The sequence below is a fragment of the Bos taurus genome, chromosome 5, assembly GCF_002263795.3.
Source record: "Bos taurus isolate L1 Dominette 01449 registration number 42190680 breed Hereford chromosome 5, ARS-UCD2.0, whole genome shotgun sequence".
Taxonomy (NCBI): Eukaryota; Metazoa; Chordata; class Mammalia; order Artiodactyla; family Bovidae; genus Bos; species Bos taurus.
This window is the reverse complement of record NC_037332.1, coordinates 14,495,934-15,072,649: the sequence shown is the minus strand read 5'-3', so window position 1 is coordinate 15,072,649 and position 576,716 is coordinate 14,495,934. Positions and strand designations below refer to the sequence as shown.

The 576,716-nt window shown below is 37.1% G+C and overlaps 4 protein-coding genes and 1 non-coding gene across 12 annotated transcripts; 2 read left to right on the top strand and 3 right to left on the bottom strand.

Moving 5' to 3' along the window:
* Positions 1 to 133,452: 133,452 nt before the first annotated feature.
* ALX1 (ALX homeobox 1) lies at positions 133,453 to 155,298 on the bottom strand. The gene is made up of 4 exons (NM_001192291.2): positions 154,850 to 155,298; positions 151,485 to 151,789; positions 148,331 to 148,459; positions 133,453 to 134,085 (listed from the first exon to the last, which is right to left on the bottom strand). The coding sequence occupies exons 1-4, from the start codon at positions 155,073 to 155,075 to the stop codon at positions 133,765 to 133,767; spliced, it is 981 nt and encodes a 326-aa protein (NP_001179220.1). The 5' UTR covers positions 155,076 to 155,298; the 3' UTR covers positions 133,453 to 133,764.
* An 18,278-nt stretch (positions 155,299 to 173,576) lies between these two features.
* On the bottom strand, positions 173,577 to 399,421 carry LRRIQ1 (leucine rich repeats and IQ motif containing 1). Of its 5 annotated transcripts, none has more exons than XM_059886782.1 (28): positions 399,351 to 399,421; positions 396,356 to 396,500; positions 393,136 to 393,247; positions 388,598 to 388,689; positions 387,289 to 387,406; positions 386,323 to 386,546; positions 381,704 to 381,778; positions 375,295 to 376,920; positions 367,219 to 367,371; positions 362,767 to 362,917; positions 343,893 to 343,919; positions 326,560 to 326,753; positions 325,649 to 325,776; positions 320,614 to 320,687; positions 314,262 to 314,355; positions 299,631 to 299,810; positions 296,598 to 297,047; positions 292,812 to 293,022; positions 282,796 to 282,915; positions 267,367 to 267,456; positions 266,596 to 266,717; positions 265,979 to 266,074; positions 265,642 to 265,724; positions 255,634 to 255,735; positions 205,549 to 205,681; positions 202,784 to 202,844; positions 195,342 to 195,462; positions 173,577 to 175,337 (listed from the first exon to the last, which is right to left on the bottom strand). In XM_059886782.1, the coding sequence occupies exons 2-28, from the start codon at positions 396,497 to 396,499 to the stop codon at positions 175,195 to 175,197; spliced, it is 5,124 nt and encodes a 1,707-aa protein (XP_059742765.1). In that variant the 5' UTR covers position 396,500; positions 399,351 to 399,421; the 3' UTR covers positions 173,577 to 175,194.
* On the bottom strand, positions 304,721 to 304,827 carry LOC112446910 (U6 spliceosomal RNA). Its single transcript, XR_003034986.1, has one exon. It is a non-coding gene; the product is annotated as a U6 spliceosomal RNA (small nuclear RNA).
* Positions 399,422 to 399,475: 54 nt separating the features above from the next.
* On the top strand, positions 399,476 to 427,420 carry TSPAN19 (tetraspanin 19). Of its 2 annotated transcripts, none has more exons than NM_001191125.4 (9): positions 399,476 to 399,518; positions 408,334 to 408,425; positions 408,513 to 408,585; positions 410,950 to 411,074; positions 416,944 to 417,018; positions 420,203 to 420,313; positions 422,519 to 422,662; positions 423,943 to 424,026; positions 426,300 to 426,501. In NM_001191125.4, exons 2-9 carry the CDS (start codon positions 408,360 to 408,362, stop codon positions 426,366 to 426,368), a joined length of 747 nt encoding a protein of 248 aa, NP_001178054.1. In that variant the 5' UTR covers positions 399,476 to 399,518; positions 408,334 to 408,359; the 3' UTR covers positions 426,369 to 426,501. The 2 variants fall into 2 exon arrangements, with proteins under 2 accessions (NP_001178054.1, XP_005206131.1); XM_005206074.5 differs by having other exon boundaries at positions 399,491 to 399,543; positions 426,300 to 427,420.
* An 89,036-nt stretch (positions 427,421 to 516,456) lies between these two features.
* SLC6A15 (solute carrier family 6 member 15) lies at positions 516,457 to 573,668 on the top strand. 3 transcript variants are annotated; one of them, XM_010804761.4, is made up of 12 exons: positions 516,457 to 516,739; positions 540,922 to 541,413; positions 547,879 to 548,036; positions 548,408 to 548,534; positions 549,802 to 549,983; positions 557,250 to 557,360; positions 560,325 to 560,566; positions 560,669 to 560,861; positions 561,735 to 561,927; positions 564,764 to 564,923; positions 570,473 to 570,635; positions 572,282 to 573,668. In XM_010804761.4, the coding sequence occupies exons 2-12, from the start codon at positions 541,125 to 541,127 to the stop codon at positions 572,651 to 572,653; spliced, it is 2,190 nt and encodes a 729-aa protein (XP_010803063.1). In that variant the 5' UTR covers positions 516,457 to 516,739; positions 540,922 to 541,124; the 3' UTR covers positions 572,654 to 573,668.
* Positions 573,669 to 576,716: the final 3,048 nt, after the last annotated feature.

Below are 576,716 nucleotides of genomic sequence, written 5' to 3'. Positions count from 1 at the left end.
ATCCCTGGGTTGGAAAGATCCCCTAGAGAAGGAAATGGCAACCCACTCCAGTATTCTTGCCTAGAAAATTCCATGGGCAGAGTTGCCTGGTGAACTGTAGTCCATGGGGTCACAAGAGTCGAACATGACTTAGCAACTAAAAAAATCAGGATTCAGCAAAGTCCTAATATTCTACTAGCTCTCAAGGATATTAAGATTCTCTGTGGAGCAATTAAATCATTTTCAAAAAACAGGACCAAAAACTCAAATGGGAGAGATTCTGGTCTGATCAATGTCCATGTTAAAACTGGAGATACAACCTTGCCCTGCTTTTTCTGAAAAGGGGACCAGCAAGAACATTGTCTCTCAGTTAAGCCTATGCATGGATACGCAGGATTAACCAACTACACAAAGATGCTATACCACAGTCAGTTTAGAATTTATAGCTATTGCACACATTTATGTCTGGTAAATCTCATCTTGTACATTTTGAACTTTCTAATCCTTCTGACTTCATTTCTCCATCTACTTTGGATCCTACTTTGACTTATAACAGCATGTACAAATGCACTGTGTTCTTGTTATCTACTCTTATACCCATGCAGAACAATTATTCCAATTAAGGAAAATTGCCTGAGCCATGTATTTCAGAGCCAAATTATTGGTCTCAATAGACAAATATATTTGTCTTCTTACTCTGTATTCTATTAGTTACTATCATTTAGGCCAGTATTTCTCAATGGGTTGATTCCCCACACTCATGGAACATCTGCACAGTCTTGAGATACTATTGGTTGTTATGACTGAGGTGGGGGAGATGCTACTTGGCGTCTAATGAGTAGAGGCTAGGGATGATCTGAACATCCTGCAATGCACAGTACACCCCGCACAACAAAGAGCTACTGGCCTAAAGTGTAAGTCATGCCAAGGCCAAGAAATTTATTTAAACTTCACTTATACCACCTACATAACTATGCAGTAATGATTTATTACAAATAGCTCCTTTAAATTGTTGATCTATATATCCAAAGGTCTATATAACCTTACATCTTTCATGTCCCAAAGTCACTCAAACTCAATTTGTCGCAAACTAATTTCAAGGTCTCTCCTAAAAATCTACAACCCTAGTCATTTGTGGCATTACCAACCACTGCCTAGGGTCATGGTTTCTCAGGTGGCTCAGTGGTAAAGAGTCTGCCTGCTAATGCAGGAGACACAGGAGATGTGGGCTTGATCCCTGGGCCAGGAAGATCCCTTCTAGGAGAAAATAGTAATCCACTCGAGTATTCTTGCCCAGAAAATTCCATGGTCAGAGGAGCCTGGCAGGCTGCAGTCCTTGGTGTTGCAAAGAGTTGAACATGACTGAGCAAGTGCAGGCATGGGTCCCTAGATGGGTCCCAAGTCAGGCACTCAGCGTCACCTGCATATCTCATCCACATGTCCAAACCATTACTGAGTTTTATTAATACCATTTCTATAGGCCTAATATTCTCAAATGTAGCAATTTCTCTGTACTCTATTGCCAAAAACCTCACTCTGCATTTCTTAAGCTTCTTTAATAGCCTAACTAGATTTACCACATCCACACTTAGATTTTTCCAGTCCATTCACCAAAATTCATCCAGAGTGATTTTCTTTTTTTTTTTTTTTTTCAGAGTAATTTTCTGAAAGTTCAAGTCTCATCATGTATCCCTACTTTCCAACACATACATACTGCCACAACACAGATAAAGGGTCTGCCTGTTTTGCTCCCTGCGGCCACCTTAGCCTCATTCCAAGCCTCTTCCTTCCCCCTCACTCTCTTCACGGAAACCTTCAGTGTGTCTTCCCTCAAATTCTCCTTTCAAAATCTCATGCTTCGAATTTATCTCATTAATTTGACAACACACATTATCTTACAATAGCTTTTCTTAATCTTTGGATTATTTGGACTAGTATTTGTAATAATGCTTAAACTTAACTCAGAAAGCTAGAATTTATCACTGTCCTTTTTATCCAATGTCTTCTTCATGCTTAACTTCAACTTTTCAAAGCATATCTTCATGTGTTTTTCTAATTGAAGAATTAATACTATATTTTCCATATAACTACACAAATAAACATGCCTTATACATTAATCCAGTGATCAAATTTCTGACCACAACATTTTTTACTCTCTTTTTCTTTTTTTTTTTCCTGGTATTTAAGTACTGAGCCAAGACTCACTTCTTTTTCTTTTTTTTTTTTGGTAGAGAACTTTTTCCCTGTTTCCTGGGCTTCTTTTAAGAATTATTAAATGGGTAATTATACATAACTAAAATATTTTTATAATCTATATCTAGTTGTATGTCTTTTCTAATACTAAAAAGATTATAATAATGAGTAGTAGTATTAAGCCCTCCATATGAATCAGACACCAAGCTCAGCGCTTTATATATAGTATTTAACCTTCACAGTTACCAAATGAGGCGATTTTACAAATAGGAAAACTGAAGCTTAGAAAGTTAGGTAACATTCCCAAGGCTGTACAAACTGAGCTTGCAAAGTCGTGTCTGAGTCTTTTTTGACCCCATGAAATGCAACCCGCCAGGCTCTTCTGTCCATGAGATTCTCCAGGCAAGAATACTCAAGTGGGCCGTCATGTCCTCCGCCAGGGGATCTTCCAGACCCTGGATCAAACTCACATCTCTTATGTCTCTTGCATTGGCAGGCAGGTTCTTTACCACTAGTGCCACCTAGGAAGCCCTAAATTGAGCTGAGGCAAGGTCATATGACTAGTTCTTACTAATGGAATGGTGGAAAAGTGATTCATCACTTTGAGAACAAAATGGGCATGTCTTCTCCTCCCTCTCTTTCACCAACTCATTAAGTGAATGTTGATTTCTGGATGACTGTGGAAGTCATTGTTAAATAGAGCAGAGCTTCCATGAACCTGAGTCCTTGACTGCACTGAATAAAAGAGAGGGACTCCTCAATCCCAACCAAAAATACCTACATGGATCGTAAGGTGAGTAAAATATAAATTATTATGCTAACCAACTAAACTTTTAAATTTGTTTATGTATTTCTTTCTAAATATTTACTAAAGTTGTCAAAAATTAAACGCTATACATGTAAACTCTTCTAAATAAAGTGTATTCAGTAAATTATATTTTCGTGTGTATTAAAAGAAAATTTTCACATCAAAAATTAATTTTGTTGGATTGACATTGGTAAAATACCTGTTCTGATTTGCCTAGTGATCGTGTAGATACACCACAATGTCTCCAAATATAAAAATTAAAATACAAAATATTTTCAGTATTAACAAGTATATTCATAGCTAATTACCTAAAAATCAAAATTTACTGAGGGGCTGATTAAAACATTTCTGTATATCGTACACTCTTTACAATTTTTAAAAGTATACTATGTTTTACAAAAACCTTTAAATGCTTAAACCTTCTGATCTCAATTTCAATTTTGGTTATATATCAAAAACAAATTATGCTAATCACATTAAAAAGCTGTGCACAAAAATATTTCAGTTGTAAGATTGGTTCATGTAAAAATTAGGCACAAATGAATTGCTCCAAAGCAAGAATTTTTACCAATCAAGTAACTGATGGTCTCCACTTTGGCAGCTTAGAAGCTGAGAACCAAAACTTGGGATTGTTTCTGGCGTGTGTGCAGGCCTCTGCAGCACATGTTTTATGTCCTAACTTCCACCTGACACATTCTCATTTTTAATCCTTATTTTACTTTCTCCTACTTTCATTGCCTATTTTCCATTTATTTTACATAATCCTAATAGGAAAAGGAGTACATCAAGGCTGTATATTGTCATCCCGCTTATTTAACTTATATGCAGAGTACATCATGAGAAACGCTGGGCTGGAGGAAGCACAAGCTGGAATCAAGGTTGCCAGGAGAAATATCAATAACCTCAGATATGCAGAAGACACCACACTTATGTCAGAAAGTGAAGAAGAACTAAAGAGCCTCTTGATGAAAGTGAAAGAGAAGAGTGAAAAAGTTGGCTTAAAACTCAACATTCAGAAAACTAAGATCATGGCATCCAGTCCCATCACTTCATGGCAAATAGATGGGAAAACCATGGAAACAGTGGCTGACTTTATTTTAGGGGGGCTCCAAAATCACTGCAGATGGTGACTGCAGCCATGAAATTAAAAGAACATACTCCTTGGAAGAAAAACTATGACCAACCTAGACAGCACATTAAAAAACAGAGATGTTACTTTGTCAACAAAGGTCCATCTAGTCAAGGCTATGGTTTTTCCAGTGGTCATATATGGATGTGAGAGTTGGACTATAAAGAAAGCTGAGCGCTGAAGAACTGATGCTTTTGAACTGTGGTGTTGGAGAAGGCTCTTGAGAGTCCCTTGGACTGCAAGGAGATCCAACCAGTCCATTCTAAAGGAGATCAGTCCTGGGTGTTCACTGGACGGACTGATGCTAAAGCTGAAACTCCAATACTTTGGCCACCTGATGTGAAGAGCTGACTCACTGGGAAAACCCTGATGCTGGGAAAGATTTAAGACAGGAGGAGAAGGGGATGACAGAGGGTGAGATGGTTGGATGGCATCACCGACTCAATGGACATGAGTTTGAGGAAACTCCAGGAGTTGGTGATGGACAGGGAGGCCTGGTGTGCTGTGGTTCACGGGGTCACAAAGAATCGGACATGATTGAGCAACTGAACTGAACTGATATGTGATGATGGTAGCATCTACTTTGTACATCAAGAAAATTGAGAGAGGAAAAGGCAATGTCATTTGACCAAGTTTACTTAACTAATAAGAAGCAAGACTGCAAATCTAGGCAGCATGGTTTTGGATTTAAAGCTCATGTTATGTTGGTGTCTTAGTAAGTCACTTTAAACATTTTTTTGTCCTAACAAACTAAAATATGGACACAGTGCTTCCCAGGTGGCTCAATGGTAAAAATTCCACCTGCCAATGCAAGAGATGTGCATTCAATATCTTGGTTGGGAATATCCCTTGGAGAAAGAAATTGCAGACCACTGCAGTATCCTTGCCTGGGAAATCCCACGGACAGAGGAGCCTAGCAGGATACAGTCCATGGGGTCGCAAAGAGTCAGACATGACTTAGCAACTGAACAACAACAAAATACAGACATATGGCCAATAAAATAAATAGGTTTGGGAATGGAGAAAAAATTACTTTTATAAATTAGAAAATAGCCACATTTTAAAATGAAAAATAATTAAAAGATACTTCCTACTTGGAAGAAAAGCTATGACCAACCTAAAGTGAAGTGAAGTGAAGTCGCTCAGTCATGTCTGACTCTTTGCGACCCCATGGACTATAGCCCACCAGGCTCCTCTGTCCATGGGATTCTCCAGGCAAGAATACTGGAGTGGGTTGCCATTTCCTTCTCCAGGATGACCAACCTAGACAACATATTAAAAAGCAGAGACATTACTTTGCCGACAAAGGTCTGTCTAGTCAAAGCTATGGTTTTTCCAGTGGTCATGTATGGATGTGAGAGTTGGACCATGAAAAAAAGGCTGAGCACCAAAGAACTAATGCTTTTGAATTGTGGTGTTGCAGAAAACTCTTGAGAGTTCCTTGTAGTGCAAGGAGATCAAACCAGTCAATCCTAAAGGAAATCAGTCCTGAATATTCATTGGAAGGACTGATGCTGAAGCTGAAGCTCCATCTGATGCAAAGAACTGACTTATTGGAAAAGACCCTGATGCTGGGAAAGATGGAAGGAAGGAGGAAAAGAGGATGACAGAGGATGAGATGATTGGATAGCATCACCAACTCGACAGACATGAGTTTGAGCCAGCTCTGGGAATTTGTGATGGACAGGGAAGCCTGGTGTGCTGCAGTCCATGGAGTTGCAAAGAGTCAGACACAACTAAGCGACTAAACTGTAAATGAAACCCCACAGCAAAGGAAACCATCAACAAAAGTAAAAGGCAACCTACTAAATGGGAGAAAATATTTCAAGTCATATGTCTGAAAAGAAGTTAATATCCAAAATATATAAAAAATGTATATAACTCAATAGCAAAAAATAATTATCAGATTAAAAATGGACAAAGGCTCTGAACAGACATTTTTAAAAGACACACAGACAGCACATGGTATGTGAAAAGGTGCTCAACATCACTAATCAGAGAAATGCAAATCAAAACCACAATGAGATATCAACATACACCTGTTAGAATGGCTAGTATCCTAAAGATAAGAAAGTTTTGGGGAGAATGTGGAAAAAAGGGAACTCCATGACCATTTGGTAAGAATTTAAATTCGTGCAGCTACTATGGAGAACAGTAATCAAGTACCTCAAAAAGTTAAAATAGAAATACCATATGATCCAGAAAGTCTTTTTTAGGTATTTATCCAAAGAAAACAAAAACACTACTGAAAAGACATCTCTGTTTTCACTGCAGCATAACCAAGATATGGAAACATTCCAATTGTCCATCAACAAATGAGTGAAAATAAAGAAGATGCGGTGTATATATTAATACATATATGTGTGTATATATGAAGAAGGCAATGGAACCCCACTCCAGTACTCTTGCCTGGAAAATCCCATGGACGGAGGGGCCTGGTAGGCCGCAGTCTATAGGGTTGCTAAGAGTCGGACACGACTGAGTGACTTCACTTTCACTTTTCACTTTCATGCATTGGAGAAGGAAATGGCAACCCACTCCAGTGTTCTTGCCTGGAGAATCCCAGGGACGGGGGAGCCTGATGGCCTGCCGTCTATGGGGTCGCACAGAGTCAGACACAACTGAAGCGACTTAGCAGCAGCAGCAGCAGTGTGTATATATGTATATAACACAAAGGAATATTATTCAAGCATAAAAAAGAATGAAGTCTTGCCACTTGTGACATCTATGGACCTTGAGGGCATTATGCTAAGTGAAATGAGTCAGACAAAGAAGGTCAAATACTGTATGATCTTATTTACATGTGGAATCTAAAAAAAAAGTGGGGGGGGAGCTCATAGATACAGGAAAAAGTTGGTGGTGAGGGGATAGGGAGAGTGGTAGGGAATAAGTGTGCCTGCGTGTGTGTAACTCGATGTGACTCTATGGACCTTATTGCACCAGGCTCCTTTATCCTTTATCCATGGAATTTTCCAGGCAAGTTTTTTATCCATGGAATTTTCCAGGCAAGAATACTGGAGCAGGTTGCCATTTCCTTACTCCAGGGGATCTTCCTGACCCAAGGATCAAACCTGCATCTCTTGAGTCTCGTGCATTGGTAGGTGATTCTTTACCACTGAACCACCTGGGAAGCCCATGGAGAAGGGGTGACGGGGGTCAAAAGGTACAAACCTCCAGTTATAAAACAAATAAGTCATGGGGATGTAAGTTACACAGTGCTTTCAGATTGTAGTGTTGGAGATGACTTTTGAGAGTTTCTTGGACTGCAAGGAGATTAAACCAGTCAAGCCTAAAGGAAATCAACCCCAAATATTCACTGGAAAGATTGATGCTGAAGCTGAAGCCTCAATACTTCGGCAACCTGATGTGAAGAGCTAACTCATCAGCAAAGACCTTGATGCTGAGAAAGATGGAAGGCAAAAGAAGTGGGCAGCAGAGGATGAGACGGTTGGATATTATCAACAACTCAATGAACATGAATTTGAGCAAACTCTGGGAAATAGTGGAGAACAGAGGAGTCTGGTATGCTGCAGTCCATGGGGTCACAAAGAGTTGTATACAACTTAGTGACTGAACAACAAGTTGTACATTTGAATGTTTCTGAGAGTAAATCTTAAAAGCTCATAAGAAAAAAAATTATAACTACATTTATGGTGATGAATGTTTACTAGACTTAACTGTGGTGATTATTTTGTAACATACACAAATATCAAATCATTACATTGTATACCTCATTAGGGAAAGAGCAGATTAGTCAAGATGGCAGTGGTCAGGCTCTCTCGCCCCAAGCCCTCGCGCTCTCCCCTCACGTTTTGTAAATAATGATTATGTAACAGCTCAGCTCACTTATAGCACTGCACATGTGGGTCATAAAGTATTCACTTGGATACGGGCTACTTTTGTTCTGAAAACATATATAAGCTCCCCCAAAAAGGCCCTTGTGGCTACATTATGGCCATTAGGCTGAGTTATGGCTATGTCCGCTGAGTCAACTGCAAGAGGCGAGCTTACAGCCTGTCCGCTGCTACAGCTGCTGTGCCAGTCAGGACAGAATAAACATGTTTGCAGTTTCTATGGCTCCTCCTATCTTTTTCCAGCTTTTCTGCTTGCACCTGGCCTACCATGGGTTCTACAAACAGTGTGCACCATGAGATACAGCAAGACAACCTCAAAGTAATATAATGTCAGGTCAATTATATCTCAGTTTTTAAAAATGAAATTGACTCACATATACCTGAAGAGTTCATGAGAGAAGTCCAAAGCTGTGACTGGATCCAGGTATCTGACAATGTAAGCAAGCATCACTCTGTCTCCTGTCTACTTTTTTCTCTGTCGGTTTCATTCTCAGGCGGGGTTCACTGCTCTCAGAATGGCAAAGATGGTAGATGGAAACTCTAGTTTCCCTTGGCCCTTAGTGCTCCTCATCTCAACAAATAGAAATGACCTTTCCCCTACAGTGAGTGTGTGGCGTGGGGGTGGGGTGGGGGGGGGTGGGAAGGGGAGACCCCTGGGAAAAGATCTCATTGGTCAATATGGGATTATGTGTCTTCTCTGGACCAATCATTATAGATGCTTATTGGCAGAGCCTGGGTCTGGAACCTACACTTAGAGCTGGCGATGTGTGATTAGTCCCAATGAACCACAAAGACTTAATTGGAAAGGAGTGGGTTTTAAGGAAGGAAAAGGACCACAGGGAAGTTAAAACCACAATTGTACATAGTTGACACCTCAAGTCTAACTAGCCTAGTCCAACTTCACATTTCTGAAGAAAAACAAGTAATAAAATAAAAATAAAATGAGAATATCATTGGTTAATCCAACTGCCTATGGTCTCATATTTATTTTCTGCTAATATTTATTTACTTTTTCTTTTGTATAAAGAGAAGACATAGAAATACATCAAAATTCTTTAGAACTTACTTTATGGGATTTGAAACCTCAGCTTTTTTTCCTCTTTAAATGGAGTGATTAAATTTCCTTGTTTTTAAACAGTATTTGCATAAGAATCACCTGAGTTATCCTGTTAAAGAGCATATTATGATTCATAAGTCTGGGATTTGCTGCCTGAGATTCTGCATCTCTAACAAGTCCCCACTGATGCTAGTGTATAAGGTTGACCAGCCACATGAGAACATCAAGGCTTTAAACAAATGAAAAAGCAGATGACACCACCCTTAAGGCAGAAAGCAAAGAGGAACTAAAGAGCCTCTTGATGAAAGTGAAAGAAGAGAGTGAAAAAGCTGACTTAAAACTCAACATTCAAAAAATAAAGATCATGGCATCCAGTCCCATCACTTCATGACAAATAGATGGGGAAACAATGTAAACCCTGAGAGACTTTATTTTCTTGGGCTCCAAAATCAGTGCAGATGGTGCCTATAGCCATGAAATTAAGATGCTTGGTCCTTGGAAGAAAAGTTATGACCAAACTAGATAGCATATTAAAAAGCAGAGACATTACTTTGCCAACAAAGGTCCATCTGGTCAAAGCTATGGTTTTTCCAGTAGTCATATATGGATGTGAGAGTTGAACTATAAATAAAGCTGAGTGAGGAGAACTGATGCTTTTGGAACTGTGGTGTTGGAGAAGACTCTTGAGAATCCCTTGGACTGCAAGGAGATCAAACCAGTTCATCCTACAGGAAATCAGTCCTGAATATTCATTGGAAAGACTGATGCTGAAGCTGAAGCTCCAATAATTTGGCCACCTGATACAAAGAACTGACTCTTTGGAAAAGACCCTGATGCTGGGAAAGATTGAAGGCAGGAGAAGGGGATGACAGAGGATGAGATGGTTTGGTTGGATGGCATCACCAACTCTATGTACATGAGTTTGAGCAAGCTCCGGGAGTTGATGATGGACAGGGAAGCCTGGTGTGCTGCAGTCCATGGGGTCGCAAAGAGTCGGACACGACTGAGCAACTGAACTGAACTGAACTGAGGCTTTGACTAAAACTGCAGCACTATTTAAACTGCTTACATTAATATAATACCTGGAGGAGTTAATGATACTTTCAAAAGTTTTTAATTTGTGGTCCAAGAATATTTTGGGGAACAGGAGATTCTAGCTGTAAAGCATGTTAATAGCCCGCACTGAGAAACAGATAGGGGTTTTCATTAATTGTGTACTTAGATTTCATTTATTTCTCCCCAAAAATTATTTTAATCAAAGCTGTGCCTTGACTTGCAAACTATGGTTCTTAGAATCATGAACCCCTCTCCTGGATGACACATAAGCCTGAGGAAGCTTGCATGAAAGATCTTTTTTGCAGAAATATTTGATTTATTTATCTCAAATGGAACAGTAGTTAAATTTTTATTTGTATCTTTATCTTTAGTGAAAAAGGCAAGCCACAGACCCCAAACAGCTAGCTTTAGCCTGGATTCAAATCTCACCTCCACTGCTTCACAGTTGTGATACTTAGGAGAAGCTCCTATAAAGCCACAATTTCCTCATCTGTAAAGTGGGAATAATATTAGTATCTACCGCAAATGTATTCTGTGAAGATTCAATGAGTTAAAAAAACAAAAAAACAGAAGTGTTTGACAGTCTAGCACTTTATCACCACTATATGTTTTGTTATTTTTCTCCTTGCAATTAAAAAATCATTTCAATATACTTGACACTAGCTGGTAATTAGGAAATCATTGATTGGTATAGACTCAGTTTAAGAACACATAGTAACATTGACTGAATCTAGAGAATTAGCCTTTATCTTCTGCCAATTATAAATCATAGTTGAGGTTACAGCTTAAACACTAGACACTATTCCTCACAGCAGGGGAGAATAGTTAGCAAAATCTGCAATTAGGGCTTTGTTTATACTTCCACTAGGAGGGATGATTTGTTAGTTTAAAAGAGATCTTTTGTGTTGATTACAGGTGTCAGCACATCCAAGTTTTGGCTGTGCTTGAATACCTGCTGTGAGATGCAAGACACAAGAAAATCAAATCTAATTGTTTTAATTCAAACATATCTTCATTTACAGCTGTGTTGATTGCTTTAACCTAAGCTGAATAATTTATGTGAAACAAAACTTTAAAAATCTATGTTTTTAGGTGGCTCCATGGCACAATGGATAGTGCATTGGACTTCTAAATTCTATATTTTTAACAACACGAATAATTTAACCTTAATCAATGAATTTTCTTGTTGCTTTCTCTGCTCCTAAAAAATATCTCTGCTTCTAAAAAAATCATCTTTAGTAATTAAATGACAACAGATTATTATGTCCCCCTTATGTAAATAAAGTATAAGTTTAATTTTACCTTTGGAAGGGACCAGAATATATCTGTGCTTGTCGATATGATCAGAATATTTTCAAAGTCAAAGTATTCAGGAATAAATAAATCAGACTCTGGCAGAAGTACATTCAAAAATATTGCCAAAGATGGACTAAGAAACTGACATCATCTTACATTCATTCACATGTAGTCTCTACTCTCAGATGTGAGTGTGGAGACAGATTTGAGGGGAAGATAGATACTTTCGTGAAAAAGGAAGCTAGATTTCAAATGAAATCATGATTTCTATGAAATCACCTAAAGTCATTATAGGGGAATAAATATACTTAAAGTGACCTTACAAATATATAAACAGTTATGTCCCCTTTATAATTTCACAATATGCTTAAAGTATTTAATAGGAGTTTTTTGTCACAAGCTCCTCAAAATTTAACTTCAAATAACAAAATCACCCAAACATTTTGGACTTCATGACACTGATACATGCTATCAGTTACTGCTAGTATTTATTAATATTAGATAAGTGAAACATGGAAGAAAACTAACATTTTTTTTTTTTAACTTTCAACAAAAAAAGTCTTTTATCAACTGTAAAACCTTGGGACTCTTGGCTCAGGCTATAATAAAATAAACAGCCTAAGACTGTCATCCCTGTCGAAGTTAATTTGGATCAGACAGACTATTTACCTCTTCTTCAGATTCGTGTGACTCAAGGTTAGCCTATTTTGGAAAGCTGAGTGAGGCAAACCTAATCCTTTTCTGAAGCTCATTAATTGGAAGCAGGACCACACTCTGCAATAGCCTTTTCAAAACTGAAGAGACAAATTAAGAATTTAAATAAGGTGAAAACTCTAAAACAAGATTCTCACAGTGGCTTCTGTTTATACAGTTACACTCTAAATATAAAGCTGACACCATTCGTGTTAAATTTCACTAGTTCACTGATAAGCTAGAGCAGAGAGGAAACTTAGCACTCTGGGTAGTCTTGTCAGTCACTCTGAGAGAGCTTGTAAATAATGCAGGAGGATTTCTACGTTGTTGGCAAAACCCTTTCTTTTCAAATCCATGGATAAATGCATAGCGGAGAGTAAAATAGATAAATACATGGGATATTTCCTTGAATTACTCTTCAGTATAACTATCAGATCTTGAAGATTTTAAATATTATTTAAACTTCTCCAAGTGAAGGACATTTTTTACTGTTTCTACAGAGATCTGGAATGTGTAACACTGCTCGTAATTGTGACTGACCACAATGTCACAATCTTCACTCTTTCAGCTGTCTCCACAATGAAAATCAAATTGCATATTAAGTGGGTTGGATAATGAAATTCTTGCATTTGTATTCTAAGCCTTGTCTAGATTTTTAAAGTTGCCATTAACCATAAGATAGTCTTTCATCAGTTATAACCACCCACTAAATTGCTCAAAGGTTGAATTAGTTACAAAATGACTTTTTGACATGTTTCAGCTATAGAAAAGAATAATTCTAGTGCAAATCTCTGTCCATCCTCAGCACTCAATATACATTTTGATACTGAAAAACACCAATATCCTTTATGCTGAAGCCCCTTGGGAAGGGCTCAGAAGCACAGGACAATCCGCTTCTGAAGAGGCAGCATGGTATAATAGAAGGAGCTTTGGCCTTAGTCATGATACCTGGAATCTAGTCCCTGTTCTGCTATGAGCCCATTGGATGTGCACAGGCAATCAACTGGGCCATCTGCCCTGCCTCCCTGCTTCTCATGCAAAATGATGGTGTTAAATGATCTCTTTTGTCCCTTCTGTTTTGACTCTATGAGATCATGATGTTTGAATGACTTTGGCATAAACAGAGAAGTCAGAGTCATAGCCTTTAGATCTAGAAAGCCCACCTTCCCTCTCTTTACATTACTCTCAAAATTCCCAAAAGACCAGTCTGCACACACTATCTCCAAAACCACCCTCTCTTACCATATTCTGTCCCTTTCAACTGCAGAATAAGATAGAGGTTATAAATTACATGCAATATTATGCAAGACTGTGGTAAATGCTTACATGTGGTTTAGGGAACGAGGGCCAAAGAGTATCATTAGATTTTCAGAGGAATCCATGGCCTGAAAAAGAATAGGAATTTCTACCCTAGTATCTCTCCTGAGTCCATCTATATAATCTACCACTATACAATTCCATCTCCTCCTACAGTTTCAAATATCTCTCTTTAAAGAAGATTTGCATGCATTCAAATATTCATAATATTTTAAATACCCACAAAATAACTGGAGTTTTGGAGTCAAAAAGAATTTGATTCAAATTCCAGCCCTAATACCCTTTGACAAATTTATTTAAGCTGCAAGGTATTCATTTTCAACATACAGATGAGTCTTTATGATTCTTTGAAATATTGAATATTCATTAAAAGATATTTGAGGACCTACTATGTGTCACTGATGAAAATGAGAGGCTTTTGTTTTGTTTTTATATAGGATATTTAAGCATGATCACTTTGATCATGTGAACAGTTAAGCAGAGACCTAGAAATAGAAAAGGGGTGACCGTTAGAAGTGTAAACTCAGGGCAGAATAAACAGCAAGTATAAATTTCTTGAGGGTAGTTCTGCTCATGAGTTTCAGGAATAGCATGAAATGAACCCCTCGGTAGAATGAGGGGTAGAGAAGTTACACTTAGAAAGCTCACTAGGCATCTTGGTAAAAGGATTTTGGCTTTTTTTATGCTGAAGATTATTAGCAAAGGAGTGGCATAATATGACATATGCTTTAAAGGAACAACTCTGACAATTATACGGAATGATAGGCTAAAATGGGGCAAAAGTGGAAAAAGGCTATATGGGAGGTAATTGTATTAATATATTGTATTAATATATATCAATAATAATTGTATTAATATAGTGAGGCATGATGTTTCTTTATATCAGTGTAAAGGTAATGAAAAACAGATGAATTCTGGATATATTTTGAGGGTAGAGCTTACTGGATTTATTATGGATTGGCTGTGAAGTATAAGAGGAAAATCAGAGTGGCTCCTGTTTTGTTTGGCTCAGTAACTGGATGTATATGAAAGAGCAGAATGAAATGGGGGTGAGAAAAGTGAAATCAAGACTTCACCTTTGGCTATATTAACTTCAAGATATCTATTAGACGTACAAACTTCAGGGAATGTCTACACTGGTACATTTAACTTAATCAAGATTGTGCTTCAAGACAAGAGTGGATGCAAGATCACTTAGGGAACAAGTGAAGAAAAGAAAAGAGGGTCAAAGATTGAGCCTTGGAGCATTCTTTCTCATATTTAGAGGTCAGGGATGTGAATTAAAGTCAGTCAAGGAAAAAAAAATTAGTCAAGCAGACCAAAGGGTGTCTCAGTGGGATGTTGTGAGAATTTACATAAGCTAAAGGGTATAAAGGACAGAAATGGTATGGACCTAACAGAAGCAGAAGATATTAAGAAGAGGTGGCAAGAATACACAGAAGAACTGTACAAAAAAGATCTTCAAATGACCAAGATAATCACGATGGTGTGATCACTCACCTAGAGCCAGACATCCTGAAATGTGAAGTCAAGTGGGCCTTAGGAAGCTTCACTATGAACAAAGCTAGTGGAAGTGATGGAATTCCAGTTGAATTCTGGATTTCAAGTCCTGGAAGATGATGCTGTGAAAGTGCTGCACTTAATATGCCAGCAAATTTGGAAAACTCAGCAGTGGCCACAGGACTGGAAAAGGTCAGTTTTCATTCTAATCCCAAAGAAAGGCAATGCCAAAGAATGCTCAAACTACCATACAATTGCACTCATCTCACACGCTAGTAAAGTAATGCTCAAAATTCTCCAAGCCAGGCTTCAGCAGTTCGTGAACCGCAAACTTCCAGATGTTCAAGCTGGTTTTAGAAAAGGCAGAGGAACCAGAGGTCAAATTGCCAACATCCACTGGATCATGGAAAAAGCAAGAGAGTTCCAGAAAAACATCTATTTCTGCTTTATTGACTATGCCAAAGCCTTTGACTGTGTGGATCACAATAAACCGTGGAAAATTCTGAAAGAGCTGGGAATACCAGACCACCTGACTTGCCTCTTGAGAAACCGATATACAGGTCAGGAAGCAACAGTTAGAACTGGACATGGAACAACAGACTGGTTCCGAACAGGAAAAGGAGTACGTCAAGGCTGTAATAGATGGAGAAACAGTGGAAACAGTGTCAGACTTTATTTTTTGGGGGCTCCAAAATCACTGCAGATGGTGATTGCAGGCATGAAATTAAAAGACGCTTACTCCTTGGAAGGAAAGTCATGACCAACCTAGATAGTATATTCAAAAGCAGAGACATTACTTTGCCAACAAAGGTCCGTCTAGTCAAGGCTATGGTTTTTCCAGTGGTCATGTATGGATGTGACAGTTGGACTATGAAGAAAGCTGAGCACCAAAGAATTGATACTTTTGAACTGTGGTATTGGAAAAGATTCTTGAGAGTCCCTTGGACTGCAAGGAGATCCAACCAGTCCATTCTAAAGGAGATCAGTCCTGGGTGTTCTTTGGAAGGACTAATGCTAAAGCTGAAACTCCAATACTCTGGCCACCTCATGCGAAGAGTTGCCTCATTGGAAAAGATCCTAATGCTGGGAGGGATTGGGGTCAGGAGGAGAAGGGGACAACAGAGGATGAGATGGCTGGACGGCATCACCAACTCGATGGACATGAGTTTGGGTGAACTCCGGGAGTTGGTGATGGACAGAGATGCCTGGCATGCTGCAATTCATGATGTCACAAAGAGTCAGACACGACTGAGCGACTGAACTGAACTGAAAGGGTACATAAAATTGTGGAGCCTGTTTTTTTTTTTTTTTTTTTCCCTTCCAACAATGCCTTGTATATCATAAGCCATCAATAAATAAAACATGTTTCATTCATTATAACCTCTCTGACCTTAGGCTTATTCTAAACATTTTTTAATTAATTTAATTTTTATTGAAGGATAATTGCTTTACAGAATTTTGATGTTTTCTGTCAAACCTCAACATGAATCAGCCATAGGTATACATATATCCCTTCCCTTTTGAACCTCCCTCCCATCTGCCTCCCCATCCCACCCTTCTAGGTTTATACAGAGCCCCTGTTTGGGTTTCCTTAGCCATACAGCAAATTCCCATTAGTATCAATTGCCCAATGACCATTTGTATTTGATTGTTTCACTAGCACCTTAAATTCAACATGTGTAAAACTGAGTTTAATTGCTTTCCCTGTCAACCAGATAATCCAATCGTGTCCTTGACTTTGCCTTCAGTCTCAGTGTTCTCCAGGCTAGGTAGAGTAAAATTAACTTCCAAAAAAGATTTTTCATATTTACTCCATCATTTAGGCTTAAGTGCAGAGTTTCATAAAGTTGCTTTCTGAAATGTGATTCTATAACACAAATCCAAAGTTCTTAACGATGGCATTCAAGACCATCTGGGGTTTACACTGAATCTTTCCAAACCCTCTTTTGTTTTTAATAGTTTGCTCCAGTGCCATCAAACCCACTCTGTGTACTGTTGCCAGGTCACCTTTGTTTAGATTATCTTTTCCCCATCTGTTTGGTCCCTCTGGGGTACCACAGGCATGGCTCAGAGGTTAAAGCATCTGCCTGGAATGCGGGAGACCCGAGTTTGATCCCTGAGTCAGGAAGATCCCCTGGAGAAATGAAATGAAATGGCAACCCACTCCAGTACTCTTGCTCGGAGAATCCCATGGAGGGAGGAGCCGACGGGCTACAGTTCGTAGGGTCCCAAAGAGTTGGACATGACTGAGCGACTTCACTTTCACTTTGGCCCCTTTATCTTTAGACTATGTGTTGCCACAACAGCAGGCCCCACCTTACTGGAATTCAGCCTCAAAGGCTGAATCCAATGAGATGTTCTTCTCAAGCTTCCCATTCTCCAGTCAGCAGGGATCTCCCTGTCCTCTCAGAGGATTTGGCTCCTATACTGCATATAGTATGTCCTACTTGTACCTAGCAGGCCTTTAAAATGATTTATGCATGCCTTCATCTCCCTTCCAGAGTTTAAACTTCTTGAGAGACCCTGAATTTCATCTACTGTCTAAGTAATTAAACAAAGAGGCCATTAGACTAAGATTGAAGCTTTCCTACCCTCAGGAGCAAACTGAAACCTAAGCCAGAGCCAATTCCTCTGAAGGCACCTGCCCTGGAGAGGACAAAAATTTAAGAATCACTCAAGCACAAAGAGCCAATTAGGCCTTCCAAATAAGGCAACCACTTAAGTTACAGCCAATCAAATAATTTCCTTGTTTTTCTCCTGCATTTACTTGTAGGAGGTGATCTAGAGCAGCAGGTTCCCAATCCTTTTGGCACCAGGGACAGGTGTCCTGGAAGATAATTTTTAAAGGGAGGATTGGGGGAGGGAGATGGGATGTTTTCTGGATGATTGAACAGCATTACATTTATTGTGCACTATAATTCCATTGCCACAGCATCAGCTCCACCTCAGATCATCAGGCATTAGATCTTGGAGGTTGGCGATCCCTTATCTAAAGGATGTGATTCAAAGTTGACGCGGGAGGTAGACCCAAGCAGGTGCTGGCACCCCTCCCCAGTCCTTGGAATGCATCTTCTGCTCACCATGACAGTGGCTGGAGGCATTTTCAAAGTCTCAGCCTTGAGAGACCATTGAGTTCTGAGATCATGTGGCTGATATAGACTGAACCTCTGTACAAAATGGTAGAACACTGGCGGGCAGGTGGGAAGGAAGCAGAGATCCACACCCTCAGCGTGCAGCACCAAGACAAGCCTCCTAGGTAAGTTCCCTCGCTTATTAAACCAGCCACTTACCAGTCTGCCGTGGCTGCCTCTAGCTCTCTTTGCCCTCCTTGTGCTGCGGTCTGGTTTAGATTTCACCCGGGAAGCTGCCTGAGATTTCCCGCCAGCAGTTCTCCATAAAAGCCTTTGCTGGCTTCGACCAGAGGAGTACGCGCCCAGGCCTAACCACTTACGGTTTGCTGCCACGGGATTTCTATCTGTGTATGTTCAAATAAACTTGAACGTGTTAATGCCCCTCAGTTTATCTTTTAACACTTCCACCACTTTCCTAAGTGTCTTTGTAAAAAGTAACCTTTCTGGGGCTTCCCTGGCAATCCAGTGGTTAAACCTCCAGGCTTCCACTGCAGAGGGGTGCCAAGTTTGGTCCCTAGCGGGAGAACTAAGATCTCACATGTTGAACAGTGGGACCTAAAAAAAAAAAAATTTTTTTTAAACAGCCTTTCCTAAGTGTTTTTGTAACCTCAATATTTGTTGAACTGTAATCCCTGATGGCTCAGCGGTAAAGAATTTGCCTGCAATTCACAAGATGCAGGAGACTATGGTTGGGATCCCTGGGTAGGGAAAAATACCCTGAGTCAGGAAGATCCCTTGCAGGAGGGCATGGCAACCCACTCCAGTATTTTTGCCTGAGAAATTCCATGGACAGAGGAACCTGGCCAGCTACAGCCCATGGGGTCGCAAAGAATCAGACAGGCCTGAACAACTAAGTGCATGCAACACACCCATTCACACTACACAACAGCCTTATTTTACAAAATAAAGTGCTGATGCCCAGTGAGTTTAGATACATACTGAAGGGCACACAATGGTCTTAGCAGAATTATTAGACTTATGCTCAGTTTATTTTTTCTACTATGACATCACAGTAAATATAGTTATTAAATAATCATATATTTTATTAACAGAGAAGAATTTAAAATTTTTTAATGGAGAAGAATAGTGCTTGATTATATACTATCCCAAATCCATAATTCTGTCTGTTCTTGAAAAAAGGAAATATGTATTGTCAAATTATGTATACATATATATACATTATGTATATATATATATATTTGTATATCGATGGCACCCCACTCCAGTACTCTTGCCTGGAAAATCCCATGGACGGAGGAGCCTGGTGGGCTGCAGTCCATGGGGTCGCGAAGAGTCGGACATGACTGAGCGACTTCCTTTCACTTTTCACTTTCATGCATTGGAGAAGGAAATGGCAACCCACTCCAGTGTTCTTGCCTGGAGAATCCCAGGGACGGGGGAGCCTGGTGGGCTGCCGTCTCTGGGGTCACACAGAGTTGGACACGACTGAAGCGACTTAGCAGCATGCAAATTATGTGTATATATATCTGGTAGCTCAGCTGGTAAAGAATGCAAGAGACCCCATTTCAATTCCTGGGTCAGGAAGCTCCCCTGGAGAAGGGACAAACTGCCCGTTACAGTATTCTTGGGCTTCCCTGGTGGCTCAAACAGTAAAGAATTTCCTGCATTGTGGGAGACCTGGGTTTGATCACTGGGTTTGGAAGATCCCCTAGAGGAGGGCATGGCTACCCATCCCAATATTCTTGTCTGGAGAATCCCCATGGACAGAGTAGCCTGGTGGGCTATAGTCCATGGGATCGCAAAGAGTCAGACACAACTAAGCAACTAAGCAAAACACAACCCAGATACATCCTAAGAAAACCAGTAGCATCTACCTTGTAAAGTCCTTGCAAAATGTCTTTTCTTCAAGATTTTGCCTTCTTATTCTTTGACTTAAAAAAAAAAAAACTTTATTGAGCTATAATTGACTCCAAACATACAGCATATATTTAGAATACAAGTTTTTACATATGTTTACAAACATGAAACCATCACCAAAATCAAGATAGTAAATATAACCATCACACTCAGAGTTTTCCTCAACCCTTCCTTCCTGACCCTTTTCCTCAACTCCAGTACTCACCCCAACCCCAGCCATGCAACCATAAGGCTAGTTTCTGTCACTGTAGGAGAATTTGCATTTTAACAGCAAATTAATATTGACTCAAGCATGTTCTTTTTTATCTGGCTGCATGATTATTTTGAGATTTATTCACATTATTGCATTTCTCCATAGTTTACTCATATTGCTGTAAGTAGTATTCCATTGTATGGATATACCAGTTTATCAATTTACCTGCTGATGTAAATTTGGCTTGTTTCTCCTTGAGGGGTATTAAAGTTGCTATGAATATTGATGTACAAGTTTTTGTATTGACATATGTTTGAGTAACCATCTAGGAATGGAATGGCCCAGTTGAATGGAAGGATATGTTTAATTATTTAAGAAACTGCCAAACGATTCTCCAAACTATTTTCCATTCTTATCAGTAGTAGTTCCAGCTCTTTCACATCTTTGCCTTGACTGACTTGATTTGGTTAGTTTTTAAATTTCATCCATTCTCATAGGTGGTTCACCTTTGAATTTTTTTTTAAATTTATATGCCAGGCATTGGCAGCAGGGATACAAAGATAAATGACATATACCCCTTCTTTCACAGATATGGCAGCCAATGAGAAAATAAATAAACGTAAATTTAGTATGTGGTAAATCCTTTAATGTAGGTATGTAGAAATTCTTTCAGGAACACAGGGAAGAGAAGTCAAAGACAGTTTAGAGAAGACTTTTAGAGATTTGCTATTTGAAAGATACCTTGACATTACCCAGCCAGAAAAGAAGAAAAACAAAGACATAAAAGTACAAATACAAAAGATCATGACATTTATAGAGACAGGTAAAGGCATGGATGCATAGTGCATAAGTGCTGGGATCAGAGTTGGAAAGAAGAATAAGGGGTGGATTTTAAAAGAATTTTTCTGCCATGTTAAGGCGGTCAAGTATCTTGAGTCTGGGGACAGGCACCTAGATTCATTTTGATATATGGAAAAACCAATACAATATTGTAAAGTTAAATAAAATAAAATTTAAAAAAAAAGAAAGAAAGAAAACATAAAACAGGCAAAGCTCTGAAGAATGGGCTGGACAGAAAAGAGGCTGAGCAAAAAGACACCAAGGAGGCTAATCAAAAGAAAATGATGAGGGTCTACATTCATGTTTTCCTTTCCAAATAAAGAAAAGTTCAACCTGACATATTTCTGAGAACTATAATAAAAATTAAAAGTCTTTCTCCCCCCGTCTGTCTCTTCCTCTCTCTTTCTCATAAAGACATTGATTTCCCAAAGGACCGTATTCTTTATTATTCACTTACGATGGAATCCTCTGAGAGGGAAAGTTTTTAAATGCTTAACATCCATTTATTCTCCTAGAGATTTCAACTGCTATTTCGTCTTTTAATAAGAGAAAACCCACAAAATTCAAAACTCCTAGCACACGTCCTTAGAGAGTTTACAGAGGGTTTTCATTAGATTACGTATGTCTTACCATCCAGCACCACATTCTCTTCTGTAACTCCATTAAGTAGGAATAATTATTCTTGCAGTATATTTGAAAGTTCATAGGGCAAAAGCCACAGCATATGGTTTTGACTCTGATCACTCCTCTTAATAAAAAAAAAGTTTAAGTGTTGTATGGTATAAATTTATAAGTAATATTAGTGCCTTGGGTATATAAAAATTCTATCATTTATGACTAAAAATTGCAAAAAGGCCCTTTTCACAAATTTTATTTTTCCATAAGAATGAGCAGTAATTTCACAGTATAATAAAATGGCTACATGTATGTATTTCCAAATCCATCTTAATATGTCCTGTATACTAGAAAGAGCAAGAATGTATTTCAACTCTTCATTTACATGCATTCTGAAGTACGTCATAAACATAATCCTAAATATGTTTCCCATACGTTAAATAGGATACGTTGCCCTACAGCGATGATTACTAACCAGTTTTGGTATAGAAAAGAATAACTACGTGTGTCCTTTTACATACAGAAAAACCAAAGGAGGCTTCAGGAACAATTATTACATTTTACCTGTTTGTTAATGTATTTATTCAACAAATATTTACCAAGTTTCTACAGTGTATAAGACAATTAATGGAACTTCCCTGGTGGCTCAGATTTTAAAGAATCCGCCTACAATGCAAAAGACCCAGGTTCGATTCCTGGGCCAGGAAGTTGTCCTGAAGAAGGGAATGGCTACCCACTCCAATACATACTCTTGCCTGAAGAATTCCATGGACAGAGGAGCTTGTGGGCTACAGTCCATGGGATCTCAAAGAGTCAGACACAACTGAGCAACTAACACTGTTGTTTGTTAATGTATTTAGTCAACAAATATTTACTAAGTTCTACAATGTATAAGACAATTAGTAGCTGGATAGACCTAGGCCCCAACTTCTTAGTGCTTAACTTATTTCATCTTTAAAGCACTCTCTCATATTAAGGTTCCTTAATACTTCTCTACTCCAGAGTTTCTCAAATTTGTACTATGGACAACCACCAAAATGTCTCCAGATATTACCATGCATTCCCTTGGGGACAAAATCAACTCACAATGAATATCATTGTTCTATTCAAACAAGAAGAGAGAACTATGCTCTTCACTTTAAATAATGTGTTTTTTTTTTTCAGGAAATTAATATGTGATATAGTATTATTAACTAACACACAGATTTTGCTCAAATTTCACAAAATTTTATTCCAGAGTCCATGGTTTTCATAACCTTATTCAAGATTCCACATTGTATTTAGTTGTATTGAACAGCTTCAGCTCCATACAACAAATTCTGATAAATTCTTTTTTAATTTTTATTCTGCTACAAATATTTTCTAATTTTCCTTGTTATGGCTTCTTTCCATCATTTAAAATTGGACATTTAATTTTCAAATACATGGGGTTTTCAAAGTATCTTTGATATTAATTTATCATTTTGAGAAATTTCTTAATAAATTTGATAAATTTAATTTCTCACTTACATGCTTTCTTCTCTTCAATCACCCTCTGTGTTTTTTCAGTCTTTTAACTTTACTGAGGCTTTCAAAGGCTAAGTAAAGATCTCTCTTGGTAAATGTCACACTGCACTTTAAAATATGTGGGTTATTTTCAAATACCTTTTGATACTGATTTCTAACGTAATTCAACAGTGATAAGAAAACAGATTCTGTATGATTTCAAAACCTTTAGAGCATGAAATTTTTACACCTTATTTTATGTCCCTAGATATGTTCCAGTGTCTCCTGGTTTATAGTCTATGGGAACAATTGAATAGAATTTGTATTCTGCTTTTGTGTGAAAACTGTAAATCTTAATTATGTTGAATTGATTCATAGTGCTTTTTAGGTCTACTATATCCTTCTATTTTCTGTCTATTCATTCTATTAATTTTTGAGAGCTTGATATTGAAACTCCAACTAAAAATCTTAATTTATTTACTTAAAAAAACAATTGAAATATATAGTAGAACTATATGTAACTTTTTTGTGTATTTTCCAAGTCTCCTGTAAATGTGTTATCATACTTTCACAATATAAAAAATTAAAAATAAATAAATAATGCTGTTTTTAAAAAATATTTAGCTGAATTTGAATTTAATACTATTTCTAAAGATAACAAACATCTGAATAAAAAGTAAAATAAAATTCTATCATTTTGACACTTCATAAAATGTCAATGTTGCTTAATAGCTTGATATTATTATAGTCTAAACACTTAGATGACTGAATATTCCATTTTCATGTGGAAAAGTAGTAAGTTTTCTTTTTAAATGTAATTTTTCACATAATTGTTTTAAAAGATACATCTATTTATTTTCCAAAATCCCATAATAGTTTAACAGTTGTAAATCAAAGTATGTATTTCATAAACATTAACTTCTCTATAGTGCAAAATTGCTACACTGAAGTCAAATTATTTTATTAAATTTATTTGAATCTGGAAGAAACACAAGCTGGAATCAAGATTGCTGGGAGAAATATCAATAAACTCAGATATGCAGATGACACCACCCTTATGGCAGAAAGTGAAGAGGAACTAAAAAGCCTCTTGATGAAAGTGAAAGAGGAGAGTGAAAAAGTTGGCTTAAAGCTCAGCATTCAGAAAACTAAGATCATGGCATCCGGTCCCATCACTTCATGGCAAATAGATGGGGAAACAGTGGAAACAGTGTCAGACTTTATTTTTGGGGCTCCAAAATCACTGCAGATGGTGACTGCAGCCATGAAATTAAAAGATGCTTACTCCTTGGAAGGAAAGTTATGACCAACCTAGATAGCATATTCAAAAGCAGAGACATTACTTTGACAACAAAGGTTTGTCTAGTCAAGGCTATGGTTTTTCCTGTGGTCATGTATGGATGTGAGAGTTGGACTGTGAAGGTGGCTGAGCACCGAAGAATTGATGCTTTTGAACTGTGGTGTTGAGAAGACTCTTGAGAGTCCCTTGGACTGCAAGGAGATCCGACCAGTCCATTCTGAAGGAGATCAGCCCTGGGATTTCTTTGGAAGGAACGATGCTAAAACTGAAACTCCAGTACTTTGGCCACCTCATACAAAGAGTTGACTCATTGGAAAAGACTCTGATGCTGGGAGGGATTGGGGGCAAGAGGAGAAGGGGACGACAGAGGATGAGATGGCTGGATGGCATCACTGACTCAATGGACATGAGTCTGAGTGAACTCCAGGAGTTGATGATGGACAGGCAGGCCTGACATGCTGCAATTCATGGGGTCGCAAAGAGTCAGACATGACTGAGCGACTGATCTGATCTGATCTGGACAGACTGTGAGTAATCATACCATAAAGATGTGTCAATTTTGATAGAGCAACCAACGCATCTTTCCAAATGTGAACCCAGCTTTATAATGGTGGAAAAATACAGCTTTCAGATTTTGCATAACGTATCAAAAAGCTCATACGATTTTTTAAACATCAGATAAGTGTTTCTGAAAACTGAATATAAGTTATTTAACTGAATCTAAGGTATATAACTTTCAAGTAACAAAAGTGGGAAATTGATAATGAAATTTTAAGAAAATAGAAATTACATTCTGCAATTCAAAACAAAGCATAACTTTTCATCCCCTTTTTCCCATCCTTTTAAAGGTTAATTACAATGTAATCTGCTTTTCTATATAGGCGAAGTATTATATTTTTAATTTTACCTCTAGTGTTAGTCACTCAGTTGTGTCTGACTCTTTGCGACCCTATGGTGGGTAGCCCTCCAGGCTCCTCTGTCCATGGAGTTCTCCAGCCAAAAAATACTGGAGTGCGTTGCCACGCTCTTCTCCAGGGGATGTTGCCCACCTAGGAATCAAACCCAGGTCTTCTGCATTGCAGGTGATTTCTTACCATCTGAGCCACCAGGGGAGCCCATTTTTTTTTTCCCCTTAAGCTATCTAAAGTGGTTATACTCTTCAGCCTTTCTCTGTTTAAGGTGAAATTTATTTTGAAATCAGGCATTGTTTAATTCTTCCGCTACATGCTAATACAAAACACAGTTAACCTCTTCGTAGGCATCTCAGTTTTATAAACGTATTGGCTGATGAGCATCCTTACAGCTTCCCTATGAAAGTCAATCTCAAATTGTTGATTTAGAAGCAATGTCTATTTACCTCAGTGAGCTAAGATCATAATTAGAATCTAACCAGCCAAAAGGATAATTGAGTATCATAATTTATTTCCTTTAACTTTAAAGTGATTCCTGGCATAATGCAACAAAGAAAATGCACACTGGATTTTCAAGAACTCTAATTTCAGGATATGTGTCAAAATTGGTCTTCATAGATTATTTATGTGCATTATTTTCTTATGCCCTTATTATCTTATTGTAACCAAGGAGGGACAGGTGATCTAGAGGGATATTGTTACACAGGATCAGTTCATTATCTGATCCATTCTGTTTTGGCAGTTGTATGATTCTATGGCTATCATTTACTGTAAATTAGGGAGATAATGTGGAGAAGGCAATGGCACCCCACTCCAATACTCTTGCCTGGAGAATCCCATGGACAGAGGAGCCTGGTAGGCTGCAGTCCATGGGGTCGCTAAGAGTCAGACACGACTGAGCGACTTCACTTTCACTTTTCACTTTCGTGCATTGGAGAAGGACATGGCAACCCACTCCAGTGTTCTTGCCTGGAGAATCCCAGGGACGGGGGAGCCTGGTAGGCTGCTGTCTATGGGGTCGCACAGAGTCGGACACGACTGAAGTGACTTAGCAGCAGCAGCAGGGAGATAATGACTACCACAAACCACATTGTATTCACAAACTGGGTGCAAAGCTGTTATCTATAGACTTATACTTTTTGAGAAGGTGCTAACATAAATTGCATGTTATTAAGCATGTAGCATCCATGGTACATGAGAAGAGAAGCAAAAGGCAAAGGAGAAAAGGAAAGATATACCCATTTGAATGAAGAGTTCCAAAGAACAGCAGGGAGAGATAAGACAGCCTTTAGCACAGAGAGATAAGAAAGCCTTCCTCAGTGATCAATGGAAAGAAATAGATGAAAACAATAGAATGGGAAGGGAAAGACTAGAGATCTCTTCAAGAAAATTAGTGATACCAACCGAACATTTCATGCCAAGATGGGCACCATAAAGGACAGAAATGGTATGGATATAACAGAAGCAGAAGATATTAAGAAAAGGTGGCAAGAATACACAAAAGAACTATACAAAAAAGATCTTCATGACCCAGATAACTATGACGGTGTGATCACTCACCTAGAGGCAAACATCCTGGAATGTGAAGTCAAGTGGGCCTTGACTTCAAGGCCTCCAAGTTCGTAGGAAGTATCACTATGAACAAAGCTACTGGAGGTGATGGAATTCCAGTTGAGCTATTTCAAATCCTGAAAGATGATGCTGTGAAAGTACTGCACTCAATAGGCCAGCAAATTTGGAAAACTCAGCAGTGGCCACAGGACTGGAAAAGGTCAGTTTTCATTCCAATCCCAAAGAATGTTTAAAGTACTGCACAATTGCACTCATCTCACATGCTGTCAAAGTAATGCTCAAAATTCTCCAAGCCAGGCTTCAACAGTACATGAACCACGAACTTCCAGATGTTCAAGCTGGATTTAGAAAAGGCAGAGGAACCAGAGATCAAATTGCCAACATTGGTTGGATCATCAAAAATGATAGACAGTTCCAGAAAAACATCTACTTTTGCTTTATTGACTATGCCAAAGCCTTTGACTGTGTGGATCACAACAAACTGGGGAAAATTCTTCAAGAGATGGGAATACCAGACCACCTTATCTGCTTCCTGAAAAATCTGTATGCAGGTCAGGAAGCAACAGTTAGAACTGGACATGGAACAGACTGGTTCCAAATAGGGAAAGGAGTTTGTCAAGGTTGTATATTGTCACCCTGCTTATTTAAATTATATGCAGAATATATCATGCGAATTGCAAGGTTGGATGAAGCACAAGCTGGAATCAAGATTTCTGGAAGAAATATCAATAACCTCAGATATGCAGATGACACCACCCTTATGGCAGAAAGTGAAGAAGAACTGAAGAGCCTCTTGATGAAAGTGAAAGAGGAGAGTGAAAGAGGCTTAAAACTCAACATTCAGAAAACTAAGATCATGGCATCCGGTCCCATCACTTCATGGCAAATACATGGGGAAACAATGGAAACAGTGAGAGACTTTATTTTCTTGGGCTCCAAAATCACTGCAGATGGTGATTGCAGCCATGAAATTAAAAGACACTTGCTCCTTGGAAGAAAACCTATGACCAACCTAGACAGCCTATTAAAAAGCAAAGACATTACTTTGTCAACAAAAGTCCATCTAGTCAAAGCTATGGTTTTTCCAGTGGTCATGTATGGATGTAAGAGTTGGACTATAAAGAAAGCTGAGCACTGAATAATTGATGCTTTTGAACTGTGGTGTTTTAGAAGACTCTTGAGAATCCTTTGGACTGCAAGGAGATCCAACCAGTCCATCCTAAAGGATATCAGTCCTGAATATTCATTGGAAGGACCGATGCTGAATCTGAAACCCCAATACTTTGGCCACCTGATGTGACAAACTGACTCATTGGAAAAGACCCTGATGCTGGGAAAGACTGAAGGCAGGAGGAGAAGGGTCAACAGAGGATGAGATGGTTGGATGGCATCACCAACTCAATGGACACGAGTTTGAGCAAGCTTCAGGCGTTGGTAAAGGACAGGGAAGCCTGGTGTGATGCAGTCCAGGGGGTTGCAAATAGTTGGACACCACTGAGTGACTGAACTGACTGAAACGATCCATGGTACACATGAATAGGAACACAACGGCATATTATTAACCATCACGCTGTGTTTCTTTCTTTCCTGGTCTCTTGAAACAAGATCTGATATTTCATGTTCATATTTTATTGCATTTTTTAAGATGAGGATGTCATCACTGGTTACAATAATAACATTTACCTACTGATACTTCCGTCTGTCCTTGCAAGCATATACAGGAGTATTCTTGTTTTTGATGTTGATGTCTGCAAAGATCCCTAGTAACTGGCAAAAAGAATAAATTCATGGCTAAAAGGACAGTTTAGAATAGTAAAACAGATAGAAACTTTTTTGTTAGAAAGGCTGTGGTTCAGATCTTGGACTTCCGTACTTAGCAGTTGGTCAACTTATTGACTCCACTGGAGACTTCCTTTTATTATTTGTAAAAGAGAACATTCTACTTTGCTTCATCCTTTTGTTAAGATGAATTGAATCTGCTCCATTATTATTATAATATCATTATGGCTAATAGTTCTTCCTCTAGTTTTGTTATTACTATTGTTGTTGTTCAGTCACTGACTCATCCTACTGTTCACCATCATGGACTGCAGCACACCAGGCCTCCCCGCCCTTCACCATCTCCCGGAGCTTGCTCAAACTCATGTCCACCGTGTGGATGATGCCATCCGACCATCTCATTCAAGTTAAGATTTGTTATTGAAGGCGTATTTATTTCCATAAATATTTATTATGATAAAGGAAGATTTCATAAAGGAGATATATATAGCTTGTAGATACAGAAGATTAGGGAATAGGAGGGAAACAGCATCTCAGGTACCAGAGGCAAGGCAGTGTTCACAGCACACATGAAAGACAGATTACAAAAAAAAAAAAAAAAAAACAGAAGTTTATCAGCATTCCATTAGATACACAAACCACTTTCCTATTCAAGGTTGTCTGACATAGTCTCCCCTACAGCTGTAAGAATGGTTAGAAGTCAACCTCAAGTGTTGTTCCCTTACAATATGTTCTCTTCAAGAACAGATAGAGGGATCTTTTTAAAATCATAAGTCAAATTATATTACTCCCGAGTTAAAATCTTCTAATGGCTTTCCATCACAGTTAAAGAAACTCCAACCTCCATGCCCTGCCTGTGAGGCAGTATAGGATCTAGCCCCACTATTTTTTCCCATCTCCTCTCACACCTCTGGGACTTCCCTGGTGTTCCAGTGATGAAGATCTTCACTTCCACTGCAGGGGGCATGGGTTTGACCCCTGGTTGAGGAACTAAGACTCCCACATGCCACACAGCACAGCCCTTCCCTCCCCCCAAAAAATGGCCTTCTCACACCTCTTCTGCTCCCTCACACTAGAATCTAGCCATGAGTATCTTTATTTCAGCTTCTCACGCATCAAGTTTATTCCCTCAGAGCTTCTGCACTCTCTGCCTGGAATTTTCTATACACACAATCTGCTACATATGGTCATTCAGATCTCAACTAAAAACTCACCTCCACAGGGAGACATATCATTTCCTAATGTTTTTCATTATTTCTAATATGCTTGTTTATAATCCATTTCACATCACTAGATGTGTAAGCTTCATGAGAACGGGTTCATGCCTGCTTTACTACTACATCTTCAGGACCTAGCATAATGCTTCAGCATGCTAGGTGCTCGATAAACATTTACTATAAAGAAGCGAGTGAATGAAAGCCAGGAGGGCAGAAGGACTTTTTAAAAACCACATTCCTTTGTAGTGGGAGAGGACAAAGTATGTTGTGGATTCACTTTGTAGGTCTGGGACAATTTCAAAATACAGCAAAATATTTTACATTTCTTTTATTTGTTTCAAACATTTTTGACCCACAAAATGCAAAGAAGAAATACAACAATCTCTTTGAGCCAATTATTTGTATTTTCCAGTTCTTGGAGCTTAACCAACATTTTTAGATATCCACATCCAGAACACTTTGGTCTAGTTACAATGTACAGTATTTTGAAAATTATTGGTCAAATACTGAAGGTATGGATACAAGGATAGGTCATATAATTAAAATAAACAACAACCAAAAAAAAAAATCCACAAATTGAGGACTGCTTTTCCAGTAGTAGAAAGCAACATCATAACTTCTGACTTAAAGAGAAAGGTGTCTTATTACAAAACCTATAACTCACTTCCTTTGTGACATTAACTGCAAAGAGTTTTATTTCAGCACATGTTACAACACCCTCTAATTCACAAATCCTGTTCAGGTTAATAGAAAAGAAGGTTTGAAATTCCACGATTATGACTGAGCACTCTTTATTCCGATATTGCCTGTTTATCTTAAACTGGGTTTATTGTAACGACTGAAAGTATGACATGGTGGGATCTTTGTTCTTATGGCCCAGGACTTTAATTTAACTGTGTAGCTTTGACACGTCATTTTACTGCTTTGAAGCAAAGAGGACAAGTGAAGCCATTTAAAAAGAAAGAGAAGAAAAAAAAACCCTAGAAGTTAAGTTGTAGTAATAAAGTGAGGAAGAAATTTTTTCGTTTATTTTGTCCTTAGGCCTGTCTATCCTCACATCATCACATTTTCAGGAAGAAGGATTGCCTGAAAGCTGGCTCCAACTAAATCCTTTTTAGTGCTGTTTCACTGAAGGACTGGAAAGTGACAATTCCTATCAAGCAGCTGGTTTTTTCTTCCCCTGCCAGACTCCAGGGCATTCATATTAAACTGAGAAAAACCACAACTCAATCCTTGGTCTTCCACTTAATTTTTCATACAAATTTAAGGTCAGACTGTGGCCTAGCAACCAGTGAGGTGCTTGTAACACGTGAAAAGTTACACACCAGGCAGCTCCTCTGAATATGGTCATCACATTACCTGACAATTAGAGAATGTTTCTAAGATGCTAGGAGAGAAATTATTCAGTTCCAAGATGAGTTTTGAATGCTGCACTAATTCTTCTAAGTTAGTTTTTACTTCCTATGGATTGTGAAGTTTCGCCAGTAAGCAGAATTGAAAGTTTAAATTTATTTTTGTAAAAGCATGCATTTTTTTCAAATATTAATAATTACAACCAAATAACCTATCATAGATAATTATAGGCAAGTTATGAAGCCTTGTGGGCTACAGTCCATGGTGTTTCAAAGAATCAGACACAACTGAGTGACTAACATTTACTTATTCATATTTAGTGAATAAGAAGATAGCAGGAGAACTATGTATGTTCTTGAACCTGGAATTTCCATTTAAAAGCAAACTATTGTATTGTTTCTGTTCCTTTTATTTGCTGACTCACATGCTTATTATTTTTCAGTAATTGAATAAAAATGGTCCGTATGTTGTATGATATTTTTCTTCAGGAAACATTCATTACTTGCTTACGTTTTTGATAGAACCTCAAGTACTTTGATATTTTTCAACTTGATAATTCTTGTTCCAATTACTCATCCGAAGGGAAATGCAAATATTAAACTACATTCGTTATGAGTCAGGTCTTAAGTTGCTCTCAAGTCTTTTGGTTAACATCTTCTATGAATTGACCATGTGATGCCTTAGAAAGTCCTGAACTCTATGTTTTTCTGATGACTAGATTGGCTCCTCAGTAACATTTGCTCATCATCAATATTCTATGAATGAGGTGGCATTTCATTGGAAGAAGCAGATTGAAAACTTGTGTCTCCTATTCTGTCACATCTGGGTAAAGCTCCCAATGCTATTGTTTTTACTTTCTTTTAATCTCACAAAGAAATATTAAAATTGAAGGACTGACCCTGTGTTCAAAGTTATTGTCAGAAACAGTGAAGTCATAGGCTTCTGTTTTTAATAATCCCTCATAAAACACAGAGCATCGTTAATCATAAATGACTGCAGATTCCCTAGATCCTGGCATTGCTATGGGCCTGAGCATTTTTAAGTGTCTTATAAACTTGATCAGACAACAGCCTCATGACATTGCATAAAAATTTGGCTGTGACGGAAAGATGAAACAACAGTTGAAAGCATTAAAATACTTAGAAACCGAAGATAGTTTTATTACATTTCAATAAAATATAAGTCTAATTTGCAAATACTCTTCAACTTTCATGTTTCATTAACATATCAATCAACAACTATTTATTGAGTGAATACAATGTGTTCAGCACCATTAAGCACTGTAGGGAATACGGAGACTTACGAGAAATTTATTCATTCTTGAAATGCTATTTTCAGCATCTGAGTGCAAGGCTCTATCCTAAGTGCTTTGGAAATACTCTGTGTTTCTTGAAGATAAGGTAGACATAATTCCTTTCTTCAAGAAACCTACCTCCAGTTGCTGCTAAATCACTTCATTTGTGTCCGACTCTGTGTGACCCCAGAGATGGCAGCCCACCAGGCTCCCCTGTCCCTGGGATTCTCCAGGCAAGAACACTGGAGTGGGTTGCCATTTCCTTCTCCAATGCATGAAAGTGAAAAGTGAAGGTGAAGTCGCTCTGTCGTGTCCAACCCTCAGCGACCCTATGGACTGCAGCCTACCAGGCTCCTCCGTCCATGGGATTTTCCAGGCAAGAGTACTGGAGTGGGGTGCCATTGTACACGTAAGATTTAGGAAGGTTACAGGAGAAGCGAAACACACTGAAGTTCTGATAAAGAAACTCTCTTTCTGCTTTTGTTTTGAGGGAATATTACCTACTTGAGATGGAAACCAACTTGGATCTTCAACTTGGAAGTCAGATAAGAGAGAAATCGATGAATGCTATGCTCTGAGTGTGCATGTCTCCACAACATTCCTGTGTCAAAATTTTAATTCCCAAACTGATAGTATTAGGAGGTAGAGCCAGACCCATCTTCTTCCCTACTAGCTTTATCTGCTTTTCAGCTTCAATGGCCAATCCCTGATTTTCTTAAAGGGCCAGAGAGTAAATACTTTATGCTTGGGAGCCAACCATCTCTGTCAAAACCAGTCTCCATTTCAGTGCAACAGCAGTCATAGACAATACACAGAGGAACAAGCAAGGCCCAAATCTTACACAAAACCAGAAAGCTGGTCCACAGCCTATATTTTGCTGACCTTGGCTCTAGACAATCAACAAAACTATACATTTTGACCCCTGCTTTGTACTGTTTTCCAATTTTCAGGGTGTAAATATTCCCACAATGGTGATTTCAATCTACCAAGTTCATATTCTTGCATGCACAGTAAAAAGTAAAAAGGAAGACACTGAGGTTAAAGACTACATGGAAGTAAAACCAATATATCTTGGCTATTGATTGGATCTGTAGTAGGAGGCAATGCGTAGAGGTAAAGATGACTTCAATTCCAAGATTTTTTATCTTGTGTGATTATAAGTATGTAAATTGCATTGATGAATTTAGGATAGTCAAATGTTTATGTGTAATTTACTTTAAGATAACTAAGGTTACATACACAGTAAAATGATTAAGATGTGATGAATTTTTAGTATTTATTACCTTTGTTTTTAATAAGACTTTTAATTATAAGTTTATATAATTTATTTTTAATGGCTTTTTGACAATTTACTAACAAAATTGTTGAAAGATTAACATTCACTCTTGGGAGTTGGAATAAGCTTTCTCTATTGGCCACAAAACTTGTAGAAGGTCTTGAATGTCAAACTGAAGAGACAAGGATGTAGTCCAATAGGTAAGATAGAGTTTTAGAAGAGTTTTGAAATTGTGAATTGCGTGATAGTGGCTATGCTTCAAGATTTGTCTGAAAGCATTGTTACTGATGAATTAACCTGGGGACAAATTGAAAAACAGAACACTAATTAGGAAGTTTTTAGAGTGGTTAAAAAATATTATGAGAAAGTAACTATAGTGGAGACAATAGGAATAAAAAGGAAGATACTAAGGTTAAAGACTACAGGGAAGTAAAACCAATGTATCTTGGCTATTGACTGGATCTGTAGTAGGAGGCAATGCATAGAGTTAAAGATGACTTCAATTCCAAGATTTTTTATCCTGTGTGATTATAAGTATATAAATTGCATTGATGAATTTAGGATAGTCAAATGTTGATGTGCAATTTACTTTAAGATAACTAAGGTTCATACAGCAAACAAAAATCCTATATAAAAGAAAAAATAATTATTTTCTCACATAAATTGATCAAAAAATTTTCGTTACTGCTGCCCCATTATGAAGTAACTAACTGAAATTAATTTGAGCAAGGTATTTACTCTTTCTGGACTATAGCTTTCTCAAATTGTAAAATAAAAATTATAGTAGTAATCCACCAATAATATCCCCAATAGGTTTTGAATTTTAAATGAAACTATTCAAATAAAGGAACTAGAACAGTGCTTGGCACAAAATAAGTGGTAAATAACATTATATAAATGATTATCTTTTTATTAGTAGAAGTAAACACAAATGGAATATTCAAGACATATGCCATCTTGAAACTTGCAATTCACAATGTACCTCTGCTCTGTCTGTTCACTTGGCTAGTTCCTCATTCTTCATCTTTCACTTTTAATTTCCACCTCTGAGAAAAATTCTCTGACTACCCAGTCAACAGTAGGTCTTCTGTTACTTTCCAACTTGGTTCTCAATTTATTCCGTGATAGCTGGATGGCATCACTGACTCGATGGACGTGAGTCTGAGTGAACTCCGGGAGTTGGTGATGGACAGGGAGGCCTGGTGTGCTGCAAATTCATGGGGTCACAAAGAGTCGGACATGACTGAGCGACTGAACTGAACTGAACTGAGCACTTATCACAATGTTTAACTCTTATTTATTTGACTACTATTTTAGTCTATCATTTCTAAGTGACTGGACTTCCATGAAGAACCACTCTCTTTCTGACTAGTCATCTCTCTGGGGTATCTAGGCCTAGACTAAGCACAAATTGGAGAAAACCTATAAAACAAGAACATGGATTTTTGCAATAATGTGCTGTGTAGTTTCACCAATACACAATAAGAATTTTAAAATAAAATGTTTTTAAATGCTGTTTATTAGACTTAGCAGCTGAAATCTAAGTCTTCCAGGTCAGCATCACTTTCTATGGAATCCACAGGTAACTATTCGTGTATATTGTGTGATTGGCACCATATTAGGAATTGAGATAAGTTTTTAAAAAAATTACACATGGTCAAGATCTTATTGTTGGATCAGAAGATAGACTTATAGAAAACGAACTGCAAATAATATGGATAAAAATCACAGGGGCAAATGAATGACATTCATGCAGCAGTTGTTGAGATAAGCCTAAGTGCCAAAACAATAAGAGCTGTGGGTCACCATCGCCACTCAGTGAGGAATGGCAAATTCCCAGATGGCTTTAGTTTGGTGTAGCTCTGAAACACAAATATTGTACTCTTAAAGGGAAAATGATATTCAGCATTTCTGTTCCCATGGAAAAAAAAATGAAGAATTATAAATCTTTAAAGAGGAAGTTCATTTTCATCAAGCTTTTAACCTCAGTTTCAAAAGGCAAAAATAAATCCACTTTATGTTTGGACAAATATTTATGTTTCTATTTCCAACAAATGACAATGAAATTAGATTTTAAGTTTGTCTCCTTGAAAAATTATTTAAATAAAATAGCTATTTCTTAAGCAAGTTACTTAAATACGGTAGCCAGAGAACATAAATTTTGGCTTTCATTCTGTCTTGTGAGCTGCCAAGTTCAATTTCATAAATTACCCAAATTTTCTAAAGTGTACACTGGAAGATATTTCCTAAAAGTGTGTATAGATTATTAATAAAGTTTATTAACAAATGTCTTATTTCTTAACATATCAAGATGACACACTTCTACATGATGAACTAAACAGGTACATAAAATATTTTCACATGATCATATATGTGAGCTAGAATGAAGTTAGAGAGATTTCAAAATCTATTTTTCAATAAAGAAAAGTAACTTTTTCCACTATAGTGTACAAGTTGATTTTATGTTTACATGTATTTTAAAATTTACAGTTTTAATTAGTATTTCCTTTATTTTTATTGGTGTAACTAAGCTATTTGAACATCAAATATTAAAAAATCCTTTTATCCATTAAATGTATGCAAATATGTTTTTAACTTCAGGGATACATTTGAATGATTAATGATTTCATACATTAGTCAAAAATGTGTAATCTTTAATCTCATGATAACTGTACTAATATTGTCCACTAAGCTGTCATAGTAAAAAGACAACACGTGATCAATAACTCTTCCCTAAAAGGGCTCAACATCAAAAGAATTGTTCATTACTTAAAGCCAAAGGTCTTGTTTGTGCTATCTCTGATGATTGATATTTTTAAGATGATATTCCTCCATCTCTCTTCGAGCATCTGTAAATTTCCATTCTGTAAGATTAACAAATAGAATTTTCTTATGGAGCAAGACAAAATTGCTATCTGCTTTCTGTTCAAGTCAATGAGGTTGAGGCCAAGAAAAGTGCACAGAATTATTGAGGCAAGGTTTTAGCTATTCAAACTGCAACATGTATTTGCTTTCTGTGTTTATATGTATGCAGCAAGAGAAGCCATCCATTTTCTAACTTCTATAGAACAGTCAAATCAGGTCAGAGAAAAGCTAGAAAGAAAATTTCCATACTCTGTATGTTCATTATTTAAGCAGAACTGTGCTTGATTTTTTCTTTACAACAAACCAGTGAAATAAGAAAAATTATACAGAGACCATAGATTTTAAATGAGTTACAGAAAGAATCCTGTAATACTTAAAGGGACAAGGATCCAAGACTGTAAATTTGAAAGCTATTCTGGCCCTTTCCTTGCATTCCCATTCCAGCAACAACCCACCACCACCACAAACACACACACATAGAAATCATCTGCTCATAGTTAACCAGATAAATCCATCTCTTTTAAATATAAATGTTAAATGGTAATTTTAAAAAATACAAAGTTAAAGAAAAAGTTAAAGTTATAAAAAAGTTAAAATTAAACGTGAGGAAAATTCACTAGAATAAAATTCTCTAGGGGAAAAAAATAGCTTTGACTAGATGGACCTTTATTAGCAATGTGATGTCTCTGCTTTTTAATACACTGTCTAGGTTTGTCATAGCTTTTTTTCCCAGGAGCAAGCATCTTTTCATTTCATGGCTGCAGTCACTGTCTGCAGTGATTTTGGAGCCCAAGAAAATAAAATATGTCACTGCTTCCGCTTTTTTCCCTTCTATTTGCCATGAAGTGATGGGACCGGATGCCATGATCTTAGTGTTTTGAATGTTGAGTTTTAAGCCAGTTTTATAATCTTGGGTGTAGGGAATGTCAAACTCACAGTCATAAGTTGAACCATGTCCCCCCACCTTCAATTCACTAATCCTCAGTATCTCAGAATATGACTGTGTTTGGAGATATGTCCTTTATAAGAAGAAACTGGGGTTAAATGAGTCATAGAGGTGGGCACTAAACCAATATAAGTGGCCTCCTTATAAGAAGAGGAGATTAGGACAAAGACCATCTGAAGACAGAGAAAGAATACAGCCGTCTACAAGCCAAGGAGAGGGGCCTTAGAAGAGATCTATCCTGCCAACACCATCTAACTTCTAGCCTCCAGAATTGTAAAACAATAAATTTCTACTTGTTGAAGCCACCCAGCCTGTGGTACTTTATTATAGCTGCCCTAGCAAACGAATGCAGTCATGTTGTAAGAAGAGTGTGTGGAATGGAAGATCTTGTGATCATTTAGGAAAAGACAATCTTCCAGAAAAAAAATATTCTGAAACAAACAAGCAACAACAAAATGAAAGAAATAAAATTAAACATTTTTGAGTAAAGAAATATTAAGAATTTCTACATGGTAAAAAAAAAAAGTATCAGAAGCAAAATCAGGAGATAAATGTCAAGCAGAGAGTATAATTGGAGCTCACATTACACAAAGGACACATCTCATAAATACTATCTCATTAATAATAAATCTCAAAAAGAAAATAGACTGAGGATGTGAATTGATATTTCCTGAAAAAATTAATACACGTGATCCTTAAACACGTGAAATAATGCTCTACCTAAATAATAGTAAGAGAAAATATTAATTCTCATTTTCCAACTATAACAGAATTCAAAGTTTGAAAGCACTTTCTGTTGTCAAGTCTACAGTGAAACAGGTTGTGGGAGAGGAGAATGAGATTTTTATGCGGAGTAAGTTGGTAATAACTTCTAATAGTTACAAATGTATGCACTCTTTGACCTACTAATCTTTGGAATTTATCCTACAGATATACTAGCACCCATATGAAATGATGCACAAGTTTATTCATTATGGCATTTTTTTTGTAACAGCGTTAAGTTTTAAAACAGTATCTTTACCGATATTTAGAGAAGTGATGAAATAAGCTACTACATGCTCATTCAATGGAACATTATACAACTGTAAAAAGAATAAAGAAGCCCTTTATATACTAATGTAGAAAGAACTCCATGATATATTTAAGTGAAAAAATTAATTATAGAACAAATGTAATATATTGTGCTAACTTTAATTTTAAAAAGATAAAATATATGTCTGTGTTTTAATTGCCTTGTGTTTGAAGAAACACTGGCAGCACATGCAAGAATCTTAAAAAGCGGCTAATCATGACAGCAATGGACAGAAACAGACGGAAAAGATAAATAAAATTGTATTATTTCTGTACTGTTCTGATGTTTTAACCATATGGATATTTATACAAAAATTACACTAAATTTTAAGAAGAATGACGGAAAGCATCGTAAAAATTTTCTACTATAAATGCAATGAAATTTAAGAATTTTGGAAGAAAAGTATGTTGTGTTGGCAAAAAAGCGTGTGGAAAAGACTAGCTTAAACAATTGAGGAATTCTTTACTTCCAGGTATTTCAAAGAATTCTGTAGGCTAGTTATTGCTGTAAGTAACCAATAGGTAGATAATATTTGACAGCATGTGCCCAATGTATCCAAATTTAGTTTCCTCTTTTTCTTTCTTTCTAAAAGCACCTATTAATACATTAAAGAGCAAGGTTTGATAAACTCTATTCTAAATATTAATATGGCATGTTAGTAAAATGTTCAACCAAGGCAGCAACCTTAGAATACTACATTTTTGTGGTGATTTACTTAAATTGAAGCTTAAATATTGTGGGCATTCTTCTACAGAAGATCTGCTCTTTTAAAGACTAGGTAAGGGGGCTCTCCTGTTGGCTGAGCAGATAAACAATCCACATGCAATGCATGAGAACAAAGGAGCTGTGGGTTTGATGAAGGGAATGCAACCCACTCCATTATGCGTCCCTGAAAAATCCCATGGACAGAAGAGACTGGAGAGCTACAGTCCATGGGGTCACAAAGAGTCAGACACAACTGAGCTGCTAAGCACAAGGAGGTGTCACAGAAGTGCAGAGAAGGTAGTTCCCTTTTTACTTAAGGTGATTAGAAAAAGATAATGTGTAGGAGTGTGAGTCAGCCCTTGAACTAGGGTAATGATTGAACCAGTAATGAATGAAAGTTTCAAAAATGTCACTCTAAGCAATAAACTGTGGAAAGCACAGTCACAGGGTGTCTTTCTGAGAACTTACAAAGAAATCTCTTAGCCACTTTTTTCTTTCTCTGCATGAATCACTACTATACCATCTTATTTACTATAGATTCATACTAAGTTCTGACATTTGCTATTACAAATCCTTATTCCCTGGTCTTCCTTAGAAGTCTGCTAACTGATCTTGGACATTATACCAAATTCCATGAAATATTTTTTCAGTTACTCAGCTGAGTAACTTTTAACCAGATTTATCTGGGACTTCTCAGCGACTGTTTTTAGTAATAATCAATATGCCATGCAGTATGGCATAATGGAAAGAGTCGTGGGTCTTCTCACTCTCTATATTTTCTACCCAGATGAAACTAAGTGATGTTATCTTTAAACTCCATGAACCTCTGATTTTTCACTTATAAAATATACATAGTAGCACGTATCCCATAAAGTTGTTTTGTGAATTAAAAGTTATATAAATGGTAAATTTATATACTAATGGAAGCTTTGGTTATTTATTTTTTTATATCCAATATGTTTAAAAAAAAATCACAGAACGATAATACAAAGCCTTAGGGCAGTTCTTGATTCCAAAGTGTGTGTGTGTAATTCAATAAAGAACTGAAGCATAGATCAAAAAACAAAACAAAACTAAATTCTAATATAGTAACTGAATGATAAAATGATTTCAGAAAAAAACTATTTCTGATTTGAGTAATATACAAAATGAATTATACTTTTAAATTAGTATTTGTAATTAAGGGGTGTGTGTGTGTGTGTGTGTGAGTGACAGTTGCTCAGTCACATCCAACTCTTGATAACCCCATGGACTGTAGCCTGCCAGGCTCCTCTGTCCACAGAATTCTCCAAGTAGTTGTGCATAAATTTTTATTTATCTATAAATAGATGTCGATAGCATTTAAAACCTGGAAAATTGACTCTTCAATCTCAGGCAGTAATTCACCAGAGAAAAATATACAATTCTGCTTTCAGAGAGCTGTAATTGATTGTCAAGCCCAATCAAACCTATCATTTAGTCAATTTTCAGAATTGCTGCTCTGAGTATAACTTTATAGTTGTGGCTAAATTTGAAGTAAAATAAATTATTGTTGAATTAACTGATGATTTTTCCCAGAATGATTTGAATTTAATGCTTATACTGATTGAATTAATGAATCCCTTGGCACAGCCAGAACTCAGAAGAAATTATTATTCTTTAATCCCAGTGTTTTTCAAAATAGCAGGTCATAGCTTCAAAGGTTCCTACCACTTTCATTTTCTTAAAAGGTTAACAGTCAATGGGATGCTGACTAACCAGAAAAACTGTAGGCTTTAACTTATATCTTATCTAATGTGAGAGGCTCATCATATTGTCCTGGACACCCTGGCAAAGAGGAGGGAGTCAAATATTTGTCTTTCACCTAATGCTAGGCTCAACAGTCCTAAAATTCTTGAATTCCCTAGCAGGGTTAGTAAGAGAGTGTCTATCATAGATTCTTAATTCTCTAAGAAAACAATTTAAAGTGGCTTCTAATTGGCCTCATGAAAGGATATAAGATTGGTGAGAAGAAGTCTATTTAGACAGAAAGGGGTTAAATTAGACCTGGAAACTTCCTGCAACAATTTATGTAAAATTTTTCTAAATTGAGTATGGAGTTTAAACCTAACACAATATTTTAGACACATGAGCTCACCTCTGTGCATCCACACTCACGAAAGTTTTACTAATAATTTTAAATATACCGGAACAAGAGCAACATTTATTTTTCTTCCATCTGTTCAAGACTCTGTTTAATAAATGCAATATGATGACCATGAAATTTTAGGCTTTGTATTACATCAAGTATGTATATCTGTAGGCAAAATCTCTTCAGTTCAGTCACTCAGTCGTGTCCAACTCTTTGCGACCCCATGAATCGCAGCATGCCAGGCCTCCCTGTCCATCACCAATTCCCAGAGTTCACTCAAACTCACGTCCATCAAGTCGGTGATGCCATCCAGCCATCTCATCCTCTGTCGTCCCCTTCTCCTCCTGCCCCCAATCCCTCCCAGCATCAGAGTCTTTTCCAATGAGTCAACTCTTCTCATGAGGTGGCCAAAGTACTGGAGTTTCAGCTTCAGCATCATTCCTTCCAAAGAAATCCCAGGGCTGATCTCCTCCAGAATTGATTGGTTGGATCTCCTTGCAGTCCAAGGGACTCTCAAGAGTCTTCTCCAACACCACAGTTCAAAAGCATCAATTCTTCGACGCTCAGCTTTCTTCACAGTCCAACTCTCACATACATACATGACCACTGGAAAAACCATAGCCTTGACTAGACAGACAGACCTTTGTTGGCAAAGTAATGTCTCTGCTTTTGAATGTGCTATCTAGGTTGGTCATAACTTTCCTTCCAAGGAGTAAGCGTCTTTTAGTTTCATGGCTGCAGTCACCATCTGCAGTTATTTTTGAGCCCAAAAAATAAAGTCTGACACTGTTTCCACTGTTTCCCCATTTATCTCCCATGAAGTGATGGGACCGGATGCCATGATCTTCATTTTCTAAATGTTGAGTTTTAAGCCATCTTTTTCACTCTCCTCTTTCACCTTCATCAAGAGGCTTTTTAGTTCCTCTTCACTTTCTGCCATAAGGGTGGTGTCATCTGCATATCTAAGGTTATTGATATTTCTCCAGGCAATCTTGATTCTAGCTTGTGCTTCTTCCAGCCCAGCATTTCTCATGATGTACTCTGCATACAAGTTAAATAAGCAGGGTGACAATATACAGTCTTGATGTACTCCTTTTCCTATTTGGAACCAGTCTGTTGTTCCATGTCCAGTTCTAACTGTTGCTTCCTGACCTGCATACAGATTTCTCAAGAGTCAGGTCAAGTACCAGAGATGGTATTACCATCTCTTTCAGAATTTTTCACAGTTTATTGTGATCCACACAGTCAATGGCTTTGGCATAGTCAATAAAGTAGAAATAGATGTTTTTCTGGAACTCTCTTGCATTTTTGATGATCCAGCGGATGTTGGCAATTTGGTCTCTGGTTCCTCTGCCTTTTCTAAAACCAGCTTGAACATCCGGAAGTTCACAGTTCACGTATTGCTGAAGCCTGGGTTGGAGAATTTTGAGCATTACTTTACTTGCGTGTGAGATGAGTGCAATTGTGTGGTAGTTTGAGCATTCTTTGGCATTGCCTTTCTTTGGGATTGGAATGAAAACTGACCTTTTCCAGTCCTGTGGCTACTGCTGAGTTTTCCAAATTTGCTGTCATATTGAGTGCAGCACTTTCACAGCATCATCTTTCAAGATTTGAAATAGCTCCACTGGAATTCCATCACCTCTACTAGCTTTCTTCCTAGTGATGCTTCCTAAGGCCCACTTGACTTCACATTCCAGGATGTCTGGCTCTAGGTCAGTGATCACACCATCTTGATCATCGTGGGTCATGAAGATCTTTTTGTACAGTTCTGTGTATTCTTGCCACTTCTTCTTAATATCTTCTGCTTCTGTTAGGTCCATACCATTTCTGTCCTTTATCGAGCCCATCTTTGCAAGAAATGTTCCCTTGGTATCTCTAATTTTCTTGAAGAGATCTCTCGTCTTTCCCATTCTGTTGTTTTCCTCTATTTCTTTGCATTGCTTGCTGAGGAAGGCTTTCTTATCTCTTTTTGCTATTCTTTGGAACTCTGCATTCAGATGCTTATATCTTTCCTTTTCTCCTTTGCTTTTCACTTCTCTTCTTTTCACAGCTATTTGTAAGGCCTCACCAGACAGCCATTTTGCTTTTTTGCATTTCTTTTCCATGCGGATGATCTTGATCCCTGTCTCCTCTACAATGTCACGAACCTCAGTCCATAGTTCATCAGGGACTCTATCTATCAGATCTAGTCCCTTAAATCTATTTCTTACTTCCACTGTATAATCATAAGGGATTTGATTTAGGTCATACCTGAATGGGATAGTGGTTTTCTCTACTTTCTTCAATTTAAGTCTGAATTTGGCAATAAGGGGTTCATGATCTGAGCCACAGTCAGCTCCTGGTCTTGTTTTTGCTGACTGTATAGAGCTTCTCCATCTTTGGCTGCAAAGAATATAATCAATCTGATTTCAGTGTTGACCATCTGGTGATGTCCACGTGTAGAGTCTTCTCTTGTGTTGTTGGAAGAGGGTGTTTGCTATGACCAGTGCATTTTCTTGGCAAAACTCTATTAGTCTTTGCCCTGCTTCATTCCGTATTCCAAGGCCAAATTTGGAAGCCCCCATTACATCATAGTTCTAAATAAATGAGCATTCATTCATTATTTTGTTTAAGAAAGATTTAGATTTTAGCTCTATGCCAAGCACTAAAAATAGAAACATCCAAAGATATGCTTGTTCCCCTGATGAATATTGGTCAAGCAGGGCAACATACAAACAATATGAATAGAATATAGAGTAGATGAAAAAAAAAAAAAAAAGCCTATAAGTATAGCACAGGGAACTCTTCTCAAAACTTTGTAATGATTTATATGGGAAAATACTCTAAGAAAAGAGTGGATATATGTGTATGTATAACTGATTCATATAACTGTTCATCTTGCTGAACAACAGAAACTAACACAGTATTTTATTTTATTTTTTGTTTTCCTTTGAACTTTTTATTTATTATTGGGTATAGCCAATTAACAATGTTGTGACAATTTCAGGTGAACAGCAAAGGGACTCAACCATATATATACACATATCCATTCTTCCCCCAAAACACTGTCCCATCCAGGCTGCCACATAATATTGAGCAGAGTTCCTTGTACTATATGGTAGGTCCTCATTGGCTATCCATTTTAAATATAGCAGTGTGTACCTGTCCATCCCAAACTCCCTAACTATCCCTTCCCCTCAGCAACCATAAGTTCATTCTCTGTGAATCTCTTTCTGTTTTATAACTTCATTTGTATCATTTGATTTTTTTAATTTTATTTTTAAACTTACAATATTGTATTGGTTTTGCCAAATATCTAAATGAATCCACCACAGGTATACATGTGTTCCCCATCCTGAACCCTCCTTAGATTCTACATATAAAGGATGTCATATATTTCTCCTTCTCTGCCTTACTTCACTCAGTATGACTCTCTCTATGTCCATCCAGGGTGCTGCAAATGGCTTTATGTCATTCTTTTTAATAGCTGAGTAATATTCTATTGTATATATGTACCACAATTTATCTGCTCCTCTGTCAATGAGTATTTATGTTGCTTCCTTGTCTAGGCTATTGTAAACAGTGCTGCAATGAATATTGTGGTGCACATATCCTCTCAGATGTTTTTCTCCAGACATTTCCCCAGGAGTGGGATTCCAGTATCTCTCTCTGTTTTTAGTTTTTTAAGGAATCTTCATGCTGTTCTCTGTAGTGGCTGCTCAATTTACATTCCCACCGATAGTGAAGGAGGGTCCCTTTCTCTCCATACCCTCTCTAGCATTCATTGCTGGTGGATTTTTTTGATGATAGCCATTCAGGCTGGTGTGAGGTGATATCTCATTGTAGTTTGGATTTGCATTTCTCTAATAATAATTAGCAATGTTAGTCTCCAAAATTTAAAAACAGCTCAAGACACGAAACAGCATCAAAACAAACAACCCACTCAAAAAATGGACAGAAGACCTAAACAGACATTTCTCTGAAGAAAACTTACAGATGGCCAGTAGGCACATGAAAAGATGTTCAACACATTTTAAATTGACTACACTCCAATAAAAATTTAAAAAACAAATAAATTAACCTCCAATTAAAATAAATAAATTTATATTTTAAAAAATAAATAAATAAATAAATAAACCTAGGGTTCACTAAAGTGGCAGAGCAAAGCATAAATTATGATGGACTGATAGTAGACCATCTCCAAGAAAAAGAAATGCAAAAACACAAAATGGCTGTCTGAGGAGGCCTTACAAATAGCTGTGAAAAGAAGGGAAGCGAAAACCAAAGGAGAAAAGGAAAGATATTCCCATTTGAATGCAGAGTTCCAAAGGATAGCAAGGAGAGATAAGAAAGCCTTCCTCAGCAATCAATGCAAAGAAATAGAGGAAAATAATAGAATGGGAAAGACCAGAGATCTCTTCAAGAAAATTAGTGATACCAAGGGAACATTTCATGCAAAGATGGGCTCAATAAAGGACAGAAATGGTAGGGAACTAACAGAAGCAGAAGATATTAAGAAGAGATGGCAAGAATACACAGAAGAACTGTACAAAAAAGATTTTCATGACCCAGATAAGCATGATAGTGTGATCACTGACCTAGAGCCAGACATCCTGGAATGTGAAGTCAAGTGGGCCTTAGGAAACATCACTACGAATAAAGCTGGTGGAGGTGATGGAATTCCAGTTGAGCTATTTCAAATCCTGAAAGATGATGCTGTGAAAGCGCTTCACTCAATATGACAGCAAATTTGGAAAACTCAGCAGTGGCCACAGGACTTGGAAAAGGTCAGAGGTCAGTTTTCATTCCAATCCCAAAGAAAGGCAATGCCAAAGAATGCTCAAACTACCGCAAAATTGCACTCATCTCACACACTAGTAAAGTAATGCTTCAAATTCTCCAAGCCAGGCTTCAGCAATACGTGAACCGTGAACTTCCAGATGTTCAAGCTGGTTTTAGAAAAGGCAGAGGAACCAGAGATCAAATTGCCAACATCTGCTGGATCATTTAAAAAGCAAGAGAGTTCCAGAAAAACATCTATTTCTGCTTTATTGACTATGCCAAAGCCTTTGACTGTGTGGATCACAATAAACTGTGAAAAATTCTGAAAGAGATGTGAATACCAGACCACCTGACCTGCCTCTTGAGAAACCTATATGCAGGTCAGGAAGCAAAAGTTAGAACTGGACATGGAACAACAGACTGGTTCCAAATAGGGAAAGGAGTACGTCAAGGCTGTATACTGTCACCCTGCTTATTTAACTTATATGCAGAGTACATCATGAGAAACACTGGGCTGGAGGAAGTACAAGCTGGAATCAAGATTGCTGAGACAAATATCAAGAACCTCGGATATGCAGATGACACCACACTTATGGCAGAAAGTGAAGAACTAATGAGCCTCTTGATGAAAGTGAAAGAGGAGAGTAAAAAAGTTGGCTTAAAGCTCAACATTCAGAAAACTAAGATCATGGCATCCAGTCCCAACACTTCATGGCAAATAGATGGGAAAACAGTGGAAACAGTGGCTGACTTTATTTTTTTTGGCCTCCAAAATCCCTGCAGATGGTGACTGCAGCCATGAAATTAAAAGACTCTTACTCCTTGGAAAGAAAGTTATGACCAACCTAGATAGCATATTAAAAAGCACAGACATTACTTTGTCAACAAAGGTCTGTCTAGTCAAGGCTATGGTTTTTCTAGTGGTTATGTATGGATGTGAGAGTTGGACTATAATGAAAGTTGAGTGCCGAAGAATTGATGTCTTTTAACCTAAGTGTTGGAGAAGACTCTTAAGGGTCCCTTGGACTGCAAGGAGATCCAACCAGTCCATCCTAAAGGAGATCAGCCCTGGGTGTTCACTGGTAGGACTGATTTTGAAGCTGAAACTCCAATACTTTGGCCACCTGATGCGAAGAGCTGATTCATTTGAAAAGACCCTGATGCTGGGAAAGATTGAGGGCAGGAGGAAAAGGGGATGACAAAGGATGAGATGGTTGGATGGAATCACCTACTCAATGGATATGGGTTTGGGTGGATTCTGGGGTTTGGTGATGGACAGGGAGGAATGGCATGCTGTGGTTCATGGGGTTGCAAAGAGTCGGACACGAGTGAGTGACTGAACTGAACTGATGGTAGAGAAGAAAATACTGAAGAGTCTTTAGTTTATTGTTCCAAGGTGAAGATTATGAAGCCCCAGAAGGCAATAGCAGTGAATCTGGAGCTATCACCTGAAAGTAACTGCAATGGTGATAATCACGACAGTAAAAGCTAACACTGAATGCTTACTCTTTGCCAGGTAACATTCTAAGATCTTTATATATAGCACATTTAGTGCTCGTAATAACCTCAAGGTGTCTATTCAATTTTTATTTCCATTTTACAAATGTGGAAACTAAGACAATGAGCAGTCAAGTATCTTCCCCAGGCTCATACCAATAGTAAGTAGAAGCCCTGTCAAGCTGAAATTCAAATTCAAACGAGGACTCTAGAGTCTTGTCTTCATAACTAAGAAAACCATGGAAAATAAAGAGTAACGTGAGTCTAGATGTTTCTCTTAGATGATTCCATGGATGGTGTGCAAGTAATAAAAGTATAACTTGAGGAGAAAGAGCATGATGGGAGTGGAGGGAAGAGATAATTAAATTTAATTGTTTTCTTGTTCAATTTGGGGGTCTTGTAGGAGGTCAATGGAGTAGACTGCTCTTAGAAACAGGAATTTTAGCCAGAAAGAGGGTTGAAAATGAGATAGATATTTGGAGGGCATTGTACTGAAGTCATAAACTCACCCAAGAATGAGTGGAGTCAGAAAATATTCCAGAATGAAGCTAGGGATTTAAATCAGCATTGTGTAGACAGAGGAAGGTGACTGTTGGACTGTACCTTGAAGGCCTACAAGCCTTGTAGTTTCCTAGTCTGGAGAGCAAAGAAATAACCTAGAAACAGCAACATCCATGGTTGACTGGACAGAGGATCTTACCTGGATGAAGCAAAGCATCTTGAAACAACACCCTGCTGTGAAAGCAGGCAGTGGTAAGGACATGGGAGCATCACTACTACAGGGAGAAAGAAGATACCACTTATAAGGGGAATTCACATCCCCTGGCCCCTCAGTTACCAGGGAAAGCAGTGGCTGGGGTAAACACAAAGGTACTTACTGATTAACCCCTATAATTAAGATGAGTGGAGAGTCAAGTAAGTGACTGGTCAAGCAGGGCTGTATAAAAGGCAAGATAATAGCCATCTTGAGTGGCCTGACCATATGATGAGCTAGCAAAGAATTCTAAATCGAAATGGTCAGAGAAGAGTTCAAATGAGGAGGCAGTGGAGATGTGGAGGGGTTCAAGGGAGTGTGAATATCATGCATAGATCAAGAATAATGAGATTAGTTGTTTGTCGGTTGCTTCATTTGCTATTATTTTCTCCCATTCTGAAGGCTGTCTTTTCACCTTGCTAATAGTTTCCTTTGATGTGCAGAAGCTTTTAAGTTTAATTAGGCCCCATTTGTTTATTTTTACTTTTATTTCCAATATTCTGGGAGGTGGATCATAGAGGATCCTGCTGTGATGTATGTCAGAGAGTGTTTTGCCTATGTTCTCCTCTAGGAGTTTTATAGTTTCTGGTCTTACATTGAGATCTTTAATCCATTTTGAGTTTATTTTTGTATATGGTGTTAGAAAGTGTTCTAGTTTCATTCTTAGAGGGATGGTGTGGGGAGGGAGGAGGGAGGAGGGTTCAGGATGGGGAACACATGTATACTAATTAAATAAAATTCTATTAAAGAAAAAAAAAAGAAAAAAAAAGTGAAAAAAAAAAAAAAAAAGAATAATGAGGAATGAAAGGTGATGCTTCTTCTTCTTGCATCTCCTGCATTGGCAGGTGGATTTTATACCACTGCACCACCTGCCTGTCAGTGCAGGAGATGCAAGAGATTTAGGTTCAATCCCTGGGTCAGGAAGATCCCCTGGAGAAGGAAATGACAATTCATCCCAGTATTCTTGCCTGAAGAATTCCACGGACAGAGGAGCCTGGTGGGCTCCAGTCCTTGGTGTCCCAGAGTTGGACATGACTGAGCTACCGAGCAGCACAGGGCAGCAAGAGCAATTTCAAGAGAAAATTAAGATTTTAGTTAACTCAATAGTAATCCTAAGTGTCTGAATAAGTAACTAAATGCTTGAAATGGCACAGACGACAGGCCAATTACTTTACATGGTGACAAAGAGGTTAAAAAACGAACACTATATCCTTTCAGTGCTCTACTTTGAGTATGCAATCCTGCTCACGAATTTCTATTCTCATCTTTGATATCTCTATCAGTACTTTGTACCTGTCCTGAATCAAAATATGTTATGTAATCAAGTACCTATGTCAAATTATAGAAAGCAGTTAAACAATCAGATGTGAAGAACCGACTCATTGGAAAAGACCCTGATGCTGGGAAAGATTGAAAGCAGGAGGATAAGGGGATGACAGAGGATGAGATGGTTGGATGGCATCACTGACTCAATGGACATGGGTTTGGGTGGACTCTGGGAGTTGGTGATGAACAGGGAGGCCGGGTGTGCTGCAGTTCATGGGGTTGCAAAGAGTCTGACACAACTGAGCAACTGAATTGAACTGAAACAGTCAGAAGCAGTGATGTTATGAAAAACAAAACAAATAAAAACAAAAATGTGAAATTCATGAAAGGAATTGCAAGGATAAAGTTAAGCAAGTCAGGTAATCATTTAAAACCATCAAATTTATTCAAACCCAGATTATTTATCTCTCTATAGGCTCTCAACCTTAAGAAATCACTGAGTTTTAGAAACTGAGCAGAGAAGGAAATCAAGGCTTTTGGAACTAAAATAATCTGCCAAAAGTCACACAGCTTTTCCTGGCAGAATATAAATTGGGAACACATCTGCTGATTGCAGTGTTAGTGTTTGTTGGCAACACTATACCAAATCCTTACAGACTTTGTAGCCCAAATCATTTGAACTTGTACCTGAAAACTCCATATACCTCAGTAAGTCAACTACGTTAAATATTTATACATAGACTGATATGTGAATGGAAACATTTGATCATGTTTTGATGCTAGGAGGGATTGGGGGCAGGAGGAGAAGGGGACGACAGAGGATGAGATGGCTGGATGGCATCACCAACTCAATGGACATGAGTTTGAGTGAACTCCAGGAGTTGGTGATGGACAGGGAGGCCTGGTGTTTTGCGATTCATAGGGTTGCAAAGTCGGACACGACTGAGCGACTGAACTGAACTGATATTATTGGATAGGCTACAACTCTTTATTATTATTCTTGTACCTAGTAGGTAAAATCAACTTGAGGCAGGAAGCAAATGGGCCCACCAGGGTAAAGCCATTGGAGATTCATTCTTTTTTGACCAAAACTCCAAGATTAATGGAATCTAGAAAGACGGTACTAATCAATTTATTTGCAGGGCAACAATAAAGAAATAAACATAGAGAACAGATCTATGGACACGGGGGGAGGGGAGGAGGGAGAGGGTGAGATGTATGGAGACAGTAACATAGAAACCTACAATACCTTATGTAAAATAGATAGCCAATGGGAATTTGCTGTATGACTCAGAGAACTCAAACAGGGGCTCTGTATCAACCTAGAGGGGTGGGATGGGGAGTGAGATGGGAGGCAGGCTCGGAGGGACGGGACACGGGTATACCTATGGCTGATTCTTGTTGATGTTTCACAGAAAACAACAATTCTGTAAAACAGTTACCATTCAATCAAAAATAAAGAAAATGGCAAAAAAGAAAGAAAAAATAGCAGGGCAATTAAGGGAGGAGGCTGGACCCTGCACAGACCACATATTTCTTGTTCCCAAAGTCAGGAGGCATCCTAGACCATGCATGTGCAGAAAATGCTCCTTGGAGGCCAAAAGGGGGGTCATGTCAAGGGATGTTCTACCCAGACGCCTTTTCAGTAGGATCTATCTTGGCTAAGAGATATGTGTGCACACACGGGAGGATTCTGAAGTGAAGTGAAGTGAAAGTCGCTCAGTCGTGTCTGACTCTTTGTGACCCCATGGATTATACAGTCCATGGAATTCTCCAGGCAAGACTACTAGAGTGGGTAGCCTTTCCCTTCTCCAGGGGATCTTCCCAACCCAGGAAGTGAACCGGGATCTCCTGCATTGGAGGTGGATTCTTTACCAACTGAGCTATCAGGAAAGCCCTGGGAGGATCCTGAGATACACCAGATGACTGTGAACCAGGTAAATCAGAATGATTGGCCAAAGGAAACCCAGAAGAAATACCCCATAAAAGTAATTCAAACTACTACTATGAGTGTGTGACTAAGCAACTCAGGGACTCTCCCTCTGAGTCTATCCACAACTACTGTACTCGTTTTCCTCCTAATAAATACTTTACATGCTTCATTACTTTCTGTCTTTGTGGAAATTCCTTTCTGCAAAGCCAAAGGGCCAGGGCCCTTGTCACTGACCACTGTTCCAGTGGCTAGGATCTGGTTCTTTCACCGCCATGACCCAGCACAGTCTCTGGTTGGGAACCAAGCCCTGCTCCAAGCCGTTGCAGGCCAAGGCCATCTGAGATCAATCTGTTAATTAATAAAATGATTACTCTCAAAGAAGATGTCTATTTCCAAGGAGTGTTCAAAAAGATAAATCCTCATGACTGATTACCATTAGTTTCTTCACATTTTGGCAGAATGTTTATCCTCTATACAGAGCTGAGGAAAACCTTCAAAAGAAGAATGATCTCAAGGACTGGAAATTTTCCTCCTTAGCAATGTAAATATGTCTATGGGTAGGGGTTTCAGTGGACTCTGGGAGTTGGTGATGGACAGGGAGGCCTGGCGTGCTGCGGTTCATGGGGTCACAAAGAGTCGGACATGACTGAGCGACTGAACTGAACTGAGGCCTTATATTCCTTCATAATGTATCATCCAAGAGTGCTTCTGAATTCTCTCAAAAAAGAGTGTACCTCAAATTTCGGGAAACTAGGTTATTTTGATCAAACATTTGCTTCCAAAGAAAGGAAGGAGGAGAAAGAATCCAACACTTAAAACCTTTACATTTTTTACAAAGTGATATCACTTTATATATATAATGTAGTCTATGACTGGATATGACTATGCTAGTTAGTCCAAAGAAGCCAGTGTTTTTGTTCTGTGTACCTATCTTTATTTCAATCAAAATCTTCATTTTTAAACTGGAATGAGCAGAAACCACTGCAATTGCTATTGTAAAAGTGAAAGTCGCTCTTCGGGAGTCCATGGACTGCAGCCTGCCAGGCTCCTCTGTCCGTGGAATTCTCCAGGCCAGAATACTAGTGGGGTAGCCATTCCCTTCTCCAGGAGATCTTCACAACCCAAGGATTGAACCGAGGTCACCCACATTGCAGGCAGATTCTTTACCATCTGAGCCACCAGGGAAGCCCAAGAATACTGGAGTGGGTAGCCTATCCCTTTACCAGGGGATCTTCCTGACCCAGGAAATGAACCAGGGTCTCTCACATTTCAGGCAGATTCTTTACCAGCTGAACAACCAGGAAAGTCCATAATTGCTATTGTACAGAAGTAAAATTTGCCATCCCAAAATGTGTCCCTTTGGCATGAGGATTAATTCAGGCTGATCATTTTTAAGAAACAGAAGACTCAGAAAGTCTTCCTTTTATCTTCCCCTTCACTGCCTAAAAGAATTTAAACAAAGGGCCAGAATAGAGTTATCACTGAGATACCTATAAGATATGGGCCATGTATGGTGGGGGGCAATGGTGATCAGAGTCCACTCTGTGTCCTAGTCTCTGCACAGCCCAGCAAATACTTGTTTACTAAACATTGTACAGGGAGGCCTGGCGTGCTGCAGTTCATGGGGTCGCAAAGAGTCAGACATGACTGAGCGACTCAGTTGACTGAAACATTTGCTTTCCCATCACCATGAGAATTACTTGCCTCTCCTCTGAAGTCCCAAACCACTACCTGTCCACCCCAGCCCCACCACTGCCAATTCCTCATTGGTCTTCAGATGAAAATGATAATGTAGGTGAGTGTTTCAGCTATTTTGGCGAGTGACTCAATTTTCCTAGGTCTCTCCCATGTGTATATGTTATTAAACTGTGCTCAATTTTCTCCTGTTAATCTTCCCCATGACAATTTAATTCTTAGACCAATCAGAGGAGCCTAGAAGGGTAGAGGAAAATTTCTTCCTCCCTAACATTGTGACTGAAGTTTGTATTTTAAGACTCCTTAATATAAGTCATGGCTTAGTTTCATTTTTCCAGTAGTCATGTATGGATGTGAGAGTTGGACTGTGAAGAAAGCTGAGCGCCGAAGAACTGATGCTTTTGAACTGTGGTGTTGGAGAAGACTCTTGAGAGTCCCTTGGACTGCAAGGAGATCCAACCAGTCCATCCTAAAGGAGATCAGTCCTGAGTGTTCATTGGAAGGAATGATGCTGAAGCTGAAACTCCAGTACTTTGGCCACCTCATGTGAAGAGTTGACTCATTGGAAAAGACCCTGATGCTGGGAGGGATTGGGGGCAGGAGAAGAAGGGGAAGACAGAGGATGAGATGGCTGGATGGCATCACCGACTTGATGGACATGAATTTAAATGAACTCCGGGAGTTGGTGATGGACAGCGAGGCCTGGCGTGCTGCGATTCATGGGGTCGCAAAGAGTCGGGCATGACTGAGCGACTGACCTGAACTGAATATAAGCCATGAAGTAAAACTTTTCATTCCTAAAATGCAAGCAAAAATTTTAAACTAAAAAAAATTATGGATAAGCATTTTGGTGGTTTTATCACTGAAACAAAGGTATTTTATTTAGGTAAAGAAAATGAATCATTTTTGCTAAGAATATAGTCACTACTGCTCATTAAAATCTCTTAGATTGACAACAAGCTCAGAACAAGGAGACACAAATCACTTTAGAGGATTAGGGCTAGCAGTTAGTAAAATTAATGGTCAGGAATGACTTGGGAGGATCTGAAAATAAGAAAATCTGCATTAAGATCAATTATAAAAATGGCCAAGTAAGTAAAACTTACAAAAGCCAGGGGTCGGGCTTATCACAAACAAGAATCTATATTGGAATTTGGGAGTTAGAACTTCTCAGCAAACTCGTAATTTCAAAATGTCAAATTGGAAACTTTTGCTCCAAAATAAGCTCTTATGGGGAAAGTATTCTGAGTTATAATGCCTAAAAAAAAGCTATTACTTTCCGGTATGTCCATATAGTAAGCACTCAATAAATGTTTGTTGAATAAGTAATAAAGTGTCTCCTTGGCATCAATTGTTGCCCTAGAAATGTTTTGCATTGCATTTTAGAAATCCTAATTTTTTTCCTGAGGCATTTGTGTTCCTGATGTGCTCAATTAAAAAAGGCTGAGGACAGCAAGTTACTAGAGAAATGCAGATCTACTTCACTTAGTTATCTTACCCAATGCAGTTTAAGGGAGATAGTCCAGAAAGTTTCTTCATCCACATATTTTCATTACTTCGTCTTTCAAGATAAGAGGAATGAGGTGAAATTAACCAAAAGAAATGAAAAATATCAGTGTATACAACCTATATATGTATGACATGGGTAAAGACCAACCAAGGCCAATCATATCTAGACAACTTGATGCCAACCTAGCAGGAATGTTCCCTAGAATAAAGTCCTAAAATAAAATACTTTTCCAGGTATTTCTCTGGTGTTCTCAGAGTCCCTTTTTTCTTCCTTTCCAGTCTTTATTTCTCTTCTCAAACCCTGACTTCCTGGCTTCCAGTGATCTAAGATTTCATACTACCTAGCCACTCACCCCACCCCCACCTCCAAGTATAACCAGTATTTTCCACTGAGAACTTCTTCTATTTAGTAAGTATAGCCTTTTTTACGAAGTTTACTAACCAAATACATTGTGAATATATCTCCATGTGAAACAAACCATATAAAGTGGATTATCAGCTAAAAGTTCTTCTCTGAGATAATTTGAAACCAAAGTCAGATTTGGCTGAAGTATAGAAGATCTAGTTTTCTTTAACCTGAAAATATGTAGTAGTTGAATTCCACAGAAGGATTTGGCAATGCAGTAATATGTTTCTAACCAGAGCCTAATTTCTTGCTATTACCAGCGGTTTCTGGTCAAAGTATTACAGTCAGCACATTGTAGAAGACATCTGGGAGAGGAGCTTACTGAGTGCCAAACTGGAATTGAAATTTCATTCCTGTAGCCTATCTGCACATATCTCTAAAGGCATTCTACTTCTGACACTGTACTAAACACAAACAAAGGAGGAAGAGAGTAAAAAAGCAACCTGTATCCATGGTTTGTTTTCAAACTGGCTTTCTCCACTTGAGCGAACAAACCAACATACAGTCAGAACAAATGCTGCCCAGAGAAGGGAGTGAAATTTAAGATATTGTCCAGTGCAGCAAACTCAAAAATGTAACATTCACAGACCATTTTTAAAGCCTATAATTTGTGCTAGAATGATTCAGAGTGACGGCTCATACAGCTGAGCCTGGATATTATACCAGGATTCAACGTTTCCTTTTACTTTCTCAAGGCCTCCAAAAGCTAATTGGCTGCACTGGGGCTCCGCGTAGCTGTTCACTGACTTCTTTTTAAAGCACCTAAGGCTCAGAAGCCTATTAGGAGCCAGCATGGTGCAAAGACTCATAGAGGCCAAGATGAATAAGCCATGGTTCCTGACCCCTAGACTGCTTGTATTCAAATCTGGGTACCAATATTTGCTAATGATTTGAATTTGAGCAAGTTATTCGATCACTTTAAGCCTCAGTTTTCAGATTTTTAAAACACAAAGAAAAAAAAAAGTATCTATTTTTAGGAGCTGTTGAATGATGGTATAAGGTGAGATGTAGACCAAGTGTTTGGCACGGCACCTGCCCCATAGTGAGTACTTAGTGTGACATTACTATCAGGGTCAATTCTATACCTGATACACAGTACATAGTCTTTTATCCCAGAAAATACTATTACCTAAAAGGGGCAGCACTACAGACTTTTAAAATTATTATTTTAACTTATGCCTCTTCAAATGTAGAAAGCAAAATGTATACAGGCTATCTGTTATGTCGAAACTCCTTTTCTTTAAACGGCCCATTCTGGTAAAGCTTTCCTAATGATAATATTCTATGCATTACTGAATTGGTTGTAGAACAAATCTAAATCTGTAGGTTATAATTTTGAAAATCACAGCTCCAATAAAATTGCTTTTTATTGATTTTTTAAAAAGAAAACAGCATCATATAATTTTAATTTTCCGCAATAGCCTTAGTAACCTAGAATTTAACAATGCCACATGACATCTTTTAAAACTTAAAATAAAGATCTATTGATTTGTTCACTTGCTCTTTTACTATAAGAAAGCAAAGACTCTAAGTGCAAGTAAATTTCAGCTGAAGACTCTGAAAATAAGATTTTGGTTAAAACATGCAGATATTATCAATTTTTTCTATATTTTCTAAATTTAGGCTGTTGATTAAGTTGTCACACCATCAATTTGCCATATTTAAAAATAACTTGTATTTATGATATAACGTTCAATATTTTAGAGAGATAAAACTTAGAGTTATAAGTGTTAAAAGAAATTTGAAAAAGTTATGAAATGATATGAAATACTGGTATCTAAGTAGAAGAGTAGAATCTTTGATTCTAGTATCTTTACTTCGTTACACTCTTTTTTTTTTTTAACTTCTACAGGAAACATAACCCAATATGAGATTATACAATGGGGCCCAAAATATATTACTTGGTTTGGAAACCTTTGTTTGCTCCCATGAACTGAGTACCAGGAAGCACATCTAAACAGGTTTTAAATGAAAATGACCTCTTTTAACACACTCATCAATCATTTTAGCATCCAATCCAGTTCATGGTTGGTACATTTGTGATGATACATGCTTTTTCTTAAATGTTTTATTAAACTTTTTATTTAATAATATTTATAAAATAATTCATTAAATTGTGTTCTATTTTATATTAAATGTTATTCCCTTGTGAGCAAAAATGGCCAAAATTATTAAAGAATTAAATCAGATTTCTATGTAAATCTTAAAGATCATTCAACTTGTAATTTAATACTGAAAACAGAATATAAAAGGTATGCATGAACTATGTGTATAAAACACATAAACAAATTATACAACACAAAAGCAAAGAGCATACTAATCCCAGAACGCAGCATTAGATAACCCTGTTTATAAATCTGTAGCACTCAAAGTCTGCAGATAGTTAGCAATTTGAGGGATTCTATAATTCAGAGAGGGGCAAGATGGCATTGATTCTATGGGACCAGAGAAACATAAGTCTGCCCTTAATAACAATTGGCCGAAAAACTTGGGGCCTGGACAAGATATAAGCATTTCCTTATATCTTTTATACAAGATCATGGGTTTTTGTAGAAATGAATCTGATTAAGTATCTAGAAAATTCATGAAATTTTAAAAAACCTTCCTTTACAATTTCATCAGAGAATAAACACTCATAAGAAGAAGATTTGCAGTTTTCATTTTAAGCATCCTGCTAGCAGAAAGAACAACTAAAGTCAGCTCCACCCTGAATATTTGTATGGACATTCTTCAGGGAGTGGCCAAAATCAACATGATGTTCCTGGATTGCTGGACTCGTTTTGTGACCCATCGGTTGGCCTTGCATCTGGGTCAGCTGCTAATCTAGATAGTGACTCATTCTCAGAAAAGAGTGAAGTTTTTAAATTTGATATAACCTTTATTTTGAATTGGGAAATACTTTTAAAAGTGTGATGTAATTAGATTTCTTTGCAACATTACTTTTGTTAACCAAAACATATTTTTAGCACATTAGACAAATATTATTGGGTTGACAGCAACAATCACAACATATACAAAAATATCCATTTCCTATAGGTAATAAGCAATCATCAGAGAAGCCATACTGTGTTTACCATGGGACTCACACAGTTTTCATCCTCAAACCATCATTCATATTTTCCCAGGTTAATTTTGTACTGATGAAATTTCATTCATTGTTTATGCTCACTTCATAACAGTGTCCTTATATCATTTGCATTTTTCCAGGCAGGCAATGCCTGTAACATATTTAAATAAAAGGCCTAAATCACAATTATTTTTTTCTAAGTTTTTAGATGCTTCTTTAATTTTTCACTATCTTGATTCTTTTGTCTCTGATCTATTTCAGTCTATGTTGACATATATCCAAAGCAATACTTCAAAAAATATTTCTTTGTGTAATTAAAAAAAATAGATAGTGGTTTACAAGCTTACTTAAAAATTTAATTGAGCAAAATCTTACCTGATTTAATTTTCAAATGAATGTATCTAGTGGTGAATATCTCTTTGTGAATTCATATGATGTGTTTCCAGCATTTGTAATATTTGAAACATTATGGTGAAAGTAATTATATCCCTATCAAATATAAACACAATCCTAAAGTTTCAACTAGTTTTCAAAACTAAAGTTTCACAATACTAAATTTCATAATACTGAAATTCAACACAATACTAAGTTTCAAAATAAGGTTTTAGTTTTTATATAACTCACAGATAGTGATATCAAGTAAAATGGCCTCTATGGATTTGAGTACTTCTTCAGAGAAGGCAAACTCATTGTGAAGACAGAATAACATGATTTTTTTCTAATTAAAGCAACGTGAAGAAGTTATACAATCTATACTTGTTAGTATGACTAATGCATATGGCAATAGAGAGAGAAATCAGTTTCTCGTTCTCTGTGCAGTTTTGGTTCCCATAATATATCAGTTAAGGTGCTTCTAGCTCTAACTGCTACAAAATTAACAGAGGGCTAAAGCTTTGTTCTGTGGAGGAGGGTATGGCAACCGACCTCAGTATTCTTGCCTGGAGAATCCCATGAACAGAGGAGCCTGGTAGGCTACAGTCCATGGTGTCACAAAGAGTCAGACAGGACTGAAGTGACTGAGCACACACGAAGTCTTGCTATTGAAAATGAAAGCCCAGACCAGCATCATCAATCTCACCAGGGAGCATGTAGACTTACTGAATTATAATCTTAAGTTGAACAAAATTCCCAAGTGATTCAGATGCATATTATAACTTGAGAATCACTGACCTGATCAATGAAATAGTTCACTATTTCACAGAACTGGAAGGTAGGTTGCAGCTTCCCAGACAACATCTGTCTAATTTTCTTAGCTTCTCACTCATGTTCCCGAGAAGGCTGCCACAGCTCTGGATATCACGCCTTCACATCACCTTTGAACAAGACAGGAAGAGTGGTTTCTCTTTTTGTGTCTCTTTTTGACAGGGAGGAATATCTTTCACAAAGTCCCCAAAGGCAAACCTCTGGGGTGTAATTGGCCCCTGCCTGGTGATTCCATTAGCAAGAGGGATGAAACTGTCTAGATCGGCTAAGATGTACCAACAGTCATTTGGGGGCTAAAGTGGGGTCAACCTTCATGGGTTCACGAGCACACTAGGTTAAGGCTCTTCCACTGAGAAAGGGGTGGAGAAAGTGGGATGACAGATGGACAGACATCCACAGTGACTGCTAAAACTATTTTGCTTTTTCTGGTTCTTTATCCAACAAAGACAAGCTGTGAGATTCACAAATAACACCACAGGAATCCATTTCTGTGATAATGACTGTAATTTGAATGTCAAATAAAAGTCTTTTTTTAAGACTTATAAAGATGCATTGTCTCTTTGTATGATCTTTTTATAAACACAACGTGCTACATAGTATGACCATACAGAAGTATTTTTTGTGTGTGTGCTGTCATGCCTCTTATGCACTGTTATTTGTACATTGAGCAAATAAGAGTAAATACTAAAAAAAAAAAGAGTAAATATTCTCTCATTTAATTTGAAGATAGTATACAGTGAAGAAGATAGCAGGATGTTTATGTTGAGTAAGCTCCATTCTCATAATCTTTTAAATCTCCTAAAACAAACAGTTTGACATAGCTCACTTTTGAAAGCATTTTGTGCTACAATGAAATGAGTTTACAGAATTAATTAATTTAGCCAACAAACACTGAAAACTTACCATGTCCAGGCATTCTAATTGTAGGTTTATAGAGATTAATGAAATAGCCAAGATCAGGGACGTTGTAATTGCATGAAAAGACCAAATAAATAAATAATCAACAATTAGAAAACAACCACTCAGAGAAAAGGAAAAGTATTATAAATTAAAATAACAGAGTGTTGAGGTAAGGAATAGACTTAATTAGATAAAACAAAAGTTTAGAGAAAGTCTTTATAAAATGACATTTAGGTTAAAATTTAGAAGGTGGAGTCTGCAGACTATGCCACCTGTTTTAATGTACCCTGAGTTAAGCAAGTTCTTTTACATTACAATTTTTTAAGAAAGAAAGAATACTTCATTACACAGCAAAATTATATAAAATCCAAATGTTAGAATCCATAAATGAAGTTTTATTGCAACATAACAATGCTTTTTCATTTAAAGCTTTTGCTCTACAGTGACTGAACAGGTGCAACAGAGACTATAGGATCCAAAAGCCAAGTTATGTTTACTATCTGGCCCTTTACAGAACTTTGTCCGTCCTTACCTACAGATGAGCAGAATTCAGTCGTAGGAGGAGGCAGTGAAAAGGCATTTCAGGCTGAGGAAGGAGCATGCATAGAAGTTCTCAAATAAAGCAAACCAAGTAAGGGAGCCATAGTGACAAGTTGGAACACAGAAAGAAATTAAATAGGAAAGATGGCCAGGGGCCAAGGCATGTAAATTCCTCATGTCATCCAAGTGTGACTACCATTAACTGCAAGGGGAACCCTGTGATAGATTTTAGTAAGGAATTATTCGACTGCTTAAATTTTAAAAAGATCATCCTGGTTTATGTGTGGAAACTTTATTAGAAGAAAGCCACAGAAGACAGAACTCCAAATGGAAAGTGACTTAGTGGTAAAGGCCAGGGAAGACGTGACATGCCTTGGTCAGTGAACGGCTGGTTACAAATCCTTGGAGAAGTTCAGAAGTTAAGCATAAGCATTTAGACACTTCCTGGAGCATTTGTTATTCCTGTGACATATAAGTATTTGAACAGGAGACTGGTCTACTGGAATAGGGTGGAGGCCAACTCAGTTTCTGTAGAAATTATGTGGTAAGTTGCATGTGCTGGGAACTGCAGACCAAGTATAGATAGAATGACCATGTTATACAACATGTGATAGGTTGGGGTGGTTACTCAAGTGGAGCCAAAAAGTGGAGAAAAAAATGGAGAAAGTATAAGCAGTTATCTATTTATGTACTATGCTCTGGACTTCATAAAACTATGACAGGTTACATTTGAAAGTAAGCATTTCATTCATCATCAAGAAAGAAAAAAACAGAGGGTGAGGGAGGAAGAGAAAGGAAGGAAGGAGGAAGGAAGGAATAAAAAATATAAAGATGTCTTCTTTGGAAGTCTGTCATGACATGACTTCTTGTTCCTTTATTTTAGTTATGCCTCAAACAGCTTTAGATGGTCTCTTCTGTTCAGAGAAATAAATTTAATTATTTTACCTTAATTTATAAGGGAAAAAAAAAAAACAGTGAAGCTTCATAAATCATTTGCAAAGTTCTATGTATATTGCATTTTTGGTTTATTTTCCCATTGTGTACTTGTGAGAATTGCAGAGTGAATATGCACATATTTGGCACACAGAATGCTGAAATTCTTATACATTATTGTTGGAAAAACGCTGAAATGATCATACTCGTTCTTGCAATGGGGTCACTCATATCAACATCTCTATCAGTAAAACCTTGTCACAATAGAATATCTCAGGGCCAACTCCTGAAGATTTTCTTTAAAGAATGTATAAAAAAAATGGAATTGATAATAATAGCACATTCAGCACATCATATAGATGTGTGCTTTTATTGTTGTTAGTACACTGAGCACAGTGTCAAAGTTAATGGGTTAATTCATTTGAAGTTTAGAACTTTCAGCAGAAAGTAAAGGAGGTTAATTGATTTATACTAACACAGATAAAGGGACTTTTGTGCAGTCATGAATTGGTTAAAGCAAATTTGTCTAAGCGTGCTTCTAACCAGGAAAGATATTAAACACTGTATGTCAAAGTAAGGTTCTGAATGTGAATTGAGAAGAATGCTCCATATTTCAATATAATATAGGGTATATAGAAAAAAGAGCACTGGATTAAAATTCAGGAATCTAGAATTCCCCTTTATAATTTCTTAATCATGAGACTTTGAGAAGGTTCTTTTAAATTCATTGGACCTCAGTTTTTTCAACAGGAAGATGGGGTCATTTTATTTAGTCTGTTTAAATTGCAATGATCTAATGTAGCTAAATGAGATAATGATTGAAAACATACCTTGAAAATTATTTCCACACTATTATAAAAAATGAACTCGTTAAAACAAGCTCCTAGAGTCCATATAGTTACTAATCTACTGCAAGAAAAAAAGGAAAGCTATTCTGGGCACAGAGGTCATTGCAATCTTTCCATGGGTGTCTGGAGAGGAGCAGAGGCATATAAATCATCTTCTACCTACAACGTCACTGTTTCTTCTCATGCTGACTTCGGAATTGGAAAGGTTGCCCCATCTCCAGGTTAAGCTCGCTCTCAGACATAAGACAGATGAAGCGGGTTATCAGCAACTAGCACAGGGAGGCCAGCTTATAACTTTTCAGTTTACAACAGGATCACTCCAGAATTCCACTATAAATCTGGACACATGTATTTTGCATAACTTGTATTTTTTATATAGCTTCTATTTTTAAGCATATATATGGAGTGGGGAAGTGAGGATTTTAAAAGTACCATTTTGTATTGTGTTGTAGCTCTCTGTACCCCACTGGGAGCAAAAGACAGAACAGATGCCGAAACCAAACCTGTGTAAAAATCAGGACTTTGGGCCAGAAGCTAAAACACTCTTACAAATAGGAATCACAAATCTTTTCTGAGGTAACCTGTGTTATAAAGAAAACAGAAACCCTCCTTCTTAAAAAACCATAAGAAATAAAATGCTATCTTTCCAGTTGAGGTTACAGATGTTGGTGACCTTAGAGCTGGCAGCAATGGAAAAATCATGTCGAGCTGCAATATGCTACTCACGTGGTAGTTTTTCCGAAGGAATAAATGCACATGTGATTCTGATGACCTCATGTGAGATACCAAGGTGTTACCTTAGAGTGGAAGACCAGCAGCTCTTTACTGGAAACCTCTCGCAGGCAGAATGCTAAAGATACTGCCCACACCATATAAATTACACAAGGCTTTCCAAACTTATAGCTGCCTGCTTTTAACTAAAGCTAAAGCCAGCCTTGGCTGCGGAACTTTTGCTGTTTTGACCTCCGATAGCAACAAAAGCAAGGCATGGATATTGACTTTCCAAGAACGAGAGCAGGAAGTATTTTCCAGTGAGATTATCCTCAAGGGATATTAAATACTAAAGGAACAACATATATATTTATGTTGCATCTGTAAATAAAAAGTTCCTCTGGGACAAATCACGTAGACAATTAAGTGTTTGAAAAACAGAAAGCAGACACATATAGTAGAGTCATTACACACAATGAAAATTAGGCAGAGTAGAATAACGATAAACTGAAATAGGCTTGTCTAGCCTAGATGCAAACAGTAGCAAAAGTCTGGAAGCATCTATCTCTCCTTTGATTAATTTTTACCTCTCAGTACATTTTAGAATAATGCCATTGAAATACGTATAATATCATGTATGAAACGAGTCGCCAGTCCAGGTTCGATGCACGATGCTGGATGCTTGGGGCTGGTGCACTAGGACGACCCAGAGGGATGGTATGGGGAGGGAGGAGGGAGGAGGGTTCAGGATGGGGAACACAGGTATACCTGTGGCGGATTCATTTTGATATTCGGCAAAACCAATACAATGTTGAAAAGTTTAAAAATAAAATAAAATTAAAAAAAATAAAATAATGCCTCTAAAGCCATTTCTTGAGACGAAAGATAGAATTCTGAAGCTCATATTCCAGCTTCAGAAAAATTAGCTTTTCCCAACAGTCAAAGCATTTAAAAATTTTTTAAATAGTTTAGAAAGATAATACAAATATTTAATATATATTCAAAATATATATCTTTGGAAGATAATATAAATATTTGATATATACCTTTAAATATAATGGGGCTTCTCTGGTGGCTCAGAGGTAAAGAATCTACCTACAATGCATGAGACCTGGGTTCAAAGCTTGGGTCAGGAAAATTCCCTGGAGAAGGGAGTGGCTACCCACTCCAGTATTCTTGCCTGGAGAATTCCATGGACAGAGGAGCCTTGAGAGTTTCAAAGAGTCAGACATGACTAACACTTTCACTTTTAAGTATAATATATATCCAGAATATGCTATATAAAAATGTAAAAGCTGTCATGCACACTTGTATAAGCAGTTGATAATTGACACAATTATTCCAGCTGACCCAAGTAGCTGTCCATGGACATCTCATATGTTTGAATTTTTTCCAGCTTGGTCCTTGTGCTGGTAATGCTCAGTGTAATAGTCAAGATATAGCTCCCTTGACTACAGTTGTAATAAGAGCAATAAGAAAAAGAATATTCAACCAGACATGTATTATTTCAAGTAATATAGCTCTGTTACTTTTTTTAAAAAAATCAGTTGAATCATCTTAATGCCTGTGAACAATGATGACTAGCTTAATTCCAAGAGATATTTTTCAAGGGATAATTTCAAGAGACTAGCTTTTAATATTTATACTGTACTGATAGACTTGATTCACATTTTTACCTGCTGTTAAGTCAGTATATGGGAAAAACTATAAAACACACACCCTCTCACTTTATTTAAAATAGCATTTGCTTTAAATTATGAAGGAATAATGTATTTGTTTATATGTTGCACTACAATTATTTGCTTTGTTTTGTTATGAGTTTTGACCAGTGGAAAGAAATCCTGGGCAGCATAACTCAAAGACTCTATTTTATTAAGAGTTCTCACATTTTAGCCTTGTGGTCTCTAGCCACTTGATGTTGCTCAGCTTTCATTTTTTCTCCTTGTACCTATGATTTTGAACTTATATTCCTTCCTCTCTTTTAGGCACTTGTGTGATTATATACTTTCTTACTTTAGCCTTTAGAATCTTTATTTCTATTGGTTTTTCCCCATGTTCTCTCCTAAATATGCTTATATGTCTCCTTTGCTGAAAACATACAAACCGACACACATATTCACAAGGAAAAACTAACACAACTTTTCCTTGATCTTATCTCCTCATAACTTACCATCTTGTCTCTCTCTAACAACCTCAAATTCTTTCCTCACTCTATGGTCATCAAAAACATGTTGGCACTACATGGAATGCTTAGCATATTCTTATCCAGTGACCTAGGATTCCACCCCCAGGTTAAATACTCCAGAGAAACTTTCACACTTGGGCAACAGGTGACATATAAGAATTTTTATATTGGTAAAGCAAATATTCTGGAAACAAGACAAATGTCTAATAGATGGATAAAGACATTTTGATATCTTTTACATTGGACAGCTATACAATAAAAACAATTAGTTGACCTCAGCTGCAAGAATAAGCCTGGATGACTCTCAAAACATGTTGAATGAAATAAAAGAAAATCATGAAATAATATATGTAATAAGATTGCATTTATATAAAATTCAGAAACTAACAAAAGTTAACAATATATAAATTAAAGCTTGTGCATCTCCTCAGACAACACATTTCCGTGTGCTAGACAGGAGTCCACTTTCAGACCCTGGAACGGGTCCCACTTCCCGCAATAATGCCAGTGGTAAAGAACCCCCTGCCAGTGCAGGAGACATAAGAGACACCGGTTCAACCCCTGGGTCAAGAAGATCCCCTGGAGGAGGGCATGGCAACCCACTCCACTATTCTTGCGTGGAGAATCCCAAAGACAGAGAAGCCTGGAGGGGTCCATGGGGTTGCAAAGATTTGGACACAACTGAAGCAACTTAGCATGCATGCACCCATACTTACATTGGGCTTCCTTGGTGGCTCACATAGTAAAGAATCTGCATGCAATGCAGGAGACCCAGGTTTGATCCCTAGATGGAAAAGAAACCCTGGAGAGGGAAATGGCTACCCACTCCAGTATTCTTGCCTAGAGAACTCAATGAATAGAGGAGTCTGGTTGGCTACAGTCCATGGGGTTGGAAAAAGTCAGACACAACTGAATGACTAACACTTTCACTTTTTCATACATATATTAATAATAGAAAGCAAGACAAGTAAATAACATGCACAAAATTCATAATAGTACTTGCTGCTGCTGCTAAGTTGCATCAGTCGTGTCCGACTCTGTGTGACCCCATAGACGGAAGCCCACCAGGCTCCTCTGTCCCTGGGATTCTCCAGGCAAGAACACTGGAGTGGGTTGCTATTTCCTTCTCCAATGCATGAAAGTGAAAAGTGAAAGTGAAGTTGCTCAGTCTTGTCTGACTCTTAGCGACCCCATGGACTGTATGTAGCCTACCAGGCCCCTCCGTCCATGGGATTTCCCAGGTGAGAGTACTGGAGTGGGGTGCCGTTAGTACTTACATATATAATAAATATTGAATATGTTGTGTGTGTGTGTGTGTTGAAGAAAGGGGAAATGATACACAAGAATAGAAGCACAGACTGCTTCAAAATGATTGGTAATATTCTATTTCCAATAAGGAGGTGAGGTGGTTAAGTGTATGAAAGTTATGTCAAATTTTTATGGGTATGATCTATTTCACAATTTTAAAAACTCTGGTCTAACTTGTTTCTATCCCTTTATATATTTCTCAGCCATTTCTTTCCATTTTCTTATGCCCCCCACCAAGGTTTGATGCCTAATTCCAACTCATATTCTGAGTCTCATCTTAGTTGTCTCTTCCAAGGGAGGTCTTCCTTGATCTAAAGTAGGTCAGTTCCTGTATTATATTAGTCCATATCGTCTTGTCCTTAGCCTTTCTTAACACTCAACTTATTTGTTAAATACCTGTTTACTCCTACAGGCTCTATACTCCATTAAGGAACATAGTACTTAACATGAAACCGGACACAAAATGAATGATCAATCAATATTTCTTGAGTTGAATTATTCTCTTTTGGAGTAAGCTTCTTATAGGAGCAGTTTGTAATCATCATGAAAGTTTTTCAGGTCAAATTTATTCATTACTCTCGAATATGACTTCTGTCTTCATACATCTGCTGTATCTGCTTTCAGAGAGGTCACCAGTGACTTCATTAATAGCTTTTAGTTAGTCTAAGTCCTTAACCAATTTGACCTCTCTGGGACATTTGATACTCCTAAAGAGAGTATTTGGTAATTTGCTTAACCTTTGCTGAATGTTTTGTATGTGTCAGAAAATGGGAAAATGCTTCCTTTAGAGTCCATGACACCGCTTTCACCTAGATCTTCTACTTCATTTTTCTCCCCTTCTCCTTGAGCTCTGCTTGCTCCCTTGCTTTCAAGAATTTTCCCCAGCACTTGGATCTACTGGTTCTATATTATTCTTACTGATGGTGCTCTCTTAGTTCAGCTAATCATCAGTTCTTGGGTGTGCAGTGTGTTTAGTCGCTCAGTCATGTCTGACTCTCTGCGACCCATGGGCTGTAGCCCGCCAGGTTCCAATGTCCTTGAGGATTCTCCAGGCAAGAATACTGGAGTGGGTTGCCGTGCCCTCCTTCAGGGGATCTTCCCAACTCAGAGATCCAACCCAGGTCTCCCACATTGCAGGCGGATTATTTACCAGCTGAGCCACCAGGGAAGCCCAATCATCAGTTCTTAAACTATTACAATACCCTCCTTGCTCCCACCACCTTTTGTTGCTCCCACACCAAAGCACCTCTCCTACTTACTTGTCTTTAAAAAATCCACTGTAGGACTTCCCTGGTGGTCCAATGCTTAAGAATCTTCCTACCAATGTAGGGGACATGGGTTCGCTCTCTGATCCTGGGGGAGGAGTCCACACGCTGCAGGGCAACTAAACCCCGCGCTGCAACTACGGAAGCCTGTGCACCTGGAGCCCATGCTCCTGGCGATGAGAAGCATATGCTCCACAACGAAGAGTAGGCCCCGTGTAGCAACGAAGACCCAGCACAGCCAAAATAAATAAACAATAAACTAATTTTTAAAATCAAACAATTAAAAAAAATCCATTCTTGTTTCCTGCTTCAAATGTTGTAATTTCCTCTTACTAGTCACAAAATGCAGCTTAAATTCATGCTCAAATCATAGGGCCTTTCACAATATCTGACAGATATCTCTGCAGCATCACCTTCAGGCGTTCCCCATTGTACCCACTGCTCCAACTGCCCCCAAATTATGTGAAATTTTTTAACACATTCTATACTCATTCACATGAGGGGCTCTACACATGTTACACTTTTTTGCTAAAAGTTCCTTTTGCTCTGCTTCTTTATTAAGAAAATTCCAATATCAATGGTCCTAAATTGGAGGAGCCAGGGGAAAGTGGGGGGGAGCCAGGAAACAATTTGAAAATCTAATAAAAAAGGATATCACACCCCTTGTCAAATAAATACTTGCATGCACAATTTAACATAGAATTTCATGAAATTTGTGCTACCTTATCTATTTTTCATGAATGCAAACGAGTTGAATATGAAAATATTATATAAATGCGAGGTAGTCATCCTCCTTTCATTGAAAAGAGAAAAATCTTGCCACGCGCTTGATTACCTATAAATAGAACCCATGTTACATGGTTCCCAAGGAATGTGGAATAAATGAGAAAGTTCAGGTTGGTCACGTTTTAAAGATAGATGATATAGTTTTTGTCGAGGTCTGTAGTATATTAAGCAGACGGCCATCTCATGAAAGGGTACAAACACTCTCTAAAGTCAAATTAGAGGGACTTTTAGAGAGTGCTAAGAGTAGTGAGGGTCAGAAGATAATCACCTGAGGAAAGCAATAATGCATGAGATCTGGAAAGCTAGAGGTAAAGATCCTACAGAGGTGATAAGCCACCATCTCGCTCAACACCTCTAGCCTCTAAGTACAACAATTAACCACTCTACAAACATGTATCAAGAATTACCCCAAGTTAGACTTTGTACTAGACACTAAGAGACACAAAATAATTAAAATGGTCTCTAATCTTGAGGGTGAGTGTTCTTTCCATCTAGTTTTCTATAAGACACATTAAGTGAATGATTCATTTCTCACCTCTGCATATACATGCTAACATTTCATTTAAAGGAGACAGGCTGCTGCTACATACAATATGAGTTGGAACACCAATGTCATCAGCTCTGGTTATATTGCACTGGGCGTGTGTGCTTACTTGCTCAGTCATGTCCTACTCTTTGTGACTCCCATGGACTGTAGCCCACCAGGCTCCTCTGTCCATGGAATTCTCCAGGCAAGGATACTGGAGTGGTTTCTATTCCCTTCTCTAGGAGAACTTCCTGACCCAGGAATAGAACCCAGGTCTCCTACATTGCAGGCAGATTCTTTACCATCTGAGCCACCAGGGAAGCCCTTGGTTACTTTAATGAGTTTGAAATAAAAAAAAGGATATCAAGAGAAGATAGCATAAATAAAGACAGCACAATAAAACCTGCTAGGAAACCTCAAATACACTTTTTCCACAAAAGCGTGACATTAAATATTCAACCTTACTCACATAGACAAGCTACTAATTATGACTTTGCTGCATTAAGTGTCATGAGGTCTCTAACAGCCAATTAATTAGGCAAAAGGAAACATTGACTGGTTTGAGGAGAAGGTAACTCTGAGTTGCACCAGCAGTCTCTACTTTCTGAGGTATTCCACAGCAACAGTCCTCACCCCTGAGAAATGCTGAGCGCATTTTGGAAGAAATGTTCTCATCACTGAGCAATTAAACCACGGAATGTTTTACTACATCTGAGAGGAAAAATGTGTTCACTGAAACTGAAGCTGAACATATATAGTTTTCTAAGCTAGATTTCACATTTTTTGATACTTTGCATAACAATAAAGCATAAGCACTTTGAAAGTGAGGATAGAAAAAAAATAAAAAAGGTTATGAAACACTAACTAAAAATCAGATGTGGTCTTCTTGTTAGGCAGTTTTGAAATGTCCATTTGCTTAATATTAAATGCAACTCCGAATTTCTGAGTCTCTTTTTGTATTTTATTATTTCCTTAACGTTAAAAGCAACACAATCAGCTTTCTACAAAAACTCTATAGCAGAGTGAATATTCTCAGAACAGGAAAAAATATATATCTGTGGTTCTTTATCATTATATTTAGCCACACATACCTCCAGAGAGGAAATATTGTGAGTGGGTATGAGAGAGTGTAGCCACAAATCCAAAAAAAAACTAACTTCTCAGGGTGATTTTCCTTTTCAAAATCATAGGAAATGTCCTTTGAATAGTATTATACCTATACTTTCTGAAGGAAAACAAATATAATCTAGCTTCAGTTGTGTTACATACATCAGCTTTAAAAAGCAGGTGAAAGGAAGAAATAAGTAAAATGGAATTTAATATTTTAAATGACTATGAAGTCTTCAATTTTACAAAATACATGATGTTCATTTAACTTTTACAGTAGTAAGAAGTATGGAATTTTAATCTCAATTTTACCAATGAGGAAAATAGGCAAGCCTTGAAGGAGCTAAGCAAGTGGCTTAAGGTCAAATATTTAACAAGTGTCAGAGTTAGGGTTTTCCTATGCAAAGTCCAGTACACTAAGTCATTTAACATGGTAACTGAGAATCTCATCAAGATAGGGAAAAATATCTCTTCAAGAATGGGAAAAATATCAGTCCTTTAAAAAAAAAAAAAAAACTCAAAATGAACAACCCATGAGGACAAATCACCTAATATAATTTGCAAGAATGAGAAACAGCATGATACCCTATTTGTTTTCCTCAGAGTACAGCCCCCCACCCCGCCCAGCCCCGCAGGCAGGATACTCTTCTCAAAGAGTCTCAATAAATACAAATCACTAAATAAAGAACAGATCTTCTTAACACTTTCCAATAGAATGTAAATTAATGGGGAAGTGAAAAACTAAATTTAGCAAGATTTTGTCATCCCCTTGGGTAACATTAAACCGAAGATAACAACTCCGAATTTGATCATCTAGCAAGTAGTTCTCTTACTGAAGAGACACATGGTCTAAATCAGTACCTCTTAATACACACGCCAAAGGAGACCCAGGAGAGCCTTCAACCAGCCAGCTTATTCCACAGCTGATGCACAGCCATTGCTACCCAGTCCACTGCTGCAGGACCTGAACCCTGCCTATACTCAGGCAGTTAGCACACCTTAAAGTCCAGAATTGGAGAAAGGAACCAGGAGTTCATCCATCGGTGATGTTTCTGCACATATTCTCTTTCCTTTAGCCATCTTCAGGTTACCAAAAAAAAAAAAAAGCAAACCTAGTTATTTAGACATTTGGCCTAAATTATTATAGACAATTCATGAGTCATAATTAAGCAAGTCCTCTGATAAGCTCTGAGAGAACAAACAGTAAAAGAAGATGCATAAATTAGACACTAAGTATGCAGAGAGAATTAAATCTAGTTATCCAGTTTTTGTTTTTCTTTTTGTAATGCACTGTAAACTTATAAACAGTAAATTTAGAGGCTAAACCAGTAATTCAGCAGATGAAAAGTTTTGAAGACACTGAGTAAGAAGAATTCAGTCTTTAGCAGAGTGGTGGACACATAGTCGATATCAGATATTTGTTGAATGACCCGGGAAAACAATTTCAGGATAGCTTGAACAATTATGAGAACAATGCTGATGAATTACTTCAGTTTAATCCATCAGACATTTACTGAGTGCCAGCTAGGTATACGTCAATCAACATATCATGCATGAGGAAAATTAAAAAAAAAAAAAATCAGATAAAAACAGTAAATTTTTGTAGGAAATTGCATCCTAATATTTTCATTTCTCTATTATAGGATGAGTCACCACTGTCAGAAAATATTAGCAGATAGAAGAAACCTAACATTCTGAGGTTCAGAGGAAGAGGTAACTAGAGAAATTAAACTGTCTGTTTTTTAAAAAGTATATGTGTGTGGTTCATTATATGTTATGTAATATGTTATAATATATGATAATTTAAAATTATGTAGCATATTTACTCTTTGATAGTTATTTTTGCAAAGTATTTTTGCTGTCAAACAATGCGATTTTAGGCAAAATTATAGCAGAACAGTTATTTGAAAAAAGACACATTTTTAGATAAAAGAGCGTGTTAGAAAAAATAAGCCAATGTATAAAAATTATTATTGATTTATTGTGATAATTTTTACAGAGAATGACCATTTTATATTTGATTACAGCTATTATTCTCTGAACCCTCACTGAAATGCTTTTATACGTGAGATGTGTTAAAACTCTATTAAAGAAGTTAGTCAATTATAGATAATCCATTGGCTAAATGAGGCTTCTATCAACAGACTAAAGTGGTAGCTGCTGGAAATAAGATTGTAGATTGAATCTATTCAAGAGACTGTGTTCTCTATTGACTGATGCTTAGAGAACTTGATCATTTAGTTTTAATTTAGAAACTATAGTTAGTGTCCCAAAACTCTACTTGAAATTTTCTTTTTCACAAGGGAGCCAAATTGTTACTTCCTCATAACTGCCCTGCAATTTTCAGGGATTACTCTAAGTGTGAATTGTCAAGTATTCCTTCCAGCTGCCTCCTGTCAGGCTATAATCCCACACTGAGCCTTGTCAGAGGTCACTGAGCTCTTGACTAATGCATTTCATTAGAGAGAGAGAGTTGGATATCTCCACCACACAAATGGCAGGAGACATACAGCAGAACTGGGCACTACTTAAACACACACACATACACACACACAACTTTAAATCCATGAAATTTTAAAATGTCTCTTTCAGTATAGTTTCAATTATTCAGAACAAAATTTACTATATCAAATGTTTATCATCATGTGGTATTACTTTTCAGCATCTGATATGTTTTGGAATTAAAACTTTCAAGCTGTTAACAGCAAAAGAGTAAAGATTAATCATTGATAAGAAAAATACTTATGCCAACAAATCTGTTTCTTCTTCACAGTTGCCCCCTAAAACATTCTTTAGAATATTTAAAGGTTCACTTTCCCCTGATAGTTAATAATATGTTGTTAGATTTATTTAAACTTCAAAATCCTTTATGTTGAAATCTACTTTCAATGAAGATGGAAATTTGCAAATACAGTAGTAAAATTAAAATTTACATAAAATCTGTCTTGTGAAACCCTTTGATACATGAACATTTGGTTCTCTTAGTAAGACATAATTAGGGAAAAAATGTGCTTACAATCAGTGTAACAGGTTTTTTAAGCGTTTCTGTTTAAGCACGCCACCAGGTATCTGTTCTCTGTTTTGTCTTTATTTCTCTAATTATTCTTGTGACTTAGTCATATAGGTACAATCTTGAAAAACTATTCTTTAGTTAGAAAGATATGAGTGTTCATTACGAAACATGCTAAGAAATACTTTCTGTTTTGTTACTTCCATTGTCAAATTATCTTAACAAAAGCTAGGACAAATATGCATCTATGAAATAATTTTATGTTGAATAAGCTAAGATAAACTTTATTCCTATATAAGTATCACTTATTTTTGGAAAAGTATCAAAACTTTTGATCACAACATATTTAAACTACAAAATTAAGCTACATCATCAAGAATTGTAAAATGAAATAACCTGAATCTCACTACCATCCTCTCTCCATTTACAAGTAGGTTTATCCCTTTGAGAAAAATCTTTCCTTTAGGAGATGTTTACTTAAATGTCACTTAAAGTGTCATTTAGAAAGGAAAAAAAAAGATAAATACATCAAAACATGTTGCAAAATTTTAAGTTCTGTGTTTAAAAATTAATCTTTTGCTTGCCCATCTGAAATGGCTAGAGTCTGCATTTTTTTCTTGAATTAAGTAATTGAGTCCACAGTTGTCACATGGAATTACCTCTATAGGGAAATGAGTGATGCATCTGTTCCCTCATTTTTTAACAAATATAGTTTAGAGCAACAATGCCTTTGGTAAGTTTTTATCAGTTTATTATTTAATTCTCCATTTCCTCTGCAAAAGGGAAATATATATTATATATAATGTTATATATCTATATATCTAATACATATCTCCTAATTCAGAGACTAGGAGCCAATTTAAAACCTTGTAAACATCACAATTAAAATTTACTGTGGCAAACTAGCAAAAATTTTGGCCGAGTCTCAGTAATATTGGTACATTCTAGTCAAAGAAACCCTAAAGTGTGCAATTATTTCTCAATCACAGTTTACATAGTCACGTATCAAATCGGGGCTTAAAATAATATGCACTGGTTTCTCATAATTACTTAAGGATCTTTCTGGTTTAAAGAAAAAGGGCATAAGTTGATGTCATTCTGTTTTCCTAAAGACATTCTCTTTTCAGAATGTTTTAGACACCCAGAGAATTATTTCATTTCATTTTGAGATGGTATCACAATTTCTTTCTCACCGTAGTTTGTAGTCACCTTCTGGACCTCCACGGCAGTGGAACTGAATAACATTTTTTTTTCCCCCTAAAAGCCTAAGGCTTCAAATTAGGGATCAAGAGTAAGCTCTTCTCAGCAGACAGCTCATGGGTCTGCAGAATTTAATTAAAGTTCTTCTAGTGGTCTGAAACGTTCTCAGTTTTCTTTCTTTCACCTATATCTGGGAATTAGTTTAAAATTTTCTCTCAAGGAAACTCTTTAATATTCAATACCACATGGGAAAATGAATTATGTTCATACTTAAAACAGATGAACTACTGGAAATATAGAATGTGAACTGTAACTCAGTATTAAAATACTAAAATAAATGACCATGTTACAATATATTTGTATACAGATATTGGACTGTAGACTTTCTAGTTCCTCTCAGTTGCAGCACAAGAAATGACTGAATTTGTTGCAAGTCCCAATTTCAATTGAGATTCTGTCTCACTGAAATAACCCAGGGCAATGGTTTCTTAAATATTTCAAATATAAAATGGCAGTTTCATATTATTAAATTCAAATGGAAGAATTGTAATTCTGGAGATATTTTCTATCTTCTTAGTAGGTTAATATACTTGTATGGTAGAAGTATGGACCTGTATGGACTGCAATGGGTGAATTTAACTCAGATGACCATTATATCTACTACTGCAGGCAGGAATCACTCAGAAGAAATGGAGTAGCCATCATGGTCAACAAAAGAGTTCGAAATGCAGTACTTGGATGCAATCTCAAAAATGACAGAATGATCTCTGTTCGTTTCCAAGGCAAACCATTCAATATCACAGTAATCCAAGTCTATGCCCCAACCAGTAACGCTGAAGAAGCTGAAGTTGAACGGTTCTATGAAGACCTACAAGACCTTTTAGAACTAACACCCAAAAAAGATGTCCTTTTCATTATAGGGGACTGGAGCAAAAGTAGGAAGTCAAGAAACACCTGGAGTAACAGGCAAATTTGGCCTTGGAACACGGAATGAAGTAGGGCAAAGACTAATAGAGTTTTGCCAAGAAAATGCACTGGTCATAATGCCCTCTTCCAACAACACAAGAGAAGACTCTATACATGGACATCACCAGATGGTCAACGCCGAAATCAGATTGATTATATTCTTTGCAGCCAAAGATGGAGAAGCTCTATACAGTCAGCAAAAACAAGACCAGGAGCTGACTGTGGCTCACACCATGAACTCGTTATTGCCAAATTCAGACTTAAATTGAAGAAAGTAGGGAAAACCACTAGACCATCATGTATGACCTAAATCAAATCCCTTATGCTTATACAGTGGAAGTGAGAAATAAATTAAAGGGCCTAGATCTGATAGATAGAGTGCCTGATGAGCTATGAAATGAGGTTCGTGACATTGTACAGGAGACAGAGATCAAGACCATCCCCATGGAAAAGAAATGCAAAAAAAGCAAAATGGCTGTCTGGGGAGGCCTTACAAATAGCTGTGAAAAGAAGAGAAGTGAAAAGCAAAGGAGAAAAGGAAAGATATAAACATCTGAATGCAGAGTTCCAAAGAATAGCAAGAAGAGATAAGAGAGCCTTTTTCAGCAATCAGTGCAAAGAAATAGAGGAAAACAACAGAATGGGAAAGACTAGAGATCTCTTCAAGAAAATCAGAGATACCAAAGGAACATTTCATGCAAAAATGGGCTCAATAAAGGACAGAAATGGTATGGACCTAACAGAAGCAGAAGATATTAAGAAGAGATGGCAAGAATACACAGAAGAACTGTACAAAAAAGATCTTCATGACCCAGTTAATCACGATGGTGTGATCACTGACCTAGAGCCAGACATCCTGGAATGTGAAGTCAAGTGGGCCTTAGAAAGCATCACTATGAACAAAGCTAGTGGAGGTGACAGAATTCCAGTGGAGCTATTTCAAATCCTGAAAGATGATGCTGTGAAAGTGCTGCACTCAATATGCCAGCACATTTGGAAAACTCAGCAGTACCCACAGGACTGGAAAAGGTCAGTTTTAATTCCAATCCCAAAGAAAGGCAATGCCAAAGAATGCTCAAACTACCGCACAATTGCAGGCATCTCACACGCTAGGAAAGTAATGCTTAAAATTCTCCAAGCCAGGCTTCAGCAATATGTGAACCATGAACTTCCTGATGTTCAAGCTGGTTTTCGAAAAGGCAGAGGAACCAGAGATCAAATTGCCAACATCTGCTGGATCATGGAAAAAGCAAGAGAGTTCCAGAAAAATATCTATTTCTGTTTTATTGACTATGCCAAAGCCTTTGACTGTGTAGATCTCAATAAACTGTGGACAATTCTGAAAGAGATGGGAATACCAGACCACCTGATCTGCCTCTTGAGAAATTTGTATGCAGGTCAGGAAGCAATAGTTAGAACTCGACATGGAACAACAGACTGGTTCCAAATAGGAAAAGGAGTACGTCAAGGCTGTATATTGTCACCTTGTTTATTTAACTTATATGTATAGCACATCATGAGAAACGCTGGACTGGAAGAAACACAAGCTGGAACCAAGGTTGCCAGGAGAAATATCAATAACCTCAGATATGCAGATGACACCACCCTTATGGCAGAAAGTGAAGAGGAACTAAAAAAGCCTCTTGATGAAGGTGAAAGTAGAGAGTGAAAAAGTTGGCTTAATGCTCAACATTCAAAAAACGAAGATCATGGCATCTGGTCCCACCACTTCATGGGAAATAGATGGGGAAACAGTGGAACAGTGTCAGACTTTATTTTTCTGGGCTCCAAAATCACTGCAGATGTTGACTGCAGCCATGAAATTAAAGGACGCTTACTCCTTGGAACAGAGAAGGCAATGGCACCCCACTCCAGTACTCTTGCCTGGAAAATCCCATGGATGGAGGAGCCTGGTAGGCTGCAGTCCATGGGGTCGCTAAGAGTCGGACACGACTGAGCAACTTCACTTTCACTTTTCACTTTCATGCATTGGAGAAGGAAATGGCAACCCACTCCAGTATTCTTGCCTGGAGAATCCCAGGAACCGGGGAGCCCATTGGGCTGCCGTCTATGGGGTTGCACAGAGTCGGACATGACTGAAGCGACTTAGCAGCAGTAGCAGCAGTAATTCCTTGGAAGGAAAGTTACGACCAACCTAGATAGCATATTCAAAAGCAGAGACATTACTTTGCCAACAAAGGTTCGTCTAGTCAAGACTATGGTTTTTCCTGTGGTCATGTATGGATGTGAGAGTTGGACTGTGAAGAAAGCTGAGTGCCGAAGAATTGATGCTTTTGAACTGTGGTACTGGAGAATACTCTTGAGAGTCCCTTGGACTGCAAGGAGATCCAACCAGTCCATTCTAAAGGAGATCAGCCCTGGGATTTCTTTGGAAGGAATGATGCCAAAGCTGAAACTCCAGTACTTTGGCCACCTCATGCGAAGAGTTGACTCATTGGAAAAGAGTCTGATGCTGGGAGGGATTGGGGGCAGGAGGAGAAGGGGATGACAGAGGATGAGATGACTGGATGACATCACTGACTTGATGGACATGAGTCTGAGTGAACTCCGGGAGTTGGTGATGGACAGGAAGGCCTGGCGTGCTGCGATTCATGGGGTCGCAAAGAGTCGGACATGACTGAGCGACTGATCTGATGGTAGAAGTAAAGGAGGAATCAGGGAAACATGTACTGTGAAGAATGAGGAACTAGAGATATTTAACCAGGAGCAAGAAAAACTTGGGGCTTCCCAGGTGACACTAGCGGTAAAGAGACTATTTGCCAGTGCAGGAGCCTTACGAGACACAGGTTCAATTCCTGGGTCAGGAAGATTCCCTGGAGGAGGGTATGGCAACCTACTCCAGTATTCTTGCCTGGAGGATCCCATGGGCAGAGGAGCCTGGTGGGCTATGGTCCATAGGGTTGCAAAGAGTCAGATACTACTGAAGCAACTTAGCACACATGCAAGGAAGACTTGAAGGCCAGCAAGGTAGGCTTCGTGGCCTTTATTTCATCATTTAAATGGTATAAAATGTGGTATATCCATTGTATTGTACCAACAAGTCGAAATAGTAACAACGAGTAGGAGTTGGAGAAATAGACATTTTTATTTAGTTAGGAATATCAAAATTGTTGAACATAGAGAAAGATAATATCAAAACATAGTAAAGATCTCTCTAATGACTTAAGGAAACTGGATTTGAGTCAATCAAGAATCTAGAGAGGGGCTTCCCTGGTGGTCCAGTGGTTAAGAATCTGCCTTCCAATGCAGGGGATGCAGGTTCGATTCCTGGGTGGTGAAGTTGGACCCCACATGCTGTGGGGCAACTAAGGCTGCACACCATGGCTGCTGAGTCTGTGCACCACAATAGAGAAGCCCGTGTGCCACAGTGAAGAGCCCGTGTACCATACCTAAGACCTGATGCAGCCAAATAAATAAAAAATTTTATTTAAAGAATCTACATACAGATTTCTGCAAAGGGAGAGTGCAGGGAAAATACAGCCTGTAGGACCCCTTTTAACCCCAAAATTCTTTGCTTCCATGTCTGGATACACAATTATATAATGCAAACACACTTGCAACTGTGAGGTGAAGAGAACTCTGGAAACTGCTCCTGTCCCTAACTTTTGCTATAAGTCTGAACTGAAAATCTGAACCATAACTAGAATAAAGAAAAACCTTTTCTAAGAAACTTTAAAATGATAAACTGGAAATGAGCATATATGCTTTGATTTTTTAAGAATATTACTCTCTGGTCTTCCTTGTTTCTTATTGCTTCTCTTTCTTTCTTTTTTTAATTCAGGCTGGAACAGGGAAAATACCAGTGAGACTAGGACATTTTCTTATACCAGTAAGCAAAAGTTGCATCATAAATGATGAAAATATGTTAAAATAATACAGAAATCATCTTGAAAGGGGCTACCAGTGACCAAATCTCTAAAAATTTTAATATCAAAATAATTGATTGAAACACGTTATAACACATTGCCCACCCACTTCCCACAAAAGCAGAAACTCGAGACCATATTGCAATAGAAACGCACTAACTGAACTTTTGTTGAAGAATGGAATACTGACATCATGAATACAAAATATTTTTTAATTATAAAAAACAAACATTTAACTTTGCAGTGAAGTCTACTTCAGTCAGGTGATCAAAATGAGTATCATCAGAATATAACACCTAATAGGGTGCAATGAGACAATCCAATGATATGTTAATTATGCAAAATTTGAATCTAATTGGAAAACATTAGACAAATCCAATTTTAGAGACATTTCAACTAAATAAATTGCTTGTAATGTTCCAAAGTATCATGATCATACAAGTGGGGGAACTGTTCCATAATTAAAAAACTAAATCCTGGATCGGGAAGATCCCCTGGAGAAGGGATAAGCCACCCATTCCAGTATTCTTGGGCTTCCCTGGTGGCTCAGTGGTAAAGAATCCACCTGCAGTGTGGGAGACCTGGGTTCAATACCTGGGTTGGGAAGAACTCCTAGAGAAGTAAAAGGCTACCCACTCCAGTATTCTTGCCTAGAGAATTCCATGAACAGAGAAGCCTGGAGAGCTAAATAGTCTGTGGGGTCACAAAGAGTTGGACATGACTGAGCGACTTTCACTTTCACAGTGAAATGACAACAAAACATAACACATGATTCTGAACTGGTTTATTGTGCTATGATGGACATGGTTGAAATAACTAGTAACATTTTAATGAGACATGGGTTTAATCCCTGGGTCAAGAAGGCCCCCTGGAAATTGCAACCCACTCCAGTAGTCCTGCCTGGAAAATTTCATGGGCAGAGGAGACTGGCATATTACAGTGCACGGGATCCCAAAGAGTCAAATACGACTGACTGAGCACACACACAGTATTACCGGTCTAGTCAGGCTCTTGTAGGGATTAAATGAATCAACCCATCAAAGAGCCCAGTATAATGCCTAACATAGTTGATATCCATCATCTATTCCATTCATTTACCAAATCTTTATTCAGTAATGTTTGAGTCCCTGGCATAAAATCTGCACTGGGACTACAAAGGTAAATAAGACACATCTGTATTCTCAAGGATTTCATAATCTAGTAGATAAAATGTAGTTTATGATATATGGAGATAAAAAAAGATATATATATCAAGATGGGCTTACCTGGTAGCTCAGATGATAAAAAATTTACCTGCAATGCAGCAGACTTGGGTTCCATCCCTGGGATGGGAAGATTCCCTGGAGAAGGGAATGGCTATCCACTTCAATATTCTTGACTGGAGAATTCCATGGACAGAGGAGCCTGGTGGGCTATGGTCCATGGGGTTCATGGAGTCACAAAGAGTCAGACATGAGTGGGTGACTCACACTCAGCTATCATGATGTCACGAAGAATATTAGGATAGAGACACCCAACAACTACCACTTCTGAAATGTCAGAATAAAGAAAATCCTCACTCCATTCCAATTTTAATATTAAATATCAATCATTTTCTATTATTTTATGAGACTGCTACAGAAAAATATGCTTGCAAGATGACTATGTAGGAGAAGCATGTTTTGTCAAATAATACAGTCTTCATTTTACAGCATGATTTGGGGCTCACTATATCTGAAGAAGGCTGTCTCATTCTACTGTGTTTGAAGTAAAATAATCACATTTAATATTCACTAAGGACTGTGTACTAGACAATGCCCTAAGCATTCTTATAATGAACCACGGAGGTAGGTTCCATTACTTGCATATTTTACAAGTCCTGAACTTTTCTACCCATACATACTCACATACTGATTTCATCTACTCTTCTTCCTTTAGCATGATTTATATGCTGAACTGACTTCCTTATTTATATCTCCAATTCAAATTTTTCCATCTAACTCAACCTTCACTTATGCCTTGGGTGAGCAATAGGTTTTTCAAATTTAACAAACTGAACTAGCTTCTGTCCTATTCAATAAAATTTGCTCCATAGCCTTTCCCCACACAGTCAATGTGGACTCTTAATCAGACAAGATATCTTTGCTACTGCTGCTGCTGCTAAGTCACTTCAGTCGTGTCCAACTCTGTGCAACCCCATAGACAGCAGCCCACCAGGCTCCTCCGTCCCTGGGATTCTCCAGGCAAGAACACCGGAGTGGGTTGCCATTTCCTTTTCTAATGCATGAAAGTGAAAAGTGAAAGTGAAGTCGCTCAGTTGTGTCCGACTCTTAGCGACCCCATGGACTTCAGCCTACCAGGCTCCTCCATCCATAGGATTTTCCAGGCAAGAGTACTGGAGTGGGGTGCCATTGCCTTCTCAAGATATCTTTGAGTTATCCATAATTATATTCCCCATGAGCAATTGTCTCACAAAGCCTACGAGTTCTATTTTCCAAAATATGTTCTCAGATCTGACTTATTATTACTATCACCATTTCTACCATCTGACCAAAGGCTTTTCTTAAACTCTTGGTGAATTTTTGCAATAACTTCCTAACAGGTCTCATTCTTCTTTCCTCACCTAATTTCAAGCTAGTCTTAACACAGCAACCAGAATGATCCTATGAAAACCTAAGTCCTAATCAGGCCACAATTCTGCTCAAATCACTTTCACTGCTTCAAAACTCACTCAAATAAAACTGGTCCCAGAAGCCACTTAAGGGGCCTTTAAGATCCCCACTTTCTCCTGCTCTTATACTACTCAGGGATTTTACACTTGCTACTCTGGTGGTGACTCCAGCCATAATTAAAAGATGCTTACTCCTTGGAAGGAAAGTTATGACCAACCTAGACAGCATATTAAAGAGCAGAGACATTTCTTTGCCAACAAAGGTCCATCTAGTCAAGGCTATAGTTTTTCCAATAGTCTTGTATGGATGTGATAGTTGGACTATAAAGAAAGCTGAGTGCTGAAGAAATGATGTTTTTGAACTGTAATGTTGGAGAAGATTCTTGAGAGTCCCTTGGACTGTAAAGAGATCCAACCAGTCTATCCTAAAGGAAATCAGTCCTAAACATTCATTGGAAGGACCAATGTAGAAGCTGAAACTCCAACACTTTGGCCACCTAATGCGAAGAACTGACTTATTTGAAAAAACCCTGATGCTGGGAAAGATTGAAGGCAGGAGGAGAAGGGGGTGACAGAGGATGAGATGGTTGGATGGCATCACCGACTCAATGGACATGAGCTTGAGTAAACTCCCGGAGTTGGTGATGGACAGGGAGGCCTGGCATGCTGCAGTCCATGGGGTCGCAAAGAGTCGGACATGACTGAGAGACTGAACTGAACTGAACTCCTGTCTTAAAAAGTCTTTCCTCTATACTTGTAAACCTTCTCCTTCTCCAAATGCTATATTCCCAGCAGAATCTTTCCTTAATGTCTCTGTCAAAAGTTTACCTCCATGTAGCCCTGCATTCCTTATCTGTCTCCTTCTTTCTTCTTTTCCCTCAGAGCACTTCACTAACTTGTGTGTGTTTTTGCTACTGTTGTCTATCAAGTGTGTCCCTTCCCCCACTGAAATGTAAGGTTCATGACAGAAGGAATTTTTGTTTATGTTGTTCACTGTTCTTTCCTGAGTACCTAACACAGGGTCTGGCACATACTAGGCTCTTAACAAATACTTTTCAAATGTTTGATCAAACTTGCCTCATGTAGCCAGAGGCAGAACCAGAATTGAAACCCAGTGATCTGGTTCCAGAGTCTCTGTCCTTACTCTTTGTACTGTACTTGTGAGATTACCTTTAGCTCATCTCCATCTCAACCCTGAACATCCATTCTTTTCATCACTCCTCTCAGTAAGCTGGACCAGTTCCCAGAATTTCTTCAGTGTTGCAACTCTGACAATACATATAAATTGAATTAATGAATGCAGAATATTGTTATAGAAGAGTGGGTGTAAGAGGGGATGTATTCCTGGAGGAGCTTAGAATATGTCAATTAGGAAGATACCTGACTGTATGTCAAGTCATGACAAAAGAACATATGGTTCTAGAGCCAGTGCGTATGTATATATGCTCCTGAAATACAGCCAGTAAATTCAGTAAATGGTTTCTAAGCAATAGAAAACTTTACATGTTACAGATTATCTGTAACATACACACAAAAACATTCTACTCCCACTCCCTCTAAATTGGCACTGATATTCCATAATATTCTACTCCCTAAACATAGACACACCTGCATAGGTTAGTACGAAAGCCAAGTTGACAGCATGTTTTATGCACTAGCTTATTTCTTGGCCAAAGATTTGTTTTCTGTCATGGAGACCAGGCTTTGGAGCTGTTTTTAATGCAGCATAATAGAACACATATTAAGAGATCTCAGCCAATTTAAAAAGTGAATATTGAACACCTTCTCTGTCCAAGGTGCAATGAGGCTAGAAAGAAGGGCAAAGCGTAGTTGTGTCCAGGAGTTTGCAATTTGGATGAGGAAAGAACACATTATAATATATGCATAAAATAATTATCAAATAACTGAGACGAATTATAATGCTGCCTGGAGAGAATTAAAATAAAAAGATGAAACTATGAACCAAAGTATTAGTTAAGGAAGGCTCTGCGAAGGCATGAAAAAGAACACTTGGTAAGCACCTGCTCTGTGCCAGGTGCTCTGCATATATTGCCTCACTTAATCATCATAGTAACCATATGGGTCTGAATTATTACGTTACATTTCTAGGTGAGGAAATTGCATTGAGGTTAGTAGAGCAAGAATTTACTGCCAGGTTATTGCAACCATTTTGTATCTTCGGTTTGGCATTATGTTCCTGGCTGAAGATGCAAAATGATTATTTTCTGCCCTTTTTGAAACATCAATCTTGGCTGAAGGGGTTGGTAACAAGATAGGTAAACATAATGTCAACATAATTTTCAATCATACTAGTAGGACTAAGAAGCTTCTAATCAAAATTCTGTGGGATCTAGAAGCTTCTACTCAAAAAATGTGGGTGGTAAGGAAGTTTTTCTGGAAGAGGAATGTCTTTACTGAATCTTGAGTGATGACAATGGTGATACTGTGATTTTTGAGACAGAGGAGACTGCCAGAACAAAGTCACAGAATTCTGATACTGGATGACATGTATATTAGTCAAAGTCATGCTAACTGTTATAACAAACCAACCTGAAAATGTATATTGGCTCAAACCTGATTCAATTTCATTTTTCTCATGCTTGTACTATCAAAGTAAGTGCCCCTGAAGGTGATGACTTGGGAACCCAAGGTCCTTCCATCTTAAATCTCCACCATTATCAATGTGTGGATTCCAAAGTCTTCAAACTTTTTGGCTTCAGGTTGAAAAAAGGGTAAGAAAACCTACACAAGTTTCCTTTCAGTGCTGGAACCAACTGACCTTACTTCCATTTGCCTAGAACACCATGGCCACTCCTATCTGCAAAAGAGGCTGGGACTTAAATATATATATATATATAGTTTTTTTTGAAGGAAAAATTTATTTTCCTGCACACATTAGTGGTGTCTGTCAAAGTATATAAACTCTGTATTGCTGTGGAATAAAGTTCAATGAGAAAGAGAAGAACAGCCCCATCATAGACAACCTTTCATTTCATGATAAATTTCAGTTCCAATCAACAAACATTTATTGAGCATAGCCAGATACTATATTCGGTAGTAGAGGGCAAGTAAATCACACATTTGGCCTTCAAGGTGGTTATATTTTAGTAGGCTTATACTGAAAAGTACATTGGTAAGAGAAGCTTCGATTTTTATTTTGTAGGTGATGGAGACATAGGAGAGGAAGGAGCATTGAAGTAACAGGATGATCTGATTGACTTCTATGTGTGTCATTTAGAACAGCAAGCATGATGTACTTGAGAGCAAAAGACTAGAGGAAAACAGAAAATTTTGACTTAAAATAGGTAAGTGTGAGTGGAACGGAAAGAAAAAATGAAAAGTAAGAAGTGACAATTTACTATATGTGGAAAAGGAAGGAAAGGCATAGATGACTACGTTTCTGACTTGAGTAACTGAGGGGATCGCTTTACCAACAACGAAGGTGTGGAATGAGGCTTCCCAGTGGCTCAGATTTGGTAAGGGATTCGCCTTCGAATGCAGGATACAGACATGGGTTTGATCCTTGGATAGGAAAGATCCCCTGGAGAAGGAAATGGCAACCCACTGCAGTAGTCCTGCCTGGGAAATTCCGTGGACCGAGGTGCCTGGCAGGCTGCAGTAGTCCAAGGGGTCGAAAAGAATCAGACATGACTTAGTGACTAAACAACAGCAACAAACAATAACAAAGTATGGAATACAGAAGGGAAATTTGATCAAGGAGATAGGATAATAGAGTGAGTTCAACTTAAAGCTTAGTTTGAAATGCCTGTGAAACACTCAGCTGGAGATATTCATTTGAATCTTAGGCACAGTGGTAAACTGCAAATAGCCCCCAGATACGCTTATGCCCAAAAAACGTCTGACACTCTTTCCACTGTTTCCCCATCTATTTGCCATGAAGTGATGGGACCAGATGCCATGATCTTCATTTTCTGAATGTTGAGCTTTAAGCCAACTTTTTCACTCTCCACTTTCATCTTCATCAAGAGGCTTTTTAGTTCCTCTTCACTTTCTGCCATAAGGGTGGTGTCATCTGCATATTTGAGGTTATTGATATTTCTCCCAGCCACCTTGATTCCAGCTTGTGCTTCTTCCAGCCCAGTGTTTCTCATAATGTACTCTGCATATAAGTTAAATAAGCAGGGTGACAATATATAGCCTTGACGTACTTCTTTTCCTATTTGGAACCAGTCTGTTGTTCCATGTCCAGTTCTAACTGTTGCCTCCTGACCTGCATATAGGTTTCTCAAGAGGCAGGTCAGGTGGTCTGGTATTCCCATCTCTTTCAGAATTATCCACAGTTTATTGTGATCCACACAGTCAAAGGCTTTGGCATAGTCAATAAAGCAGAAATAGATGTTTTTCTGGAACTCTCTTGCTTTTTCCATGATCCAGCGGATGTTGGCAATTTGATCTCTGGTTCCTCTGTCTTTTCTAAAACCAGCTTGAACATCTGGAATTTCATGGTTCACGTATTGCTGAAACCTGGTTTGGAGAATTTTGAGCATTACTTTACTAATGTGTGAGATGAGTGCAATTTTGCGGTAGTTTGAGCATTCTTTGGCATTGCCTTTCTTTGATTTCAGTCACGAAATTAAAAGACACTTACTCCTTGGAAGGAAAGTTATGACCAACCTAGATAGCATATTCAAAATCAGAGACACTGCCAACAAAGGTCTGTCTAGTCAAGGCTATGGTTTTTTCTGTGGTCATGTATGGATGTGAAAGTTGGACTGTGAAGAAAGCTGAGCACTGAAGCACTGATGCTTTTGAACTGTGGTGTTGGAGAAGACTCTTGAGAGTCCCTTGGACTGCAAGGAGATCCAACCAGTCCATCCTAAAGGAGATCAGTCCTGGGTGTTCTTTGGAAGGAATGATGCTAAAGCTGAAACTCCAGTACTTTGGCCACATCATGCAGAGTTATCTCATTGGAAAAGACCCTGATGCTGGGAGGGATTGGGGACAGGAGAAGGGGACGACAGAGAATGAGTTGGCTGCATGGCATCACCGACTCGATGGACATGAGTTTGGGTGAACTCTGGGAGTTGGTGATGGACAGGGAGGCCTGTTGTGCTGCAATTCATAGGGTCACAAAGAGTCGGACACGACTGAGCGACTGAACTGAACTGAAGTGATGGTTACGCCTCAATGCCTGGACATTTACATGGTGAAAAAGACTTTTATGCTAATTCCCATGGTAAAATGGACTTTGCAGATAGGTATAAATTAAGATGCTTGAAATGGGAAGATTATCCTGGGTAACTCAAAATAATCCAGTGAGCAGAGTGGCATCACAGGGGTCTTTGTAAGAAGATATCAGAGAGAGAAAATAAGAGGATGGAAGCAAAGTTCAGAAAGGAGAGAAAATGCTACACTCCTTGCTTTGAATATGAAAGAAGGGCCCACAAGCCAAGGAATGCAAACTTGGAAGAAGAGGTGGGAAAGGCAAGGAAGCAGATGCTCCTCTCCAACCTACAGAAGGAACCAGCCCTACCAATACCTTGACTTAAGCCCAATGAAACTGACTTCAGTCTTCTTACCTCTGGAACCGTAAGAGAATAACTTTGTGTTGCACTAAGCCATATAGCTTATGACCATTATAGCAGCTGTAGGGAACTAGCACAGGCACACAGATTCACGTCCCAGGAATAAACATGTAAGTAAGTGACAATTAAAACCATGAAACTAGATGCACACCCAGAAAATGTGAGGAAAATAGAGAGGATAGAATCCTGGGAATTACAAAACTTTCAGAAGAAAAATACTTATGAGGATTGAGCATACTTCTGATACTGATGAGTAGTACAGTATTCGAAGGACCAGAAGATTATGGCATCATAGAACTCAAGGTTAAAAACAGAATCAGGATGGAAAGAAGTTATTAGCAGATTCAAATGCAGGGGAAAAAGTGTCCATAACTGAATAGACATAAATTTCTTGAATGGGAACATGTAGGTGTTAGGCTGGAAAATAGATTGGAAGAGAATATCAACTCGAAGCATATATATTTGGAAGTATTAGTGATTCTGTGGACCTTTCTGATTTGAAGTTTTGATATTAAATCAGATTCGGGACCTAACTCCACTGTGGGGGTGAGATAGGGAGGGAAGAGGTTTCCCATACCTTCGACAAGCAATGTTCTAGACACCAGTGGGGTGTCCTATGATTCAACTTAATTCTGACATTACCTACCTAGAGATAGCAGCAGAGTCCACAAGTTAAGGGGTTAGAATTACTAGACTGACACCCCCTCTCCAATCCATTTCAGATGCCATTTGCAAGCCTACATTGTTACCTGTCCTTCTAACTGACCAGCTATAGATCAGAGATTTCTACAGTCTCCTCCTTGGATTTTAGACACCAGTAGCCAAGTCCAGATTGTCACTTGTCCTTCTAAAGGAATGGCCATGAATCAGTGGTTCTCAAAACTGCCTCCTCTGGGTCAGTTAGTATGCTAGAGAGGATCACAGAATTCAGAAAAACATTTTACACACTAGCACCAGTTTATTCTGAAAGGATATATATAACTCAAGAATAGTCAGATGGAAGAGATATATAAAGCAAGTTCTGGGAAAAGGGCAATCACATTTCATGATCTCTCCAGGCATACCACTCTTGAAGACTCTCCTTCTGTTCACCAACTCAGAAGGTCTCTGAACACTCTCCCTTGGGGTTTTTACAGAGGTTTCTTTACAAAGTCAGGATTGATTAAATCATTGGATATTGGCTATTGATTCGCCTTCCAGCACTTCTCCCCTCTTAGGTTGGGGGTTGCGGGTGTGGTACTGAAAATTTCAACCCTCTGATCACCAGAGTGGTTCCCCTAGCAACCAGCCCCCATCCTTAGGTTTACCTAGTGGTATGTATCGCATGCATGCTAAGTTGCTTCAGTTGAGTCCAACTTTCTGACACCCTATGGACTGTAGCCTGCCAATCTCCTCTGTCCATGGGATCTCCAGGCAAGAATACTCAAGTGGGTTACCATGCCCTCCTCCGGGGGATCTTCCCAACCCAGGGATCGAACCTGCATCTTATGTCTCCTGCATTGACAGGCAGGATCTTTACCACTAGTGCCACTGGGAAGCCCAAAACTGGCCTAATAGTGGTATGTTTACCTAGGGACTTTCCAAAAGGTGCCTCATTAACATAACAAGTGATACCTTTACTGCTCTTATCACTAGAGGTTCCAAGGGTTTTAGGAGCTCCATGCCACGAACAAGGTAGAAGACCAAATGTATATTTCTTACAATATATTAAATTTGCACAAGCCATATCTTAGATTTAATTGCATCATCAAGTATCACTAAGGACTGTTGGATTTTTTTTATTTCCTATATACTTGATCACTCACCTTTCTCTTGTCCTCTCCTGAGTCATCAGCCTGGCATCTGCTAAAATGTTTCCACAATTCCGATACTCCGAAAGCCCTCGCATCATTCTAACCACTATGAAATCAAAACTAGTGGAGGTGATGAATTCCAGGTGAGTCTATTCAAATCCGAAAGATGATGCTGTGAAAGTGCTGCACTCAATATGCCAGCAAATTTGGAAAACTCAGCAGTGGCCACAGGACTGGAAAAGGTCAGTTTTCATTCCAATCCCAAAGAAAGGCAATGCCAAAGAATGCTCAAACTACCACACAATTGCACTCATCTCACACGCTAGTAAAGTAATGCTCAAAATTCTCCAAGCCAGGCTTCAGCAATATGTGAACCATGAACTTCCTGATGTTCAAGTTGGTTTTAGAAAAGACAGAGGAACCAGAGATCAAATTGCCAACATCCGCTGGATCATGGAAAAAGCAAGAGAGTTCCAGAAAAACATCTATTTCTGCTTTATTGACTATACCAAAGCCTTTGACTGTGTGGATCACAATAAACTGTGGAAAATTCTGAAAAAGATGGGAATACCAGAACACCTGATCTGCCTCTTGAGAAATTTGTATGCAGGTCAGGAAGCAACAGTTAGAACTGGACATGGAACAACAGACTGGTTCCAAATAGGAAAAGGAGTACGTCAAGGCTGTATATTGTCACCCTGTTTATTTAACTTATATGCAGAGTACATCATGAGAAATGCTGGACTGGAAGAAACACAAGCTGGAATCAAGATTGCCGGGAGAAATATCAATAACCTCAGATATGCAGATGACACCACCCTTATGGCAGAAAGTGAAGAGGAACTAAAAAGCCTCTTGATGAAAGTGAAAGTGGAGACTGAAAAAGTTGGCTTAAAGCTCAACATTCAGAAAATGAAGATCATGGCATCCGGTCCCATCACTTCATGGGAAACAGATGCAGAAACAGTGGAAACAATGTCAGATTTTATTTTTCTGGGCTCCAAAATCACTACAGATGGTGACTGCAGCCATGAAATTAAGACACTTACTCCTTGGAAGGAAAGTTATGACCAACCTAAATAGCATATTCAAAAGCTGAGACATTACTTTGCCAAGAAAGGTTTGTCTAGTCGAGGCTATGGTTTTTCCTGTAGTCATGTATGTATGTGAGAGTTGGACTGTGAAGAAGGCTGAGCGCTGAAGAATTGATGCTTTTGAACTGTGGTGTTTGAGAAGACTCTTGAGAGTCCCTTGGACTGCAAGGAGATCCAAGCAGTCCGTTCTGAAGGAGATTGGCCCTGGGATTTCTTTGGAAGGAATGATGCTAAAGCTGAAACTCCAGTACTTTGGCCACCTCATGCGAAGAGTTGACTCATTGGAAAAGACTCTGATGCTGGGAGGGATTGGGGGCAGGAGGGGAAGGGGATGACAGAGGATGAGATGGCTGGATGGCATCACTGACTCGATGGACGTGAGTCTGGGTGTACTCCGGGAGTTGGTGATGGACAGGGAGGCCTGGTGTGCTGTGATTCATGGGGTCACAAAAAGTCGGACACAACTGAACGACTGATCTGATCTGATTTCCTCTTTGTAATACAACTTACTTACTTCACTGGATATGTAACTGATTTTTATTAAAAAACAATGTAATGTGATACCTATCTTTGGAATATTTTTATTCCAAACTTCTTAGAAAGTAAGATTTTGTTCTACTTAAGGAAGACAAACATCAAGAAGGTGGGTGTCTGTGAGAGGAAGTAGCAGGCCAATTAACAGTGAAATCTGAATAGTATGACAATGTTTTTCATGGTGTCATGGCTTCTCTGCATTGAATTGACTTTGCATCATTTCTTTCACATGCTTGACTCTTCATGCTAGATAGGCTAGATATCACGATCTTCAATTTACATGTGCAAAACCATAGATCTGAGAGTTAATAAATAGCAAAACTGGATTTTAATCCCTACCCACTTCAATCAAAATTCCAGTTCATTCCACTGTTCTATTCCATGTTGGTCTATAGGATGAAGCAAATAAGAAGGAAATTGTATTTTATAGACAATAAATTATTAATCTGTCTCCCAGAAAGTGACATTTTATTAATAAAAGGAAAGTCTTCAATAACTTTTTTATATAATGAAAAGTTACATCATTATATTTTTAAATACTGGTTAATTTTATTTGATTAATATAATAAGCTTCTCAATTGATATCTACTTGATGAGGATAAAACATAATTTTCACTTTTACCACTTCAGTGACTTTAGCATTTGGTAACTGAATTTAATATATGGAAAAGTATTTTAAACTTTATAAACTATTAAAAAAATATAAACTGGGTATATATTCTGTAATATTCTCCCTAAGTTAATAACATATGATCCTACTAGACTATACCTTTTATAAGCGCTATAATTATATAAAGTGTGCAACATATAATAATAAATTCTGACTTCCACATTTCTCAAATATTCCATACTTTTCTCTAAATGAAGTGTTTCCTCTATAAATGTTAACTGCTTTATTTTTTTCATGTTTTCCTCACTTTCAGAGATTTTCCTGCAATTTCACTTCAAGGATTGACGTGAGTGCAGCTGTGGTTTTTAAGGAGGTGTTTACACCACTTCTTGCACAAAGAGTTCATCCATCTTATTATACTCACATACTTCATGAATTAAAATAAGAATGACAATGGCAAATACATTTGACACCAAATAGAACTCCAGAAATGCAAACTACATAAGGAAAAGTTGAAGTCAACCAAGTCAAAACATAAATATAGGGAATACGCCTATATGACCTTTTGCTCAAATAAGTGTAAAGATGTTTAAGATTTTAGTCTCCAGCTAGGTTTAATATTGAATATATGCTTGGCATTGAAAAGACGTTATTTTAAAAAACTGAAATGTAAAATTGCAAGATTTACTTCTCTTTTCACAAATCACCGTTTCCAATGAGTTTGATATTCCTACATCCCATCCTTTGGTTCAAGAAAGTGAATATCAAAGTCGCTCAGTCATGTCCAACTCTTTGCAACCCCATGGACTATATAGTCCATGGAATTCTCCAGGCCAGAATACTGGAGTAGGTAGCCTTTCCCTTCTCCAGGGGATCTTCCCAACCCAGGGATGGAACTCAGGTCTCCTGCATTACAGGTGGATTCTTTACCAGCTGAGCTATCAGGGAAGCCTGCAGGGAAGAGCCTTTTGGTTCAAGAAGATCTTTTTAAAAACAGAAACATTTCATGGTCCTTTCCAATAACTTTGATTGATTACCTCTGCTTCCCACAGATAAGATTAAAAGTGCTCTACTACAACAACCCCAAACCCTTTACAATCGATATGAATTTTTATTCAGACTTACGTCTTATCTTTTCGCTATGGCAGAATCATCATTGTATTTACTATACCCCGAAGCATTGCAGATGCAATCAAATTATGTATATACTGTGTAAGAGCAAAGTGTCTAGCAACAACAAAGAGTTTTTTTATTAAAATCTATCAGAAATGTGTATCATTTTCTCTAATGCTTACTCACCTATTAGCCATGATTCACACATCAGGTGAGATGCAACTTCTATCTAAAACCATTCTACTTAGTCCAGGCTATTCACTCCTGGGTACTTCCTTGGCGGTCCAGTGGTTAAGACTCCAGGCTTCCAATGCATGGGGGATGGGTTTCATCCCTGGTTGGTGAACTTTAGTCCCACATACACCATGACACAGCCATGTCACAAGGCCAAGTAATGCTCAAACTTCTCCAAGCCAGGCTTCAACAGTATGTGAACCATGAACTTCCAGATGTTCAAGCTGGATTTAGAAAAGGCAGAGGAACCAGAGATCAAATTGCCAGCATCCCTTGGATCATCAAAAAAGCAAGAGAGTTCCAGAAAAACATCTACTTCTGTTTTATTGATTATTCCAAAGCCTTTGACTGTGTAGATCACAATAAACTGTGGAAAATTCTTCAAGATATGGGAATATCAGATCACCTTATCTGCCTCCTGAGAAATCTGTATCTATGTCAAGAAGGAACAATTAGAATGGGACATGGAACAACAGACTGGTTCCAAACTGGGAAAGGAGTACGTCAAGGCTGTATATTGTCACCCTACTTATTTAACTTATATGCAGCGTATATCATGCGAAATGCCAGACTGGATGAAGCACAAGCTGGAATCAAGATTGCCAGGAGAAATATTAATAACCTCAGATATGCAGATGATACCACCCTTATGGCAGAAAGCAAAGAAGAACTAAAGAGCCTCTTGATGAAAGTGCAAAAGGAGAGTGAAAAAGCTGGCTTAAAAGTCAACATTAAAAAAATGAAGGTCAATGGCATCTGGTCCCATCACTTCATGGCAAATAGATGGGGAAACAGTGGAAACAGTGACAGACTTTATTTTGGGGGGCTCGAAACTTACTACAGATGGTGACTGCAGCCATGAAATTAAAAGACACTTGCTCCTTGGAAGAAAAGCTATGACCAAACTAGACAGCATATTAAAAAGCAGAGACATTACTTTCCTGACAAAGATCCGTCTAGTCAAAGCTATGGTTTTCCCAGTAGTCATGTATGGATATGATAGTTGGATTATAAATAAAACTGACTGCTGAAGAATTGAGGCTTTTGAACTGTGGTGTTGGAGAAAACTCTTGAGAATCCCTTGGACTGCAAGATCAAACAAGTCAATCCTAAAGGAAATCAGTCCTGAATATTCATTGGAAGGGACTGATGCTGAAGCTGAAACTCAAATACTTTGGTCATGTGACGCAAATAATTGACTCCTTAAAAAAGACCTTGATGCTGGGAAGGATTGAAGGCAGGAGGAGAAGGGGATAACAGAGGGTGAGATCGTTGGATGGCATCACCAACTCGATGGACATGAGTTTGAACAGGTTCCGGGTGTTGGTGATGGACAGGGAAGCCTGGCATGCTGCAGTCCATGGCGTCACAGAGTTGGACGTGACTGAGCGACTGAACTGAACTGATTCCCTCCCTCTTCTGTCCTCTCATCAAATCTCGAATGGAACACATCATGCATTTCATTGAAAGCTTATGGCTACCTGTCTGTCTCCCTCATTGGACTGTGAGTTCTATGAAAATAGGTACCATGTCATCTTCTCTTACTTCAGATCCCTAAAGCTCAACATAGTACTACTCAATTTTAACTCCATATCTGAAATTTTGTCTTGATGGAATCCAAAATCTTTTGGATTTTAGAAAAATGATATGGTCCTATGATATATAATCTATAAGAGCACATCCAGGTTTCAGGGACTGGATCCTGTAATCACCATTATATTTCTAAAGTAAACAGTTTGATATTCATTAGTGTTATTTACCAAATATATGCCCATTACTCTTCCCTCCCAGGCACAGGGTAGGATTATACTTCTTGTGATTGGGAAAAGCCATGTGGCTAGTTTTGCTTGTGAGTGGAAGTGATGTGTTTCATTTCTAAATTCAACTATTAATTGTTAAAGTGAGATTATCCATAGCTCTCTGCCCTTCTAGCATGACAGCCAGTGGTATTTGATGTGGTGGATAGTCCACCAGCTTAGGTTCTTGAGTGATTACACCGAACCATAGTGGATGTGTTGTTTCAAAGTCAATATATTTGGATATTGTTTATTATTACTGCTACTGCCACTACTGCCAAGTCGCCTCAGTCATGTCCCACTCTGTGCGGCCCCAGAGACGGCAGCCCACCAGGCTCTGCCGTCCCTGGGATTCTCCAGGCAAGAACACTGGAGTGGGTTGCCATTTCCTTCTCCAACGCATGAAAGTGAAAAGTGAAAGTGAAGTTGCTCAGTCGTGTCCGACTCCCAGTGACCCCATGGACTGCAGCCTACCAGGCTCCTCCATCCATGGGATTTGCCAGGCAAGAGTACTGGCTGGAGTGGGGTGCCATTGCCTTCTCCCGTTTATTATTACAGCATAACCTAACTCACCCTGACATATATAGGTAAGTATTCATACTAAATAAATAAAAATTACTATTTTATCTGTTTGTTTTATAAAAATTACATATGTAAATGATAAGAAAAGTAAAATAGTATAGATCCACTAACATTTATCTTTTACTTTTATTTTATGCAAGGGAATAGAAGCAAAAAGGAGAGCAACTAGTCTAAGATCACAAAATTAGGAAGTAGGTCACATTCAGACAATCTGACCTCAGAACCTATGCTCTTAACAAATATATTACAGGAATGATGCAGTAATTCTCAACCTAAGGAAACAAAAATACCCACTAACATTTCTTTCATTCCATTTGTCCTGCGTCTCATTTGTCACTGCTGCTGTGCTGTACTTAGTCGCTCTTTCGTGTCCAACTCTTTCCAGCCCTAAGGATTGCAGCCCTCCAGGCTCCTCTGTCCATGGGGATTCTCCAGGCAAGAATACTGGAGTGGGTTGCCATACCCTCCTCCAGGGGATTTTCCAAACTCAGGAATTGAACTGGGGTTTCCTGCAGTGCAGATACATTCTTTACCATTTGAGCTACCAGGGAATCCCTCATTTGTCATTACCTTAACTATTTTTTGGATCCCCACTGAAATTCTCTTTGAATTCTTTGGTTCTGAGTGGTTGATTCCAAAATTTCTGAAAGAATCAGCGTCAGAGAAAAACTGCTTAACCCAACAATATTATATCTGTATTGTCTTTAAACATACCATTTCTATATTGCTGATCCATATTTTGCCAGTCATTAAATACAAAGTTTATGTTTTCAGAAAATATGTCATAGACACACATCTTTCCATTTCAAAATGCCTTTCAAGAAACACTTACTTCCATTGGATGCATAATAATAAAGTAATAGTAACTACTCCTTATAACACATAATATCTGCCAGATGTAATACTAGGCATTTTGCATTCATTACATCACTTGGTCTGTACCACAGGCTTTCAAGTTCTGTATTCTTAAGTTTATTTTACAGATGAGGAAATAGACTCAGCACAGATTTAGTATTAATAATTTACTCAGAGGTAGAGCAGTTATTTCAAATGAGATCAGGCCAGCCTGAAAGTATGTGTTCTGTATTCTACAGGATATCGGGTATTTGCATCACGATTTCACAAGTAAACAGGCCAGAAGCATCAATATTCCACATAAGGGTTTTGGAATTTTTCCTCTTTCTATTTTTTTTTTTTGTATCTCAAAAAAAATACCATAATAGTTAATATAAAAATGCATTCCACTCCAGTATATGTTTTAAAAATGAGTGAATTAATAACTATTCTCTCAGAAAACTGTAACAAATAAATTTATACAATATTGTGGCACACAAACTGGGAAATTGTGGTTTGATTGATTTAAGAGTTTATATTATAAAATTCAAATTTACAATGAGGCATCTCAAGGAGGCATAATCATTTCTTGAGCAACAAACCAGGTACTTTTCATTTCAAAATATAGCCCATATAAATATTCCTTACACAAAGACATATGGTCTTCCTAGCTCTTTATAGGAAAAGTATATTTCAGCATGTGTTTCCTGTAGCTGATCAGCATCAACCAGCTCCAGTGCCTAAGACTCTCTTAAGAGCTTTGATGAGTTCAGTTTAAAAAGTACATCCTGATGAAAAGATGCTCAATGTTGCTAATTATTAGATAAAGGCAAATCAAAACTACAATGAGGCACCACCTCATATCAGTCAGAATGACCATCGTAAAAATGTCTATAAATAACAAGTGATGGAGAGGGTGTAGAGAAAAGGGACTCCTCCTACCCTACAGGTGGGAATATAAATTAGTGTACCCATTGTGGAAAATAGTATAGATGTTACTAAAAATTGAGTTGCCATATAACCCAGAAATTCTACTCGTGGGCATATGTCTGGACAAAACTATAATTTGAAAAGATACATTCACCCCTATGTTCACAGTAGCACTTTTTACAATAACCTAGATGTTCATCAACAGAGGAATAAAGAATATGCGGTATATATAGATAGATAGATACACATACAATGGAGTATTAGTCACAAACAGAGAAGGAAACAGTGCCACTTACAGCAACATGGAAGGACCTAGAGATTATCATACTAAATGGAGTAAGTCAGAAAGAGAAAGACAAGCACCAAATCACACGAACCTCTCTGGGTTTCTCGATGGCACAGTTGGTAAAGAATCCACTTGCCAATGCAGGAGGTGCAAGAGACACAGATTTGATTCCTGGGCTGGGAAGATCCCCTGTAGAAGGAAATGGCAACCTGCTTCAGTATTCTTGCTTGCAAAATTCCATGGACAGAGAAGTTTGGCAGGCTACAGTTCCTGGGGTTGGAAAGAGTCAGATATGACTAAGTGACTCAGCACACACACACATCCATGAACCTATCTATGAAACAGAAAACGTCTCACTGACAATGAAAACAGGCCTTTTGTTGTCAAGGGGGACATGAGGTAGGGGAGGGATGGAGTGGAGTGGGAGATTGGGGTTAGCAGATGCTAATTATTATATATAGAATGGATACATAATGAGGTCTTATAGCACAGGGAACTATATTCAGTATCCTGTGATAAATAATAATGCAAAGGAATATAAAAAAGAAAAAATACACACACACACATATAACTGAATCACCTTGCTGTACATATTAGAAATTAACACAATGTTGTAAATCAACTGAATTTCAACTTTTAAACAAGGTGCATATTATTTTTAAAAATGCATGCATTGCACAATTTAAAAGACAGTTTGGTAGAGAATAGACAACACCTATACCAAGAAATCTATTTCTAAGAAATTGTCGTGGTTGTCAGCAGACACTGCCTAGTTTTCCTTAGGAATAAAATCTAAGCAATCAACTCCAGAAACACTCATGTCTAAGAGAACACCAGAAGCAGCAAAAATCCCCTCACAAGAGCAATAAAATACCTTTCCAAAGAAACCAAATCCAGATTCCATACCATAATTCAGGCAGCACACCCCATCATAAACAAAAATTCATTATGCCTGCTGTGTGGAAAAATGTTAAGCAAGAAGAAATAAACAGAATGTTTTAACAAATCATATTAACCAAATGAAAAAAAAAAGGACAAAGCCACAGTTCTGAATGAGTCTGCCAATAAAGCTTACAACCGAGCCAAAATTTGGAAGAAATCTAAACATAGCCAGACCAAGTCTGAGTCTTCCTAAGACATTATATTCTGTTTTGTTTTTTTTTTTTTTCCTTTCAACTATTTCCTTTAGATTTACGGGGGAAATCTTGACCAGATCTAGAGATGTAATATTAAACACGCACAGAATGAATCTGAGCCTAAACTGAGGATGCAATCGAATGAAATTTAAAGACATGAAACAGAGCATCATTCTCATACAAGGATTACAGAATACCTAAAGAAAAGATGAAAATGTTTGCAGTTCTAGAATGCTGCCTTTAGAAAAATCTAAAAATGGTTGTTATCATCCAGTCCTCCATCAGTGTGCAAAACCATGAGTAGACGCACTATGAATATTCTTCAGAAGTTCAGCGGCATGTTCAACACTGTTATTCATGTGATAAAATGTCCTGATCTACACAGCCAGTACAATCAAAAAAAATTTTTTTTTTTTTGGCATAACCCACACAATAACAAAGAGCTGCCTAAGAAAATCTAAAGAAAAATGAGAACTCCCATAATGAAATAAAATCTGTAATTTGAGGAATAAAGCAATCATTTGGTTCTCTTCCACCCTGGTACTTTGGTCAGGTACTCCCTGCCTAAGGCAAGTTGACAGATATAAACTGACTTTACTCTGTGGCTGAGAAGGTCCTCTTCATGTGCTGGTCATTGTCCCACAGTTGTGATCTTGCAAGAGGAAGGAGATAAAGTGAGGAGAAGAAGGGAGAAATGAAAAGAAGACGCTTTACCGAAGAAGGTAGAATCTAACTGCTTCACCTCTGCTGGGGGGATTGGAAAGTTAGGCACATCTTTCTTTCTTGGGGAATGTTTCTTACACATGTGTACAAGAACAAGCTGGGCTGCAGAGTCCGGCTAGATGTATCTTTGTGAAATATTCTGAGATCTTAACCACCACTTTAACACTATTTACTACTGGAGTTATTAAGTTCCAATTAACCAAATCATGATATTTTTAGAACACAATGCCATTAAAAACTGTCATATATTTTATATGGTATAGTGGAAAGCCTTGGACGAAATACTTTCAAGGTATTGAAAGTATTGAAACAGATCTGAACAGTACTGAAACAATTGAAACAGATCTCTCTATATTCACAGGAGGAACTCTAAAAGAAACAAAAGATGAATCATCTGAAAATTATAATTGATTAGATGATTATGCAAAAGCTGTGTCCCATTCTTCAGTGTAGACTTTTAAAAATAGTGTTCCAAATACTGAATTCGTTGCTCATGGAAACATTTCTGAAATAGATATGTGCTTTGAATCCATCAGTGTTTCTTTGTATACTTCATAACTATATATATTCAAGTGATCTTAAAGAGGGAAAGAGAAAAGAGAAAATGAAAGAAAAATGTGTAGCCATCTTGCCCTCACACCTGTCTTATCACTTAGTGTCCTAAGACAAGTCTCTCTCTCTCTCTCTCTTTCTTGTCCCTTTGTCTCACTTTTAACTTTGGAACTCTGAACCTCACCCATTGTATTTAAATCATTGTTCTCTGATCTCCCTTTCTAAAAGAAGAAAGAAGGTGGATGGTGGAGGGAAAGAGAGTACAGAAGGGAGAAACTCAATAAAGACCATGAAACTCTGAAAATCAGAATTGCTAGAATGAAACACAGGTGTCATCACGCAGATAAAAACTGCAAATATCTGTATGTTCAATATGGTCTTAGTTCTAAACTGGGAGATGGGGGAGGGTAGTTATCTAATCAATTTTTGAAGGCAATTTTTTTAACTCCCCAAGCCTGATTTTTAGTGAATGCATAGTTTTATTTTCTTCTTCCGTGTCCTCTTTCTCACCAGAAATGCTAACAAGTTGAAATAAGGATTTGAGTTTTCTCTCTTTCTTCAGTCCCTACAATAAAATAAATACATGTGTGTTTGTGTTTGTCTGTGTGTATGTTTATGTATGTAAATTGTGAAGAAACAGTGAGTCTACAGTGAATAATTAGACTGAAAAAAATTAAACTCAGAAAAGCTGATACACGGTTAATTCATAAATATTATAGGACATGGCTTGTGGACAATATTTTTTCTTATAATTTACCCCAGCCTTATTGTGAAACACAATAAGTTTTGAAGATTACTGAATTCAGTTAAAAAAAAATTGGTAGTAACCTAGTTTATTGCCTGATTATTATCAGACTTACTTATTTGCCTAAACTTTTTTAATTGCTTATTTTTAATTTATTTTTAATTGGGGGAATGCTTAAACTCTTTAAAAATTTGTTTTGAAAAAGGCTAAAAGAAATGTACTCATAAGTATGAAGCTAGGACTAAGATTTCCCCTTCAGGTTTTAAAAATCCCAGAAAACAAAGACCCGATTATTTATTTTCATGACATCTACTATTTCACATCCTTTAAATGCTATCAGAATAAAAATTATAGCAATAAGTCTTTTTCAGACTAACAGCTAAATATTCCAGCTAAAATAGACATTCTTTCTTCCATGTGCTCCTCAACAAAAGCGTTCCTTATACCATACTCAAGGCTGACAAATTCTAGTTAATTTACTGAAACTGAAATGTCCATATTTATATTATTAATAAATCATGTATACTTCCATAGGCACAGAAACAAATATTTTGCTGTTTGATAATATGTATCGAGGAATCACAAATTTTTAACTTAGCCAGATTACACTAGAGATTTCAGTGATAATTCTTTATAAGCAAATACAATGTGAAACTACTGACAAGAGGAAACATTCAGAATTAGAATAAAAAGGAAAGATGAGGATTGCTTTTTGAATAAGCTTCTTTACCAAATAATCTATGCTACTTTTAATTTTTCTATATCCTATTTGGGGGAAAATGTTTGGTTCTTTTATGCTTTGCAAATAATATACAAAGTTGTGTTTTCACATGTAACATGAAATCAGATTACTGAAAAAATAATAATTATACTGAATAAATGTTTCATATAACAAAAATTTTAAACTTTTTGAGCTATTTCTTCACTTTTAAGTTATGCAGGCATATTGCATAATCTGTGCTAAGAATAAAAACCTGAGTTGGTTAAATTAATCAAACAATTATGCTAATTTGATATTCTGTTGTTGTTGTTTAGTCATTAAGTTATGTCTGACTTTATAGCCCACCAGGCTCCTCTCTCCATGGGATTTTCCAGGCAAGAATACTGGAGTGAGTTACCATTTCCTTCTCCAGGGGATCTTCCATATCCAGGGATCAAACCCCAAGTCTCCTGCACTGGCAAACGAATTGTTTACCACAAAGCCACCTGGGAAGCCCAATTTGATATTTCACTCTGTATTTTAGAAAGCAAATCAATATAATTTTTAAATTTCTTAGAAATGGAAATATCTCCTTGTATTTACATTTTCATTAAATACCCACACTTGTAATACTAAAACTTTGCATTAGCTATATAATTGTCATTCATTTATTAGCATTCTAATTTTTAATAGCAATTTTTAATTGTTACTTTGGGTAACAAAATACATTTAAAAATTAGAATATATACATATGCAAAAAGTTTTGATATTCAGGTTACATAGATATGAATACATACAGAATAAGTATAAAGATACAAATATAATTGTTCATAAACTCCAGTGTTCACAGATCTCCTGCCAGAGGCACAAACATAAACATGCTACCCTACAAATGCATCCACTCACATGCATATTTCTTTGCTCTTTTTCTCTTCTTCCTTTTCATTTTATTCTTTACTCTGACTGCAAATGTGTACTTATGATAGATCAATACATAAATACAATTTTGGATGGTTTTTACTTATCAAAGTACTAGAGTACTTAGATGGATTTAGTATATTTTAGAAGTTGTAAACTGGAAGCATTTAAATAGATAAGGAGGACCCGTATCATTTTTATATCTATATTCATAGGTATAGTGTGTATACAATGATACACATAGACATCCAGAGAGCACATGTTACCAATTAAAAGTTACATAACTTAAATCTAAGTAAAATCTTCAAAGCTTGTTGGCCTATGAAAAATGTACATTGCCTTTAATTCAATGAAGAAGGCAAAAAATACTTTCCATAAGTAAGCACAAGAATTCTTCTATATTTATATTTTTCCATAGATCATTAAAGTCAGGGAGGGGAATAGGCTAAAAACAAACTATTCTCAATTTTTGCTAAGTATAACCTAAGAACTAATCATTAATATAGTGGTGTCATAACACTTTTCTTTGTAATCAGGTATCAGATTTCTTGCTGCCATTTGTTTATGATTTTTTTTTTTTTTGGTTACTCTTAACTCAAAAATTTAATTTTGAAATCAGAATGCAAACATTCACCTATTTATAGAATATCTTCCTAGACCCGTCCTAGATAAAAAGAACTCTATGGAATGCTAAAAGTATTTTAAAAAAATACTCTCTGTAGAATGTATAATCCAGCAAAGGAAACATTTGCTTGTTCGGCTAACTCTAATGCATGAAGTAATGGAGATATGATCAAAGTGTAGTGGGAACATTTGAGAGACAGCAAGGAATTCCAACTGGGGGTGGAAAAGCTGGAGACTTCACAGATATCTTTTTTAAGAAACAGTAGCACCTGATTTCAAAGAAAACGTCATAACTTGAAATTTACAAAAATGTCAGGGAACCATGGCATGTCATAACAAACAAGACACAGAGTGATGCTGTCTAGTCATATAAACCAGTTTGATGTTTTGACTGACTTAATCAGTCAGGTCACGAGAAAAAGAGAAGGGTGTACCCTATGATTGACATGACTGGTACAGACAAAACAGTACCCTGGTGTGCGTGCATAAAGAATCAGTGTGCATCTGTGTATCCATTGCACGAGAGAATCGTGTAAGTGACAGAAGTGACTGTAGTAATGTATTTAAGGATCAGATCGCTCTTTACCCTGCAATGCCCCTGAAAAAGAGATGAAAATGGTAAAAGGAAAAATAGAATTATTATTGGTAAGGAAATATAGAGGGGAATCATACAGTTAGGGGTGGAGAGACAGAGGGTCAAAGGTTAAAGAAAATCAAGATTTGGCAAAATGAAAGGAAGGCAGTAAAGAAGAAAGAACAAGGAGGGAGGGAGGGGAAAACGTATATCAATCAACACAGAGAGAAACATGTTGAAATACTGAGGAAAGATGCAGGTGAACCTCTTCAAGTGCTATCTGTTGGGGAAGAGGAAAGAACAGGTGAGCTTATGCCCACAGACAACAGGGGTCACACTAAAATGTTGTCTTTGATTGTGTGTTTCTAGAAAAAATTTCTGTTTATTTATGCTAGTCTGGGAAGCCTTTGGAAAGACAAGTTCTATGTTTGAAGCACTTAAAAATTTCTATTACCATTATTGAAAATGCACATACAACTCTTGAATAAAAATGAACCAAAGATGTTTAATAAAAGAATTTGAAGGAAGCTATCTATCTTAGTACTACAGGCATGGCTGGCTCAGAGGTTAAAGCGTCTGCCTGGAATGCGGGAGACCCGGGTTCGAAACTGGGTCAGGAAGATTCCCTGGAGAAGGAAATGGCAACCCACTCCAGTACTCTTGCTTGGAGAATCCCATGGAGGGAGGAGCCTGATGGGCTACAGTCCATGGGGTCTCAAAGAGTCGGACACGACTGAGCAGCTTCACTTTCACTTTCACTTTGGTTCCTTTATCTTTGGTCTTCCCTGGTGGCTCAGAGGTTAAAGCATCTGCCTGCAATGTGGGAGACCTGGGTTCAATCCCTGGGTTGGGAAGATCCCCTGGAGAAGGAAAGGGCAACCCACTCCAGTATTCTTGCCTGGAGAATCCCATGGACGGAGGAGCCTGGTGGGCTACTGTCCACGGGGTCGCAAAGAGTCGGACACGACTGAGCGACTTCACTTCACTTCATCTCATCTTAAGTGTGTTGTCTTTTGGCTTATGATGATAAGGAATGAAAAATAATGCCATTTGAACAAGCTAGTGAATTGCCAGTTGCCAAGCCTATTTTGATCCCATAGAATTTATTGCTCCTCTTTTTTCAGCATCATACCCTACCTAGAGCATTCTACCTGTGTTCATAAATGAGCTGCAGAAACAGTGTCTTTTTATTTTTTTGGGTATTTTGATATAAAAATGAATTTGATATAATAATCATTAAATTAGAATACATGCCATTATTTTCAAGGACTGTTTTCTACTAAGCTCCTCTACTGTGTAATCAGCAAAATATCAAAATTTACAGCTTCGGGAGTGCTCTTCAAAAGACAATATTTATGTAACTGATCACATGGACCACAGCCTTGTCTAACTCAATGAAACTAAGCCATGGCATGCAGGGCCACACAGGATGGGCGGGTCATGGTAGACAGGTCTGACAGAATGTGGTCCACTGGAGAAGGGAATGGCAAACCACTTCAATATTCTTGCCTTGAGAACCCCATGAACAGTATGAAAAGGCAAAACGATGGGATACTGAAAGAGGAACTCCCCAGGTCGGTAGGTGCCCAATATGCTACAGGAGATCAGTGGAGAAATAACTCCAGAAAGAATGAAGGGATGGAGCCAAAGCAAAAACAATACCCAGTTGTAGATGTGACTGGTGATAGAAGCAAGGTCCCATGCTGTAAAGAGCAATACTGCATAGGAACCTGGAATGTCAGGTCCATAAATCAAGGCAAATTGGAAGTGGTCAAACAGGAGATGGCAAGAGTGAACCTCAACATTCTAGGAATATGCTTTTGAATGGTTGTGTTGGAGAAGACTCTTGAGAGTCCCTTGGACTGCAAGGAGGTCCAACCAGTCCATGCTAAAGGAGATCAGTCCTAGGTGTTCATTGGAAGGACTGATGCTAAAGCTGAAACTCCAATACTTTGGCCACCTCATGCGAAGAGTTGACTCATCGGAAAAGACCCTGATGCTGGGAGGGACTGGGGGTAGGAGGAGAAGGGGATGACAGAGGATGAGATGGCTGGATGGCATCACTGAGTCGATGGACATGAGTTTGAGTGAACTTCGGGAGTTGCTGATGGACAGGGAGGCCTGGTATGCTGCGGTTCATGGGATCACAAAAAGTCAGACATGACTGAGCAACTGAACTGAATTGAACTGATGTAACATTAGATGGCATTCAACAGATACACGCTTAATTCACAGGGAGCACCATTCTATTCTGGTTTCCAGACCTGGTAGAGTTGATGTCAGTGCACACACTCCCAACTGAGAACTTCAGATGTGGAATAGGAACTGCTTTTTAAAATTTTTTTTATTTATTTTTTAATTGGAGAATACTTGCTTCATAATATTGTGTTGGTTTCCACTGTACAACAGTGTGAGTCAATCATAACTCTCTCTCTCTATATATATATATAGGATATATATATATATATATGTATATATATCTCCGCACTCTTGAACATCCTGCCCATCCTCACCCTCCAACTCACCCCTCAAGGTCATCACAGAGCATGAGGAGGCTATGCTCCCTGTGCTACATAGCAGCTTTCCATCAGTTATCTACCTTTTAATTCCCTTTAAAATCTGCAAAGATAATTTTCCCTTAAAAAACTAGAAATGGAATTACTGTGCAAAGATAAATACAGTTTAAATATATGTATATGGTTAAACCTCTTTACAGAAGAATTCCAAATAATAAGTGTAGGAGAAATGAAGGAAATAGAAATTCACCGCTAGAACACCACAGTAATGATGACTACAGGCAAGATCCATGAATGAACACTATAATTAGAGATGAAACTTTAAGGAAAAACAGGATATTTGTATATCCTCAAAGTACCTCCTCCAATATTTATTAATTTCTGTGGTGGTTTTAATGTATGTCCACAAATCCTTTGATCTTCTTCCTCCCAGGAGGTAGAGTTTAATTACCCTCCCAAACAGAGTATGGTTTGGTAAAGATTATAGTAACTTTGACAGTGGAGAAAATCGTGTCAAACACTGCTTTCACCAAGCGATCAAGACTAAGCTCACCAGTGGTGATCCATGTTGATATCATGTACCACTGGTATATAACATTATGGAAATGGCATTTCACTTCTGAAGGTATTCTTTCCAAAATCTCATAACCCCACTTGAATCATAAGTAAAAACAAACAAACAAACGAAAATGATGAACCCAAACTGAGGTACATTCTACAAAATACCTGACAAGTGCTCTTCACAAACTTTAAGAAAAGGAAAAACAAAGGAAGATTGAAAGGCTGTCACAGACAAGAGTACATCAAGGAGATGCAATAATTAAGTGCCGTTTAGTAATAGATGTGGAAACAGTGTCAGACATTATTTTGGGGGGCTCCGAAATCACTGCAGATGGTGATTGCAGCCATGAAATTAAAACACGCCTACTCCTTGGAAGGAAAGTTATGACCAACCTAGACAGCATATTCAAAACCAGAGACATTACTTTGCCAACAAAGGTCCGTCTAACCAAGGCCATGGTTTTTCCAGTAGTCATGTATGGATGTTAGAGTTGGACTACGAAGAAAGCTGAGTGCCGAAGAATTGATGCTTTTGAACTGTGGTGTTGGAGAAGACTCTTGAGAGTCCCTTGGACTGCAAGGAGATCCAACCAGTCCATTCTAAATGAGATCACTCCTGGGTGTTCTTTGGAAGGAATGATGCTAAAGCTGAAACTCCAGTACTTTGGCCACCTCATGCGAAGAGTTGACTCATTGGAAAAGACTCTGATGCTGGGAGGGATTGGGGGCGGGAGGAGGAGGGGATGACAGAGGATGAGATGGCTGGATGGCATCACCGACTCGATGGACGTGAGTTTGAGTGGACTCCAAGAGTTGGTGATGGACAGGGAGGCCTGGTGTGCTGCAATTCATGAGGTTGCAAAGAGCTGGACACGACTGAGTGACTGAACTGAACTGAACTGAATATCTTTAATGGGAACTGGAGGAAAAAGGAAGAATATTTGTAGAAAAACTAATGAATATGGGTAGGATCTATAGTTTAGTTAATAATACAGTCCAGAGGGCTTCCCAGGTGGCTCAGTTGTAAAGAATCTGCACACCAATGCAGGAGATGCAGGTTCAATCCCTGGGTAGGGAAGATCCCCTGGACAAGGAAATGGCAACTCACTTCTTACCTGGGAAATCCCATGGACAGAGGATCCTGGCAGGTTACAGTCCATGAGGTCTCAAAAGAGTCAGATACAACTTAACAACTATACAGCAACAACACGATAGCAATGGTAATGGATACATTTTGGAAAATGTACAATGGTATGAAAAATGTCAGGGCTTCCCTGATTTCCTGATAGCTTAGTCAGTAAAGAATCTGCCTGCAGTGCAGGAGACCGGGGTTCAATCCCTGGGTTGGAAAGATCCCTGGGAGAAGGAAATGGCAAACCACTCCAGTATCCCTGCCTGGAAAATCCCATGGATGGAGGAGTCTGGTGGGCTGCGGTCCATGGGTTGTAGAGTCGTTCATGACAGAGTAACTAACACTGATGAAAGATGTCAGCGTTAGAGGAAGCTGATCAGAGTGTAGGAGAATACTATGTACTGTCTTTCTATTCTTCTGTCCATCTAACATTTCAAAATAAAAAGTAAAAATGTCAAGTTCTTACAGCAGCCCACAGGTACCTTAGTGACCGATCTCCTTCACGTTTGCCTTCACAGAGTGGGGACCATCCTCCCTGGGATCCTGCAGTCATCTCCTTTGTGTCACTGCTTGTGCCCCTGACCGTCTCAGTTACAAGCATAGCCCTTTTCCATGTCCCTACCTTCTCTTTCCTCTTTGTTTTGTTTTGTTTTCAAACTGAGCACTTTATAACATACTATGTTTTCACTCATTCGTTTAGGATACAATCTCCATGGGGACAAAGAATTCTGCTCATTTTATTCACCACTGTATAGCATGACCTACAACAGTGTCTAGCATTGATGAATAAATATTTCTTGAATGAATGAACTAATGAATTCTATAAATACTGCATTTCTGCTATGTTCCAGATTCTCTGAACAAAAAGGACATAGTCCCTATATTTGTGAAAAGTGATAGTGCAATGAGGAGATAAACACAGGAACAGCTAAAAGTACAATAATTGCTATAACCGGGGAAACAGAAGGTGAAGGGTGACTTTGAGCAGAACCCTAAGGTCAATGTCACAACTGGTCAGGAAAGACCTCCTGCTATAAATGACTTCTAAGGCAGAACTCAAAGAGTGGGAGGATAACTAGATAAGGAGAGAGAAAGACAACACGTTTTCCAGGTAAAGTCAGTAGAAAAGAATATCAAAAGGAAGGACCAGTTCAGATGGTCCTTCCACCAACACTCTGAGAATAATTATGAGGAATACTCCTTGTGGTGCAGGCGCTAAGATTTGGGATCATTTTCAGAACAGGATCTACAAGTGATTCCCTGATTTACACAGTCCTTCTGAGATAATCAAGCAGATTACTTCCATCAGTACTGACCAGGAGTCCAGGTTGAAGTCACCATTGCAGATGTTTAAATCAGTCTACTTAATAAACTGACAGTCAGTTGTTTAAAAAAAAAAAAAACACCCAAACCCTAAAGATCAAAAAAGAGCATAGAGTGCATTCAGGAACTGAACAACAATTGGCCATGAGCTAGAGATGTTAGCAGATGCCAAATCACAGAATCCTTATCAACTATATTACAGGATTCTGACCTCAATCTAATTCACGTGAAGATGCTGAAGAGTTTGAAGCAGAAAAGTGATTTGACATGATGTGAGTTTTACACCTGATTGCAGTATAGAGCTGGGTTATGGATTGTGACAGATAGGACAAGAATCAGAGATGCAGGAATTCAGGTAGACACAGGGAATAGATTACATTTTTATTACCATGTGGAATTTTAATTTTTTTTCCCTTGTTTTATGTGGAATATTTAGGAACAGCTATTTTAGTAAAGGGAACTGTTGTTGTTCAGTCACTAAGTCATGTCTGACTCTTTGCAACCTCATGGATAGTAGCACACCAGACTCATCTGTCCTCCACTGTCTCCCGGATTTTGCTCAAATTCATGTCCATTGAAACAGTGATATTATCTAACCATCTCATCCTCTGTTGCCCTCTTCTCCTTTTGCCTTGAATCTTTCCCAGCATCAGGGTCTTTTCCAATGAGTCAGCTCTTTGCAACAGGTGGTCAGAGTATTGGAGCTTCAGCTTTAGCAACAGTCCTTCCAATTAATATTAAGGGTTGATTTCCCTTAGGGTTGACAGATTTGATCTCTTTGCTGTCCAATAGACTCTCAAGAATCTTCTCCATCACCACAATTTGAAAGGATCAATTCTTCGGCACTTAGCCTTCTTTATGGTCCAACTCTCACATTTGTACATGACTACTGGAAAGACCATAGCTTTAACTACCCAGACCTTTGTCAGCAAAATGATGGTGGTATCTCTGCTTTTTAATATACTGTCTAGTTTGTCATAGTTTTCCTTGAAAGAAGAAAGCATCTTTTAATTTCATGACTGCAGTCTCAGTGTGCAGTGATTTTGGAGCCCAGGAAAATAAAATCTGTCACTGCTTATACTTTTTCCCCTTTAAACAATATTTATTTATTATTTGCTATGTGAACTTCCTGATGTTCAAGCTGGTTTTAGAAAAGGCAGAGGAACCAGAGATCAAATTGCCAACATCCGCTGGATCATGGAAAAAGCAAGAGAGTTCCAGAAAAACATCTATTTCTGCTTTATTGACTATGCCAAAGCCTTTGACTGTGTGGATCACAATAAACTGTGGAAAATTCTGAAAGAGATGGGAATACCAGACCACCTGACCTGCTTCTTGAGAAATTTGTATGTAGGTCAGGAAGCAACAGTTAGAACTGGACATGGAACAACAGACTGGTTTCAAATAGGAAAAGGAGTTCGTCAAGGTTGTATATTGTCACCCTGCATATTTAACTTATATGCAGAGTACATCGTGAGAAACGCTAGACTGGAAGAAACACAAGCTGGAATCAAGATTGCTGGGAGAAATATCAACAACCACAGATATGCAGATGACACCACCTTTTGGCAGAAAGTGAAGAGGAACTAAAAAGCCTCTTGATGAAAGTGAAAGAGGAGAGTGAAAAAGTTGGCTTAAAACTCAACATTCAGAAAATGAAGATCATGGCATCTGGTCCCATCACTTCATGGGAAATAGATGGGGAAACAGTGGTAACAGTGTCAGACTTTATTTTTCTGGGCTCCAAAATCACTGCAGATGGTGACTGCAGCCATGAAATTAAAAGACGCCTACTCTTTGGAAGGAAAGTTATGACCAACCTAGATAGCATATTCAAAAGCAGAGACATTACTTTGCCAACAAAAGTTCGTCTAGTCAAGGCTATGGTTTTTCCTGTGGTCATGTATGGATGTGAGAGTTGGACTATGAAGAAGGCTGAGCGCTGAAAAATTGATGCTTTTGAACTGTGGTGTTGGAGAAGACACTTGAGAGTCCCTTGGACTGCAAGGAGATCCAACCAGTCCATTCTGAAGGAGATCAGCCCTGGGATTTCTTTGGAAGGAATGATGCTAAAGCTGAAACTCCAGTACTTTGGCCACCTCATGTGAAGAGTTGACTAGTTGGAAAAGACTCTGATGCTGGGAGGGATTGGGGGCAGGAGGGGAAGGGAACGACAGAGGATGAGATGGCTGAATGGCATCACTGACTCGATGGACGTGAGTCTGGGTGAACTCCGGGAGTTGGTGATGGACAGAGAGGCCTGGTGTGCTGTGATTCATGGGGTCACAAAGAATCAAACACGACTGAGTGACTGAACTGAACTGAACTGATGTGCTTCTTCGTTGGTACATGGGGTTTCTCTAGTTGTGAGGAACCTGGGCTAGTCTCTAGTTGCAGTGTGTGGGCTTCTCACCCCAGTGGCTTCTTGTGTTGTGGACCACAGGATCAAGGGCATGCAGGCTTCAGTAGGTGCAGCAGGTGAGCTCAGTGGAGCACAGGCCCAATAGTTGTGGTTCAAGGGCTCAGTTGCTCCGTGGCATGTGGGGTCTTCCCATATCAGGGATTGAACCCGTGTCTCCTGCATTGGGAAGCAGATTCTTCACCACTGAGCCACCAGGGAAGCCAAGGAAATAGGGTCTTTATTTGACTGAATTCTTCTATAAGGTACTGGCATACTTAATAGTGAAACTTCAGTTTCTTAGGAGTTACATGAGTTCTTTAAAGAGCTAAAGTTATCTATCCCTGACAATGGAAAGTCCAATATTAAAATACTTTTAAAGTGGGATTTTTTTTTTCATTCACTCACAGTCAATTTAATGGAACGGACATCACATAAGACTTTAAATATTTTTATGATAATGGTTGAACTATAAACCCCAGAGGGCAGAATCTACATCTAAGGATGCATTCCTGTATCCACCATGATACTTAACACAAAGTATACCTTCAAGTTTGACAACTGTATTGTCCATATCTGACCCTAAATTAATTTGACAAAATTTTATTGAGCACTTCCCATATGCTATTCATGATGTAATGTATTGCTGCCCATCAGTAAATCCTGTCACCTTATTTTTTTTAGATTTTATGCATATTAAAAGAAGTGTTAAAATAACATGAGAAAAAGATACATAACAATGCTACACAACAGAAAATAAAATATAAAATTATAATCTCAAATGTAGGCATGCAATTATATTTATTATAAAGTAATTATTATTTCAAGCATGCATAAAAATGGACTCTGACTAAGGTAGTATTGTAAAATAGTTTGTGATAATAGATTTATGAAAACTTTTTCAATTCTTTTTCTTTTTCTATACTTGGAAATTTTTCTGTTCTGATCAGGTATTACTATTATAATCAGATAAAACAATACTGAAGTTTTTTCTTAAATTTGATATAGAATAGGAGGCAAAGACAACATATGATTTTACATCAATTTTTATTTTGTTATTGTTTAGTCACTAAGTCTTACCTGATTCTTTTGTGACCCCACGGACTATAGCCCACCAGGCTTCTCTGTCCAGGGATTTCCCGGGCAAGACTATCACTATTACCTTATTTAATTAACATGCTGTACTGATTATTTCTTTAGAAATACTTTGCACAGAAGGTGATTTTTGGTGGCACATAAATTGGCAGCTCACACCATTAATATCATAAATGAAAGATGTTGTTTTTCATCCTTTCTTTTCTTTTCCTTTCTACACACCTACTTTCAAGAAGTTCTTCTCCAGGATCACCCTGGCCTCCAGGGCTCTCAATGTCACTTGGCCTCCAAAGGTGTGTAATGAGGTGTCTGAGCCAGCGATAATCCCCAGAGGTTCTCAGTGTTCCAAAATTCCCTCTCTCCCTCCCCCCTCAACAATGAAAACTTGAGGCCAGTATTTTGGAAAAGCACTTCTGGAAGGCTGCCAGCCCCTGTCCTGGACATTAGTGAGGCTTGATTTTCATTCCATTCATGTGACCGTACTTCTCAAAAAAAAAAAAAAACCAATGTGGTAGGTTTTTCAGAGGTAGGAGCATTGATAGCAAAGACGGTAGAAGAAGAAATTAAAGTTGTTTTACAGAAGCCAAAGTGAGAGAATTCAGTTCATTGAACACTATTCTGCTCTTCTGAGGGCTGTATTATATGCATGCTTATGATTAATTGCACATTTACACTTTTGATGACTCCATAGTAAAGAGCTTTTGCCAAAAATGAACCCTTGATACTCTGCTTTTCTGTTTGCTGTGTCAGTCTGCTCCCAGATTAACTGTACATATATATCTCAAGGCTTTGAAAGAAGAAATATCAGCATACAAAAGCTTGATTCAGTGATACAAGCTGGAAAATGCCCCAGAAACAAGTGGGACTTCCTGTGGCTGTGCCACAAACGGGAATTCAGGATGTCCACTAGATTCCAGGATTCAATCACCACTTCACCACTATATCCACAGTGAGCTTACCCTGCTCATTTTGCATCCTGGGTAATAAGACTTCATAGTTAGGTGTCTGAATGAGGGGCTCTGTAACACAACTTGTGGAGGGGTGTGTTGTGAAGTCAGTACTAGTCAGCCAGTCTCCTATGGGACCTAAAAGCATCTTAAAGGCTTATATTCAAAGTTCAAAAAGTGATTAAAGACTTGGGGGCAGTAGGTTTCTCTGAAACTTGTACCCAAACAGCCATGGAAATCAACATGGCTGGCACTTCAAAACATATGTTAAAAGTGAAAGGTTAGTGGAAGGTCAAGAGGGGGATGACAGTTCACCTTATGTCCTTTCAAAATGGCTCACAGTCAAAAGTACCTTGTTTGCAAGGTTACCTAACTTTCTCCCTCTATCAATGGAATCAAAATTAATAATCCAGAGATCTCTTCCTCCTCGAGGCAGGAAGCTTCCACACTATGCCACTCATATATTCCTTGCAACTGATTAAGATCGCCTTAGATGTGGGAAAGCTGTTTCTGATCCCCTTATCACAGTGTAAAGTAAAACATGCTTGACTGGTTAATAAAAATGGAAGATGGAGTTACAAAGAGGAAAAGTTCACTTGAAAATCCAAACAAAGACCGAAGTTCTTTGGTCACACCCAAGAAAGTCAGACAAGCATATTTTGGAAATAGAAAGTTAAAGGGTCCGAGGCAAAATTTTTCTAATTTACTATTAATTATGAATTTATCTAAGAAAAAGGGTACTCTATATTAGCTGTATGAATTCAAATACGTAAGAAAAAATCCCCCAGAATGAATGTTTTCCAGGTTTTAGTTAGGTATGTATTTGCCAAAGGCATCTGTAAAAGTAATTTTTTCATATGTACAGGGAACAGTAAATGAGTCCACTGTACTTCTAAGTTATTAATATGTATGATTTTAACTTCTTCTTTCATAAATCACCATTCATTCTCTCTAGATTTTCCATGTATAATAGAATCCACTTCAGACACTGCACAAGTAGTTACTTTCTAAAGTTTTTCTAGGACAATTAGAATCACAGGGCATTAGATCTTCAATGAATCTTAAGACTCAACTAGATTTGGCCTTATTTTACAGATGAGGAGTCCAAGACACAGAAATTAAAAACACAGCTGTGTCAGAACTGGTTCCCTAACAATGTCCTTTCCATGGAAGACCACATATACCATGATGGTTACAAGTGTTGGTTGTGCAGTCTGGTTGCCAGAGTTTGCATCTTTGGATAAATTACTCTCTAAACCTCAGTCTCTTCATCTATAAAGTAGGGAGAATAGCAGTACCTGCCTCACAGAGTGATTTTGAAGATTGTTGATGAAGTGCTTAGCAGGATACTAGTTAGCTCTACTACCCTTTGTAATATATCAACCATTTTTAATAATCTCACCTCCATTTGGGCTGTAAGAGCTAAAACTGACATTTTTCTCCAGGAGAAGTTTTCTTGAATGAGGATATTGTTTGAAAACAAACAATCACCATAACAAATCATTTGTTTCTGTATTCCAAAGCCTCTTTGCAGAATATCTGATACCACTAAATGTCCATTTTTTTAGTAACATCAATATCTATTACCTAGTCATTCAATAAGATGCAAGCATTATGAGATCTCTGCAATGTGGTAGACCTGGGTTTGATCCCTGGTTTGGGAAGATCCCCTGGAGAAGGCAACAGCTACCCTCTCCAGTACTCTGGCCTGGAGAATTTCATGGACTGTACAGTCCACGGGGTTGCAAAGAGTCGGACATGACTGAGCGACTTTCACTTCCACTTCAATGGGCTACTACATATATAAAAAATATATAGAAAAATAATTAAAAACCAATTATGGAATATAAAGGATATTAAGCATATGCTATTTCATTATTATGGTCTTCAGAAACAAGTTTTCAAGATTGAATTCTTTTGATTTTCAACAGGAAGAATGTCTTTTACTCACACTTGTTTTTAAGTAAGGAGACCCACCAACTTATACCTAGCTCTTGTCATATCACTTTGAGTATATTTTCTTAAAGCATACCCTTTTCTGTGGTTGAAAAGTTCACAAGAGGCCCCTTTCGTTTCTCAAGCCTCACATAAATGAAGCCATTTCAGGACATTGCTAAGCACTTAGAAGAGTTTGCAATGTGGTTCATTTTAGTGCTGGGAAATCCTTTTTGGTGTTACCCTGACCTCAAGTGGTCTATTTCCTAATGCTTTTAGCAGCAAAAAAAAAATCATATTACATTCAAACCTATTTTATTACTTATACAGTTTATAAATTAGATAGGAAACACCAATCAACTTTAAACAGCCAGAGTTTTCCTTAAAGTATAAAACAGAATTATTCAGAAGGCCAACTTGCTCTTTGCAGTTCATCCTACTTCATTCTCGGTCCTCCTCTTCCTTACCTCCTCTCCAAGAAGCGTGCATCTTTTTGTTGTCCAGGACCTCACATTTGATGCTTCTACTTGGTAGTTTCACAGAAATCATACCTTTATGTTCCCACAGTGAAACCTATGTACCTATTCTCTCAAGACCCTGGGCAAAGCAGATCTATTTCCTCAGCCTTGGTTTCTCCCATGGTGAGAAGTTATAAGGATAGCTACATATCAAGTATTCTGAGATCTACCAAACTGTGGCATTATCATAGCAGAGCGGTTAAGACTGCAGGCTCACAGGTCAGACAGAGATCATGTCAAAGCACTTCTCAGCTCCATACTATGCCTCTTGAGTAAGTCATTTAAGTTGTCATCATCTGCAAAGTGGCTATAAATGGTGAGGCTGACTTCAAGGGGCTGTTGAGATAACTAAATGAAACAAAGCAAGTCGAAAACTTCACATTGTGTGCAGCACACAAAGCACTCACAAAGACAAGCTACTGTCGCCATCAACAGGTGAAGCAACTGGCAGAGTACTTAACGTGTGCAGATAAATGAAATCATTAAAAAATTAGTGCTAAGGCATTTGACAATAATAGGAACAAAGGCAGCCTCACCTCTAGGTTAATAGGAGATGTGTCACTTTCAGATGCAACACATTGTATATTAACTCTTGGGTGACACTCAGCCTCATTCAGATGATGGAGAGAAGTACGATTTGGAAGTCAAATCTGTGGTTCAGGACTCTTAAAACTCACAGGGGCCCAGTCTTGTACTCTGATCACAAAGCAGGCCTGCCCTGACTGACTGTTGCCTTTGGGGCTTCAGCCATATCACATGTGCTTTTCATTAGTGAGAATTGTATTTTACCTTTGAAGTTCTTGTTTTTAAATCCAATAATACTAAATATTCAGCCATCCAAATTATATATAACTGCTTTAGGATTTTACATACCTCCTTATGGGCTTATGAATTTCTGTGTCAAATACAAACTTTATTTTATATACACTAAATCCCACAGACATTTATTTTGGAAACTCTTTGGCACTCTATTTCAAAACAGATGAATGTGACCCAATGAAGCTGCATTTATTCGATAAATTATGTGATCACATCTCTGAGTAAGGCGTTCCAAAAACCTGTTTTTAACAATAAAAAGTCGAGTCAATATACTCCCTTACCCTGAGGAGAGCTTTAAAATCTATATTCCTATTTCCTAAATTAGGTGTTAACTAACAAAAGAAATTCTGTGATTAATTAGACTAGAACAATTCCATGCATTATACATCACTTCCTAGAGATTCACATTAACATGTTAAAGTTCTGGAAATTCCTACAGGGCAGAAATCTGTTTAAACTAGTGTTGCCTAGCTGATAAACTTTTGTGTTTTCATTTGAGTAACACCTATTATCAATCTGAGGAACTAGTGTTCCTTAAGACATATTATGGAGAAAAAAATATTAATTCAGATGACTAATATAAATTGTTTTTCTCGTTGACTGGGTAAATGAACAATATTTGGCCTCTGACCTGTCATGTCCAACCTCTGGAAAGGAACGAAATTCCAATCTCTTGCTACAATCTAGGTCAGTTACATACTTAACAGCCTACCGTTGAACTTTGCATACCTCTGTCTTTGCGGTTAGAGGAGCTGAGGTTGGCCAGGAATTAACTGAAAATAATTTATCTAGGTTCACAAAATTCTAAACCAAGAGCTTTAAAGTTAAATACAAAAAGGAATTTCTATAAACACATTAAAAATAGGTGCAAAATATATTTTAATAGTTCATCTACTAGCAACCTACAACAGCAAAGTGTTAGAATTAAAAGTGTCATATTCATTCATTTAAAAACACTTAAGAAATATTTGTTAAGCACAAAATATTGGGTATCTAGATGCTGGAGACATGCTGTTGGAAAAGATACAATCTCCGTTCTTAAGGAATGTAGGAGAGATGGATGTATCACATGAATAACAGAAGTGAATACTGTGATGCGATGAGCATAGGAGGTTATGGGAGCATATCAGAGGGGCACTTGACCAGTCCTAGGGATGCGGTTTCAGAGAAGGTTTCCCTAGGACATAGGGTTGCCAGAAAAAAAAATACAGAATTCCCAGTAACATTTGAATTTCTGGTAAACAATGAATAATTCCTTAATATATGTTCCATGCAATATTTGTACCTAGGTGCCCTGTGTTTTTATTTGCTAAATCTGACAACTCCAACTAGGACATGATGTTGAAGTTGCAAACTGAAGAAAGAGTCAAATGGAGAAAGAAAAAAAGAGCAACAGAAGCCAATGGACCCATATGTACAAAGATGCAGATTTAAGCACGAGCACACTCCCTGCAGAGTTCAGGTCAGGATGGTAGACTTTGAGGTTTGAACGGAACAGGGAAGTTGTAAACATATTTTGGAGTGTCTGTTTTCTTTATAGGTGATGGGGGGCCAAGAGATGGTTTTATGTTTAGTGTTATCGGATTTGTGCTTTAGATATAGCAGTCTGGAATAGGGCCAGACTGGATGCACGAAAGCCATTAAGAGAGTGCTGTTAGTAAACTTACTGAAAGATGATGGTGCCTGAATTAATATGGTGATAATGAGGATGAAGAGAGATGAATGACTTCAAGATATATTTAGAAACTAGTGTCATGGTTGGGGGTTTATATCCTAAAGTCAAACTGCCTTGCTGCTTGTGATCTGTGTCTGGTAATATACCATGGGGGTTAAGAATAAAAAATGTTTCAGTCTATATATAGAGTCCCCTCTGAGCTCAGATTTTTACTATTAATATAAGCCTAAATAATAATGTAGGATTATTGTAGTATTACATCAAATAACACACATGAAGTGCTGAGCACAGGACTTGGTGGCTAATCAGCTATGACTGGCTATGAGAGAAAAGAGAGGGGAATCAAGAATGCCATTCAGAGTTCTCTTTGGGAAGTTTGAATAAGAGAGGAATAAAATTCACAGTAGCCAGAGACAGACCCACACAAATATATTCAAGTGATCTTTGACAACAGAGCAATGGTGATTGAAGACAGAAAGGATAGGGACTTCCCTAGTGGCCCAGTGGCTAAGACTCCACACTCCCAATGCAGGAGGCCTGAGTTTGATCCCTGGTCAGGGAACTAGATCCCACATTCTGCAACTAAGAGTTCACAGGCCGAAGCTAAAGAACCCGCATCCCGCAATGGAGATCGAAGATCCTGCATGCTACAAGTAAGGCCCGGAGCAAGCAAATAAATAATTTTTTTAAGCTGACTTAAAAAAAGAGAGAAAGAAAAAGAATAGTCTTTAAGCAAATAGTGCTGGAACAGGTGGACAGCAACATGCACAAAAAGCAAATCTACACACAGACCTTATACTTTTTATGAAAATGAATGGAAAAGGGAGCAAAGACCCAAAAGTGAAAGCCAAAACTGTAAAACTTGTAGAAGATAATAGAAAAAAAAATCTAGGTGGCCTTTGGCTTGGTACATTTTAGATACAACTCCAAAAGCAAGGTTCATGAGAGCAAAAATTGATAAATTGGACTTCTATAAAATTAAAATATTCTGCTCTGTGAAAGACACCATCAAGAGAATGAAAAGACATGACATAGAATGAGGTGGGAGATCATCATAAAACATATATCTGATGAAGAACTTTCATCTGACAAACACAAAAACTCTTAAACTGAATTAAAGAAATCTGATTTTTGAAATGCACAAAAGGTCTGAATAGACACTTCACCAAAGAAGATATACAGGTGGCAAATAAATATATGAAAAGATTCTCAACATCATGTGTCATCAACGAATCGCAAATTAAAACAACAGTGAGATTCCGTTAGATACCTATAGGAGGGCGGCATGGCAAGCCACTCCATTATTCTTGCCTGGAGAACCCCAAGGACAGAGCAGCCTGGTGGGCTACCATCCATAGCGTCGCACAGAGTCGGACACGACTGAAGCGACTTCGCAGCAGTAGCATATACCTATTAGAATGTCCCAAATCCAGAATTCTGACAATACCAAATACTGTGAAAATTTGGAACACTCATTCATTGCTAGTACAAACGCAGGTAGTACAGTCATTTTAGAAGACAGTTTAGCAATTTCTTACAAAACTAAACATACTCTTACTATACAATCCACCAATTATGCTCCTTAATATTTACCCAAAGTGAATACTTATGACCACACAGAAATCTCCACATATGAATGCTTACAACAATTTTATTCATAATTGCCAAAACTCAGAAGTAATCAAAATACACTCTACTAGGTTAATGGATAAACAAACTGTGGTACATTTATCCATACAATAGGATATTATTCAGTGACAAAAACAAATGAGCTGTCAAACCACTAAAAGACATAAGGAAACTCCGATGCACTTTGCTAAGTGATAGAAACCAATATGAAAAGGTTCCATGGCTTCCTGTACGATATTCTGGAAAGGCAAGACTATGGAAAAAGTAACAAGATCAGTGATTGCCAGGGGTTAAGGTGGAGGGAGGCACAAGGAGGCAGAGGATAAATGATTTTTAGGGCATCAACACTATTCTATATACTACTGTAATGATGGATACATTTGTCAAAACTCATAGAATATACGTCACAAAGAGTGAAGCCCATGTAAACTATGAATTTTAGTTAATAAAAGTATGTCTAAATGGGCTCATCAGTTGTAACACATGTACCACACTAATGCAAGATGCTAATACTTGCACGATGCTAATACTAGACGAGGGTTATACAGGAACTCTCTGTACTTTCTTTTCAATTTTTCTGTGAACCTAAAACTTCCCTCAAAAAATAAACTCATATCTATGAGTATATATGTATATATTAAGGTCACATATAGACACACACCTCTCCTTAGAAGAGAGATCTGGTGTTTTGGTCAAGGATATAGTTATCACAGCAGAAACACCTGCAAAAAATATTGAGAGTGAGAAAAGAAGAGGACAAAGTCGAGCACCCAGAATCGTCACCATTTAGACACAGAGGAAGTGTGGCCTGGGGAGAACAGGGAGAGGAAGAGGACGACTAGGTGACTGGGATGCCGTGGAAGCCAACACGGAAGAGTGCCTTTGAGGTGGAAGGACAGTCAGAATGAGATGTGCCAAATGGCTCTTAGAACTCGTGAGTTTTTGCAGGCTACTGTAACAAAGTGCTGCAAAATGGGTGTCTTAAAACCACTGGGATCGATTGACCTGAAATAAAAGTATTAGGCACTGCAGTTCTAGAGACCCCGAGGGAAACCTGCCCCCAGTCTCCCAGCACTTGCTGACTGTCAGCAATCTTTAGTGTTCCTTGCTTGGCTCGTAGACATGCCCCTCCAGTCTCTGCCTTCATCATCACACGATATTATCTTCCTGTCTGTAAGACAGGGAATGAACATTATTTCTCTCTTCTTATGAGCTCAGCAGTCATTGGATTAGGATCCATCTTCAACCAGTATGACCTTATCTTAACTGGATCACAGCTATAAAGACCTTATTTCTAAACAAGGTCACATTCACAGGCACTGAGGGTTAGGCCTTTTGGGGGACACAATTCAGCCCAGTACAGAACTGATCAACAAAGTGACCACTATATTTAGGTTGGTGATCTGAAAATGTACTTTCCACACTATTCCATACATCTGAAATGAACACAATATTGTAAAACAACTATACTTCAATTAAAAAAAAAAAAAAAGAATTAAGGTTGTCCAAAAACATTTAGCTAAAAAGATTACATTATAAAAAAAAATATTAACAAGTTAAAGATCACTTAAGCATATTGTATCAATACAGTAGAATACTTAGCAGCCCTTAAAAATCCTGTTGTCAAAGAGACATAGGTGCTAAGTGAAGAAAGAAAGTTACGAGAAATTAAATAGGGTATAAACCTGTTTTAAAAAGTATGTGTATAGAATGTAAATGTATTTAAAAGAACTGGAAGATGCGGAAAAAATCCCACAGTATTTTCCATGGATTGGTAGAAATCAAAACCTAGTTATGGAGAATTGAATAGTAAATGCTAAGTGAAAAAGATATTGAGGGCAGAGGCAACTTCACAGAAAGTTTTGGGGCAAATCTTCACTAATGAAGGGCCATGAAGATTTTTTTCCCCATGATTATTATTACTTATTATTTGTAACCAATGAGATTAGGTGAATGGCAGAAAGGAGAAGTTGAAACAGACAGGACATACTGTAAAAACTCTGACAAGATGGAAAGGGATGCAATACAGAACAAGGATTAGAATTAGAAACAGAGTATCTCTTCCTCTAAAATAAACCAGAAGAAAAATACTTACGGATTTAGGTATGTTTGTAGATGCAGCGGCAGGAAATTGACAGAGTTCCCAGGGGATTTTTCTTTTTTGTCTCATGAAGAAGATGCAGCAAGGAGCATTCAGGTAAAGGAATTAAAGAGTGGACAAGCTTGGAAAGGTTTATGTTTGAAAATGGGAAGAAGGAGTGACTGGCTCAGGCATATGGAGGGTCCCTTTGGGACCAAAGGCCCTCATTTTTAGTGGAATTAATATACATTCTTTTAGTGGAGATAATCTGCTTATATTTCTGATTTTCTTTTAAAGTGATCAGCCCAGGTGGAAGCAGGTGTGATAAAAGGAAAACAGCAGCCATTTGAAGGGACTGGCCAAGGAGTAGTGAAAGAATGGGCTGTGATGTGTAAGTTGGAGAGGAAAAATGTAGATATGGAAGGGAGCGTCAGAGAAAACATGCTGAGGCCGAGGGACGGGAGGATTTGATGGGGTCAGATGAGAGGCATATTGAAGAAAGCTAAAATTTGTGAATGGCATAGGGCCCTGCCCAAGAATGGGAAGGTGGGATCTCAGATTTCCAAGAATAGCACAATTTTGGGTAATCTGAAGCTCTGAGCTGTCACTAGGGACAGAGATGCCTAAAGGAAAGGGGAGGCAACAATTACTGGAGTTGATGTTGCAACACACTGAACAAGCTATAATCTGCTTACTAAAGTTTTTTAAAGTATTTTCTACATCAGCCAGAATGTAAAATATAGTTGAACAATATTAAACATATATTTACCTTAAAAATTTATGCAGCATCCTGTCTCTAAACAAAGTTGCAAATTGGTGAATTTTATTCATTAGCATCCTTTTCTCTTTCTTTGTGCTTCTTATTACTGTTCCTTTGCCCTATTTTCCCCCATAACAGACCTATACATTCCCTCCCCCTTTGAAGACCTTGTTGCTTTCTCCAACATTACCTCTGTGCTCCTAAAACGTCTCTGGTTCTCTAACTGGAATCTGTCAGTTTTAATACCTTAGATTTTCAAGTCAGCTCTTTAAAACTGTTGATTAGATCAATGAATGATTCATGTCAGTGTATTGAACGGGAGCAAAGCAGAGAAGACATACACTAGATCAAATGCCTGGGCCAATTCCTAGTCCTACCACTTACGTAGCTGTGTGACATCAAAGAACCTTAACCTCTCTGTGCTTCAGTTTTCTTATCAAAAAGAGGAAATTGAAGGACTTGCTCATCTGTCATATAATAAGCACTGTTTAAGTGTTTGGTAAATAAAATGAGTGTTAATGAATTTATGCTCTTCCCTCACATAAACTTGTTGGGATTCCCGGATGTAATACTTGAACACTGAGACGGAATTCTAGTGGTGGGCCTTTCACACCAGTCATGCGGTTGATGAGCCTCTCTTGTAGACATCTCTTACACCTGTGCAGTGCCATCTACTGGTAAAAAATAATAATAGGTGGATTTACTATTTTCCTCAATAAAATTTTTTCAAGTTTCTGAACTTTTAAAAATACAAAGAGATCTCTGATCTTTTGCCGACTGCATATCATTCCCGAATTGACTTTTTTGTTTTTCAAAAAGTAGAGCTTGCCCAACGAAAAATAAGATAAATACAACAAATGCAGAAAAGTTTTAGAAGGAATGGCTCTCTACAAATATTCTGAAATAAAAGAAAGTGAAAGTTGCTCAGTCATGTCTGACTCTCTGTGACCCCATGGACTATACAGTCCATGGACTTCTCCAGGCCAGAATAATGGAGTGGGTAGCCTTTCCCTTCTCCAGGGGATCTTCTCAACCCAGGGATCAAACTCAGGTCTCCCACATTGCAGGAAGATTTTTTACCAGTTGAGTCACAAGGAATGCCCAAGAATACTGGAGTGGGTAACCTATCCTTTCTCCAGCGGATCTTTCCAACCCAAGAATCAAACGAGGGTCTCCTGCATTGCTGGTGGATTCTTTACCAACTTGGCTATCAGGGAAGCCCACAAATGTCCTAAACTGATTATATTATTTGTGGGATAAAACAATAAATTATTTGTAACTAAGTGTCTAATTGCTGAATGGTTATACACTGATTCAGGAAGACAAGTGAAGAGCAAGACCAAAGTGTTGCAGGTCCATGGTAGGTGTGCAGCATCCATGTGGTTTATCAGCTGGGTTTACTCAAGATTATGTCATTCACCTTAATAGCACCAGCCAAACATGCACTTTAGGCAAAATAAGAAAGTTCTTTCTTACAGTTGCTGTGTTCTCCCAAGGACTGGGAACTGCTTTTTCCTCAAATGTCACCTAAGGCATCAGACTTGAAGAATGGGTTTTGGCTAGATATGGGCTCCAGGAAAAGAGAGAATAGATAAAAGAAGAGGGGATAGATAAGGAGTCGGGGAAAGAAACTATAGAAGAAAGAACACAAATTAAGAGATAAGTAGATTAAACAAGCTCATACAGTGAGCTGGAAAGAGAGAGAGAGAGAGTACAATCAATCTTTTTTCTTAGGTACTCAAATTGAGATCTTCACCATTTTTATAATTGACTCTAAATGCTAAACTCTATAGTTTTGTTGAACATGCTGCTATCAAACGGCTTTCATGGATTTCTTTAATGATTTCTGATCAATTTGACTAATTAATGATTGTGATTGACTTATGACAGCCAAGGATAAATCCATATGATTTTTTTTAAGTGTCCATGAAATTATCTTTGCATGGGAAGGCTTAAATGAGAGGTTATTTCTTATCCTATGTTTTAGATTCTTTTCAGGTGATCAGATTCAGCAGTCTTCACAGCAAAGCTAAGAGCATATCCAAAAAGAAAAAAAAAAAAAAAAGCTTCTGTTTGTGGACCAAGATAAAGGCAATCTTCCCCAAAGGGGTTTGTTTGTAAATTGCTTTAGTCCACTTTACAAGGTCAAATCCATTCTCCTAATGATGAATCTCATCTGTTCTGGCAGAGAAAGAAATGTTTTCTTTCACTTCTATGTGTGGCAAGAGCTCATTCATCTCAGTAAGTTCTGAAGAGAAATCTAACTACATCAGAGAGAGGAGTATTCAAAGGGCAACGGATGGCCAGAAAGATATATGGAATTCACTTTCCTGAGACGGACATTCAAATGGTAACAAGTGATAGAAAACAGCTCTATATTTCAGCATGATGTGTGTTCGCTCCCGATGATTAAACCCCCTGTGAGCCATCTGCGTTTAATGGGTTAGAACTACTTTGTAGCTGCAGTTTTTTCCTCCCAGCGCTCTCTTATTTATTTGAGAGGAGACCGAACTCCACTCTTTAAAAGTTAAGCATGTAAGAAACTCTGCCAAGAGAATCAGAAAGAAAAGGCAAATTTATAGCCTAGTGTTGTTTTAAGCATTTAGTAGTATAAATAAGAAGTGTAGATAAATGTGTACAAGTAGACGCATAAGTGACCCTCTGTTTATCTCAGTTACATTATTTGCCTAAATTCCAGAGCAGAATTAACCCAATTAGTTTACATAATGGCTAATGCTGTCCCTCCGCTGAGCTATTAGGGACATGTATAATGAACGCTAGACCAGGGATGGTGTTATTTTACTTCTAAGTCAATCCTTGGGGACTGTGGTTTGTATCCAGTGACTCGTGCAGATAAAAATCAGAATCCAGTGTGGAAATTATTGTCGCCCAAAGCAAGGTACACTATTGGTGTTACTTATGCAATCAAATCAAACTTCTGGTTTAAAATGCCAACGATGATAACGACTTTCTATATGCAACCTGGTCTCGCCTGAGACATGTCACATTTTACTAACATCTCATTATTTTTCTCTGACTTAGGAAAGTCAGCAACAATAAGCACTCAATAAATATTTGTTGAATTGAACTGAACTCTGAGAACTGAGAGGTGAGGTGGCACTGACCATCAGTGACACATCTGGGATCGGCATCTTGATTCTGTTCTGCCAAACAGTTAGTGATTCCAGCTAAAGCCAATGGAAATATTACATGAAGAAGTTTAAGAAAATGTTCACACAGCTACAAATGTTAATGTGAGTCATATAGCTATATGAGCCTAGGAAGTTCTCTCTTGCCATGTATTTTCACTCTTAATACATTGACTAATTTCAGAGTTTTTCCTCTTCACTACCTCTAGCTATATAGCTCTTTTCCTAGGTCATTATTTTTTTTTTCCTAAGATATTTCCCTGAATAATTTCTCCTGCCTTTTTTCTCCCCTTTCCTTTGAACCAGAAAACATATCTACAAGGGGGAGGTTTCTTAGGGCTTTAAAAACATCAATCAGTTTCACAGCTGAGAATGGAGAGATCTAGATGATAGAGAGCAATTCTTCCATTAAACCTGTTTATAAAATTTAGGCAAGAGTTTTGCATAAAATGAGACAAGCTTTGACCACGTTGAGGCAGTCAAAGAGTTAAATTAAAGACACAAAAGCAAGGCCCAGCTGCACGTCTTTTTCTTTTTCCTCTCATGGAGTAGGGAGTATTTTTCCTGTAATGACCTCAGAATCTTCTGTCTTTTTCTTGGTCAGAGATCAAGGGGTACAATCAGGGTGAAACTTTCTTATCAAATTTTTCTATCAACTTTCTGAGCGTGTATTTTGAGGTTGCACTTACAAATTTGCCTTTTTTTCTATTATACATTTATATAAAATCTTACTGAAATAAGTTTGCTGTATTTTCATATTAGGTAAGTTACAGTAAACGTCATCTATCCAACTAAACAGACTATTATTTGAAGACAAAAGTTATGATTGCATGTATTCAAAACCTCCATGGCTAGCATAGCACACTGTAATATTATGAGCTCAGCACATATTCACTAAATTATTTGAGAGTAAAAAACTTGAAAAATATTATTGAATAAAACAATGTCTCTGCTGAACCTGAGAACTTCAATCTAGTTAATAAAATAATACGGAAAAGAAACATCTAAAATTAGAGAAAAGTTGTGGTATGATGTACATTAAAAGAAGTTTGGAAATACTTTATTTAGTATGGACGTGGCTTTCCAAGACACACTCAGATTTTCTTTCAGAGAAATAGATAAAATGCTGTATTCCTGTAAGTTTATATTCATCCTTCAATGTCTGGCTCCGATGTCACTTCTTCTCTACAGCTTTCTATGACTATAAAGGTTGAATTAATTGCTTTGTTATATGTTTTTCAATAGTATTTGCTTGCACCTCTTCCAAGCCATATTTTAATTATTTATTGTACTCTTTCATCTCCACAACAAGCAAGTAGTTTCTATAAGGTCTTGGCACAAAGGGAGTTCTCAATAAATGATAAATTTAGCTTGAGTAAAACTGAATTTAAATATTAAAAATAAATTCAGAGAAAAATTAACATTGACAATAGGAGGAAAAATTAGTCTGTGAAAAACCATATTTCAATTACATATTTCACAGACTATGACAAAATGTTTTCAAATGCATATTTGAATTATTTTTTTTCATAGCTTTAGGGAAAGCATGTAGAATAAGAAGACAGGAGAGTTGTTGGACTTAGAAGCTCCTTCTACTGACCATAAATTTAGGTGATAATACCCACTTGTCACAAAAAGATGAAAGTTGGAGAAAATAAATATGAAAGTGTGTTGTTAATTCAAAGTTTTATATTACTCTTTCAGAAAACTAAGGCTCAGAGGAATTGAATAACTTTAAGACTTTAAAGCTAAAATGTAGGGGAACAAGGATCCGTAAGGCCAAACTCCTTCCACTGTTTTGCCCAAACCATTTGCCTCTTCCCAAATGCCCGGCAAATGCCTAGAGAAGGAAACAGCAACCCACTCCAGCATTCTTGCCCGGGAAATCCCACGGACAGAAGACCCTTGGCAGTCTACGGCCCGTGGGGTCGCAAAAGAGTCAGACACATCTAAGCGACTGAACAATGAAGAGCACATGCTTAGCACCCATCTGCTGTGTCCCGGTTCCTGGGTGACCCTCACTAGAATGTCTCATTCATTCATTCAACTGCAACTGCCTGCTTTAAAAAGTCCTGTTCTCTTTCAATCCTCCATTCAGATAATCTGATTAGGTTTTTATGCACTCTTTTATACTCTATCCATAACACAGGACCATCCTCTAGGGTAAAAATTACTTAATCTGGAGAAATGACCCTGGTTCATCAAAAGGGTATTTTGAGGGTAGGTTTTGTGCTATGGACTCCCTCTGGTAGTTTAGTGATCGTGTAAACTCCTTTTCAGATGTTTTAAATAAATAAAGTGCATAGGCTTAAGAGGGAAAGCAATTATATCGAAATACAGGTGTCTAAATACTTATAAAACTAATTTTCGGATGTAGTAATATCTGTGCATCTTAGTTGATACATAACAAGATTCAGCAAAAGAGATCAAAATTACCCTCATTTTGAAATAGTTTGAAAACTGTTCTAATCATGATAAACTTGATCGACCGTTATTTCAAGATATCATTAATACTCTATGCAAATATCTGTTCTATTGGTGACAAAGCACAGGTACTGCTAAAGCTACTCAGATTTGTTGTCCATATTTATAAATAAAATTCTATGTTCCATTCTAGGTGTTATTCGAAACAAAGACCTCTTATTTCTCTATCACAGTTTATGAATCCTCTGAGTTCTATCCAGAGATACACCCTCTTAAATCCACTCTCCCTACATTATGAATTCTGCTGTAGCAATATGGAGAGTTTGAGCATTTGAATATTTTCATATCCTCTAACTGGATTGTATAAGTAACCTGTGAAAGTGAAAGTCACTCAGTCATGTCCGACTCTTTGTGACCCCATGGACTCTACAGTCCATGGAATTATTCAGGCCAGAATACTGGAGTGCGTAGCCTTTTCCTTCTCCAGGTTATCTTCCCAACCCAGGGATCAAACCCAGGTCTCCCACATTGTAGGCAGATTCTTTACTAGCAGAGCCACTGGGAACTGTTTTTATAAGTAACCTATAAAGGGCTCCTTTTGCTTTTCACCAAAAACTTATGTTTTGACAATGCTGGTAATTGTTCTGAATTATTGTCTTAAAGTGTATGTCAAATTAAATAGATAAGAAAATATTGCAAGTATAGTATATATTATATGAAGATGCATGAAAACCTTCAGCATGTAGTGTCTCCTTCCTAAAGTCAGACTTGCTATAAAATAGTGTCATGATGAAATGCTCAAGTCATTTATCTGTCCCTTGAACTTGGAAAAATGCAAAGTGGTATACAACTCTAAGAAAAGAAAAACTTCTGTCGATTCTCTACTGTTTTATGCAGTAAAATTGAAGAAATAGCTAGACCTTGCCTTGGAGTCTTGCTCACCATGTTTGCAATATATTTCCAAGATACATGATGGCAGTATGTTTATTTAAAAACTAGTTACTCAAATAGAACAAAATCTCATTCTAGCATTTACTATACACTGTGAAACCAGTATCACATTTGTTTTTGAGATTCTGGGCCATAATTGCCGACTCTACTACTGCTAGGCATTTTAATTCTGATTTTGTTTTCATTTGCATCATTAATGATATTACTGCCTGGCTTGTATAAAACACACACAGTATTTGATAAAAACAAACGTGTAACTTAATATATAACATTTTATTAAATTCCCTCACAAAAGTCATACTTACCTTAATGCAGAATATGAATAGCTGTAAGATGTCTGTTGGAATTTTAGATGCCTAATTTCTGTAAGTAGAAATGGCTTGACGTTAACCAATTATCGCTAGTGGTACAGAACCTCTGACTGCCAATGCAGGAAAGATACACTGGTTCAATCACTGAGTCACAAAGATCCCCTGGAGGAGGAAATGGCAACCCACTCCAGTATACTTGCCTGAAGAATCACATGGACAGAGGAGCCTGGTGGGCTACAGTCCATGGAGTTGCAGAGTTAGACACGACTGAAGCGACTGGGCACGCATGCACACAACCATATATCTTTATAGTCTAATCAGGAAAAAGATAAATCAACCCAAGTTGGATCTTAATAATAAGCTGCTGCTGCTGCTAAGTCACTTCAGTCATGTCCAACTCTGTGTGACCCCATAGACAGTAGCCCACCAGGCTCCCCCGTCCCTGGGATTCTCCAGGCAAGAACACTGGAGTGGGTTGCCATTGCCTTCTCTGCTTGATAATAAGATGATTTCCATATTTTTCCTAAAATACTTGGCAGTGAAAGTGGTCATTATTTTTAATAAATATATATCTAACATAATCACTCATCATTTACAATACTATTTGACTTAAATGCTGAAAGACAAAAGTCAGGGTCATTGGTAAGTTTAGAAAATTCTTTGAAAATTTCAAAAGGCTTATACAAACACTGTTGTTGATCTTTTCACTTCTTATTTTTAGCCAAGGAATTGTTTCTGATAAACTAAAACTATAGCATTACATGTAAGACAGCATTACATAACACACAGGGAGGTGAGGAACGAATGGTACTATGGAAGTCAAATAAGGACCCAGTCCTTGAACTGAAAACGTAGATACTAAAAGAAAACAGTGGCATATCATCTTTGTGAAAACTGCGCTAAGTGCATTGGTCTGTCCCTTACCCCTTCCTTGGAGGTAAAAAAAAAAAAAATCAACGGCCAATTGAAATGATGAAACTAATACACTCCAGTAAATTTATACACACAATTTCATGAATTTCCTTAAGGTTATTCCAGTTAAGGAAACTGTTATTAAGATATGTTGTCAGGACTGAAGGCCAGGATCACAATGGCTTTCTTTCTCTGCTTTCATAAAAAGTTACATAAGAAGAAAATAATTAGTAGTTACTATCTATAATATATATTTTCAAAATTCCACAAACCATTTTCTGAAATTTAATGTTTTTCAAAGAATCAGCAAACTTTAGCTAATATTCCATTAAATTTGCTTCTTAAGTTCAAACCTTAACCAACTCACTCAGAAAAAAAAAAGTATAGGAATCATCTATTAAACCATCTGTGCAAGAAAAGTGTGGAAGGGACAAATAGAGGATGAGACTGTTACAGGGACAAATGTCCAAGTGGATCAACTATATGATGAACAAAGACATCCAATTTCAATACTGTTGAGCCCAAATAAAACTGAAATGCTCCTAAGTTTTTCCTTTTTTAAATATGTACATTCAACGTTTTTGTGTCATGAATTCTAGTATATACAAAAATTTTAACCTAAGTTCAGAAAGAGCAAGAGAAAATTCAGGAAGTGCATCTATGCACTCTTTATTTTAGCTTTGTCTTATTACATCAGAAGTAATTATATTTGTTAATTTTTTATTATATTTTAGCAACTTAAATACATAATAAAATTTTCAGCCAATAAAAACAAAGTTTGGAATGTTAACTCAAAAAAACTCATGCAATTCTTACTGCCTTCATAAAATGTGAAGCATGATTGAGGGTACAAACTTTAGGCACGTGTCTGTCCACAAAGACTACAAACTCATCAAGAACAAGAACTATGGATCCCTTACTTATTTTATTATCCCAAATAGTACTTCACACACTGCAGGTGTCAAAAAAACCCCGTGCTGATTGAATTAAATTTATACAAGAACTGATGTAGAACTTCAACTAAAAACATATTATTAAATTGAAAAGAATTGAGCTACAGAAGCTCCAACTATTAGAATATAATGAGGATAAAAACTTAGAGAAGGAAAAAATAAGACATGAAGTGAAATTCAAACCTGATTTAAAAGAGTTTTATCTGTCACTTTAATTCGGCAAGGGACCCTAATTTTCAATTGCAAAAAAAAAGCCGAAAAAAATGAACATGGACACCACTGAGTGGGGAAATTTCTGGAAAGAAAATCTTACATTTTAGGTCTAAGTTTTAGTTCACAAATTTCTACTGACAACCTACATGTGTCTATTAGAAGTCATTCTCTTCTAAAACATGAAGGATATTTAACAGCTGCCTAAACAATCCTTGAACAAAAGCTCCTGCATGTAAGCATAATTCTCAGGGCCAAAGTTGCACAAGTTTGTCTTGGGAACAAAACTAAAGAGAGAGAACACAAAAGTCATAAAGAACAGAGTGATTATGAAGTCAAGGAATGTTTGTTTAGGGCATCACTCATCTCTATCATCTGCCTCATTTAAAATTTTATTACAGAAGATGTCTAAGTGCTGTAAATATTTTCCCACTAGAGACACTTACCGAATTTAAGTACTTTTTCTGAATTTAATTTTTAAAAATCAGTTAATCTTGTCCTTTAGCCTTTAGGGCTTCCATTCATATCCCTAAAGGCTGTAGGAACCACAAGGAAGATTCTGAGTACAAAGAGCAGATGGTGCTCTGATCCAAGCCATGGAAGTCATCTTCATTTCAATTAATTTACTTTGCCTTTATGAACTTAAGAGTCTTTCAAGGAGGCTGACATTTCACTCATCTGAAAAAGCCTGGAATGTGACAGGGGAAAGGGAGGAGAAGTAAATCAAAGGGCTTAGCAGTTTTCCAGATGCAATGTATTTTTCTTCTCTTCTTTTCCACCAGAAATTTGAGAGGCTTCTGACATTTTAATTCCGTGCAAAACCACAGTAGCAAAAAAATGTGTACAGCTTCTATGTCAAAAAAACACACGCACGTGCACTTGGACATACTCATGCTACAAACATTCCAATTTGCTGTTCCTCTAAGTGAATATTTCTTTGAGTGTATTTATTAGATGTTTGTGTGTAGTTTCACCAGCACCATTCTAGTTTAAATGCAACAGCAGATTTTGCAACTTTCTTTTTCTCTTGTGGTGATAACTAATCACTGAGGCCATGCTGGCTTGTTCATTAGAAAAGATACTATTTATAGAAACTGTTCTCATAACTGTACTTTTAATCATATCAGGATATTTCAGTTATCACCTTTAGCCACATGGTTTCAGGAAACGATGCCCAAATATTTCATGCAAATGCTGGTCATTTCTGAAGAGCTCTTTTTTCATTGCATGGAAATTCACTAAAACATCTAGAAGTAAAAAATCTTCGAAGCCCATAGATAAATTCTCAGCAACAGAGGATATGCCCATTATGCCTTGGAGCCAGAGATGGAAAAATGGCAGTTAACTCCCCAAAATACCCTGCTTCAATATTTACCTGACAGCTTCAGTATCTTGACATTTTCCCCAGTGCATTTCCTCCTTTTTCAGATATTATTTTACAAGGGATTTCTTGTTATACAGAACTAACATAAATCAATCTATAACAGAGGAATTTGTTTAATACATTTATTCTTTTAAGAAGTTGCATGATCATATTTCATTGACTCATACAATAGAAAGAAAAACCTTACTACTAAAACAGAGTTTGTGGAGATGGGCGCATGGTAAACCTATTTAGTCTTTTCAGAGGTTCATTCTTAGATTTTAATGTTAAATAATAACAACTATTCATTTAAGCTGGTCTCACTGTATATCTTGACCTTTAGCAATTCCACACACAGCAGCTTATTGTGGTATCCATTAAATAGGAGAAATAAGAATGTTTTACTTTGCCATTAAGAGAAAAAGAAAAAGAGTACTGTATGTTACATGGCCCATGAAATATTGGCAGCGTGCTCCTTGGCTTTCATTCGAAGAACAGCGATACTGGAGGACCTCCTTTCAAACTCTGGCTTTGTTTCAAATGCATGTCCATTGGTAGCCCCGGTAAGAAGAGAGTCAGTGAAAAAATTGTTGAGGGGCACGTGGCTGAACTGGTTCTGGTGGTTTGAAAACCCTGTGTAACTGGAATCTGTCCGAGGCGAGTGAGAGTAAGGTGTCATACACGAGGAAGTGTCACGTGGTAACATGCATGAAGTAACCACAGAACCACCACTTGCATTTCCTGCCCACAAATTGTTCTGAATCTGGAATATATAAAACAACAAGTATTACATTTATGCGTTCTCACTTTTGTTCCTTACTTTTGGGAAACTGAATTTACAAACTTCTGCTAGCTGTTCTTTGTCTGCTCCTATTGGGTGGTCTATAATTTCATTCTGAGTACATCAAGCAATTACTGAAAAATAATTATTTGAGATTCTTCTAGTTTGTTATACTGGAATGGATCACCAAAACCCACATATCTGACCACATAAAATACTCTCAATACAACATGTCAATCTCTTGAGGATTCTTTTTACAGTCATGATTTTTAAAATGAAATCTGGTTTAATCATTATTTTTTATCAATTCATGTGTTTAGAAAAGTGATTAAAATATGATTAAGTTTAAATATAGTTTTCATCTTTCTAAAGAAAATTACAGAATTGCATTTTTTTTAAGTTCCATAGCTGACTCAGTGTGGTATTTTTTGCTGGAAACCAATGCTGATACAAGGCTGGTTGTTCTTTAGAGATATTTTTAATCAAAATTCATTTTGGAAAATGTTTACTGTTTCATTGTTTTTCATTCCGTCTAGTCTTAAATATCTCTGTGAATAGGACAATTATATACATATTTTAAATATTTATTCTATGATTTATATATAATGAGGTTGCAGCAGAATTATAACCTGTAAAGCAGATTTAGAATTCTAAAATTTGACCAATACCCAATAATGGAAGCATAACTGAGAAAAAATATTCAAGTATTAGCAAAAATACTATCTGAATGAAAATTAAGTATGGGGTAACAACTTACATAAGATTGAAAACTGAGTTATCACTTGTGCCCAAGAAATTCACAATCATCATGTTAAATCCCTATAGGAAACATTTCTATCTATATTGTGCAGTATTATCAGCAAACACAAATATCTTTAAAGTTACTAGCACACAAAAGAAACACTAAGTCAAATTTGTATACTACGAATTTTAAATAGGAGGCATCTTAGACCAGCTATTTAAACAACAGCAAGGAAAGTGATCACATGTACTACTCAGAAGCAGAGAGAAAATCGTGACAAATGGCAGGAGCTGGAAAAAAGCAAGAAAAATGCTGCTTGGTATAGCACAGCGGAGACACAGCCTTGAAATATGAAATTTGAAAATTTATGCCTTTTACAATATTATTACACTAGATTTAGATTTATACTAAAACATAACAGCAATATATATATTTATCCAATCTGGCTTTCTTTTCTTTTTTAAAATCATAATTAGAACACAATAATCAATTACTTAACACATATAGAAGAATAATTTTATTGTATTTCTTTTTACATAGAAATTTCAGTCTACTACTGTAGGCTCTGGTAATACTCTTACAAAACTCAAGCTTAAGCCATACTTTTAAATATAACTTATTTTCAATTCATATCCAAAATATGTTAATGAATCTTCTAGATTACATTGTAGAGATGTTACTCTGTCACTCTGAAAGGGCCACTTAACCATTTTCAGGACTGAACAAATATCATCCTTCATGTGGGGCTTCAATGACTGGCAAGATGCCCATTTTAGTGTTGTTCTTAAAACAGTTCTTTATATAAGTATTTTCTAAGCTGCTTTAAATATGCCAAATCTGTGAGAGACATCTATAGACCTCTATCTAGCTATCTAGCCAGCTGTCCATCATGATTTGCATACTTTATCAATCTTTAAATTGTCATGGGCTATGCTGTTTAAATTTTGGCTCATCCTACTATACGTATCCCACTTTACCCAAAATATGATGATTGGTGTCAGTGATTGCTGAGCTATGTATCTCAAACCAACAGGAGGGGCCGTTAATGTCATTATTCTGTCAAACTAGTTCTTCTAACTTGATCCGGGTGATTTTCCTCTGACATTCAATCAAACATTGTGCTACACTGAAAAACCACAGTCACATGTCTGACAAAAGGGCTTTCAGGAAATGAAAGTGAACTTGCTTGCTTACTTTTGAAAAAATAAATGCAAGATAGTGGTGGAGAAAGATTATTTAGGCTTTACATTTATTAAAGGATTCCTCAGCTTACAAAGCGTGTTGCTAGAAATTATTATTGAACTCATCTACTTGTATTCCAAATGCACAGAAATATACTTAACAACTAGGTAAAAAAAAAAAAATAAGGGGAGTAAAAGCAAGGAAGGTGATCTATGAATTTAAATAAGTATTTTCACCTTAAATGAATTTAGGAAATCTCTCCATTTTCTATGACATAAGCAATATTGTTATTTTGATCAAAACTTCTTACCTCAACATGATCAAGCAAGTTAAATGCATTATTTTTCATGAAACAGAACATACAGAAAGATCTGAACAGAACAGATTAATAAAGCAAGTTCCTAACAGCAATACTTTAGTTTTCACGACCAGTGAAGCTGTCACACACTTTTACTGATATGCCCGGTTTCCATGATCTCTGTCTCCCATCTTATTCCTGTCTTTCTTTGATTTTCAAATTTCTGGCATGTTTTGACTTTGGGGATCTAGATGGTTTCTATATTATACTTGGATGTAAATCATAAAAAAATAATAATATCCCCAGTGTACAGAGGTCTTGCTTCCTTGGAAGCATTTCCTCTGGAGGTGTCAAACATCTGATGAGGACAATCAAGACCATGCTCATGATATCTAACAGTTATCAATTAATGGCCACGTGTCAAGCATTTTGATTAAAAGCATGATGACTTCTGAATCGTCCCAATACACAAAAAGGTATGTGCTTTTACTATCCCCATTTCGTAAAAGGTAAAACTATAAAACAGAGTTTAAGAATCTCACAAAAATTGGATAACTCCCAGGGGAGGAGGTCAAATCTGAACCCGGAAATCTTATGAAATGCTACAATGACATAAAAACTAGTCTTATGAGTTGAAATTATTTACTTATTCACAATCCTAAATTTGTGTGTATTTATAAATTCCACTTTCTGAAAGCAAAATTCCCAATGATCACTCACAACTGTTTCTCATCCCCAGGCTTGAACACAGCACATGATAAATCCTTAGTACACATTTATTAAATACTGGAAAATCTCTGAGAATATGAAATTTGGACTGATTCATCTTGAAGATATAATCAAAATTTTGTGGAAAATTATGCTAACATATCTAAATTTTTTTCTCATGCTTTGAATGCCAGAATCACCATACTACACAATCTTAACAGAAATGAAAATTACACAGCTAGAGACCCTGTTGACCCTATATCTTTAGGAAGGTAATCTTTTTTCTTGTTAAACATGTATTATCTTATCTTCTGGAGATTCTGATTCATTAAGCAGGTAGTATAGCTGAGGGGATCTGTACTAAAATAATGGCAAAGATGATAATGGGGCTTCCCAGGTGGCACAGTGGTAAAGAACCCACCTGCCCATACAGGAGACACACAAGATGTGGGTTCAACCCCTAAAGATGGTAAGACACAAAAGCAATTCAGAACATCACTTAGGATGAAGAAACACTATTGAAGCCCAACTTCCTTCCAAATACAAAAAATTCTCGTACATTTTCAATTATGTTCAATTTCTGTGATAAGAAGCTCACCCTGTTTTAAAAAAATATTCCATTGCCCTCTGGGGAGCTCTGTAAAAAGGTGTAATTTTCCTGTTTCTTCTATTTCTGTTCCTTATACAGAATAAGCAGCATCCTTCTTACATGAGAAAATCTTCAAATATCATCATGAGATTATTATACAATCATAAGTCTCTCTTCTCTAAGGATTCTTCATATTGATTTCCAGACAGTATCATTCTAGTCACATTCCTTTGGATGTGCTGGAGGTTGTCATTGCCCTTTCACTCTTATAAACATCCAGCACTGACAACAGAATATAATATTCCAGATGTTGTCTGATCACTGTGGGGATGATCCAGCAGGTATCATCTTTGTTCTAGATCATCTACTTCTATTAGTGTCTGAAGAAGTAATGTGGTTAAACAACAAAGTTGTTTGAGCTTGTAGTTTAATAAATCTACCACTGTTCAGGTGGGCTCCTTCTATTTCTCCTTCATTCCATTCTTCTAAGTGGTCATTTTAAAACGACGTGCTAGAATCTATAAGTCATATTGTCTAAAACTACATATTTAACAACAGAGAAGTCATACAAAAATCTTACTCTCTGACTTATTAAAAGAAATACTACATTTGATTTTTTTCTAAGATCACTACTTATCTTTCTAATATTTTTTATACTAGTTCATAGACACTGCTGCTGCTGCTGCTAAGTCGCTTCAGTCGTGTCCGACTCTGTGCGACCCCATAGACGGCAGCCCACCAGGCTCCACCGTCCCTGGGATTCTCCAGGCAAGAACACTGGAGTGGGTTGCCATTTCCTTCTCCAATGCATGAAAGTGAAAAGTGAAAGTGAAGTCACTCAGTCGTGTCTGACTCTTAGCAACCCCATGGACTGCAGCCCACCAGGCTCCTCTGTCCATGGGATTTTCCAGGCAAGAGTACTGGAGTGGGGTGCCATTGCCTTCTCCGTCAGACACTAGCACTAAATAAATTTTTGTAAGCTTCTAAGTATATAATATGCAAGAGATTTACAACCAGGAGCAATATTATTGAATGCCCACATTCTTTTTATATGTGCTTTAAAAAAAAGAAAAGAAAAACGGAAAAAGAAAGATTGTCTGTCTTTACATTTTTTCTTCTTTGTTGTGTTTAAAAGGAGTGGATAATCTAAAAATATTCCATGTTTTAATGTGGTTCACAGCATTTTTTAAAGTTCTGGGGGTATGTTCAAAGCATTGTCCACAGAATTTAGCCAACTGCCTCCCATTAGCATGAAAGAAAGTTTAGCTGACTTACTACTCTCCACTTTGAATGTTTGCCCCTTAATGTTTTTCTAATCAAGTGAAAACTTTATATATTTAATTATTCCACAGCTTTGAATTTTGGAGGAAAAAAATTTTTTTTTGTCTGATTCTTTCCAAACTGAAATCCTTTAATGTTCACCTTCCTTCCAAGGAATTAAAAGCAATAAAAGCTAGAAGGAGAGGGTTAATATGTAAGTATACATACATATATTAAGAGTTCTTCACTGTGGATCTATGTATGTCATGAATTGATGGAACAGAGTAAATCATGGATAGGAAATCATAAATCTCATTTACCTTCACCTTAGAAACTTGATATAGATATATTCTTTACATAACCAAAGCTAGAAAGAAAATTTTAGTATGCTAAATGTGGTATATATTTCTAAAGTATTTTCTGATTTTACTGTAGTGGGGAGTTTTTCATACTTCTAAAAAACCTCTTAATCTCAGTTTATTATTCTTTCCCTTAGTTGTAAAGTAGTATGATATGTAAAAAAAATATCAAATAGTTTCCTGATTTATATACTCTATATCTCAATGTTTTGTTATTTATGGAGATATTAGCCTACAGAATTAATTTGGATTTAATAGAAATACTGAAAAAATGTGAGAATATAGGAGTAATTTTAGAGCATTCTTAAAAAGCATCTTTTAAAGCATCTCTAAAGCCAACTAAATAATTTTTTTCCTACTAAAATAAGTTTACTTAATCTTACTCCTCTACATATAGACTGTTTCTTTCTGCCACCAACATTTATATGTACACGAGACACACACACACACCAGGATACACGTATTATCCTATACTCATACGACCTTCACATCATAGCCCCAACAGTTCCCCGTGGGAGTTCAAAGGCTGCTGTGAAAAAACAGACAGCAGGGATTCACAAAGAGGTATCTGTGATGATGTTATAGCAATAGTTTCTTTCCATTAAAATAAAAAAAGTTGATTTTGGCTTTTCCTGTTTGACAGAATGCTTACTTTTATTGCCTACTCTGAGTATTATTCAATACTTACTATAAAGATTTATTACCACATTATCACTATAGAATTTAATTTACCAGATTTTTATATGGCCTCTTTTAAAAAGGCAAACATCACTTTTTACAAAAGTAGCTTGACTTTTTAAGAGACCATTATATTCTTTATTAGCATATCCCCTCCTTTAAAATTCAGAGGGATAAAGTATTAATAAGAATCATATGCTTATTAACTTGCAGATATTTTTAGCTGTTGGGACCTTAGGGTCCCATTAACTTTTCTAGTAACTACATCAGTAGGCTTCTGGCAGAGAGAAAGGGTATAGGTGTTTTTCTAAACAGTGAATTTGCTACCAGTGAATCAATAACATACACTGAGACTTTGTGTACCTGGGGAAAAAAAATCCCAAGTTGAATTAATCACACAGTGAAAAGATAAATCTGGGCACATTTAGGTACTACTTGAAATAGAAATGAGGGTACTTTTTCATCAGTGCCCTCTTATTAGATGTAATTTTAACTAAATATATATATATATATAAATACTAAGATTTTGGAGGAATTAATTAAAAAAAATTTTTTAATGTGTTTTAAATGCATAGTATTACTAAGTTGAAGTGGTCAGAAAGTATTTATTCATCAGAAAAGGATCACACGTTAATTGTTCATTGCTACTTTGAGTTCTTAAATGAAATTTCATCTTAGAAATGTATATATGGATTTCAAACAGGAGGAATGCCTTTTCTGTTAAAAAAAAAACAACACTATCAGATGTCATAGTCACGTGAGACTAACAAACTGGAAAGAAATTTGCTATACAGAAAAATAAAAGTGTGTATCTCTTGTTAGTGTAAAACGTAAAGACTATCTCAATTAGTCTCATAAGCAATGTTAATGTCTGTAAATTTTCAGAATGATATCATATAAATGTTGTCTAAATTTTGCATTATTCAAATAATATTCGAAATATGCTCCACATAAAAGATATAGGAAACATTAAGAACATCTTTCTTTACCCTTACTGTCGAATGTGTTCTTAAATTTTAAATTGTGATCATTACAAAAAATTTTTATAGGAAATCTCACCCTACATACCTTAAAATGAAATCATAGCACTTGGCATTTGCTATTTTTTAAAAATATTTATCCAGCAGCAATTATCATTTGAAGTATTTTCCAATTATTTGTCACCTTAATTCTCACCTATTTTAATGCATGCATGCTAACTACTGTTGAATCATGAGTGCCTAATTCATTTTTAATGAGAATTCAACTATTTAAAAAGTTCAGAATTATAAGAAACAAAAATTATAAGTTTTCTTTGTAAATTATTAACCTAAAATGTAAATCAAGTATGCAAACACAAAATATTTATACAGTATATTTTTAATCTTAGAGTGTTTCACAAGGTGTCATATACAAGCTTGCAATTTATTCTTAAAATCCTGAGTCATCAATTATATTCATCTTATATTTAACTCTAATTTGGAATTTTATTTTTGTTATTTTAAAATCAACTGTGCATTTGCACTAAAAAGTCTATTTAATGCTCCATAATTTAGAATAAGAATGAAAACTCACAGATGCATGTAGTTTAATAAACGTGGTGCACATACAATTCTGGATTAAAGTATATCCTGAGGTTCACACTAACAATAATGGTTTAAACTGCAGGTTTTAATCCAGACGTTCTCATAGACTTCTCAGACTTTGATGCTTAATTTCCCCCTTCCTTCTTCCATAAGGTAGTTTTAATATGTAAGAACTATTTTTATATTTTTAATTTTTACTTTTTATTATTTTGATAATCTACTTAATTTACTGATTTACTCTTTCCTCTTAAAATACAAACTATGTACAACCAAATCAGTTAAATACAACACTTAACAGTGTTCACTTAACTAAAAGCAAAACAAATAAAAAAAGAAAACAGCTAAGTTATTACTACTATGTAAAGTCTTTAAATCACATTAAATGTGAATATTACATTTCAAAAATAAGTCTATTTTCATAATCAACAATGTGAAAGCACTTTACTTCCTCTAGAGGATATTCTTTCCTTCTTTAAAGTATCTAGGATTACTTTCACCAAATAGAAGAATTATTCTCTGTCTGTGTCTAGCTGTTCCTTTACTTAATCAATACTAACAAAATCTACCTCCTGTTACACCTAATTTAGTTTTAACATATACATATATGTGAAATAGACTTTATATGTTTTTATATAAATATATATATTTAATTAAATTCGGAACGGTATCATTGTAAAAACTATATTGATTTGAATAAATGATATCCTTCTATAACTGTAAGTATTTGTGCTTACAATCAGTGATAAATTGTATCACTTGTTGACCTAGTGCTGTTAATACTTTGTCCCTCCATTCATAAAGGAAGTGTCACTGTACTACAATATACGACCATCTCATTGGTTGTTTGAAAGGTGTGGAACTACTCATTACACAATGCATCATGTATAGCTACATTATTAACATTTTTAAAAGATCTTGGGGTCTTTGTTTACTTCAAATACTTGGGGAAAAAACAGAAGTAACAGTGATAAAAATGATACTTTTTCTAAAGGTTAAAAACTGCTCCAGGTGCCTTTAAATCACTAAACCACAGTGGTTAAAGGAAACAAGCTTCATATTCTTTATTTAGCTTAAAGTAAAGGCAAACTTCAAGATTAGGAGAGAAATTTGTTGGTAGAAGAAGGTAAGGTAAACAATATCTTCATAATCACTATTTTACAGAAACTTTAAAATTTCCTTTTAAAAACTGTATAGCAATGTTTTAAATAGTATATGTTAAGTTAAAAATACTTTACAGCTTTTCATCTGTTTTTAAAATTATTTTAGTGACTACAAATTATCTGTAACGTGAATCCAACGTTTGCTAGGTTCAAACTCCAAGTGGCACATATTTCTAAAGGCATCAATTAAACAACAGAAAGCAAAAATACTACATGGGTCCTTTTGTACATTTGGAAAATAGATACAATTATGATTCCACTATTTACTAAGTAAAACCTTACTGAAAATCTTGGCAGGAAAACTTTCAACCTTTCTTTTGCAATTTTTGATGAAAAAATATTTTCTAAGTGAGAAAATAATTCTGATAGATTAAGAATATATTCAAATTTTCCTAACGCTACCATATTTATTTGGTCATCCTAATTTAAAGAAGAAAGTGTATTTAACTGAACTTGTTCTTTCCCTGGGATCCCCAAATAGTAAATTTACTCACAATGTATTGATTTAAATACTGCAACAAAAAAGGGCATTCAAACCACTTAGCTACTTCTCTATTGCAGAAAAAAAATTAATAATGACTAATAGCCATTAGAGAATCAGGACTATTTATTGAGCCCTCATTATGTACTAGGAAATACTTTGCATAAACTATTTTAATTCTCACAAATAACATATGAACTTCTATCACCATTTTATAAATGAAGAGAAATGTTCCCAGCAGTTAATTTATTTGCCAAAGGTCTAAAAATCTATTAAGTGGCACAATCAGGATTTGAACCCACAGCTACCTGATTGTGAAGCCAGGAGTCATACGTTAATCCATGGCCCACCCCAAATCCCAGGATTTAGTTCTACAGACTATTTAGAAATCATTTTAATCCTCTCCATAAGAGAAAAAGTATCATCAACATCTTCATCTACGCTAAGACCACCGACTCTAGTACCAAGGAAGTGCAGAGACTTTTTCAAAGTCACCTAGCTAGTAAATGATCAAGTTAATGTAAGCTTAATCTGACCTAACCCTAATGGCACAAAATGTACACTTCTTCTAAGTATGAAGGCTGGCTACAATCTTTCGATCCATTGTGTCCAACTCCTTGCAACCCCATGGACTATACAGTCCATGGAATTCTCCAGGCCAGAATAGTGGAGTGGGTAGCCTTTCCCTTCTTAAGGGGATCTTCCCAACCCTGGGATCGAACCCAAGTCTCCAGCATTGAAGGTGGATTCTTTACCAGCTGAGTCACAGGAGAAGTCCATAATCTTTCTAGAAAATATGTATAACTTAACAAAAATATTTTATTCACCAAAAATAATTATTTTAAAGATGCTTTGGTTTTAATAAATTAGAAACACATTAGAATCTAATGTTGATAGATACTTGCTTAGTTCTTAAACTCAAGGACAAAATTATGTAAGTCTCTTTTGGTATGCTAGATATAGTCTGCATCAAGAAATTTTTGCAGAATTTGTAATATCTAATTTGCAATCTGTCTAGAAAGCACGAGATTTTTTTCTGGATCATCTGTATAACCTCTGTGCCTAAAACAAGACCGAGCATGTACCTGTTTGATAAAATGCAAAACTATAAAATGATAAAACTCTGGAAGAAAATGAATTAAGCTGAAAGGGGTCTGCAAAATCTTTCTAGTCTATTCCTTTCAAAGAGGAAAAGTTAACTGCTTAAGACCACAGAGCTGGTTGAGAGCAGAGATTCGGAAACCATCTGTTTTATTAAAAATAGACTAATTTTGTTTTATAATGTACTCCTGAAAACTGAAGTGAACCAAAACTTTTTTCACATCTATTCGGTGTATATATAATTTGCTTAACACTGTGATGATACAATGTGAGTAAGAATGGAATCATCTTTTAAACACTTTACATCCTAAATGGTGTGGCAGACATTTTTACACAATCCACCACAAGGTCAGTGAGAAAGTGACGCTCTGACTGAGGGAAAATTGAGAGGAGGCTTCCTGGTTTAGGTGAGGGAAAGGGAATTCAAGATAGAGGGAAACAGATTTAGCACAAGCAATGAGACTCTTCTAAAATATCATGTAATGGAGAACACTGAATAATTTAATTTAGCTATACTGTATTGACAAATGGCAACTGATATTGTGACCCAAAATAGAGCTTTAATAAAAAACACTACTATTTTCACTACATCAAAATATACTACCTTTAATTACTACTGACATCACAGTACTCACTTTTTTATTTGCTTTCAAACATGAGCAAGTTTTAAAAAAAAGAATATCCTAGTCTAAGAAGTATCTACATTTTTTAAATGTTTTATTATTTAGGCATTTTTCCTTTCCAAAGTAAGGCGATGTTTCAGGGTCAAAATTGAACTATTTCAAGACTCAGTGTTGGTTTAAGGAGAAAATGTTGCATAAGGAGGCCGGGACTCCTGAACTCAAAACACTTGGGCTCAAATTCAATGAGTTAAGGGTTATTAGGAAGAAGCCTGGCTTAACAAGCTCTCAACTGGTAGTTACTATTTTTACTGTTACAGCTGTTGTTACTACAGTGTAATGAAGAGCAGTGAAAACAAAGTATTTATAACATTTTAGAAAGTATTAATTACTATTCATAAATAAACATTCTATGTTATATATAGATACTTTATGCTAGGTAAGATTATGATACAAAGGCTTACTATTATGAGTGGGCTGAAGGAGATCATTTTCTAAACCATTTCTGGTTTTGATGTATTTCTGCGTATGCTTTTGCTTCCCTGCCAAATTGCTAATTCTTTATTTCTGTCCTGCCGCCAACTTTTTCTAGTTCCAACTTTTTTGTAATTAATAATTTTTTTTTCTGTAATTAGTAACAGTAACCACATTCAATGTCTTATTGCACTGAGTTGGTTAGACTCTTTCAATTCCTATTTTTCCCACTATAAACTATTTTCAAGCCACAATTTTTTTTTTTTTTTTTTTCTTTTTAAAAAGCAGTTTCCTTAGGCTGAGTCTTGAGACATGACTTTGGCATAGTTATTTTTTCAAACAAACTAAAATAAAGTCAACCACATATTTTTAACTGAAACAGAATTTTCCCCTGACTTTCTTCAATACCTAGAGTGGGGAGTGGGAGACACTTGATTTCAGAATTTTTGGTAACCAAACATTAAATGACTTAGCAATACAGAAAAGTCCTGTGGATTTGACAGTATTGATTTTTATCATTGTTGATGAACTGCACTGTCAAAATAACTTCAACATATGATGTCTGTGTTCCCATATTTAAATTATGAGGTGGTATAACCAAATATACATAAAAATTATGGAGAACCCACAAAGAGAAATTAGTGCAAAATTCTATTATCTCTGAGGGGAATTTTTTTAACTAATCCTTTGTTGGCATGAAAAAGACCATCAAATGTATAATTTGACCACACCATTTCCTTTCCTGCTTGAGCTCCTAGGTGACCTCATTCTGTTAATGGCTAATATCGAAATCTATGAAGCACAATAACAACATCATGGCAAGATAATTTTAGGGGGTGACTAAAATTAAGGGTGACTAGAGTGTATGGTTATATTAAGTTTTTATATAGAGCTTAATTGGTGCAAGGCCCTATTCTACACATTTTACGATACTCTAAAGAAGAAAGGGGGGTTAGCACCAAGGCAACTAAGAGCAAGGAGCAGAAAAGTGGAAAATAGAAATAGGAACAGTGAAAGGAATGAAGACTGAAATAATAAGGTGAAAAAAAGGTACGCTGCAGTCAAGTGTTGTGAGATAGACTTAGCAGTAAGACTGCTTAAAGTCTACTTGAAAAGAGTTCATAATTTGTGACTTTATTATTTCTAAAGTCATCACAAGTAGTTTAAAACTATGTAAAGTATATGCCATCTCTGATATTTTCTATTGTTATTTCACTGGTTGGCAGTGAACATTTTCTGCTCCCTTGAACTGAACTGCAGATTTTGCTATTAATCATTTAATCATGTTACTTACCCTTAAGAGCCACAGTACCTCTGCTTAAATCTGAGCTTTCCTACACTAATAAAAGTGAGTAAATATCTCACTTTTATTAGCGGCAAGAAATACCTCGCCCCTCTATGCCTCAGTTTCCACATATAAAAAATGGGAATAATTAATATCACCTACTGCATAAGGTTACTGCAAGGATTAAATGAGTTAATAAATGTACACTGCTTAGAACAGTGACTGACAGAGAGGGCTACAGTCTTGTTAACAACTAAGAAAACTGCAGTGTCTGCTCCCTTGGAACTTACCGCCTAGAGGAGAAACATCCTTGCAGCATTTTGCTCAGAACTCAACTAGGATACTCAAAACATGTGCTGATGCTAAGTAACCAGGGGGATACACATATTTTTAAAATAGGAGAAAATATAAAGGAACTACTTTAAAGTAAACTTTTTGAAGTAAGGGAAATAAGATTCCTCTTAAGGTATGGGCCTTTATTCAAAAGGTACCCATATCACTGGTCTTTAAGGAAACTGCAGTGGCAAGGCTTAGCTGTAGCAGCCCTTTATGAACCGCCCTGTAAGGAACCACTCGTGTGATCATGGACCAATTCTCGTTCTTAATTCATCTGGGTCTGGTTTCCTGACTTTTAAAATGAAGGAACTAGGTGATTTCTAAGGTTCTTATTCACATATAATATTACATTAATAAATTTCATGAATTTACCTGGAGGAGTGAAAGTCTCAAGATAGGTTTTTAAAAAATCATGAAAGGTACAAGAACACAAAGACAGCATGAAATGAAAGGACTGACCTCATGCTCCCAAGGTATGAATTTACAGTTGAAGAAAATGAATATCCTTAAGTTTGGAGCTATGATGATTTGTTTACTGAACTATCAAAATATTCCATCAGTATATGTGTTACATATTCATTTTCAAAGTAGTCTGTTACAACACATATCATTATACAATAAGGAATTAAATAACAGATGGCTTGCCTTATAATACACATATAAATACACATGTATTTATGTAGCAAATACAATTTTGAATATTATAATTCAGTAGCAGGAAAAATTAATATCCAATTACAAAGACAAAATATATTTATGTGCATTACAAAGTATGAAAAAACAACCCTCTCTAAATTAAAAGAAAAAATTAGAGGAAAAAAATTTCTAAATACACTTAATGTGATACAATTTAAAAATTAGGTCCAGAACTAATTCTATACATGTTTTAAGTCACAAAGGGATAAAATGCTTCCTTGAAACAGTAAGCAGTTTCAAAGCTGAAAAGACAACATAGGAGAAAAAATAGTTTTAAGTGGAACTGAAGGTTTCATCGGCCACATTTAACAGTAGGTTATGGTACAGTTCATAAAAAAAGAGCCACCGAGCCTAGCAATGTTTTATGTATTTTAACAGTTAACAAAGGGAGTGAGTCTGAATTATTAAAATGCAAAGTAATTAAGAGACATATTATTGAATGATGCTACTTAAGTTGTTGCAATGTATACCAAAGAAGAGACCTTGAAATATTTTAAAATGAATGGCTCTGGAAAAATAAATAAAAATAAATATTTTAGCAAAATAAAAGTCCAACAAACATGAAAACAATTTTTGGAGATTAAAATTTTCATTCTTAACTATTATATTAGACATGATAAAGCTTACACTAGCCCTTTTAAGAATATACAAACCACACTTGTGTATCTCAGTGTTCTGTGCAATTTACCATACCTGTGGATAGCTGTCAGTTCTTGGCAAAACCGATATGTCATAGGTGGCAGCAAAATGGCTCTTAGCTTGCTGGATCTGGCCATAACGTTCTCTTTTTCTCCACTTGGCCCTTCGATTTTGAAACCAAACCTAATTTGTTTAAAAAGTAGAATTTCAGCTAAGGAACAGCTGGTAATGCAAATATGATGGTCAAAGACGTTAAATCAGAAAGGTAAACCAGGTCAAGAAAATTACAAAAGCAGAAATGTTTTTATATTAGAAAGGGATCCACAAGGTTTACTTTCTATTTTATTTTACCCTGATATGATAAATGCCATGTCTACTAGGCAATACAGTTCAACAGAATGAGACAAGGTGTTTTCAAAATTTTATTTAATATGTCTGAGCCTCTATTTTTTTTTACTTATGGAAAATAAAAAAGAATTAGTTTATATGACCTTGAAGATTCCTTGTATCTCCAAATTATCATAGATAATAATCCTCTCTCAGAGAATGCAAGTCTAAAAGACACTCATAAATTTTTAATTTGGGGTTATGTATATAACATGAACTCAGCCAATCTATAACCAAATTAATATCTAAGTCTGTCAAAACAATTATCTTTAAAACATGTCACAAAGTGGAGGGTCTTCTGGGCTGTACCCAGACTTACAAAAACTTAGAAAAATGTAAACAAACACATTACATCTAAAACATATGGCACCAGCAGAAATACAATGATTATTTAGAAGCAAACTAGTAGAATTACATGTTATATTGAGTATGGTAAAGATTATGGGTAAAATGGTATCACCTGAAGCTGAGCTATGGTTTTAAAATATACAAATTGTTTATAACATAAATTGTCTCACGTATAAGATTTATTTTCTCTTATAGAAAATGCTCACAAAATCTTAAAGATAATTTCTCCAATTTAAAATCCTTATGGATAATATAAATTTTAAAATAAATAGGACAGATATAATCAAGTGTCAAGAAAGCCTGTGTATTAGTATGGCCTCCACACAGTTCCTAAACTATTTTCCAAATTTCTCTACCTAATTATATAGTAGAAACATCTAGTATCATCTGTCTTCCTCAGAGGGTTAAATATTAACCAGTTCACACTTGTAAGATCTCCAGAATCTTCATTTTAATATTTTAGGTGTTAAAAGGTTATATAGAAAATTAAATTAAACATGTATAATTTGATATATAATTTACATGAGCAGCTTTCTGAAAGCTGTTTAGTCTTCAGAGAACTATCTTCAGAATACAAAATATTTAGGAAAAAAGCTGAAAATGAATTATAAAAATGCACATTGTAAAAAAGCATTTCACTAAAATTTATTTGAATTTTTTATTCTATTTTGTATTCAATTCTACTCTTTTCTATCTTTTCCTTCACACTTATGGAGACATGTTAATATTCAGTCTGGAGTGTAAGCAAGTATTGCAAATTTAAAATGGCAGTTTGAACAGTTCTCAGAAGGCAAAGAGAGCTACCTGTTCAGATGTTTTCTTAGAACACTGCTGGCAAGTGTGTATTACCCACTATATTCAGGGCTTAAGACAACATTAACAACAAAAGAAAGCAAAACACTTTTTTGTTTTCTCCATAGACAGGCACCAAGAGCATACTAAGGGAATTTAGTAATGAGGGCTTTTTCCTTTAGAAGAAAACCTTGACAATCACCTTAAAATAGGTGCCCATTACCACCACTCTTATGCAAAAAGCAAGGAAACTACCTGAGTAAATTAGGTTCAGGCTGGCTCTCTGTGCCTATTCTTAGACCAAAATTAACCAGCACTTGGTGAAATGTTAAGGGGCAAACACTTTGTGCACAGCTGATCATCTATGTGTAAACATATTTTTCTATGGTTATGAGTATAACTAATTTAAATATACGAACACAAGACCAAAAAACACACAGGTGGGGTTTGTGTTAATGCTTGACAATTCTCAAATTCTTTCTTAGTACTGACTTTCTCCATATTTACTTCCTAAACTAAGATAAAATAACCATTTGTCTCTATAAACTAAAGCAAAAATCTGCTGCTTGTTACTCCTGCACCACCAGATGTTGTCTTTAACAATGTATAAGAGACTTACAATGGCTCAGTCTTCAGAAGGAATACTATTACTCCACTCAGAACAAAAATTTATTTCTTTATTCTAGTGGTTTATGGAAATTGCAAAATTCAGTATTTTTTTTTTTAGAGTCGTAAAAACACACAAAAAGAAAAAGGTCATTCTCCTGAATTACTCTTACTTGCAAACTAAAAAAATTGTTTAAAAATATCAAGGCTAGGAAAAATAAAATACGCTTAAGAGGTAGAATTTTACCCAGTATTTTTAATTTTGTTTTTTCAAATTATTAAAAAATTTAGTATACTGAATCATCTAATTTGATAATTTGAACACAATTTATAGATATAACAATTAAATTTATACATTTAAAAGTTACTTTTAAGATTATTATTCCTACTGCTTCTGAAAAAATCATGCAAGTTATCCAGATTTTAAAAATTACAATGGAAGGCATGTATTGACAATTGCTGGGACTAGAAAATTGTATATGTGCTCATACAACTTTTAATTATATATCGTGAAAATAGTTTACAGTATACCTAACAGCTGAGAGTTTGTGAGACTGTTTTTTTTTGTTTTATTATAACTCCAACCTTGGTAAAATTATAGGTGCTTATGGGCCATTATACAAATAACTTACAAATCTAAGGTATATAACCCAAAAAGAGCTTTGACAGCTGATAGAAAAATAAAATACATGAATTACTAAATTGGACAGCTATGGTTCTGCGTTTTTGTCCTTTAAGGATCACTTTTTGAAATCAGAGATTTGTTATCATATTCTGTTCTTTTAAAATAATCATAAGCTTTTATGCCTAAGTAATAAGTCAAGTTCTTTTCTCTTAGGCTTGTGTGTGAGCTGTTAAATCGTTTGCAAGTAAAAAGTAATTTTAGTAGACTTACATGCCTCTGCTACACTGTTCTCTATCTTCAGCAGGAGAATCAGTTTCTGCCTTTGTGGTAAAACTTTGGAATAAACTTTGTGGTAAAACTCGGTGGCAACTATGGAATCATTCTAACACTACCCCCCAACCACCTCCCCGCTCCAAACACACACAGCCTCCAGCCTTCATTGGCTCCTACCTGGACCCTGGCCTCAGTCAGCTCTGTCCTCAGAGCAAGCTGCTCTCTGACATACACATCCGGGTAATGGGTTTTTTGAAAGACCTTTTCCAGCTCCTCCAGCTGCAGGCTGGTAAAGGTGGTTCGGTGTCTCCGCTTCTTACTGCTGGATACGTTGCTGTCACATTTATCCCCAAGTTCATCCAGTTCTCCCTTCTCTGGAATCCCTTTCACGGGGGACAGCCGGAGACTGTTACAGTTGTCCATAGCTCTATTTAGTTCGGTGTGAAGAGGCTGTCCTTCTACTTTAGTGATCCCATAGTTCACTGCACCCAGAGGGGGGAAAAACAGTTCTCAGCATTGCAAAACACCTTGATGAAAGAATTAAGTTGAAGTGATACAGACCATCCGGCAGGTAGTCTTACGATTTATCCTGCCAGTATTGATTTGATCATCATATTATCTACTACTGGGCTTCCCTGGTGGCTCAGCTAGTAAAGAATCCGCCCGCAATGTGGGAGACCTGGGTTCGATCCCCGGGTTGGGAAGATCCCCTGGAGAGGAGAACGACTACCCACTCCAGTATTCTTGCCTGGAGAATTCCACAGACTGCATAGTCCATGGGGTCGAAAAGAGTCAGACACAACTGAGTGACTTTCACTTTATCTATTATTATTAATTCACTTTGGGCAAGTTTAGAATCATCTAAATATGTGTACATGGAACTTTATATTAATTTGCCAGCATCACATGTAGTTCTGTTTTTCAGGCTTAATGTAATATTTATCCCGATAATTTATAATCAAAGTAGTCAAATTAAAAGATGCTCTGGTTAAAAAAACAAAAAAAACAAAAAAAACAAAAACTAAATGACCATAATTTTTGAAAAGTGAGCCGAATTTCTTATGTCTTATTTATTCACAGCAGACAAAAGTAAGCTACTAACAGGGCTCAAAAAGGACATTTCAATTTTAAATACTGTCTGTAAACCAAAATCCATACTCTTCTCAAAGTTATGTTTCTCCTCCACATAAAACCTATGGACTACAAATTTAAGAAATGGCATTGTTTCTACTATATTTCCAATATTTCAACTGCATATCATGTCCAAATTTAACATTTTAATTTTAAAAAGTGACCTACTAAGTCAAAAAAAAGAATTTTTCGTCAGTTTCTAAAAGTGTTTTTACAGAAAAGGATTTAAGTAGACTCTTTAGCTTAAAAACTCACTTGCAGTTATCTAAACATGTCAAATTTATGCTTAACTCTTTTAAAACATGAAACTGTCTTAAGATAGAAAGCTTTACTCTTCCTTTCAGTAAAGCACAGAAATTAAAACATCTATTAGAAGATTACAAAGGATATCATCTGGCATTCTGTTTAGGGGTGTTTTAATTTCAGTGATTTCCTCCAGATTCCATTGTGCCCCACACACAAATGTAATGGATACACTTAACGAAATAGGAAACATTTTTTTAAGTCGGCTCAACCATAACAATGATTTCCAATGAACTGCTATACTTTTTTCGTTTTTGTCTATTTTTAAATTCTCTCTTACAATGCATATTTAGCTTTTTTTACAATGTATTTTAGCTTTACTTTAGTCATTATACGAATGTATTGAACTCTAGTACCTAGGTAAATCAAATACCCAATTGCCTTTAGGCAAAAAAATATATGATGTAAAACTAAATATAAAAGAGAGCCTTGACTGATTAACAATACAGTTTTGTCTCCGTGGGCAGAGTTAATGGGGAACTGCGGTAATTAGCGATGGGGGAGGGGAAACAGGCGTGAGGGTAAGGGCATCTCAGGGAAAAGGCAGGAACTTTCCTAAATTTAGCGGACTCCTTGTTGCCCACATTCACCTTACTTAAAACTTTCCTATTAAAATCCATCCTAACAGTGTGATGTTCTTTTAAAACTTTATAAAATATAAAAAATCACCTATTTCTCTTATTTTTGGAATCCCGACAATTTAAATAAAATATTATGATTCTTATCCAGCAGTCAACAGAGGACATTTCAGAACCATTTAAAAACAAATCCTGTCCATGGAAATAACTTTATGGATACACTTTAAAATTCCAAAATATAAATACTGCAATCTGAAATACAGTCAAAACTTTAGTATATTAAAATAAAATTATTTTTTCGCGTCTTTCTAAATAAATGAGACTTAACGGATTTTTCTCTATTGTTTGTTCCTTTTTTATTTAACCTTGCAAGTCAAAAGTAACTTGCAACGTTGAACAAAATAAGTAAAATATACGAGGCCTTTTTTTTTAAGCTTATTGCGTACTAAGTATTTAGAAGAGAAGCTACTATGAGCCAGTGGCTAGCCAGATTGTGAACCTCCATTAAAACAAGGGGCGGGAGGCTTGTTGTAAATATTTCACACTTAATTCGTTTGTTATTTTAAAGCAACCCGCTCCTTACAGCTTAACTGTGGAATATATACAATGATAAGGAAAAGTCCTCTTGGAATTGTAAACTTGCTTTAGCTGTCGCGATCTGAAAAAAAAATAGGTTTGTACTGGGTTACAAGATAGAAAAGATAGATGGTTTGTTTTGATAACATTTTGACTTTGAGATACTTGGCCATCCAAAGTTGAAGATTTCACCCAGAAGCATTCCGAAAGGCTTCTTAGGCGACTTCTACCGTGGAGTCAGAAAAATCAGACAATGCGGAATTCGCGAGTGAGTGATTATATATTGGGGATTCTTTGCCCGAAGCTATGTAAAGTGATTTGGCGTTTAACAAACATTTATGCTGTTGTAGAGCAAACCCAAAGAAGCAGAAATCACAAATCCACAGAAACTCATCTAGTAAGCCTCTAACTTCACAAAGAAAGATATCGTTACGTCTTGAAAAGTTAAAAAAAAAAAAAAAAGGTTTTTCACCTAAGTTTTCTTCTTCGTGACGGCAGTGACGTCCTCTAACGAGCTGTGATGGATTTCAGCTCCCCCGGCCCGGGGCAGCGCGGCGGGCTCGCAGAGGAAGCGCGCTGTCTCGACTCAATTACGCTCTATTTAGCGCCCTATCAGTTTACGCCCGGGTCCTGGATAGCGGGACGCCAGGGCCCGTGAGGAACGCGACTCGGCAGCAAAAGAACCACGAGGATGCACCCCAGGGGCGCAGGCTCCTTCCTTGGCTCCCCCCACCCAAAGTCTGCAGCAGCCCAAACTCCGCTTCCTAAAACCAGCACTGTTCCACCGCCCTCCTCCGCCCTCCAGCTTCTCCCGCTCCCCCTTCCTTTCCTTCCTTCTTTCCTTCCTGTTTTCCTTCCTTCCCTCGGTCCTTCCCTCCCTCCCGGTCCCGACCGGTCCCCGCCCTCAGATTTGCGGGTGGGCTTCCGCGACCCCCCTGGAGCAGGGGGACTCACCGCTGCTGTCCTGACAGGGCGAGGTCCTCTCCAGGCGCACGTGATGCTCGGCGCGGGGCAGGGGCCCGAAGGCCTGCACGCATTTGCCCGCCGACGCTTTGCTGTAAAAGGACTCATTGTCCAGCGTCTCCATAACGTGCTCCAACGCGCCTCCTGCGCCCATGTAAAAATCACTGTTTTTACTCGGTGGGCTCTTGAGGGCAAACTTCTCGCTCAGAAACTCCATAATCCTAGAAGGCTGTCGCTGAGCTCCCGGGAGCTCCGGGGGCTGGAGCGCGCTGGGGGAGGGTGCGAGTGGGCGGGAGGAGGGAGGGCCGGAGAGGAGGGAAGGGGAAGCGAGCGCTGCGGCGCCTGTAGCTGCCCGGCTCCGAGCCCTTTAAGATGTCCCGGCTGGAAAGGGGGCACCCGAAGTTGCTTTTATATCTTGAAACTCAGCTGGGCTCCTCGGGCAACCTCCCAGATCTAATGAATATGAAAATAGGCAGGCGACTAAACTCCACCCCGGGACCCCCCCCTCCGCCCCCCACCCTACCCCCATCTTCCCCCCCACTTACCCGGGCAGGGCGCGTCCAGGCCTAGGTTAGACAGACAGCTCCATTTCAGACAAATGCCAGCAGGGACGAGGCCACGACACTCAGAAACATTGTCGCCGCGACAGTGGACTGGCATTTCGGAAGAGCTTGGTGAGATCGCAAGGCAGTTAACCTTCCACTCCCCGCGCTCTGCGCCCTCCCGGGCCACCCGCCGGCACCGGGTCCCCACCCCGCCCCCACGCCGGCCACTCACTACCAGAAAGATTTAGAGGCGTCTTAAGAACTTGAAAGGAAGTAATGCTCTAAGGGGCTTTTATTTCATCCGTAAATCGTTTATGTGGAAGATCCACATTAATCCGAAGCCCAAGAAGCCGGATACGTGGGCAGCTATTAACTGGGCTGGCCGTGGTCGAGGGGCCGCTGCTTCTTCCAATCCCGAGGAGTTCGGCGTCCCGGCGCTCTCGGCGCTTACGAACCCGTGGCCTTTCCTTTCTTTCTGGAATGCGGCGGCGTGTGGATGTGGTGGCAATGGGAGAGGGAGGCCGAGCAATGCATTGAAACCATTATACCAATATCAACCTCATTTCTCCACCCTCTCCCGCCCTCCCCTTGGTCCACGATTTTATCATTAGATCCAGATTATTTTAACAAACCCCGATAGGAAAAGTGCCTCCTAAGGGTCCTTACTATAGGCCAGAGGGGTTACACAAAGGAGTTTATGAGAGAGGAAGGCCTTCATCGTGGTTTTTAAAAGATGATTATTTTACTTTTAAAGAGTCGCGGTGGAGTTTGGAAAAGCGCGTACGGGGAGCGACGGGCGCGCGCGGAGCCGGGCGCACTGGCGAAGCGGCGTCCCGGCGCTGGGTGGGCCGGGGCTTCGGCTCCCGCCCGAGGGGATGGGAGGAGGTTGGGGAGCTGGCCATCGCTGAGGGCAGAGCAGCGCTACGGGGTGGAAAGCCCCTCTGTGAGGCTTTAGAACTGCCTTTGGTTTCGGAGGATCCCGACGCGTCGGAGGGAAAAGCGTTCAGTGCCTTGGGCAAGAAAAGGCCGCCATTAGCAACAGGCCTCTTAAACTGGCAAATTTGTTGAAAACTCCCACAAGTTGGGCATTAAGGGTTGCGCCCTCCACGAGAGGCCTCCGCCCGACAGCCTTTCTCGTACAGGCCCTAGCCGCGCCGATGGCGTCTCCCCGGGCCAGCGGGGCAGCAACCCGCAGCCTTGGGCACGCCGGGCACCCCTGATCCTGGCGTGGTGACGCCAAGCCCAATTCTGGAGAGCCTCCGGAAGGGTCGGGAATCTCCATATTCTTCAGGGTCTTGGCTGACCTAGGACTCACTGGAGACCCTCTTCGAGGCCACAGTGTGCCACCCAGCCGGGCAAGAACAATGATGGAGCGCTCCGCATCTCAGACTTGCGCCTCAACACTGCTCTAGAAGCGCGGCGGGTCTTCAACCCAGATCGGGCCGAGTGGAACCTGAACAGGCGGCCCGGAGCCGCAGCCTCGCTCTCTCAGGACGCTTCTCCGGAGCAGGGGCACGAGATCGGTTAGTTCACGTGGCGCCGCTCCCGGCCTGGTCTTGAGCGCGCACTCCGGTTCCTGCGAGTTGACACTATTCCTGAATGATGTAACTTTTCCTGTATTATTATTACTATCTCCAAAGCCAGGCAGCCGGCACCAACCACTAATTGTTAAATCTCCAAGGGGCGCAGTCAAAGAAAAGCTTTCAGGGACTGCGGTGAGGGAGAATTCCAGATTGCACCAAGGCGCACGAACTCCTAGCCTGGCATCCAGGGATGGGAGGAGGGGGCGAATGTGGCGGGGGTGGGCCGGAGGGCAATGCCAAGGAAAAGCTGGCGAGAAGGTACCCTGGAACATCCTGTCCATGCTTAAGGCGGAGAAGCAGGCTGTGCGCTTCCTGAGCTCCTGCTAGCGGATCCTGGACCGCCCCTGTAGAAACGTTGGATGTTATCTACTCAGTCTTATGCGGGTTGATGATTTTTTATTCTCTCCTAGCCCCTTCTGTACCTTACCTTCACATGTTCTGAAAGTACTTTCTCTAATAGACACGGGGAGGGTAAGATAAATGGTCGTTTAATAGGCTTTTCAGAAATTCACAGCAGCAAGAACAACGCCTTGCTGATTTGAGGAAATATACAAACAACTCCTAGCTATAAACTTAGTTACATCGTAGAGCTCTGTCAGCTCGTTTATAAATATGCGTCTTAAGAGTCCTAAATTCCCTGAAAAACATTCGGTGTCTTTTAAATGAAAGACATATGATGCAAGCTCTAGAGTACTTGTAAACCAATAAAGGTCCGGCTCGCAGAGGAAACTACAGGAGAGCCAGGGTCGACAGCTGCATAGGAAAGCTGTTTCCACCCGACACCTCAACCCCACTTTTGATGGTAGTGGTTGATAGGATGGGTGCAAGGTGTCACCAACCCCACTTAATATCCCTGAAGCCTCTTGGAAATGCAAACCTATTACACAGAATCCCGTATGTTTGGGGACCTGTAACCACATGTGCCCAAAACAGAGGGAACAGCTAATGACAAACTCCCATAACGAATGCTTAATCTGCAGTTTTTGGCAAGAAGCTGGGTCTCTGGTTGCCAAGAGCTGGGTTAAATGGATTCTGAGAGGTTGAGATGCAGGTTATGGTCACGTCACAGCTCTAACCATTGGAGAATTAAATAATAAAATAATACTAATTAAAACAGCAATAATTAAATGATTTCTGGAAGTCATAAGAAGGGAGAAGAAACTGGAGGCTGATTGGGTTGGAATCTGTCTCATCCCCCTCTTAGATCTACCTGGACATTTTCTGCCCAGTGCTTTGAAGATAACCTTCTTAGAAATTGACCATAGCACTTTGATAAATACTTGGAACTACTCTATTCAGAACAGACATTGAGCTTTCCTCTTCAACAGGCTTTAAAAGCTGCTTCTAATCCACATTCCTTATCCCAGCCCTCCCCAGTTCCAACCAGTTAGCATGGCTAGGGCTCCAGGGGCCAGTACTTAAGGAATCATGGCTGGCAAGAGAGACTCAGTTTATTAAACCATTCTCACTGGGATTTTATCTCCACACACTCAGTCATCATTCTCAGGCTACCATTCCCTTATTTCCTCCACCTTTCTATTTTGCATTGGAAAGAACTGTTCATCACTTTCCATACCTGGAACCTGGGTTCCAAACCCAGGATTCAGCTCCCCATCTTTCATATTAGTCAAGAAATCTACCTGGCTGAAAGCACTTGCAGGAGGTGGTGGGAATGGGGTAAAAGTGGAGTAGGAGAGGGGATGTAGGAGTAGGAGACAGAGATGGGGAGACATCCATTTCTTTTAAATCCTAACAAAATTTATGACATTCTAGGATGCCAGGGCTTTCAGATCCCTGGATATAGCTACTGATGCTTCTTCTTCACATCTCCTTGGTAAGACTGGGGCACAGTGAGTCAGGAAGGAATGTGCAGAGTCCGGAAAGGAAAAGGATGAAGGTTAACATGACCTACTGCAGGTTCCAGTCTCAGCCTCTTTGCAGCACTGTTTTCTTATTCCTCTGGCACCAAGGATGCTAACACAGTGGGACGGCTATTTTGTGAAGTGACTCTGATGTTCCGATTTGAAGTTACATTTAACATTCTTGCAACCAGTTTGTGGTTGCTGCTGCTGTTGTTAGGTGCCAGCTCCCCAAACACAGTGATTTGGGGTGTGTTTAAAGTCTTCTTTATTTAGCTCCCTTTAGAGCCTAGAATTAAAGTATCTGAGTAAACTCAAACTAGTTAAAAAGTCTGTTGAAATGACTGACCCCAACCCCCATTGCCCCACACACAAAGGTAATTCAGCTAAGTCAAGTTCAGATAAAGGATTGGCTGCCAGTTTGACTTATTACATTTAAAAAAATTCTCACGGTCTGAAAGCTGCTTTTGATGCTCCCCTCCCCCATGAGAATATATTTTGGGAAATGAAAAATATTTTGAGTACATGCATCAAAGCAACAGTTTTTTGTGTATACCACTATGGTTCCTTTCTCAACTTATTGAGAGAAATATCACACTTATATAGTAATAGTGGGAATGTCAAGATAGGGTTGCAAGAATTCTCATCTTAGCCCTTTCTTTTTTCAGAAAGAGTTTGAGGCATATTGGTAAGTAAAGCTAGAAAAAATGCGTGCTGAATTAGATGAACTATGACAAATGTAGAAAAGCAAAAGTCTGGAGAGGGGAGGGGAAGCTGGGTAGAGGGAAAACTCTCATGAAAAAGTACTAAAATAATTGAATGTCATGTATGATGGCAAGAAGCCAGCTGGCCTCATGTTTTGTGTGTGCTCTGCTGCTGTTTTCCTTCCCTGGCTTCATCTTCATCCTTCCCACAGCTCTACAGACATAACAGATACAGAAATGTATTTTGCATTGAAGCAGCTCAAGCAGTTTTCATCAAAATAATGTATATATACAAACCCAAAGAAACATTTAAGTTTTTCTTTAAAATATATGTCCCAATCCAGCATCAGCTACTCTGGAAAGCACTCCTACAGATTAATGTATAACTTTGTCATATTTTTGAAGCTTCTGTATTTTAATTAAAAAAAATAACAGTGGCCTGAATTTTAATGATTCCCATCACAGTCTTTCAAGTGTGCTCTTAATGAAGCTCTCAAATAGGTTAAATTTACCTGTGATTTCAATCATAGTAAATATTTTGGCATTTTAGAAATCCATAGGCTTTTTCAAAGACCTATGCTTGTTTTTGAATTTCAACTTGTTTCAGTAATAGTTACTTACAAAGTTGCCCTTTTCTTAAAGAGAGAAATGGACTTAATTTCTGCTCTCCTAAAGGATCTAATTTAAATGTGAAAGTCTAAGATGACTATTTTCCCCACTTGCAAATATTTGACTTATCTAACATGTCATCATTTACTATAGAAATGTATTTTATTACAAATATTAAAAAATCATCATTGAACTGCGATAATCTACCTTTATTTCTCATTATGACTCTCGTCATTGCTCCAGGAAGTTGTGAATATAGTAAAATAAAAAGAAAGTTAAACTTAAATCTCTATGACACATACACTTTCGTATAGTGTGTAATTAAGCTGTATTCAATTCCTAAATCCAGATATCACTAGCATATTATTAATCGCTTACCTATAATGTCTTCCACCATTTTGAGATGTGAATTATTTAAACTTCTATCCAATGTGTTTTCAATACATTTTTTCCTGTTGATTTGTTAGATATGTCTTAAAGACAGAACTTATTTTCAAGAAGATGCTGTGCACTTTTACACGTTTAGTTTTCCAGTCTCTGGGAGAGACTTAACACTGCAATATAGGTAGAAGCAAAATGGCAGGACGAATGTTTCTCCTTTGGACTGGAATTACACCTAAGTCCATGGCCATTAAACACATCTGGCCAGGGTAGGGCCAAAAGACATAATCAAGGTAGATCCAAACTGAGAGAAGCAGATTCTCCTCCCGTTAGACCCCTCCAGCTACTGTGCCCCTCCCTCGCCCTCGAAAACCTTTTGCCTAGAGTCAAGAAAACGGTGTGGGTTCAGAGGAGGTGCGGTTAGAACGCACCTCATCAAAAGTAGCTGAAAGCCGTTCGTAATCTAGTTTAATCTCTTTGCCGCGGTGCTTTATAAATTCGACAGAAAGAAGAAAAACGCATTTATTACAACAAGGATTAGCCGCAGAGTAGGGAGGAGGTATGGGAGAGAGCGCCAACTCCTTCATTCGAAAAACCATTAAAGAACTTTAGAGAAAACTCAAGGTTAATATTCACTTCTTTGCAACCTCTCCTGCCCACCCTCAACAATTCTGCTGTGAATTTTTATAAGGGAGCTTTAACTTGTAAAGTGCCCTAAGCAGAGATGCGGAATGAAAATGTCTCTGTGGCTCGCGTTCAGAGAGCCGAGCTGCTGGGACACCCCTCACCCGGACGCAGGCTGGACACGCGGCTGCGAGCGGCGCCCGGCGGCGCGAACCCGCATCCCAGAGCCGGCACGCCGGTTCCCCCGCAGCCGCGATCGACCCCACGCCGGCGCTCTCCAGTCGGGAACCGGAGAAGGCTGCGAGCCGAGCAAACTTCCGAAGGCTGGCCGCCGCGATCCCTGGTCTCCGTGGGTCGCCACCTGGTGCGCACCTTAGGTGGGATGGCGGGGGGGGGGGGGGGGTAGGACCACCCTGCCGGCTACCGGCCGGGGGAGCCGCAGGGACCGCCCGAGCGCGCCTCTGGGGTGAGGGTTGAGTCTTCAAACGCCGCCTGAGCTGACCTCAAAGCGGTAGGCGAAGTCACCCACCGGCGAGAACGACGCTGTGGTTAAGAGAGCATACGTGGAGGAATCTCTATTCTGAGCAAAAAGAATGAAGTTTCGCTTCTCCTGAAAACTTAAAAAGAGCCTCCACGACTACAGAAAGAAGTTAGTGGTTAACCGATTTGCTGCTACTATTTCATCAGTGGTGCTCTCCCTCCTTTAATGGCTAACTCTTGGGAAAACGACATATTTTAAGCTTTCCATCCAAATATTGATATTGGCAAATAGATCATCCAACCGTCCCCTGGTCAGGACAGGGTACTTTTTGTTTCACAAGTTGGCAATCGGCATTAATCTATATCACAAACTGCTGCTGATTTGGGGGATGAAGCAGAAGACGTGTCATTCTCTTTAACAGTACGTATGCTCGTGAGTGTGTGAAGTGGCGCGCACACTCAGTCTTCTCCCTGCCTTCCACGGGGAATGAGCTCCTCTGCAATGGGGGTAAGCCAGGTTTCGTCCTGATGGCAAGAGGTTCCTAGCGGGTGGGTTCAATGCCAGGCAATGGTCCGGTCTTCTCTTAAGATCTTGCTTTGCAGTAAACATTTCTTAACCTTTACTGGATTAAAAAAAAAAATGTCCTTTTTGTTACAATGACGCACTACCTCTAGCAGGGTGGCGCCCGCCGCCTGGGAAGATGTCTACTAAGAAGGAATCCCCTGAACCTTAGCGGATTACGTCATTTCTTAGCTCCCCATGGCAGACGCCCCCAAGGACGTTTGCTGTAAAGTCAGATGAGTTAAATGCTTTCGTAGGTTCACAGTTTGCTCTTACAAAATGTCATGAACGCACAATTTATTAATGACGTTCAAATATAAGAAGCAATTAAAGTATTTACTGCTGTTCTACCAAATCCTTCGGCGACTCTTTTTCAAGTTCCCCAAAAGGGGAAAAAAATGGCTCTAAATAATTCATTTATATTAGATTCTTTGTCAGACTTCAACCACTTGTGCAATACCAAATATATGTGTGTGTACATATATATATATATATATACACACATACATATATATGTATATGTATATAAGCTGAGTTCTGGAGGACTTTTAGTTTTAGAAAGAACTAAAATGTAAGGGGAAATCTCTTTAATGCAGTAACTTATAGGGAACCCCCATATTTCCAATAAATTCATTTCAGGTTAATATTAATGAAATTGTTTGTTTTACTCTGTATTTGATTCACATGTCCTGCTTTTGGGGAGAGGGAGATGCAGTCATTCCTTTGCTACAGTAAGAATTGCTCAATAATTCAATTGAATTAAAGAAAATCTAAGTAACTGATTATTCTGTGTTTAGTAAGAATGCCCTTTAATCTTGTATCCTTGTTCATGTTAATACAACTCTGGAAGTTGTCTTAGAGTTTAAAAAGAAGTATGAACTTTGGCAAAATAAAGGAAAAAGACTTTATTAATGTAATTTTTATTTTTCATGAAATAAAATAGATCTGTGGGCAGTGTTTTATTTGAATTACATGAGCTTCTCAAGACATCTTTAAATGCTGGATCACAGTGGAGGCAAACCATGTAGGATGTAAGAGCCTCTCTAAAGTAACTCATGCAACTTTTTGGCTCTAGAAGTGAACACTGAATAATCTTGTAAAGCATTTTTAAAAACTGCCTTCAAGTATGATCTATTCAAGGTGGGCACTAATTCTATTCAGTGTTTTCATCAACACATATATTTATTTCATTTACAAAATTTTATGAAGTATAATTTCTTAGGAGGGCTAGTTAAAGTCTTAGACTATAAGAAAAAGTGGGAGGCAAATATGTTTGGAGAAGGTAGAATAGTGAAACTAAACCAGTGAAGATCAATATAATGTTCCAAATTAAGATTTAAAATATATATATATACAGGAGAAGGGCAGCAAAGCTTTATTATAAGGGGCCCATAGATTAAAGATCTAAAGACACTTTGAGACAACAGTGTGACTTAGTTGCTAAGGTAGCAGCCACAAATTTAGCTTATTTGCATTAATAAAAGTGAAACAGTCACATATGAAGAAAGATCAGGTCCTCACTACACACTGTATTATGCGGAAACCTAGAGAACAGCCTTGCTCTGGAGACTGTTTTTACTGAGAGAAAATAACAATTTTGAGCTTTGCTAGTGCACAGGGGGTGAGTCAAAGAGAATTTGGAAACCATATTATGGAAAAAATTGCTAAAGGAGTTAGTGATTTTTTAGCTAAGACCTACAAAAGAGTAGTTAAGTTTATTCAGTTTAGCCCCAGTGTGGAACTAAGTGGATCAAGGTCAGTTAGAAAACAGGTTTTTTTTGTTTTTTTTTTTTTTTAATGTAAGAACCAAACTTTTTTCTTAAACAGTGATAGTTCTCTGTGACTAAAGCAGGCTGATGATCAAAGCTGCATGCTGCTGGACAAGAGATGTTACAGAAATCTGTCTTATCTAAGTATCTCCCAAATCAAAGTTTCCAAATCATGCTGTTAATGCCTACACTAGCATCACTTCACGACACATTCCTGTACTACCAATTTCCAAATTAGGATTACTCTTTTCTGTAAGAAAAACTGACTTTGTATCATATTTTACTTTAATTATGAGCTAAAATTAAAGACTACACTTAGAAAGCAGGTGTTTTCTGTCAAACAACCATAGTATTCTTTTGGTCTACTTGTATTTTTCTTATCTACATAGCTTTATCAACTTCTAGCATAATGTATATATAGACATTTCTATTTATAACATCAAAAATACTGCAAACTACAAACTAGACTCACCCATGATTTGGGTCCAGCTCTGTCCAACACCTGCTAACAGTGTGATCCTGAGAAAGGTATGTACCCATTAAAGATTCAGTGTCATCTTCTGTAGCATGTAACTGGGAATAGTACCTGCATCAGAGGAGGGGGGTAAATACAGAAGGAGTTCATGTATATAAAGTATTTAGAGACAATGCCTGGCCATATTATAGGCACTGAATGTTTACTATTATTATGATTTTTAAAATTCAGAATGGGGAAGCCTTTTAATATTTTTTAATGTTTACAAAATTTTTATTTTTAATAAAAATTAAAATATTTTTTATTTTTAAGCATTTTTAATAAAAATTTGTTGTTGTTTAGCTGCTCAGTTGTGTCTGACTCTTTGTGACCCTATGAACTGTAGCCTGCCAGGCTCCTCTACCCGTGGGATTCTTCAGGGAAGAATACTGTAGTGGGTTTCCATTTCCTTCTCCAGGGGATCTTCCTGACCCAGGGATCAAGCCTGTGTCTCCTGCACTGGTAGACAGGTTCTTTACCACTGAGCCACCAGGGACACCAAATAAATCTTATGGAGATAGTAAAAGTAAATTAATGTTGCTAAGTAGTAAAATGTGATTTTAAAAACAGGAAATTCAATTATTTAAATTAAGAAAATGAAATATATAATTATGGCTATTTAAGAACTAGAAAGAGGAGAAAGGGTCACATATCAGAAACAAATCCCCATGAAGTTTCTATGTCCTAAGGTGTTCGTACTAGTGCAAGGTAAATGTGCTTGCCCAAGACGACTACTCATTTAGGCTGTAAGCACAGGTATTGCCTCTAACAAATTTTCCAAGATTTTTGTGACTCGGAAGACTTGGATCCTCCTCCCTGCTCTGTTATTAACCATCAATTTGTATAACGTAAAACAAACAGAATTACCTGTTAAAGTCTCAGCTTGTCTTGTTAAGATATTCCCATTGTAAATCATGTTTTGAAAAAAAAGGGACTATATTGAAGTTATTAATATAATTCTTATCAATTAAACTATCTGGTCTCTAGGAGGCTGCTATGGTCTGAACCTTTGTGTCCTCCCCATATTCATAATGTTGAGACATTAATCCCTAATATGATGCCTTTGGAGGTGGGGCCTTTTGTAGATAGAGTTATATTTGGTTATGAGAGTGAAGCCCTCATGATGAGATTAATGCTCTTTTGAAGGGATGAATAGCTATGGGTCTCTCTCCTGCCATGTGAGATCATGGTAAGAAGATGCCCTAGTGTAAGCCAGGAAGAGGGCCCTCCCCAAGAACTGATCTCTGAATTCAAGATTTCAGAACTGTGAGAAATATTTGTTGTTTAAGCCACCCAGTCAGTCTATGGTATTCTGTTAGAACAATTCAAGCAGACTGGGACAGAGGTCTTCCAATTCTTTGATTCTAATATACTACACATAAATATTAGAAATTCTAGCTTTTTTCCAACCATTGCTGGGATTAGAGGACTCAGAATGTCGCTTTCCTGAGCCTCAAGGACTCATTCCCTGGGGTAGAGCAGCTTGTTCAGGATGTCACTGTGTGCAGCAATATCCTTGTGAGGAAAGTATTTACAAAGAGTTCTGCCAGTGTCTAAACTTGGAAGCAGCTTCACTCAGATTTAAGAAGTATCAGGATATGTGAAACCAAATCTCAACTGACTCTGAAAGACTAATCCCTCTTCAGTTCAGTTCAGTCGCTCAGTCGTGTCCAACTCTTTTCGACCCCATGAATCGCAGCACGCCAGGCCTCCCTGTCCATCACCAACTCCCGGAGTTCACTCAGACTCACGTCCATCGAGTCAGTGATGCCATCCAGCCATCTCATCCTCTGTCGTCCCCTTCTCCTCCTGCCCCCAATCCCTCCCAGCATCTTTTCCAGTGAGTCAACTCTTCGCATGAGGTGGCCAAAATACTGGAGTTTCAGCTTTAGCATCAATCCTTCCAAAGAAATCCCAGGGCTGATCTCCTTCAGAATGGACTGGTTGGATCTCCTTGCAGTCCAAGGGACTCTCAAGAGTCTTCTCCAACACCACAGTTCAAAAGCATCAATTCTTCGGCGCTCAGCCTTCTTCACAGTCCAACTCTCACATCCATACATGACCACAGGAAAAACCATAGCTTTGACTAGACGAACCTTTGTTGGCAAAGTAATGTCTCTGCTTTTGAATATGCTATCTAGGTTGGTCATAACTTTCCTTCCAAGGAGTAAGCGTCTTTTAATTTCATGGCTGCAGTTACCATCTGCAGTGATTTTGGAGCCCAAAAAAATAAAGTCTGACACTGTTTCCACTGTTTCCCCATCTATTTCCCATGAAGTGGTGGGACTGGATGCCATGATCTTCGTTTTCTGAATGTTGAGCTTTAAGCCAACTTTTTCACTCTCCACTTTCACTTTCATCAAGAGGCTTTTTAGTTCCTCTTCATTTTCTGCCTCCTAGTCATTTAGTTTTCTTCCACTTAACATGAATTTTTTTAAAAAATGAAAAAAAATCAGTGTACTCATAAATCAGAGACTTTGTGATAGGCAACCATACTCTTTATCGTTTTGTATTTGAATAAAATTAGTATTTTGCCTCTGCTCAGTCATGTCTGACCCTTTGCAACCCTATGGACTGTAGCCCTCAGGGTCCTCTGTCCATGGCATTCTCCAGCAAGGATACTGGAGTGGGTTGCCATTTCCTTCTCCAGGGATCTTCCTGACCCAGTGATCAAACCTGTGTCTCTTACATATCCTGAGTTGGCAGGTGGGTTCTTTACTACTCACTCTACCTGGGAAAGATTTGCCTAATCATGTTTATTATTATTTTGAAATTAGCCAGTAATTGTTGGTAATAATATTATCTGAAAATACTGCTGTTGCTGCTGAGTCGGTTCAGTCATGTCCAACTCTGTGCCACCCCATAGGCTCCACCGTCCCTGGGATTCTCCAGGCAAGAACACTGGAGTGGGTTGCCATTTCCTTCTCCAGTGCATGAAAGTGAAAAGTGAAAGTGAAGTCTCTCAGTCGTGTCTGACTCTTAGCGACCCCACGGACTACAGCCTACCAGGCTCCTCCGTCCATGGGATTTTCCAGGCAAGAGTACTGGAGTGGGGTGCCATTGCCTTCTCCGTCTGAAAATACTAACACCTTCCTATTTTTGAAAACTATCACATAGCAATTTTCCACCTAGAGACTACACATGTAACCTAAAATCTCTAGACTGGAGAGGTCTCAAGGCACTTTGTCCAGAGCTACTTTCCAATCCCTTTCCCCACTAATTCCATCCCTCAGCAGGCTCTTTCAGTTCTGTCCAGTCCCTGAATTGCTCTACTCTCCATTCCCTGTACATGTTGCTACTGTCTCCTGGTATTTATTCAGACTGTATCCTAAAATGCTTTCCTCAAGATCAATTAATCTTTCAAGGTCAGTTAAGTAAACACCCTTTCCCTGTCCATTCTCACTTGGGAATTCCATGCCCCAAATATTTTTTTAATCCCCTTTAGGATACAAAAATGAAAGTTTCTTGTAGAGTTGTTTATTGGTGTACTCATCTTTTTAAAATTATATTTGTGAAGACAATAAAAGATATGTTTTTGTTCTCAATTTTAAAAGTTGAATAAATAATTGAAAGAAATAAAATCAAGAGACGGATATCTTTTTTTTTTCATCTCCCTAAAGAGATAATGAGCCAATATTTTCCTTTGAAGAGAAGGCATAGGAAGTAGAGAATTGGAAGGACAGGAAACTGTGAGCCAATCTAGCCAATTACATGGCATTCCTTTTGGGACCTGGAAGTGGAAATATTTTCTGGGTCTATTTTGGAGTGTAGAGAGTTACCTACAGAGTTGTATGCTGATGTTTCCATCTGTTTTCTAGAAATATATTTTTCATTTGTCCATGTGAATAAACAAGTGAACATGCTATTAGCAAAGTATGCCTTTTACATTTCCAGTGTTCTGCACACTTTCTATGGAGGAGCACTAAATTCCACTTCTGTTTAGTTCAGTTCAGTCGCTCAGTCATATCCGACTCTTTGCGACCCCATGAATCACAGCACACCAGGCCTCCCTGTCCATCACCAACTCCCGGAGTTCACTCAGACTCATGTCCATTGAGTCAGTGATGCCATCCAGCCATCTCATCCTCTGTTGTCCCCTTCTCCTGCCCCCAATCCCTCCCAGCATCAGAGTCTTTTCCAATGAGTCAACTCTTCCCATGAAGCAGCCAAGGTACTGGAGTTTCAGCTTTAGCATCATTCCTTCCAAAGAAATCCCAGGGCTGATCTCCTTCAGAATGGACTGGTTGGATCTCCTTGCAGTCCAAGGGACTCTCAAGAGTCTTCTCCAACACCACAGTTCAAAAGCATCAATTCTTCGGCGCTCAGCCTTCTTCACAGTCCAACTCTGACATCCATACAGGACCACAGGAAAAACCATAGCCTTGACTAGACGAACCTTTGTTGGCAAAGTAATGTCTCTGCTTTTGAATATGCTGTCTAGGTTGGTCATAACTTTCCTTCCAAGGAGTAAGCGTCTTTTAATTTCATGGCTGCAGTCACCATCTGCAGTGATTTTGGAGCCCCCAAAAAATAAAGTCTGACACTGTTTCCACTGTTTCCCCATCTATTTCCCATGAAGTGATGGGACCAGATGCCATGATCTTCAGTTTTCTACTGACCTGGGGAGTTCCTCTTTCAGTATCCTACCATTTTGCCTTTTCATACTGTTCATGGGGTTCTCAAGGCAAGAATACGGAAATTCCACTTCTATTTCAAGGCAAATATTGAAAAGTTGGTTTTCAAGATCTTTTAAAAATATTTTGTCATTTCATGGAAATACTTCCTAAGTAAAGTATGCAGAATTGATCCAATTTGGGGTTTACAACTTTGGAAGATTGGTTTGGAAAGCTTTTCTGTGTCAAGTCACCATTTATTGAGTGCTTGTGATACCGAAGGGATTGAGCCAGGGGCTTTGCATCTACTTTGTCACTTGATCTCACTGCACCCCATGAATTGTAGTTTTAATTTACTGGTAAGCAGACAAACTCAAGAGTCTGCTGCTTGTCCAAGGTCATGTATCAGAGTGTGGGTTAGAGTACATGACAGTTGGATTACCCAAAAAACGTGTTCCCACTTTCTTCCATATATGTCATATCAATATGTACTGAGCAGAATAAAATTGATGTGCTGATTTCCTACTTTGCACTATATATTATACTAACTTATTCTAAATGATGGTTTCATTTTGAAGTTAATAGAACCTCTATGGTTAGACCAAATCTGAATGATGCAGAGAGATGAAAAACAGAACCACCCTTTCTGCCTTCTTGTAATTCTCTGTTGATACATGAATTTTGGTAGAGAAATCTTGAATAATTGTGGGAGAAAATCTCAAATCCATGTCAACAAACGAAACAGTAAAGTTAACACTTATTTATTTGACTTGGAATGTGTATAGATGAATATTACTAATTGTTATAGATATAAGGAATCGTCTTGTTTTTAATACTTTTAAAATTTTTTCTCCAAGATAAGAACTTTTAGAGACTGGTAGAGTTGAAGTTTTCTCTTGTAAGATAATGTTTTTATAGTTCCATTTAATTTAAAAACTGTATTGCATATGAGTTAAATAAAATATATTAATTTTATCCATTTCTGTTTACATTTGTAATGTGGCTACTAGAAACATTAAAATTACATAAGTGGCTCACTTTATATTTGTATTGTACAATGCTGATTTAGACCAATTCTATGAAAATTGTAAAACAAGTTTGAAAGTTTCTAGTATGGCCTTTTTAGGAGAAAATAACTTTTTAGAAACTCCCAAAAAAATTTTTGGAATTAAAAATGTTTTATTAAAATTTTTAATATTATTTAAAAATTATTATTATTAAATTATTACCACTGGTAGGTGTATTCAGGCCTTTATAAGGGAAGCATGGACTTGAAGTGGTTTCTCACCGTTGCTCTTGTGATATAAAAGTGGTTATAACAAGACATCCTCAACGGTAGGGATGCTATGCAAGTTACACTCATAGTGAAAACAAACTTTTGTAATGTTAATTCAATTGGTTTACTTTTCTCTAAAACTTCATAGAAAGGATTTGTCTCTCTGCAGTGCCTTGCTTAGCTATTATCTAAAAGCAAGGATGACAAACACTAGAGAAGCCCTCACTCTGAGCTCTCAGTGCTAAAGCAGACGCAGCCAACTGTGGCATTCCTTCCTGCTGCTTCCTGCACCCTTCCTCATGGAGCCTGAAAGGGTCCTCGTGGCCCCTTCCTACTGGTAGCCCTTCCAGATCTACTGCAGAGGACTCTGGCCCTTAAGTGCTGGCAGGGATACAAGTTATAAATGAAAAGTCACACGAAACCTTTCACCTCACTAAATTTTTGACTTTGGTAAAATTCTGGATCCTAGAAACAGTATATGAATTGCATGATATTTGGAGTGAAAGAAGATTGGTGGTCAGACTGTACTGTATAAAGCATGCATTATAAACACATTACAATTGTTATTTTCAAATCCATTCTATTCATTTATACAACCTTTATGTTTTAGGTCTTAAAACTGGATTTATAATATAATATGATGCCAAATATAATACGCTCCCATTAAGAGATCCCATCTCTGTCACATTTCAAATCATACCATTTGAAAAATTAACAGCTATACAGTCCTGGGTGTTCACTGGAAGGACCGATGTTGAAGCTGAAACTCCAATACTTTGGGCACCTGATGTGAAGAGCTGACTTGTTTGAAAAGACCCTGATGCTGGGAAAGATTGAGGGCAGGAAGAGAAGTGTACGACAGAGGATGAGATTGTTGGATGGCATCATCGACTCAATGGACATGAGTTTGGGTAAACTCTGGCAGTTGGTGATGGACAAGGAGGCCTGGCGTGCTCCGGTTCCTGGGGTTGCAAAGAGTCGGACATGACTGAGCGACTGAACTGAACTGAACTGAATACATATGGAAAGACTGATACAACACAGACTACAATGTGGATGCAAATTCTATTTCTTACCACCAGTAACTTCAACCTGACTTTATAAGATCATTCCTTATTAAAATCAAATTAAAATAAACAAGCATACACACATAACCAAATGAGAGTTAAATTAAATAAAGCAGAGTTAAATGCAATGATGCCATCTTAAAGTCTAGAACTGCAATGGAGGGCTCTTCTTTTTTATTTAATAATATTCACTATGTTTAGCAGAATCAAAGTTTCATTTTCTTATAAACTGGGATTTTTTTTTTTAACTACAGTGTCCTGTAGATACTGTCTTTTATCTATTATCTATTATTTTCTGCAACAATACATTGTACCTAAGTTATCTCACAGAGGGATTCCCTGGTGGCTCATACGGTAAAGAATCTGCCTGCGTTGCAGGAGACTCTAGTTTGATCCCTGAGTCAGGAAGATCCCTTGGAGAAGGGAATGGTTACCCACTCCAGTATTTTTGCCTGGAGAATTCCATGGACAGAAGAACCTGGTGGTCTACAGTCAATGGAGTTGCAAAGAGTCCAACACAACTGAGCAACTCACTTACCTCACAGGATAGCGTCTAGGTCAGTGGCAACTTATAAAAATGCAATGTTAAATATACATGTAACTTAACATTTTTAGTACTCCCATTAACAATTTTTTAAACCAAATTATATTATTTTAATAATACATATTTAATCCAAAATACTATTGTTTTACCATAGTCAATACAAAATTATGGGGCAACTGTGCATTCTTTTTTCATACTGTTTGAAATCTGCCGTGTATTTTATATCTCAACTTAGACTAACCACTGAGAAGGCAATGGCACCCCACTCCAGTACTCTTGCCTGGAAAATCCCATGGATGGAGGAGCCTGGTGGGCTGCAGACCATGGGGTCACTAAAGAGTCAGACACGACTAAGCGACTTCACTTTCACTTTTCACTTTCATGCATTGGAGAAGGAAATGGCAACCCACTCCAGTGTTCTTGCCTGGAGAATCCCAGGGACGGGGGAGCCTGGTGGGCTGCTGTCTATGGGGTCGCACAGAGTTGGACACGACTGAAGTGACTTAGCAGCAGACTAACCATATTAAGAGGACTCTGTAGCTACCTGTGGCTTAATGGCTAACATTTTGGACAGCATAGATTTAAATTATAGTTCTTTATCTGCTGGAAAGAGGCTTTCTCTGAATCTCACAAATTAATGTAAAAACAGCTCCATCTAGGTAGGCAAAAATATCATGGTAGGTAATGGATTTCATCCTATACTAGAATAGTAAGATTACATCTCCTATTAGTGGTTAGTTAAAACTTAGCTTTGACAGACAATATTCTGTAGAAAGTTTAAGGATCTTCTTCCCCTAAATTAAAGCATACATGGTAGATAACTCACTTGCCCACAGTATAGTCATGAGAATCATAAATCTTGATGGTGAAAATTTTTCTTGTCTCTAAAGATGATGGAAACTGCACTTGGTAGGAAATATGTGAGTGCTGTAACACTAACGCATGAGCACAGTAAGAAATTAGGATTTGGATTGCTTCCCACAGCACCTAGTAAGATCCGTAAAGCAATATCATTAACTCACCTGTTAAGGCATGCTGGAATCTTCAAACATCCTAGCAGCCTTTTTGTGATCAGAGATTTGCTTTGTTATTAGAAGTGATTGGTGATGATTGTGATAGCACTGAGGGAGGCAGCCAGGTAGGAAGGTGAGAATTGAGAAGGGGGGCTGGGCAAAAAGCATAGGCTGCAGCAACATACACAGTGCCATTCTGAGACGTTCATTTGAATAGTAGCATTTCCTAAGTCCATTACTGTCACTTCAAAATTCAGTCAACTCAGTGACAAGGTAAGCTTATGTTTCTACCTTCCCATATCTTAAAGACAAACATTTGTCTTAATATCTCTTCAAGAAAACAGGAGAAAGCGTATCTCTTCTTTTAATTTCTTTTGAGGTTTTATTAAATTTTTAAAATTAGAAAAATTTTAATCAAAATTTATTCTCTTTTAAAATTTACCTTTTCTATTATCATAAGCACAAATGAAGTAGTGTTAAAAAGATAATTTTTAACTTTGAAATATTTTTTTCAATGACCATTTTAGGGCTGGACACAATAAATGATGCTGCAAAGAACTTCCAATATAACTCCATAATTAGGAAACTATTTTATTGACAAATAAATCATCCATAACCTACAAATTTAAGGAGCATCAACACCCATAATCTTCCTCAAAATTAATATTATGAAACAATTACACAGATCACAGAATAAGGAAACTAGAGATTAAATTATTTTAGGCTCTAAAGCAGTTTAATCATAAGCATCTCACTTCTCATACCAGCCTTTCCACTTTATTGATTGCACATATGAACCATAAAACCCCATCAATATCAGCTTTAATGTGGTTTTCTCTTGTAGGGCTCACATTAAGCTGAGATAAAATATTTTCCATCATTACATTATGTTGGTTTGTGGATGCTATTAGTAAAAATATGACATAATATCGTTCACAAAACAACTACGCATGGAGCTTACTTCCAAAGCCTCAATTTCTAGGCCACAACATATGAATTTATGTTTTCTTTATCAACTGACAGCTCAAGGCTCATTAACATTTCCATCTCAATCAAGTTAAAAGACATTTACAGGCTTGAGATGCAATAGAGCTCCAAAAGTAGATGAGGGATGCAAACTAAATGAATGCATCTCTAAGTCTGCTAATCATTTCAAAATGAAGTATTTCAATAAAGAATAAGGAAAGCAGCAAAACAAACCAGAAGTTCACTGGATCCTATTACAGAGCAACAGACTGAAAAGTCACTGGAGAATTTAGCTTCGTGAAAAAAGCCCCAAACTCAGTAAAGAGCCTAAGGGGTATGAAAGGTAAATGCAGCATTTTGCATATTGTACTTGCTAAGATATCACAGAATATTAACCACACAATAGTAACAGTTTAATAAAACTCATCTGCAGTTTTAGAAAATATATTAACCTTATAAAATTAGAAGACCAGGGTTTAAAAAATTGGAAAGATTTTTTTAACAATAATTATTTTAAGCCACTTAAAAAAATTAGAGTATTTTTGAATCAGAAGAATATTATTAATGAACTTGAAGGAGCATTTACCTTTAATAAATGATTAGAATGAAACATTACAGATAAAATATACAATTCATTAAATTGATATTTAAATCTGTCATCTAAATTTAAATGGAACATATATATTTTTACCATAACTCTAATCTATTTAAGATGACAAACAAAAAAGCTATTTTCATTTTCGATTCTGAATTATTTTATATAAAATTTATATTTGAAATATACAATTATAATAACACAGTCAAATAAAATTTATTAATATATTAATAACCCATTAATACTATAAATGTTCCAATAAAATATAGCTATATTTTCTTATGATATATTTATGGTATTACAATTTATTGTTGGTAACAAAAATCATCTTTAGTACATGTGTTATAAACATTTTAAATAAAAAAGAAATTGGATATGCAAATTCCATTACAATATTTCAAGAATTAACTTCTGGAAGTCATCCCACATGAACACAGGAACAATAGCAAAACTGTGGAAAATAAGATGGAAAATAAGAGAAGTCCATCAGGAAACAGAATTGTGAAATAAATATATTAATACAAATTAAATACAGTACTCTAAAACATTGTATCCAGTTGGTAACATGACCAGATAGCCACAGATCTCCTGAAGCCATGTGCCATATGTTTTGAATGCTGAAGCTTGAAGGATTAGTTTGAAGTTTTCATCTTCTTTTTGCCACTTCCCCATCCACCACTGAGTTGTACAGGATTGTCACGGAATGATATACGTTCTTTCTTAGAAGATCTTGTGTTTGTTATCATTGGTGCAAGTATTCCCTTAATTGAACAACCTAGACAGTGATATTAAATGCACACATTCACTTAACTTGATCCAAGTAAAATTATATTTAAAACTAAGAAATATATTTGCCAGTCACATTCATTTTAGAACTACGTGATCTTTGAGTTTAAAAGAAAGTATGTTTCCTTTTTGTTTGCAATATAATATAATCAAAATTTAGTATAAATTATATTTAGGTTAAATGAAAGAAAATGATTTTAAAAGTTAAATAGATATAACAATTCCTTATATCTACAATCCAAATATCCCTGGTATTTCAACACTAATGGATATGTCTAAGTTTCTAGTATATTTGCTTATGTTTTCATAATTTAAATTTTTATAACTGTTTATATTTTATAAATAATGAGTACATTAAAAATTAGTTTTAGAAGTGGTCCTATTGAATTAAGAACTTTTTCAGAAAAAAATAATGCTTGGAAAATTTGGGGGGAAAGTATATTAGATGTAGACTTTAAAGATATTCATGGGTTCTGTTCTGGCTGCATAAAACACAGCTTTATGACTGGACAGGTCGCAGCCTTTCTGAGTCTTGGTTTATAAATGAGGGAATGATTATGCATTACAGGGCTGCTGTGAAGATGGACTTCCTGAGTGTACTGCAAAGGTGGTTAGACCTGGGGGAATGCTTTGTAAACAGGTGCTATAAAAGTGGAAGAAATGACAATTTACACTCAACAAGTTAGAACCTACCCAGAGAAAAGTAACAAAAAATGTGAGAGGTGCAAAGCACATAGTGGTTATAAGAATGGGACAGCATTTTAGAAATATGTTACTCAGCAAGAACCCGAGATACCCTATTAAGACTACTAGTAAAGAATTATGGTCGTCTGCTTCACATCTCCTGAGAATTAAACAAGTGCACAGGGCTGTCTCTGGGGAAAACGGCCTGAGACGCAGCAGAATGAGGCATTCCAGAGCTCCCTCAGTCCTGGTTTGAGGCAAAGGTTCAAACCACATGATTCTTCTTCATTACGATGCTTTTGTCTTTAAATAAGTTTAGAGGGAAATATATCGATTTTTTTTCAATATTAATACTTCTCCAACTTAAAATATTTTAAAGTATATGTTCAAACAGAAAAATTTGAAAATATTAGACCATTTATGGAATTTGGCCTGTGATTTCAGATTTGGTACAACGTGAGGGGTAAAATTGATTGTAAAAGTCCACCTTATACTTAAGAGCTTTTTAAAAACAGAGTATTGCTTTTTTATTTTTAATCTTAGAATTATGACTAGTAAAATAAATTCAAAAGTGTTAAAGAGCCTCTGTAAAAGGAGCAAATTTTATTAGTCCACAAAGAAAATCTTACTAAAAGGCAAGGGAAAAAAAGTGAAAAGCTATTGTCTTAGGAAACGTTATTCTAGAAATGGAAAGGCTGACGCTTATGCCTATAGGCAGAAGTCTGTGATGGAGTTAGAATGGAGTGCAGTTTAAGAGGCCTTCACAGCTGCCACTTGTGAAGACAATCTCAGCAGAGACAAAGGAGAAATGCCAAGTGAAGTTGGCTTCTATGTGCTGGCCAGATTTAGCCTGCGTTAAACTACCCCTGGTAAGTTAGACAGTATCCTTTGTGAAGCTGCAAGAACTCTTTCAAGCAACAGGATGTTACTGCTGCACAAAAGCAAGAATTTCCTAATGATAAAATAGTGACCTAAAAAATTAAGAAAGCATCCTCAAAGCTTGTCCTCTATTTACTAGCTCCAAGTTGGAAATATATGTATATATATTTTAAATGGAACGTCCACTTTGGTTTGTTTAAAACAGCAGCAATAATAGTAACAGCAAATGACTTCCCCTGGTAGTAAAAATTCTTTGATGAATAAACTATTTGTTGGATAACAAGTATCTATTTATGAGAGCACATCAGTAAGGGAGAACGCTTGGGCCTCATGGAAGGTGTAGCATGCAGGATTGAGAAATGGGACATATTTAGAATTCAGGTATATTTATTTAAGATAAAAAAATCAAGCTTGATAAAAGGGTAAGCCTATTTCCACAAACAGCTTAACACAAATGTTTTGTTCCAATAGAGAAAGCTAAATAAAGTTCCTTGCCAGCATTATTTAAGCTAATAAGTAGAAATAAATATATATTTTAAAATACAATTTGGTAACATAGTTCATTATGTTAAATATTTTTGATGAAAATATCTTAATAGTATATATATGTATTATTTAAACCATTATTCTTAACATAAGCTTTTCATCAAATATGGCAGATAACGTGTAAGAATGGTGGCACTTTCTTTATGAAGTATTGAAATATTTAAAAATAATTTCATGTATTTATAAAATAACTATTTCAAAATTAAACAAAATGAATTGCATTACAATATAGCTTTCTGTAGACCAAATCCTGATTCTGAACAGTGTTTCTGAATTCTAAAAAATTTTTCTATTGACTACAAATTTATGTATGGTACATTGTTTTTCCTAATAGTGTTCTGTTGTCTTCAGTACTTTGAAGCTGTTGATGAATCTTCAAGCCTTTTGTACTTGTCTACAGTGTAACCCTATATTTAAAAGGCAGCTTGTAATTTTTCATTGTTTAGTATAATTCCTTCAGCAATAATTATAATTTAAAAACATGTTGTGTGATATTACAAAATAGATTTATAACAATTTTGAAGTACATTTTCTTCAAATGGAATGGAATGAAAATTCTATAGGAAATTAGTCTTTAAAATTACATAAAAACTTAAGTGAATATATATATATATTTAATATTTTAGATGTGATTACACTTGCATTTCATTATTTTGCTATGTGTAAATAAGCAATTTGAGCAGTAATCAATATAGCTTATTCTCTCATTGCATTTAGTGAGAGTCTTTGTTATCATATAAATTCTTGAACCACCAGAAATGCAGAAATAAATTGAGGAGTAAAGCAAGACGTCTACGAAGGAACCACATACTGGCATTCATTGTAAAGCTATTACTTTGTCCTATGATTACTCTAGAAATGAAAAAAGAAAATAAAGAAGCAATTTAATACGTCAATGTATAATCATTCTGAAATTACATACTCACATGAAAATACAGTAGTGAGAGATTTTACCTCAAAAAAATGGATATTAGAACTAGACTACTGATGGGTTCCTGGAATAAAAAAAATTATAACTAAAGGATCTTTGCCAGTTTTTCTCTTTTCTGCACATTATTGTTACAAATTTTACCTTTTTTTTGACAACAGTCTGCTGGATATTTGCAGGTGACCATACAAATCAACCAACCAGTCTCTTACATATATGCTGAAAGTATGTCTTGATAAGTACGATCTATCTTCCAGTAAGTCGCTTCTTTGCCACATAATCTGTGTTCTGCTAAAGATTTGTTCTGGTCCTTTAAAATTTTTTTGGGTTAAATCCTTGGTTCTTTAGCAAATGTCAAGGTCTATATACGCTGTGTTTTGATAAGTAATTTAATATGTTAAATGCTTTGAATGACGCTCCTGGTATGTATAAGAAAAACTTCCTTAAACAGGTTAAAGTAGAAATTTCATGATGTATAGTAATACGTCATTGGATTTTCGTTGAACCACTATGTGTGTGGACATAAAAATCATTTCAAAGTCCTTCTCATATTGTACTGCTTAACAGCAGAAACAGCAGAAGTAAAGCATGAAGGAAAAAAAAATTCAACATTTTAATGAAAGTGACCAGAACAAATTCTTAGCAGCAAAGCATTTACATCAATTTAAGTGCTGTGAGTGAGTTACACTGGGTAAGTTTGAGGTTGAGGTAGATATTACAGTGTTCAAGTAACAGTTGCTTTTAAGGGCCATTGTTATGTCCAACCTTGAGTTCTAATGATCATTTACAGATAGTTTAAAGTCTAACACTAAGAATGAAAATAAAACAAATAAAGGGGTTGTTTATATCATATTTAGATTGACTCCGTATAACATGGTGATTTTGCTTGTTTTGAAATTGTTTTCAAGGTTTTTCAGTGAATAAAAGTTTTCTCTATGACATAAAAATACTAATAGCATTTTCCTGTTTCTTGAAATCCCAACTGGACAATGACATTTACAGTTATCCTTCTTACCCAATATTTAAGAGACATATAAAAAAGAAAACCAGTTATGTTTGGTACATTGATAGCCACAGACTACCACGGTATTTGTTATTGTTGCTAAAAATCATGATGCCTGATGTTTCTTTTTAAATCAACATGACACATATAATTTGCTTTGTCTATGTACATTTATTTTGAAAAGGCAATTCCTAATGTGCATAAAATCTAATACATATCATAGAGGGTGGGGTATCCTGATATATAGCGTAGATTTTTACTTTTGTATTTTGCGCATTTCTTGATCTTTTATAATAGCTACCATTCATATCTGATCTAGAATCTTTGAGGCCTCCCTATAGTGTGCACTGTTTCTGGGTTTTATTATTTTTAACACACTGCTGTGTTGATTTCTTCTTAGAGATGTGTTTGCATAGAAGAGGATGGCTAGAATATGGTGCTAAAAATACTATCTAGTTTCTTTAAATTCTGTTTCTTGTACTTATATTGTTTAATGTTGTTCTCATTTTTTTTCTGTGGGGAATTTTTATTTTAATGATTTAGTGATTTTTGGTTATAAAATCTAAACAGGTTTTATGATTTTTTTCATAATTAGATTAGCTTTCTGTCATGTGACCATTAAATAATTCTTCTTTCCTGGTGTTTCTGGCTTCCCACCAAACTACTAGATGGTTATTGAGTATTTGACTTCTACTAATAAATTGACTAATAGAAAGTATAACTCAATAAGGAATTAAGAATGAAATTTAACAATCTATAAACTATCTAGGCATCTGTTTCCTTCTATATACAGTTGGTTCTAAAAATCAGGTCATAGGTCCATTATTCTTGTCAATTCAGAAAAAGTCTGTTCCTAGATTCTCTAATCATTCTAAAAATATTCTCTGCACTACTCTATCATACTTATAACTAAGTGTCCATAAGTATTTGTATTTAAAGAGTAATGGCATGAATTATGCTAATAATTGAGAGTATTTTTTACACTTAAGTGATATGCATATTCTTTTGAAAACAACCCAGTTCTTTGTCTTAGCCCTCTTTCCCCATGTTAATTAATTTTGCCGAAAGTAAACATTTAGCAAAAAAAAATATGCATTTTAAGTCAATGTTTCCCAAATGTTTTATCCAACATATTTTCCCCAACATGTTCTCAAATGTTTTATCACTGCACAGTTATCCTTTGGCATTTAAATATTTAAAACCTAAATTAGATTTTCAAGATCACTTGGAGTCTTTGAAAGCTTGAGCTCAAACTCTTCCTTTTATTTTCACATTCATTCAATATGTATTTATTTAGTGCCTATTATGTAGCAGGCACTGTTCTCTTCTGCCTTTCAATGAAGCTCCTCTGTCAATATACTTCCATGTGCCAAGTAATATTAGTAACCATCATTCCACAGTTGCTTTCCATTTCACTCTGTTCTCATAATTTCATCTTTACAATCCTCATATGGAACTTGTATAAAACAAATATGTATTTCCACATTCCCAGATAGTGAAGACTTGTGGATAGGTTTCCCAAAAACTTTCATGGAAACTTTCATTATCCCTTTTCATGCTCATTAGTTCTTAGCAGGGAGACATTTGGCAACAATAAACATGACTCGCCTGAGGATTTATTATATTATTGCACTTAGTTTCATTCATTTGACAAATGCATTTCACATTTGACCATACCCATTTATTTTTGCACATTAAGCTAGTGTAAGAAATCGGTTTGAAAGTGACAACAATAACGAAAAAAAAAAGTCAGTTTATTTATGAGGGAAAGGGTAAAAACTAAAATACTACAGTTGGAAACATGATGCTTTAATATATTATCAATAGAGCATACATAGATCCTGTCCTCAAAAATGTTAAAATGTGTGTAAGTTGCTTTTTTATTACAAAGAATAAATGTAGTTGACATATGTATAACTAGCTCTTTCACAAAAGTACAGTTGAAATTTGTCTTCCTCTGGATAATATCAACTGCTGGTGAACCACTGTTTTAGATCTGTAAATATTATTCTGTGGTTACTAATAACTGTTATATTTAACTATGTCTGGAATCATTGTTGACTGTTTCATTAGACTGTCTCAGATTCTGGAAACAGGCTGTATCGGGCTGTTAAAGGACATTAAATCAATAGCTATTTATTATGTGCCTACTCTGTGCTAGACTTTTAATATATGTCTATTAGATGTTTCCAGCAACCATGTAAACATGAGCGTGGTATAATAGTAATTAATTTTGACTATCCAGATCTGGTTACAGGAATATTTTTAGGATTGAAGTGTTAATGTTAACGTGTTTGTTTATTCAGGGACACAATATTAAGACCTAACAAATCTGTGTTCGTAAAGGTCCTGCCAAAAAAATTTGAGATCCAGAAAAATCAGAGTTAATGGTTTAAGCAATAATAAAATAAAAGCCTTAAAATAAAATTTTTATATTGTTAGAGACCAGCTCTTGCTGAAAAAACTTTTTTAAAAATAATAATTCTATGATATAGCTCTAAGATTCTTTATTGACATGTTTCTTTAAATCAAACATTTCAGATAAGAACAAGAGGATAAACAAAGCCAGATTTTATTATACATAAAAGAAAAAAGTTTAACTTGGCCACAGTTGTCTATAAAAATCTTATTTACCTTATTTTTATCTGTGGAATAAATATAACATTAATGTCAGGATTAAAGTTTGAATATTTTAATTAAGAAGTTTGAGAGTTAGTTTTTACCTCTACAATGAATTTTACAACAGTTGGCATAGACAATGGTATTGTGGAATTATTTTATTAGAATTTGTAGACTGAATGCTATCATTTACAACTATGCCAGTTAATTAGAAGTATTACTAGAGTGCACATTTTAAACAATTTCTTTATTGTGCATTTAGCATCAATAAAAGTTTGCACTGTACAAAATTACTCAACTTTTTACTATCAAGTCTATTAAAAGACTGGTATGTGCCATTGTCCGCATTTTCTCATCACACATTTATCTTCAATTCTGCCAATATTAGTTTACTCATGACCTGAAAATGTCATATCTTGAAGGAGTAGCAGGGATCTAGGAGTTCCTTATGTTCCAGGCCCTGGCATGGCACTTTACAGTCACCATCTCATTTAGTCCACAATATAGCTGTGCACAATACATTATTACCCTCATTTTAAAGATAAGGAAACTGAGGCAATGAAGTTAAAATTTTTGCCCCAAAGTAAGTGACAGTAACATATTTGAAACTTGACTTTATATGACTAAGTTTATTAAAAAGAAGATAGTATCATTTTTAATTTTAAGAAATAATGGTACCATAAAGAAAATCATTAGGCAGCAAATGTGAGATGAATATCTTTTTTTGCATTGCTTCCAATGGAAAAAACTGTCCATTATAAAACAATATCATCCTTAATTTCTGTAAGTTGAGGAAACACAAGAGAAAGATATTTCTTAATCCGTATCCATATGTATATTTTGTGCGGTGCAGTGCTTAGTTGCTCAGTCATGTCCGACTCTGAGACCCCATGAACTATAGCCCACCAGGCTCCTCTGTCCATGGGGATTCTCCAGGCAAGAATCCTGGAGTGGGTTGCCATGCCCTCCTCCAGGAGATCTTCCCCACCCAGGGACTGAACCTAGGACTCCTGCATTACAAGTGGATGCTTTACCATCTGAGCCACCAGGGAAGCCCATGTATACTGGAGTGAGTAGCTATCCCTTCTCCAGGGATCTTCCTGACCCAGGAATCAAACCAGGGTCTCCCGGCAGATTGTTTACAGGCTGATTTGCCTGGGAAGCCCATCTATATACCTGTATCTATATATGATATGATAACCCTTAACATGATTTTTTAATTTAAGAATTACTTTATCAAAATGTTTTTTTTCAGGCAATTTTATTTTTCAGTTATGTCACTGCCTTTCTGTTTACCCATCAAGATCTTCTAGGTACTACCAGAATTTCTGAAGCTGTTCAAAGAATACTCCCATATTTCAATGGTTTTGACTGAATTACATGAGCGCATATAGTAATAAAACATTAATGGGATACCGGAGACTACATATTTTTTCCTTTAAGAAAATATCTGAAGGAGGACTTCCCTAGTTGTACAGTTAATGGAATCTGCCTGCCAATCTGGGGAACACGGGTTCGATTCCTGGTCCAGGAAGATTCCGCATGCCAAGGAGCAACTAAAGCCCCGTGGACCACAGCTACTGAGCCTGCACACATAGAGCTTGTTAAGATAAGCCGCCGCAATGAGAAATCTGCGCATTGCAATGAAGAGTAGTCCCTGCTTACCCCAAGCGGAGAAAGCCCAGGAAGCAACAAAGCATCAAAGACCGAGTGCAACCAATAAATAAATAAATAAAATATCTGAGGAAAATGCACTAGAATTACATAACTTGAGTTTTTATAAAGGCTTGCTTGCATGCTTGCTAAGTCGCTTCAGTCGTGTCCGACTCTGTGAGACCCCATAGACGGCAGCCCACCAGGCTCCCCCGTCCCTGGGATTCTCCAGGCAAGAAAGGCTAGATACAAGTAAAATCAATATACGATTTAGCGGACAGTTGAACCAAAACTCAATTTATTTATTATATATATATTTCAGTCTATACTGAAAAATATGCAAGTAGGGACATAAATGGGGCTTCCCAGGTGGCGCTAGTGGTAAAGAACCCGTCTGCCAATGCAGGAGACGTAAGAGGCATGGGTTCGATCTATAGGTTGGGAAGATCCATTAAAGGAGGGCATGGCAACCTACTCCAGATTCTTGCCTGGAGAATCCCCATGGACAGAGGCGCCTGGTGGGCTACAGTCCATGGGATCACACAGAGTCGGACATGACTGAAGCAACACAGCAAGCACAGGGACATAATTAAACATAACTTTCACTCATCTTTTGACCATTCTAGCGACAGAAAATTAAGTTAAAGGTAAAACATTTCTAAGCTTCCAATGAGGAAATAATTGATTTGTAAATTTAAGTTATGGAATCCAGGGAATCAGTTGGAAGTAGCAGAGCTGCCAAAAGGGTCAAAATGTTAGTTAGAGATCGTGGATCCTTGAAAAGGGCAATTTCAAAGCAGATACAGGTTAGGAGTAGGGTGGCAGAAGGGTTGGAGAGCAGCAAGATGACAAAATGGGGAGGTGAATTCACCAGTGAAGCACTAGTGACCATATTATATTCATAAAATAAAGTCATTTATATTTACAACTATGTTCACCCAATCAAGTTCCCTTACTGTGGAAGTGGAGAGAGATGGCTGATGTGGGTCAGCCACATTAAAAATTAACACTGCAATTCATTAGCAAATCTTTGCATTGGATAGAATTCATTATTAATACTTTCAGAGAGAAAAACCAAAGCTCCTTCACATGAGATATATTGTTCATGTTTTTAAAATACCAAAATAATAAAACTTTTAATTTTTGATTTTTGAAAATAAATTTAAGCTGCACTTTTAAAAATATTTGTAATATTTTCTGTATTATATATAATTATAAGGTACAGAAGTTAACTTCTAAAAAGTTTAGAATTTTGATATTTAATTGAATTGGATATCATCTCTATTATAGACTCATGCCTAATATATAACACAAATTTGTATATATGTTTATATACATATATATGTAAAAAATGGAGAAGCTCTGTACAGTCAGCAAAAATAAAACCTGGAGCTGACTGTGGCTCATCTAGAACTCCTTATTGAAAGATTCAGACTTAAATTGAAGAAAATGGGGAAAATTACTAGGCCATTCAGGTATGAACTAAATAAAATCCCTTATGATTAATTATACAGTGGAGGTGATGAATAGATTCAAGGGATTAGATCTGCTAGACAGAGTGCCTGAAAAATATGGATGGAGGTCCATGACACTATACAGGAGGTGGTGACCAAAATCATCCCAAAGAAAAAGAAATGCAAGAAGGTGAAGCAGTTGTCTAAGGAGACTTTACAAAGAACTGAGAGAAGAGAAGCAAAAGGCAAGGGAGAAAATGAAAAATATGGTAAAGATCTAATAGAAGCAGAAGAGGTTAAGAAGAGGTGGCAAGAATACACAGAACTGTACAAAAAAGATCTTAAGGACCTGGAAAACGATGGTGTGGTCATTCACCTAGAGCCAGACATCTTGGAGTGTGAAGTCAAGTGGGCCTTAGGAAGCATCACTACAACCAAAGTTAGTGGAGGTGATGGAATTCCAGCTGAGTTATTTCATGTCGTAAAAGATTATGATGTTAAAGTGTTGCACTCAATATGCCAGCAAATTTGGAAAACTCAGCAGTGGCCACAGGACAGGAAAAGGTCAGTTTTCATTCCAGTCTCAAGAAGGGCAATGCCAAAAATGTTCAAACTACCAGACAACTGCACTTATTTCATATGCTAGCACGGTAATGCTCAAAATCCTTCAAGTTAGGCTTCAGCAGCACGTGAACCAAGAACTTCCAGACTTTCAAGCTGGATTTAGAAAAGGCAGAGGAATCAGAGATCAAATTGCCAATATCTGCTGGATCATAGAAAAAGGAAAAGCAAGAGAATTCCAGAAAAACACTACTTCTTCTTTGTTGACTTTGCTAAAACCTTTGACTGTGTGGATCACAACAAACTGTGGAAAATTCTTAAAGAGATGGGAATATTAGATCACCTTACCTGTCTCCTGAGAAACCTGTATGCAGGTCAAGAAGCAACAGTTCAGTCGCTCAGTCGTATCCGACTCTTTGCAACCTCATGGACTGCAGCACAGCAGGCCTCCCTGTACATCACCAACTCCCGGAGCTTGTTCAATCTCATGTCCATTGAGTCGGTGATGCCATCCAATCCTCTCATCCTCCGTCATCCCCTTCTCCTCCTGCCTTCATTCTTTCCCAGCATCAGGGTCTTTTCCAGTGAGTCAGTTCGTCACATCAGGTGGCCAAAGTATTGGAGTTTCAGCTTCAGCATCAGTCCTTCCAATGAATATTCAGGACTGATTTCCTTTAGGATGGACTGGTTTGATCTCCTTGCAGTCCAAGGGACTCTCAGGAGTCTTCTCCAACACCACAGTTCAAAAGCATCAATTTCTCAGCGCTCAGCTTTCTTTATAGTCCAACTCTCACATCCATACATGACTACTGGAAAAAGCATAGCTTTGATTAGATGGACTTCTGTTGGCAAAGTAATGTGTCTGCTTTTGAATATGCTGTCTAGGTTGGTCATAGCTTTTCTTCCAAGGAATCAGCATCTTTTAATATGTTGGCCACAGTCATCATCTTCAGTGATTTCTAAGTAACAGTTAGAACTGGACATTCAACAATGGACTGGTTCCAAACTGGGAAAGAAGTATGTCAAGGCTGTATATTGTCACCCTGCTAATTTAACTTATACATAGAATCCATCACACAAAATGCTGAACTGGATGAATCCCAAGCTGGAGTCAAGATTGCTGAGAGAAATATTAACAGCCATAGATATGTAGATGATACCACTCTAAAAGGTGAAAGTAAAAAGGAACTAAAAAGCCTCTTGATGAGGGTGAAAGAGTGTGAAAAGCTGGCCTTGAAACTCAACATTCAAAAGCTAAGATCATGGTATCTGGTCTTATCAATTCCTGGCAAATAGATGGAAAAACGATGGAAGCAGTGACAGATTTTATTGTCCTGAGCTCCAAAAATCACTGCAGATGGTGACTGCAGTCATGAAATTAAAAGACACTTGCTTCTTGGAAGGAAACCTATGACAAATTTAGAAAGTATTTTAAAAAGCAGTGACATCACTTTGTTGACAAAGGTCTTTATAGTCAAAGCTATGGTTTTTTCCAGTAGTCATGCAGAGATGTGGAAGTTGGACCATAAAGAAGGCTGAGCACCGAAGAATTGATGCTTTCAAACTGTGGTTCTGGAGAAAACTCTTGAGAGAGTCCCTTGGACAGCAAGTAGATCAAATCAGTCAATACTAAAGAAAATCAACCTTGAATATTCAGTGGAAGGACTGATGCTGAAGCTGAAGCTCCAATACTCTGGCCACCTGATGTGAAGTGCCGACTCATTGGAAAAGACCTTGGTGCTGAGAAAGATTGAAAGCAGGAGGAGAAGGGGATGACAGAGGATGAGGTGGTTGGATAACATCATCAACTCAATGTACATGAGTTTGAACAAACTCTGGGAGATAGTAAAGGACAGGGAAGCCTGGTGTGCTATAGTCCATAGGGTTCAAAGAGCTGGACATGACTGAGCAACTAAAGAACAGCAACAACTAGATTAAATCTCATACAAACAACTTACAGAGAAGGCCATAAAATGTTAATGGAAACGGTTTCCCTTGTTCTGGAGAAGACAATATCCATTTAAAGGTTCTATGAATATATGATAAGAGGAGAAAAGCAACAATGGTTGATAAGTTCATTTGTTCTCTGAAGTGTTTTCTATGTGCTAATCATATGCACTTCATCTTTGTATTTTTCAAAAAATACATTATAATTTACGATATTGTCTTTTATGTTCCATCTGTACATTGAGATAGATAGAAGCAAAACATTTATGATGCCGAGAAGCTGGATGGGAAGCAATTGATATCCTTACACTAGGAATCACAAGACCCAGATTTGAGTCTTAGCTCTACAACGTTTAGCCTCCTTAGCCCTGGGCAATTTATTTATAAAATTAAAAGCTAAATCCTACCTGTTTTGAAGTAAATCTCAGGCAATAGGTGGTGAGGAACAGCCTTCTGAGCTTCTCATTTGTTTTCCTTTTCTTTTTTCCCATTCACTTTTTATTAAGACAATTTTTTAAAGAGTATTTTCCATTCACAGAGGAGGGCACACAGATTTACTATATATCTTCTGTCCCACATATGCATGCTGCTGCTGCTGCTGCTAAGTAGCTTCAGTCATATCTGACTCTGTGCGACCCCATAGACCGAAGCCCATCAGCCTCCCTCATCCCTGGGATTCTCCAGGCAAGAACACTGGAGTGGGTTGCCATTTCCTTCTCCAATGCATGAAAGTGAAAAATGAAAGTGAAGTCTCATAGTCTCCTTCATTATCAACAACCCCACCAGTAAGGTACCTGTTACAAATTATGAAATTAAATTGTCAAAATATAACCACCCAAAGTACATAGCTTACATTATAGCTCACTCTCAGGTTTCAGTTTTGTACATTCTATAGGTCTGGAAAAATGTATAATGAATGGCAGTATGCATATGGTATCATAGAGATTATTTCCACTGCCCTAAAAATCCTCTATGCTCAACCTATTCATCTTCCATCCAACCCCCTACTACCTTTGATGTTTTTACCATTTCCATAATTTTACCTTTTTAAGAATGTTACATAGTTGAAATCATATAGTATGTAGTCTTTTCAGGTTGACTTTTTTTCATTTAAAGTTATGACCAACCTAGATAGCATATTTAAAAGCAGAGACATTACTTTGCCAACAAAGGTCTGTCTAGTCAAGGCTATGGTTTCTCCAGTGGTCATGTATGGATGTGAGAGTTGGACTGTGAAGAAAGCAGAGCACCGAAGAATTGATGCTTTTGAACTGTGGTGTTGGAGAAGACTCTTGAGAGTCCCTTGGACTGCAAGGAGATCCAACCAGTCCATTCTAAAGGAGATCAGCCCTGGGTGTTCTTTGGAAGGAATGATGCTAAAGCTGAAACTCCAGTACTTTGGCCACCTCATGCAAAGAGTTGACTCATTGGAAAAGACTCTGATGCTGGGAGGGATTGGGGGCAGGAGGAGAAGGGGACAACAGAGGATGAGATGGCTGGATGGCATCACCGACTCGATGGACGTGAGTCTGAGTGAACTCCGGTAACTGGTGATGGTCAGGGAGGCCTGGCGTGTTGCGATTCATGGGGTCGCAAAGAGTCGGACACAACTGAGCGACTGAACTGAACTGAACTGGCATCTAGTAAACCATGTATTTCACTTAGTACTTTTGATAGTCAGATTAATCTGTTTTGATTAGAGCTTTAAAATTATTTTGTCAATATACTGGAGGCATTGTAAAATGTTAGGATTGACTCAGAATGTCTTTCTTCAACTGACTTTAGGCTTTCTAAAACAATAAGGTATTTTCAGAAATATTTGTTAGTTTCTCATTTGAAGTAGAAAGGAGAAGGCAATGGCATCCCACTCCAGTACTCTTGCCTGGAAAATCCCATGGATGGAGGAGCCTGGTAGGCTTCAGTCCATGGGGTCGCTAAGAGTCGGACACGATTGAGTGACTTCACTTTCACTTTTCACTTTTATGCATTGGAGAATGAAATGGCAACCCACTCCAGTGTTCTTGCCTGGGGAATCCCAGGGATGGGGGAGCCTGGTGGGCTGCCGTCTATGGGGTCAGACAGAGTCAGACATGACTGAAGCAACTTAGCAGCAGCAGCAGCTGCGTAGAAAAGCCCAACTACTCCATTATATTTTCAAAGTTATTTTGAAACTAGGCTTCATTTTTAATGCAACTTTATTTTACATCGCTTCAGTATGTGGAACCTCTGGTCCAGACAGGTTTCTCAGTGTTTTACAAATATATATTCATATTTTACCTTTTGCCCTTGTTTAGATGGGTTTATTTCCACTTTTCCCCCCTTACTTAAATCCCAATTGTCAGTCTAGGTATAGATCAAGTATACTGCCTCCAAGAAGCCTTCTTCATTTCAACAGCATTAGCAACTTTACTTTTGAAAAATAGTTTTTTCCACATTCAGTAAATTCAGTACCATATTATAAGGGCTTACATTTCATGACAGTTAGGACATGTTCAGAGAAGAAGCCAATTTGGGGTTGGCTTCCCTGGTGGCTCAGAGGTTAAAGCGTTTGTCTGCCTCCAATGCGGAAGATCCCCTGGAGAAGGAAACTGGCAACCCACTCCAGTATTCTTGCCTGGAGAATCTCATGGACAGAGGAGCCTGGTAGGCTACAGTCCACGGGGTCGCAAAGAGTCGGACACGACTGAGCGACTTCACTTTCACTTTTCACTTTCATACACTGTTATGGCAGAAAGTGAAGAAGAACTAAAGAGCCTCTAGATGAAAGTGAAAAAGGAGAGTGAAAACGTTGGCTTAAAGCTCAACATTCAGAAAACTGAGATCATGGCATCTGGTCCCATCACTTCATGGCAAATGGATGGGGAAACAGTGGAAACAGTGAGAGACTTTATTTCTCTGGGCTTCAAAATCACTGCAGATGGTGACTGTAACTATGAAATTAAATAAAAGACGCTTACTCCTTGGAAGGAAAGTTAAGACCAACCTAGACAGCATATTAAAAAGCAGAGACATTACTTTGCCAACAAAGGTTCGTCTAGTCAAAGCTATGTTTTTTCCAGTGGTCATGTATGGATGTGAGAGTTGGACTATAAAGAAAGCTGAGCGCCAAAGAATTGATGCTTTTGAACTGTGGTGTTGGAGAAGACTCTTGAAAGTCCCTTGGACTACAAGGAGATCCAACCAGTTCATCCTAAAGGAGATCAGTCCTGAGTGTTCATTGGAAGGACTGATGTTGAAGCTGAAACTCCAATACTTGGCCACCTGATGTGAAGAGCTGACTCATTGGAAAAGACCCTGATGCTGGGTAAGATTGAGGGAAGGAGGAGAAGGGGACGACAGAGGATGAGATGGTTGGATGGCATCACTGACACAATGGACATGGGTTTGGGTGGACTCTGGGAGTTGGTGGACAGGGAGGTCTGGCGTGCTGCGGTTCATGGGGTCGCAAACAGTTGGACGCGACTGAGCGACTGAACTGAACTCATACACTATTACAGAGGAATTCTGGATTTTCAGTCTCTGGCTAACTTTGAAAATGGACTATGTCTGGGAAAATACAGAGATAATATGAAGAAGGCAACTGGAAACCAAAACTAGGTGTACAGTGAGCAATATTTCATCAATAAATGTCTCCAGAAAGAATGAATGGATAAGAGGAACTATATTCTTACTAAGCTACATGTTTTAGCCCAAGGAACAGAAGACAGTATAGCACTGAGTTTGGAATGAGAAAAGATGGATTCAAGTTGTTGCTTTCCTTTGCTAAGTTTTTTTGTGCGAACGTTCAAATAAATACTTTAAGTCTCATTTATATTATCTATCAAAGAAAAATAAGCATATAAGTCAGAAAAGACAATTAAAAGAAATTGGCTAAACTCTAAATTGCTAGAGCAATAGAGTTATTGTTATTGTAATGCATCCTTTAAGTATTAAGAGGGAAATGAATTGAGAAAACCAAAATCACTTAAGGATATCAAATATTTTAAAATAAATATTGTTTAAATCAGGAATTTTTTTGCCTAGTCATTTCACAATGGCACATTTTAAAATATGAATGTGACCTACTTCATCTATTTTCAAATCATAATATAGATTAGAAAATTTGGTAGTAGATTTCCTTGGCCTTGTGTAAGAGGGCTGCTGCTGCTGCTGCTAAGTCATTTCAGTCGTGTCCGACTCTGTGCGACCCCACAGACGGCAGCCCACCAGGCTCCCCCGTCCCTGGGATTCCCCAGGCAAGAACACTGGAGTGGGTTGCCATTTCCTTCTCCAATGCATGAAAGTGAAAAGTGAAAGTGAAGCCGCTCAGTTGTGTCCAACTCTTTGTGACCCCATGGACTGCAGCACACCAGGCTCCTCCGTCCATGGGATTTTCCAGGCAAGAGTACAGGAGTGGGGTGCCATTGCCTTCTTAGTAAGACCTAAAAGGATAAAAACAGAAACCTTAGGAAATTCTCTAAGAAAATACATTGTTACTTTATATGGATGGCATGGTCCTGCTATTATTTGATACACAGAAAAAGAAGACAACTCTACTTTGAAATTGTTTAAAAATAATACAACAGTAACAACACATACAATAACGAACAATATAAACAACAAGAACAATACTTTTTTTACTTACTACTAGGCAATGCATCACCATACTTTACGTATATTTTTACTGATTTATTCCTCACTAAAATTCCATGAGATAGACACTATACTTCCATTTTACAGAGAGTAAACTCATTCTTAGAGATTAAATAATTTACCCAAGGTCACATAACTTATCCGTGATAGTTGAGTAGGGATTTTAAACCTGAATGTATCTATTTTTAAAGAATATGTGTTCCAAATAATATAGTAACATTGAAAGAGAAATAACTAGAAAAGTTCAAAGGCTGAAAAAGTTTTATAGCTGTAACCCATAAACTACTCTCTAGATTTGGCTTGCGAAACTGAAAGAAATATTTTAGCTTTAATAAGGTGACAAGATTTTGAGAGAAAGCTGGAGGAAAAGAGCTTTCAAAATACTGAGACTTTAAGTGGTTGGCCCAGGGCCATGGGGGCCTAGGACACAAAGACTCTGACAGTTAAAAGATTTCTCTATATAATAAGCTATGTCATTTTTTTTTTCAGTTAAAGAACTATTAAGAGGACATTTCTTTTAAGCTGAGCTAGTTAGCCATGTGACCAGATACTACAGACTTCAATATCTTACCTCAACTGATTTTTCTTTTTTACATCAACTACAAAGAACATTTACTAAGCACTTATTTTGAGACAGATACCATTCTGAATGTGCTATCAGTTCAGTTCAGTTCAGTTGCTCAGTCGTGTCCAACTCTTTTCGACAGGCCTCCCTGTCCATCACCAACTCCCGGAGTTCACTCAAACTCACGTCCATCGAGTTGGTGATGCCATCCAGCCATCTCATCCTTTGTAGTCCTCTTCTCCTCCTGCCCCCAATCTCTCCGAGCATCAGAGTCTTTTCCAATGAGTCAACTCTTCGCATGAGGTGGCCAAAGTACTGGAGTTTCAGCTTTAGCATCATGCCTTCCAAAGAACACCCAGGACTGATCTCCTTTAGAATGGACTGGTTAGATCTCCTTGCAATCCAAGGGACTCTCAAGAGTCTTCTCTAACACCAAATTTCAAAAGCATCAATTCTTTGGCACTCAGCTTTCTTTATAGTCCAACTCTCACATCCATACATGACTACTGGAAGTGAATGCACTATATTTGATCCTAAAACAATTCTGCAAGGTATGTATCTTTCCTATTTTAAGGATGAGAAAATTAAGTTATGATACAAATCTAGGCAAAGTGGTGTCAGAGCTCATATCCTTCACCATTATATTACATGTATGTTACAGTAAACTAGTATGACAATAGTTTGACAAAGAATTTGGCAAATAGTATTTATTCATATTCATTCTGTTCTTTAAGAAAAAATATTTCCTAAAGTGGCTTGTCTTAAATTGTCACCTAATGGACAGTTAGTCATTAGTAGTGTTTGCAATAATGTCATTTATTGACAACTAATGGAAACTACAGTGTGAATGGCCTTATTACAGTTTCTTAGAGAAAGTGTTAAGAAATGAACTCTCTATAAAGATCTTATATACTCTAAAATCTATAACTCAGTTTTATGTAAGTGAAAGATGAAGCTTGTGCATTTCAGGATAGTTGCTGACTGACTGAGTTATTTATGTTTTAACATTCAGATAGTACATTTCAAACAGAAGCTTTGATATTCTGTAAAGTGAAAAGGCAATTTGTGTAAAAATTTTATTAGGTTTGTTTATTTTTACCCACACTACTTCAAAACAACATCATATGAGTTTGTAATATGCAATGCTTAAAATGGGTATGGCATTATTCACTATGATGTGTGGCATAGGTTGATTCTTTCTGAAATGTTTTATACATATATATAATATATATAAAATATATATATATAACTTCTGATAGTACCACACTTTGTTGCTGTAGAAAATTTGTATTAAAAGAATAATTTTACATAGGTGAATTAACCTAAAATATTTCCTAACCATATTGACCAGAGCAACCTTTCATGACCAGATTCTGGGAAATATTTGTACGTTAGATATATTAAAATTATTTTAAAATGAAATTAAAATTCATTAAAATAAATTTACATATAAATGGATTTAAATGACTGGAATCTAATAATGCCAAGCATCTGGAGGAAAAGTCAGAGAATCATTTCGACGTTTTCATTTATCTGAAGAGCACTATCTGGATTGTTGAATTGTTCATATTCAAATAAATATTGACTTTGTGTGTATATAATCATACAATCAATGAGTAATAAATCTTTTTATAGAGTAACTATTACTTAAAATGAAGTGTAAATTAATATGTGGATTTCTGAGGTTTACTATATGTTGGCAATATTAACAAAATATTATATTAAATAAACCATCTTTTGTATTAATATACCATAACACTCTAGAAAATGTTTTGATATCTTTACAGTGTAAGTTAAATGAAGAGTTTGAAAAAGTTAGGCTTTCTTACTCTCAAATACCTTGAGATACAGATAGTTTTTAAATGTTTACATTCTTTTCAGAGTTAAGAATTGCTTTGTAATTCTTGTTGAAACCATGATATATATATATATATATATATATATATATATATATAGTTATAGTTATAGTACCAAATTAATAAACGTGTGACAAGTTTTCAAATATAAAAAGTCATCACTAGTAAATACAAACTGTCATCTATTCAGTGGAAATAGTTTTTAAGAGCATGATTTTGACACTATAATGTTTAGAAGTCTGCTATTTAAAAAAAAAAAATTCCTTCAAAACAAACTTTACTTACAATATATATTAAATAATGACAAAAGGCCAAAACACATTACTTTGATATATAAATCCAACATTTTACAGTTAACCTAAACAAACTCTTTTAGAACTAAATGATCAAAGAATTCAATATGATCCATGGAGGGGTAGAGGAGTAAATCACTGAGTCACAGAATAGAATTAAAATAAAAACTGATGCTGTTAATTTTAGAAATAATTTAATTCCGTTTGTATCAAAAGAAGACATTCAAAGAAGGAAAAAATTCAAATGGATAGTTTTGGGCAGTTCTGGTTGCTGGCATCCTAACCCTTATCTGTAAAAGAATGCTTGCTGGCATTAGTTTCCATCAATTCATTTGTGATTTTGAAATTAATTCTGAAGGAAACCACAACTTACTTGAAGATCCCGCTGAGTGTCTGTGTGCCAGAGTTTTTTTTTCTGTCTTCACAGACAAAGCACTTCCACTGGTCATGGAAAAAAGGTCTAAATCCGTGTCTTCTCTGCTTACAAGTCTTGCCTGGGAGCAATGGGAGAGAATGTATACAATCATGAAACAAAATATGGCATTTTCTGAATGCAGATCACATTACCCCAAATAAACAAACAGGCTCTGTCAAACAACCTTCTTCAAAATGATACCACAATCCTTTATTGCTGCCCAGGCAGAACAAATGCACTATGTCAAAGCATTTTTTGCAAATAAGAGCCGATTTTAAAATTGAGGTTTGCTATTTGAGTCTGTACAACAAAAGAAAACATTTCAGTACAGTAATTTTGATGAAAATCAATCTTAAAGGCAACTGATGAAACTTTAAATAGCTTAACATCACTTATTTACCAAGGATATTATTTAATTCTTAATTGAATGTTATAAATGTCACATTGGATTATTTTCTGCAATATTCATGTTTTACCACTTATAAAATTCCCTGAAATGCCTTTCATCCCATATTTTTATACTACAAAGCCATGAAAGATCTCTACTTTCTCACTACAGTCATTATTAATGTAAAATACTATATGTTAAGTCTAATTTGGGAATAAGGGTAGACATATAGAAATTTCAAGATATTTTAAGGACATATGTATTAGATAATTTATTTCATCTAAAATTACTCTCTGAGCTTTCATTACTATTTTGGATTGAACTGAAGAGTTGAAAGAATCACCTCTTGGCTATAAATATTGTTTTACATAATGTCTAATATCATTAAGTAAGGATTTATTGGGATTTGGCCCCTCAATGGGAGAAAAATGCCATGATAGAAAGTAAAGCAGCCTCAAAGTAGCTGGAACTTCATCCAAACCACAGGATGCTTGAAATCCTGTGAGAAAGCATTGTCCTTAATATTTGATGTGAGAAAAATTTAGAGTAAAATAAAACCATAAAACATCACTGTGGTTACATAGCTATCCCTATATGACGTGCTACAAAAACTCATGAAACCAGAACCCAAAGATCATCTTCCTTCAAATTCAGATGTCTGCATACCCCCTCCCACCTTCTCTCATTGTTAAATCAGCAAGTTTGGTATTGGTGAACTCAGAGGAGAAGCCCTTCTAGGGCATTAGTCACTTTTTAAAATGTACTTGGGTAAGTGATACCATTGTTTCATCAAAAAAACCTCCGTAGAGAACTATTTCAAGTGAAATGATGACTGGCTCACAATTTACACTTGTGATGTTTAGGATGAAAAATGTTATACATTCTTTCTGGATTTTATTTCATTAGTGCACAACCTTATGTATTTAATGGTCCCATTACTATAGCTCCATCAATACTGAGACATCACAAAAACCAATCAGGAATAAGGGGGAGTGAAAAAGTTGGCTTAAAGCTCAACATTCAGAAAACTAAGATCATGGCATCTGGTCCCATCACTTCATGGGAAATAGATGGAGAAACAGTGGAAACAGTGTCAGACTTTATTTTGGGGGGCTCCAAAATCACTGCAGATGGTGATTGCAGCCATTAAATTAAAAGATGCTTACTCCTTGGAAGGAAAGTTATGACCAACCTAGATAGCATATTCAAAAGCAGAGACATTACTTTGCCAACAAAGGTCCGTCTAGTCAAGGCTATGGTTTTTCCTGTGGTCATGTATGGATGTGAGGGTTGGACTGTGAAGAAAGCTGAGCGTTGAAGAATTGATGCTTTTGAACTGTGGTGTTGGAGAAGACTCTTGAGAGTCCCTTGGACTGCAAGGAGATTCAACCAGTCCATTCTAAAGATCAGTCCTGGGTGTTCTTTGGAAGGAATGATGCTAAAGCTGAAACTCCAGTACTTTGGCCACCTCATGCAAAGAGTTGACTCATTGGAAAAGACTCTGATGCTAGGAGGGATTGGGGGCAGGAGGAGAAGGGGACAACAGAGGATGAGATGGCTGGATGGCATCACCGACTCGATGGATGTGAGTTTGAGTGAACTCCGGGAGTTGGTGATGGACAGAGTGGCCTGGCGTGCTGTGATTCATGGGGTCACAAAGAGTCGGACACGACTGAGCGACTGAACTGAACTAACTGACTGATCAAAGCAATACCAAGATTTTGGTGACATCAGTTACAAAATAAGGAAAGACATGCTAACCACATAAGAGACCCTCCTGCTGACTAAAGAGGCATTAACTATAAGCCTCAGGATTTTAAAATCAGGTTTTATTTGCTTCAATTTAATGACATAATTTCACTGCACCTATTTAAAAAGCAGAAATCTCACCCTCCTCCAGACAAGATGATACCTACATGTCAAGAAAGTATTTGTGAACATGTCTTCCAAAAATCTTGTTATCATCTAAGCCATTAACATCCAAAAGATTGTTTATTCCAAAACAGCAAACAGTATCGGTTATTAACTAAGCCAGATTATAACAGAATCAAATTTAGAAGTGAAATTTAACAATAACACACACTTTCACAATGGTGCCACCTCGCAGCTTAAATGCAAACCTAGAAATTTCATAGAGGCTAGTTACATGTCTAGCAGCATATTTAACTCAGCCACATATGTATTTATATTCAAATTCTACCTGTGAAAACACTGGTTTCAAATTGAACATCATCCTTCCTCTTACTGTTAAGGAGTAGAGAAATCATAAAGAAAATATATCTTTTCTTCTATGTCATGCAAAATGGATATACTATACATGCAAAATAGAATAAAATTGACCTTGCTTTTAATACTTGTTCTACAAAACTGTATGTTTAATCCCAAAACATTGTAATATTAAACATTCTTCACAGTTATAACATGATAAACAGTTTGTATCAGATCAGAATTTTCTTATGTGCAATACAATAGCAAATATTTAAATAGTGATTTTGCAAAACTCTCGTTGGTCTTTGTCTTCTGATTAGATCATGTCTGTAGCCTCATCTACAAAGTCTGTAATATTCTTTTTTCCCATATTTTCACAATGAAATGAGTGGTATGAATTCTGGAACATGACTTCTAAGCAAGTGGATCCTGTTTCACCTCCAAACCGAGCTACTTAATTTAAAATAGAGAATCTCTTCCATTTAATAAAGAACAGTCAGTTCTTTCTTCTGATTTTTCACAAACAAGATTTTATTAAATATTTATTTTAAAAGTTTGTATTTTTAGAAGACAAACAGCACACAAAATAAATACCTATTTACTTATTATGCAGATATTTTTAAAAAAGAGAAATAAAATATTATAAAGTGAAATTCACTTGTAAGCTTTTCAGTTTTTCTACATATGTTTTGAATAAACATATTCAAAAGTTTTTAGAATATTATTTCAAAATTAACCTAACTTATTTTTGCATTTTGCTTCTTTCACTGTACATTACACCTGTGAAATACAGATCTAGTTCATTTAACTGTTTGAATAATATGCAAATTATTGCTAATTACTGTAGATGCTATGAACATACCACATCATTGTTTGTACTATTTCTAGACATAATACCAGTGTTTTAAAAATATTTTTCTCTTTGATTGCAGAAAGCTGAGGTATGCATACCCCTCCATTCATAATACATTGTCATCATTGTGCAAACCCCTTCTCTTATATAATAAGACAGAGGCCTTGTTATGTAACATATGTGGGCATGGAAGGCACTGTAAATGTTTTATAGAACTATAATTTACATGTAATAAAATGCACAGAACTTAAATATGAAGTTCAATCATTTTCAAAAATTTTCTTTTTGATTTACAACTCCCGTAGAAGCTGCAAAAATTGGTACTAAGAGTTACTTTTATATCCTCCACACAGCTTGTCCAAATGATATCTTGATAATTCAAGTTCAATTAATAAAAACAGGAAATTGACATTGGTGCCATACTATTACTAAACCATAGACCTTATTCACCAGTTTTCACACGCACTATTTTTTTTTTTTGGTTTGTTTATGCTTCTATGACATTTTATCACATGTATAAATTCGCATAACTACCACCACAATCAGAATAGACAATTATTCCATTTCTCCAAACAAGCTCTTTGTTTTCCCTTTAAAGTAATACCTTCCCCCTAATCTAATAACCAGCAACTACTAATATATTCCCCATCACTATAATTATGTAGTTTTGAGAATGTTATGTAAATGAAATCATACAGTAAAGAACATTTTGAAATTGTCTTCTTTCACTTAGCAAAATGCTCTTGAGATCCATGAACGTCTTTGTGTATACCATGAGTTTATTCTTGTTTGTCGCTTTTTGTTCCTTTTTGTGTATCTGTTGTACGTATGTATCACCATTTGTTTACCATTTACCCAGTGAGTGAGATTTGGATCATTTCCAATATTTTCAGCTATCACAAATAAAACTACTATGAACATTTATGTATAAGTTTTTGATTGAACATAAGTTCATCTCTCTAGAAAAAGTGCTCAGGAGCAAAACTGCTGAGTCAAATAAGTATATATTTAACTTTATGAGAAATTGACACTATTTTATTTTTTTTTACAATGGCTGTACCCTTCTTCATAGGGACTTCTCTGTGGCTCAGTGGTAAAGAATCTGCCCGTCAACACAGGCTATGCGGGTTCAATCTCTGGGTTGGGAAGATGCCCTGGAGTAGGAAGTGGCAACCTGCTCCAGTATCTTGCCTGCAGAATTCCATGGACAGAGAAGCCTGGTGGACTACAGTCCATGGGATCACAAAGAGCTGGACACAACTTATTGACTAAAAAACAACAATTCATGCATATGGTATATGTCTTTGGTTTTTTATAAGCAATGTTTGATAGGTTATAATTGTAAGGGCCTTGCACATGTTAATGTTAACATTTGTGATTTAACTCTACCGCAGTACACCTTCTCCTTCTGTTTTTTTTTTTTTTTAATTTTATTTTATTTTTAAACTTTACATAATTGTATTAGTTTTGCCAAATATCAAAGTGAATCCGCCACAGGTATACATGTGTTCCCCATCCTGAACCCTCCTCCCTCCTCCCTCCCCATACCATCCCTCTGGGTCGTCCCAGTGCACTAGCCCCAAGCATCCAGTATCGTGCATCGAACCTGGACTGGCATAATCCTGTTTTTTTTCTTCCCTCAAAGGAGTTGTTCCTGAGAGCCTTCCCCAGTAAACATCCTACATTCAAATATCAGAATCTGAGTATATTTTCTGGAGAAATTAAACTATGAGTGTCTTCTGCAGGAAAATGCTAGCATTTTGGGAGGATAAGTTTCATAAGCAATGCAATTGTCTAGATCTATGACATGACTTCTGATATATATTTGGAAGTAAGTAAAATAATATCTTGTTTGCATTTTTCTCATTCTTGTTTGTCATACAATAACTTTAATCTTGTTTGGAAGACAGAGATATTATTTATTAGCTTCCTCAAAACCTAGCATTTGAATGTTGGATTATGTCTAATTCTGTCCTCACTTTTGAAGCTCAGTGACAAAATATTCTAGATGATATTTATATTTATCCCTATACTAAGAAATAACTCCACTGTCTTTTGGTATGCCTTGTTCTGATATGATGTCAACTGTCAATCTATCCTTCCTTTGTAGATAAACTTTCATAAATTTTTCATGCTGTCTAATCCAGGGTTCATTTCAAAGATATTATTTTTTTATTTTCAGAATTTATAATGGCCTTATTTGCATATCCATCTCCCTCTAATTAAAATTTGATCATGTTTTGTTCGATTATTTTCTGCCCTTTTATTATGGGTGGTATTTTTATGTCTTTGAGGATCTTATGGTAGCAGCTGTTGCGGCTTTTTAACATTTCAAGATTTTCCTTAGTTATGGCCTGGTCCCAGTTGTACAATTATCTGCACAAGTTTCCTACAAGTAGGGTGTTTTAATTCCCCAACACTCTGCAAGATTTCCACCCAACTTGGCCTTCAATTAGCCCAGTGTCCTTTTAGTGTAAATCCTTGATCCATTCCCCTGCCTTGACTCAAAAAAAAAAAAAAAAAGTCTGTTCTACTACTACCACTTACCTTGTTTGGTATTCAGCTGTTCTTCAATATATTTTTTAAAAAGTATTTATCATTGCTATGTATTTGTCATACATTCGTGGGTAGTGTGATATAATGGGATATGGAGGAAGGAGATTAATATCAAAGGGTTAATCTCATAGAACCATTGTGATTAGTAATCTACCCAATCTGTTTTCATTCATTTTAGAAGTATAATAATCAAATGTAATATCCCTTCCTTTATTGTGGCATTTCTTGGCACTTTATATTTCTGATTTTTGCTCCAAAGTGGCTACTCAAAAATCTGTGTGAGAGTGTTAGTCAATAATATGTAGGGTGTTAATAGCCTGAGGTACCACTTTTCCTAGGGTAATCTTCATGTGACTCTGCCAGAGGGATCTCTATTAAAATGCAAGAAAATATTTATTTAGTGATTATTTCAAATATGTGCATTCTTCTATAAATATTTCCATAAGCACATTAATTTTAACATTGTCCTAATTTTTCTCCTCTTTCAGGAAAACTCCTTGAATGAGTAATCCATAACAATAACGAATATAACTGCTCTGGATATGATAATATTATTTCCCATTAGAGAATACATTATTTTTTTATACAAAATTCTACATGGTAAGTTAACTTATAATCAGTTTTCTTGGTGAATGTAGAGTTTGAGCAAGGAATATTCATTGGTTGATATAAATGGAAGGTGACATAAAGTTAGGATTATTTGATGCCCTTCATTTTCACATGCCAAGGAGGTCACACACTTCTGTCATTGGTCAGGGTACCCTCTTTTCTGGAAATTTCTGGAAACACTAACATTTCTTGTTTGGGGACTCTGTTTCTCCAGACTCCATATTGGCCACTCTTCTGTTAACATAGGCTTCCTTCTGATAGCATATATTTCAGATGACTTTTGAAATGCACATGAGTTATATTGTCTAGAGTATACACTCTAGTCGCCATGTTAGAACTTGGTTGCTCCTAACACTCCAACCATTTACACTTTATTACTTACGAAGGTTGTACACACAACTACTTTTTAATTTTTACCTGGTTTGATTTTTTGAGTCATGAGGGTGCTTTGCTGGTTCCCTCAAGTATCCTCCTTTTAAACTAGTCTAGACAATAATATTGTTTTATAATTTCTTGCCCAGAGTATCTTTTAAAATATAGTAGCATCTTGTTATTTTAAAATCTACCAGATAAACTAAGTATTTTAAGATGACATCATATTTTAAAGTCATATTATAAGCCAAGAAAACATGGTACTATTTTAATATTTAATATTTTAAGATTATCCCCCAAAGATACAGTTGTGGTATTTTCATAATTTATACTACTTATTGACACATCTTAAAGTGCCATCTGTTGAGTACTATTGTCCACACACTTTTTCTGAACTTTAAACACATTTCTTACCACAAGCTGAACTCTTCCACCATTACGTACGTCTGGATCTAACTCAGGCAAGAAGTGCTTGCTGCATAATGACAAAAAGAGAAATCATATTATTATATCAATGTAGAGGAAGACTATGAAAAACATGCCCAATGAAAAGTTTGAGAAAAATCAATAATATACAAAATGGAAATAATTGTTTTCTTAAATTAGGTGAATACAAATATATATACAAATTTATGTCTTTTCATAATTACTTTAAAATTCAATTTGACATAAATTTTAAATTTGCCAAACATAATGCATACACAGATAAAAATAATCTGCAAGTACCAATAACCTTAGCTAATAAATTATAGAACGGGTAAATATTGTACCACATCTACTTATATATCTTACTTATAAGAAAGGCAAAGCTTCTTATTTAAAATAGGTCTGGTATGTTTAGTGCATTATACTAATGCTCACAATTAACTTCTGTTTAAGGCTAGAGCATTCATATTTGGCTTTTCAAGAACTTCTGTTTTAGAAAAAAATTTTTCTTAAAATATTAATACTTAAATATTCCTTTATATATTATATTTTCAAAGGACAAAATCCACCAATAATTGTCTGTTGCATTATATGTTTAAATAGAACTAATTAAGGAGTAACTGATGTTGTTAAATGTTTAAGTATCTTAAAAATACATCCTGAAATGTTTTGTTTGTATTTTTCACATTATCTGTACAGATGCTTTTAAATCTCTAAAGAAGATCTCTTTCATCTGGTTAATATAGATGGTAAGCTATGAGTTATGCTACATTTGGTTATAGTCCTGAAAATATCTTGTTATGAATTATGCTAAATCAATTAATACCAGCATAAATAAACTGTACTTGCATCAATAGGAACACTCAGCAAAATAAAAAAAGCCTCAAATGTTGATTGTTTTATTCCTACTTTCTTTGCTCACAATGAAATAGGATATAACAACCCAGGTTTTGAAGTGTTTTAATTTCACTTTTTTCCATATTATTAAAGATATTATATGGATAGAATTGACTACATATGAAGGTTTTTTCACTTGTATATATTATAGAAAAAGGTTTAATTTTTATACATTATAACATTCTGCTATATTAAGTGTTAGACCTCATAACTGTTTTCTTTGTTACTCATTTAAATAATTAATACCCACAACCCCTGGAAATGTTTCCAAAGTGTCATCTATATTTAGATTCATATTGGCTTATATATTTGAAAATGCTTAAGTAGCACTTTTAAAAATTGTTTTGTGGATATACATAGCTACAGTGAAAGTTGTAAAACTTTATACAACTGTATAATATGAGAAACTAAATACTCAGTATTCTGTAATAACCTATAAAGGAAAAGGGTTTCCCAGGTGGTTCAGTAGGTAAAGAATCTGCCTTCAATGCAGGAGACTCAAGAGACCTGGGTTTGATCTCTGGGTTGGGAAGGTGCCCTGGGTGAGGGCATGGCAAACCACGCCAGTATTCTTGCCTGGAGAATCCCATGGACAGAGGAGCCTGGCAGGCTATGGTCCATGGGGTTACAAAAGAGCCAGACATGACTGAAGCGATTGAGCACATAAGTGAAAAGAATGTGAAAAAGAATATATATGTGTTCTACTCCTGAAGCTAACATGACATTGTAAATCAACTGTACTGTAATTAAACAAAAAATATTCAAAAATATTATCTCCAGACTTTTATTTCTTTAAAATTTTGGTTTAGTAGTTATGTACATAAATGTTTTATGTTATGTATTGTTTAGACTGAATCTTGTTCCCTCAAAATTTATATGTTCAAATCTTGTTTTCTCAAAATTTATACATTCAAATCCTAATCTTTAATACCTCAGAAAATTACTATATGAAGACAAGGCCTTGAAAGAGACAAAGTAAAACGAGTTCAAAGAGGTGGGCCCTAATCCAATATAACGGTGTCCTTGTTCAAAGAGGAGATTAGAACACAGGTAACGCAGGTGGAAGGATGGTCATGCGAGGAGCCAGTGAGACGGAGCATCTGCAAGCCAAGGAGACTGACCTCCAAAGAAACCAAACTTGCTGACTCCTTGATCTTGGACTTTCAGCTTCCAACACTGTGAGAAAATAGATCTCTGCACTTTAAGCCGTGCAATCTAGTATTTTGTTACGGTAGCCCTAGAAAACTAATACATACATTAATATAACAAAAATTAATTGATTACTTATTAGGTTCAAGGCACCTTTCTTTGCTGCTAAGGGACATCAACATTTGATAACCTCAATTTGAGAACTCACCTCTATCTTGTGAGAAAGAGAGATATCTCACTATAAAGAGGAGGAAACTAAAATATTGAGACATCACTGAGAATCAGTTACATGACTGGTAAAGTGGCAGGATTGGGGTTGAGTTTAATTTTAACTGCTAAACATAAATGATAATAAAAATAACAAAAAATAAAATACTGCAATCACCAATACAGATGATATTTATAAACAGTTAATAGATACCATGCATTTTACTTTATAAAGTAGAACCATTTGTGTGGTTCATCATCACCATCAATCAATTGTGCTGATTTTTAAGCATTGCAGAAACTAAGCTCTTGAATATTTTACAGTGAAAAAACATAGTGATCAAATCTATTCTATATAAGAGACCATTTATAGTCTGGTAATGTCGTATATTGGCCTTCGGCTATATAAAGTCATGTTTGTTTTAGCATAATTAACATAGGTTTCACTTTTCAATATATGTTTGCAATACAAAAATCTGATTTAAGGGAGAAGACCTCACCATTTCATATTTCTGGAACCAGTCGTTTCAAGAACCCCAACCTGTGTATGAAGCCATTGGTACGTATATTCTTTACTCCTTTCTAATTTTTCATTTGCAGTGGTATCCTTATACATAAATTCTTCTTCCTTATCTAGGGAAAAATATGAAAATATTATTTGTTTTTTAAAGAAATCAAATTTTGGCCAAGCAGCTTAGTCTAGGCTAACAATTTTATCACAAGGAAGAGAAAAACAAGACAGGTCAGGGGAGCTAAATCATCTGTAAGAAAAATACTGTCAGTCACTTATAGACTAAGTACTTTTCCTGTTTGAGTTTCAAACCCACTTATTTTGAAAAGCAGAGTTGTTTTAATGAAACCAACATCCTATAGGGCTTGTTTTTTAGTGTTTTAGTTAGAAAATAGAAATAATTATTTTTGGTAGACAGAATTTAAAATCTAATTGTTCTCATACAATCTTATCCATATGAAGAATTTATAATTTATATTGAGGATACTCAAAATAGATTTGTAATTTTGTATAAAACAAAACTTGGTTTATATAAGCTAGTACAATATGTAAGTTAGGAAAATCATTTATATTAGATTTAGGAAACCTGTGCTAATGCCATAGCAATGATTTCAAAGATCGAGAGGGGAAAGGGTAACAAAGAAGATGAGTATGGAAACTATGCAAAAGGAGAAATTACGCCAGGTGAGAATACAAGGTAACAAATATAAAGGAAAATAAAATAGTTTAAAAAAAGAAAAAGAAAAATCCAACCCTTATAGCTACACCTAAATATAGTATATGCATTTATATTATTCAAAAAAAAAAAAATCTGCAGACATTGCTGCCACATGAATGCCACACACTTGAGTTACAATGAAGACCTGTTGTTCTAGAACACTTCTCCATGGACTTGATTTTTTAGATGGCTTCTTTTTTGGTGCCATCACCATGTTTAGGGACATTTTAGCTTTGTAGGGTTCACTGACAGTACACCAGAGAGGGGGTACCTACTGAAACTAACTCATGGTAATTAAACTCACAAGAAATCTACAATTTTTATTTAAAACATCAGTTTTTAATTTGAACTATTCTTTCAACTGGCTTCACCTAGCTTAAAACTCAACATTCAGAAAACTAAGATCATGGCATCCAGTCCCATCACTTCATGGCAAATAGATGGGGAAAAAGTGGAAACAGTGACAGATTTTATTTTCTTGGGCTCCAAAAGCACTGCAGATGGTGACTGCAGCCATAAAATTAAAGGATGCTGACTCCTTGAAAGGAAAGCTATGACAAAGCTAGACAGCATATTAAAAAGCAGAGACATCACTTTGCTGACAAAGGTCTGTATTTAAAACTATGTTTTTTCCAGTAGTCATGTATGGATGTGAACACTGGACCATAAAGAAGGCTGAGCACCAAAAAATTGATGCTTTCAAATTGTGGTGCTGGAGAAGACTCTTGAGAGTTCCTTGACAGCAAGGAGATCAAATGAATCAATCCTAAAGGAAATCAACCCTGAATATTCATTGGAAGGACTGACGGTGAAGCTCCAATACTTTGGCCATCTGATACGAAGAGCCGACTCATTGGAAAAGACTCCTGATTCTGGGAGAGATTGAGGGCAGGAGGGCAAGGGGATGAGAGAGGATGAGATGGTTGGATGGTACACTGACTCAGTGAACATGAGTCTGACTAAACTTTGAGAGATAGCCATGGACAGGGAAGCCTGGTGTGCAGCAGTCCACGGGGTTGCAAAGAGTCAGGCACGTCTTAGCAGATGAACAATTCTTTCACTGTAGATCTTCAAACATAGAAAGTAATCTTTTATTTGCAGGTTGTTTGGAGGACAAATGAGACATGCTGTGAAGCTTATTTTGAATGCTAGGTGCATGGGCAGAGACACATTCACACATGTATACACACTCAGCATCTATTGTTTTGATTATGTTAAGATGATACATTCATCATGTCTTTTTTTTCCCTTAAAATTTGCTGTGGTACTAGTGAAATGACTAATTTTCAGTCCAAAGAGATACTAGGTCCAGTTCTCATAAAAGCTACAAGTCAAGATGTTTATTTCTCTAAATTACATTACTTAACTTCCTGTTAACTTCTCATGACATCTTACATTTCTAAAATGGTCATATCCCTTGTTTCCTGCGTGCATGCTAAGTTCCTTCAGTCGTGTCTGACTCTTTGTGACCTTATGGACTACAGCCAGGCTCCTTTGTCCATGGTCTAACCCAGGCGAGCATACTGGAGTGGATTGCCATTTCCTTCTCCAGGGGATCTTACCAACCCAGGGATCAAACCCATGTATCTGTTGGCAGATTCTTTACCACTAGCACCACCTGGTCTTCCTGAATTTAAGCCAAACCCTCCATAGTTGCAGGGCTTCCCCAACAGCTCAGTTGGTAAAGAATCCTCCTACAAGACAGGAGGCCCTGGTTCAATTCCTTGGCCGGGAAGATTTACTGGAGAAGGGAAGGCTACCCACTCCAGTATTCTTGGGCTTCCCTTGTGGCTCAGCTGGTAAAGAATCCATCTGCAACGTGGAGACCTGGGATCGATCCCTGGCTTGGGAAGATGCCCTGGAGAAGGGAACGGCTACCCACTCCAGTATTCTGGCCTAGAGAATTCCATGGACTATACAGTCCATGGGGTCACAAAGAGTCTGACACGACTGTGTGACTTTCATTTTCACTTTCTCCATAGTTGCTGTACTGAAGGAACAATTACTCTGCATTCAAGGGCTGACCACTGAATTCATGAGCAGACAGCATTTTAATAAATGGCTTTCTTTATACAGAAACTAAAAAAGAGATTCAAACAAAGGGAAGATTTGGGCTTGCCACCCCAGTTACAGCATTAAGCACTAAGTTTCTTTTCCAGCAGAGTCCCAGGGTTTTATCTGCCTTTCTTGGTTGATCAGACCAAATGGTGAACCCATGAGTGCAATGACAGAAGGGAATGACAGAGAGGAATCAGTGACCCTGATAATTAACTGAACCTACAATTGGAACTTTACCTACTCTTGATATGTAGCAAGTGTACTTTTAGCTAAAAATAATCTTTGTGTCTTTCTCCTTTCGAAAATAGAGACATATACTTGCAATAGCCCCCTTTTAAAGTGCTTATTCTGAAGTTTTCCTCAATTCTACAGTAACACTGCATAAACCATAAGTGGTTTTACATTAGACTCAGTCCAGTTTCTCAATAATCATCCCCGAATAAAGATGAGAGATTTCACTGTAAGAGTCCAACTCATATTAATTCTTTTAACCTGAAGGCATGGATTGGTAGATTGGCATGAATTCAGTGTAAAAAGAGAACTAGCATAGTGGTGACATTGGCTAGATAGATCCAAGCATACTGCCATTCCAAGGCTGCAGGAAATGATTCTGGCAAATGACTTTTGCAATAGCATTTCAGGATTACCCCTGCCACTGAGGAGAAAGTAGGATTTACTTATTGAAGCTTGCTTTTAGCATTTTGTTTAGGAAGAATAATGGTGCCAGGTTTACTTACAGACCTTTGTCATTTTCTAGTTCAGTTCAGTTGCTCAGTCGTGTCTGACTCTTTACGACCCCATGGACTGCAGCATGCCAGGCTTTCCTGCCCATCACCAACTCCCGGAGCTTGCTCAAACTTGTGTCCATCAAGTCAGTGATGCCATTCAACCCTCTCATCCTCTGTAGTCCCCTTCTCCTCCAGCCTTCAATATTTCCGAGCATCAGTGTCTTTTCAAATGAGTCAGTTTGAGTTGAAGTATTGAAGTTTCAGCTTCAGCATCAGTCCCTTTCAATGAGTATTTAGGACTGATTTCCTTTAGGATGGACTGGTTGGATCTCTTTGCAGTCCAAGGGACTCTCAAGAGAATTTTCTCCAACCCCTCAGTTCAAAAGCATCAATTCTTCGGTGCTCAGCTTCCTTTATAGTCCAACTCTCACATCCATACATGACTACTGGAAAAACCATAGCTTTGACTGGATGGACCTTTGTTGGCAAAGTAATGTCTCTGCTTTTTAATATGCTGTCTAGGTTGGCCATAGCTTTTCTTCCAAGGAGCAAGTGTCTTTTAATTTCATGGCTGCAGCCACCATCTGCAGTGATTTTGGAGCCCCCTTCAAAATAAAGTGTCACTGTTTCCACTGTTTCCCCATCTATTTCCCATGAAGTGATGGGACCGGATGCCATGATCTTAGTTTTCTGAATGTTGAGTTTTAAGCCAACTTTTTCACTCTCCTCTTTTCACTTTCATCAAGAGGCTCTTTAGTTCTTTGCTTTCTGCCATAAAGGTGGTGTCATCCGCATATCTCAGGTTATTGATATTTCTCCAGGTAATCTTGATTCCAGCTTATGCTTCATCCAGCCTGGCATTTCTCATGATGTACGCTGTATATAAGTTAAATAAGCAGGGTGACAATATACAGCCTTGATGTATTTCTTTTCTGATTTGGAACCAGTCCGTTGTTCCATATTCTGTTCTAACTGTTGCTTCTTGTCCTGCATACAGGTTTCTCAGGAGGCAGGTCAGGTGGTCTGGTATTCCATCTCTTTAAGAATTTTCCACAGTTTGCTGTGATCCATAACAAACTATGACTATGTTTGCATAGTCAGTAAAGCAGAAGTAGATGTTTTTCTGGAATTTTTCTAATTAGACTTCCCAATAAATCCTTTTGATTTTAGAAGAAACACCTTTCTGCCTGCAAAATGCAATCTACTACCTACCTACTGTTCTTTCCTATTTTTCTAGGTCTTCATTAATTTCTTGTACCATCATCCTAAGACAAAAGTTCTCTTTTTGATGCATGCTCTCCCCTAGTTACTACAGTCTATATATGCTGTTTTTACTTCAGGACACACATTCTATTAATTTATTTAAATAAATTGTTAAACTCTTTTACTATACAAATAACACATTTTCACAACAGTTAACCTTAAAAATACTGAAAAGTAAAACGTCAAAGAAAAGAAAATCTACAAAAAGCCCACTATTCAAAGATAACCACTGAATAACACTTTTAAGGCATTTCTTTGTGGTTCTTTTTCCCATAGATTTGTTTTATAGCATTTTTCCATTAGTACTATGACAACTGAATTCTATGTAATGGAAATCTAATCCTGAAAATGCTTTTAGGGGTTATACCCTATGATGTACCAACTTGTTACATGAAGGTTTTTAATTATTCTATTTAATCCATTTTTAAGGTGGAATTAGATAACATGTCTGAATTTCTGAATATTTTGAGGAACATGGTATAATCTATATCGTCAAATAGTTTACAAAACCTTTACCAATTTACCACAAGTTATATGAGGTTAATCATTTCACTAAGTCCCTAGTCAGCATTGGGATATTAAGTATTTAAAACTGTTGATACTTTGAGAAAAATATTGTCTAATACAGTCTTAATTTATATATTTCTACTGCTAGCAAAATTTAAAGTGGTTCCATATGATTTCTTATCAATAATATATAAAGTGTAAAGTATCTTTCTTGTTCTTCCCAATTATCTGCTGGATTCTAGTATTTCCATTTTTGCTTTCAACTGACCATTCAAAATTCTTTATCTGTTACCACTGCTGTGAATATTTTCTCCTGCCCATTGTTTGATTTAATTTCTACTCTATTTTCAAAAGGGGCAAATTTTTCTCTAGGCATACAAAATTTATCTATTTGCTAAATATCTTCTAAATTATAAACCTTTTTCCTTTCATAATTTATAGGTTATATCTTCCAATTGGTTATATATGATACCTAAGATTTCAGGGACAAATTCTACACTCTTCTAATATTTTGTCTTTTACACTAAAATATATTGGTTAACAAAATTCCATTAAGAGAACTCTCTCTCAGTCTACTTTGTCTTCCCTTTTCATTCCCTCCTTAATTTACTGCAATCCAATTCTGTCAAATTGAAATTATCCTTACAATGAGGACCTTAAACCACCTTATCTACCAAACACATTTATTCCTTATCTTCATTGGCCTCTCTGCTGAATTCAACTAAACAGAACATTTTCTTTGTCTTAAAACTCTCTTCTCTCTGAGACTTGGAAACATCAGACTTCAAGTGCTTCCTTTCTGGCTCCTTTACATGCACTCCTTCAGATGCTGATGCTTGTCAGTCTATAGAGTTTAGGAGCACCCTACGCTCACCACCTCATTCCACGCCTAATGTTGTGCTGGCCTTTGATGACAGTCAACTGGATAACTAGATGGTATGGTGGCGGTTTAGTTGCTCGGTCGTGTCCGACTCTTGTGACCCCATGGACTGTAGCCTGCCAAGCTCCTCTGTCTGTGATATTCTCCAGGCAAGAATACTCGAGCGGGTTGCCATTTCCTTCTCCAGAGGATAGTACTGGCCCAAGGATCGAACCCAGGTCTCCTGCATTGGAGGCAGATTCTTCATTAACTGAGCTACAAGGGAAGCCAGATAACTAGATACAGAGTGTTTATTGCCTCATGGGGGTGGCAGCTTAGAGGACTGGATATCACCAACATCTATTTTGTTCCTGCTCTCAGATCCAGCTGAACTTCAGAATCACAGTGTGTTTTCATCATCCTCCTAGTAAGTCTGCTTTTTCTCCTGACTCCCCAAGTCATTCAGACCAGATATTCTGGAGTTGTCCTTGGCTGCTCACTCCTTATGTAATGACATCTAATCCAGAATTAGGTCTAGTCTCCCTACCAGTTATCTCACTGATACCTGGCCCCTTCTTCTCATCTCCATTGCTCCATTTTGAACAGGAGTGAGAGTCTCTGTTGACTGACATGTGTGCTTCAGCTCACTGCAATATGGCTTCCTCCCTGTACCGTTTCACTAAAACTGTTCACACCGAGATCATTAACACTGCTAGATCTTTGGGACTTTTTTGAAGTTCTTACTGACTCCTCTAATATTACACATCGTCCACTTCTTCCTTCTCAAAAGGCTTATTTCCTCCGACTCGTGCTTAGTTACACTTGTCCTGTTTTTCTCTGCCCTACTGTCTAAACCTCAGTTTCCCTCAAGGGTTCCTCTTCCTTTGGCATCTCTTCCAATCTCGGGATTCTTCTCTGGCGTAACATCCTAGCCCCATCTTATTCTTTGGTTATAAGCTTCCTGTCAGAAGATAGTCCTTCAAGTTCTTCTATCATAGCTTTCTGAAATGTATTTATCCAAAGCCTCTCTACTGGGTATCCTACAGACAATTTAAACAGACTACGTAAAAAGCTAAACTTAAGCTTTATCCCACCTTTTCCAAGTTCCTATAATTTTACCATCATCGTCAGTGTAAAACTCAGAAACCTGAGTGCTGTACTGAACCAGTATTCTTCCTCGCACTTTAACTGCAGATTTTACCTCCTAAATTCTTTTCATTCTGTCAAATCTCTGGTATTTGCATTGTCATCATTTTAATTTGGCCCACTATCATCTCTTCTCAGTTACTGTAACAGCGTTCTCACTGGTCTTTTTGCTTTTGACTTTGTTCCCACTTATATATCTCCAACTGCAAACGGTCTTTCTAAAGAATCCATTTAATTTGCACTTTCATAGGTTGAATTCTGGGTTCTCTACTGTGTCTGGGCAATGTTCAAAACATTTTGCATGGCATACAGGCTTTCCTTATCCCTTCAGACACATCTATTAAGTTCCTCCCTCAACCACCCAGATGTATTATAATTACTCAAAATGATCTCATTGGCCTATAGACATTGTGTTTGGGATTATATACTTCATCAGTGGTGTTCTTACTTCAGGTCTTACTTTGGAATTTACATTCTTCAGAGTAAGCTCCTGATCTTCTAAACACGTCATTCCTTATTCAAACTAGGTTACAGATGTTCTCCATGGATAATATAGAGACCTTAGGATAGCATTTATTACATCACAATTTAGTCTTCTATTCATGTGTCAGTTTTATGTACTAGAATATACATTTTATAAGTGATACATAGTAGGATGATGTTCAGTAAATATTGGTAAGATTAAGGAATGATTGTCATAGTTGATTAATGTTCTCTGAGAAATGAAATTTAGATTTTTAGCATGCAGACAAACCTGTGTATTCTGGAGAATAACACATATCTAAATGTGAGTAACTTTATTATTATAATAGAAACTTTAGCTCTGAAAGTTGGAATTAGATTGGGATAAAACTGACAATCAAAGGTAGCAAGTTAAAAACAATGTGTGTGTGTGTGTGTGTGTATATATATATATATATATATATATAAATGGCTACTTTATAAAATGTTGACAATGTATACAATCCTAGAGAAAAGCAGTTCAGCTTAAAAAAGTTCTCCAAAAGAAATTAGTCATTTTTAAATTAATGAAAATATTTTTTTCTTCATGAAAAGCAAGACAAGTGTTCATTAAACTCATATGCCTCAAATTAATCAGTTTCCTAAATTTTCAACATAGCATAGTATCCTATACAGAGGAAAATTAGGATTCAATTATCATTTGGGGCACACAAAAAGAAGCTAATGATTTATATTTTTAATACCTATGGCAACTTTCCCATGACTATTTTCTTTTCTTTTAATAGCCTTTCTCAGTAATATAATAATAAAATACTATTGGTTTCATGGATGGAGATGAGTTCATCTCTTTACCAAAAGCTTTTGGAGGACTTGGTGGCATGCTGAGCAAAATGTTTCATATGAAAGAAATATTTTTGGTAACTTTGATAAATGGTTGATTCTATGTATCTTATGCTAGGAATAGTAAAAAATATGATTTACATTATAAAGTATAAGTGGTCTGCATGTGTTTGTTAAGAGCAATTATTGCATCATACTTCACAAATAAAGGACAAATAAAATTGGAGTTTGGCATAAACAGAATTTTAAATTCATTAACATCTGTATAAATACTTGTTGATAGGCTGTTTATGGCTTCTTCCTTAACCAATCCAATCTGTTGTTGGAAAGTTGACAGCACTGGCAGGAAACCAATAACTCTCTAAGAGCCATTTGTGTATGACAAGCAACATTTCTATTCTTTAAAAATATATTTAAATATATATGTAATTGATCACTAAGGAAAAATGACTGTATGAACAAAGAGGAGGACTGTTAGTCCGAGAGCTTAAAAACAGAAATCTTGGGAACAGAGCCAAACTATAGTAAGGGTCAAAGGCTAATTGCAGCACTAATCACTGCTTTATATATTTCACTATATTTTATGGCAGAGAAGGCAAAAACGTACCAGGATAAAAAATACTTGCTAGTTTCTGACATTTGAATTACTTTTCAAAATTCATCTGTTTGGGGGTGTTGAATTTATAAAAGCAAAGAAAAATCAGAGTTACTAAATTATACAGTTTAAAATACGTGGATTTTGCAAGATAAAATTTTAGTATTATGGAACTGCTAGCATTAAGTAAATCCCTCTAGAATAACAGAATCACTCTTCTACAAAGTGGATATAGTTGTGCTTATTAAACAGTTATGCGTTCTGTACTCAATTTATAGGATATGTTTTCCTACTTGTATTGTTCAATTGAGCTGTACCTTCTCATTAATGTCTTTATAGTAGAGTCCCTAATTACATGAAGAGTGGTTCTTTGGTTTCTTCTGTGAGAGCCACATAACTCAGGAAAAGAGCAGGTTTGTTAACATATAATGTGTCTCCATGTTCGCTGTTAACCAGAGCTGAGGCTAGGATAAGGCAAGTGAGGCAAATGAGACACGTGCCTTAGGTACAAAATCTAAGGGAGTGCCGAAAAATCAGTAATCAAGATAAATAATATTTTAAAAGCAAAATTAGCACAAAAACCCATGATGAGCAAAATATCACAATTTTAAATGCCAGAATCTGTTAACAGTGCTGTGCCAAGCTCTATTGGAGCCTGAGGTGAAAGGGTAAATCAGTAGTGCTGATCCTTCTCTGCCACAGTATTGGCAGATGTACCCATTTCTAAGTAAGACTAATAAAAGTGTCAACAGGATATTGTTTTTAGACCTACCCCACAGCCATTGTCTAAGATTGCTTTCTACTGTTTCTTATGAATCAGGCACACCACTGATTTTTCCACTAGACGAGGCCCTGGGTCTACCATATATAAGAAAATAATTACAAAGTAATCCAGTTCATAAAGCAAAGCTACATATTACCCATCTTTCCATCTACCTAGCAACTGATTTGCACATAGTCAGCTGACCTTTCACTTACTGTGTGTCATGTTGGGCAAATTATTTATGCTGTCTCTGCCTCAGTGTTCTCCTCTTAAAATGGATATAATAACAATATAAAATAAGAAAATATATATAAGGTCACACATTTAGTATGGATTTAATAACTTTAGCCATTTTTCCTTTAAATGAAATCAGCTCTGTTATGCATAGCTTTGATGTTCTCTCAACTGTCACAAGCTAAGACTTACCTACCCTGCAGGTGGGACTATCCATACAAGTTTCTAAATCCATGCTAAGATCAAGGTTCCAGGGGATGGCTGTCAGAGGGGAAGATTCCAGGATTAATCACAGAACTAGACTGAACAATTTTCTGGGACAGTCCAGGAAGTCCCTCTTTCCATAACTCTAAGCCTGCAACAAGTATTTTTAAAATGTATTTTATGTCATAATAAATGAGGATTTTAGTGTGTCTTTAATGCAGAAGAATTAATTTCCAAAAGATAAAGAAGGGTACACTGTCCTAATTGATTTGAAGTTATTTCAAATAACTTCAGCAATTGCTCAGTAATAACCATGAAGGAGGTTCCATTGACATGATTCTCTCCTGTTTCACTCTCTCAATTTAATTATCCTTGGAAAATATCCCTCTATTCAACCTAGACTCCCTCAGGGAGTGTTAATATAGTAGGTCATCCAAACCAGGGCCCACCCAATAGAATAATGATGAAACTGATGATGTAAGTAGGTTGGCTTTCAAAATAACATGGTTATAATGGCTACATAAATATTACTGCCTCCTTTTTTTGTTGTTATTTTTTTTTGATATAGTTTAGACTTCAGTTCCCTGCTATATCTAAAAGTTCCTACTCTTTGGTAAAAAGACGTCTCTAATTTATGTATATTGATTAATTGAGGGCCAAGTAGATGGTTAATTTTCTTTGTAATCATTGTTTTTGAATAGCTATAAAACAGAAGTGCTCTAATGCATATGTCCTTTCCACCATAGGGGACTGGAATACAAAAGTAGGAAGTCAAGAGATAACTGGAATAACAGGCAAATTTGGCCTTGGAGAACAAAATGAAGCAAGGCACAGGCCAACAGAGTTTTGCCAAGAGAGCACACTGCCAAGAGGGGTCATAGCAAACACCCTCTTCCAACAACACAAGAGGTGACTTTACACATGGACATCACCAGATGGTCAGTACTGAAATCAGATTGATTATATTCTTTGCAGGCAAAGATGGAGAAGCTGTATGCAGTGAGCAAAAGCAAGACCTGGAGCAGACTGTGGATCAGATCGCTAGCTCCTTATTGCAAAATTTAGGCTCAAATTGAAGAAAGTAGGGAAAACCACTAGGGCATTCAAGTATGATCTAAATCAAATCCCTTATGATACATTGGAGGTGATGAATAGATTCAAGGGACTAGATCTGGTAGACAGAGTGCCTGAAGAACTATTGACATAAGTTCATAACATTGTATAGGAGGTGATGACCAAAACCATCGCCAAGAAAAAAAAAATGCAAGAAGGTGAAGTGGTTGACTGAGGAGGACTTACAAATAGCTGAAAAAAGAAGAGAAGTGAAAGGCAAAAGAGAAAGGCAAAGATAAGAATGTAGACTTCCAGAGAATAGCAAGGAGAGAAAAGAAAGCCTTCTTAAGTGACCAATGCAAAGAAACAGAGGAAAACAATAGAATGGGAAAGACTAGAAATCTCTTTAAGAAAATTGGAGATACCAACGGAACATTTCATACAAAGTTAGGCACAATAAAGGTCAAAAATGGCAGACCTAACAGAAGCAGAAGAGATTAAGAAAAGGTGGTAAGAATACACATAGTAACTGAACAAAAAAGCTCTTAATGACCCAATTAACCACGATGATGCGATCATTCATCTAGAGCCAGACATCCTGGAGTGTGAAGTCAAGTAGGCCTTAGAAAGCATTACTATTAACAAAGCTAGTAGAGGTGATTGAATTCCAGCTGAGCTATTTCAAATTTTAAAAGATGATGCTGTGAAAGTGCTGCACTCATTATACCAGCAAATTTGGAAAACTCAGCAGTTGCCACAGGACTGGAAAATGTCATTTTTCATTCCAATCTCAAAGAAAGGCAATACCAAGGAATGTTCAAATTACTGTACAACTGCACTCATTTCACATGCCAGCAAGATTATGCTCAAAATCCTTCAACATCAGCTTCCACAGTAGGTGAGCTGAAAACTTCCAGATGTACAAGCTGGATTTAGAAAAGACAGAAACCAGAGATCAAATTGCCAACATTCGCTGGATTATAGAAAAAGCAAGGGAATTCCAAAGAACATGTACCTCTGCTTTATTGACTATGCTAAAGCCTCTTACAACAAACTGTGGAAAATTCTTAAAGAGATGGGAATACCAGACCACCTTACCTGCCTCCTGAGAAACCTGTATGCAGGACAAGCAACAGTTAGAACCAGACATGGAATAATGAACTGGTTCAAAATTGGGAAAGGAGTATGTCAAGGCTGTATATTGTCACTCTGCATATTTAACTTATATAGAGAGAGCACATCATGAGAAATGCAGGGCTGGATGAATCATAAGCTGGAATCAAGACCGCCAGGAGAAATACCAACAACCTCAGATATGCAGAGGATACCACTTTAACAGCAGAAAGTGAAGAAGAACTAAAGAGTCTTTTGATGAAGGTGAAAGAGGAGAGTGAAAAAGCTGACTTAAAACTCAACATTTGAAAAAACGAATATCATGACATCTGGTCCTATCAATTCCTGGCAAATAGATTGGAAAACAATGGAAACAGTGACAGAGTTTATTTTCTTGGGCTCCAAAATCACTGCAGATGGTGACTGTAGCTGTGAAATTAACACACGCTTGCTCCTTGGAAGAAAGCCATGACAAACCTAGACAGTGTGTTAAAAAGCAGAGAAATCCCTTTGCCAACAGTGGTCCATATAGTTAGAGCTACGGTTTTTACAGTAGTCATGTACGGATTAAGAGTTGGACCATAAAGAAAGCTGAGCACCAAAGAATGGATGCCTTCAAACTGTGGTGTTGGAGAAGACTCTTGAGAGTCCCTTGGACTGCAAAATCAAACCAGTCAATCCTAAAGGAAATCAGTCCTGAATATTCATTGGAAGGACTGATGCTAAAGCTGAAGCTCAAATAGTTTGGCCAGCTGATGTGAAGAGCTGACTCACTGGAAAAGACTCTCCTGGTGGGAAAAATTGAGGGCAGAAGGAAAGGGTGGCAACAGAGGATGAGATGGTTGCATGGCATCACCGACTCAATGGACATGAGTTTGAGCAAACTCCGGGAGATAGTGATGAACAGAGAAGCCTGGTGTGCTGCAGTTCATGGGGTGGCAAATTGTCAGACACAGCTTAGTGACTGAACAACAATAATACATTCCTATATGTTTTTCATTGATTATTTAATCATTTTATGCATCTGATGATTTCAGTATTTGCCAAACTTAAGAATAAAGATATGCTTCTGTTAGAGGTAGCGATAACATCATATGAAATACTGAATATGTATTAAAAAGTATTGCTTGCATTATAAAAAAAAACTATAAGTAAAAATAACTGTCTTTCCCAATTTGATTGACAACATATAAAAGATTAATAAACCTGGACTCAAACTTACTGTTTTCCATTAGTAATAACTTAAGCAAGTATCCCATTGCCTGCTGAAGATTTAAGAATTTTCTAAATGGATACTCATTAATGAAAGATTTATTGTTCTTTTATTATATTATCCTAGAAAGACAGAACTTATTTTAGGTAGTAGAATTGCATTTGTAAATGAATCACGGCCTCCATTCATGAAAAGCTTTGCTGATGTACTCCTGGCATAGTGGAGATAGAAGTCAAGATAGAGATTACAGGTCTTCCCTATAAAATTAACTTTTAGCTTTAAACCATTTATACACTTAGCGATCTGTGGAGCTTCATAAGTTTGTGTATCTTCCTTGGTGCTTTCGGTGCTCTGGATCTAGGCCATTCTAGTAGGTGTGTAGTCTTATCCCAGTGTTGTTTTAATTTTTTCTTCTCCGTTTTTAAAATCAGGTTGGTTGGTTTCTTATTGTTGAGTTTTAAAAGTTTTTGGTATATTTTGGATTACTGTCAGATATCTTTTGCAAATACTTTCTCCCAGTCTGTGACTTGCCTTCTCATACTTTTGATAGTGTCTTCTATAGAGCAGAAGTTTTTCATTATTTATTTCCTGGATCATGCATTAGATGTTATATCTATATGTTTGCCACCAAATTCAAGGTCACCTAGATTTTCTAATATGTTATCTCCTAGGAGATTTTAGTTTTGCATTTATGTCTATGATCCATTTTGAGTTAATTTCTGTGAAAGTTTAAGGTCTGTGTTTAGATTCCTACTCTTTATATTTTTTCTTTTATTTTTTGCATGTGGAAGTTTAGTTGTTCTGTCACCAACAGTTGGCACAGACTTTTTTCTCCATTGTATTGCCTTTGTTTCTTTATCAAAGACCAGTTCACTGTATTTGTCTGTGTCTATTTTTCACTTGTGTTTTCTGTTTCATTGATCTATTTGTATATTCTTTTGCCAATACCACACTGTCATTGTTAATGTGACTTTATAATAAGTCTTGAAGTTAGGTAACATCAATGCTTCAAAAAGTATTTTAAAATGAAAGTCTGAGCTGCTTAAAAAAAAAAAAAAAAAAGGTAGAGAAATCCTCAGAAGTGAGAAATGATGACAAAACACAAATATAAGAATGAATGAGTCTAGAGGTCTGCTGCACAACATAATAAACTATAGTTAAAAATATTGCACTGAATACTGAAAACTTTCTAAAGAAGTAAATTTCTCAGGTGCTCCCACTACACACATACAAAATAGTAACTATATGAGGATACAATAGTTATCTTGGTTTTGTACACATTTGTCTCTATAAATGTATACCAAATCAACATATTGTATACTTTATATATCCATGTGAGGACATGTGCTAAGTCACTTCAGTCATGTCTGACTCTTTGTTACCCCGTGGAATGTAGCCGACTAGGCTCCTCTGTCCATGGGATTCTCCAGACAAGAATAAATGAGTGGGTTGCTGTGCCCCCCTTCAGGGGATCGAATTTGTGTCTCTTATGTCTCCTGCATTGGCAGGCGGGTTCTTTACCACTAGCACCACATGAGAAGCCTCTTAAATATATATATGTATATATATATATATATATATAAATTTTTATTAAAATGAAATTAAAATTAAATGCTAAAAAATTAGAAAAAATACAAAAAGAAAATTTGTAAGTGTAGCAAGTGACTGCGTAGGAGTTATCTCTCCATGGTAAAGGGGGAAAGAATGCTTTAGTAACTGGCTGAAGCAGTCAAAAATCTTTCTGAGTTGGACGGGTTAAACTCATACCTCTAAAAATTTCCCATTAATTTGGATCTAAAGAACACAAACTAATTATAACAAAAGTCATTAAACACCTTGGAAATAGTGAGAATCAGAAAAAACAAACCATAGAATCAGTCCATTGCATCATGAAGGCAGTAGGTTATCAGATATAGGATAAAAAAAAATCTTCAATTTGATAAAATACACAAAATATTATGTGTCCATATACATAAAATAGTTCAGAAAAGGCATTAAAGCAATAAGAGGTGAGTAAAAATAGGAAGTTCTGAAAAACCTGGTAGCAATTCTAGAAATGAAATATGATTGATAAAATCATAACTATAATTGACATCACAAACTTCACAGATGGAGTTAACATAAAATTAGATTGACTGAAGAAAAGTTAGTGAACCTGGTTTACTGTCATTAAGCATTATTTATAAAATTAGCTATTAAATTCCAAAGCCAACACACACTATTTTTGATTGTTACCTAGTGTGATAAATCTGAGATTTACTCAGAATTCACATGATCCAAAGTACTGGCATTTTCTGTAGAGACTTAAGAAATTCTTTTGTCTTCTGGCTCTATAACTCAAAATAATATATTAGTGGGCATTCTTAACCGCTATGAACATGGAAAGCACTCAACTGTGGTCTCAGACAACTCTAAACCCATCAGTTGCCTTAGCAATATAGTGGATAGGGCACAAGAATCGACTTGGCAGAAGGGTCTTGATTGTCATTAACTAGCTGTTGCATCCTCAGAAAATCACTTTTCTGAATTTCAGTTTTCTTCCTTAAAAAATGATGTGTGTTTCCTTTTTGTTATGAAATGCATTTTCATTTGTGAACTTATCTCAATGTAGTTAGAGTAAAATCATAAAGACTAATTCCCTATCCTTAGGCTAGTAAAAAATACGATAAAGAGTTCTAGTAAATCTCTGTACTAAGAAATCTATATCTAAGATCTATTCTTAATATTATGCAGTAGCTGCCTAAGGAGAAAAGAGGACAGAATGTAATTTGTTGGGCAACCAGAGTACTCCCTAAGGACTTCCTGTATCTCATTGTGTCTTCACAATATCCTGGGAAGAAAACTATAATTATCTACCCCCCTCACTTTTCCTGGAGAATAAAACTAAAGTTTTGAGCTTATGTAAGAGTCATATAAATTTAAACCTACATTTAGCTGACTCCAAAGCCCGCAGTGTTTCCACTTCATCAAGAAGCCATATTTTCCCATGAAATTTCCCTTAATGTCAGATTTCTGAATATGGAAATAAGTGACATTTAAAATGGTCTTAATATACCAGCTGTAATAAATAACACAGAATTTCTTTTTCTCTTGTGGATAGCTTTTGGAAAATAAGGAATAATTTTGAAATAAAATTTTCCATATTTTGTCTCTGAGGAATTTGTCAATTTCTTCTAAACCTATTCAAATGTTAAATTATGGGGATAAAAAAGAACAATGGACATTCTAGCCATAGGAAATGAGTTGGCCAAAAAACACAGTAATCTATAATGCTCTACTTTTCCTATCGTAAATGCTTTATGAAGAATAGTTTTTTCACACACTTGAAGAATAAATAAATTTGTGACTATCTAAAGCATAGTTTTCGTCTACGCTCTCTGAAAAACTAATTTTTAGCTTCATGTGTTTCTGTGCTACAAAAGAATTATAAAACAACATATTTTGACCTAAAGGTACTAGAACTTATTGATGACTCCTTTTTTTGTCTTCTCCTTTTAAACTTAAATGTGAATAGTTTAGCTTAGTGTTTGCATTTGTTTTTCAATTAATAAAACCATTTGGTAAAGAGAAAACTTTTACAAGTTGAACACACAAAATCATAGTAACAGGACATAATATTTGGTTAGATTGACCACATCTCTAGGGCGGCTTTAGTCTGAATTCTAGTGGAAGGAAAGGAGAAGTAAAGCATTGGTTTCACATTTAAAACTGACCAGGTGGTACTGTTGTGAGACAGTTCTCCACTTCTGAACATCCCTGAAGTGTGGCACTAACTAACTAGCCTTTTGTTCCTGACTATTTGAAGCTGAAGTTCCAATGCTTTGGTCACCTGATGTGAAGAGCCAACTTATTGAAAAAGACTCTGAGCTGGAAAAGATTGAGGGCAAGAGCAGAACAGGGTGGCAGAGGATGATATGGTTAGATAGCATCACTGACTCAAAGGGCATGAATTTGGGAGATAGTGGAGGGCAGAGAAGCCTGGCTTGCTGCAGTCTGTGAGATCACAGACTCAGACATGACTTAGCGACAGAACAACCACAACAATATTTTTTCAAAAACATTTGTATACCCAACAGCCTTAGAAGATAGTGCAGTGTCTCCTTTGAAGCAAAGGGTAGGTTTTCTGGGTGTATAAGATGTCTTCTCATCAGTACAAAAGGAAAGTTAATTTGCAAATCATTTTAAAGTATTTGAACTTCCTAAACTTTCTCAGCTGTGACCTAAACCTAAACTGAGTTTCTCAGTTGTGACCTAAACCTACCTTGAGCTCAGTATCCACCTGGACTCCTTCATTTTAGTCCCACGGAAATTTAGGGGCAAAGGGAACCAACACAAATAGGCTAGTGCTCAGGCTGCGTGTTGTGAATAATAAAGTCCTTTGTCCCTGACCTAGGAATCTTTTATCTTCTGCCAGCATTCACAAAATGATGTCAGGCTAACTTTCTGCTTGAAAGTAGGATCAAACCTCAAACTCTCAGAGTTGCTGACATAGAGAAATTTTAATTTCACAACCAAAAAGGAATTACCAATAATGGGTATATATAACTATATAATGAATCATTGCGGCTTTATGAAATGTTGCTTAAGCTTGTGTGTACTTTTATCCTATTCTTTTGATTGACTCTTTTAGTGGGAATGCAGTTAGTAATCACAAGTGTACAATTATTGCTTTTTAGCTTTACGGGAGTTTTAAGGAATACTTAACTTACAATATTCTAGAACTAATAATGTGTCAAGTTTGCCTGGCTGTGGCTATGATTTTAAGACAACTGTTATGTGAATTAGCACAAACAAACCTTATGCCAAGAAACATTTTCTAAAGCAGAGAGAGAAACAAAAAAAGTCTTGAAATCATGGAGACCTTGGCTCAAATATCAAAATTGCCATTTCAAAGGTTTGTATCCATCAGAAACAAGAAATGGTAGTAATTGTTTTTATTTACAGTACTCAAAGGATTTCATAATTTAGCTTCACAGATTGGCAAGAAATGCATCATTCCCATTTTATAACTGATAAAACTGAGATTTTAAGGAGGTAACGACCAAATTTTCTGCTTTTTAATTCAATTCTTGCCTTACCACACTAAGCTATACTAAATTTGTATCATTCAGAAATGATAGGCAATGTTTTAGCAATGTATTTTCCAATATAGTAAAATACATTGAAAGCCAACTCTGGTTACTATTTCTTTTCCATATATTGAAAATCTTTCATTTGTATAAGATCCCTTGACTTTAGGAAAGATGCTTATAGTGAGTACCTAGAAGGAAAAGAAAAGGTAAAATTGGTGAAACAAAGTACAGAAATACTTCTGGGCAAAAAAAGAGCTATTGAGTTTTATATTTTTACAAGAAAATTTCAAATGAAAGATCCGTGTTGCAAGAAGAAAAAATTCATAAATATGAAGTATGTTGGTAAAAATCAAACATAAATTGACAGTATAAATAATAGCACAATAGCATCTTTAAAATTAAATTATGTCACAAGTAAAATAGAGAAATATTAATATAAAATTTAGAATTGAGCTGAGGTAAGTTAAAATGTCCTATGATTTTTATATTCCCTAGAAAGACAAAAAAATGATGTTAACTTCATGTGGTAAGATTTCCAGAGTAAAAACTAAGAGGAATATATACAGATAATATTATTTCCACATTAGTAAAAATAAGACAATAGAAATAAAAGAAGGACTTAATCCAAAATGAAACAAAGAAAGTAAAGAAAACAAATACAGGGTATTCAGGCTAATAGAAAGCAGAAGATAAAATACTCCTTCAAATATATCAGTAATTACATTACACATAAATATTTAAATAACTCAGTTAGCATATAACAATTGTTTCTCAATTAAAACAAAACAAAATCCAAGAGCCAAACTTATATTACAAAGGTGCAATATAAGTGAAAGTGAAAGGATATCACAAAAAAAAAACTAACCAAAAGAAAGCTGGTGTTGTCATAGTAACATAGACAAAATAGACTTTCGGGCAAAAACAAACAAACAAAAACCCCCTAAATTTGCTAAATATTTGCTGTGCTCAGGTGCTCAGTTGTGTCCGACTCTTAAACATCATTAAACATTAGTGTGGTTTCAAAATGATAAAAAGTTCATTTGATCAAGAAGATAAAATACTTTTAGTTTTAAGAGTATAATATAACCTCAAAAATAATATACAGTGTCTTCTCAGACCACAATGGAAATATATTAGAAATCAATACTGGAAAGATAACTGGAAAGTCCCCAAATACATGGAGATTAAACAACACTGCTAATCATACATAGGTCAAAGAAATAATCTCAAGAGAAATTAAAAAATACTTTGAGCTAAATGAATCCCTGAACTAAATGAAAATAAAATGAAAACTTATCAAATTTTTAAAATGCAGGAAAAGCAGTACTTATAGGGAAATTCACAGTAATGAATGCATTTATTAGGAAAGCATGCTAAGTTACTTCAGTCGTGTTTGACTCTTTTCAACCCTACAGACTGTAGCCTGCCAGGCTCCTCTGTCCATGGGATTCTCCAGGCAAGAATACTGGAGTGGGTTGCCGTGCCCTTCTCCAGATATTAGGAAAGAAGAAAGATCTAAAATCAGTAATTTAAGTTTCTACTTTAGGAAATGAGAAAATTAAATTCAAAGTAAACAGAAGAAAAGAAATAGTAAGAATTAGAGAAGAAGTCAAAGTTGAAAACAAGGAATTAATGGAGAATAGCACTGAAACCAAAAGCTAGTCCTTTGAAAAAGTCAATAAAATCAATAATAGCTAGGAAATTTAAGAAAACAAAGAAACAAAGAACACAAATTACCAATGTCAGAAATAAAAGAGTGGACATCACTACAAATCCCATGGACATTAAAAGAATAATAAAAATATGCCATGAACAACTCTATTCCACAAATTTGATAGCCTGGAAGAAATGGACCCATTTCTGAAAGACACAAATTACCATATAGCTCACATAAGAATAAATAAACTGTCTGAATAGGCCTATTTCTATATGAAAAAAATTAATCAATACAGACTGAATCATCATCTATATAGAAAATCTAAAATGATTTTTAGATTAATATAATATTTATATATATATATATAATATATATTATATATTAATATAATATTTTTAGATTAATATAATCACTTTAGCTTCATTTAGAAGCTAGCAAGTTTGCAGGATCTAAGGTAATATATAGAAGTCAATCACTTTCCCATACACCAGCAACAAATAAGTAGAATTTGAAGTTGAAAACCAGTACTGCTTATGTTGATATCCTCAAAATTAAAGGTTTTAGGGATAAATTTAACAAGATATATACAAGATCTAGATGAGGAAAAACTATAGAACTCTTATGAAATAAAGAACTAAATAAATGGATAAATATTCCATATTCAGGGATTTGAAGATTCAACACTGGCAAGATTTCAGTTTTTCCTCACTTGATCTATAGATTCAACAAAATCCCAGCAAGTGATTTGGTGGATGTTGGCAAACTGACTCTAAAGCTTAGGTGGAGAGGCAAAAGATGTAGAATAGACAACACGATACTGGAGAAGAACAAAGCTGACTGACACTACTTCTAGAGTTGCTGTAATCTACAAACAAAGACAGTGTGGTGGTGGCAAACGAATAGACAAAGAGATCAATGAAACAGAGTAAGCAGTCTGGAAATAGACCCGCAAAAATACGGTCAACTGATTTTGACAAAGGAGAAAAGGCAATATACAATGGAGCGAAGACAGGTTTTTCCACAAATGGTGATGGAACAAGTGGACATCCACATACAAAAAAATTAATCTAGACACAGACACTACACCATTCACAAACATTAACTCAAAATGGATTACAAACCTAAATGTAGAATGCAAAACTCTGAAACTCCTAGATGATAACACAGAAGAAAACCTGTATGACCTAGGATATGGCTAAGACTTTTTAGATCCAACACTAGAGGCAGAATGTATGAAAGAAATAATTGATAAGTTGGAATTCAATAAAATTAAAAGTTTCTGTTCTGCTAAAGATAATGTCAACAGAAAATAGACCGGGAGAAAATATTTGTAAAACACTTATCCGACAAAGGACTGCTATTCAAAACATACAGAGGACTCTTAAATCTCAATAGGAAGAAAATAACCTGATTAAAAAATGAGCCAAAGACCTTAACACATACTTCACCAAAGAAAATATACAGATGGCACATAAGCATATCAAAAGATGCTTCACATCCTATGTCATCAAGGAAATGCAAATTATAATAACAGAGAAATACCACTACACACCTATCAGAATGCCCAAGGTCCAGAACTGTCAACGTGAGATGCTGATGAGGATGCAAGACAACAAAACTCTCATTGTTTGTGGAAGTGCAAAATGGTATAGTTACTCTGGAAGAGAGTTCAGTTTCTTACAAAATGAACTAGAGTCTTACCAAATAATCCAATCATATGCTTTGGTATTTACCCAAATGCGTTGCAAATTCATGTCCACACAAAAACTTATACAGGAAGTTTATAGCAGCATTATTTATAAATGCAAAGTTTTGAAAGCAACCAAGATATTCTTCAGTAGGTGAATGGATAAATTGTGGCACATCCAGACAACAGAATATTATTTGGTGAGAACAAATGGAAAAATAACAAAAAAAGAGATCAGCCATCAAGCCATAAAAAGGTATGAAGGAATTTTCAATGCACGTTACTAAGTGAAAGCAGCTAATCTGATCAGATTACCTACTACATGATTCCAACTATGTGACTTTTTGGAAAAGACAAAATTATTGATACAGTTGGAAAAAAAAAAAGATCAATGTTTGCTAGGGCTTAAAGCAGAGAGAGGGATAAGAAGTGGAGAACAGAGGCTTTTTAGAGCAGTGAAACTATTCTGCATAATACCATAATGATGTTTATGTGCCATTAAACATTCTCCCAAACCTATATAATGTACAGCACCAAGAATGAACCCTGGCCAACTATGGACTTTGGGTGATGATGTGTCAATGTGGCCACTGATTATCATAAACATACCACTCTGGTGGAGGACATTTATAGTGGGGGAGGCCGTGCGTGTGTGAGGTGTATGGGAATCTTCTGTACTTTCTGCTCAATTTTGCCATAAATTTGCCATAAACTACTTTAAAATATTTATTTAAAATACTTAAAACGTTTTAAAATTAGTATCTTAGTTGCCTGTGTGTTCAGTCATGTCCAACTCTTTGCAACCCTATGGCCCACCAGACTTCTCTGTTTGTGGAATTTTCCAGGCAAGAATAATGGAAGGGGTTGCCAACTCCTACTCCAGGGGATCTTCCCAAACTAGGGATCATATCCATGTCTTCTGCATCTCCTGCTTTGGCAGGTGGATTATTTACCACTGAGCCACCTGGGAAGTCCCATCTTAGGTGAGCTGTATATAAAGGTTTTAGTTCACCACACTGCCTGAAATAGAAATCTCTTAACAATTACCATGGAAGCAGAAGCTCAACAGCCCAAGACTAATAGATGATAAACTGTAGTGATAAAGTACATTTCTGATATAGCTGGAGGGATATTTGGAGGTAGAGATAAGATTTTAGCAGTAGAAACAGTTATAGTTTTCTACCGAGGACTTAACATGCTCAGCAGAGGTCACACACTTCCAGTACATTATCTCACACTGGGGCTTCCCTGGTGGCTCAGATGGTAAAGAATCTGCCTGCAACACGGGAGACCCAGGTTCGATTCCTGGGTGGGGAAAATCCCCTGAGGAAGGGAATGGAAGCCCGCTTCAGTATTCTTGCCTAGAGAATTCCATGGACAGAGGAGTCTGGCAGGCTACAGTCCATGGGGTTGCAAAGAGTTGGACACAACTGAGCGACTAACACCATAACACACACATATCTCACATTACCCCAGAAGTCTCCAGCATTATTGCCATCTTAAAGATAAGAATGTTTCAGCCCAGAGAGGTTACATATAACAATACACAGTAAGTGGTACAGCTAGGAAATTTAAATTAATCTGAAGCTCCTACCAGAATATTTTTTAACTAATACAATCATAAAGTTTTTACATCCCCACCAGGGAAAGAAAGTCCGGGTCTCAATTTTATCTACCTTCATATGTAGAATGTGGGAGTCAGGAAGTATTTTAAATTTCTATCAAAAACTAATTTTTGATATAGTCACTATAGATATATTTTTTCCCTACATTTCATGGTGTCTTTCTGAAGCTAGATAGTGTTGGGTGCGCACACTTCTACATTTCTTAATTTGATATCAATACCCATATACTTTTGTTGCTCTGCTTTTCAATATGTCTCTTATTCAATTACTTGATATTTTGACTTTACTTATCTGTTTTTCCCTACATCAGTTACACTTGCCCTTCCATTTTTTTCTCAGTGCTCATATTATGGCAAGAATACAGACAACATTTTCAACAACAGTAAAAGAAGATGAAAACCAGTCTATAAAGGCAGCTCTTGGAGGGATCATGCCACTCATTGAGTAACGGCAGGGCTGGTGAGAGAGTGCTGATACTCAATGTCTTCTCTATATGGAATCTAGCCATTTGCTCTTCCATCTGTAGGCTCCACGCTTGCCATTTTGGACATGAGCTACTTCACTAAACAGAAAGCTTACCCTGGCTGAGGGAATGTCTTTGAAATAGTTACGTTTATCTTTTACTTGGATTTTGCTAATTTTAGCTTGATATTTCAAACCCACAAATTTTGGGCCTGTACTTGCTTGGGATTTGAGATTCTCCACCTTGTTCTCTCTTTACTAATTAAAGCATCAGTTCAGGATGAGGTTTGCAGAAATGGAAAGGTAATGTTGCCTTGCTGAGCCTTATTTCTTCACCTGTAAAATGAAGGGATCACAACAATTCTTTTGCCTTACTCTCTGAGTTAAATCACATTAAAAAAATAGTTGTATACTAGTGGTAATAGAAGAACCTTTTTAAGCTTTATGACGTGAGTGTTCATCAATCAGAGGGACCTGGCTTTGAACTGGGACAGAGTTCTGGAGGGCCTCGACTGTTTAGGAATCTTTTAGTGACTGAATATCAGCAACTTGGAAGGCGATTTCCAGGGGAGCAGCTAAAGCTGCCACAGTGCCTGGTATGGCAGTAGTGAGAAGACACTCCAGGAGTAGCTATTTAAGATAAGGATGTATTTCAGCACTTTAGCTGTTCCAGTCATTTTGAATATGCCAGTTTTGTATCAGCTCTATTTAAGTGCTTTCTGAAGTTTAGAGCATTATGCTATTTCATAGCATCTATGATGCTTTGATCTTGATCTTGCTGGAAAATGACCATTGGAGGTTTTCACATACTAGGTCGACTACCACCTGAGTGAGGGCTCTGTGTGCTAAGTTGCTTCAGTCTTGTCAGACTGTGCGACTCTATGGACTCTAGCCTCCCAGATTCCTCTGAATGTGGCATTCTCTGGGCAAGAATACTGGAGTGGCTTGCCATGTGTCCTCCTGGGGGTCTTCCTGACCCAGGGATCGGACTTGGGTCTTTTACATTTCCTGCACTGGCAGGTGGGTTACTTACCACTAGAGCCACCTGGGAAGGCTATCTTCTAAGCTTCTATCTATTACCAAAAACATTCTGAGTTCAGAGAGGATAAAATGGAAAAAAAAAATGCATATCTTGGCATCAATAAAATAAGGTGAACAAATTATTACTATTTTTATTAGCTCACTGTATTCTACAATATGAAATGCAATTATCCCTAATGGTAAATCTTGGATCATTAAACTAGCCTACCCAGAACAAGAACACTACATGATATTTGATTGTTACTCTAATATAAATTTGATATATTTTGCACAGATTGCCTCATTTTTTTTTTATTGAGTGCTGACTATAGCCAGGTATTATTCTAATTGGTGGGGATCTAGTCGTGAACTGATAGAATACTGAATTTCAGCAGCATACAGAATAAAGACATTTTAGTTATAGCTATGAAACATACACCTCTGCATATGATAAGTACTAAAGGCAAGTAAGTCTGTCTTGGGTTCAGTGGGAATATATAAGATGGGAATTATTCTTTGGTAAAGTCTAATCAGACTACTATTAGGTACACTATTTTTATGTTGTGCTTTGAGGAGGCCTAGGAGGCTTTGCAAATGCATCTCAGTGGCTGCTATCGGAAGTAGCCAAGAGATCAGACCCACTTCCTAAACCAGAGCAGATGTACTCAGCTATTTTACACACTATATTGCATTTGGGGTAATATTTCACTTGAAGAAAGAGGTTTTCTGCTAAAACAAAGTTTGAAAACCACTGATCTGGTGGACAAAGCATGAATTTCAGCATGAAAATGTTTAAATTAAATTTCCAACTCTACTGCCCATTTATAATTTGACTTCAAATAACCCAAACCACGTCTAAACACACGACTGACAAACAAATGATTCCAAGTGATTCTGATTTTAGCTTTCAGTTAAACTGTGAAGAAAGCTATGCAAATCATTCTAGCTGGGCTGCTGTGCCTGGAACAGCCTTCATCGCATGCTGTGATTTCAAGAATTCTGGAACTCTCCTGTATCTATTATGCGTCAGAATATTCTTGGTCTTCCTTCTTTATAAGGTATATAAAAAAAGCATATCACCATAATAATAAGGATGACAATATGTGCTAGGAGTTTTGACATGCCCTTCACATTACATTAATTTTTATTTAATTCTTATAAAAACCCTGAGGGATGCTCCCTATCTTTAAAGTGAGGAGGTTCAAAGAATTAAGTAATTTATCATGGTGACAGTGGTGAAGCTTGATTTAAAGTCAGTAGTATTCTCTAGTACTTATCTTCAGTCATGCCACCTCTCTACATCAACTTTCTATAACCTAGATATAGTTACATTAGAAAGATGGGCATGGGAAGCTATGTGCTTCTCTGAGGTAGGCAAAGGGATGTATGAAAGAAATAGTTACACGTATCACTTTAAAAATGCACTAAAACAATAAACCTGCTTGAAAACAAACGAGCATTTGTTCTAGAAGTTAATAGATCACACAAACGTCTTATTTGAAAAAATTTGCATATGTCACTAGTTGTGAAATGCTACTATTAAAGTACTCAGAGAGATGCATATACACAGAAGTAGCATAGTTTTTTTTTTACCATGACAGGACAGATAGCATATGTAGCTGAGACTAAGAGGGCTGACAAATCTATGTAGGCAGACTAACCTTCCTGGCTAAGAACCAGGAGTTACGCTTGTTACACAGAACTCTCAAGGGTACCATGCAATCAGAGGTCACAATCGAGGCAACAGAAGCAATGTCACCATATCAGAGAATGGGCCAATTCAGATCTGGTCCCTGACAGTCACTGAGGTCAAGGCTTGCGGCTAATAATTGTATTAAACAGGAATATTCCCTGCACACTTTTAGAATTGTCATCTGAACAAACAAGTCCAGGTCATCTGTAGGTTAAATCTCAGTTCTTTTTCCTAGTACTTAGAACTTACTTTCTAGTCTTAATCTCGTATAATTTTTAAACTTACAACTGTAATTTTCTTTTGATCAAGTAAATGCTTAATAAGTTTATTTTTGTTTTCTGATCTTAACAAGAGCAAACTTTGATTTAAATGCATTCATTTGTCACTTAATTCCATTTTATTATTTGCTGCCAAATGTAATTTTAAAATTCTGACTATATGACAACAATCACAATTTAAACTTCATATTTTACTGTATATAGGGTATTATAATTAAAATAATAAGAATAATCTTATACTCAAATTTATGAATCTCAAATTTTAATACTATTTATCATTGCATGTATCATTTATATAAAAGCAACTAAATTCCAAATAGCAATTTTATATAAAAGGTGTGAAATTTACAAATAGTCATTAAAATGTAACAAAAGATATATTTACAAATAAGTAGATGAATCATGTATTTAAATCAAATAGGGAAAATAAAATATATATGAATAGGGTTGCATTTAGATTTTTATGAGATATATGATGTGCAATATTAGTTCACATTTTCCTCAATGTAATTTGGAATTTATGAATTATACTGAAATCACACATCAATATTTAATTTTGGTCTGTGTTTTTAATTTTATGACAAATATTTAAAACATCTTTAGTTGTCCTACTCTTTTAGTTATGGCTTAATTTAAATAAAAATCCTTGAGAGTTTATTATTTTAACTATAAAATTTTACTGCTTTGTATATTTTTCACAAATCACACTTGGAAAACTGTATATTCTAGAGCTCTCTTTTGTTCATATAAATTCTAAGATGTAAGAAAATCAAGAGTTTGATTCCTGGTTTTACCTTATGTTATATTTCAATGTGAAAATGCTTATATTTAATGTTTAAATTATACACAAATATACATACACACCACACAACCTCACAGTATAGTTCCAAGTGAAATACTCAATAAACTAAATATAAGGCTATAAGATTAAAACTGGCAATAGTTCAATATTCAAGTGCATAAGACTGAAAGTCTATTTTTTCCAGCTGCATAATTAGCATATTTTCAATAGAAAACTATGGTCCTATGAGTAACAGGACATATCACATTCTAAACTAGCTTCTAAAATCATACTATTCTCACTGTTTAATTAATTCTATAGCTTTTAGTTGCTTATTTTATAATGATTCTTAAGAATGTGTGAGATCAAAACTGAGAATGTGTAGTTTGATAAACTGCATATCCCTGTGAGAAGTGTAAATCTTAGCTTAGTTTAAACAGCTCAGATTAAGTGTCAGTTTCAGAGATTTCTTTCCATATTTACTCTTTTAAAAGTATATTTTAAGTTTAGCTCTAATATATTTTTAATACATAAGTTTATTAACTGTACAAGGAGAAGAAGTATCAAACATATGTTAAACATTAAAACTGTTATTTTAAGGAAACACTTCTTGACCTCATTAAAATAATTAACGTTTCATAACATTATATTTCACATCCAAGTTATGAAAAAGCAAAAAAAAATTATCAAAACAAACTACAGTCAATTACATTTTCAGATCAGTAAGATGCACTTGTAAGGGTCTTTCTTCTCCTAATCCAATTGCCAAAGGCACTTTAGCAGCTCAAATAGGTGGTTAGAAACATTTCTGCCATGATTTCTGAAATATACAGGGCTTTGTCGTTGTTGCTATTTTTTATGATTTCCCCTTTCTATAGCTATAAATACTAATAGAAAAAGAAGATTACTCGCACTTATACACACACACGTGCGTATGTAATTGGAATTAATTTTAACATCCCTGTTCTCAAACTATTCTGGTGAGTCACTGAAACACTATTAGTTTTGACTTATTTACTTATTTATTTTATAATCTGAATCACCTTAAAAGGGTAGAACTGAGGAACTGTACTACAGTTCATCTTTTTTTAGAGACACCTGGTGATTTTTCATCCTAATAGACAATAAAATCAATAATTTTGATTGCTTTAAACATGATGAACAATAAGATAGCACATTTCATTTTGATTCGTTCATATTTAAGATACATGATTTCACTTTAAAAGGGAAAAACTTTAGTTAAACCGTCTTCTACTTTTTTAAATCCTATGGCATTTGACTTGTTTCTAAAATTATCTGAGTTTCGCACTCTAGGACCTGGGTCACAACCTTATTTAGGGACAGGAAATAGTTATCAGGTCACTGAGTGGTCAAACGAAAAGGATTTGAAATGCTTCAGCACTTAGGCCTCCACTCATCGAAATGATTGACTTCTATGTTGTTTAAAGGTTGAAGTTTCTTTACTGGAACTAGTCAGATTATGCCTATGTGATCACAGCAATTTTAAGAAAAATCTACAGGGTACAAACATACATAAGAGTATAAATGAACAGCCTTATACATTTACAAAAAAGGACCAGTCTTTAGGATATGCACAGATATTTTAATTAACAATATATCTGAGTCCAAGGCTAATATAAGTTCCTTGGCATTTGAGTGCAACAAAATGGGATAAAAGCAAAGGGAACATAAATGTTATCTCTCTATGCTGTTTTTCTTCTAGAATAGACTAATAACAAGCCATACTGTTTAGCAGCACACTTTACTATCATACAGGATAAAATCATATAATTATTCCTGTATTATAATGATTAACCTAAGCCTACTTTTATATTCACCTGATGTTACTTCAAGTGAATACACTCTATCTCCAATGACAGAAACAGGCAAAATAGAAGTTGGGGCAAAATGAGTATAAACTTGATATATCATTTAGCACTGGATCAGTTTCTCTAGAGTTCAGGACTATTATTAGAAATCAAAATGATCATTTTGCACAGTTTCCAAGGCAAGCAATGTCAGGGATTTTATGTAAAGAGAAGTTTGTGGCTGGAAGAAAAGAAGTTTAATGTATGAAAGGTGATGGAAGAGAATTAAGCCGAAGTATTGCCTGCATAACTCATTTTCTAATGTTTGAAAGAATAAGAAAAGGACATTATGAAAACTGTACCAAATTAAGGTATTCCATATTTACATAACTTTTCCATATGATCACTAAAACTTTAAGAAATAGATGTTTTATTCCAGAAATGTTAAAGGAAGCAATCCTATCACTGATGGACAGAAAGTTGGAAAATTAGGCACAGATTTTATTTTTAAGTTTTATTTTATAATAAGAAACTGGGCCATTAAAACTATGTAACCAAAGCTGGAGTGCGTGCACTGGAAGGCCCCTGCAGTCTTTTACAACTTTTCAGAGGCCTGGGTTGTGAACTGGGTTTGCACTCTGCCAGCAGAGCAGCTCTGACCCATGGAGAGCACTCCTTCAGATCAACACTGCCTCAGGCCTTTCTGCTTTCTCCAAGAAGTCTAACATTTCAGGCATCAAGTTGAATTTCTTCTGGAGATGATTAACCCAAACCCATGACAGATTTTTTCCAAGATATCCAACCCCTTATGTTTATTTTATCCTGGCTCTTTTTTGGATGTACTGGACACAAGTAACTTACTCATTTTACATGTTAAAGTACTGGTGGAGAGCCATTAATTCCCTTAAAAAATGAGAAAATATGTCAGTGTGCTGGGCTCTATTGTGTAAGTTCATATTAACTGTATGATTTAAAATTTTAAGAAAGATGTTTCTCCTCTAGTATAGAATTTTTTAAAGCATTTCAACACATCTCAAGATAGGGATCTTCTACTTTGGGGGAAATGCATTCTTGTGGTGTATTAAAAAACACAATGTTAGAAGGATCAGTTACTGTTTCCATAAGCCCAGTTTGTAGGGGGTTTCAACTAACCTAAATCTTGGCATACACAGTTTAGTTAACAGTCAAATAAAAATATATAGAAGAGTCTATTCTCCTTCTTATATGCCAATCCCTGCCCTTGTTTCTATATCGATGGCATTTTCTTCTTATCACGGGTGAGATGAGCTGTAGGAAAATAATCCAGGTGTTTTTATATATTTCTCTAAGTAAAATATTTTAAACTAAGAGGTGATTGGATGACTTCTTTAGAGATGACTATTAATACTTTTTTTTAAAAGACATTTTTTTCTTCTTTGAAGAAACAGTGCAAAAAGGTCAAATTTTCATAGTTTTTTAATAAATTTTTTTTTTTCTGTTAGGATGATGTAAGGTTCCAAATGAAACAGGATTTTCGTTATGAACATTTGAGTTACTTTAAACATATTAAAGAAAAACTTTAAATATTAAGACACTCAAATATATAAATTAAGCATAGGAATAGAAATATTTACTAAATAACATATCTGAACATTTATTCTTCTAAAATTAATAGAAATGTACCAAAGGAAAAAGACATAAAGTTAATTTTAGGGGACATTTAAAATGTAAAGCCTTAGTTTCAATATACTGTCTGATAAGACCAGCAGTTTAAGGAAAAAAATGTATAAATTTGAATGTAACATCTCATGCCAAGAATAAGAACTCATTTCATGAGATATAAATTTGTATAGAGGTATACGTGCGACTACATGAGAATGGACATGAGCACAGCATGAGATTGGAAAGCAGCTTCCAAGTATTACAGCACCACAAACACAGATAATTCCATTTCAACATAAGCGTGTCATTTATAAGCAGCAATTCTGGGAGCTAACTTTGGGTTTTATCAAAACTTTGAGTTTAGCATCTGGCTGATGACAAAATGTTGACTCTATGGTAAACAAGTTTTAATTTCTCAGGATTAAATCCAAATATTACTTCCGATAGTAATTCAGAAAACTAGTCTACAAATAGTAATTGATATAATCTTTTCTCTTTAGGAAAATCTCTTATATAGTTTAAGGTTACTGGTGCAAAGAACCACAGGACACATTTTAGAAAACTTCAAGGGATAATTTTACTTCCATCTCACATGGACAAAACACTGCAAAATTGTCAAAATGACAAATCTTAGAATCACAAGAATTATAGGAAATTAATTCATGCTCCATATTAGTCTTTTTACTCTTCTTAAATAAAGTTGCAAAATAAACTTTATCTTTACAAAATATATATCAATATCTGAGAATATTTTCTCTCTAAGTGGAGGATAAAGCTAAGTTAATTTTTCTAATTAGATTATTACTGGAATGTTTAAAGATATCAGTTTCTTCTTTAATTCATGCTTCAATGGGCTACCCAAGTTCAAGACCTTCTACAGAATGAAGAAAAGAAATGACAAGGGATAGCATATACATTGGGGGTGGTAGGTTAATGCCAGAAGTGTGACTGATTGATTGACTGACATGACTTTAAAAAATCTGGATTAAAGCTGCCTATCAAATTTGTCCAGCTAAAATTTAGAGTAGAATGGATTACTGACCAGAATCTGTGTCTTGTCTATTCAGGTATATGCATTTACCTTCACCTGAAAAATCCCTTTCCATGGAAAAATGATCAGCTAAGTAGAATAATAAATTTCCCCAATACACATACACCGATGTTTCAAAGTATATGGAGTTACTATAACCAAATTCTAATTTGTACAGATTTCATTGTAAATAACTACTGCTCCTGTTAATAGAAATAGCTAACGTGTATTGAGCTTACTATGCATTAGATACTATTCCCAGCATTTTATATGTACTGATTTATTTACTCAACTCTGTTAACTCTGCATTATTTACCTTATTATACCAATTTCATAAATGAGGAAACAGACACTGAAAGATTGAGGGTGTGATAGAGTCATACCTGTAGCAAGGGGCAGAGTTGGAATTTAAACCCAGATAGTCTGCTCCATAGCTCATTCTGTTAACCATTAGGTTGAGTATTGTTTTTAAACTAAAATAATGATTTGAAAAAGTCTTATGGAAGATAATGAAGCTTTGGGGAAAACACATGGGATCCTACAGTTTTATTAAGTTGTTATAAAATATCAATGGAATTTAGAAATCATTTAGTTTTCTTTAAACACAAAAACAAATAGTGACTTTATTACCCATCTCTTCTAGAAAATGTTTCAAAAACTATGAAACCATAAAATGAAAGGATGCTATTTATAACGAGGAAATTTTCAAAATCCAAAACTTCACAGCTGGGGGAGCTTAAGTAGGAAATGATTAAATGAATTCCAAAGTGTGCTAAGTAGATCTAAGGGGTGGCTGAGACAGTGGGACCTAAAGCCTGGATGTGAACACTAAATGAGTTGTAAGTTTAACTTGGGAATAGGCCAGTATCTGACTTTGAGTAATAGCAATTGGCAGGAAGAGTGTTTCTGAGACTCCAAAGATATTTCTTTTTTAGAGTCAGAACTGCTTATTAATTCAACAAATACTTACTGAATGCCTAGTATAGATGAATCTAATAATGTTGCTAGGTTCTGGAGATGGGAGGAAACAGAAATATGACTAAAACTTGATCCCTGGCTTTAAAAAGATTTATAGTCAGTGCAGGAAATAGACAAAAACATATAGTCATAGGAGAGTATTAAGCAGACATGACAGAGGCCTGTGGGAAGCTTGGTGTTACTAGGAATGCCTTACAGATGAAATGACATTTATTTATCTGAGTCATGAAGGATAAGTAAACGTCTAAAACTAGAAAGGTGAGGAAAAGCATTAAAGATAAAGAAAGTGGCATGAAAATATGAAGAGCAGGGCATTTTTTGGAAAGAACAAGCACTCTATTATAGTTGGGGATATACTGAAGTAGTTCAATATGGTTACAGAGTATTTGGGGGAGAAATGATACAAGGTGGAAAGGTATGCTGGGAACAGTATGTAAAGGGTATTGTATGTTTAAGACCTTGGAATTTGTACTAGGGGAAACAGAAAGACACTGTGAATTTTAAACAGGGGTGTGCTGTGTGAATAATAGAGTTTAGAAAGGCATTGCTGTGCAAGTATAGAAGACAGCATTGATAACATTAAGAGATGTGTGAATATTATAAAGGTGACCGTGACAATGTTTCAGGGCAAGAGACACTGCAGACCATGGCTGATGCGGGGGTAGGGCCTACACTTAGCTAATGCAAAAGGGAACAGAATTAAGAATGATTCTCATTTATCTGTGTTAAGCGAGTGGATGACAGCTGATGCTCCTAACAGAGACAGCAAAAAGGATCAAACAGGTGGGTGGAGTGGAATGTACATATACACATCATATCAGACATACTGGGTTTCAAGTGCCCAGGAAAAAATCAAAGGGTGAAGGATGGAGGTGGATATTTAGTTGTTACTGCCTGTAAACATAAGCTATACGAGAGAATTAGGTGTTATATTCTTGATCTTTTCATCACACCTTGGGAATAGGTCTGATTTGTACCTCCATGATGTTTTCTTTTGCCTGTTTATATGTCTCATCAACTGGACTCGAGGGTAGTTTTTTAAAGGCAAAATTATGTCTTACTCATCTTTGTATTCCCTCACCTACTATAATGTCTGGCCAAGCAAATATCTGTTGTATTTGTAAATAAATATGTGGATTGAGTATAGAATAACATCACACACACACAAAACTCTATGGGATACTTCTCTTTTAGGAACAGAAATAGGCAGAGAAGACAAATAAAGACAAATAGGAGTAGTAAGATAATGAGGAGAACCAGGAGAGAACTGGAATGAGGGTGTAATGGGAGAAAAATTCTAGAGAGAGAAATCCCAAAGAAATGGCAAGTAGAAAGAGGGCAGAAAAGACGTTCCTGAGTTCAGCAATTAAGAGGTTAACACTGATTTCTGTAATGAAGGTAGTTTGAGTACAATGATGAGAATGTGACCAGAATGTACACGCTGCGTAGCTTTATGAAAGGACTGTATGTGAGATTGTAAATTTCAGTTAATTAGTTTGTCTCTTGTTAGGCTGAGTTTCTAAATCAAGAACTGATTTTTACTTCTGCTTCCAGCCTCAAGTACAATAAAAGAAAGCAGAAGCTTAAAAATGTTTTTTTTTTAGAGAATAAAAAATGCTCAATAAACAGAAGGTGAGAAATGAAGATACTAATTAGACTGCCTAAGAAGGTTGATAAAAAAGAGAGATGGATGGATTGGGTAGTGGCTTGAAAAGGAGGTAGCATCACATTTTCAATAATAAAGATGCAACTTATTCATAGGCTGACTTTAAGCAATAGATATAATACAGGCAGAAATGTAAGAAACAAGGCAGAAGACAACTAAACATGAGAACATCACGGGATCTGCCGAATAACATCCACAGCAAGGATGAAAAGTTTAGCCTTGGAAAGAAAGCGAGACCACTTTATTTAGGGAGAGAGTTATAGTGAAGTTTGGAATGTCAGTGGGAATAAAAATGATTGCTGCCACATACTGAACACTGGGCTAAGCAACGGTTTGGCTCCTCACAACTGCTCTATGGGGTGAGTATTATTCTTTTCATTCAGTAGGAGAGAAGTAACTTAAACACAGGCTTCCCAGGTGGCGCCACTGCCTGCCAGCACAGGAGATGCAAGAGACGTGGGTTTGGTCCCTGGGTAGGAAAGATCGCCTGAAGTAGGAAATGGCAATCCACTCCAGTATTCTTACCTGGAAAATTCCATGGGCAGAGGAGTCAGCAGGCTGTAGTCCATGGGGCTGCCAAGAGTCAGACACGACTGAGCACACGACTTAAAACACACTCATACCTTGTGATTGCTGTTTCTCTACTTTCCCCTTACATCTTCATGTCTACCGTGTTCAGCCTGCTCCAGGCTACCATCTCCATGCTGGACTACTGCTCTGACCTCCCAACTTTTCTCATCATGTTCACTGCTGTTTCCTTTCTACCTGCTCTCCATACCACATGTTTCATAGTCATTACTTGAAGAACACATCTGATCATTGCATCGTCTGCTTATAATGACTATTGTTCTTGGAATACAGAAAGCCAAATCCCTGACATGGACTAACAAGGACAAATGAAAACTTCTCTGTCCTCACTCCCACCAAGAGTGCTAGAAGGTTCTCTTTTCTCTGCCCCCTCTCCAGCATTTATTGTTTGTAGATGTTTTGATGATGACCATTCTCATCAGTGTGAGGGTGTACCTCATTGGAGTTTTGATTTACACTGACATTTACACTACCAGGGATAAAATAGCTAGTGGGAACCTGCTGTTTAGCACAGAGAACTCAGTTCAGTGCTCTGTGGTGACCTAGATGGGTGGGCTGTGGGTAGGTGTGAAAGGGAGGTTCAGGAGGGAGGGGATATAGGAATACACATATCTGACTCACTTTACTGTACAGAAGTTGTTCAGTCATCAAGTTGGGTCCGACTCTTTGTGACCACATGGACTGTACAGGCTTCCCTAGCCTTCACTATCTCCCAGAGTTGGCTCAGATTCATGCCCATTGAGTCAGTGGTGCTATTCCAATAAAAAGATTAATACCTCCTCTCCAAAAAATTAAGATATAAAATTGCTCTGTCCTCTGCCAACTTCTCCAGCTTCATCTGACTTCTTGTTCTCTGGTCAAACCAGCCTTCTTTCAATTCCTTTAATGGCCAAGGCTAGCCTATCTTCAACGTCTTTCATTAGGCCCACACTTCGGCCTGGAACACTCTTTATCCACAACTTCTCTTTGTCTAGTTACTCCTACCCAGTCTTCAAATTCAGTTCTAGTGTCATTTCTTCCCTAAATTCATGAGTTTCCCTTACTTTTCCTCAATAGAACTTTATTCTGATGTGTCATTATACACTTCAGTTCAGTTCAGTCACTCAGTCGTGTCTGACTCTTTGCAACCCCATGGACTGCAGCACACCAGGCCTTCCTGTCCATCACCAACTCCCAGAGTTTGCTCAAAATCATGTCCATTGAGTTGGTGATGCCATCCAACCATCTCATCCTCTGTCATCCCCTTTTTCTCCCACCCTCAATCTTTCCCAGAATCAGGGTCTTTTCCAATGAGTCAGTTTGTCACATCAGGTGGCCAAAGTATTGGAGTTTCAGCTTCAGCATCAGTCTTTCCAATGAATATTCAGGATTGATTTCCTTTAGAATGGACTGGTTGGATCTCCCTGTAGCCCAAGGGAGTCTCAAGAGTCTTCTCCAACACCACAGTTCAAAAGCAGTAATTGTTCAGCGCTCATCTTTCTTTATAGTCCAACTCTCACATCCATACATGCCCACTGGAAAAACCATGGCTTTGACTAGAAGGACGTTTGTTGGCACTTATACACTTATGTGAATGTTAATAAATGGCAGTCACCGTCTTCCCTGCTTCTGTCAGACGGTGAACCCCATTACTTATGGTCTTCGTTTATTTCATTCACCACTGTATCCTCACCTCCTTACACAATGCCAAGCACGTGATAGATATTCAATAAAGATGTGTTGCTAGGTTAAATAGGAAAGACAAGGAAATAAGTCTGAGTTCCATTCTCAATTTATACTTTAAAGGCAATTATGTTCAATCACATTGGTCTTTTATTCCACTGCTGGCCTGCATATATCTTGATGTTTTCATTTTTGAAATTTCTGTATATTACCTTTTGGCCTCACAAGAGAAAAGATAAAGATTTAGTCCTTTTATAACACGTCTACCATTAACACATATACTTCTTTTCCCATTTCTTAGACAAATAATATTTTTTTGGCTAGATCACAATTTAGAATTTAACTATTTATGACAATGTAAATATCATTTATACCCGAGCCTTAAATACGAGCCATGGGTGCTGTATGTGTTAGTTTCTCAGTCATGTCTGACTCTGTGACCCTTTGTAGCCCACCAAGCTCCTCTATCAGTGGGATTTTTCAGGCAACAATCCTGGAGTGGGTTGCATTTTCCTCCTCCAGGGGATCTTCCCAACCCAGGGACTGAATCTGTGTCTCCTGTGTCTTCAGCACTGTAGGCGGATTATGGATTCTTAACCCATGAGGGTTAAGAATTGAGCCACCGGGGAAGCCCAGGAAGGGCACAATAGCTAGTTCTATGGTTTTCCTATAGTTGCAAGGAAGCATGAGGATTTAATCCCCCAGTAAAGTAATTGTTAGAATTTAATCTCTACTGAATTCAACAAATGAGAATTTAGCTGTACCAGACCAAGCCCTCATTATTGAGATTGTTTACTGAGCTATAAGTAACCAATATGGATAAAATGCAACTGAACTCGAGCTATATACCCGCCAGTGCACTGGGTTACTAGCTGATCATACACCTGAGAAGACGATATGACCAATGAACAGTAAAATCTGCTGGGATCATCAGAGATGATGGACGGCTTTGACTCAGTTTATCTACACATTCACAGACTTGACTCGACTCTCATGCCCACACATATCCTAAGAGCCAAATGGAATGATTAGGACACCACAGGTTGTGCCTAGATGTATGTCACAGTGTCCTTGTTATACTCAACAGGTTTTGAGGTCTCTTCTCCTTTGTTTTCCCTTAAAGTTAGGTAAATTTAGTGTTGTGTGAAGCCTATTACATTTCATTCATTTAAGTTTTGATATGAATTCAAAACACACAGCTTCTTATAGAAAAAAAAATAGCATAACTGTTACGGATTACATTTCCTTCCTTGTGTAACTGATTTTCTTCACATTTAGTTAACCAATTTTTTACATCTAGTTAGTTTTCTTTGTACTGTCATCAGTGTTCAAATTCTCTTTTAGAAGGGTACGTCTACCGCAGATTCATGAATTAGCATTCTACACACATATCCACATGTACATGCTCAGTCACTCATGTCAACTCTTTGCGACCCCACTGACGGTAGCCCACAAGGCTCCGCTGTCCATGGGATTGTCCAGGCAAGAATATCAGAGTGTGCTGCTATTTCCTGTTCCAGGGGGATATTTCTGACCCAGGGATCGAACCTGAGGTTCCAGTGTCTGCTGCATTGGCAGGCAGATTCTTTACCGCTGAGCTACCGGGGAAGCCTCCACACACATATCTATAGGTCATTCCCAAACTCTTTTCCTGAGGACTGTATCTCCTATTGATATGTTGGAGCATGTTCATGACAAGACAATGAAAAAAATTTTTGCTCCTCAGAGATGTTGTCTGTCAGCCTAGAGTATCTACTCTTGAACCCTGTGTGTGCTCTCATCTTGGGATCACTCTTCGCCATCCCTTTGTTTCTCTCACTAGATCTCATGTGTTCTTTTTCATGGCTTACCTCTCCATCTTTGTGGAGTGGTTCCTCCAGTAGCTTACAGATCAAGGCTGCAAGGGAGATACATTTGAGACTTGATATGCTTTTATATTTTTAAATTTTATTAATAATTCACCTGTTTACAGAATTATGGACTTCCCTAGTGGCTCAGACGGTAAAGAATCTGCCTGCAGTGAGGGAGAGCCAGGTTGGGGAGATCCCCTGGAGAAGGGAATAGCTACCCACTCCAGCATTCTTGCCTGGAGAATTCCATGGACGGAGGAGCCTAGTGCTCTACAGTCCATGGGGTTACAAAGCGTCTGACACGACTTAGCAGCTAATACTCTCACTGTTTTTTTTCACTTATCAATTTCTGGGTTAAAAATAACTTTGCCCAAGGATGTTGAATATACTGTTCCATCATCCTTAGGGTTCAAGATTAATGTGGGGAAGTCCAACGCCTTTTAGATAACTGATCCATTGCAGAAGATCTGTTTCTCTTTCTGGAGGGCTTTTAAAGTCTTTCCTTTGTCCCTGGTTTTATGACATCTTCTAAGATGTGCTACAAAGGTGATTTTAATTTTATTCATTTTCCTAACATGATCTGGAAACTGGAAATTCCCTTAGTTTGGGGAATTGGGGGGAATGATTTCTCTGACAGCTTCCTTCAATCTATTTGTCGTTGTGTTCTTTCTGGAACGTCTATCAGTTACTAAGGCTGGACCTCCTGGACTAAGTCTCTTTTCTTTATGTTCTCTCTCATCTTTCTTGTCACTTTGTATTTTTGCTCCAGTTTCTGGGAAGTTTCTTTAACACTATCTTCTAACTTTATCTTTTGTCAAGATTTCATTTCTGGTACCATATTTTTATTTTCAAACAGATTTTTTAGTTCTCTGAACTCCCTCTTTCTTATCATAGCATCTCATTCTTATTTCATGGATGCAATATTTTCTTGTCTCTAAAAATATTCATGGTATTTTTGAAGATTTTTTTCACCTGAAGTTGACTGTGTTTGTTACTTTTTCTTAAAAGTTTCTTTCAGATGTTTCAGTTTAGTTTAGATCAGTCGCTCAGTCATGTCCGACTCTTTGTGACCCCATATACTGCAGCATGCCAGGCCTCCCTGTCCATCACCAGCTCCCAGAGTTTACTCAAACTCATGTCCATTGAGTCGGTGATGACATCCAACCATCTCATCCTCTGTCGTCCCCTTCTCCTCCCACCTTCAATCTTTCCCAGAATCAGGGTCTTTTCTAATGAGTGAGTTCTTTGCATCAGGTGGCCAAAGTATTGGAGTTTCAGCTTCAGCATCAGTTCTTCCAATGAATATTCAGGACTGATTTTCTTTAGGATGGACTGGTTAGATCTCCTTGCAGTCCAAGGGACTCTCAAGAGTCTTCTCCAACACCACAGTTCAAAAGTTCAGATGTTTAAAAATCTTCATTTGTGTGCTTACATCTAGAGGGCACCTATAAAACTGATAAACTGTAAATTACCTTATTAGGAGGATAAAACAAGTGTGTGAGGTCAATCATTTCATGGTCACCTATGTGAATCATATATTGGTGAGGGTTTTCAGATCCATCATCTTTACCTGGAAGACCTCGGATTATCATTTAATTTTCAAAACATCATGAGAAATAATGATTGGTGCTTCCAATCTTTACAGAAGAAAACAAAGACGTGGAGTATACAGCCAGTGAGTATTTATGCAAGATTCATACTGGAGTCTTCTCAGTCCAAATCCATTGCTACTTCATTATCTCATGTAGCCTTCTTTAGACAAAAACCTGCAGTCCTCAGTGATGAACTTTCTAAGATATGGTAACAATTAATCCAACACCTTGATAGGATTATTAGCTATCCCAGAAATACAGGAAGTGTCCAGGGTAGCAAGTAAATAGGCAGCTGACACGTGGACAGAGAGGATTCTTTCAGGGAACAAGGGCCAACACAGATAAAGGGTGCCATGAGCTTCTTCCAGAGTCACTCTCCTCCCACATTTTGTCTCTAAAGTTTTGGCTCAGGAATCCAGACATCATCCTTATTTTCCTTATGACTACACAAAGCAGCAGGTAGAGGGCTGGGTGGCATGAGTGCCCTGCTTTCTTTCTTTTTTCATTTATTTATTTTAAATTAATTTTTATTGGAATATGGTTGCTTTACAATGATGTGTTAGTTTTTCAATTCAGTTCAGTCACTCAGTTGTGTCCAGCTCTTTACGATCCCATGGACTGCAGCATGCCAGGCTTCCCTGTCCATCACCAACTCTCAGAGCTTGTTCAAACTCATGTCCAATGAGTCGGTGATGCCATCCAACCATCTCATCCTCTGTTGTCCCCTTCTCCTCTTGCCTTCAATCTTTTCCAGCATCAGGGTCTTTTCCAGTGAGTCAGCTCCTCACATCATGTGGACAAAGTATTGGAGCTTCAGGTTCAGCATCAGTCCTTCTGAGGAATATTCAGGGTTGATTTCCTTTAGGAGTGACTTGTTTGATCTCCTTGCTGTCCAAGGGACTCTCAAGAGTCTTCTCCAGCACCGCGGCACAGTTTGAAAGCATTAGTTATTTATTTTATACATAGTATATATGTGTCAATCCCAATCTCCCAATTCCTACCACCCGCCTTCTTTTGCCCTCAGTATTCACATACTTGTTCTCTATATCTGTGTCTCTTGCTTCTGCTTTAAGTTTTGTTGGGTATAGACTTTCATGGTGAAACTTACTTTCTTTTAGCACTCTGATGATATCATTACATTGTATATTAGTCAGCTTGGGCTGCCATACCTCAGACTGAGTACTTAAACAGAGATATATGTTCTCACAGTTTTGGAGCCTAGAAGTCCCAGATCAAGGCTGTTGGCAACTTGAGTCTTTCAGAGGCCTCTCTCCTTGGCTTGCAGATGGCCACCTTCTTGCTGTGTCCACACATGACCCTTCCTCTGTGAGTATGTATACACTCCTTGTGTCTTTTCCTCTTCTAATAAAATTATCAGTTCTATTGGATTAGGGCCCCACTCATCTGACTTCATTAAATCTTAATTAACTCCTTAAAAGGCCTTTTCTCCAAAGTCAGATTGAGATTTAGAGCTTCTACCCATGACTTTGGGGAGCATATGATATTTAACAATTGTCTTCTGACTTTCCTAACTTCTATTAATAAACCAGCTTCATTATTATTGCTACTTGGAGGATAATAAACTTTCTTTTCCTTTTTTAAAATTAAAAAAATAACATTTATTTTAACTGGAGGCTAATTACTTTACAATATTGTAGTGGTTTTTGCCATACATTGATATGAATCAGCCATGGGTGTACATGTGTTCCCCATCCTGAACCCCCCTTCCCACCTCCCTCCCCATCCCATCCCTCAGGGTCATCCCAGTGCACCAGCCCTGAGCACCCTGTCTCATGCATCAAATGTAGACCGGCGATCTATTTCACATATGGTAATATACACGTTTCAATGCTATTCTCTCAAATCATCCCACCCTCGCCTTCTCCCACAGAGTCCAAAAGTCTGTTCTTTACATCTGTGTCTCTTTTGCTGTCTCATATATAGGGTCATCATTACCATCTTTCTAAATTCCATATATATGCATTGGTATACTGTATTTGTGTTTTTCTTTCTGACTTACTTCACTCTGTATAATAGGCTCCAGTTTCATCCACCTCATTAGAACTGTTTCAAATGTATTCCTTTTAATAGCTGAGTAATATTCCATTGTGTATACGCACCACAGCTTTCTTATCCATTCATCTGCCAATGGGCATCTAGGTTGCTTACATGTCCTGGCTATTGTAAACAGTGCTATGATTATCATTGGGGTACATGTGTCTCTTTCAATTCTGGTTTCCTTGGTGTGTATGCCCAGCAGTGGGATTGCTGGGTCATACGGCACTTCTATTCTCAGTCTTTTAAGGAATCTCCACACTGTTCTCCATAGTGGCTGTACTGGTTTGCATTCCCACCAACAGTGTAAGAGGGTTCCCTTTTCTCCGCACCCTCTCCAGTGTTTATTGTTTGTAGATTTTTGGATAGCAGCCTTTCTGACCAACGTGAGATGGTACCTTATTGCGGTTTTGATTTGCATTTCTCTGATAATGAGTGATGTTGAGCATCTTTTCATGTGTACTAAACTTTTTTTTTATGGATCTGAATTTTTTTTTCTCTTTGTCTTTGGGTTTTTAGTGCTTTTACTGTAGTCTGCTACAGTGTGGTTTTCCTTGTATATGTTTTGTTTGTAGTTTATGGAATTTCTTGAATCCATAAATTGAGGTTTTACCTCACCTTAGTAAATCCTCAAATACTAACTCTTCAGATATTATTTCTATTTCATTCTCTCTCACCTTTTTCTTGAACTGTAATTACATGCGTGTTAGATATTTTTGCTGCATCTCACGTCTCTTTTTTCTGTATTTTCCATTCTTTTTTATTTTGTGCTTCAACTTTAATATTTTTTTCATAGCTATTGTCCTTCCAGTAATTCTCTCTTCAGTTTTGATTAATCTGTGGTTAAACCCATACACTGAGTTCTTTATTTCAGTTATGTTACTTTTAAGTTTCCATTCAGATATCTTTATAGGTTTAATATGTATACTGAAATTCTCAATTTTTTATTCTATACCCCAAATTATTATGTGTATTCATTTTAAAGCCTTTATTATCTGAAATCTCCTTAGCTCAATTTCTGTTGTTTGTTTCTCACGGTGTTCAGTGATGTTTCATTCTCCTTCCATGCCTTTATTTTTTTCTTTGGCTTGTGCCAAAAATTATACAGGAAAAAATGTAGAGATAATTCGAAGCTTGAGATGATGTTATCCGTTTTGGGACATGGTTTATATTTATTTCTGGCAACAGGTTAGCAGAAAACTCCCAGTTCACCAAGAGTAGTGACACCAAAAGTTTTGCTCAGTTTCTTAGTTCTTGAGATGTCCTTCTTGACTTATCAGTCTTAACTTACTTGTTAGTTCTTGAATGACTTCAACTAGTTTTTTTTTAAACTACATTTTCCGGCTTTTAAAGTTTTCTCAGAAGGAGAGGTGGTTTGAATTAAATAGTCCTCTATTACCAGAAGTGGAAACCCTCTTGTATTTTTAAGTAAGAAAATAAACTAATAATATCCAACAGCCTATATATCAGGGTTCCTTTCAAAGAACTCTAAAAATTCTGAAATCCCTTTCCATTTTTATCCATATACACATCATATATGTGAAATATATATATAGCCTATATGTCAATTATATATGTATATTATATACTTATATATGATATATGTAAGTAATGAATGAATTACTTAGATATATTAGTGAAAGTGAAAAAAAGTGTTAGTCCCTCAGTCATGTCCAACTGTTTACAACCCCATGGACTATAGGTTACCAGGCTCTTCTGTTCATAGAATTCTCCAGGCCAGATTACTGGAGTGGGTAGCCATTCCCTTCTCCAGGAGATCTCAACCCAGAGATTAAACCTGAGTCTTCTGCATTGTAGGCAGATTCTTTACTGTCTGAGCCACCAGGAAATCCTAGGAAGGTTTAATCAGCTTCTCTCTGGTCATGGATTGCCATTCCCAAAAATCCCACTTATCTACAGACAAATATTTTTTTAAATTGCAGTTTGTTTTATGCTTCACTAGACTGAAATCTCTAATCACATTTTTTTTTTTCCTGTAGAAAGTTGAAGTGATTCCAAACCTTATACTACAAAATAGTATGACAGTGCCTAAATTATATTTAGGGAGTTTTAATTATAAGCAAGTCTCTTCTTAGGAGCATACATTCCAGGTAATCTTTGGTTACCTGCATTAATTTTGTGGCATTAATTTACCAGCTCTTAATACCTAATTGTGTTGGCACTGTTAGCAAGTACTCTATACAGCTATGTTAACACAAGACCTACAAATAAACAATATATATAATGTGACTTTGTGCTCTAAACTGGTATTAAAAGGAGGAAAGCTTGAGAAGAAAATGCTTGTAATCATACAGTAAAAATACCATAAGAGAACATGGTTTGATTAAAAATGCTCTGGAGTAAAAATTATAGACACTAAAGTCCTTTGATGACTTCAATACCCAAAAATTTAATACAAAAATATTTGAACTTCTATGATATATAAAGACATATGGTATGTGTGAATCTTCAGTTTTAAAGAAAAATAGAAAGCATGTTAGTGATGACAGCACCAAACTGGGAATTATGAAAGTCTGACTTTAGAGTGAAGTGAAATTGTCCTAGGGATTGGAGGAACTAAGACTGAACCTGCCTCCTTTTGAAGGCTGTTGGGCCAGATCCAATTTTTTTTTTTTTTCTCCCTAGCTTGACTAGCTTCCTTTCTTGGCCAAAACCAGAAGTCCAAATTTGGTATTGGCTTCAGGAGTAGCAAATTTAAGTTTTAGCAGATTAGAGCAGTAAAGTAATTTAATGTATTCAATATGATTAAAATAAAATTAAAATGTCAGTTATGAATGGAAAAAGAGGAATAAATAAAACAAAAATATAGTGTTTACTTTTGGTCTGTATGGAGAGGTTCTCATCTATATGAAAATTAGAATAGGTTCTTGAAAATACGATCACTCCTAGAATCTAAAATTTTGGTACTTAATAATGTTAGGTAATCATAATGAAACTAGATGAGATAGAAGGTAATTACAGGTCAAAAAACATATTTATCACCATTTGGACACTAAACTGTTTCTTAATTTATATTAATGCAAGCTATAGTGAAAGTGAGTTACCCCACCATGTCCAGCTATTTGCAACCCCACAGACTATACAGTCCACAGAATTCTCCAGGCCAGAATATGGGAGTGGGTAGCCGTTCCCTTAGAAATGAATAAAAAAAAAAATTTTTTTCCCAGAGTTTTGGCTAATATAATGGTCAGTCTTTAAATTTTTTCTTAAATATTTTGATTCTAAACTTGCATACTTTACAGGCTAACCCAAGAACCTGTATTCCTTAATGTCTTCATTTTGTTTGATTTTTGCTAGCTTTGTTATGATAAAGAAATTATGTCCATTTCCCTTTAGGCATATACTCTTTGTGTGATCTTGGGCAAGTTACTTATCAAACTCTCAAAACCAGTTTCCACTGTAAAATATTGATAGTCATAATATATAAGAGCTTCTGGGAAGACTGAATCAGAGAATTTAAGTAGAACTCTTAGCACAGTACCTAGTAAGAAATGCAATAAATATTACTAATTGCAAATAAAGCAAAACAAAAGAAGCCCCACACTTATACTTTAAAAGTAACTTTTGCCAAAGATTACAAGTTTTGAGCACCCACTATGTGTCTATAACGTGTACTTTAAGTGTTTCCCAAGTTGAATCTCCTGTAATCCTCAACAACTAAAAACTGTTAGTATTTAATTTTACAAATGAAAAATAATGCTACACAGGGAAGTTAAATAATGTCCCCAGGCACACAGTCAATAAAAGGAGGACTCATGATTCAAACTGTGTTTGACTAACTATAGAATCTACACCTGTGAAAGTGAAAGGGTGAAAGTGTTAATCGTTCAGTCATGTTCAACACTTTGTGATCCCATGGACTGTAGCCCACCAGGCTTCTCTGTCCATGGGATTCTCGAGGCAAGAATACTGGAGTGGGTTGCCATGCCCTCCTCCAGGGGATCTTCCCAACCCAGGGATCGAACCTGGGTCTCCTGTATTTTCTGCATTGGCAGGTGGGTTTTTTACCATCTGAGCCACTTTCAAGCTATGCCTCTTTTCACATGAGAGTGCCATCAGGCTCCAAATTGAACATTTGAAACAAACAAAAAAGGAAACTTGGTGGGAAATATTTAAGGCAATAATTAAGAAAGTGTGTCAAATTTTAAGGCAAGATCAGATATTGAAACCTAAGTAGAAATCATAGGTGATATAGAATAAACCAAGACAGGTACCGGACATGATATTAATATAAATAAAAATAAGGAAATAAATCAAGCAAATCAATGTTGAATCTATAAAATGCTCAGGCTCTTAGTCTCATATCATAGGAAAAACTAACTGGTATCTGACACATAGTTATCCTCAGAACAGGTGTGGTTAAATATGCTTCAACCTTTAGGTCTGAGTTAAGGGTCTAAATCTGGCAGCTAGACAAAAATTGCCAATGACTCATGAACAAAGCATAATATAAGGACATTTCATAAAACATGGTCTGTTAATAGGGTATAATTATTTACCTTATGTCATTTAATATAATGACATTTCATGTTAAATATTCCCTAAATTTAAGCATATTTTAAATCCCAGGCCAATAGGATATAACTACCATCCACTCTGTCTTGCTAGTGACCTCTAGATAAAGGCAACAAAAATAATCAAAGCATTTTAGTAAAATTTATAACATGAATCACGAAAACCCCACATAGGTAATATTGAAAAGTACATACATATTTTTACATTTTTTTTTACAAAATCAGATGTTTTATAAAATATTTTATATTATAGAAAAAATTCAAATAATACTTTCATCTAATTCCAATGAAATTATTACAGTGCCAGCATGCAACTATTCCACTATTGAGAAACTGTTCCACATAGAATCATTCAATCTAAATCTACAGTAAAATTTAATTCTGATCTCCCTAACTTTTGGGGGGTAAGATATCCAATTAATTTTATTTGAATTTTTTTAAGGGAAAGCAGTTTTAAAATTAGATTGTGGTGATACTTATTAGATTAAAATTATATTTCTGTTGGGTAACTGTAAATTTATTGACATTTATAAACCATATTCAGAAAGGGTGCATCTTACACTCTGTGAATTGTATCTAGGGACACCTGGTTAAAAATGCGCCCTCCAGTGGGAAGCGGTGGTTAGTGAGGTAGCTAACTTGGAAGGTAGCTGGCTTCTAACCAGCCAGAAAATACAGAATGTGAGACTAGGAGGTGGATGAGGCCAGCGCAGCAGTTAAAGATAACATGGTGTTCAACCTGGCCAGAAATGATTAAATAATCTTTGCCTCACTCTTTTCCCATTAAAAAAAGAGGCAGAAATAAACATTAGGGAAGATAATTTTCTGCTACTTACATTTTTTCCAAGCCCATGCTTTTTTTTTTTTACTTTTTAAAAATTTATTTCTTAAAAAAAAAAAAAAAAAAGCCTTAAAGTAACTATTAGTCACTAGAATATAAGCTGCATACATAAAGACCATTCACTGAAATTAATGACATGCTCCCAAATGCACTTGAGGTTTAAAAAGAACCAAGTAAACTAAACACATTTTATACTGAGGAAAGAACACAAAAATGCACATCATATCAGAAAGCATATTTGGTAATGTTCCATTTTATTTCTATCACTACTATAGTACAAAAGTCAATAAATACAGTGTATGCTTATACGCCATTCTTGATAGTAACATATCTTTACCTTTCATATGTCACAGAACAGGTTGAGATAGATTCCTTCTGTCTGATTCTGAAGTACATGTTAATTTAAAGGGCAAAAATGCCCTAATTATCTTTCCTCCTAGGCCTATCCTTCCTAAAGTAATGATGCTACTACTTAACAGGTAAGATCTATGGCGTTGTTATTTATTTTAGCGGAATTTCTACTCTTCCTTTCAAAAACAGCGAAGCTGAGACTGTACAAAGAAATGAACCCTGATTAAGACTGGTCTTGTTTTATATTGAAAGTATATTTTAGTTATATTAAAACACTAATCCATAAACATTTTTGAAATAATATTGATTTTTAAACATTCAATGGTTATGCCTTTTTAATGTTTTGCTATAGGAATTTCAATTATTAAAAAAATTGGATGTTAAAACAAATTTCCTTATACCATCATCTACTGATCTAACAATTTCCATGATTTGCAACACTTGGTTTATCTATCTTTCTAGGTATATTTTTATTACCATATGCTTAAAGGAAATTCTAGACCCTATGTCTTCTACATCCACTTAGCAAGGTATCTCTGAATAAATATAAAATTAGTAGCTATCACATTTTTCTTTAGTTGAGACATTACAGAATAGAGACATAAATTAAAGTGTATCTATTTTCAATCATGCTATGATGATGCATAATTTTTAGGATTTATTTAAAACATACGGAAGACAGGGCTTCCCAGATGGTGCTACTGGTAAAACATACAGAAGATAAAGTATTAAGATTTTTGAGTAGTTCACTTCTATGCAAAATATTTTGACTCTATTCTTTCCTATTAGAAATTACAATCCAAACTATAGGTGAAAATTATTACCATTTTAATATTAAAGAAAAAGCAACAGAAAACTTGTTTTCAGTCATATTTGCTGTTCTATTACGTTTAAATATTCCTGTTTAATAAGTCCATAATTATTCTGAATGTAGAAACAGGGAATACAATCTGCCACTGCACTTATATATGCAGATTTTTTGTCCTAGAAGTGAGTTGGACAAGCTTCAAATATAGTAAAATATTTAAAATTCCAGAGTTTAATTCATAATGCTTAAATGCAATTTGCACATATTGGCAGTAAGTATATTAGAATATCATTTCAACATGTATTCACTTCAATTGATACAAGGTAACATATTCTGTCAGTGTAAAATTTAAATAAAGTTAGTAACATTGATGATATAGCATTATAATTTTGACACAAAAATACAAAGAATTTAAATTTATGTATGCCACAATACAAATACTAAACGACCATGCTAATGAATCAAGATACCAAGTTAGTATTTTAGCTCCAAGAACCATATTTTGACTTTTACTTAGTTATGTTTTATCATAAGTTTTTATATATGTACTTTAGGACTAATGAAGATTTTTAAAATTTTTCTTTAAAGACAATTTTCCATCTTTTTAATTTTTCTGTATGTCTGTCATTAAATCATACCTTCAAAGAAACCATCTCTTTGGGGTTGTGCTTTCTCTGGTGGTTTTATAACAGAAACTTTATTTTCATTGTTTCTGAATAATGCTAGGCGCACAGTGGGATCTAGATAAAAAGAGATTAAGACAAAAGTTCAGCTCTGGTTCTTTCCTTCTCTCAAATTGCTAACAATTTTCTATATTAAAATTAAAAATAATAGCCATTCTATAAAATTCTGTGAAATTGACTATGATTTTTAAAAAATATCTTCATAATATAATAAAGTACTCAACATCTATATACTCTTGGTTATTGGATTAAGAACTAGCCAATACTTACTACACAGGGAAGAAACACTAATAATGAGAAAAAATTGCATTTAAATTTTCCAGTTATGCCATCAACTTTTTATTTATGGAGTTGTTTTACTGTCCATTGTCTTAACTCCTTTGGTAAATTCCTGATATTTTTGTTTGAATACATTTTGTCATAAATATAAATAGATAAAAGCTATTGTCATAGGAAAAACCATATACCCTACTTTTTTCCTTCTCTGAACTATAAGAAGGTAAGATATAGAAGATGGAAGCAAGACAAATGAGATAAGAAACATAAAATATAATTTTCATTGGTTTTATAGATAAATGAATGATTTCTGGTTTGTGTTGATCTATGATATTTTACATAAGGAAGATGTATAAATTCTAAGTAATTTTTATAGCCAAGAGAATTCTGAACCTATTAATTTTACAAAATAAATGTAAAAGTAGGGCTCTATAACTTTTTATTGATAATAAATGGTTCTAAGGCATGTGAAATTGGAGATTTGGTGTGGTTTAATTAAGACAAAAGGTTTGTGCTTGTTGAAGAACTGTAATAAAGAGTAGAAAGTTCTGCATTTAAAGTAGGTTAATATACTTTAAAAAGATAGGTTGTATCTGATTGATACAATGTTGTATGTCAGAGATACCTCAATAAAAAAATTAATGAAGTAGGCTAACATAAAACCACAATTCAGCACAGTACATTTTATTGATACCTTTATATCATCTTGCAAAAAGACTTTAAGAATTTTCTATTAATATCTAGTATAATAGAAGTGAATATGTCAAATGAAAAATGAGATTTAAAATATCATAAAACCCAAATTACTTATTTTAATTAAATGTTAAGATAGCATGTTTTTAAAAATGTGAATTAGAAAAGCAGAAGAGTATTTGCAGTTATTCTCAAGTATGAGTATACTGAAGATTTCCATTAGTCTTCCAGTTATAATTTGCCCTTACTAAGCATGATTCACACGTTTCAGAGAGATTTTGTTTTTCAGATTAGGGAAAATATCAGTCAACACATCTCATAATTGTAAGCAACCAAGGTATGGTAAGAGTTGGGTGCTTCTATATGAATTCAATATGAATTATCAATAATAATAATAATAACTATATATTCAACTGAACAAGTACTATATATCACTTAAATCAGTAAACAAATATTGGTATGTTAAAAAGAGCATTAGTGGACGTCCCTGGTGGCTCAGTGGTAAAGAATCCACCTAGCAATGCAGGAGACATGGGACCGATCCCTAATCCGGGAAGATCCCGCATGCCACAGAGCAGCTAAGTCCATGTGCCACAACTACCGAGCTTTGCCCTAGAGCCCCCAAGCTACATCCACGGAAGCCTGTGTGCTTAGAGCCCTTGCTCCCAACAAGACAGACCACTGCAGTGAGAAGGCCGAGCACTGCAACTAGAAGACCCCACACAGCCAAAAACAAATAAATGTTTTAATGAAAGAGCATTAGTCAGTCAGGGAAGGCAGATTACTATGGGTTTACATATTCTATGATACCTTATTATAACCTTTAATTTTTCTACACATTCTCCTTTCTTGCCTTTTCATTTGATCTGTTTGTATTTCCTGACAAGAAATATTGCAATTGAACAAAACTGGGTTAGATCCAAGCTCCAATTTTTACTAGTTGTATGATTCTGGTCAAATTGGTCCCACAGTCTGCTTCCTTTTTGTCCAATAATATTAACTTTGAAATATTACTGTGTGAATTAATTGTATGCAAAGCATCAAGACATAAGTGTAGGTAGGTACTCAATAAAGGGCAGGTACTAAACAGATAATTACAACATAAAAACAATAACATTTCCTGAGAAAGATCTTAAATCATTACTAGAATAAGGTAGGATATAAAGGAACAGACTGTTCGATCCATAGTTGACTTCATTTAATTCAATACAGCACATGAAATAAAAGCAATGGATCTTCTCTAAGTTCTTTTGTACTCCTTTGGGCAAATAATAAGCTCTCCATGACTATTTCTTAATTTGTAAACCATGGATAATGATAGTACTTTCTTCACACTACTATCATGATTAAATAATTCAACATATAAAATATTTAGAAGAGTTGTCTAGTTCTATATTCTCCAGGCAAGAATAATGGAGTGGATAGCCATTCCCTTCTTCAGAGGATCTTCCCAACCCAGGGATCAAACTTGGGTCTTCTGCACTCCAGGCAGATTCTTTACTGTGTGAGCCACCAGGGAAGCCCTAATTTACTTAATAAGATCATTTTATTCATCAAGAGCACATAAATAATAGCATTCTGATTACATCACCTTAAATGGGTTTAAAATAATTCAAGTTGCAAAGGAATAATAATAATGAATAATGATTAGAGACCAAAAATATAGTAATTCTAGATGGGAAAAAAATCACCTGATTCTAATGGTCCCTGGAAAGACCACCATGAAAGATAACATTGCTACCTTCAAAAAATACACAAGTAAGAAAGCCAGTAGATAAGGACATTGTAAAGACCATTCCAAAGTCATTTAAATCTACCCCTCAGTACTCTTGCCTGGATAATCCCATGGACAGAGGAGCCTGGTGGGCTGCAGTCCATGGGGTCCCGAAGAGTCAGACACGACTGAGCGACTTCACTTTCACTTTTCACTTTCATGCATTGGAGAAGGGTGTGCTTGCCTGGAGAATCCCAGGGATGGGGGAGCCTGGTGGGCTGCTGTCTATGGGGTCACACAGAGTCGGACACCACTGAAGTGACTTAGCAGCAGCAGCAATCATCAACAGCAGGTCTATGTTGCTGTTTTTTTTTAATTTTTGTATCTCCCAGTATGACTTGCCCAGTATTTGAGAAACAGATTTTAAATACATCTTTGTCATTTATTTAGAGAAACCCATTAGTAAACTGCAGTTCATGGGATCATAGAGAGTCAGATAGGACTTAGCAATTAAACAACAACAATAAGTAAGCTGAGTTTCCATTATGTATGTGGTTCTGTGCTTGACACTTTATATCCATTACTTCATTTAAGTAACAATTTTCTTTAGGCATTATAATATCCTTAAAATTATTTCAATCCCTTTACAGATTTTATGAAATAAAATAATTTTATTTCAATCTGTAAAGATCCTGAGCAATCTCTTTACAGTTTCTTTAATCCTAAACTTAGCTCACTGGTTTATCTTACTAATGACATACATGAAAATCTGAAAATCTGGTTATTTTCCATTTTATGCATGTGCCATTCAGAGCAATACTATAAAATAAGTTTTATGCTAATGTTGAATGACTATAGTTCATTATTTAATTACAAGTATTATTTACTAATTTAAATTTGCTTTCTCATGGTAAAGATGCTGCCTGCAGTGCAGGAGACCCGGGTTTGATCCCTGGGTTGGGAAGATCCCCTGGAGAAGGAAATGGCAACTCACTCTAATATCCTTGCCTGGAAAATTCCATAGACAAAGGAGCCTGGCAGGCTACATTCTATGGGGTTGCAAAGAGTTGGACACAACTGAGTGACTTCACTTTCTTTTCTTCCTTTCTCAAATATAGGCTTCCCTGGTGGTTCAGATGGTAAAGAATCTGCATGCAATGCAGGAGACCTGGGCTCAACCCCTGGGTAAGGAATATCCCCTGGAGAAAGGAATGGCTAACCACTCTAGTATTCTTGCCTGGAGAATTCCATGGACAAGAGCCTAGCAGGCTAGTCTATGGGTTTGCAGAGGTGGACACAACTGAGTGACTAAGACTTTCACTTTTTCTCAAACATAAACATATACTTTAAATAACTATAAACTACACACACAGTCATACACATACATGGAGTTATATGTCTTTAGTGATGTTTATCTAACTTACTGCTGATCTGCTTAACAGCTATTTATTGAACATCTACTATAGTATTTAAATGACTATAAAATAACGCTAAAATACTAAATGACTATAAAATAGGGCTTCCTTCTTAGCTCAGTTGGTAAAGAATCTACCTGCAATACTGGAGACCTGGACTCGATTCCTGGGTTGGGAAGATCCTCTGAGAAGGAAACGGCAACCCACTCCAGTATTCTTACCTGGAGAATCCCATCGGCAGAGGAGCCTGCAGGCTACAGTCCACGGGGTTGCAATAGTCGGACACGACTTAGCGACTAAACCTCCACTATGGTATTAGGTTCAGGGAATTTGGTGGGGAACAAGTGGAGACTGAGTCCTCCATGATTTTAGTGTTCAAATAAGTTTTATTATTGTTTTATTTAGAGCACAATGAAGCAACATTTAATCAAAATTCTTTTAAGTTCCTTTTGGGAATCACTGAGGTGAACAAAATAAATCAGCAATACACTTCATTTTGTCAGTTTTGTCTAAGCTGTTTCCTTTTGATCCTTCCTCCTTAACATGTCTTAATTGTCTTATCATTTTGCAACCTGATCTCTTTGCTATAGCTCATAAATGGCTTAATTCATACTAAAAAGTTAGCTTTTATTATTTTCTATATGGCTTAATTCTTGGCTATAACTAAATGTTACCAACACAGTTGCAAGCTTTTTTCTTCATTCACATGGGATCAGCACATATTTATTGAATGCTTTCCATGTACTTGACACTTTGCTAGGCATTATCAACAGCTGCAAGATGATTCTTATCCCTAGTAATGTGTGTGTGCACATGTGTGTGTGCTCAGTTGTGTCTGACTCTTTGCTACCCCACAAGGCTCCTCTGTCCTTAGTATTTCCCAGCAAAGAATACTGGAGTGGGTAGCCATCTCCAGGGGATCTTCCTGACTCAGGGATTGAACCCAGGTCGTCTGCATTGCAGGCAGATTCTTTACCACTGAGCCATCTGGAAAGCCCAATATCCCTAATGGGAGTTCTATCTTTATAATGAAATTACCTTCTTTTCTTCATCCGGTTTATCTTTCTTCTAACTCTGAAATTTGATATGCATAAATATGATAAATGTTGGAAAGCCACGTTATGTTTTCATCCTTACATTCTTAGCCCTTAAACTTACCATTCGTTCTCCACTAAAATCCCTATACACAGACCTCTACTCTTTGAAGAGAGCTCCACATTAAAACCACTCACTCACTCTCTTTCTCCATCTGGCTCATCTCAGTTTTGCTACCAATTATGATATCTTTAGGATATTGACCCTTAGATTTTCAATAAACCAGCAACTCTCACTTCACACATGATGTTCTTCACTGCAGCACTAACCTCCAGACTTCACTGGGTATCTGCTAAATTCCTACCCAGATCACCAAATTCTGAAGTCACTTTTGTCCATGACATGACAGTAAAAACAAAAAGACAAGAAAACAAACACCCAACAAACACAAGATCAGTCATCACTGGTTCACACCTAGGTCCACCATGAGGCAAAGAGCAATGGCTTACTACAGATAACAATTAGAACCCAATACCAAACTGAGTAATCATGGTAACTCCTCACAATTTTAGATTCCATCCTGTGGCTTTCAAATAATTCCTCCTCACCCTTCTCCCCATCCTCTCTCTTCTGCTTAAAGCAGATGACCTTATTTATCCTAATGGAAGTCACCAATATTGAAAGTCCTCTGAAGGCTTCCCACACTGTTTGCTTTCTCAGCCCCTTGTTTCTCCATTAATCAGTAACCTGACTGGTATTCCTCTCCTATCTGCTGCTGCTGCTAAGTCACTTCAGTCGTGTTCGACTCTGTGTGACCCCATAGATGGCAGCCCACCAGGCTCCCCTGTCCCTGGGATTCTCCAAGCAAGAACACTGGAGTGGGTTGCCATTTCCTTCTCCAATGCAGTAAAGTAAAAAGTGAAAGTGAAGTCATTCAGTCATGTCTGACTCTTCACGACCTCATGGACTGCAGCCTACCAGGCTCCTCCATCCATGGGATTTCCCAGGCAAGAGTACTGGAGTGGGCTGCCATTGCCTTGCTCCTATCTGCAACTTTCTTCAAATAACTAACCCCCTACCTTTTGCCCTATTTTCACTCTCATCTTAATCAAATATTACTGACATAATCCTTGGTTAAATAAATATATGTACAAGATACAAACAGGAAATATTATTAAGAGCACCAACAACTGAGCAACTTGCTATAAGGTGAAATTTGGATTAATGCTTCAATACTTCTATATTTATGCCCCACTGCTTTGTTAGACTGAAGGGATTCCATTTAATTTTCTCTTCTCTGAATGTCCCATCTGACACTCTCCCTACACCCAGGAGACCAGGGTTCAATCCCTGGGTCAGGAATATCACCTGGAGAAGAAAATGGCTACCCACTCCAGTATTCCTGCCTGGAGAATTCCATGGACAGAGGAGGCCGGAAAAAATAGATGTGATTATAAATTAATGTTAATAAGTGTCAGATGGAAACTAAACAAGTAAATGGGAAAAACACACACACACACACACACACACAGGACTTCCCTGGTGGCTTAAACAGTAAAGAATCTGCCTACAACGCAGGAGACCTGGGTTCAATCCCTGAGTCAGGAATATCCCCTGAAGAAGGAAACGGCAACCCACTCCAGTCCCCTTGCCTGGAGAATTCCATGGACGGAGGAGCCTGGTGGGCTACAGGCCATGGGATCATGAGTCAGACAGAGCTGAGTGACTACACCCACAGAGCTGGTTAGTCTCCCGCAGTTTTATGAACAATGTTGCCCTCTTGTGGCCTGAAATTTTCAAGCTGGCAAGTTGGACATGTAAGAGATAGACATATAAAACTGTATATTTGAAAATTACTAATAAATTTTGAAGTATTTAACAGAATTAAAATGTTTAAAATATAATTTAAATGTATTAAGTAATAAAAGTTTAAAATTATGGCCATTAGAGTCAAATTGAAAGTGAAAGTGAAAGAAAGTAAATGTCAAAGAAAGTGAAAGTCGCTCAGTCATGTCCAACTCTTTATTATAAAGTCCATGGAGTTCTCCAGGCCTGGAAACTGAGGTGGGTAGCCTTTCCCTTCTCCAGGGGATCTTACCAACCCAGGGATCAAACTTAGGTCTCCCACATTGCAGGCAGATTCTTAACCAGCTGAGCCACAGGGGAAGCCCAAGAATACTGGAGTGGGTAGTCTATCCTTTCTCCAGTGGATCTTCCCGACCCAGGAATCGAACTGGGGTCTCTTACATTGCAGGTGGATTCTTTACCAACTGGCTATAAGGGAAGCCCAAATTAGTTAATAGCATATCACAACTCATTAATTAATTGCATATATTAATTGATTGCATTAACACTAGAAAACATTTTATTCTATAAGAAGAAAGACTGAGTTACAGAGTCTTAAATTATTTGCTCACATATGCAAAAAGAGATAAATGCTACATCATCCACCTACTAAAGATTATAATATAATTGTACAGGATCCCACTAATTTTCTTTTTCATCTTTAATTTTACCTTGACTATATCTATTCTGGGTATATGTGGTGAAGGGGGAGTAGAGAAAAAGAGTAAGAAGGATTTAAAGGTCGTCATTTTGTTTCACACTTCAGAATGCAAATTTTTGAAAATTGGTTTCATTTCATCAATCTGATAGTATTTTGATAAAATACTATTTTGAGAAACAAAACAAAAGCTTAATAGAAAGACGCAAAACCTCACACAGTAATAAGAATGTGATTTGGCTTACAATCATGTAACTAGAATAAATATCTCTATAAAAATTATATGATTGCCATTTTGGATCTTTACCTAACAGGTCATACTTAATGACCACTGGCAAAATGCTAAATTTAAGATATACCTGTTAGCTTGAATATCTGGTTTTCCTTTTTCTTTTGTTACCCTATCATGCCCCCTTGTGACAGATAAAAATAAGTTTAACTTTTGCTTCATAATATTATGTCTAATTTTTGGCCACTGAAGCAATGATTTTTATTTTTATTTTTATGTTGAGCATATATTCCTTATTAAAATTTTTCTAAAAATATTACCTACTATGCTGATTTATTAAAAATGTACTCAACCTAAAAAAAAACTCAGTTATTAGAAATAGCAAGAAAGACTTATATATTTCCAGAGATGGAGTCTAACAAGACAAAATTTTCCTTAGCTTCACTGTCACAGACTATTGCAAATACTGTAAATAATTTTAAAAATTAGATCTTGAACATAAATAATAAATATGTGTTGAACATTGGCTGAATCAGTTCTTAAGCTACTTTTGGTATTTGAACTTGCTCCAGGAGTTTCAGTAACTTTTATTAATCTCAAAACATTTATTTAAATGTTGCTTTTGATACTGTTGAAAGTGAGTAGAAATATCCATCAAAGCAATACAACATTATCAAACTACCCTGAATTACTGCACTGAATTCCACTTCCTTAGAATTGAAGGAGAGTCTCACTATTTTTAAGAGTTTGGGGTTATATTTCCTTGGGTAACCACAGTTCACAGAGCCCGGATGGACTTGGTAGGAGTTTACAACATAAGAGTACAGGATGCACTAAACAATCTGACAACAAAGCAAATATTGACATTTTCTCTAAAAAGCCTTGACATTTTAATTCTTTAAACCTAAAAATCTTTGAGTACACACAAAAAATCACACTTATCTTAAAAAGATAAAAGATAAAATTAAGATATCACTATATAAGGGCAAAAAAGGAAAGTTGAACATTTATGAATATAAAAATGAGTTATCAGTAATTTATCAATGGTTAGTAACTGCTGTGTTAACAAATATCAGTTATTCCTCAGAAACCAACAGTATCTTAGTTATTTTGTTTCTAAAAATTATATATATACCTATACACACACATATTTCTTAGAATTCTATAATTGAATTGATCAAAATAATAAATAGAAAATTAATAAAGGTAAAAATTAATCTGAGTGTTTCTTTGTATACTGGTATAAGCTAGAACTATAGGATAAATATAGACTCCTTGCTTGTCTCAGGAGTAATCTTACTTTTATGGAAACATTTCACTGACATTAAGATTTTTATAAAGGAAATTGATGAATGAGAGAAGCAGATAGAAAAGAATGTCATGTTACTTATATTGAGCCTATGAGTCCATGAGTAAACACAAAGTTATATGAAATATACAAATAAATTGTCTTAATTATAGCTATAAATTCATTAACCACCTATTTCTTGCTCTAATATCTATAAATTACTCCACATATTAAGTAATTTTAATAAAACAACTAGAGGTGTCCAAATAAAGACAAATGACTTGAAAAGCCTGGCAAGTGGGACAGAAGAAAGATGCCTTTGAACATTTTGCAAGTTCAGCATAACCACAAAAGATATTCACTGTGCTCGTTTCCCAAAGTGTCAAAGCTGATATTCATGGAACTGATAAATGTATGGAAATAGTTTATAGAATAATCAAGCAATTTAAAAACACACAAAGGAATAAGCACGTGAAGCAGATGCTCTTTAGAATCACCATTTGCTGTGACGAACCAGCTTAGAAAGCAATTACAGCATAATTCTCAGTGTACAATAGATAGAATAATCAATAGCAAAGTAGGTAAGAAACAGGGGAAAGTAAAAATAGCATTTAAGAGTATAATAAATCATTAAATGCAATATCATAAATTTCTCTACATTTTTCTTATTATTTTTATGGAGTATTACCTTAGACAGTCTCATATCTGTGCATTTTATTTCTATGCTTATTAAATACAATTTGCTAAAAATAGTTTAAATGATTATATTTTCAATGTCAGATACACAGTTATTGAGCATTGATTACCCACCTAATTTTTTCCTTAATTTCTTTGATTTCATTTTCTGTGCTCTCTTCAGCATCTGCTGAGCAGTAGAAATATCCTTAAAACCCCTATTAAAAGATCAAATTTAATAAAGGCAAAAATCCTCAGACTATATTTATATTATGCATATACATATAAACATACATATCTGAATTATATCATACCAAAACAAATTTGAATTCCCATTTAAGAATCTAAATTTAACAGAGGTATAGTTTCTTAAAAACTAATAAAGATATTCTTGAAATCTTGAAAAATACCTGTTTTGAATATTTAAAGTATCTAAATTTCTTAATATGTTAGGGTTAAATGAACTACATACCATTCTTCTGAAATTTTTTCTTCTTTTTCAGACTTTAGCAGACTCTTTCTGCTGGTCTTTGCTTCAGGTAGTCTGGATAAAGTTCTATTTTCTGATCTAGCAATAGGACAAAACCACACTTGACTGAATCAACACAAGTATATCAGCACTTTTTAAAACCACAAGCTGTTTATGTTGTCTCACACTTGGAAATAAAATATATTTAAGTTACAGAAAAAACTTTATCTGGAAAAGTAATAAAAGTCAGCCATTAATTTAAAATGTTTACATTTCAATTACTTGAAGCATATTTCAATCCTATTGTTGAAAGAAACAACATTGGAATTTTTATTCTAATTCTTATCTCTACCTATATAGCAGTATTTAAAAGTCCATTTGTATACAATAGTTAATAATATTATTTCACTGATACTTTGGATTTGCTTTAATGAAATATATCACACATTTTTCTTACACTGAAAACTCCATAAAATCATTAAATTTTTAATACAAATGCTCTGCCATGTTCTAAACAAGCAAATTCATACATATTTTCATAATCTTACAATTTTTTTAAGGAGTATAATATCCTTGTCATTCATTAAAGGTTGATCCTCTAAAAGAGCGATTTAGCTTACCTGCTATTAAATTGTGTGTGTTCTGATGAAAGCACATTTTCTTTCTCATTACATAGCCATGCTTGAGCTGGATGACTTGGTAAATTAAGTGAAGTATCATCATATTTTAAGATTCCAGAGAACTTGCCAGAAAAAAATGTACATACATATAAAATAAATTGAAAAAAATCTAACATTTATATTGTATTACTTTACATACATATTACTGAGTAGTTTAAGAAAAACATATAAAAATTAAAAATTGTAATAAAATGAAATTTATAGACTAGACATACAAATGTCCTTTCTTGCTGTGGTGAGAGGTATACTTTTTGTATAGTTTGCATATACAAAATGATTAATTGAAAAGATCATTTAAAAATTCAGAAAACAAAAACTTCAAAGATTATCAAATAAATAACAGATATTACAGTTCATTGACCTCTGACTGAGAATCTTCAGCTGTTGCCCTTTTAATGCATATTTTTGTATTTCTAAAGTGCTGTCAACTAGTGATTTTATGCAGCTGAAGCATATCATATATATTTTTTTTTTTTTTTGCTACTGTGAAATAAAGTGTTGAAAGAAATCCAAAATAAAGAAAAAAAATTAGGAGCAAATGAAAGAAAAGCTACATGAAAAATTACATCTGGGGATGAGGAGGAAGTCAGAGGCTTCTAAAAGTAATTGTGTTTTTCAAGTCAATAAATTGTATTATTAATCACTGCAGCATAGCACAACCTTAAGAAATGAGCAAAGATCGAGCACTAAGAGATTTCCATGACATGTTACCTTTGGCCAGTGCAGCTGGTTTGGAAGAAGCAATGTTTGTGAAGGGAAGCGGGCGGAATCTAAAGCAAGCCATTCCTTCTCTAAGGCAGCCTGAACAAATAATAACATTAATGTACATAATTTAGTTTGCATAACTTTTATAAAGATTCTTTTAAACTGTCTTACACACTACCAATGTTAAGAAAGTATATCAGCATTTCTACTTAGAGGAAAATTTGCTACTTGCTCTCGTTATGAATCTGTTTAATGCAAACATTCTAAAAAAATGGGATAAAATTTTTCATCCCCAAGTAGAATAAAGTAAAACCTTGAGTACTCACATGTTCTAAAAAATGAGAAGTACAGATTGTTCAGTGTATTAAACTGTTTGAGAACTAGGACTCTGAGCCAACTCTAGATGTAACTGAAGGACATAATCGTTTAACTTTTTATTATGCAAATTATAATATTTTCCAGCAATCCTCACTATTTAAAATGTATATTATTTTAACATATTAGTATCACTTTTTCTGAAAATACTATCTGTAAGTTAGCTTTTACTTAATTTTAGTTCAAAATTTCACAAATTTTCTGGATATATGGAAAAAAAAGAATTTTGTGGCAATATATGGAACATGGTTCCTGATATTATATTCTCTAATTCAAAGGTTTGAATGATAAAAATATAAAATTTGAAATGATTTTGTCACTTCACTCTTCATCTTATAAGATTTTTATTCCATTTAGGTAATTTTCAAACTTTTTATCTTTCTACAATGGAACTGTGCTAGTTACACTAGTATTGTATAATTTAGGATATCATAAAAAAATTAGGATATCATTATCTAAATTTTATTTGCTTGGCTTATCTAATATGGCTTAAATAATATTCTTTGGTTCTATAATTTTTAAAAAATCTTTAAGGAAAAAGGATGGTCATAATACCAATGAGCTTGATTTTTAAAAGTTTCTAAAATGATCAAACATATTTATGTTTTAAAAACTGGAATGACTATAAACTAAGACTTAAATTCAATTTTCCATTTATATAGCTTCAGTGTTTCTTGACTGTCTCTTGAAAGACCATTGGAAAGGCAAGACTAAGACATCCGGACTACAGACCAGCAGTGCAATGGCAGACCATTGCTTACAGCATTCAGTCTTAGGAAATCTAATCAAATTTATGTTAACTGAATATCTATGTAAAAAGAACACACTTGTGCACCAGTACATTGTTCAATTCCACCTGGGAAGAGATTATTAACACATATGTCACAGTTATATGCTTGTTATACCTGGTTTAAGAATATATATCTGACTTAAGAGGGGCTGCTGCTGCTACTGCTAAGTCACTTCAGTCGTGTCCGACTCTGTGTGACCCCATAGACGGCAGCCCACCAGGCTTCCCCGTCCCTGGGATTCTCCAGGCAAGAACACTGGAGTGGGTTGCCATTTCCTTCTCCAATGCATGAAAGTGAAGAGTGAAAGTGAAGTCGCTCAGTTGTGTCCGACTCTTAGCAACCCCATGGATTGCAGCCTTCCAGGCTCCTCCATCCATGGGATTTTCCAGGCAAGAGTACTGGAGTGGGGTGCCATTGCCTTCTCCATAAGAGGGGCTACTAAATGCAAAATTGCAAGCAGTACGCGTGGCTGAGGTTTTTTAAATATTTATTCTGTATGACAATTCAAGGAAAATTTAGGTCTATCCCAGGAAAGATCAAGGTCCGAGACATATCAGTTATCGTTAAATTAATATTCTTATTCTGTAAAACTGCTAAAATGAAGAGATGTGGAGACAATACTACAAAAGGCAAAATGCCAGAGGATTCTGGGATCATGGTGGATTAGGTAGCACCAGGAAACTGTCTCCCAACCTACACAACTGAACCCACAGAATCTGTCCAGTATAACCATTTTAGAAGTCTAGAGTCTACTGAGGGCTTGTAATGCCCTGGGGAAAATGGTTAATTTTGGTCATTATCAATTCTTAGCACAGCAACAGCTACCCATTTCCATTCCCCAGCCCCGAGGCAGGCAGTCATTCATGTGTTTTAGGAGTATGTTGCATATAGCTTGCAGTGGTCAGGGCAGACAATGAGGATGCTGTCTTCCAAATATTGGAGATATGTGATTGACCTTTGTTGCTTCTGATCACAGAGGTACAAAGAGGTGAGTGGCTATATCATATAGATGATACCATAGAGACGTTTCTTCCTTGGAAAAGCTACATAAAGTTTGGGGAAATTTTTAGTTCTATTAATACCTAAAAGTGTAGAAAAATTTGAAAATAGCTTTTATTATTTTGTTTAATATAAGGTGACAGACATTTTTAAGATTCTAGAATAATTCTTTAACTTTAGTCTTTTAAAAATTTTAGAGACATAAATAGAAGGTGCAATATAAAATGCTAAAGATACTTGGTAATTATATAATCTCAAACAAAAATGTTAGCAAGACTACTGATTTATACCAGTTCAAGCTTATTAATATCAAATATACATGATAGTATCTAGTATGTTGAGGAAAAAAAACTCAAAACATCAGGAGGAATTGGTCATACTTATAAATATGCTACTGTTTAAAAATGTATATTAATATGTCTTTCTTCCTGCTGGGCATATACAAATTTCATTTATTGCTTAAGAAAACCTTCTGCTCAGATATTCCTTAATTTACAACTGAGAATTTGGAAAGCTTTCTGTTTATTAGAAGACTAAATCAAAATTTATTTACATATTAAAAATAAAATTGTTCATGTCTCCTGGTTTATGGGAACTTTAATAGAATTTGTATTTTGCTGTTGTGTGAACATTGTATAATCTGAATTAAGTTAAGTCACTTCACAGTGATTTTCAGGTCTAATATATCCTTCTACTTTTCTGCCTATTTGTTCTATTAATTTTTGAGAGTTTGATATTGAAATTCCAACTAAAAATCTAAATTTATCTACTTAAAAAAATAAGTGTAATATGGTAGATCAGACAGTAAAGAATCTGTCTGCAGTGCAGGAGGCCCAGGTTCGATCCCTGGTTTGGGAAGATCCCCTGGAAGAAGGGAATGGTTACCCACTCCAGTATTCTTGCCTGAAGAATCCCATGGACAGAGGAGCCTGGCAGGCCACTGTCCATGGCATCACAAAGGGTAGGACACGACTGACCCACTAAGCAGAGCACAGCATGGACACACACAACTTGGAAGACTTTCAAGGGAATTAAGATGAGTGAAAAAAACAATCCGCAAATGTTACAAATTGCATGACTCATTTATATAACATTCTTGACATGACAACATTATAGAAATGGAGGACAGATGAATGGTTGCCAATGGCAAGATACTGGACTGGGGAGGTGGCTGAGGCTAGAGGGGCAACATGATGGATTCTTATAATGATGGAACTATTTTGTATCCTGATTGTGGTGGTGGATACATGAGTCTACACGTGATAATATCATGATAAAACTGGATAGAATTAAACACACATGTGAGGACAAATAAAACCAGGGAAACAGAAAAACATAAAGTTGAATTCAGATAAATTTGCAATCATGCATTCACAACATTTGAATATACATACATTGGACTTTTTATCAGAGAAGAAATTTTTACCCTATAATCCAACTTTGAAAGACTATGAAATAAGGCTATCAGAAGAGCTGGGAGTTACCTTCATGCTTATTTGCATGAAAATGAAAGTGAAACTCACTCAGTTGTGTCCCACTCTATACAGTCCATGGAATTCTTCAGGCCAGAATACTGAAGTGGGTAGCCTTTCCCTTCTCCAGGGGATCTTCCCAACCCAGGGATCAAACCCAGGTCTCCCATATTGCAGGCAGATTCTTTACCAGCTGAGCCACAAGGGAAGCCCAAGAAGACTGAAGTAGGTAGCCTACCCCTTCTCCAGCGGATCTTCCCAACCCAGGAATTGAACTGGGGTCTCCTGCATTGCTTATTTGCGTATGTATATCTAAATTTTTTCACGCCAACTAGTATAATCCTTTCATTTAACATATGAAACTAGAATCAGACTTGCTCTAAGCCACAGGTTACTTAGAGTTGAACAAATCCTACAGATTCTAAAGCCATGTCTTGATCTTTTTTTCCTTCTATAATCCCTGACTCTGAGCCCCAGCAGTTTCCTCCTCTTCTACCCAAGTTGACTCATGCCATTTTCAAAATAATCCTAACACTTCTTGATAACTTTCGTTGCACCTCAGAATCCTTACAATTCTTGGAAACTTGGCCCATTATGAATATCAAAACACACTTTCTAAACTCTCCCTTCCAATATCAATGTTGATACCTTTTCAGTTATCTATTAACTAACTTCAGCCATAGAGCTATGGCCCTTGGAATTCATCTGTATAATTTTTCTGTTTTCTGAACCATTAGAGCCTGACAGTTATGTGGTTTTTATCACAAAAGCTAACTCAACAATGATCTGATAGACTGAGTTCACTACTCTCACTTCCTTCTGTCCACATGCCTAGATAAGGCAATTTAATCAGTTATGTGGCTGTCCTCAGAAAGGGGTCATACCCTTGCAGCTACTTCCTATGTAATAATTATGCAAAAATACATGGAGGATGACACAGACATATATTGCCAGCTCAGGATTTTCTCTTGATCATTCCTAGGCATAGAATATATTTCTTTCCCTAATAGGAAGTTCCAGGCCAGCTTGATTGACACATTCTTAGGATGAAGCCTGACAAAAAGAGGCTTAGGGTATACAAAGTTAATTCTGGTTAAGTTTTATAAAAATGCACTTGTTCCTCTTCTGAACCCTTCCAGACAAAAGGTCTAGGTGTGAATAGAGAATCATTTTAATCACATTAAAAATGTAAAGTTATAACTACTGAAGTGGGACACACAATGCAGTTAGAATCACTTCTTAAACTAGGAGAACTGCTCATATCTTTGAAAAGAAAACCTCAGATTCTGAGAGGTATAGGGAAGGGAAGGACATTAATGATCTTCTGTCCTTCAGAACTACTCTTGAAACCTCCCACCATAAGAAAAATGTCCTTTGGGGGCCCTCCCAAGCTTGTGCAAACACCTTAAATTTAACTCAGAGCTGGGCCTGCCACCCCCTTCCAGGAGTCTGTGACTACACTGTGACAGTCATTTTCCTAAGTCTATCATGTTATTGGGTGATGGTCCCATATCTTGCACCAGTCCCTGCTTCCACCCCCTCATAAAATACCTCTGGATTATCAGTCTTCCTATAGTGTGGACAAATGCCACCTGGAAGGTGTCCTGGTCATATTTCACCTGCAAATGTTTAAGAAAACACCACTATGGCCTTGAAAGCATTCAAGTAAGTCTCAGTTCACTGGCCAGGGTTGTTTTACATGGCAGAATTGCCTTAGAATTCTTCTTTGAGGGTCAAGAAAGAGTCTGTGTAATAGCTAAGACTTCCAGCTGTATCTAGAATAAAGCTGAAGTCCAAGAGGAAGTTCAATGCAGAAGCTTAAAGAGGAAATGCCTGGTTCAGTTCACTTCAGTCGCTCAGTCATGTCCGACTCTTTGCGACCCCATGGACTGCAGCACGCCAGGCCTCCCTGTCCATCACCAACTTTCGGAGCTTGCTTGAACTCATGTCCATCAAGTCAGTGATGCCATCTAGTCATCTCACCCTCTATCGTCCCCTTCTCCTCCTGCCTTCAATCTTTCCCAGCATCAGAGTCTTTCCCAGTGATACAGCTCTTCCCATCAGGTGGCTAAAGTATTAGAGTTCCAGCTTCAGCATCAGTCCTTCCAATGAATATTCAGGACTGATTTCCTTTAGGATTGACTGGTTGGATCCCCTTGTAGTCCAAAGGACTCTCAAGAGTCTTCTCTTGAAGAGTCTTCTTTTGAACCACATTTCAAAAGCATCAATTTTTAAGCACTCAGCTTTCTTTGTGGTGCAACTCTCACATCCATACATGACTACTGGAAAAACCATAGCTTTGACTAGACAGGCCTTTGTTGGCAAAGTAGTGTCTCTGTATTTAAAATACTGTCTAGGTTCGTCATAGCTTTTCTTCCAAGGAGCAAGTGTCTTTTAATTTCATGGCTGCAGTCACCATCTGTAGTGATTTTGGAGCCCAAAAAATAAAGTCTGTCACTGTTTGCATTGTTTCCCTATCTATTTGCCATGAAGTGATGGGGCCAGATGCCATGATCCTTGTTTTTTAAATGTTGAGTTTTAAGACAGCTTTTTAACTCTCCTCTTTCAATTTCATCAAGAAGCTTTTTAGTTCTTTACTTTCTGCCATAAAGGTGGTGTCATCTGCATATCGGAGGTTACTGATATTTGTCCTGGCAATCTTGATTCCAGCTTGTGATTCATTCAGTCCAGCTTTTCTCATGATGCATTCTGCATATTAGTTAAATAAGCAGGGTGACAATATATAGTGCTGATGTACAACCAGTTAGTTGTTCCATGTCCAGTTCTAACTGTTGCAGCTTGACCTGCATACAGATTTCTCAGGAGGCAGGTCAGGGTGCCTGGTATTCCTATCACTTTAAGAATTTTCTGCAGTTCGTTGTGATCCACACAGTCAAGAGATTTGGCATAGTCAATAAAGCAGAAGTAGATATTTTTTTCTGGAACTCTCTTTTTCAATGATCCAACAGATGTGGGCAATTTGATCTCTGGTTCCCCTGCATTTTCTAAATCGAGCTTAAAGATCTGGAAGTTCACGGTTCATGTACTGTTGAAGCCTGGCTTGGAGAATTTTGAGCATTACTTTGCTAGCGTGTGAGATGAGTACAATTGTGCAGTAGTTTGAGCATTCTTTGGCATTGCCTTTCTTTGGGATTGGAATGAAAACTGATCTTTTCCAGTCCTTTGGCCACTGCTGAGTTTTCCAAATGTGCTGGCATATTGAGTGCAGCACTGTAACAGCGTCATCTTTTAGGATTTAAAATAGCTCAACTGGAATGCCATCACCTCCACTAGCTTTGTTCATAGTGATGCTTTCTAAGGCCCACTTGACTTCGCATTCCAGGATGTCTGGCTCTAGGTGAGTGATCACACCATCGTGATTATTTGGGTCACGAAGATCTTTTTTGCATAGTTTTTCTGTGTATTCTTGCCACCTCTTCTTAATATTTTCTGCTTCTGTTAGGGCCAAACAATTTCTGTCCTTTATTATGCCCATCTTAGCATGAAAAGTTCCCTTGGTATCTCTAATTTTCTTGAAGACATCTCTAGACTTTCCCATTCTATTATGTTCCTCTATTTCTTTGCATTGATCACTGAGGAAGGCTTTCTTATCTTTCCTTGCTATTCTTTAGAACTCTGCATTCAAATGAGTATATCTTTCTTTTTATTCTTTGCTTTTCACTTCTCTACTATTTCCAGATATTTGTAAGGCCTCATCAGACAATCATTTTGCCTTTTTACATTTATTTTTATTCAGGATGGTATTGATCCCTGTCCCCTGGAGAACGTCACGAACCTCCATCCATAGTTCTTCAGGCACTCTGTCTAACAGATCTAATCCCTTGAATATATTTGTCACTTCCACTGTATAATCATAAGGGATTTGATTTCGGTCATACCTGAATGGTCTAGTGGTTTCCCCTACTTTCTTCAATTTAAGTCTGGATTTGGCAATAAGGAGTTCATGGTCTGAGCCACAGTCAGCTTCTGGTCCTGTTTTTGCTGATTTTATAGAGCTTCTCTATTCTTTGGCTGCAAAGAATATAATCTGTCTGATTTCGGTATTGAACATCTGGTGATATCCATGTGTAGAGTCTTTTCTTGTGTTGTTGGAAGAGGGTGTTTGCTATGACCAGTGCATTCTCTTGCCAAAACTCTATTAACCTTTACCCTGCTTCATTCTGTACTCCAAGGCAAATTTGCCTGTTACTCCAGGTGTTTCTTGACTTCCTACTTTTGCATTCCAGTCCCCTATAATGAAAAGGACATCTTTTGTGGGTGTTAGTTCTAGAAGGTCTTGTAGGTCTTCATAGAACCGTTCAATTTCAGCTTCTTCAGCATTACTGGTCAGGGCATAGACTTGGATTACTGTGATATTGAATGGTTTGCCTTGGAAATGAACAGAGATCATTCTGTTGTTTTTCAAATTGCATCAAAGTATTGCATTTTGGACTCTTTTGTTGACTATGATGGCTACTCTGTTTAGTCTAAGGGATTCTTGCCCACAGTAGTAGATATAATGGTCATCTGTGTTAAATTTCACCCATTTCAGTCCATTTTAGTTCACTGTTTCCTAAAATGTCAATGTTCACTCTTGCCATCTCCTGTTTGACCAGTTCCAGTTTGCCTTGATTCATGGACCTAACATTCCAGGTTTCTATCCAATATTGCTCTTCATAGCATTGGAGTTTACTTCCATCATAAAGGTTACAACTGGGTAACCTTTAATGAAGTCTGGTAACCATCATCAAATGTATCATGAGGATAGCCTAATGCGAATACCCTGGATCAGCTGGGGCTGGTCCCCAGCACTAGCCCCTGTCAGATTATTCACAGTGGCCATTGGAGTGGCTATATGTGAGAAAATCTGCCACATACATACTAGGGGTACATATTGTTGGGAGATAGCTTTCTTTACGTCTCTTAACACTTCTGTGTGATTTATGACATCTTTTGTTCTGGACTATCTTTCCAAAGATGTTAATATATTATAGCTAACAGACTTGGAAAATATAGTTTCTGAGTGTCTTCTTGTGGTGCAGAGGCAAAATTTGTTTGCGTTCTGGTGTAAGAAAATAATGACTTCCTCTAGAGCATAAAACAAGCAGATTTTTGCAGTCCTTATAAAATGTAGGGTTTCGTAGGCCTCCCAATTCCCAAGGGGGAATTCTTCTCTATGGAACTTGAGGGCAAAGGGGAATAAATATCAGCATGACATTTCTGCTGCCTGACAAGTAATACATGTCTCATTTCTTCTGCCAGCCTCCTTGAAAGTGTGGCAGCCTACCTTGTTAGATTGCATGCAGGATAAAAATTTCAGATCCCTCACTTTTCAGCATTTAAAAATTTAAGGCAAACTATGGGCTTTATGTTGGAGAAGGCAATGGCACCCACTCCAGAACTCTTGCCTGGAAAATCCCATGGACGGAGGAGCCTGGTAGGCTGCGTCCATGGGGTTGCTAAGAGTCAGACACGACTGAGCGACTTCACTTTCACTTTTCACTTTCATTCATTGGAGAAGGAAATGGCAACCCACTCCAGTGTTCTTGCCTGGAGAATCCCAGGGACGGGGGAGCCTGGTGGGCTGCCCTCTATGGGGTCGCACAGAGTCAGTCACGACTGAAGCGACTTAGCAGCAGCAGCAGCATGGGCTTTATGTAAAGAGACCCAACTAGTCAATCCTAAAGGAAATCAATCCTGAATATTCATTGGCATTACTAATGCTGACACTGAAGCTCCAATAATTTGGCCACCTGACTCATTAGAAAAGATCCTGATGCCTGGAAAGACTGAAGGCAGGAGGAGAAGGCGACAACAGAGGATGAGATGGCTGGATGGCATCTTGAGCAAGCTCCGCGAGGTGGTGACAGACAGGGAAGTCTGGCATGCTGCAGTCTATGGGGTTGCAAAGAGTCAGACATGACCGAGTGACTGAATTGAAGTGAATTGATGGGCTTCCCAGGTGGCGCTAGTGGTAAAGGACCCTCCTGCCAATGTAGGAGATGTGGGTTCAATCCCTGGGTCAGGAAGATCCCCTGGAGTAGGAAATTGTAACCCATTCCAGTATTCCTGCCTGGAAAATTCCATGCACAGAGGAGCCTAGCAGGCTTCAGTCCATGGGGTCGCAAAGAGTCAGACATGACTGAGCATTCACACACACATGCTTAATAAAAACCCAAATAAATTGATTTTGGTTATCAGTGTACCCTTGGTTAACCATTTGTTAAATGCAAATATTTCAGACAGGCAACAAACCAATATAAAAACTTCATGGCAGACTTATCCAGGCTTTTTGTTTGAGGCAAATTTATTAAGACAGTTTTATATTCACTTCTTTTATAGCAATTGTAATTCACTGTAAAATTCAAATATATTTCCGATATCTTCTAGACTAGGGACCGTGTCATATCTGTCTATGTACATATGCTGATACCAAGCATGGTGCCCACCATATGTAAGCATTCAGTATTTGTTGGCTGGGAGTGAAAAATCAGTTTGAATAGATGACTACAACTCTTTTGGGATATCTTAAAGAAGAGTTTAGGCTTAATCCAAAGGAACTACTGTTATGACCTAAATAAGATGAAAAGGAAGTTAGATAAGTCTGGTTAGATAAGACTGGTTAGATAAGTCTTGCATTTGTATATAGGAAAGTAAAAGAAAGAAAGAACAACACAAAAAAAGCAGTTACACTTTGATAACTTGATTATGTCATCTGAAGTTGTTAAGATTATTTGAAAATTAAGTGATGGCAATAAAAAAAAAACAGTAAAAATTATCAAAGGAAAGAAAAGTAACAATACCTTCCTAATTGGTATTTAGCTTTAATTCTTAGCTCCCCTAAACTATAATCTCTGTATTAGAAACAAATTTATCCATTTAAAACAATAATACATTTAACTCCTTTGCTCAAAACCAAGTAATAATTTTCTATCACATTTGAATAAAATTCAAAGTTCTTGAAATCATATCATGGGCTTTATGTGGACTGTTGCCTGATCATTTTTATGTTTCTTCCTGATCTCAGGTTATTCTCCACCACTAATCAGTACTGTGCCGTATTGTGCTTAGTCGCTCAGTTGTGTCCAACTCTGCAATCCCATGAGAGTAGCCTGCCAGGCTCCTCTGTCCATGGGGATTCTCCAAGCAAGAGTACAGGAGTGGGTTGCCATGCCCTCCTCCGGGGATCTTACAAACCCAGGGATCAAACCCAGGTCTCCCACATTACAAGCAGATTCTTTACCAGCTGAGCCACCAGGGAAGCCCATGAATACTGGAGTGGGTAGCCTATCCCTTCTCCAGGGGATCTTCCTGACCCAAGAATTGAACAGGGGTTTTCTGCACTGCAGGTGGATTCTTAACCAGCTGAGCTACCAAGGAAGCCCACTCATCAGTTCTACTTCTTGTGCATTTTGGGTTCCTTTAGTATACTAAAAAAAATCCCTTCTTTTTTCATTTCCATACCACTTAGCCATGTATAGTATTATCTGATGGTTATCCCTTCACTTTATTTTCACATCTTTATCAATATTTCACCTTATGCAGGCCTTCTCTGATCATAAAATCAGATTCCATGCTCTCTTAATTTTTCTTAGAAAAATTTTTATAACCATTTTCAATATGTAAAGAGGGAAACTAGAGTTAAAGAGTGAAATTTTATTATTTTAAAAGGGTTAATTATACAATGATTTAACTGTTCTAAATGTGTATGCCCTAATACATATCCTCAAACTATGAGGTCAAGTTTGACAGAACTAAAAACTTAACTTAGAGAAACCCACCCATGTTCGATCCCTAGGTTGGGAAGACCCCCTGGAATAGGAAATGGCAAATCACTCCAGTATTCCTGCCTGGTAAGTCTCATAGAAAGCGGAATCTAGCGGGCAACAGTCCATGGGGTAGCCAAGAGTAGGCTATGACTGAGCAGGAAACACACACAAACAATTATAATAAGAGATTTAGCATTCTTCTGTCAATAACTTATAGAAAACTCTCCAAATCACTAAAAATAAAGATTTTTAAAAATACAACTATCAAACGGAGGAATTGAGGTTTTAGTAGCCATAACACCTGAAAAAATGCACCTTCAAGTGCTCGTGGAACATTATCCCCAAAAGATGATGTGCTAAGACAAATTTTTAAGAAACAAATAACATCAATCTTACATCAAACTCTTTCAGAAAAAAGAAACATAGGAAACATTTCCTAATCAAATAGGCACAATGTTGACATCAAAATCTGAAAAGAATTTTACTAGAAAGATTTATAGGCATAGCATCTTCTTGAATACAAAGGCAAAAATCCTAAAAAAAAAAAATATTAGCAGAACAAATTTAGTGGTATATAAAATAATAATACTTTATAGCTAAGTCAATTTGTTCTAGGAATACATGGTTTAATGCTTGTAAATCAATGTCATAAGCCTGCAAAGTGATAAAAGCCAAATTATGTATAGAATCATCAACATCATCATCATATATTAACTTCTTGGAAAGGTAAGGAGATGCTAAGGAGGTTAACCCAATCAAATATAGAGTTTCTGAAAGAAACCTATATTAAACGTCTGACTTTGTAGTGGAAGCTTTTACCCTGAGACCAGGAACTAGCAAAAGATGACTTCTAAAATCACCACTATTTAACATTGTACTGAAGGTACTAGTCAGGACAATAGAGCAAGAAAAATAAACAAAAGGCATACGAATTAGGAAAAAAAAAAAAGAAGAATAAAAATTATTATGCTCAGGTGATATGATTGTGGGTACAGAATATTCAAAAGACTTGAGAGATAAGTAAGTGATTTCAGAAAGTGACTGGATATAAGGTTGGTATACAAAAACAAAATAATATCAGAAAATGTCAAATAGCTAGAAGTAAATCTAATAAAAAATGTACAAGAACACTATGAAGAAAATACAGAGTATAGTGGACAGAGATTTTAAGTTAAATAGGGTTGTTATTCTATGTTCATGAATGTAAAAATGCAATATTCTAAAAAAAATCAGTTCTTCCAAATTGACTTATAGATTTATTACAATCTCAGAGAAAATTTGAACATTTATTGTGCAAATTGATAGGCTAGTACTAAAATCTGTACATAAATGAAATGGATAAAAAGTAGCAGAGTAGATCTTTCTTGAAGAAGAACAACAAAGTCGGAGCACTTTTAAGACTAGATAATGAAGTTTACCATAAATTATGTAGTAATTAGAGTAGTGATATAAGGATAAACTGTAACAGAAAGCCAAGGAAAATTAGGAGAACCCATGCACAGCTTCCTGAATGTAAATAATGCTTCCACTGGAATCTCTTGTGAAAAGTATGGTCTATACAACAGATAGCTGTGGGTCAATGAGACAACCAAATGTGTATCTTTGGAGGAGAATTTGACGCCCTACTCACATTGCACGCCAAATTTAATTCAAGATGCACCACGGATTTAAATCCTGAAAGTTAAGATAATAAAGTTTTTAGAATATCTTAATGAGCTGATAAGCAAAGATTTCTTATACGTCATGAAAACAAAAATCTTTTGTTTTTAATTTAAAATAGAAACATTCTGTTCATCAAAATAAACCACAAAGAGAGAAAAAAAGGGAAATCTCAGAATTTAGAGAATGTTTTTTCAAGAGAAAACAGAATAGTATTCAGATTATAAAAAGCACTCCCACAAGTCAATAAGAAAAAAGATGTACAACCGAACTTAAAAACGCACACCAACACTTGATCATATCACAAAAGTACATATCCAAATGGCCAAAAAGCAAATGAAATGGTATTTAACATTATTAGTTATGAGATAAACGCAAATTAAAAGAACTAGATCAGATCAGATCAGCCGCTCAGTCATGTCTGACTCTTTGCGACCCCATGAATCGCAGCACGCCAGGCCTCCCTGTCCATCACCAACTCCCAGAGTTCACCCAGACTCACGTACATCGAGTCAGTGATGCCATCCAGCCATCTCATCCTCTGTTGTCCCCTTCTCCTCTTGCCCCCAATCCCTCCCAGTATCACAGTCTTTTCCAATGAGTCAACTCTTCACATGAGGTGGCCAAAGTACTGGAGTTTCAGCTTTAGCATCATTCCTTCCAAAGAAATCCCAGGGCTGATCTCCTTCAGAATGGACTGGTTGGATCTCCTTGCAGTCCAAGGGACTCTCAAGAGTCTTCTCCAACACCACAGTTCCAAAGCATCAATTCTTTGGTGCTCAGCCTTCTTCACAGTCCAACTCTCACATCCATACATGACTACAGGAAAAACCATAGCCTTGACTAGATGGACCTTTGTTGGCAAAGTAATGTCTCTGCTTTTGAATATTCTATCTAGGTTGGTCATAACTTTCCTTCCAAGGAGTAAGCGTCTTTTAATTTCATGGCTGCAGTCACCATCTGCAGTGATTTTGGAGCCCAGAAAAATAAAGTCTGACACTGTTTCCACTGTTTCCTCATCTATTTTCCATGAAGTGATGGGACCGGATGCCGTGATCTTCGTTTTCTGAATGTTGAGCTTTAAGCCAACTTTTTCACTCTCCACTTTCACTTTCATCAAGAAGCTTTTTAGTTCCTCTTCCCTTTCTGCCATAAGGGTGGTGTCATCTGCATATCTGAGGTTATTTATATTTCTCCCGGCAATCTTGATTCCAGCTTGTGTTTCTTCCAGTCCATGAACAGTATGAAAAGGCAAAAGAACTAGATACCACTATAAACCTACTGGATTGGTAGAAAATGACATAAAAATACCAAGTTTTGGTGAGGATAAAGCTCCTCTGAAATTCTCATATTCTGCTGATAGGACTGTAAATTGATACAATCACCTTAAGATGTTGTTAGACACTAGCTACTAAACATAGGTTAATGATATGACTCAGAAATTCAGTTCTCAAAAGAAAGGTGAATATGCACATCAAAAAGTATGTACAAGAATGTTCGTAGTGTCTTTAGTCATAATAGGCAACACTAAGATAACGCATAACAAATAATCCATCAACAGTATACAGACTTTTAAAAATTGGTATATTCAATAATAGATTAAAAGTAGTATATTCTATATTCAAAAGAATGATATATATGCAACTATACTCATCCACATAGGTGAATTTCACAGACATAATATTATGTGAAAAAAGAGTAAATATTGGATGATTCTACTTATTGGAAGCCCAGAAATAGGCAAAACTCATCTATGATGACAGGGGTATGAATACTATAGAAGCACAAGGAAGTCTTCTGGGTATAGCCATACATTCTCTACCTTAATCTGAGTGATAAATACATGAGTTTGACTCTCTAGAAATAGAGGAAACAGAACGAGTAAGACTAAGGATGTAAAAGGTAAGTGTTCTGTATGGTAAGAGGGAGCTCAATGTGATTAGAGTATGTGGACACCATGGATGGGAAGTGGTAAATATGTCTGCAGAGTTTGCTGCCTGATTATTGAACCCTTGAAAAACAATTTAAGGAGGTTGTTCTCATTTTGCTAGGCAATAAAGAACTATTAGTTGTTGAACAGGGCATAAATAAGCTCAGTTATATTTAATGAAGAATAATTGATAAACCATTGCATAAATCAGGTTGAAGAATATACAAGAATTCTTGTAAATAGTCTATGATCACATTTACACACTATACAAGCTTGTATCCTAAATGAAGATGTTAAAATATTAGAAGCATAATTTTTCAAGTGCTATTAAAAAAAAATCCATAACAGAGTGTTAATAGGATGAAAACCTTAGAAACTGGTTTAGCTCCAAAAGACCAATATTTTAAGACCAATATCCTTATGTTGTAGTTAGCACTTACTTCATCAAATGTAAAATCTTCTAAATCTATTTCTTCATATTCTTCTTCAGATTCTTCATTCTTAATAGCCTCTAGAGCTGTTGTCAGTTTCTTTCGCAAAAGAAAGCCCTTCCAAACTGCCTAAACAAAAATTTAAAGCATGTTATACAGGGTTATAGATCAAACTCCAAACCAGATTCTCTGTGTTATCCCATTAGGAAGATAAAACATCTTAGACCTTAGTTTAATGGCTCGATAATCTGTTTTTTGAACTTTATGTGACATTTAAAACTGCAAGATAAATTAAATGACTGCTTGTGTCTAAAGTTCTGAATCTCAGGGGACTTTCCTCATAGTAAGCAGAAAAGAATCTTTAAAACTCCCTCAACTGCACATGTAGGTCAACCAATCAATTATCTGACAATCCCTCCAGGACCCATTCTAAATTAAGAAGAAAGAGATACAGAGGAAAACCAATTCCGTTAATTTTCAAATGATTATGTATAAAATAAACTAACACGCATTAAAGAAAACTTCAACATTTATAAATGGCCCTATTAGAGACTTAGTATCCTGGCCCATAGCAATTAACTAATTTCATCTTTAAATAAATCAAGCACATGATAAAACATTAAGAATGTTAGATAGAATTTAAAACATTAAGATTCCTCCATAATCATGGAGGAATCTTGGAGCTTTCCTAAATTTAACTCCAAGAACACTAGAGCTTTTAAAAAATTAATATCTTTATACACTGCTAGGGGTAAGCTCCAGGATATATAGTAAATGTAAAACATAGGTAGAAATAAGTGTGTATTGCATACCTTCATTTATCTCTGAAAACCAATATAAATATATAATAAACACATATATAAATTTTTATATTTAAATATATGTCATTGCTAATATCTACAAAGTGAAAGCATAAAGTATAAAATTAATTTCAAAGTTTATTACCTATAGACATAGAAAACAGAGGGGAAGATATAGCAATAGAAGCCAGATGTCTCTGAATATACACTTTGCTTAGATTTGAATTTGGAATTGAGCACATGCTTAAGAAAATTGTAACAAATAAATATTAAATAAAAGAAACTCCTGAAAAAATATATAAAGAGATTTTATGCTATGGGCATAACCACAAAGAAGTTATTTAAAGTGACTCTGAAATAGATTTATTTAGCTATGCTCTTAGTGAAATGCAATCAAAAGGTAAATTTAATTACAAAAGTTACCTTAAATATATTTTAGTAATCGTATTGTTAGCAATAATACTGGTATTGTTATTCTGCAAAATATATACATTGAGAAGAAGAATATACAAACAGATAATTGCCAGAAAATTTATGACAATAGAAATAACACGCAATCTCTGCGGCAACCAGCCTAGTAGGCCAAATCTCCACAACAGTTAGCCAAGAATGGTTAAGACTTGGTCAATGACTGCCCGCTTCTCTATTTTTGTTCCTATTTCTATCTCAGGACCAAGTGGACCAATAAGAGATAGCCAAACATACTTCCCCAACCAATCATATAAGATGCCCCATTTCTAGTTGGCCAATAGTGTATGCATGTGTGCGTGTATCTTTGTGTGTTTATATACACACATGCACTTACATAGTGGAAACAAGGACTGCATAAATGAGAAAAATCAGACTATGGCAAGGGAGTCAGCCATCATTAGTTGCCTCTGGCAAAGACTCAAAGGTAAGGAAGGGTGTGGGATAAATGTATATACATTTATACACAGTGATGAATACATGATTGTCACATACTAGACTCTTGTTAAATATTATTTTCCCAATTTCTTTGTCCCCTTGTTTATAAAAATTCTATTTACTTAGTTTATCAAATAAGAAAAGTGTGATATTAAACATCACATAAAGTTTAAAATGTATAATTAACTAAATTTTTATTATTTTGCCTCTAAACATGAATTTTGGTATAGAAATAATATTTCAATACTTTTTAACTTGCTATCAATAAATTATAATCTCTCTGCTGCTGCTGTGGCTAAGTCACTTCAGTCGTGTCTGACTCTGTGCGACCCCATAGACGGCAGCCCACTAGGCTCCCCCATCCCTGGGATTCTCCAGGCAAGAACACTGGAGTGGGTTGCCATTTCCTTCTTCAATGCAGGAAAGTGAAAAGTGAAAGTGAAGTCACTCAGTCGTGTCCGACTCTTCACGACCCCGTGGACTGCAGCCTACCAGGCTCCTCCGTCCATGGGATTTTCCAAGCAAGAGTACTGGAGTGGGGTGCCATTGCCCTCTCAAGAGAGTTCAAAACTCTTGTGTGTGGGAAAGATCTCAATATGAATCAGGAACTTGAACAGTATTGAATGGTAGAAACAGAAGAGAGGATATCTTTGTGTGATGAGGAGCATGCTTAAAAGTATTGCCTAAGAAAGTGGATTTCCTCGTTTTAGTTTACCCATATGGAGAGTACCATCAGCTCTCTGCCCTCATTTTTAGTCTCATGCAGCTGGGTTGTTATTACAGACCAGGGTATGTCATGTACCGTGGGTGATTGACATAGGGAATCTAGTTACCTTAGGGGAAAACAAACTATTTTTCTTTTCTCCCACTTGTTTAAGTCTGTTTGGGCTGCAGTAAGCAAAGTACCATAGCCTTGGTGACTTACACAACAAATGTTTATTTCTTCTAATTCTAGAGGAGGCTAGGAGCCTAAGGCACTGACAAATTTATCGTCTGGTGAGACCAAGTTTCTTAGTTCACAGATGGCTCTATTCTCACTGTGTCCTCACATGTTAGTAGGTACTAGAGAGCTCTCTGGGCTCTCTTCTATAAGGGCACTAATCCCACTCATGGGAGCTCCACCGTCACAACATATTCACCTCCAAAAGACCCCATCTCCAAATATCAACACAATGGAGATAAAGTTTCAACTTAGGAATATCGTGGAGAACATAAATATTCAGTCAACAGAACCCTTCATTTGGGGATTTTTAAAAAACTCCTCTTTTATGATTCTTTTATCTGGCATTTACGCTCTCTTGGTTGCTAGCTACCTTTCAAAATGCTTTGCCTCAACATGGCAAATGGGCCTTTGATTTCTTCCTGTTAGGGAGGTATCCCAGTAGGGAGGTACCCTTCATATCCCTTCTTCCCTGATCTTGTGCTAACAAAGTAAAGAGCATTAGGGAAACATGTTTTCTTTCCCTGGATTCTCTCTCTCTCTCTCTCTTTTTTTTGGTTACATCATCTTTTCTTCAGTTATCTCTCCTCAACATCCCCTTTTCCCTTATACCATTAAGATACCAAGATTAGGTGCAGTTCTAGGGAAAAAAGAGTATAAGGGGAAGTATTTAATACAGACCTTCAATGACAAGAGTGGAAGGACTGATTCATCATGTCTCACAGTGGATCCAGCCTAACTTCTCAGGGATAGGACTTCTGCAGAGCTCTAAACTGTATTTTTCTGGTGTGACACATATAAATACTGCCCTCCTGCATCAGTGGAGGGTCAGAAATCCAAGTCCCAGCCATGGGAAATAAAGGTAATATAAATGTGTAATCAGTGTTCAGATTCTTCTTCTAACTTATTCATGTCAAGCTTTCCACTTTTTTCCCATAGTCATTCATAATCTTTCTTTCTCACACATTCAAATCAATTCCCTGGCCATGGTCCTATCTATATTAGATACACCTGACATCTTTTTCTTCTCTATGAGTGACAGTTGCTCAGTCGTGTCCAACTCTTTGAGACCCCATGGAGCCCACCAGACTTCTCTGTCCAAGAGATTCTCTAGGCAAGAATACTGGAGTGGGTAGCCATTCCCTTCTCCTGGGGATCTTTTTGACCCAGGGATCTAACCCGGGTCTCCTTCATTGCAGGCAGACTCTTTACAGTCTGAGCTACAGAAAAAAGGGACCATACTAAAAAGTGCAAGGGAAGCTAGAATACCTAGGCTGTCTGTATGCTAGGAAGAAGAGGAGGACTTGGGTTCTTGTGAGCAGTGAGCAGTCTCCACCACATCCTTCATGAATCTTCATTTTGCACCTTCTAAAGCCCAGGCTCTTTCTATTATATCACATTCTGCAAATTCATATTTTTAAGATGAATAGTTTAAGAAACTAGATGATTGTACTGAGGAGGAAATAAAATGAAGTTGAGTTGACTTCAGTGATTTTAAGTACCATGATGTAAATCAGGAGAGACTTATTCTAAGTTGCAAAGAAAGACTGAATTGTGCTTACTTCTGTTACAGACACAAACTTAACAGAAGGACATTCAGCAGATGTAGTCACTGAGCTAGACTGTTTCATCAAATAACGAACTTTACTTTATTGAATAGAATGAAGCAAACATTCACCATCAATGTTGAAAAATGTATTGCTCATCCACTGATGAGAGGAGGAAGTTTGAACTGCATGACATTTTCTTTTTTTTTTTTCAATTTTAATTAAAAAAAAATTATACATGTGTTCCCCATCCTGAACCCTCCTCCCTCCTCCCTCCCCATACCATCCCTCTGGGTCGTCCCAGTGCATGACATTTTCATTCCTCATGCAACAGAACAATATTCTGAGACCATAACTGAGGTTCATTTCTTTCCCTCAGAGTTTCCTCAAATCATTGCACTTCCTCCCCTCCCAAGCCATTCAGGCATCAGCAACAGCTTTGTCTATACATTGCCATGAGGAATGCAGCCCAGAAAAATTAAGTCAACTAAAATACTAAATGTATTCATTAGTACTATAGCAAAGACAATTCAAAAACTATGCCTTTAATAATGAAAACCAGCAACTTAGTTATAAGGCTATTTTTTTTTTCAGTTGCTTATGCCAATACCTTGTAGGCATCTCTAACTTCTCCCTGTCTTTCAAAATCACATCCCCATATACTAATATCGCTAGGTCTACCTTCAAAGTATATATATATATATATATATATATATATATATACATACACACACACACACCCTCAATATAAATCAACATATATTCTGGAATGCGACTTTCTCACCACTTCTGCACTGCTCTGGTCCATGCCACCATTATCTACTATTTGGATTACTGCAATAGTTGCCTGATTTCGCTGCTTCTACTATAGCCTTCCTAGAGAATTATCACAACCTAAGTAACTTTGGTCACATGAGTCCTCTGGTCAGATTCCTTTAATATCTTCCCATGTCATTCAGAGTAAAAGCCAAAGTCTTTACAATGATTTACGATTCATGAGTCCCACTCTTCTCCTTTCACCCCTCTGCCATCACAGTGCTTCCTCCTGCTCTATGAACACTGTGAGTATGCTCCCAGAACAATGTCTTGGCATCTGATGTTTCTCTGCCTGAAATATTCTTCGCCTACATACCTAATGGTTTATCTCTTGCTGCACTGTCACCTTTTCTGGTCTTCCACATCTATTCTGTCTAAAATGATTAATTTTCCTTAGAAACTTCTATCCTGCTTCCCTGATTTATTTTCCCCTTAGTACTTATCACTGTCTAATACACTTATCTTACTTATCTGCACATCCCAGCAGGATATAAGCTGGTAAATTTTGTGTGCCAAGTAATATTTAACTAAATGAGTGAATAAAGGGAAACATTACATTTTTTAGTTATTAGCATTCATTGAGGTGCAGCACCATAAATTTCCAGACTTTATTTTATATATTTAATTTGTTGTTCTTTTCCACCAGGACACAAACTCTAAGAGGGAAGAGATCTTGTATGCTTTGTTCCTAGTTGTATTTTTTTTTTAATTTTATTTTATTTTTAAACTTTACAATATTGTATTAGTTTTGCCAAATATCAAAATGAATCCGCCACAGGTATACCTGTGTTCCCCATCCTGAACCCTCCTCCCTCCTCCCTCCTCATACCCTCCCTCTGGGTCGTCCCAGTGCACCAGCCCCAAGCATCCAGTATCGTGCATCGAACCTGGACTGGTGACTCGTTTCATACCCTAGTTGTATTTCTTAAACCTAAAACAATGCTTGACAACAGGATGTTCTAAAATCTATTTGATGAGTGAATACATAAAGGATGAATGTGATCAGATTGAACTTCATTTTGAAATCTGGTCTTGGTGAGGTTCTGAATTTTTAAGTTAAATGAGTGTTTAAAAGATTTTCCCAATTAAGATGGGCCTCCCAGGTGGCTCAGTGGTACAGAATCCATCTACCAATGCAAGAGACGCCAGAGATGCAGATTCCATCCCTGGGTCAGGAAGATCCCCTGGAGGAGGAAATGGCATCCCAGTCCAGTATTTTTGCTTGGCGAATCCCATGGACAGAGGAGCCTGGCAGACTACAGTCTATGGGGTCACAAAGAGTCAGACACGACTTAGTGACTGAGCACACACACAATTATTTTAGTAGATTGTTACATGCTTCTGTTGTTCCTTGTCCAGTTCTAACTGTTGCTTCCTGACCTGCACACAGATTTATCAAGAGGCACGTCAGGCGGTCTGGTATTCCCATCTCTTTCAGAGTTGTCCACAGTTTAATGTGATCCACACAGTCAAAGGCTTTGGCATAGTCAATAAAGCAGAAATAGATGTTTTTCTGGAACGCTCATGCTTTTTTGATGATCCAATGGATGCTGGCAATTTGATCTCAGGTTCCTTTGCCTTTTATAAAACCAGCTTGAACAACATTTGGTAGTTTATGGTTCACGTGTTGCTGAAGCCTGGCTTGGAGAATTTTGAACATTATTTTACTAGCATGTAAGATGAGTGCAATTGTGCGGTAGTTTGAGCATTCTTTGGCATTGCCTTTCTTTGGGATTGGAATGAAAACTGACCTTTCCAGTCCTGTGGCCACTGCTGAGTTTTCCAAATTTTCTAGCATATTGACTGCAGCACTGTAACAGCATCATCTTTTAGGATTTGAAATAGCTCAACTGGTTGCTTCCATGTCCTGGCTATTACAAACAGTGCTGCAATGAACATTGGAGTACACATGTCTCATTCAATTCTGGTTTCCTCGGTGTGTATGCCCAGCAGTAGGATTGCTGGGTCATAAGGCAGTTACCTAGATGTCCATCAGCAGATGAATGGATAAGAAAGCTGTGGTACATGTATACAATGGAGTATTACCCAGCCATTAAAAAGAATACATTTGAATCAGTTCTAATGAGGTGGATGAAACTGGAGCCTATTATACAGAGTGAAGTAAGCCAGAAGAAAAACACCAATACAATATACTAATGCATATATATGGAATTTAGAAAGATGTAACAATAACCCTGTATGCAAGACAGCAAAAGAAACACAGATGTATAGAACAGTCTTTTGGACTCTGTAGGAAAGGGAGAGGGTGGGATGATTTGGGAAAATGTCATTGAAACATGTATAATATCATACAAGAAATGAATAGCCAGTCCAGGTTCGATGCAGGATACAGGATGCTCGGGGCTGGTGCACTGGGATGACCCAGAGGGATGGTATGGGGAGGGAGGAGGGAGGGGGGTTCAGGATGGGGAACACGTGTATACCTGTGGCGGATTCATGTTGATGTATGGCAAAACCAATACAATATTGTAAGGTAATTAGCCTCCAATTAAAATAAATAAATTAAAAAAAAAAGAGAAATAGCTCAACTGGAATTCTATCAAATCCACTAACTTTGTTCGTAGTGATGCTTCCTAAGGCCCACTTGACTTCACATTTCAGGATGTCTGGCTCTAGGTGAGTGATCACACCATTGTGATTACCTGGATCATGACGATCTTTTTTATACAGATCTTGTGTGTATTCAGGCCACCTCTTCTTAATATTTTCTGCTTCTGTTAGGGCCATACCATTTCTGTCCTTTATTGAGCTCATCTCTGCATGGAATGTTCTCTTGGTACTCTAAGTTTCTTGAAGAGATCTCTAGACTTTCCCATTCTATTGTTTTCCTCTATTTCTTTGCACTGATTGCTGAGGAAGGTTTTCTTATCTCTCCTTATTATTCTTTGGAACTCTGCATTCAAATGGGTATACCTTTCTTTTTCTCCTTTGCTTTTCACTTCTCTTCTTTTCACAACTATTTGTAAGGCCTCATCAGACAGACATTTTCATTTTTTCCATTTCTTTTTCTTGGGGATGGTCTTGCTCCCTGTCTCCTGTCAGTGTCATGAGCCTCCGTCCATAGTTCCTCAGGCATTCTATCTATAAGATCTAGTCCCTTATATCTATTTCTCAACTCCACTGTATAATCATAAGAGATTTGATTTAGGTCATACCTGAATGGTCTAGTGGTTTTCCCTACTTTCTTCAATTTAAGTCTGAATTTGGCAATAAGGAGTTCCTGATCTGAGCCACAGTCAGCTCCCGGTCTTGTTTTTGCTGACTGTAAGAGCTTCTCCATCTTTGACTGCAAAGAATATAATTAATCTGATTTCAGTGTTGACCATCTGGTGATGTCTATGTGTACAGTCTTTTCATGTGTTGTTGGAAGAGGGTGTTTGCTATGATCAGTACATTCTCTTGGCAGAACTCTATTGGCCTTTGCCCTGCTTCATTCTGTACTCCAAGGCCAAATTTGCCTGTTACTCCAAATGTTTCTTGACTGCCTACTTTTGCATTCTAGGCTCCTATAATGAAAAGGACATCTTTTTTGGGTGTTAATTCTAGAAGGTCTTGTAGGTCTTCATAGAAATGTTCAATTTCAGCTTCTTCAGCATTACTGGTTGGAGCATAGACTTGGATTACCGTGATATTGAATGGTTTGCTTGGAGATGAACAGAGATCATTCTGTCGTTTTTGAGACTGCATCCAACTGGACATGGAACAACAAACTGGTTCCAAATAGGAAAAGGAGTACATCAGGGCTGTATACTATCACTGTGCTTATTTAACTTATATGCAGAGTATATCATGAGAAATGCTGGGCTGGATGAAGCACAAGCTGGAATCAAGATTGCTGGGAGAAATATCAATAACCTCGGATACGCAGATGACACCACCCTTATGGCAGAAAGTGAAGAAGAACTAAAGAGCCTTTTGATGAAAGTGAAAGAGGAGAGTGAAAAAGGTGGCCTAAAGCTCAATGTTCAGAAAACAAAGACCATAGCATCCAGTCCCATCACTCTATGGAAAATAGATGGGGAAACAGCGGAAACAATGACAGACTGTTTTTTATGGGGGGGGCGGTGCTCCAAAATCACTGCAGATGGTGACTGCAGCCATGAAATAAAGAGATACTTACTCCTTGGAAGAAAAGTTATGACCAAACTAGACAGCATATTCAAAAGCAGAGACATTACTTTGCCAACAAAGCTCCATCTAGTCAAGGCTATGGTTTTTCCAGTAGTCATGTATGGATGTGAGAGTTGGACTATAAAGAAACCTGAGCAGTGACGAATTGATGTTTTGAACTGTGCTGTTGGAGAAGACTCCTGAGATCCCTTGGACTGCAAGGAGATCCAACCAGTCCATCCTAAAGGAAATCAGTCCTTAATATTCATTGGAAGGATTAATGTTGAAGCTGAAACTCCAATACTTTGGCCACCTGATGTGAAGAGCTGACTCACTGGAAAAGACTCTGATGCTGAGAAAGATTGAAAGCAGGAGGAGAAGGGGACAACAGAGGATGAGATGGCTGGATGGCATCACTGACTCAATGGACATGAGTTTGGGTAAACTCCAGGAGTTGGTGATGGACAGGGAGGCCTGGCGTGCTGCAGTCCATGGGGTCGCAAAGAGTCAGGCAGGATTGAGCAAACGAACTGAACTGAAACATGCTTCTAGAAATAGCTCTAGATGAGGCCAAGAGAGACTGCTTCAACTAATCAAATGTTAGCATATGTGACAAATGCCAGATCGGAGCATAAGTTTTAATACGATTGTGTGGTTCAGCTTGACCATAAGAATTTACAGACTTACTCCTTCAGCCTAGATACCAAGTAGAAGTACAGTCAACCTGAAGGCACCTGCAGCGTACATGTCACACGAGTAAGAAATAAATCAAGGTATTTGTAAATTGCTATGATTCAGGGATTGCCTGTTATACAGAATAACCCAGTGAAAGAAAACTAACACATCTCTCAAGATTAACTGTTTCACCCAAAGACTAAAACTAACCTGAATAAGAATAGCAGCCTTCTCCTTCTGTTCTTGGATATTCACGGTATTTTTAACTTTTTCTTTCTTTAAAATAGTTTGGTTTTCAATGCAAGAATTTGGCTTGGATGTCAGGGGTCCTATTGTGGCAGGGTGTAGCTTTGCAGAGAAATGAATCTGCCTGCGCACAATATAACCACGCCAGTATGCCTGGATTACCATAGCTGCCATACTATTAAGAGAAGAAAAAATTATTTTTAGTATCCATAATATACAGCTGCAGATAACAGATCCTCATAAGCTATATTTATTTGTAAATTAGACTATATAAAGTATTATTTTAAAATAAGACCTGCTGTTTTATTTAACTGTAGTCATAGAAGTAAAAATAATATGGACACCTTCAAATCTGAAGGAGAGAAATGGGCCAGTAACTTAGTGATATGAGTCCTAGGGATTTTTGTTTCTTTTAAGGAGGATGATATTACCGAGACTTTGTATGATAGTGGGGATTTGAGCCAGTAGTAAGGGGGAAAATGTGATGATGCAAAGAGGGGAACAAAGGTAGGAGTCAGTGTTGAGTTGGCAAGAGAGGATGGGATCTTGTTCACAGAGGGGAAATTAGGTTTTGAGAGGAAGTAGGACCCTCCTTCATTTTCAGAGAAAGGACTCATCAGGTCTTTGTGAGCTTCATTTTCCTCCCTGCCCGTGGACAGATACATAAATCATTCTCTTACAAGCCCAGTAGTAAATTCTAACATTTTTCCAGTCTACATCTATCGGCTATTATCTGGCATTCCATCAATCAACACTGTGTTTTCCCCATATCCCCATAAGCTGCCCAGCAACAATAGCAAAAATTTAATAGCAATGTAGGTTGACTGTAATTGGGTTCTCAGTTTGCTTAATCATTTAATGTTTCATCATTGGATATGCTTTTTCCCACACAGATTACTGCAGAAATATTATCATGGTACATGGTATAGTCAAAGTGCTAACTATTATCTTAATTGCTTTTCAGACCCTTGAGTTCAGTTTTAAAAGACATATAAAGGAGAAGTGACTGATGCACATTCACTTTCTCAGGCTGCCTTGGAACAGTTTTCAATAATTTTATAATTGCAGAGCCCAAAGAAATTTTTTCATTTCAAACAAAGTCAGTTTAAGGCAAAGTGGAATTAAGCAATAAACTGCCAGAAATGATGGCTTCTGAGGTGATGCTTGTGGTAAAGAATCCACCTGCCGATGCAGGAAACTTAAGAAATGTGGATTTGATCCCTGGGTCAGGAAGATGCACTGGAGGAGGACATGGCAACTCACTCCATTACTCTTACCTGAAGAATCCCCATGGACAGAGGAGCCTGGTGGGCTACGGTCCATAGGGTCATAAAGAGTCGGGCACAAATGAAGCAACTCAGCATACATGAAGTATGGAATGAGGTAATCATTTTCTGTTGTTATGAATATTGTTATCAGCATCACCACCATTTTATGTAAAGCCTGTGGAAGTCTTCAATCTATTTTTCTATGAATTTAAATTAGTGGATAAAACTTTCTGCCTTAAGATAAATTACTCATACTCATTATACAAAGAAAAACCATGTTTCAACAAAACATTTCCTCCTACTAGGGTAAATGGTGCTCTTGCGTATTCAGTCTGACTCTTCGGGATCCCATAGATGATAGCCTGCCAGCCTCCGCTGTCCATGGAGTTTTCCAGGCAAAAATACCAGGGTAAATAGAACTTAGTAAATTTTGCTATGGAATTAATTCACATTTGATCATTCAGCCATTAATTCATTCCTTCATCTTTTGGACAAAAATGAGCTAACAAATTTGAAAAAGAGTAGATATATGTATGTGTATAACTGAATCACTTTGCTATACACCTGAACTAACACAACACTGTTTATTAAATATGCTCCAACATAAAACAATTTTAAAAAAGATTAAAAAATGAGTTCAGGACTTTTAAGGCACAATAATACCAATCCATATTGAGGTGAAAAAGAAAAAAATATCTGAAAACATATTTGCAATGTATAACTGGTAAAGAACGAAAAGTTGTTTAAAACAAAAGGTTGAAAGATTAGTAAGAAAATACATTTAACCTGAGACAGTGCCTTATATTTCTCTACAGATACATGCAAGTTTCACAGACCATAATCCTGAGTTTCTTATAAAGCTAACCAGTCATTTAGCGCTTGAATTCCTCAGCCCACTATCTTTAAAATTTCCCAAGGAAGAAAATAAAAAGGTATGTGAGGAATATTTTCCTCAGTAACACTAACACTATGCTATGCTAAGTCACTTCAGTCGTGTCCGACTCTGTGTGACCCCATAGACGGCAGCCCACCAGGCTCCCCCGTCCCCGGGATTCTCCAGGCAAGAACACTGGAATGGGTTGCCATTTCCTTCTCCAATGCATGAAAATGAAAAGTGAAAGTGAAGTCGCTCAGTCGTGTCCGACCCTCAGCGACCCCATGGACTGCAGCCCACCAGGCTCCTCCGTCCATGGGATTTTCCAGGCAAGAGTACTGGAGTGGGGTGCCATTGCCTTCTCCGAACACTAACACTGGGACTGCTTTTCACCACACAGAAAGCAGGAAAAGGTAAAGAAGCTGACTTAGGGCTTCCTGAATGTTATTAGGTGGTCTCCATGTTGGGAAAAGCAGCTCATATTATTACTATCATCAGCATCATATTTTTTTTTTAGTAAAAACAATGATGCTAACAATGCCCTAAGCACAGGAACATATGAAAATTATGCTTAGGAAACAACAGCACAACCGATGATGAATCTCCTTGAAACACTGAATGGCAAGGTTCAACAAGTGGGCATACATTTTCTTTTCCCTTTATTCTTTGGTCTTTGGTTTGTCTATATTTTCAGTCCCTCATCCTTTCTTATTATTATTTGGCAATTTTATTTACCATGAATAAACAGCTCAATGTTGTTTATCTGAAATTTTAATAGACAATGTCTGGAGTGTTTAGAGCTAACAGGATTCAAACAAGTAATGTCTAGGGTACCCTGGCTAAAACTACCCCAAAACATACCAATATATTTGGCATGCTGAATATTTTAGTGAAAGTGAAAGTCGCTCAGTCATTTTCCGACCCTTTGTGACCCCACGGACTATACAGTCCATAGCATTCTCCAGGCCAGAATACTGGAGTGGGTAGCCTTTCCCTTCTCCAGGGAATCTTCCCAGTCCAGGGATCAAATCCAGGTCTCCTGCAGAGCAGGTGGATTCTTTACCAGCTGAGCCACAAGGAAGCCCAAGAATACTGGAGTGGGTAGCCTATCCCTTCTCCAGTGGATCTTCCTGACCCAGGAATTGAACTGGGGTCTCCTGCACTGTATGTGGATTCTTTACCAACTGAGCTACCAGGGACTATTTTAAGCTCAAGGGATTTGAGAAAAGGCCTGTGCAGGAAGGATTTTCTGACCTTCCCTGGAAGTATATCCTAAGACCCTCATATGAGAGGTCTTTACAGTATTTTAAGAATAATGAGATTGCTTTATTTCTTATTAAAAGTTCTTTTTAATTATTTAGAGATTAGAAGGCAGAAAAAATAATTTCACAGTTACTCATCTTAAATTAAATAATACTAGTTGATTAAATAAGAACCTGCCAAAATTCAACCAAATTAATCTGTACTGTATTTAATAATCTGTGCATATCATAAAACATAAGGAAATGAACATGAAATATGATAGGATTTAAATCCTTTACCAAATTATCATTATCCATAAAAACAATAAAACATAATGGTAAAAGAAAAATGATCTATAAAACTTACATTTTTTCGTGATGTTCAGTATTCTGGCAGTTCTCCAGTAGAAACCTTGTCCTTACCGTTTCAATGAATGGTATTCTTTTGCTGGGGAAACTACTTGTCTTGCTGTCTTCTCTTTTCTGGTCTACTATTTCTTCCTGATTTCTTTCTTTTGTATCTTCACATAAGGAGGGGTTGGTTGATGAGGAATGACTAGAGCCAGAGTCCATCCATTTCTCAGAAATATCTGGTGAGTTCAGTTTATATTCATTTGCAGAAGAGTAAAGAACTCTATTTTGCTGTTTGCTATCACTGTGTGTAGGAGGCAAATGATTCTGCTGGGCTTCTGATTCACCTCTCCTGGTCATACTTACATCCCCATGTTCATGCACACATCGACATTCATTACTAAGTGTCATCAATTTCTTAAAATAATAGCAGAGATTTTGTGCAACATCCAAGGTGAATATATTTCTGAGCAAATAAATAATGAGGACATTTAATAAAAAGAATTATATCAGCAAATGGTTACACCTGTACAGATTTTGAAAATATCCCTATGTGGCCTGACATGAATATTAAATTTTACTACAAAATTCATTAAAACTTGATTTCTGATTGTTTTTGTAAAAACTGATCTCATTACACACAAAAAGTGAAAATATTTCTGTAGTTAATCTCAATCCATTAATCCAGACAAAACATCTGGAAGTTTTAGAATCACTTTTATCCTAGGTATTTTTGGTACAAGTGAATGAGAAAAATCCATGCTTTTACTGCCATAAACATGAGAAATCATGGCTGCCTAAATTTGGAGATGTTATTTATGAAACAAGATTAAAAGTACTTTGTACACTGACTTTTGCCATGCAAAATATTTGTATTGGACAATTAAACAAATAACTTACATTATGGGAAAGTTTTTATTTCCATTTTTCTCTGGAAAAAATATCTGTTGCAAAGATCATTCAAATACTTTAAGACATAAATGCCTATGATTCTCCTGAATAATTGTTGGATTTAAGTATTCCAAATGAAATGAAAGTTATATTTCCTAAAATGTAGAGATAGACACTTTCTATGTTTACAAATGGAGACATTAGCATAGATTCCTCTAATATATGTTAATAATATATCCTTTTTGTTGGTGAATAATGCAGAAAAAGTTCACTTCAATATTGGATGTCAACTGTTTATGGCTAAGTGCTGAATTCACCACCATTTATGATTTAACATAAAAATGGTCAATTTCCAATTCTAAAGTGACACTTAATTGCAATAGCAATAAATTCTTAAAAATAACTGTAAATCTAAATTTCAACACGAGGGTTAAGAGTCATTTTTACATAAAAATCGTAGGTTACCATAAATACACAAGGAGATATCAATTTAGGTTTACAAAAATACAAATGTAAAATAAGCTATTTATTCAAAGTAAACTATCCATAACAATTGGAATTATTTTTAAAGCTGTAAGATATGTTTATAATCTGATTAGACTATATTTTAAAAAACCATTTAAATAGAAAAAACCAACTCTTACATAGGATGAGCAGTACGACAGTATAAATAGCAAAAATTTAATATGTAATTTAGTAATTAAGTTTAGACATTTGGAAGCACATATCATTGTTCCATTTATAATGCAGACATCATATGAAAATATAAAATAATTTTTCTTTTTCATTTGTGTTTTTTGGAGTAGTATAAATTATAAAATAAAGTTTTAATATATAAATTGTAATTCATTTATAGTAATACATTCAGGATTCATGTATCATGAATTTGGTCTCATCCCTTCATGGCAAATAGATGGGGAAACAATGGAAACAGTGGCAGACTTTGAGGGGCTCCAAAATCACTGCAGATGGTGACTGCAGCCATGAAATTAAAAGATGCCTCGTCCTTGGAAGAAAAGTTATGACCAACCTAGGCAGCATATTAAAAAGAAGAGACATTACTTTGCCAACAAAGGTATGTTTAGGCAAAGCTATGGTTTTTCCAGGAGCCACGTATGATTGTGAGAGTTGGACTATAAAGAAAGCTGAGCGCCGAAGAATTGATGCTTTTGAACTACGGTGTTGGAGATGACTCTTGACAGTCCCTTGGACTGCAAGGAGATCAAACTGGTCCATCCTAAAGGAAATCAGTCCTGAATATTCATTGGAAAGACTGATGCTGAAGCTGAAACTCCAATACTTTGGCCACCTGATGCAAAGAACTGACTCACTGGAAAAGACCCTGATGCTGGGAAAGATTGAAGGCAGGAGGAGAAGGGGATGACAGAGGATGAGATGGTTGATGGCATCACCGACTTGATTCACATGAGTCTGAGTAAGCTCCAGAAGTTGGTAATGGACAGAGAAGCCTGGCATGCTGCAGTCCATGAGGTCACAAAGAGTCAGACGCAACTGAGTGACTGAACTGAACTGAATTCAGAATTCAGGGTGGGGGATAGGAAGTTCTTTTTCTTTGATATATTTTTAGGACTCTGTTCTCAGCCTCTGCCCTCTGAATATGTGCATGTCTTGACTGCTTTTCTCCACTATGCACCCATAACTTAATACATTAAAATATGTGTAATATTATTCTTTATATAATAGATATATAATAAATATTATATGTTTTATAAAACTTGACTTGTTGCATTGTAATGACTTATTTAGCTAATTTTCTCTTAATGAAATCATGAATTCTTTCAGGCCAAAATGTAATACTTAACTTCTTATGTGTCTTGTCCATCAATAATTGATGACTAAATGTATGACTGAATAATTGAATGAACAAATGAATGAGTGTATATTGGTGTGAAGCTATCTTAATGCTTTCATTTATTTTGATCTAATTTTAGCCTTTAATATATGCTCAAAATACAGATTAATACATTTCAAATAATAAAAGATGATACTCATAGATGTATTTTTTAAAGAGGAAAATATTCCTAAAACACACTGTAAAAGTCCAAAAAGGTAGTACTGTATTGATCAGAAAAATTTTTAATGCTATGTATAAATTGCATTATATCTTTTAATTACAACAAGATGATAACAGTCTTACCTGTCACCAGTAATATATTTTTCACTTAGTAAGTTAAATTCTCTAATTTGGGACTGACAATGTTCCAGGAAATGCTCTAATTCTAGTTGATGGTGTCCTTCAGTGTGACGTTCTGTACAAGAGGTTAGCATTTCACCATTGAGGATCCTTAGAGCAGGTAATATCTTAAGTAGAGAATGCCTATTAAAAATAGGAAAAAATTAATAATCTTGAAAAGGAGAGTTTATAACTAAAATAATTTATGTGCCTATTATTTAAATAATATAAGCAGAGAATATATCTCTGAAGTTATTGATTTTATAGAGAAAATTCTATTTTTTTAAATTATGATATCATGCCATGTATCAAGTAAGTTTCAGAGTTCTTGATACACATTTAATCATTTTCTTCTAAACCACAAATGGTAAATTCAAGCAGCTGGAAACTTGGGCTGGGAGTAGTAAATAAAAATCTGCATTATGAGAGAGTATCAGGTACACTCTTTCTAAAATAAGATAATGTAACTGAAAGTTACTGTCTGTTTCAGAAGTAGGTGTGAATTCTGATCATTTCTCAGTGAAACATACTGAAAATAGGGTTAAACAAAAAGGGTGGTGATTACTCAATATTTCATGATCTGGAAATTCCAAAATTATATTTCTCCTTGAATCTTGGTAAGGATTATAATAAATAATCTCCAAAATATGAGCAAAAGCCTTTATCAATTTAAAGGTTAATGCTATGAAAAAGCAGGTCAGAAAGCAAAAGCGGTCTACCAAACCCAGCCACTTCGAAGTACTTCCCAAGCTTTACGCAAGAAAGCATATAGGCTTCTTTTCACAAGGCTGTTTATGGTCACAGGGGCAAACTAAACTTATTGAGTGAGTAAAACTTCTTACTAAAACACTAACGGTTCCTTTGAGGAAAATTATAAGTCACTGACAACAGATATCAAAGAAGCCTACATAAATGGAAAGATGTCCCATGGGAAAATAAATCTGTGGATAAGAAGATTCAATATTGTCAAAAGTCAGTTTTTCCCAACTTGATCTAGAGATATAACATATCTAATTCAAATATCAGCAAGATATTTTGTCGATATCAACAAATTGATTTGAAAGTTATATAAACAGGCAAAAGAGGGAGATAGCCAACTTAGTTTTGAAGAAAATTTGGAAGACTAACACTACCTGACTTCAAAATAATCTATGAAGCTACAGTAATCAAGATAATTTAGTAATGGCAAAAGAATAATCAAATAGATTGATGGAACAGAATAGAGAATGCAGAAATAGTCAGTATAATGGAGAAAAGATAACACTTTTCAACTATTGGTGCTAGAGTAACTGAGCATCCCCCTGTGCAAAAAAATTAAAGAATCTAAACGTCCAGATGCAGACCTCTTAAGCTTCACAGAAATTAACTCAAAATGGATCACAGACTTTAAAGCAAAGTGCAAAACCCTAAAACTCCTATAAGAAAAAAAAATCTAATAAAATCCAGATGACCTTGGGTATGGTGATGACTTTTTAGATACAATACCAAAGGCATATCTATGAAAAATTTGTTGATGAGTTGAACTTCATTAAAATTAAAAATTCCCACACCTAGGGACACTGTCAATTCGATGACAAGTCATACACTGGGAGAAAATATTTGCAAAAGACACATCTGATAAATTACTGTTATCCAAAATATACAAAAAAGAAAAGCTTAAAACTCAATGATAAGAAAATGAATGTCTTGGTTTAAAAGTGAGCCAAACATATTAAAGACATCTTACCAAAATATATAAATATGACAAACAAGCATTAATTAATGGATTGCAAATTATAACAACAATGAGATACTACTACCTACCTAGTATAATGTCCACAATCCAAAATACTGATAACACCAAATGCTGGTGAGGATGTGGAGAAACAGGAATTCTAATTAAGTGCTGGTGGTAATGAAAAATGGGAGAGACATTTTGGAAGATAGTTTGGTGGTTTCTTACCAAATTAAACATCTTTATTTTTGATCTAGCAATCAGTCTCCTTGGTATTTATCCAGATGAACTGAAAATGCATGTCCATACAAAAACCTGCCCATATATGTTTATAGCAGTTTTATTTGTTTCAGCCAAAAATTGGAAACAACCAAGATGTCCTTCAGTAGGTGAACTGAAAGATAAACTGTGATATATTCATACAGTATAAAATTATTTAGCATTAAAAAAAATGAGCTATCCATCCATGAACAAACATAGAGGAAATGCAAATGCATATTACTGAGTGAAAAAAGCTGATCTGAAAAAGGCATATATTGTATAATTCCAATTGTTCTACATTCTGGAAAAAAAGCAAAATTATGTAGACAACAAGATTAATGGTTGCTTTAAGAGGTTAAAGCAAGCAAAGAAATGCTCAAAATTCTCCAAGCTAGGCTTTAACAGTACATGAACTTCCAGATATTCAAGCTGGGTTTAGAAAAGGCAGAGGAACCAGATATCAAATTGACAACATCCACTGGATCACAGAAAAAGCAAGAGAATTCCAGAAAAACAGAATTCTGCTTCATCGACTAAGCTAAAGCCTTTGACTGTGTAGACCACAACAAACTGTGGAACATTCTTAAAGAGATGGAAATACCAGACCACCTAACCTGCCTCCTGAACAACCTGTATGCAGGTCAAGAAGCAACAATGGACTGGTTGGGAAAGGAGTGCATCATGGCAATATATAGCCACCCTGCTTATTAAATTTAAATGTAGAGCACATCATGCAAAATGCCAGCCTGGATGAAGCACAAGCTGGAATCAAGATTGCCAGGAGAAAAATCAGTAACCTCAGGTATCCTGATGACAACACGTTTATGGCAGAAAGCAAAGAGGAACTAAAGAACCTCTAGATGGAGGCAGAAGAGTGAAATAGCTGGCTTAAAACTCAACATTCAAAAAATGAAGATCATGGCATCTGATCCCATCATTTCATGGCAAATGATGATCCCATCATTTCATGGCAAATAGATGGGGAAACAATGGAAACAGTTACAGATTTTATTTTCTTGGGCTTCAAAATCACTGCAGATGTTGACTGCAGCCATGAAATTAAAAGATGCTTGCTCCTTGGAAGCAAAGATATGACTAAGCTAGACAGCATGTTAAAAAGCAGAGACATCACTTTGCCAACAAAGGTCCATCTAGTCAAACTATGGTTTTTCCAGTAGTCATGTATGGATGTGAGAGTTGGACCCTGAAGGCTGAGTGCCAAAGAATTGATTTTTTTGAACTGTGATGCTGGAGAAGACTCTTGAGAGTCCCTTGGACTGCAAGGAGATCAAACCAGTCTATCCTAAAGGAAATCAATCCTGAATATTCATTGGAAGGACTGATGCTGAAGCTGAAACTCCAATATTTTGGCCATCTGATGTGAAGAGCCGACTCATTAGAACTAGGGGCTCTAAGACAGAAGGGGGGGACACCCAATAATTGGAGGCTGGGTCATAGCCACCTTTAGAGGGAGAAGAAGTGGTCTGGGAGCAACAAAGAGCAAGGGGCTATTACTCCGTAGCAGCTTTATATTAGGCTGGGCAACTGGGCAGTTTCGTATTAAAAAAATAAACTGAGTACCAAATTAAAAAAAAAGAAAAGACTCTGATGCTGAAAAGATTGAAGGCAGGAGGAGAAGGGGATGATAGAGGACGAGATGGTTGGAAGGCATCCCTGACTCAATGGACATGAGTTTGAGCAAGCTCCAGGGCATGGTGATGGACAGGGAGGCCTGGTGTGCTGCAGTCCAAAGAGTTGCAAAGAGTCGGACACGACTGAGCAAATGAACAACAACAAATGGTTAAAGTAGAGGGAGGGATGAAAGGGCAAAGCACAGAGAATTGTTAAGGCTGTAAAATGATTCTACGCATTACCACATGGTGGATACATGTCATAACACATTCAAAACCCATAGAATGTAAAACACCGAGAGTGAACTCTAATATAAATCTACGGAGTTTGGGTGATAAATATGTGTCAGTGTAGGTTCATTGACTGCAAAAAGTATACCGCTTTGGGACTTCCTTGGCAGTCAGGTGGTTAAGATTCCATGATTCCAATGCAGGGAACACAGGTTTGATCTCTGGTCAGGGAATGAAGATTCTACATGCCGTGCACCATGGCCAAAAAATAAAAGTATACTGCTTTGGTGTGGGATATTTACAGTGAGGGAAATTGTACATGTGTGGGGACTGGGGGTGTGTGTGCTTTCTCTACTTTCTGCTCAGTTTTGCTGTTAACCTAAAAGTGCTCTAAAAATAAATTTTGGTAATTAAAAAGTGAAACAAACAGTTCTTAAACACTAAATGAAGGATGGCAGGGTAAGAGTACTAAAATGCTAAGAGTTAAGAAGGCAAAGCCTAATAACCGTTTTTCCTTCTATCTAGGTTGTATAGTCAGGATTGATATAGCTATTTGTGCAAACACAGTTGTAAAATATAATTTTAATTATTTTTTAATGGAGGAAGTGGTTCATTAAGGCAAAAATGCATAAGGCTAACCAAAGTCATAATGCATCCTGTGTATAGTTTATGATCTTGGTAGCCTTGGTATTAAATAAAAGTCATCATAAGAGAGGTACAAATACATCTTTTTCAATGAAACAAAATAGAAGAATACCACAGTTTTCCATTTCCTGGGGACACAGTTGACTAGCTCCCAAACTCCTCCAACCACTCCAGAAATACTGCCTTATTTTCCCCATACAGATAACAAATAAGAGAAAAAAAATTAGATTTAGATTTGGTTTTTCAGGGTAATTATCAAATGTTTTACAATGTTAAGAAGCAGATAAAAGCTTTGCTAATAATAAAGAGTTTAAGCTGTTAAAATTTGAGCCCATATATTTTGAGCTTTTAAAAAGTTATTCATTTTTAATTAAAGGATAATTACAATATTCTGTTAGTTTTTTCCATACATCAACATGGATCAGCCATAGCTATACCTACGTTCTCTCCCTCTTGAGTCTCCCACTCATCTCCCAACCCATCGCACCCCTCCAGGTTGTCACAGAGCCCCAGTTTTGAGTTCCCTGAGTCCTACAGCAAATCCTCCCTGGCTACCTATTTTACATATGCTACAAAATATAGATTGGCTCATGAATTAATGTGTCGTCCTTGCACAGGGGCCATGCTAATCTTCTCTGTATCATTCCAATTTTAGTATATGTGCTTCTGCAGCTAGCATTGTTTTGAACTTTTTGAGGTGGCTTGAAGTTAGAATGCTTATCAATTCAAAAACTACCTATAATGCTTACCACAAAGGGTTACATATCTGGCATATATTGTGTTTCTGCTTAGAGTCATTGAAGATATGATTCAAAAGCAGAACATTACCTTAAGATAATAGCTATTCATCACAGGTGATAAGGTAAGCAGAGGCATTCACCTCAGAGACACAATATTAAATATAACAGGAAATCTTTTTCTAAGGCTTTCCTGTGGCTCAGTGGGTAAAGCATCTGCCTGCAACGTGGGAGACCTGGCTTCGATCCCTGGGTTGGGAAGATCACATGGAAAAGGCAAAGGCTACCCACTCCAGTATTCTGGTCTGGAGAAACTCCAAGGGGGTCACAAAGAGTCAGACACAACTGCTACTGCTGCTGCTGCTGCTAAGTCGCTTCAGTCGTGTCCGACTCTGTGCAACCCCGTAGACGGCAGCCCACCAGGCTCCCCCGTCCCTGGGATTCTCCAGGCAAGAACATTGGAGTGGGCTGCCATTTCCTTCTCCAATGTATGAAAGTGAAAACTGAAAGGGAAGTCGCTCAGTCGTGTCCGACTCTTAGCGACCCCTAAGGGTCGCAGCCTACCAGGCTCCTCTGCCCATGGGATTTTCCAGGCAAGAGTACTGGAGCGAACACAACTGAGTGACTTTCAATTTCACTTTTTCATCAAAGCAAGGAAATATTCAATCCTACCAAATAATTTATTACAGTACTAAGAAAGCAACATTGTATTCTAACTATTCATAAAAATACCCAGTCAGATTTCTTTAAGATATGACTGTGATGTCAAAATAACTTATTTAATAATAATTATAAAATGTCAAGTGTGAAAAAATGATTTTTGAGAGGTGATAATAGAGAGTATTGAAAGTTAAGACTATACTGGTGTTCATAATGCTTTAAAAATGCTCTATTACTGGTAAATTTAAAAAAAATTAAATCTCGTAAATTATAGAAGAGCAAATAAAAGGCTTTTAATAACTTGGTGGAAATAGTTCTTGAGAATAGCAACATTTCTAATTCTTTGGGTACCAAGCAAATATCAATCTGATACCTTGATTTCCAGAATGAACCTGATCAGCTGATGAAATGAGTTATGCCAGTGACAGGCTCCAGTCTTTGAAATAGGTTCCCAGGAGGCGCTAGTGGTAAAGAACCCGCCTACCACTGCAGGAGACTTAAGAGACATGAGCTTGATCCCTGGGTCAGGAAGATCCCATGAAGAAGGGAATGACTATCCTTGGACAGAGAAGCCTGGACAGAGGAGCCAGGCAGGCCACGGCCCCTGGGGTCTCAAAGAGTTGGACATGACTGAAGCAACTGCACACATATGCATACCTTGGAAGGGAAATTAATAAAGCATATTATCTTATTATTATAAGTTGCATTCTTAGGGGTTAGGTAAAGCTAACTATCTTTTCCTTGAGGGTATAATCATTTCAGTAAGTGGTTGTATACACAAAACTTCTCACCAGGATGGTGGACCCATGGTGACAGTGCAGATGCAGTAATACTTGTGAGACACTCGTGAGAAGTCATCTTTCAGGTCTCAATGTGGCTAAATGAGGAGTCAGTAAAAAGAAGACAATGCTCATGCTGCTCACATGAGAGCCTCAGGGTCTAATACATCTATCTTTGCCTTAAAGTAAAGTGAAGCTGCTCAGTTGTGTCTGACTCTTTGCGACCCCATGGACTGTAGGTTCTTCCATTCATGGGATTTTCCAGGCAAGAATACTAGAGTGGGTTGTCATTTCCTTCTCCAGGGGATCTTCCCGACCCAGGGATCGAACCCAGGTCTCCCTCATTGTAGGCAGACACTTTACCGTCTGAGCCACCAGGGAAGTCTAAGTCTTTGCCTTAGTGACTCTCTAAATTAATTGAGATGAGAATTCAAGGAAGATTTTTTTGTGGGTCTCCAATCCCCAGTGTAGTGTTTCTGATAAGCTTGTCCTTGAAATACTTCTTCAGCTGTGCTTGGGATGTTTTTTGAAATGAAGAGTCCTCCGCTACACATAGACCTCTATTGACAAGTTTGGGGAAATGTGTGTATATATATATATATATATATATATATATATATATATTTAAATTCAGTCTTTCTTGTGCACTTTAAAGAATAAAATCAATACACTGGGAAGAAAATAGACTACAGCATGTTATGCTAAAATCAGATATGGTCAAGTTTGAAGTAAAAAAATAACTGAAACTCAAATCATTTATAAAATATCTTAAATTAAAAAAACAGCTTGCATTTTTCTTAAGGAAACTTATAGTCTATATATCAAGGATATCAGAAGAGTTTGCTAAAATAAGAGACACTGTGGTCTCTGGGCAGTAACATTCCAATGATATGTCACTGGTTAACATTGCCATTAGTTTTATATAAATGGTATGAAGGTGTTTTTAGAAAACTATCCCTGTAATTCTAAAATTCAACAGCACATATCAAATACATAAAGAAACAATTCAGAAATGTGTCTGAATATTTCTGAGCAATTATTTCTATTCAGAAATAATTGATGGTTGGAATGGAGAGCCATTTTAACCAAATAAACCAATACCATCCAAGGGGCAAAAAAATTAGAATTTGTTTTATCTGATTAAGGATCATATTACTATTTTACCACAAATATCTTATTTAATAAAATAAATGTTTATGTTCCAGACAACCAAAGTAATGAAAGGTACATTCAGAGTTAACACAGGACGGTAGAGTTGTTTCTAGGTGGTGCAACTGTCATCATGTGGAGACTATTGAGATGTTAATTGACACCAGGTTAGTATGGGGAAAAGTGACAGCTTTATCATCAAATGCTATATTTCGGACATATTAATAGTTACTGATATAGACTCATTAAGTACAATATTTTAGCTACATGTAAAATTCTAGAGAATGGGGGACAACAGACCTTGAATTTTTACGTTTGGAATATTCTGATGTTACACTCATCATCTTTACATAAAATAGTTCCCAGGTTATTTTAGTTAGATGTTTTGAATCTTTGGGTGTAAACATGTAGTTTGGTGGGATCTTGAAAAGTGTGACAGTGTCTTGAAATCTGTGAATCACATAATAAATATCCAGATTGGAGCTAATGGTTTATTTCAACAATTTTTTTTCTTGAATCTTTTTTTAAGGAACAGTAGTCAGATTTGTATAAATTAGTAGTGCAGGGATTGGCTTTAAAATCAAATGCAGCCTTATAAAGACTCTATGATAAGTATATTAGAAAGTGCTGTAACAAGTTGATTCATGTTTGAAATGAAGTATAAGGACACTGTGAGATCTCAGCCTTAGTTTTTCCAGCTGGGCTCCTCCTAGTCAAGGGCTAAATCAATATTTCATTCAGTGAAAACCTCCTGGTGAATATTCTGTCACTTAAGAAGCTCTATTAATCATTCATGAACGAAACACATTCCCAAAGGAAATTCCAAACTGAGTCTGTGGATTAAGTTTTAAAAAGAGAATTTTTAGTACATCAGTTTTGTTCGTGTTATCACTGGCTGGACATGAAAGTAAGAAGCCAATTGGGAAAATCTATAACTAATCCCTTTGTTGGTATCAAGGGGTTATGTAAAGTTCAGCAGAACACACTAGTAAAAGTTTTAGTTGATCGTTTCATTAACAAATACATATTTTATAGATCACTAGATTTTAAACTATTTAGATAAGTGAATCTCTTCTTAAAATTATGAAAGCTGTGTTAGGGCAACTGGATCTATATGAAATTTGATAGGTAAAATTTACAAGTTGGTATTGTTCTAGTTCACAAAGACTAATTTAAACATAGACAACATAATAGCTAAATAATTGTACATATAAATACTATTCTATTTTCTCTCAGTATTATTTCTAATTAAGTAATTTCTTTAAAACTATAAAGTATATATATTAAGTGCAGTAAAATGTGAATATTATTATCTTTATATATGTCTTACAATAGGTTATATCAGTAGGTTTTACAACAAGCATATTTATTCAATTAAATAAGTGTTGATGCTTTCTACAAACAAAATAACAAAAAATAAATAAAAGATTATTCAGGACATAGGTTTGCTTTAAACCTCTACAACTTGCAACATGGCAGCTGTTCAGATGGTAACTAATACCAGATCAGCTACAGAATTCATGCCCTATTTGCCCAACACCTAATAGTAAAACCATTATCCCCTTGCTCTGAATAATGTACACAACTGCCATTCTGATTTGTCATTGTATGCCAATTCTATAACTTATTCTCTATAGTTACTTGGGAAAATAAAAATATCTCTCTAGAAACAACCCATTAGACATCTTTATAATAAATAATATCACCTGTCAAACAGTCCTTCAGACATAACTTCACTCATTATATGGGTTTCGAGAAGTGAGGACCCAAACTTGGGGATCAGTGCTCTAAATCTCAATGAAAGAGAAGCAGTCCTAGATTGCAAGTTAGTGCACCTGTATGGGGACCTTGACTGTTTCTATTCCAGAAGATGAAGTCCTTCACCAAGCTGGCAAAATGTTTCTATTATGTCTAGAAACATAATCAGGTGGCCTTTTCACATCTACACACATTCTTTAAATACTTGTACTTTCTGATCACTGTCTGATTTGATCAAGATAATCACAATGGTGTGATCACTCACCTAGAGCCAAACATCCTGGAATGTGAAATCAAGTGGGCCTTAGAAAGCATCACTACGAACAAAGCTAGTGGAGGTGATGGCATTCCAGTTGAGCTATTTCAAATCCTGAAAGATGATGCTGTGAAAGTGTTGCACTCAATATGCCAGCAAATTTGGAAAACTCAGCAGTGGCCACAGGACTGCAAAAGGTCAGTTTTCATTTCAATCCCAAAGAAAGGCAATGCCAAGGAATGCTCAAACTATCGCACAATTGCACTCATCTCACATGCTAGTAAAGTAATGCTCAAAATTCTCCAAGCCAGGCTTCAGCAATACGTGAACCGTGAACTTCCAGATATTCAAGCTGGTTTTAGAAAAGGCAGAGGAACTAGAGATCAAATTGCCAACATCCGCTGGATAATGGAAAAAGTAAGAGAGTTCCACAAAAACATCTATTTCTGCTTTACTGACTATGCCAAAGCCTTTGACTGTGTGGATCACAATAAACTGTGGAAAATTCTGAAAGAGACGGGAATATCAGACCACCTGACCTGCCTCTTGAGAAACCTATATGCAGGTCAGGAAGCAACAGTTAGAACTGGATATGGAACAACAGACTGGTTCCAAATAGGAAAAGGAGTACATCAAGGCTGTATATTATCACCCTGCTTTTTCAACTTATATGCAGAGTACATCATGAGAAACGCTAGGCTGGAAGAAGCATAAGCTGGAATCAAGATTACCAGGAGAAATATCAGTAATCTCAGATATGCAGATGACACCACCGTTATGGCAAAAAGTGAAGAGGAACTAAAAAGCCTCTGGATGAAAGTGAAAGTGGAGAATGAAAAAGTTGGCTTAAAGCTCAACATTCAGAAAACTAAGATCATGGCATCTGTTCCCATCACTTCATGGGAAATAAATGGGGAAACAGTGGAAAGAGTGTCAGACTTTATTTTGGGGCTCCAAAATCACGGTAGATGGTAATTGCAGCCATGAAATTAAAAGACGCTTACTCCTTGGAAGGAAAGTTATGACCAACCTAGATAGCATATTGAAAAGAAGAGACATTACTTTGCCAACAAAGGTCCATCTAGTCAAGGCTATGGTTTTTCCAGTGGTCATGTATGGATGTGAGAGTTGGACTGTGAAGAAAGCTGAGCGCCGAAGAACTGATGCTTTTGAACTGTGGTGTTGAAGACTCTTGAGAGTCCCTTGGACTGCAAGGAGTTCCAACCAGTCCATTCTAAAGGAGATCAGTCCTGGGTGTTCCTTGGAAGGAATGATGCTAAAGCTGAGACTCCAGTACTTTGGCCACCTCATGCGAAGAGTTGACTCATTGGAAAAGATGTTAAAACAGCTATTATAAATATTATCCATATGTTGAAGATGATTCAGGAATATATGAACATGATTAAGAGAGAAACTGTAAATGTTAAAAAAAAAAAAGAAAACTTGTAGAAATGAAAATCATAACATCTAATCTGAACTGAAAAACAGTTTAGATAGGATTAACTGCAGAGCAGTTACACATGAAGAAAACATCAGGGGATTTGAAGCCACAGCAATAACTAGTAAGACTGAAATATAGGCAGAAAACAAAAACAATAAATATAAGAACAAAGCAATAGTGACTTCAAGGATGCATCAAGTGGTCTAATATTGGTGAAGTTGGAGTTCTCGTAGGAGAAGATAGAAGGAAGCAGAAAAAAATACTTAAAAACAATGGCCAAAATTTTTCACAATTTTATGGAAACTATAAATCCACAATATCCAAGAGGTTCAGTAAATTCTAAGCAGAATTGCAACATGGATGGACTAAAAATTATCATATTAAGTGAGGTATGTCAGACAAAGACAAATATCATACTATATCACCTATATGTGGAATCAAAAAAGTGATACAAATGAACTTATTTACAGTACAGAAATAGACTCACAGACTTAGAAGATAAACTTATGGTTACCAAAGAATAAAGGCAGGGAAGAGGGATACACTGGGAGCTGGCTTCCCTGGTGGCTCAGTGGTAAAGAATCTGCCCACCAATGCAGGAGACAGAAGAGACACAGGTTTGATCCTTGGGTCGGGAAGATCCCCTGGAGAAGGAAATGGCAACCTACTCCAGTATTCTTGCCTGGGAAATCCCATGGACAGAGGAGCCTGGCAGGCTGTAGTTCATGAGGTTGCAAAACATTCATACATGACGTAGTGACTGAATAACAACAACAAAATTAACAGATATATACTACTATATATCAACTAAACAATAAGGACCTACTGCATAACATAGGGAACTCTATTCAATATCTTATAATAACCCATAATAGAAAAATTCTGAAAAGAATACACCCACACAAATAATTGAATCATGTTGCTGTGCATGTGAAACTAACACAACATGGTAAGACAAATCTACAGCAATTAGAAAAACGCTAAGCAAATAAACAAGGAAAAAATCCTAAGGAGAGTAAATCTATCTAAAACCACATCAAAGCACGTTATAATCAAATTGCTGAAAACCACTGATAAAATCTTAAAAGTACCCAGAGACAGAGAAATGAAGACAAGAATGTCCACAGACTTCTCCTTAGAAACAGTGAAAGCCATAAGACAGTGGAGAGACTTTTTTTTTTTTTTTTATAAAAAGATAATATTTTATTTGGGGCATTTACTCAGTATTTCACAGATCCTCAACAAGTTTTGAGGTAGGTTAATATTAGTATTTATTTTACAAACTAAAACCCAGGCAGAGATTACATCACTTGTTGCAAACCATAACAGAAGTCCTACCGTAACCAAGAATAACATGGTTTTTCAGATTAATCTGATGTGTGTGAATTTAATAGTGATAGCTTGCAAACAGTCATTAAAAACAAAACAAAACCCAAACCCCACTAGATATTATAGAAATTCTACTTTGGGTATTTTGTAGTTCTTAAATCAGTCCTACAATGATTATACATGCTTTTGAATAACCTACTTATTCTCATTACAAATCTATTTATGTACAACTAATCCTTTTGGAGAAGGCAATGGCACCCCACTCCAGTCCTCTTGCCTGGAAAATCCCATGGAAGGAGGGGCCTGGTGGGCTGCAGTCCACGGGGTCGCTAGGGGTCGGACACGACTGAGCAACTTCACTTTATTTTTTCACTTTCATGCATTGGAGAAGGAAATGGCAACCCATTCCAGTGTTCTTGCCTGGAGAATCCCAGGGACGGGGGAGCCTGGTGGGCTGCCGTCTATGGGGTCGCACAGAGTTGGACACAACTGAAGCGACTTAGCAGCAGCAATCCTTGTAATTGAAGAAGGAAATGTCAGTCCACTCCAGTACTCTTGCCTGGAAAATCCTACGGACAGAGGAGCCTGGCAGTCTACAGTCCATGGGGTCGCAAGAGTAGGACATGACTTAGCGACTAAATCATCACCAATGCTTATAGTAACAAATTAGCACATTATTGATTTTGTTGTTTTCTGCTTTTGGGGTGGGTGGAGCAGGAAGATAATCAGCAAGCTTTCCTCAGAGTGCTAGGCAGGTTTTAAGTACAGGTGCTATGCTCAACGCACCATCTCTGGTGATTTGGAGTCAAAGGAAAGCAGATATCTAAGGAAGCCAAGATCCAGAAAAGATGCCTGTATCCAAAAGAGGTGGAGGCCCTGCACAAGTCAAAAAGAAGACAAAAGCACTATCATCTCAGGCTACTGATACTCAGCATCATGATACAGCATCCCAATTTATGGGAAGAGCTCTTAAAAGACCAGTAAATTAGAGAGAGACATTTTTAAAGTATTGGAAGAGGGTTATAAAATACTTGAAGAGGGGACTAACCACCAAGAGGAATAAGTTAATTTTTCAAGGTGATTAAAAAGCTTCCCTGGTGGCTCAGACGGTAAAGCGTCTGCCTGCAATGTGGGAGACCAGGGTTTGATTCCTGGATCGGGAAGATCCCCTGGAGAATCCACTCCAGCAATTCTTGCCTGGAAAATCTCATGGACGGAGGAGCCTGATAGGCTACAGTCCACGGGGTCGCAAAGAGTTGGACACGACTGAGCAACTTCACTTTCAGTTTCACTTTCAAAGTGATAAAAATGATTTGATGATTTCTATACAATAGTCATATTCATAAATAAACTGATAAATTTTATTATATGTAAATTACTTCAAAAAAACTGATTACAATGTTGGCTATCTTAGGGAAAATGCTGTTAGCATAATTTGAGAATTTCAGATTAGAGAACTTTTTTAAAAAGAAAATTCATTTAAAAAATCACGAAGTATATTTTTTCATTTACATCTAGGTACTTACTGCAGTATTCCAAATAGAGGCTAAATTCACACATACTTATAATACATACTTTAACAGACACCAACTTTCTCTTTTCAGAAAATAAAAACAAAATCAAATTATTACCAGAAAGGAAATAATTTTAAATGGCAAACTATGGGATGTAGATGACTCAAAAAGTAATTCCACAAAAATGTCTTTTCTATAAACACAAACCTAAGTCAACATCATACTAAAATTGTCATATAATCAGTAGTATGGATCAGAATTATCATTTCAAATTTATATTAGTTCTTACATGTACAAAAAATTATTTTAGGCAGAAGGTATTTTTTAAACTACTTTTATAAAATTGTTCTATTTAGAATAACTTTTGAATTGTTCTTTATTCACTTTTCCCAGGCAATTATTAATAATATACACAGAACAATTTTCATCAAATTGTGTTCTCTGCAATTATAATAAAGTATATACATAGGGTGCAACAATATTTATTTACCTCCAGTTTATTTCTTGAAGAAGTGGGTTTCCAGTGAGAGACAATTCATGGAGAGAAAAGCACGCATCAAACCACTTTATGGCACTTGTAAGATCTATAGAAAACAAACAATGAAAATTATTATGAGGTATTACAGATAAAGAAAAATAGTTATACATAAATGACCATTTTATGTTTGACTATTAAAGAAAAGCACAAAATTATTTATTCTACATGTTTTTAAAAGACAATATTAAGAGACTCTGCTATCATAATATATATTTCTACCATTTAGTAGCTGTGTGAATTTATACAAATCATACAATTGCTTGGTAATTCAGGTTTATATCTATCTCATAGGGTGAGAATTAAATGAGCATGTAAACAGCTTAGAGCAAGCTTTGCCAGATCGTTAACACAACATATAAAAAAGTAAAGTCAAAAGTAATCGGAGAGTGGTAAAAATTGAACATTTGCCTAAACAGAATTACATGTATACTTTCAAAAGTAAAAACAGTAGGTCAATCCAGCAATCCAGGGTACATTAAGAGTAATTTATACTGGAATTGCTCTCCCACAGAAAACAATCATAAAACTGGACAATAAACAGGAAGCACCTGTTTTTAAGCCTGACTTGGGAGAAAACAGCAAACACACATGGTGAGCTGACAATTACATTTTTTTTTTTTTTTCCTAAAATTATTTAGCCACTTTAGAGCAAGAAAGTGGAAATCAAGCAAAGAGGCTGTTTTGCTGAATGATGAGGCAAAGTTTAGACATGAGACTGGAATTTATGGTGAAAAGTACTGTGAAGAAGCTGAGTGTATATATGTTGGTAGGAAGAGAATTGGGAAAAAGTCTATGTAAGGGTTTACCACCGCTCCTTGGTCGAGTGCTAGACAGGGCAACATTCTGAAACACCTAGCAAAGTTAACCTGCTACTAGGCTAAGAGCTGAGTGATGACATTATAGTTCACGCAGCAGGGGAAGACACTGGAATTTTAGCCCAGTCAGATAAGACTTAACCGAATACAGCATCTCAGAGATTCAGCCAAAATCCAGAAGGACCATGTATTAGGAGTGAAGACAATGCCCAGAGGTAGAGGAATGCATTGAGAGTTGAAAATTGAAATGATTTGCCATAGGAGAGAATGAAATTAAGGTTGACAGAAACACAATTATCCATCAATACCTTAACTGCCTGCTAGAATTACATTTACTACACTTTAAAAGAAAGATAACAATAGCTGGACTCAGTACATTTGTAGTATGAACAATGCTCAGCATACAGTTACAAAGTATTGGACATTAAAAAGAAACAGGAAAATATCATCTATCATTACGAGAAAACCAGTTAAAAGGTGGACAAAATGGAAATCAATTTTTTGACAAAGACACCAAAGTCAATCAATGATGAAAACATTTTGTTCAAGAAGTGTTTCTGGAAAAACTAAATGTTGTTTAGTTGTTCAACAACTCATCTTTGACTCCACACCATTTGTAAAAATTAATTTCAGGTAGGTCATAGACGTAAAAGTAAAAACTTAAAGTACAAGACCTTTATAAGAAAGTTAAAAAGTATAGAAAACCATCTCATTCTGGATGTAGAAAAATATTACAAAGGACACAGAGAGCAAAAATTATTAAAAATAAAAAATTAAACCAAAATTTAAATTTCTGCTTATCTAAAGATACACTTAACAAAATTAATAGGTAAAAGAGAGACTGGGACAGAACACCCACAAAACATATGTCTGGCAAATAATTTCATCCAGAATACATAAATAATTTATTCAAACCAATAAAAAATAGCCAAATTTTTTAAATGGTAAGATACTTGAAAATACACAAAACAATATACAGAAACTATCAATAAAGGTATGCAAAGATGCTCCATATCATTATCCATCAGGGAAGTGCAAACTAAAACCATAACGAGATAATATAATGATATACCAAAACCCCCTATAGAACGGAGTGATTGGAACTCTAATGTGGGGAAGTAAAATGTTACAACTATTTGGGAAAACAGTTTTATTAGTTTCTTATAAAGTTAAGTATACACTAACAGGGGCTTCCCTGGTGGTTCAGATGGTAAAGAAACTGCCTGCAATGCAGCAGACCCAGGTTCAATCCCTGGCTTGGGAAGATCCCCTGGAGAAGGGAATGGGAACCCACTCCAAGACTTGCCTGGAAAATTCCATGGATGTAGGAGCCTGATGGGCTAGAGTCCACAGGGTCAAAAAGAGTCGGACACGACTGAGCGACTTCACTTCACTTCTAGTATTCTTGCCTGGAGAATTCCATGGACAGAGGAGCCTGGAGGGCTACCGTCCATGGGGCCACAGAGTTGGACATGACTGAGTGACTAATACTTTTCACTTTGACTTTCATGTATCTACTCTATTATCCAGTAATTACATCCTTAAACATATATCCAAGAAAACTGAAAACTTAGGTTACAAAAGTATTTGTACATGAATTTCCATAGGAACTTTATAATCAGAGTGCCCCAAACAGATGGTCAATACTGAAATCAGACTGATTTTATTCCTTGCAGCTAAAGATAGAGAAGTTCTATATAAGCAAAAACAAGACCAGGAACTGACGTGGCTCAGATCATGAACTCCTTATTGCAAACTTAAGACTTAAGTGAAGAAAGTAGGGAAAACTACTAGACCATTCAGGTATGACCTAAATAAAATCCCTTACTACTATACAATAGACTCAGGGATTATATATGATAGAGTGACTGAAGAACCCTGGACAGAAGTTTGTGACATTGCACAGGAGTCAGTGATCAAAACCATCCCCAAGAAAAAGAAAAGCAAAAAGGCAAAATGGTATACTGAGGAGGCCTTACAAATAGGTAAGAAAAGAAGAGAAGCTAAAGATAAAGGAGCAAAGGAAAGATATATCCATCTGAATACAGAGTTCCAAAAAATAGCAAGGACAGATAAGAAAGCCTTCCTCAGTGATCAATGCAAAGAAACAGGAAAACAATAGAATGGAGAAGACTAGAGATCTCTTCAAGGAAATTAGAGATACCAAGGGAACATTTCAAGAAAAATGGGCACAATAAATGAAAGAAATGGTATGGACCTAACAGAAGCGGAAGAGACTAGGAAGAGGTAGCAAAAATACACTGAAAAACTATACAGAAAAAAGTCTTAATGACTGAGATAACCAGATGGTGTGTGATCATCCACCTAGAACCAGACATCCTGGAATATGAAGTCAAGTGGACCTTAGGAAGCATCACCATGAACAAAGCTAGTGGAGTTGATGGAATTCCAGCTGAGCTATTTCAAATCCTAAAAGATGATGATATGAAAGTGCTGCACTCAATATGCCAGCACATTTGGAAAACTCAGCAGTGGCCACAGGACTGGAAAAGGTCAGTTTTCATTCCAATCCCAACAAAAGGAAATCCTCAAACTACTTCACAGTTGCACTCATCTCACACACTCAAAATTCTCCAAGTTAGGCTTCAATAGTACATGAACCAAGAACTTCCAGATGTTTAAGCTGGATCTAGAAAAGGCAGAGGAACCAGAGATCAAATTGCCAACATCCATTGAATCATCAAAAAAGCAAGAGAGTTCCAGAAAACATCTACTTCCGCTTTATTGACTATGTCAAAGCCTTTGACTGTGTGGATCACAACAAACTATGGAAAATTATTAAAGGGATAGGAATACCAGACCACCTTACCTGCCTCCTGAGGAAACCGTATGCAGGTCAAGAAGCAACAGTTAGAACTGGACATGGAACAACAGACTGGTTCCAAATTGGGAAAGGAGTACATCAAAGCTGTATATTTTCACCCTGCTTATTTAACTTACATGTAGAGTACATTATATGAAATATAGGGCTGGATGAAGCACAAGCTGGAATCAAGATTACTGGAAGAAATATCATTAACCTCAGATATGCAGATGACACCACCTGCAGAAAGCAAAGAGGAACTAAAGAGCCTCTTAATGAAAGTGAAAGAGGAGAGTGAAAAGGCTGGCTTAAAAATCAACATTCAAAAAAACAAAAATCATGGCATCCAGTCCCATCACTTCATGGCAAACAGATGGGAAAACAGTGACAGACTTTATTTTCTTGGGTTCTAAAATCACTGCAGATGGTGACTGCAGCCATGAAATTAAAAGACACCTTCTCCTTGGAAGAAAAACTATGACCAACCTAGACAGCATATTAAAAAGCAGAGTCATTACTTTGCCATCAAAGGTCCGTCTAGTCAAGGCTATGGTTTTTCCAGTGGTCAAGTATAGATGTGGCAATTGAACTATAAAGAAACCTGAGTGCCAAAGAATTGATGCTTTTGAACTGTGATGTTGGAGAGGACTCTTGAGAGTCCCTTGGACTGCAAGGCGATCCAACCAGTCCATCCTAACAGAAATCAGTCCTGAGTATTCATTGGAAGGACTAATGCTGAAGTTGAAGTTCCAGTACTTTGGCCACCTGATGTGAAGATGTGACTCTTTAGAAAAGTCCAGTGCTGGGAAAGAGTGAAGATAGGAGGAAAAGGGGACAACAGAAGATGAGATGGTTGGAAGGCATCACTGACTGGATGTTCATGAGTTTGAGCAAACCTCAGGAGTTGGTGAGGGACAGGGAAGTCTGGAGTGCTGCGGTCCATGGGGTTGCAGAGTCGAACACCACTAAGCAACTGAACTGAACTGACCCCAAACAGCAAACAAAATATTAATCAACAGGAAAATGGACAAACTGTGATGTATTCATGCAATGGACCACACATCAGGAAAAAAAAAAAAAAAAAACATATTGCTGATACAAACAACTGAACAACTGATGTGGTGGAATATCCCAAGAATGCCAACCAAAATCTAGAGTCAACAAAGAACATCCTATTTGATTCCTTTAATATAAAGATGTAGGAAAGTCAGATTTAACCTATGGTGACAGATTTAGAACTGTGATTATCTCTACAAGGGGACTGACTAAAATTGGGGATGGTGAAGTTTGAGGGTAAGGGATTGTTAAACCAAATCAATACATCATTCTTTAATAAACTTTTGATGGATGTCTCCTCTGTAATGGTTAGGTGTCAACAAGTTAGACAAATGTGTTTACTTATCTTCATTAGACTAATTTTTTATAGGTATAGGATATATGAATTTTAAATAAGAATATAATTCTCACATTTTCCAAGGTTTACCAGAAAGATATGGAAGTAATATGAGTTTAAAAGTATAAAGAAAATTTTAATTAAATTATTTCACCACACATTCAAAGGAGTTTATAATACATGGCACCCTAATAAGCCATTCTGGCATTTTGACTATTTTAAGTTCAGTTCAGTTCAGTTCAGTTGCTCAGTTGTGTCCAACTCTTTAAGACCCCATGAATTGCAGCACTCCAGGCCTCCCTGTCCATCACCAACTCCTGGAGTTCACTCAGACTCACATCCATCGAGTTGGTGATGCCATCCAGCCATCTCATCCTCTGTCATCCCCTTCTCCTCCTGCCTCCAATCCCTCCCAGTATCACAGTCTTTTCCAATGAGTCAGCACTTCGCATGAGGTGGCCAAAGTACTGGAGTTTCAGCTTTAGCATCATTCCTTCCAAAGAACACCCAGGACCGATCTCCTTTAGGATGGACTGGTTGGATCTCCTTGCAGTCCAAAGGACTCTCAAAAGTCTTCTCCAACACCACAGTTCAAAAGCATCAATTCTTCGGTGCTTAGCTTTCTTCACAGTCCAACTCTCACATCCATACATGACCACAGGAAAAACCATAGCCTTGACTATGGTTTAAAATGCACTTAAAAAAAAAGGAGCAAATTTAAGAGCACTCTAATCTTCCTTCTTTTTCTTAAAAGCAAGAAATTAAATTCCCATGTGAAAGATATTTTCCTATAACAGAAGCAAAGAGACATTCTTGTCTTAAGGATGGGAAGCTAAGGCCAAGAGATATGTATGCAAACAAGCTTGTTAAACTAGCCTTTATTTCCTAGGCACTTTTCAATCCAATTAACTACCTTAGTGCCCAAGCCCCTCGGCTTCCTCTCATTTTCACAATTTACTACTCTTCGTCTGACTCACTATGTAAGTTCAATCTTAACTGCTTCTTGGGGTCTTAATTTTCTTGTGAGGACTCTCATGTACAAGTAAAAAAAAAAAAGAAAAATTAAAACTTGTATTTTTTTTCTTCTATTTATCTGATTTACATCAGTTTAATTCTCAGGCCCAGTTTGAGAAAAGAGAAAAATTTCCTCCTCTACACCATTTGGTATAGATATGTTATATACATCTACCCAGAAGATTTCCTTATCATATTTAGAACAGAAACCCAAAAGCCTATTATTTGAGAAACAACTATGTATTATTATAAACTTACCAGAAAGACAATTGTTGCTGACATCCAGTTTTTCCAAAGAAACAAAATGAAAAAGTGGTGCAATTTTTGTCAAGCTGAAAACCAAAATGGAATTTAAAGAAAATTTAAATTGGAGTGTTCTTAATATTATTGATGTAATTATACAATAATATATTTATTTAACGCAATAATATAATGTTATAAATTATAACTCTGGAAGAAATACATAACAGCTGCATTTTCACAATAAAATACAATAATGTAACATTAACTAAAAGTACTTTTAAAAAATACAGTAGTTATAAGATGCTAAATATTTATTCTATAATATATTTATAATAATATATACAAATATGTAAATATTTATATTTATTTCTAAAGAGAAATGATCATGGAATTGCTAATATCAATAATAAATATCAGGAAGCTTAATGTGTACTTGGTATTAAAATAAGAATAAATGGGCTTTCTGTTGTTTTGTTTACTCTTTGTATATGAATAAATTTATAAAGAATTCATAATTTATATGTATTTTCTCTGGCTCAAACATATAACAAACCATTAAAAGTAAAAAAAAAAAAACATAAGATTATTTATTTTTACATATTAATAATATAACTTTAATTAGAGTCAATAACTTTGTTTTTAATTTGAAAAAGTTTCCCTTACTAGATTCAAAGTATTATAAGTCTTGTAAGTATAAAAGTTACACTGGAGTTGTTTTTAAATTGGAAATATGCATTTAAGGAACATAATAATAGAAAATGTTTTCTATTGATAAAATACTTAAATTTATCAAACATATACTAATATTTAAAACTCATATTCATTAATATAAGCACGTTCAAATTCTAATAACAGTAAACTTTTCTCTGGCTTTTAAAAGTTTCTATCATTTTTTAAGATACAACTATCATTAATACCCCACATTTAAATAAGGAATATAAGTAATATTGAAAATATTCACAATTAGTAACAAAAAGCTATGAAGGGAAAATTAATTTTAGTTTGATTTGCATTTCAAACTAAGACAAGATTACACTTTCTTTGTTACATAGCATCACATTACCCTAGCTACTTGGCAATAAAAATTAAGCTAGTTCATCTAAATCTTTAAAAAAGATGCAAATTTCTTTGTATAAAATATATTCTCATCACAAATAAAAAAGTCTTCTGAATTAATACCCTCTATAAATGCTGAAGATTCATACATGTTCAGAATAAGCTTTTACTAAAGGAGTATCTCTGGTACAAAACAAAAAAGAAGTTAACTTCTACTTTTACTTTCTTGGTGTTTATAATGTCTCTCTAGTTGTCCTGGCAGAGATTTTTACATCTTTATTCCTACCAACATCTTGCCACGGTAAAAACAACAACAACAGCAAAAAAAAAAAAAAAGTACTATTATTCTAAGATCAGAAGTTTACAGGATAATATTGTGACTGGAAGCATCATGTCACAAAGCCAACCCTTGTGCTGAGCTTAACTCCTGTATTATCCTGTTCTACATTAGAAGAGAAACAGAAGATGCTACTGAGGCTAAAATAGACTAAATAAGGAGACTGGAAGATCTCTCTGATTATATTCAATCCTAAGTACAATACTACTATTAACACTACCTGAGCAACACTAATTCCAGGGGAAAATATCCAAGGTAATAAAAGAAAAAGTGATCAAATATTGGTCATTACATTTGTATATATGGTTCATTATCTGCATATACATTCCTTAATAGCAAAATTTACTGAAACATCACATGTATTCTAAAAAAGAAAGAAAGAAATATAAAACTTTTTCAATACATAATCAATGGCTTTGAGTTCTAATTTAATGACATTTCCTACTCAGGCATTCTAGATCATTATTACAAGTAAGAAAGTTAAGTTCTTCAAGTGAAAATACAGTTCTAATAAATACATTTATTAAAAGCAAATTCTTACTTTTTTTACCTTTAGTATATTTCTAATACTAAATATTTGCCCTTATGCTAAAAGGATTTTGAAAGATTAATAGATACTGAGTTTTTCTCTTTTGTCAGAATATCTCATGTTTTTAACCAATAAGTTATATGTGGCAACATTTGGTAATATATAGGTTATAAGAGACATCAACTAAAAATAACCAATCAAGTTTTAAAATTGAAAATAAAATTCTCTTTGCAAAAATAAAGTATTTATTGAGGTGAAGAAATATTTGGTTTAACTACATATTTTTTATAATACCAGAATTTTATCTTTTCAGAGAACCATGCTTTTAGAATCACATTCTTTTTTTTTTTTTTTGAAATTTTAATCAAGAAAACTGGCTATTCATTCACCTTTATGACTATTCATTAGGATGGCAGAAACCTAATAGTAGAATCATTTTTTTTTAACCTCTATAACTTTCCTTTTACTGACATTCTGTGTATATTTTTTTCCAAGAAAATTCAAACCAGAAAGACAAAGGACATTAGTGAAAACCTAATACCATTTGACCTTGTCACATTAGCCCTGGGCATAAAAAAGATATAAATTTCAAAGACGACAAAAAGCAAAAGATTTGTACAATGAGCAGCCAATGGGAAATAGTTTCCACTTTCTGCTCCTACTTAGAGTCTCACTGGAAGAGGAAAGACTTATGAAGCCGGAGAGTCTTCCAGTTAGAACTCCACTGAGAAAAACTTAAAACAGTCACATGTCCTAATGAAAATTCAAAACAGAAGTCAGGATGAAACAAGTATTTCAAACAATAAGCAGTAAGCATCATTCTTTATATGTATTTGATTTGTTGGAAAAAAGCATATGGATACATAATTTCTTCCTTGTGATGAAAATATTTATCAAAAATTAAAAGAAAAATAGGTACATTTTAAAAGACATGCCAACCACAAATCCAAATATCACATTTATAAAATTCTCCTCAGGTTTGCAACATGTACTGACATACAGTATTGTTTTGAATAATCACAAAATCCTGTAAAATGGGTAAGGTAGGTATTACCACACCTTTTATATGTGAAAAAACTGAGGATCAGGTAGTGAGAAAAGATTTGCTCAGTGTCAACTGACAGGTAAGTCGTTAATTCAGAATTCAAACCCAGCCAGATCTATTGATCCTGAGTTTTACCAAACCTAAAGTAGTTCTGAAAAAGTCAACTCACATGGTAAAAGCTTAACATAATATGGGTAATTTCTACAGTTAATGGTGTTAGCTTCTTGTGAAAAATACCTAGTATGAAGATGATTTTTTCACTGATTTTAGGAGATAATTTCACTAATTTACATGTTTATTTCTATCAATCACATTTCCCTGGTGCCCTCAGGACTTATTCACTTAATTCTCAAAATGGTACGTTATTTAGTTAAAAGCTTTCAGAAACTCACACACAAAAAAACCTTCAAATATAAGTGATATTGTTTAAAAATGCAAAATAATATATATTATATAATTTTACCACTTTTTTATATAGCTAAGTGCACCAGATTGTTCTTTTATTTCTAAGAGATTTTGAGGGTAAGGACATATGTTACTCAGTTTCATATCACCCAATATAGCAAACACCACCTGAATATCCAAGTGTTAAGAAGCTAATTGCTGCAAACAAAATTATAAATAAGGATTATTTGGTTTAAGTATCCCAGTTATTGTTATCAAATCTAAAATTTTTTAAATAGTTCATTTTATAAAATTCCTGGTCATCTATAATTGATGTGAGAAAGGCACACCATATTGATAGTGCAAAAGTCTATTAGCTAGTGTTAACTTTAATTTTTAAAAGCAGAATATTCCTTTGACGATTTAAATTGTCCACAGAAATAATGGAATTATTTCTCAAAAATGTTGATGTCTTAAATATTTTCTAAATTCTTTAAGACTATTATGCTCATCAATGTGGCATGAAATCTAGTTCTATAAAATGTTAGATATGTCAGTAACTGAGTGCTTTACTCCGTCTGTCCAAAGCATAAACTGAGTATTTCTACAGAAATTGTATTTCTAACCTGAAAAATACTGTGAAAAGATCCGATAAGTTTGTGATGGTCTAAATTACTTAAATAGTATTATCTGACAGTGCTGTTCAGGAATAAACATCTTTTTAAAGGCAAATCAACTTTCATATTTCAGATATGATTAGAACAACTAGAAGGAATTTTAAAATACAAATTCAGTTTTTGATATGTCAAATTGTGGAATAGTTTAATGGGTAGAAGTCAAATCATTTAGGACTCAAAGAATGAGCACTATTGTGACAGAAATTGAAAGAAAATTATGTTTGGGAGGGGATATATATATATATATATATATATATATAAAACAATGAGTTGTCTTTGTTCACTTGTTTTGCAAGAATTATACCACTCGCAGAAACAACTTCTTGTAAAAGATAGCTCCTTTCCCTTATTTCTTGTGCCTTTGATGACCAAATTAATCATATTAGAGTTAATAGGCCTCAATGAAATATTAAACAGAGGGAGGCATATACATCTTGTACTCCTGTTTCAGTTTCAGTTTTAGACTAGCTATTCTCTGCAAAGATCCAGATGTTTGGTGGTTTCAAATGCATCTTCTGTGGCAGGTACCCATCTCGATTTAATATTAAGGTATTTTTTTAAGTGTTACTTTATATCCTTAGGGAAATCAAATTTAAATCTGTCTTAACAGTTTCAAAAAGACATGCAAGTTGAGAGCAGATTAAAAATCGTTCTTCCAGGACTTAATAAGTACCATTTGAGAGAATGAGACATCCTTCTGAATTAAATTAACTACCTCCTGTATTTTCCAAGGAGGGTATCTTTACAAATACAAACAAATCTGCCCTGAGAAATTTCCATAAGTACATTTTTGAGTGAGAAGGAACAAAATGAGTAAGATCAGTGACAATTAAAATACTACTAAAATTTGAGGATATGTCAATACATGAAGATAGATTTATAATTTATGCACCAAGTTATTGTAATGTACATTCCTTGAATTATTGGAAAAACCTAACAGCTTTTCTACTTGTTATGAAGCTCATACATTTACATTAATCATTCACTGCCTTTAAGCTTAATAAAGCAAATTATACTTGTACCTGTTTTGAGAGATAGTCAGGATTTGCAGTAAAGGCAGCCAGTATGAAGAAAATGTTTCCACAGTTGAAATGCTGTTATCATCCAAGTGCAATTCTCTGAGAAGAACGTGATTCCCCAAGAATGGAAGCTATATTTAAAGTTGAGTTATTAGCTTATATTAAGCAAAATATTTTTATCATTTAAACAAATTTAAACATATAAACCCTACCAAAACTAACAGATATATTCTGATAAACAGCATATCATAAATCAAAGTATAATATTTGAGAGTGTTATTATAAATAAAATTCCAATAATTTTCATAATTAGCATATTTTTAATTAAAAGCCTTCATGACAAATCTTAATTACAATTGCAGATAAATTTGGTCCCACTTATACACTGAATCATAACTGAAAAGTTATGATCTATATTTTAGTATTATTAAAAACTAATGTTGAATTCATTTGTTTATAAGATATTGTAATAATGTTGAACAGTTTTTAAATAGTGAAAAGTAGGGAGAGGGTGGGAAGATTTGGGAGAATGGCATTGAAACATGTATAATATCATGTATGAAACGAGTCGCCAGTCCAGGTTCGATGCACGATACTGGATGCTTGGGGCTGGTGCACTGGGACGATCCAGAGGGATGGTATGGGGAGGGAGGAGGGAGGAGGGATCAGGATGGGGAACACATGTATATCTGTGGCAGATTCATTTCGATATTTGGCAAAACCAAGACAATATTGTAAAGTTTAAAAATAAATAAAATTAAAAAAATAGTGAAAAGTACATAATAGTTTAAACTGGTAATCAAATTCAGTTGATAAGCAAAAAGAATAAAAATTAAACTGCCTTTAAAATGTGTGGTTGATATTTGCAGCAAAAGAAAAATGTTGTGTTAATCAAATTAATCCAAATCAATTACCTCACTTAGATAATTTCCCTGTAACTTCAGTATTTGGAGCAATCCACATTGTTCAATGCCCTCAACTTCAGTAAGATGATTGTGTGAACAATCCAGGTACATAAGGGTAGGTGTATCACAAAGACCTGTCGTACTGATTAACTGATTATGGTCCACGATCAGTTGCTGAAGATTTTTCAATGATTCTAAGCCACCTGGAAGAAAAATTTTCCAGGCACTTTATCATACATTCTTCCAAACTCTAGAGTTTCCATTTTCTGCTAAATGACTGCATCTTTTTATTTCTGAATATTCTTAATTACAAGACTTAGCTCCATTTTCTGAGGAAAAAATATGTGTAAGAGTAAAATGCATTATTATTTGAACTTATACCGAAGAGACATATTTTTGAATGACAATTATATACCACTTCAAAATTGAACAAAATACTAGAAGTCATATATTGGGCATTGAATGTTGTATTTCAAATGAAAATATAACAAGGAAGGGGGTGTAATCATTGAAAAAATAACAGTATTAAATTCAGTTTCAGAGTCTTTGACTTTTGAATGTTTGGTTAAGTTGGTTATATATTAATAGAATGTAATTTTCATACCATTGAAATATCTACCTTAGATTCACTAATGAAATAGGTATAACTTATTAATATCAATAAAATATTAGTATATTTTTCTGGTATTATAAGATTGTGACAGTGGCCTTCTTTTTACACAAATAAACAAAAAATCAATGATTTCCATCTAAAAAATATCAAAGGAGCCTTAGACTACAGCTCAGTGACTATAAAGAAAAAACTGAGAAGGTTGTTTAAATAAGTGATCACTGGAAAGAGATGCTAAGGAAGTCTGTAAAAATTTCATGGAATATATTAAAAATATAAAAAATTTTATTTAGAGTGAACATTCTACTATATAAGTTCTCCGTAGTTACTACTCTGTTATGTGAAATAAGCATTTCCAGAAACTGAAATATAACTTAAGGTTTAGAGTAAGTACTAGCAAGCAGTATGTCTTCTGTGAGTGTTATGCAGATGGGAGTCATTGAACTAGACATTAGAGAACTGAACCTCATTCTGATTTTTTGTCAAGTCTGCACAAAGTATCTTTTTCAATTAAATGATGAAATAGTTTTTCTCCAAAAATGTTATATGATAATAAATTAAAAGATGATCTTAAAAGAAACATAATTATGAATACAAATTAAAATTGGGAATAAATGTAATTAATTGTTCCTGAAGGAATTTAAAGCATTTAATCCAAGATTTATCTTTTTATTATATACTGTGATTTACAGAAAGGGCAGATGGTTTGTTTATATCTACAATGGATAAATAAAAGGAAGAATCAAGTAATATTACCAAGATTTCACAAGAAAACTTAATTCTTTGTATTATCTTTTACAAATTCAGATACTGTAATAACTAGAATTCTGAGTATATTATAAAAATACTTCAAAAAGATACATATTAAGAAAAAAAATTTTAATTACAGTATATCTAATAGTTGGAGTAAAATAAAGCAACTTAATGTTATGGATGATTATTTCTCATGAAAAATTTTATGCTAAAATGTAAATTTTCACATAATGAAAAATTTTGCAATACCTAAGAGAATCAGGAAAAGGCATAGAAGACCCAAATGAACAAAAGAAAGACTCAAATTTTGATCCAGACAATAATTGCGTTTTTTAAAATTCTTATTTAGAATTAATGTATTGGTATTTTCCTGTAATATAAAATAAAAATTATGACCAAGAGAAAATTATTATCTGATGTTATCAAGGAGTGAATTATTCTGCCCTATATTTGACTAAAATGAGCCAACATATGCTATCAACTCCAAAGTATTAGAAATAATATATAACATACAATAATAAATATATATTAGCTTCAATATGGGCTTCCTCATAGCTCAGTTAGTAAAGAATCTGCCTGCAATTCAGGAGACACTGGTTCAATTCCTGGGTTGGGAAGAGTCACTGGAGAAGGGACAGGCTACCCACTCCAGTATTCTTGGGCTTCCCTTGTGGCTCAGCTGGTAAAGAATCTGCCTGCAATGCGGGAGACCTGGGTTCAATCTCTGGGTTGGGAAGATCCCCTGGAGAAGGGAACAGCTGCTCCAGCAGCCACTCCACTATTCTGGCCTGGAGAATTCCATGGACTATACAGTTCATGGGGTCGTAAAGAGTCGGACACGACTGAGCAAATTTAAAATCTGTCAAAACAGAAAATACTTCAGTTTAGAATTCTTTGTAATCATATCTACTAACAGAAGCAGAAAATATTAAGAAGAGGTGGCAAGAATACACAGACCTGTACAAAAAAGATCTTCACGACCCAGATAATCACGATGAAGTGATCACTCAACTAGAACCAGACATCCTGGAATGTGAAGTCAAGTAGGCCTTAGGAAGCATCACTATGAACAAAGCTACTGGAAGTGATGGAATTCCAGTTGAGCTATTTCAAATCCTGAAAGATGACACTGTGAAAGTGTTGCACTCAATATGCCAGCAAATTTGGAAAACTCAGCAGTGGTCACAGGACTGGAAAAGGTGAATTGCCAAAGAATGCTCAAACTACCACACAATTGGATGCATCTCACACGCTAGTAAAGTAATGCTCAAAATTCTCCAAGCCAGGCTTCAGCAATACGTGAACTGAGAACTTCCTGATGTTCAAGCTGGTTTTAGAAAAGGTAGAGGAACCAGAGATCAAATGGCCAACATCCGCTGGATCATGGAAAAAGCAAGAGAGTTCCAGAAAAACATCTATTTCTGCTTTATTGACTATGCCAAAGCCTTTGACTGTGTGGATCAGAATAAACTGGAACAACAGACATGGAACAACAGACTGGTTCCAAACAGGAAAAGGAGTATGCCAAGGCTGTATACTGTCACCCTGCTTATTTAACTTCTATGCAGAATACATCATGAGAAACACTGGAAGAAGCACAAGCTGGAATCAAGATTGCCAGAAGAAATATTAATAACCTCAGATATGCAGAAGACACCACCCTTACAGAAGAAAGTGAAGAACTAAAGAGCCTCTTGATGAAAGTGAAAGAGGAGAGTGAAAAAGTTGGCTTAAAGCTCAACATTCAGAAAAGTAATTTCATGGTATTCAGTCCCGTCACTTCATGGCAAATAAATGGGGAAACAATGGAAACAGTGGCTGACTTTATTTTTTTGGGCTCCAAAATCACTGCAAATGGTGACTTCAGCCATGAAATTAAAAGATGCTTACTCCTTGGAAGGAAAGTTATGACCAACCTAGATAGCATACTAAAAAGCAGAGACATTACTTTGCCAACAAAGGTCTTTCTAGTCAAGGCTATGGTTTTTCCAGTGGTCATGTATGGATGTGAGAGTTGGACTGTGAACAAAGCTGAGTACCAAAGAACTGATGCTTTTGAACTGTGGTGTTGGAGAAGACTTTTGAGAGTCCCTTGGACTTCAAGGAGATCCAACCAGTCCATCCTAAAGGAAATCATTGTGTTCATTGGGTGTTCACTGGAAGCACTGATGTTGAAGCTGAAACTCTAATACTGTGGCCACCTGATGTGAAGAACTGACTCATTTGAAAAGACCCCGATGCTGGGAAAGATTGAGGGCAGGAGGAGAAGTGGATGACAGGGGATGAGATGGTTGGATGGCATCAGCGACTCAATGGACATGAGTTTGGGTAAGCTCCGGGAGCTGGTGATGGACAGGGAAGCCTGGTGTGCTGTGGTTCATGGGGTCGCAAAGAGTAAGACACGAGTGAGCTACTGAACTGAACTGAACTGAACATCAATTAACCTGCTCAAGCAAATAAGTAATTTCAATCAAAAGGAAATGCTAATTAATATTAATTTGTAGTTGTATAAAATGTCCTTTATCAAATATTTAAATGCCTTAAGCAATCTACTTCCATAAGCTTAATATTTTTTAAAGCCATGCACATTGCTCTTAAGTTTCTTAGAGCTAATCAAGAACAGGATTTTCTATTAGCTCATTTAGAGCAGGGAATGCACTTGTGAAACTTTTCAAGAGTCACCTAAGAGGAGAACCAAGCATGAAACTTTAGGTTACACACTGAAGAAAGGCAAATAATCTGGCACAAAAGCTAAAAGTAAAAGGAAACAGCACATAAAGCAGGAGAATAATCGGGAAAAGAAAAGGCAAATTAGATTCTGTGCTGATGGCAGTGATGAATAAATATACATTTTACAATTATCGAAGGTATTTCTATTTACACTAAATTATATGCAGTCGACAGTGTGAGCCAGAGTGGGCAAATGAGGAGAAAAGGCCACTGCCTTAGCAAGTAATGATGCAGCAGAAGAATTTTGCTAGAGGTCCCCATGGAGTAATAGAAGGGAAGCCACAGTGCAGTGGGAGGGAGACAGTGAGTGTCGACTACTTTTTAGATATTTGATAATGGTGAGAAGACCCTTCAAAGTCCTTAAAATGGCCCATAATATCCCATCTCTGAACTAATCCTCTACTACTATCCCTTTCTCTTGGTTCATTCTAACAAGCTGACCTCCTGGCTGTTCCTTGAACATACCACTCAGCACTGCCTGAATATGTGAGAAACAACAATCAGGGTGTGACATGTTAGGCTAAGGAAGAATTAAAACTCATCAGCTAATTAGACTGATGCTGAAACTGAAGCTCCAATACTTTGGCCACCTGACGGGAAGAGCTGACTCACTGGAAAAGGTCCTGATGCTGAGAAAGACTAAAGGCAGGAAGAGAAGGGGATGACAGACGATGAGATTGTCGGATCTCATGGTTGGCATCACGGACTCAATGGACATGAGTTTGAACAAACTCTGGCAGATGGTGAAGGACTGGGAAGCCTGTGTGCTGCAGTCCATGGGGTTGTAGAGAGTTGGACACAACTGAGTGACCAAACAACAACAAATCAGCCAATTTCAGATATTAAGACGTCATGAATCTCTATCAATATACAGAGAAGGTACAGTTGTCTGTAGAGATTCCATCAGAGAATCTAATCTGGTGAAATTACCATGATTTCAAGCCTCAGATACTAAGGAATGTTTGAGCATGTCTACTTCTAGGAATCAATTATATAGTAACACACACACAACTATGAAGTAACATAGAGAGAGATTCCTTGCCATATTATTTAAAAAGCAAAGAAATGGATAAAAGTTACATGTCTATCAGTAAGGGAATAGTAAAATAAATTATGATGTGAAAGTCACTCAGTCATGTCCAACTCTTTGTGACACCATGGACTATATAGTCCATGGAATTCTCCAGGCCAGAACTGGAGTGGATAGCCTTTCTCTTCTCCAGGGGATTTTCCTAACCCAGGGATCAAACCCAGGTGGATTCTTTACCAGCTGAGCCACAAGGGAAGCCCAAATAAATCATGGAGCATCTATAAAATGAATATGTATAATCTTCAATATGAACTAGTCTAACATAGAAGAATTCCATGATGTATTTTTGCATGTAAAATCCAAGTTGCATACATAGGATTTTAGCTATTGAGTATACCTTATATTAAATATACACCTCTATGACTGTACTACATTGAACAAGGCCTAGATTGATTTGTAAGCAACTGTAAATGGTGGTTACTCCTCAAAATAAGAAAGAGAATGGAAGAAGCAGAGAGAAGTTAAACTGTGTACACTGTATACTTCTCTAGGTTTTAATTCTTAAATGCGAAAGTGTTAGTCACTCAGCCATGCCTGACTCTGTGTGACCCCATGGACTGTAATCCACCAGGCTCCTCTGTCCATGGGATGCTCCAAGCAAGAATACTGGAGTGGGTTGCCATTTCCTTCTCCTCTTAAATGAGAGTGTACTTATTCTATAATAATTTTAAAAACAATATGTTTTTTAAAAAATCAGAGCAAGTACTGAATAGAATTGTTATTCTATATTTAATTCTGACTACCACTATCACCAAATGGTGGTTGGACTGAACAAAATGAGAACAAACTGATGCTATCAATCATGAGAAGGGTTTGTTATACAGACAAATTGTGGGAACACTGTTCATAGACAGGAGGGCATATGTGTTAGATTTCAAGATCAAAATTTTAGAGGAAATTTAGTGAAATGGCAAAAGAGATTTGGCAGGATGTGTACCACACTGGCCTAACTATTAACAATGCGGGAGGATGGGGAAGATGTGCATTTGTGCGTGCGTGTGTATGCCTAATGAAGAAAAGAGAAGGAAATCATCTAAAAAATATATACTGAGGTCTGCCAACAACCATGTGAACATGAGATGGAAAGTAGGCCTTTCAGCCTCACTGAGTCTTGAGGTGATGGCAGCCCGGTGACACTGCTGCGCTGCAACCTCAAGAGAAACCTGAGCCAGAGCCACCCGACCAAGCCAGTTCCAGATACCCAATCCACAGAAAACAGGAGGTAATAAATGTCTGTGGTTTTAAGCTGCTAAATTTTGGGATACTTCGCTTCAGAAAAATATTTAACTAATACAGTAAGGATCCTACTCTGAAGAACACGCGAGAAAGAAGAAAATATGTTGAAAATGTTTTGGGCTAGGAAAGAACATTTAAAGAAATTTAATGTAATGAGAATTCAAATACACTAAAATAACAGAAGTAGGTAAACAAATGGAGCAAAATAGCACCATAACAGAAGTGATAAACCATTTGGAAAAACCAGTGTACAGGACAGAGAGCTAAAGACTGGATGGCTCACAAAGAAGAGATAGCCATACTGAGAATAAAATGTTTAGAAGCAGAGATTAAATGGCATAGATTACATTAATTAGATAAAAACAGACATGACAAAGTCAACCAAAATGTAGATCATCTATGATTGAGAAATAGAACTAAGCCAAAAAAGCTTTCAAATTTATATTAAAAAAAAGTCCAGAAATTAAGGAAGAAAAATCTATAGTTTAAAAACATTATATTCTAAGAAAAACTTATGTAAGTTTACTGACAATAAGATGTCTTGCTGAATTTATTAATCAAGGACAAAGGATATATTATTCACGTAGTTGAGCAGAAACCAGTTACGAAGGAGTAAAATCAAGTTAGCCCCTAGTTTAAATACAGAAACCAACATATAAAAATGCAGTGGAGCAATGTCCATGAGGGTTTCTCAGGTCGTTCAGTGGTAAAGTATCCACCTGCCAGTGCAGGAGACACAGATGGATCCCTGGGTTGGGAAGTTCCCCTGGAGAAGGAAATAGCAACCCACTCCAGGATTCTTGCCTGGGAAATCCCATGGACAGAGGAGCCTGGTGGACTACAATCCATGGGCTTGTAAAAGAGTCGGACACAATTTAAGGACTAAACAAAAACTGTTACTTCACTATTAGAATAAAAAATATATGCCTCTTTACATATACTTTAATAATCACAGGTTTTATTAAACATTTTTTTAATATTTAATTAAACTTTACTTAATTATCTAAACCTTCTTTAATCTTTATCCTAAGTAGATTCATTGACATAGAAAAAGTAGGCATCATGGCCTGAATTGTTACAGATAGTGTTCATTTAAGTGATTTCGTATTTTGATCACATTTTTTTGTATAACATATCTTCTTCATAAAGCAGGTCATTTTGTTTACCATTTTACATTTGCTATTCCTCAAAGAGTTTTGAATCTCTATTCAGGTATTAGTTATGATTATTACAGTTTTTATTTTCTTATTACTTATATGTGATAATTTTTTCCTAATTTCCTGAAATAATAGGCATGAAATATCTTTTCTGTTAACATATACAAATTATTTACAGTTTTCACATTCCTATTAGAAATATGAAAATCTGTTTTTATAAAAATAGCTTTACTTGTAATATAAAACTCATAACTTCTTGTACAGTCCTAAGACTCTGTTGTGTCCTCATGGAAATAGAAAATGTATATAGACAGAATATCTGCTCAAGTATCATTTACTTGATAAATTCAACTAGAATTTAAAAAAAATATGACATGGACAATTATTCACAATTTATTGTTAAGTGAATAAAGTTAATTTCAAAACAATATTACAGTAGTGATTTTTAAAATGGATTAAAAACAGTCTAGAAAGTTCATCAATACTGGCTATATCTGGATGGTGGGAATATGGATTGTTATTTTATCATTTTACATTATAATTTATAGAAAATAAGATTATGTAGATTAAAAGTTAGAAAAAGATACAAAATTCAATTTCCAGAAATTTCTGTTCAGATAGTGAGATCTTTACCCTTGAAAATAACTAAAAACAGTAACTACATTTTTTTTAAGTGTTTCCAAACGAGCTGTTAAGGAAGAATTCTCAGTCCAAAATCTGAATAGACAGGGTAGGCAAAGAGAAGTAAGCAGAACGGCAAAGCCAGTTTTCAGAGTGAGGAAACTTGTTAAATCCAATGAATATGAAGATCAATTTCTATAGCCTCACAATTTGAGGAAACAAAACTTAAAATTCACCAACAGTAAGCAAGTATGACAGACAACCCCAAGTAAACTGGAACCCCAATCAGCTATACCCAACCAGAAGACAGGAAATTAAACTACCTATCTCAAAACCTCAAAATTCAGTGAAAAAGGGAAACAGTCCTTCCTTTAAAATAATAAACACAAGCTGACTCTCCCATAGGTTTGCCATTCAAATTCACGATAATGGTGAGCAGAAAACTTCCACCAAAGATGTAGCACAAATGATTCTATATTGCTTCTGTCCTTTGAAATCCGAAAAAGTCTCTAAAGAACAAACTTTAATCTCATAACTAGGAAAAATCACAAAGTGTAAGAAAGAAACAGGTAACAAAAAGTACATGAAATACACAAAGAAATAAGATGCCATAAGAGTTATCAGAAATAACAAATCCCAGCAAACCTAGACCCACAAGAGAATCAGAATTAACTCAAAATAAAAACTCAATGACTAGGATTAACAGTAAATTAGAAATTATTAATCGGAACATATAGAAATTAACTAGAGGAAGTAAAGAAAGACAGAAAGATAGAATATAGGAAATGTGGAGACAAGAGTCAGAAGATCTACTGTATATAAAGTACTTCAACAAAATGAGGAAGATAACTTTTGAAGAGAGATAATGACTAACAGATAAAATTTAAAAGTGAAAATCACAAGTTCAATAATTTCATCAGACCCCAACAGGATGAATTAAAAAGAAACCGATGTCTAGACACGTCCGAATAAAAATTCATAATAGGAATAACAAGAAAAAATACTTGAAAAGACATGGGAAATATCCTCAAAGTTTCAGAAATTTAAGAACTGATTTCTTAAAGCAACATTGAAAGTTAAAAAGTAATAAAATAATATTTATAGATTATTGAAAGAAAATGAAGTTCAATTTAGAAAAATACGCCCAGTTAAATTATAATTCAACAATAAACATTAAGTAAATATATTTACAGAAAAACTGAATCTTCCACAAACTGGTTCTCTTCTTAGAGAAAAATTTTTAAAGTACCTGTATCATGAAGAATGAAGGTGATTCAAGATCTTAAATGAAAAAAAGAATAAAGGGCTTAAAAGCAATAAACATAGGCAAATATGTGCAAACACTGACTGTATAAAATAACCATAATTGTGTAGCTTGAAGGGTTCAATAAAAATACACTTAAAATTCTGAAAAATCAATGAACTTGAGATAAACTGAGTGTATTTTATAATTTCTTTGGTTACCACTAAATTAATAAAGTATATAACTATAAAACAATTGAGGGAAAAAAGGAGGAGATGAGGTGGGAAATACCAAGTAAGTCAAAAGAAGACCTCAGAGGAGAAGGGGGAAAATAGAAAATGTAGCAAAGACATTCTGTTTACAGTAACAATGGACTAGGTAATGAGAAAAAATATAAACGTAGCTGAAGGCACATAGGAATAAATGATATTATGTAGAATGAGAGGATTAAGTTCCAGAAGAGATGAGGTGAACACATGGGTATCATTCAGGATATTGATTAATCTGAAAAAGGAAAATCTGATCCCTTGTAGCACCAGGGGATCAAAATTGACCCCACATCTCTTCTCAGCAAAAGAGGAACAAGAATCCCTACTACACGTATGGTTAGGACCTCCATGTGCTACACATTAATACAAATATAGAATAGTTCCCAAGGTACTGAAGACCAGATTAAATAATATCAATACCAAAATATGGATTAGCTGAACAGAAATTGCTAATGCTTGTAGCTTTAAACAGCAAAGAACGCTGGAGAAAAAATAAAATAAAATCATCACCTCAAATTGATTCTGTAGTTTTGTTTTTCTTAGTATTCTCTGACTGTAAATTAACAAAGAAAACTAAACACTGGGATAACATCATGTGACGAAAGAACCAGAAAACAACATATAATCAAAACTATCCTCCAGGTATCCAGATAATAGAGTTACCAGACACAGAAATTATCAAAACTCTGCTGAGCCTATTAAAGAAAATTAAAATCTAAAACTTATGTATGAGGTACTATAAGGTGTGAATTGAATTCTAAACCAAAGAAGCAAATAAGTTTTAAACTTGAAAACCTATATAACTGCAAACAAGCCTTTATGAATGGATCGCACATTATATTAGACACAGTTAAAGAGAGAATTAGTGAACTATAATTTGAGTCAAAAGGAAACATCCAGAATGACATGTAGAGATGCAAGGGAAATGTCAGAGAATTATAAAACATAAAGGGGGTTATAGAATACAGAGGGAATATATATCTACATCTATTCATTTATATAAAGAGATGATAGCTCAGAAATGTTCAAGACTGAATAAAGATGCCAGAGGTACAGTGGATTCAAGCAGGGTGAATACAAATGTCACTACAGTAGGAATATCAGAGTAAACTGATGAAAACAATGGCCAAAAAAAAAACAATCTTTAAAGGGGAAATAATTTTTTCTTCCAAGGATCAACAATTAGGTTGTTGCACATCAACCTAGGCAAGGAAACCATAATAAAATAGGATATAATCACAATGCAGCAAATGCATATCAAATAATAAGTAGGTATCTCAAAATACACAGATGTGTGTGTGTGCACACACATATTCTTCAAGAGAAAGGGATATCACAGACAAAAGATAGAATAAAGATCAATGGAAAGGTTTAAAAAATGACTTTCATTGTTGTTTTTCAGTTGCCAAGTCATGTCCAATTTTTCGTGACACCATGGACTACAGCATGCCAGGCTTCCCTGTCTCTCACCGTCTCCTGGAGTCTGTGCATGTTCATGCCCATTGATACCATCCAACCATCTTGTCGTCTGTTGCCCTCTTCTCCTGCCTTCAATCTTCCCCAGCATCAGGGTCTTTTCCAATGTGTTAGCTGTTCATATCAGCTGGCCAAAGTATTGGAGCTTCAGCATCATTATCAGTCCTTCCAAATAGTATTCAAGGTTGATTTCCTAAATCTACTGGTTTGATCTCCTTGCAGTCCAGGGGACTTTCAAGAGTCTTCTCCAGCACCAGAGTTCAAAGGCATCAATTCTTCAGTGCTCTGCCTTTATTGTGCAGCTTTCACATCCATACATGACTACTGGAAAGACCACACATAGCATTGACTATACGGACCTTTGCTGGCAAAATCATGTCTTTGCTTTTTAACACTGTCTAGATTTGTCATAGCTTTCCTGCCAAGGAGCATCTAATTTCATGGCTGCAGTCACCATCTACAGCGATTTTAGAGCCCAAGAAGAGGAAATATGTCACTGCTCCACCCTGTCCCCTTCTATTTGCCATGAAATGATGGGACGAGATGTCATGATCTTACTTTTTTTTTTTAATATTGAGTTTTAAGCCAGCTTTTTCACTTTCTTTCTTCACCCTCATCAAGAGGCTCTTTAGTTCCTCTTCACTTATTGCCATTAGAGTGGTATCATCTGCTTATCTGATATTTCTCCCAGCAGTCTTGATTCCAGCTTGTAAATCATACAGCCTGGCATTTTGCATGATGTGCTCTGCATATAAGTTAAACAAACAGGGTGACACACAGCCTTGTCATACTCCTTTCTCAATCCTGAACTAGTCAGTTATTCCATACTGGATTCTAACTGTTGCTTCTTGACCCACATACAGGCTTCTCAGGATGCAGGATACTGGTACTCCCATCTCTTTAAGAGTTTTCCACATTTTGTTATGATCCACACAGTGAAAGACTTTAGTCAATGAAACAGAGGTAGATGTTTTTCCTGGAATTCCCTTGCTTTCTCTATGATCCAGCAAATGTTGACAATTTGATTTCTGGTTCCTCTGCCTTTTCTAAACCCAGCTTGATCATCTGGAAGTTCTTGGTTCATGTAATTCTGAAGCCTAGCTTGGAAAATTTTGAGCATAACCTTACTAGCACGAACAATGAACAATGCAAAGAAATAGAGGAAAACAACGGAAAGGGAAAGACTAGAGATCTCTTCAAGAAAACTGGAAATGTCAAAGGAACATTTCATTCAAAGATGGCCACAATAAAGGACAGAAATGGTAAAGACCTAACAGAAGCAGAAGACAGCAAGAAGAGATGGAAAGAACACACAGAACAGTTGTACAAAAAAAAAAGATCTTTATGACGCGGATAACCATGATGGTGTAGTCTCTCCTCAGAGCCAGACATGGTGGAGTGCAAAGTCAAGTGGGCCTTAGGAAGCACTGTTGCCAATAAGGCTAATGGAGGTGAGAGAATTCCAGCAGAGCTATTTAAAATCCTAAATGATGGTGCTATTAAAGTGCTGCACTCAACATGTCAGCAAATTTGGAAAATCCAAATGATATTGACATTATAAAATAATGTTGTCTTAAGGCATTCAAAACACACATATAGTCACATATATATGCACGCAGAGTTAATAACTTACTGATAGTACATTAAGTTGGGAGAGAACAAATTAAATTTTCTAAGATCCTAGAATTGCCTTGGAATAAAGAGGAAGGTGGTAAATAAACTTAGATTTGGTAAAGAAAGAAGGAATGATATAACATCTATGGTAAGCCAAAAGAATACTAAAATAAGATAAAACTGAAAATATAAAAGAAAAATAGAATAATTTAAATCCTCAGCAAAAGCAAAAGAAGGCAAGAAAAGAGGGGAAAAAAGCAGAAAAGGAAGAACAAATAGAATCAAATAGTAATAGATTAATTGAATCTCAAATATCTCAATAACTGTACTTAATTATTGATTACACTATCAGGGACTTAAAGGCTACAAATCAAACTGAATTTGTCAGGCATTTTAGATAAAACAATAACAAAACAACACATTTTTCTGTTATAGTACAAAAATTCCAAGAAGAGAACTTGTAGAAATACTGTAAGTGAAAGGTTAGAGAAAGATGTATTATGTAAACACTAAAACAGCAGTTCTCAAAGTGTGCTACAGTGTCCCTACCCAGAGATACTTTTTAAAGATTTCATGGAGTTAAACCTGTTTTCATAATAATTCTAAGAGGCCATTTGTCTTTTCTACTAGCATTTGCTCAAGAGTGTATAGTGGAGCTTTCCAGAGGCTACATGAGGTGTGATATTGTAGCAAATTGAATGCAGAAGGACACACGGAAATCCAGCTGTCTTGTGTTAAGTTAGACATTAAAGAGATTTGCAAATATGTGTACAATGACCCTCTTCTCACTGTATTTTTTTTTTGTTTAAAAATACATTATTCTAAAACTGTTACAAATGCAAAGACTTTATTAAACTTTGAATGAATTAACAAATAAAAACACACATCTCAGTTTTTTCTAATACAGTAAATATTGATATATATGACCCATATAAATGCAAGCTAACTGGGTTCCCAATAATTTTTAAGAATGTCAGAAAAGTCCTGAGTTCAAAAGAAAGCTGGTTTGATTTTGTCAGACACACAAGACCAAATATGAAAGCTCTGATACAGTTGAAAAGGGACATTAAAAAATGATAAAGTGGGTCAATTTAACAGAAACCTATAACAGTTAAATGAAAGAGGAGAGTGAAAAAGTTGGCTTAAAGCTCAACATTCAGAAAACGAAGATCATGGCATCTGGTCCCATCACTTCATGGCAAATAGATGGGGAAACAGTGGAAACAGGGTCAGACTTTATTTTTCTGGGCTCCAAAATCACTACAGATGGTGACTGCAGCCATGAAATTAAAAGACGCTTTACTCCTTGAAAGGAAAGTTATGACCAACCTAGATAGCATATTCAGAAGCAGAGACATTACTTTGCCAACAAAGTTTCGTCTAGTCAAGGCTATGGTTTTTCCAGTGGTCATGTATGGATGTGAGAGTTGGACTGTGAAGAAAGCTGAGTGCCAAAGAATTGATGCTTTTGAACTGTGGTGTTGGAGAAGACTCTTGAGAGTCCCTTGGACTGCAAGGAGATCCAACCAGTCCATTCTGAAGGAGATCAGCCCTGGGATTTCTTTAGAAGGAATGATGCTCAAGCTGAAACTCCAGTACTTTGGCCACCTCATGTGAACAGTGGACTCATTGGAGAAGACCCTGATGCTGGGAGGGGTTGGGGGCAGGAGGAAAAGGGGACGACAGAGGATGAGATAGCTGGATGGCATCACCGACTCGATGGATGTGAGTTTGAGTGAACTGCGGGAATTGGTGATGGACAGGGAGGCCTGGTGTGCTGTGATTCATGGGGTCCCAAAGAGTTGGACACGACTGAGTGACTGAACTTAACTGATAACAGTTATAAATTTGTGTGCACCAGATAACATGGCCTCAAAAATGGATCGTCCAAAAAAATTCATTTGTGTTTTTCCAGTGTTACAGTAAAAATATTAAAAAAAAAAAAAAAACCTATGACAATAAAGATCTGCAATCTACAATCATCACAGGAGTCACGTAAATCATGTTTCCTCTGGGACTATGCTAACAGGACCAGTGCCCCATTCAACAAGCAGTAGGGTATATATCACTAAGGCTTCCCTGATAGCTCAGTTGGTAAAGAATCCACCTGCAATGCAGGAGACTCTGGTTCGATTCCTGGGTTGGGAAGATCCGCTGGAGAAGGGATAGGCTACCCACTCCAGTATTCTTGGACTTTCCTGTGGCTCAGCTGGTAAAGAATCCACATGCAATGCGGGAGACCTGGGTTGGGAAGATCCCCTGGAGAAGGGAAAGACTCCCTACTCCAGTATTCTGGCCTGGAGAATTTCATGGACTCTACAGTCCATGGGGTCGCAAAGAGTTGACACTACTGAGGGAATTTCACTTCACTTCAGGGTATATCACTAATGAGCAGGCCCTGAGGCAGGCAGTCCTGAATTTTAAAAACACATGCCTATTTGAAAATAGCTATATATATAAACAAGTTATTTAACTTCTCTAATCCTTTGTTCCTTTTTTTGTGGAATGGGAATGATTTCATACTATTGGGAGGATTAAGAAAAATATTTTCAGTAGTATGTATAACACTTTCACATGTTCGTACTAAAAGTAATAGTTATTGTTTACTAACAATCACCCTCATAAAAAAAAGGAGTTAGAAAACTGTAACTGCAGTGACCAAATAAGGCTTCAAAGAGATATGTTTGAGCTAAAACTTGAAGAAGGAATAGGATATTAATACACACTCAGAAATGTCTATACACAACTGGTTAAACAGTAATTTGACCCAGTCAATGCACTGGATCAAAAGGCAGAATCTAGATGGGAAGGAAGTTAGAATAAATTGACCCCCTTCCTCTTTTAATCTTAGAAACTCTTTGTTGTCAAATAAAGGATGAGAATTGAGCAAAATAGACCTATAGCAAGACTTATGTTAGAGTATCATTATTTCCTCAACATCTCTAAGAAAATTATTCTCTCCCAGTCAAAATTTCTGACATTTCTTCTACAACCCATCCAAAACAAAACAAATAAACTCCCCCAAAATTCAACAGTCTCTTTTAAAGGACTTTCATATAATACAGAATTGCTTAAATCTTCTTGAGTCTACAGCTTCAATATATTCCTTAGTAGCCCTTTAAAAGTTTCCTAGGTCCCACAAAATAAAACTGAAGTCAAGTACATTTATCCCTCAAAAAGCCATTGCCTGTGGCAAAATTAGCATTTTGCTATACTTGTTATAAATATCTATTTCAAAGAATTCCTCCCACAGACATGAGCCAATCGTCTAATAAAACATTCCTGCCACAGGAGGGGAAAAAAAAAAAAAAAAAACAACTTTCCTTTAAGGAACAGCAAAAATAAAGATGTTGAATCAGGCGGAAGGTTTTCACTAAATAAGTGTTTGGTAAGGTCTACCTCCTTGAGTTGCTCCACGACTGCTATGTTTGACAGCTATGTACAAACGTGCTAAGTTACACATGAGATTTTCAATTTCCATCAGAAGTCCTTCAGGATCATACAGGTTGTATAGGGAAAAAAAAAAAAAGAATACTGAAACAGGAATCAGGAAATGAGGATTCTAGTCCCACCTATGCCAGAAGTTAGATAAAAACTATGTAGGTCTGTTTTTCCATCTGTAAACCAAGAAGCCTGGACTGGCAGATCTGCAAAATCCCTTTCAGCTTTGTACTAGGCATTGTGTAGTATTTAGTAAGCTAGCGCCATCTAGTGGAATCCAAGGAGTTCACTAAGTGTATAATGAGAAACATTCCTACAAGCAAAACATCTACAGCTTTCTCTTATTTTACTTCATTATTTTTTCCTAATGTTCCAATGACAACATTTGGTAGCAAGAATTAACTCAGGCACATTTCTCCATGAGCCATAATACAGTAATCAAACCTGGGTGAAAATGCTGAATTAGTTCAGTATCTTTCAAACTTAGAATACTAGTTTCATTTTTTTCAAAGGCAGTATTAACTGAAAATAAAGCAGCAAGAAAAAACAACAACAAAAAAAAACTCCTGGTATCTATCTAGTTACAATAATATTTTCTACAAATGTGTTACCTGAAATTTATAAATTAATGATTTATAAATTATTGGCCTCAAAGGAACCATTTTTCCAGATTAAAGTTTTACTAAAATACCAGAGACAGAAGCTGCATGAATAAGGAAACAAAAACAATTATATGCTTTTACACATTAACAACACACTTATTTTCATTTTTACCCAATAGTCAACAAAGAAAATATATCGATTTACACCTATTTTCTTTCTTTCTGTTCTAATGCCTGGAAAAACATTTACACATAGTCAGTGCTCAATATATTTGCTCATTAATAAACTTATTAGTGAATAAATCTTAAAATTATATGTTTCAGCATAAGAGTTTATAATATGGTATAGTAAAACAGTAATAACCTTAAATTATACTAAATGCATATTTATGAGAGAGGAAATAGAATGCAACAATTAAAAAATCAGGTATCAGCATAGACAAGTGATTTTCAAATCCTGGCTCTATCACTAAATAATGGTGTGATTTTAGACAACTTACTTAAACTTTGTATTTCAGTTTTCTTATCTGTAAAAAAAAAAAAGATTAAACAGTACCCAACTCATACCACTTATGTGAAAATCAAATGAGTTAATATGTATAAAGTACATAAAATAAATGTCTGGTTGGTAGTAAAAAAAAAAGTTATCTATTACTATATTGATTATACTAAGTTCTATAAAACATCTTGGTCATGAAGCATGAATTTTTAAAATTAATTTAGTTTTAAAATGTTTCTGCTAGAAAGTCAATAAAATACAACATATTTTTGGAGGATAAAAGAAAACAAATTATAATTTACAAATCACCTATTTTTCATTTGTGTTGGCTCTTCATTTAAAAAAAATAACTCAAAACATGAAAGATTCCCCACAGATGAGTTTTATCAGCTTTAATGATCACTGTGGCAACATTTATTTAAGAAAAGTTTCTTTCATTTTTTTCTCAACATTACTTATAGAAACAAAATCTTACCAATTTTGCCGAAATTTTCTTAATGGGAAATTTCAGGTAAAAGAAAGCATGAAATACAATGATGGTAACAAGCCTTAAAACCCAGAGGGATGGTATGGGGAGGGAGGAGAGAGGAGGGTTCAGGATGGGGAACACATGTATACCTGTGGCGGATTCATTTTGATATTTGGCAAAACTAATACAATTTGTAAAGTTTAAAAATAGAATAAAATTTAAAAAAAATTTAAACTGAAGTCCACCTAAATTAAAGTGAGTTATAAAAGATAAAGATTCATGTAACTTTAAGGAAAAAACATAAAACTTTATTCAGAATTAAAAAGTATAATAAAATCTCTTTTCCCATTAAAATAAATCTGTCTTTAAAATAATCAATCTAAAGTTAATTTAAAGAGCTTAAAGCAATTATTTTGCGCATTCAAGGTGTGCAAAATAATCCAGATCAAAAAAGTAATCATTAAACTACTATGAAATTTATATGACCATGTATACCCAACATAGTAGTTTATTTTTTGCTACATTTGACCAGAAAATAATCTGTACCTCAATATGTAACATATCTTAAGGATATAATTTTGAATTATATTTGAGACTAATATTTCAGATATGATTAACAATTAGAAACTTTCATTTCCATAATCACAGCAACAACATACTTAAACAAAGTGTTAACTTCATTACTATTTATAGAAGTAAATTTTAAACTTTTACTTTGAAAAAGTATAGTTCACATTATGTTTCTATTTCTACAATTAACTACTTCAACTAGAATGGAAAATATTTACCAACAAATGATTTCAAATGAACTGCCTTAAAGAGAATAACAGAGTTACTATTTTGATTCACTAAATGCAAATAAAGTCAAATAAAACTGTACAATATTTTCTAATAAAAAGATTAATTAGAACTTATATCACATATTAACTAGTGTAATAATTATAGCTTAGTTAGAATTAGGAACAAATTAAACTCGAAAATACAAGTGTAGAATATGCGGTATTGCTTCCAATTTTATTTCACCTCCTTAAGAAATATTATAGTATGGAATGGTGACTTATTAACTTATAAACACAAATCTATCTTTGTGCCCCTTCATAAGAGTTCTTGGCATCAATATATCATTGAAAGACAAAATCTATGCTTTTCACTTAGCTCAACCAGAATCTCCATAAGCAGTTCCTGAAGATGAAAAACAGACTCCAACTGGTTCAGAAAATCTACTTTCTCCTGTATACTCTTCTCACACTCCATAAATACAGCATTTCATGGTACCCAACAGACAGCAAAGATGTCTTTTACCTTGTTTGCTCAAGTGTACTACACAGAGATACCTCAGGTACATCAATTAATACTATGGCAGTTTTCACATAAATCTTGCAGATATCCTATCCCAGGAAATTCACTGACTACAAAAAATCCCATACAGAACTGCTGGCAATGAAAATGAAGTGAATGGAAGTTCAAGCATTTCTTCTTACAAACAACCTTTTTCTTTCTCTCAAACTTGCTTTAGTGCTTGCCAATAAAGTAACATACATTATCAGTGCACTTGCTTTCATTCCAACAACAACAAAATTATTTCTGTATGCATTTTAAATTAAAATTTTAATATAAAAGTTGTATCAAAAGTATCAGTATTTCCATATGGGAGAAGTCATGAATGGTCCCAAAGTAGGCAGCATGGACACATAGGCAAATAAACATATTAAAAAGCAATATACACTACATTTTAAAAATTGTGTCTTGAAATGTTTGCAAAACAAAAGCTTGCCTTGTGAAAACAACTATATGTTTCCCTTATTAAACAACAAAAGGGGGAGTTGATGGTAACTGATTAGATTCAATTCTCCCTAAATCTCTGCCAGAAACTCATAAAGTGCAGCAAAGAAATCAAAATACTCACAACCTATCCTTTCATTGCAAGTGGGAGACAAAGAAATCACAAGTTAAATTTTTTTCTAAGTAGGATAATAAGTATCTGGGATCAACACAATCCAGGCTGAATTCACACTTTTACAAAGGAAATCCTGGGAGGTGGTCCTAAGATGGCAGAAGAATAGGACGGGGAGACCACTTTCTCCCCCACAAATTCATCAAAAGAACATTTAAACGCTGAGTAAATGCCACAAAACAACTTCTGAATGCAGGCAGATGACATCAGGCACCCAGAAAAGCAGCCCAGTGTCTTCAAAAGGAGGTAGGAAAAAAATATAAAAGACAAAAAAAGAGACAAAAGAGGTAGGGACAGAGCTCTGTCCCAGGAAGGGAGTCTTAAAAAGAGTTGTTTCCAAACACCAGGAAACAACTCTCACTGCGGAGTCTGTGGCGAGCCTTGGAACCACAGAGGGCAACATAACTGGGAGGAAAAATAAATAAATAATTAAAACCCACAGATTACATGCCCAACAGTAACTCCCCCAGTGGAGAAGCAGCGCAGATGCCTGTACCCGCCACTAGCAAGCGGGGGCTGGGCACGGAGGCGCGGGCTGCATTGCTTAGAGTAAGGACAGGGCCTGAATGCCCCGAGGGCAATCTGAGGGAACTAACTTGGGCTAGCAAACCAGACTGTGGGATAGCTACCAGGTGAAAAGCCCTAACCTAAGACACCGCCAGACCTGCGCACAGAACAATGGACTGAACAGAACTAGCCGGCTGCAGACCATCCCCCTCCGGTGACAGGCAGCCAGAGCCGGAAGGGGGCAATTGCAGCCCCAGAGAGACATTATCTACCAAAATGCAAGCAGGCTTCTTTGCTAACTAAGACTTCTTGGGGTTCTGGACAGTCATCATCCGCCTGAGAAGGTGCGCCGGTTGTACACCCAGAAAACCGAGCAGCAGGGACAAGAGAGGAGGTAAGTCACAGTGACCGCGCTCACCAAACACCTCATCACCTGAGCTGCTCGGACTTGGGAAAGGCACAAAACGCAGGCGCAACCGAGTCTGCGTCTCTGAGGACTACCCGAGTGCCTGAACCTGAGCGGCTTAGACCTGGGAGGTGCATGCAGCCCAGGGCTGGCCTCAGATGGTTCCCAGGGCTGGCCTCAGATGGTTCCCAGTGGAGCAACCTAGAGCCTGAGCAGTCTGGGCAGGGAGGGCACGCGCGCCGTGAGCAGGGGCAGGCCCAGTGTGGCTGGGACACTGCGAGCACATGCCAGTGTTATTTGTTTGCAGTGACCCTCCCTCCCACAGCGCGAATAAACAAGTGAGCCTAAAAAAAGTGTCTACCACCGCCCCCCTTGTGTCAGGGTGGAAATCAGACACAGAAGAGACCAGCAAATAGAAGAAGCTAAAACAGAGGGAACCACCTTGGAAGTGACAGGTGCAATAGATTAAAACCCTGTCATTAGTACCAACTATATAGGAAGGGGCCTATAGACCTTGAGAAATATAAGCCAGACCTATCCGGAACTATCATAATCATATTCGGAACTATCCGAAAATGAACTGAACCCACCTTGCCCACAACAACACCAGAGAAAGTCCTATATATATTTTTACTATTTTTATGATCATTCTTTTTTTTTTGAACTTTTTTAAATTTTTAAGTTCTCTATTACTCCTTAATTTTCATTTTTATAACCTACTATTACTTTTCAAAAAAAAGACCCTATTTTTTAAAGCAAACTTCATATATATATTTTTTTTTTAAATAATTTTTGTGACTTTTTTCTTCTTCTTCTTTTCTTTAATGTTGTATTTTTGAAAATCCAACCTCTACTCTAGATTTTTAATCTTTGCTTTTTGGTATTTGTTATCAATTTTGTACCTTTAAGAACCCAATCTTCAGTACCCATTTTTACTTGGGAGTGAGATTACTGGCTTGACTGCTCTCTCCTCCTTTGGATTGTCCTTTTTCTCCACCAGGTCACCTCTGTATCCTCCCTCCCCCTTCTCTTCTCTACCCAACTCTATGAATCTCTGTGTGTTCCAGACGGTGGAGAACACTTAGGGAACTGATTACTGGCTGGATCTGTCTCCTTTTCATTCCCCCCTTTTATCCTCCTGGCCACCTTTGTCTCCTTCCTCCCTCTTCTCTTCTCTGTATAACTCTGTGAGCATCTTTGAGTGGTCCAGACTGTGGAGCACACATAAGGAAGTGATTACTGGCTAGCTTGCTCTCTCCTCTTTTGATTCCACCTCATTTCATTTGGGTCACCTCTAACTCCCTCCTCCCTCTTCTCTTTTCCATGTAACTCTGTGAACCTCTCTGTGTGTCCCTCGCTGTGGAGAAACTTTTCATCTTTAACCTAGATGTTTTATCAACTGTGCTATATAGAAGGAGAAGTCTTGAGACTACTATAAAAATAAGACTGAAAACCAGAAGCAGGAGGCTTAAGTCCAAATTCTGAGAACATCAGAGAACTCCTGACTCCAGGGAACATTAATTGATAGGAGCTCATCAAACACCTGCATACCTACACTGAAACCAAGCACCACCCAAGGGCCAATAAGTCCCAGAGCAAGACATACCACGCAAATTCTCCAGCAACACAGGAACACAGCCCTGAGCTTCAATACGCAGGCTGCCCAAGTTACTCCAAAACCATTGACATCTCATAACTCATTACTGGACACTTCATTGCACTCCAAAGAGAAGAAATATAGCTCCACCAGAACACCGACACAAGCTTCCCTAACCAAGAAACCTTGACAGCCACTGATACAACCCCACCCAAAGCGAGGAAACTCCACAACAAAGAGAACTCCACAAACTGCCAGAACACAGAAAGGCCACCCCAAACACAGCAATATAAACAAGATGAAGAGACAGAGGCATACCCAGCAGGTAAAGGAACAGGATAAATGCCCACCAAACCAAACAAAAGAGGAAGAAATAGGGAATCTACCTGATAAAGAATTCCAAATAATGATAGTGAAAATGATCCAAAATCTTGAAATAAAAATGGAATCACAGATAAATGGCCTGGAGACACGGATTGAGAAGATGCAAAAAAAGGTTTAACAAGGACCTAGAAGAAATAAAAAAGAGTCAACATATAATGAATAACGCAATATATGAGATCAAAACCACTCTGGAGGCAACAAAGAGTAGAATAACAGAGGCAGAAGATAGGATTAGTGAAGTAGAAGATAGAATGGTAGAAATAAACGAATCAGAGAGGAAAAAAGAAAAACGAATTAAAAGAAATAAGGACAATCTCAGATACCTCCAGGACAATATTAAACGCTACAACATTCGAATCATAGGAGTCCCAGAAGAAGAAGACAAAAAGAAAGACCATGAGAAAATACTTGAGGAGATAATAGTTGAAAATTTCCCTAAAATGGGGAAGGAAATAATCACCCAAGTCCAAGAAACCCAGAGAGTCCCAAACAGGATAAACCCAAGGCAAAACACCCCAAGACACATATTAATCAAATTAACAAAGATCAAACACAAAGAACACATATTAAAAGCAGCAAGGGAAAAACAACAAATAACACACAAGGGAATTCCCATAAGGATAACAGCTGATCTTTCAATAGAAACTCTTCAGGCCAGGAGGGAATGGCAAGACATACTTAAAGTGATGAAAGAAAATAATCTACAGCCCAGATTACTGTACCCAGCAAGGATCTCATTCAAGTATGAAGGAGAAATCAAAAGCTTTACAGACAAGCAAAAGCTGAGAGAATTCAGCACCACAAAACCAGCTCTCCAACAAATGCTAAAGGAGATTCTCTAGACAGGAAACACAAAAAGGGTGTATAAACTCGAACCCAAAACAATAAAATAAATAGCAAAGGGATCATACTTATCAATAATTACCTTAAACGTAAATGGGTTGAATGCCCCAACCAAAAGACAAAGACTGGCTGAATGGATACAAAAACAAAACCCCTATATGACATTACTTTGCCAACAAAGGTTCGTCTAGTCAAGGCTATGGTTTTTCCAGTGGTCATGTATGGATGCGAGAGTTGGACTGTGAAGAAGGCTGAGCGCTGAAGAATTGATGCTTTTGAACTGTGGTGTTGGAGAAGACTCTTGAGAGTCCCTTGGATTGCAAGGAGATCCAACCAGTCCATTCTGAAGGAGATCAGCCCTGGGATTTCTTTGGAAGGAATGATGCTGAAGCTGAAACTCCAGTACTTTGGCCACCTCATGCGAAGAGCTGACTCATTGGAAAAGACTCTGATGCTGGGAGGGATTGGGGGCAGGAGGAGAAGGGGATGACAGAGGATGAGATGGCTGGATAGCATCACTGACTTGATGGATGTGAGTCTCAGTGAACTCCAGGAGTTGGTGATGGACAGGGAGGCCTGGCATGCTGCGATTCATGGGGTCGCAAAGAGTCAGACATGACTGAGCAACTGATCTGATCTGATCTGATCTGATCTATGTTGTCTACAAGATACCCACCTCAAAACAAGGGACACATACAGACTGAAAGTGAAGGGCTGGAAAAAGATTTTCCATGCAAATAGAGACCAAAAGAAAGCAGGAATAGCAATACTCATATCAGATAAAATAGACTTTAAAACAAAGGCTGTGAAAAGAGACAAAGAAAGACACTACATAATAATCAAAGGATCAATCCAAGAAGAAGATATAACAATTATAAATATATATGCTCCCAACATAGGAGCACCACAATATGTAAGACAAATGCTAACAAGTATGAAAAGGGAAATTAACAATAACACAATATTGTGGGAGACTTTAATACCCCACTCACACCTATGGATAGATCAACTAAACAGAAAATTAACAAGGAAACACAAACTTTAAATGATACAATAGACCAGTTAGACCTAATTGATATCTATAGGACATTTCACCCCCAACAATGAATTTCACCTTTTTTCTCAAGTGCACACAGAACCTTCTCCAGTATAGACCACATCCTGGGCATAAATCTAGCCTTGGTAAATTCAAAAAAACTGAAATCATTCCAAGCATCTTTTTTGACCACAATGCAGTTAAGATTAGATCTCAATTACAGGAGCTGCTGCTGCTGCTGCTACGTCGCTTCAGTCGTGTCTGACTCTGTGCGACCCCATAGATGGCAGCCCACCAGGCTCCCCCGTCCCTGGGATTCTCCAGGCAAGAACACTGGAGTGGGTTGCCATTTCCTTCTCCAATGCATGAAAGTGAGCAGTGAAAGTGAAGTCGCTCAGTCGTGTCTGATTCTTAGCGACCCCACGGACTGCAGCCTACCAGGCTCCTCCATCCATGGGATTTTCCAGGCAAGAGTACTGGAGTGGGGTGCCATTGCCTTCTCCGCAATTACAGGAGAAAAACTATTAAATATTCCAACATATGGAGGCTGAACAACATGCTGCTGAATAACCAACAAATCACAGAAGAAATCAAAAAAGAAATCAAAATATGCATAGAAACGAATGAAAATGAAAACACAACAACCCAAAACCTGTGGGACACTGTAAAAGCAGTGCTAAGGGGAAAGTTCATAGCAATACAGGCATACCTTAAGAAACAAGAAAAAAGTCAAATAAATAACCTAACTCTACACCTAAAGCAACTAGAAAAGGAAGAAATGAAGAACCCCAGGGTTAGTAGAAGGAAAGAAATCTTAAAAATTAGGGCAGAAATAAATGCAAAAGAAACAAAAGAGACCATAGCAAACATCAACAAAGCCAAAAGCTGGTTCTTTGAAAGGATAAATAAAATGGACAAACCATTAGCCAGACTCATCAAGAAACAAAGGGAGAAAAATCAAATCAATAAAATTAGAAATGAAAATGGAGAGATCACAACAGACAACACAGAAATACAAAGGATCATAAGAGACTACTATCAGCAATTGTATGCCAATAAAATGGACAACTTGAAAAAAATGGACAAATTCTTAGAAAAGTACAACTTTCCAAAGCTGAACCAGGAAGAAATAGAAAATCTTAACAGACCCATCACAAGCATGGAAATTGAAACTGTAATCAGAAATCTTCCAGCAAACAAAAGCCCAGGTCCAGACGGCTTCACAGTTGAATTCTACAAAAAATTTAGAGAAGAGCTAACACCTATCCTACTCAAACTCTTCAAGAAAATTGCAGAGGAAGGTAAACTTCCAAACTCATTGGAAATTTTTAAGATTTCTTTCCTTATACTAACCCTGGGGTTCTTCATTTCTTCCTTTTCTAGTTGCTTTAGGTGTAGAGTTAGGTTATTTATTTGACTTTTTTCTTGTTTCTTGAGGTATGCCTGTACTGCTATGAACTTTCCCCTTAGCACTGCTTTTACAGTGTCCCACAGGTTTTGGGTTGTTGTGTTTTCATTTTCATTCGTTTCTATGCATATTTTGATTTCTTTTTTGATTTCTTCTATGATTTGTTGGTTATTCAGCAGCGTGTTGTTCAGCCTCCATATGTTGGAATATTCAATAGTTTTTCTCCTGTAATTGAGATCTAATCTTACTGCATCACCCTAATACCAAAGCCTGACAAAGATGCCACAAAAGAAGAAAACTACAGGCCAAAATCACTGATGAACATAGATGCAAAAATCCTTAACAAAATTCTAGCAATCAGAATCCAACAGCACATTAAAAAGATCATACACCATGACCAAGTGGGCTTTATCCCAGGGATGCAAGGATTCTTCCATATCTGCAAATCAATCAATGTAATACACCACGTTAACAAATTGAAAAATAAAAGCCATATGATTATCTCAATAGATGCAGAGAAAGCCTTTGACAAAATTCAACATCCATTTATGATAAAAACTCTCCAGAAAGCAGGAATGGAAGGAACGTACCTCAACATGATAAAAGCTATATATGACAAACCCACAGCAAACATTATCCTCAATGGTGAAAAATTGAAAGCATTTCCCCTAAAGTCAGGAACAAGACAAGGGTGCCCACTTTAACCACTACTATTCAACATAGTTTTGGAAGTTGTGGCCACAGCAATCAGAGCAGAAAAAGAAATAAAAGGAATCCAAATTGGAAAAGAAGAAGTAAAACTCTCACTGTTTGCAGATGACATGATCCTCTACATAGAAAACCCTGAAGACTCTACCAGAAAATTACTAGAGCTAATCAATGAATATACTAAAGTTGCAGGGTATAAATCAACACACAGAAATCCCTTGCATTCCTATACACTAACAATGAGAAAATAGAAATAGAAATTAAGGTAACAATTCCATTCACTATTGCAACGAAAAGAATAAAATACTTAGGAATATATCTACCTAAAGAAACTAAAGACCTATATATAGAAAAGTATAAAACACTGGTGAAAGAAATCAAAGAGGACACTAATAGATGGAGAAATATACCATGTTCATGGATTGGAAGAATCAATATAGTGAAAATGAGTATACTACCCAAAGCAATCTACAGATTCAATGCAATCCCTATCAAGCTACCAAAGGTATTTTTCACAGAGCTAGAACAAATAATTTCACAATTTGTATGGAAATACAAAAAACCTCGAATAGCCAAAGCAATCTTGAGAAAGAAGAATGGAACTGGAGGAATCAACCTGCCTGACTTCAGGCTCTACTACAAAGCCACAGTCATCAAGACAGTATGGTACTGGCACAAAGATAGAAATATAGATCAATGGAACAAAATAGAAAGCCCAGAAATAAATCCATGCACCTATGGACACCTTATTTTGACAAAGGAGGCAAGAATATACAATGGATTAAAGACAATCTCTTTAACAAGTGGTGCTGGGAAAACTGGTCAATCACTTGTAAAAGAATGAAACTAGAACACTTTCTAACACCATACACAAAAATAAACTCAAAATGGATTAAAGATCTAAACATAAGATCAGAAACTATAAAACTCCTAGAGGAGAACATAGGCAAAACACTCTCTGACATAAATCACAGCAGGATCCTCTATGCCCCACCATCCAGAATATTGGAAATAAAAGCAAAAATAAACAAATGGGACCTAATTAAAATTAAAAGCTTCTGCACAACAAAGGAAACTATAAACAAGGTGAAAAGACAGCCTTTAGAATGGGAGAAAATAATAGCAAATGAAGCAACTGACAAACAACTAATCTCAAAAATATACAAGCAACTCCTGCAGCTCAATTCCAGAAAAATAAATGACCCAATCAAAAAATGGGCCAAAGAACTAAATAGACATTTCTCCAAAGAAGACATACAGATGGCTAACAAACACATGAAAAGATGCTCAACATCACTCATTATCAGAGAAATGCAAATCAAATCCACAATTAGGTACCATTCATGCCAGTCAGAATGGCTGCTATCCAAAAGTCTATAAGCAATAAATGCTGGAGAGGGTGTGGAGAAAAGGGAACCCTCTTACACTGTTGGTGGGAATGCAAACTAGTACAGCCACTATGGAGAACAGTGTGGAGATTCCTTAAAAAACTGGAAATAGAACTGCCTTATGACCCACCAATCCCACTGCTGGGCATACAGACCAAGGAAAACAGAATTGAAAGAGACATGTGTACCCCAATGCTCATCACAGCACTGTTTATAATAGCCAGGACACGGAAGCAACCTAGATGTCCATCGGCAGACGAATGGATAAGAAAGCAGTGGTACATATACACAATGGAGTATTACTCAGCCATTAAAAAGAACACATTTGAATCAGTTCTAATGAGGTGGATGAAACTGGAGCCGATTATACAGAGTGAAGTAAGCCAGAGAGAAAAACTCCAATACAGTATACTAACGCATATATATGGAATTTAGAAATATGGTAACGATAACCCTGTATGTGAGACAGCAAAAGAGACACAGATGTATAGAACAGTCTTTTGGACTCTGTGGAAGAGGGAGAGGGTGGGATGATTTGGGAGCATGGCACTGAAACATGTATAATATCATATAAGAAACGAATCACCAGTCCAGGTTTGATGCAGGATATTGGATGCTTGAGGCTGGTGCACTGGGACAACCCAGAGGGATGGTACGGGGAGGGAAGTATGAGGAGGGTTCAGGATGGGGAACACGTGTACACTTGTGGTGGATTCATATCGATGTATGGCAAAACCAATACAATATTGTGAAGTAATTTGCCTCCAATTAAAATAAATAAATTTAAGTAAAAAAAAAAATATATATATATATATATATATAAAAGAAAGGAAATCCTACAGAAACTGAAAGGATAAGTAAGAAATAAAGGTGTCCTGGGGTGGAAGAACCCATTTACTACCAGCAAAGCCTCCCTTGAGAAAGACAGAGATTCACCCTGAGTGGGCTCAGTACCAAAACAAAGCATATGAATTAAATTAATTAATAAGTCCAAACAGCCACAGTGTATAAGAGAGAAACATTTAAGCTCAGATCAGTAAATAAAATCCCAATCCATGCTGAATACAAGTACATACCTAAAACAAAGTAACTCAGAAAGGTTTAAAACTTTTTTTTTTTTTTAGATTAGGCAAATACAAACAAAATGAAACCTATCTGATAAGGTAGAATTCAGTCACCAAAGTATTAGAGAGAGAAAGAAGGGAACTTATACTTTTCAAGGCTAAAATCCACAATAAATATAACACAGATAAGAGTGTCTGTGTAACTGCATGGAGCAATGTTCATCAAGCAGAAACCAAAGCATGTAAATAAAGAAGTAGGCTCATTAAGAATACGTTTAGGGCTTCCCTGGGGGCTCAGTGACAGAACCCGCCTGACAATGAAGGAGGTATGGGTTCCATCCCTGATCCACCTGCAAGTTCCCATATGTCACGGAGCAACTAAGCCCATGCACCACAACTACCGAGCCTGAGCGCCAGAGCCGAGGAGCCGCAGCTACAGACCCCGCACACCCGCACTAAGGAGCAGCTCCTGCTCGTTGCATCTAGAGAAAGCCCACGCACAGCAAGGATGGCCCAGCACAGACAAAAATAAATTAATTAAAAAAAATTTTTTTAAGATACATTTAAACTAGCTCAACTCCTTCAGTCCAAGGTGAATCAAGTAGACATAGAAAACCAAAAATAGAAGAGCACTAATGTAGAGCTAAAAGACGAAAATATATACTCTATATTCCAACAACAAAAATCCCTTCAAGTACACATGAAACATTCCTGAAAATTAACCACATATTAGAAAAACACAAGTTTCAAAAAGCAGATATAAGAACAAAAATAATTCTCCGACTATAATGCAATAAAACTAGAAAAAAAATGACAACAAAAATGGCCTTTCCATATGGAAATTTAAATTTTTAGGTAAAAGATAAAACACTTCATTAAATTATAGAACAAATGAAAATATCCATATATCAGGAATTGCAGAATAAATACTGCTCTGAGGAAAATTTATAGACTTAAGTACTTATGTCAACAAGAGTAAAAAATGAAAAAGCATAATTGAATTGTATATTTAACTTAAAAATTGAAAAGAAAAACATAATAAACAGAAGAAAAACAAACAAAAAAAAAATCCCACCAAACCCCCAGTAGTAACATGAATTAGCAGGAGGGCAAAATGGTACAACCTATAACCCATATAAAGTGTATCTGGCACTGTGTTCCTAGATTAAAGATGTCCTTTGTCCCCAAAAGTATATACATCAGGAAATTAACCGAAGATATATCTGATAAAGTATGAAATGACATAGGTATCAGGTTAAGCATTGTAGCAGTGTGGAAGATTGTAACCATGCATTGTCCGTCAACCAGAGATGAGTGGAATAGACTGTGGTCAATGCACACAATCGAATACTATCAACCCATGGAAAAAGAACACTATGAATTAATTGTCTATATGTTATTAAATGAAAAAGAGCAAGATAAAGAATAGTATTTAAAATATTCTATATTTTGTGAAAGAAAGGATTATCATATACACATATTTTCTTATATATATATCTATGTATGTATATTTATAAACACATATTATATATGTGATACACATGTATTATTATACATATATATCTATATACAAAAAAGCAGATGGGAGAACAGAGTGAAAAGAACAAGCATGAAAGCACAACCTCTTTGAGGTTTTAAATGTAGTTTGACTCTAGAAACATATAGCTGCTTTACATCTCAAAAGTAAAATTGAATTAAATGGGAAAAGTGAAGCAATTATATTTCAAATTCATAACATAATCACAAGGATAAAATACTCCAAGTAAGCATACCATTTGGGTAACAAAGTACAAGGGCCAAAAGAAGTGCAAAAAAATCTCAAAATTAATGTAGTAGCTTTCCTTTAAATTCTTCTCAATGTTTCTAATATTGGCACTATTGTTTCAAAGCTATTATATATGTATTATGATATATAGCAAATAGTTATGTTAGTGTTGGTATCAACCAAGGACTATAGTGGAACAGAAAAGGAACACAGCTATAAAGTTCAAAAAGTAAATCTGAATTGGAGATATCAATATTTTCTGTCTTTACTCAAATTCACAGGACAGGACACTTTGAGCGTCAAACAGTATAATAAGAACACAAACTGAAATATTCTGTACTATAAATTTATATAAGTTCATAAGAATACTAAGAAAGAGAGAAAGCAGCGAGAGAGAGAAAACAAGTGCCAAAACAATGCAAAAAAATAAAACAAACAAAAAAAAATCACTTGGAAGCACTGAAAGTAACAAGGACTAATAAGACCTTATTGTATAGTTTGTTAATATAAAGATAGGCATGTCTTTCTGCATGTCTTCCTGTCTTTCGTCTACAAATGATTCCAAGGTAACCAAATAGTTACTAAATAAATTATTCCAGCTTTAAAAATGTGGAAGGAAAGCTCAAATTAGAAAACTCACTTTTGTATTCCCCGTTGCATTAATAATTGATTCAGGCCACAATAATCAATAAGTGAAAGCATCAGACACAAGCTTGTTGGGTGGGGAACCGTATAATGGAGCATCCAGGCTATTACTAGCATGCCCAATATGTAATTGTAGCATCATTAAAAGCGAATAAACACTGTATGACTTCTGATGTCAGGCATTATGAAGCACAAATGAAAAATTCCTGCCAAAAAATGACTAAATTTTAATTAAATTAAGCCTGTTAACTAGCTTTCAATAACAGGAAATGAAACATTTACATGCATAGTGAAACAATTTTAATACACTAAAAAGAAGTAAATGGATAAACCCCAAATAGGTCATATTAATAAAGGTTTATGGAAATTGCCCAGACTGTACAGGGCAATTAATAAAGGTTTGCAAAAAATCAACAGTATGGACAAAGAAAAGTGGAAGGACTGCAAGAGATTAAAGAGAACTTCCAGTCACCCATGTGAATGTTATATGTGGTCATTGGGTTATGAGTCAAACAAACCCTGATAATATTAAGAAAATAAAGAAACTTGCATCATGGATTATTACTTGAAAGAGGAATCATTATTAATTTTATTAGGTGACACAATGCATTGTAGTTAAGGAGGGACTGTATTATTTTTAAAAATCTCCTAAGGTATGAAAGGATGAAGCTCTCTGATTTGGGGATTTGTTTTAAAAAAGAAGAAGAAGAAAAACAAATAGTAATGATGTACCAAATGTTGAATATGGTACATGGAATCTCCATGTATTTATTTTGTAAATGTTTGAAATTTTCAACAAGAAAAAAAAGAAAGAAAAAAAATATAAGCAAACAAATAAAATTAGTATTTAGAAGGCCTAAGTAGAATCAGTCCTAAACACAGAGAGTAGGCTTACTGCTCCTTCATTTGCTCCAATCCCATGCCCTGATAATTGAGTCCATATCACATTTCCTAACAAATGTAGGTTAGAGAAGGTAGAAAGAATGTACCTTTTAGGGGTACAGTATTTTAAGCCATTAGTAGTATACCAAAGTAATATTTTTATCTAATTCAGAATTTTTTGAAAATTATTGATTAACCATTATTTAAGGCTAGATTATATTTAACCATTATATTACTCAATATGCCAACAAATTTGGAAAGCTCAGCAGTGGCAACAAGTCTGGAAAAGGTCAGTTTTCATTCCAATCTCAAAGAAGGGCAATGCCAAAGAACATTCATTCAGACACAACTGCACTCATTTCACATGCTAGCAAAGTAATGTTCAAAATTCTTCAAGCTAGGCTTCAACACTGTGTGAACCAAGAACTTCCAGATTTACAAGCTGTATTTAGAAAAGGCAGAGGAACCAGAAATCAAACTGCCAACATCTACTGGATCATAGAAAAAGCAATATTGTTCCAGAAAAACATCTGCTTCTGCTTGACCATAGTAAAGACTTTGACTGTGTGGGTCACAACAAACTGGAAAATTCTTAAAGAGATGGGAATACCAGACTACCTTACCTTCCTGTGAAACCTGTACACAAGTCAAGAATCAATAGTTAGAACTGGACATGGAAAAATGGACTGGTTCCAAATTGGGAAAGGAGTATGTCAAGGTGGTATATTGTCAACCTGCTTATTTAACTTGTATGCAAAGTGAAAGTGAAAGTCGCTCAGTCGAGTCCGATTCTTTGTGACCCCATGGACTATACACACTCCATGCAATTCTCCAGGCCAGAATACTGGAGTGGGTAGCCTTTCCCTTCTCCAGGGGATCTTCGCAACCCAGGTATCCCTCACTGCAGGTGGATTCTAAGCTGAGCCAAAAGGGAAACCTAACAAAACTGGAGTGGGTAGTCTTTCCCTTCACCAGGAGATCTTCCCAACCCAGGTGTCGAACCCAGGTCTCCCTCACTGCAGGCAGATTTCTGAGCTAAGCCACAAGGGAAACCCAACAAAACTGGAGTAGGTAGCCTATCCCTTCTCCAGCAGATCTTCCCAACCCAGGTATCAAACCAGGGTCTCCTGTATTGCAGGCAGATTCTTTACCAACTGAGCTACCAGGGAAGCCTATATGCAGAGTACATCATATGAAATGCCAGGCTGAATGAAGCACAAGCTGTAATCAACATTGCTGGGGAAAATATCAATAATCTCAGATATGCAGATGACACTACCCTTATGGCAGAAAATGAAGAGGAACTAAAGAATCTCTTGATGAAGGTGAAAAGGGAGAGTGAAAAAGCTGACTTGAAACTTAACGTTCAAAAAACTAAGATAATGCCATCCGGTCCCATCACTTTATGGCAAATAGATGGGGAAACAATAGAAACAGTAACAGACATTATTTTCTTGGGCTCCAAAATCACTGCGGATAGTGACTGCAGCCATGAAATTAAACAACGCTGGCTCCTTGGAAGAAAAGCTATGACAAATCTAGACAGTGTATTAAAAAGCAGAGACATTACTCTGTCAACAAAAAGATCCATATGGCCAAAGCTATGTGTTTTTCCAGTAGTCATGTACAGATGTGAGAATTGGACCAAAAAGAAGGCTGAATGCCAAAGAATCAATGCTTTCCAACTGAGGCACTGGAGAAGACTCTTGAGAGTCCCTTGGACTGCAAGGATATCAAACCAGTCAATCCTAAAGGAAATCAACCCTGAATATTCACTGGAAGGACTGAAGCTGAAGCTGAAGCTCCAATACTCTGGTCACTGATGTGAAGAGCCAACTCATTGGAAAAGACCCTAATGCTGGGAAAGACTGAGAACAGGAAGAGAAGGAGGCAACAGAGGACGAGATGGTTAGATGGCATCACCGACTCAATGGACATGAGTTTGAGCAAACTGCGGGAGATAGTGAAGGACAGGGAAGCCAGGCAGACTGTAGTCCATGGTGTCGCAAAGAGTCAGATATGACTGACTGACTGGACAACAAGCCCTTATCAAGTCCCTTGAGAATCTCAAAGCTACAATAGAAAATAAAAATAAAACACAATAACAACAAAAACCCAGAGAATTTTAAGCCAAACATGAGTGAAAAACATTAGAGTTTTATTTTAGACTTACCCCACTGAAAATGTATAGAAGTGAGTAGAAGCTGAATTTCAGGTGGCAGAAAAGAGAGGTTGAGTAGTAAGACATGAGAAGTGAGAGCAAGAACAGAACAGTCTTTCACAAGACTTAACAACAAGGGGAAAGAGAGATGAGGCAGTGGCAGAAATGAATGGCAACAGGAAAAATCTGACATGAGGAAGGCGATAAATGATGGAGGAATATACCAGAGGAGAATGACAGGGACACTTATGGAAAACAGGAGGGCTGATCTTAAATAAGAAAAAGCATGTCCAGATAGCGAGCAAGAACCTACTGGATAGCACATGGAACTCTGCTCAGTGTTGTGCAGTGCCCTGGATGGGAGGGGAGTTTGGGGGGAGAATGGATACATGTGTATGTGTATGGCTGGGTCCCTTCTCTGTTCACAACATTGTTTGTTAATTGGCAAAATACCCCAATGCAAAATTTAAAAAAAAAATTTTAATTTTAAACTTTATAAAAGTTATCCCACATAGGTCCCAAAACAAGAAAAACACCTAAAAATAAAAGAATTTTCATCACAGAATTTTATGGATTACAAAGAATAAGGGTGGAAACTGCTATTGATACAGAGCTATATAGATACTGGAAAAATGCATAGCTTTGACTATACAGACCTTTGTTGGCAAAGTAATGTCTCATAATGACAGATGGAGGGACAAAGGCAATGAGGGAGATTCAAATAGACAAGTTCTTTCTTTTTATGTGGTAGTAGCCTTATCTAAAGAAGGAAGGGCTTCTAGGTGGCTCAATGGTAAATAATCTGCCTGCTATTGCAGGAGACAGGAGTTCATGCAGGAGACATGCTTGGGAAGATCCCCTGAAGAAGGAAAAGGCAACCGACTCCAGTATTCTTGCCTGAGAAATCCCATGGACAGAGGAGCCTGGCAGGCTGCTGTCCAAGGAGTTGCAAAGGGTCAGACATGATTTAGCAACTCAGCGTGCATGCACAAAGAAGGAAAGGTTAGTACAAGTGATGTATGTAGGTAAAGAGAGAAATGTCCTATCAAGAAACAGTAATGACAGCTCCTGAGAAGATAGTAAGCATGTATGTGCTAAGTTATTTCACTGGTGCCCAACTCTGCAGCCTACCAGGCTCCTCTGTCCATAGAATTCCCCAGGCAATACGACTGGAGTGGGTTGTGGTACCCTCCTCCAGGGGATCTTCCTGACCCAGGGATCAAACTTGCATCTCTTGCATCTCCTGCTTTGGCAGGCAGATTCTTTACCACTAGCACCAGCTGGGAAGCCAATAGTAAGCATAGGGCCTATAAAACTATGATGGCAACAAACAAGGGTATGTTATATATATAATAATATATATCAATATATTCCCCAATAGAGTTCAAATCACTGTTAGTTATAAGAAAAGGGACAGGGAGGTAAATATACTAATTTAAGGAGCTACTAATGACTACCCATTTGCCAGTGGTAGGAGCATATTCCTTTTATATATATTAAAAATCGTTTTGTTTCCTTCTGGGTAAAAGATTAAATAAGTATGGCTTGGATAAAATTAGTAAATTAGAGATTGTGTCCTTTTCTTAAAGAAGAATAAATGAAACAATATATAATCATGAAAAATAAATGTTGATATATTCAAATTCCATTGTTCTCACCAATTCGAGTGATTTTATTATGTGAAAGTTCAAGACTTTGGATATTAGTGCAGCCATCCAAACCATGAAGAGAAGTCAACTGATTTTTATTAAGAAGAACAATGCAGAGATTTTCCAAATTTTCACAGTTGATAGTCTCAATATGGTTTTCCTAAAACAAAGAACAAATGTAATTAGTTTTATCTCAATGGCTTACTAATGAAACATTTAAAGCTTGTAGAAAAGAAAACAGATGATATATTTGAATTTAAATCATTATCTGAATCCCTAACTTTTAAGACAACTATGTAAAGAAATGCAAAAAAAGCAAAATGGCTGTCTGGGGAGGCCTTACAAATAGCTATGAAAAGAAGAGAAGCGAAAAGCAAAGGAGCAAAGGAAAGATATAAACATCTGAATGCAGAGTTCCAAAGAATAGCAAGAAGAGATAAGAAAGCCTTCTTCAGCGATCAGTGCAAAGAAATAGAGGAAAACAACAGAATGGGAAAGACTAGGGATCTCTTCAAGAAAATCAGAGATACCAAAGGAACATTTCATGCAAAGATGAGCTCGATAAAGGACAGAAATGGTATGGACCTAACAGAAGCAGAAGATATTAAGAAGAGATGGCAAGAATACACAGAAGAACTGTACAAAAAAGATCTTTACAACCCAGATAATCACAATGGTGTGATCACTGACCTAGAGCCAGACATCCTGGAATGTGAAGTCAAGTGGGCCTTAGAAATCATCACTACGAACAAAGCTAGTGGAGGTGATGGAATTCCAGTTGAGCTATTCCAAATCCTGAAAGATGATGCTGTGAAAGTGCTGCACTCAATATGCCAGCAAATTTGGAAAACTCAGCAGTGGCCACAGGACTGGAAAAGGTCAGTTTTCGTTCCAATCCCAAAGAAAGGCAATGCCAAAGAATGCTCAAACTACCGCACAATTGCACTCATCTCACACGCTAGTAAAGTAATGCTCAAAATTCTCCAAGCCAGGCTTTAGCAATATATGAACTATGAACTTCCTGATGTTCAATCTGGTTTTAGAAAAGGCAGAGGAACCAGAGATCAAATTGCCAACATCCGCTGGATCATGGAAAAAGCAAGAGAGTTCCAGAAAAACATCTATTTCTGCTTTATTAACTATGCCAAAGCCTTTGACTGTGTGGATCACAATAAACTGTGGAAAATTCTGAAAGAGATGGAAATACCAGACCACCTGATCTGCCTCTTGAGAAATTTGTATGCAGGTCAGGAAGCAACAGTTAGAACTGGACATGGAACAACAGACTGGTTCCAAATAGGAAAAGGCATTCGACAAGGCTGTATATTGTCACCCTGTTTATTTAACTTACATGCAGAGTACATCATGAGAAACGCTGGACTAGAAGAAACACAAGCTGGAATCAAGATTGCCGGGAGAAATATCAATAACCTCAGATATGCAGATGACACCACCCTTATGGCAGAAAGTGAAGAGGAACTAAAAAGCCTCTTGATGAAAGTGAAAGTGCAGAGTGGAAAAGTTGGCTTAAATGTTGAGGCTTAAACCTCAACATTCAGAAAACGAAGATCATGGCATCTGGTCCCATCCCTTCATGGGAAATAGATGGGGAAACAGTCGAAACAGTGTCAGGCTTTATTTTTCTGGGCTCCAAAATCACTACAGATGGTGACTGCAGCCATGAAATTAAAAGATGCTTACTCCTTGGAAGGAAAGTTATGACCAACCTAGATAACATATTCAAAAGCAGAGACATTACTTTGCCAACAAAGGTTCGTCTAGTCAAGGCTATGGTTTTTCCTGTGGTCATGTATGGATGTGAGAGTTGGACTGTAAAGAAGGCTGAGCGCCAAAGAATTGATGCTTTTGAACAGTGGTGTTGGACAAGACTCTTGAGAGTCCCTTGGACTGCAAGGAGATCCAACCAGTCCATTCTGAAGGAGATCAGCCCTGGGATTTCTTTGGAAGGAATGATGCTGAAGCTGAAACTCCAGTACTTTGGCCACCTCATGCGAAGAGTTGACTCATTGGAAAAGACTCTGATGCTGGGAGGGATTGGGGGCAGGAGGAGAAGGGGATGACAGAGGATGAGACGGCTGGATGGCATCACTGACTCGATGGACGTGAGTCTGAGTGAACTCCGGGAGTTGGTGATGGACAGGGAGGCCTGGCGTGCTGCAATTCATGGGGTCGCAAAGAGTTGGACATGACTGAGCGACTGATCTGATCTGATCTGATGTAGGATGTTATACTATCTGAATGAAAATATTAGGCAATCAAATAATTAACTGATTTAAACTTATTAATAATCTTTTAAAATAGAGAAAATATTGAGGACCAATAACAAAACATTTCAGACTATCTGAACAAGAGTGAACGATTTGGTCACAGTTGCTAACAAACTTACTTTAAAGAAATCAAACATTGAAAAATTTGAAATCTACCCATTTCCCTTCCTCAGTTCCTTTTGCTACGTCAATACCATGAATTAGGTATGTATCTTATACGCAGATTTATACTTTTACTAAATATACATATCTCTGCAATACAGAATATTGGTCTCAAGGTCAAGATCATATGTCAGGGATACAACAGCATTCTCTTTTTTAAGACTTCAGAAAAATAAAGTGAATGTTTGAAAGTGAAAGTTGCTCAGTCGTGTCAGACTCTTTGTGACCCCATGGACTATACAGTTCATGGAATTCTGCAGACCAGAATACTGGAGTGGGTAGCCTTTCCCTTGTCCAGGAGATCTTCCCAACCCAGGAATTGAATCTAGGTTTCCCGCGTTGCAGGTGGATTCTTTACCAGTTGAGCCACAAAGGAAGCTCTCAAAAAGATAAATGGGCTTTTAAGAATCTTAATGGTATAGTCTCACAACACTCTCTCAAAAATATCTATGAGTATAGTCTTTGTTAACTGGAGTAAACTTAATAAGCATAGGAAACAAAAAGTTTGAAAAGAAAACCATATTGGTGGAAGCAGTGTCAGTCTGAACTGAAAAGAATCAAAAATAAAATGTAACTCTAGCATCCTGCCCCCAATCTTCTATAAGAAAGAAAGAGATTGAAAAAAATTCTCAGCTGCAATGCAAAAGAAGGTATGCCTTGAGAATGGACTTAAAAGACTATTGGGCAGAACCAAGAGTCATAGAGAATTATTCCCATGGAGCAGAACCAAGACCTTACTAAGAACTAATGCTACATTCTTAGCTATGGACCAAGGACTGCCATGAGCTTCTTGTTCTCTCCCATACTGAAGGATAAGGACTCTTGTAATTAACTAAGTCTTGGCTGTCTCATGCGAAGAGTTGACTCATTGGAAAAGACTCTGATGCTGGGAGGGATTGGGGGCAGGAGAAGAAGGAGACGACAGAGGATGAGATGGCTGGATGGCATCACTGACTCAATGGACGTGAGTCTGGGTGAACTCCGGGAGTTGATGATGGACAGGGAGGCCTGGCGTGCTGTGATTCATGGGGTCGCAAAAAGTCGGACACGACTGAGCGACTGAACTGAACTGAACTGGCTGTCTCACCACCATGCATGGGTGTGGGGGAGTGAAAGAAGACTACCTTTCCCTTAACTTTATAGATCTCTGAGTTGAAAGAACTCTCTCTGAGCAGATCATCTCCACTTGGATTTGATTCAGATAAGAAGATTCTGTGCTTCAATTCCAAGTCTGATGTCATAAGTTTATAAGACTCAGGGGTCTTTGGGACATGAGTCCTTTTGCATGTGGGAAAGATATGACTCATTAGGAACCAGAAAGCAGATTGCAGTAGATTATTATTTTGTAAGCAGTTTCCTATAAACTTCACAACCCAATATTCACACATACAGTCCGCTCCTACTTGAAATGAAAGTTTAGTGAATAGAACATAAGCTAGTATGATGCAGGCAGATGCTTGCTAAGCCCTAATATTGAAGACTGTCTTTTTGGAAAGCTCACCCTGTAAAGATGCCCAAGGTGGTGGGAGGGGACAGAGAGAGACATACAGAGGGAGGGAAATTTCAACCTTCCAGTGCCAGACATATCAAAGAATGTATTTGGACATTCCAACCCCAACTGCAAAGTACATCAGACATCTAGGCAACACAGTATGAGACAGATAGAATGCCCAGAATAAGTCTTGCCTCAATTCATGGCCCACAGAAGTAGAGTAAAATAAAATGGCTGCTTTTTTTGTTTTTAACTTATTAAATAATGTGGTCATTTGTTATGCAACAAAAAGTAACAAAACAATAACTCTGTCACCTATGAATGAAGATAATTCCCCAGGTCATACCACCTAAGCATCTTTCCTATATGGCTCTCACAAATGTTGGCCCTTGATCTCTCTAGACCCTGAGTTACAGGCTATTTTATTAAATGTTTCTTCAAAATTGTCACTTCTTAAATGTACACCTGAATCTGTTTTACATTTTATTATAAAATAAATAATGATAACATAGGACACACCTGTGCATCAATGTACTTCAATCTTTTGCAGTTACTCAGACTGTGCAAGGAAGTTAATCCACAGCGTCGAAGAGACAGAAACTGAAGATTTGGACACTCTGCCAGTGTAGAGAGACTACAGCCTGGCAAATCTTGAAATGTTATTGTTGCAACCTAGAGAATTTTAAAAAAATCAGAGCATATCATTATCTAAATATAATGAAGACAAACTATATTAACCTTGAAAAATTGTTTTAAATTTTTCGTCTAAAAAAAAGTAATGCTATATATTGAAACCCACTTTTATTAACAACTCAATTTCATTTAAGCTATCTGGCCATTTTACCACATTTCTTCCCCTCATAGAATGTAATCTATAAATATATGTAATCATTCATGACCAACTCAAGTTCAAAGGTAATAAACATAGAAGCAATAATAATATAATCATTCATTAGTTTACTCCTTGACTTTTCATCAAATCCATTTTCCTGTTCTTCATGTCTCTTGGCATTATTTTCAGGACTGCACTATATAACCATTTAAGATCTGTGTTTGACAGTATCTTTGGGATACCTGGATAGTATCAGAAGCCATAACAGACCAGGAACAGATTTTAAAACCAACCTGCCATATTTCAACTAGAATAGCTCAACTCTCTTCTAAAAATGAAGCAAGTTTAACTGAGAAGAGATATTACAGAACTTGTAATAAGTAGAAACATGCAAAAGTAACTGAACTATGCAATAAAAACAACATTCTATTATGCTTCTGTATTATAAAAGTATGAACCATCCTTTACTATTGAATAATGTAATATACCCAGATCATATAGAATCTGCAGTATAACAAATCATGAATACTTATTATCATACATTTATAACATTTCCTATTATTGAGATATTACCGTGCACTCACTACTTCATGAAGCTTTTTTCCTAAGAAACTTTTCTCTTTTTAAGTCTTTTCAACTAAAGAAAATTCAACATCAAAGAATGTATTGAACTTTATGGTAGGTATATTAAGGACTACACTTATAGTTCTATGAGAACATATCAGATATAAATATTTTGAGATTACTGAAAAGCATTCCATGTATTAAACTCAGGATCTCTCACCAAGTAAACTTGGCACAGTAATAATGTAATGATGTGTTGCTTCTTCACTATAATTGAGTCTATGCACTGAAATAAATATATAAACTAAATTGCTTTATAGTAAGAATACTTTCATATTGCCACATTGGGTGTCCTAAGGGCAGATTTCCTATGTACCGAACAACAATTTAAAAATTACTAGCTTTATAGTGTGTACTAGCATATATACTAGGGTATAACACGTGCAAAAGAAATTTTAAGTGTTTCATTGAAATTGAAAGCATTATTACTTCCAAAAAAGCTGGGGAAAGCATAAAATTCTTAAGTGTGCAACTCCTCTTCATGTGGAAATTTCCTGTGCAATAAAGTTTTACATTTACATATTTGTGTAAGTGAATGGGAAGATCATACATTCATGGAAACAGAAAGAAGGGATTTGTCTACCCCTTTCTTTAAGTAGCAAAAGCAATATCTGGTATTTGTTAAACATTTGGTGAATGAATTTTCTAGTTTCAAAATGACTTTAGGAATTTCTCAATTACCAATAATCTAAAACAACTTTTGAAACAAATTTCTTTTTTATAACTTTTCAGAAAGAAGCATATTTACCTACCTGTGTCAGGATAACTGCTGTGTAATGTCCCAATAATTTGTCCAAAGGAGATACCATAAATTCTATAATTAGAAAACTGATTCTACATTAAAAAACTAAACACACTAGAATCGAACACTTAAAAACTGAAAACCCTACAGCTGCAGCTTTATAGTAACAAATGCTATTCTACCATTTATATTCTCCTGCCCAATTTAATAATATACTGTTTTGTTGTTGGTGTTGCTCAGTTGCTCGGTTGTGTCCAACTCTTTGCAAGCCCATGGACCAGCACACCAGGCTGCCCTGTCCTTCAGCATCTCCCAGAGTTTGCTCAAACTCATCTCCATTGAGTCAGTGATGCCATCCAACCATCTCATCCTCTGTCATCCCCTTCTCCTCCTGCCCTCAATCTTTCCCAGCATCAGGGTCTTTTCCAATGAGTTGGCTCTTCACATCATGTGGCCAAAGTATTGGAGCTTCAGCTTCAGCATCAGTCCTCCAATGATCAGGACCGATTTCCTTTAGGATGGACTGGTTTGATGTCCTTGCAGTTCAAGAGTCTTCTCCAACACCACAGTTCAAAAGCATCAATTCTTCGGTGCTCAGCTTTCTTTATGGTCCAACTCTCACATCCATACATGACTACTGGAAAAACCATAGCTTTTACTAGATGGACCTTTGTTAGCAGAATGATGAGTCTTCTTTTTAGTACACTGTCTAGATTTGTCATAGCTTTTCTTCCAAGGAGCAAGAGTCTTTTAATCTCATGGCTGCAGTCACCTTCAGCAGTGATTTTGGAGCCCAGGAAAATAAAGTCTGTCACTGTTTCCATTGTTTCCCCATCTATTTGCCATGAAGTGATGGGACCAGATGGCATTATCTTAGTTTTTTGAATGTTGAGTTTTAAGCTAGCTTTTTCACTCTCCTCTTCCACCTTCATCAAAAGGCTCTTTGCTGCTGCTGCTGCTGCTGCTGCTAAGTTGCTTCAATCATGTCTGACTCTGTGCAACCCCACAGACGGCAGCCCACCAGGCTCTGCCGTCCCTGGGATTCTCCAGGCAAGAACACTGGAGTGGGTTGCCATTTCCTTCTCCAATGCATGAAAGTGAAAGTGAAGTTGCTCAGTAAGTGTCTGACTCTTCGTGACCCCATGGACTACAGCCTACCAGGCTCCCCCATCCATGGGATTTTCCAGGCAAGAGTACTGGAGTGGGTTGTCACTGCCTTCTCCGAAGAGGCTCTTTAGTTCCTCTTCATTTTATGCCATAAGGGTGGTGTCATCTGTATATCTGAGGTTATTGGTATTCCTCCCAGCAATTTGATTCTAGCTTGTGCTTCATCCAGCTTGGTATTTTGCATGATGTATTCTGCATAGAAGTTAAATAAGCAGGGTGAAATATACAGCCTTGACATATTCATTTCCCCTTTTAAACTAGTCTGTTGTTCCATGTCCAGTTCTAACTGCTGCTTCTTCACCTGCATACAGGTTTCTCAGCAGGCAGGTAAGGGGGCCTGGTGTTCCCATCTTTTGAAGAATTTTTCAGTTTGTTGTGGTCCACACAGTCAAAGGCTTTAGCATAGTCAGTGAAGCAGAAGTAGATGTTTTCCTGGAGTTCTCTTGCTTTTTCTATGATCCAACAGATTTAGGCAATTTGATCTCTGGTCCCTCTGCCTTTTCTAAACCCAGCTTGAAAATGTGGAAGTTCTTGGTTCATGTACTGTTGAAGCCTAGCTTGAAGGATTTTGAACACTACTTTACAAGCACATAAACACAATTAAGTTCTAGTTATAATGTGGCAAGCTCTCTAATTGCAGTATAGGAGTGATAGCTGCTGCAGTGTACTTGCTGATGGTGTCTACTTTTGAATATGCAGTATTTCTTGGTATTTCCTCCTCCCTTGTACTGAACATTTAAAACATTTTCTGGGACTTCCCTGGTGCTCCAGTGGTTCAGAATCCACCCTGCAATGCAGGGGATACTGGTTTAATCCCTGGTCCAGGAAGATCCCACATGCTATGGGACAACTAAGCCCCAAAAGTGGCAACTACTGAGCCCCCACACCACAACTACTTAAGCATGTGCACCTAGAGACCAAGCTCCAAAACAAGAGAAGCCACAGCAACGAGAAGCCTGTGCCCCACAACTACAGAGCAGCCCCTTCTCGCCACAACCAGAGAAAAGCCCATGTGCAGCAACGAAGACCCAGTGTCGAAAATAAGTTAAGTTAAATTTAAAAAATTTCCTCATGATACAGCAATGTATATTCTGTTGTACTCTAGATTTTCCCAGACATATGAGATCAAATAAACTTTTACACTAATAATTTTGATTGTTGTTAATTTAGTTGCTAAGTCATGGCCAACTCTTTTGTGACCCCCATGGACTGTAGTCTCCCAGGCTCCTCTGTCCAAGGGATTTCCCAGGCAAGAAAATTAAAACTGAAGTGGGTTGCCATTTCCTCCTTCTGGGGATCTTCCTGACCCAGGGATTGAAACCACATCTCCTGCATTGGCAGGCAGATTCTTTACCACTGAGCCACCAGGGAAGTTCAATCATTTTGATACATGCATGAAAATAATCACACAAATAAAATTGCTTTATGCTCTAAAAATTAAGGTCAATATAGAATTATTGCCCATAGGTATTCATCAGTGTACGATCAGCCTGATAAAAGAGCAACTGGGGCATACATAGTAAATGGTCACTAAATGCTTCTCAAATAACTGAACAAATGCATTATCTTAGCCCTGTGGCAAAACTAAAATATTTATAACATTCATAGTTGTGTTCCCATATTACCGAAGGGTAATATAAAAATATTTGGAAAACTAATATTTTTGGTCTCTTATGAGGTAGATCAGACAGTAAAGTGTCTACCTGCAATGCAGAAGATCTGGGTTCTCTCCCTGGGTTGGGAAGATCCCCTGGAGAAGGAAATGGCAACCCACTCCAGTTCTTTTGCCTGGAAAATTCCGTGGATGGAGGAGCCTGGTAGGTTTCACTTCACTTCATGACTTAAAAATGAACTGTCTCATAGAACCTAGTGAAAGTCACTCAGTCGTGTCTGACTCTTTGAGACCCCAAGGACTATAAATTCATGGAATTCTCCAGACCAGAATACTGAAGTGGGTAGCCCTTCCCTTCTCCAGGGGATCTTTCCAACCCAGAGATTGAACCCAAGTCTCGGGCATTGCGGGCAGATTCTTTACCAGCTGAGCTACAAGGGAAGCCCAAAACAGTCCATGGAATTCTCCAAGCCAGAATACTGGAGTGGGTAGACTTGCCCTTCTCCAGAGGATCTTCCCAACCCAGGAACTGAACCGGGGTCTCCTGGATTGCAGGCGAATTCTTTACCAACCGAGCAACCTAAGACTCATTCATTACATCTTGATAAAATATCACAAATTAGTTTTCCACTTAATCATCTATATTTCCCCTAAATCCTTGACAATTTTGATAAATAAAATGACCTAAAAGAGCCACGTATTTTTTACAGAGTTCACTCTCAACTGCACTTGAGCAATTCAACCCAAGCAGTGTCACGCATCTACGGTAAACTGTAACTACCAAAGTAACAGAAGCAATGAGTGTTATGCTTTGTGTTAACAAATTTGTGATTGTGCCACAATCTCAAATCTATTCAACCTGGAGAAATAATATTGTTTAAAAAATCAGCTGCAAAGAGACTGAATCTGAGGTATGATTAGTGGCTTAAATGAACGAGAATATAACTTCAACTAAGTCATGCATCATCACACCACCACTTAATTACAGTCTTCCTTGAATGAAGTGAGACATTCTAACCTAAAAGTTAATCAGCCCCTAAAATGTTATCGTCATCCATGCTGTATTGTAAAGCCACAGAAAACAATCCTTAAGCTATACCCCTTTTTTCAGTGGTTATTTAAGGCTAGTTACCATTAGTAGCAAAATACTCAAAAGAAAAATGAATTAGTTAAAGCATTCTGCTAGGGAAAAAAAAAAAATGTTAGTTGTCAATAATCACTGCTCTTCAGTCATATCCTTCTGGAGTACTATTCCATATAGTAGATGATTCAGCATTTTCAACGTTCTGACTTATTTGATGAAATAGGTAATCATAAGTCCACTGCCATCCTCTTCAGATGTTTGAGACCCACATTTGACAATGACTATTATATACGTTACAAGCCCAAGACCAAATTCTTCACACACAGTATTTGAAAACTCAACAATCCTATAGAGTAGGTATTTCTCTTCCCAGTTTACAGAAAGAGCAAGGTGACACAGCCAGTAAATGGCAGAAAGAAAATATGAACCCTGATCTCATTTGATACATTAGAAATAAAAATCCACAGTAACGTATTTATTTGTTTAATGCCTTTTTGCCTACCAAAGTCAGAAGCATGAGGGCAAAGACAAGTTTGTTTCTGTCCCTTTAATCTAACAATAAATATGGACTTGATCATATGGGATAGATGAATATTTGCTGAGTGAATGAATAAAACAATGTATACATATTAACATTAATGTTTCCCTTTCTAGGTATCTTGCCTATATCAAGAAATCAAATAAATTTTATATTTTGAGCTTAAGGCCTAACTATGTGTATTTTAATCTTAAATCTTTAATCTTAAATCCCTTCTCAGTTCAATTCAGTTCAGTTCAGTCTCTCAGTCCTGTCTGACTCTTTGCAACCCCATGAATCGCAGCCCGCCAGGTCTCTCTGTCCATCACCAACTCCCGGAGTTCACTCAAATTCACGTCCATCGAGTCGGTTATGCCATCCAGCCATCTCATCCTCTGTTGTCCCCTTCTCCTCCTGCTCCCAATCCCTCCCAGCATCAGAGTCTTTTCCAATGAGTCAACTCTTCGCATGAGGTGGCCAAAGTACTGGAGTTTCAGCTTTAGCATCATTCCTTCCAAAGAAATCCCAGGGCTGATCTCCTTCACAATGGACTGGTTGGATCTCCTTGCAGTACAAGGAACTCTCAAGAGTCTTCTCCAACACCACAGTTCAAAAGCATCAATTCTTTGGCGCTCAGCTTTCTTCACAGTCCAACTCTCACATCCATACACGACCACTGGAAAAACCATAGCCTTGACTAGATGGACCTTTGTTGGCAAAGTAGTCTCTACTTTTTAATATGCTGTCTAGGTTGGTCATAACTTTTCTTCCAAGGAATAAGTGTCTTTTAATTTCATGGCTGCAGTCACCATCTGCAGTGATTTTGGAGCCCCCAAAAATAAAGCCTGACACTGTTTCCACCGTTTCCCCATCTATTTCCCATGAAGCGATGGGACCAGATGCCATGATCTTCATTTTCTGAATGTTGAGCTTTAAGCCAGCTTTCCCACTCTCCTTTTTCACTTTCATCAAGAGGCTTTTTCTCTTCACTTTCTGTCATAAGGGTGGTGTCATCTGCATATCTGAGGTTATTGATATTTCTTTCCTGTTTTTCTACACATATATTTGTTTCTATCTTATTTTTGATTGAAGCTATGTTTTAACAAGCGTAGTAAATTAGTAGCATTTGGTTAGAGCTACTTTAAATTTCTGGTTTCCCTGGTGGTTCAGAGGTTAAAGCGTCTGCCTGCAATGCGGGAGACCTGGGTTCGATCTCTGGGTCAGGAAGATCCCCTGGAGAAGGCAATGGCAACCCATTCCAGTATTCTTGCCTAGAGAATCCCATGGACGGAGGAGCCATGTACCATGTTTATATAGCGCGTGACTAAATTACAAAAGGAGCCACTAGGTGGTGCTGTGTTCCAGGACTAAAACAAACTAGCTCCAAGCTGAGTATCAATCTACAAATTTTCTACTCTAATTCAACTCTACTTTCCCAGATGACTCCATTCTTAGAAGCCTAATAATGCTATTGGCGCCTCGAAAATAGGTTTCAAGATATAAATCAAAGCTCTTCAGAGTGCCTCACTGAAGACGATGCACTGAATAGTTTTAATTGAGGAGATCGTTTAAGTACAACTCTTCTCAAATAGGATAAGTATTTCATTAGTAACTTCATTGACTGAGAAAATTCTTGGATACAAAAAAAAGAAGACTCTGAGAAACAAAGAACATATTAGTGATTACCAGTAGGGAGAGGAAAGGGGGGAGTAAGTAAGTAAGTAAGCTATAAGGATTTGTTGTACAATACAGGGAATATAACCAATATATTATAATAACCATAAATGGAGTATAACCTTTAAAAATTATGAGTTACTATATTGTACACCTGTAACCTTTTGTACATCAACTGGTGGGCTGCTGTCTGTGGGGTCGCATAGAGTTGGACACGACTGAAGCAACTTGGCAGCAGCAGCATACTTCGATTAAAAATAAAATCTGCCTTACATAAAGATTTTTGAAGTTACATTTTAGAGAACCAATTAAAATTCAGTATGTTAAAAGTATTATAAAATACCTGCTGTAAAGTATCCCAAGGACCACACCGAAGAATTTCTAGTGGATTCAAAGGGGGCATCGTGTTGACTGGGCATTTTATAATTCTCCTTCTTTTAACAATTTTCTTCTGTTGATTTTGCTTGAAAATTTCAAACCAGGGTTTAAATGATGTTATCCAAGCTAGCCTCTTTTCTTCAATAGAAGACAGAAGTGTTGGCTCTATAGAGCAGGCCACTATATTTTCACATTCAGCTGTATTTTCATGACATTCTTCTGGAATTTCTTGAATCTGAGACTTAAGAGAGTTTACTTCTTTAAAAACCAAACAGTTCTTTGCATTATAGCCACCCAAATCTTCACAAGGAGCATCTACAATATAGTTTTGCTTGTTTATTTTGCCTTCTACATTTATCACAGCATCATTAGTGTTAAAAACCAAGTCACTATTCAGAGCACTGCCGTTTGGGTTCTCCTCTGCTTCTTTAGATTTTAAATCAATTTCTTCTTCTTGTAGTAATGTATTTTCCCCTATATGTTCAGATTTTTCTAATTTCAGTGGTACTTGTTTTTGTTTCATTGAAATGACTGAAATTTCCTTTATATTATTTTCTTCATATAATGTTCCTAACTGTCCTGATATTTCTTTTTCTACTTTTTGCATCTTATTCTGTTGGTTATCATCAACTATTTTCTGTGATTCATTGTCTTTTACTTCATCAATTTCTTGATTGTTTCCTAGTATTATTTGGGTTTCTTGTCTCATAGTCTCATTTATGGAAGGTTTCAAGACTTCCTCTTTTTGTACTTGAGACTGTAATTCTTGCGACTGGAACTGTTCTCTGACATCTTCTTTTAGATGCAGGTTTTCCAGTTGGTTTTTCTGATCTCTGTTTTCATAATTCCTTTTTTGCTTGACGAATTCTTCTGAACATTGTACTGCTAGGTTCTTTTTTTTCTCTTCCACTTTAAATACTGCCAAAATTGCTTGGCTTGACATAGATTCTTTTAATTGCACTTGGACTGATTCTTTCAATACAAGCTCTCTATCTACATTTTTTCTCTTATCTGACTCTTCAGCTAACCAAGGGGAAGCATCTTCCCACATTTTTAACTTTCCATCCCCTAGCCTTTTGGCTCCAACATCCTTATTCTTTGATGTATCCTCAATAGGTAAATGTTTGGCATTATATTCTCCCTTCTTTAATGCTCTACTTATTATTAGCTGTTTTCTTGTAGCTTCTCTCAATATCAATTTTTCCATCTTTAATAGTTGCTCCCTTTCTTGTCTCAGGATGTTCTTTTTTCCCATATATTCCTTTTCTCTCCTTTTCCTTCCCTCTTGCATCTGCTTTTCTATCTCTTCTTCTATTCTTTGTTTCTCCTCTAATCTTTTCCGTTTTTCTTCTATCTGTCGTATTTTTGCTTCCTTTTCCTTCCACTCTTGTGCTTTCTTTTTCTTACTTTCTATTTGTTCCTTTATGATTGGGCCATATTTTTGGTAGGCCACAAATGCTTTATATTTAGCTTGAATTTTTACAGCTGCATTATGCTGCAGTTTTGACAAACGCATTTTTTCTTTTTCCTGTAGGTCTTTGAATTTTGTTCTTTCTTCTTCCATTTGTAAATGTAAGTTTCTAATAAAGTCCTAAAATAAAGTAAGATATATAGTAGTTAGCATATGCTAAATGTGAAATATTACTAAAGTATCATATGTAATATAGATTAAAACAAATACTGAAACTGAAATCATAATAAAATCAATAGAAAATTTACTTAGAGGAACTAAAGTAATTTATTTAAAAGGGCATACTGATTTTTTAAAATATTTAGGAACTTCTATCAATTTAGTAAGCTGATACTCTAATATTAAGACTGTACTTGAAATTGGGGAATTGAGGAATTCTTTGACGATAGAAAGCATATGCAGTCAGAAGGACACAAAGAAAAGGCAAGAAAAGCCAAAATCTAAAATTTGTGTAGGAGAAAAGGACTTCAAACTTTATAAGACGGGTGTTCTGATAAAAGAGACCCCTAGAGCGAGCAGCACAGGGACTGCAGAAACTGAATGATTTTTAAGTTATAGTATAAGGAAGGTGAGGTAGTAGATACACATTAGTCTAGTTATATATCTTATCCTGTCTATTAGGAGAGCTGATAAGCCCATAAAGCACTAAGTGAAGTAATCCAGAGTTGGGTGAGAATATCATTGTCACTAAACTCCTAAAACAGAAGTAAACAGATCAACAAAATTGGGCAAATATGCTGGGAGCCGGCTGAGGAGCTCTGCCCGTGGCAAAGGTCATGAGGAAGGAGTCTCGGCATACGCAAAGGTAAGATCGAGCCTCAGGAGTCCCCCTGGAAATTCTCGAGCATCTACCCCCAAAACCAGAGTCTGCCTTCTTTCTGCTTTGTTCTCTCACCTACACCTCTGACTTTACGGGTGGCTGTCCCCCACTACCTCTCTCTGAAAAAAGAGTTAACTTACAGCTCCAGTTAATAATTCCTGGGTGTGACAGTGTTTCAACCTACAAACTCCTTTGGAAGTCCTCTAGCCTGCCTGAATAGGTTTTTCCGGCCAATTGTGATTGTTCAGAGCCTCCCAACTGTAAGAGGCATGAGATGTTCTAAACTGTCTAAATACAGATTCCTTTGAGCAATTAAAAGATTGATTAGAAACTGTATTGGTGAAGGGTTTTTCACTTGTTGGGCCAATGTTTGCTGCTAAGTCTCCATATCCCTTACCTGCTGTGTCCCTGGCAGTGTATTGATTAATATACTTGGTGTAAGTAGTAGCTTTAATGTTTGTAACCTGGGACCCTTGAGTTAATTCTTTTTCTTGTTATAGCCCACCACACCTTTGCTCTGTAGGAATGCAACTTTATCTAATGCTTTTGGAGTGTGGTGCCTGACTAATCACCTTTAGAGAAAAATAAGATTTCTGAAGAAAGGGTCTTAAGATGTTAACGGGCCTCCGGGCCAGAAGATGATGCAAATCACCTAAGCTTTTGCATATGATAAGTTTGCAGGAAGAAAGCCTGGCTTGCTGCGTGACTCTACCCCTTCCCCCATTATCCTCTATGCATAACTTAAGGTATAAAACTACTTTGGAAAATAAAGTGCGGGCCTTGTTCACCGAAACTTGGTCTCCCCATGTCGTTCTTTCTCTCACCTTCTGGCTGAATTATTCAGCCTCTTTTCTCCACTGAATTTCCTCACTGAGCTATCCTTATTTCAGCCTCATTTCTCCACTCAATTTCCTCACTGAGCTATCCTTATTTAACCACTCTTTATATCTTTAATTAACATTTGAATAAGCTGTTGTTTCCTGATCGCCGTAGCCACCTCCCCTTCGAATTCCCTGGATCCACCGGGGCTGGACCCCAGCACAAATATTTAGAAAAACTAACACAAATGATGTGAAGTGACAAAAATGCTTCAATAAGCAAAAGGAAGGTCCAATTTCTGAGAAAACTATTTAAGTAAAAGCTAAAGATATGTTTAAGAAAAAATGTTTAAATAAGAATCTCATATAAAAAATGAAATGCAAGTGCCCAAATAAAAATATATGACTCACTCAAACAAACAAAAATCATGATAAAATTGTTGAATAGCTAAATGCCTAAACAAAACTTCAAAATCAGATGTTTCCCAAAACAATATACAAAACACAAAGTTATGAAATATACGACATTCAGGTGTAAAGGCAATCAACACAGAAACTTCAACATATGACTAACCGGAGTTCCAAAATAAAAAAACTGAGAAAAACTGAAGAGAAGAGAATCATAGAAAAATGTTTTCTAAACCAAAAACAAAGGCCTTCAGATGAGTCCATTTCACACACACACACACACACACTCACACTCACACACACACACACACAGTGATGGCTCATATAGTAAACACTAACAATATTTCAGAACACTAAGGAATATAAGCTCTATGAAGGCAGGGATTATTTCTGTTTTATTCACTGCTGTATCCTAAGTACTCATAGAGAGGTACCTACCTGGCACACAGTAGAAAACCAGCAAATATGTGTGGATGAATGCAAAAAGTGAAAAATCTTAAAGCTTCAAAAGAACTTAATAAACGAGCATCAGATTTGCGATCAAAGACGGCACGTGCTTTGTGTTTGCTTAGTCGCTCAATCATGTCTGACTCTTTTGAGACACTATGGACTGTAGCCCACCAGGTTCCTCTGTGCTTGGGGATTCTCCAGGTAAGAATACTGGAGTGGGTTGCCAAGGCCTCCTCCAGGGGATCTGCCCAACCCAGGATTGAACCCAGGTCTCCCATGTTGCAGGTGGATTCTTTACCAGCTGAGCCACAGGGGAAGCCCAGAGATGGCATGTGCAAAAATAAACATGTAATGGAGTTATATCTTTAAATTGCTAAAACTGAATTGTAATAAACCTCCATTCTGCATCCAAGAAAACTAATCATTCAGTTTTAAAAGCAAAATAAAAACATTTTCAATTGTGCAAACATTGAGAAAATTTCCTGTCCAAAAGTATATTTTTGGCAAGTGTTTAGCTGTATACTCCAAGAAAGGAAAACTGAGTCCAGAAAGCAGAGGAAGACTGAGGATTCAAAGAACACTAATCAGAGAGAGCAAGGAGATCAAGCCAGTCCATCCTAAAGGAAATCAACCCTAAATAAGGACTGATGATGAGGACGAAGCTCCAATACTTTGGCCACCTGACATGAAGAGTCAACTCATTGGAAAAGACCCTGATGCTGGGAAAGATTGAGGGCAGGAGAAGGGAGCAACTGAGGATGAGATGGTCGGATGGCATCATCGACTCAATGGACATTAGTTTGAGCAAACTCAAAGAGATAGTAAAGGACAGGGAAGCCTTGCGCGCTGCAGTCCAGGGGGTGGCAAAGAGTTGGACACGGCTAAGCGACTGATGGAACAACAATGATCAAAGAAACCCTTAACACTTAGCACTTAGGTTTTTTACTCTGTCGTCGTCTTTCCATCATTTCATGTAAGGATGAACATCAGCTGCCAGTTTACTGTTGCTCCTTTTTAGGTAATGAGCCTTTTCTTTGGCTGATTTTAAGATCTTCCCTCCTTATCTCGAATTTTAATAGTTACACTATTCAATCCCCAGGTGTGATTTTCTTTGTATTGATTCAACTTGGGGATCTTTACTCATCTTTAAATGTTCAAGTTGAATTTTCTAAAACAATTTGAAACCATTTCAACTATTATCTCTTTACCCAAAGGTTCTGCCCCATTCTCTCCTTTCCTTCCAAATTACTATTATACACATTTTTAATATTTTCATTGTGTATCACATATTTCTTCTTCTCTTTTCTGTTTTCCCCAGTTTTGTCCTCTCTGTGCTTACATTTGGGCATTTTCTATTGACTTCCCTTTAGCTTCAATAATGTTCTCATCTGTTTTGTCAAATCTAATGTTAAATCTATCCACTGAAATTTTACTTTTTACACTGAACTATTCAAGTCTAGAATATATACTTTGTGCTGCTGTGTTGTGCTAAGCTGCTTCAGTTGTGTCCAACTCTTTGTGACTCTATAGACTGTAGCCAGCCAGGCTCCTTGGTCCATGGAATTTTCCAGAGAATACTGGAGAGAGCTGCCAAGCCCTCCTCCAGGGGAAGAATATATACTTGGTATTACATTAAAGATTCTAATTTTCTTTTCATATCTCCTGTTTATTTTGCTGCTATATAATAATTACGGGAATTTCATGGCTCTCCTAACGCCAACGTTTGGATTACCTGTGAGTCACTGTTGTCATTTTTTTTCTTGTCATTCATATTGAACCTGCATCTTCACATGCCTAACCAACCGTTTTATTTAGAGATGGATAGGATATGCCTACTTTTTCAGGAATGTGTTTATATAAACTTTAAAAAGAGTTGGAAAAATACAAAGAAAGGTAATATTTTTAACTACATTACAGAATTATGGGAAATTTTATCTACTTTTTATTTGCAATTACTTAAAATAATCTTATATAAAAGCTGCAGTGTAAATTAGTTAAAAATAATAAATGCGTCATCTTAAACTTAAAGGGATACTTAACACATTCAATTAGTTGCATTAAAGAAATGCAGTAACCTTTCATAACAATCCTAAATCATAATGAAATAACAGTATGTTTCCTCATACATAATGTTTCCTCAAACATAACAGTATGCTTCCTCAAACTTTAGAAGAAATTTTACATTTACAGTTTTACATAGACACATTCAATAATTGAACCAGTTTACCTTCCGTGTGAGGATATTTCATTTCAAGGAGAGTTTCTAGTGACTAAGTATTTTTAAAACTTGAGTAAATTAAATCCTATACCAATGGGCAATATTATTTTAAAATATTCACTCCAAGCATAGCAATTTATTTCAAATGGAGAATGATTATTGTGCTGCTTACAAACAATAAATACATACCGCATGCTGTTTAAATCTCTCCTTCCATATTTTCTCCTCTTTATGAAGTTCATCATTCATCTTGTCCTGTTCTTGCTGAACATATGATAATATTGAAATATGATATTCAAATATAAAAAATATTATGTTTATCTGTATGAGTCTTACCACATATATTAGTAAACAATGGTTAAAGATAATAACTCACCCAACGGCCCCCCGGTTATTAGTACTGGAATAACAATTTTAATCCCAACTTAAAATATCATAAAATGATATCTAGGTTTCCTATTAGCACATGAAGATATCTGTAATCTTGGGAAGCTGTTTTATTAATTTGAGTATATTTATTCACATAATAAAATGCACTAGCTAGAAATACTCCTGGATAATGCAAAAATTACAAATGATAATGTATGTTAAGATGGGTTTTGCATTATAGATTTTTTTTCTCTCCAAACTATTTCATTTAATTCACATAATAAATCATCTCAGAGGGTAACTGTTTTCTTTCATTAACTCATTATTAGCATCTATTTTGTTAAGGCTCTGAAAAATAAACAAAGGTCAGTAAAATATAATCCCCTTCCTCAAAAACTTTACCTTTAGTAATTCTAATATGCTATCATATGTTTACACATTACCCCAAATTTAGCAGAATAAGTTAATCACAAGATAAGAACTATAAGGATTACAGTAGGAAGAGATATAATAATTAGAGGATTATGAAAGGTTCATACAAAAGATTGCTTTTGAAATGATTTGGCTTTTAAGAGATTAAACATTTGAGGCATTTATTAAAAAGTTTTTGAACTAGGAAAATGATTACAACTCAGTTTTAGGAAAATTATAAGGTTACATTTGATAGCAGTCAGTAAAGAATATGCCGGCAATTCAGGAGACCTGGGCTTGATCCCTGGATGGGAAGATCCCCTGGAGAAGGAAATGGCAACCCACTCCAGTATTCTTGCCTGGATAATCCCATGGACAGAGGAGCCTGGCAGGCTATAGTCTACAGGGCCCCAAGAGTTGGACATGACTTAACAACTAAACCAACACATTTAATAAGTAAGGCAAGGAAACACTAAGGGGATCAATGAAGTAGGTATTACAGAAGTCCATGAGAGAATCAGTGAGGGCCTTCTACAGATGAGGTCACAGGAGTCAGAAGAGATGCAAACACAATGCAAATATGAAACTGCCACCAACTGCCAACTGACTGAATCAAAGGAAGTGGGAAAAGTTCTTTGGAAATTATCTCATATGAGCTGTGGGAAATTTTAATGGCATTTAAGCATGGAAATAACATTTTTTTTGGAAAATAATTATCCTTCTGACTGCACTACTGTGCATGAGTTTCCAGAATACAAGACCAAAAGTAGGTCAATTAGAGAGTATAGCAAATATTCCAAGCTAGACATTAGGACATCCTGAACTATGGGGCAGCAGTAGACATATGGATGAGACAGTGGATAATGAACTATTAGAAGGATAGGACCATAAAAGAGAGAGAAGAGTCAGAAATGGTACTCAACTTTTTAGCTTAGTCTATGATGAGAGCATGCTGCTAAGTCACTTCAGTCATGTCTGACTCTGTGCGACCCCATAGACAGCAGCCCACCAGGCCCCGCCATCCCTGGGATTCTCCAGGCAAGAACACTGGAGTGGGTTGCCATTTCCTTCTCCAATGCATGAAAGTGAAAAGTGAAAGTGAAGTCGCTCAGTCATGTCCGACTCTAGCGACCCCATGGACTGCAGCCTACCAGGCTCCTCTGTCCGTGGGATTTTCTAGACAAAAGTACTGGAGTGGGGTGCCATTGCCTTCTCCGATGATGAGAGGATAGCTCATCAAAATAATGACTAACGACCACCAGAGGAAGAGCATGACTCAGAAAGACAATGTATTCAGTTTTAGATCCACTAAGTTCTGAGTATAACAGTTATGTAGTTCACTTTATTTTATAACTATAGATTTGGTTCTGAACAGCCATTGCTGTGTTTGAGACTATCACAAGAGAAAATACATGGAGTAAGAAAAGAAAGAGCAAAAGATGGAATCCGGGGTAGGACACATTCAGGGAGAAGGAGAAAAAAATTAACCTAAAAACAGATACCAAGGAAAAATGCCCAAGTATGTAAGAAGACAATCAAGGTAGTGTGGTCCCACAGAAGTAAAGGGAAAATGAAATGGTCAACAGATTTTTACTGGCATAAAAAGGAAAAGAGGCAAAAATAAATACTGACTGGTGGCTCAGATGGTAGAGCATCTTCCTGCAATGCGGGAGACCCAGGTTCGATCCCTGGGTTGAGAAGATCCTTTGGAGAAGGAAATGGCAACCCACTCCAGTACTCTTGCCTGGAAAATCTCATGGATAGAGGAGCCCTGATAGGCTACAGTCCATGTGGTTGCAAAAAGCTGGACACTAGTAAGCAACTTCACTAGGACCTGTGAGTATGGTTCTAGAAGTGATTGTATTTTTCTCAAAGTCAGCTTAGAAGATGACGTTTTGTTTTGTTTTGTTTTTGTCAAAAGCAATTTAATTCACTGGGATGGAGGTGGAAGGCAGCTACAAGGTTTAGATTTGAATGAAAGATGAGGAAATGGATTGAGTACAAATAACTACTCCTTAAGAAGCCTGTCTATGATAAGTAAAGCTAAAGAGCAGCTAAAGAAAGATATTTAAACAACAGTGATCTGAGTTTTCTGTTTATTTCTAGGACAGGTGAAAATTGAACACGAGTATAAGCAGTAAGAAAGGAGGAAGTTTTCGGAGTATTTTAACACATAGGAAAAAGTAAAAGTAACCTGGAAAATGATAGAACATAGAGCAAAGCATGAAAAGTTGGCCTTTGGTAGAAGAAGCCTCTCTTACGGAGATAAGAGCAAAGGCAAAAAATAAAGCTAAAAAGGTGACCACAAAAATTAATGTTAACCAGATGTGGGATTGGGGAAGGAAATGGCAACCCACTCCAGTATTCTTGCCTGGAGAATCCCAGGGACGGAGGAGCCTGATGGGCTGCCGTCTATGGGGTCGCACAGAGTTGGACACGACTGAAGCAACTTAGCAGTTAGCAGATGTGGGATTAGAAAGAAAAAGAAGTTCGTAATTGATGCAAAAATGTGATCGGTTACTAATAACAAGGAATAAGGAGTTGGGTAGAACTCTTAAGGAAAGAAATTTATAATAGCAGTTTTAGAAAATGGAAGAAGAAGCTAACAAAGACACAGGTGAGAATTACTGAATATGTAAATTATCTATTTAGAAGCCATCACTATAAAATTATGGAATGATCCCAGTGGAAAACTTTGAAGCTCCAAGGTAAAACAAAGCACACATTTGGAAACTCATTAATCTACTAATGTCATATATATTTTTAAATCATAAATTTATGATAAAGTACAAATTGCGTTCAAAAACTAAGTTATAATTCTTTAAGGGTAAGGCCCTGGCGTTAAATTTCTTTTGTAGCCTATAGCTGAAAGTTTTGCCCTTGAAGTAGTCAGTAAATTTTTGTTACAAAACAAACTAAAAATAGCAATGAAAACAGAATTTAAAAATCAGCTGTATTTTAGAAAATATCACTAACAATCAACAGCAGTGATACATTTTGCCACAAGCCAGGAAACACTACTCCAATAATCTACATTGTATTAACTTCTATTCTGGAATGGGAAAAAAAATAGCTTCTGACTTTTGAAAATAACTAGTCTGTGCTAATCTAGTCTGTGGAAAGGAAATATGAACTAAAAGGAAGCTAAAGATTTGTAGCTTACTATTAGTAAAAGCTGTGGACAAGCTGGTTCTGCAATATTATCATTGTTTTTCATGTATTTACTTTCTACGTAATTCAGAAATGCAATGTACTCAACATGGGAGGCCAGGATACCCTGAACTGCCTATGTGACGACATGCTAACGTTCTGTACACGGAAGACTCAAAACTAGTAAGTTGGGAGTAACTCATAAGCTACTTTAGTAATGCAAAGCAGATGTAAGTCCTGCCTGTTATCCATACAGTCTAAGGATCCTGGTGGTCCACAAGTGAGTCCCCCAAATCCACCAGTTTCTCAAGATGCCACTACCGTGGCCTCAGGATGTGGACCACCTGAGGACCAGCTGGGAGAAAACAGAAAGGAAAACAACTCAGAACTCCCTTATTCCAAAAATGTTCAAGTCCCAGAAATTAGCTCATTTATGGGAATGCAGCACAACTATTACCTACATGCCTGAACCACTTTAACCAAATATGTTTTACATAATTGCTAGATATCAGACTACAGAGTAAGGACATTTTGTGATGGAGACAATTCTGTTGCCTTTTTCTATGATTAGGAGGGTAGAGAAGAGCAACAATTTATGTTGTAAATGTCAGCTTTTTTAGGACAGTCTTTGAAACTTTATAGACTCCGGGGGACCTCAAAATCCAAAGCAGTACCTGAAATTACAACGAATTTCATGGAAAATAAGCAAGGGGTCCATGTTAATATTGTTAATTCCCAGTGAGCTGCTTTGATTATTAGGACTAATTAAAACCCATAGAATGGAGCTCGAGCCACACCATAATCCAAAACCTCAGTACTGTTCAGGAGTTACTGATTCAAAAAAAAAATGAATGAAAAATAAAAATAAGAAAACTTACCTTCTGAATATTCTCTAATTTCTTCTTTTCAACTTCAAATTGTTTCATCCAACAATGTCTTTTTTCTTCTTCTTCTTGAAACTGCTTTTCTTCTTTGTCCCTCTCAACTTTGAGAGTTTCTTTCTCTTGGTCTTCTAATTCTTTCTGTTTGTCTTGCCAAGCCTCAAAGGACTGCCGACATCTTTCTTCCACTTCACGGTATCCAAAATTTATATCAGCATCATCTGTATTCATGAAGAGAAAAAAAATTTAAATCAAACCAGTCAAAGCTGATCCAATATAAAATTTAAAAGTAATTTCAAAATAAAGAAATAATGTCAATATATCACCAAAGTGAAGAGACAATGTGCTAATGTGCAAAACACATGTAAACTCCATTGCAGTCAATAAAGAAATCATATAACTTGTCAAACTATTCCAGAAAACGATGTGTGTGTATCTGTGTGTGTGCACATGCATGCATTCATGTGTGTAGTTAAGAGATACATATGGAACATAGTTAGACACTTAAAAAATGCAGGTCTGGGTACATCTATTGCAGTCAGCTCTATATGTGGAAAATTGTCAAATATACTTATATAAAGTTAAATTGAAAGTGAAGGTCATTCAGTCGTGTCCGACTCTTTGTGACCCCATGGACTATACAGTCCGTGGAATTCTCTAGGCCAGAATACTGGAGTGGGTAGCCTTTCCCTTCTCCAGGGGATCTTCCGAACCCAGGGATCAAACCCAGGTCTCTCGCATTGCAGATGGATTCTTTACCAGCTGAGCCACAATGAAGTTAATTTAGGAGTCATTTGGAAAAACTATGAAACATAATTAAATAACCATAATAAGTGTACAGTATTTTTCAAATACCATGACTGTTTTCTTCTAAATGGCAAAAGAAAACTGTTCAAGGTTTTTAGATAATTAAAGTGAATCACATTAAAATAATCAAAAATATCATCAGCCAAGCTAGTCCACCTGGCAAAACATGTTCGTCCACCGGCAAATCACAAAGGTCAGACTCCAGAACCAAATCAGGACTGCCACAGTGAGTTCTACTTCTTAGAAATTCTTCTTTTTCTATTTCAGATAACATCTAAGAGGTTAAAGAAAGTCCCAATGATTAAAGGAAAACAAAACAGAGAGTAAAGTTATCATTTCAATAATGTATTAAGTATTTACACGCACATATCTAGAAAATTATTTACTTCAAGTTGCTCTCAAATATAATTCTATAGCACATTGATAATTATTCTTTTATGGTGGAGAAAAATGCTTTTCCCAGGGAAGCAAATTGTCTTTTACCCTCCTTATGTATTTCAGAATTCTAATTGCTTTCTAATATTTACTTACAATATTCGAAATTAACCTGCTTGACACTCATGTCCAAATGTTTCTATTAATATATGTTTTCCTCCTAACACCTTTTTATATTTCTTTTCTGCAGCAATTGCACATATACACAAATTGCTAACATATTCAATATGTTTTAAAAACAATTTTTTCTAATTTACCTTGAAATATATACAAGTTATAATTTTGATTCATACTTTTCCATAATTAGACTTCCACCATACTCCAGCTTAAAAGGTACAGGATATCTAGTCCAATGAAGTAGCAATATAATTCAAAATTAATATATCAGGACTGAGTGTTACCAAAAAATAGAGTAAGAAACATACATACAAGTAATTTTCAAATTCTGCTCACCTCAAAAAGAGCAAGAATACAGTTAGGTAAAATTAGAGTTATGTTAAATGAGTAACAAAAATGAACAAGATGCTGAGCCTGTGGAAGAGACTTTCTCTGAAATACATTTCCAGGAGTTTTACCCCCAAATCCTAGACCTTCCTTTACTCTCATTTCTTTACAGATGTTTTTATTTTACCTTAAAAAAAAAGAAGACGACATTCTACATTTAAAGTTTCTACAGGGTATTTTAAGACTCCACTGAATCATACTACATTCTTAAGCAAGGTAACAATATTAGAGTATATTTCATGGTTTTCCTTGGATTTTTTAGGTAAAAACTATTATTCAATATAGTTATGCTGGTCTTATTTACATTAAATTTCCAAGTATTGCTGGCTTAAATCACCATTTCTAATATTTTAAAGACTGTAATTTTCATTGTTTTATATTCTATGCCAGAAGAGAAAATAAAACCAACAATTCTTTGCTTAAAATAATCTAATTTTTAAGACAGTGAACTTTAAATCCTATGTGAGATGAAAAGGAAAATTTCTAACTATAAAATATTGAGCACTTTCAGTCAAACAACATATACCTTTATTAATTGTTCTGGATTTTCTTTACACTCAGTTGGTAATTCTATCCTTAAATGCATATGATTATTAGAAACTCCTCCATAACCACAGCCTATAAAGAGAAAGAAGTTATAACATTTTTAAATATTAAAGCGAGATACAACATGTTAAAATCCCAAACTATTTTATCATCCTTTAATCTTAAATTCTTTATCATAGGATAATCTTGATCAAAGCAATAGAAAAATACTGAAGAACCAAGAACAGAGGAAATCTGTAATCTTTATTCAAAAATAAAAGCAACAGATTTTTACACCACTCTTATCACCTTTCATATTCTAGAGCTGAAGTTCACTTTCCATGTATACAGAATAATGCTGTGTTTAATATCACAATAACACCTTGACTAGAAATCGACAAAGGTTCAAGTCTGTCTGCCACAAACAACACAATCTTGCACAAGATACTGAAAATGCTTTAATAAAAGTCTTAATTTAAAACATTATAATGACTAACATGTTCATGAAAGAAACTTTCATTCCCAATTTTGTGAGGTTTTGTTGAATTTTAGTGTCTTTTTATCATTTGTAAGAGGTAGTTATGTTTCTTTTTCTTGTTCAATTAGCTTGTTTTATTCCTTGGTTGTAAAGTATTTTTTACAGATGACCATTCTGCCAATTAACTGACCATTCACAAGTGTTTTGACCAGTATTATAGATTTTCTTTTTCAACACCCATTCACAATCTCTCTGGCATGTTTTCCTATGTGAGAACCTGAAAAGCAAAAAAAAACCAAAACATTCTCCAGATTCCTTTGAAGGTATGTTTCTGAGGTTGATTTAGATTCTGCCAATTGACATATTTGTGCAATTCTTTATTTTCATAAAAATATTATGTGTGAAGAAAGGCAGAGAGAGATACTTTCATTTTTCTGGCTCAGACTATGATAGAGGGAGCTTTGGGTTGGAGATAGGAGTGTATAGAAGAGGATTAATATCTCTGAATTTCTTCATTTTATCAGCAGCTCCTCCTACAGCACAGTTTCAGTGTGCATGCATGTATTTTTTCCTACACTTTAGATATTCAACATAGAATCTGATTTTTCCAGTTCTATTAACAATTCTGTTATTTATTAGAGTTACTATTAATAGCCTCCAAAGATGTTAGTCCTACACTTCCTGGTATGCATACCCTGTGTATTCCCCTCCCGCACAGAATCTGTGCTGACCCTGTGTAACCATCAGGATGTAGTAAAGACGTTGCATGAATTTGGAGAATGTCATCTGAAGCTTTACAAGGTACCACCTTAGTCTCTTAATAATTTATTCATGCGATACTCTTTCTCAAAATCCAGGTGCCATGCAAGCTGCAGAGAGAGACCACATGTAGGTGCCTCCTCCAGCTGACAGCCTCAAATGAATTCCCAGCCAACAAATTCCATCAACTGCAAGCCATGTCAGTAAGCCATCTTAGAATTCCATTCCAGGAAAGACTTCAGATGACTGTGACCCCAAACAACACCTGACGGTCAATGTGTAAGAAATCCAAGCAAGAACTACATGGCTAAGCCCAGTGAACCTGCAGAACTATACAAAGATAACAACTGTTATTTTAAACCTCTAAGTTATATGCAGAGTACATCATGAGAAACGCTGGGCTGGAAGAAACACAAGCTGGAATCAACATTGATGGGACAAATATCAGTAACCTCAGATATGCAGATGACACCAACCTTATGACAGAAAGTGAAGAGGAGCTAAAGAGCCTCTTGATGAAAGTGAAAGAGGAGAGTGAAAAAGATGGCTTAAAGCTCAACATTCAGAAAACGAAGATCATGGCATCTGGTCTCATCACTTCATGGAAAATAGATGGGGAAACAGTGGAAACAATGTCAGACTTTATTTTTTGGGGCTCCAAAATCACTACAGATGGTGACTGCAGCCATGAAATTAAAAGACGCTTACTCCTTGGAAGGAAAGTTATGACCAACCTAGACAGCATATTGAAAAGCAGAGACATTACTTTGCCAACAAAGGTCCGTCTAGTCAAGGCTATGGTTTTTCCAGTGGTCATGTATGGATGTGAGAGTTGGACTGTGAAGAAAGCTGAGTGCCGAAGAATTGATGCTTTTGAACTGTGGTGTTGGAGAAGACTCTTGAGAGTCCCTTGGACTGCAAGGAGATCCAACCAGTCCATTCTGAAGAAGATCAGCCCTGGGATTTCTTTGGAAGGAATGATGCTAAAGCTGAAACTCCAGTACTTTGGCCATCTCATGTGAAGAGTTGACTCATTGGAAAAGACTCTGATGCTGGGAGGGATTGGGGGCAAGAGGAGAAGGGGACGAAGAGGATGAGATGGCTGGATGGCATCACTGACTCGATGGACGTGAGTCTGAGTGAATTCAGGGAGTTGGTGGTGGACAGGGAGGCCTGGCGTGCTGTGATTCATGGGGTCGCAAAGAGTCTGATACGACTGAGTGACTGAACTGAACTGAAGCTTGTTTTACACAAATACCCCTAAACCTTACTACTTAAAATAGCTAAAATAGTTTTTGTATTCAACTGACAGCTTTCATCAATACATCCATATTTACAAATAATATTAGCCTCTAGTTTCTCTTATGTATGTGTATGCTATGCTTACACAGTTTTGTATCTAAAATGTGCAGTTTTTGATGAATGAAATATAATCTGCAGATTTTCTGCTCCTTGATGAACTGGAACAGTTCAATTACAAAATTATCCTAGTTACTACTGACATTTGAGAAGAAACCTCTTTCTACCTTCTTGCCAAATTACTGATTTCAGCATGTTTTCTGATTTTTCAAGCAATTTTGATAATTTGAATTTTCTTGGAAAATTAGTCTATTCATTGAGACTATCAAACCTACTTGTTAGAGCTATACACATGAGATCTTATAACTTTCTAAACCACTGCTATGACTTTAGTTCCTATAATCTTTCATGTAATTAATTTTTCTATATTTCCTTTGATTTTTACATAATCAGGTTCTATACTTGCCAATATATTTAAAATAAATTTTCATTTTATAAACCTTAGTAAATATAAATAAGCAAATTACTAAAATCTACCATAACTTGACAATAATCACTGCTAAAATCTAAAAGGGTCTGCATTTAAGAAGTCTTTACAAATTCTTTCACACAGGTACTCAGAACAAAAATCTTGGAGCCAATTTCCTCTTTTCCTTTCGTATCAATCCATCAATAAATATTTTTGGTTCTTTCTACTTAAAAATGTTTTCTAGAATATGACCATTTTTCACCATTTGCTATCATCTCTAACCATCCTGCTGTAATAGTCTTGTAGACTCTTGCTACCTCAAGGCATCTTCACTACAGTTTCCAGAATGACTGCCTCAAAATACATCATACTCTGTCACTCCTTTCTGAAAAACCTTCATATACTCAGAGCAGAATCCAAAGTCCACACTTTGGATTTATAAGAGTCTTGTATATCTGACCCTTTCTTTGCTTGAATATAACCACAAAGGCTGACTGTTCTCTGGACACATTAAGCCCACTGAGTGTGCCTTGGCCTTTACAAGTCCCTCTTTCTGGAACACCAGCTCTCTAGATAGCTATGTGACTCACTTCTTCACCAGCATATCCCACGTGGCTTACTATCTCATTTCAGACACTACTTAAATATCACTTCCTCAGAGATGCCTCCCCTGACTTCACATATCTAAAATAGCAAAATTCAATCTCTATCCCCTTATCTTGAAATCCTCCCTTCATAGAATTATCATTGTTGAAATATCATGTGTTTACTTATTATCTGTCTCCCAACATGGGAGCACTAGAAGAACAGAGCAAGATCTTGGCCTGTTTTGTTCTCTGCTGTATTCTCAGTGGCTACAACAGGTCCTTTCACACACTAATATTTTTGGTATAAACAACTGTGAATATCCACATAATTTATACCAATATAAGCATAAATGACACTGAATTTCATAATAAATATTATAGTATACCATAAAACTTATGTTATTAAAATTGTCTTTCTTTTTTTTTAAAGAGTATATTGTTAGACACACCAAGGTCCTGTTGAACATTTAAATTGTTGCCATTTTTCATTATAAACTAAGCTAGGATTACTTCTAGTTAAATCTTTGTTCATTCTATTATTCTTACAATAACTGAAAGATATAAATTTGCTCAGTTGAGGCAAATAAAGGTTGTGAGGATTTTATATAAATTGTATTTTCTCCAAAAATACATATAAACTGATAATTCTAAAACAGTCCCACACTTGGGTTCCTTTGACATAAAGTAACAGAATGTCTGGATTTAATTAGGACTAGTAAAACAAATTATTAGAGACTAGTATTTATTGGAGATATAAGGAAGGTAGTAATGAAAACAGATGTGTGAACTAAATTGAACAGACCAATATACTATAGAGATTTTATTAGAGATAAATGCACACACCTGTATATGAGAAGAAATAACTTCAAGCAGCTTGATTTTCTAAATTATAAACTATTCATACTTACAGAAAACTTATCTACCAAGCAGATGAAAACTGTACTTACTTAAAACATCAGTATCCTCCAAGTCCTGAAGAATGAGCTCTTCAGCAGTTTTACTCTTATTCTTTATGATGTTAATACAGTGAAGAACCGACTCAGGCAGCTCATCCGAATCCTAAAAATGTGAAGAATAAAAGGAACTGTAAAATTATTTGCTAAAACTATGCATCAAAATCTGTTTTGAAACGCCAAAATTTTGACCAAAATGTGCGAATGAGGTAAAAGAGCCTCATATTAAAAGCATCGTCCAAAGAAACACATTTGGTTAAAGTTTGCTTTTAATTTTCAGATGGCTATAAACTGCACCCATGATTCTGTTGGAACTCATCCCTAAATGAATAATTTCAGAACTTCTGTCTTATTTAAGTTAGCTATGGATAAAAAGACATACTAAAATATTATTTTTTCCTAAAGTATTATGTAGGTTATTGCAATCCTAATTAAAAATCAAAGTATAATTATTTCAAGAAACTTGACAAATGTTGTTTTCTTGGGGAAAAAAGCTTAGTTGAAAAGAGTTGATGCAGCAAAGCTACTGAAGGAATTTGGCCCATTTTATACTTAAAAATATAAAACCAGAACAGGGCAAAAATTAACAGAATAATGGAAAAGAATAGATAACCCTGGATAGATTACATGAATATAACAACTAAGTATATACAGCAGATATGACAAGTCAATTGAAAAAAGGTGGATTATTCCACAAGTGACACCAGGGATATTTGATAAATATTGCAGGGAAATTTTAATTAGATTTTCTTTTTATAATATAGCTAAAAATAAGTTTCCATTGGATTAAGAATTTTTATATAAAATAATGAATCCATGAATAAGTTTTCTAGGTATATAAACACTGGAGGCAGAGACATTACTTTGCCAACAAAGGTTCGTCTAGTCAAGGCTATGGTTTTTCCAGTAGTCATGTATGGATATGAGCATTGGACTATAAAGAAAGCTAAGCACCGAAGAATTGATGCTTTTGAACTGTAGTGTTGGAGAAGACTCTTGAGAGTCCCTTGGATTGCAAGGAGATCCAACCAGTCTATCCTAAAGGAGGAGGACAGGGAGGCCTGGCATGCTGTGATTCATGGGGTTGAAAAGAGTCAGACACGACTCAGTGACTGAACTGAACTGAAACACTGGAGGAAATACACAAATGAATATATATTTGATTTCAAAAACATGTGACTATTTCTTTGATCTAAAGATTTCACATACATTTGATTTTTATGCATGTCTAATCAAGCTAGTTTTAGAAAAGGCAGAGGAACCAGAGATCAAATTGCTAACATCTGCTGGATCATGGAAAAAGGAAGGGAGTTCCAGAAAAACATCTATTTCTGCTTTATTGACTATGCCAAAGCCTTTGACTGTGTGGATCACAACAAACTGTGGAAAATTTTGAAAGAGATGGGAATACCAGACCACTTGACCTGCCTCTTGAGAAACCTGTATGCAGGTCAGGAAGCAACAGTTAGAACCGGACATGGAACAACAGACTGGTTTCAAATAGAAAAAGGAGTACGTCAAGGCTGTATATTGTCACTCTGCTTATTTAACTTATATGCAGAGTACATCATGAGAAATGCTACTCTGGAAGAAACAAGCTGGAATCAAGATTGGAGAAATATCAATAACCTCAGATATGCAGATGACACCACCCTTATGGCAGAAAGTGAAGAGGAACGAAAAAGCCTCTTGATGAAAGTGAAAGAGGAGACTGAAAAAGTTGGCTTAAAGCTCAACATTCAGAAAACGAAGATCATGGCATCTGGTCCCATTACTTCATGGGAATTGGGTGGGGAAACAGTGGAAACAACGTCAGACTTTATTTTTTTGGGCTCCAAAATCACTGCAGCTGGTGATTGCAGCCATGAAATTAAAAGACGCTTACTCCTTGGAAGGAAAGTTATAACCAACCTAGATAGCATATTGAAAAGCAGAGACATTACTTTGCCAACAAAGGTCCATCTAGTCAAGGCTATGGTTTTTCCAGTGGTCATGTATGGATGTGAGAGTTGGACTGTGAAGAAAGCTGAACACCGAAGAATTGATGCTTTTGAACTGTGGTGTTGGAGAAGACTCTTGAGAGTCCCTTGGACTGCAAGGAGATCCATCCAGTCCATTCTAAAGGAGATCAGTCCTGGTTGTTCTTTGGAAGGACTAATGCTAAAGCTGAAACTCCAATACTTTGGCCACCTCATGCGAAGAGTTGACTCATTGGAAAAGACTCTCATGATCAGAGGGATTGAGGGCAGGAGGAGAAGGGGATGACAGAGGATGAGATGGCTGGATGGCATCACCGACTTGATGGACATGAGTTTGGGTGAACTCCGGGAGTTGGTGATGGACAGGGAGGCCTGGTGTGCTGCAGTTCACGGGGTCGCAAAGAGTCGCACACGATTGACTGAACTGAACTGACCTGAACTGAATCACATAACAATATACTCATGATTAAGTAAAAAAGCAGGATACCAATATTCTGTGTCTTCCCAGGCTCAGCTGGTAGAGAATCTGCCTGCAATGCAGAAGACCTGGGTTTGATGCCTGGGTTGCAAAGATCGCCTGGAGAAGGGAATGGCTACCCACTCCAGTTCTCTGGCCTGGCGAATTTCATGGCCTGGTGTGCTGCAATTCATGGGGTTGCAAAGAGTTGGACACGACTGATCTGGTCTGATAGTCCATGGGGTCACAAAGAGTGTAACAGGACTGAGTGACTTTCACTTTCACTTTCCCTGGGCTGGGTGGTAAAGAATCCACCTGCCAATGTAGGAGACATGGGTTCAATCCCTGGGTTGGGATGATCCCCTGGAGAGGGAAATGGCAATCCACTCCAGTATTCTTGCATGGGAAATCCCATGGACAGAACTCTGCAGTCCATGGCGTCACAAAATAGCTGGACATGACTTAGAGCTAAACAACAACATATATATATATAAGTATATATATATATATATATACACACACACACACACACCTATGCATAATTATATGAATAGTAAAATCTCAATTTTGTGAAAAAATGCACATGTATACATGTGAAATTATAGGTAATTTATCAATATACTTTTTATATTTAAATATCTACTAATATGCATTGTTTAAAGGTCACCCTAAGGGGGAAAAAATGAGTGGAGTATAAAAAACACACTGAGAAAAGTAGTATTTCTCCTAAAAAAGCTTACTTCAGTTAAAAGTCTCAAAAGTACAACACAAAACTTACTGTATCACTATTATCACTCTGGGTTTCTGATTTTGAATCACTATCAAAACCATATTTTTCCAAGGAAGAAATGCTGATTCTATCCAATTCAGCCTCTATTTCTTCGCTGAGCTTTATATCATCATCATCGTTGCCTTCCATCATCCTTCATAATAAAACACAGAACCATTTAGAGAAAACTGAAGAGGCTAAATGCTAGTAAAAACTATAGGTTCTTTAATGTGCCACACCAATCCAACATTTTCTATGTAAAAATGCTTTAGTTTAACAAAGTTTTTTCATACCTTATTATGCCTATACTATATATTAAAGATGGAGAAAGAAATGGCAACCCACTCCGGTGCTCTTGCCTGGAGAATCCCATGGACAGAGGAGCCTGGTTGGCTACAATCCATGGGGTCAAGAAGAGTTGGACATGACTGAGCGACTTCACTTTTGCTTTTCACTTTCACGCACTGGAAAAGGAAATGGCAACCCACTCCAGTGTTCTTGCCTGGAGAATCCCAGGAACTATGGAGCCTGGTGGGCTGCCATCTATGGGGTCACACAGAGTTGGACAAGACTGAAGTGACTTAGCAGCAGCAGAAGCAGCATATATTAAAGAAAATTGCTTTCTCCCTATTTTCATCCATTATTTCTTTAGTGTTTGACTACAAAATGATCAAATTTAATAATACTTTTTAAATTCGCTGAAGGAAAAGTTATGTGGAATGGGTTTGGCTTACCTTCCTGAATGAAGAAACTTCATATTAAAATTCATTTTCATGGTAATAATTAATGGCAAAATAACTGTGAACAGCTTGAGTATTCAGAAATTAAAATACTTATAAGGGAACATCCTAAGTCTATATATGGGGACACATCTGGCTAGTTTGCACTCATTAAGTCAGAGCTGTCAATTCTACCAGATAGCCACAACAATGAAATAATGAACAATATACGATGTATAAGTTCAACACTCATTTCATTTAAATCTGTAGGCTTGTAATGGATAAAGGTCAAGCAGTACATTGCAGAATATCTTCATATCATCACTGTTAAGTACCGTCATTAGCTTCCATGTATATTAAGTACCTGTGACAAGCCAGGCACTAGTAGACACTTGTGTGACTGATAATCTCTGGAGTAACTTCACAGATTAAAGGTCATTACAGTCATTGTATAGATGAGAAACCTAAGGTTGGAAGAGGTTAGTTAATTCCCCATAGCATCATGCTAAAAAGTAATGGGAGTAGGATCCTAATTCAGAGATTTTGAATCCAAAGTCAGTGCTTTTCCCACAATCCAAAGGTATCCAAACTTAGGCAAGCTCATTATCTGCCCAGCAATTTTTCCGAACAACCAGTAGACTTCAAATTGCAGATGGTAATCCATTCATGGATTAAGAAATTAATTTAGCAAGTTTTTGGCCATCTAGATTAAATGATGGGACAGCATAGGAAAAGTTAGGGTAGGTCAGAAAAGAAACTATAAGTGTACTATATATACTAAAAGTAAAAATTGTTTATAAAACTCTGCTTCAATTATAAGTACAAGTACATGTATGCACGTACATGTATCCCCTGGAGAAGGGAATGGCTACCCACTCCAGTTTTCTGGCCTGGAGAATTTCATGGACTGTATAGTCCATGGGGTCACAAAGAGTCTAACAGGACTGAGTGACTTTCACTTTCACTTTCCCTTGGCTGGGTGGTAAAGAATCCACATGAAATGCAATGCAAATTTTTGTTTTAATGTGGGTCTAAGTAAAAAAAAAGTTTGAACAATGCTATACTAATCAGCTTTTATTTTCCAATTTTACTCATAACCACCTCCCTCCAAAACAAAGCCAGAACCAGTGCAAAATGCTACCCCACAATCTAACTTACTTAAAATTCAATTCAAAAGCTTTGAATGAATATAGGGAGAAAAACCTTTGCCAGGTGGAAAATTAGATTTTAAAAATGGCTATAAAGCAGAATTCAGAGATACACAAAACTTTATGTAGAAAGAAAGGCAGAAAAATAGGGTAAAGGAAAGAGACATTTCCATATGTCCATCTCAGCTCATCTACTGGCTCTTTAGATCAGTCCTGCCCAATTACATATTTGAGCAACATATTTGATTTAAATTTGCTAGTGGCAATTTTTTTAAATATAAAAAGAAATAGTTGAATTTTTTATAATATATATTAATTCAATCCATTATCCAAAATATTTCAACATAGTCAACAGAAAAGCATTCATTATATAGCCAGCTAAAAAGTTTACACTTTGTTTTGTACCTTAATAATTCTTCAAAATCTTACGTGTATTTTACGTTTACAGCACATTTCAATTCAGACTTGCTGCATTTAAGCTCTCAATGGTCACCTCTAGCCAGTGGTTACAGAACTGGATACAGCGGCCTTGGATCGATTCCACTGCAAAGAGGCTAGGTAAACTACTTCAAGTTGATAATAATCAATTGGAGGTGGCTAAAGGTGCCAAGCGAGCTTAGTGGGGTGTCTTAGTGGCTTAAGTGGGGAATCTTCGTGGCTCAGCTGGTAAAGAACCCGCCTGCCAATGCAGGAGACAAGAGATGCGGGTTCGATCTCTGGTCAGGAAGATCCCCTAGAGGAGGAAATGGCAACCCACTCCAATATTCTTGCCTGGGAAATCCCAGGCAGAGGAGGACAGAGGAGCCTGGAGGGTTAGAGTCCATGGGGTCGCAGAGAGCCGGACACGACTGAGCACGCACATAAAGCTGCCAAAAAATGAGAAATTTTAAGGAACCCCACCCTTCAATTTTAGTTCTTCAAGTTGTGTGTGAACTACCAAAATTTTTTCAAAACGGAAAGCCTCTCGCTCTACAGAGCCTCTCGCTCTACAGACTGGCTCAGCACTCCCTGGGCGCGGGGCCCCGCTTCGCACTCAAGCCTGGCCTTGGCGGAGAGGGGCCCAGCTCCACTTGCGCTCCCGCAGTTTTGCGGCACCTCCCGCTTCATCAACCCGGGTCTGGAGGGGTGCTCGCTCACCCAGCAGCGGCTGAATCCTCCAGCAAGGTTGGAAAACAGTGCCCGCCCTCCAAACAAAGAGTAACCACGGCAACCGCCAATCCCAAGGAAGAAGGGCTTTACAGGTGCCCCAGCAGGACAAACTAACTCTATTCCAAACTAGAACGAACGCTTCATCTCAGGAGCTCGGTGAGGAACTTACATTTTATTCCAGGTAGATTTTAATATTTAATTAATTTTGGAAAGTAATAATAAAGAAACGACACTTTGTTACAGCTACCCAATTAAGGGTAGCCTGACTTTTAAATTGTCTCTTACCTATCTGTTTTTATTATGTGACTCTAGTGAATGTTGAGTTGCTCGTGTATAAATTGTGCACTCCACAAAAACTTACTCCTGAATAGTGATTTGTGAGGCCTGGAAGTATAGAAGAAAAGCCAATAAATTGTTTGCCTCGCATGACACCAAGTTTCTTTTAAAATAGAAAAAAATCAATCAGCAATGACTATCAAAATTTTTTAAGTGAATGGATGTGTGGGGTGAGAAATTAAGAAATTATATTCTGGAATATGTTTTACTGTAAAACATTGAGCGTGACACACATTGTTTTAATATGAAATTTGAATTTAAGTTTATATCATAACATTTAATTTTAACTTAAAAATTCATAAAGTTCCTATTACTGGTGAAGAAAATGTATACAACTGATTTTCATTTTTTTTTAAGTTTAAAAATGAAGCATTAAATTCCAAGAGGAAGTAGTTAAGCGTAATTGTAGAAGCTATCTGATATACATTAAGCTAAACGCAAACAATATCTTTGAGCCTTTGAAAGAAAATAGACCATGTTTCCTGGTAACAATTGAATAATAAAATGCATTGTGTCAACTTAAGAATTAATAATACAAAGTGAGAAATCAGTAGACTTTTGATATTAAAAAAACACATTATCTCTTCATTCAAGAAAGAAAATGATTTTCAAAATAAACTACTCCTGGTTTTAGAATTGAATTTTGGATATTTTTATTATTAAAGACCATACTCAAGTAACAATTTTCCTTTTTTTAGTTTAGTTTTGTTGCTGATTACAAACTTTCAAACTCTTTATTTAAAATGTTTGAACTAACATATTTTGTTGCAATTCACATTAAACTTAAAATTTTATTTGTAATTATGAAACTATTCATGCTTTTCCTAAAGAATATAAAATCCATTAGTAATCAATTAATTTCTAAAACTGACTTTAAACAACTAATTTGAAGATGTTTGAATTTCTTTCCTTATTAATGCTTACCTTGTCAAACAAATTCATAGCAAAAAAGAAGAATCCTGGAAGTTCTGCTGAAGATTAATTTGTGGCGCATGTTTCTGCAACTCATACTTTCAAGTTACTTATTAAAAACAAACAAACCACACACACACACACAAACCTACTCAAGTTAAAGGGTTATGAAAAAAAATAACATAATCCACTTAGGGTATAATTTCTAGGAAGAGTACAATTAAATAGATTTTTGCTAAATGCTGCATAGTTAAACAGTAGTTTCAAGTTGAATTGATTTATAGTCTATGACGGTTTGCAAATTGTTAGCAAAGCACTCATGATCCCTCACAATCTTTACTGGGTCTACTTCTCCAGCCTCATCTGTCATCTCTTGCCACTCTACTCAAGCCCTCATGCACTTCACTCCAAAGCCTGGAACAGTGTTCCATCTGTATTGAAAACTTCCTCTTCTAACCTGTTTTTATCTATGTGTCTTTGTGCTCAGTGGTGTATGACTCTTTGTGACTCTATGGACTGTAGCCTGCCAAGTTCCTCTGTCCTTGGGATTTTCCCAGCAATAAGTGATACGTCGTTAGTTAGGAAGTTGTTGTTGTTTAGTCAGTAAGTCTTGTCCAACTCTATTGCAATCCCATGGACTGAGCCTGCCAGGCTCCTCTGTCCCTGGGATTCTCCAGGGAAGAAGAATACTGGAGTGGGTTGCCATTCCCTTTTCCAGGGGACCTTCCTGACCCAGGGATTGAGCTTGCATCTTATATGTCTCTTAAATTGCAACCATATTCTTTCCTACTGAGCCACTGGGGAAGCCCCTTTTGTCTGACTGGAGCCCTCTTAATTATTCTTCAAGGATTACTTCAAATTCACCTCCTTTCTGAAACTTCCCAGTTCCATTTATTCCCAGACTCTGAACCCCCAACACACAATTCAAAGTTGTCCACAGATTTGGTTCCCTAATGGTTTGTCTTATTTATTCATTTGTGTGTGTGTGTTCCCATCTTCTGGCATTTAGAAGGAACTTAAAAAACAGTTATTAGAGTATTATTTAACTAATGAAAAATGACACTTATGAATAGGCGAGTTACTGTAAATTGTCTTTACCTATAGCATTTGTGCTATTAAAAAAAATCTCTGCTGTTGGACCATTTATTAACGAATCAGGGAATAAACCAAAGAAATACCATACCAGGACTTTATTTAAGTTAAAACCAAATTCTTTGTCTATAGCAAAATAAAATATGTCTACCACATCACAAATATTTACATAGGAACTGCACTAACTTGTGTACCTTTGTGTAAGCAAATCATTTTCACTGACAACCTTTTTAGTATGTGAGGCTTATAACTGAAAAGATCAGCACATAACCATCTCTTACCATTCTGTGCCAACATGGCTTAGGGCTTCCTTGCTTGTTGCTAAGACACCTGGTTTGATGTGTTCTCTTTAACTTGAACTGTTTGCTGTGGTCTGAATGTTTGTGCCTCCTCAAAACTCACATGTTGAAATCCTTACACCCAATGTGGTGGTGTTGGAAGATGGGACCTTTAAGAGGAGGTGATTAGTTTATGAGGGTGGGGCACTCGTGAATGGGATTAGTGATCTTACCGAAGAGATCCCACAGAGCTCCCTATGCCATATGAGGATAAAAGAAGTCTGAAACTTTGCACCTTTATCTCAGACTTCCAGCTTCCACAGTTGTGAGAAATAAATTTCTATTGACTACTTAGTTTTTGGTATTTTGTTATAGCAGCCCAACTGGAGTAAAGTAAAGTGAAGTCACTCAGTTGTGTCCTACTCTTAGCGACCCCATTGACTGTAGCCTGCCAGGCTCCTCTGTCCATGGGGTTTTCTCAGGCAAGAATACTGGAGTGGGTTGCCATTTCCCTCTGCAGGGGATCTTCCAGACCTAGGGATCAAACTCGAGCCTCACACACTGCAAGCAGACTCTTTACCATCTATAAAAGCAAAACTAAAAAACAAGAAAAAAATCTCTACGACACTGAAACAAAACCACCAACTTATTTATGTCATGTAAAGCAAAGGACTGGCATTAAGATACATGACACTGCACATAGGCAGCGTGTCGTCTATGGGTGGTTTCAGCAGCAATGGGAAATACGGCACGATTCAGTTCCAGCTTTTAAAACACAAGAGCGAAAAACTGCCTGCCTCCCTACAAGGTGCAGGGTCAGGAGACAGTTCTGGGTTGCTATTGGTGAAGCATTCAGTTTGCTACTTCGCCTCACACTTCTCATTCTTTTATTCACAGTTAATTACTATCTGCATATAATATAAGTCTGCTAGACCATAAATTAGCAGCTTTCAGGAGAGATACCTTGAACAGTTCTTAGGGACGTTAAACAAATACTATAGCCTAACACCCTGCTCTCTAACAAACGTGCACACAATGGAAGTGAAGTCTCAAGTGATGGATGGGACAGGCAGGGGGTGGGGCTTAGTCTCAACTGTAAAAGCAAACAAATCTAAATGATAACTTAGTGTGATCATGGGCTTTTGTCCATTCTGGAAACAAAGAAAAAAATAACTATCAAGTGCCATAATCTCTTTTCTCACTTTTCAAATATCAACAGGATTCACGATCTTACCACAATTGTTTCTGTATCTTCATGTGGTATCTACATAATTTTTTTTCCCTAAAATGAAGAAAACAAAGAACAGGCTGGTCTGAGTAATTAATCATCTTCCTCTCTATACTATTAAACCTCTGTGAACAAAAGCTTTCCAAACTTTGTGATTACTTTTAGAAGTGGTTCATTTATTATTGAGAAAGAACTACCAAAAGAAAAAATATCTAAATTTTTATCACATCCCCAAACCAATATTTTATTTTTCTAATGTAGAATTGAACAAAAAAAAATTCTTCTGCAAAGAGAACTTTCAAACCTTCATCAGTCAATAGTATAACTCTGCAACTGATCGGATTGACTCACTGTCTAAAAAGGGGGAATTTTTAAAAATTTCTGATCCAATTTGTGATTTACCATCACTCCCAACCACATTCTTTTCTAACTATTCTCTTTAAAGAGAGAGAAAACTTTCAGAGTCCAGTTATTCAACAAGCTTTTTACTTCAGCATAAGGGAAGGGGAAAAAAAAAATAGTTTGACTGACATAGGTGGTGAAACATAAACAATTAATAGAAAATGGTCTAAATGGACTAAAGCTCTACTGTTTTGAAGTTACCGTGACCATCCTGCTTAACCAAGTCAGCTGACTTGGAGAGTTCAGAATTCTCTCCCTCTTTGACATCTGTCTCATGTAACGCTATTTTGGAAATGGTTGTTTTCTCATTTCATAAAGTCTGATTTTTTAAAAATCTAGGGATTTCCTTGGCTGTCCAGTGGTTGAAACTGTATACTTCCAATGTATGGAGCATGGGTTTGATCCCTGGTTGGGGAAATAAGATCCCACATGCTATACAGGCGTGACCAAAAAATAAAATTAAATAAGTAAATACATACATACATAAAAATCAGATCAGATCAGATCAGTCGCTCAGTCGTGTCCGACTCTTTTTGACCCCATGGACTGCAGCACGCCAGGCCTCCCTGTCCATCACCAACTCCCAGAGTTCACTCAGACTCACGTCCATTGAGTCAGTGATGCCATCCAGCCATCTCATCCTCTGTCGTCCCCTTCTCCTCTTGCCCCCAATCCCTCCCAGCATCAGAGTCTTTTCCAATGAGTCAACTCTTCACATGAGGTGGCCAAAGTATTGGAGTTTCAGCTTTAGCATCATTCCTTCCAAAGAAATCCCAGGGCTGATCACCTTCAGAATGGACTGGTTGGATCTCCTTGCAGTCCAAGGGACTCTCAAGAGTCTTCTCCAACACCACAGTTCAAAAGCATCAATTCTTCAGCGCTCAGCCTTCTTCACAGTCCAACTCTCACATACATACATGACCACAGGAAAAACCATAGCCTTGACTATAAAATCCAAATTCCTAATTATGTCATTTTCTGTAATCAAACCTCTGCTTATTGTAATCTATAGTTGGTCCCTCATCTCCTTCATTTATTCTCAAGATATCAGCTCTCTATGGACGACCCCCAATTCTATATTGTCTATGCTCTCCACATGCCTGCCCTAAATTTACAGTGCTTAACCACAAGGTTTTCGTTTATCAATTCAACCTGAATGTTTAAATATTAAATTAATAGAATTTATGAATCTTTTTCAAACAATTCCAGTGATTATCATTATTCTTTTATTTTCCCATTGTAAAAAATCTTTCTGATCATCTTTGATTCTTTTTTTATTCATAGTAAAGCACACTGAAATATGTCAAAGCCGTATTTTTCTCTCTCTGATTATCTTTCATATCACAGTTTCCTGTTGAGCATTTTGTTTGGCTTTTCCCACCCTAATTCACTTCTTTTCTTCATCGTGGGCATATAGGTACCTCCACTTCTAGTTGAGAATTGCCATGTGACTAACTGCTGTGTGTCAAAGAAGAGAAGCAGAAGAGAAGTATGCAGCTTCCACCTTACATGTTTAAAAGATGCTCACCTAAGTTTACTCATCCTCTTCCTGCTGACTGTAGAGGATTGCACCTTGAGTAGATTTCAGTTCAGTTCAGTTCAGTCACTTAGTCGTGTCTGACTCTTTGTGACCCCATGAACCGCAGCATGCCAGGCCTCCCTGTCCATCACCAACTCCCGGAGTCCACCCAAACCCATGTCCATCGAGTCGATGATGTCATCCAACCATCTCATCCTCTCTCTTCCCCTTTTCCTCCTGCCCTCAATCTTTCTCAGCATCAGGGTCTTTCCCAATGAGTCAGCTCTTTGCATCAGGTGGCCAAAGTGTTGGAGTTTCAGCCTCAACACCACTCCTTCCAATGAACACCCAAGACTGATCTCCTTTAGGATGGACTGGTTGGATCTCCTTGCAGTCCAAGGGACTCTCAAGAGTCTTCTCCAGCACCACAGTTCAAAAGCATCAATTCTTTGGCACTCAGCTTTCTTTATAGTCCAACTCTCACATCCATACATGACCACTGGAAAAACCATAGCCTTGACTAGACAGACCTTTGTTAGCAAAGTAATGTCTCTACTTTTTAATATGCTGTCTAGGTTGGTCATAACTTTCCTTCCAAGGAGTAAGCGTCTTTTAATTTCATTGCTGCAATCGCCACCTACAGTGATTTTGAAGCCCAGAAAAATAAAGTCAACCACTGTTTCCACTGGGAGCCATATATTTTAACAGGCTGGAGCAAAACCCCACATTTCTAGGATGATTTCCCAGTAGAGAACCAATTACATATCTTGAACTGAGAGAGAATATACTTCAGTTTATTTTTTGTATTTGGATCCTGTCATAAAACATTTTAACCTTGACTCTAACCTGCTAACTACTATCAAATCAACAGGCAAGCCTCTTGTTCAACATTCCACACCAGAGTCCCTGTAGAGAGTTCTCACTTATTAGTTTTCTTTCTCTTTCTGGTTTATAGAGAAACAGAAGCCAGGAATTAGGGCTTAAGTAGCTTCTCTCATAGCTCAGTTGGTAAAGAATCCACCTGCAATGCAGGAGACTCCAGTTCGATTCCTGAGTCTGGAAGATCCACTGGGGAAGGGATAGGCTACCCACTCCAGTATTCTTGTGCTTCCCTTGTGGCTCAGCTGGTAAAGAATCCACCTGCAATGTGGGAGACCTGGGTTTTGATCCCTGGGTTGGGAAGATCCCCTGGAGAAGGGAAAGGCTACCCACTCCAGTAGTCCGGCTTGGAGAATTCCATGGACTAAGTCGATGGGGTTGCAAAGAGTCAGACACGACAGCAACTTTTTCACTTTCTTGTTCAGAAAAGGATCACAGCTTTCTCATGTAAGTAAAACTGAAGCTAAAATGTAGATCTAAAGCATCTTGGAAATAAACAAACAAACAAAAAAATTCGGGCAGTCTTTCCCACTGAGTGTCCCATCCAGAAAGTCCAGGCACTGGAGGAATCCACGAATAAGACTGGAGGACAGAAAGTGGAGAAACCAAACAGCAGCAGAAGAGGTCGAGGCAGAGGGTGGAAGATAAAGCCTGGAGACACTCCTGAAGCTGGGAGAAATACCTTGGGGGTTTTTAGGAGGAATATGGCCTTAGAATGAAATAAAGAGGAAAGTGGGTGGGTGCTGTCCTACACGTCTCTTACTTTCCGCTTTCTGAGGCATCTTTCAGTTTAACAAATGGATTGGTTTCTTCCTAACTAGGGACAGACAGCTTCAAATTAGTCTTACTAAACCTGCTTTTGTTACTGAATCAAACTTGGGTCCACTTGCTCACATGCAGTAAAGCCAATCCACTGACACTGGGTTGTGCTAGAGGAAAGCGCAATGTTTATTGCAGGGCATCAAGCAAGGAGAACAGGCTGCGCACGCTCGAAAGATCCAAGCTCCCAGGTGGCTTTCGGGGAAGGGGTTAAAGGCAGTGTGAGGGAGGCGGTTTCGGGGGTATGTGATCAGCTCATACACAATTCTTGGATTGGTTGGCATCAAGGTGAAGTCTTAAGCATCATCAGTCCTTGGGTTTCAACCACTCTAGGGTCTGTGTTCTTATGGTCAGCAGTTTTCATCTGGTAGGGGTCTGTTTCTTATAAAAATAACTTAGGAATGTGTCAGGCCTTTATCTGTATCTTTCAGGGAACTATGAGTTCAGTGGTTCTGCTGTGTGGCAGATTTCTAGTCTAAATTGTTACCAGTTCCCAGCGCAACAGCTATTCTTTGTTTCTACATCGTCACATTTCCTAATCATTACCTCTTGAGTCAGCCTTTTGAGACTCAGTGGAGGCCTGGGAGACTAAAGCAAAAGCCTTTTCCTTCCAAGGGGCACAGGGGCTTATATTGCTGTTTCACTTTCACAGTGTCACTGTGTCAGTTATCCACTGCATGTATTGAAACATTGTAAACCACAGTACTTTTTAAAATATGAGTTACCTAGAATTGAAAAAGTGAAAGAAAAACGAAAACCCAGGAATATACCCAAGAAAAGGTAAAACCTACGTATCTAATAAACCAAGCACTCAAAATCAGTAGGATAAGTGTTGACTTTTCCACAAATATTTTAGGAAAATAGGGTATCTGGAAAACAGTTTTTTTAAACCACCTTTAGTTCTTTTCACTGTACTATATAACAAAGTAAATTGTAAACTAGTTAAATAATATAATCCACCTGTTGATTGACTGATTCAACACATCTGTGTTTGTAACACATGGTTCCCACTATATGTTAGACTTGGGTTTATTATATACAAGATCTATTCTCTCTGAGTAAAGGTAAGTCTACATGGGAAGGGAGACAAAGATGAAAATAGGCAACAAACTGAGATTAGGGAAAGGCTTCTGAGATAACATTATTCTGGGAAAGAGGAATGCAGTCAGATGGAAAGGAAAGATTTCTGGCAAGGAGAACAAGGTGTGTTATGACTGGAAACAAAAATATTTACTTTCTGAAAACTGCAGGAAATTCAGTATGGCAACTCTTGACATGCTATACAAATGCCCTTTGATCTCAACTGCCTGGACAAAAAATGCAGATAAAGACAGACACAGTTTCAAGACACTCTTCAATATTTTGTTATATTCGGGAGAACAAAGAGGAATGTTATACTGACTGCTGGTGTGAGGAAAAAATATGCAAATAAAAGATATGAGTAAGCAGAATTATTTCAAGTTATTACTGTGGTGTTTATAGTAAAAGTTGTGCTTATCTTTTCAGAATCATCGGTACATGTGGAGAAAAAAATGTTAAGGAAAAACAAAAAGTTGATTTTTAAATACTGTCTTAATCTCGTTAATGGAGCTTTCTTGGTAAGTTTCTGCATAATTACTTACTAAAGAAGATATACATTTTTATTAGCAGTTAGTTAAAAAATAAGTATTGGCTATTTTTTGTAGGTTCTGGGACTTTTACTCATGGGATTTGGTACATGGCTTTTATTAGATGGAAATAATTTTTTCACAGCTTTGGGTATGTATCTATTTTGCTTTCTCTAAATCAAATAAGGCATTCAATATTAAGCAACCGAGTACGTGACTTAGTCAGCAGGTGGCAGTGTTTCCCTAATGTTCATAAAGTACTATTCAATTTTTACTCCGAAGGTCTTTGTCAGTTGGTTCTATAAACGCCTTATTAAATAATAAGTCTTAAATCCAAGATCATAAAGGAGAGAGAATTTTGAGAGAAAAAGCTAGAAACTCTGGGCAAGAGAGATGAGAGAAATAGAGGATTGCAGTTCTGCTAACTCTAGACTTTTACAGATTTATAAATGTTAAAAGATAATGGAGATCAATATAGTTTCACTACCCAAGTTAAATAATCTCTTTTAAAACTCAGTAACCGAACTTCCCTTGTGGCGCAGTGGATACGAATCTGCCTGCCAATGCAGGAGACCGGGGTTTGATCCCTGATCCGGGAAGATCCCACATACTGCAGGGGAACTAATCTCATTCACCACAACTACTGAGCCTGTACTCTAGACCTCAGAACCACAGCTACCGAGCCCAAGGGTCCTAGAGTCAGGGAGTTGCAACTGCTGAAGCCCATGCCTCAAGCCTGTGCTATGCAACAAGGGAAGTCATCACAGCGGGAGGCCCGCAAGCTGAAGCAGGGAGTGGTCCCAGCTCTCCACAGCTAGAGAAAGCTTGAGCAGAGTGGCAAAGACCCAACACAGCCAAAAAAAAAAAAAAAACGACTCAGTTACCATATCCTATCACCATCACATGGTTAGAAGTATAATATTCCCTATGTCGAAACAACTGAACATGAATGCATGAATGGCTAAAGAAGGATATGTATATATACATACATACAGAATGGATATATGTATATATCATTAGGCACTATCCCATGAGCTAAGGATACAGTAGTGTACAAGAAAGATAAAGGGCATGTCCTCATGGAGCTTAATTCCATGAGGAAGACTCGAAAACAACACATAATTTCATTCCTGCAAACCTTCCCAGTCTCACCTGCCTGAAACAGTTAACTGCCAGCAAGGCTAAGTTTCCTATACACATTGCACCGTTCTGTGCCTCAGAATGCTTCCACCATTCCAATGTAGAGATTTCCAATTATAATTCAGAGCCTGAACTCAAGTGTTACCTTCTCCAGTAATCTTGCCTACCTTCACCTCCTCCTCCTACTGGATTAGCTGCTTTTCTACTCAGTGCTGTGCCAGTAAGTATTCTGCGATGGAGTATTGTTTGTTTGTTTTTTATGTGCTGATTTCTGTGGTGTAAAGAATCCTAGGATAGCCAGTTTTAAGGTGCCAATGTGGACTGAGTTAGCTTACAGATTTTGTGAGAATTTAAGCCTTGGCTTTATGTGCCAGAACAATCTTTTTCCAGCACACCACGGCCCACTGTCTCTACTCTTCTGCCATAAAACCTAGGGCGTATGTAATGTATTCATTCTCCCTTTTAAAAAGTATTTGTTAGGCACTACCCACTCCAGTATTCTTACCTGGAGAATCTCATGGACAGAGGAGCCTGGAGGGCTACAGTCCATGGGGTCGCAAAGAGTCGGACACGACTGAGCGACTTCACTTTCACTTTTCTTTCACATCTGTGCCATAGCACTAAGCATTTAACAATTAGTCTGTTGACTATATAAATATATATATATATATATATATATATATATATATATAGTCTCTAGCTCAGAGAGTTCAGTCTAGATGGGGAGAGAATAAAATATACTTTTAATTGGGCCATATTAGCAATAAACTCAGGGTCTCATACAAGGGAAACTTAACCCACATGTTAGGGTGTTCGTTAGTTGCTAAGTCATATCCGACTTTTTTGTGACCCCATGGACTGTAGCCCACCAGCCTCTTTCTGTCCATAGGATTTCCCAGACAAGAATACTCAGGTGGGTTGTCATTTTCTTCTCCAGGGGATATTCCCGATCCAGGGATCGAACCCACATCTCCTGCATTGGCAGGCAGATTCTTTATCGCTGCGCCACTAAGGAAGCCCACATATGTTAGGTACTATTTTTGATGAATGAATGAATGAATACATAAATGTTTGGATGTATGTTATACATAGAAGAATTCACTCAAGAAAAAGTTGTCTTCTTTCATAGAAGACATTAAAGACAAGGTTAACTTAAAGAGATCTTCCGAGATTGAAGAAATTCTCTATCATGTCATTAGAGGAAGAAAAGTCCTTAAGAATAAGTAAGAGGTGCTAGAATGAGATTAAAAAGAGAGAGAGAAAGAGAATCCTAGTGATTTGGCAACAGCTTCTTAGGGAAATCTTGGGTTGCTGCATTTATTATTAAATAGAAAACACGTATCACTTAATAATAGCTATTTCGTGGTTTCCACAGATGAAAATAATCACTTGACAGTGTATATTTTTCGAATTTTGATTGGAACTGGATCTGCTATTCTTCTTCTTTGTCTCTTGGGTTATTTGGGAATTCACAATGAGATCAGGTGGCTCCTAATTCTGGTACGTATTTCATTTCAGTAGTCTGAATTTGTAGCTTTGATTTTCAGTGTTCAAATTACACAAGTGAGCAAAAATGATTTATGTCGCTGGAACACTGCAGTACAATGGGCTCTTGGGAGCAAGGCAATGAAGTGCTCCCTCCCAAGAATCTTTGCTTAGACAGAATTTTCTTGCTGAGTTTTCAGTGGACCAAATCTGGACCTCAACACTTAACACATTGATATTAATTTTCAACACAGGGTCAATATGTATCCATTGCCTAAGGCGAACTACAGCTAACTAAACTTAAACATGAAGACTTAAATCAGAATAGAATGTGTTAAAGTCAATGAACATTGAAGCTTAGGAGGAAAAAGGAAACAATGGCCTGTAGTTGGCACATTTTCTCCCTGTGGGTGTACCATGTGGGATGCTAACTTATAGTTGAGATCACAATATATAATTTAACAAAGAGAAACATAACTGCTGAGGGGGCCAGACTCTGGTATCTGGTTAGCACACACTCTCTCCCCAGGCATATACATGAAAAGATAACTCAAAATAAGGAAGACAAATCTGAAGTTGAGCCATTTACCATTCAGGAGAATGGTGTGGATCACATGCCAATCCACAGATTCAGGCGAACTGTGTTGTTGTTCAGTCACTCGGTCGTGTCCAACTCTTCTCGACCCCAGGCACTGCAGCACACCAGGCTTCCCTGTCCTTCACCAGTTCCCAGAGCCTGCTCAAACTCACGTCCATTGAGTCAGTGATGCCATTCAACCATCTCATCCTGTGTCGTCCCCTTCTCCTCCTGCCCTCAATCTTTCCCAGTATCTGGGTCTTTTCTAATGAGTAGGCTCTCTTCTCATCGGGTGACTAAAGTATTGGACTTTCAGCTTCAGCATCATCCGTTCCAATGAATATTCAAGACCGATTTGATTAACTGGTTTGATCTTGCAATCCAAGGGACTCTCAAGAGTCTTCTACAACACCACAGCTCAAAAGCATCAATTCTTTGGCACTCAGCCTTCATTATAGTCCAATTTCCACATTCATACATGACTACTGGAAAAATCATAGCTTTGACTAGATGGACCTTTGTTGGCAAAGTAATGTCTCTGCTTTTTAATATGCTGTCTAGGTTAGTCATAACTTTTCTTCCAAGGGGCAAGCGTCTTTTAATTTCATGGCTGTAGTCACCACGTTCAGTGATTCTGGAGCCCCCCAAAATAGTCTGTCACTGTTTCCATTGTTTCCCCATCTATTTGGCCTGAAGTGATGGGACCAGATGCCATGATCTTAGTTTTCTGAGTGTTGAGTTTTAAACCAGCCTTTTCACTCTTTTCTTTCACCTTCATCAAGGAGCTCTTCAGTTACACTTCGCTTTCTGCCATAAGGGTGGTGCCATCTACATATCTGAGGTGATTGATATTTCTCCCCACAATCTTGATTCCAGCTTGTGCTTCATCCTATCTAGCATTTTGCATGATGCACTCTGCATAGAAGTTAAATAAACAGGGTGACAATATACAGCCTTAATGTGCTCCTTTCCCAATTTGGAACCAGTCTGTTCCATGTCCAGTTTGAACTGTTGCTTCCTGACCTGCATACTGGTTTCTCAGGAGTCAGGTAAGGTGGTCTGGTATTCCCATTCTCTAAGAATTTTCCAGAGTTTTTTGTGATCCACACAGTCAAGGACTTTAGAGTAATCAATGAAGCAGAAATAGATGTTTTTCCTAAATTTTCTTGTGTTTTTTTCTATGATGCAGAGGATGTTGGCAATTTGATCTCTGTTTCCTCTGTCTTTTCTAAATCCAGCTTGAACATCTGGAAGTTTTCGGTTCAGGTACTCTTGAAGCCTGGTTTGGAGAATTCTGAGCATTACTTTGCTAGCGTGTGAAATGAGTGCTACTGTGCAGTAGTTTGAACATCCTTTGGCATTGCCTTTTTTGGGATTGGAATGAAAACTGACCAATTCCAGTCGTGTGGCCACTGCTGAGTTTTCCATATTTGCTGGCATGTTGAGTGCAGCACTTTTAACAGCATCATCTTTTAGGATTTGAAATAGCTCAGCTGGAATTCCATCACCTCCACTAGCTTTGTTCATAGTGATGCTTCCTAAGGCCCACTTGACTACGTACTCCAAGATGTCTGGCTTTATGTGAATGATCAAACCATTGTGGTTATCTGGGACATTAAGATCTTTTTTGTATAGTTCTTCTGTATGTTCTTTTCACCTCCTCTTAATATCTTCAGATGAAATATAGCTTTTAACATTTTCTTTAAATCAAATTGGAGAAGGAAATGGCAACCCACTGCAGTATTCTTGCCCTGGGAAATCCTATGGACAGAGGAGCCTGGTGGGCTACAGCCCATGGGGTCGCAAAAGAGTCAGGTGTGACTTCACAACTATTTGACTGCATCAGGTCTCAGTTGCAGCCTGTGGGCTCTTCAGTTGTTTCATGTGGGATCTAGTTCCCTGACCAGGGATCGAATCCAGGACCCCTGCATTGGGAACTCGGAGTCTTAGCCACTGGACCACCAGGAAGTCCTCAAATTAGTTTTAATTCACAGGCACTTTCCTGTGATGCAGATAGGAAATTCAAATGTAGCCAACTGTGCCTCTTGCCAAGAATACCTAACTCTTATGTAGCATGGCAAGTCCTGGTAATCATTCTGGATTTTGTTATCAGTCTACACCAGTTACCATGAAAGCACTCCCTTTCCCAGCTGATGTGGTTCCTTCAGGACTATGCATTTGCTGTTTGAATGGCCTAGAGCAGCAAACCAGGGTTGCTCTTCATCCAGTATATACCAGTACAGGCATATTGGTGAAATTTTTTTGTGAAGGACTGGTAAGGAACAGTTACCTCAGTTCCTTTCCTGCAGTTTACCCCCCCCTGAGACCCAAGACATTCAACCCTGTCAATGACACAGCAATTAAAGGAGTCATGCCTGGCAGAGGAATTCAGTTCAGTTCAGTCCCTCAGTCATGTCCAACTCTTTGTGACCCCATGAATCGCAGCACACCAGGCCTCCCTGTCAATCACCAACTCCCAGAGTTCACTCAGACTCACGTCCATCGAGTCAGTGATGCCATCCAGCCATCTCATCCTCTGTCGTCCCCTTCTCCTCTTGCCCCCAATCCCTCCCAGCATCAGAGTCTTTTCTAATGAGTCAACTCTTCGCATGAGGTGGCCAAACTACTGGAGTTTCAGCTTTAGCATCATTCCTTCCAAAGAAATCGCAGGGCTGATCTCTTTCAGAATGGACTGGTTGGATCTCCTTGCAGTCCAAGGGACTCTCAAGAGTCTTCTGCAACACCACAGTTCAAAGGCATCAATTCTTTGGCACTCAGCCTTCTTCACAGTCAAACTCTCACATCCATACATGACCACTGGAAAAACCATAGCCTTGACTAGACGGACCTTTGTTGGCAAAGTGATGTCTCTGCTTTTGAATATGCTATCTAGGTTGGACATAACTTTCCTTCCAAGGAGTAAGCGTCTTTTGATTTCATGGCTGCAGTCACCATCTGCAGTGATTTTTGCACAGGAATTAGTTGCTGCCTATTTAGTAATTGCTACGTGTTGTTATTTGAATATTACCCGGGGCAGAAGCATTTTAGGCAGATTTGGAACCACACCTTCACGTCCCTCTGGGGTCTTGCCACCTTATCCTGGCAATACCTGGAAAAAAAGACCTCACTCTCTCTTCTTATTCTCCTCAAAGGCATACCTTCAACTCTCAAATTTTATCTTTCTTTTATTCTAGGGCCTTTAGCATAGTTTTCTCATGGGACTTCTGATTTTGAATATGGCAACTGGGATGGAAATAGCTTGTGGAAAGTTTTAATCTTATTTCTATAGACATCTAACTGAGGTTAAAAGATAATAATTTTCAAGGATAAAATCATGAATAACCTGTATGAAAATGAACATATGTCAGAGACTTTATTTAAATAATTAATTAATTAATAGGGGAACCACCAGTAAGAAGTAACAACTGGTTTAAATGAGAATTAGACTTGTGGAGATTTATATTCTCTATAAACTGTATTCATTTGTATTTTTATGAATAGTAATCATTTGCATTATGATGGGAATTTTGTATTATTGATACTATCACAGTTCTGTAAATTAACTCTCTACAGAGTTGAATAATAGCTTAGGCAAATGTAACATTTCATACTGCCATTGAATCAGAAACCCAGGAGAGTCCAGTAGACCTCAGCCAGCTTGCCATTGAAAAGAAATCCAGTAACTTAAAAAAAAAATTGTTTTGCACATTTTCTCTGTCTCTACCTGTCTTCACCACTATTTCTTGATAATGAAGATTAAGTGAGGTATCGTGTTTAGAAGTCTTAAAAACCTAAACTTCTAAACAGTACTAAAGACAAAAACCTATTTTTGTCCCTGAAAATAGGAAATACAATGTATGTCAAGTAAGCAATGTTAATGGACTGTTTTAAAGTATTAAATGTTTAAAATATGTAAACTAATAATACTAAATCATTCTTGTATTTTATTTAGTAAAATATTCAGACAAGTTACTTTAGAAGTTATTTTGAATTCTAGATAATATGTAACACTGTGCCGCTATAGTGAAGAAGATGGCAGTGGCCATAAGTTTTGAAACAAGAAAATAGTCAAATAGTGCAAAAATCATTTTCTTTGGCCTTGAAGTAGTTTTAGTTCTCAAAGCAATAGTCCGAATATGCATATAGACTCTACTATTGCCATTGCCTTTGTTACTTTCTCATTATTTTGTTGCTGTTGTCGTTAATGCTGTCCTTGCTTTGTGCATGATGGAATAGTTTATGTCTGGTTACAATTTAGTGAGTTCTCTAGTGTTAGCGGAATGGTGTTAAGTGGAAGTCAAGATATTTAAATTCCCCTCTATGAGTTTTAGATCTGAATGAAGAAGGTATCGTCATCAACTCCATAGGACAAAGTAGTCTGTTAGAGTTCTCATGAAATATTATCACTTCTTTCTATCTTACTCTTATCCAAATGTTCATTGATTTTTTTGCCTTTTGATGTAAGGATTTCACTCATGTGTATGAGAACAGGAAACTTCAGTAATACCCATGTATATTTTCAGATCAGATTAGATCAGTCGCTCAGTCGTGTCCGACTCTTTGCGACCCCATGAATCGCAGCACGCCAGGCCTCCCTGTCCATCACCAACTCCCGGAGTTCACTGAGACTCATGTCCATCGAGTCAGTGATGCCATCCAGCCATCTCATCCTCTGTCGTCCTCTTCTCCTCTTGCCCCCAATCCCTCCCAGCATCAGAGTCTTTTCCAATGAGTCAACTCTTCTCATGAGGTGGCCAAAGTACTGGAGTTTCAGCTTTAGCATCATTCCTTCCAAAGAAATCCCAGGGCTGATCTTCTTCAGAATGGACTGGTTGGATCTCCTTGCAGTCCAAGGGACTATCAAGAGTCTTCTCCAACACCACAGTTCAAAAGCATCAATTCTTCAGCGCTCAGCCTTCTTCACAGTCCAACTCTCACATCCATACATGACCACAGGAAAAACCATAGCCTTGACTAGATGAACCTTTGTTGGCAAAGTAATGTCTCTGTTTTTCAATATGCTATCTAGGTTGGTCATAACTTTCCTTCCAAGGAGTTAGCGTCTTTTAATTTCATGGCTGCAGTCACCATGTGTAGTGATTTTGGAGCCCAGAAAAATAAAGTCTGACACTGTTTCCACTGTTTCCCCATCTATTTCCTGTGAAGTGATGGGATCGGATGCCATGATCTTTGTTTTCTGTATATTTTAAGACTGCATATTTCATATGATGTGCATTTTCCATCACTGTAGTATCTAAAAAATATATTAGGAGCATAGTTCTCATCTCTGTGTCTCTTTTCTCGTAGTATGCAGCACTGTTGATGTGGGCTGTTGGTGTTCAGGTTTTACTTTCAACACTCATCTTTGCAAAGAAAGAAGAGGTATGGAAACATCATCTTTCTATTTGAAAAATAGGAAAATCAGATGTTGTAGATTATGAGACCTGAACCTATATTAAACCTATAGTAAAAGCTAAAGGTAAGTAAATGTCTTTAGGGGAAAAGGGATGAAATAGAAGTACTAGAATCGTGTAATGGAAAGGAGACAAGGGTCAGATTGGAATGGAGGACAGAGTTCATGTCTTAACTCTGTCTGCAGGAGACGCAGAATGTTGTTGTAAATGACAAAAAATGTGGGGGAAAAGGAGATAATACTTAGAGTGGGGGATCCAAAACTGGCCCCCTCAGCCAACCCTGGCTATCACTAGTAACCACATCACTGTACTATATTCTGTTTTTGTAAAGAAATAGCTTTAGACTTTCTAAAGATACTAATTAGTACTAATTTTAAATTTAACAATTTCATTTAAATAAGATGTACTGAATAATTCATAAATTTGTATAGTTATGGCCATAAGTGACAATTAAATTAACGGATGATTTATATTTTTTTAAGTTCAAAAAAGCATATAATAAATTTCCTGAAAACTTTTCGGTAACACAACTTACCTCTTTACAACCTATAGTTACTTTTAATTCTTTAAGAACCTTCAGTATTTCAGTGCAGTCAAGGTCTATTTTTGTATCCTGGGAGACTGTCTTATAGCACTAAGAGCATAGACTTGAAGTCAGTCCTTAAACCTATGTCTTCATCTACTACCTTATAGAGTTATCATTAACTGACAGTTGTAAAGTCCCTGTAACAGGGTAGCTATTTGAGAGCTCTCTACCTTCCCTTATTTGACTTTTAAAAAATAATTTTTATTTATTTATTTTTTGGGTGTGCTGGGTCTTTGTTGCTGCCTGCAGGCTTCCTCTAGTTGCGGTGAGCACAGGCAACTCTTCACTGTGTTGCACAGGTTTCTTATTGAGATGGCTTCTGTTGTTGCAGAGCACGTGCTCTAGGCATGCAGGCCTCAGTAGTCACAGAGCACAGGCTTAGTTTCCCCGAAGCATGTGGGGTTTTCCCAGACCAGGGATTGAACCCATGTGCCCCGCACTGGCAGGTGGATTCTTAACCCCTGGGCCACCAGGGAAGTCCTTCCCTTATTTAATTTTGAAGGAGACCCTGAGCAATTCCTATGGTTCCTAGCCTTCAAACTCTTTCTCTCTCTCACTTGCACTTGCCTTCTCTCTCTCTCTCTCTCTATATATATATATATATATATATAAAATTAAAGCAAATTATATATATATATATATATATAAACTCCTAATTAATGGCCAAACCTCAACAAAATCTTTTCTGTATAGCACCATTGCTTTCCAACCTCATTTGCTCTCTTGTGCTTGGCATCTGTCCTGGGTATCTAATTACCTAGGGCCTATTGTTAATGACTTGGCATTTATATATAAAATTTCTTCTCTCCGCATGAAAAAAATGTGTGTGTGCACAGCACACACAATCAAGTGAGTCCTGTAAAGCTGTCTTGATCCCAACACATCATCCTCTAACTTTTGGACCTGGTGATAGAACCTGAATATCAGACTTAAGGGCCTTTAACACATGGATATAGTTAATCAATGTCACCCATATTTACTTAAGTATTATTCAGATACTCCTCTCCACCTATCTTAAGAATAATAAAAATCTATCATTTAATAATAACCACCGTGTGCCAAAGAATGTGATAGGCACTTTATTGGCACTATATTATTGATCTCGTAACAAATCCTAGAGATGCATTGTAAGTCCTGCTTTCTAGAACAGAAACTGAGGTTTTGAACAGAGAAATACATGTAAATGTATTTACATGTATTTTATTTATATAGTAGTAACCTAGATTATATATGAAAATCATTTTTACTCATATACTAAAGTTTGATTCATAGGCACTCTCAATCTCCCAAGTTAAGCTTAAAAGGTTAATGAGGATATGTCTCTCTGTCATCACAAGAGTATAAAATAGAAAAACATCATTTTCTATTTTGAATAAAAATTAACTCAGAGAATATGTGAAATAGATTATATGAATAACACATTATATCATTCTAATCTTCTTAGATGTAAGTGTGTAAGAGTTTAACATGTACAGATGTCTTAATTATTGTATTATTCCAACCAGTTATTTAGTTTTCATTATTCAAAGATAGCATATGACAATGAGAAAGTATTAGACTAGATTTCAAATGAATTAGGTTTAGAAGTCACACCTCTTCTTCATTCATGTAAACAAAGGAAATGATCATATTCTCTGAGTATCTATATCATGGTTCATAAAATGAAAATGCTGTCTGAATTTCTACCTTTTACTATTTTTAGGACCAAATTAGGACTTAGTTATGAAAGCCATATAAACTTTTAAATGCTTATATAAGTTCCTATTAAAAATTACCCATTCAATATCTAGATTTCAAAATAGCAATTTCCCCCCAAACGTTCAGATATGATTATTTTTGCTTTAGCATTATGAAAAGATAATTTTTAAATTGAAAAATGTAATTCTTGTAAAATATACAGTAGATTCAGATCAATAGTTTTATTTAACATCTTGATTAATGTGGGAACTAGTTTAGATATAAAAACCAATTAGAAGAAGAGTACAAAGAGAAAACATTTATATAGATACAAAAACTGACATAAAAACTGACTTTGAAAGGAAAGGGATCAGTTTTATCCCCACCAGGAAAAGTTCATCTGCAATTCTCTCCAACAAAGAATCATTTGAATTGGGAGACTGAGACCAACAAATATACAACTTACAAAGTTGTAAAATAAATTAAAAACTGTGAAAAGTACAGACTCATAGAATCAGAGAACCCTGAAGGTATACTAGAGAAAACCTAGTTTTCATTGAAAAGATCCTCAGTCATCTTTTCCATTTATAAGTCTTTCACAATTTTTCCTGAGATTATGAGAAAAAAATGTTAGAACCTTTCAACATTGAGGAGAGCAGCACATAACTTTCTTCCTAATCATAAAAGAAGTCTAATGTAGTCTTCCTATAGATCATAGTGTAAAATACCAAAGGTATTCACACTTGCTCATTGCTAAAAATAATGATAGGAAGAAAAATAAAACACCTAGAAATAAGTTGAAAACAACAAACTGAGTTTGAATACTTTTTATGAGGAAGCATAAGGGAAGTTTCTATAAAATTTTCATTTTTAATGAAATTTGCAACAGGTTCACCAAGCATGGCATGATAAAATTGATTCCATCATTTCTGAGTATGGATCTGAGGATTTTCCTCAAGATACACCCAAGTGGATGATTCTGAATGCTCTGCAGAAAACGGTAAGATGAAATTATCATGAAAGTAAAAAATGAGACACCAAAGGTGACAGCTGAGAGGTGGGAAGACAAGGAAGGACAGGCGATGGGCACAGGAATGAGAGGTTCTTGTATTTCTTCTAAACAAATGAGGTGGCATAGGATTGTCTAAACTTACAGATCTTGAGTTTTACCCTTCTTTTGTAAGGTGTATCTGCTTTTCTGGGTCAGTTGATGGGTGGTCATTTTAACCTGGATTCAGCTGTAAAAGTGTTGGGAGTCTTCTGCCAAGTGTAACAATAATCTACTCTGTGGCATCCAGGGGGAGATAAATTCTAAGCCCAGTCCCTGCTGGGCAGCAGAGTATCCTGATGGTTCCCATTTGAGCCTAAACATCAGGTTTGCCATGTGGTAACTTTATGATCCTGGATAAGAAATCTTCTTAACTTCAGGTACCATATTAACAAAATAGGCAGAATAACCCCTACCTCTGGTTGTCAAGAATAAAGGAAGTAATATATACATAATACATAGAAAGCCTTGGATCTGGGACACAGTATCAACCTAACACTTGTTAGCTGATGTTGTTAGGATTATCATTTCACTGTTCACATGTTTCTTGGCAAGGTAAGGGAATGTGTGTACTCAGCCAAATGGTTACAAGAATAGATCGACACAGGAACATAGTTAAGTGCTTGATTAAGAAAAAAAATAGGAAACATTTACGTAGCTCCAGGTCCTTTTTTAGGTGCTTTGCATATATTAACTCATTTAGTCCTCTCAATCCAATGAGATAAGAACTATTATCTTCATTTTGTAGATGAAGGTAGAGAAATTCATAACTTAGCCAGTGCCACATGGCTAATAGATGGCACAGCCAAAATTCAGTCCCTGACAATCTACACTAGATTTTGTGCTCAAGTGCTATTCCAGAGTTTCACATAAACAGTTACTATTTTTAGTATATTTAATAACAAATGCTTATTAGGAGAATTTAAATTTATTATAAATGATTTTATTCACCTTATTTTTTCTTTGGTGTATGTGATCTGAAAAGGTATTGCATTTTCAGATAGCATTATGAGTGATAGCAGTGTATCAAACCTTCCTATGGTCATTAACTGATAAATCAGGAAAACGACTGAGTGACTTCACTTTCACTTTTCACTTTCATGCATTGGAGAAGAAAATGGCAACCCACTCCAGTGTTCTTGCCTGGAGAATCCCAGGGACGGGGGAGCCTGGTGGGCTGCCGTCTATGGGGTCGCACAGAGTCGGACACAACTGAAGCGACTTAGCAGCAGCAGCAGCAGGAAAACATGTCTATATGTATGACATCACTGTCATTAATGAGAATCCAACTTATGTTTCCTAGCCATGAATACCATTGAGCATTGAGATAATATATGTAGATTTGATTGTTTAACTGACTTTCAGTACCCAGTCTCTAAAGTACTATGTTAGTCATTTGATGTTTCTAAGACGGTGCCAAATTGTTGGCACATATTGCAACATAGGTGGTACTGATGCTATAATTTACAATAACAAGTTTAGAAAATAATGATCTAGTCACTTTAACTTTCTCTTATTTTCTAGGTGACAAATATATAAACTGATTCTTTCACATCCTTTCAACTCAACTTGATAGGACTGGAAATGAGACATTTCATAGATGCTTGATCACTTCTGAATCTTTTCCTTATTACTTTCTTTTTTTTTTTTTGTGGCAACTTTTCACACAATACAAAATATAAGGTTAACATCTTACATTAACCCTAAGAATTTAGAAACAACCCTGAGTCTCTATGTATATTAAACACATATGGCAGAATATTTTGAATAAATCATAAAGAAAACTGTTATAGTTAGGAGAAGGTATAGCTCAAGGGATTCTCCCTCCCATGTTCTGGCTCTAAACGTGATTTAGTAAGTCAAGTATATCTTTCATCCTGAACTTTATAAGGTAAATTCAGATATAACAATTTCATTCAAACAGCTCACTTATATGAGTAGAGATCTTTAATTCTGATTAATATCAACCATAGCAACAACAGCAACAAAAAAATATTTTTGTTTAAACAAACAAAAATATATTTGTTTAATCTGTTATATTTCAATGCAGAATAAATTAATAAATTTATCATAAAACCACTTTGAGAAGCATAGGAGTCATATAATTGACTGCATTTTGAATATTCTATAGTAAAACTTATAGAATCATTTTTCTAGTTTCAGTGTTGTGGCCGAAAAAATTACACAGATTGGACCAAGAATAAGAATAAAGAAAATTCAGAACAGGTGCCATGTTCTTGCACAAATTCTACATTAAGAAAGTGGTTTTGTGATGAGCCACTGAATGCAACATACCTACAGGTAAATATAAGCCAAGGCTTCTCCAAGTGTTTACAGTACCCTGTTTTTTTTGTTTTTGCTTTTATTTTTTGCAAGTCATTTTAGAATCCTGAGCAAATTGTTGTATTAAAAACAATGCCATTCATGGTTATTAGGTTCTTAAGCACCTTGCTAATAAAACCACAGTGAAGTGGATTATATCAGTTACATAACAAAGTCATTAAACTTTCTGGGTTATGTGATCTAAGTGTGCCTAGAACTTGGGATTCCATTAACTCTCTCCTCAACCATCTTTTGGAGAAGGCAATGGCACCCCACTCCAGTACTCTCGCCTGGAAAATCCCATGGGCAGAGGAGCCTGGTGGGCTGCAGTCCATGGAGTTGCAGAGAGTTGGACATGACTGAGTGACTTCACTTTCACTTTTCACTTTCATGCATTGGAGAAGGAAATGGCAACCCACTCCAGTGTTCTTGCCTGGAGAATCCCAGGGACAGGAGCCTGGTGGGCTGCCGTCTATGGGGTCGCACAGAATCGGATACGACTGAAGTTACTTAGCAGCAGCAGCAACCATCTTTTGACAGAGAAGATCCTTTTGGCGAATCTCCGTTGTATAGGACTGGTAAAGGAACTGCAACAGTAGAAATAAAGAGGCATGAGGTTTGGCAAAAACTAAGGGAGGAAATCCCAGATGTGTCAAGGGTGGTGTTCACATAAAGGCGGCAGAAACCAGAGAAGAGGTTCATCTGTAGCAACTTCTGTCTACAGATATAGGACATGATAAACTAGGGATTTCCATCCAATAACTTCTAATACTTTGTGTTGTTTATATATTGATGTTATTCTAATTTTAAGATGTCTTTCATTAACATCATTCATTCATAGAGAAATGGAGGATTCTCCATTTAAGGATTCCATTTAATCTCCACTTAAGGAATTTCCATTTAAGGAATCTCCATTTGGAGGATTCTCCAAGAAAGGTTCTCTTTGGGAAATAGCATGTTAGGCAATAGTATCTGCCCTGCTGAATTTCAGTAGTGTTCAGAAAATCAAACCCCTCTCAAAACTTAATAAATTTCTGATTTCAACTACTTGACAACATCTTAGCAGCTTAAAAAGTAGCAACTGAGGCATCTTGCTATTGTAGGAAGCTCTCTGGGCTAAAAGTCCAGTTTCCAGTTAGATGTTGACTTACTTTTTAGACTTTTGTACATTACTAATCTCTGTGTCTCTTCTCTGTAATGGAATTATGTATAAAACCATTTATATCTCCAAGTCAATCTAAGTAAGTTCTTTTCCTTAGGGTTGTGAAAATAAAATCAGCACATGGTATCATGCTAATGCTTTGACATTAATTGGAATTAATTTTGGACTTTTGGCTTCAGAGGTAAGTTTTTGTTTGTATATTTAAAGATTAAAAAAAAATAAGTATAAAGTATATGGGATAGACTGTAGAACAACCAGATGGAGACCTATGCAGACTAATTAGTCCAATAGGAGCCAGGACCCTGAAACTGTTCACACACAGGAGGTCCCAACTGAGGGTAATATCCTTAGATCAGCCTGGGTGGAACCTGGAAATCATGATCATCCAGGACTTTCGTGGCAGTCCAGTTGGTTAAGACACCCCACTTCCAATGCAGGGGGCTTGGGTTTGATTCCTGGTTGGAGAACTAAAATCCCACAGGCTGCATGGCATGTTCAAAAAAATATAAACAGATTTTTTTAATGGCTTTATAAAAAAAATAAGTTGTTCTCCTGGGAGGTAGTGATTTCGTTTCTTAGTGAAACGAAACTACTTAAAAAAATACTTAAATAAATACTTAAAATACTTTAAAAAAAAAACTTCAGTCTTGGCAGTGAGTTGACCATGATTGGCAGTGTGTACACTGGCAAATTTCTTAAATCTAGGCAGATGTTTGACATTAGTAAATGTATTCAATCATACATTCTTTCATTCATTGCTTCATTCATTCATTCAATAAATTTGAACATCTACTATGTGTCAGGTCCTGTACTAGATGCTAGAGATACAATAGGAAGCAAAATCTACATATTCCTTGACTTCCAGGGTGCCAACTGCAAAATCGAGGTTCAGAAATAGTACTTAATTTTCCAGTCCCAGTGCAAACCAATAAAAGCTAGTGAAGGGTATGGATTCAAAGAAATTGTAAGACTGTATAGATTATTATTGTGTAGAGTATAACAGAATAAATATATAACATGTGATTTGGCCGAAATAGGATAGCAAATTTAATTTATGTTGATCCACAAAGAAGTATCAACAACCTCAGATATGCAGATGATACCACTCTAATAACAGAATGTAATGAGGAAATAAAGAGCCTCTTGAAGAGGGTGAAAGAAGAGAGTGAAAAAGCTGGCTTAAAACTCAACATTCAAAAAACTAAGACCATGGTAGCCAGTCCCATCACTTCATGGCAAACAGATGGGGAAAAAGTGGAAGCAGTGACATATTTTCTTTTCTTTGTGTGTGTGTGTGTGTGTGTGTGTGTGTGTGTGTTTTAAGGCAGTTTCAAAGTCACTGCAGACAGTGACTGTAGCCATGAAATTAAAAAAAAAAAAAAAAATGCTTGCTCCCTGGAAGGAAAGCTATGACAAATCTAGACAGAGTATTAAAAAGCAGAGACATCACTTAGCCAACAAAGTTTTGCATAGTCAAAGGTATGGCTTTTCCAGCAGTCATGTACAGATGTGAGAATTGGACCATAAAGAAGGCTGAATGCTGAAGAATTGATGCTTTTGAATTGTGATGCTGGAGAAGACTCTTGAGAATCCCTTGGACAAAGAGATTAAACCACTCAATTCTAAAGGAAATAAGTCCTGAATATTCATGGGAAGGACTGATGCTAAAGCTCCAATACTTTGGCCACGTGATGTGAAGAGCCAACTTATTGGAAAAGACCCTGATGCTGAAAAAGATTGAGGGCAGGTGGAGAAGAGGGTGACAGAGGATGAGATGGCTGGATGGCATCACCAAGTCAATGGACATGAGTTTGGGAAATGGTTGAAGGGCAGGGAAACCTGGCATGTAAAGACCAGGATACAACTTAGCAACCGAACAACAAGCAGGGCCCTCACCTAGAGTTCCATAAATGCTTTTCAACTGGTAAGAGTGTTTAGTCTCAGGATGGTGGTAAACAAGACAGTCTTGTAAGCATTGATACTCTTTTTAAATGTTTATTCTCTATTGTATTCATCCTGAGGCAATTAAGATAAGACTGAATGGGGGATATTATTGTGTTCCCGTTTATCATCTACTCTTTCCAGACCATCTTTCATGATCCTATAACAAAAAGAGGCAGTTTTTTTGGAAGTGATGACGTTAGAAAAATGATGAACACAAAACATCAGCAGTTTATCATAGCATCTAGCCCAGTGATAGCCCATGTAATTAAAATTGAGTAGTCCATTCCTTCACCCTCTCTGTAAATGAACTTGGTGACATCTGGGCTACCCTACAAGACTTACTCTGCTGACTTCTTATTCACAATGATATGTATCTTACTTGGAAATGGTCTCACCCTCCTTCCTCCCTTTTCTCTTTGCAGAATACATTTTGGTGATTATATGGTGTTAACTTTACAAATTATTCTTATTGATTACATTTTAATCTCTTATTGTTTCCCTTTTTTCCAGGTTTTGCAGTTCTCATTAACTGTTTCTTTCTTCACACACATCAAGAATAGAATATATGCAGAAAAGTGATCACTGGATTTTAATTTGTCTGGAAGAAACCAGTTAACTCGTAAAATAATCATATTGAATTCTTCTAGTCCAAAAGAAAAGTTTTGAATTACATTCATTGTTTAAGATTTAATAAAGTCAGTGGTTATATTTGACATAGAATTATTGAATATAATATCGTTCGATGAAATTTTTCAGTTCAGTTCAGTCGCTCAGTCGTGTCCGACTCTTTGCAACCCCATGGATCACAGCACACCAGGCCTCCCTGTCCATCACCAACTCCTGGAGTTCACTCAGACTCACGTCCATCGAGTCAGTGATACCATCCAGCCATCTCATCCTGTCGTCCCCTTCTCCTCCTGCCCCCAGTCCCTCCCAGCATCAGAGTCTTTTCCAATGAGTCAGCTCTTCACATGAGGTGGCCAAAGTATTGGAGTTTCAGCTTTAGCATCATTCCTTCCAAAGAAATCCCTTTATTAATATCAAATTCTACATTTTGGTACATTGTCATTTTCTGAACTCAGAGGATATCATTGAATATACTAATGTAAATATATGGTAAATTATCACGTATGTTTTGAGTGTCAGGTGTAGAAAAAGATACCTATATGATGTTCAGAAAATACTGTGTAAGCAATTATAACATATACTTTACATTTACAAATTTTAGGTAAATAACACTGATTTATAGATTTCAAAGAAAGAATGAAAATCTCCATGACACTGATCTCTACACTGAATTAATCTTTTATTTCTCTCTTCTTACAATGCTTAGAAGTAGATAATAAATTTACAATTTTACAAGTTTGGATATACTTAAGTGGCAATAAGAAAATATTTTAAAAAACATGAATTTTTAAATACAGAAAAAATAATCTAGTCTAAATACTAACTGAAGTCTCATACTCATTTACCTTCTCATTTTTCCCTTTTTTGTAAGTTATGCTCAGTGAATGCAGACACAATTTTCTGAAGGATATAAAAATAACCTACCTGTTCTATTTTCCTAACAATGATACTGTGAGAACGGAAAAAAAAAAACTTCTTTGAAAAAATAAAAGCTGCTGTACAGACATGAGGTGTTATCATATCATTGTTGTTCTTTATGAGAAAAGGCTGCGTTGATTTGAGGAAATGAAGAAAGAATAGATTAACTGAAGATCCTGCATTGCTCCTACTGCTATAGAAGGCTCACTCTTTTTTATATTTATTAATTCAATCATATCTATTTTCATATGTCTACTCAGTACATTGCAGATTTCACAGACCTACAGGCTCTTTTTTTTTTCAGTAAGTGAAAAAGAAAATAGAGTAAATATTTTCTCTAAAGTGATCTGTAAATAGACATGGCTTCTAAATTTAAGGGAAATTCTCTTGGGATTTAAAGCTCCTTTTCAAATTCCTGTTTTCTCTAAAATATGCCACAGCACCACACTGATATAAAAAAAAATCTCTCTCCTACTTGGGAGTTGAGCACCAACTTATTTGTAATCAAATAAATATTATAGAAATATATTCTGATATATATAATTTGCATCAAGCAAATGAAAAAGATGTCTAGATACTAGATTGCCTATTTTCAGTTACTACAGTTAAATCACAAGATATATGGACCACTGATCAAATCTATCACCTTTATGATTTTAGGAAGTATTTTCTTAAAGGATGTTGCTTTACATGCTGAATAAAATAAAGATTTATTTGGAAAGACAGAGTAGATCAGGATCATATCTCTGTCTTATTGGTTTTTTTTTTTTCTGAAATAGAAAACTTAGAAAGTTCTGAAAATTAATCTGGATCAGAAAGTGAAACACTGAATTCAAATTAAGGGTAACACACAATCTTGATTTCCCCTTGAGGTTGTCCTGTCACTTGCAAAACATATTTAGCTTACTTCAGGCTCCCCATTTTAATTATGTTTCCAAAACTATTTTGTGATGGTACTATATAAGTGAACTACTTTTAAATTCCTTTTATCTTCTTTTCTTCTTTCAGATAAAAATACATGCATTCAGTCAACAAGCATTTATAGAGACCCTACTATGTGCTAGGGGCATTGCTCTCTCTGTTTTGAGATATGAAGATGAATGGAAACATGTATGGTTCCTCTTCAGTGCTGGCTTCAGGGGCATATAACCTATCTTTAGAAGAGGCCCACACTTGGCTTAATACTTGGCAATTTCCATCTTCAAATTCTTAATTTCTGAACAAGGGAATTATATTTATATTTTACTCTGGGCTCTCTAAATTAGGGAGCCAGCTCTGCCTCTGTAGTTAAACTCAGAGTCAGTCATACATCCTGACATGTGAACAAATAAATTGCATGTTTGTTATAATTATTATGACCACCCAGAAAGAAAATGCCTAAGTTTGCTTTAGAAAATCAGACAGCACTTCAAAACAGAGAGTCACTCATTCAACAGTTACTTATTGAGCAACTGCTTTCTGTTGGGCAGTCTTCTAAGTGCTAGAGAAAGAGGATCAAGTAAAACAAAACAAAAAAAGTCATGAAAGTTACATTCAGTTCAGTAGACCCAAATAACCCATAAACAAAATTATGATGTCAGATAGTGGGAAATGCTATAGAGAAAAAATGTCAGGAAGTAGAATAAGGAGTGGTGGGGAATTAGGATGATTGTAAATTGAGATAGGCTGGTTTTTCCAGTGGTCATGTATGGATGTGAGAGTTGGACTGTGAAGAAAGCTGAGCGCCGAAGAATTGATGCTTTTGAACTGTGGTGTTGGAGAAGAGTCTTGAGAGTCCCTTGGACTGCAAGGAGATCCAACCAGTCCATTCTAAAGGAGATCAGTCCTGGGATTTCTTTGGAAAGACTGATGCTAAAGCTGAAACTCCAATACTTTGGCCACCTCATGCGAAGAGTTGACTCATTGGAAAAGACTGATGCTGGGAGGGATTGGGGGCAGGAGGAAGAGGGGACAACAGAGGATGAGATGGCTGGATGGCATCACCGACTCGATGGACGTGAGTTTGAGTGAACTCCAGGAGATGGTGATGGACAGGGAGGCCTGGCATGCTGCGATTCATGGGGTCACAGAGAGTCAGACATGATTGAGTGACTGAACTGAACTGAACTGCGCTAAAGTGGCCTCATGGAGAAAATGACAAAGGAGATGAGAAGATAAGGGGAAAGAACACTATGAGCAAGAGGAAACAAAATAAGAAGGGAGAGAGGACCTGAGGTGAAAGTGAGCATGTTGAGTTCAAGGAAGGGCAAGGAAGCCAGTATGGGGAGTGGAGTGAGTGAGGAGACTTGAAGTCTGGGAGGAAAGCAGGGAGTGAAATGGGAAGTGTATTGAGTGAAATGGGAAGCAACTGGCAGGTTTTGTACAAGTTAAACCATCAGACATATTTTAATTGGAGCAATCTTGTTGCCATGTTGAAAATACACTTACAAGGCCCAAAAATGGAAGCAGGGAGGACAGATTGGATTTAATAATCCAAATAAGAGATGATAGTGGGTTTGGCCAGAAAGTGGAGTTGGTGAGAGGTGATCAGATTCTGCACATGTTTTGTGGTAGAGTCATCAGAATTTGCCTGCAGCTTCAATGCAGAGATATAAGAAAAAAGAGGAGTCAAAGATGACTTAACTGGGAGAATGGAGCACTCATATATAGAAATGGGAAAGACTGTGGTAGAAGCAAGTTTAACACTTAACACTTGAAAATCCTACTAAAGTGATATGTTATGTCTGCAGTCCACACTAGTCTGCAAGAAACTCAAGGCTAGGGATATTTGGAGTCTTTGCAACTCCAAAACCTTGCTCATTACTTCGCAGTGTAGATGGCCAACAAAGGTTAATGATCATTAATGGGTCAGATTACTTAGTATGCCACCAGTTAAAACCCCCCTTCCAGGAATTCCCTGGTGTCCAGAGGTTAGGACTCCACACTTCCATTGCAGGGGCACGGGTTCCATCCCTGGTGTGGGGAACCAAGATCCTGCAGGTTGCATGGTGTGGCTAAAAACAATAAACCAACCAACCAAACAAACAAAAAAACCCTACTGCCCTCTTAGATTGTCTGACTGTAGTCAGTGGTTTTGATTCCTTCCAGGAGGCGATCACAAGTATAATCTGTCCAAATTTGTTTGGTAAATAATAGTTGTTCATTTGGTTAGTCACTGCCACCCACACCTCCTATCTCCAAGGCACCTGAATGAGAAATGTTGGCAGAACAAAAACTGCTTTAACAGGATTCCACTGAAAGGAAATTTTAAAGAACACAGACAGTTCTGTTTACTTAATGTTCGCAATATTTGTATAAGGTGTATATGTCTTTATTTTCTCTCTCTGATTTTAAGGGAGTAATTCTTCAGGGACATGAGAGCCCGGGGCAAGAAGAAAGCACAAAAGTGTAACATTTTCACTGACATGATATAAGACTACAAAAGAAAAAAAAAAAAAAAACTTTAAATCTTTACACTACCTGTTATATTTCATTGTTTTACCTCCTTTATTCATTTTTCTTGTCTATTCTTTTTTCTTTTGAAGTCACCCATTAAATGAAAGAGGATAATGACATATTTCCAATAAATCTATTAATATTCATTGAATGAAAATGGGCTTTAGTACCATATAAATGATAAAACCAGAAGCAGCAGAAATTATTCCTTGACAAATCAAATTAAGATGAAGCTTTGCTAGTATTCTGAATATTTGGAGCAAAATAAAAGGAAACATTTTTACAAGAGCATTTGTAGTTTGAAAACACAAGTGTGTAATAATCATTATAGAAAATTATTAAAGCTTATTAACTAATTGCATTCAAGTACAGCAGACATTCTCCTGAATGTCTGAAAAGGTTTATGAAATTGAACATTCAGAACTGCTAAATTCTTTTTTTTTAATTAATTTATTTTTTTAGTTTACAATATTGTCTTGGTTTTGCCATACATCAACATGCATCCACCACGGGTGTACACATGTTCCCCATCCTGAACCCCCCTCCCACCTCCCTCCCTATACCATCCCTCTGGGTCATCCCGGTGCACCAGCCCCAAGCTTCCTGTATCCTGCATCTAACCTGGACTGGCGATTCGTTTCTCATATGATGTTATACATGTTTTAATGCCGTTCTCCCAAATCATCCCCCTGTTCCCTCTCCCACAGAGTCCAAAAGACTGTTCTATACATCTGTGTCTCTTTTGCTGTCTCACATACAGGGTTGTCGTTACCATCTTTCTAAATTCCATATATATGCATTAGTATACTGTATTGGTGTTTTTCTTTCTAGCTTACTTCACTCTGTATAATAGGCTCCAGTTTCATCCATCTCATTAGAACTGATTCAAATGTATTCTTTTTAATGGCTGAGTAATACTCCATTGTGAATATGTACCACAGCTTTCTTATCCATTTATCTGCTGATGAATTCTTTCATTAATAAAGTTTCACATTGTATTTCAGAGAAAAAGTATGAAAGATACTAGATCAGAGAATATGTTTGTATGAATCTCTATAGTTTTTTTAATTAGAAAATTGGTTTACTATGTCTGTAAATGTATGTGAATAAATAGCATTTAAATTATTATATGCAGTAGAATTAGAAAGAAGATACTATATGAAAAAAATCAGTCATTTCATGATAATATTCTACGGTATAGAAAATTTACCCACACTGTGTGTGGGTAAATCAGATTTTATAACTGATATTCTAATGTAAGTTGTTTACTATTAATTCATTTATTTTATTTCACTCCAGAGGATATGCTATTTTTTTCATTTTGAAATGTATTTCATTATTATTGAGAAATCAGAAAACACAAAGTATTGGGAAAGAGTTAAACAACAAAATCAAATTTAACAACCAAATCAGCAACTTTCACATTGTACGAAGTATCTCACCGGGCTTCCCCGGTGGCTCAGATGGTAAAGAATCCGCCTGCAGTGAGGGAGACCTGGGTTTGATCCCTGGGTTAGGAAGATCCCTGGAGGAGGAAATGGCTACCTACTCCAGTATTCTTGCTTGGAGAATCCCCAGGGGCGGAGGAGCCTGGTGGGCTACAGCCAATGAGGTCACAAAGAGTTGGACTCGACTGAGCATTAAGCGCACAGCATATCGCTATCTTGTTATTGTTGTTTAGTTGCTAAGTCATGTCCAGCTCTTTTTCAACTCATGGACTGTAGCCCACCAGGATCCTCTGTCCATGGGATTTCCCAGGCAAAAATACTAAAGTGGGTTGCCATTTCCTTCTCCAGGGGATCTTCCCAACCCAGGGATCACACTCACGTCTCCTGAATTGGCAGGTGGATTCTCTACCATTGAGTCACCAGGGACGCCCATATTACTATCTAATGTGTGTAAATACCACTGAATTAAAAGTGGCCAGCATGTCAGGGGGCCACAAATTTAAATCTATTGAGATTATAATAATATCTTCTGTGTTAAAAAATACATGTTTTGAAAGGTCTGGAGTACTTATACAAGAAAATTTGGTAAACATTACCAACAACATCAAAATGAGTTACAGACAAAATAGTCCCAACATTGAGAGTGTTATTTTCAAGTCTCTATGATATAAAGATACTGAGTTTTAGTGTATACTTTTATGTCTATTGATGTTTGAGTTTCTGGTGTAGAGACATTTTCTTTCAAATCCAACCTGCCTGGATTATTCCTGGATATAACTGTGCATTAGTAATACTTACTAAACAAAAGAAACAGATAACCTTGCATCTCATCATACTGATTTATTACACATATTATTATATGATATTTATCATATCACATATCCATCCATATTCATTAAAATATTCTCCATATCATTTTTCCATCTTTCAGTTTTGGTCTGTTTTAAAGCCAATCAATCCTTTTTTCTATACCATTTCTGATTTTTCCATTTAGTCTATAGACACTCTGTCAGAAGTGAACTTTTCATCAGAAAATTCAACTCTTTCAGAAATATTACCTATCTTCATTTTTTCTAAATTAAAATCTACAAGCCCCAGCATTACAACCATACCTAGTGGGCCTTCTCTTTCCCTAGGTTTCTATATGGAAATTCATGTGTTACCATGAGGATGAAAGCAAGAGTCCTCTCATTTTTCTGAGCATCTGGGTTTCCTTAAGCCCTCTACCATCACCACCCCATAAACTCTTAAAGTATGGTGTAGGCTAAGGTTTGCCCAGTTTACTTGCACTACCCTCTTGGCAAGACATGCAAAATGGCTTACTTTATACTTTTGAATGTGAGGGTGTTTTGCAGCTATTTATTCTCAGCCTGAGGCCTCAACAATTGTCTACAGATAGATCACTTTGAGTACTATGATTTAGTGTCTCCATCATATCACAAGTATCTATCAAATAAATTAACTTATTGATGAGAACATGGATGCATCTTTCACCTGGGATTCCATACTTGGAATAAAAGGCAATATCATTTACCTTGTAAATTCTCTGGAGACCTTCTGTGTAGGAAAGAGTGTAGTAGGCCTGAGACTGTCTAGTTACAGAAAATCCTGCTTGCAAGGTTGACTCTAGCTTGCACCTGGGAACTTGGCTGATAAACAGTTCCCAACAATGATGTGAAACTTCCTTAAGTGACAAGAGTGTCTCATTGTCCCCGAACAGTTTGTACAAACAATGTGGTTCATGCTGAAACCCTACTCTCCTTTGAGGATTCTAGAATTTGGAAATGCTAGACAGAGTTCCTATATAACCAGTCCTTAGTAAGACTCTTGGACACTGAACCTCTGCTGGATAAGGTGAGTATTGTGTGGCTCCATGGGCAAAAGATTCTCCAAACTCGGTTCTTGGTTTCCTCTACATTTTGTATATTTTCCCTTTCTGATTTTGCTTTTTATCCTTTCACCATAAAAAATATTAGCCCGGAGTAAAATTACATGATGAGTCATGGGAGTCCTAGTGAATCGCTGAACTTGGACTGGTCTTGGAGACCCTCAACACACTCCCTGGAAAGGGGAATTTCATTTCTAGCCAAGGGCTTGAGTTTCAGGAAGGATGCTGTCAATACACAGAAATTTCTCACCTTCACCCAAAATATTTGTTTTGCATGTTATTAGAGTAATTTATATCATTACTCATAACTATTTTCAATTTCTACTTATTCCATTCCATCATCAAATAAACCTGAACACACTGAAATTTTCAAATAATATCTATTCCTCTCCAAATGTTTGCCCATTCTGTTCTCATTTCCTTGAGTACCTCTTCCAACTCTCCCACTGGCAGAAGTCTAATTTTTTAAGGGCCACTGAGAGACAGGAAAGGGTTAGTATATGGTTTTGGAGCCAGATGGTCTGGGCTTAAATCATGCCTCTTACTAGCTATAACCTTGAGCAAGGCTCAGTTCTATAGTAAATTCTATAGATCAATTTACTTGAAAAATGCATGTAATGAAAAGTGAACCCACAGAGTAGGTACTACTAATTTAGAATTACATGATTCAATATTTAAAACTGTATGTAGCACATTGTAAAATAATATCATTCACAGATTTATAAAACAAATTACACTGGCTTCATAATAGATCTAAAGAATATACTATACTGGCTTCCTATTTGCTTTTTGGACTGTACATGGTGTGCCCTTGGCTGAGACCATCAAGTGGGGGTGACAGAACAGACTGAGAGAGGAAAGGGTTTGCATGTCTTGCTAAGTGACTAAACTGACCTCCAATCTCCTGGAGCAACAGGTAGAATGGGGTAAGTTGTTCTGTGCCTGATTTCCGGAATGCCTTGGGGAGTACTGTTTTAAAAGGTCTAGTATACTGTTACATGGGCTTTCCAGGTAGCTCAGTGGTAAAGAATCCATGTGCCAATGTTAGGAGACTCAGTAGACACAGGTTCAGTCCCTGGGTCCGGAATATCATCTGGAGGAGGAAATGGCAACCCACTCCAGTATTCTTGTCTGGAAAATTCCATGGACCAAGGAGCCCTGCAGGCTGAAGTCTACGGGGTTGCAAAGAGTCTGACATGACTGAGCATACAGCATATATTGTTACATGAAAATTTGTCTAACATTACCAATAACTTCAAAATAAATTGTGAACAAAATGGTCACAGTGGTAAATAGTTTACATTTCAGTCTGTAGGATTTTAAAATATACTGAGTTTTAGTGTTTACTTCTGAGTCTACCAGTGTTTGAGTTAGAAATCTTTTCTTCTAAATCCAACCAACTAAGCTGGCTGAGCTTCTAGGCCTTTGGGATTCAGAAGACTTAAGACGAGACCAGAACAATATCTTGGCATCTGCCACACTTCCTGCCACTTTGCCCTTATAAGTGCCCCATAAAAACATCTCTTTTACTCTTGTAGTCCTTCTGTCCATGGACCCCTCCACAGCCTCGCTATTCACACCTACCATCTTTCTTCTCCTTTTTAAAACTTAATTAGATTCATGATTCCTAAGTACTTCTTTACAGCCACACTTATCTCTCACTCACTCTCAGCATCCAAATCTGTGCTGGCTCTATTGTGCCTGAAGTTTGCTGGAGAAAACATTACGACTGTGCAGGACACTATGCATCACAATCACTGACATTGATTCAGCACTCTCTACTTCCTGGCAGTGCTATTGGTTTTCTGGTAAAGTCCTTTTCTCATGGGGACTAAGATTGTTTGCAAAATATTATAGACTGGAGGAGAAATGAGGAAGTACTCTTCAGGCACCATAAAAATGATCATAAATAATGAATATGTAAATAAATATTCCCTGTTTATAGATTTAGCAAAAGCTCACGTTAGACCAGTGTACCATGGCACAAAAAATAAGAAGTGGGAATTAAATAACCTGAAGATAAACTCTGGATCCATTTCGTACAGACTCTGGAGCCACATAATCCCGTGAGTCTCAGAAGCTCCTTCCTGTCACTTACCTCAGCTGATTGTGACAGCAAGCAAAATATCTGGAAAACACTCTCTCCCTATTACAAAACCAGGAGCAGAAGGAAAGTCATATCTGGCTGCCTTCGTGTGAAGCCAAATTTCATGTTTGTTTTCATCATCAAATCATGAGCTGTGAACAAAGTAGCTCTAATTTAGAAGGTGTGGAAAACCCTGTTCCCAAGTCTCTCAGCAAACTGTTCCCTAAAAGTTCCAGCCACTCCCTAAAACTCTTCAGGTATGCCTTACTGGAGAAACCCCAGGTATGCCTTACTGGAGAAAAAGCCAAGGGGACATTTGTATTTTTCCTTAAATACCATTGTGTATGTGCATGCTAACTTGCTTCAGTCATTTCTGACTTTTTGTGACCCTATGGACCCTAGCTTGCCAGGCTCTTCTGTCCATGGGATTCTCCAGGCAAGAATACTGGAGTGGGTTGCCATGATCTCCTCCAGGGAATCTTCTTGATCCAGGAGTCAAAAACAGGATTGTTATATCTCCTGCATTGGCAGGCAGGTTCTTTACACCTAGCACCACCTTGGAAGCCCTACTACTGTATTTCCTTAAATACCCCTTGGATTTGAAGTACAGTGTTTTTTCTTAGCTTTAGTAAAGGCCCAGAAGTTTCATCATGGTATTATGTTATTGTTTCATTTCAAACCCAAATTGCAGTACTGGGTGTACTGCAATTCAGTTCAAGCACAAACTACCTGAAGTTAGCAAAGACTCCATAAGTTAAAGGGCATAGTCCCCCAAAAGATTGACCTTACTTCAGATGCCAGCCACACTGAAGCAGTCATTGGAGCCACGCACACTTCTGACTGACTGGCTATAAATTTGGAGGTTCTCACCATCTTCTCAGGCTTAATAATTTTCAAGAATAACACAGAGAACTCAGAAAAATGCTGTTCATATGATTATGGTATTATTATGAAGATTACAAAGAAAGAGGATCACTCAAGTCAAGAGGCATAGAGGGTGAGTTCCGGGAAGGAACAGTGAGCCTTTAGGTCCTCTCCGCACGGAATCAAAGGATCTCAACCTCCCATCATATCAGTGTATTCATGAACCAGAAAGCTTCACTGAGTTTCCAATCCCAGAACTTTCACTGCACTTTCATTACACAGATGCAGTTGACTGACTACTTGAATGAACTCATTCTCCAACTTTGGCTGATAGCTTGTGGCTCAAAGCTCCAACCCTTTAATCACATGATTGGTCTTTCTACGGTGTCTTGCACCATCCTAAATCATCTTTTAGCATAAGTTCACTAGGGGTCCACCATAAGTCATTAGTATAAAGAATCAGGGCCCACCATCAGTAACAAGAAACTTCTATCACTGAGGAAAACCAAGGGATTTCGTTTCCTAGGAAACAGAGTCAAAATATGATCTAATTCTTTCTTTAATTGGAGTATAACTGCTTCACAATGTTATGTTAGTTTTCATTATACAAGATGAATCAGCTATATGTACACATTTATCCCCTCCCTCTAAAACCTCTACCCACCCCACCACCCCGTCCCACCCCTCTAGGCCAGCACAGAGCACTGAGCTGAGCTCTGTGTGCTATAAAGCAACTTCCCATTATCTGTTTCACACATGGTAGTGTATAATACATATGTTAATCCTAATCTCTCAGTTCATCACAATTTCCTCTTCCCCAATGTGTCCACATGTCATCCTCCACGTCTGCATCTCTATTCTTTAGTGGTAACAACAGTTACACTGTTTGTATTACGAATAGACATAACAATTAACAGATGGCATATATGGCATATGAATTTAATACATACAGCACATAGGACTTAATACTAATTATTGGGATTCTGCTCCTTCCTGCGTCTTGCTTCACAGTTCTATCCTGCATCCCTTCCGGCACCTCTTGAGGCAGTTTCTTAGATTCAGTGCCTGGGTTTTCTCATTTGTAAATTGTGAAAATATCTAACTCATTGCTCATTATCTGTTAACTATCCTAGTCTCCTCTTACTTCTGTACCTTTAATGTAACAGACTTCATCTTGTTCACATTCCTATCCTTTCTAGTGCCTTGCATATGGGAGGCTGCAAAAGCACATTCCAGGGATCTTCATGGATTCTGAACCCAAAGATACAATCGTTACTTTGTGCTTCACTTACTTCAGTTACCTTCCTTTGGCTTCGTAGAGGGGAAGTTTTAAGAAGTAAGTGGAATTTTATCAGGATTCTTTCCCAAAACGAGAAATGGAAAACTCAACTCAAATTGTCTTAGGAAAATCAAGAATATGGTTGTCCCTGCAACTAAACAGTCCATGGGCAGCTCTGCCTTCTGCTGTGATTTGCTCCGAGGCTGAAATGTCACAATTCATGTCTTGGTTCTTCTTTCTCTGGGGTATCTCTATCCCCAGTCTCAACTGATGGCTTCTACTACCTTTGAGCTTTTCCCTAGTTGTCCTAATATGGCTGCAGAGACCTCAAGTCTTCACACTGCCACTCCAGGAGAATATTGAAAGAGTTCTTCTTTCTTAGAAATTCCAAAGAACATGTAAGTACTGACTCAGATTGGATCATCTGCCTGTCTCTTAATTAATCACTTTGTTCAGTGAAGAATGAGATCTATTACTAGTTTAAGCCTACTAGATACTACCCTTAGATCTAGACATCCAGTTAACCTCATCCAAAACAAAGTTAATAAAACTAGAAAGTGTGAATTCCCCAGATAAGAAAAGTTAGATTTGTCTGATGGCTTGGGGACTGATGGATATGGTGAAAGCAAACTACAACTTTTCATTTCATCCTCTGTCTTGCAAATGCCACCTTCATCCTTCACTGGGGAGACTATTACTTCCTGATATCTTTCTTTTCTCCCTCCCTCCCTTCCTTACTTCCCTTTTTTTTTCTTTTTCCTTCCATCTTTCCTTCCTTTCTTCTTTTGCACTTTTGTTATTTCTTCCTTTCTTTCTTTCTAAATCTGGGATTTGACTAATTTTACTCCATCACTTTCTTCATTTCTCACCCTTATTTCCCCCTTTTCTTTAGTTATAGCTGACTTCAATTGCATTTAAGAAATTTTGGTCATAAATGAGAGTACAGAATTAATAAGGCCCAGATATTTACTGAGCATAGAGTTGATTCTTCTTATCCTGAAGTAATTTATTGTGAAATGAATTGCCTTCTGGGAGAATTCTTCAGTTGAATACATCTCTATTTCAAGGAATTCAGATGAAGCCCATAGGACAGAGTTTTATCATGACCCCATTTTTTAAAATTGAACTGCCAATATGCAAAGAAGAGAGTACTCCTGACCTCAAATGTCCTGTGTCTCACTGTGCAGCTTGCTTCATTACCCTGAAGATGTCTGTTTTTAATAGCCTGAAACTAGTCCTCACAATTCTCATTTGGTATATGACGTGTACAAAATAGTTTGATTTTAATATGCAGTTGTTTTGTCAGTGTAAATGCTTTCTGACCTATATCCTCTCTTGTATATAGCTTCCTCAGCTGGGAAGGAAGTGGTACCATGGCAACATGTCTGCTGTTGCCATCTCTTCATGGCTTCATCTATTCAGAAGCAAATATAATTTCCAAACCAACTCACAGTGAATCTCAGTGGCAGTAGTAGTAACTTCAGCATAATGTTGCCTCAAGAAATTATTTGTAGAAACTCTTGAATTTCTTTTAAACATATTACTCACTGTAGCCTCATGTGTGAAGCTAACCACATCTTCAATTTCACTCAAGTTCTTTCTCTTGTGTGATAACTATCTTTTGTCAGAAAGGAAACCCTCTCTGAAACAGTGTCATGAATCTTGTCCAAATCTTGCCCAAGTGTCATTTGATATGTCATTCTTTAAACATATTTTTCTAGCTAAAAATACCCATTTCGTTGATCTCTTGACTTTTGTTTTATGTTTAACAATAATCTTAGAAATCATCTTCTTTTCCTGTCCCCCTTTTTTTTTCCGTAAAAAAATAAACACAGCTTTATACTTTCATGACTTAGATGTGCTTGGCTTACTTGCTTATGCTATGCTATGCTATGCTAAGTCGCTTCAGTTGTATCCGACTCTGTGCGACCCCATGGACTGCAGCCTACCCGGCTTCTCCGTCCATGGGATTCTCCAGGCAAGAACACTGGAGTGGGTTGCCATTTCCTTCTCCAATGCATGAAAGTGGAAAGTGAAAGTGAAGTCTCTCAGTCGTGTCTGACTCTTAGCGACCCCATGGACTGCAGCCCATCAGGCTCCTCCATCCATGGGATTTCCCGGGCAACAGTACTGGAGTGGCGTGCCATTGCCTTCTCCAGGCTTACTTGCTTACGAGTTAATAATTCATCCATACTAAAACCCCAATGCACTTCTATGTCTATCCTATATGTCTTTTAGGTTCTTTATTATTTAAAAAATATGGAAATATTGTATCTTGATACCTTCTGAAATAATTCTTCAATCTGACATGCCAACTCACTAATACCTTCTTGAACTGTATCTAATCTTTTATTTTTCACACTGATGGTGTTTTTTATTTTAATTACTGGTTCTGCTCTTCCCTGTGCCCACATGTTTTACTGGGAGGAGGAACCCCATTGTCTCTGCAGCATGTGATGTTACCTCCTCAGAATCCAAGAGAAAGATGTATTGGGGAGCAGCCACATAGATGCTCATTCTTCAGATAGTGCAGCCAGAGCTTACACTGACTGCAGAGGCTGTCAGGCACTAATTTTTTTTTTTTTTTGAATCAAAGTTTAAGAAATTAAAATGTTTTAAAAAGAAATTAAAATTAAGATCAACTACACAGTTATTTATAACATCTCAATCCTAAGCAAACATGACACCTTTTGGGAAGAACATACTAGACTTTCAAAAGGTTAACCATTATTTTGTTTTGTTCTATTAAGTATTAGAGCCTCAGGGTCTGGATTAATGCTAGAAACTCTATTAATCAAAAGTCACATGCTTTTGAAAAGCACCACAGACTTTTTTCTTAAGTAGAAAAAAATAATGGCTTGCATTTTCCTCAACAGAACCAAAAAAATCACGTTATCTACTATATTCTTAACTGTCCATATTCTTTTGCATCTTATTATTTGTTTTAGACTTTGCTGTTTAACTTTGGGGTGTTGTCTTAGTAAAGGAAAGAGAGCAAGAGGTCATAAACAACACATCCTTTGAAGCTTGTTATCAATACTGAAAAGACATTGAGTATTATTTCCTATGTCCTCTTCCTGAAGCCCACAGTACATTTTGCTGTCCCAACCCAGGGAACTTCCCACCCTGAACCCCAAAACTGAGCTCTGGGGTTGGTGGTTTATTCACTAACTCATGTCCGACTCTTGCAACCCCATGGACTACAGTACACCAGGCCTCCCTGTCTATCACCAACTCTCGGAGCTTACTTAAACTCATGTCCATTGAGTCAGTGATGCCATCCAACCATCTCATCCTCTGTTGTCCCCTTCTCCCCCTGCATACAATCTTTCCCAGAATCAGGATCTTTTCAAATGAGTCAGCACTTCACATCATGTGGCCAAAGTATTGGAGTTTCAGCTTCAACATCAGTCCTTCCAATGAACATTTAGGACTGATTTCCTTTAGGATGGACTGGTTGGATCTGCTTGCAGTCCAAGGGACTCTCAAGAGTCTTCTCCAACACCACAGTTCAAAAGCATATTTTCTTTGGCACTCAGCTTTCTTATAGTTCAACGCTCACATCCATACATGACTACTGGAAAAACCATAGCCTTGACTAATGGACCTTTGTTGGCAAAGTAATGTTTCTTCATTTTAATATAGCATCTAGGTTGGTCATAACTTTTCTCCCCAGGAGTAAGCGTCTTTTAATTTCATGACTACAATCACCATATTCAGTGATTTTGGAGCCCCCTCAAAAATAAAGTCTGCCACTGTTTCCCCATCTATTTGCCATGAAGTGATGGGACTGGGTGACATGATCTCAGTTATCTGAATGTTGAGCTTTAAGTCAACTTTTCACTCTCCTCTTTCACTTTCATCAAGAGGCTCTTTAGTTCTTCTTCGCTTTCTGCCATAAGGGTGGTATCATCTGCATATCTGAGGTTACTGATATTTCTCCCAGCAATCTTGATTCCAGCTTGTGCTTCTTCCAGCCCAGCATTTCTCATGATATACTCTGCATATAAGTTAAATAAGCAGGATGACAATATACAGCCTTGACGTACTCCTTTTCCTATTTGGAACCAGTCTGTTGTTTCATATCCAGTTCTAACTCTTGCTTCCTGACCTGCGTACAGATTTCTCAGGAAGAGGGTCAGGTGGCTGGTATTCCCATCTCTTTCAGAATTTTTCAGTTTGTTGTGATCCAAAGGCTTTGGCATAGTCAATAAAGCAGAACTAGATGTTTTTCTGGAACTCTCTTGCTTTTTTGATAATCCAGCAGATGTTGGCAATCTGATCTGGTTCCTCTGCCTTCTTTAAATCCAGCTTGAACATCTGGAAGATCACAGTTCATGTACTGTTGAAGTCTAGCTTGGAGAATTTTGAGCATTACTTTACTAGCATGTGAGATGAGTGCAATTGTGCAGTAGTTTGAGCATTCTTTTGCATTGCCTTTCTTTGGGATTGGAATGAAAACTGATCTTTTCCAGTCCTGTGGCCACTGCTGAGTTTTCCAAATTTGCTGGCATATTGAGTACAGCACTTTCACAGCATCATCTTTCAGGATTTGAAATAGCTCAACTGGAATTCCATCACCTCCACTAGCTTTGTTCGTAGTGAAGGTTCCTAAGGCCCACTTGACTTTGCATTCCAGGATGTCTCGCTCTAGGTGAGTGGTTATACCATCGTGATTATCTGGGTTGTGAATATCTTTTTTTATAGTTCATCTGTGTATTTTTGCCACCTCTTTTTAATATTTTCTGCTTCTATTAGGCCCATACCATTTCTGTCCTTTATTGAGCCCATCTTTGCATGAAATGTTCCCTTGGTATCTCTAATTTTCTTGAAGTGATCTCTAGTTTTTCCCATTCTATTGTTTTCCTCTATTTCTTTGCACTGGTTGCTGAGGAAGGCTTTCTTATCTCTCCTTGTATTCTTTGGAACTCTGCATTCAAATGGGTATATCTTTCCTTTTCTCCTTTGCTTTTTGCTTCTCTTCTTTTCACAGCTATTTGTAAAGTCTCTTCAGACAGCCATTTTGCTTTTTTGCATTTCTTTCTCTTGGGGATGGTCTTGATCCCTGTCTCCTGTACAGTGTCATGAACCTGCGTCCATAGTTCATCAGGCACTCTGTTTATCAGATCTCCATTTCTATATATATCTTAACTGGACTCACTCACGTTTAACCAGCTAAAATTAAATTTCCTCACCTCTCTTGCAGCTAAGGTGGTGATGTAACTAGTTTCTGGTCAATGAAAATGAATGGAAGTGACATTTCCAACAACTAGGTATTGCTCATAAAGCTGAAAAGTTCATGCCTTCCCAATCTCTCATTTCCACTTCTCAGGGATGGAGTGTAGATGAAGGGGTGAACTACCTATTGCTCTGTGCATGTTTGTGCATGCTAAGTCACTTCAGTCTTGTCCGACTCTTGGCGACCCTATGGACTGTAGCCCACTGGGTTCCTCTGTCCATGGGATTCTCCAGGCAAGAATATTGGAGTGGGTTGTCATGCCCTCCTACAGGGGATCATCCTGGCCCAGGGATCAAACCTGCATCTCTTATGTCTCCTGCACTGACAGGTAGGTTCTTTACCAACAGAGCCACCTAGGAAGCCCTTTGCTCTGTGGAGAAGGGCACTATTCTAGCAGTGGGTGGAGAAGGCAATGGCACCCCACTCCAGTACTCTTGCCTGGAAAATCCCATGGATGGACGAACCTGGTGGGCTGCAGTCCATGGTGTTGCTACGAGTCAGACACGACTGAGCCACTTCACTTTCACTCTTCACTTTCATGCATTGGAGAAGAAAATGGCAACCCACTCCAGTGTTCTTGCCTGGAGAATCCCAGGGATGGGGGAGCCTGGTGGGCTGCTGTCTATGGGGTTTCACAGAGTCAGACATGACTGAAGCAACTTAACAGCAGCAATAGCTAGCAGGGGGAGAGGAACAAGATGGAAAACATCTGTGTCTCTAACACAGTGGAGATGGCACAGCAGCTCTGGAACAGAAACACACTACCAATTAAAAGAGAAGTAAAGAACTTTTTAAAGATACTGTGTTTTTTAGTCCCTTATTACAGAGTTTAGTCTTTATTCTAACCATCACCCATAACTTATCCCCCATTTGAAGTAAAAGTCTAATTTCACACATAGTCTGTGTGTGTGCGTGTTTATCAGCATATGTGTATGTGTATTTATAGTTTTTATTTTAAAAGTTTAAGCTAAGACAAAGATAAATATAGCGCTAAAGTTTAGTATAGAAATATAATTTTGTATGTGAGCTTTCAACTTTCTACAGATTTTAAAATCAGTTCCTAGGACTTTAGGAATGTATTCCACATTTACAAATGTGTCTTTAACAGTGCTTCCTAGTTTGAAAATTTTGTTTATAACCATGTAGTGTGAGTTAATACTTGTTCTTAAGGGAAAAATAAATGTCTAGATTGAATGATGACTGTGTGAGAATAAGGTTCAAAAAGTTTTGGGTATTTTACCAATCTATATCCTGAATATTCTTCAACTGTAATTACATAAATTATCTCCTTTATCCTTCACAACAAATTTTATTTTAGCAAAAACTAAAATAAATAATAAGATGCAAAACAATATGGACAGATAAGAATATAGTAGATAACGTGATTTTTTTTGTTCTGTTGAGGAATGTAAGACATTTTTTTTCTATTTAGAAAAAAAAAGCCTGTGGTGCTTTTCAAAAGCTTGTGACTTTTGATTCACAGAGTTTCTAGCATTAATCCAGACCCTGAGGCTCTAATACTTGATACCTAATACCTCTAATACTTGGTACCCTGTGCACAGATGAGAAAATTGAGGCAGAGGGCCATGAAACAACTTGCAAAACAACCTGAATTTAGGAAATAAAATGACCTGAGATTTAAACAAACAATATTGCTACAGAGTAAGCTTTGCTTCTTCTACCATCTTAGGGTTGCATCCAACAAGCCATTTGTCATGGGACTTTTTGCCAAATAAGATTTGAGAAACATGATAGTGAACCATCAAATGTACAAAATATCCTCTTCTTATGAACAAAGCAAATTATGAAAGGCTAAATCTAAGTTGTATATGCTTATATATAAATGTATACCTATATTTTATATGGTTGTGAGAGTTGGACTGTGAAGAAGGCTGAGTGCTGGGGACCAGCCCCAGCTGATCCAGGGTATTCGAAGGAGAGACGGCCTAGGCGACTATTTATATGCTAATTAGAGATATAAAGAATAACAGAATGAGGATAGCTTAGCAGGAAAATTCAGTGGAGAAAAGAGGCTGAGTAGCTTGGTTTACACGGGAGACCAATAAAACTTCAAGACAAGAAGTTTGCACCACTTACGTAGGCCGCAGGCGCCCTCTCGAATAGCGGAAGGTGCCTCACCCTAGACACCTTCTCGAGTGGGTCTTAGAAGCCCAGGCATAATTAGTAAGCATGGTGGGTTCCGTGCTCCAGATGGAGACTCAGCTGGAAGTTAAAGGGAAGAATGACATGGGGAGACCAAGTGTTGGTGAGCAAGGCCCGTAGCTTTATTTTCAACAGGGGCTTATATACCCTAAGTTACACATAGAGGATAATAGGGGATGCAAAGTCAGCAGTCTTTGATTCTTATCAAAAACCAAGGTTTCTTTCCTGCAAATTTATCGTATACAAATGGTTTAGGTGATTTACATCATCTTCTGGCCAGAAGGCCTACTAACATTTTATGACTCTTGACAAGAACTTATCAACAAAGACTTATTTTCTCTAAGAGTAATTATTTTAAGGTTTGGCGCCATCTTCCAAAGATAAAATTGCATTCCTATAGGGCGGATGTGTAATGGGCTTACAACAAAGAAAATAATTTATTACCTTAAGGGTCTAAAGTTACTAACACCAAGGCCACTACTTATTTTTTCTATATACCAACTATTAATTAATACACATTCAAGGATACAATTCAGGGGATGTGAAAACTTGGCAACAAGCATTGACTCATCAATGAAATCCTTTACTATTCTGACAGTTTTTAACTCTCTGAGAGGCTCTAAGCTATTTGAATATCTTAAGCTTCCCGTGCCTCTGGAGGCTAGGAGACTGTAAACAATTGCATGCATAGCTGCAGGAGTCCGGGTAAACTTGTCAGGCGAGTTAGAGAGCCATCTGAGGGGTTTGGATTTAAACACTCCTAATTGCACAGGAACTTTATTAATTGGAGCTGTAAGTTAACTCTTTGACAGAGAGAGCGAGATGGTGGTAGGGGACAGCCCGCAATAGAGTCAGAGGTGAGAGCACAAAGCAATAAATAGGCAGACTCTGGTTTTTAGGGGAAAAATGCTCGAGAATATCCGGGCGGACTCCTGAGGCTCGATCCCGCCTTTGCGTATGCCGAGCCTCCTTCCTCATGACCTTTGTCACGAGCGGAATGCCTCACAGGCTCCCGGCAGCTGAGCACCAAAGAATTGATGCCTTTGAACTGTGGTGTTGGAGAAGACTCTTGAGAGTCCCTTGGACTGCAAGGAGATCCAACCAGTCCATTCTGAAGGACATCAGCCCTGGGATTTCTTTGGAAGGAATGATGCTAAAGCTGAAACTCCAGTACTTTGGCCACTTCATGCGAAGAGTTGACTCATTGGAAAAGACTCTGATGCTGGGAGGGATTGGGGGCAGGAGGAGAAGGGATGACAGAGAATGAGATGGCTGGATAGCATCACTGACTAGATGGACGTGAGTCTGAGTGAACTCCATGAGTTGGTGATCGACAGGGAGGCCTGGTGTGCTGCGATTCATGGGGTCGCAAAGAGTCGGACACGACTGACCGAATGAACTGAACTGAACTAATGCCATAGCAACACTGTACTAGTAAATGTCAGTGCCATTTCCTGGGGACAGGCAGAGGTGAACACACCTTTGTTCTGAAAAATTTGTTCAAATCTAGGAGAGTCTGCAAGTTGAAGAAGTTTGTATCAGGAGACATAATCAGGACCCTCTGATTAAGTATATTAAATATTTGAGTTGGATAGATATTTAAGTAGATATATATTTAAATTAGTATTCAAATGATTTAATCAAGATAGTAATAAAATGTGCAAAGAATTAGGAATTGGACACTTTATCTTTGGATCTCAAATAAGTCATTTAATAGGTGTAAGAATGGATAAAAATAAAGACCTTTTCCTCTCTCTGCTTCTAAAACCTTGATTTAATAATACCTACCCTTTAGGATCATTATCAATATTAAAGAGATAAAATTATGTAAAAATGATACAGATAGAGTACAGTTACACAGGTAGTTTTAGAAATTCCACTACGGGATTATAAATGGAGAGGAAGCTTTAGAGAACTTTGGGAGATCACTGTAAGTTAATGATTACTCAGGAAAACTATCAGAACTTCAGGAAATGAAGCAGGCTTGCCTAACAATAAAGCCATAAATAAAAGCAGAAGATTCGCCCCAAGCCATTAAGTGAAAAAATGAGGATTGCATCCTGGTGGTGGAGATCAGCAACGCACTGATCCTTTGGTCATGCACTTCTACATGTATCAAGGATAGGAATACAAGGAAAAGTCACCTTTTCAAAGTAGAAAGTAATCCCTCAGTCATGTCCAACTCTTTGTGACTCCATGGACTGTTGCCTATCGGGCTCTTTATATATGGGATTTTCCAGGCAAGAATACTGGAGCGGGTAGTCATTCCATTCTCCAGGGGATCTTTCTGGCCCAGGGATGGAACCCTTCTTTATCTTCTGAGACACCAGGGAAGCCTTTCCAAAATAGAAGATCCACATTAAGTAGAAACCTGAGATGATTAATTAATATATTTGAGTAAATGTTGCCACCTTTCTACTGATTTGAAAAGCTCTGTGACAGTCCTGGTTTGCCTATATAGGGTCAAGCACTCTTTCACCCAATGTGAAGGAGAAGCTCATGCTGTGAGCCTGATGTCTACTCAGAGAATGAGGACAAGGTGGTGTTCTCTCCTTATGACTTTTCCTTTGATTATAAAAACGTAGCCCAATTAGTTCTCAGAGCAGAGCCCTCTTGTTTGCTCACTTATGTTCTTCACAAGCATCCTATATTAATAAATCTGCTTGTTCTTGCTGTTGTTCAGTCACCCAATTGTGTCTGACTCTTTGCAACCCCATGGACTTCAGCACGCCAGGCCTCCCTGTCCCTCACCATCTCCAGAAGTTTGCCCCAGTTCATGTCCATTGCATTGTTGATGCCATCCAGCCATCTCATCCTCTGGTGCCCTCTTCTCCTTATACCCTCAATCTTTTCCAGCATCAGGGACTTTCCCAATGAGTCATCTTTTTGCATCAGATGACCAAAATACTGGAGCTTCAGATTCAGCATCAGTCCTACCAATGAGTATTCAGGGTTTATTTCCCTTAAGACTGACTGGTTTGATCTCCTTGCTGTCCAAGGGACCTTCAGGAGTCTTCTCCAGCACCACAGTTGGAAGGCATCAATTCTTTGGCATTCTGCTTTCTTTATGGTCCAGCTCTCACAACAGAATGTGATCTCTGAGAAGACCATAGCTTTGACTATATGGACCTTTGTTGGCAGAGTAATGCCTCTGCTTTTCAAAACTCTGTTTCCGCTTGTTTGTCAGAGCTTTCCTGCCAAGAAGTAATCATCTTCTGATTTCATAGCTTCAGTCACCATCCAGAGCGATTTTAGAGCCCAAGAAGAGGCTCTATTTCTCCTACTTCCTACTTCCACATTTTCCCCTTCTATTTGCCATGAAGTAATGAAATGGCAACCCACTCCAGTATTCTTGCCTGGAGAATCCCACGGACGGCGGAGCCTGGTGGGCTGCCATCTATGGGGTCGCACAGAGTTGGACACGACTGAAGCAACTTAGCAGCAGCAGCAGCAGCAGCAATGGGGCCGGATGCCATGATCTTAGGTTTTTTTAAATATTTAGTTTTAAGCCGGCTCTTTCATTCTCCCCCTTACCCTCATTAAGAGGCTGTTCAGTTCCTCTTAGACTTCTTGCCTATTACTTTACCTCTCACTAAATTCCTTCTTGTGAGGAGACATAAAGAACCTGAACATTAAATCTTGAGACAAGTTGTGCAATTTCAATCGGAAGATTGTGGGTTCAAGTTTCATGTGAGGTGTGGTTTCAAAAGCACCTCATACTGTGTGAGATCCATAATACTATTTAAGAAATCCTCACCCTTGCAACCTCCTGCATTATCATTTTGGTTGATTACACACACACACACACACACACACACACATATATATATATATATATATATATATCAGTTCAGCTCAGTTGCTCAGTCGTGTCTGACTCTTTGCGACCCCATGAATCCTAGCACGCCAGGCCTCCCTGTCCATCACCAACACCCAGAGTTCACTCAGACTCACGTCCATCGAGTCAGTGATGCCATCCAGCCATCTCATCCTCTGTCGCCCCCTTCTCCTCCTGCCCCCAATCCCTCCCAGTATCAGAGTCTTTTCCAATGAGTCAACTCTTCGCATGAGGTGGCCAAAGTACTGGACTTTCAGCTTTAGCATCACTCCTTCCAAAGAAATCCCAGGGCTGATCTCCTTCAGAATGGACTGGTTGGATCTCCTTGCAGTCCAAGGGACTCTCAAGAGTCTTCTCCAACACCACAGTTCAAAAGCATCAATTCTTTGGCACTCAGCCTTCTTCATAGTCCAACTCTCACATCCATACATGACCACAGGAAAAACCATAGCCTTGACTAGACGGACCTTTGTTGGCAAAGTAATGTCTCTGCTTTTGAATATGCTATCTAGGTTGGTCATAACTTTCCTTCCAAGGAGTTAGCGTCTTTTAATTTCATGGCTGCAGTCACCATCTGCAGTGATTTTGGAGCCCCCCCAAAATAAAGTCTGACACTGTTGCCATTGTTTCCCCATCTATTTCCCATGAAGGGATGGGACCAGATGCCATGATCTTCGTTTTCTGAATGTTGAGCTTTAAGCCAACTTTTCCACTCTCCACTTTCACTTTCATCAAGAGGCTTTTTAGTTCCTCTTCACTTTCTGCCATAAGGTTGTGTCATCTGCATATCTGAGGTTATTGATATTTCTCCCGGCAATCTTGATTCCAGTTTGTGCTTCTTCCAGTCCAGCGTTTCTCATATATATATTCTTAAATCTAAATTCTTAATTCCTACAGCTTCTAATGAATCTTACCTATTTCTTTTTACTGTGGTAAATTTGAACTATCTGGTCAGTGTAAAATTCATGTAGTTCTTTTCTATGATAGTAAACATAAAGTAGTAAAAGTGAAGATATTTTTCCTTTTGAGATTTGTTCTCTTCACAATAGACTATCATATGCATCATGATTTACAAGGAACAATGATATGACCCAGAAGCATATTTGTCTATGTGATACAGTTCTAACACTGGTTCTTATGCTGTTACATCCGCATTTTTTTCTTTCTGATTGAAGACATATGGATTTACAGAGTTCACAATGTGTTTTTTTTGTGTGTGTGTGTGCTCAGTCATGTCCGATTCTTTTGCCACCCCATGGACGGTAGCCCACCAGACTCATTTGTCCGTGGAATTTTTCAGGCAAGAATATTGGAGTGAGTTGCCATTTCCTACTCCAGGGGATCTTCCTGACCCAGGGGTTTGAACCTGCATCTTCTTCATATCCTGCATGGGCAGGTGATTCTTTACCACTGTGCCACCTGGGAAGCCCAGAGTTCTTAACACAGTGAGTAAACTGGGTTTGTTTCTAATAAGAATCACAGAATCTACACTCTCCTAGTTTTATTGTTTCCCAAACTCAAATAAAAATGTTATATGTAAAAAAAATGGTTTATAGTAGACATGATTATGTCCTGTTATTTCATACAAGTCCAATGGTTAGGAATCCACCTGCCAATGTCGGGGACACAGGTGCGATTCCTGGTCAGGGAAGATCTCACATGTTGTGGAGCAACTAAGCCTGTGGGCTCTAGAGCCTGTGCTCTGCAACTGGGGAAGAGCTCCTGCTCACCACAGCTAGAGAAAGCCCATGCACAGCAACAACCCCAGCACAGCCAAAAATAAATAAATAAAAATTTAAAGAAAAGAATCTCTGAAAGTGAATTATTTAAGCTGCCTTTAAATGGACTTGGTGATATCTAACTAAATTCTCAATCTTGTTCTTTATTGTGATGGTGACAGAGGAAGGAGTTTGTGATTCTAGAACTACCCCTTTTCACATCACATGGCAGAACAGGATTTAGCCATAAACTATAAAATGACAGAGACAAAGGAAGAGAATGATCCTATCTGTTCTACACATACCTTTTCAAATTCAATTTCACAACGATCTCTGGAAAACATACTCCTCTGTGATACTGCATACCCCTCTTTGTTACTCTCACTCTAGTTTTCTGTTTTCTTTGCCTCTTTCTTTTCTTCCCTTAACAATCTGCAGGATCATTACAACACACTTGAAAACTCCAGTTGCCTGGATCAATATTTCTGTCTGTTTCATTTTGCTTAAATCCTTCTACACACTGTTGCAGGCCAGCAGAGTCACATAAGCACGGTCACAGGTTTTTCTGTTGCTAAGAGCAACACTACAGATGGCAAAAACTGGCTATTGTACATCACATGTTACACACACAGACGCATGATGGTTTGAAACAGCTTAAACCATTCAAGGGCAGTTTGCCTCTAATAAGTGTTAGGATTTTATATTCCATGTGATCACACGACCTTTAGATACTATGTGGAATCCAGTTAACTAAAATGACTTCCTCTCTGTTACTGTGACAGCAATTAATTAATTGCATTTGTGACTTGGCTAAACTTCATTTCAAAGACAATAAGAAACATATAGAATATGTAATATACAAGATTATGTGTAAAAAGTTTATATTGTCAAGTTTATATTACATTTGAATTTCTAATGTCCATATCTCTGCTAAGTCCATTGTATTATGTGTGTTGTCTTTTGATTTTACTTTGAATAAAATGATTCAGATTTGAGGATCCGATATTCTTCTAAAAATACTTATAACTGGAGATCCATATATATGTGTGTGTGTGTGTGTATAAGCAGATGACATTTATTACATAAATATATACATATATAAAATCATATAAACATTATTAAATTATAAATCCTTATTTTTTTTTGAGAGTGTGAAAAACTATTCCTTCATGGATCAGTTTCTCAGTGCTTGGCTTTGTCTAGATTTTGTTCTTTCTGAACAGTGGTCAATCATTTTGGTGAACAAAATTGAACAGGTTTTCTTGGAAAAATTTGAATGTGATTTTCATGCAATGAAAGTTGAATCTCAAGTTAAGTCTCTATGGATAAAGACAATTGCAAAGCAGAAGCAATTATTCAGCTAATTCAGAAGAGAAGATGAAGCACATCACCTAATCTAACTCACAGAGACATTACCTGGTTTCACATCACTACTGCAGATATGAATTCTTAATATTACTAAAGAACAGAATCCTCTGAAACCTCTGATTATCTGGAACACCAAATGATTTTGGCGAGGGTACCATTTATCTCTGTCTGTATCATGTCTGTCTTCTCCATTTTTTTTTTTTTTTTTGGTGAAGTCAAAAGAAGATGGATTTAAATCAGAAATCCAGGTTTGAATTTCTCCTCTTCCACTGACTGTGACTCTAAAATGATATTACAGTTTGTTTAATTGCTCTGAGTCTCAGTTTCTTCATATGCTAATGACATAAAACAATAACAGAGGGGTTTGGAACATTCACATGTAAATATGATTTTAAATGATACATTTTTATATAAATATGTTGTTGTTAGCTGCTGGTTTATTGTTTTAGGACTTCACCAGACATAGTATCCATTAAAAAAAAATCAGATCAGAGCAAAACAGAAAAAAAACAAAACAAAGAAAAAGCCACAAATTAACAACATTTGAGTTTTGAAATGAAAATATTGCCTAACAGCATAATTTGAAATTTTATCTAAAAGATAAATATTCACATTTGTTTTTACACATAATTGAGGAATCTATCTCATAATGTAACAAATAATGGTATATAAAATAAAGACAATAAATTTTTCAATTATTGATTTATGGGAATAATCATATCATTCAGAACTCAGAGTCCATGCTTTTATTTTACCTTGCCTACACATATATCATTTTCCATAAGAGTCCTTAATTAAAATTGGGAAAATTGAACTATTTAGTAACATTCATTTGGCTAATCAGTATGTGCTTGTTTTAGCTAATTGAATTGCAAATAATGGGAACAAATTATATATTTAAATATTTGATTCAGTTATTCAGAGAATCATATTTTTGAGAGATATAATCATCTCAGGAGATCATCCAGCCCTGTCATATACTGCAAATATTATCAGTCACATTTATAAATGAGATAGGTTGAATAAGATTGTGAAATAACTTGGAAGAAGTAGGATTATAATTCATATTTCTGCAATTTTCATAACTTTTCAATGGAGCAGGAACATACTTTTAGAAAAATTTCCCTTGAAAATAATTTAGATGATTCTATTTTGCTTCTCTTATATAGCCCCTTTGTAAATGCTCAAACTTTCTCTCAGAGGAGATGAGACACAGATTTTAGTTGGGGATGTTAATTTTAGATACCTGGTCCCTGTGCAGCCACCTAAACTTAGTGTGAAGTTCCGAAGTTCAAAGATCGTACAACGCTCTAGTCTTTGGGAGGCACTCTTTCGAGTCTTGCTTCTAGCAGGGATCCTGTCTCTTCTGCCTTCCCTGTTTGATCTCAGGTCACTTTAGACATAAGTCTTGGCCCCTTCAATACTTTGCACAAGCAGTCCACTTGGTCTGCAGATTTTATGAGCTGCAGGGCATTCAACTGGAGACTTGTGAGAAAAAGTCATTGCTGGAACAGGTGACAATCTTCCAAGCTGCTCCACCAAACCCCACTCTCTTTCCTCTCTTTCTAGCTTGGCTCTAGCTCTTATCCCTAAAGTTACCTCCTAAAACGCGTGATTCCTTTTCAAGAGCGAAGAGCGAATTCAGTTCCCTTTGGCCCTAAACTCAAATTTGCATTTCAAAACTCGCCAAGGAACTCACTGCCCCTATGCAGGTGTACAACTACATTGTTTCAAAAGAATTTGCATTGTATCCATATATTAAAAATATAAAATAAAAACTTTTGCTCATGCCTTGATGTGGAGAGCAAGAGGAAAGGATGAGCTACAATCTGAGACGTGGCAGACCCTGGGAGAAGCACATCTCCAGAGACACTGAAAAATCCATCTGTGGTTAACTGATGCTGATGGCTCCTCTCACGGTCTGAGGAGAGGAGGCTAGCCCCTGGCATTTCTGCTCTAGATGAAGCTTAAGCTCGGGATTCCTTTCACTAGTCACATCTCCACTTGATTCCCAAAGTGAGATGTTACTCTCCAGTCTGGGTAGTTCAGTGTTGTCCATCAACACTCATCAGTTCAGATAAGTTCAGTCTCTCAGTTGTGTCCGACTTTGTGACCCCATGAATTACAGCATACCAGGCCTCCCTGTCCATCACCAACTCCCGGAGTTCACTCAAACTCACGTCCATTGAGTCAGTGATGCCATCCAGCCATCTCATCCTCTGTCGTCCTCTTCTCCTCCTGCCCCCAATCCCTCCCAGCATCAGGGTCTTTTCCAATGAGTCAACTCTTCACATGAGATGGCTAAAGTACTGGAGTTTCAGTTTTAGCATCATTCCTTCCAAAGAACATCCAGGGCTGATCTCCTTCAGAATGGACTGGTTGGATCTCCTTGCAGTCCAAGGGACTCTCAAGAGTCTTCTCCAACACCACAAAGCATCAATTCTTCGGCACTCAGCTTTCTTCACAGTCCAACTCTCACATCCATACATGACCACAGGAAAAACCATAGCCTTGACTAGACGAACCTTTGTTGGCAAAGTAATGTCTCTGCTTTTGAATATGTTATCTAGGTTGGTCATAACTTTCCTTCCAAGGAGTAAGTGTCCTTTAATTTCATGGCTGCAATCACCAGCTGCAGTGATTTTGGAGCCCCACCCAAAATAAAGTAGAAATATCAATAAAAAATTTTCAAAAATACAGAAATATCAATAACCCCAGCAATGCAGATAACACCACCCTTATGGCAGAAAGTGAAGAGGAACTAAAAAGCCTCTTGATGAAAATGAAAGAGGAGAGTAAAAAAGTTGGCTGAAAGCTCAACATTCAGAAAACTAAGATTATGGCATCTGGTCCCATCACTTCATGGGAAATAGATGGGTAAACAGTGGAAACAGTGTCAGACTTTAGTTTTTGGGGCAACACTCATCAGCTGTTGCCTATTCTTAATTATGGCAGTGAGATGGTACTTGATCTTCACTGTGTCCTAACTGGGTTTAGCTGCCACTAAATAATCAAGATTTAACTAATTCTTGTTTTTAAATTTGATTTTTTTTTAAACTGAGGTACAACTGACATATATTTATTTAGATGTACAGCATAATGCTTCCCTAGTGGCTCAGATGGTAAAGAATCTGCCCAAACTGCAGGAGACTTGGGCTTCATCCCTGGATTGGGAAGATCCCCTGGAGAAGGGAATGACAACCCACTTCAGTATTCTTGCCTGGAGAATTCCATGGACAGAGGAGCCTGGCGGGCTATAGTCCATGGGGTCACCAAGAGTCAGACACAACTGAATGACTAACACTTTCACAGCATAATGATTGAATATTCATAAACACTGTGAAATGATTACCATAAGTCTAGTTATCATCCATTACCATATAAAGTTATCCGTTCTTTTTCTTGTCAAGAGAACTTTTAAGATTTATTCTCTTAGCAAGTTTCAAAGACGCAATACAATATTATTATTTCTTTGACCTTATCACCCATTGCTTAATGAATTTGAGTGAACTGATTTACCAGACTGAATTGATCCTTAAAAGAATCATCTGATAGGATAATACTGTAAAAAAAAAGAAAAAAAGCTACTAATACTTATTATTATGTATAAGAAAAAGGTAATTTTTAAAATGGATTCAATCTCTTATTTGAATTGCATTCAAGAAAATTTAATTTTTCTGTATTAATAGATTTCCTCATGTCAGTGAAGTCAGTAAAGCAAGCATACAATAACTTGAGAATTAAGAACATCCTCAATTTAATAATTTGATTATTAATCAACCTTCAGTGATGATGTTTTATCCCCTTTTTCTGTTTTCTCTCAGTACCAAATTTTGTTTTGACCATCTGTCCCTCAATTTCTTTTCAAAAGGTCAGTATTGCAACTATTCAACTGCACATTTATCTCAACTTGTGTATATTTAATGTCTGCTATTTTCCAGACCTTTTCTTTGCTATTGGAATTAGAGAGAAGTATACAGGAGGCTTTTCACTTGAAACAGATAAAATATGCTGAGGGAAATAAAATTTAACCACAAGAACAATTTGGAGGGACTTCCCTTGTGGTCCAGTAGTTAAGATTCTGAGCTCCCAAGGTGGAAGGAGTGTATAAGTTCAATCCCTGGTTGGGGAAATAAGATCTCACATGCTTCGGCCAAAAAAAGAAAAAATTCTAAAATACAAACAAACAAACAAAAAGGAACAGTTTGGAGAACAACAAATAAGCATTGTATATATAAGATCAATCAGACTTTCATTTTTTTTTCCAGGCCACAAAACATTATTGAGTCTCTTGTTTTTGTAAGGCATGGTGCTAGATGCTTGGGATATAATGCTGGAACACACAGACACAGTACTTGCCCTTGTGAAAAGGAACAAATATTAGACAAATAACTGCAAGAAGTAGGCAGTGATTAAAATGATCATAAGCACTGCAAAGTGCCATACTCTGTGAGCCTCAGCAATAAAGCAACCTAGTTTGGAGAAGTTGAGGAAGTTACATATAAGTTGGTAGGTACAGAGAAGAGAAAAGAAAAGTAAATGAAACAAAGAAGAACATGGGAAAACACTGTCTAAAGAAGATTAGGGGGCTTCCCTGGGAGAAGGGCACGGCAACCCACTCCAGTACTCTTGCCTGGAACATCCCATGGATGGAGAAGCCTGGTAGGCTACAGTCCATAGGGTCGCAAAGAGTCGGACATGACTGAGCGACTTCACTTTTCACTTCACTTTCACTGGTAGCTCAGATGGTAAAGCATCTGCCTGCAACTCGGGAGACCTGGGTTTGATCCCTGGGTCGGGAGGATCCCCTGGAGAAGGCAATGGCAACCCACTCCAGTATTCTTGCCTGGAAAATTCCATGAATGGAGGAGCCTGGTAGGCTGCAGTCCATGGGATCGCAAAGAGTCGGACATGACTGAGCAAGTTCACTCACTCAAGAAGATTAGGGCATTTGAGGAGGCTAGTGAGCCCAGGTGAGGGTGCAGGGAGGAGTAAGAGATGATTATGAAGCGTGGCCAGATTCCACAGGACGCTGTAGGCCACAGCGTTTTGGATTCTAGCCTAAGTGCAGTAAAAATGTACTGACAGAGCTTTAACCAGGGGAGTAAGTACTGTGGTCAAATTTGCCTTTTCAATGCCATTTTGACCACTAAGAATAAACTATAGGTAGTGAAGAAGGATATTCATACTCTGTGTAGTACAGAATGAAGACACGATCAGGATAGTGGCAGTGTCAGCAGAGATAAGTAAGGGAATTTAAATAGAAGTAAGAGTCCTTGGTTATGGGCTGCAAATGTGAGGTAAAGGGGAGGAAAGTATGAGGAAAGGCCCCCAGATTTCTGGCAGGAGCATAGTGGAATAGTAAACCAGACAAGGAAAGATTCCTGTGAATAGGTTTATAGAGGATGTGAGTCAGGAGAGAGAGGGTTCAGGTGGAGAGCTATTAGGGAAGAGTAACAGGGAACATGTCCTTGGTGCTGGACACATTATTGGCAATACTTATGGATAGGCTGAGTATTCAGAGTAACTAGAATTCTTGAATGTTAAAGTCTTGATTCTGTAGGAAACGGAGAGCAATTCACCATCTGGATAAACAAATGACATACTAGCTATATATATATATTTTTTTTTTAATAAAGCACATAGTATTTAGAATTTTAAGACACTGAAGACAGACATATAGATTGTGAAACTATTGTGAAATGAATAGGCCAAAGGCAAAGTATCTAATAAGAAATAGACTAAACAGTATGGCAAATTAACTATACTTCGATATAAAAAGAGAGGAAAAGAAAGAAAATGGACTAACAACATGAATCAGTAATTCACAAGGAGAAGTATCAATGGCCAGTAAATATTTAAAAATGATTATCAGTATTCAAATGGCTGGGAATTAAAACAAGTTTTGAGAAAATGTAAGGTGGGAAAATTCACAGAAGAATAAAGAGAAAGAAGAGAAGACCGAAGACTGAGCTTAAGGTCTCCCTGGTCCAAAACTGGCTTTTAGCATTCTCTATAATAGAGATAATAGGATTTGTATTTAAAGTCACTAACTAGAGAGCTAATGTTTTTTAACAGCTGCATATACACTCACTAGATGAGATTATAAATTAACTTGCTTAAAGCTATTTACTTGAGTTATTTCTGGGCATTGTGCCTTTAGTGAGGAGACATGCCAGATATAATTTATATTATGTAGGTATTAAGGACAAATCTTGTGATGCTGTTGGCCTGTGTTTCAAAAAAAATTTTTTTTATTTAAAAAAAATTCCTAAATTATGCTTTTTAATGATTACTTGGTCAACTGGGTTTTACTTTGGATTAATTAATTTCAGAACCTAGTATCTTATGACATTACACAAAGACTGTTAATTGGAGATAATTTGCTATTGGTTCAGCAGGGGAGGTACCATAAAACCTATTCTAGAACATGTCTTCTAGCAATTTATAATTCTTTTTTGAAAATATTTCAAATAAAAATACATAATCAGTGTTTGGAATTTTAAAGGAAAATTATTTTGCTTAAAATTATTGTTACCAATGTAAGTGACATTTTATTTGTTAGCATAAATCTTATAAATATCTTACCTTCCTCCACTAGAATATAAGAGTGGGAACAGACTATTGTGCCTGATTTTACTAAAGACTAACAATGAGTTGCTTATTAAGCAATAATTGAGTGTATGATGCATATTTTATCATCTGTTATCTCAGAAAGAGGTCCAGAACAAAGATATGTGATACTAATTTTTTTAATTTACAGTATGTAAACCATGATAATAACAGGTCATATTTCCATCTCAAACTAGGCTGCTCTCCCTGAAACTTTATTTTGAAAATTATCAAACTTACAGAAAAGTATTGTATAGTAAATAAACATGTACCCACCACCCAGATTCTATGATTAACTTTTTACTGTTCTTGCTTGATCACACAATTATCTAACCATCCCACTAGCCATCTCTTCAGCATCTTATTTTTTGATGGTTTTTCAAACAAACTGCAGACATCAGTATGTTTCCCAAATATTTAAGCATGCATGGTTCAGATAGTAAAGAATCTGCCTGCAATGCAGGAGACCTGGGTTCGATCCCTGGGTTGGGAAGATCCCCTGGAAGAAGGCATGGCAACCCACTCCAATATTCTTGTCTGGAGAATCCTTATGGACAGAGGAGCCTGGTGGGCTACAGTCCATGGGGTTGCAAAGAGTCAGACATGACCAAGCAACTAAGCACATCACAGCACTAAGTAAAGTTTTACAGAGTAATTTTTTTTCTTTTGAAGTAAAATTTATATACAATGAAATGCAAAAACCTTAAGTGGACAGTTCAGTAAACTCATGTACCATTCACAGTACATACTCTAGTGCAATCCCAAGTTCCTCTCAAGATACAGAAGATGACCACAACCTCAGAAAGTTCTCTCATTTTCCTCAGACAGTCCTTGCACCCAGCATCCCGGAAATAATCATTATTCTTTCATTGCCCATAGATTAGTCTTTCTTCTTCCAGAAATTCATATAGATCATATAGTATGGACTCTTTTGTGTACGATTTCTTTCACTTGGCAGTATGTGTTTGAGAGTCCTTCATGTTACTCATGCATTTTTTACTGCTGAGTAGTATTCCACTCATAGATAAGCCCCAGCTTATTTATTTATTGTACTATTGGTGAGCATTTGGGCTGCTTCTAGTTCTGTGCTATTACAAATTAGTTGCTGTAAACATTCTTGTATATTTTTTTGTGTGTGTGAACATATGTTTTCATTTCTCCTGAGTAAATTCAGGGCCACAGGGTAGGTATACACTTAATTTTATAAATATTACCAGAGCTTTTTGAATGTGATTGTACCACTCCCACCAATAATGTATGAGGGCTGAGTTAGGTCTACATTCTCATCCACATTTGATTTTGCCAGCCTTTTTTTTTTTTTTTTTTAATAAATATTAGACATTCTGATAGTTGTAATATATTAAAAATGACTCCTGTATTCCTAAGTTATTCTTTTACAGGTCACAGAAAGTGTTTCATTCTAGTTAAAATAAATTCCAAGATACAAACAATCCTATGAAACCAATGATTCTTTTTCCTATTTTTTTTATGTTCCCATATGCAGGATACCACAGTCTTAGAGGTTTTTTGCACTAAAAATAACAAAGGAATAAGGGGATAAAGAATTTTAAGTAAGACTGCCCCTCTCACCCTCTAGACTCCATCAGAATTCAAGAGGGAGCCCAGAACATATGCTCCGTGTGAGACCATCCCTTGCTGACCTCAGCGAACTTTTTAGCCCACCCAGTGTTATGCATCCTTCTGTTGCACCAAGGAGGTGAGGCCATCTTGTCTATTCTCCTCCTCTCATCTCAAGTTCCCCTGTGGTTGTAAGGGCATTGGGACAACTCCAACATATAACAAATATTTTGTATGTTTTTTTTTTGGATTTTGCCACTAGTATACAACCTCTATGATGGCTGAGTTTTTTTTTTTTTTTTTTTTTTTTTTAGTTTTTGTTCACTGCTGTATCCTCAGTGCCTAGAGTATCTAGCACGTAGTACGTGTTTAATAAGTGAGTATTTGTGGAATGAATAAGTTGCCCTTGACGAAGAAGTCTCACGTCCTAGAATGGGAAAAATTCTTACATACAGATGAGAAAAGCAAACATACAGGTTACTTAAGGATTTGCTATGGTTCGTACTAGTTACTGGGCTTTCCTGTGACTCACAAGACAAAGAATCTGCCTGCAACGTGGGAGAGCCAGGTTTGATCCTTGGTCGGAAAGATCCTCTGGAGAAGGGAATGGCAACCCACTCCAGTATTCTTGCCTGGAGAATTCCATGGACAGAGAAGCTTGGTGGCTACAGTCCATAGGGTTGCAAAGAGCTGGACACAACTAAGAAACTAATACCTTTTCACATACATACTAGTTACTCAGTGGAAGTGTTAAACCTTTGATCAGGTGTCCTGGCTAATTGAACCTTGGGTCAAAGTTGGAATATCCTTAGTATTCACTCTCCTCCAGTATCCTTGACTGGAGAATCCCATGGATAGAGGATCCTGGCAGGCTACAGTCCATGGGGTTGCAAAGAGTCGGACACAACTGAGTGACTAAGCACACACCTTCTGTAGAGATAAATTCTCTTATGTTTTTGATATTCTAGTTTTTGATTGACATTTCCAGGGATAATGAGAATGTTAACAGGATGTTAAAACAAGATTCTTCTTGTCTGGGCTTCTGGGCCACTCTTTTCAGTGTCCTATACTATTAAATTAATTAATCATCACAATGAACTTACAAAGCAGGCAGCGTTAATACCAGTTGGGAAAGAACATTTTATAGAAGAGGAAACCAAGCTAGTAAAGTTAAGTAAGTTGGAACTTCAAGGTGAAGAATCCAGCCCCAGAGTCTGAGCAGGGAGAGGCTTTGATGAGTCTCTCAGAAAATATGAAATATGTCTCCTAAGGTTAGGAAGTATATTAGATTTGTTCTAGGCTCTCAGCTGTGAATCTAAATGGAGGAGATGGGCTGGGAGGCTGCCTCACAGGCAAGGATTGACTTTCCCCCTCAGTATTTATAAGAGCAAAGGATGTCTCAGTGTTTCTTGAGGGTTACGTGTGGATCACATGTAAAAGAGAGCTAACATGCAGATAACATTAGGTCTTGGCCAGTGGCATAATTTTAGAAGAGCAGAAGCACCTCAGCATTAAGTGATAGATAGCACTATATTCTTTGGGCTTGCAAGATTAAGCAAGAATCTACAAAAGAGAGAGGCAATTGCTCAGACTGAGGGAACTACCTCTGAATAAGGAAGCTCTGAAGAATGTACACACACAGCTAAACAGGACATGGTCAGTTTTAGATATCTGGTACGTGCATAAAGAATGAGCCTGGGAACCAAGAATACCAGCCAAGGAAGACCTGGCTTGCTCCTCTCACTTTCTATTTCAACCCTGAGGTAGCACAGCTATGATGAAAAGGAGAGCTGAGAGAGATTGGCTATACCTGTGAATGAAATCAACAGCTTTTACTACTACATAGAAACAGATGTTCTAAACATTGAATTGATGCTCTTTTGTGATGTCTATTTAAGGCAGTTTTAATGACCTACAGGTAAGATGTAAAATCACCAGATTGCCCATGTTTTCACCTAGAGGCAAGAAAGTTCTCCCCCTAGAGGCAAAAACAAAAGCCACTTTCTGATTTCTTTTCATAGCACCCACTTGTTCGACCTTACAGGAAGGACCTTGAACATCCAGGGATTACTAAGGTCATGATCCAGTTCTTTAATCCTCATTAAGTGTTGGAGATCTCGTTACTCATGTTGTTATCAAACAAGGCCATACACAAAGCCAGTGGCCAGATGAGAGAGCCGAGACAGCCTTATCCCACTTACTTGGAAACTCTGTCCCAGAATTACACTGCCAAAACTGTGGCTGCATTCTGTGCAGATCTGGATCATACAAACTTGAGCTCTTGTGATAGGAACTATCAAGTCTCACTTTCTGATACAAATCCCACAAGTAAAAATGACTCTTAAGTTATGAACCACATAATTTCAGAGCATTATTTATAACCAGTTTATGTCACTGCCACAAGATGGGCAGTGATGGTCTACTATCATCAGAAAAAAATCTAAAACTTTCTGGGTTTTCAATTAGGCAGGTTATGAGGAGCAAGATTTCTTACGTATAATTTACTACCCTGAGTATTTCAAGTTACGTTGTCTAAGGTGGCAGTGGAGAAGCAAGAGGCAGGTTTCAACCCATTTTGTGAAAACTTAAGAGCTCTGTCTACAGAATCATGGTGTGTCAGTTGTGTCTGACTCTTTTGTGACCCTATGGAACTATAACACATCGGGCTCCTCCACCCCTGGGATTCTCCAGGCAAGAATTCAGGGGATCTTCCTGAGCCAGGTATCCAACACACATCTTTTACACCTCCTGCATTGGCAGGTGGGTTCTTTATCCCTAGAACCACTTGGGAAGTGCTACAGAACCACAGCACAAATTTTTAAAGGCCTCTCTTGGGACTCAGGAAATATGCATAAATTCTACACCTAGTTCTGCTTCTTAACAAGTAAGTGATGTCAGGTACCTTACTTGCTTCTCTGTAACCATGGACATCAATAAATGGGATTCATTCATTCTATTCCATTCATGTATTCCCTCATTCACTAGTGAACAGTTTTGAGTGTCTACAGTGAGTCAGTGCAATAAGAATGCAAACAGGAATACATCCTGATTACTGGTAAAACAGGACTCATAACACCTTATAGGGAATAGAAATGTGTGTAATAATATCTCGAATCTCCTTTAGGCTAAAACTGTGTAATTTTGATTGCTCTTGATGTCCCAGCACAAACTGAAATTCAAAATGAAAAAGACAAGCTGTATATTGATTTCATTTTTGTCATAACCTTGAAGTTATTTAGAGATCAGCACAGTTTCAAATTTGACTGCTTGCTTTGCTAGTGTGATAGCATCCCTGTAGAGTTGTGTAATGCTCAGTGAAATGCTCCCTGAGTGGCAATATGATCACTGTGCAGAGGCAGCTTTCACATGCAATGCTGTGCTGACTTGGAGAATGGCCTCTCCATAGGTTTTAATACCTCCACATGGGTGTTAACAAATTGAATGATGAATTGGAATACTTTAATTATGACAAAATTCTATTTCACTTTTGTAAGCCAGAAAATCAGTTTTCATTCTTTCTATGGAATCTAAAGAAAACGATGTTTGGGGGTTGATGAGAGGAGACAAGAGGCTTAGAGAGAAATTTTCATTATGTTCAGATTTCACAATGGGGTCTGAAGACAATCTGCTCCAAAAATCTTGAAGAGCTTATTTAAAAAAAAAAAAAAAAAAACAATTTCAAAGGTTTACCCAGTCCGAGAGAATGAGAATTTTTGACGCAGGTCTGGGGACTCCTTAACATGCTCCCTGTTGTAGTTCTTACTTACCCTGAACTTCGTGGATCACATGTTCTAATCCTGCTCCCTTATTTTGTAGATGATAAAAGTGAGGCACTGAGAGGTTAAGGGATCTGTTCTTTCTAAAAACCAAAGGAGAAAAGCGAGAATGGTATTTGTGAATAGATTTCAAAGTGGAAGAGAAGAGGGACTTTCCTCACCGTCCAGTGAAAGACTTTGTCTACCAGTGCAGGTACCATCCCTGGTCAGAAACCTCAGACCCCACAGGCCTTGTGGCCAAAACAATGTGAGACATAAAATTAGAGCAACGTTGTAACAGATCCAGTAAAGACTGTACAAAATGGTCCACATCAAAAAAACATTTAAAATGGAAAAGAAGAAAAAGAAAAAAGTATGAGGAACATAGGGACACTTTTCATAGCCCGTTTTTTTTTTTTTTTTTCTTTTTTTCCTGTGGATCTAGGATGACGATATTCATTTCTTTCCATCCTTCTCGAAAAATTCCTTCAGTTGTTCACAGTTCAATTGGAATTTTAAATGCTGCTAACCTAAATTCAGCTTCAAATCATTTGACAAGTAAGACAAATAAAGTCATAATAACTCTATTTTCTCAGCATGTGTCATCTTAAGTTGAACCACAATCAAAGCAGAAACAGAGGGAATACCACTTTGGTACAAACAATTGAATATATTTAAAATCTCCTTTCTCATGGATTATCTGGGTGACACAGTTGCACTTATTAAATTAAAACAGTATGCACTTATGAACTAAAACATAGTTTAGTTCATAATTACCCATCTTAAAATAGTTACTATACATTTTTGGAATTAATCATAAAAAATGAGTAAAATATCTTAGTCTCTAAAAACTTAATCTACAAAATTATCATCTATAACAAACACACTAGTTCTGCTTTAATCCATCCTCTCCTTATTTTTGATAAATGAGAAAGCAACATGCACTTCACGTAATAGGTATACAGCTGATGTTTAATGATTGTGTAAGCCATAAGCTATGCTTTGTTACAGGAGATTTTGAATCATCACTGAATTAATATAAATAAAAATATTTTTAATATTGCTAGTACAAAAAAGATCTTCATGACCCAGATAATCATGATGATGTGATCACTCACCTAGAGCCAGACATCCTGGGATGTGAAGTTAAGTGGGCCTTAGGAAGCATCACTACTAACAAAGCTAGTGGAGGTGATGGAATTCCAGTTGAGCTATTTCAAATCTTAAAAGATGATGCTGTGAAAGTGCTGCACTAAATAGGCCAGCAAATTTGGAAAACTCAGCCGTGGCCACAGGACTGGAAAAAGTCAGTTATCGTTCCAATCTCAAAGAAAGGCAGTGCCAAAGAATGATCAAACTACCGCACATTGCACTTATCTCAGTTCAGTTCAGTTCAGTCACTCAGTCGTGTCCGACTCTTTGCGACTCCATGAAGCGCAGCACGCCAGGCCTCCCTGTCCATCACCAACTCCTGGAGTTCACTCAAACTCATGTCCATTGAGTCAGTGATGCCATCCAGCCATCTCATCCTCTGTCGTCCCCTTCTCCTCCTGCCCCCAATCCCTCCCAGCATCAGAGTCTTTTCCAATGAGTCAACTCTTCCCATGAGGTGGCCAAAGTACTGGAGTTTCAGCTTAGCTTCATTCCTTCCAAAGAAATCCCAGGGCTGATCTCCTTCAGAATGGACTGGTTGGATCTCCTTGCAGTCCAAGGGATTCTCAAGAGTCTTCTCCAACACCACAGTTCAAAGTATCAATTCTTCAGCACTCAGCTTTCTTCACAGTCCAACTCTCACATCCATTCGTGACCACTGGAAAAACCACAGCCTTGATTAGAGGGACCTTTGTGGACAAAGTAATATCTCTGCTTTTGAATATGCTATCTAGGTTGGTTATAACTTTCCTTCCAAGGAGTAAGCGTCTTTTAATTTCATGGCTGCAATCACCATCTGCAATGGTTTTGGAGCCCAAAAAAATAAAGTCTGACACTGTATTTACTGTTTCCCCATCTATTTCCCATGAAGTGAAGGGACCAGATGCCATGATCTTCGTTTTCTGAATGTTGAGCTTTAAGCCAACTTTTCACTCTCCTCTTTCACTTTCATCAAGAGGCTCTTTAGTTCTTCGCTTTCTGCCATAAGGGTGGTATCATCTGCATATCTGAGGTTACTGATATTTCTCCCAGCAATCTTGATTCCAGCTTGTGCTTCTTCCAGCCCAGCATTTCTCATGATGTACTCTGCATATAAGTTAAATAAGCAGGGTGACAATACACAGCCTTGACGTACTCCTTTTCCTATTTGGAACCAGTCTGTTGTTCCATGTCCAGTTTTAACTGTTGCTTCCTGACCTGAATACAGGTTTCTCAAGAGGCAGGTCAGGGGGTCTGGTATTCCCATCTCTTCCAGAATTTTCCACAGTTTATTGTGGTCCACATAGTCAAAGGCTGTGGTACACTCATCTCACACACTAGTAAAGTAATGCTCAAAATTCTCCAAGCCAGGTTTCAGCAACACATGAACCATTAACTTCCAGATGTTCAAGCTGGTTTTGGAAAAGTCAGAGGAACCAGAGATCAAATTGCCAACAACCGCTGGATCATGGAAAAAGCAAGAGAGTTCCAGAAAAACATCTATTTATGCTTTATTGACTACGCCAAAGCCTTTGACTGTGTGGATCACAATAAACTGTGGAAAATTCTTCAAGAGATGGAGATACCAGACCACCTGACCTGCCTCTTGAGAAACGTGTATGCAGGTCAGGAAGCAACAGTCAGAACTGGACATGGAACAACAGACTGGTTCCAAATAGGAAAAGGAGTATGTCAAGGCTATATATTGGCACCCTGCTTATTTAACCTCTATGCAGTGTGCATCATGAGAAACACTGGACTGGAAGAAGCACAAGCTGGAATCAAGATTGCTGGGAGAAATATCAATAACCTCAGATATGCAGATAACATGGAGAAGGTAATGGCACCCCACTCCAGTACTCTTGCCTGGAAAATCCCATGGATGGAGGAGCCTGGTGGGCTGCTGTCCATGGGGTCGCTAGGAGTTGGACATGACTGAGTGACTTCACTTTCACTTTTCACTTTCATGCATTGGAGAAGGAAATGGCAACCCACTCCAGTGTTCTTGCCTGGAGAATCCCAGGGATGGGGGAGCCTGGTGGGCTGCTGTCTCTGGGGTCGCACAGAGTCGGACACGACTGAAGTGACTTAGCAGCAGTAGCAGCAGCATGCAGATAACACTACCTTTTGGCAGAAAGTGAAGAGGAACTAAAGAGCCTCTTGATGAAAGTGAAAGAAGAGAGTGAAAAAGTTGGCTTAAAGCTCAACATTCAGAAAACTGAGATCATGGCATCTCGTCCCATCATGGCAAATAGATGGGGAAACAGTGGAAATAATGGCAGACTTTATCTATTTATTTATTTATTTTTGGCTCCAAAATCGCTGCAGATGGTGATTGCAGCCATGAAATTAAAAGATGCTTACTCCTTGGAAGGAAAGCTATGACCAACCTAGACAGCATATTAAAAAGCAGAGACATTACTTTGTCAAAAAAGGTCCAACTAGTCAAAGCTATGTTTTTTCCAGAAATCATTATGGATGTGAGAGTTGGACTGTAAAGAAAGCTGAGTGCTGAAGAATTGATGCTTTTGAACTGTGGTGTTGGAGAAGACTCTTGAGAGTCCCTTGGACTGCAAGGAGATCAAATCAGTCCATCCTAAATGAGATCAGTCCTGGGTGTTCATTGGAAGGACTGATGTTGAAGCTGAAACTCCAATAGTTTGGCCACCTGATGCGAAGAGCTGACTCACCTGAAAAGACCCTGATGCTGATTGAGGGCAGGCGGAAAAGGGACGACAGAGGATCAGGTGGTTGGATGGCATCACTGACTCAATGGACATGAGTTTGGGTAAACTCTGGGAGTTGGTGATGGACAGGGAGGCCTGGCGTGCTGTGGTTCATGGGGTTGCAAAGAGTTGGACATGACTGAGTGACTGAACTGAACTAACATACTTATTCTTTTTTTTTTTTTTAAACTTTACATAATTGTATTAGTTTTGCCAAATATCAAAATGAATCCGCCACAGGTATACATTCCTTTTGCTGTTTAGTCACTAAGTCCTGTTCGAGTCTTTGCAACCCCATGGACTGTAACCCTTCAGACTCCTCTGTCCATGGAATTCTCCAGAGAAGAATACTGGAGTGGGTTGTCATCTTTTTCTCCAGGGGATCTTTCAGACCCAGGGATTAAACCTGTGTCTCCTATATTGGCAGGCAGATTCTTTACCACTGAGCCACACGGAAAGTCCCTTACATTCCTACTGCTAATTTAAGACACACTAAGAATATTTTGCAGCTATGTATGTATGTTTTACTATTTTAGATTAAGATAAGTTTCCTTCCAGGGAAATAGAATTTTAAAAGTCTTATCCTTTGGAAAACAATGTCTTGAGAATGTCATGCCAGTTACTTATGACACTTCCTTTAGGAAGAAAGAAGAAAACAGAAACGCATTTTTAAATTGCAAAACCAATACAATATTGTAAATTTAAAAAAAAGAATTAAAAAAAAAATAAATTCATGTAGGGCAATTGTGACTTGAACAAAGAATGTGTAGATGTTAGTATTATCATCCTATCTGGATTAGGGTTTCACGCAAACACTGCTGGTAGAAATTAATTTTTATTTGACGTTGAATTCTTGGTGAAGCTTTAACTTGTTAAGAGTTGTAAGCTTATAAATGTGTATATGGTGAACTTTTATTCAATTAAGCCTCATAATGCTCTAGGTATTTTATTGCTCTGAAAAGGAGATCTCTTGAACATGTTGTTTCCTGTACCCACAGACTAATCCTCAAAGTGTACATTCATAACAGAATATTAGTCTATAGTTTTGAAGTAAATCCTGTGGCATTTATTAGTTAAACATGTCTTATTTCCAGTACAACACAGACTTTTTTGTTGGCATTTTTTGGAGTATAAAATGGAATTAAGGCCTTTTGATGCCCTTTTTCTTAATTTAAAAATATGTAGAAATGTGACATTAAATAACATTACCAATGGAAATAAAATCAGACATGCACTGTTGATGCATAGGAGCCAGTGCAGTGACCCAGTATACTCAATATTATGTATTCACGTAAACATTTCATATCTAAAGACAAACTTACTTGGGATCTTTTATTCATCTTTCTTGAAATAAAAATGTACCACTCCAATTAAATAATACAACATTAGGTAATCCTATTATGCTACCCATTTATTTAACCATGAAATTTAACAACAGACTACTCAGGATACTGAACCATAAAACTTAACTGCAGAAGAGTTACTATGTTATAATTACTATGTTATGAAGATAACTGCAGAAAGAATTACTATGTTATAATCCTTATGGGAATGGATATTTTATCATTCTGAGGAATACTTCCCCTACCTACTATTGCAAAACCAAAACCTACTGATGAAATCCTAAAGAACTATTATTACTACTTACATTTGTTGAAAGGCTGCTATACTTTTAGCACTGTGCTAATATTTTAAAACATTTTTGTCTTATTCAACATCACAGCAGCCCTACAAACTAGCTATGTCATAGATATAAAACTTGAGCTATAAGTGGTAAAATAAGTAACTTTTTGAAAAGGTCATGTTTGCTATGAGGCAAATCTAAAATTTGCCTGAAATCAAATTTCATATTGTATACTAATGCATATATGTGAAATCTAGAAAAATGTTTATCTTTTTTCTAGATGCAAAAACAGATGATCTCATTTGTAATGAGAAATAGAACACACAAAAAGTAATAGAGCTGACTGTGGTGTTCCTATTTAGTCTAGCAAAAGTTAATTTATTCAATAAGCATTTACAGAATTAGTTTTGCTTGGTAGGCATTATGTTAGATGTAAGAAACTTTAGGGCAAAAGAAAGAGGAATGATCCTTAGAAAACAGGAAAATCCTGCCATGTGCAACAGTATGCGTGAACCTGGAAGACATTATAACTAAGTGAAATAAGCCAGACACAGAAGGCTAAATCTGGCATGATTCCACCTATGGTATGTATCTAGAACAGTCACATTCACAGAAGCAGAATGTAACATAGTGGTTGCCAGGGGCTGGGGAGAGGGGGAGGCTGGGGATTGTTCAAATTTTCATTTATACAAGATGAGCAGCATTTTTATACATAGCTAATGACACTGTCTTGTGTCCTATTTGTTAAAAATGCAGATCTCATGTTGTATTCTTACCACGAGTGAAAGAAAAAAAAAAAACTTAAGAGATACTGTCATTGCCCTTTCAAGGCTTACAATTAACTTTTGTATCAGTGCTAAAACTAGACTCAATACAAAACCTTTTTTTTGTTTTTACAGCCACCCGCACAGCTTGCAGGACACTAGTGAGAACGCATATACAAAACTTACTTTCCATAAACTTTTCTTATAGAGTAAAACTGGACATGGACTTCTGACCATCGCCATTATATATATATATATATATATATATATATATATATATATATAAAGAACAAGCTAAATTAAGTAGACATTTTTAAAGTTTTAGTAGTCCCTAACTGAGAGGAGAAAGCTTCCAGAAACTGCCCCTAACTGCTAGAAATGACTTTGTGGAGGTTGGAACTATCAAACTAGATCAGGAACACAATAGAAGACTTCCTTGCACAGTTGGTTTTTCTTTGGCTTTTAGCTTGTAAGGGTCTAGGAGAGATTCTAGCCATTCATCAGATACCCAAGTGTTCCCTTATACTTCAGAGACCTCATATGTCAACTGGGTAAAGGTGGTGATTTATCACCAATTTACAGGAAGAAGAAGTGAAGTGATGAGTCACTCTGGTTTAAGGCAGCCAAAGGTGAGTAGATCTCTTCACTTCATTCTCTTTTCTCCTCTTAGACCTGGAAACAATTTTAAGAAGGTAGAGTTGTAAGATGGAAACAACCTGGGTTCTTCAGTCATTACTTAGAACAGAGTTCTTTTTTAAAATTTTTTATCTCTTAGCGAAGTAGAGTTGATTAACAATGTTGTGTGTTTCAGTGTGCAGCAAAGTGATTCAGTTATAAATACACACGTATCCACTCTTTTCCAAACTCTTTCCCCATATTGAGCAGAGTTCCCGGTGTTCTACAGAAAGTCCTTCTTGGTTATCTATTTCAAATATAGCAGTGTGTACATGTCATGTAAATGCATCACCTGAGTCACACTGGATGTGATGTGAATGAGAAATACACTTTGTATGATAAGCCTGTAAAACTGGAGGGCTGTATGTTGCAGAAACTGGCATTATTATTCTGTTAATATATACGGCTATTATTTACTCTAGTCCAACTCTCAGGATTGATTTCCAGGTGGCATTAGTGGTAAAGAATCCGAGTGCCAATGCAGGTAGACGTAAAAGATGCAGGTTCGATCCCTGGGTTGAGAAGACCCCCTGGAAGGGGCATGGCAACCCACTCCAGTATTCTTGCCTGGAGAATCCCATGGACAGAGGAGCCTGGCAGGCTGAAGTCCATAGGGTTGCACAGAGTCGGGCACAACTGAAGCAACTTAGCAAAGCACACCCTGGGGAAAGCTTTTATTAGTTTTTTATTATAACTGCCTTCCTAGCCTATATGCTATTACACCTGTATGATTTCTTTATGTCATTTGTGTTAACTAGAAGGTACACTCTGACTATTGTAGATGATGGATATAGAGTGGCTCTCTCCCTTCACATTTTTTTTTTCTACTTATCTTCATTAAGATTGGAAGGAATGGAGCTCTGATGACATCATATGGGGTTTTATTTTACTCTAGCATTTGAGTTCAGCATCCTGTCATTTAGAATTCTTGATTAATGTATGTTCTCTGACAAATAACATTTCCCTTTTATCTCAGTTCCTTATTCCCCCAAAATATCAGCAGACAAGAAATGAATTCTCTGCCAATGCAATCTTAAATAATATATAGTCTAGCACGTTTAATGCCATAATCTTTAATATCTTCTTTGTAACTGACCCCAGCATCTATATATAGATCTTTCATCTTGACCCAGTTATGACCAACAGGAAAGGCTCCAACCACTAAGGGTAAGGGGATAGCATCTGTGTTAATAAAAAATTTCCATTGGAGGCAAAGTCAATAAACAGAATAGAAACCAGGCCTTCAAATGGGTGGAACATAGTATTTCTGGAATGATGCATTAAGGACAACAGTAAACTACTTCTCTATAAGAGCTATGAGAAAAATATTGATTGTTAAAAATCACCTGTTCAGAACTTTGGAAATTATCCAAAGAGTTGCAAGACTTCAAGAAAAGTGGTAGAATATTGATTAAAGACAGTATGTTTTGATACACCACATTAACAAATTAAAGAATAAAAACAATATGATCATCTCAATAAAGCAGAATGTTTTTGCCAAAATTTAACATCCATCATACTCGACTTAAAAAAAAATAGATAGTACTTTTTATAACTTGCCCTCCTCTACTGCAATAATAGAATAATCTTTATTTCTACTGTAATGAATATCATTTTTATCTTAAGTCTTCAGAGAAAATTTCCAAATCAAACTTGAAAAAGCTGCTTTACTCTTATGTTTAAACAGAGAATGTAAAGTGGGATTCAGTTCAGTTCAGTTCAGTTCAGTCGCTCAGTCATGTCCGACTCTTTGCGACCCCATGAATTGCCGCACACCAGGCCTCCCTGTCCATCACCAACTCCTGGAGTTCACTCAGACTCATGTCCATCAAGTCAGTGATACCATCCAGCCATCTCATCCTCTGTCGTCCCCTTTTCCTTCTTCCCCCAATCCCTCTCAGCATCAGAGTCTTTTCCAATGAGTCAACTCTTCGCATGAGGTGGCCAAAGTACTGGAGTTTCAGCTTTAGCATCATTCCTTCCAAAGAACACCCAGGACTGATCTCCTTTATAATGGACTGGTTGGATCTCCTTGCAGTCCAAGGGATCTCAAGAGTCTTCTCCAACACCACAGTTCAAAAACATCAATTCTTCGGCGCTCAGCTTTCTTCACAGTCCAACTCTCACATCCATACACGACCACTGGAAAAACCATAGCCTTGACTAGATGGACCTTTGTTGGCAAGGTAATGTCTCTGCTTTTGAATATGCTATCTAGGTTGGTCATAACTTTCCTTTCAAGGAGTAGGCGTCTTTTAATTTCATGGCTGCAGTCACCATCTGAAGTGATTTTGGAGCCCAAAAAAATAAAGTCTGACACTTTTTCCACTGTTTCCCCATCTATTTCCCATGAAGTGATGGGACCAGATGCCACGATCTTCCTTTTCTGAATGTTGAGCGTTAAGCCAACTTTTTCACTCTCCTCTTTCACTTTCATCAAGAGGCTCTTTAGTTCCTCTTCACTTTCTGCCATAAGGGTGGTGTCATCTGCATATCTGGGTTATTGATATTTCTCCTGGCAATCTTGATTCCAGCCTGTGCTTCTTCCAGCCCAGCATTTCTCATGATGTACTCTGCATATAAGTTAAATAAGCAGGGTGACAGTATACAGCCTTGATGTACTCCTTTTCCTATTTTGAATTGGTCTGTTGTTCCATGTCCAGTTCTTCTTCTTTTTACTTTTTCATTTTTTTTATTTTTATATTTTTATTTCTTAATATGGTTTTGCCACACATCAACATGAATCCGCCACAGGTATTTCCTGACCTGCATATAGGTTTCTCAAGAGGCAGGTCAGGTGGTCTGGTATTCCCATCTCTTTCAGAATTTTCCACAGTTAATTGTGATCCACACAGTCAAAGGCTTTGGCATAGTCAATAAAGCAGAAATAGATGTTTTTCTGGAACTCTCTTGCTTTTTCCATGATTCCGTGGATGCTGGCAATTTGATCTCTGGTTCCTCTGCCTTTTCTAAAACCAGCTTGAACATCTGGAAATTCACGGTTCACGTATTGCTGAAGCCTGGCTTGGAGAATTTTGAGCATAACTTTACTAGCGTGTGAGATGAATGCAATTGTGCAGTAGTTTGAGTGTTCTTTGGCATTGCCTTTCTTTGGGATTGGAATGAAAACTGACCTTTTCCAGTCCTATGGCCACTGCTGAGTTTTCCAAATGTGCTGGCATATTGAGTGCAGCACTTTCACAGTATCATCTTTTGGGATTTGAAATAGCTCAACTGGAATTCCATCACCTCCACTAGCTTTGTTCATAGTGATGCTTTCTAAGGCCCACTTGACTTCACATTCCAGGATGTCTGGCTCTAGGTCAGTGATCACACCATTGTGATTATCTGGGTTGTGAAGATCTTTTTTGTACAGTTCTTCTGTGTATTCTTGCCACCTCTTCTTAATATCTTCTGCTTCTGTTAGGTCCATACCATTTCTGTCCTTTATCGAGCCCATCTTTGCATGAAATGTTTTCCTTGGCATCTCTAATTTTCTTGAAGAGATCTCTAGTCTTTCCCATTCTGTTGTTTTCCTCTATGTCTTTGCATTGATCCCTGAGGAAGGCTTTCTTATCTCTTCTTGCTATTCTTTGGAACTCTGTATTCAGATGCTTATATCTTTCCTTTTCTCCTTTGCTTTTCACTTCTCTTCTTTTCACAGCTATTTGTAAGGCCTCCCCAGACAGGCATTTTGCTTTTTTGCATTTCTTTTCTATGGGGATGGTCTTGATCCCTGTCTCCTGTACAATGTCACGAACCTCATTCCATAGTTCATCAGACACTCTATCTATCAGATCTAGGCCCTTAAATCTATTTCTCACTGACACTGTATAATCATAAGGGATTTGATTTAGGTCATACCTGAATGCTCTAGTGGTTTTCCCTACTTTCTTCAATTTAAGTCTGAATTTGGCAATAAGGAGCTCATGATCTGAGCCACAGTCAGCTCCTGGTCTTGTTTTTGCTGACTGTATAGAGCTTCTCCATCTTTGGCTGCAAAGAATATAATCAATCTGATTTCTGTGTGGATTAATATCTGTTAAAATAATATTATGCAAATTCTATGTTAAATAAAATGAATAATTGCATCTTACTACCCTAATTTAAGCCATTTAATTAATTAGACTAACATATAGAGAAACTTTTTTTTCATTTTTTAAAAAGGCAAAAATTATGAAATGATTATCTTAAAGGTACAGCTTATAATAGTAGAAAAACATTTTTGGCCACAGCCCAACATTAAATTGTTAAAATAACAAAATAAAGCACATTGAACAGAAATAACTTTGAATCTCAAATCTTAACGCTAGTCTCCATTTTGTCTTAATGTTATTAAACTAACATTTTTAATTATCTGTCAGCAGTATTTTCTGGCTATAAAATGTAAGCAGCTCCAAAGGTGGCAATATAAAAAAATATATATTACACTGTTTTGAAGAAGTCTTGTTTTAAAAAATAAATTTAATATCTCAGAATCATTAAAATTAGTTGAAATTGAAATTTTGTCACATTAAAGTGAAACTGTCCTTTTAACAAGTAAGAACACTTTTCCTGTGTGTTTTTATATGTGTGTGTATAAGTTTTAAATATATTTATACATTATCCCTCTGTCCCTAAAAAAATATTATTTATTTTTTGGAAACAAAATGCCTTTATATTTGATTTTGTACTCACAAATTTTGTTTGATAATTGTGAGCTATATGGAAAATAATCAGCAATACAGTTTTTAAATAAAGTTCTAAAACCATTATTATCAAGATGCATATCATATAGCATAGCAGTGAAATCAGACAGTATCTATTAATTGTATCATACAGTCACAAACAAATTTACATATTTCCTGTAAAAAGCAACATATTTTTCTTCTACTTTTTTATTTAAGTTATTATGTTCAAATAAAGTTAAGGCAATTTATAATTTATGCTCTCTTGACATACTTTAAGGATTTAGAACCACCTTCTATAAAGTGTATTCTTTTAAAAACATATATATTTCTAGAATTGCTTTATTATCTGAATTATTAGAAGGACAGAAAAATGTTGGGTTTTTTGTAAAAATAATTTTCACTTCCATAAAAGAAATGTAAATGTAGCACATTTTGACCCTCTGGTCCTAAAGGATAGGGAGTCTTCATCTTTATTCTCAATATGCATTATCGTTTATAGTTGTTGTTTTCAAAATGCTTAAAGTAGGAAGAAAGGGAGAGAGAAAGGAAGGGAATGAAGAAAGGAAAGGAAAAAAAAGAGAGAGAAGGAAGGAAAGCAGGAGGGAAGGAAGAGAGAAATGTAGGAGGGAAGGAAAAAGCTGGCTTAAAACTCAACTTTTAAAAAACTAAGTGCCACATTGAAACATGTGAAATGTCATGTATGAAACGAGATGCCAGTCCAGGTTCAGTGCACGATGCTGGATGCTTGGGGCTGGTGCGCTGGGACGGCCCAGGGGGATGGTATGGGGAGGGGGGAGGGAGGAGGGTTCAGGATGGGGAACACGTGTATACCTGAAATTTTTTTAATTTTAAAAATAAAAAAATAAAATAATAATAATAAAAAAAAAAAACTAAGTGCCATCCGGTCCCATTACTTTATAGCAAATAGACAGGGAAAAAATGTAAACAGTGACAGACTTTTTTTTCTTGGTTCCCAAAAGCATTGCAGCTGGTGATTGCGGCCATGAAATTAAAAGACGCTTGTTCCTTGTAAGGAAAGCTATGACCAACCTAGACAGCATATTAAAAAGCAGAGACATCACTTTGCCAACAAAAGTCTGTATAGTCTAAAATGTTTTTCCAGTAGTCATATACAGATGTGAGTTGGACCATAAAGAAGGCCAAGCACCGAAGAACTGATGTTTTTGAACTCTGGTGTTGGAGAATACTTTTGAGGGCCCCTTGGACAGCAAGGAGATCACACTAGTCATTCCTAAAGGAAACCAGTCCTGAATATTCACTGGAAGGACTGATGCTAAAGCTGAAGCTCCAGTACTCTGAGCACATGATGTGAAGAGCCGACTCACTGGAAAAGACATCAATGCTGGGAAAGATTGAGGGCAGGAGGAGGAGGGGATGACAGACGATGAGATGGTTGAATGGCATTACTGACTCAATGGACATGAATTTGAGCAAACTAGGAGCTAATGGACAGTGAAGCCTGGTGTGCTGTAGTCCATGGGGTCGCAAAGAGTCAAACATGACTGAGCAACTGAACAACAGGCCTGAAATATAATTCTTGTTCATCTATAGCTATTGATATTCCATTTTTTGCTCAAAATCAGGTTCAAATTTGACTGAACTCTATATATTGTCTGACTTCCAGTGGATGTAACTGCTTTGTGCACATCTTGTCTAAACTTACCCCTGTGTAGATAGAATTCATTCTGAAGCAGGCTTTCCCAGTTATTAAAGACAGCAATTTCAAGTTTACAACATCTATGAAGAAAGAGAGAGTAAAGGGTAAGGGGTGGGGAGGAGAAGAGACAGAGAGAGATGTTCTCTGCACTCCCTCTTAGAATCTGTATCAAACCCTAAAAACAAAATCAGCTAGTTAAAGGAATGAAGTATTTTTGTTGTTGATCTGATCTTGCACTCAAACTCTGTGGTACCAGAAACACATGGTATAAAAAATGGTCCTTTTTCTCAAAGAAATTTATACTTTCTAGAGTAAAAGAGCCAGATACTTACTATATATCACATTCCTAAAAACAATTCAGTGTAGGGCAAAAGAAGGCAATGAAGAAATATGAGCTTAATAGATGAATAAATAAAGGAATGGATTTCTATTACTATAAATAATTGCTTCATAATATCAAAATAGATGAATAAATAAAGGAGTGGATTTCTATTACTATAAATAAATGTTTCATAATATCAAGCATACATTAAGCTGAAAAGGACATATCTTAGAATTATACGAACCATACCATAAGAATGTTTGAACATTTCAAACCATTTAGAAATCTTAAATCTGTTTCATATAAGTGCCAAATAATAGGATATGAATATTAAACTAATTTTAGTCAACTATGGCTTTAATCCTTTCTAAAATTTGGTTGAACTTTCTGAACTTATACTAATTTGCCTAGAAGAAATGACTTGTATTTTAAAATAATTGTGTATCAGATTTTGTAGGCTGTGTTTATGCCTTAATTAAAAAAATTAAAGATATTTCTAAACTGAAAAAAGTATCAGCACAATCTGACAAACAAAATACCACTCTATTTTAAGTCTATGTTATGTATATTGCAGTAATATTTTTCACTTCCTCATGTGGTCAATTATTTCAAATGTAACATACAATATAAATGATATAAACACGGAAAGATACTGTATGGATAGATTGTTTTACTTGGTTTTATGGTGTGCTCATTTGATCAGTTTGCATTTTTGATTATACAAAGTATTCTACAAACCCTAACATTCTTAGCAATGGATTTTAAGTACATGATTTAAGAGTGGCCTGATTTTCAAAATTAAAATTACAACTGTATTTGTCAATTTTTTGATGTATCAGGAAGGATATCATACTTTCACCATGTTTATAAATATTTTCCATATTTCCAGCATCGATGTATAGAGAACACATTTGGCTGCTTTAGTACAATACTGGATTAAGGCCCTAGCAGTAGGTGCAGCCGTGAAGAGATACCCCATGCCAAAGGTAAGAGAAACCCAAGTAAGACGGTTGGTGTTGCAAGAGGGCATCAGAGGGCAGACACACTGAAACCATACTCACAGAAAACTAGTCAATCTAATCACACTAGGACCACAGTCTTCCCTAACTCAATGAAACTAAGCCATGCCCATGGGGCAATCCAAGATGGGCGGGTCATGGTGGAGAGATCTGACAGAATGTGGTCCACTGGAGAAGGGAATGGCAAACCACTTCAGTATTCTTGCCTTGAGAACCCCGTGAACAGTATGAAAAGGCAAAATGATAGGATACTGAAAGAGGAGCTCCCCAGGTCAGTAGGTGCCCAATATGCTACTGGAGATCAGTGGAGAAATGACTCCAGAAAGAATGAAGGGATGGAGTCAAAGCAAAAAGAATACCCAGCTGTGGATGTGACTGGTGATAGAAGCAAGGTCCGATGCTGTAAAGAGCAATATTGCATGGGAACCTGGAATGTCAGGTCCATGAATCAAGGCAAATTGGAAGTGGTCAAACAAGAGACGGCAAGAGTGAATGTCAACATTCTAGGAATCAGCGAACTGAAATGGACTGGAATGGGTGAATTTAACTCAGATGACCATTATATCTACTACTGTGGGCAGGAATCCCTCAGAAGAAATGGAGTGACCATGATGATCAACAAAAGAGTCCGAAATGCAGTACTTGGATGCAATCTCAAAAACGACAGAATGATCTCTGTTTGTTTCCAAGGCAAACCATTCAATATCACAGTAATCCAAGTCTATGCCCCAACCAGTAACGCTGAAGAAGCTTAAGTTGAATGGTTCTATGAAGACCTACAAGACCTTTTAGAACTAATACCCCAAAAAGATGTCCTTTTCACTATAGGGGACTGGAATGCAAAAGTAGGAAGTCAAGAAACACCTGGAGTAACAGGCAAATTTGGCCTTGGAATACGAAATGAAGCAGGGCAAAGACTAATAGAGTTTTGCTAAGAAAATGTACTGGTCATAACAAACACCCTCTTCCAACAACACAAGAGAAGACTCTATACATGGACATCAGCAGATGGTCAACACGGAAATCAGATTGATTATATTCTTTGCAGCCAAAGATGGAGAAGCTCTATACAGTCAGCAAAAATAAGACCAGGAGTTGACTGTGGCTCAGATCATGAGCTCCCTATTTTGAAATTCAGACTTAAATTGAAGAAAGTAGGGAAAACCACTAGACTATTCAGGTATGACCTAAATCAAATCCCTTATGATTATACAGTGTCAGTGAGAAATAGATTTAAAGGCCTAGATCTGATAGATAGAGTGTCTGATGAACTATGGAATGAGGTTCGTGACATTCTACAGGAGACAGGGATCAAGACCATCCCCATAGAAAAGAAATGCAAAAAAGCAAAATGCCTGTCTGGGGAGGCCTTACAAATAGCTGTGAAAAGAAGAGAAGCGAAAAGCAAAGGAGAAAAGGAAAGATACAAGCATCTGAATAAAGAGTTCCAAAGAATAGCAAGAAGAGATAAGCAAGCCTTCTTCAGCAATCAATGCAAAGAAATAGAGGAAAACAACAGAATGGGAAAGCCTAGAAATCTCTTCAAGAAAATTAGAGATACCAAGGGAATATTTCATGCAAAGATGGGCTCGATAAAGGACAGAAATGGTATGGACCTAACAGAAGCAGAAGATACTAAGAGATGGCAAGAATACACAGAAGAACTGTACAAAAAAGATCTTCACAACCCAGATAATCACGATAGTGTGATCACTGACCTAGAGCCAGACATCCTGGAATGTGAAGTCAAGTGGGCCTTAGAAAGCATCACTACGAACAAAGCTAGTGGAGGTGATGGAATGCCAATTGAGCTATTTCAAATCCTGAAAGTTATGCTGTGAAAGTGCTGTACTCAATATGCCAGCAAATTCGGAAAACTCAGCAATGGCCACAGGACTGGAAAGGGTCAGTTTTCATTCCAATCCCAAAGAAAGGCAATGCCAAAGAATGCTCAAACTACTGCACAATTGCAGTCATCTCACATGCTAGTAAAGTAATGCTCAAACTTCTCCAAGCCAGGCTTCAGCAATATGTTAAGTGTGAACTTCCTGATGTTCAAGCTGGTTTTAGAAAACGCAGAGGAACCAGAGACCAAATTGCCAACAACCGCTGGATCATGGAAAAAGCAAGAGAGTTCCAGAAAAACATCTATTTCTGCTTTATTGACTATGCCAAAGCCTTTGACTGTGTGGATCACAATCAACTGTGGAAAATTCTGAAAGAGATGGGAATGCCAGACCACCTGATCTGCCTCTTGAGAAATCTGTATGCAGGTCAGGAAGCAACAGTTAGAACTGGACGTGGAACAACAGACTGGTTCTAAATAGGAAAAGGAATACGTCAAGGCTGTATATTGTCACCCTGCTTATTTAACTTATATGCAGAGTACATCATGAGAAACGCTGGGCTGGAAGAAACACAAGCTGGAATCAAGATTGCCAGGAGAAATATCAATAACCTCAGATATGCAGATGACACCACCCTTATGGCAGAAAGTGAAGAGGAACTAAAAAGCCTCTTGATGAAAGTGAAAGTGGAGAGTGAAAAAGTTGGCTTAAAGCTCAACACTCAGAAAACAAAGATCATGGCATCTGGTCCCATCACTTCATGGGAAATAGATGGGGAAACAGTAGAAACACTGTCAGACTTTATTTTTTGGCACTCCAAAATCACTACAGATGGTGACTGCAACCATGACATTAAAAGACGCTTATTCCTTGGAAGGAAAGTTATGACCAACCCAGATAGCATATTCAAAAGCAGAGACATTACTTTGCCAACAAAGTTTCGTCTAGTCAAGGTTATGGTTTTTCCTGTGGTCATGTATGGATATGAGATTTGGACTGTTGAAGAAGGCTGAGCGCTGAAGAATTGATGCTTTTGAACTGTGGTGTTGGAGAAGACTCTTGAGAGTCCCTTGGATTGCAAGGAGATCCAACCAGTCCATTTTGAAGGTGATCAGCCCTGGAATTTCTTTGGAAGGAATGATGCTAAAGCTGAAACTCCAGTACTTTGGCCACCTCATGCGAAGAGTTGACTCATTGGAAAAGACTCTGATGCTGGGAGGGATTGGGGGCAGGAGGAGAAGGGGACGACAGAGGATGAGATGGCTGGATGCCATCACTGACTTGATGGATGTGAGTCTGGGTGAACTCCGGGAGTTGATGATGGACAGGGAGGCCTGGCGTGCTGTGATTCATGGGATTGCAAAGAAGTCTGACACAACTGAAAGACTGAACTGAACTAAACTGAGTAGGTCATGTAAATATGTTTGGAGATCTTCACTACAAATAACCATGGCAAAAGGCACTAGGCAAGTATTGTTAATAAATCTATCTTTTAATTTATACCAGACTTGACAACAAATTTATAACAATGTTTCTCCACATCCCTTATCCCTGGGTAGTTATTAATCACCTAATTTGTTTTCATCAAATATCATTCACAAAGTCAGTGGCTCAACTGGTGAAGAAGCCATAGGAGACACAAGAGGCTTGGGTTTGATTCCTGGGTTTGCAAGATCCCCTAGAGAAGGGAATGACTACCCACTCGGGTATTCTTGCTTGGAAAATTCCATGAACAGAGGAGACTGGTGAACTTCAGTCTATAGGGTCACAAAGAGTCAGACATGACTGAGCTCACATGCACACATGCATATATTTCTAATGGACAATGCATATTCCAACCAGAGTGACTCTGATGTATTTGCAGCATGGATATGGAGACCTATGTTGGTATATAAGATGTGTACTTTCTAATACTGACTTAAAAGCTGGTAACAAGATTGGATATTATATCAATCTTTTACTGTTGTGTTTTCCAGATAAATAATATCTCCATGTTGTACCATCTATAAACATCTGTGTATAAAATTGTCCAGTGTCCAGATTTAGGCAGTAACAGTATTGAGGATTGGATCATAAAATCACTCTAGTTGGGGTTTAGAACATGAGGTTAGGAACACAGAGTATGCAAGAGGTCTTCTTGGAATTGACTGATAAAGGATGAGAATTGAAGATGCAAATGAAGGAAGCTTTAGAGGTCATGATATTAACACAGTACAGAATCACAGGATCCAGACGGTACTTAGTACTATTATGTTGATTAGTGAAACTGGCTTTTTAACACAGTCCTCTGTTTTCATTTCCAACCACACGTTCACTGTCACAAAACATTGCTTTCAATTCCAAGAACACAGATGACTACTTTTAAAGGTAGAAGGTGTCCTGATATTTGCTATTCCTTTATCATAGGTCCATATGTGTCCTTTGGTGAGTTAAAAGTATATTAAAAGTTATAATTTCTACCAGCTTTATAAATAAGTTTCCAAACTAAACTAGTGTAGAATAAATCACCTCCAAGTTTATTTTAGAGCTGACTCCTCTGTCTTTATGATTTGGTGCTGATGACACTGCTACTCAACTATAGCTTTTGTATGTTACTAGTATCCTAATTTTATTTATTTATATTTTTAAAAATTAGCCTATGACTTAGGAACATTAGGATTTCTTTTTCCAAATTTTAAAATGCGCAGACCTTCAGGACATAATTCTTCCTTAAAATGTATCTTCCCCATTCTCATACAGACAAATCACTGTGATGACTAGAGAAGCTTTCTGGCATATAAATAAATATTCTAATTTAATCATTATTTTTATTTTATTTTTTTGCCAGGATGACTTAATGAGAATAAAAATATTTCTCAATGACAGGTAAATTACCCAAATATTAATAAATAATTCAAATAATATCCAGCAATCATTATGGATATTATGATTTCTCAAAAGTTAGATACACAAACCTGGACCGATGTGTTATTTCAGTGAGGTTGAAATGTGATACACTGACACACGCCAATAGACAGGGAGCGCCAGTATGAACTTTCATTGTAATATTACTGAATTCTTTACATTTCCCTTTCCATCTGAAATAATTGGTACCTGACCTGAAATGCCATTTACAGTATCCATATCACTTTCTAATAAATAGAAATGTTTCCCTTTTAAAATAACCAATTTTCTTTGTCAGATTGAGTCTCCACCATTTAAAAATGCATAAGTTTCATATAGTTAACTAGTAATTACTCTATTGGGAAAAAAGATACATAGTTCCCGGACCTGGAGGTGTGAATGAAAGTTAGATAAATGTTGATAGTTTTAAAAAGTGGTTCCAAGTGAAAATATAATAAAAGAGTCAGCTGTCTATAACATATTTCAATGTCGAGGTTGTGAGCTTAAAAAATAAGTTAGCTATACTGAGATCATATCCTTTGAGGTGTGCTTCCTGTTTTGAAGAGTAATCTTAATGCATTAATGTAGTTTTAACATAAATCTAATATAACATCATGGATTAGTTTGTGCTAGGAAAATCTGACCAATTAGTTCTTATTGAGAGGCAAACTGTAGATTCTTAAAAAACATTTCCATTTGGCACAAACCAAAAAAAAAAAAACCCAGTAACTTTTAAAATGGCCAAATTAAACTCATTTCAATTAATTAATATTTATGAACAACTACTATCACCAATACTGTGAGAGATAAAATGGAAATATAAATGAATGTTATGTCTCTTATCTCAAAGTGCTCCAGCCAGGTAGAGACAGAATGAAATCAGCAAACATTTAACATGTAACCAAAGGAAATGCAAAAAGCAAACTTTCTAAAATTTTATTTTGTATTGAGGAAACATTTTCTTGAAACATTATGTAAGTTTCACGTGTACAATATTCTATTTCTACTTCTTTATACACTAGAGTGCTCACCACCAAAAAAGTAACAAAGGAAAACTTAAATGCAATTCTGAGGGTACAATTAGCAGTGGGTAACAGGCCTCATGAGTGAACTCCAGGAGTTGGTGATGGACAGGGAGGCCTGGCATGCTGCGATTCATAGGGTTGCAAAGAGTCGGACACGACTGAGCGACTGAACTGAACAGTTCTCAGGGAAGGCTTCACAGAATGTGGATATAAGAAGTTTTAAAGGACAGGTAGAGTTTAATAGGGAGAAGGCAATGGCAACCCACTCCAGTACTCTTGCCTGGAAAATCCCGTGGATGGAGGGGCCTGGTAGGCTACAGTCCATGGGGTCACTAGGAGTCGGACACGACTGAGTAACTTCACTTTATTTTTCACTTTCATGCATTGGAGAAGGAAATGGCAACCCACTCCAGTGTTCTTGCTTGGAGAATCCCAGGGACAGGGGAGCCCGGTGGGCTGCCATCTATGGGGTCGCACAGAGTCGGACACGACTGAAGCCACTTAGCAGCAGCAGCAGCACAGTTTAACAGAGGGAAAAGTTGTGATGGTATTCTAGGCATGGTAAACAGCGCAAAAAATATTCCAAAGCATAAAAAATCATAGTTTGATTTTGAGGACGATATAAGAAGCTCCACATTGTTGAATCAAACAGTAGTGCAGTGCAAGGAAAATTGAGAAGGTTGATTTTAGAAAAGCAAAATGTGAAGGCAGAACATGAGAGGTAAAGGCTTGGCCTGAGTCATGAAAGGCTCTGTCCTCAGTGGCAGGGGGGAGAGGGTACTGGAGGGCTTTAAGCACAGAGAAACATAATTAGTTGTATATTCCAGAAATGCCATGTGGATATCACCATGGGGATTTCATTTCTAAATGCACATGCACATGCATGCTTAAGTCGCTCAGTCATAACCAACTCTGAGACCCCATGGACTATAACCTGCCAGGCTCGTCTGTCCATAGGATTTTTCAGGCAAGAATACTGGAGAGGGTTGCTATTTCCTTCTCCATATAAATGCACATTCTTGTGTAATTTTAAGGCAAAAAAAAAAAAAAAAAGATATTACACAATCAAAATCATAGAATGCTCAAAATAGGGAACTGATTAAGCTAAGTTTTACTGAATATGGGGCTTCCCTGGAGAAGGCAATGGCACTCCACTCCAGTACTCTTGCCTGGAAAATCCCATGGATGGAGGAGCCTGGTGGGCTGCAGTCCATGGGGTCTCTAAGAGTTGGACACGACTAAGCGACTTCACTTTCATTTTTTCACTTTCATACATTGGAGAAGGAAATGGCAACCCACTGCAGTCTTCTTGCTTGGAGAATCTCAGCGATGGGGGAGCCTGGTGGGCTGCCGTCTATGGGATCACACAGAGTTGGACACGACTGAAGTGACTTAGCAGCAGCAGCAGCAGCAGCAGCAGCTGGTAGCTCAGTTGGTAAAGAATCTGCCTGCAGTGCAGAAGACCCAGGTTCGATCCCTGGGTCAGGAAGATCCCCTGGAGAAGGAAATGGCAAACCACTCCAGTTTCCTTGCCTGGAAAATCTCATGGACAGAGGAGCCTGGTGGGCTGCAGTTCATGGGCCACAGAGTGGGGCATGACTGAGGCTCAGTTCAGTTCAGTTCGGTTGCTCAGTCGTGTCCGACTCTTTGCGACCCCGTGAACCACAGCCCACCAGGCCTCCCTGTCCATCACCAACTCCCGGAGTTTACCCAAACTCATGTCCATTGAGTCAGTGATGCCATCAATGGTTGGTTGGACTGAGAGACTAACACAAGTGAATACTGGCTACTTAGTTTCAGAAGGAAGAAATTTTCATTCTATTTATTCTATGGAAGTTTTGCATATGTTTGCATGTCCAGGGAAATTCATACATTGCATCCTATTTTTTAAAAAAATCTTTCCATCTCTTACTAGCTGATAATTGCATTCCATTTTTAAAGCAAAGACCAGGTCTTACCTCTGAACCAAGTTATACAATACACTGTGGGGCATGGAGTTCAGTAACTGTTGAACAAATGAATGAATGAATAAATAAATCAAGTTCAAGTCAGTTGCCAGTATGTAGTAATTGAATCCAACACCCTCCTATGTTCTTCTAGCAAATATTTATTCCATGTCAAAATCGAGTGCTGCTTTTTCATCTACTCTGTATCACTACCTTGTAGTTACAGGTAGGCAAAGAACCAATGTTTGAGAATTTTGAAACATTTGTATGAAAACCAATGAGATTAGATATAAAATTATTTACCAGATTAGCATTCCAATATGTTCTTTTTTTCTGTAGAAGATAAGTAGAGCTTTAGTTAACATAAGGATGAATTTCACATAATTCTGTGTGTACCCTTAAGCACATATCTATATATTCTGGCAGGGAAAAGAGTGTCAGCACCAGTGGAAGAGCAATGGGAATAAAGCAAGTGTGCAGAGGTCTGATTTCATCAAAGGGGAGAATCTACTTAATCTTTTTTTCCCCCTAAACCTACATATGGTATCCCCTTTCTGAAAGTGGCCCACAGCTCAGACTTTGATCTGCCTGTTGAATGATCTGACTAATAACTTAGCATGACAAGGGATGTATTCTTTTAAATAGCAAGTGTCCCAAATAATTAGATTTTAACTTTGAACTACTATATTTGATCAATAATAATAAAGAGAAGATTCTTGATAATTTTTCTAACTTTTTTTTTTTTTTTTTGCTTATTCTACATGCATGGGTGATGGTACTTCAGTTTTTCCAGAAAAAGCTCGTGATTGGAAATAAGATAATAAAAAATAAAAATCTAAATACAATATAACTGCTGCTGCTAAGTAGCTTCAGTCGTAGCTTTCATTTTAATAGAAATTGCACATTTAGGAAAAATAAGACCCTAGCATTTGCTATTTGTTCCCACGGTCATTTATTTACATCACACACTTCTATTAAGTGCCCACTTTGAGTCCTGCACTACTCTACATGCTTGAGGTATACCAGTGGGCAATGCAAAGGACCTTTAGGTTCATGGGCACAAAAAGAAAAAAAGATAAACATAATAAATAATGAAATAATTACAGTTTATTAGAATGCAATAACAATAACTGCTGCTGCTGCTGCTAAGTCGCTTCAGTCGTGTCCGACTCTGTGCAGCCCCACGGACTGCAGCCCACCAGGCTCCCCCGTCCCTGGGACTCTCCAGGCAAGAACACTGGAGTGGGTTGCCATTGCCTTCTCCAATGCATGAAAGTGAAAAGTGAAAGTGAAGTCACTCAGTCGTGTCCAATTGTTAGCGACCCTATGGACTGCAGCTTACCAAGCTCTTCCATTCATGGAATTTGCCAGGCAAGAGTACTGGAGTGGGGTGCCATTGCCTTCTCCCATAACAATAACAATAACTAGAGCAAAGAGACTTGAGAGTGCTGGAGCTGAAGAGTAAGACAAAATTTAAGAGAGAATTGTCAAGGATACTGGAGCAGAGGTGGTGATTAGGCCATCTGACTTGCAGATATTTGAAGTTAAGAGTGTTCCAGACAGAGGGAACAGCCACTGCGAAGTCCCCGTTAAGGGTGGAGCACACTTGAGGTATTTGAGGCAAGAAGGAAGCCAGCATGGCAGAATCGGAATGAACAAAGGGCATAGACAACGGAGACCTGTACATAAGCTTGTGCAGAGTGTTAAGGGGTGGACAGAAGATCATGGAAGACTTTGGAGAAGGAAATGGCAACCCACTCCAGTGTTCTTGCCTGGAGAATCCCATGGACAGAGGAGCCTGGTGGGCTACAGTCCACGGGGTCGCAAAGAGTCGGACACGCCTGAGCAACTTCACTTCACTTCACTTCGTATGGAATTTGACTCTACCATTAATGAAATGGGGAGCCATCTCAGTTTTTTAAAGCATAGGAGTGACAGGATCTGACTTCCATCCTCTAAGTATTATTTCAACTACTATTAGAAATGAAATATAGAGTAACAAGTCTAATATTATGTCAACAAGTTAGGAGGCAATGGGAATAATACAGGTGAGAAATAGATGGTTTATTAATACATCAGGGAGGTAAAGCAGAGAAAATATAAGTAGTCTGTTTCTGTTAACAATGTTTTAATTTGGTTTAATTTGTTCTTATAAGAACTCAGCTAGAGATGACAGTCAAAATAGTCACATAATGCTAAAACACTTACTCAAAACATTACTCAAAAGAACATTACTGCTCATTTCAGGCATATTTGCATTATCTTGTACATGGATGGTGAATTGCTTGAGTATAGAGAGCAAATTTCATATATTACTCTACCATAACTGTACAAAGTACTCAGTAAACATTCTTTGATTAGTTTCCTAAATGAAGATTTGTGGAAGCTTTCTGAAAATTTCCAATTTTGTTCAGTTATCATGTTCATTAAGTCTTCTGTGATTAAAACTTATGAAATCTAACATGTTTTATGATAAGTGCTCATGATTATTTTAATAAAATAGCATGATGACAAATGTTAATTCATTTAAATGTTTTCATCAGTTATGATATTATTGTGGTGAACAAATGTAACATTCTTTACATTCTTGCTGCAAATATGCGATAAAAAGATACTACTGGTGAAAAAGAAGTGTGAAAAAAAGAATGAAAGACTGAAATGTTAGTTTAAGCTTAAATGTGGCCCATGAAAAAGATGTGAATTTAAGTTAATGAGATATTTTTAGGAACAGTGAACAGTATGCTTTGATGCAGTTTTGTTTTTCATAAAGACTTGAAAATTAGTACAATAAATACAGTTACCTTTGTCTTTACAGCTTTTAAAATTTATCAATCTTTAGTAGAACGCTAAAGCACAGGCGGCTGCGACGGGCGCGCTAAAGCACGGTCGAGAGGAGCCACCCCACGTCCGAGGTCAGGGGCAGAAGCTGGGAGGACCCCATGCCCGAAGGGCGGCGGCCAAGAGAAGTTACCCCACCTCCGAGGTCAGGGGCAGCGGCCCAGAGTACCAGACTGCGACGGCGCAGGAATGGCCGAGAGGAGCTACCCCACGTCCGAGGTCAGGGGGCGAGGCCCAGAGGAGATGCCCAACGTCCGAGGTCAGGGGCGGCGACGAGAGGAGTTACCCCACGTCCGAGATCAGGGGCGGTGACTAGAGGAGTTACCCCGCGTCCGAGGTCAGGGGCGGCGACGAGAGGAGTTACCTTGCATCCGAGGTCAGGGGCGGTGGCCAGGAGGAGATACCCCACGCCCCACGCCCGGGGCCAAGGGCGGCGGCCGGGAGGAGCAACCCACACCCGAGGCCAGGAGCGGTGGCCAGGAGGACCAAGCCCACGTCCAAGGAGCCATGGCTGTGTGGGCGCAGGAGGGCCTAAAGGAGCTATCCCACGTTGAAGGTCAGGAAGGGCGGCAGTGAGGAGATACCCCTCGTCCAAGGTAAGGAGCAAAGGCTGTGCTTTGCTGGAGCAGCCGTGAAGAGATACCCCACGCCCAAGGTAAGAGAAACCCAAGTAAGACCGTAGGTGTTGCAAGAGGACATCAGAGGGCAAACACACTGAAACCATACTCACAGAAAACTAGTCAATCTAATCACACTAGGACCACAGTCTTCCCTAACTCAATGAAACTAAGCCATGCCCATGGGGCAATCCAAGATGGGCGGGTCATGGTGGAGAGATCTGACAGAATGTGGTCCACAGGAGAAGGGAATGGCAAACCACTTCAGTATTCTTGCCTTGAGAACCCCATGAACAGTATGAAAAGGCAAAATGATAGGATACTGAAAGAGGAACTCCCCAGGTCAGTAGGTGCCCAATATGCTACTGGAGAGCAGTGGAGAAATAACTCCAGAAAGAATGAAGGGATGGAGCCAAAGCAAAAAGAACACCCAGCTGTGGATGTGACTGGTGATAGAAGCAAGGTCCGATGCTGTAAAGAGCAATATTGCATGGGAAACTGGAATGTCAGGTCCACAAATCAAGGCAAATTGGAAGTGGTCAAGCAAGAGATGGGAAGAGTGAATGTCGGCATTCTAGGAATCAGCGAACTGAAATGGACTGAAATGGGTGAATTTAACTCAGATGACCATTATATCTACTACTGGGGGCAGGAATCCCTCAGAAGAAATGGAGTAGCCATCATGGTCAACAAAAGAGTCCGAAATGCAGTACTTGGATGCAATCTCAAAAACGATAGAATGATCTCTGTTCGTTTCCAAGGCAAACCATTCAATACCACAATAATCCAAGTCTATGCCCCAACCAGTAACACTGAAGAAGCTGAAGTTGAATGGTTCTATGAAGACCTACAAGACCTTTTAGAACTAACACCCCAAAAAGATGTCCTTTTCACTATAGGGGACTGGAATGCAAAAGTAGGAAGTCAAGAAACACCTGGAGTAACAGGCAAATTTGGCTTGGAATACGGAATGAAGCAGGGCAAAGACTAATAGAGTTTTGCCAAGAAAATGCACTGGTCATAGCAAACACTCTCTTCCAACAACACAAGAGAAGACTCTATACATGGACATCACCAGATGGTCAACACGGAAATCAGATTGATTATATTCTTTGCAGCCAAAGATGGATAAGCTCTATACAGTCAGCAAAAACAAGACCAGGAGCTGACTGTGGCTCAGACGATGAATTCCTTATTGCCAAATTCAGACTTAAATTGAAGAAAGTAGGGAAAACCACTAGAACATTCAGGTATGACCTAAATCAAATTCCTTATGATTATACACTGGAAGTGAGAAATAGATTTAAGGGCCTAGATCTGATAGATAGACTGCCTGATGAACTATGGAATGAGGTTCGTGACATTGTATAGGAGACAGGGATCAAGATCATCCCCATAGAAAAGAAATGCAAAAAAGCAAAACGGCTGTCTGGGGAGGCCTTACAAATAGCTGTGAAAAGAAGAGAAGCGAAAAGCAAAGGAGAAAAGGAAAGATTAAACATCTGAATACAGAGTTCCAAAGAATAGCAAGAAGAGATAAGCAAGCCTTCTTCAGGGATCAATGCAAAGACAGAGGAAAACAACAGAATGGGAAAGACTAGAGATCTCTTCAAGAAAATCAGAGATACCAAAGGAACATTTCATGCAAAGATGGGCTCGATAAAGGACAGAAATGGTATGGACCTAACAGAAACAGAATATATTAAGAAGAGGTGGCAAGAATACACAGAAGAACTATACAAAAAAGATCTTCACGACCAAGATAACCACGATGGTGTGATCACTGACCTAGAGCCAGACATCCTGGAATGTGAAGTCAAGTGGGCCTTAGAAAGCATCACTATGGTTTTTTTCTTTTTTTTTTTTTTTTCTGATTTTATTTTATTTTTAAACTTTACATAATTGTATTAGTTTTGCCAAATATCAAAATGAAAAAAAAAAAAAGAAAGCATCACTATGAACAAAGCTAGTGGAAGTGATGGAATTCCAGTTGAGCTCTTTCAAATCCTGAAAGATGATGCTGTGAAAGTGCTGTACTCAATATATCAGCAAATTTGGAAAACTCAGCAGTGGCCACAGGACTGGAAAAGGTCAGTTTTCATTCCAATCCAAAGAAAGGCAATGCCAAAGAATGCTCAAACTACCGCACAATTGCACTCATCTCACACCCTAGTAAAGTAATGCTCAAAATTCTCCAAGTCAGGCTTCAGCAATATGTGAACTGTGAACTTCCTGATGTTCAAGCTGGTTTTAGAAAAGGCAGAGGAACCAGAGATCAAATTGCCAACATCCACTGGATCATGGAAAAAGCAAGAGAGTTCCAGAAAAGCATATATTTCTGCTTTATTGACTATGCCAAAGCCTTTGACTGTGTGGATCACAGTAAACTGTGGAAAATTCTGAAAGAGATGAGAATACCAGACCACCTGACCTGCCTCTTGAGAAATCTGTATGCAGGTCAGGAAGCAACAGTTAGAACTGGACATGGAACAACAGACTGGTTCCAAATAGGAAAAGGTGTACATCAAGGCTGTATATTATCACCCTGTTTATTTAACTTATATGCAGAGTACATCATGAGAAACGCTGGACTGAAAGAAACACAAGCTGGAATCAAGATTGCCAGGAGAAATATCAATAACCTTAGATATGCAGATGACATCACCCTTATGGCAGAAAGTGAAGAGGAACTAAAAAGCCTCTTGATGAAAGTGAAAGTGGAGAGTGAAAAAGTTGGCGTAAAGCTCAACATTCAGAAAATGAAGATCATGGCATCCCATCGCTTCATGGGAAATAGATGGGGAAACAGTGGAAACAGTGTCAGACTTTATTTTTCTGGGCTCCAAGATCACTACAGATGGTGACTGCAGCCATGAAATTAAAAGACGCTTACTCCTTGGAAGGAAAGTTATGACCAACCTAGATAGCATATTCAAAAGCAGAGACATTACTTTGCCAACAAAGTTTCGTCTAGTCAAGGCTATGGTTTTTCCTGTGGTCATGTATGGATGTGAGAGTTGGACTGTGAAGAAGGCTGAGCGCCAAAAAATTGATGCTTTTGAACTGTGGTGTTGGAGAAGACTCTTGAGAGTCCCTTGGACTGCAAGGAGATCCAACCAGTCCACCCTGAAGGAGATCAACCCTGGGATTTCTTTGGAAGGAATGATGCTAAAGCGGAAACTCCAGTACTTTGGCCACCTCATGAGAAGAGTTGACTCATTGGAAAAGACTCTGATGCTGGGAGGGATTGGGGGCAAGAGGAGAAGGGGATGACAGAGGATGAGATGGCTGGATGGCATCACTGGGTCTGGGTGAACTCCAGGATTTGGTGATGGACAGGGAGGCCTGGCGTGCTGCGCTTCATGGGGTCGCAAAGAGTCGGACATGACTGAGTGACTGATCTGATCTGAATGTCCCACCTTCTATAGTTTAAGCTATAATGAGATAAACCAATTTTACAGCTTCTAGATCTGAAAACAAATTGAAAAATATGTGCCCTGTTTTTACTTTCTGTTGAGGGTACACTTCAACATTGATCTAGGGGAATACATATTGTCCTAAACTAAAAACAAAATATTCAATACAAACCATGATTTGTATTTATAAAGTGAAAATTCATTTACATGTGTTAAGCCTGTTTTTTCTCTTATATTCAGTTCAGTTCAGTTCAGTCGCTCAGTCGTGTTCAACTCTTTGTGAACCCATGGACAGCAGCATGCCAGGCTTCCCTGTCCATCACCAACTCCTGGAGCTTACTCAAACTCATGTCCTTCGAGTCTGTGATGCCATCCAACCATCTCAACCTCTGTCATGCCTGTCTCCTCCTGCCTTCACTCTTTCTGAGCATCAGGGTCTTTGCAAATGTATCTCTTCTTTGCATCAGGTGGTCAAAGTATTGGAGTTTCAACTTCAACATCAGTCCTTCCAATGAATACTCAGGACTGATTTCTATTAGGATTGACTGGTTGGATCTCCTTGCAGTCCAAGGGACCCTCAACGTCCTCTTCAACACCACAATTAAAAGCATCAATTCTTCGGCGCTCAGCTTTCTTTATAGTCCAACTCTCACATCCATACATGACTACTGGAAAAACCATAGCTTTGACTAGATGGACCTCTGTTGGTAAAGTAATGTCTCTGCTTTTTAATATTCTGTCTAGGTTGGTCATAGCTTTTCTTCCAAGGAGTAAGTGTCTTTTAATTTCATGGCTGCAGTCACCATCTGCAGTGATTTGAAACACCCTAAAAATAAAGTCTGTCACTGATTCCACTGTTTCCCCATCTATTTGCCATGAAGTGAAGGGACCAGATGCCATGATCTCAGTTTTTTGAATGTTGAGCTTTAAGCCAACTTTTTCACTCTCCTCTTTCACTTTCATCAAGAGGCTCTTTAGTTCTTCACTTTCTGCCATATTGGTGGTGTCATCTGCATATCTGAAGTTATTGATATTTCACCCGGCAGTCTTGATTGCAGCCTGTGCTTCTTCCAGCCCAGCATTTCTCATGATGTACTCTGCATATAAGTTAAATAAGCAGGGTGACAATATACAGCCTTGATGTACTCCTTTCTGGATTTGGAACCAGTCTGTTGTTCCATGTCCAGTTCTAAATGTTGCTTCCAGACCTGCATACAGATTTCTCAAGAGCAGGTCAGGTGGTCTGGTATTCCCATCTCTTTAAGAATTTTCCACAGTTTGTTGTGATCCATACAGTCAAAGGCTTTGGCATAGTCAATAAAGCAGAAGTAGATTTTTTTTCTGGAATTCTCTTGCGTTTTCGACAATCCAACAGATGTTGGCAATTTGATCTCTGGTTCCTCTGCTTTTTCTAAATCCAGCTTGAACATCTGGAAGTTCATGGTTCACATACTGTTGAAGCCAGGTTTGGAGAATTTTGAACATTACTTTGCTAGCATGTGAGATGATCTTTTATTACTTTATTTTGATCTAAAAGTCTTTTATTATTTTAATCTAAAAGTCCATAATATTAGTGAAGGTACATCATCCAAGAAATCAAAAGGGGTAAGGAATTATGGAGTAAGTAATTTAACATATCTAATTGATATAAAAGAAAGAATCTTGCTTGCATTAAGATAACTACACTTTGACTACACAAAGCTCAGACTATAAACACTTTTACATTAATATTTAAATTTCAGTGTAATTGAAACCAGAGTTTTTCTAGCTAAATAAATAATCACAACATTAGCAACTATACATGATAAATTGGAGACATTTAGGACATAGGATAAAATAATTAGTAAGTTTTGTAGAACCTCATGTCACATAAGTAGTCCAGTTTAAAAGTACTTTTGAAGCATATGTTCTTCCAAAATCTGAGTTTGTTGGATAATTTTATAATTTTTTCTTAAAAAAAATTACATTTAGTATCTTCCACCAAACTGATAATAAGGTGCAATCACAAAAATATTTCTGCAGCATACTTGTGGGTTTTCTTATTTGTTTGTTTTATGCCTACCAAAATTTGCAAGCAAAAATTAAAAATAAAATTGGGTTGACCAAAATGTTTGTTCGGAGTTTTCTGTACACTGGTATGGAAAAATTTGAACAAATTTTTTTGCGAACCCAATAAATAATAATAAAAAACTTTAAAAACTGAGAAGTTTTGTAGATAAAGATATTTTAATCTTTGACTATTTCATTATGTAGTGGAAAATAATTCAAGTGGGACCACATGGAGATTTCTCAAAATTCTGGACAATCTCAGAAATTAATAATATGAAGATATAGAAATAAATTCTGAAATACCTGTTGATTTCAGTTTATTATGAAAACTGTTTAATGCAAATGTACATCTGAGAGCAAGCCAGCTCATTCAGCTTATAGGATGCTGTACCCTTAATATTTTTATTTAAGAATAGGTCAGTTTAATTCCAGGATGTCCACCTTTGTCAGGCAACATTTCCTTATAACTTTTCATCTTCACTAAGAATGAAAACCATCCGCAGAAGAAATCCTCAGAAATTTGGGTCTGTACTTCTCTTTAAATTGCATAGAACATCTTTCATGCCCACAGATATTTTTACATCTAAGACAGCCTGCAGTTCTGCTTGCCAACATGAAATTTGTTTCACAAATTTTTCAGCAGCTGGTATGATAATGAGCCAGTTTTTATGCAAATTAGTGATCGTCCTAATCAATTTTTAACTACAAAATTAAAATTTAAAATTTTTTGAGTAAATTATTTTTAAACAGAGAAAAGCTTTATCAAATTTATATATTTAGCTCATATCCCATTATATTTTAAAAAAGTATGTTGAAGAACTATTTCTATGAAGCAGAGAAAAGTTTCTTCTGGAAGTGTAGTGTTTAATTGTGTGCTATATTGAAAGATACATTTTATTTTTTAAACTAATATTATTACAAAATGATAAATTTTCATTAATATAGTAAGGTTGCCACATTTTTGTATTACCACTTTAAATGCAATATATTTAATCATTTCTTTAGAAAGACAAAGAAGTACCACAAAATAAACTTGCTACTTTTGATGCTGAAGCTAATTATTCCTTCTAATTGACTGAGCCAACCTTTTGCAAACCACAAAGTAACCAACTATTAAATGTATCTAGTTGTTTATAGAGTATAAGTTACTTTATTTTTGTTCCATGAATGACTGTTCTTTTGAAAGTAAAGGATAGTTCTTATTATTGATGGGCTTATTGGTCTATGGCTGTATTTATATGTGTAAGGACCTCCTTTCTGAATTTTATGCCCTGTAATATAGTAACATATCCTTTAAGGTGAAGATAAAAATGGATTCAACTTTGGCATAAGGTTTAAAACAGGGAATAAAGTATATTGTTATATTTACTTTTTATCTGATCTGCATACATTTTTCTGTAAAATAGGGACTGTATAATCCATGGACTTCTCTAGGCCAGAATACTGGAGTGGGTAGCCTTTCCCTTCTCCAGCAGATCTTCCCAACCCAGGAATCGAACTGGGGTCTCCAGCATTGCAGGTCGATTCTTTACCAGCTGAGCTATCAGGGAAGCCTGTAAAATATTAGTATCATACAACTGGTTGTACCTTTGTATTCAGTCATTTCTCAAGCAATCAGAGATCAATTTTGAATTTAAAAATGGAAAGATAAAGCAAAATTTTCCTATGATTTAATATCACAGACATTTCAAACATGCATTTAGTATACTGTAAAACACCAATATTCCAAGTATATAAGAGAGCAAGTAAGTAAGTGCTATTCGCTCAGTCGTGCCGACTCTTTGCGGCCCCTTGGACTGCAGCTCACCAGGCTCCTCTGTCCATGAGATTTTCCAGGCAATGATACTGGAGTGGGTTGCCATTTCCTTCTCCAGGGGATCTTCCCAACCCGGGGATCGAACCCAAGTCTCCTGCACTGCAGGCAAATTCTTTACTGACTGAGCTACAAGGGAAGTCCAAGTATATAGGAACTTTTTATTCTAATAAATTTAAATAATTAAATAAATTTTTAATATTCAAAGATGAACAGAATTTGATATTTTTGATAGATTTTATTTAAACCTGCACTTTGACACTGTAGACTTGGATATGGACTTGCTGCAGAGTAGATATGTTAAAACTGAAAAATAAAAACATAATTATTTTATTACTGACATTATAATTTGTTTTTCCTTCTGTTCCCAGATTCAAGGTCAACTTATTGTCTAAATGCTTTTTTCTCAGTCCTCTGAAGTCTCGAATTTAGAACAGTTCCTAGCACAAGTTAGAGTCTGAATATATATGTATTGCTTAAATAAATGATAATGAGAATAGTTTTGTTCCTTGTCATTATACTAACAATGCATCTTTATTTTTCACTGACTTTTAATTTCATTTAATTTGTTCAGTTGTATAGAAATATATATACATTTTGTTTTCAGTTTTCTTGAGACACTGATTAACATAGACGCAAAAATTCTCAACAAAATACTAGCAAAATGAATCCTGCTGCTGCTGCTGCTAAGTCGCTTCAGTCGTGTCCGACTCTGTGCGACCTCATAGACGGCAGCCCACCAGGCTCCCCCGCCCCTGGGATTCTCCAGGCAAGAACATTGGAGTGGGTTGCCATTTCCTTCTCCAATGAATCCTACCATACATTTTTAAAAAAACATATATCATAATTAAGACTAACTTATCCCTGAGGAGCAATGATGTTTCAAAATACACAAATCAAAAAAATGGGATACAATACATTAACAGAATGAAGAAGAAAAATCATGAGATTATCTTAATGCATGCTCAAAAAGCATTTGACAAAACTCCATATCTATTCATGATAAAATTCTCAATAAATTAGGTATATGAGAAATATACCTCAACATAATAAAGGGCATACATGACAAACCAACAGCTAACATCATGTGCTGTGCTCAGTCACTTCAGTCATGTCTGACTCTTTGCTACTCTCTGAACTATAGCCCCCCAGGTTGCACTGTCCAGGGGATTCTCCAGGCAAGAACACTGGAGTGGGTTGCCATACTCTCCTCCAGGGGATCTTCCTGACTTAGGGATCGAACCCACATCTCCTGCATCTCCAGCACTGCAGGCAGATTCTTTACTGCTGAGGGAAGCCCCAGCTAACATCATATTCAATGGTAAAAAGAAGAAATCTTTTTCTCTAAGATTAGAAACAAAGCAAAGATGCCTTCTTTAACCACTCCTATTCAATAAGGTACTGGAAGTTCAGGTCAAAACAATCAGGCAAGAAAAAGAAATAACAAACATCCAAATAAAAAAGGAAGGCGCTCAATTGTCTCTGTTTGTAGATGACATGATCTCATATAGAAAACCCTAAAGATTCCAGTAAAGATACTGGGAAAAAAACATAGAAATTAATAAATCAATTTAGTAAAACTGCAGGATACAGAATTAATATACAAATCAGTTGCATTTATACATATTATCAATAAACTTTCCAAAAAAGAAAATTTAAAAAATCCCATTACAACAGTATCAAAAAGAATAGAATACTTAAGAATAAATACAATCAAGGAAGTGAAGATCCATACACTGAAAACTATGAGACAGTGATGAAACAAACTAAAGAAAGCATAAATAAATGAACAGGCATTCTAAGTTCATGGATTGGAATTTATCTTGTTAAAATGTCCATACTACACAATGCATTCTTCATAATAAAATTTAACGCTCTCTCTTTTGGAAAAGAACTTAGGGACTTAGGAAAACTGACGCAGAATCCTAGTTTAAAAACTACCCATCTCCTGAAACATGTTTTTGAGATAAAACAGTCAATGCTTTCAGCAAGCCTATAGGTCCCAGCCCAGGCACAGTGACATTTACTTTCTATAGCAAAACAACATAAATGGAATGACTAATAAATTGCCTTCATTATTGATGAGTCAGAGACTGGGTGAGTCTGTGCCTACAAATAAAAGATACTTAAAACACGCCATTGGGAAAGACTGGAATTGTCAAAGATAGAAGTTGAGACACCTGGGAACAACTAGGTATGTAAATATATATAATGTAGGTATGGAACTCAAAAAAGAGAAGTCTAGTTACAGAAAGTATTTTAGGTTGCTTAAGTGCTTGGGTTGTATTAGATTACTATTCATGATATTTAGTCCTTTCCCCAATTTTCTTTCTTTCACTTTCACTTTCCAATCTTATGCGGAAATAAAATGTCCCTGCTTCATTATATGGGGCTTGGCCAAGTGTCTTGCTTTGGTAGAATGTGGGCAGTTGTGATAGCGTGCCAGTTCTAATTCTGTCCTTAAAAGACATCAAGTTTCTGTCGGCCCTTTTGCCATGAAAAGAACACGCGTTAGAAGATAATGGTTCCAGGTAGGTTAAGAGACATGTAGAGAAGACCTGAATGAAGCTTAGAACTGATAGAACCAGGCCAGTTTAGCTAAGTGATGAGGATGGTAATTGTAGTTCTAAACCACTGGGCTTGGGAATGATTTGGGTTTATAGCATTGTGACAGTAACTGGCTTATTCAGTGCTCCTCACTTTATTTTTAAATTAGCACTACATTTTAAAATGAGCACTACCTTCCAGTCCAGTCTCCTCAGGACCTCGCATTTATTCCTGCCTTGCTATAATTTCAAATTGAGACTTTTATCATACTTTTCATAATCAGGAATTGACAGAGCTGTGCAGAGAGGTGGAGAGGGACCATTAAATGGTGGTCCCTAGCGTTATCAAATATAAAGAGAATCTAAATGATGAAAAAAAATAGAATTTAATATGAGAATCTACTTAGATGGGTTGGAAATATAATGCTCAAGTATTATAAGAAAAGTATGTGCAAATAACTAAGAGATTACAATGTGACAATTAGACTCAGAATAAGGTGGTATGAAAATGATGGAAGAGAAAGATTGCTGGTAGAGTGGTTCTAAGACTACAGATTCTTTTCTGACTCACTCTGAATTCTCATGTGTTACACACAACCTTAAATGCTTCATTGGCATAATAGTAAAGTAACTTATATTATTAAATATGATTGTACCCTGCTTTTCTGTGAAAGATATGCTATTATATCTCTCTCTACCTTTAAGTTCTGCAAATTAGTTTGGCTTAAATCCAAAAAAACACCAATATTTATACATTATTAAATTTAAAAAGCCCTGAAATCGGTGTTAAAAATCATTAATTTTCATTAGTCTCAAAGGAAATATAAACTTCTTGGCTATATTTCCTACAACAAACAAAGCTATTATAAGAAATTATTTGACAGAATTTATAAAAATAATTGGAAAATGGTATACCAACTTAGAATTAAAATTAAAAGTCCTATGCTTATTACAGAGCAGTTTAAGTAAGTTTTTTTTTTTCCTATATAGAAGTCAAGAACAGTTAAATTCTGTTACATTTAGAATGCTATACTTGGTATTATGAATATAACAGAAGTACTGTGTTCCTGGCTTAGAAATCATTCTGCTTTCAGCTTTGTAGCACTAACTTGACTGTCTTTTAACTTCTCTATCGTGGTTAAAAGCAACAGAAAATTTCCAATTATCCAGGCTTTGACTGCTGTTAAGCTCTTACCCTCTTTCAGGAGGCTAAGTTCAGTTAACTAAAAAGTCCATTGGAATTGTCTTTTCAGTGTTTTTTGAAGATGTTCTTTCCTTTCCTGACATTGTGCTATCTAAAACCTTTAGCACATATTAAAATACTGCAAAGACCACTGAGGTGCTTGTGCATGCTTAAGTATTCAGCAAATATTTATTGTGGAGAATGAATGAATGAATGAATGAATGTTTACTCCCCCCCACACACAAATAAAACTCCTATGGGTTTCCATCTTTTATGGCATTAATTCATAAATCCTTATTATTGTGATCAAGCAGATCTCTAGGACATGACTTAATTACCTTTCCAATTTCATCTCTTAATATATCAAACACATCAATTCCCTCTCATGAGTGAAATTCACTTCACAGGTGTATGGTTTGCTCTCTTAATCAGAAATATCTTCCCTCAATTTTCTATTTGGAAAAATCCTACTTTTCCAGCAAGGCCCATTTCAACTGTTCAGCATAGTAGTTAAGAACACAGACTTTGATGCCAGATCACTTTGGAAATTTTTATCCAGTTTACTATAAAACTAAGCATATGCCTACTATGTGGCACAGGAATTCTATTCCTAAAAATTTACCCAAGAGAAATGAAAAGACATGTCAATAAAAATCAGTACGAAAAATGATTATAGCAAATGTATTCATAATAGTCAAAATTAGAAATAGTCCAAGTATCCATCAATAGGAGTATGGATAATCATTATACACTTATATTCATATAATAGAATACTATTCAGTAATAAAAAGAAATAAGCTACTCCAATAACATGGATGAATTTTAAAAGTATTATTCTGAGTGAAAAAAAAGACTTAGTACAAAGAGTACTATGGTGTGATTTGGGCTCCCCAGGTGGCTCTGGGGTAAAGAATCTGCATGCCAGTGCAGGAGACTCAGGAGACAGGGCTTTGATCCCTGGCTCTGAAAGATCCCCTGCAGGTGGAAATGGCACCCTACTCCAGTATTCATGCCTGGACAATCCCATGGACAGAGGAGCCTGCAGACCCCTGTCCATGGGGTCACAGAGAATTGGACACAGCTGAGCACACATGCACAGTGTGGTTTAATTTATATAAAGTTTTAGAGAAGTAAAAATGGATGTATGTTGGAAAAATAAGAATAACTATGGCTTGGAGGGGTTTTACCTGAAAAGATGTAATTTTCTGGAGTGATGTTTTCTGCAGTATTTTATGTCTTGGCAAGTGGTTGTGTTACAACTCATCAAATGATATATCTAATTCTTGATAATTTTCTTTTATGTAAGTTTTACCTCAAAAGAACAAAAAAGAACTATAAATGTATATTGAATCCCAATGAATTACATCTATGCTGAAGTGCTTAGGGGAAAAATGTACTGATGTATACAATTTATATTGAGATGTTTCAATAATATAAGACAGATTTATGGACAAGTAGAATGGTAGAAATATAAATTGATCTGTGATAAAAACAACTATAGTAAAATATTAATGGTTGAATCTAAATGGTGAGTATATGAGCATTCACTAGAAGTTTCCTCAGACTTTTTGTATATTTGCAAGTTTTCATAACAAGTACTGGAAAAAAATTTAACTACTAGTTCTAGAAATCATCTTACTCTAATTATTACTCTGCTATTTGCAGGATGGTAATTTTCCAAGTCCCTATTCCAGGTACATTCAGTATTTGGCCTTTTACTGTAAGAAAGAACTGTTTCTTCTTTCATATTATTGCTTTATTTATTATAAGTATGGATTTATGTATTCTTATTCTATTTACTGTTATACTACATGACTGTCATTATTAATTTTCAAGTTTGAAATTCCTCATATTGAACAAGTTGGAAGTCTTTTAAAATAGTTATTTCCTTTTCCTAGGTCCCTATCTCTTTTTGATCACTTATGACACAACATACTTCCAAGCTCATTTTGTATTTTCTTTGTCTCAGATTTAGCCATTTCAGAAACACTGATTCTTTTGAGTGCAGAATGATATTTAGAAACTGAGACCTTATTTCTAGATGTGTTCTTTGCTACATGTGTCTTTGCTTCTAGGCCCTTCCAGTAGAATTTCATGAATTTAATATATTTAAATTATATTTAAAGATGAGTTAATTCTGATACTACCAATTTCACTGCAACATTAGGGTGCTTTCTTTGCATTTTTTGGTCTTCTTTGACTTCCAGCACTGCATATTTGTATCACCTTCCTCCACCAGTGAAGACTCTGCCTCGAAAAAACATTAATATATTATACACAGCTCAAACCTGCCACATACTAAACATGTATAGTATCCTCAAGGAAGGATTCCTGGGTAGACAATGATGTTGTCAACTACAAATTGGCACTTGCCTGTCAACTACAAATTGGTGGGTGCCTGTCAACTACTAATTGGCGTTTGCCTATCAACTGCTAATTGGCACTTGCCAAGAGCATTTGCCAGCGACTGAATAACAACAAGGGCATCTGCCACCTGCCTCTGCTGCTGCAGCTGCTGACCTTCAACACTCCCTGAGGGAATTCAGGGTGGAGAGTGAGGCACTCTGTGCCCCAGGGAAACTGGTAGAATAGGTCTTTAGGTAGTTAGGTATTTTCAGAAACTGATTTCAAGATCCCAATCCTTGTGTCTCCTCATATCTAGAAAAGCCCTAACTCCCTTCCTGGTGACATCAGCTCCTCGGGACTGGCCAAAACTTTTGTAAAATCAGTGCTTGATTGCATTGAACTCTCCGTTCACCAAAATCTTCTATATTGACCTTCCGTAACTGACTCTTTGGAGCAGTCTCTCAGAGCTGCCCGAGGTGCTGTCTTCCCAGGCTGCAGTCCTCATTTTACCCCATATAAAACCTCACTCGCAACTCTCATGATGTGCATCTTTTTGGTCAACAATGTGAACACAGGTAACTATTCCTTTTTGGATCTGACTGCAATTATCAAAGGGAATCTCAAAGAGGGAGTTTCTGAATATGGGTTGAAAACTAAAGAAAGACAGTTTTAAAAAACTCAAGAATTTTAACTGGATATAATGAAGGAAGGTACAAATGATACTCTTTTTCTGCTTAAAAATGTTGCATCACTTGAAAATAATAAAGCTATGCCCTTCAGAACTTCCTAAACACACACTAATTTGCAGAGCAAGGAGTGAAGTCCTCAGTGAACAGGGATAGAGCTTATCACTTTCATTTTTTTTTTTTTTAACACTCTGAAACAGTATAAATGTGAAAACAGCTGGACTGGAAGTCATACAGAAAACAGCAACTTCAGAAAGCAGAAGAGCAACTGGGAAAAATCTCTAACACTGAGGAGCAACACTAAGAAAGAGGCTGAAGACAGCATCACTTTGTAACTAGTGAGATCCTTTTCTTATTCAAAAAAGGGGGGGATATTAATTGGGCATTATGTCAGACTTTATTTTTTGGGGCTCCAAAATCTCTGCAGATGGTGACTGCAGCCATGAAATTAAAAGATGCTTACTCCTTGAAAGAAAAGTTATGACCAACCTAGATAGCATATTCAAAAGCAGAAACACTGCTTTGCCAACAAAGGTCATCTAGTCAAGGCTATGGTTTTTCCAGTGGTCATGTATGGATGTGAGAGTTGGACTGTGAAGAAAGCTGAGCGCCGAAGAATTGATGCTTTTGAACTGTGGTGTTGGAGAAGACTCTTGAGAGTCCCTTGGGCTGCAAGGAGATCCAACCAGTTCATTCTAAAGGAGATCAGCCCTGGGATTTCTTTGGAAGGAATGATGCTAAAGCTGAAACTCCAGTACTTTGGCCACCTCATGAGAAGAGTTGACTCATTGGAAAAGACTCTGATGCTAGGAGGGATTGGGGGAAGGAGGAAAAGGGGATGACAGAGGATGAGATGGCTGGATGGCATCACCGACATGATGGACGTGAGTTTGAGTGAACTCCAGGAGATGGTGATGGACAGAGAGGCCTGGTGTGCTGCAATTCATGGGGTCACAAACAGTCGAACATGACTGAGTGACTGAAGTGAACTGAATTTAAAAATGAGAAATAGAAAAACAAAACAGATCAATAAATACAGGAGAATATAACAAAAGTATTAAAGCCAAAATTAGCAAGTTAAGAAATTGAAAAAAAAAAATCAATAGAATCCGTCAATGAAAAACAAAGCAAAACACCACCAACAACAAAAAACCAACATATACAGCATAGGTTTGGTTGGGATCAGATGGTGGATGAACAGTAGAACATTAGTAGAGATTGGAAAATGGCAACTGACAGTCTACAGTGGCGAAAAATTTGACAAAACTATCACATGCCATCATTTAATAAAGAAATAATATGATGAACCTGGGTTCCGGGGGAAGGTTTCTAAAAATAGAATGTTATTGGTATGAGTTTGTTGATTTAGTTGCATTTTATAAGTTGTCTGCCAAAGAAGAGTTGAGTTAGGAGAGAACTGGCTTATTTTCAAGAAGAGACAAAAAAAAAAAAAAAGCTCAGGAATTCCAGAACTTGCAGGGCTTATAGATATAGCACAGTAGCACTTTCCTTTCTCTAACTGGTAAATGGAATAACAAAACAAAAAATGTTTTGAGTAACTTCAGTGAAAAAAGTGAGAGAATGATCACCATACCTTTTGTTTTAAACTAGTGCATGCTTAGTTGCTCAGTCATGTCCGATTCTTTGTGACCCTTTGGACTGTAGCCTGCCAGGCTCCTCTGTCCATGGGATTTTTTAGGTATGAATACTGGAGAGGGCTGCCATTTTCCTCCTCCAGGGGATCTTCCTGACCCAGGGATGGAACCCAAGTCTCCTGTGTCTCCCACACTGCAGGTGGAATCTTTACCTGCTGAGCCAACTCAGATATAATTAATTTGCCTTTCACCCATCAGATGCTCTAAGTTGGACAAAATATCTCTGGGAAAAGAGACCAAAGGCTTAATCCAACAGGTATCTGATAAACTCAAAGTACCTATGATTAAATCTAAAGAGAAAGGTATGTCTTGAAAAGAACTGTGTGTTTGACTATTTATACACAGAGTGTAAGTCTATTGACTATTTATACACAGAGTGAATAAATTGACTATTATACACAGAGTGAAGCAAATAATTTTTAAACTGTTTTGAGAACTATACTTCTAGAAGTACCACCAGTCTGATTAAGTTGACAGACTTTTTCAGGCACCAAAATTCCCATTTCACATGTGACAAGGGATGATACTGAAAAAGGAAACATTAATTAAAGAGTGCGGCACTCAGAAGCCATGGAGCACGAATGGCAAGGACATGTCTTTTAAGGAGGAGGACCATGACCTCTCACTAACATTTCCTCAGTGAGCCCAGGAACACTTTACAAAGCTATCCCAGTGAGGTTTCAGAACTTCTCTGGACTACTGACTACTCTGAATGGCAGTGTTTATCATAGTTGTCTTGTTCCTGTTCCACCATCATATGTTGGATTTGTGTTGAGTCACACAGGGAAGGCTGGATTACCACTTCCCCTCCTCCGTGTCTCCAGATCAAGAAGAGTCACACCCGATTTATTTCGGACAATGAAAAGTAAGTGATATGACACATGCCACATCTAAACAGAGGTTCTATTTGCAATTGCATTGGCCTCTTGTCTTCCCTTTTTCTAAGAGAACAGGTATATTCCATATAAGGTTTGCTTCTTCGGGCAAGGTCCTAGAATGAAAAGACATGGAGCAAAACTGAACAGAGTCAAGCAGACTGGAGCAAACTGCAATTGCTGAAGTGTAATATGAGTGAGAAATAAACACGTGTTGTGTCATTACTGAATGACTAGTTGTGCAGCAGACTCTCTATCACAAACATAGCTAGAAAACAGATTTTAAAGTACTCCATAAATACTGTTTTAGTATGCACAGCTCTTGTTTAAAATTTAGTTAAAGAAGAGTCTCTATTTTTTTTTTCCTCAAAGTAAATAAAGACAAAGAAGAAAACCTATATAGGAAGATTTTTTTAGAAGCTCTAGGAAATAATGTGAAAGAATTACCTCTAAAAGATAATTGGGCCCAGATGGCTTTACAAGCTGATTCATTTCAACCTTTCAAAGAAGAGATACATTCAAGGAGATATATTTACACTAGTCAATAATTTAGCAAAACATAAAATCTTCCCAATTCATTTTGTAAAATCAGCATAGCCATAATAACACCTAACAAAAATATCACACATAGAGAAGGAAACTCATAAAAAATTCAATTTGGATAGGAATGCTATATGCTGGATTGGCTGTTTTCAATATGATACCACTATTACTTCCACAAAAGGGTGAGCACTGCATTTCTAAGAATCGCCTTCCTTGTACTGATTCTTATGGTTTGCCAATAGTACAGAGTAAGGTGAAGTCACCACGCTCAGTTCACACAGCCAATACAGTGGCTTCTTTAAATTCTCTGTGAATTTGGGAATCTGCATGTGCTATACTGCTTGACATGCAAGTTGTTAGTAGCTTGCAACTAAAGCTGTACTTACAGAGTAAATTATAATATTGAAGCAATCTACAAGCTAAAATACAACCATAGTTGTTGAAATCCAAAAGCAAGAAAGAGACACACATAAGAAATCTGTCAATAATGTGGGAAAAGAAAAATCACAAAAAAGCAACAACAAAAAAAATACATTGCCAACAATATCAAAAGTTGACTCTTTGAAAGGACTAGCAGACAAATGTTTAGAAAAATTGATTAGAAAAAAGAAAAGGTTGAAATAAACAATACTAAGGAGAAGTATATATATCTACAAGTATAATCTAGAATTTAAAATAAAAAAATACTAACAAACTTAACACAACACACTAAAAATTAAAAAAAAAAATAAAAGAACAACTTAAAAGAACTAAGTCACCAAAATGTACTCAGTAAGAAATAGGAAACTTAGGAAAGGGATGACAAAGAGATGGTAACATAAGTCATTCCTGACTTCATTCACCCTAAGAAGAACAGCTAACATCTATTCAAGAATAAGACACCAATGAGAGAATCCTAGAACAAGAGGCTGAGGCAGAAGTAACCAGTTATAGATGATTACTCACAGAAAATTAAATATTTTAATATCACCATTATTTAAGTCAAAGATGAAAGAAAATGTAGGCGAGTGAAATCATCCAGGGAGAGCATGGAAAGAGAAAAAGATATAAGGACCAAGGACAGAGCCCTAACCATTAACATTTATAAAGAAAAAACAATAAAGAAAATGGAAAAGGGGTTGCTAAAAAGAAAACTGTAAGCATTTACTTTTATAAAAGAGAACCACTGATTTCAGCATAGGTGACCTAAGTACTTAACTGTCATCTTGCTAAGTCATTTCAGTTGTGTCCAACTCTTTGCAACCCTATGGACTGTAGCCCACCAGGCTTCTCTTTGCATGGGATTCTCCAGGCAAGAATACTGGAGTGGGTTGCCATGCCCTCCTCCAGGGGATCTTCCCGACCCAGGGATAGAATCCATGTCTCTTATGTCTCTTGCACTGGCAGCAGGTTCTTTACCACTAGTGCCATCTGGGAAGCCCTAACTGTCATCTTAATTTAATAGAATTCCAGCACCAATCTAGTCTTTTTGAGTTTTTCTGGCTATGTTTCAATGAGAAAAGCAGTCATTTGTCAAATTTTATAAAACAACAACACTAATAAAAATAAACAAAACTATATATTTGCATATCATATGTATATATAGACATGTGTATAGACAGAGAGAAAGAGAGGAAGAGACTGGAGAGGAGGAAAGGAAATTTTGTAAGAACATATATCAAATAGTTAACAATATTTACTACTGGCCTGTAGAATTGATGGAAAGGAAAAGAAACTTAAACACAGGGCTTTAACTTTTTAACTTCTTACCATTTACGTGTTCATAGTTTTACACTTATTCAATGAGCAGGTATTGTTATTGTATTAAAATAATAATACAGAATTTAGATGATGAGATTTGAATAAATCTGTAGTGAGATTTTGAAATGAATCAAAGAAAAAGCAGAAAAGACATGAAATGTAAAACGAATACTATAAAATATTTTGGTTTTAGATCACTACATAGCTGTCAACCCAAATTAATGCCTGGGCATAATACCTGACATATATGTCAACTGAAGAAAAATGTACAACCTAAAATTGTCAGTCATGACCAACCTAGATAGCATATTGAAAAGCAGAGACATTACTTTGCCAACAAAGGTCCGTCTAGTCAAGGCTATGGTTTTTCCAGTGGTCATGTATGGATGTGAGAGTTGGACTGTGAAGAAAGCTGAGCGCTGAAGAATTGATGCTTTTGAACTGTGGTGTTGGAGAAGACTCTTGAGAGTCCCTTGGACTGCAAGGGGATCCAACCAGTCCATTCTGAAGGAGATCAGCCCTGGGTGTTCTTTGGAAGGAATGATGCTAAAGCTGAAACTCCAGTACTTTGGCCACCTCATGCGAAGAGCTAACTCATTGGAAAAGACTCTGATGCTGGGAGGGATTGGGGGCAGGAGGAGAAGGGGATGACAGAGGATGAGATGGCTGGATGGCATCACTGACTCGATGGACGTGAGTCTGAGTGAACTCTGGGAGTTGGTGATGGACAGGGAGGCCTGGCCTGCTGTGATTCATGGGGTCGCAAAGAGTCAGACACGACTGAGCGACTGAACTGAACTGACTGATTGATGTTTTTCCAGGGACTTCACAGAGCACTATAGCCTGGGAGACAACTTTTCAGATATTGTGAAGAACTGTTTCAAAAGGAAAAAAAGCCAGCATATATAAGAGTTTTTGCTGGAAAAAACGTCTTGTAGTCAAACATCAAAAGATTACTGCTAATCACAGAAGACAGACTTCTCAAGTTACTGATTTTTAGTGCTTTTCCATGTATGTGAAAGGGAGCTTCCTGGGGTTCAGAGGGTAAAGAATCTCCCTGAAATGGGACCTGGGTTTGATCCCTGGGTAAGGAAGATTCCCTGGAAAAAGGAATGGTCTTTCCAGGAGTCATGTACATGGCCCATAAAGAACTCTGAATGCCAAAGAATTGATCATTTTGAATTGTGATGCAGGAGAAGACTCTTGAGAGTCTCTTGGGACAACAAGGAGATCAAATCCGTCCATCCTAAAGGATAAATCAACCTTGAATATTTATTGGAAGAACTGATGCTGAAGCTGAAGCTCCAATACTTTGGCCACCAGATGCGAAGAGCTGACTCACTGGAAAAGACCCTAAGGCTGGGAAAGATTGAAGGCAAGAGGAGAAAGGGACAACAGAGGATGAGATGGTTGGACAGAATCACCAACTCAATGGACATGAATTTGAGCAAACTCTGGGAGATAGTGAAGGATGAGAAAGCCTTGTGTGCTGCAGTCCATGGAGCTGCAAAAAGTCAGACAGGACCTATCGACTGAAAAACAACAATGTATAGGAAGACACAAGAGTCCAGGGTCATTGGCATTATTCCTTAGATATGCATCTCAACTATACAGAGCCACTATCCTGATTTTCCTCCATCCCGAATTGCCCCCGGGGGCACCACTGAAGGGCTGCTGCAAAGACTGATGGATTGATGGTGGGCAACATATATTGTTTATTGGATTAGCAGGTGATATTCTCTGTTTTGGGGCTTCCTGGGTGGCATGGTGGTAAAGAATCCATCTGCCAAGCAGGAGATATGGGTTTGATTCCTGGGTTAGGAAGATCCCCTGGAGAAGAAAATGGTAACCCACACCAATATTCTTGCCTAGAGAATCCCTTGGATTGTGAGGAGCCTGGTGGGCTGGAGTCCATGGGATCACAAAGAATCAAACACAGTTTATTGACTGAGCAGGCACACATTCTTTGTTTACTAAAATGGCAGGTGACATTCTTTGTCCATATATATATATATATATATATATATATATATATATACACTATTTAGAAGTATAATATTATGTAAAAGAAATTTATGATTAAAAAGTAACTTAAGGGACTTCCCTGGAGGTCTAGTGGTTAAGGCTCCATACTTCCACTGATGTGGGATAAATCCCTGCTGGAGGAACTAAGATTCCACATTCCATAGAAAAAAAAATTTATAAAGTGATAATGTTTTTGGTATTTTCAGGTGTCAGAGTCATTATGGCTTTATCTACAAAATGTAGAAATAGTAATTTGATCCTTGTCTACCATTTAAGCAATTGTTTAAAAAATTTTATTTGATTGCTTTGACATTTATGAATTCAGTTAGCCCCTCCTCTCCTCATACAGAGATCAGATAACCTGGTTAATTGCCTTGCTTTTTACCTCTCAGTCCCTCATCAGTCATAAACACTTAGGATCAACAGAATTTTCAATAGGCATTTGGGAATTGTGCAGACTTTATTTTATAAACATTTTGAGACTATAGACTATATATCAAATAACATTTGGTATGGAGGGTAAAGAATAAAATTTTTATTAGGATGAAGAATAGAATTTCCACAAAATGCTAAAGAACGTAGAAAGGTAGAAAAATTCCTCCTCCCCAACAATAGAAGATGGATTAATATAATCTCATGATGTGAATTAATGTCAATATTTTTCTTGAATTGTTGTTTCCTCTTATAAAGTGAAAACCTTTAATTTGTCAGACCATCCTTGGGAATGAATGGATGAATCTTGTGAGAACTGCGTCCTTTGCACTGTCTTGTGGGACACCATTTACATCCTTAGTTAAGCCATTAAAAGGCTTACTGGTCTGAGTTGCTATTAAGATTCTTCTCTTCAATGGCCCGACAGTGCATGGATCTTTGAATTATAAATAATTCTAAATTATTAAAATTTTAATTAAACAATTAAACAATTGTTCTATGTTAACTGGCATTGTGTCCTGCCAAAAGGCAGAATTTTGAAAATGAATATACTCTTATGATGTGAAATGATTTCAATATTTTCCTTTAGTATTGAGCTTTTAAAACTTATAAAAATAATCTTTGAATTGTTTTTCTGAACTTGGGAGTTTTTGCATAATATTGTCATTTTGAGATTTGGTTTTAAAAATACTATGATAGAAAGTTGTGGCAAGTCAAGATTCCTCTCCCCACATATACTCCCCACATGCTTAAGAGAAGACTCACTTATTTTCTTTTTCAGACCTTTTATTACTTTTTAAAATGAGAAGTGCCATATTAATTGCTTAAAAGTAGGTGTCAAATTCAGAAGGTGATTTGGATACAGGCAGGTATTTATTTACTGTATCTAGCAGATGCCTCCAGACTATGTGAATTTAGACAGCCTAAGTCTCAGGTTTTTCTTCTGCAGTGTATCTACATCATAAGGTTGGTGTAAGGGTTTAAAAAAAATAGGCATATTAATTATTCCACACATTCCAAAGGCACATACTCAACATCAAATCAATACTTACCAATATGTAAGAATACAGAATGGTGGGCTTCCCTGGTGGTTCGGGGGTAAAGAATCCACCTGCCAATGCAGTGGTGTGAGTTTGATTCCCCAATCTGGGAAGATCCCACATGCCTGGGAGCAAGTTAGCCTGGGCAACACAATTCTTGAGTCTGTGCTCTAGAGCCTGGGAGCCAAAACTCCTGGGCCCACGTGCTGCAGCCACAGAAGCCTGCGTGCCCTAGAACCTGTGCTCCACAGCAAGAAAAGCCACGGCCATGAGAAGCCCAGGTTCCACAGCTAGAGAGGAGCCCCTGCCTGCTGCAGCTAGAGAAAAGCCCTTACAGCAACAAGGACCCAGGACAGCCAGCAATAAATAGGTAAATAAATAGAATGATTAAAAGCACACAGTGTGGCCATAAAAGTGAGTCTCCCTTTACCTGTAGGTTGAAATCTTCCATGTTCTGCTCGTCCCCATTTGTGTTCTGCCTCTTCCTCTCACACCAATCCTATGGGGTAGTCATATTCCTACTGTACGACAAGAGAAAGCACTCAGTAACTGTTAGTGAAAAGATATTAGCAATCGAACAGCAAATTTTTGAAGGATTTTGTTGTTAAAATTTTTATAAATGATACTGTTCACCTCCGTGACTGCAGCTCCCAGGATCTCCTTCTGGAATCTTTACACCCCTGCTCCACTTCTTCTTTCTAAAGTGCCTAACCCTGTAGTAATTCTACATTTTCCTTCTCTTAAAATCTGTACATTCACTAAAGGCTTACATAAATGAATAATAAAAAGAAAAAAAAAACCACATCAGTTCAGTTCAGTCGCTCAGTTGTGTCCCAACTTTGCGACCCCATGGACTGCAGAATGCCAGGCATCACTGTCCATCACCAACTCCCAGAATTTACCCCAACTCATGTCCATTGAGTCAGTGATGGCATCCCACAAACTTATCCTCTGTTGCCTCTTCTCCTCCTGCCTTCAATCTTTCCCAGCATCAGGGTCTTTTCAAATGAGTCGGCTCTTCCATCAGGTGGCCAAAGTATTGGAGTTTCAGCTTCAACATCAGTCCTTCCAATGAATATTCAGGACTGATCTCCTTTAGAATGGACTGGTTGGATCTCCTTGCAGTCCAAAGGATTCTCAAGAGTCTTCTCCAACACCACAGTTCAAGAGCATCAATTCTTCGGCACTCAGCTTTCTTCACAGTCCAACTCTCACATCCATACATGACCACTGGAAAAACCATAGCCTTGACTAGATGGACCTTTATTGGCAAAGTAATGTCTCTGCTTTTTAATATGTTATCTAGGTTGGTCATGGCTTTCCTTTCAAGGAGTGTCTTTTAATTTCATGGCTGCAATCACCATCTGCAGTGATTTTGGAGCCCAAAAAAATAAAGTCTGACACTGTTTCCACTGTTTTCCATCTATTTGCCATGAAGAGATGGGACCAGATGCCATGATCTTAGTTTTCTGAATGTTGAGCTTTAAGCCAACTTTTTCACTCTCCTCTTTCACTTTCATCAAGAGGCTCTTTAGTTCTTCTTCACTTTTTGCCATAAGGGTGGTGTCATCTGCATATCTGAGGTTATTGCTATTTCTCTCAGCAATCTTGATTCCAGCTTCTGCTGCAACCAGCCCAGCATTTCTCATGATATACTGTACATATAAGTTAAATAAGCAGGTTGACAATACACAGCCTTGATGTACTCCTTTTCCTATTTGGAACCAGTCTGCTGTTCCATGTCCAGTTCTAACTGTTGCTTCCTGACCTGCATACCCAGTTCTCAGCAGGCAGGGCAGGTGATCTGGTATTCCCATCTCTTTCAGAATTTTCCACAGTTTATTTTGATCCACCCAGTCAAAGGTTTTGGCATAGTTAATACAGCAGAAATAGATGTCTCTCTGGAACTCTATTGCTTTTTCCATGATCCAGCGGATGTTGGCAATTTGATCTCTGGTCCCTCTGCCTTTTCTAAAACCAGCTTGAACATCAGGAAGTTCATGGTTCACATACTGTTGAAGTCTGGCTTGGAGAATTTTGAGCACTACTTTACTAGCATGTGAGATGAGTGCAATTGTGCCGTAGTTTGAGCTTTGTTTGGCATTACCTTTCTTAGGCATTGGAATGAACAGTAAGCTTTTCCAGTCCTGTGGCCACTGCTGAGTTTTCCAAATTTGCTGCCATATTGAGTGCAGCACTTTCACAGCATCATCTTTCAGGATTTGAAAGAGCTCAACTGGAATTCCATCACCTCCACTAGCTTTGTTCACAGTCATGCTCCCTAAGGCCCACTTGACTTTGCATTCCAGGATGTCTGGCTCTAGGTGAGTGATCACACCATCGTGATTACCTGGGTTGTGAAGATCTTTTTTGTACAGTTCTTCTGTGTATTCTTGCCACCTCTTCTTAATATCTTCTGCTTCTGTTAGGTCCATACCATTTCTGTCCTTTATTGAGCCCAGCTCTGCAAAAAATGTTCCCTTGGTATCTCTAATTTTCTCGAAGAATTCTCCCATCTTTCCCATTCTATTGTTTGGGGGTGGGGGGCGCGGGGAAAAAGCCAGCTAGATCTGGGTTTAAATATCTATTCTGCTATTGAACTAACTGTGTGACTTTTTGCAATACATTTTTTTCTTCGGGCATCACCTGTGTCTAATCGATAAATTAGGAAAATCACCTCATTAATTAATTGAGAAGATTAAATAAGCTATTTTTAAGCCCCCCCAGTGCTTAGTGGGAAACTCAATACCAACTTTCTCATTGGCTTCAAGACATAAAATTACCAATCATTTTTTTGCATTTGCGATAGGTGTCACACATCAGTGTAAATGTGTGGGGAGGGGAATACTAGTAGGATAAAAAAGGTCTTCCTGGTATTACCATAAACTATCCTTGGAAGCATACAGAAAACTTTGTTTCCCAAAGATATGCCGAATCCTGATTATGCAGAACATAGCTCTACTTATTTTCTTAAATTCTTCTCAGTTGTTATTGGTATTATTTGTACTACATTTCAATTTATATATATATATATGATATATATCAACATAAATATTTGCCTGTCACCAACATGTGAAGTAAAAGCAAGTTTTGCAAGATGTTTTGTAAGATTTTTATTGTAACTCTTTTTAGCTTTTCCTGTGAGGCATCTATCAGAGTGTTTCTTTATCCATGTCAGAGGAAGGGCATCCAGAAAATCAAATCTAATTTAATTTTTCTTAAAAAAAAAATAAAGGTAGGCTTGGAAGAGACTGAGAAACAGCTGTCTTGGCTGCATTAAAAGCTGAGGATTAGTAGCAATGTTCTGACTTGAAATTTAGGTCTTGTGATTTCTTTCCAGGAGATTTTTTACTGCATGAGAAACCTGTCTGTAATGGCCTTATTATTTAATTCAATCTTAATTGGATATAAACCGTTAAAATCTGAGGGATTGTTGGAAGGCCTAAAAGTACACAAAGTTTTCTTTTCTTTTCTTTTTAATGGTAATATCAATCACCTAGAAGAGGGAAATGTCCTTCGCCAAGACACTAAACCCTTGCAGCATATTTTACGTTCATTTTGCATTTCTTTCAAATTTTAAAGTTTCAGGGACCTAAAATTTAATCTCTAGAGTATATGTTCTGCCTAGGGGAAGATTCAGCCATTTTCAAAAGTAGGCTAGGCTTTTGTGCTCAGTGATGTATATTTTAGGAATTCTCCACGTGGCTTCATTAGTATGTCTTCATTGCTAAGAGAGATGATTCAGGCTTCATCTCATAATAAGACCCCTTGGAAACAAACAGGATGCTAAGGAACCTACATACGGTGAACACCGGCTCCCTTAAAAAGCCGTAATTTGGCCAGAATCCCTGAGCGCTATCAAGCCACCGCCTGATGGAGAAGCAAATGCCCAGAGTGTTTTCCTGTGTGAAAGATGTAAATGACCGGCTTGGCGAGAAAGCTAGGGAAAAAGGGTTCTTTGGGTCACTCACTGCTTCCAGTCCGGTCGCCGACATTCGGAGAACATTCAAAGGGTGTGAGGTAGGACCATTTCTATTGTTATCCCGGCTGAGACAAAGGCTGGGTGGTGGTGGGGAGAGGGGGGCGGGCAAGTGGTGCCCATCCTCTCCGTTGCATGGGTTGGGCAAGGACGGGAGGGATGGCAGGGCGGGACTTGTTTTGTTTTGCTTTGCAGCCGGCTTTCCCCGAGTCCATCCCGCCCCCGCCCGGAGCGCAGCGAGGACGCGGCGAGGCAGCCGCAGCGGCCTCTGCGTCAGGAGGCGGCGGGGCGGGGAGGTGCGGCGCCCGACCGGGCGACCTGCCTCGTGTCCCCTGGCGCCCGCAGCCTCTCCCTCCCCCGCAGCCTGTCGGCGGCCGCAGCTCGGGCGGGCCGGGCACGTGGGCGCCTCCGTCACACCCTCACTCATACACACACACACACACACCCGCGCGCACGCACCCGCGCGCCTGCATCCCGTGCTCTCTCCCTGGCCGACACACAGACGCTCACGAGTCGCTCCTGGCCCCGGCCCGCAGGACAGCGACCCCCCTCCACCCAGACTCCGGGCCCGCCCTCGGCCAGCAGCGCCTGCTCTCCAGACGGCTCCTCGCGCCCGCGGGTCACAGCCACCTGGCCCAACTCTCTGGCCACTGCTGCTACTGTCGGCACTTGGAAACAGCCCAGAGGCGCCCGGCCAAGGCACCCTGAGGGTGAGGACACGCTCCTACCACTGAGGGCACGGTTTAGGTAGGGTGGGGCTCACCACTAGGCACCCTGTAGCCCGGGACCCGGGAAGCGAGCGGAATTGATGCCTGAATGCTGGGAAGGACTCTGGATGTGTCCGGGGGGTGAGGGGAGGCAGGACGGCTCCAAAGCCCCGGGAGGGCCAAGCTGGGCTCGGCGGGCGGGCGACCCTTCCGGCTCTGCGTCCTGCACCTGTGCACAGTCAGGGTGGGGAGTGGGGGCTAGGAGCGGCGCGTAACGGGGAAGCACATGGGTCGAAACGTGCCGCCATCCTTCCTTCCTTCTTGTGACCGCAGCATCCCCGAGAGACTAGTTGTTACCAAGTCAAATTAGGGCTGGCCGCAGGGTGGGGTCCGACAGGGCCAGTCGGAAAGTTGCGAGGGTCGGAGTGGAGCAAGGCGCTTCCAAGGTTCTAGGTGAGTTGGAAGCCGATCCTCGTGCGGGTGGGCGGTGGGGCGGGGAGAGGAGCCAATCTCATTCCTCATTCGCTTTTGGGGGCTTTTGCAACTGCTGAAGGCGACTACCTAAGGCGGGGTGGTTTCACGTGACTCCCGCTCCCTTTTGCCCGAGGCATCCTGCGTTAAATGGTCCCAAAGTGGGGCCTTTCTCCCGCACCAGGCACGCGCGGCTCCCCAAGAAAAGCACAGCTTGTGGGTTTCTGCGCCTCCAGGAACTGGAGAGGGTGTTGGTGAGGGTGTCGGTGCTGGGATTTAAAGGAGAGGATGGCAGAGATTGGAAACCCAGACCGTTTCTACGTTTCACGAACTCGGCGGGTTTGTGCGTGTCCTGGGCAAGAGGACCGTTTTGAGACTTTACGTCGGAACGCGCCTTGTAAATATAAATGGATCAAAAACGTCCGACCTGTTCTGGGGACAGGTGTGACCCACCCGCTCTCAAGAGGCCGCAGCGGCGGGAATCTCTTTCCGTTGAGCAGAGAAGCGGCGTGCGTGGCGCGTTCACAGCGAGCGCGGAACCCGGGCTCGCGCTCTCTGGCGCTGAGTTCTCCCGGATCCATTCTCTCACCTCGGGGAGAAACAGTGGAGTAGGACGAGGCGGGGTCCGCACTCGGCGCGGTGACGTCAGCAGTGTTTGGGTGCTTATGCAAATGAGGCTGCAACCGTTCTCCTTGGACCGGCCGTTTCCCCTCCAGGTCTTAAAGGTACACTCAGGCTCAGGCTGCGCGGTTTGTTTGGTTCACTGCCCAGCAACAGGAGAGGACCGGAGGAGTTGCGTTCTGTGCTACGTTTAGGCTTTTTGTCTCCCAGTTTTTAAAGCAGTCTTATACCTGTCATTGCCTGGTTGTCGTCCCAGAACACAGGGAACAATGTGTTTGCTTTAAGAAATATCATTTTCTGACGAATAACCCAATCGCCTAGTCTCAGTTCTGCAAGAACCACACTCCAGCTTGTCTTCAACGTCTAGTATTGGGTTGGACTTGTAGTAGGTGTTTAATAAATACTTGTTGATGGACTCGAGGGTGTGTGGATTTCTCTTATTAAATATGGAATATTCAACCAGCAAAATAGTCTTTTGTGTGTGTGTGTGAATATGCGTGACTTTTGCTTCTTACATGATCAATGATCCATCTATATTGGTTAGCGTAAAATATATTATCAATGTATTACTGAATTCTTTGACTTTGCCAACAAGTGAAAAGAGCACCCTGCGTTGTTTTTTTTTTCCCCCCAGAAAGACAGGAATTACGTGTTTTACAAGGAAGACAACCTCATCGTTTGTTGACAAGTTTTCTTTTTCTGATTGCACGTTATATACTTGATTTGAGAATTACTTTGGTGACTCAGATGGTAAAGAATCTGCCTGCAATGCAGGAGACCCGGGTTCAATCCCTGGGTTGGAAAAGCCCTTGGAGAAGGAAATGAAAACACACTCCAGTATTCTTGCCTGGAGGATTCCATGGACAGAGGAGCCAGGCGGCTACAGTCGATGGGGTGGCAGTCTAACACGACTGAGCGACTTTCACTTTATATTTAAATATATGTAACTTGATACTGTATTTTAATAGTATTAAGAAAGGTATTTATGTTTTTAGGAAATAAGTGCTATGTCATCCAATAAATAAATCAGAAATACTGTCAGTCTAGTTCAAGTTGCTATAACAAATTACCATAAGCTGGATGGCTTATAAATAAAAGAAATTTGTTTGTCACAGTTCTAGAGGGTGGTTCAAGATCAAGGTGCATCAGATTCCATGTCTGGTGGGAGCCTGCTTCCTGGTATATAGAGGATGCTTTCTCACTGTGTTCTCACATGGTGGAACAGGCTAGTTAGTTCTCTAGAGGCTGTTATTAACCCCTAAAGGCTTCACCTCTTAATACCATCACATTGAGGTTAGAATTTCAACATATATGGGATGGAGGGAGGACTCAAACATTCAAACCATAGCAAATAGTAAAGAATTTTTAAATTGGATGGTAGCTATTTGAGATACCAGTAATCAGGTGAGATGCCTTAGTTGTTATTGAAATTTTAAATTAAGTTAAAATAATTAGTAAAACCTAAACTTCAAAAGCATTAGTTTACCCAGTGATCACAGTTCAAATTTTGCTGGGTACATATTAGAAAATAGGCTTTCCCTGTCATAACATAAGACTTTTGTTTGAGATGACAATAAATTTGCATTCCTTTGAACTCTGGGGTTATCATACAGGTAATTAAAAAATCATTGACTTAGAATGATAGACCTGACTTTTGGTGATGAAAAGCACCACAAACTTTCACTTCTTAATTTACTTCTCAACTTCTTTTGAAGAGTTCTTTAACCCCTTTATTACTGTATACATATACATGATGGGCTGTGTTAATATATTCCTATGCAAAGTCGATTTTAAAATAGTTTCTGAGCAGATGGTATTATTAACAAAATCCATGAGCATAGTCTCACGTGTGCAAACATTCAAGGTTACATAGCAGGAATCCTTAGGTTTATTTCCAGTTTTGCCTGTAACTTAAAACAAGTCCTAACTACTCTTGTGGATATAGTGAGTAAATAATTTTTAATAAACAAATTTATCTGCTTATACATTAACTTTGACCAATAATAATTGTCTCATATTTCTTGCTGAACAGCAAGCCCTAGAGTATGGTACATGGTAGTTTTAAATGCACAGTACCACTTGATATACTGGGCTTTCCAAATGACTCAGTGGTAAAGAATCCACCTGCCATTGCAGGAGACACAGGAGATGGAGGTTCAGTCCCTGGGTTGGGAAGATCCCCTGGAGGAGGGCATGGCAACCCACTTCAGTATTCTTGCCTGGAAAATCCCGTGCATAGAGGAGCCTGTCACTCTGAAGTCTATAAGCTAACAGAGAATTGGACACAACTTAGCGACTGAGCACCCACACAAGCATGTAGGATAGGACTATCCTATATGATAGGATAGAACTGTTTTATAGAACTGTTGATATAGGATAGAACTGTTTTCAGTTTTGAAGGTCAGTTTATTTACGTGTGGTTAATGTGCCCTTCGGAGAAGGCAATGGCAACCCACTCCAGTACTCTTGTCTGGAAAATCCCATGGACGGAGGAGCCTGGTAGGCTGCAGTCCATGGGGTCGCTAAGAGTCAGACATGACTGAGCAACTTCACTTTCACTTTTCACTTTCCTGCATTGGAGAAGGAAATGGCAACCCACTCCAGTGTTCTTGCCTGGAGAATCCCAGGGACGGGGGAGCCTGGTGGGCTGCCCTCTATGGGGTCGCACAGAGTCGGACATGACTGAAGCGACTTAGCAGCAGCAGCAGCAATGTGCCCTTATATCTTTTCACATAAGATTAATTGATGGCCATCTTTGAATAGAATGTTTAACTTGGAAGCTTTTTCACCTATCAGATTGGCAAAGATCAAAAAGATTACTCACTCTACTGAAGAAGACAGAGGGAACCAGGAACTATGATACTTTGCTTTTGGTAGTGCAAATTGAGACAGCTTTTATAAAGGGTAGATTGTCAATTTTTACTAAAATGATAAAAGTATATACCTTTTGATCAAGCAGTTCCACTTCTAGGAATTTATTCTACAGATACATAAAGTGAGTTGCTTGACTATTTGAAGCAAACTTTTAGAAATAACCTGTATATGACATTCTCATCCCATGAGCTATCATATGATCATTAAACACACACACACACAATAAGCTATTGAGAGCAAAAGTTGTAAAAGATCTTTACAGTGAAAAATCAAGCTGCAGAATAATACATATAGTATACAGTAATAGTGATGTAAAAAACACGGGTAGATGGAAAGAAAACACATAGTAGCTTTTAATGTGCATATTAACTTGATTATATACCAAATATCTGTGGAGGAATTTGGTGACATAGAAAGATAGGGGTGGGGCTAGATGTGCTCTGAAAAAAGAGTGGGAAGACATTTTTCACTCTGTGCCTACCATTTTACTGTGTTCAGTCAGTTCAATTCAGTTCAGTCACTCAGTTGTGTTCAACTCTTGGCAACCCCATGGACTGCAGCTCGCCAGGCTTCCCTGTCCATCACCAACTCCTGGAGCTTGCTCAAACTCCTGTCCATTGAGTCGGTGATGCCATCCAGCCACTCATCCTCTGTCTTCCCCTTCTCCTATGGAGTTCAATCATTCCCAGCATCAGGCTCTTTTCAAATGAGTCGGCTCTTCACATCAGGTGGTCAAAGTATTGGAGTTTCAGCTTCAGCATCAGTGCTTCCAATGAATATTCAGGACTGATTTCCTTTAAGATGGACTGGCTGGACCTCCTTGCAGTCCAAGGGACTCTCAAGAGTCTTCTCCAACACCACAGTTCAAAAGCATCAATTCTTTGGCGCTCAGCTTTCTTCACAGTCCAACTCTCACATCCATACATGACTACTGGAAAAACCATGGCTTTGACTAGATGGACCTTTGTTGGTAAAGTAATGTCTCTGCTTTCTAATATGCTGTCTAGGTTGGTCATAACTTTTCTTCCAAGGAGCAAGCGTCTTTTAATTTCATGGCTGCAGTCACCATCTGTGGTGATTTTTGAATCCCCCCCCCCCCAAAAAAAAAAAAAATAAAGTCTCTCACTGTTTCCATTATTTCCCCATCTATTTCCCATTAAGTGATGGGACCAGATGCCATGATCTTAGTTTTCTCAAGCCAACTTTTTCATGCTCCTCTTTCACTTTCATCAAAAGGCTCTTTAGTTCTTCGATTTCTGCCATAAGTGTGGTGTCATCTGCATATCTGAGGTTGTTGATATTTCTCTCCACAATCTTGATTCCAGCTTGTGCTTCATCCAGTTCAGCATTTCTTATGAGATATGCTACGTATAAGTTAAATAAGCAGGGTGACAATATACAGCCTTGATGTACTCCTTTCCCAAATTTGAACCAGTTTGTTGTCTCATGTCTAGTTCTGGTGCTTCTTGACCTGCATACAGATTTCTCAGGAGGCAGGTCAGATGGTCTGATATTACCACCTCTTTAAGAATTTTTAAGTTTGTTGTGATCTACACAGTCGGGCTTTGGCATAGTCAATAGGATTATACATTGGAAGTGACAAATAGATTCAAAGGATTAGATCTGATAGAGTGCCTGTAGAAGTATGGATGGAGGTTCGTGACATTGTACAGGAGGCAGTGGTCAAGTCCATCCCCAAGAAAAAGAAATGCAAAAAGGCAAATGGTTTACTATGTTACTTATTCTAAATATAGATTTTAAAATATTCTTAAGTGAAGCCAGTAGCAAATAAAAGATACTCTTGGGAAAACAGTTTCTAGGCGTCAGATGCCATCAAATGATTAAGGTATAAAAGTCAATGGATATTTTGACTCTGATTTTTGTAGTTTCTAAATTTAAAGAAGTTTCCTATATTCAGTATTCTTAGTAATAAAATTGTATTAGGGCAGCACATGGGATTTAATGAATTCACTAAAATTAACCAGTTATATCAGTATAAAAATGCATATTTTAGTGAGTTGACAGATATTTTAAAGGAAAAAATTGAGATGGTTATAGATTCATATGTAGTTGTTAAGAAATAATTATATAAGATAATATATGTTTGTAAGAAATAATACAGAGAGTCCTTGTGTGCCCTTTATACAGTTTTATGCAAGTGTAACATTTTGCAAAACTATACTACAAATCGTAATTAGAATATTGACATTGATAAAGCAGCATGCAGGATAGTTCCATCACTGTAAGGATCCCTCTGTGGCCCTTTCATAAGCACAACCACTTCTTTCCTGTCCCCAATCTCTCCTTAAATTATGGTAATCACTAATCTATTATTCATGTTTGTTGTCTTGTCTTTTCAAGAATGTTGTGTAAGTAGAATCATATAGTAAGTATGCACCCTTTTGGGATTGGCTTCTTCCATTCAGCATAATTGTCTGTAGATTCATCTAAGCTGTTGTGTGTATTGGTAGTTTTGTTTTTTTTTTTTTTTCTGAGTAGTATTTTATGGTATGGATTTACCAGAGTTTCTTTAATCATTCACTCTTTGAATGACATCTGAGTTGTTGCAGTTTAGGGCTGTTATGAATAAAGCTGCTATAGACAGTTGTTTATAGATTTTATGGAACCTAACTTTTCCTTTCTGCAGGATAAATGTCCAGGAGGTCAACTGCTGGGTAGTTGCATAAGGGAGTTGCATACATTGTTTTCTGGAAAGCTGCACCATGTTACATTTTCACTCCCCAGGTATGAATGAACCATTTGCTCTGTATCCTTGCAGGATTTGGTTGTCACTCTATTTTACCCATCCCGATCTGTGCAGTGACATTGCATTGTAGTTTTAGTTACCATTTCCTAATGGTAACTGATAATGACAAACCATATTTCACGTGTTCATTTGCCATCCATACATCATATTCAGTGAAATGTCCCTTCATACATCATGTTCAGTGACATGTTCCTTCATGTCCCTTGTCTGTTTTCTGAATAATTTTTAAATGATGAGTTTTATGAGTTCTTATAGATCCTAAATACTGTTTTTTTTTCCCCCCTTGGGGTCATGGTTTGCAAATATTTTAGCTTTGCAAAGTAAGTCTTTAGCTTATTTTTTCATCCAAATAATAGATTCTTTAATTGAGCAGATTAAAAAATTTTGAAGTCCATTTTGGTGTCATGTCTAAGAACTCTTTGCTTAGCTCTATACTTCAAACATCTCTGATGGTTTTTTTTTTTTTAAGTTTTATAGTTTGATGTTTTACATTTAACTCCATGATTCACTTTGAGCTAGTTTTTGTATTAGGGTAATTAAAATGTGTCTTTCAAGGCTAATATTTAAATTGTGGTTAAAAGAAAATCACTGCATGGGTTTAAAAACTTAAACCACACCCTTTTTATACAGGTGTAACCCCATTGTGAATAGTTCCTTGAAAAATATTTTATATTTAGTTAAGTATTTTTACTTTCAGTTAAATTCAATGACTATTCAGTTTATCTCCCCCTTTGGCAGTTATCAATTGCTACATATGCTACATCTGGAAGTTCACGGTTCACGTATTGCTGAAGCCTGGCTTGGAGAATTTTGAGCACTACTTTACTAGCATGTGAGATGAGTGCAATTATGCGGTAGTTTGAGCATTCTTTGGCATTGCTTTTCTTTGGGATTGGAATGAAAACTGACCTTTTCCAGTCCTTTGGCCACTGCTGAGGTTTTCGAATTTGATGGCATATTGAGTGCAGCACTTTCACAGCATCATCTTTCAGGACTTGAAAGAGCTCAACTGGAATTCCATCACCTCCACTAGCTTTGTTCATAGTGATGCTTTCTAAGGCCCACTTGACTTCACATTCCAGAATGTCTGGCTCTAGGTGAGTGATCACACCATTGTGATCATCTGGGTCGTGAAGATCTTTTTTGTACAGTTCTTCTGTGTATTCTTGCCACCTCTTCTTAATATCTTCTGCTTCTGTTAGATCCCTACAATTTCTGTCCTTTATCGAGCCCATCTTTGCATGTAGTGTTCCCTTGGTATCTCTAATTTTCTTGAAGAGATCTCTAGTCTTTCCCATTCTATTGTTTTCCTCTATTTCTTTGCATTGATCCCTGAGGAAGGCTTTCTTATTTCTCCTTGCTATTCTTTGGAACTCTGCATTCAGATGCTTATATCTTTCCTTTTCTCCTTTGCTTTTCGCTTCTCTTCTTTTCACAGCTATTTGTAAGGCCTCCCCAGACAGCCATTTTGCTTTTTTGCATTCCTTTTCTATGGGGATGGTCTTGATCCCTGTCTCCTGTACAGTCACGAACCTCCGTCCATAGTTCATCAGGCAGTCTGTCTATCAGATTTAGTCCCTTAAATCTATTTCTCACTTCCACTGTGTAATCATAAGGGATTTGATTTAGGTCATGCCTGAATGGTCTAGTGGTTTTCCCTACTTTCTTCAATTTAAGTCTGAATTTGGCAATAAGGAGTTCAGATGTTCAAGCTGGTTTTAGAAAAGGCAGAGGAACCAGAGATCAAATTACCAACATCCGCTGGATCATCGAAAAAACAAGAAAGTTCCAGAAAAACATCTATTTCTGCTTTATTGACTATACCAAAGCCTTTGACTGTGTGGATCACCATAAACTGTGGAAAATTATGAAAGAGACAGGAATACCAGATCACCTGACCTGCCTCTTGAGAATTCTGTATGCAGGTCAGGAAGCAACATTTAGAACTGGACATGGAACAACAGACTGGTTCCAAATAGGTAAAGGAGTGCATCAAGGCTGTATATTGTCAGCCTGCTTTTTTAACTTATATGCAGAATACATCATGAGAAATGCTGGGCTGGAAGAAGCACAAGCTGGAATCAAGATTGCCAGGAGAAATATCAATAACCTCAGATATGCAGATGACACCACCCTTATGGCAGAAAGTGAAGAGGAACTAAAAAGCCTCTTGATGAAAGTGAAAGAGGAGAGTGAAAAAGTTGGCTTAAAGCTCAACATTCAGAAAATGAAGATCATGGCATCCGGTCCCATCATTTCATGGGAAATAGATGGGGAAACAGTGGAAATAGTGTCAGACTTTATTTTTTTGGGCTCCAAAGTCACTTCAGATGGTGATTGCAGCCATGAAATTTAAAGACTCCTACTCCTTGGAAGGAATGTTATGACCAACCTAGATGGCATATTCAAAAGCAGAGACATTACTTTGCCAACAAAGGCCCATCTAGTCAAGGCGATGGTTTTTCCAGTGGTCATGTATGAATGTGAGAGTTGGACTGTGAAGAAAGCTGAGGGCCGAAGAATTGATGCTTTTGAACTGTGGTGTTGGAGTCTTGAGAGTCCCTTGGACTGCAAGGAGATCCAAGTAGTCCATTCTAAAGGAGATGGGTCCTGGGTGTTCATTGGAAGGACTGATGCTGAGGCTGAAACTTCAGCACTTTGGCCACCTCATGCAAAGAGTTGACTTATTGGAAAAGACCCTAATGCTGGGAGGGATTGGGGGCAGGAGGAGAAGGGGACAACGGAGGATGAGATTGCTGGATGGCATCACCGACTCGATGGACATGAGTTTGGTAAACTCCTGGAGTTGGTGATGGACAAAGAGGCCTGGTGTGCTGAGATTCATGGGGTTGAAAAGATTTTGAATTGACTGATCAACTGAACTGAACTGAACTGAACATATGCTATATAGCTAACTATCCTTTTTTATTTTTATTTTTTCTAAGTAGGTTTTTTAAGTAGCTTTCACCTTCTGTTACCTTCTTGGGATTGTAGTGACTTGAAACAATAATGTTTATCTTTTTCATTATTCTCTATGTTCATTGGGCTCAGCTAGCTGCTTTATCTGTTCTAGTTGATATTAACTGGCAATTTAACTTTGACTAGAATGTCAGAATCTTTGTTCTCCTGCCTGTGGGTTTAGCTCAGATGGCTGATACAATTGGTGACTGATTGAATTTATCTTTCTCTCTCTCTCCATGTGGGATTTCTAACAGGGCAGATGGACTTTTTAGTATTGAGTCTGGCTTCCAAGAATTCAAAGCAGAAATTTCCAGGTTTCTTTAGACCTAGCTTTGTAACTAGCATAGGTTCACTTCTGCATTCTAATGGCCAAAGTAAGTTCAAGCCCAGCCCAGAATTAAAAGAAGGAAATAGACTCCATCTTTTAACAAAATGAGTAACAGGGATAATACAGCATTGGGAGGAATTCTTAATGTTTGTTTTTGTTTTCTGTTATAGGAAATATCTAAGATCATACTTGACATTCTAGGATGATGACAATAAAACATGTTAAATGCTTTCAAATTCATTTTTTCCATAAAGCACGAAAATACAAATATATAAATAAATGTAGTACAATAATATATGCCTTTTTTTTTCAGTTGCTGAGTCATGTCCGACTCTTTGCAACCCCTCTTTACAGCATGCCAGCTTCCCCTGTGCTTCACTATTTCCCAGAGTTCGCTTAGATTCATGTCCATTGAGTCAGTGATGCTATTTAACCATCTCATCCTCTCCTGCCCCTTTCTCCTATTGCCTTCAATCTTTCCCAGCATCAGGGTGTTCCAGTGAGTCAACTCTTTGCATCAGGTGGTCAAATTATTGGAGCTTCAGCTTCAGCATTAGTCCTTCCAGTGAATATTCAGGGTTGATTTCCTTTAGGATTGACTGTGTGAAAGTCGCCCAGTCGTGTCCAACTTTTTACTATCCCATGGACTGTAGCCTGCCAGGCTCCTCTGTCCCTGGGATTCTCCAGGCAAGAATACTGGAGTGGGTTGCCATTTCCTTCTCCAGTTAGGACTGACTGTTTTGTGCCTATAATAGGCTACTAATAACTCCTAAAAATATGTCTACCTCTTAATTCCTGGTGCTTGTGAATGTTACCATAACTGGAAAAAGAGTCATTGCAGAAATTACCTTCAGATGAAAAGATTATCCCCAAATGTCTAGATGGGCCCTACATGCCTTGCCATTACAAATGTCCATATCTGAAAGAAGCAGAAGGAGATTAGACACACACAGAAGAGGAGGAGACACTGTGAGCACGAAGCTGTACATTGGAGTGGTGTGGCTGTGAGTGAAGTGACAAAGGCCGCTCCAGAAGTTAGAAGAGACCAGGCACAGATTTTCCCCCTAGAGCCTCCTGAGGGAGCGCAGGCCTGCCAACACCTTGATTTTGGTTCATTGAAGCTGATTTTGACTCTCTGGCTTCCAGGAGCTTTGAAAAATTAGATTTCTGTTGTTTCAAGCCACGAAATTTGATTTTGTTACAGAAGCCTCAGAAAATGAATACAGTGTCTAAATCTGAGGTGTCCTGAATATATTAATAAAAGTTTACATGTTCAAAAGACTTTTGTATATTTTTAAAATGTTTAAAGGACTTTTTGAAACAGTTAAGTAAGATATATGATCTGTGCTTGGTTCATGGAAGTCAACAGAAATACATTTCAGTTTCTAGAAATCACTTTACAATTAACTTTGAAATAATTGCAGGCTCACAGGAAGGTGCAAAGGGGAGTCCTGTGTATCCTTCTCCTGGCCTTCCCACTTTATAATCTGATATAAAAGTAGAGTACAATATTAAAACAGCATATTGATACTGGTATAAGTCACAGAGCTTTTCCGGATTACACAGCCCTTTTTTTCTATATGTGTGTGTATGTATGTGTAGTTCTTTGCAATTTTATCACATGTATATCCTCATGTAACCCTTATCACCATGAAGACACTAAATGGTACCATTTTACAAGATTCCCTCATGCTCTTTTATAGCACACGCACCTGTCCTGCTGCTGCTAAGTCGCTTCAGTCATGTCCGACTCTGTGCGACCCCATAGACGGCAGCCTATCAGGCTCCACCGTCCCTGGGATTCTCCAGGCAAGAACAATGGAGTGGGTTGCCATTTCCTTCACCAATGCATGGAAGTGAAAAGTGAAAGTGAAGTCGCTCAGTCGTGTCTAACTCTTAGGGACCCCATGGACTGCAGCCCACCAGGCTCCTCCATCCATGGGATTTTCCAGGCAAGAGTACTGGAGTGGGGTGCCATTGCCTTCTCCACCCACCTGTCCTTCCCTACCGTAATTCCTAGGAACCCCTGTGGTTCATCTCTGTCATTATTTAATTTTACAAATGCTTTATAAATTGAATCATGAAATATGCATTCTTTTCAGATTGGCTCCCCCCACCATTTTACCCACTCTGGTATTCTTGCCTGGAGAATTGCCAAGGACAGAGGAGCCTGGCAGGCTACAGTCCATGGGGTCACAAAGAGTCGGACATGACTGAGAGAATAATACTTTCACCACGCCCCTCATTAAGCATCATTTGCTGGAAGTTCATCCAGGGTTTTGCATGTATCGATACTTCTTTCCTTTTTATGGCTGATAGTTCATAATGTGGATGTACTCTGGTTTGTTTAGCCATGCATCCATTGAAGGACACTGGGGCAGTTTTCTGTTTGGGGCCATTACGATTAAAGTTTTTTATGAACATTTATTTATAAGTTTCTGCTTGAAAATAAATTTTTATTTCTCTGGGATATACGCCTAAGAATACAAAATGGTAGTCACCCTGGTAACGCTATTATTAGTGCTGAAAGAAACTGGCAGCTATTTTTTTAGAGTAGCTATATTATTTTACATTTCTATTCAGTTCAGTTCAGTTCAGTCGCTCAGTCCTGTCCGACTCTTTGCGACCCCATGAATCACAGCACGACAGGCCTCCCTGTCCATCACCAACTCCCGGAGTTCACACAGACTCATGTCCATTGAGTCAGTGATGCCATCCAGCCATCTCATCCTCTGTCGTCCCCTTTTCCTCTTGCCCCCAGTTCCTCCCAGCATCAGAGTCTTTTCCAATGAGTCAACTCTTCTCATGATGTGGCCAAAGTACTGGAGTTTCAGCTTTAGCATCATTCCTTCCAAAGAAATCCCAGGGCTGGTCTCCTTCAGAATGGACTGATTGGATCTCCTTGCAGTCCAAGGGACTCTCAAGAGTCTTCTCCAACACCACAGTTCAAAAGCATCAATTCTTTGGCACTCAAGCAATGTGTGATTGATCTAGTTTCTTTACATCCTCACAAATTGTTGATGTCATCATGTATTTATTTATGCCATTCTGATAGATATGTTATAGCCCACCTTTTTAGGTAAAACATATATTAACAAGTTTAAGTTGTTACTTTGTATTTCACTTGTAATAATAGTCTCCTCCTTTTGATTGGTTCTGTGATTTTTTTTGTCATCTTTTTTTTTAATGCATATCTCAGATGCGAGTGCCTTCCTCCTACTTTGGGATTTTTCATATTTTCACTGGAAATATTAATTAGTGTCTACTATAATTTCAAAAGATTTTGTAACAACAGTAGTTAAAAAGTCTTAAAAGAGGGAGCAAGAATTGTGTTGATTGTATGGTGAGTTATATCTATTTTGAGTTAATTCTACAGTGAAATTTTTAGCAAGACTAATAAAGACAAAGGCAGAGAAAATACCTATTATCTATAACAGGGATGCAAATGATATAAGACTACAAATCCTATAGACGTTAAATAATTCTAGGGAATATTTTGAATCACACTGTGCTGCCAATAAATTTGACAATTTAAATAATATAGATTCTTTGAAAAACACAACTAACTGAAACTAAAACAGTGAAAAAAGAAAAGAAAACCTAAGTAGCTATATATCAATAAAATAAATTGAATTTTTGATTTCAAATGTTGCAAAAAAGAAAACTCCAGGCCTAGATGGTTTTATTGGTGAGTGCTGCAAATGTTTAGAAGAAGTAAAACTAATCCTCCATATATTCTCTCAGAAAATAAAAACTCTATTTGAAAACTCTTCTTTAGGGGTCCACGAAAAACAGAGAAGGAAAATATATTGCTTAAGAAAAAAAAATTTTATAGATCCACTTTCCCATGAATATAGTTGAAAAATATCCTTACCAAAACATTAGCAATTTAATTCAATAATATATTAAAAAGGGTAATAAATCTAGACCAAGTATGGTTTATCCCATAATGAAAGGTGTTAAACCAAACAATATAATACTTTACATGAACAGATTAAGAAGTTATGTGATTATCTTAATAAAAGCAGGAAATTGTATAACAAAAGTCAACAGTTATGCATGATTCAAAAAAAAAAAATCACTGAACTATGAATAAAAGAAACTTCTAAACAGTTAAAGGACCTAATTGGAAAAAAAAAAATCCATCACTAACAGTGTACCTAACAGTAAAATATTGAGTACTTCCCCACTAACATCAGGGCATAGATGAAGAAGTCTGCTCTTAACACTTCTGTTCAAAATTGTGGTAGATGTCCTAGCCAGAAAATAAGTCAAGACAAAGAAATTAAGATAAGCAATGAGAGAAAAAACTATCTGTTTACCAATGACATGTATATAAAAATCCTAAATGATCTTTAAAAAATAAAAACTTGATTGGCATTATTGCAGGAAAGAAAGGGCTTCCCCGGTGGCTCAGCAGCAAAGAATTTACCTGCAATGCAGGACCTGCAAGAAATGTGGGTTCCTTCCCTGGGTGGGAAGATCCCCTGGAGGTGGGCATGGCAACCCACTCCAGTATTCCTGCCTAGAGAATCCCATGGACAGAGGAGCCTGGTGGGCTTCAGAGTCAGACACTACTGAGGTGAGTTAGCAGCAGCAGCAACAGGATAGAAACCTTGTATTAAAAAAATCATTTTTTTTTTCCGGGATAGAAATTAAAGCAGATACAAGTAAATGGAATGCTATACTAAGTTCATAGATTGGAAAGCTCAATTTTTTTAAGATGTCACTGTTCCCCAAATGGATCTGTAGACTCAGTCAATGTAAACCCATTCAAAATTCCAGCAGACTGTTTTTTGGGATAGAAATTGACAAGCTGATTTCAGAATTTATGTGGAGGGGCAATGAAACAATCTTAAAAAAGGGAAAACATATTTAAAATGGTTAGGGCTGAGAACCACAAATTAAACATTTACTATGTTGATTTTAAAAGGTTTTGAATCTTGTTTTAAGTGTTTAAAATAGATTTTTTTTTCTGAAAAGTTACACATGAAGATATTAAACAATACAAAAACAGGAGAATGAGAAAAATGTAAAGATAAGTCCAAATTAAATACTAACATTTCAAACATTTTAATGTATAAGTCTTTACATAGAATAAATAAATGGTAATGACACACCTATTACATTTATAATGGGTGTATTATTTTAATAGGTATATTTACATTTATAATAGGTGATTTAGAATAGTGTCTAATGAGGTTTTTTGTTTGCAAGATACAGAAACTTATGCTGGCTAAGAAAGAAAAAAAGGAATATTGACAGGGTCACAGGGGCTCAAAGAAACAGTGGGGTGCTTGGCAATAAGAAAGGAAAGGGCAAGAATGAGAACAGTTCTGAAAACCAGGAAGCAGGATCCATGACTACTGTAGTAGTTACAGCCTGGGCATAATGCCTTTGGAATTAAGTGAGATGCCAACTTTTTGATCTCTTTGTTCCTGTCCTCAAGATTCAAAATCCAGGGAAAGGAAATCTACGTGGATAAATGCAGATTATTTTCCAAGTGATAGCAGTACTTCTGTCTTCCCTATACTCATACCTGCTATAGCAAATTTACTTTATTGCTCCTTTCATCAAAACCCGGAGTTTGTTTATGCTCAAGTCATCCAGACTTAGCTGTGTAACTTGCTTTGGGCAGTGAGACATCAGCAGTTATGACTCAAACAGGCTTTACTAGTGCTTGTGTGCTGAGCCCTTTTGGCTAGAGTTGGAACTCTGAGCTTGTCACGGAAACAGGTTGACACTCTACACATTGGAGAGACCGTGTGTAGGAGGACCAAAGTGCGCTGACTTATAGGTTTAGTGGCTCAGTCATGTCTGACTCTTTGTGATCCCATAGACTGTAGCCCGCCAGGCTCCTCTGTCCATGGGATTCTCCAGTCAAGAATGCTGGAGTGGGTTGCGATGCCCTTTTCCAGGGGATCTTCCCAACCCAGGGATCAAACCTAGGTCTCCCACATTGCAGGCAGATTCTTTACCATCTGAGTCACCAGGGAAGCTGGACTTATAGGCTATCTCCTGCCTCCTGCAGAAGGTGATTTCCACCCTCTTAGACCACCCTCCTCCACTTGAGTTGGGATGGCTACAGTGCAGAAGCAACCCAAGTCAAGTGAAGCAAAGCAACTGACCATCTTAAGCCTAGCGTAAATTGCTAACCCACAAAATCATGAGCAAATACAGTTTTTGTTTGTTAAGCTATTAAATTTTGAGGTAATTTACTATGCAGAGAGAGAAAACTGTGTTTTCTTTCCTTAAAAAAAGGGGGTGTAAAAATACCCGAAACATTGCATTTGCTTTGAACTCACATTAGCCTTAATAGAATAAACTTGTAATATAATATAAACATAAGACGGACTATTATCATTGCTATAAAAGAAAACACAGTACTCTCAATGTGTTGGCATTTATCCAAGCTCTTTATTATTAGCTAACTCAGTATTTCAGCCACGGTCATAAAACCATTAGTGATAGAGTTTGGATTTAAACTCAGTCTATTTCTATATCCTAGATGTAAATGTTTGGCACCAATACATGTCTTTTCATACCAGTAAAATTAATTCCTACAAGATCCCATTAAAAGTAGTAAATAAGAAGGATTATATGAAATCATGAAGAGGTGCAGTCATTAATCCACTTTTGGACCATGAATTTCATATTTACATTTTCTTCTTTTCTGGCCATGCCACACAAAATATGGGATCTTAGTTCCCCGACCAGGGATGGAACCGGTGTCCCCTGCATTGGAAGTACAGAATCTTAACCACTGGATTACCAGTGAAGTCCCTCATATGTAGACAGTATCGTAACTTGCTTTCTGCCATGAAAGATGAACACGTTTCCAAACCTTTCTTTCTTTCTTTCTCCCATTTACATTCCTGATTTTGTTAGTTAGATTATTTTTGGATTTTAATTTTTATTATATTTATATTTTTCTCCCTATAAAATTCCTACGTTTGAACCTTATTTCCTTGTTTAAATTAATGTTTACTCCTATTACTTAACATGGGTCTCTGTCCTGGTTGGCTAAGCTTCACAATCATGTAACCTGTTCCTCTCCCTCCCCGTAGGGCTCATCAGATCTCTCATGGATTAGACAATTTGCCTGTGACATTTATAATTGAAATATAAAATACTTGAGTGTGAAAACTGAAGAGCAAGTATTTTTTTTCTCTTCACTTTTATAGAAGTGACTGAATATCCTGAGAAGTCTTTTTATTTCTCCTTTCTGCTTCTGCTTGAAATCCCTAGGAGTCTTTATCTCAGTAACTTCTCAGTGTAGACATTTCTGCATTACTTTTTGAAATTATTATTATCTAAACATCTGTTATTTCTTTTATTTTGTGTTTCATTAATTTTGTTTCCTGATATACTACGTTTATTTTTTGCTTTTTTTTCCCTCTCAACTATTATCCCTGTACTCTCAACTACACACCCTGTTTCTCTGTAAAACTCATTCATTCTTAGAAACTAATCTCATAATTACTTAGAAAATAATCTTACCTTTGAATAGGAAGGTTTCTATCTTGTCATACTATGTGATAAAAAAAACTTAGTGTCATGAAAATGGAGCATTATATGGAGTGACTTGGAGCACTCTGCCTCTTCAATTCAGATTTAATCTCTGGAAGAGTGGTTCTCAGGCTTCCCAAGTGGCGCTAGTGGTAAAGAGCCAATGCAGGAGATTCAAGGGACTTGGGTTCCATCTCTAGGTTGGGAAGATCCCCTGGAGGAGGACATGGGAACTCACTCCAGTAATATTGCCTGGAAATTTCCATGGACAGGGGAGCCTGGCGGGCTACAGTCCATGGGGCTGCAAAGAATCGGACAGGACTGAGCATACACAGTGGCTGTTAAATATTTTCAATAGTAAATATTTCAAGCTTTACAATGTATTCAAAGTGATTCAACTGTTGTAGCACAAAATTAGCCATAGGAGATATGTAGATTTGTGGGCATGACTATGTGCCAATAAAATGCTCTTTACAAAATCAGACAGTGGGCTGTATTGGACCCACGGGCAGTATTTTTGACCCAATTCTTTTTTTTTTTTTTTTGATCATGTAGTAGTTTTATTTTTAGTTTTTTTTTTTTTAAACTTTACATAATTGTATTAGTTTTGCCAAATATCAAAATGAATCCCCACAGGTATACATGTGTTCCCCATCCTGAACCCTCCTCCCTCCTCCCTCCCCATACCATCCCTCTGGGTCATCCCAGTGCACTAGCCCCAAGCATCCAGTATCGTGCATCAAACCTGGACTGGCATCTCATTTCATACATGATATTTTACATGTTTCAATGCCATTCTCTCAAATCTTCCCACCCTCTTCCTCTCCCACAGAGTCCATAAGACTGTTCTATACATCAGTGTCTCTTTTGCTGTCTCATACACAGGGTTATTGTTACCATCTTTCTAAATTCCATATATATGCGTTAGTATACTGTATTGGTGTTTTTCCTTCTGGCTTACTTCACTCTGTATAATAGGCTCCAGTTTCATCCACCTCATTAGGACTGATTCAAATGTGTTCTTTTTAATGGCTGAGTAATACTCCATTGTGTATATGTACCACAGCTTTCTTATCCATTCATCTGCTGATGGACATCTAGGTTGCTTCCATGTCCTGGCTATTGTAAACAGTGCTGTGATGAACATTGGGGTACACGTGTCTCTTTCCCTTCTGGTTTCCTCAGTGTGTATGCCCAGCAGTGGGATTGCTGGATCATAAGGCAGTTCTATTTCCAGTTTTTTAAGGAATTTCCACACTGTTCTCCATAGTGGCTGTACTAGTTTGCATTCCCACCAACAGTGTAAGAGGGTTCCCTTTTCTCCACACCCTCTCCAGCATTTATTACTTGTAGACTTTTGGATCACAGCCATCCTGACTGGTGTGAAATGGTACCTCATAGTGGTTTTGATTTGCATTTCTCTGATAATGAGTGATGTTGAGCATCTTTTCATGTGTTTGTTAGCCATCTGTATGTCTTCTTTGGAGAAATGTCTATTTAGTTCTTTGGCCCATTTTTTGATTGGGTCATTTATTTTTCTGGAGTTGAGCTGTAGGAGTTGCTTGTATATTTTTGAGATTAGTTGTTTGTCAGTTGCTTCATTTGCTATTATTTTCTCCCATCTGAAGGCTGTCTTTTCACCTTGCTAATAGTTTCCTTTGATGTGCAGAAGCTTTTAAGGTTAATTAGGTCCCATTTGTTTATTTTTGCTTTTGTTTCCAATATTCTGGGAGGTGGGTCATAGAGGATCCTGCTGTGATGTATGTCGGAGAGTGTTTTGCCTATGTTCCTATACACTAATAATGCGAAAACAGAAAGAGAAATTAAGGAAACAATTCCATTCACCATTGCAACGGAAAGAATAAAATACTTAGGAATATATCTACCTAAAGAAACTAAAGACCTATACATAGAAAACTATGAAACACTGGTGAAAGAAATCAAAGAGGACACTAATAGATGGAGAAATATACCATGTTCATGGATTGGAAGAATCAATATAGTGAAAATGAGTATACTACCCAAAGCAATTTATAGATTCAATGCAATCCCTATCAAGCTACCAACAGTATTCTTCACAGAGCTAGAACAAATAATTTCACAATTTGTGTGGAAATACAAAAAACCTCGAATGGCCAAAGCGATCTTGAGAAAGAAGAATGGAACTGGAGGAATCAACCTACCTGACTTCAGGCTCTACTACAAAGCCACAGTTATCAAGACAGTATGGTACTGGCACAAAGACAGAAATATAGATCAATGGAACAAAATAGAAAGCCCAGAGATAAATCCACGCACATATGGACACCTTATCTTTGACAAAGGAGGCAAGAATATACAATGGATTAAAGACGATCTCTTTAACAAGTGGGGCTGGGAAATCTGGTCAACCACTTGTAAAAGAATGAAACTAGAACACTTTCTAACACCATACACAAAAATAAACTCAAAATGGATTAAAGATCTAAACGTAAGACCAGAAACTATAAAACTCCTAGAGGAGAACATAAGCAAAACACTCTCTGACCCAATTCTTGACTATCTGTTGCCCCATTGTAGATAGGAGGCTCTTACCTGGTAATGATGACAGCTAATGCAGCTGCTTGGTACCAACAAAGAGCAGTCCTGACAGCTTGTTGGCCAGGTGACTCTCACAGGAGTGGATAATGCTAACGTGGTAGAGACTGTGCAGTTACTTGATTCTGATTATCCTACTTCTCATGTGACCTGTAGGATACCACTACTTTATCATTCACTACTTCATGTCCTTCCTGGACATTCCTGTTTTGAAGCAACAGTGATACACTTTTGGAGATAACCAATTATATTTTCAAACCTTCACCTATGCCATACTTTTAAGTTCTTCAGGCAAGCATAAAAGTTTTCTCTTTCAGAAAAGTTGGGTCTTAAAATCTTGAAATTTATTTGACTTACAAATTGTTGTCTCATATACTAAGTTTTTATAACTCCACTCAGAAACCCAATTTATATTTTTTGACTATATGCAGCCTCTGTATAAGAAAGGAATGCCTCTGACTCAGTAAATATAGGGCCTTGGGGTGAAAGGCAAAAAAAAAAAAAACAAAACTGAAACCAAATGTGTAATAATGCAAAATACTTGTAGTTATTATACAATGTAATTGGCCATACTTTAAGTTCATATAGTTGACAGAGTTAAACATTAAGAATGTGAGATTGGTAAGATTAAGTCATTCTCCAAGGAGACATTATGGCCTATTGAAGAAGAGATATACTTTCCCCCCAAAAAACCTCACTTGTTATTGTGGAAGTTTCAATGTTAACTGCAACCCCACCCCATATTATCCTATAGTGATCCCCATCCCATATTATCCTGTAGCAGTCCCTAAGAGAAGGAGGTGGGTAAGAAACAGTGAGAAAAGAGAGTATAAATTATTTCACTTGTGACATTATTAATGTATGATCACTTTTGATTTTGCTTATAATAGAAAAGGAACTGTAAATGCATGCAAATAGATATATAATATTCCTTTTTAAGTTTTAAATTTTATAAACTTTGCCTGAGATTATTGCATTATAAATCTGTATATGTAGTTAAGTATATTTTAGGAATTTAAAATATAAAATTGCATTTAAATTTTGTTTTCATTAGACACTGATTTTTTTCATAGAAAATATGAACTTTGGGTTGTTGTATAGGAATTTTGAAATTAAACTTTGCCAAAAGATTTACTATGTAAAGCTGGTATGATTATCTGTTGGGCCATTTCCTTCTCCAGGGGATCTTCCTGACCCAGGGATCGAACTCAGGTCTCCTGCATTGTAGGCAGATGCTTTTACCCTCTGAGCCACCAGGGAAGCCCATGTGAAAAACATGCAACAGTGTCTAAATATGTTTTCTTTTTTTTTTTTTTCCTGCTAGAAGAAATACAATTCTGAGATAACTGATTTGGGGGAGACTCATGAGTAATACTTTTTAAATTTGTTTTCTTTATGAAGAAGAGTTTTAATATAATAGTACTTTAAACTTCATTACATTCCTTTCCTTTCTATTTTATGGAACAAAGCAAAAGGAATAACAAATACATGTTTACTGAGGAAACTAAATTGAGTCATATAACTGTGAGAAGTTATATAACTAAGTAAAAAGGTTAGGACACAACTCCAAACTTGTCAAATTAAAACAAATACCCTTATCCTTGTATCAGTAAAGTTATTATGCCAACGGTTTATCATTAGATGATCCAAAAAATGTAGACAGTTAGACAATTTATGTCTCACAAATAGCACTTTGTTATGTCAGGTTGTCTTCTTCCAGCAAAAATTATTTGGAAACAGCTTTTTTCAGCTTTTCAATGATTATATGTTTTCATTTATTGAACCAATATTTACTGAACTTTAGAGGGAAATGATGCAAATTAAACAGGCATAATCCCTAACTTCACGAAACTGTTTCCTTATTCAAACCTTGTTAGCCTCTTTAAAATAGTTAACTTTAGAAGTTTTTCACTTATTCTAGAGATGTTTCTATTATTCACAATATTTGGGGAATGCTTCTTCTTCAAGAATTTTCTTCACAGTCTTTCTCTTATTATTCACCAAGTCCTAAATTAGTGTTTTTCCTTGATGTACACATTTTAATTTTGTAATCAATGAAACACCTCCAAATCTTAAAATGACAAATAGATGATCAAGTTAAAGAATTTTTTTTTTCTATTGGTGACCCAGTACTCTTTTTATTAAGGTTATAAGATAAAGTATGACAGAATGTTTTTCGGACTTTTTCAATGTAAACCTAACAGCAGTTCCATTAAAGAATTCCATTCTTTTTCTATCAGTGAATGGCAGAATTCTTTTGGATATTATTTTTCAAGCTTCCTGATCTAGTTTTGACGAGAAACTCTCATACATTTAGTTACTTTTGAAAACAGATAATTTCACACTGGTCAGAAAGGCTACCATCAAAAAGTCTATAAATAAGTTCTGGAGAGGGAGTAGAAAAATGGGAACTTTTATACACTGTTGGTGGGAATTTGTACAGCCACTATGGAAAACAGTATCAACATTCCTTTAAAAAACTAAAAAAGAGAACTACCATATGATCCAGCAATTCCACTTGTAGGTATATATTTGGAAAAATGGAAAACTCTACTTCAAAAGGATGCATAAACCCCACTGTTCAATGCAGTACTGTCTACAATAGCTAAGACAGGGAGGCAGCCCATCAGCAGGCAATTGGCTTATGAAGATGTGGTGTATACACACACAACACACACACACACACACATACACACAAAGGAATATTACTCAGCCATAAAAAGAATAAAATATTGCCATTTGTAGCAAGATGGATGGACCTAGAGAATATTATGTTTAGTGAAGTAAGACAAAGAAAGACAAATACCAAATGATATCACTTATATGTGGAATCTGAAAAATAACACAAATGAATACAAAACAGAAACAGGCTCAAAAACATAGAAAACAAACTTATCCGCTACCAAAGGGTGTTTAAGAGAGGAAAGGAGAAATTTCCCTTCCTGCAATATATCCCTTAACAACTTTTCCCTTAATAGCAAATGAATGAGTAGATGAATATGCTAACAGAAGAAATTCTATATAAGACAAATTTACAGGGATAGCATGCAATTGTTTATGTAATTTTATAAGTACTTTATTCAGAGAGGGAAGAAGGAATTAAGAAAAAGTTTCAAAATTCTACTTACAAATGAACTGAGTATACATTATGCAATGGGGTATATCTGAGGCTGAAGTAGATTTTTGCAAGAAGGAAGAAGTTAGCTAAAAGAAAATTTGTGTGAAGCTCTTGGGTACTTTACAATTCTTATACTTCTGTGAATATTAAGCTCTGAAAGGTCAAGAACAAGCATATATTTTATACTATGCAGAAAGAGTTTGCATCGCAAAAACTAAGAAGACGAAGTCTTTGGTATTTTAAATATTTTTCTCATTAAATATTATTTTTTTCAACTTAAAATTTTACAGGTACCTACAGAATATTGAACAAACAGATCCAAGATCCATAAGACTTTATCACCTTGAATCAAAGATTTCTTTGATATCCTCCTGCAACTTTTATTCATATCAACTAACATATTTTTAGTTGATTTAAGAATTTAAGAATTAAGAAGTTTGCCAAAAGGAAAGTAAAAAAAAAAAAACAAAACTACTACTACCCACACTTTCCAATGCCGAAGAATAGCAAGGTGGTAAAAAGAGAATTAGACGATGAGGTTATTGAGTCTGTCAAAGACCTTCTTTCCAATGAAGACTCAGCTGATGATGCTTTTAAGAAGAGTGAACTAATTGTTGATGTCCCAGAAGAGAAAGACACAGATGTTGTAGAAAGATCTGAAGTCAAAGATGCAAGACCGGCTTGGAACAGCAAGCTACAATATATCCTGGCCCAGGTTGGATTTTCTGTAGGATTAGGGAATGTGTGGCGGTTCCCATACCTCTGTCAGAAGAACGGGGGCGGTAAGTTTCTGTTTTCTGCCTTTTATGTGTGTTGTTTTTTTTTTTTTTTGAGTGATACATTGCTGAGTAAATTGCAGTTGATTATGTCAAATAGCAATCATTGTTGCTGCAGTCTCAGTATTTTAGAAGCTATGAATTTCATTGTAAAACCAGGGAGACGCCTTTGTTGAAAGTGAGTTAAGCTTTGTTTTCAGATTAGGTTTCCATAGGAGCCGATGACTTGCTATGAACACACAAGGATTGCTTGAGGTCATAGTCTCAAATTCTTTCTGTGGATCCGGTTAACATCTCAAAATTACTGCCTTTTCTAACCAGTGTTCCATTCCTTGTTCCTCTCAGTTATTCACTTTGGAGAAAATCCTCAAGTTTCTGATACAAAAGATATTGGTGAACAAGAGAGAGAATGTTCTATCCACAATGTATTAACTCTGAGTTTTAAGTTGTTTCATTCTTGAATGAAACAAAGTTACATATAATTTAGAATGATTATAGTCTTCGGTTGCCAACCAGAACTTTGTAGATCCCAGTAGAAGGAATTTAACCAGATAATTAATATAATACCAGATAGTCTTCATCTGTAGATATCAGCACCCTTAAGATGCTGTAAAGAAATTAACATTTTTTATTTCAAGCAAATTATCTCCATCAGCATATTTAGCTATTTGTATTTGTGCATATAATTGCAAGGGTTATTTAGTGAAAACTGTCTTAAAATCAAGAAAATAAAAACATATACAAAAGAATAGATAGTTCCTATAGGATACAGGCTCAATAGTACACTTGAGTAAAACTGAACATTACCTAACATTCAGTTCAGTTCAGTTCAGTTCAGTCACTCAGTCCTGTCCAACTCTTTGCGACCCCATGAATCACAGCACACCAGGCCTCCCTGTCCATCACCAACTCCCGGAGTTCACTCAGACTCACGTCCATCGAGTCAGTGATGCCATCCAGTCATCTTATCCTCTGTCATCCCCTTCTCCTCCTGCCCCCAATCCCTCCCAGCATCAGAGTCTTTTCCAATGAGTTAACTCTTCTCATGAGGTGGCCAAAGTACTGGAGTTTCAGCTTTAGCATCATTCCTTCCAAAGAAATCCCAGGGCTGATCTCCTTCAGAATGGACTGGTTGGATCTCCTTGCAGTCCAAGGGACTCTCAAGAGTCTTCTCCAACACCACAGTTCAAAAGCATCAATTTTTTGGCGCTCAGCCTTCTTCACAGTCCAACTCTCACATCCATACATGACCACAGGAAAAACCATAGCCTTGACTAGACGGACCTTTGTTGGCAAAGTAATGTCTCTGCTTTTCAATATGCTATCTAGGTTGGTTATAACTTTCCTTCCAAGGAGTAAGTGTCTTTTAATTTCATGGCTGCAGTCACCATCTGCAGTGATTTTGCAGCCCCCAAAAATAAAGTCTGACACTATTTCCACTGTTTCCCCATCTATTTCCCATGAAGTGATGGGACCAGATGCCATGATCTTTGTTTTCTGAATGTTGAGCTTTAAGCCAACTTTTCCACTCTCCACTTTCACTTTCATCAAGAGGCTTTTTAGTTCCTCTTCACTTTCTGCCATAAGCGTGGTGTCGTCGGCATATCTAAGGTTATTGATAATTCTCCCGGCAATCTTGATTCCAGCTTGTGCTTCTTCCAGTCCAGCGTTTCTCATGATGTACTCTGCATATAAGTTAAATAAGCAGGGTGACAATATACAGCCTTGACGTATTCCTTTTCCTATTTGGAACCAGACTGTTGTTCCATGTCCATTTCTAACTGTTGTTTCCTGACCTGCATACAGATTTCTCAAGTGGCAGGTCAGGTGGTCTGGTATTCCCACCTCTCTCAGAATTTTCCACAGTTTACTGTGATCCATACAGTCAAAGGCTTTGGCATAGTCAATAAAGCAGAAATAGATGTTTTTCTGGAACTCTCTTGCTTTTTCCATGATCCAGCGGATGTTGGCAATTTGATCTCTGGTTCCTCTGCCTTTTCTAAAACCAGCTTGAACATCAGGAAGTTCACGGTTCACATATTGCTGAAGCCTGGCTTGGAGAATTTTGAGCATTACTTCACTAGTGTGTGAGATGAGTGAAATTGTGCGGTAGTTTGAGCATAGGGTTATTAAATTAAAATAACTTTAATATTTGCTTTACTTTCTTTACTATCTTTACTATATACTTATATGGAAGCTGTTAAAACAAGTGTGTTTAAATACTAAATGTTTTCTACGTGGCATTTCGGCACATAAAGGAAAGAATGCCTATTTTGGTATTTGATTCCAGTTTGTGATAGGTTTGGTGACAGGACAAAAACATGGTTTTATTTTATTTTTTATTTAATTACCAACCTATAAATCAGTTGAAGTAATAAAACCATTCTCATGTGAAATGGTTTCTTTTAGTCACTAAGATAAAAAGCTAAGGTGTCAGGTGACAAAATACATTTAATGTCTTGCTTACTTAATTCAACCAGGGGAAGACCAACAGGTTTGGGGAAAAGTAGGAGAATCCCGGGGACAGGGGAGCCTGGTGGGCTGCCGTCTATGGGGTCGCACAGAGTCGGACACGACTGAAGCGACTTAGCAGCAGCGGCGTGTGTGATGGCTTCCCAGGCGGCGCTGGTGGTAAAGAACCTGCCTGCCAGTGCAGGAGACGTGAGATGTGGGTTCAATCCCTGGCTTGGGAAGGTCCCTGGAGAAGGAAATGGCAACCTACTCCAGTATTCTTGCTTGAAGAGTCCCATGGACAGGAGTCTGGCGGGTTATAGTTCATGGGGTTGCCAAGAGTAGGACATGACTGAAGCAACTTAGCCCAGCACACACAGCCTGTGTGATAAATCTGCCTGAGAGGTAAGAATCAATACATGGAGTTGGTGGTACACTACCCATCACTCCACTGAACCTGCAAGCTCCTTAGCTAGTCTTTAATATCACAGATTAATTATTTACCAAATCAGCCACAAGCAGCTAAGTACTACCCTGCTTTATATTTCACAACAAATTATCCCATTTGCAAGATGGGCAGAAGATGAATTCTTATTTTCAGACCTTTTGCCTTATGCACTTTATTGACCATACTATTGAGGAAGAGGCTATCTTGGCTGAAAACTCAGGTTTCTTTCTGTTTGATACAGTATTAGTCTTGGTGGAAAACTCTAAAGGATTTCATAGTTAGTTATCAGTTAGCAAAAATGGCTCTTGCTCCTTACTTTTATATATAAAGAAAATCAAGATGCCCTTCCAAGAATTGTCCCCTGTCTTCTAATTACAAGTGCTAGAGAGTGATATTATAAAACACCAATGGACTTCATTATTTTGAGATGGCTGTTGGAGTTTAAAAGGTGGTACTATGCATGCAGTATAGCTTTGAGCATCTAGGTATTTGTTTAAACAGTCTCAACTTGCATAAATCGTATTCATCATTTGAGGTACTTTATGAATAACAGAATAAAAAGTAATAGACCAATATACGTTGATCTGTCTGGAGATATTACTTAAAGCACAATGCTTAAGCTTGAGAGTGAAAGGGAGAATGTTAGTTGCTCAGTCATGTCCGACTCTTTGCCGCCCAATGGACTGTAGCTTGCCAGGCTCCTCTGTCCAAATGATTTCCCAGGCAAGAATTCTGAAGTGGGTAGCCATTCCCTTCTCCAGAGTATCTTCCTGACCCAGGGATCAGACCCAGCTCTCCCGCATTGTAGGCAGATTCTTTACCATCTGAGTGACCAGGGTAGCTCTGATTAAGTTTAGTAAGTGTTATAATATAGAAACTACCAGCTCAGGTTTTGAAGCCAATTTGACTATGAAGCCTGGCTCTTTCCTTCACTATACAGGTGATCTTTCACAAGTTAACTTACTATTTCTGGCTTCATTTCCACACCTGTAAAATGAGGGTAATAATTGTGCTTGCTGCTGCTGCTGCTAAGTCACTTCAGTCGTATCCGACTCTGTGCGACCCCATAGACAGCAGCCCACCAGGCTCCCCATTCTGTGGGATTCTCCAGGCAAGAACATTGGAGTGGGTTGCCATTTCCTTCTCCAATGCATGAAAGTGAAAACAGTGAAAGTGAAGTCGCTCAGTCCTGTCCAACCCTTAGCGACCCCATGGACTGCAGTCTTCCAGGCTCCTCCGTCCATGGGATTTTCCAGGCAAGAGTACTGGAGTGGGGTGCCATTCCCTTCTCCAATAATTGTGCTTACCACACTGGATTCTTGTAAGGAATAAATAAGTGATTACATGTAACATGGATAGAAGTATGCCCGGCAAGTAGTAAATGCTCAGTTGTGTTTTAACTAGGACTATTTTAATTTCCAGGACTGTAGAGTAATTTGAGTCCGAAGAAATGGCTAGGTATCTAATAACATGTCATGTGCACATACCTGAGAAAATATTCCCAATGAGTCCAGTCTTCATTCATTCTCTTTTTTTTTCTCCTAGTTGTTCACACACACGTAAACCTATTCACACCCCAGGATCTCATGCAGGTGTTAAAGTGCATTTTCAGTCCTTCAGGAAACATTCTCAGGTCATTAGTGCCTGAATGCTGTTAGTCATCTTAGGGTTTGAATTTTGATAATTCTGTTTTATAATCTCACGCATCGATGCTTTACATTACATACTCCTTTGTAGAATCAACTCATGTCTCAAAGTCTGAAAATCAGCTGTAAGAGAGTAGAGATTTTCTACCAACCACCATTTTAAAGGAAATTCTTATACATGGAAATTATTTAAGAGGTGTATAGACACTGAGATAAATGACTTGAAAAAAAATCATTAATATTTACCTCTTCAACAGAAAAGGTACCAGAACAATTTGAACAGCTTCCAAAATCTATTCAATACCATTATTCATTTTCTTTTTAATGAGAGAAATATAATGAATGGCCTCCTCTTTAAAAAGGGCATTAGTCCCCACTTGGTAGTATCTGGTTGGAAAAAACTCCAGATATGAAATTTGAATTTAGCATGTCCATTTTAAAGATTATCTAATGAATAATTTGCATATGTATTCTCATTTAGATATGAGTACAGGTTTCTTGTTAGACTTTATCAATAATAGAGTCTAATATTAACATTGTCAATTGATTTAGTACATTTTTAAGTCACTGGGCATATGTCTTAAGTTGAGATTTAGCTGTAAAATAATATGCATATATATTTAAGTATGAAAACTTTACTATGAAAATATAGCACATATATTTTATAATAGCTATTATCTTTTTTTTTTTTAATTAGTATTCATTCAGTTCAGTTCAGTCACTCAGTCGTGTCCGACTCTTTGCGACCTCATGAGTCACAGCATGCCAGGCCTCCCTGTCCATCACCAACTCCAGGAGTTTACTTAAACTCATGTCCATCGAGTGGGTGATGCCATCCAGCCATCTCATCTTCTGTCTTCCCCTTCTCCTCCTGCCCCCAATCCCTCCCAGCATCAGGGTCTTTTCCAGTGAGTCAGCTCTTCGCATGAGGTGGCCAAAGTATTGGAGTTTCAGCTTTAGCATCAGTTCTTTAAATGAACAACCAGGACTGATCTCTTGGACTGGTTGGATCTCGTTGCAGTCCAAGGGACTCTCAAGTGTCTTCTCCAACACCACAGTTCAAAAGCATCAATTCTTTGGCATTCAGCTTTCTTTACAGTCCAGCTCTCACATCCATACATGACCACTGGAAAAACCATAGCCTTGACTAAACAGACCTTTATTGGCAAAGTAATGTCTCTGCTTTTTAATATGCTATCTAGGTTGGTCATAACTTTCCTTCCAAGGGGCAAGCGTCTTTTAATTTCATGGCTGCAGTCACCATCTGCAGTAATTTTGTTGTTACCTACCCCTTAACAGAGTTTTGGAAAACCAAAAATTACTTATTTCCCGAAGTGAACTTTTTTCTATAACATATATATGGGAAAAAAATACCATTTGTCTGTGGTAGATGTTCTTTTTCTTTTTTCTTCTCTTTTAGTCTAAGCAGGCATTTCTTCTTCCCTGTCGTTACTTAGGGAAAAAGTCAGTTTAGTGTCATATCATCTCATTCATTTTGCTTTATCAGATTTGAAATGCATGATTTAGATGAGTTTGAGTAAAATTTAATAAATGACTTCATTAACATTTTGTGAATAAGACTTCCAGGAGCCTTTGAAACCTATTTGAGAAAATATTTTAAGGAATCAGTTATTTTTACAAAAAGTAAAGTTGTTTTACCTTTTCAGTAAAATGAAACTAAAGCTATTCATTGATATCCTTACTTTTTTTCATAATTATTTTTTATCAGAAACTATTGGTAGCAGTCAAATTCAGGTTTCTGATACCAGAAAGCTTAAAGTAATGAAATTGCATTTTCTCTAAAGTCTTTTATAATTATACGTATGGAAGTTTAAATGTCATCTTTCATGAGATAATCAGAATTAGTGTATTCTATACTGTGGCTGTTGAAAATATAATCTATTTTATTTGTTCTTCTCTCTATAGGTGCCTATCTTTTGCCATATTTAATACTACTACTGGTAATAGGTATTCCCCTTTTCTTTCTGGAACTTTCTGTGGGTCAAAGAATTCGGCGAGGAAGCATTGGTGTATGGAATTACATAAGCCCTCAACTGGGAGGGATTGGATTTGCAAGTTGTGTTGTAAGTTTCCTGGTATGGTATATGCCATATGATTTTTTTACAGGGTTTGTAATTATATAGTCTGAAGTTAAAAGCAACCTTGGAGTGTGTATTTCTCTAACTCAAGTCTTTAATCATGTGTTAAAAAAACCACTCCTGGAGCTTGCACTAATACCCAAAATATGCTGTAATGTGAATGTAGTACAATCTTGTTAATGCGTTTTCTTAAGGCCTATGAGAGTCATCATTTTAGAAAAGATAATGTGTCTCAAATAAAAATTTAAAAAAGTTTTTTTTTTTAAGTATTAAGTGGGCTTTGATGCATCTCATCTCATTGTTTCAAAGGTAGGGGCAGGAGAATTTTAATGTAATCACACTATTTTATTTTGCAGGTATGCTTTTTTGTGGCTCTCTACTACAATGTCATCATTGGCTGGAGTCTGTTTTATTTTTCTCAATCTTTTCAGCAGCCTCTGCCTTGGGATCAGTGTCCTTTGGTGAAAAATGCTTCACACACTTGTAAGATATCTACAATGTAGAGTTTTTGTATCTAAAGATCATAAAGTTAGTAAAGCTGGGAGCTTTCAAGATATTTTTTCTAAAATCTTTTGAAGTGATTGTAACAAACTTTCCTTGATATACTCAGAAAGATAGAGTTTGGCATCATTTATTTAGTTCTTTATTTTATTGTGTTATTTTATGTTATTTTATTGTGCCCCAGGATGTTAGGATAAAAAATTATCAGCCTTCAGTTACAAACTTAGACAATATTTTATTTTGTTCGTCTTTATTGATGTCTTACATTTGCATTAAAATAAAAAAGAGGAGAAAAAGAATAATTTAGATTGAAGAAATTGTTTTTATGTCTTGGGTTCTGTTGTTCTATGTTTTTCTTATCTTTTAATTTTATATCCTAGAATATAAAGAATAATTCTGTAGCGCTGTCCGGTAAATATCGAATGTAACATACATATGTAGTCTGAAATGTCCTTAGTCGCCATATTTACAAAAAGTAAAAAGGGACAGTTGAAATATTTTATTTAGTCCAATATATCTAATATATTAATATTCTAACATAAATTTAATGTAAAATAGTGATGTAATAATTTACATTGCTTTTCTCATACTAAATCTCCAAAAACCCCTTTGTATTTTATGTTTACAGCACAAGTCACTTGAGACTAGGTCCATTTTGAAGGTCACATATGTGAAGCAGCTAGCATTTTTGATGGCTCTGCCCCCTAGGAAGTCAATCAGATAATTTTGGGGGCAAAAGGGGCTATAAAACTGATATGTTTTAATCACCTTGATAAAAGCTAGTGCTTTCATGCTCAGTCTTGTCTGACTCTCTGTGACACTTTGGACTATATAGCCCTCCAGGCTCCTCTGTCCATGGGATCTTCCAGGCAAGAATACTGGGGTGGGTTGCCATTTCCTCCTCCAGGGGATCTAACCAGGGGAACCCCATCTCCTGTGTCTCCTGCATTGCAGGCAGCTTCTTTACTTGCTGAACCATCAGAAAAGCCCCTGATAAAAGCCTCACACATTCCTATTTTAGAAATGTGTAACAAGATAATCATCAAAGAGGATTTGTGTTTGTTGATTTTTTTTTTCATATTTTTTCACAGGAGATTTCACTGTGGATTTAAATGCTTCTGTAGAAGCATTAAGAAAAGTAGTACTTTTCTAGGAAATGTTAAGAATTGATTTACAGGCTTACTGGGGGAAAAAATAGCCTCGTTACTCTTTCTTGTCTGAAATGATTGTGTTACCTTTCTTTCTACAGTTGTAGAGCCAGAATGTGAAAAAAGTTCTGCCACTACCTATTATTGGTACAGAGAAGCACTGAATATTTCCACTTCCATTTCTGAAAGTGGTGGCTTAAACTGGAAGATGACCATCTGCTTGCTGGCTGCCTGGGTTGTGGTGTGCTTGGCTATGATCAAAGGCATTCAGTCTTCTGGAAAAGTTAGTATGTCAGAGCCCCTCCTGCTTCTGCTAAACATCTAATCGCCATTCCTGGGAACTATTCCCACCCCCGGCCCCTCTCCACCCAATATAAATAAATCTGTCTGAGCAAGCTGCAAGTAACACTTCAATCTAGGCAGTTAATTAAAGACTGGTAAAAAGTGGTATTTTTTTAAAAAATGTGTTTAGACCAAGGAAAGGACACAAATAAAGATGTAAGTTTTTTATAATGAAATCTAAAGTTGTTTATAATCTTTCCCTCTTCTATCAAGATCTGTTTTGAACTTTTTTGTCGACACTTAACAGTCCTTTCATTTTACTGGTATTCAGCTGAACCTAATGTTTTAGTTGTCTGATTAGTTCCAATCATGGAAATTGGGAAATGTAGTAGAATAAAGAACTTGTTTATGTTATTTGTGTATCATTTTTTTCTCTGCTCTAGGTGCTCTAGGGAATAGTTGCTTACAAGATTTTAAAAGTCCATTGTGGAGTGTTTCTTAAATATCTGAACATTAGGTAGTTATAATGATCTCAACAAGAAACGTAGAGTAATATAAAAGACTAAAGGGCGTGTGGCCAGGGCAAATGGAAAATTTTATGAGACTGTGGTTGAGAAAGACATTAAGTGAGTTCTAGATACCCTAGGAAGAGAATCAGATAATTTTTTAAAAGGATGTATTAGGAAAGTAATTGTTATTCACTATTTTGCTTTCATAGTACATTCCCCCCTCCCCATTGCCGTTGTTTTAAAAGTCTCTGTTTCTTTTGTCTGGATCACAGCAGGAATTAATTTTGGTTCTTCTCTCTGCCCTGTAGCAATCCATCTCTGTTGTTTTCTCTTTCCCAAGTATAGATCTGATCATGTATCTTTCCAGGTTAATATATTGCCACTTACCATCATATACTAATAAGAGTGGGAATAACTGTATTAAGATAGCAGCAGTCAGCAGCAGTAAAAGCAGCAGCAGTAGTAATAGTGGTAATAAATGACTATGAAGATGATTTTGACAATGATCAGAGCAAGAACAATAACAGATGCCAATATTTATTACATGTTTACTTTTTTTTTTTACATGTTTACTTTGTAGTAGGCACTATGAGAAGTGCTTCATATACTTTATCCCATTTAAATCTGAAAAAAAAAAAAAAACCCAAACAAAAACCTCTAAGAAGTAATTGCTACTCTCAGACCTGCTTTACAGATAAAAAGCAAGTTTGTGGAAACAGGTAACTAGCCCAAAGAATAATGGTTAGTAAATGTTGGTACCTGGAGTCAAACCTAGCTCTGTCTGAAGCTAACGCCCACATTATTGAATTGCAATGCTATACCCTCTCTTGCTGTGACAGCTTTCCCCCACTAAATAGTGAACTCTTTTAGGCAAAGTGTGTCTACTTCATCTTTGCTTCTTGTTGGTTCATATTTAATTAGAAGTGTTTGACAGTTTTTACAGCTTGTAAATCACAGCTGATTTTACATTTCGCTTCCTAATGGAACTTCTTTACCATTTTCCTTTGCAGAAATGAATATGGTAGATAACACACCGGAGTATTTTTTGGTCTTTTATAAATGTTAGTGTATTCTGTGATTAAATACGTTCAATTAGTTGGTTCCACTTGATGTGTCTTCTATAATGTCACAGCTCCAATATAGTCAGGTTTTAAATAAAGGAATAGATTCCTAAGCCAAATCTAACCACATTTATAGGCTTCCTAAGATAATGTCATTTGATAGAATAAGAACCAACTGTGGTGAGCCAGGGAAGACCAAAGATCCCTCTGCTCAAGTCTTAATACCACATTTTATTTTTTCTTTGTCTGAGTATGTGTCTTATCATTTAAAGAAAATACTCATACTTTTCTTATCACATATTTGGGATGTTTTTCTTATGTAAAATAACTTTTCTAGAAAATCTAATATAATTTCTAGACTATATGTGATTTATTATTTCAATGAGAAGGCTTAGGGAGAGGCTAGCTTTTCAGGAGATTTTGAAGAGAAAATTTAGTAGGCACAGATAAGAGAAAGCTATAAGTAATATGAACAAAGTTTTGAAAGTCTAAATGTATATTTGCTTATTCTGAACCAATGAGCTGAATACAATAAGAAATTTATTAGAAATATATGTAAAGCTTTATTTGTCTGCCAAACAAAAAAGTCTCTAAATAAACACACCAATGCAGTATAGAGAAATATGGTTTAAGAATAATGAAGTTTAAGGTTAGTATGTGGGGAAAAAACAACTAAGAGTATTTAGCAGCTAAAAGTCTTTGCCAACACACACACACACACAGAATGCTAATTTCAAACTGCATGAATTAAGACAGGAATATGACAGTCTCATTCTCCTTTAGGTCAGGTAGGCACAAGTCAATTGAATTACACCTGTAATACTGGATTTTTACCAAAACCCTTATTTTCTCCTTTGTTATGGAGAAGAGTTATCTTAGCTTCTTAATCACAATCTTCAAGTATTTGAAGAAAAAGGAATAAGCCTTACTCATCCCATGTGGTCACATGGTCAAATCCTGGGGATCATGGAGAGTGGTGGGGTGGTGGTGACTCTTCACCGAAAGGAAGATCTTTCGGGAATCAAGCCTGCTAACAATGAAATTAGTTGTCTGCAGTGGTAGAGACTCACACTAGCGAAGGTGGTCCAGTGGACATTGTATGGCTGCATGTCCTTTGTTGGATCCTCTGTGAAGGGGATGCCTGACTCCAGGGAGATGGATAGAAATGAGAAGCTCCAGGCTTTCTTTATCTTTAAAGGTAATGTCTTCCACTGGTACTGCTTTGCTATCAGTACGACTAATGTGCCAAGTAAACACTCTGCATACATTAGCTTGTTTAATCTTTCTATCAGCCAGATGATTTACATGTTCATATCCCCATTTGACTGCAAAGTTAAGCTTAGGAAGAATAAATAGAATTAAACAACTGGTAAGTAGCAGAGCTAGAACTGGGCTATGAAGTCCTCAGAAAGGATGACTGTCTGAAGGTGTGTTAAAACATTTTAATACAAAAAAAGAGAAAAATAACTAAATGATTTCATATGTTTATTGTTCTTCCATAGTTGAGTAGAACGAAAGTATTTTCATGTAACATTTTGATTTGTAAGCTTATCTCTCTTATTGAATGTCCTTGCTGTGAAAGGCAGGTCAGTTTTGGAATTCTCCAGGCCAGAATACTGGAGTGGGTAGCCTTTGCCTTCTCCAGGGGATCTTTCCAACCCAGGGATCAAACCCAGGTCTCCCACATTGCAGGCAGATTCTTTACTAGCTGAGCCACAAGGGAAGCACTTTTAAGGCCCAGGGAGTGTTAAAACCAGCCAAAGAAACATATTTCATTGTTTTAGTTCCCAGTTCTTAAGAAAAATACTTGAGTCATTCATGTACTCACTGAACTCGAGTTTATTGAGCGCTACTATTTGCTGGGCAGTGACCTAACTCTGGAAGTGCAGCGGTGGACAAGGCAGACAAAATAGCTGTCCTCATGGAATGTCCATCCTAGTGGAAGAGGCAGGCAAGAAATCATAAAATATTAACAGGTAACAATGCAAAAAATGAGAAAGTGCTTGAGGGGTAGCGTTTTACATATAGTCAATTAGATAGAATTTAAACTATTTTTAATAATATCATGCAACTGGCAATTTTAGTATTCCGAGACTCATTAAATGAGAAGAATTTGTGTTTAAAAACACAAAATGGATACCTCTGTAAAATACTGACGTATCTTTACATCTCAGAATTAATAAGTAAATATTTAATAAGTAAATATTTTAATAAGTAAATGTTCAATAAGTAAATATTAATAAGTAAATATTTAATAAGTAATAAGTAAATAATAAGTATTATTACATAAGTAATAAAATAAAAGTAAATATAATAAGTAAATATTTTAATAAGTAAAGCTTTCATTTAATAAAATAAATAATAATTTGATAGTAAATAATTAAGTAAATATTTAGTAAGTAAATATTTTGTTCTTTTACCTGCTCACAGGAGAAGAAAATTCACGTGTGACCTACCTAATACTGCTTAAATGTTTTCATGTTTAAAATCTTGACCGTCACTTTTCTTTATGTTATATCCAACATAAGAGCCTCATGTTCGTTTTTGGACGAAACTAAGCTAGAATCTTATCACTGAAGCCAGATGAGTGTCTTTAAGAACTCAAACACTTGCTGAATTAATAAATGAAGCTTGAATTGTCTGATCATATAATTAGTACATCATTTTTTTAAGTACTATAGAATAAAGGTGAGGGTTTTCTTTTTTTTAGAGAATGTGTACAGAAAGGAAAATTTCCTATGAATTGGCTCTTAAAGTACAATATTTTTGAGTATCAAAGAATGTGCAAAGGATAATAGGCCACCCCACCTTTATTCACATAGAACCCATAACTGAATGGGTGAGACAGATAATTACAGCAGAATACATGCAGTAAAGAGCTGCAAATAAAGTGCATGATAGCATAGAGGCTGCCACTGAAAGTAATAGGATTTGGGGGAGGGCTTCACAGAGGAGGTAGACTGGGGGCTAGAGTTTGATGGTTGAAGAAGAGTTCACCAGCACGTTCAGAGAGAAGACACCAGAGGCATGGAAAACAGCAAGTGCAAAGCCCAAAGACTGCTCAGTAACCCTGTGTGACTTTTACATACAGTTTGTGTAGCCTGAGGGAGGTGAGGCTTGAAAGGTTAGGTTGACTGCAGGTATTAAAGTATTTAGGGACACTGGGAAAATGACTGGCTGTAACTTAACAGTGTGAAGTATTTGAGGGTTTTTTAGCAGTTCATTAACACCCTCAGATCTTTAGAAAGATCATTCTGGTAGTAGTGTGGGTGATGAATTTCTGAGATGGAGAGGAGAGCTGGAGGGAAAATCTAGAGGCAAAATGAGCAGGAAGCTGATAGTGAAGTGACACGTCATTGAGGACGAAAGCAAAGGGGCTTGCATGAAATTGGGAGTCAGTTGTGGAAAAAGAACCATATTCTGGTGATTTAGAGTTGTTTAGCATGGGCAAATACAGCTCCAGGAAGAATCATTGACTTTGTTAGCTTCTAATTTGAAATTATGTTAAAAATATACCGAGGTATATCATATCAATTGGAAAAAAAATCATTACCAAACCGTCCAGATTATTGCAGTGTGCAGCCTTCATTTTCACTTGTGAAATAAATGGGTTAATAGGAGTCCTTGTCAGTTTGTTGTTTAGTCACTCATTCAGGTCCGACTCTTGTGACCCCATGCAGCCCACCAGACTCCTCTGTCCATGGGATTTCCCAGGCAAGAATACCGGAGTGGGTTGCCAAAGGCACCAAATTTGAGTTCTGTTAAAAAAAAAAAAAAGATAAACTATTGTGCAGAAGTGAATCCACCCTTCTAGTTGGCTTCAAAATTTGAAAGAAAAATCATAAAAGGAATAGCTGCAATTCAAGTGAGACCAAGGCTACTTGAATAGATATTGTAGACCCGCAAATATAAAGGATGGTAAAAGTAGGCAGAAAGAATGAAAAGCACTCCATCTGAAAGCATTCTGATTTTTAGAAAACAAGAAACGTGGATAAATGGATGCAATTTAAAATTTAGGCCTTTTGAATTGATTGAAAAATTATATTTCTTTATAATTAAATTAGAATATAATTACTTTTAGAGAAATATAGTTTCCTAATTATGCAGAGATTTTGTTTGTAATATTTTTAATAATACTGAAATACAGTTACAAAGTATACAGAATAGAAGTGCAAATTATTGTGCTGACTTCTCTGTTGTCTGTCTACAATTATTATAGGATTCAGTATCTCTGACCTGCCTGAGTTATCCTGTGCTATGGCAGTTTTTCAGTTTTTTTCCTCCGTTCTTCTCACCTTCCCTCTATTCCTTCCCCCACAGATACATATCATATACCTAATATGTGTTAACCATTCTGTTAGATGTTTGGAATTTGGTAGTGAGCAAGAGAGAAAAGGTCCTTGCATTCACAGAGCTTATATTTCAGTAAGGGAGACTGAAAATTAACCAGTAAACACAGATGACAATTTCCGCAGTGTTAAGTGCTGTCAAACCAAATAAAAATAATATCATTGAAGGTTCATGGGACATAGGGAAGGGCATTTGGGGGCCTATTGGTTGGGGAAAAAAAGTCTTATTCTGAGTGTTCTATGAAGATTTGCAAAGATGAAGCTGAGAGCTTGGTTTCCCTCAGGGCTGGAGCTCAGGGAGGAGTGGGAGGGCAGGCAGGTAGGCAGCCTGGTGTAAGGCTTTGCAGGACAGAGCCATTTGCCTTTTGTTTCTACTGTATTAGAGATTTCAGGAGAGCATGTAAGCAGGGAGTGAGATAGCCCGGGTGGGAGTCTGGAAGCCAGGAAATTAGAAACCATGCAGAACTTCTGGATGTTTGACCTTAACGACTGTTGGGTGGTAGGGACAGCTTTGGGGGGAACCCAGGGTTTTAGGAACCACGTGGAGGTGTCAAGGAGGTGGCACATGTCTGGTGAAGACAGTTGCTTTTCTATGATAACATTTGTTTAATGATGAAGACTTCTGAGGTGGAAAGTAAAACCTTTATTATTCAAGTTCTGTAGGAGCCTTAAGAGGGACCACTGTCTAGAAGGTTTACAGAATTATGATGGAACTTTGCTTAATTTTTTTTTAAAAAAAAGGACTTTTGCTATCTAAAACTATAAAGTAGGTCTTGTTAAGGAGTCAGTGTCCTTTTGTTTCTCTTAAACACTGCTTACTTGTGAACTGTGTGAACTGTGAGGAATCAACACTATTCAAGTTACATCATACCTATGGGCTCTTTTAAAGGAGATTAAATAAGGAAGATTTCCCATTTTTCATTATATCCCAAATAGATCTTAATGAATCATACCAAATCAAAACGAATAAGCCATTCTGCTATGATGACTAAACACTGTATGAATAGTATTATTATATTATAAAAGGGTCATTTTCACAGTATGAGGATATGAAGTGAAAGTGTTAGTTACTCAGTTGTGTTGAACTCTTTGCAACTCCATGGACTGCAGCCCGCCAGACTCCTGTCCATGAAATTTTCCAGGCAAGAATACTGGAGTGGGTAGCCATTCCCTTCTCCAGGGAATCTTCCTGACCCAGGGATCAAACCCAGGTCTCCTGCATTGCAGTCAGATTTGTTACCATCTGAGCCACCAGGAAAGTACAGTATAGAGCAGCACAAATAATCTTTAAGTATGAGAAAGAATATAGTTGTTAGTGTGTCTCACCTATTTTCATCTTTCTTTGCAGATCATGTATTTTAGTTCTCTGTTCCCATATGTGGTACTTATATGCTTCCTAATCAGAGCACTCCTTTTAAATGGTTCAGTTGATGGCATCCGTCACATGTTTACCCCTGAGGTATGTACTGTATTTCCAGTTAAGGCTTATGATCACAAAAGCTTTATGTTGTCAAAATATTCCCACAGTTAAATTTAAGGGATAATTGTTTGAACCTACGTACAACAGTGTACACTAAACTATTAAATTATAACCGTTAAGTTAACCAGCCTAGTAAAACCAAGGCTTTTAGATATCTATAATTATATCCAACTCTCTCCACTTTAAAATGTTGCACTTTATCCAGAGTAAGTTTCACTATTTAAACTTCAGAAGTTCCTCTTTTACAATAAATTAACTTCCCATTTTTATACCGGTACAGTTTAGAACTTATCAATCTTTACTCTTTCTCTTCTATTTCAGTGGTTTTTAATCTTTTGTGACATGGACTCCTTTGGGAAAAAAAAAAAAAAAAAAACTGATAATAGGATCTTCTTACCAGAAAAAATAATGAACATATTAATTTGCTTATTGTCTTAAGAGGTTGACAGAATTCCTAAAGTCCATGGACCCAGATTAAGAATGCTATTGCACTCGAAATCTTGTCTTAGAAAAAATTCAAGGTTTCTTGTTCTGTTTTGAGGTTTTGTATTTTTTAGAATAGTATTTATATTAGTGTGTTTGGGAAGTTCTGTAATTTTTATAAATGCATATGCATTTCAGGAAAATTCCATTAGGTTTCCTAAAAGGCTCAGAACTTAAACTCTGTCATTTAACTTAGAGCTGACCTCAATGTAGGGCTCATTGAGACTTGTATTGGTTTGAGAGGAAACAGTCAAAAACATATTTGAGGTGCATATAGATTTTGGATATTCACTGAAATGAAATCATACTTCAATTATCGTGCTAACACTATCATAATCAGACAATGAGTTATAAAGACACAATCTCAATTTAGTTCAGAAATTGGAAGTTGTCTGAGACATGACTGCACCAAGCATCGTGCTGAGAGACTCGGGGAGAAGATTTTAGCCTCCCTGGGATTGTCACTCCTGGCAGCTGCCGTGGTCCTGTGAAAAAGAGGCTGTGTTTTTTGAGTATCTGGTTCCAAGTGGGGTTCTGTTCATTCTCAAGTAGCAAAAATGTTGACATTGTGATCTGCTTCTCTTCTATTGTTCAAAAGTCCTATAGGGTTGTTGGAATTTCTCAACGAATAATTAGTTCACATTTATGAATTCAGCTATATTATCATTTAAATCAGCCACAAATGGGCCATACTTAGTGACGACCACAAATATTTATTTTTTACAGTATAGGAAAAAAAAAGTTTTCTGAGTTTAAAACAACTAGCTTTGATGTGGATTCCTGGAATTTCACGTTTCTCTAAGTTGGTAATTGTTTGTGACATGACTCTAAATATTGGATTTAAATAGATATTTTAGAATCTAGATACTTGAATATGACAGTTTTATACGGTCCCCATGTTTAAAACTGCAATACTTGGTTAACATTTTAAACCAGAACTGGAAATAACTATTAAAATACAGTGAATTACTTCTTCAGCTCACTTTGGACTATTGATAAGATTGGTATTAGGCCATTGTAGGATGTGATAGTTAATATAATAACAATACAAAGTTTTCTATTTCCTTTAAATTTAAGTTGTTTATGTAAGGGAGAAAGTTCCTAAGGACACAAAATATTCTCAGAGAATGGAGATTCAGTTTCTGAATTGGAAATGATCAGAATGTCTTTGGTAAATAGGTATTGTCTGCCATCTAGTGGTAAAAGTAGAGATAGTTGAATGAGTTCGGTTTTAATTTGCTGATTGTGTCCAACTCTTTGAGACCTCGTGGACTGCAACTTGCCAGGCTTCCCTGTCCTTCACTATCTCCTGGAGTTTGCTCATGACCATTGAGTCAGTAATGCCATTCAACCATTTCATCCTCTGTCACCCGCTTCTCCTCCTGTCCTCAGTCTTTTCCAGCATCAGGGTCTTTTCCAATGCTTATCAGCGTAGCTGTTACTGTAGTCCATACGTTAGCAGTTATTGAGGACTCAGTGTGGTAGGCAATGTGATGAGTAGTATTTACATGCTTTGTTACTCTCATCTTTCAGTTGAGAAAAATTAAACTCAGAATGGACAGGCCACTTACCCTAGGATGCACTATTTTTAGATTATTAAATGACTGTCTATGGAAGTCATGTTCTTAACCACATCTGGCTTTGTTCCCGATAAAGGCAATTTCATTGCAAAGGTGAAAAGAGATAAAATACCAATTTAAATACTACTATTACTGAAATCAAAGTTAACTGTCTATTGAGGTCTTTGCCCAATATGGCTAATATTAATTGTTCCATTTAAAAGGTTTAGTTACATACAGCAATAACTGTTTAAGAAGTAAAGCTTCTTGAAAATTATGTTCAGCACAGATTCCAAACTTCAAAACTTTGGATCTGAAACCGCCTTTAAAGATTATATGGTTGAATTACTTCAATTTTCAAAGGAAAAGCTTTCAGGAGACTACTAAATGAAAGAATAATACCTATGTGAATATGCAAAGTACAAATAGTTCAACTCTACCCAGCTTATAATTATTACCTGCTTTGGCTGTTAGACTTCACCAGAAAACACAAAACTGAGGGCATTACTTAAATAAAATTTATAACTTTTATGGCTAACTGGTTTATGGTTGCATTGGAAAGAAAACAAAGACAGAAATAGAAATAAGCGAAGATAGTTCATTTCTCCCTCAAATAGTCCTTTGCTTTGTCCTAAAGATATTGAAAATTTCCCATATGATTTTTTTCTCCATGTAAGTAACATCTCCATCTAAAGGTTCTATAGGCTATGGCCTTTCTTATTCATTTTCCTTGTAAAATTCCTCAATGAGAAATTTGTTCTTTCTCCTTAAGAACAGATAATCCCCAGATATCTTTGGGTGTGTGTCATTATGACATATTTAAACAACAGAATCGATTCCTTGTAGATTATTGAGAAATAATATTTTGCAGCTGACTTCTGTTCTGTTTAATTTTAAACAGCTGGAAATCATGCTGGAGCCAAAGGTGTGGAGAGAAGCTGCAGCTCAGGTGTTCTTTGCCTTAGGTCTGGGATTTGGTGGCGTCATCGCCTTTTCAAGCTACAATAAGAGAGACAACAACTGCCACTTTGATGCCGTCCTGGTGTCTTTCATCAATTTTTTTACTTCTATCCTGGCAACACTGGTGGTGTTTGCGGTTCTGGGCTTCAAAGCAAATGTCATAAATGAGAAATGCATTGCAGAGTATAGTCATTAATTTTCTTTACATTTTATGGCATAATTGTATTTGAAAAAAATCTCCTTCCCAAACCCACAAGTGTTTATTAATGCTGTTTTACTTTTCAGAAATTCGGAAATGATCATAAAACTTGTGAAAATGGGCAACATTAGTCAAGATATTATTCCCCATCATATCAACTTTTCAGCTATTACTGCAGAAGATTATGACTTAATTTATGACATCATTCAAAAAGTGAAAGAAGAAGAGTTTCCTGCACTTCATCTCAATGCCTGTCAAATTGAAGATGAGCTCAATAAAGTTAGTAGTCTGTTTAAGCACTAAAGCAATTCTCATTAACTTTAAAATATGCCTTACCCAGAAGACTTCTTTTAGGAAAAGGACCTTTAAAATACCTGAGGAAGAGCATGCTGTTTCAAAATTCATCTTTATTTCAGAGAGTGTATTTTCTTAAATCAGAAAGATTTGCTTTACTATAAAAAGTAGTTTCACTGATGAAGCCACAATAATTTAAAATATGAATATAAATAAGGTGATTTTCACATAGAAAATGAAATTAGATACATTTGCTGGTATAATACTTAACACAAAACTTGAATTATGATGACCATTTACATATTGCATAATTGTTTGGACACATGAATGATATCTCCCATCTTAATATTTGTGTTTGTTAAGTCATGATTAACTCCTTTTTCTAGCCACTGTCATATACTTGAATAAAAACGATATAGGGGAATGTGAATTAATAGCTTTGCATAAATTGTCACCCTCTCTTTACTTTGCCAAAAAAGAAAATATAATGAAGAAATTGGCCATTAATCACATGCTTTAAGATAGCTAAATGTACCTGAGACTAAATATAAAGAATCGTGCAGGAAGTTACAGATGAAGCCATCATTAACACAACAATCTTAAATTCCATAAGGAAAGATTTAAATACTAACTTACTCTTAAATTTTTAAATTTTGGCTCTATCCGTGGTCTTAATGAGATAATATGATCACCCTGAATTTTGTTTAGAGGCACATTTCTTAGGAGACAACATGATGCTATCAGTGTGCTTATTTCCAGTAACTGTCCTGCATTATTCAGAGTTTCCCTGCCTTTTCATATACAGAGCCAGTGCGGCACGTGGCTCTGACTAACGTGGCTATTCTGTGTATCTTACAGGCTGTTCAGGGGACTGGTTTAGCTTTTATTGCCTTTACAGAAGCGATGACACATTTCCCCGCGTCTCCCTTCTGGTCAGTGATGTTCTTCCTCATGCTGGTAAATCTAGGGCTCGGCAGCATGTTTGGAACCATTGAAGGGATCATCACACCCGTTGTGGATACTTTCAAAGTGAGGAAAGAAATCCTCACCGGTGAGTTTTTATGTATTTGACTTTTCATTGAACTGATAGCAGGCCCTTTTACTCTTGGTGACTGATCAGAGATGGAAATAGGAAAAGAGTTTATTTTTAAAGTCCACTTATTAATATGTTTCAGAAGTATTTGTTATTTAGGGATTTATGTAATAGGCAAGTGAAACTTAATGTAGATCATATTATTATTATTTATTAGTTACCATTTATTATATTGCTCTTTATTAGTAGTAATGTCATTATGAAGTGCTGGTACTAGAACAAAGTCAAAGAATGTTCATGTATAATTTTGTATTCAAGTCAAATAATTCTAAAAAAAAAAGTTCAGATCATTGGATTTTTCAAAAGTGTATAGCTGACATTGACAAACCTAAATTTAGTTTCCATTTGAAATAGCAATTGTAGCCTGATAGAAGCTAATATATCTAGGAAGGAATGATAATAACATGATTTATCAATATTGACAGTTGTTAATAAGTCCAATCTGCAGTTATTAAAGTACTGCCTGTGTATTGCATCATCCTTGCATTTGAGGGATACCAAGGATGTAAGGGAAATTACAGCAGAGATGCAGACATATAGGAGAACCTCCCTTCTAATTATCAGAATAGGACTGATAATTAAAATCAACATGGTTAGATAAAACTTGTCTCATGTAATATACTGACAGCGTGATAAAGACTATATGTTCTGAGAATTAAGAAGCAGCAAAGATCGTCTAAATATATGAGGGAACTATCAGCAGAAGGCATGGAAATTGAATGAGAAAAGGCAATCTTCTCAGGTGTCAGAGGATAGTTTTAGTTAGTAAGAACACCCAAACAGAGACAAAGGAAGCAGCAAGGAAGCTGCTAGACCAGAGTGCAGCAACAGTGTTGGCAAGTGATGCAAAAATTAATTGGAAAAAAATATACAGATGATCTTGAATGCTGGCCAGTGGGGCACAAGCTCCTCCCCAGGCTCACTTTTTAGCTCTGAAAGATTCAGTAGTCATTTACGTGTCAATAACTTGCCAATGCATATATACCCTTGCCACTCATTGCTCTGCTTAGTGTGAGTCTAAACAATTTCAGCAGTTTGTCAGATATACATCTAGATTTCTTTAATTCAGTTGGATACAAATGAGAAATGTATCTCTTTCTTTTCCTGAAAGGCCCGCTCTGCTTCTGCAGTTTCTATTTATTTTAAGGCTATCAATATCCTCTGACATGCAGACTAAATAACTGTCATCTTTGCTGCTTTCCTCATCTTTCCCAGCATCTCAACCCTCCTAATATAAAAGGGCTTGCAAAATTAAGGGAACAGCAACAGTGTGTGTGTGTGTTGCGGGGGGGCGGACACACATGGGCGTATTTGCCAACTCCCAGTGGAAGACTTAGTAGATCAGAGTAAAGAGGAATATACTCTGTACTCCCTTTACCTGTATTTTGGGATCATACTTTTACTTCAAGTCATTTACTTTGAGGAAATGTTCCCCCACCACGTTTGTCAAATGTTTTTGTCTGCTTTGATATGACGGTAGGACTTAGATCTAAGTTACTTATTATCTGTTCCTCTCACCTCGTCAGCGAGGCTCTCAGTGTCTGTACCACCTAGAGTACACTTTCTTCCTACTTATACTATGATGCAATTAGGCGAGAGTAAGTGTGATACAGGCCATGGTTCAAATCTAAGCTCTGCTACTTCCATCCTGAGACTTTGAGTATGATTTGCTGTGACAAGCATTTAAATATTTCAGTATGTGTTAGACTCCAAGTAAATGCTCTTAATGTCTTTCCTTTTCTACCCGATGTGTTTATATATAATATTTACTTATGGATGATGTAACTCATACCACTAGCCTAGCACTCACAAGATGAATGAAATGGCTTAATTTAACCCATACTTATTGAGATTGTTCAGGAGCCTCCATTGGATGGGACCCAGGGATGCCTGTTTTCTCTCCTTCTGAACCGCCTCCACCTGCCCCACTTCTGCCGTTTTTACTCACTTCTGCTAATAGGGAGTTGAGAAAGACAGCCCAGTCATCTCTTATTTTTGAGGGCTTCTCTACTAACATGCATGAGAGAACAAAGAGTCTAACAAAAATATGTGAATAGTATATGGATTCCAGAATTCTCTCTAAATTTCTATGGTAGTGGTATCTGGTTGGAAGTGTCTGCATCTTTCGGCAATACTCCTATAGAAACTCCTTTTAGACTATTCTTCTTAATTAATTGGAGAATCTGGTTGGCCAACCCTGTCATAATTGTATTTCCAACTCATCTGCCCAGGCAATATCAAGGTAGAGTATAGGTTATTACTAAGGGGTCAAACTTTTTTTTTTTTTTAAATTATGCTTTAACAGTAATGATATTTCAATAAAATATAAAAATATATGTTATCAGTCTTATAAGGCACATTCATCTCATGATTAATTTGAAATTTCAATGTTGCTTCCAAAACTAGAAAACATTATTAAAAGTAGAAATGACCTATGAACATTTGCTGCCTGAAAAGATCACTTTTCTATTAATAATGAGACATGTGTATGGAGATTTATACTGTTATCTTCTCTGTTTTGCCTTGTTTGTTATTTGGGCTTGGTACATACATTTCCACAGACTCAAGGAGATGAATTGAGTTACTGTCCTACAATGAATTCCTATTAAATCCAGGGCTAAATTCAGGTAACTAATTCACAATATATTCCATGGTATCAGGAAAAGTATCCTATTCATATTATTGACAACTTATAAAAAGTAGAAACAAAGTGCATATAATAATTTATAATGCAGTTTAAAAGACTTGATTCTGACAAGGTCTTATTTTTTTTTAATTTATTCCTTTTGTTCAGTTATCTGCTGTCTTCTGGCATTTTGTATTGGCCTGATATTTGTGCAACGCTCTGGAAACTACTTTGTTACAATGTTTGATGACTATTCTGCAACCCTGCCTCTGCTAATTGTCGTCATTTTGGAGAATATTGCCGTATCCTTTGTTTATGGCATAGATAAGTAAGTATATTCGCTTATGCATCCATTTTACATCTCTGCTTTGATATGTATCTCACTTAGGAGAAAAATGACTGGAGGAAAAAATGCCTTGCTACAAAAATCAAATCTTATGCAGGCTCTTCTCCATTCAACAGTTTTAACAAAGTGCATCTCCTTATTAGGTGATGAGATAGAACAGTGTAAATGGTAATGAGGTTTAGGATTCTGGAGCTTTGATTTAATTCTGGTTATTAAATAGGAACTTCCAAGAGCTTGTGTATATTGACTAAGTTCCAAGAACCTTGTTAAGCTGTTTTGAGCCGTTGTTATCTCCACTTCACACATAAGAAAATGTAGGCTTAGTGAGACACCAAGTGACTTGCTCATCACACACCTGAACAGAGGCAGAGCTGGGATTCAGAGCCGTTTTTGTGCTGTGCTGTGTTTAGTCACTCAGTTGTGTCCGACTCTTTGTGACCCCATGGACTGTAGCTCACCAAGCTCCTCTATCCATGGGGATTCTCCAGGCAAGAATACTGGAGTGGGCTGCCATGTCCTCCTCCAGAGGATCTTCCCAACCCAAGGATTGAACCCAGGTCTTCTCCATTGTAGGCAGATTCTTTACCATCTGAACCACAAAAGCCCATTTTTACTTAACTCTGAAGTCTATACCTCTAATTATGTTGCCAACCTGTTTTACAAGAAGGATTGATAAAATGCTTTATTTTATCATGTTACACAATGTTTTGTGTAGCAGGACCATTTTGGGAAGATATATATATATATCACTGCTTTAAGATATATATAGCATTCACTATACATATTTATGGAGTCATGACTTGAATTCACTAGATGCCTAAATCTTTAAATTATATACTTGCTTGGTCTGTAAAGTATATAAACTTGTGTGAAATGAAGCATTAGAGTAATCTCAGAAGAAAAACATTTCTGGAGACCTTGTCCAATATTGTTTAAATTTGTTGTCTTCAGTTAGCTTGTAAGGATTAAGGCAGTAAGACCATCAAGCTTATTAGAGGTTTCTCTGATGGAGAAATAAGTTCACTGAATGAGGACCAGAGTTCTCTTCAACAACATAAAGAACATTATTATACTTAGTGAGCTTTGTGACAAAACTTAGAGAATATTTCATTATTCTAAAAAGCTGCAGGCAAGGAGAGGTAGGAAAATTTACATTTAATGATCATGTACTAAATAGCAATAGTGGTAATAGCTGTATATTGTTTAGTTGCTAAGCCGTATCTGACTCTTGCGACTCCATGGAGTATTACTACATCAAAATAAAATGGCTTCACAGCCAAAGAAATGATCAAGAAAATAAAAAGGTAACCTATTGAATGAGAAAAATATTTGCAAATCAAATATCCAAAAAGGTGTTAATATCCACAATGTATAAGGACTTATGACTCAGTAGCAAAAAAAAAAAAAAAGAAAAGAAGTCAATTAAACAACGGACAAAGGACCTGAATTTTGCCAAAGAATATATACAGATCATCAACAGATACATGAAAAGTTGTCAACATCACTAATCATCAGGGGAATGCTGTATGCATTGTCTTAATCCTCGTAACAGTATTCTGTGGTGACTAATATTACTCATCACAGATGTACAATTGGCCTGCCTTGTATAGGCGGACACAGTATCTTAGTTGTAGAATCAGGGCTTTTAACTTTAATTTCAAAACCAGATATTTCTATAGTCTACTGAGCTACCCCCAACTCCTCACCTGCACTGTGTTGGAATTTGATACTCTTACTGGACTGATCTATGGATCAGTAGGATCATAATTTAGTTTTCCATTTAGACTGTTCATCATTTACAATAGGCATAGTGGTAAATATTTCTTTTTAGTAGTTCCTAGATAATAATCATTATAACAACAATAGGAATAATACTACTAATAATACTTGGATCTATAAATTTCTGCTGTTTGTAAGATAGTGTGCTTTGCATATGTTGTCTATGATCCTAAGAATAACTCTCCAAGATGGGTATTATCTTTCTTGAGCATGCCAAAAATGAAGTTCAGAAGGACTAAGATATACATTTAGAAATTATGGAGGTATGATTTGAAACCAGATCTGTTGGTCTCTAAAGCTCATAGGTTGTCCAAGGAGCACAATTGGAGTTCTCTTGTTTAAAATGCTCTTATTTAATCACTTTTCCCTCCTTTAAACGTCTGTAGGAATCTTATGTTCCTCCTGTTCACCTTCAGTGTTTTCATGAGCTCAGTTCTGCTCTGTGATCTGCCACGTTTACCTAAATTTCCAGAGACAGGGTTGAGAGAAATAAGCCTTCCAGAACCTAAACGTTTGAGATAGCAAACTCAGATGCAGAAAAAGAAATATTGTATGGGCTTCCCGGTAGCTCAGTCGGTAAAGAATCTGCCTGCACTACAGGAGACCTGGGTTTGATCCCTGGGTTAAAAGATTAGGAAGAAATATGATTGAGAGAAAATGAGAAGGAAGATCCTATGATGCTGAAAGTGATGGCTGCATAGATTGCATTTCCCCAAGTTTCCTTTTTAAAATGAAGGAGAAAAAGAATGACTAGAAGGCAAAACCAAATACCCATGGACACCAGAAAGAAGACATTCCCGTGGACCCTCAAATATGAAAGGTTGGGACAAACCACTGGCAGCCACAGAAGCTGTGCGGTGTCACATCCGTGAGGGTGATGGTAGTGGATACACAGCTGGGCCTCTGACAGCTCTCTACTCATTCCCAGGTCCTCCCTGCAATGTGTGGGAGGCTGATTAACCTGAAGATAGTGAGCTAAACTGGGAGAAGTGGTATCTTTGGCCTCATTTCGCAGATTGCAGAGGGATCCAAACACAACAAGATCATCAGTGCTGGAACAAAGTGGTCTCTAAAATCTTGAAATGAACAACCCAGAGTTCTCTTCCAAGATAAAGCTCTGCACTGAGAACAAAGTGGTGGGAGCAAAACCGGAACTGAGCAGGAGATAGGCAGTAGAAGTGTTGGAAAAGGAAGTCCAAGTAAATACGAGAAAGAGAACAGAGGTTAAAAAAAAAAAAAACAAAAAAACTGATAAACTATGAGGCCGCCTCTTTTGATTACTTTGCAAAAATAGAGAGGAGGGGCTTCCCCGGTGTTCCAGTGGTTGAGAGCCTGCCTGCCAGTGCAGGGGACACAGGTTCAATCCCTGGTCCAGGAAGATCCCACCTGCCACGGGGCAGCTAAGCCTGTATGCCACAGCTACTGAGCCCACATGCTATAGGGTCTGTGCTCCACGACAGGAATGAGAAGCCCACACACTGCAACTGGTAGTCTCCGCTTACCACAGCTAGAGAAAGTCCGTGCAGCACCAAAGACCCAAATGCAGCCAAAAAGAAGTAAATAATTAAAAAAAAAAAAAAGAAGCAATGCCCATGTATCCTTCCCTCTCCAAAATTCAGGAAATTTTATTTCACATAAATGTGGTTAAATCATAAACAAAAGTCATTAAAAAAAAGCAGAAAGGAGCAGAATAATATCCCTTCAGATAACAAATCCACACAAGCAAAACAGATGAAAAACTCATAAGATTTCAAAATGAAGTTGAAATAGTGTTGAAAAATGATAGAAGCCACAAAAGAATAGCATATATCAGTTATTTTAAAATTGAGAAATATTATAACTAGAGACAAGGGAGATTTGAAAACAGAGGTGATAGAACTCAGGAAACAATTGTGTATAACAGAAAAATCACTTAATACATGAAGTCAAATTAAAACGAAAACAAGTACAATATATATCTCCTCAAGAATTAGAAGCTAGAAAGGAAGAATACTTTTTAAAATCAAAAAGAAATCACCAAGGATAAGAAAATGAACAGAAACAGCAGTCAAGCAAAGATGATTCAACATTTGTGCAATGAGGACCTCTAAACGCAGTGGCTGGAAAATAACTCTGAAAACTGTAATTAAAGAAACATACCGAAGCAAATAACTTGAGTGTTGAAAGGGCAAATGATATAGTTGGAAGAAACAGACATAAAGGCTGACACCAAGACAAAGCCTAGGATGTTACTTGGAGACCAAAAAAAAAAAAAGCATGCATGCAGGTAAAAAATAGTACCAAACAAATCATTTACAATAGAAAAATCTGATAGTCAACAAAATTTTTGTAACAATCTTACATAGACATATTTATGATTTTCGAAGAAAGAAAATGTAAACTACAGATTTTAAATTCAGCTGACCTGATATTCAAATATAGTGACCATAAATAATTTTAAACATGCAAGAAATTAGGGAATATAGTCACTGTGATCCCTTTTTGAAGAATCTACTGGAGAACTAGCTTTAGACAACCAAAAAGTCTACAGAAACATTAGTACAAGACTGGTGGATGGGCAGTACATATTTTATCTCGAATTAAATATTAAGGGATATAAACCAGTATGTAATGGCGACATGCTCCTGATAGCGTTAACATCATACAGCTGTAAAGTGTGAATGTGCGGAAGTCCTTGGTGGTTCAGTGGTTGGGACTTAGCGCTCTCACTTCTGGGGCCCTGGGTTTGATCCCTGTTCTGGGAACTAAGATCCCACAAGCCATGCAGCCAAAAAAAGAAAAAGCAAATCTTATTTGAGGTAAATAATGTCTCAATAACTTGACTTTAAAAAACAAACACATAAGTCTAATCATTACTCAGTCTAAGTGCTAATTCACAGGAAATAGGAGGATGAGATACACTTGTGAAGCCAACAGTGTGGGATGCAATTATTAACAGCAAAATCTAAACTGTTGGAAACTACGGGACAGAGTGCCCAGCTCATTTAAAAAAAGAATGACAGAAATGACACAGAGGTTAGGAGGCACTTAGCAGAGATGAAGAAAGGAGTTCAGAAAAAAATAAAAAATCAAAGAATCATAATGTGTGGACCCTCTTTCAATCAAATGACATCAGACTGAAAACAGAAATGAGAGTTTGGATCAGTTGGATTGGATGATGTGAGTTAATTATCTCTAAATAAATTTTTTAAAAAAGAGAGAAACAAGGAAATTTTAATGTATTGCAAATATTGTGTTCATAGCATGGAAGGTCATCAGTTGGAGGAGACATTCCAATAATTATAAATGGGCTTCCCTGGTGGCTCAGATGTAGTGTCTGGCTGCAATGTGGGAGACCTGAGTTTGATCCCTGGATTGGGAAGATCCCCTAGAGAAGGAAATGGCAACCCACTCCAGTACTCTTGCCTGGAAATTCCATGGATAAAGGAGCCTGGTAGGCTACAGTCCATGGGGTCGCAAAGAGTCAGACACAACTGAGTGACTTCACTTTCACTTTCCAATAATTGGCTTAAGGGGACTTCCTCCAAATAAAAAGTACAGTACACTGGTTCCATTTTACATTATAAATGTTCTTAATTGTTACGTCATCTTCCAATGTGACTTTTAGATTCAGTAGAAAGTGTCATAGGGTATCATGTTTAACCCTGGTCAAACCATTGACATAATGCACATTTTAAAGGACATTTAATTTAGCATATTTTAATATAGCTACCTTAACTCGAGGAATAATTAAATTATTTCTTTCTATTTAGGTTTATGGAAGACCTAAAGGATATGCTGGGCTTTACTCCCAATAGATATTACTACTATATGTGGAAATATATTTCTCCTCTAATGCTGTTATCACTGCTGATCGCTAGCATTGTGAATATGGGATTAAGTCCTCCTGGCTATAATGCATGGATGGAAGATAAGGTAAAATAAAAAGAAGAAGTCAGATAAAAGAATACACAGAATATCATTTTAGAGGTTTTTGGCTTTCACTTTTTTCAGTATAATTTGCTGTTTAATGGGTGGTACTGCTTTTATGCAGGGATCTTAAGATTTATGTTTTGTTTGGCCCCAAATATGTATGTTTTTTTATTTGTAATGAATATGTTTAGTATGTAAGAAACATTGACTTGGACCTCGTTTAAGTAATTTTATCCACATCACCATAGATGGACCAATAATTATTTAGGCTTTTAACGCTAGAGAACATATTGATCAAACCACCAGAAATTTTTCCTGCATAAATTTATGAAATCATATCTAAGACACTCTATGCCAATGAAAATATGCATCAACAATGTAGATATAATTTAAATAAATATTGAAGTAGAGTTTTGCCTGTCTTCTATTAGCCGTGAATATTCAGTACTCTTGCCTGGAAAATCCCATGGATTGGAGGAGCCTGGTAGGCTGCAGTCCATGGGGTCGCTAAGAGTCAGACACGACTGAGCAACTTCACTTTCACTTTTCACTTTCATGCATTGGAGAAGGCAATGGCACCCCACTCCAGTACTCTTGCCTGGAAAATCCCATAGACGGAGGAGCCTGGTGGGCTGCAGTCCATGGGGTCACGAAGAGTCGGACCCGACTGAGTGACTTCACTTTCACTTTTCACTTTCATGCATTGGAGAAGGAAATGGCAACCCACCACTCCAGTATTCTTGCCTGGAGAATCCCAGGGATGGGGGAGCCTGGTGGGCTGCTGTCTATGGGGTCACACAGAGTCAGACATGACTGAAGCGACTTAGCAGCAGCAGCAGCATTCAGTTTCTTTTCTCAAGCTGCATTAGCTACATCGTAATGCAGTCACAAGATATATATTGTCTATTAGAAAATTAGAATGCTTAATTTTTAGAGCTACCCCTGACCTTTATTCTATGGTCACTAATTCTATACAACAACTCAATTCATGACTATTCTAAAAAAATAAGTCGGCTATCCTTTATCAAAACCCTTGGGGACAAATGTAGTTCAAAATTTAATTTCAGATTCTAGAAAGGTAATGTGGAGAAGGAAATGGCAACCCACTCCAGTATTCTTGCCTGGTGAATCCTGTGGATGGAGGAGCCTGGTGGGCTGCCGTCCATGGGGTCGCACAGAGTCAGACACGACTGAAGCGACTTAGCAGCAGCAGCAGAAACGTGATGTGGCACATATAACAGGTATCCATTGCTTAGTAACAATGACCCACAACTTAATAACTGAAAGCAGTGCTGACTTATTATTTCTTAGGGTTTTGTGGATAAGCGAGAAGATTTTTCTCTGGGTCTTGCTTGAGTCAACTCATGCAGTTGACTGAACTTGGAGAGCTGGGCTCTCTCTGTGAGCTTTCATTCTTGACTTCTTCCAGGCATTATGGGCTTAGGGTAGCATCTAAGACACAGAGGCAGAAATCATCAGGCTTTTAAGGCTTTGCCTTGGAAGTTGCTTACTGTCACTTCCACAGCAATTTATTAATCAGTCACAAGATTAGCCCAGGTTCTTTGCTTATAAACCTGAGATAAATATATTTTTTTCACATCCCTGCAGAGAATGCTAGATGATTAATAATTATTTTTTGACTTTAACAGGCATCTGAGAAATTTCTGAGCTACCCAACGTGGGGGATGGTCATCTGTATCTCTCTGATGGTCCTGGCAATATTGCCCATCCCAGTTGTCTTCATCATCCGCCGCTGCAACCTGATAGATGATAGTTCTGGTAATTTAGCATCTGTGACCTATAAGAGAGGAAGGGTCCTGAAGGAGCCCGTAAACTTAGAGGGAGATGATGCAAGCCTCATTCATGGCAAGATATCAAGCGAGATGTCCTCTCCAAATTTCGGTAAAAATATTTATCGAAAACAGAGTGGATCGCCAACTCTGGATACAGCTCCCAACGGACGCTATGGGATAGGGTACTTGATGGCCGACATGCCAGACATGCCGGAATCTGACTTGTAGCTGGAGGTGGAGGGCGGGGGGTGCAGAAATCAGTGAGTGTTATTTGGTTCATTTTTATTAATGAACATTGGCTCTACTAAGAGAAGCGTCAGACTTCGCTTATCAGAGGGTGATCTCAGGTGTTCCGTGGCTGTGATCTTTAATCCTAACAGCAAGGGTAAATTCAGCTTGACCATTCCTTTGGATTCTTCGGTTTACATTTGAGCAGAAAGAGTCACAGACAAAGTATACAATAACTGACTGAGGTCCACATTGATCGGAAGTTTTAAAAATACTTCTGGCATTTGTCTTTTCCAGGGATTCCTATCTCTCTAAAAATAGGTGTTACCTCAGTTTCTAACAATTTCTGGCTGTCATGCTATGGGAAACTCAAAAATGGTATACTTCAAAATCGATTAAGTTTGCCTACAGGGTAACCCCCAGGATTAAAATGAACAGTTCTGTAAGCTGGTGCCGCTCAGCACACTTCCATGAACATATCGTGTAGATAGGCTGCACTTATTTTGGTAGCATTGATACCTTCTTAGGCTATTAGTTGAAGAAAACTGCAAAGTATTTTCTTATGTAATAGCTGTATAGAGCAATAGTATCAAAGAATAAGAAGGCACTGATGCTGGGATGAAAGGTGAAATTCAGAAGTGACTGGGGATCGTGTGTGTGATGGCTGTATATTTTGTGTAAAATACATGTGTGTGAAAATGATCTCAGAATGAGTCACTCAGCACTCTCAAGAATTAAGCTGACTCCGCATTTTTCTATGCCGTGTGCCTAAAAACCTACTTGATATTTATTGTGGTTTCAAGATTACTCATAGTATATTTCTATAATATACTTGCAGTGTATATAGCTATATATTAGTACTCTAAGTACTGATTTGAAAACTTGAAGCAAGATGGCATTTTATTTCATATCTTTCTGTTTTGCTTCTGTTTTATGCAAATAAAAATCCTTTTTTAAGTGATTGTTAAACTTGTATGGCATTACATTTTAAGCAACAAATAAAGTTCAAAAATGATGTTTGTTTCCCTCATTGATTTCTCTTGTGCTACCTGAATGGGATTGTCTTGCACCTCTGCCAGCACTTAGGCTTTTCATAATAATTAATCATCACATTCCAAGAGGGATTAATAGATTGACTAATAGAGTTACCACCACTTTAGAGACAAAAGAAAAGGAGAGTATTATGGCTAAATGGTGTTTGAATGTAGTCTCACGAGCTTCCCAGGAGGCTCAGTGGTAAAGAATTCACCTGCAATTGAGGAGATGTAGGTTCAGTCCCTGGGTCGGGAAGATCCCCTGGAGAAGGAAATGGCAATGCACTCCAGTATTCATGTCTGGGAAATCCCATGGCCAGAGGAGTCTGGTGGGCTACAGTCCGTGAGATCACGAAAGAGTCAGATGAGACCAAGCAACTAAACAGCAACATTAACAACGTAGTCTCACAATTCTTGGAAAAATACTTATAGGCTCCCAGGAAATCACATGCAGAGGTGAACTGCTTGCTGGATTGGTATTGTCTCGAAGTGTAAAAAAGTGATGACGATTTCTATGAAACTGTTGTATATATGAGGTTGGATGAAGCAGAACTCCATTGAGTGTCATCTAGTTAAAAAGATTTTATTTGACTGTCCTACCACTATATTGGTCATATTTTAAAAATAATGATGGATAAAGCAGCAAAAGAGGAGAGGTAGTGTACACACTGTATCCATTGATTTATTTTGGCCAAATATTCTTCATCTGCTATGGACATACTAACAGACTACATCACTGCATTTAAAATATAATTCCACTGGTGACTAAAACTTAAGAGTTTTGTTTTTTTTTTTCATCTTCACTAATACAGTATTTTGTTTCACTTCAAGAATATTTTATAGATAGGGAATATATTCACATTATATGGACTCAAAAATTGTCATAATTCAGTGTAAATTAAATCCCCCCTTCAAAATTTCTCCTTGTCATCCATTTTCCATCCTTGAAGGCAACCACCAGTACCAGTTTCTTAGGTGTCTTTATGGAGACACTCAACATATACTCTCTATAAAATGACAGCGTTCTGCATTCTTCCCTATGAATCTTACTTATGTCAAGAAATAATTTATTTTCTACAGTGTTTCATGTGAAGGCACATAAATCTGCCTCTTTATTTCAGAAGTTAAGGTAATATAAATTTTGTTTGTTTTCATGTTGAAATAGTGTTTTCTTCCATAAGCTATCCCAACGTTAGAACTGCTGTAGCAAATGCTTACTTTACCTGCCAACCTTTAGCTTAACGTGATAGTATACAGCCAAGTAGCACACATCCCTGTACACTCCCTCTCCTGCCAAAGGGCAGCTGATGTATAATTTGGAGACATGCCTTGCACTAGAGAATAGTGTCTTCTATTCTCAGAGTAATAGGAAAAATTGCAGGAATCCTTTCAGATGGAAGAGAATCTGAATGCCTTCTAATGCCTTCATATGACAGATGAGGAAACTAAGGCCATGGAAACAAAAGTAAAATGAATTCTGCTTTTTTCATTCAGTTAATTCTTCAGCTGTTCGTTCATTTCTTCACCCTTTCTTTCATCATCTACTTACTAAGAATCTGGCTTATTCTTAATACTAAGCTGAGAAACCATTGTAATTAAGGTGTAAACAATTCATCTTTTCCCAACTTTCTCACTTTTACCTGGGAGCTCCCCTCTCTGTTTTTTTTTTCTAAGCCAGTGTAGTATTTAATCAATAAATAGTAGTATGAAGTGTCCCAAATTTGCTTTTGCATTACTTTCCACTCTTTCTATAAACTCTGGCCTTAAACTCACACCTAGATGTGACAGAGCCAAAGGTTATTCAAACGGAAATCAGTCCAGGGAGTTTGACAGGAGGGCTAGTAGACTGTTCCGTTCAGTCAGTTCAGTTGCTCAGTCGTGTCTGACTCTTTGCGACCCCATGAATCGCAGCACTCCAGGCCTCCGTGTCCATCATCAACTCCCAGAGTTTACTGAAACTCATGCCCATCGAGTCGGTGATGCCATCCAGCCATCTCATTCTCTGTCGTCCCCTTGTCCTCCTGCCCCCAATCCCTCCCAGCATCAGAGTCTTTTCCAATGAGTCAACTCTTCGCATGAGGTGGCCAAAGTACTGGAGTTTCAGCTTCAACGTCAATCCTTCCAATGAACACCCAGGACTGATCTCCTTTAGGATGGACTGGTTGGATCTCCTTGCAGTCCAAGGGACTAGAGTGTTCAGAGTGGGTCAAAGGAGATGGAGAAAATGTATTCACTTTCAGGTGTTAGAGTCATAATGAGGAAGCCTAATACCTTGGTGAAAGGACATCATATGGCATAATTTTATGTAAGTATATTTGCATTTTACATGTATTTCTGTTTATGTGCATTGTTAGATAGATGTTACTTTTTAAATTGAATCTTCAAATGGGTGCTTGATTCCAGAATATTTCAGATAAGACATAATACTTCTTAACTACAATTATGATTTTGAGTCACTTGTGACCTTTCTAAAGACATAGTTCTAACTTACCAAATTTGAATCCTTTTGGGATTGGATACAGGATATAAGTATTTTTTTAAACATATTCTAATATTCATTCTTGGTTAGGAACCATAGGTATGAAGAAGATGAAAAAGGAAATCAAGTAGAATATGAATTCTGTCTTCAATTAAACAAAATAAAAATGAAGATACAGTAACTGTAATATTTCAGGAGAACAATAATTCAGGTAGGTAGAATTTGGAATTCATAATTAAAAAGTACTTGAAAAGTAAAACATCTTTCTCCTTTTGCCTTTTTTTCTTGTCACTGTATTTTCTGGTCACTCCTCAAAGATATACATGTCTATGCCAACTGAATATGAATAAAATCACTATTAATTATAGCAATTACATAACATTTCCCATACCTTTTAGTTGTAGATTTTTTGCGTCAAAAAGGGAAAAGACATAAAACTCTAGGTAACTACTAGAACTATTGAAGTTGACATTTTGTATAAGCTATCCATTGATGGATATAGCAAACACCCTCTCCCAACAACATACAGATGACTCTACACATGGACATC

What these genes read in the sequence shown, in the direction of transcription:
- ALX1 (NM_001192291.2), bottom strand. Translation starts at nt 155,075, where the DNA reads ATGGAGTTTCTGAGCGAGAAGTTTGCCCTCAAGAGCCCACCGAGTAAA. An exon ending in GCCCTGTCAGGACAGCAGCG is followed by an intron (nt 151,790 to 154,849) that starts GTGAGTCCCCCT and finishes CTCTGGGTGCAG; the next exon opens with TGAACTATGGGATCACTAAA. An exon ending in TGACTGAGGCCAGGGTCCAG is followed by an intron (nt 148,460 to 151,484) that starts GTAGGAGCCAAT and finishes TAAACAAATTAG; the next exon opens with GTTTGGTTTCAAAATCGAAG.
- LRRIQ1 (XM_059886782.1), bottom strand. Translation starts at nt 396,499, where the DNA reads ATGATGGAAGGCAACGATGATGATGATATAAAGCTCAGCGAAGAAATA. An exon ending in TAATAAAATCACTCGAATTG is followed by an intron (nt 343,920 to 362,766) that starts GTGAGAACAATG and finishes TTTTTTTTACAG; the next exon opens with ATAAGAAAACTGAAATACAA. An exon ending in AAGAGATGGTTTCTTTGAAG is followed by an intron (nt 205,682 to 255,633) that starts GTATGATTTAAT and finishes ATTTTTCCCTAG; the next exon opens with ATAAGGAAGAAGAATTTATG.
- TSPAN19 (XM_005206074.5), top strand. Translation starts at nt 408,360, where the DNA reads ATGTTAAGGAAAAACAAAAAGTTGATTTTTAAATACTGTCTTAATCTC. An exon ending in TAATTTTTTCACAGCTTTGG is followed by an intron (nt 408,586 to 410,949) that starts GTATGTATCTAT and finishes TGGTTTCCACAG; the next exon opens with ATGAAAATAATCACTTGACA. An exon ending in TCTTTGCAAAGAAAGAAGAG is followed by an intron (nt 417,019 to 420,202) that starts GTATGGAAACAT and finishes AATTTGCAACAG; the next exon opens with GTTCACCAAGCATGGCATGA.
- SLC6A15 (XM_010804761.4), top strand. Translation starts at nt 541,125, where the DNA reads ATGCCGAAGAATAGCAAGGTGGTAAAAAGAGAATTAGACGATGAGGTT. An exon ending in GAGGAAAGAAATCCTCACCG is followed by an intron (nt 561,928 to 564,763) that starts GTGAGTTTTTAT and finishes CCTTTTGTTCAG; the next exon opens with TTATCTGCTGTCTTCTGGCA. An exon ending in TTTGTTTATGGCATAGATAA is followed by an intron (nt 564,924 to 570,472) that starts GTAAGTATATTC and finishes CTTTCTATTTAG; the next exon opens with GTTTATGGAAGACCTAAAGG.